This window comes from Ochotona princeps, chromosome 12 (genome assembly GCF_030435755.1).
Source record: "Ochotona princeps isolate mOchPri1 chromosome 12, mOchPri1.hap1, whole genome shotgun sequence".
NCBI classification, from domain to species: domain Eukaryota; kingdom Metazoa; phylum Chordata; class Mammalia; order Lagomorpha; family Ochotonidae; genus Ochotona; species Ochotona princeps.
This window is the reverse complement of record NC_080843.1, coordinates 48,877,289-49,454,004: the sequence shown is the minus strand read 5'-3', so window position 1 is coordinate 49,454,004 and position 576,716 is coordinate 48,877,289. Positions and strand designations below refer to the sequence as shown.

The following is a 576,716-nucleotide window of genomic DNA, read 5'->3' as shown; positions in this document are numbered from 1 at the left end:
ATATGTTTTCTTAAATTAAAGACAGAGTTATATAGAGAGGGGAAAAAACATAGCAAGTTCTTCCATCTGTTGGTTCACTCCCCACAAGGCCACAACTACTGGGGCTAGGCCAGGCAGCGGCCAAAAGCCTGAAACTCCATCCCAGTCTGCCACAGAGCACCATAGGCTCATGGATTTGGGTCACCTTTGGCTGTTCTCCACAAGTGGAGCAGCCCAGACTCAAACTGGCACTCATATGGGATGCCAGTGTCTCAGGCGAGGGCTGTAGCGTAGGCACTTTTTGCTGTCTAGCAAGAAAAAGATCTTATTTTGTCACCTGTAACTATTGTATGAGGTTTTGGGTATCTAAGAGCAAGTATTCTGAAGCCACACTGCATGGGTTTAAATCTAAGCTGTGCCACTTCTACTGTGCAGCCTTAGTTAAATTATGTGACCTTTGTGCGCCTTAGCTGCCCCATCTGTAAACTGGAAATAATAACAGCTGTCTTGTGAAGCTTCAGTGAGGAAATACAAATGAAGTGCTTGATACATGATATAGATTGTTTTCCTGCACCCTAATTAGTACTATCACTAATTGTGATTTTTCTTTTGCTATAAAAATTTATGGTAATTTTTAAATTTCATTGTGATTTTTAAACTCTTTGAGCTATTGTTTTTCTACTTTTAAATCCATACCAGTGATCAATGCTATATTTTCCTTACTTACAAAGAGGTACCCAAAAAAGTCTGATTTCTTGTTGGCAATGTGCTTTATAAAGATGTTCTTCACCATATGAAAACAGACATAAGTAGCAAGCTTTGGTGGTGAAAGCTTTATTTTTTCCTCTGAAGGTGAGCTTTTATAGAGAAAAGCAGTGCTGCGTGAGCTCTAATGGTCTCTCTGTTTATGATATATAGTGCCTATAACATCTTAATATTCACAATATAAAATAAGATTATCCAAATATAGTATGATGATTTAAACCATCATCTTTGTTTTCATGTGGACTCTTGAGATTTTACTTGACTTCTTCCTCACTACTAATTTTTTATGCAGTTCAGCTAGAATTCACTAAATTATAAACCCTTAGTGAAATCTATTACAAACACCAAGCTAACTTTTTAATTCCATGCTTCCTAATCAGTGTCTTCTAACTTATTAGGTTGTTATTGAATATTTATAATGTTATCATCTTTTGTTTCATTCATAGGGTATTACATATGACCATGTAGAGTTAAATGTATATTTGAATGGAAAAAACATGCATTGTCCAGCATCAGGTATACGAGGGACAGTATATCCAGTTGTTTATGGTAAGCTAAAACATTTCTGTTACATTAGCTGGATGCTAACTTTTGTTTTACATTTGTACTAATTTTATAACTGACATAAGTCTGGAAAAGTTGTTAATAAGGTCCTTTTTATACTCAGTAGTATGTTTCAGTTCTTCTTTGCAGGATTCAGAATGGCTTTTATTTCTCACATACTGAACAAATGTTGCAAAATATAGTGATTACACAATATACAATAGCCCCATCCCCCTTATCATGTGGCCTTATATTCTAGAAAATGGCAGAAAGCTTTATTGAAGTTACAAAGCTTCTTTTGGTCACTTATAAGGAAAGACTGAAGACCAAGAGATTTAATTGCAAATATGTGGAAATTAGGGATGGGAATTTATGGAGAGGCTAGTGCACCGTCAGGTACCCAGCACTCAGCTTGGAACACTTACTAACTTGAACCGTTGGGTTTCACCTCCTGCAGGCTCCTATTCTTCACCTTGCTGCTTGGATTATTATAAGGAGATTGCCACACACTGTATCACTTTGTTTCTGAATATTTTATGCATATCTCTAAAACAAATACTGTCCCTCTCACTTTAAAAGTAAATAACCTCAGTGCCTTTAGCACTCTCTTCTGCTTCAGTTTTCGTGTTAGCAGCTTTAAGCCCACAGCTGTATGCTGTTCTATGGCATTAGTGAGTTTTCGTTTTCTCATCTAGTTACTTTATGAAAACAGAATTCTGTGATAATAAAATCTAGTTTTTAATTTTTCTCATGACTATTAGTGATGACAGATTGGGTGTCAAAAAAGGATTGAATAATAAGTATAAATAATAAATAAAATGTAACATACACTTATGATTTAAATTTCATCTAAGTTTTCAGTAGGCTTCCTTCTTCCTAAACATTACCTCTCATTTTGGTTTTTCTTTTTTACCTTTTGTATCTTTGCATGTAAAAGTACATTTTAAAACTCACTTTAAATTCATCTTATTGCATATTGGAGAAGCCCAAAAGCAATTTTTTTAGTTTACTTTAAAAAATGGAAATGTAGCTTGTTCTTGAAATGACTTCTGGTAAAATAGCTGGATAATGACTGAATTATGCAAGTGAATATAACAAATGGCATTACATTGCTTTTTTTAAAATTAGGTATTACTTTTACCGTAGGAAAATATGGGAAGTGAATGATAGTAAAATGCATCTGTAGTTTCATAAGCTGAAAGGGACAAATCAGTCTGGGTAAACCAACTATTTTCATAGGCCAATATTATAAAAAACAAATACCTTACCCTTTGTCTTCCATCCTTTCTGTAATTCTAGAAGAATCTACTCATTCACTGTGTCTGATCTTAAACTCAGAGTGTAGAGAGAAAAAACTGCAGGACACTGGCGATGTGCCAGGATAACCTCTAGCTTCCAACCTAATCTAAGCTCTCAGTAGTTTCTGGTGATTCTTTTCCTTCTCTGTGCATTCTAGACATTCACTGGGCTGCTTGAATTTCCTACTTACTCACCACAAATGCTCTTGCCTTCTACTTTAATAATAGTAATAACAGTAATAAAAACCAGACTATCAATCGTGAATTCTACATTTTTTTCCCTTTCCTTCCGAAGTGGTCTGGGATTGACTCCAGTGTTGCCTTAATTCCTCCCCGTATCTAAGGAAGCTGCCTTTCACATTTAAAGTACTCTGCAGTCTAGATTCCATTTTCATTTAATTTTTTCAAAAGATTTCTTGCTTTTGGAAGTGACAGCTACAGAGAGAGATCTTTCATATATGCCGATTCATTCCCCAGATGGCCACGGTGGCCAGTGCTGGACCAGGCTGACGCCAGGAGCTTCTTCCACATCTTCCATATGAGTGGCAAGGGCTGAAACACTTGAGTCATTCATTCTCCACTGCTTTTCCCAGCCTGTTTGCAGGGGGTTGGAGCAGAAGTAAAACAGCCTGAACTGGAACCAGCGCCCGGATGAGAATGCCGGTGTCACAGGAGGCAGTTTACCTGCAATGCCACAACACCGGCCCCCTGTGATTTAGATTTCTAACTCCATCTCTAGGGCCTTGGCTTTGTCAGTTATTCCATCTGTTTCTTTTGTAAACATCCCAAGTTTTTCCCATCTTAAAACCCTCCCCTGACATTGTAGCCCTGTATTTACCCTTCCCAGTTTGGCCATGTCTCTTGGAAAATAGTCTCAGCCCAGTGCCTTTATTGTCACTGCTCATTCACAAACACGGTTTGGCTGCCATTACCACGTCTTCATTGAAACACTCTTGTTACACATCACTGGAGACTCCAGAGATCTCAGATCTACTTCTTAACTAATTTTTCCTGTGTTTATTCGAAATAAAAATACTAATGTACATTAAACATTAACAAGTAGCTGTAAAGTGGACAGCCACATTATCATCACTTAGGTCAAGAAACAGAACCCGTTCAGTAGCCCAGACCGCCACCTCTGCCATAGCTGCATTCCTTCCCCATGGGATAATCACTATTTGACATTAGTGCCATTGTTTACTTATTTGCATTATGGTGGTATTTGTTTTGTTTTGCCATCACTATGGTCAAAATAAAGAACTCATTTTCTAGAGTTTCCTTCTGCCCCGCAATAATCTTTACTACTTGCCTCTGTCTAACCCAGCCCCCCACAAGCAACCACTCATCCGCTTTCTGCCACTATGTGGCTTGCATTGTCTAAAGTATTATAGAAACAGGATTGTACAGGGCATACTTTTCAAAATGTGTTTGGTGTGGCTTCTTAACACTTAGTGTTATTATGTCAGATGTATCCATGTTGTAACAAGCATCAGTAACTCACTCATTCCTACTGAATACAGTTCATCAAGTGGACATGTTACAATCTGTTTACCTGTTTATTGGTTGCTGCATTAGGGTTGTTTCTAGTTTGAGCCATTACAAATAAAGGTGCTAGGAACATTCATGCAGAAGTCCTTGTTATGGGCTTATACATTCGTTTCCCCTCAGTAAATGCTGGTGAATAACATGAACAAGGGTTTAAGTTTAGGTCACAATAGTGCACCAATGTCCATTTCTTAACTGGCAGCTTGTACCCTTGATTGCATGTGATGGCAACCCCCGGGCAAAGCAGACAGAGTATCCTGGACTCCCTCTAGTGTTTTTGCAACCTCCTATGGAACAATAATTTTTTTCAAAATAAAATATTTTTAAAGTAACACATATACATTGTATTTTTAAAGTAATACATATATATTGTATATACATATACATAAGTTGTATAAAATCGAGAAAATGTAGGTGAACAAAATCAAAGTAAACTAAATGATCTGTATTCATATCATTGAAAGCAAGGATGAGGAATATCTGGCCCTCAGGCTGTCAAAGGCCTGGACAATCACTTAGCTTGACCCTCTTGCCATTAGCCAGAGAAACCACAAGCAGGATTCAAAATTAAATAAATCTGTAGCAGGCTAATTTTTGGGTTGATAACTTTGGATGGTCCATGAATGATATTAGAAATAGCCACATGGCCCTTGGCAGAAATAATTATATCTGACCTAGAGATACTTATTAATAATATTTTGATGTGTATTCCCTGCAGTGTTTTAGATAGATTTTTGGCTTTTGTTGTGACTATTTCAGGTAACCTGGAGAGCCGAAGTATTTATCCTTTTTTTTTTCTATTATTAGTATGATATTGTGAAAATAGTTTATTTCATAGTTTGTATTTATTTAAAAGAAGGTATAGACTGATAATTTGCCTTGTTTCTCTTTTCCTATCATTTAGTTGATGACAGCGCAATTCTGGATTGCCAGTTCAGTGAATTTTATCATACTCCGCCACCTGGTTTTGAAAAAATATTATTTGAACAGCAAATCTTCTGAGTGTATTGTTCTTTCAAGGTTGTCTTCTGCACTGTTAAAAGTGTTTACCATTTAATAAAGCTTTACCTGACCTATAGATAAAAATATATTCTTAAATGTAGGCTTGTTACTGCTTTCTAAAGAACCAGTGTATTCAGTATTCCACCTAGAAGTTGTGATTTAAAATACTTATGTTTTGTGATGTGGAAATCAGCATTTGGGACAGTTTATTTAATTCTTATTTAAATATATATAACCATGGGTTTGATTAACAGTATTACATGGTATTATGTATATAGATATTTAAAAGGGAATCTTTCTTACAGAAAATATGTTTTGATAGAAGTATAGAGTTGGGTGGGGGGGGTTGTCATTCTAAAATTCAGATCTCTCTTAATTATTCGAAGTGCACAGTTCAACAAATGTGTATCTTAGTGTCCTTTTCCCACAAAAGCATAACAAAATGGACGGAAATTTGTGTCATTGGCAACTTCATTTTTGTTCTGTTTACTGCACAATGTGTAACTTTTCCCAAGACTCAAGTTTCTTATTTTGCTGTGTAATGTCATTGCTTTTGATTGACTTTGTGAGAGGTGATACACCTTTAATATCGTCAGAGCATTTTCCTGTAGACCATCGTGCTGTGTTGCTCCCATACCAAAGTGAGTAGCAGTCGATTAGCAATGGAATGTACACCTGCAGACATTCCAGAATAGTTACGATGCTTTAAACTTAGAGTACACTTTTAAGGACTTTTATTTAAATGTGTATTTTCTGCAAGGAATAATAAGATAACAATAACTAAGGACTATCAATAATGTATTAAATACATTCTTGATGTTTTGTGTACCTCTACTAGATTTACTTGCTCCTTGATGATTTTAGCATTCAGAGGTAAGTGGGTCCTCCCTGGGCCTCAGAGCCATTGCCCAGATGCTAACCTGGATCACTGAGCACATGTGTAAGTACAGTTTTTCTCTTCCAAAGAGCACGCCAAAGACAGTCTTTTCAGTCCTTTGGTCAGCATGAAGACTACAGTTTGTTGTGCTAGAAAGTGGATGTGACAGTTGGAAGGAGCTCTGAATTGTGGTCTTTCTGCTGAAATCTCAGGTGAACTCTTCAGTCGCTGCGAGCCGCAGGTCCCCCACTCAGAACAGGGATAATCCTATTGCCTTGCCAAGATTCTGTAAGAGTTAAGTATTGTATGTGAAACACCTTCACCATCCCAGACACTGAATAAATGTCATGTTCCTGTGCTCTGAAGGAGTGGTTTTCATACTGTGACGCAGGCCAGCAGTTTTACCAACACCTGGGGACTTGCTAGAAGGGGACCCTCTTGGGCTCTCCCCCAGGCCCAGGGAATCAGAAAACACCCTGGGGAGAATGGGAGTCTTGCACAAGCCCTTCAGCAGCATGTGATCCACACTGCAATTTAAGAACCTCCACTTGGAAGATGCTTCTTGAAGGATCTGCTACCATAAATGTTCGAGGAATGTGATGGGCTCTTTTTGATTCCTGGGCTAGATCCTGGACAACGCTTCTGTATTGTTTATTTTGTAAACCAAAACATGACCATATGCTTTAAAAACATCAGTGTACGGGGATAACTTATTTCAGATATAGCAATTTTTACCTCAAGATACACAGAACTCAACTAGCTATTACATGTGCATTTTCACCTGTCATAGTTATACAAAAAAATACATGCTTGGGAAAGAAAATTAAATGACTGCTATTTGCTGTTTTATGTTATCTACCTCTCAGTCATTTTTTTAAGGCAATCTTTGTTTTTATAAAACAATGTCATTGTCCTTGCTGCTGCTACTCCTGCAGAGGAGGCACAGTGCTAACGTGGCTAGGAGGTGATGAAATTGCTCATAAAGAGGTTACACTGAGCAGATCCTTCTTCCATGGCCTGTCGCTTTGGTGTCATGAGAAAGGCCTCCTTCCCAGTACTTTACCATGCTCCTCAGAAGTGGCCAAGTCATCAAAACCAAGGAAAGCCAGAAACACCACTGCACTCCAGAGGACAGTGTCCTGGAGGGATCCCGGAGTAGAAAGAGGACTGACTGTAGGTGACCAGAAAGGCAACCTGAAGAAACCATGTGTTCTGGTTAAAAATGTGTCACTATATTCACTTATTCTGAAATGTATGTCATACTTAGTATAAGATGTTAATGTAATAACAAGAGACACTGAGAGAAATTGTGGAAAACTCTATTGTACTTTAATTTTTATGCAATTCCAAAATGTTCTAAACAGTAAAGTCAATTTCTAAAAAATAGCTTGAGCCAGGAGGATTTTTAAAGTAAAATTTCTCACCATGATATTAGCATAGTATATAGCCATACCTTAAATATTTAATAACTAAATACAGATGTAAACAGGACAGGGAATTTCTTTTTGTTTGTTTGTTTGTTTAAGATTTATTTGTTTGAAACAGTTGGCACTTCCATCTGCTATTTCATTCTCCAAATGACCACAATGACCAGGGCCGGGCCAAGCCAAAGCCAGCAGCCAGGCGCTTCTTCTGGGCCTCCCACGTAGGCATAGTGGCGGCCCAAAGACTTAAACCATCTTCTGCTGCTTTCCCAGGGAGCTGAATTGGAAGTGGAGTAGTCATGACTTCAACCAGCACCTGTATAGCATGCAGACATTACTGGTGGCAGCTTAATCCCTTAGGCCGCAGCACCAGCCCCCAAGGAGCATTCTTAAATTTTAAATGTTAAATTTTTAACATTGTCCACTATTTTGATTTTGTATATTGCAAAAGCCTATTTGTCCCTACCAGAAGAGCTTTTTGCACTCAGACTGAAAATCAGTCACTTATTTTCCATGTTAATTCAGTGCAGCACTAAATATCTAAAGCAAAACATTATGAATAACCAGTTTACATATTTAAAAATGAGGAAAAGAGAATTTGGGTTTTAGCTGCCTATGCCTCCTCAGTCAGGATTGGAATCTGTTTTCAACTTGGATTATAAACTATTGTGAATTAATAGTGGTACCAAACTATAATTTGATTTAAGGCTTTCCTAAGACATTAATAAAAAGAGACTAATGTCTGATATTTTTGCCCCATCTCCTTTCACTTTGTGTTTATTTGTGAATGTTAATTTTAGGTACAACCCAGGATAGTTGGAAACATGAGTGAAATCTTAGATGTGGTAAGAATATGTTAAATCAATAACTGCTTTTAGATAATGTAAAAATAAGGAGACGAGGAAAAACGCATCTGTAATCCAAACTGCAGATTTTCTTCTATATACATTTTCTTCTCTGCTGCTCCGGAGGCACATAGAGCATCAGTTACTATAAGATATAGGAAAGCAGCCGGGATGGAGAAGAACATTGCTATTAGTCCACTGCTGAAAACTGGCTTTGCCTTGTAAAGTCTTGAACTCTGGGTCCCTGGAATGGTTGTAAGAAACTGTGGACAACTTTTAAAATGTAGCTTTTGTTAACATCACACATGGTGTCTTTAAATTATTTCTGAACTTAAATAATGCCTGGAAGAAATAATACCTAGTTGGGTTTTTTTGGTTTTGGGGTTTTTTTGTTTTGTTTTGTTTTTCTTTTTTGCTGCAGTAACAGAATGGATAATTTACAGTGAACAGAAATCTACTTCTCACATGTCTGGAGGGTGGGAAGCCCCTAAGGTTAAGGTTCTGGCATCTGAAGACCTTCTTGCATCATGCCACGTTCCAAACGCAAAGAGTGGGGGAAGAGGGTGAGACAAACCCACACCCGTGTTAACATCACTCCTCCATTCACGAAGGTAACAAGCTCGTGATCCAAGGTGCCTTTTCCCAACCCTCTCCCACTGGCAATCAAGTTTCCAGCGCACAGACCCTGCGTGGGCGACAAATTTAAAGCAGAGCTTATGATGAGCCCAACAGATCCAGAGTTGCCATGGAAGAGTCTGTAAAACACAGTTCTCAGGAGGAGAGATTTTCCTCATGCTGGTTCACTCCCTAGATGGCCACAATGGCTGGGGCTGAGCCAGGAAGAAGCCAGGAGCCTTATCTAGGTCTCCCACATGGGTGCAGAGGCTCAAGCACTTAGGCCATCCTCCACTGCTTATTAGCAGGGAGCTGGATCAGAAGTGGAGCAGCAAGGACTGGAACAACCCCCATATGGGATGCCAGCACTGCAGGTATTAGCTTAACCTGTTATGCCACAGCACAGGCCCCATAATTAGCCTTTTCTAAGGATAAGTTTAATAGGAGAAACCAGATGTCCCAGAAAAAATTCAATATGCCAAGTATAAAGATCATTTTATAGTGAACTTTGTTAGTTTAGGGGATGTTGCAAATTTTCAGAGTCTCAGTGTATACATGTAGCCAAAACTAATTGCAAGAACATAGCACAAAGCCCAAATCCAGATATTTCCTCATGACTTGCCTCCCTGCCTGTACATAATCCAAGGATCATGGTGGGGTGGGTGGGCGTTTATTTGTAGTAATGGAGATTTGTCACATGGATAGTCCAAAAAGGTAGGTATTTATTTCATCATTTTTGGCACCTTTACAAGTACCAATCATTAAGTAATAATCAAATGAGAAGCTATCTTGGACTTTATTCATTCTTACTTATATAAAAGATATCTGATGGGGCCCGGCGGTGGCATGGCCTAGCGGTTTAAGTCCTCGCCTTGAACACCCCGGGATCCCATATGGGCGCCGGTTCTAATCCCGGCAGCTCCACTTCCCATCCAGCTCCCTGCTTGTGGCCTGGGAAAGCAGGAGAGGACGGCCCAATGCCTTGGGACACTGCACCCGCGTGGGAGACCTGGAAGAGGTTCCAGGTTCCCGGCTTCGGATCGGCACGCACCGGCCCGTTGCGGCTCACTTGGGGAGTGAATCATCGGACGAAAGATCTTCCTCTCTGTCTCTCCTCCTCTCTGTATATCTGGCTTTGTAATAAAATAAATAAATCTTTAAAAAAAAAGATATCTGAGTTTTTTGCGTTTTTTTTAAAGCATTAATCCCTTAAGACACCTCTTGAATAATCACATATTTATGATTACTTAAAAAAAGGAAAGAAAGAAATTTATTTAAGAGACAGAGACAGACAGAGATCTTGCATCTGCTGGTTCACTTTCCAAATGGCTACAACGGCCAGGGCTGGCCCAGACCAAAACCAGGAGCCGTGTGCTTCAGCTGATCTCCCTTGTGAATGCCAGGGCCATCCGTAGGCTGCCCTCCCATGTGCATTAGCAGGGAGCTGGTCTAGAAGTTGGGCAGCTAGAACATGAAACAGTGTCTGTACCGGACGCCAGCAATGTGGGCAGTGCCTTAACCTGATAATGGCGTTATCCTGGTCGCTGAAGATGCCTTTTTTTTTTTTTTTTTTTAAAGATTTATTTTATTTTTATTACAAAGTCAGATATACTGAGAGGAGGAGAGACAGAGAGGAAGTGGAGCTGCCGGGATTAGAACCAGCGGCCACATGGGATCAAGGCGAGGACCTTAGCCACCAGGCCACACTGCCGAGCCCAAGATGCCTTTTTTAAGACTGAAAAAGCTGCCTTTCCTGCTGTTGATGTTTCAAAGGACATATTCCTAAATGTCTAACTTTCTGTCAAAAACCTTTAGAAAACCATTGTTAAACCTGCAATCACAAATCCATTAAAAATGAACTTTACATAGTGCCTGACAGAGTTAAGCGCTTATATTTACTTAATGATTGATGAATGACCTGGACTTTGCTCACTGTGTCATCTGCCAAGACAGCTAACCATTCTAGAGTCACTTTCCCCATTTGTGAAGTGAAGATCTGGACTAAGAATCTCTAAGATGCCGTGTTTACAATTCACTTTCAAAATTAGGTCTTGCTACACCTCCTCTGGAGGCAGAGGTCTGTTTCTTACACAGTGTGAAAATACATCAGGCATTTTTGCTTTTCAAGAGTCCGTTTTTAAAGTCCAAGGGTTGCCACGTGAGCTACTAGTTTCAGGAATTTGGTAAGCAAGTTCAAATTCACTCTGTACGTTGATCCTCATGGAGATTCTGCAGATGTAAGAATTCTCTTTCTCCATCTTGGTGAAAGGCCTGCCTGGACGCTGGCCTGCACTCCCCCTGGCCACTTTGGATGTTCTTCCTTAGGTTTCTGCAACTCTCCTTGCCATGAAGTGCAATGAACAAGCTTCTGTTACATAAGTTAGGAAAACAGCTTTTATATTTCGTTTCTCATAATGCTTGATAAGATTCTCTGCTTAACTCCCAAAATCCCTTCCTAATTATATTTTATAGACACTTCTGAGGGTGACCGCACACGGTGCTGGTAGCTTTAGAGCTCTGAACTTAATAAGAACAAAATAGCCCTAGTTTTGACTATTTACTCCTAGCTATAGATTCAGAATTTCTTGTTCCTCATTTGCAAGTCACTTTCTTGTCTGCTCAGCATTGTGTGATAACCCGAGTTAACCCTGTTGGGCTGGCTCCACATCCTAAATAAATTTTAGCATCATCTCCCCATTCCGTAATTAGCGAAAGTTTCTTTTAAATATTTACTGATTTTTATTGGAGAGTCAGATATACAGAGAGGAAGGTCTTCCATCCGCTGATTTACTCCCCAATCGACTGCAATGGCCGGAGCTCAGCTGATCCAAAGCCAGGTGCCTCTTCAGGGTCTCCCAGGTAGGTGCAGGATCCCATGACTTTGGGCTGTCCTGGACTACTTTCCCAGGCCACAAACAGGGACTGGATGGGAATTGAGGCTGCCAGGACTTGAACCGGTGCCCATATGGGATCCCGGTGCATGCAAGGCAAGGACCTTAGCCATTAGGCTACCGCGCCAGGCCCTAGCGAAAGTTTTAATATGACACGTTTTAGGACAAATTCATGAACATCTTCTATCTCCTATTTCTCTGTTAAATCTCCCATTTCAACTCAATTTGTCTAGAGATTTCACAACATTCTACATGAATTAGAATCACAGTTTTAGCAACTAGTATGATGACACATCAGCTACTGCCTGCAATGCCGGCATCCCATATAAGCACTGGTTCAAGTCCCCATGGCTTACTTCCAATTCAGTTCTCTGCTAATACACCTGGGAAAGAAGCACAAGATGGCCCAAGTGCCTGGGTTCCTGCCACCCAGGAGGGAGACCCAGATGCGGTTCCAGGCTCCCGGCTCTGGCTGGTCCAGCCTGACTGTTGCAGATGTTTGGAGAGTTAGCCACCAAATGAAAGACACCTCTCCTTCTCTCCCCTTCCTCTCCCCCTCCCTTTTTCTCCCTCTGTCTCTTAAATCAGCCCATTTTTTTTAAAAAAAAATCAGTTTCAGAACTCATATGGGCCCTTAGCAAGTAGGAACCATAGTTATGAGACCTCAGGGATAGTTGTATTAACTACTTTGTCTTATGTTCCAAATTTTTTGGGTTTTTTTTTAATTTGTAATTACTAAAGTTGAAACTAGTAAGGCTTTTTTTAAAATGTTTATTTGGAAGGATAAGAGAGGAGAGGAAGCTCTTGATATCCACTTGTTCACTCTCCAAATGAGCACTCACAGGGACCTACGAGGAGATACATGATCCTTGCCCTTCAAACACTGGCATTTGCATTGTTTAAAGCTGAGATGAGGGTCCGGCACTGTGGCCTAGCGGCTAAAGTCCTCGCCTCACATGCACCAGGATCCCATATGGGTACCAGTACTAATTCTGGCAGCCCCACTTCCCAACCAGCTCCCTGCTTGTGACCTGGGAAAGCAATGGAGGACAACCCAAGGCCTTGGGACCCTGCATCCATGTGGGAGACCTGGAGGAGGCTCTGAGCTACTGACTTCAGATTGGTTCAGCTCTGGCCATTGTGGCCACTTGGGGCGTGAACCAGTGGATGAAAGATCTTTCTCTCTGTCTCACCTTTTCTCTATATATCTGCCTGTCCAATAAAAATAAAGAAATCTAAAAAAAAATAAGCTGAGATGAACTCCAACAAAGAACCCAGAAATAATTTTTCAGCCTTTGCTCTTGATGAAGACCCAGCCCCAGAGAGTGCCTTAAAGGGAAGCACTATGGGGCCTGTGTCATGGCACAGTAGGTTAAGCCCCTGCTTATGACGTTGGCATCCCCTGTGGGCACTGGTTTAAATCCCAGCTATTTCACTTTCAATTCAGCTTGTTATTAATGCACCCGTGAAAGCAGCAGAAGATGGCCAAAGTGTTTGGGCCTCTTGCCACTCACATGGGAGACCTGGGTGTAGTTTCTGGCTCCTGGCTTTGCCTTGGCCCACTCCCAGTCATTTGCAGCCATGTGGGTGGTGAACTAGTAAATAGAATACTTCTCTTTCTCTCTCTCTCCTTCCCTCCATCCTTCTCCCCTCTCTCACGCCATCTCTCCTTCCTTCTCCTGCCTCTTTTTCTCCTCGCTTTATTTCTCCTTCTTTCTTTCCCTCTTTTGCTAACTGATTTTATAATAAATTAAGACTTTTTTTTTAAAAGGAAGTATGTCATGCAAACTTTTCATTAAGAAACAGAAATTCTTGGTTCACAATTGGAAAATTATTAAATCACAACTGCTTTCATTTCCCTCATTAAATGTAAGTCCTGGTGGATACAAATCAGATGACCACTGTACAAATCCACTTTCCAATGTCGCAACAAAACAGCTTCACTGATTAGTCTATCAAGAAAGCAGATTGACTTAGCTTACCACCTCAAAGGTTGAGAGTCCACACAACACAGCACTAGCCCTTTCAGGACCCCAGCTGCATCCCATTATGGCAGGTGGTATCATAGAGGAAGTATGCACTAGACAGAGCAATTCCATGGCAAAACAGGAAGGCAGAACACAAGGAGAAGGGTGCCAGTTTCGTCCCTTTCATAACTACTTCCTCCTGTGGCAGCTCACCAGAATCCCATGAGAACTACTCAGTCCCTTCAGAGGGCCATGAACCCAATAACCTCCTGCCACTTCAACCCCACTGTATAAGGACCGGGCCTCTAACACTGAGCCCTTAAGGGACAAACCACAACCACATCACAGCAGTCATCTGCAGGGGACCGTGCAGTAGGTGTAGATGTCACGAAGGTGTGAAGAGAACAGCTCCCCTGCTTGGCAGGGCCCGGGGGAGCTTCCAGCTGTTTGGCAGGGCCCGGCGGATTTCTCTCTGACCACCTTGATGCAGTCTCACCACCTTTTTGCATGGACACTCAAGCACCTCGCTAAGAATCCTGTAATCTATTGAGGCATTGTTTGCCCCTGTGAGATGGCTTTGGCAAGTAATATGAGCTTGAGAGTTAATGTTACTGATAATGTCTTGGTGAGTGGGCCTTTAACTGCGCACAGGAGTACAATTAAACCCATGCCATTTCTGGACACCTTGTTGTGTGCCTACCCATCGTCCTGAAATCTGGCCCAAACATATAGCATGCCTTCTGGGAAATGCCTTAATAAGAATTTTACAAACTAATGGAATTGATGGGAGTATGAGTGGAAACTGCTATGGCAAAAAATATAGTTACTGTGACCTTAAAGGTTAGCTTGTCCTTGCAACTTTTAGAACATAGAAAATGTAGCTGTTTTAGCCGCTTTTATAATTTTATAACTAGAGGAAATATAGGGCGATTCTATTAACATCACAGAGATATACTTTTGATTATTGTTTAATTGTTTATGGGGCTGTAGGGCCTGCAGTTGTAGGGGGATTTAACGTTTGAAACTTTTTGCCTTAGATCCTTATGTTCTTTTTCTTTTGATGTATTTTTCCCATTAAGTGATAGATAAGTTGTGAAAATAAAATGTAATAGGTAGGAATGCTTTACTGATTAGTAGATAACCATCTGTGCCTCGGCCTTGGAGTTCTGGCTGTCACCTAATGGCTACTTCTGAAGAATGAGTAATGGCTTGCCTTAAAGAAACTGATTATAGTAACTTACAGAATTATCTTTAAGAGCACCTGGTTGACCATGAAGTGAAAATTAATTGAACATCTGTGTATGCTGTCTTAGTTCTAAAGTTAAAGATAAAAAATCAAACGTTTGTGCAGAGGCTAGTGATGTGTCTAAGTAAATAAAAAGGACAGCTTCTTCTTGATAAAAAAGCATACAGCAAGAAGCCACCAAGTGTCAGTGTCTGTGTCTTTATCGCCGACTCCACGCACCCTTCCCGAGCTCCGAACTCTCGGCTGGAGCTGGACTCCGGCAGTCATCTTTCCATCTGTGTACAGAATTCAAGAGCTGGGACCCAGCCCGTCAGGGCATCCCATTCCCCCAGAGATGAGGGCTGGAGACTCCAGTGTCTTTATAGTCAAGGCCAATGGCACAAAACTCTTCCAGGGCAAGGAAAACTAACTCCCTGTCTACTATGAAGGGAAGAAATCTCTGGGACGTCATTTTATTCAGGAAAACAAAGTTACTGATGCTGATGTCTTGATTCAGAGGCCACCACTGGTCTAGAATTAAGAGGAGTGTGGCTTTTCTGCCCATAGGCAACTGCAGCAGTGCTACCAGAAGACAGTTTGAAAACCCTGGGGTCTCATTAGTGGATTCCAGTGGTTGAGCCATCCTCATCTCTCCTCCTGACTCCTACCATGGCCTCCCTCCAGGATGTGCAGCATATCATCAGTTGAAGAAAGGAATGTCTGATGTGTCTCTTAAGCTCTGAATCCAATTTGTTGATAATGATGTGTTCAGTTCAATCTGGTCATTGCCAGGTATTATTAACAGTATCATGTGATTGTTTCAGTGAGGCTGCCCATGAGGCTTGCTCAATCTCCCTTGGGGCAGGCACTGGCCAGGCCCTGGGCATGGGTGTAGCTCTGATAACACATGATGCTCACTGTTCTTGAGGAGCTTGAAGAGCCACCAGGAAAAAACACTTGCAAAGAAATTATGGGAGGAACCAGCATGGTGGCACAGTGCATGAAGTGTCCAGCTGTGATGGCAACATCCTATCTGGGTGCTAAGTTGAGTTCCAGCTATTCTTCTCTGAACCAGCTCCCCACTAATGGCCTGGCAAAAGCATCAGAAGATGGCCCAAGCACCTGGGCCCCTGAATTCATGTGAGAGACCCGAGAGAAGCTCCAGGCTCCTGGATCATCCTGGCTCAGCATTGGCTGTTGTGGCCATTTTGGGGAGTGAATGAGGAGGGGGAAGATCTCTCTTTGTATCTCTCTCTGTATTTCTCCCTCTCTCTGTAAGCCTGATTTTAAAAAATAAATTAATTAATGAATCTTTTAAAAAGAGAGAAAGATCATGGCAGTGTGATGAGACAAGAAAGGTTTAGTGGGAACTCACAGTAATCTCCTCTTTCTTTCTTGTGATGGGAGAGGAACTGAACTCTTTCTTTAGCGATAAGAGGCACAGCTTGTACCTACAGAGGGGTCAGTCTGGGTTGAGAAGGCAGTATAAACAGACAGAGGGCCTGCCCAGGGAACAGGCACTAAGCAGAGCCACAGGCCAAGAGATGAGGCTGGGAAGGACACTGCGACCAGCTGCAGAGCCTCTTATCTAGCAGGAAAAAGAAGTAAGCTTTTATGCCACAGAGCAAGCAGAGCCAAAGGAGGGAAGACATTGACTCCAGAAGCAATGTACAACAGTTCAGAGTAGGAAAACAGTGGAAACAGGGATACCAGGAAGGGGCTGTGGGAGATGTGGAGAGTCAGAGTCAATCTTTTTTTTTTTAAAAAGATTTATTTTTATTTTTATTACAAAGTCAGATATACTGAGAGGAGGAGAGACAGAGAGGAAGTGGAGCTGCCGGGATTAGAACCAGCAGCCATATGGGATCAAGGCGAGGACCTTAACCACTAGGCCACGCTGCCGAGCCCCAGAGTCAATCTGAAACCTTGGAATGCAAAGGAGAAATTCACAGGGCCTGCAACCTATCTTACCAAGTCATTGAATGAAAAATCTACTCCCTTTAGCCAATGAGGACACTGTGAGTTAATGATAAGGGTTATTGGAACAAAATGAAACAAAACCAAACAGGGCCAGTGCAATGGCTCAAATAGCTAATCCTCCACTTCCAAGTTCTGGTATCCCATATGGGTGCCAGTTTGTGTTCCCATCCAGCTCCCTGCTTGTGGCCTGGGAAAGCAGTCAAAGATGGCCTAAGCTTTGGGACCCTGTACTCACATGAGAGACCTGGAGGAAGCTCCTGGCTCCTAGCTTCGGATCAACTCAGCTCTGGTCATTGCAGCCACTTGGGGAGTGAACCAGTGGATGGAAGATCTTTCCCTCTCTGTCTCACCTTCTTTCTGTAAATCTGCCTTTTCAATAAAAATAAATATTTAAATATATATATATAAGTATCAATTTGTGATTCATGTGGTCCCTCAGGGGGGAATGGAAACTTCTAGCCAGCTGTAACTGTGCTTTGCGAGGCATCCAAGACAAGATCAGGGGTCCTAAGGGTAAGGATCAGAGCAGAAGGGTAAGGTCCCAGGCCAGCAGGCATGCCAGAGAACCAGGTCAGAGGGTCTGTCTATGATCTTGGGTCTCCAGTGGGTGAGCACAGCTCCAGGCCAGCATGCCGCCCCATCTGAAGACTGGGCTTGGGAAGACTGCCTGGGTGGTCAGACCAAGCAAGGTAATTCCACTTGTGTGTGGGTTGGTTCTGGAGGAGGTGGACGACCAGACAGGGCCGGGCCAAACCTGCACCCTGGCATGCACAGGAGCCAGGATGGTGTACAGGCCATGCAGGGCTAGGCTATCACATCTACCATGAAAGCCAGGGATGGGGGTAGATGGGCAGTGCCAGGCTATAGCATCCACCAGTTAGAGTTCAGACTGGGACTGAAAGGCTGGGACAGACCACACTGCAGTATCTGATAGCAAAGACAAAGACGGGATGGGAAATGCTGGGATGGGAAATGCTGGGATGGGTCAGAGCAGCCACTGGCACACACAAGCTCTGTGGCTGGGAGCAGGCCTGGTTGGGGAGGTAATAGGACTCCCTGTCTCGGTTGTGGTTCCTACTGGTGAGCACAAGGGCTCGAATGGGAGTGGTAAACTGGGCTGGACATGACTACAGTATACTTTGGAATGGGTGTGAACTGGGGTGTGCCAGACTAAGCTAGGCTCCAGCACTCACTGGTGCTTGTGAGAGCCAGTGTGGGTGTAGGACAGCATGGGTTGGATCTCTGCCTCTGCTTAACCATGTGAGAGCTGGATCTGGGTGTGGACCAGGCATGGTTGGGCTGTAGCATCGAACAGTGAGAGCCAGAATGGGTGTGGGCCGGTCAAGCAAGGCCATTGTTCCTGCCAGGACATGTGGTGGGCCAAGTCAGACTGGGCCATAGACCCACCAAGTGTGCGTGAGATTTGCCATTAAGAGATGACCTGATAGAAGAGATTGGGGAACTTCTCTATCAGAACACAGTGCCTGCAGGTGAACCCAAGAACCAAAGCTCGAATCAGCCCAGACCAAGCCAGGTTACAATACCCACCAGAATACATGTAAGTTAGGTCTGGAGCTGGACCAGGCTGGGGCAGTTCATAGCACCCACCTGCAGATGTGAAAATCAGGATGGGGTGCAGAACAGGCTGAATTGGGTTGCAACACCAATGAGTTCACATTAGAACCATAACTGGTGGCTAGCTGGGCTGAGCTAGGCTATAGCACCCACCAGCATGAGTTAAAACTGGGGGCAAGTCAGGCTGAGCCAGGCTGCAGCACCCACCAGCAAATGCTGAGGTGAGGCAAGGCATGCACCCACCATCACACACAAGATCTGGGATGGGGGGACAAGCTGTGAGGGGACTCCCTTGCTGGGCCACTGCTCCCTTTGGTAAACATGAGTTGGGCCTTGGGGAAGACTAGTCTGGGCAGGGATACAACATTCATTTGCCTGCATGTGAGCTGGGTTAGGAGGAGAGCGAGGCTGGGCTAACCAATTGTACCCACCAGTGCATGCATGAGCCAGAGTAAATACAGGCAGGTTGGGCATTATCCTAGCATCAGCTGGCAAGTGCTGGGACTAGGGGCAAGTCCTGTCAGACTAGACTGTAGAAACACCCAGAGAGTACAAGATCTGGGAATGGGAGTGGGCCCATAGGAAAACTGTGGGCACCTCTCTGATGAGCTGCAACTCCCACTGGTGAGCATGAGAACCAGAGCTGGGGGCAGGTTTGGCTAGACAGACAGTGGCACCTGCCAGCATGAGTGTGGGCTAGATAGTGGGGTTGGTTGGGTTGAGCTAGGCTCCAGTGCTTACTGATATGTACAAGAGCTGAATGGGATGTGAGACAGAGTGGACCAGTCTGCTGTACATACTGGCAATCACAGGAACCAGGGATGGGGACAGGTCTAGTTGGGGTTATTGGAGGTTCACTCCAATTAGGCTACAGTTCCCATTGGTGTATGTGAGGGCAGAGTGCATAGTGGGTATGGTTGGGCTGGGCTGCAGCATCCATTGTTTTGCATATGAGATTGGGCTAGGGACAGAACTAACCAGGTGACTGCACCCACCAGTGTGTGTGTGTGTGTGTGTGTGTGTGTGTAGGCTGCTGTGGGTGATGAACTGAACTGGACCCCACACTGGCTGGCACACACAGAGGCCAGGTTGGGGTCACCTCTGCTAAGGTTTCTTTGGGAACCTTTCCCTCCAACTGGATCACTGGACTCAGAACTCCAACCACTGTGAAAATTACAGTATATATAGTCTGACTATGGAATGCATGTGTCAGAACTGAATCTGTACCGTTGTTGAGGCCTGTGGGGTAGATGGCATGCCCAGATATTCATGGGAGACATGACAACCAGTTCACTGGGGCCTGCGGAGGACATTTAATTCCATGGAGGGCAAAACAAATTGGACAGTTCTCCCAGACAAGTTTCTGGGTGAGTGGAGACTCTAAGGTGGACTATGTCAGCCAATGGACCTTTCCTTGACTTTGGAGAAACGAAATCAACAGCATCTGAAAACTATCAAAACCACTTAAGTAGTATCCTTGGAACATGCTCCACATCGAGGACTTTGAGATGACTTCAGGTGGCCTTCCCCCATTCCTGGGTACTGATGGAGTTGGGCTGCTAGAAATGGCCCTCTCCCCTTCTCTCTCGACTTTCCCAGATTCCAGAAGAAGAAATGCGATTGGAGGCAGTTGTCTCATCCACTTTCTCCCATTCCTCAACCCTCTCTACCTTAATTGCTTGACCACATGGGCATGTATTGCTTTAACTATGTAAACAACATTTTTAAATGAATTAATTATTTAAAAATAAAAGAAAAAGAAGAAAAGTGTCTTCCCAGCAACATCATCAAATTCTCGAGGGAGATTTAGATCTCCAGTGGTCAGAAGAGTGTTTGCTAGATAACCCTTCGGCTCTGTGTTTCAAACCTGGCCTATCTTCTCATACCAACATTCCCCCAGTGCCCAGTCAATGCCTAACACCCTGAGGAATCCTATGACCCAGTGGCCCCACCTCTCTAGGCCACAGTATCAGATAAGTCAGCACAGGGGTGGCTGGGAACAGCCAAAGCATCCTCACCAGCGGTCTGCCAGCTGTGACCTAATCAAATGTGAAATGACTATCATCCGCATAGAGACATTCCATACAACCCTTACCAATTGCTTCCTTTTGATTACCTTCTTCCTAGCCAGATCTCCAAAGTGCCTCTGACCACCCCCAACACTACCCAGCCTAAGGGAAGTTGGAATTAAAAAAAAAGAAAAACCAGCTGTTACTGATTGCTTGTTGTGGTTTCAATATCTTGTTTTTGTAAATGTCACAGAGACACATGACCATATGAATATGTTGCTAGACGCTTAGAAGATTGGAAGGGCCTGTGCAATATGAAGACAGAAGCTTCAGAACCGGCTATTGAATGGGTTAGACAGTTGAGTGGCTTAATGAGTTACATAATGGAAAGGGTGAAAAAGTTCATTGGAGTCAGAATTTCTAACCAAGCCAGAATTGCATTCTAGTCTCTAAATTCCCAGCCTCACTGTCCTTTCCATAGAATCATGCTTCAGCTACTGATTACTTTGGGTAATATTTGGAAATTAGAAAAAACAAAAGCAATCTAGGTCTGTATTACACAGGTTATTGATTGGCTGCAGAAGTTCTTAATTTAAGATGTTTAAATTAATTTAATTTAAGATGGTCAGATAAATACACCCCACCTATAGGGTCATCTTACCAGAAAAGCAGAACCTGAATCTAACCAAGCTCACAGGCCTAATCACTCACATAAAAGAGAGTCTGAGAACAGAATAACTAAGAATTATTATTATTAAACATAATTATTAATTATTGCAATGGGGACAGCTTGTGAAATTCAACGTGTGGCAAGTCCAACAAGACACATGTAATCCAGCCTCAACACAAATAGCAAAAAAGAAAAAAGAGATTGTTGAAGATGGAGATGTGGATTAAAAACTACTTAAGAAACTTAGAATGTGTGGGCTTTGTTTCAATCCTAAATTTTTAAAAGATTTTCATTTTATTGGAAAGGCAAAACAGATTTTACTGAGAGGAGGAGGAGAGACATAGAGAAATATCTTTCATATACTGGTTCACTCTGCAAATGGCCACAATGGCCAAAAATGAGCTGATCCGAAGCCAGAAGCCAGGAGCCTCTTGTGGGTCTCCCATGTGATTGCAGGGTCCCAAGGCTTTGGGTTATCCTTCACTGCTTTACCTAAAGGTCATCCTTTACTGCCACAAGCAGGGAGCTGGATGAGAAGTGGAGCAGCCGGGACTCGAACTGGCACTTGCAAGGATAGGATTTAACCACTAAGCCACCATGATAGGTCCTGAATCCTGGCTTTTTTTAAAGATTGGGAGAAAAGAAAAAGAAAAGAAAACAAAACAAAACAAAAAAAACCTTGTTGATATGTAGGAAAGTATTGGAATTTGAATAATCATAATGTTTGATGGCAAGTGACGATGGCATTTGATTGTGTTTTGAAAGTACCTATCTTTTAATATATATGTACTGGGGGAAAACTAAAATATCAGGTGGAAAACAGTATCTTTAATGACCGCCATTTTTGAAAATTCATTGTTTTCTGCTTATGGAATAATAAAAGTTGGAAGTATTATCTGCCTACCTGTTCCTCACACCTCTCTTTAGAGGCTAATAAATTAATGTTCTTGCTTTCTATGTACATGCATGCACATATGTGCAACTACATAGAATATGTTGAATGAAGTATACAAAATATTATTATCAGATGTATATGTAATTTTATAGTTTAAAATAGATTCTACATTTTTCGTTAACTTAAAATTTAAATACAATGTAAAAAACATTTCAACAATTTTAAAAATCTTTATTAAGTTTTTTCCAAGTTCTTATTTACTTATTGGAGAGGCAGAGAATGATAATGGCAACAGGAAGCCACCTTACTCGGGCCATGATGCTACCTCCCAAGGTCTGCCTTGTGGGAAACTGGGTTCAGCTATCAAGTCCAGGTACTTCAAATTTGGATGTAGACATCTTTCTTTTTTTAAAGATTCATTTATTTTTACTGGAAAGGCAAATTTATAGATAAAAGGAGATACAGAGACAAAGACCTTCCATCCACTGATTCACTCTTCAAGTGACTGCAATGGCCAGAGCTGAGCTGATCCAATTCGAGCCAGGAGCCAGGAAGTTCTTCTTGGTCTCCTACACTAGCGCAGGGTCCCAAAGCTTAGGACATCCTCCACTGCTTATGCAGGGCACAAGCAGGGAGCTGGCTGGGAAAATGAGCAACCAGGACATGAACCGGCACTTATATGGGATTCCAGTACTTGCAAGGTGAGGATTTAGCCATTGAGTCATCGCACCAGATTTCCCTGCAAACAAACCTCTACCCCCAATTCTTATGTTGAAATTCTAACACACTATGTGCTGTATTAGGAGATATGGCCTCTTGGGAAGTAATTCAGGTGAAATGAGGTCACAGAACAGGGAGCCTTGAACTGATAGGATTAGTGACCTTATGAGAAGAGTCACCAGGCAGGTAGCTCCCGCTTTGCTTATGCTCCCGCAAACAAGAGGTCATGTGAGCTCACAGTGAGAAGCAGGCTGCCATGCTGGCACCTTGATCTTGGGCTTTTAACCTCCAGTCCATAAAAAATAAACTTCTGCCATTTATGCCACCCAGTCTCTAGTGTTTTGTTACAGCAGCTCTAACAGGCCACCCATTAATCCAACTTACTGTCCTGATGGATTTCAAAGGAAGCTGCAGGTACCAGTGCACTTCACTCCTAAACCTGTCAGTGTGGAGCTCGATATTTACTTGCAGCACATTTTTTAGTCTTATTAGTAAAGTGTATTTATTAGCATGGGTATTGAACCTTGAAGATCCTGATTAAGATGTCCACATCCTGGGCCCAGTTTGGTGGTTCAATGGCTACATCCTCGCGTTGCAAGCACTGTAATCCCTTATGGGTGCTGCTCCACTTCCCATCCAGCTCCTTGCTTGTGGCCTGGGAATGCAGTGGAAGATGATCTAAAACCTTGGGACCCTGCACCTGCGTGGGAGACCCAGAGGAAGCTCCTGGCCCCTGACTTCAGATCGGCTCAGCTCCGGCCATTGAGGCCATTTGGGGAGTGAACCAGCAGATGGCAACATCTTTCTCTGTGTCTCCTCTCTGGTAAGACTGATCTACCTTTCCAATAAAAATAAATAAATCTTTAAAAAATAACAAAGATTTGGGGGTGTGAGCGACACCACAAACAGGCTGAAACAGAGAAAGGAATGGATAGGTATGTGATAAAGCAGTTTGTTGTAAAATGTTAACCAGAGAATGTAGATGATTGGTTCACGGGTACCTACTATACAATTATTTCAACTTCATATGTTAGAAGCTTCATAATAAAATATTGGGACAAGAGGTAAAGAAACCCCTCCAAGAAAATCTAGTGAAGTAGAGCATTTGCTCAAGGTCAAAAAACTTAATAATCATCACATCCATACTTTTAAAAAAGATGTATTTATTATTATTGGAAAGTCAGATTGACAGAGAGAAGGAGAAACAGAAAGATTTCCGTCCCCTGGTTCACTCCCCAAGTGGTCACAAAGGCCAGGGCTGAGCTAATGCGAAGTGGCACCCATATGGGATCCCAACACATATGCAAGGTGAGGGCTTTAGCCCCTAGGATACCATGCTTTATATGCTGACCTGCCTGAGCCCCTAGTCAGACGCACACTACGCATGTTCAGCAATTTTCCACCTTTCATTCATTTCCCATTTGTATCCACAGAGCTAGCGATGTTAGCCCCATGTAACAGACGGGAAAATTGTAGCCTAAAGAACTCCAGAACTTGTCCGTGTACAGTTGGCTGAGAAGTAGAAGGCCAGTTCCCCTGTGCTGCATTCGAAAACTGACCTGAAGAACTGACCTGAATGAGGAGCAATGGTCTGAAAGCTGCATGAAGTTTGACAAACATGCACATCACCACACTCAAGATCATGAACATACCCTTCACCTTCAAACGTTTCCCTCTGCCCCTTGGTGTTCCCTCTCTGCACATCCTTTTTCTTCCCCAACTCCCATTATGTTCTTCTCATCCATTCTGGGTGACTGATTGGCTGGAATCATCTAACAGCACATAACTGAACTGCTCAGTATTCTGGCCTCCTTGGGCTTTAAGCAACACATCTCTGCTGACCTTTATTTCCACTCACTCACACGACCACTTCCTGACGGTCAGCAGAGGTGGCCCATCTCTGACCAACACTAGGTTACTCGCTCGACTGCATCTACTACCACATTTCTTCAAACCTCTCAAGAGTCCTGGCCCATAGTCTCTCCCCTTGACCTGACATTCATTCATCAGCTCCCTGAATTCATTCTCCTCCTTGTCCAGCTACTCCTCTGTGAATCCCTTTCACTCACTGGACCTGAGTCCTTCTTCCCCCAGCAGATCCGTATCCTTGGCATAGCTTTTCATGCCTCATTTTTCTAAGCAGATGAAACCGTTTAGGTAGATGAATGTTGTTGAAGAAAAATCAAGCATCAATCTTCTTGATTTCACTTTAAATTTTTAAAATTGAAGTACAATATGCATGTGACAAACAAACATATGTAGCTTGGGTTAGTGGGGAGGAACTGCTTAGTAGGTATGGGGCTGCCTCTGAGGATCATGAAACTATATTGGAACAAGATACACATGATGTTTGCACAACATTGTGAATATGTTACATGCAGTGAATTGTCTACTGTAAATAAGGATCAATTATGTGTCCTGTTTTTAAGATTTCTTTTTTTTTTTGAGAGGCAGAATGGCAGATCCCGCCTCCTTCTGGTTCTTTCCCTAAATGCCTCCAGTAGCCAGGGCTGGGCCAAGGCAAAAGCTGGGAGCTGCAAACTCAACTGAGATTTCTCACTAGGATGGTAGAAACACAGCCACCTGAGTCATCGCTGCTGCCTTCCGGATCTACATCAACAGGATGTAGCAGGAGTCAAGAATCAACCCCAAACACTTCAGGACTTGCCCCAATCACAGATGACATGAATTTTACTTCAATGTCTTTTTTTAAAAATGGAAACAACTAGCTCAACCAAGCACCATGAGGTGAATGCACATACTTAACCACCATGAAACACAGAACATTTCCAGCACCCAGAAAAGTCCTTGATACCTATTTGCAATGTCAATTCTCTATTCTACACAATGGCAATCCCTGTTTTTATGCCTAGTTTCTCTTGCCCAATGTTATGAGGTTATTCAACTTTATTCATATAACTGCTGTACAGTTATGTTCAATGTCACATATGCTCCATTTTCTTCCTACTACTTCACACATGACTTAATCATTGTGCTATTAATAGACATTTGGTTTGTTTCCAGTTCAATTATTACAAGTACTGCTGTCATCCCTTCCCTGGATATTGGATTCAATGCACTGTTAAAGCAAGCGCTCCATCCCCCATTTTGGGTGCCATTAGTGTAGCTGTGGCCTAGAGGCAGCAGTCATATTCCCAGCACTGCAGCGCTTCAGCATCCACATCATGCCATCCAAGATGGCACCTACAGACAATGACATAACCTGCTCTTGTAGAACTGGCATTAGAATGAGGGAGCTCAGAAGCTGGGTCCTTATTCCACACCCATAATTCTGTCAGATTGCTCATATGATAAGCTAGTAAAATCCCCTCAAAGTAAAACTGGAAGCCAGACAAGTACGATTTAAAGAAAACTCTGTGGGCCCAGCGGTGTGGCCTAGCGGCTAAAGTCCTCGCCTTGAATGCCCCGGGATCCCATATGGGCGCCGGTTCTAATCCCAGCAGCTCCACTTCCCATCCAGCTCCCTGCTTGTGGCCTGGGAAAGCAGGAGAGGACAACCCAATGCATTGGGACACTGCACCCGCATGGGAGACTCGGAAGAGGTTCCAGGTTCCCGGCTTCGGATCGGCACGCATCGGCCCGTTGCGGCTCACTTGAGGAGTGAATCATCGGCCGGAAGATCTTCCTCTCTGTCTCTGCTTCTCTCTGTATGTCTGACTTTGTAATAAAATGAATAAACCTTTTAAAAAAAAAGAAAGAAAACTCTGTTGCTAGAAAACTCCATGCTTAGCAAGAAGGATTTGTAATTTTGCAATTCCATGTACCCACCAACCAACAGGATATGAACTGCCAAGGGGAAAAAGCACACAGGATCCTGTAATCCTATATATTAAAATGCACACACTTAACATGCACCAGCTGATACATTTTGTGACACAAATACAACTCTGAAATCATGTCCGTAAACAGGTGCTGGATATTTCTAGCCACCTTCAAAAGTTATCATGGGGGCCGTAATTGTAACGTAGTGGGTAAAACTGCTACTGCAGCACTGGCATCCCTGGTTGCTCCACTTCCAATGTGGCTTCCTGCCAAAGGGCCTGAGAAAGCAGCATGAGATTCTTTATGTGCTTGGGTCTCTGCCATCCAAGTGGGAGACCTGGAAGAAACACGTGGCTCCTGGCTTTGGACGAGCCCAGCTCCACCCATTGCAGCCATTTGGGGAATGAACCAGTGAACAGAAGATCTATCTCTTTTCTCTCTCTTTGTTGCTCTGCCTTTTAAATAAATAAATCTTTCATGAAAAATGATTTCACAGGCCTGTTTGAAAAGCCATCCCTCCCTCAAACCTCTACCCAGGCAATCACCAGTCTCCATTCTATTAACATCATTTTTTCCCTAGAATTTTATGGAAATGGAATAACACAGTATGTTTTCTTCATCTGGTTTTATTTCTATGCGTGTTCCTATTTTGAGATGCCCCCGTGTTGTTTGTGTCAGTCAGTGATCCATTCCTATTTTCCCCGCATGTTCTTCCATGATATGTTTAATATACAATTTTTCTCTATTTGTTTGTTAATGGTTATTTTAATAATTGCCAGCTTGGGACCACTACAAAGCCATTATGAATATTTGCCTACAAGATGGGTGTAAACAATTTTTTTCTCTTAGAATGATTTAGGAACTGAATATTGACTTGGATTTTTTTGTATTTAAATTTGCCAGAAGCTACCAAGCGATTTTCTAACTTGATGGTGCCATTTTGCATTGCAAAATGAGTCTGAGAGTAGTAACCACTTAATATTCTCATTAGTTTTTGTTATGGTTAACCTTTTAAATTCAATCATTCTAATTGCTTTACTGTGTTACTTAGTGAGATTTTAATTTGCATTTCTCTGATTGTTAATGACCTTGAACATACTTTCATCTGTTTTGTTTTTTAATGTAAAATTTCTGTTCAAATATTTTGCCTGGGCCAGCACTGTGGCAAAGCTAACTAATCTTCTACCTAACTTGCCAGCATCCCATATAGGAACCAGGTTCTTGTCCCAGCTGCTTCAATTCCATTCAGCTCCCTGTCAATGGACTGGAAAAGCAGCAAAGAATGGCCCAAATGCTTGAGTCTGTACACCCGTGTGGGAGACCCAGAAGAAGCTCTTGGCTCCTGGCTTCAACCTGGTCCAGCTCCAGCCATGTAACGATGTGGGGAGTGAATCAGTGAATGGAAGATCATTCTTTGTGTCCCCCTCTCTATTTCTGTAACTCTGTCTTTAAAACAAATAATCATATCATTAAGAGTGACTTATTTTAAGAAGAAGCTTAGGAACCATAAACTTCTTCCGGATCTTCCACATGTGGTCAGGGTCCCAAGGACGTGGGCCATCTCCTACTGCTTTCCCGGGTGCATTAGCAAGAAATTGGATTAGAAATAAAGCAGCCAGTGCACAAACCGTTGCTCATACGGGATGCTTTCTTATGGCCTTTTTTTTTTAACAGTTATTTATTTTTATTGGAAACGCAGATTAACAGAGAGAAGGAGAGACTGATAATGATTTTCATTCCACTGGTTCACTCCCCAAATGACCACAACAGCCAGAGCTGAGCCCATCTGAAGCCAGGGATCAGAAACTTCCCTGGGTCTCCCATGTGAGCGCAGAGTCCCAAGGACTCGAGCCATCGTCCTCTTTTTTCCCCAGGCCACAAGAGGGAGCTGGATGGGAAGTGGAGCAGCCAGAACAGAAACCACTGTCCATATGGGATGAGGCACTTGGAGGTGGAGGATTAGTCAGTTGAGCCAGTGTGCCAGCTCTATGGCATTTTTCTCAGGGACTGGGGTTGGGAGGGTGTAGGGGATGTTCTACCTAAGAAAACCTGAATGACAGAGTTCATTTTTGTTTGTTTGGTTTGGCTTTTTTTCTCTCTCTTTTATTATTATTATTATTATTATTTAATTACATTGCATTATGTGACACTGTTTCATAGGCTCTGGGATTCCCCCAATCCCTCCCCAATCCCTCCCTCTCCCATGAAGAGTTGATTTTCTATGTATTTTTCTAGAAGATTCCTACTTTTCAGTTTTACATGAAGACTGTGATGGATTTTAGATTACTTTTGGCCTATTGTCTGAACTAAGGCTCTGCATTAGCTTTTGGGGATGCCACAGCACCAACAGTAGTGCTTAAGGCAACAATAGAACATGCAGTTTCTCTGTTCTGCAGGCTGAGGGTCTGCAGGGTCACGCTCTCACAGAAGACCCTGAAGTAGACTTCCCCTGACTCTTTCAGCTCCTTGGTGGCTCCTAGTACTCTGGCATTCTTTGGCTGGCAATGCATCCCTCCAGTCTCCGCCTCTGGCGTCGCAAGCAGCCTCCTTGTGTTCTTACACAGCTGTCTTAGCACCCAAGTCCTACTGCATTAGGAGCCACCCAGCTGCAGAATGACATCATCTTTTTTTTTTTTTTTAGCACTGAAAGTATGTATTTTAATAGGCTTACATGTAATACTCATACAGAAAACATTTAAGTGCTTGGTCTCCATTCGCAAAAACTGGAGATTTTAAAATAAGCCATTTAGTATTTGAGGCAAGTACAGATTTATAATATACGCATTTCATGTTATGAAAACTCCAACATTAACCCCTTGGGGAAAAAAGCACAGGATATACGACAGATTTATATTGCAAAGTAAGTTTATTCCATGCACTAAAAAGTATGTTAGCCAAGATATACAAGCTTATTTTAAGATTTATTTATTTTTTATTACAAAGTCAGATATACAGAAAGGAGGAGAGACAGAGAGGAAGATCTTCCACCCAATGATTTACTCTCCAAGCAGCCACAATGGCTGGAGTTGCGCCAATCCGAAGCCAGGAGCCCTGAGCCTCCTCCAGGTCTCCCACATAGGTGCTGGGACACAAGGATTTGGGCTGTACTCCACTGCCTTTCCAGGCCACAAGCAGGGAGCCGGATGGGAAGTGGGGCTGCAGGATTAGAACTGACGCCCATATGGGATCCCAGAGCACTCAAGGCAAGGACTTTAGCAGCTAGGCCATTGAGCCGGAAACGATATACAAGCTTTTGAGGACTCTAAACCAAAGGAAAATTTTTCTTTCCAGAACCTTAAGGTATACAACACCAAAATTTGCCATAGCACTGATGAAACCTATTTACAAGCCTAATGTGACTCCCAAGGTGACCTCACCTCAACTGATAACATCTACAAAGTTCTTATCTCTAAATAAGATCACATTCTGAGATTACAGGGGGTTTGGACTTCAGCTTGTCGTTTTAGGTGACAAAATCTAATCCACAATCAGTCAACATTCATTTTCTCATGTGTGTATGTATCATAAGGGGCCAATCAATAGGCATAAATTATCAGTAATTTTAAGAGAAAAAGTCTGCCATAAATAATTGTTCACTAAAACAGGGAGTTGATGGAATAGAGTATTGACTTGTTCAAAGTAAAAAAAAAAAAAAAAAATCCTCTAAAGTGTGTAGAAATAGTAGGTACCAACTGTCAGCTCCAGGGTTTAGATAGCGCACCAAACCAGGGACTCTTCCTCAAGGCCTGAGATGCAGGCCAGGCAGTTGTGACCAAGGCTAACCGGATGGCAGAGAAGTCAGCTAGGGTGCTGTGCACTTCTGGAACTTACTGGAAACTGACCATCTGAGGTTCCAGAACAATCCATGCACAGGAAGTGCACTTGGAATTGGCTAAAGCTGCTGTTTGTGGTGTTAGGAAAACCCATTCACAGAGAGTTTTATACTGACATCATTCTGCTGCCCAAGGTGTGGCCAAAGGAGGCTGTTCCCAGGAGAGTGTCATGTGCCAATGACCACTGGGGTACAGCTGGCATCTGCATACTACAGGGGCCAATCATGACTCTGATCTTGAAAGTAGACATGAGTGGGACTGTCCACTGTGGTAGGTATTGCTGGGTTGTTAACTATAGGCATGACAGGTTTTCTTCTCTTACAGGTCAAGTAACACTCTGGTAGACTGCCCACCAGTTTCATTCCTACAAACTCCATGTTCACTCTCGCCAGTATCACAGATCTCATCTCAGCAAGCTGCTGTATTCTGATGTCAAGGTATTCAGTGCTGCCTCTGTCTGTTGCCCACTGAGATCCTGTCATTCCCTGTGAAGGAGATGGTGTGTTCATAGCACACTCTTTTAGTTGGCCTCTGGGCAGTACAATTGTAGAGCCCGTTAATGCGTCCTTCAGCACTTTAGCACAGGAGACATTGTCTGACTTGTAGCAGCAATGGTGGCGGCAGGTTACATGAGCAGAAAGAAGTGATGTTTTACACCATCTTTTGGGCTCTGTTCATGGCTGAGCAACCTTCCTAACAACATGGAAAGTGTAAATATTTTATTTACTTTAGATTATAGGAATTCATTGGGGGTGTTTTGTGAGTTGAAGCCCTACGAGGTGCAGGAACTAGGGGAGTCTCTGGGTTCTGCAGCTGTTTTGATTTCTGTTCCTTCTTTTGAAACTTCCACTATCATTATGACAAACTTCCCACTCTCACCCTTAAGTCTATTCAAATTCTAGAAAAACTTCATCTGATTTCTTTTTCTTCTTGTTATCAATATTTTTGGAGCCACTACTGATCAAGACCAAATTCAGTAACAAAGCATATGTTGACCTGGCCTGTTTGACAAGTATCTTAGTGAGTAAACATCCACACGCGTATCCAACGTCACACTTTTTAAACTGTGAAAAGTGTTCTTGCGGAATTACCCAGGGGCATACACAAACCTGAACAGGCTGTACTCACAAGAGAAAAAATGTGATTTATGTAAGCATGGTAAATACTTCAGAGCTTAACTCTCGGGGCAGGAATGTCCACTGTAAACAGTAACAATGATTAGTCCTAAGCAACATTTCTGAGCATGAGAAGAAACCCAATGTTTTCTGAAGAATATCAGCGTGGTGATATCTTTACCCTTATAATTTACAGTTTAAAAGGGGGAAGAAACATGAGAAATAGAAGGCCTCCTATTTTCTCATATCCCATGCTTTGCTTTACCATAAAAACGCGTATTGTGCCTTGGAATTCAAGGCCAGTGATGTGTCACTGTTGCGGTCAGGTCCCTCAGGCGTACTGGCAAATCTCTTCCCGTCAGATCTTTCCAGAATCCTCGGCCATTCCGTCAGCACTGCTTCAGGGCAACCCGCCAGAAGGACCTTGAGACAAGTTAAACCACTTTGATAAAGTCAAGAGAACTGGGTTTGGACTTATGCCCTCAGAATGTTGAGTACTTGAAATGCCTGAAACACTGAAGTACTTGAACAGGTTCATAGAAACCTGGAATGAAAACACCAATTTTGAAGCTGGCATTTTTTTTTTTAAGATTTATTCATTTTATTACAAAGCCAGATATACAAAGAGGAGGAGAGACAGAGAGGAAGATCTTCCGTCCGATGATTCACTCCCCAAGTGAGCCGCAACGGGTCGGTGCGCGCCAATCCGAAGCCGGGAACCTGGAAACTGGCACCCAAATGGGATCCCGGGGCGTTCAAGGTGAGGACTTTAGCCGCTAGGCCACGCCGCCGGGCCCGAAGCTGGCATTTTGTTTAGCAGTTAATATCCCTGTGTCCTCTGTCAGAGTGTTTGAGTTGGATTCCCAGCTTCAAAGAGGCGATAAAGTTGTCAGCAGAAGAGTTCCTGCCACTCACATGGGAATTGCATTGTTGACTTCCAGTTTCACATCTTGAAAGTCAACTGGCAGATAGGGAATCTGTCTCTGTCTCTCAAATAAATGAAGAAGTTTGTTTTGGTGCCAAAAAAAAAAAAAACCAACCAAATTTAACACGTTTGCATAAAGATTAACTTGCCATTTGTTTTCGTTGTTGCCATTGTTGGGTTTTTATTTTGTTTTGTTTTGTGTTTTATTTTTTTTTTCTACCTCTGCTATAATGCTTGGTTGATCATAACATTTTGAAGGTTGTGACCTCACGGCTTTTAGCTACACTTCACCCCAAACTGTGTATTGTCTGTGCAGTCCTAAGTGCCTTCAACTACATGAAAATAACAATTGCTAGGAAGGTGTTTCTGGCTTCCTTCACGTTGTACCAGCTCATTCTAAAAGGTTACAGGATTTTTATGTCAGAAAACAAAGATGAATTCTGTTTACTTTAGATCTATCAAGGATTATTTCTATGTAGGGTGGTTTTATTCTCCTTTTATCTAAGTTAGACTTTCTCAGGTCCCATTTAGGAGACATTTCTTGCCACATCTGCCTTGGTGGCATAACTGCACAGCCAGTACAGAGTCCCCAGCACCTGCCTCACGGTAAGTATGTCCCCAAGGCAGGAGGGTCTCTGGGAGCTAGAGTTGACACCAAAGCGATCACAGACATAGGACCCAGATGAATTAAACCACTGGGCACAGATGCATTATAAAGAGGAAGGCAATGACTCAGATATTACAAGAAAATCTGATCAAAAGAGAAGCTACATATGACTGTGCACCTTGCACTTCTGAACTGAATTGTGCTTACTTGGACAGAGAATCAGCAACTGGAGCACTCCACTGGTTTCCACGGGGATGACAAGAAAGCTGATATTAGCTTTTGGATGGTTAAGAGAAGGAAGATCTGGAACTGTTAGCACGGCTGTCTCTGATTTTGGGTGAGACTCCAGGGGATAGAACCAGAGCAGGCTGCTTTCTCCAAAAACAAACAACTTGCTAACAAACCTAAGAGCTAAATTTAAACATTCACAGAAAATGGAAATGAGAATGGTTATTCTAGAAGCTAAAGTTAACATGTTAGAAGCCAAACTTCCCTGAATTGAAAAGTGAAAAATAAAACTTTCTTTCACTATCACAGTAGCAAAACTATAGGTTATTCAATATGTAAAAACAAAACAAAACAAACAAAAAAAACCCCTTCAATTTCTTTACATGTTGAAAGTAACTGTACTTCACAATCACTAAGGTACAGAGAGTGATGCCACCACTTGGCATCCCATATCAGAGTGCCTGCTCAAGCCCTGGCTGTTCTGCTTCCCACCCAGTTCCCTGCTAATGTGCCTGGGAAAATAGTGGAGATGGCCCTGCACCCTTGTGAGAGACCTGGATGGAGTTCCTGGTTCCATCAGCCTGGCCCAGCCTTCATGAATATGGCCATTCGGGGAGCAAAGCAGTGCTTGGAGAGATCTATCCCCCTCATTATCTGCCTGCTTCTCTTTCAAACAAATATGTGGTTTTAGAAGAAATAAAAAGTTTTTAATAGTATATACTTGAATTTTTAAGAAATCTAAATATTTCTAGGTTTGTCACGAGTTTAATTTAGCTCTATTTATAGATTTATTTATTTTAAAGATTTATCTATGGGCCCGGCGGCGTGGTCTAGTGGCTAAAGTCCTCACCTTGAACGCGCCGGGATCCCATATGGGCGCCGGTTCTAATCCCGGATGCTCCACTTCCCATCCAGCTCCCTGCTGGTGGCCTGGGAAAGCAGTCGAGGACGGCCCAAAGCTTTGGGACCCTGCACCCGCATTGGAGACCCGGAAGAGGTTCCTGGTTCCTGGCTTCAGATTGGCGCAGCACCGCCCGTTGAGGCTCACTTGGGGAGTGAATCATCGGACGGAAGATCTTCCTCTCTGTCTCTCCTCTCTGTATATCTGACTTTGTAATAAAATAAATAAATCTTTAAAAAAAAGATTTATCTATTTTCATATCTATTAAATATGCCTTTGTAAGCATCCCATAAGGGTGCTGGTTTGTGCCCCAGTTGCTGCACTTCCCATCCAGCTCCCTGTTTGTGGCTTGGGAATGCAGTAAAGGATGGCCCAAAGCCTTGGGACCCTGCACCCACATAGAAAGGTCTTCCATCCGCTGATTCACTCCTCAAATGGCTGAAACGACCAGAGCTCAGCTGCTCTAAAATCAGGAGTCAGGAGCTTCTTTTAGGTCTCCAATGTGGGTGCAGGGTCCCAATTTATTTATATTTAATGTAGTTATATATACATCTCTATCTCTTTCTGCCGTCTTATTTTTTTTTACTTTAGTCAGACCACTTCTTCTGTATTTATTACTAATTGTTTTTTTGGTTTATCTTTTTGCTTTATTTTTGACAGTCTTTATGTAGTGAATTAGGGCACAAAGGTTCAAGGGCTACAGGAAAGTGGGCAAGACTATTATTTCCACATCGTTTTTTTTCCTGTATCTGGGGTAAAGGGAGAAATACAGGGAGAAACCCCACCCAGCCTCCCACCCATCCCAGGGTTCCCGATGTGGGACATGCTCAGAGGGTCTTGCTCATGTGGGTTTGATAGTTTAACAGTTCTGAATTGCTGCCAATCTCGCCATTCCATACTCGATGAAATTTCTCCAGAATCCACTGGCTGACATAGTCCACCTTAGAGTCTCTGCCCAGTTTTTCACTGCCAACATATGGCTGGGGTAGTTGATTGACTGGTTCTGTCCTCTGTTGTGGTGCCAGGTATCCTCTGCAGGTTCCGATGGACTGCCATATCCTCCATGTGCACCTGGCTATGCTCTCCACTGCTCCTTCTGAGCCTCTGAGAAGGCTCAGCTCTGGCACTTGCACTCCAGGCAGACCATGGAACCTGCACCTCTCTTCATAGTTAGGGTTCTGAGTCCAGCAGCTCGATTGGGGAGATCCCCAAAGAAACTTTGTCTGAGGTGATCCCAGACCAGATTCTTGTGTGTACTTGGCAAGTACAGGGCCCAGCACAGTCCATTGCCCCATTGTTTGAAAGAGAAGCAGGCAGATAATGAGGGGGATAGATCTCTCCAAGCACTGCTTTGCTCCCCGAATGGCCATATTCATGAAGGCTGCTGGGTTGGTTCTGTTTTCAGCTCTGTCTTCCATGTGAACCAGTGGGAGTTGTAGTCCAGCCTGATTCTGCCCAGCACACACTCGGCCCTCACATAAACCAGTGGGAGCTGCATGCAGTCTAGTTAGAGCAATCTACAATAACTCCCAACAGGCCCGACCCCTGCCCTGGTTCCTGTGCTTGCCAGTATGTGTAGCAGACTAGTCCAGTCTGTCCCACATCCCCTTCAGCTCTCATATGTGTCAGTGGGCATTGAAGTCTAATTCAACCCAACCAGCTCCACTATCCAGCCCACACACATGCTGGTGGGTGCCATTCTGTCCAGCCACCCCTGCCCCAGTCTTGGTTTTCTTGCTGTCCAGTGGGAGTGGTAACCCAAGAGGGAGATGCCCACTTTTTCCTTCCTAGGCCACTCACACTTTTGGATCATGCACTTTCCAGATGGTTCTGGAGTTTAACTTGACAAATTAGCTACCAGTGCCAGCATCTACTATCTGATGCTGCAGCAAAGCCCAACCAACGCTCACCCATTCTGCTTTATGATTGCACCAGTAGGGACAGTCAACCAAGCCTGGCTTTTCCCTGATCTAGTCCACATGAAGCCCACAGGTGTTGTAGCCCTGCCTGGTCTGGTCTGCCCCCATCCCAACTCATGCTCTCCAGTGGGTGAGATGTTCCAGCTGGGGGGGCCTTCCACATTCCCCCTACCAGCTTTACCCCCTCCCTGGTTCCTACTAACATTGCAGCCCAGTCTGGCATGGCCCGCCTCACCTCGGTGTTTGCTAGTGGGTGCTGTAGTCTGGCCCAGCCCGACCCATCCACAATTCCAGCTGGTGAAGGTTACAGTCTAGCCCAGCCCAGCGTTTACCCTATCCCAGCTGTGATGTGTACTGGTATGTGTTGCGACTGTTCCTGGCCAGACCCACACTGTTCTGGTTCTCGGATTCATCAGTGGCTGATGTGAACTGGTTCAGTCTGGTCCGCCCCTGACCTGTGCCAAATGTATGCCAGTGGGTACTGTTCCCTGGCCTGGTCTAGGCTGTTCCTTATTGTGCTTCTTGCGCTTACCTACAGGAGCTGTGTCCTGCCAGAGGAGTTGCCCAGGCTCCTCTATCAGAACAGCTCCCAATGGCAGATCTCATGCATATCGGTGGGTCCATGAACCAGCCCTGCTTAGTCCACCTCCTGTCCTAGCAGAAACAGTGGCCTTTCCTGACTAACCTTCAACCCAATCTGGTTCTTACTGTTAGATGTTTCAGCCCAGCCAAGGCTGGTCCACACTCAGACACAGCTCACACATGGCTCAGTTTCAAAAACAGTTTCCAGCGTATGTGTAAAAAATCAGGACTTCTGTGCCCAATAAGATATCTTTCTAGGTGAAGCCCTTGTTTTTGAATGATGAGCTAGATACAAGGACAGAGCTGTAATTTTTCTCCTTTAATATTTTAAAAACATAATTCTGCTGTTTTCTTACATAAACTGTTGCCATTGAAAATTCTGGTGTCAATTTGACTTTTATACTCTTTTTGTGACCTTTTTTCAGAATCTAAAATTTTTTTTACTTCCTGGTGGCTAAATCCTCACCTTGCATGCCTGGCGTCTCATATGAGCATGGGTTCATATCCTGGATGATCTGTCTCCTACCGAGTTCCCTGTTTGTGGCCTGAGAAAGCAGTCGAGGACGGCCAAAAGCCTCGGGACCCTGCACCCGCGTGGGAGACCTGTGAGAAGCTCCTGGCTCCTGGTCAGATCAGCTCGGCTCTGGCTGTTGTGGCCACTTGGGGAGTGAATCAGCAGACGGTTGATCTTTCTCTCTGTATCTCCTCTCTGTAAATCTGTCTTTCCAATAAAAATAAATAAATAAATCTTTAAAAAAAAAGGCAGAGGTGGTGACTCGCACTGCGAGTGCCTTGGAATGTGACCGCACTTAGAGAGGTCGTCGGTTAAACTGAGCTCAAGGAGACAGACTCTAAGGGCACATCATTGGGGTCCTAGGCAAAGCGGGAGTTTGGAGACAGACAAACACCAAATGCCACGTGCACATGCAGATGCTGTCTACAAAACCGAGCAGCAAGAACCATCCCTGGCTTGGCCTTGGCTTCAGACTGCAGCTCCCAGAACTGAAAGGTGACTGTCTGGGGGTGGTATTTGGCCTCCTCTGCCCAGCAAAGCCATGCGAACCCCGAATTGCCACAGTATGCCAGCAACTTCCTCCTCAAGGGCCTTATCAGGGAAACTGTGAGGTTGGGCAGAGCAGAAGTGACCTCCACCCTGCCGACAATCCCATCTAGGAATGTCTGAAATGTTGAATCACCTTAGCCTCGCTCCTGTGCAAAAGGTCAACACCCAGCCTGTGAGTAACCCTTGCTGCAAGCCGCGCACTGAGGAGCTGCTACCTTTTCCCATCCCTCACCCCAAGATGTGTAAAAATCCAGTGCTCTATGCCCTGGGGGTCATTTCCCTCATGCGGTCACTCTGCTGAAAGCGGTTTGGACTCCGGCTAATAAAACTCCGCCGGAACTAAAAATCTCTCTCTCCCACTCTCATTTGCCCATAAACCTAAAAAACGACACACAGGCTTCTGCCCTGAGACTTTTAAATGAGATTATGTAAATGAAAGCGCCCAGCGTGGAGGCGGAATCCAAGTCAGTGCTCCGTGAAAGAATGTTCTTTGAATCTGAGTCCCTTCTGCTTTTTTGGTCAGCTCGGCAGCCCAGAGACGCGGGATAGTAGCGACAAAAATCTGCTCTAGGCCTGCAGAAGGTGAAGGTCTGCGTTGCCTGGATGGAGAGCCCCCGCGCCCACCCTGCGCATTTGGCGCAGCCCTACGGGGATTTTTAACTTCGGATGCCTCGAAAGCAACCGTTGCTCCCAAAGGTGGCCTCTAGAGGGCGCGCTGCCTCCAACTCCGCTGCTCCGCCGCGACTCCAGCCAGCCCTGGCAGGACCAGGCACCGTCACTACACACGCACCCCATACACAGGGGCGCTGCTCCGAGCTCTCCCTGACCCTCCTGTGGGCAACATTCTTTAGTCTGAACTTTAGTCCAAATGAGTTGATGAAGGCTGGGTAAGAAAGGGTCACACAGCTGTGGCTACTGAATCAAGATATGCCTGACCCCCCCAAAACCAGCAAAACGCTTTTCTGGCCACAGGAAGTCCCCGAGGATCTAATCTATGGGTTGGGGTTGGGGGATGTGCTTGACTCGCAGACTTTTTCAGGCTCAGCCCAAAACCAGGGGGACAGGGACACTAGGACAGCCTGTGTTGCCAGCCTCCTCTCTCCGCCAGCCCTCCTGGACCGCGGAGTGACCCTGCCTCTCTTAGCACCTGTTAGTGATATTCCACTGTTCTGGCTCATCCTTCAAATGAAGGCAATGAGGGTTCATTCCTTTTCTTTATTTTCTCCCCTTTTCTCTGTCCAACAGGATGGTTCAATTACACAAGCACACCACGGAAGTACTTGGCTGAGTTTGGGAGCAGGTGTTTTGGAAGGCAGCTATGCTCACCACTATACTGCCGGAGTCCAGCTCCGGCCCGGGGTTCGGAACTCGTGAAGTGTGCATGGAGTCGGCGCAAAGAGAGAAAGAAAGAGACGGACCACTAGAATTCCATGATGATAGTGGACACAGCAATAAAGTCGTCAGCTTTATTTATACAGAATCAGTTAAACTCTGGCTCAGACTTATTACATCATGATTAAATGGGTGCTACTAAAGATAATTCTGCCATTTGTTTCACCTAAGGCAGGATGTTATCCATGCTGGCGCCTATCAATCAGTAACACATTCCTACTACAATCCTGATTCTACAACTGGTCTTGAATCAGCTAAGGGAGGAAATGTAACACAGGAGGCAGGACCCAAAGATCAAAGAAAGAGGGAAAGAATGGGTTTCCCCTATACCTGTAGACTAGCACCCTTGATTAGCATAAGATCAATGGGGGAGGAAAAGCCCTGAACACAGGTTCCCACCGCCTGGGGACAGAACACCCTTGATTAGCATATAGTCAATAGGAGGAAAATCCTAAGAACAGGTTTCTGCTATGCCTCTGATTAGCATAGGATCAAAGGGGGAGTTAACACCCCTGATCAGTATATTGCCAATGAAGGCAGCTGTGACAGCAATAGGTAAAAACTCTTTTGCTGAAAACGAATATCAGCAACATCAGCTTTCAAGCTCACATAGATACGACACGTTAACTCCGCAGGGGCAGACAATGCCTAGGTAGATTACTGAAAACTCAGTGGGGAAGTCCGGTGTCCGGCAATGGAAAGCGGGCTGCATTCAGGTGATCAAAGCAACATCCCGCGTAGCCGTGCTCAGTGGGGGGTTCCTTCGCGGCCCTGCCTGCAATGCTCCTCACACCTTCCTGTTTTTCACATCCATCACACGGACCCCGGCACTATACCATCAGCGCGAGTCGGAGCAGGTGTTTGGAGAACCTGCTCAAACCAAGAGGGACAGGCTTGGTGTAATTGGGATGCAATATGGATGTCCTATATCAGACTGCCCAGTTCAAGTCCTGGCTCTGCTCCTGAGTCCCTCTCCCCGTTACATGCGCTGCATGGGAGACAGACATGAGGGCACGCGTGATTGGGTTGTCACCTACTCATCCTGGCAACCTTTCAAAGTCCACAACCCAGAGGGTCCAGTGCTATGGCTGTGAGCAGGTGGCCCTGGCCCTTCACTGCCAACAGGGTGGCTGTGAACCACAGACACACTCACGGCGCACCTGGTGCCACAGCATGTTGAGAAAGCACTCCTCCACGCAAGCCGGGCTCATTCGGGGTATGTATGCATGTGTGATGTCTCCGATGCGTTGTGGGTTTTGCAGCTGGTCTTTTTGCTAGGATAACAAGTAGAGGAACGTGCTGGCAGGCTAAGTTTCTGGTCCTCTCTGCTGCACTGGCTGTGGACAAGGCCTTCTTTTCTGGCCCTGCTGGTGACTCATGTCACAAGCCTGTGTCATCAACTTTGCTTTTAGAATGATTTTAAGGGCCCAGCAGCGTGGCCTAGCGGCTAAAGTCCTCGCCTTGAAAGCCCCGGGATCCCATATGGGCGCCGGTTCTAATCCCGGCAGCTCCACTTCCCATCCGGCTCCCTGCTTGTGGCCTGGGAAAGCAGTTGAGGACGGCCCAATGCATTGGGACACTGCACCCGCGTGGGAGACCTGAAAGAGGTTCCTGGTTCCCGGCTTCGGATTGGCGCGCACCGGCCTGTTGCGGCTCACTTGGGGAGTGAAACATCGGATGGAAGATCTCCCTCTCTGTCTCTCCTCCTCTGTTGTGTATGTCTGGCTGTAATAAAATGAATAAATCTTAAAAAAAAAAAAAAAGGAATGATTTTAAATTGTGCAATGTATTCGAAACACATGGACAGGTCAAGAGATCTGTCTGCTGCTTCTCTCCTGAAATCCCCAAAACAGACAAAACTGGGCTAAGACAAAACCAGGAGCCCACCCTTGACCCACACTGCTCGCATGAATGGCAGAGATAAAGCTGCCTGAGTTGGCACTTATTTCCTCCCAGGGTGCATGCCAACAGAAGTGGAAGTGAACCCAGGCCTCTGAGCTGGGATGCAAACTTCCCACATGACACCTTAACCAGTGCACCAAATGCCCATCTCTGAAAGTCTTAACCTCTCTCTTCCCCACAGGAAACTTCCCAGCTCATAGTCCCAACTGTCTGGTGCAGCCAGTGAATGGAAATTTTCATACCTTTCTTTCTCTCTCTCTCTCATCCTGTCTCTCAAATAAATAAATCTTAAAAAGAAAAAAAAAAGGCTAAATACTGTCCATGACACAGTCATGAGTCCCCTGGAACAGCAGTACTGCTCCATTTTGAGAATAATTACAGAACAGGAAAGAAACACTGGACGTATCCTACAGACCCAGGCAAGCAGCGAGTGAAGACACAGAGCCGGGCAGCAGTTCTCTCAGCAGCCACCGGGTCCTTCTGTCTGTGGGGCAGCACAGGGCAACTCCAGACACAGCACTGTCAGCCTCTGGCCGAGTGGGGCGCAGTCTTGGGATGCAGTTTTGCACGCTGAGTTGTAAGGAAGAATATTAAGTGCAGCGCCTATGTTTCCCCTTAGAGAGAGGAGCTGTGTCCTGCGCTTCCTCCCTCTCCCTCATCTTCTTCTTCTTCTCTTTATTCTTATTCTTCTTAAGGAGTTACTTATTTTTATTGGAAAGTCAGATTTACAGAGAGGAGAGACAGAGAGAAAGATCTTTCATCTGCTGGTTCACTCTCCAAGCGGCCACAATGGCCAGAGCTTAGCTGATCTGAAGCCAGAAGTCAGGAATTTGCTGTTGGTCTCCCACATGGATGCAGGGTCCCAAGGATGGCTTTCAGCCTTCCTTGACTGCTTTCCCAGTCCACATGCAGGGAGCTGGATGGGAAGTGGAGCATCCGGGACATGAACTGATGTCCATATGGGATCCTAGCACATGCAAGGCAAGGAACACTAGGCTATTATGTCAGGCCCTCTCCCCCTTCTAAGCCACTGCGGGCCCCACAGGTGACAGGAACAGTCTAGTACAGATGTGGGACTTCATCATGACTGTTGAGAGTCCTGGGCACCCTTTCCTCACTAAAATGCAATAGAAATGATCTTACTGGTGCAGTGGTTTAGTGACAAATATTATATTATCAGATTAACTATTTTCTGTTGTAAGTCTAAATGGAACTAAAATGTCTTCCTGGGTCCCTATTGGTTTTGTAGGCCCTGAGAACCAGGCTTGCTGTGCAGATAGGCTAGGTCAGCTGTGGCTATAGACCATATCTGAGGTTCTGGGAAGGACTTCCCTCTACAGAATGTTCCCATGGAAGGATAAACAACTGCCATTTTAGCTCATTCCATTTTTTTTTTAAGATTTGTTTATTTGTTCAAAAGTCAGAGTCCCTGAGAGTGAGACCGAGAGAGAGAGGAGTGAGATGGAGAGTGAAAATAATCTTGAATCTGCTGGTTTACTCCTTAGATGGCCACAATGACCATGGCTAGGCCATGGTCAAAGCCAGGAACCAGAAGCTTCATCCGGGTCTCCCATGTGGATGGCAGGAGCTCAAGCACCCGGTGCTTTCCCAGGTGCGTTATAGCAGGGGGCTGGATCAGAACGGAGTAGCTGAGATGGATACCTGCATCACAGTTTCCACTAGGCTACAGTTACAGCTCCATCAATTGCTTTTTTTTCCCCCAAGATTTTTTGGGAGGAAGGAAGGAGGAAAGGAAGCTAGAGAGAAAGAGGGAGAGAGAAAGAGAGAATGAGAAGGGGAGAGACAGTGGAGGGGGATGGGTAGAGATCTTCCAAATGCTGGTTCACTCCTCCAACAGTGAAAATGGCCAGTAGTGGACTGGTTCAAAGCTGGTCTTTCATGTGGGTGCAGAGACCCAAGGATTAGGCTAACCTCCACTGCTTTTCCAGGCCATCATCAGGGGGATGGGTCTGAAGTGGAACATCTGGGACTTGTACCGGTGACCATATTTGATGCCAGTCCTACAAGCAAAGGCTTAGCCTACTATGCCACCACGCCAGCTCCCAAACTGCCTTTTTTAAAACCTCTATTGTTGGGGCTGGTGTTGTGGCAATGTGGATAAAACCACTATTGTTCAGGATGTGTACAACAGTCATTGGAACCAGCAACTGGTGTTCTCCTATGGCGCAGAGACATCACAAGGGGTGGCCAATGGAGGTGCCAGGATGGGAAGAGCATTTGCAACCCAGAAAACAGTTTGAGCACAGGTTGAAGCATAGGAGGCCAGGCTGTGTGTGTGGGTTTCGCCATGCCCTCTAGTCTCTCAAATACAATGGCCGCTGGACAGCCCAGCACAGGAAGGAGGAGTGAGTTAAGTGGTCATATGGTAGGCCACAGAGCCACATGGTCCAAAGATGGCATGTGTCACATCTAAAGGGCCCTCATCGCCCAGCATCTACTATTGCTGTGGGAGGTTGCAAGCCTAGAGTTGAAAGAGCTACTCATTTTTTTCTAGAGAAGCCAGGAACTTGATCTTATCTGTGCAACTCCTGACTTTTCATTGGAGTCCATTCATTGAAATTATCAAAAAAAACATGCCGAACTGGCACCTCACATTTGGATCACCCACACCCCTCTGCCGGGCACTGTCCTTTCCTTCCACCACCCCCAGAATCGGCAGCCTTCAGCCAGGACTGGGAGACAAGACCAGATCTTAACATCTAGAATTCTTAACATCTAGAACAGCTCTTTTAAAATGCTTAGATTTGAGGCAGGCATTGAGGTCCAACAGTTAAGACCATTTCAGAGTGCCTGGGTTCGAGTCCCCACCCCACTTCTGATTCCAGCTTCCTGCTAATGCACATCAGGGAAGCAGCGGCCAAGGGTTCAAGTATGTGGGTCCCTGCCACCCACATGGGAGACCCTGATGGAGTTCTTGGCTCCTGGCTGAGTCCTGGCTATGCTGGGCATGTGAGGAGTAAATCAGAAGAAAGATCACTCTTCTTTCTGTTGTCTGTCAGTCCCTCTTTGGCTATTTCAAATGAAGAAGAAAAGGCTTTGATTTAATCTGAGTTAATGCCATTGTTGAATCTTAGGCCACACATTTTAGTGACATTGAGAAGTTCTGAGAGAAAAAGTGAACGCAATTATTTGAAGAAAAGCGATTTCAACAAGGCAATGTTAGGCTACATCATCCATCATAATACTTCAATCTGTATCCATTCCACGGCGGGACAATACGTGATGTAGTTTCTACCTATTTACAAGAGTAAGAGCTTTCTTGATACACCCAAAGTTTTGCTTTGTTCTTCTCGTTTCTTTAAGATTTATTTATTTTTATTGGAAAGGCAGATTTACAGAGAGGAGGAGAGACACAGAAAGATTTTCTGTCTGCTGTTTCACTACCCAAATGGCCGCAATGGCCGGAGCTGTGCTGATCCAAAGCCAGGAGCTGCTTCCCAGTCTCCCATGCAGGTGCAGGATTCCAAGGCTTTAGGCCATCTCCACTGCTTTCCCAGAACACACGCAGGCAACTGGATGGAAACTGGGGCAGCCAGAACAGAAACTGGTGTCCATTTAGGATGTTGGCACTTGCAGTTGGAGGATTATCCAGTTGAGCCATCATGTCAGTCCCCGGAGTTTATTTTCCACAGTTCTCTTTCAAGCACTGTTGACTTGTAAGCTCAAAATTATGCACATTTGTTAGAGAAAATTGCATTTCTTAAAATGGCTTTAGTAAAGAATGTGTTGTTCATTTAAAAATGACCACCATTGTGGTTTTTCTAGAAAGTTGAAATAGCTCACCAGCCTTGTCATAAATACTTGCTGAGTTTGACATCACTGTGCGAGCTGCAAATAATTTAACCAGTATGTAAATTGTTCTTTCTCTTATTTGCTTAGGCGACTATCCAAGACCTTTTTTTTCCCCCTCTTGCAAAGTGAGTCTTTGCAAGAAAATTAAATCAGTGGTCCCAACAGATCACTGCTTAAGCACAAAGCAAACTCTGATCTGTCCACATCAGTGTAGGCAGCACATAGAGCCCCGGAGTGAGTGTGATTGCCTAGAAACAGTTGAAAAGTGAAAGGAAAAGAAGACCAAGAACACAGCCATGAGGAGGGGCAGCAGCCAAAGTCACGTGTGTGTAACAGACACCTCGGAGCCTGCCTCACCTCCTCCCAGCCCATCTTTTTAAAAATTTTAATCCTTTTCTCACCCCTTCTTTTTATTTGAAAAGCAGAGAGACAAAGAACTCCCATCTGCGTATTCACTCCCCAAATGCCCACAATAGCCAGGAATGAGTCAAGCTCAGAGCATCCCAGAACTCAATACAGGACTCCCACATGGCTGACAGGGACCCAACCACTTCAGCTGTCATCCGCTACCCTCCAGGGACACACCAGCAGGAAACTGGGATCAGAAGCAGAACCAGGACTCGAACTCAGGCACTATGATATGGGGATGTGGGTGTCCCAGATGGCGTCCCAACTGCTACACCAAATGCTACTTGCCCTTATGTCAGGCTTGTCAAACTTAGCTGTTGCTGTGGTAACCAGTGAACTTGATGCTCCTCTCGAGCCCTCCCTCAGCTATCTGATCCACCTCTAGCTGGAGAGTGATGGGATGCCTGGGAGACACAAGGGAACCCCTGGGACTAGATGAAAGCCTCCAGTCCCCTCCTGCAGACCCTGAACAGCTGGGGCTGTCATACATTCTCAGTCCCCTCTCCTCCAGTAACACAGGGTCCCTAGTGTCGCAGCCTTCCAAGCACCCCAAGCATCAACAGGCTTAATAATCCAACCTCAGCTGCCCTGTCCTTCCTTCCCATTTTTACCCAGCCCTCACTCTCTTTCCTGGAATAAACTACCCACCTACAAGCTCTGTCTCAGGGCCCTACCACTGCAGGAGATAGCACTGAATATCTTGTGCAGAGGGAATTTATTCTGAGAAATGGTGACATTTGCAATGAAATGAGCTGGGAAGCCCATAAGGATGAGAGAACACAGAAACCACAGATTCCCATAGACAGGAGGGACAGAGGTCAGAGGTGATGTCACGTGAGCCTAAAGACGAGTTGTGTGACATCCCAAGGGGCCTGATTAGCAGGACCCAGAGCTTTGCAAGCTACCACCCTGCGTCAGGAGGTGCTGTACTTTCCCGCCAGCCTGTGCTTCACAGAGCCCCAAGCCAGCCAGCCCTTGGGGATCAGCTTCCTGCAGAAGGGCCTGGAGTAAGGAGGGGAGGACAAATAGGTCCAGTCAACAGAAAAGAACAAGCCAGGTGTGTCGGGGACAGGAGGTCGGGGGGGGTGGACAGAGACAACAGGAGGCCAAGACTCAGTGACCAGAGAACTCTCGATTGTCCCCAGCATGCTTCACACGATGAAAAGGCCTGTTCCAATGATGGTACGTCATAGATTCTCTTGCTGTGTCAGCTAAGAACATCTGGAATCCATGACACCCAGTAGGAGTGAGCCTGCTGAGCACCCAGATCTCAGTGTAAGATACTGTCCTTCAAGTAAAGGATTAGAACTCCTCGGAGGAAGGGCTGACTCTGGGGCAGGGAATACACAGATGGGCCTGCAACACTTTGAACTAAGAAAGTGCTCCACCCACAGAAAAGCCAGTGATTGATGACCCACCATTTACTGTTGCCAAAGAGATGCAGGAAGCAACTGAAAGAGCTCCCGATGACCAAAGCTATAAGTTTTTCAACCACAAACTAAATAAAGAAGTCTTGAGTTATTATCCCAAATGATAAAATAAATATCCTGAGTGCATAGCAATAGAAATAAATGGCTGAATAAATAAACAAAAGCGAGAGGACAAACTCCTGAGAATTCCAAACCATTTCCGTGGAGACTATATCCTGCAGGGGGTGAAGTGGAGCTCCGCTACAGTTCAAGTGGGGTTGCACACAGGCACTTCCTTCCAAAGGGCTCAGTGTAGACTGAGGGGATAAGGAGTCACTTCACAGTGGTGAATCCTGGCAGACACAACCTCAGGCTGCTGGGGCAGCTCAACACCAACACTGATGCATTGTGTGGACAAATTTGTACCCTTGGTATGATGTGATCACAGTACCATGTTATGTCTGTGGGCTTTCTCCCCAGACCAAACCCTAGTCAAGAAAGAAAAATGGCAGGCAAATCACCACTGTGGAACATTCTGCAAAACACCTGACCCAGGGCCTGGGGCCATACCCTAGTGGCTAAATCCTCTCCTTGAATACACCAGGATCCTATAGTATCCCAGCTCCTCCACTTCCCATCCAGCTTCCTGCTTGTGGCTTGGGAAAAGCAGTGGAGAAGAGCCCACTGAACCAGGTCCAGAGAGGGCCTTAGGACCCTGTCCCCCTTGGGAGACCTGGAAGAGGTTCCAAGCTCCTGGCTTCAGATCAGCTCAGCTCCAACCATTGCAGCTACCTACCTGGGGAGTGAACCAGCATATGTAAGATCTTTTTCTCTGTATATGTTTCTCTCTGTAAGTTTACTTTTCCCATAATAAAAAAACAACTGACCCATACTCATCCAAACTGCCAAGACTGTTAAACACAAGGAAAACCTGATAAACTGCCCCGACCAAGAGGAGCCTAAGATGGCTTAGAAAACTCAAAACATGTAGGCTTTAGTTAATAATGCATAAATGCCAGCTTACTAATTGTACTGAATAAATACATGTTACATATGCACAATGGGAAAACTGGGTGTGGTGCATATAAAGTCTTTGCCATTTTTCTATGATTCTAAATCTGTCTTACAGCTTAGCTTACACACAAGTGTAAAGTTGTATATCATTCAGCTCTGCATACATCTATAGGCTGCCCTTATTAAACACATAGTTAAGATCCAATCGACAATACGTATCATCTAGGCTGTAATGGAAGCATGCACAGGGCACAGTACAAATCACCAGAAAGAAGATGTCTAGGGCCTGGCGTGATAGCCTACCGGCTAAAGTCCTCACCTTATATGCGTCGGGATCCCATATGAGTGCCTGTTCTGGTCCCTGGCAGCCCCACTTCCCATCCAGCTCCCTGCTTGTGACCTGGGAAAGCAGTCGAGGATGGTTGAAAGCCTTGGGACCCTGCACACGTGTGGGCGACCCAGAAGAAGCTCTTGCCTCCTGGTTTCGGATTGGCTCAGCACCGATCATTGCAGGGAAGATCTTCCTCTCTGTCTCTCCTCCTCTCTGTATATCTGACTTTCCAATAAAAATAAATCTTAAAGAAAAGAGAGAGAGAAGATATTTAAGTCCGAAAAAGCCTCAATGGGCTTGCGGATAAATTGTTCTCCAACTAGGAGTTGAGAAACAAACAGAATTTTACCAGGTAAGTAAAAGAGCAGATATGGTCATCAAAGACTTTAACACCAAGGGAACAAGATGGAAAATGGAAGTAAAAGGTAAGCTTATTTTAATGCCAAAAATGTATTTAAATCAATGCAGTGTTTCATAATACTCATTTTTCACAAACTTTTTGAAGTACCCTCATCTAACTCTAACCAGAAAATTCATACACCCCGAGGCCTCACAGAGCTGTGCAGCAGGTTGATCTCAGGTTTATGGTTTTGTTTGGGATTCTAAGAAAGTGAGGAGGTGACCTTTAAAAAGCAGAAAAGGCTTTTATTGAAGCTAGGATAGCATGGCACAAGAAAGGTAGGGAAGAGATGTGCACCATCCTGTTTACACTGCTTGCTGGGGGGGAGCCATGTCGAGACCCACATCCATGGAGCTAAGGGGGGGTTGGAACAGACCAGAGACCCCCTTCAACAGGTGTTTATTGAAGTAAATGATTTACAGTGTATGCTCTTAGCAACTTGGGACACCAGATAAGGAATCTTAGGCCGTAAAATTCCGTCCTGATGCCCTCAAGGTCATTCTTCAATGGGGCTCAGCTCAGCAGGTGTTAAGTTAACTGTATGTGTTCCAACAGCCTAGCAAAGCTGTGAGGTCCTAGAGCTCTGGTGTTTGTATTTCAGTCGCAGCTCCAGCACATCACTTGTATCAGCTTCACCTGCCTCTTCCACTGCTTGTTTCGTCTTAGCAACAGAGTGTGGCCCACATCAACTGCCGCCTCCCTGGATGATGGATCCTCCTGACATTCCGCAGATGCAGAAAAGGTAACCTGCAGGGCCGGGCACCAAGGGAACCAGGTGCAAAGAGGCCAGGTGACAGGAGGAAGCAGATATTGACTTGCCATGGAATAAACTTGAACAGATAGAAAACAGGAGTCGGGAGAAAAGGCAGCACGCTGTCCTGTAGAATAAGCAGCCTCTCCCGCCATGGGACTGGCTGTGTGCTCTGGGACCCATAGTGCCATGGTTGCCACTGTGGGACACGTCAATTTGCCATTTGCTCCCCAACCCTCCTGGGCCTCGTGTCCCTCTCCCCTCCTCATTCTGCTGCTTTAGACTTGCAACTCCCAAGAGCATCAGGTCTTAGCCTTGGCTTGTATTCTGTCCCGCTGCCTCACACACAGAGCAAACTTCAGCAACTATCATCTCTGTGTGAATCTCATTTTCCTCATCTGCATTATGCAAAGAAACAAGAGTGCCACACCGCCCAGGAATCAAATGAGGTAGTTCATGTAAAACACTTAGATCAGTATTTGGTAAGTACTAAGCATTTTAAAATGCTGACTACTGTGGTCTGGAGTAGCCCCTCCGTTGCATAGCCATGGCTTACAAGGGTCCAGAGAGGCTGAGTCGTTTGCCAATATTCATTCATTCGCCACTGACTTAGTGGTCAGTGGCAGAAATAAGGACAAAAAGCTGAAGTGAGGCACTTGGGTGAATTCAAGAATGTGATACTTATGAACATCACATATAATGAACTTTACACACTATGGACAATGTGATGAACACAGAACAATGAACACAATATATGATGAATATTAATGTCCATTAACAAAACAATGGGTTTGACCCTGGACGTCCATCCCACAGTGGCATCCAATAGGCACTCAGAACTGAGACATTCGGGGCACTCCTTCCGGGCATGCTTAGCTGCAGATCTGTGTAGTTCCAGGCACCCTGATGAGGTCCCTATGGGAATGCCTTCCACGGTCATTGCTCGTCCACTATTTGCTGCTTAAAACCTGACCTTCAGTTTTTTGTTCTTCCAAAAAGCTCTGTCTCCTGTTGACCCAAGTCTTCCAGGGGAGGACAATGCTGTCACTTTTTTATCTACCAGTTTTCTAGTACAATAGTGTGTGCATTTAGAAACCTCTATGGAATAAGTACTGGTGAATAGATAAATTGGCACAAGTACCCGGTGACACTAGTGAATTGGCTGTGTGATAGTGGTCCCATGTGAGGTGGCTTAGATGAGAATGAAAAGACCCTGGAGTCTTTTGTCTTTCTTTCTTTTTTTAAGATTTATTTATTTTCATTAAAATGTCAGATATACTGAAAGGAGGAGAGACAGAGAAGAAGCTTTTCCATCCGCTAGTTCACTCCCCAAGCAGCTGCAACGGCTGGAACTGAGCCAGTTCGAAGCCAGGAACCAGGAGCCAGGAGCTTCCTCCAGGTCTCCCACATGGGTGCAGGGTACCAAGGCATTGAGCCATCCTTGACTGCCTTCCCAGGCCACAGACAGGGAGATGGATGGGAAGCAGGGCCATCGGGATATGAACATACACCCAAATGGAATTCTGGCACGTAAAAGGTGAGGACGTTAGCTACTAGCCTACCGTGCCAGCCCAGCCCTTGAGTCTTGAGAGACAAGAGTGTGAAGGAGTAGGCCATAACACTGCGCTTAGTACAAAGGGGAACGGGAAGCTAGTCAAGACTTTGAAAGTTGTGTGAGCTGGATAGTGAGGCCAGTCGGGTTGAACTAGGCTTCAATGCCCATTGACACATATGAGAACTGAATGGGATGTGGGACATACTGGACCAGTCTGTTGTATGTACTGGTAAGCATGGGAACCAGGGCATGGGTTGGGCCTGGTGGAGGTTATTGTGGGTTGCTCCTGCAAGGCTTCAACTCCCATTGGTTTGCATGAGGGCTGAGTGTTCGGTGGGTAGGATAGGACTAGACTGCAGCACACATTAGTTTACGTAGAAGACAGAGCTGGAAACAACTAACCCAGCAACTGCAACTAACAGTGTGTGTATAGGCTGATTTGGGCAATGGACTGTGCCGGATCCTGTATTACCAAGTATACACAAGAATCAAGTCAGGGATCACCTCTGACAAAGTTTCTTTGGGAATTCCCCCAACTGAACCTCTGGACTCAGAACTCCAACCATGGAAAAAATTGCAGGTTTTATGGTCTGACAGTGGAATGCATGTGTCAGAGCTGGACCTCCTCAGGGGCTTAGACGGAGCAGTGGACAGCGTGTCCAGATGCACATGGAGGTAATGGCAGCACACTGGAGGCTGCAGAGGACACCTGGCACCATAACCGAGGACACAGGCCAGAACAAATCAATCCACTACCCCAGCCAGGCGTTGGCAATGAATACCTGGGCAAGCGCAGTCTCTAAGGGGACTATGTCAGCCAGTGGATTCTGGAGAGATTTCATTGTGATTGGAGTGACAAGATTGGCAGCAGCACAGAACTGTTAAATTATCAAAACCACTTGAGCAGGACCCTCAGAGTATGCCCCATATCAGGGATCCAGGGACGGTTGGGAGGCTAGGTGGGGGTTCTCCCCTTATCTCTCCCCTTCCTCCAGATACAGTAATGAAAAAAAAGAGAATGTGCAAACAATGGTCTCTGCCACTTTCCTCTAGCCCTTGACCCTTCGCACCCTAATCAAATATGTAAAAATTATTAAAAATAAAATTCATACAAGAAAAAAAAGACTTTGAAAGTTAACATCACTCTTCTATGCTTTTCCTAGCAACACAGTACAGATTTCCTATTAGCACATCATTCTTGTAGATGTTGCAGACTCTTTTGAGAAACAAAAAGGAGTTTCACAGGTAGAGTCAACAAGTGTGTAAAAGCTCCCAGAGTATGCAAGGGAGCAGGAGGTAGCACAGGAAGGCAGTGACAAGCCCAAAGCAGAGGCAACCAAAATCTTGGTGCTGCTGACTGTTGTCAAGGGAGGAAATCTGGGCCCAACAGGATAGCCTAGTGGCTAAAGTCCTTGCCTTACAAGTGCCAGGATCCCATAGGGCACTGGTTCATGTTCCAGCTGCTCTAGTTGCCATCCAGCTCCCTGTTTATTGCCTGGGAAAGCAGTAGAGGATGGCCCAAAGCCTTGGGACCATGTGCCCATGTGGGACACAAGTTGGGGATCAAGTCCAGCCTTTATTTCCAATCTAGCCTCCTACTAATGTGCCCGTCAAACAGCAGATAATAGCCCAAGTACTCAGGTTTCTGTCATCTATACTAGTAATCTGGCCCAGGCATGGCTGTTGCTAGCATTTATGAGTGAATCATCAGATAGAAAAATTTTCTGCTTCTGTCTGTTGGTTTCTCTGTGTTCCAACTAAGCAAGGAAATAAATCTTTAAAAAAGCAAACACCGGGCCCAGCACAGTGGCCTAGTGGCTAAAGTGCTCGCCTTGAACATGCCGGGATCCCATATGGGCACCGGTTCTAATCCCAGCAGCTCCACTTCCCATCCAGCTCCCTGCTTGTGACCTGGGACAGCAGTCGAGGATGGCCCAATGCATTGGGACCCTGCACCCACGTGGGAGACCTGGAAGAGCTCCTGGCTCCTGGCTTTGGATCGGCACAGCACCAGCCGTTGCGGCTCACTTGGGGAGTGAAACATCGGATGGAAGATCTTCCTCTCTGTCTCTCCTCCTCTCTGTATATCTGACTTTCCAATAAAAATAAATAAATCCTTAAAAAATATATATTATTGGTATTTGTGCAATAATAATTTGTCCTTGGAACTGTGACAGAATTTGTTTCAAAAAAAAAAAAAAAAGCAAACACCAAAAAGGAATATGTGGGGCCGAGCATAATGACCTAGTTGCTAAATCCTCACCTTGCATACACCAGGATCCTACATGAGCACCAGTTCTTATCCCGGCTGCTCTAGCTCCCATCCAGCTCCCTGCTGTAGCTTGGGAAACGCGGTGGAGGACGGCCCAAAGCCTTGGGACCCTGCACCCACACGGGAGACCTGGAAGAAGTTCCTGGCTCTGAACTGATTCAGCTGTGGCCATTGTGGCCACTTGGGGGAGTGAACTAGTGGACAGAAGATCTTTGTCTCTCCTTCTCTCTGTGGATCTGACTTCCAATAAAAGGAAGTAAATCTTTCAAAAAAAGAAAAAAAGAAAGAAACATGTGAAATTTTTTTTGACCAGCCTCAATCTGGAATGTTCTTTAAGTATTACCTCTTTTGAAGAGGAAACAGTAGGTAATGAAATTAATTCAATATAATTAAAAGAAGTAAAATTTTAATACTTGGAAGGCTTGCATATCTTTGCACCTATCACTAATTTTCCAGGCTCAATTAACGTGCTCATGACTCCTTTTTTTTCTGTCTGTTTTACTGTCTACTCCTCCATCTGCTCATTAGAAATTAGAACATGCTTGAAAGAGAGAATTAATTAAAGAATTGTCAACACTCAAGCAGTGCATCTGAAAGAGAAAATCAATGGCTTCTTAGTAAAATATAACCTACCCAAACTGATCCAAAACTAGGAAGAAAAATTCAAGCTTATCAATATCCACAGAGGAGATGAGAAAGGTAATTTAAATCCAGCAATGCAGAAAGTACTCTGTCAGGGTGGCCTGTACACCTATGTTCTGTCTGCCCTTTAGAGTGGTGCCAATATAGGTAACCAGAATAAAACTGCTTGCTTCTGGGCCTGGTGCAACAGCCTAGCAGCTAAAATCCTCACCTTGCAACTTCTAGGATCCCATAGGGCACTGGTTCATAATCCAGATGCTGTACTTCCATGCAGCTCCCTGCTTGTGATCTGGGAAAGTAATGGAGGACAGCCCAAAGCCTTGGGACCCTGCAGCCATGTGGGAGACCTGAAGAAGCTCCTGGCTTCAGATCAACTCAGTTCTGGCCATTTCAGATGCTTGGGGAGCAAACCAGCGGATGGAAAATCTTTCTGTCTCTGTTTCACTCTGGAAAAATGCCTTTCCAATTAAAATAAATAAGTCTTTAAAAAAAGAAACTGTTTGCTTCTAGCTAGCAAAGAGGTGCTAGAATATGAATCAACATACTTTCTCATTCATCAAGAAAATCTTAAGGAGAATCAAGATGGCGGCAAAGAGTGTAGACATGTTTGAGATGATGGAAAATTATTAGACAGGGTAAAGAACAGAGAACAGATTACAGAAAAAGACAGGGGTCAGGAAGTCAACAAGGAGGTACCTGGAGATCCCCTGGACATAGGGAAGAGGCGACGACGATGGACTTTAAGGGAAAAATAGACTCCAATACAGTCATAGTGGGTGACCTTAATACCCCTTTAACATCAATGGACAGCTCAAAAAAACAGAAACTCAGTAAAGAAAAAACAGAACTCACCCAAAGTCTAGAGCAAATGGACTTAGCTACATCTATCGAACCATTCATCCTACAGATAGAGAATATATATTTTTTTCATCAGTGCATGGAGTCTTCTCCAGAATTGACCATGTTATAGGCCACAGAACAGGCCTCAGCAAATTTTTAAAAATCAAAATTATACCTTGCGTCTTCTCAGACTATCATGGAATGAAGTTAGAGTCCAAGAAGTCAAAATTCCCAAGAAGACTTGCAAACACATGGAAACTGAATATGAGAAGGGGATCTGTAATCCTATATTTGCAGCAGCACAATCTACAATAGCAAAGACATGGAAACAATCTAGATGCCCATCCAAAGAAGAGTGGTTACATCTACTCCATGGAATATTATTCAGCTATTAAGAAGAATGAAATTATACTATTAAGAACCAGGTGGTCCCAACTAGAGACCATTATGCTCAGTGAATAAATCAACCACAAAAGAACAAATTCCATATGTTCCCTCTTATTTAAGGAAACCAGTATAGAAAGTATAACTTCAGTGGGGGGATTCCCAGAGCCTATGAAACTGTCACATAATGCATAATAATTAATAAAAAAAAAGTAAAAAAAAAAAGATTTATCAAAAAAAAAAAAAGAAAATATACTTCAATAATCTGATCCATACTGTTTGTTTTGTTATTTTGTTTTGGTTGGATCCCATGTGTTTTGATTTTTTTTATTTCAGTTTTATTTATTCCAAATACTCTCTTTTCTCTTGTCGAATTCATTGCTGGCTCATGGATTATACGGTGGCATCATTTTTCCCAACAGACTTTTGTATTTCCTTTTTGTCACCCATGGGTCGGTTACTCAGTGGTGTGTTTTTTCACGGAGTTGTAATTTGTTGTTATGTTGTTGAGGCTGTTGTTCTAACTCATACCAGTGGCTGACCTTGTTTCATGGCTTCTCAATTATGGAAATGTATAGTGATGGAGTACTGGGGTCTACCATATCCAGATGTGGGGGTATAATGCAACATGCATCCCTGCTTCCAGATGAAAGATGGACTCCCAGGGAAACTGTTGGACAAGTGTAGACAATGGGATGCTGGACTGTCTGACTTTGTCTGCACCAGCAATGTCGGGTACACTTAAATAAGAGACTGATGGAATTATAATTCCTTATGAAGGATTATACCACTGTAATAAAATGGGGAAAATCTGTCAGGGGGTGGGAGTTTGGGGAGAAATCCAAGTCTTTACGAAATTATAACACATAATTCAAAATTTCAAACTTTATATATATATATACACATATACATATATTGAAAAAAGAAAAATCTTAATTAAATAAGATCGGTCAGGAGGTGTGGGGGAGGTCAGTTAGCCTAGAAGTTAAGCTCCCTGTGTTCCATACTGCAGAGTACCTGAGGTTAAAGCCCAACTCCGTTTCCTGCCTCTGCTTCCTGCCACTGCAAACTCTGGGAGTCAGCGGAGATGGCTCAAATATTTGAATCCCTGCGATTATGGGTTCTCCCAGCAAGAGCTGGGGGTGTGACTACCATCCTTCCTGCCAGAAACCTTTGCAGTACAAGCTCAGGATCTAGCATGTGTGTGTTCATGAGCAATTTAAATTGCTATAAATGGTTTATTAGCAGTAGTTATAGTATTTCCACATTGTGTTGTTGGTTCCTTTAAGGTTTCGAAGAAATGTGCTTCCTTACGCTGGGACATGAGCACATGCACAAGGTAGAGAACTAACAAGGGAGCAACGGGAGCCGGAAGGATGGCCACAGGTAGTGGGCACTTTTGTGTGCAAAGCCCCTGCGCCTGTGTTCCCTCACTTCATTCCCATTTGGACGTCTCTCTTCTTTCCTTTGCTTTTTCCAAGACCCAAGCCAAAATTTCAACAGGAAGTACAGGCAGGGAGGCAGACAGTCAACTACCCTGCTGGGAGGGAAGGGGTGGGAGGCCAGGGGCCCACAGGGGCAAAGGAATAGGCCAAATGCTTCTCTTACTGTAGTAGCCTCTCCTCTCTGGCTACTCTGCCTCCTCGCTGATCCCCCTTAACCCCCAAAAAAAACTTTCCCTCGGAATTGAATTGGCTTCACTCTTTGACAAAGATGCTGGCCCTGGTTGAACTTCAGTCACCTCCTTTGCACTGTCTTTCTCAGACCTTCACCTTGGCACCTGCCCTGACTTGGACCTGCTTATCCCGGTTTTGATCCTGCTGACTCGGTTTAGCAAGAATGCCCTCACCTCGGATGTCTGCCCACCACAATTCCTGAATGAGCTCTTTATCCCTAGAAAGATTCCCTCCACCCTGATGTCTCCTCTCAGCAACCCGCCCTCTGCTGACCCTCACCATGCCGGTGGCTGTAAGACCCCCTTCTTCATCCTTGCTGTGTTCAAAGAGGAGCTTGAGCTCTCTGTGCTATTACAAGAAAGACTTCCTTCCCTTGTAACAAGTATCAGAACAACTTTCCTTTTACTGCTGTACAGCTGCTCATTCAGGAACCCCTTCGCCACTGTCCTAGGTTAGAGTCAGCAAAATGATCAAACTTGATCCTCTGGGGGTTGATCCCCTCTCCTCCTCCTCTCCCTATTAGTCTCGACTCTAACCTCTCGGATGGGCACATCCTTTAGCACACAAACTGCTTTATCCTTCTTCCTACCCTACGACAGGTACACAAACACTCCCCTGATCCCAACGCTGAGGCAGACATTAGCATCCATCTTTACTTGCACCCCTTGACGTGGCTTTTCCCCAAGCGACTGCAGGCTGGGATGCAAATTCAGGTCTTTCCCACCCCAATGCACCAGCTCGCTGGAAATACTCTTGCTAGGAGAGGTGTGTCAAAGGAGAAACAAAGTGAAGGGCAGGCCATAACCATCAGTGACGTGCTTTGCCTTAAGGAGATAGTTCCCTCCTGCTCTCTTTATCCCTGTTCATTCATTCAAAGCTCTGTCTATTAGAAACCAATGACAAGCTCAGTTTTGATATAGTTTCAATAATTCTTGAAAAAACAATCAAAAGGTGACAACTAGATGGAGGCTGCTTCCTGTTCAGGTTAACTCAGGTTATGGGTTAGCTGCAGGACATTCCTTGAGGATGAAGTAAGCTCTTCCCCACTTCCCGAAAGCTGATAAATCCCAGAGAGATGAGGTGTTAGAACCCAGTAGTCTCCTGTTGCACCCTCGCCTGAGCTGAGCTCTGGATCGTCCTGTCTTCGCTAGTCCCCTTCTAGGAATATGGAAGCAGTTGCATGGAGTTGGTCTCTCTTCCAGAAAGGAGAGCATCCTCAGTAGTGAGACTCCAGAACTGGAGTCAATTGTCTGGCACTTTCTAAAGAAGCAATTTGCGCATGTCTCCTAATGTTACCACGGCTTGGGTGTAATTTTCCAAGTGTCAGTGAACTTCAGCACCTCACTTTTTCTCCCAAGCAAGTGCAGTTGCCTTGGGGTATCTGTGGACACCTTTTCCACTCTCCTTACTCCAACCCTTCCTTGGAAAATAAATGGATCCACCCCCAAAGCAGCACCTGCTTCAATTCCCGCCTACCTACTATTCCTCCCTGGAAAGTCAAGATCAATCAACCATTTGACAGTATTGATTTTCTTCTGAGGGCATTCTCCATGGTTTTTTTTTCAATTAACTTTTTGAATAGGTAATTTATGCACATGTTTAAAACGCCAAAACACTAACCAAAAAGCATATAGTGAGTTGTGTCTTCCCTCTGGTTCCTTTTTTTTTTTTTAATATGTTTTTTAGGGCCCAGTGCGGAAGCCTAGTGGCTAAAGTCTTGCACATGCCAGATTCCCATACCGGCACTAGTTCTAGTCCTTACAGCCCTGTTTCCCATTAGCTCCCTGCTTGTGCCTGGGAAAGCAGTTGAGGACAGTCCAAAGCCTTGGGACCCTGCACACACATGGGAGACCCAGAAGTGCCTCCTGGCTCCTGGCTTCGGATCGGTTTACTTCTGGCTGTTGCAGTCACTTGGGGAGTGAACCAGTGGATAGAAGATCTTTCTGTCTCTCCTTTTCTCTCTGTAAATCTGCTTTTCCAATAAAAATAAGTAATAATAAAAATACATTTTTAAAAGATGTATTTATTTTTATTGGAAAGTCAAATATACAGGGAGAAGGAGAGACAGAGAGACAGAGAGAAAGATCTTCCATCTGCTGATTCACTCCTCAAGTGGCCCCAACAGCTGGAGCTGAGATGATCCGAAGCCAGGAGCCAGGAGCCTCTTCCAGGTCTCCCATGTGTGTGCAGGGTCCCAAGGCTTTGGGCCGTCCTCTACTGCTTTCCCAGGCCACAGGCAGGGAGATGGATGGGAAATGGAGCATCCAGAATATGAGCCAGCACCCACATGTGGGATCCCGGCGCATGCAAGGCAAGGACTTTAGCCACTAGGCTACCAACGTACCAGGTCTTCCCCTGTACTTCTACCAGGCACCTTCAAGAAGTCCTGTAGAAAGAATGGAATTACATGATGCATTTATTTTAGTAAACTTTAAAAAATCCATGTACAGCTTTTTTCTCACAATGCATATTTTCTACAACTTTTTGAAAACCCCTCAGCAGCCAATCTGCTACAAATTCAGAAATATTCTATGTATACTCAAGCTCTCCCTTTTTTTCTGTTGACACAAATGGTAACACAATACGTGCTCTTTCCCAATATAATGTATGCAAATGATGGGTACTGTTAGGTTCATGTAAATGTAAGGGTTTCCTGTTTATTTGTTGCTTCAGAACACTGGGATGGGCCACTATGGAGCAAGGTCAGGAACTTCCACACCATGACCTCAGACAACATATTCCTGCTCTCTGTGCTACGCGTATGGTAAAGGCTGAATGGTAACAGTCTTAATCCGAAAACACAGGATCAACTGACTAATTACAAGAGCTTGAAGAGCCAGCTCTGGTGAAAAAATATACTGCTGGCATTCTCTGTGGGACTTTATTGGGCTAAGGGTCACGGCCCTCCACCCCATCTCTGCAGGTTTGCAGCCTATAGTTTTGCAGCCCTAATGCCTAAGAGCTAACAGAGAGACTTGCCTCAATGTTCATTCCACTTTCTCCAGGCTATTAATCTTTCTTTTAACATTATACACACATATATATGTGTGTGTATATATATATATATATTTAATTTCTTTAAAGTATTTATTTTTATTTGAGAGGCAGATTTACAGACAGAAGAGACAGAGAGAAATATTCTGTCAGTTCAGTTCCCAGTCACTAAAGCCACAGCTGAGCCAATCTAAAATCACGATCCAGAAGCCAGGAACCTCTTCTGGTTCAGTAGCCCAAAGGCTTAAACCATCCCCTGTTGCTTTCCCAGGCCATACATAGGCAGAGAGCTGGATGGAAAGTGGAGCAGCTGGGACACAAAGCAAAACCCACCTGGGATGTCAGTGCTGCAGACGCCAGTGTTCCCTAATGGAGTGGCTGAGACGTCGGGGTTGAGGGAAAGTGGGATCAAATGAACATTAACAGAGAAGCCCCTCAGGAAAGATTCTGGCAGTTCAAAGAGATGAGAAAGTGAGGAGCAGCTGGCATGGCCATGAAACACAGGCAGATTGCAGGTGACACCACACCAAGCATGGGGCAGGTCCTCTAAATTGACCCCTTTGGCCTCACCAGTCAACTCTGTAGCCACCACCTCCTAGCTCCAAAGTAAGCGGACCCCAGAGAGGAGGTTTCCAGGGATGAAAGGCATGTCTCTGGCTCCTGGTTATCAAACTCCCATCATGGCCTGAATATTACCCTACAGAAGGGAGAAGCCAGGCTGCTGCCCCTCTCTCCAGTCCAACTGGAGCAGGGCCAAGCTGCCGTCCTCTCACATCCAGGAAATGCACCCCAGACAAGCCTTGTCTTGAGTCTCTGTCTTTACTGTTCGTGATGTGCTTTAAGATGAATTGGCTTTGGGCCCGGCGGCGTGGTCTAGCGGCTAAAGTCCTCGCCTTGAAAGCCCCGGGATCCCATATGGGCGCCGGTTCTAATCCCAGCAGCTCCACTTCCCATCCAGCTCCCTACTTGTGGCCTGGGAAAGCAGTTGAGGACAGCCCAATGCTTTGGGACCCTGCACCCGCGTGGGAGACCTGGAAGAGGTTCCTGGTCCCGGCATCGGTTTGGCTCGTACCGGCCCGTTGCGGCTCACTTGGGGAGTGAAACATCGGATGGAAGATCTTCCTCTCTGTCTCTCCTCCTCTCTGTATATCCGGCTTTTCAGTAATAATAAAAAAAATCTTTAAAAAAAAAAAAAAAAAAGATGAATTGGCTTTGCGAGTGTGATGTGGTGTGTGAGTTGTTTCTCATCTAATACCCATAGATCAAAGGATGATGTTTTTAATCCAGGAGCCTGTTGCCATGATCCAGAGCAGCCATTAAAGACAGTTGCTCATGCCCTGTCCCCAAATCTTGGCGAGGCTTTCCACTCCCTTCCAGGATGCTTTCCTCAGCCTCTCACTGCTGCCTCAACTCCCTGAATCTGAAGTGTCTACCTGTCCCAAGGAGCAATCCTGAGCCTTCAACTCCTATCCCGTTCCACATCTTAAGACTGTCTCTACACTGGTAGTTCACAAATGTGTCCATCCAGGTGGGATGTTTCTGAATTGGAGACCCTTCTTATTATCCAATTAGCAGCTCCAGTATGTCACTCCTCTCCCAAAGATGCAGTTCTGATTTGTCCTTCAAAAGTTGTTTCCTTTGCAACCCAGAGAGAGAGAGAGAGAGAGAGAGAGAGAAAAACACAACAGCTCCAATAACAACAAAACTTGGCGACGCAAGACCCTCTCATTTTCCATCTCAGCCCCAAACCCAGAACCCTCACAATGAGCCATGAGACTAACAAAACAACTGATTGAATTGAGTTCTATTCCACAATTCAATAGAGAGATGATGTGTGTGTTTGGGAGGTGGGGGCAAGAGCTCTATATTCTCCACCTGCTCTAGTATTTGGAGACTACGGATATTTATAAAGGAATATAGCAATTCAAAGACAAGATGGACTTAGGTCACTCACAGTAGCCTTATTCCCTCTCACTTTATTCCTTCAACAAATGTTTACTGGGCCCGGCGGCGTGGCCTAGCAGCTAAAGTCCTCGCCTTGGATGCCCCGGGATCCCATATGGGCGCCGGTTCTAATCCTGGCAGCTCCACTTCCCATCCAGCTCCCTGCTTGTGGCCTGGGAAAGCAGTCGAGGACGGCCCAAAGCTTTGGGACCCTGCACCCGCGTGGGAGACCTGGAAGAGGTTCCTGGTTCCCGGCATCGGATTGGCGCGCACCGTCCCGTTGCGGCTCACTTGGGGAGTGAATCATCGGATGGAAGATCTTCCTCTCTGTCTCTCTTCCTCTCTGTATATCCGGCTTTCCAATAATAATAAAATCTTAAAAAAAAAAATGTTTACTGAGCAGTTACTTGGTGCTAGATCCTATTCTAGATGTCTGTGGTACAGCTTTGAACAAGACAAAAACTTTTGCCGTCCTCACATGGCATACCAGCAGGATAAACAGATGACAGACAAAATATGACCATCCTTGTGGAGGATTGTGGGTGCTAAAGAAAGGCCAACTGTAGGGTCAGTGCTGTGACATTGTAGGCTAAGCTTCCTCCTGCAGCACTGGCACTCCATATGAGCATCAGTTCAAGTCCCAGCTGCTCCACTTCCATTCCAGTTCCCTTCATACGGTCTGAGAAAGCAGTGGAGGTTGGGTCATGTTCTTAGGCCCCTGTACCCACATGGGAGACCTGGAAGAATTTCCTGGTTCCTGGCTTTGGATATGTTCAGCTATCTGGGGAGTGAAGGAGTAGATGGAAGATCTCTCTGTGTCCCTCCTCTCTGTAACTCTGCCTTTAAAAAAAAAAAAAATTAATTAAAATAATAATAATAATAACAAAAAATGGCCAACTGTGAGAATATAAACAAACCGTACACATCTTCCTCATTTACTTTATCACTAGGGTATTTATGATACCTGATATGAAAATCATTGTATTATTTAGAGAATAATGACAAGAAAGAAAATCCATAGATGTTCAGTACAGATGCACACCACCCCCCATGAGAACTCACAGATATGAAGTGCTGTTTTCACAACGATGGGAGTGTGAGTGCTATAGAGCGAAGGTAGGCAGGGATGGTGAATAGAGAACACCTGGAAGGCAGAGGAAGTTCCATTTCCTGTGTTGATAGGGATTTAAGGATGGCATCAAAGGACCACAGACTTGTGGCTGGAGGGCAGAAGGACCTGAGGAAATGAGCCAGTGGCTAGAGAATGTTAAGGACCATGACATGGCCTCAGGCAGGAATAGTCTGGGGAGAAATTGTACCTGGAGCAGAGTGGAGAAACAGAGTGGGAACAGAGGATCAGACAGGGACCACAACACTGAAATGACCTAGAAACCGTGGTGAGCTCTGGAGCCGTTGACACCCCAGCACCAGATTGGGGTCTCTAAAGTCCATTTGTTGCCATGGGGAGCCAGGGCAAGAAATGGCCCCTTTGCTGTATTAGAAAGCAAGTTCACTTTTAAAATGGACTGGGTTCTATCCAAAAGACTTATATTAGGAGCCAAGGCAACGAGAGCCCTCCCTCTTCAAAGATGGAATAATCTGAGCATCTGCAATGGATTGAAATGTATCAAATATGTTCAGATCCATGAGTTTATAATTATACCAGGAAAAAAAATTTTCATGGGTCACCTTTGCAAGTTGCTAGGGAACCAACTCATTTCACTAAAAACTGGTTTAAAAAGGGAAAGAATTGAGCATTTGTCTTTCCTATATGAATGGTATTTCAGGATAGCTAAATTGTTGTTGAGGGAAGAGTTTTCTTTTAGAAGCTTCCAGCTAATGGATGAAGAAGGAGTGGTAGAATCAGGACACCATAATTATGCACTCACAGGAGTGATCGTTCTGAGTAATGCTCATCAATGTTATTAAAACTAGGGGGGAGAGGATGAATCAAGCTGGTAAGACCCAAACCCCCCCTCTTAACATCATAAGGAGGAGAGACAATCAGACATCAAGAGCTCCCAGTGTGACACAGAAGGCAGGTCACAGCACCACCTGCGAAGGAAGCTTGTCCAAACATGAGAGCTGAGCCGGTCAGGGCTGCAGGAGACTCAGGTCTGAGGGAAACGTGTTCCGTGGCGCCACATCGATGCAACTGGAAAAACTCAGAATCAGGAGAATAGGACGAATGACATGACATGCTTCTCTAGCAAAGCCATCAGAAGGCAGAAAGGATGGGGACATTTACAAATTTAAAGAGGTACAAGAGACATCTTAGTGTATTACAGCATATGGGCTGCATTTGGAAATTAATAAACTTCCAAATGAAATAAAGGAGGTAGGGGAAGGCATTGTGGCTCAGGAGGTTAAGCTACTGCTTGGGGTACCAGCGTCAAGTGTGAATGCCTTGAGTAGAGTCCTCCCTCCAGCTCCCTGCAAATTCATCTGGGAGGCATCAGATGATATAGCTCAAGTACCTGAGTCTCTAGCTCAAGTACCTGTCGGAAGCCCAGGTGGTATTCCTGGATCCTGGTTTTGGGTTCTGGCCCCGCCCTGGCAGTTACGGCCATTTAGGGAGTGAACCAGAGGATGGAAGCTTTCTCTCATACTCTCTCTCTCAAATAATTACAAATGAATACTTTAAACTTTTTTGAGGTAGTTAAATATTGATTTGAAAATTTCTAATATTAAGACTTTTTTTTAACCTATGATAATGTGTGGCTACTTTTTTTTCTTTTCTTTTTTACAAAAGTTATCTCTAATTTTGTAGGGATCCACACCTATTCATCAATGAATGAAATGATAGGAAATCGGGTTTATCTCAAGATGATCCCTGTGAAGAAGTAGCAAGTGGTCAGAAGGGATAAGCATCAACAAGATGCAGATGAAATGGGATTTTCACTTAATGGTAATGATTGAAGGTTAGTGGGGCCTGTGACCTTGTTCTGTTTGAAATACTGCTTAATGGAAACTGTTTTAAGAAGTGCGTGGGTCAGAGCGAGTGCTCTGGTTTATAGGGTAAAGCCTGCAGTGCCAGCATCCCATATGAGTGTCAATTTGAGTTCCAGCTGCTTCACTTATGATTGAGCTCCCTGCTAATGCACCTGGGAAAGCAGCAGAGAAAGGTCAAAGTACATGACACCTGCCACCCAGGTGTGAGATCTGCAATAGACTCCTGGCTCTTGGCTTTCGCTTGGCTCAGCCCTGACCCCAGCCCCAGCAATAGTGGCCATTAGGGGAATGAACCAAAAGATGGAATCTCTCTCTGTCTTGATAACCCTGACTTCCAAATAAATACATAAATCTTTTTAAAAACTATGTATTTTTCTTTTCTAGTGTTTCTACTAGTATCTTTCTCCTAATGGTAAAATTCTCACATGTGTTAGCTTGGATAGGTTAACAACTTCTAGGTCTCAGTAATTTAGTCAAGTAAAAGTTTATCTTTTACTCCCAAGGCAGTCAGTCTAGTATGGAGTGGGATGAGAAAGGATCTGACCCCATCGGTCTCCTTCCACCTGGGGCATGTCATCACCTCCAAGGAGTCCCTTGCAGGGCCTACTGCAAAGGGAGACGGAACAGAAAGAGGCATCCCCACATGAATGACCTCTGGTTAGTGGAGACACTCATCACCTGTGTCTATCATGTCCCATGCCAAAAAATCCCTGAATTCAGTTCCTGGCTCTAGCTTCCTGTTAACGCAGACCCTGGGAGACAGTGGTGATAGCTCCAGCAGTTGAGTCCCTGTCACCCACCTGGAAGACTTGGATTGAGTTCTGGAATCCTAGCTTCTCCCCGGTCCTGCCCTGGCTATTGAAGGCCTCTGGAGGAAATAAACCAGCAGATGGGGGTTTTCTTGATCCCTCAGATAATTGCTTTTGTTTGGTTGGTTGGCTCAAAAATGCTTTGAAATCCATGCATCCTCATGAAAAGATGTGTTTTGAGCAACTGGCTCATATGAATATGAAGGCTGCACATCCAAAATCTGCAGTGGGGCTGACAGAGACTCAGAAAGAAGCCCCTCTGTGATTCCAGGCTGCAGACTGTCAATCAGACTGTCCCTCCTGTTCCAGGACCTTGAACCCTTTGTTCTCTTTGGGTCCTCTCCTGACCGGATGTGGCTCACCCACCTGAGGGAAGGCAATCTGCTTAACTGACTATAACTGTTAAAGCTTGGTTTCATCAAAAAACTACCCTCACAGAAACCTTCAGAATGTTTGACCAGGTTTCTGGGTGCTGTGCTCTTATCAAATTGACACATAAAATTCTCAGAGCCCTTGACCCGAAGGGTATAGCCCAAAACCTGCAGTTCTAAGTAGTTCCTACCATCCTGTGCCAGTCCTAGACTGCCCTACCCTCGAGGCATGTGGAAGAGCCAGCTTCTAAGGATTCCCTTCTGGCACCTTCTATCTAGTCAATGCTGAAAAGATTGGGGCAGAAATTCCCAGTGCAGTTTTATAACTGTTAAATAATGTTAAAGAAGATATTTCATTTCTCCAGGAAATGTAAAAAAATATTTTTTTTAAGTTTTGACAAAATCTCCAGAAATAGTTGCTTAATCAAAACATTCAAATTTCTGTGCAGCTCATTGATAGTTGTAAACAAATGCATCTTCATGCTTGGGTCTTACATCCTTACTTCAAGTCATGTGTCTTGAAGAAATCCCCTCATCAAGATGAAGCACATTGAAGTTACCGCAGACTCTTCTTCCTTCGCATTTCTCCGTAGTGCTGAAACTGCCGCTGGCCCAGGTACACGCTTTAACCGCTGCTGTCGTCACTTTCACTTTTATCTGACCTCTTTCTGTCTTGTGGGTTTGTCATCTTCTAACCCTGCCTGCTGTATGTTGTTTTCACAGGATGAGCTGCCTGTGTGGCAGACAGAGATGAGGTTACCGAGAGAAGCTTCCTTCTTTCTTGGGACTTGGTGATCTTCTGTCCCAGGATCCTTTAGCTCAATTTCAGTTTCATTTCAAAGAGTCTGTTGAACTCTGACTGCAAGAAGAGGGGCTTGCTCTGTCCTGTTCTCTGGCATGGCCTCCCAGGTACTGCAATGCAGGAGGGCCAGGCCTGGGCCCCTTTACCGTGGGAAAGAAAGGATACTCTGGTCAAATGCCGAGGGAACAGGATGGGTCAGTGCTCGCTCTATTAATATAAAATGAGATTATTCACCAGCTGTTGTTTCATTGCTTTCAGCAAAGAGAAACAGCAAAGGGCTCCAGATGGGAGGGGCCCTTGTTCAACGTCCAGACCACCCAGCAGGCACAGCAGGTAATGGGGCTTCCCACCTGATCCCTGCAGAAACCTGATAACCCACCAGAGACGCCACATGCTTCTTTTTACCTCCCTGCTGGCTTCCCCCGCCCCCGCCACAGCCCTCACCCTCACCATGTCCCGTGCAGACTTCCCTACAACTCAATTTGAAAATAGTTAGCTGAAATTAAAGTGAAGACAACTCCAATTGCAAAGGCAGCAGGTATTGATTTGATATAAAATTCACTCGCTTAGGTGTCTGCTTTTCAAGGACCCACAAGACATTGTTCTCAAAGGGAGGCTGATTGCCAGGCAGATAGCTGCCCAGGGTGCCAGTTTGTAAGACAGTGCTGTGTTCATTAGTATAGGACATCAGTTTTCTACTTGAGCCTGGATGCTAACTAACCTGGAACTACCCTTTCTAGGATGACCTGGAATGCACCTGTGCCTTATGTCAGGGGGAATCTGATTCCTTCTGTTTGGGCAGTCAGAAGCTGAGAGTCCCTGCCAAGTTGGTCAACCTCTCTGATGCTTCCTCTCTGCACCTAGAAAAAAATGTGTGTGAGTTTAAAAATATATATAGAAAAAAAGTTGTAGCCAGCACCATGGCGCAGTAGGCTAAGCATCAGTCCACAGCACTAGCATCTCATATAGCCATTGGTTCATGTCCCAACTGCTCCATTTCCCATCCAGCTCCCTGCTTATGACCTAGGAAAGTCGTGGAGGACGTTCCATAGCCTTGGGACCCTGCACCCGCGTGGGAGACCCAGAAAAACATCTTGATGTCAGATAAGCTCAGCTCCAGTTGTTGTGACCATTTGAGGAGTGAACCAGTGGATGGAAGATCTCTCTTTCTCTCTGTAACTATGCCTTGCAAATAAAAATTAAAAATAAATCTTAAAAAAAAGTGTTTCTCTTGACTGTCAGTCACTGTGCTCGAGAAGAAACCTTTGTCATTTTATGTCACCAAACTTTGGGTCTGTTTTCCACAGTCCCCAAAAAACTCAGTAAAGAATCATTTCAGAGGCTTGACACTACAGCCTAGTGGCTAAATCTTCGCCTTGCATGCACCAAGATCCCATATGGGCACTGAGTCATGTCCCAGCTGCTCCAATTCTCATCCAGCTCCCTGCTTGTGGCCTGGAAAAGCAGTAGAGATGGCCCAAAGCCTTGGGACCTACATGGGAGAGCTGGAGGAAGTTCCTGGTTCCTGGCTTCGGACCTGCTTAGAAACAACTGTTGCAGCCACTTGAGGAGTGAAACTTCTCTGTAAATAGCTTTCTAATAAAAACAGAATACATCTTTTTAAAACAGATTTTTTTTCTAGCTTATAATTATCCATTAGATACTTTGTGAAGAACTAGAAACTCACTGAATGGTCCGAAATAAGGAAACGGAAACATGGACAACCATGATTTAATCAATATACACTGTGCAAAAAAAAAATGATTGTGAGGAAATAAAACTGTCTACCTCACAGGACTATTGAAAGGTTTAAATGCGAGCGTTATGCAAATTCAATGACTAATTTGCCTGTAGAAGAAAACTTTGAGCAGTGTTCCCTAAACCAAGTTATACACCAACGAACCTCTGAAATTTACATTTGCGAAGGGCCAAATATTCAGGATAGACCATTGTTTTCAGTATGCACCATTCTAGAAGGAAATGCTCCCAACCCTGCCCTGTTCTCCTTATGACTCAGGGTCCCTGTTTTGAACATGACTGTCATAGGACACAGAGATGACCTCAGCGCAGTAGGGATTTCTAACATCAGTTCTCCCTGCCTTCTACTCATCATTTCCTAACAGCACTTGCCACATGAAGACAAAAATAACCTGTTAACCCACTCCTTGACCTGGGAACCCCTTAGTGCCCTAGCAGAGGCCAGATCTCCTGGTGAAGATCTCCCTGAGTCCCCACTTCAAGGGTTGGGAGTCGAACCCAGTGGCTTGTGGTTGATTGACTCAGACCCTTTTAACAGTCCCCAAGCTTCAGTCAAGTATTGAAGGCACTGCTCTACGTTATCTTTGCAAGATAGCTAGTGATAGAAGCTACATGCCTTCTGAGAAATTTGCCTCGTGATAATCAAACCAAAAAGCGGTTTGCCCTCTGGTAAGCAGTAAGCCAATCTCTTTTGGTTCTTTGTTTTCAGCTGCTGTTTTGTTTTCATGGACATCAAGGACCTGACCTTGGAACCAGAGAGGTCTGGGTTCAGACACCTAGTCTATCACTGAGTAGCTTTTTCACTCTGAGTCACTCCAATGCTCTGCTGCTTAGTTTTCATAGCTGTAAAGTGAGGCAATTCTTAGAACTGCTGTGTATGTGGAGATGACAGGAATGGTATTTCCAAAAGTTCTGTTTAGGGAGGAGCTTAATTTTTTTCTTTCTTTTCACAACTCAGAGAGAGAGAAAGTTCTCCATCTACTCTCTTACTCCCTAAATGCCCACAATGGTTGGGGCTGGGCCAGGCCACAGCCAGGAACCAGGAGTTTCAACTGGGTCTCCTACATGGGTGACAGGGATGTACTCTTCTAGCTGTTGCCCTCAACAGAAAGCTGAAATTGAGAGTGGAGACAGAATGCAAACACAGATACTCCATTATGGGATGCAGTTGTCAAGCTATATCTTCATCACTACTCTTCACACTCACCCCAGTGGAGAGTTTTCTTAAGATTGGAGGCAGGCAGGAGACCATCAAGGGCATCCCTCAGTCACTGATGCCTGAGTGCCTGGTAAGCAAATTTCCAAGATCGTGGCTCACCGACTGTGAGGCATTTTACCCAGCATGGCACTCAGGTAAGGAGGATAACCAGCTGCAGGGAGTTGAAAGTAGGGGCTCTTTCCCTATGTCCATTCTCTCCTCGCCTCTTCATCCCTGCTGCCAGAACCTGCTTTCCCACTTTACAGGCTACATACACAAACATTAGCATTCATTATTAAAGTGTGAGCACATAACCCAATCCCAGTTGGTAACTTCAAAGCAAAGACTGGGATGTTTCTGGGAAAGGTTTTCCTTTTGATGGTGGGTACGAAAAAGTGAGGAGAAATACTCCTATTTCTACCTTAAGATATGGCTACCTTAAGATATAAGGTGTATAGTTTGGTAGGCCCAGCATGATAGCCTAGTGACTAAAATCCTTGACTCACATGTGTTGGGATCCCACTCATGGGTGCTAGTCCATTTCCCAATTGCTCTACTTTCCATCCAACTCCCTGCTTTTTGCCTGGGAAAGCAGTGGAGGATGGCCTGAGATCTTGGGACTCTGCACCCCTGTGGGAGACATGGGGCAAGTACCTGGTTTCTGGCTTCAGATTAGCTTAGCTGCAGCCATTGCAGCCATGTGGGGAGTGAATCAGCAGATGGAGGGTGTTTCTCTCTGTATATCTGCTTCTGGAATGGAGATAGATAAAGTTAGGTATGAAAACGTTTTTCAGAGCTATGGCAACCATGAGAGATGACTGATGATGAAGATGAGCAGGCTGAGCATGGCAAAGAGGGAAGGTAAACAGGACTTGATGGCAGTGCTGTGCTCCTGATGAACTGAGCCTGGAAATGATGCCCCTAGAGAAAAATAAGCCTTATCGCTTAAGCTATGTTTGGCTACATATGTCATTATTGCTTGCTTCTTTATTCTACACGCAGCATAAAATTAAGAAGACTAAGTGTTGAGGTTAGAGAGTGCAGGAAACCCAATGTAACACAACACTAGAGAAAATCAAGAAAAGCCACTCCAGTTGGGCGTATAGGGTAAATAAATCTCTGCCCTGGTCCCTTGTGGGGAAACTCTCAATCCCAGATGGCTCATAAATGCTTTTTGTGCTTATGGATTGCTCTAGGACCTGAGGAAGATCAAGGTCTACTTCAAGAATGGTGATTGATGAAAACAGAAGCAACCCTGGGAACACCACACAACTGGATTACATAAGGATAAAGGATTGTGTCTGCAAACACCTGGAATGGTCCATGGAAAATAAGAACACACCACAAATACTATTTTAACTACATTGACCAGTATGCTGTAAGCTCGTAATCAGTAACTGCAAAACAGGTGAGCACTGGACGCTCACAGGTATATGATACTTGGGGCAGGCCGGAGTTGGCCTGGAGTAAAGGACTGTAACCAAGGCAATATGAAGGTGGCAGGAGCCAAGCACTAGCTGGTAGCAGCCCTAGCAAATGGGTCTACATAGGAAATGACTACATTAATTTCCCATCCAGGGTTTTTCTTCCTGCAGAGGGAAGACACTGAGCAGAGACTAGAATTCTGTGCAAATAGGAGCAGAACTGATTAAAACATTAAGGGAATACAAACACATTCATACCATCCACATATGTGTGTGGGCCACCCCATGAAAAGAAACACCAAACATGAATGGGCCAGAGAGAGAAAAAAAAAAAAAACCTAAAAATGATACCTCTAAATGAGAGTGGAAGAGGCCTGCGATGGAAAGGGAGAAATTTCAAGCTGCACTTCTACATGGAGGTCTGTGGCAGAGAGCCCCTACCTGCCTTCCAGCTCTTTAAGAGAAGGGCATGGTACCTGAAGCAGGTATACAACTGGAGTGAGGTCTGAGCATGTTCCCTGGTCTCAGATGCCATTCTAGAAAGATGGGTGTATCAAGTCAACAGTTAAAAACATAGGGCTATTTTGCATGTACACACATGATTTCTGGCTCACCTAACCTTTAGCTACTTGCCTAGTGAACATCCTATCACTTTGTCTAGTTAATGCCACATCACTTGGGCCAGGGAAGACCCTTAGAGATACTGTGAATCCATAGATGGGCCAAAGGCTTTGGGTTGAGGTGCAGTCAGTTGATAGCTAGTACCCCCTCAGCAGGCAAACTGACAGCATGGACAGCGAGGGAATGGAATTTCCACACCCAACCTTCCTACCTACTCCCCGGTCATTCAAGTTGATTGAATGAGGGAAACCAGTTCCAGAGGCTCCTTGCATGCCCTGCCTCCCCTGCCTCCCCTGCCTCCCACGCCATTCAAGTTAATTGGCAGTGTAGAAATGGCTCGGGAGGCTGTGGCCCCTCCTGCCTCCTACTGTACTACTTTAGATTAATTAATTACAGGTAAATTTTGGGGTCCGGTAGCTCCCTTCCTGTTTCCTACCACTTGGTTGAATGCATGGAAATTTTGTGTGTACAGCTTTCAATCTGATTGGAGGATGAGAGCTTAAAAATCTCTGGCCAGGCCCAGCATGGTGGCCTAACAGCTTTAAAGTCCTCCTCTTGAATATGCCAGGATCTCATATGGGCACCAGTTCTAGTCCCGGAAGCCCTGCTTCCCATCCAGCTCCCTGCTTGTGATCTGGAAAAGCAGTTGAGGACGGCCCAGAACTTTGGGACCCTGAACCCATGTGGGAGACCTGGAGGAAGTTCCTGGCTCCTGGCTTCGGATCAGCACAGCACCGGCCGTTGTGGTCCCCAAGTGGGGATGAATCATTGGACGGAAGATCTTCCTCTCTGTCTCTCCTCTTCTCTGCAATAAAAATAAACACATCTTAAAAAAAAAAACTCTGGCCACCCTACACAGTAGACTCCTGGAGTTTACCAGGAGCTGCTTTCATGATGCTTAGCCAATAAAGACTCCTCCTAATCCCCTACACTTGCGTGTGGTATGATCTCTCTCTCGCACTCTGCAAGTCTGATCCCTGTTAGTGCACTAAGATCTATAATCAGGGCAGTACCAACAGAGGCTTGCTTGAAAGTGTGACTGCCTGAATCATCCCTGACAAGAAAAGGACTGGACTGGTCCCATTGCTCAGCTGAAAGTGAAGTTGCCTCAGGAGTGACACACACAGGCTGTGTTCATAATACATATATTTATATGTATATATAATTTCTCCTCTTCCTCCAAGTATGGGCATGTCTTAATGCATTTTATTTGATGTAATAAAATATCTGAAGGCCCGGCATGATAACCTCGTGGCTGAAGTCCTTACCTTTCAGGTGCCAGGATCCCATATGGGTGCCAGTTTGTGACCCTGTAGCCCAGCTTCCCTTTCAGCTGCTTGCTTGTGGCCTAGAAAAGCAGTTGAGGATGGTCCAAAGCCTTGGGGCTCTACACCTGCATGGGAGACTTGGAAGAATCTCCAAGATCCTGGCTCAGCTCCAGCTGTTGTGACCGCTGGGGGAGTAAATCTTCCTTTCTCTCTTCCTCTGTATTTCTGACTTTCCAATAAAAATAAGTAAATCTTCAAAAGAAGAAAAAAAGAAGATATCTGAGACAAGGCCATTGCTCAAGAGTACAGTTTATTTCACTCCTAACACAGGAGGCTGGGAAGCACATGAGTGCGGTACCAGCATCTGCTCGGCATCTGTTAAAGGCCCTCTTACTGCACCATAATGTGCTGGAGGGCATCATAGGGTGAGGCAGACAGAGCATGTTAGCTGGGTCTCTCTCTCTTATAAAGCTGCTAATACTCCTCTGTGGACCCTATTCTCATGATCTTATCTGATTCTTTTATTTATTTATTTATTTTAAGATTTTATTATTATTGGAAAGCCAGATATACAGAGAGGAGGAGAGACAGAGAGGAAGATCTTCCATCCGATGTTTCACTCCCCAAGTGAGCCGCAACGGGCCAGTGCGCGCCAATCTGAAGACAGGAACCAGGAACCTCTTCCGGGTCTCCCACGTGGGTGCAGCGTCCCAAAGCTTTGGGCCGTCTTCAACTGCTTTCCCAGGCCACAAGCAGGGAGCTGGATGGGAAGTGGAGCTGCCGGGATTAGAACTGGCGCCCATATGGGATCCAGGGGCTTTCAAGGCAAGGACTTTAGCCGCTAGGCCATGCCGCCGGGCCCTATATGATTCTAATAACCCCCCAAAGGTCTTACCTCTAAAAGTCTCTAAGATTGGGGATTCAGTTTTCCAACATCTGAACTTTTGAAGGACACATTCACACCAGAGACGTGCTTCTCTTCTTATCTTAACCCTTCATGAAGGGCCTTGAGTGTCATCCTAATTTTCCTTGACAGCAATGGGGGAACTGCCAAAGCTAGAAATTGGCTTGGATCAGTCGGATAGCAAAGATGATAACACAGTCCCTAGGAACTGAGGTTGTACAGGGCTGTTGCAAATGTGTCCCTCTGCGCTATGGCTCTTATCTTTCTTAGGGATGACTCATCTTGCATAAGGGGATCCTCCTGCCTGGTGGCCCCCCAGATGTGAAAGTACATGGAACAGAAGCAGAGCCTCCAACTCCTGTAATAGTGAGTGAGAAATATTGGGTTGGTACAAACCATTGGGATTTTAGGCAGGCATTTGCTGTTGCGGTAAAGCTGGTGAATACATCTGAATAATTACAATAGTAAATCACTACTGTTTTAAGCTACTGCATTTAAGTTTTTTATAAGGCAAGAGTTGACAACTGGAGCATCCTATAAAGAAGCGATGTCAGCATGAACCAAAACACAATAGGGAAATAAGAGGGAAGAAGATGAATTTGAGAAATGTTGAACAGGGTATGTTAGAATTTCACACCAATGGTAAGACTTTAAAAGTTGAGTTTAACTTTTTTTTTTAAGTTGAGTTTACTGACTTGAGGCACTAAAATGTGATCAGAACTCAAATGTTATCCCCAGGGTTCAGTTTCCCTCTCTGTATGGACTCTGCTTCCCCTTTGGTTTGCCTGTTACACTGGGTCCTGGTGGTGGAGTCCAGAAGCCTTAGACACAATGTCAGCAGGCTCATATCTTCCTAGGTTCAAGGTCAATAGAGAGAGAGAGAGAGAGAGAGAGAGAGAGAGAGAGAGAGAGAGAAAGAGAGAGAGAATGCACTTCTCTTCTGGTTAATGCCACAAAATCCCCAGGATTCACTCTGAATACATGGGCTGAGCTGCTGGCCCCAGCCCCATGACAGTTACGGTAGGTAGGTGGGGATAGCAGTGCCTGGAGAAGAGGAAGTTGTGGTTATGGACATTTCTGTTGAAATTAAGACAGGGTTTGCTGTGTGTGTGTGTGTGTGTGTGTGTGTGTGTGTGTGTGTGTTAAATGATTTATTTGTTTGAAATGCGAAGCATGAGAGAGAAGAGACAGAGAGATCTTCCATCTGCTGGTTCATTCTCCAAATAGCTTCAGGGGCTAGGGCTAAGCCAGGGAGAAGTCAGGAGCTAAGAGCTCTATCCAGGTTTCCCCTGCAGAGTGTTGGAGCTCAAACGCCTGGACTATGTTGTGCTGCTACCCCAGGAATGTTAGCAAGGAACTAGATCAGAAGTGGATCAGTCATGACTATAACTGGCACTCTGATATGGATGTAGTCATTGAAAACAGCAGTTTAACTGGCTATACCACACAGTGGCCTCAGAATTTATTGTGGTGTGTGTGTTTTGAGAGAAATTTATTCATTCAGGAGACAGAGAGAAAGAGAGACAGAAAGAGAGAGAGAGAGAGAGAAAGGATTCATGAACTGTTTCAACTTCAGATGTGATTTAATTTGAATCTAAAATAGTGCCATCAGGATATACCGCTTGACTTCAAAATGATTGACAGCTAACACCTTCTCCCCAGTGAGAATTTTGAAAACCAAGAAGTGAGTTTGATGATAGTAAGGCTTCAATCAAATGTTTTTCTTTTAATTTACTTATTCTTTTTTAAATTTCAGTCAAATGTTTGAGGCATCCACGTTAACTGCTTTCTATAACCAACTATAGATTATAAAGTAATTCATTTGCATATGGTTGTATCTCTGTTTGTAGGGGGAATTGGTGCCAGTAGTGTAAAATGAAGCTGGGTTACCCAAGCTTAGGCTTTGGCTTCTGTTATTAGTAATTGCTAGCTGTGTGATTTGGACAAATTGTTAAACCTCCCTGTGTTTCAAATTGATTCATCTGTAAAACGGAAGGTGATGTTCTCTGCCAATCATGAAGAGTTGTTAATACATGTGAATCACTTCAGTGTTCAATTAATGGCAGTTCTCATTTACATAGTAGAAAATCACTACTAAAGACTCATTTTGTTTTTCGTTAGGACAGTTTAGGTGGTACAGGTTGGCTTGATCTAGAGTGTTTTTTTTTTTTAAAGATTTATTTATTTTCATTGGAAAGTCAGATATACAGAGAGGAGGAGAGACAGACAGGAAGATCTTCCCTGCGATGATTCATCCCCACTTGGGGATGGAGCTGAACCAATCCAAAGCCAGGAGCCAGGATTTTTTTCTGGGTCTCCCACATGAGTGCAGGGTCCCAAAGCTTTGGGCCGTCCTCAACTGCATTCCCAGGCCACAAGCAGGGAGCTGGATAGGAAGTGGGGCTGCCGGGACTAGAACTGTTACCCATATAGCATCCTGGCGCTTTCAAGGCGAGGACTTTAAAGCTGCTACGCTGTTGCACCAGGCTAGATCTAGAGTTTTGTTTGGCAGTGAGAGAGGGACCGAAAATGTAGTTTTTCAAACTGATGATCAGAAAAAACTCTCCCATCACTTGACCTCATGTTTTTACCTGCCCAGCTGCTCCCACCAGAACCTGGGATGGATGTTTCTAATGGGAAGAGATCCCTTTATTTGTACTTTTTGATTAGGAAGAAAATCTAGTTGAAGCTCAACTAGAAGTCTGTTAAGAAGCCAAACTAAAGTTTTCTTTAACTAGTATATTTTGCAATTTGGCTTTCAGTAGTATGGACAGAATATTGCCCTCTATCTTTTTAATCAGTTCTTTGCATAATCTTGTGTTGTTTTGAAGACGCTTATAAAAACTGTACTGTCCACATTAGTGGAACTTTTGCCATTATCTGAACTTTTTATCACACAGGGTCCTCAGTGCTCCTCCTGCTTGTTCTTGTTTTGGTAGTTGTGTTGACCAAACAATGGTTCAGTGAATCTAGGCTTATCCTGGTTCTGGCTTTGAGCATCCCTAACTGGAATAGGCTCTTCTGCAAAGGATTATGCCCTGAGCACATGATCCAAGGCTCTAAGAGGCCCAGCTTGGGAAGCTGTTACACAGGCTCTATATTGGTTATAGAGTGGGGAGAGCAGGTGGGGCTGGAAAGAGGCTGGGGAAGGGGCAGCACTATGGAAATATGCAACTTACATGAGTTTTATTTCCATTCTAAAGGAGGGTGATGAATTTTACCTCCTTGCTCCCTGAGCACGGAGATAGCTCAGAGACTTCTTGTATAAATGCAAACATTTGTCCCATATATTCCTAAATTAAATGTCAGGAGGCAGTTTGGGAGTCAGAAATCTTCTGGGTCAATCTATGTTTTTAAATAGCTGAGTTGCTTTTCTCCTATTGATGTTTGATGTCAGAAATGAAAGAACATGAATGAGAATTCTAGGATGTTTTAAAGTTTCGAATTAAATTTACACTTTTAAGTAACCAGTAGGGTTTATTGAGTATTTCAGGTATAGAGAAAGTACTGATGTCTAACTTGATATCAAAAGTTTGATTTTTATTCCTAAAAATTAATACATTTTAAAAAAGAATTGGGCTTGGTGTGGCAGCCTAGTGGCTGAGGTCCTCACCTTGAATGTGCTGGGAGCCCATATGGGTGCCTGTTCTAATCCTGGCAGCCCCAGTTCCCATCCAGCTCCCTGCCTGGGAAAGCAGGGATGGCCTGGGAAAGTAAGGATGGCCTGAGGCTTTGGGACTCTGCACCCACGTGGGAGACACAGAAAAAGCACCTGGCTTCGGCTCGGCACAGCACTGGCCGGTGTGGTCTCTTGGGGAGTGAATCATCGGATGGAAGATCCTTCTCTCTGTCTCTCCTCCTCTCTGTATATCTGACTTTGCAATAAATAAATCTTTAAAAGAGAGAATTAATATGTTTCATTAAGCAATTAAGATGTATTGAGCATCAGGTCTGGCGCGGTGGCCTAGCAGCTAAAGTTCTTACCTTGAACACATTGGAATCCCAGAAGGGTGCTGGTTCTAATCCCAGCATCTCCGCTTCCCATCCAGCTCCCTGCCTGTGGCCTGGGAGGGCAGTTGAGGACGACCCAAAGCCTTGGGACCCTGCACCTGCATGGGAGACCTGGAAGAGTCTCTTGGCTCCTGGCTTTGGATCAGCTCAGCTCCAGCTGTTGTGGCCTCTTGGGGAGTAAATCAATGGAAGGAAGATCTTCCTCTCTGTCTCTCCTTCTCTCTGTATATCTGACTTTCCAATAAAAGTAAAATAAATCTTAAAAAAAAAAAAAAAAAAGATATCTGCACTCCACATCAGAGCCCCTGGGTTCCCAGAACCTGTGTCCGGTTTTCTGACAATGCAGACTCTTGGAGGCCTGATTAGACCCATGTCACACACGGGAGATCTTGACATACTTTCCATCTCCCAGCTTCAATCTTTTGCAGGAATCTGGGGAGTGCATCAGTAGATGGAAGTTCTTCCATCTGGCTTTTTTTCAAATAAAAATGACACACACACACATGCACAAACACAGAGAATAGATAAATCTTCACGTCGAAAGACTTTAAAATTTAGGTAGGGAAATTTCTATTGTCAATGCTGAGTATAAGGAACACGGCAATTTGAAAATGGAGGACACATACTTAGAATGGTCCTGTTATTACAAAATGTGTTCTCTAGGCATTTTACAATCTAGGCAGTCATAAATTCCTCAGAGTAGGGACGGATGGGTGTGTTTACAAGCAAACTGATTGACCAGCCCTTTTGCCTTGTACTTCAGCTGTCTCCTGCCTCCTATTATCTTGTTTTCCAGGAACGATTTCAGAGCAGAATATGTACAGAGCACAGAGTTTTTACTGTTGCATATTAACAAACTGAGCAGGTATCCTACAAATAGTAATATATAAATACGTAGGTGTCTACTTGATAGAACTCAAGTAACAAACCCTTTATGGGGAAGGAGACCATCCTCCACTTGCCCGGGGTGAGTATCTAAGATTGCTTTGGAAAGAGAGATAAGTGCAAGGCCTTCTAGGTACAATGCAAAGCAAAGATATGAAAGTTGGAAAGGTGGAGGCATTCTGGAAAAAGGTGAGCAGAACATGGATGCTGAGACAGGAGCTATGCTCAGGGGAACCGAAAGTTAGTCAAGGTCTTGCACGGATGTAGGAGATGAATCCATTCATTTCCAATCCAGGTTCTTGTCTCCTGCAGAGATGGAAACACCATGCAGGGGCCTAGTTTTGTGGGCAAGCAGCAAGAGAATTCATTGAACAGTGAGAGAGTAAACACACACATGTGTGTGGGGGCCACCCCACACAGAGAAATACTCAACAAGAGTGGGCCAGAGTTGCCCATAAGTGAGGCAGAAAAAAAAAAGCAAACCCTAAAAATGGTACCTCTCTTGGTGGAAGATGTCTTCCAGAAACTGGTTTGCATGAGAGGGTCTGCCTTCCACATCTTCTTGTGTGGAAGACGATGGACCCTTAAACTAATACACAACTAAAGTCGGGTCTGAGCATGAGCTGCCTCCTGTGACGGTTGGCATAACCAGCTAACCATGAAAGAGATAGTATCACTTTGCAGGATACAAGAGTTCTCAGTGCAACAAAACTTGAGTTACACAGTGTCGCCATTGTGGCTGTGTCACACAGGACTTGAACTGCTCAACTGGGGAGTTCAGAAATGATTGGACAGAGAATGGCGGAGGAGAGGATGAACTGATCCGGAGTAGGGACAAAGTCAGGAAAATACAGAAAAGTGAGTGAGACTGTTGTGGACAGTGGAGGCCAGGGGAGCAGTTGGGAGGCATTTAAGATAGACTTGTGGGTGGCATGGCCGAAAAAAATGATTCCAGATACTTCAGGGAGTGAATTAACCTGGTGGTGCGGCAAAAGGGAGCTGAGGGAGAGACAGCAAGCACCGACCGTTTTTAGGATATTTGATCATGGCACACATGCCAGAGGACTTAAAAAAGTTATTGGAAAATGAGTTCTATGAAACAGCTATGCCTGGGTTTATAATGTTTTGCAACAGAATATACATCTATTCATTCGGCTTGCCCCCACCCCTAACGATTTATTTATGTGAAAAGCAGAGTGATCGAGAGGGATCTTCCCTCTGCTGATTCACTGCTTAAATGCCAGCAAAAGCCAGGGCTGCACCAGGCTATGCCAGGAGCCAGGAACTCCACGTGAGTGTAGGGGTTCAAGCACTTGGACCATCAAAGCAGGAAGCAGAGTAGCTGGGACTCAGGTGTAGGGTTGTTGGCTTCCTAGGTGGAAGCTTAGTCCATTGAGCCACAACTCCTGCCCCTCCATACATTTTCATACGTACCCCCAGATTTCTTACCAACCTCTGACCTCAGCTCATTTGAATCATGCAAACTATGTAACACCGTATATTCGTTTACAGTACACTAGATTCCCAATCTGAATTCTGTCACATAATAAAAAGGAAGCCCAACTTGCTCCAGAAAGCAGGTCCTGGTGTTACCTACCCAGAATTTTCCTTGAAAATTCTTTGATGACCCTAGGAAGAGAGGGAATGGGGGCAGGGCTTGATCGCTGCAGAATCTTAAGATTATCATGCTGTGTGATGGTGAAAGTTGGAGTCGTACAGGAACTGAGCAAAGACAGCAGATGGGTGCATAGAATGATGAAGAAGGAGGGTGCTAATTTGTCCAACCGTATTTACTGAGTACCTACCACGTGCCAGGCAGTCTGCGGGAGAAATGCGGTACATACCCATAAACACGCCTAATATATAAAAACGGACGTATCAAGGTGGACAGAGAATGCCATTTATAACACCGAAGCCGAGCAACTAAACAGAGAACGCGGGAGGACGCTAAGTGGAGGGGTAGATACTCCTGAAAGAGGCGGAGGAGCGACTGCTGGTTTTTCAGGCTTTCCTCCGGGAAGCTCCGCCTCTCCTCACCGATTGGGCGCACGGTGCCATCCGCCGAAGCTCCGCCCCTTCCCCGCCCAGAGGCAGCCCTGGGGGCGGGGCCTCGAATCCAGCCCTCGGAGCGCCGCCGCGCGGAAAGCGGCGCGCGGGCGCGTAGGGAATCCCGGCATCCTCCTCGCTCTCTGGGCGTGTACATCGTCTCCGGCCGCCGCGGGGCGTGCTGGGAACTGTAGTTTTCCCCTTCCGCCTCGAGCAGCTCCAGCTGGCTTCATTTCTGGCCCGCGACTCGCTGCCCTGAGGGGAGAGCCTGCGGGGGCGGGCGGGGTCACTGGCGAGCCGACGCGGCCGAGCGTCCAGCCCCGTCGCTGCCCTTCTCCGCCGCCGTCACGTGTCCGCAGCCGCCCGTCCCCCGGGCGCGCTCCGCGCCTCAGCGCCGTTCCCGCCCCTCGCGGCCCGGCCGACGGCCTGCCCCGGCGCTGCTGCCACCTCGCGCTCGGAGGCGTCACGGAACGTGCTCGCCGCTCCCGCTCGCCTCCTTCCCCCAGTCCCCCTCCCGCGCCGAGACTCGCCGCCGCAGCCGCAGGAGTAGCCGCCGCCTGAGTCGCGCGCAGCCATGGCCGAGAACCCCGGCTTGGAAAATCACCGCATCAAGAGCTTCAAGAACAAGGGCCGCGATGTGGAAGTGAGTGTGTGCTCGTGCGGTCTGGGCCCGGCCGGCCCCGGCCCCGGCGGCGGCGGGGAGGGGCGGGGGGCCCCGGCGCCGGGCTGGTTCTCGCCGGCTCTGCGGTCGCTCGGAGTTCTGGCCGCGGTTCTCCCCGGCGGCGCGGCCCAAGGCTGGGCGAAGCGGGTGGCGGGACGCGCGGGCTGGGGTGCAAGCCGCCCTCTGGGAGCTGCCGGCGCGGGCACCCGGGGCTTTAGGGGGGAGGTGGTGGAAACGCCAGGGCTCTCGGCCCCGTCACGCGGGCGCGGCCTGGTGTCGGCGGGGAAGGGATGTGGTGGAGCTGAGGCGGGGTCCGCCGCCGGGCTGGGGCGGCGCGGGCGCGCACGGGGGATGCTGCGGTCCCGCACAGCCCGTGGGGGGGGGGCGGCCGGGAGTCTCGCGCCCCGCGCTGCCCTTGCAAGCCTCCCGGCCGGCGCTGCCCCCTCGGTGCCTCCCGCGCTGCCGCACATGGAGCAGAGCCGGTCCCCGCGCCTACCTCCTGCGAGCCGGGCCCAGGCGGGCGGTGGCGGCCCGCAGAGGGGGGTGGGGACCAGCCGGGTAACTGACTTGTTAGAGGGTGGTGGAGAGGGGGAGGGTAGGATGCGCCAGGACCGTTTTCTTCTATTCCACTGCTGTTCTTTGGACCAGCCGTACTGAGATGTTTCAGCTCGTAACTGCTGCTACTGCTGGCATTTGGAGCGAGCTGAAGGTGGACAATAGTTTACGTCTATTGTGTTGAGGCTATGGGAAGGAGGTAGTCCCGACCTCCGCCCCCTAGGACCCGGTTTTCTTAGTCTTTCTTGGGTTGGGGGTGTGCACGGGAGGGTCATTTCTTTGACATGTTTCACCGCAATAATTTGGCTACGTGGAGTCCTGCGTCCTTGTGCATACCTCGTGTTTCTAGCTGATAGCATTTCCTAGTGGCTGCAAAACTAAACCTTCACCGTGGTCACTCAGTTTGTTGCTACTCGGTATGTTGCCATTGTCTCATTACGGTGACATTAGCAGGTGCTATTTGCAAACTCGGCGTATTGAGGCAGCGCTAGAGGTCTCTCTGCAGCTACTGAAAGCCGTGAAGCATAATGCACACACTTCCCTGGATCCTGACCTCTGGGTTGGTTAAGGGGAGCTGGTTTTACCTCCTCAGCGTCCTTTTCTGTTGCTGGGGGACATGATTTGCGGTTCTGTAATTTTTGCTAAGAGGCCACGGTGACTAAGAAGGGTGTATTTTATTCTGTCTCAAAGAGAGAAGGTGAAGAGGGTAATAAATCATTGAGCTTTCTGTTTCACAGAGACAAACCTGGGCCATTTTCCTGAGCTGTAAATTAAATACTAATTGGAAAAAAAAAACCTGGGGGAAATATCTTTGGAATCCCCGTTGGAGTGAAGGCAGATTAAAAGTCAGTATCTAGGTGCTGGTCGTGGTTACATTTCTTAGGTGGGCAAAGATGAAACTTTAGAAATAGGAACAAGTTTTGGAACTGCCTCTTGCCAGTCTACTTGATGACAAGGGTTAATTTTGAACTTTTTTGATCAATGTTTTTTGAAGTCTATTCCATTATGAAACACAATTTATAGTTTGAGAATAGTCATTGTTAGTCCAAAGTTGCTAGTAACATTGTTGTGTATTGATACATATTTTTTTCTTATTATTTGCTTGTTGTGTTCTGGGGGCTCAGTGGTATCTGGTAAGGATTCCTGCAGGTGCTTGGTACATACAGAACAGATAGTCTGAGCAAAGGGTAACCAGTAACTTATAGATGCATGAGAAGACCACGTGGCTGCTATGCCATTCTGTGTGATGCTCGTTACAGCATTATGTGTCTCAGGACACATTAGATAATCGATGCATGGAATAACAAACATTTAAATGAATAGTAGTTCAGTGTAGCAATGGCTTTACTGTCCTGGGAGCTTCAGGAGACCTTATATACCGTAACAGCTTGTGAGCTAGACGTGCTGTCATTCCCACGCTGAATGAGCAGAGTACTGCAGAAGCCGAGGCTGGGTGCTTCCATGGTGTGTGCAAGTCATGCAGTGACTGAGCAGTCACTCGCTGTCTTTTGGGGATTTCTGTGTTAGGTCTGGGTTATGCAAAAAGAGCTTAGATTTAGCTTATACCTCTAGGAGTTTACACTTCTGTGGAAATGATAATTACAGTACAGCGTATCAGTATATGTTACAACACAGGTGTTTGCAAAAGTGTTGAGAAAACCGTAACTTGGAGCTGAGCTGTTGGAAGTGTGAGCTGATCCTGAAGGGGGAGGGAAAAGCAGGGACATTCCAGATTGGAGGGAGCAGTAATAGAAGAGCATGGAGAAAGGTGTAGGCTGCTGGGGACATGAGAAAGGAGGAGGAGCGATGTGACTGAAGGGCAGGCTGGGGTCAGATCTGACCAAGCACCTTCATTGTGGATTTAAGCCTAACTGAGACTAAGTGCCCGAGTCTGTTAGAAACTGTTACATTAGAAACTTACTGCACCCTAGCTCTCAGTGGTTGTGATGGTCAGGCTGTTCAAAAGCAGGTTAACTTTGAGAAGTAGTATTCTTGTCTTTTCACAGATAGGGTAGATAAAAATATATAAAACATACCAACATTTGACACATAGGATGTTAGACACAAGAATAAATTCATGTTTCCTAAAGAAAATAAGAGGGTAATGTTAATGCCAAGTAGACTGAGGGGAAAGAGAGTATGTGAGTTGAGGAAGAAATAATTTCATAGTCCATCAAGAATGGCTTCTTAGGAGAGAAATAAATGAGGTTGGTGAATCTTAATAGGAAGTGTGTACCTAGCGTGAATGCAGCACAGGAGACATTAATGATTAGAGACCCAGGTCAAAAAGATTAGGGTGTGAAGTGCTCAGACTTCCACATGGCCTGTCTGGTCAGAGTAAGTATGTCTTGTAGTAAACAGTTGCTTGCAAGTGTTTCTTGATAGGGAACTCTGAAGGAATTTATTGCAAAACAGAGCTGGAGGTACACCATGATTAGAGCAATGGGAAAGGGTGAGGGAGCAGTAAGCCTCAGAATTGTTTCTGGAGGAATAGTACTGTAAGTTGGTCAGCAAGAAGAAATTTTCCAAAAGCTTGAGAGCTTCAACCTGGAATGAGAATTTCGTGGTGGTTTCTTCACCTCCTCCTCCCCAGAAGAGAAGGAGGTAAAGGTTATACTGAAGTTTATAGACAGAAGACTGATAGTGATTTGGAACTTGGAAAGGAGAATGGATTTTGTAGCTAAAACTAGAAAGTACATAGTGAAAACAAACCTTTAATTTTTTTTTGAAAAAGATTTATTTTAAAAGTCAGAATATTAGTGGGGGGAGGGAAAATGAAGGGGGGGAGAAAGTGTGTGCACACAATCTTGGTGGAGGCATTGTGGTGTAGTGGTTAAGCTGCTGCCTGCAGTGCTGGTATCCTACAAGGACTCAGGTTTGAGTCCCCAGCCACTCTGCTTGCAGTCCAGCTTCCTGCTAGTTTGCCTGGGAAAGCAGTGGAGAATGGTCCAGGTGTTGGGGTCCCTGTAATTGCTTGGGAGATCTGAAGAAACTCCTGACTCCTGGCTTTAACTTGGCCCAGCTGTAGCCGTAGCCGTTAAAGCTGTTGGGGAGCGAACCAGCAGGTGGAAGATCTCCTCTGTCTTTATGCAGCTCTGCTTTCAAATACATTTAAAAAAAAAAAGGTTTTCATCTGCTGGTTCATTACCCAGATGACTGCAACAGCCAGCACTAGGCCAGGCCAAAGCCAGGAGTTACATTTGGGTCTCCTACATGAATTGCAGGGCTCCAAACCCTTGAGACATCGTCTGCTTTTTCCAGGCCATTAACAGGGAGCTGGATTGGCAGTGGAGTGCATGTGGGATGCCGGCAGCTCATCGGGCAGGAGCTTTGCCTGCCATTCACAGTGCCTGCCGACTAGCCCTAACTTCTTTTCTTTGGTCTGGAATGTGCATTTCAATGCCAGACTTTGAATATTGAGCTTTTTTATTCTGCCAGCTATGTCTTCAGACCAGAGTTGGTCTCCCCAAGAAACCGTTGAATTGAGCTGGACAGTAAGATACTGGACTCTATGCATGGCACATGCTTCCATTGAAAGAAACAAGACTAGATTTGAACTGTAATACTGCAATAAGGTGGAGCAATCCACCATGGGGGGAGGGCACGGGAAGGGATAGGGGAACATCAGAGCCTATGAAACGTTGTTATAAAATGAAATGTTATAAAAAAAATATGTAAAAAATTATGTAACTCAAGGAAAAGAAAAAGAAAAGCATTTAAAAGTTTTCAAATACACTTACGGAAAAGCGCACAAGGCAATTGTTAATAAACCCCAGTAAAACACTAAGGTAACTGTCATCCAAGTCAGTGTTTCCTTTTTTCCCCCCTGTATCTCTCAAGCATGTGACATTTTCATCAGTAACTGTAACTAATAATTGAAAATTCCTGGCATTTCTGATCTACAGTGTATCCATACTGAGTATGTGGATTATTTGTTTAGCCTCAGCATAGTCATATGACGCAGATAGTGCTATTATTATCCCCATTTACTGTTGAGGAAACCCGAAGCTGGCAACTCTAAAGTAGTGAGCCCTCAGTCATAGTGGTAAGTGGTAGAACACGGGCTGATGTTGAACCTGATGATTCCTGAAGCCAGAACTCGGCCTCATGGTACTGTGTTCCTCTCAGACTTGATGTGCAGAGGGCATGTTGGAAAGTCAGTAGGAAGAATGAAGAAACCTTGACTACGTCACAGAAATTCCTATTTCAGTTCTTCAAAACCTTGCTGATCGAAAATTTTTGACATAGTATTTATTTATTTGCCCCCCTCCCCCTTTAACTTTTGCAGTGTTTCCTTCTTACTAGCAAGGAACCAGCTAGTTGATTTTTTTAACCAGAAAATGGTAACCTGTATTCCTGGGCTTGACACTTAAATCTGATGTTTCTAATGCAAAGGGTACTACATATTTTATTATTTGCATATTTAGTTACCACTCCCAAACTTGATTTTTTTCCCTCTCTGAAACTTGTTTCTAGTGCTACTGTGTGATTGTGCAAGTGTAAAATTTTGTGCTGAGTTCTCTTGTGTTTGCTCCTTTTACCCTGTTGGGCCTCTAAAGAAGCCTCCTGCTTCGCCTCTACCGTAGCCTCTACTGTAGCTTTCCTACCGTAGCCGCTCCTCACTGTAGGTCAGTCCACCTAATTTTCCTTTCTTCAGTGTCTTCACTCCCCATCTGAAATCTTTGTTACTTTTCTGTTTACAGTCTTTCACATTGCTTCTAAGATTGAAATCCTTAGCGTGTCACACATGATTCCACATAAAGCCCTGCTTCTTCTGTCTTAACCTATATATGTGAATATTTGCTTTTTGCTCTAACGATGATGAAGTACTTGAGCTGGCTGCTGGCTGGGTAGCTAGTACACTTTACTCTTTGCCTTTTTTTTTTTTTTTTTAAGATTCATTTATTTTTACTGGAAAGGCAGATATACATAGAGAAGGAGAGACAAAGATCTTCCATTTAGTGGTTCACTCCCCGAGTGAAATGACCCGGAGCTGAGCCAATCAGGAGCCAGGAGCCTCCTCTGGGTTTTCCTTGTTGGTGCAGGGTCCCAAGGCTTTGGGCTACCCTCTGATGCTTTCCCAGGCCACAAGCAGGCAGCTGGGTGGGAAGTGCAGGAACCAGGATGCAAGCCGTTGCCCAGGTGGGATCCTGGCACTTGAAGGAGGAGGATTAGCTAAGTGAGCCATTGTATCAGGCCCTTAGCATGATATTCTGTATGCTGTTCTGTCTTCCTTGTCATCTGTTGTGGAGCTTGCTCTGATCGACTGGTCAGCTTCCCACAATATCACTGAAATACCAGTATTATAATTCTGTAATTGTATTTTTCAGTTCGGAAGCACTTTTCAGGAGTTCTCTGTAAGGTTTCTCCTGACGTAATAACTAAACCTTGGGAAGAAAAACTAGATGATATACTCCTAAAAATTCTACCTTTGAGAATGAAAGTTACCATGTTATCCTGGGATGCTCATTTCTGTTGATGTTGGCCTCATGGTGTTGTTTCTGTTGTCCTTTCCTTGGGCATCTGTTCTGTAATGTATTTCTGTGACACGAACTAGCCTGTATTTGAATGGCAAGTAGAGGAATGACATTAATTCATATTGGTTCATACTTTCAGTGACACATTAATATTTAGCACTCCAAACATCTAACGAGTTGTGGAATATAGATCTTAGAAATAAGTTGAACAGAGCAAGCACGGCATGTGCAAGTTGTCCATTCACCATTCTGTCTCGACTCCATTCAGCCATATGCTGTGTCTTAGAGCTGCTTATTGGCCCAGCTGTCCTAGTGCATAAGAATTCCTTAATTCCTACACTGGTGGAACATGAAGTTTCTCAGGAGACTGTGTCATGTAACAGGCGCCCTGTAGCTCTCCTTTCTTGGAATTCGCTAATGGGGCATGTATTCTCTCCTGGTCCTTCTCACCTCTTGTAATTCTCCTTTGTAGTTAGCGTTGCCGACTATTCTTCCTACCTGTGGAGTGTAGGCGTGTCTTGTAATTCCATGTGTGATTCTCAGCTCGGAATTGCCCTCCTTACTCGGCTAAGCAGCTCCCGTAGCTTTGACCATCATTTTAGTGAGGGGGCTTAGATTTGTTTTAATCACCTGCTGGAGATTATTCACAGAAGCATCTCTTCGGCTTCTTACATTCCATGTGTTTAAAGTCATGTTCTGCCTTTGTTTTTTTCTGTTTATGGCATCATCACCCTCACTGTGACCTGGATTGAAACTTGAGAGGCTTTTTGGACTCCTTCCTCATCTTCCACATTCGGTCAGGTGCCAGTCATGTCGCTTGAGTCTGTGCTGCCGCTTGATTTTGGCCCTGCCTCTCTATTCCGCTACCTCCAACCTACTTTAGGTCTTAGCAGTCTAAAAATTGCCTCCAAAGTGTGTTCTTCCTCTAGCTGATGAAATTGTTCAGAGCCTGGTGCCTGATTAGTTCTCCAGCTTCAGCCTTCACCCCGCTCCCTCCCCCTCATCTCCCCCTTTTAAGCCCTAGCAACACTGAACTTCTTATATGCTTATACATAATCTGGAATCCTGCCCTCCCCTCCTTGCCAGTGCTGTTTCTATTCTCAGGGCTGTCCTGCTGACTAGAATAGCCCTCGCTGCCTCCTGTTGCCTAATTCCTTCCCCTTTCAAAAACTTAACTCTAGGTTTAGTACCTTTCTTTGCTTCTGGAAGAACTGTGGTCTTATTATAGTTATGATAGTGTATTTCAATAATGTTTTTTTCAGTTTTCCCTAGATTGTATATTTTTTTAAGATTTATTTTATTTTTATTGGAAAGTCAGATATACAGAGAGGAAGATCGTTCGTCCTATGATTCACTCCCCAAGTGGCCTCAATGGCTAGAGCTAGGCTGAATTGAAGCCAAGAGCCAGGAGCTTCCTCTGGGTCTCCCTCGCAGGCACATGGTCCCAAGGCCGTGGGTCATCTTCAACTGCCTTTCCATGCCACAAGCAGGGAGCTGGATGGGAAGCGGGGCTGCTGGGATTAGAACCAGCATCTATATGGGATCCCGGCGTGTGTAAGGTGAGGACTTCAGCAGTTCAGCTACCACATGGGGCCCAATTGTAAATTTCTTTAAGAAAAGATTTGTTTGAAAGGTGGAGTTAAGAGACGGGGAGAGAAATGTTTCATCTGTTGGGTTACTCCCCAAATGGCTGCGATGGCCAGAGCTGTGCCAAGGCAAACCAGGAGCCAGGAGCTTCATCTACATCTCCTACTTAGGTGGCAGGGCCCCAATTATTTGGTACATTATTTACTATTTTTCCTATAAACAGGGAATTGGATTTGAAATGGACCAACTGGGACTTGAACTGGCACCCATATGGCATCCTGGCCTCACTGACTGTGGCTCTACATGGTATACTACATCTTCTGATTCACTTCTGAAATGGCTCAATGGCCAGAACTGAACCAGGAGCCTGTTCTGGGTCTCCCATACAGGTGCAGGGTCCCAAGGCCTTCGGCTGTCCTCTACTGCTTTCCCAGGCCATAGGCAGGGAGCTGGATGGGAAGCAGGGCAACCTAAAGTACCTATTTTTTAAGTATGTTCAATCTTTTATGACTGTTCCTGTTGCTTGCAAAAATTAAATCTAAATTCTGCTCTTAAGATTTATTTATTTTTATTGGAAAGTCAGATATACAGAGAAGAGAAGAGACAGATAGGAAGATCTTCCATCTGATAATTCACTCCCCAAGTGGTCGCAATGGCAGGAAGTGAACTGGTCTGAAGCCAGGAGCCAGGAGCTTCTTCTGGGTCTCCTACGCGGGTGCAGGGTCCCACGGCTTTGGGCCATTCTCAGCTGCTTTTCAGGCCACAAGCAGGGAGCTGGATGGGAAGCAGGGCCTCCAGAATTGGAACCAGCACCCTTATGGGATCCTGGCATATTGAAGGCGAGGACTTTAGCCACTAGGCTACCATGCCATGCCCTCAAGTCCAAATTCTTTATTATGACAGGTGAAGTATTTTTTTTTTTTAAAGATTTATTTTTATTACAAAGTCAGATATACAGAGAGGAGGAGAGACAAAGAGAAAGAGAAAGATCTTCCATCCGATGACTCACTCCCTCGACTGCTTTCCCAGGCCACAAGCAGGGAGCTGGATGGGAAGTGGAGCTGCCGGGACCAGAACCGGCGCCCATATGGGATCCCGGGGCTTTCAAGGCAAGGACTTTAGCCGCTAGGCCACGGCGCCGCGCCCGACAGGTGAAGTATTGAGAGATCATGGCACAAGATTTTTGAGACAGGCTTATTTCAGTTTGCATGCTTTTAAAATTCATCTGTGTTGAAGCATATAATAAAATTTCCTTTATTTTCATGGATGAATTGCATTCCATGTATGTGTGCGCTTCATTTTGTTCATTCATTCATTTATTAATATTTCAGTTGCTTTCAACTTTCGGCTGTTGTTCCTCTGTCATTTAAAAAATAGACTAATTTTTTGAGGAAGTCAGCTTGGTTTGTATGTGTTAAGTTACACCATATTATTCTGCTGTTTTTGAGGTTCTAAGAGTCAAGTGTTGGCAGTGTCGTATGACTGACTGGCTTAGCCTAACACAATGTCCTAATTATTAAATTTGTCCATTTATTGGTATTGCTTAATTTGTTCTGTTTCTCACCTCTTTTGGGATTTTCTGTAAACTGGAAGTGGGATTCAAAACCTTGGTTATCTTCATAGTAGACATTTTTTATTTAAAAAATTAATTGATCATGCTGTTTTCTTCACAATGTATCTCGATAATATGAAGATGGATAAGAGGCTTCATATGATAAAGAATAAACATTAAACATTCTACCACTTACAGCATTTGGTAATATGAATTCAGTTATTTGGGTGAAATGTGGCATAAACTGGATTGCATTTGAAGTTTTAAAAAGTTACATGATCTCTTAGTGTCTAGTAAAGGAGCTACAAAAAGTATTTCTTGGGCCTGGCACAATAGTGCAGTGGTTAAAGTCCTCGCCTTGTATGCGCCGGGATCCCATATGGTCGCTGGTTCTGATCTTGGCGGCCGCACTTCCCATCCAGCTCCCTGCTTGTAGCCTGGGACAGCGGTTGAGGACGGCCCAGATCCTTGGGACCCTTCACCCGCGTGGGAGACCCGGAAGAGCTCCTGGCTCCTGGCTTCGTATTGGCTCAGCTGCGGCCGTTGTGCTCACTGGGGAGTGAACCATCGGAAGGAAGATCTTCCTCTCTGTCTCTCCTCCTCTCTGTATATCTGCCTTTCCAATTAAAATAAATAAATTTTTGAAAAAAGCATTTCTAGAAAATCTAACTCATCTTTTTAATTTTTCTTCTTTTTTTTTAAAGTCAAATTGGTCTTGCATGCATTGTTTATATCCCAGACGGTTGCAGTGATCAGTGCTGGGCCAGGAGCTTTATCCTAGGCTCCCATGAGGGTGACAGGGGACACTTGGGCCATCTTCTGTTGCTCTTGCCAGGCATGTTAGCAGGTAGCTGGATCAGGAGCATGGCAAGCAGGACCCACCGAAGTTCTTTTCCTATAACTGATCCCATTCTTAGTTTTTTTGGGTTTGTCAGTATGAGGTTCTCACTTCCATGTTTTTTTCTCTCTCTCTCTCTGATTTATTTATTGTTATTGGAAAGTCAGATATACAGAGAGGAGGAGAGACAGAGAAGATCTTCCCTCAGATGGTTTATTCCCCAAGTGGCCGCCACAGCTGGAGCTAAGCCAATCTAAAGCCAGGAGCCAGGAGCCTCTTATGGGTATCCCATGTAGATGCAGGGTCCCAAGGCTTTGGGCCGTCCTCAACTGCTTTCCCAGGTAACAAGTAGGGAGCTGGAAGGGAAGCAGGGCCTCCAGGATTGGAACTAGCACCCATATGGGATCCCGGCACATTCAAGGCAAGAACTATAGCTGCTACGCTGTCATGCCAGGCCCTCCATGTCCTTTCTGTATCTTGGAGGTAAAGGAATAGGAGAAGTGTGAGGAGGATGCAGCCGTGCTTTCTTGCAGGTTTGGTGTAAAAAGATTTTTGTTTGCTGTCAGAACCTAGACAGCATTAACAGTTAAAATATAAACTAAATAATGGCTAGTATTTTCTTGAAATTATTTCAGTGGTTGGGTTTTCTGATTTATGAAGTATACTTTTACTTGTTTACCTACCAATTTATTTCAGAATTTTAGTTGTTCTAATTATGAGTATGCATCTGTTGTTTATTAAGTGGCATATAATCTAGTGTGTGTGTTTTAAGATTTCATTATTTGAAAGGCAGAGTTAGAGCGGGAGAGACAGAGAAATCTCAGAGAACTTCTTCTCAGCTGGCTCACTCTCCAAATGGCTGAAACTAGTCTAAAGCCACAACCCAGAAACTTGTTGGTCTCCCACAGAGGTGGAAGGGCTCAGCACTTGGGTGTCTTCCACTGCTTTCCCACACACATTAGCAGGGAGCTGGAGCAGAAGCAGAACACCTGGACCTTGAACCAGCACCCACATGGGATGCTGTGTGGGTAGGTGGTCCTTGAGGATCGCAGTTATGCGTGTGGATTCTGAGGTTTGCTCCTCGAGTTTTTTTTAATTTGCAAGAGAAGGAGAGAGAATGTGTGCGCGCTAGTGTGCTTTCATCTGCTGTTTCACTCCCTAAACACCCGCAGTGGCCAGGGCAAGGCCACGGTTAAAGCCAGGAGACAGGGACGTGATCCATTTCTCTCATATCAGTGGCATTATCACTGCTGTCTCACAGCTGCGCGTTAGCATGAAGCTGAAATCAGGAACAGAACTAGAACTCAAACCCCAGGGCCCTCTGACATTGCTGTGGGTGCTGAACCGGTGGCACCATCCCCAGGTGAAATGCTCATGCCTGAGTTTTGCTCTTATGTAAATGATACCCTTAGGTCCTTAAATTAGTCAGAATATTGCCTTTGATTTTTATGTGTGACATTTTTGTTCTTTAATTCTTTTACCCTACCAATCCCTTAGTCTCTGTCAGCTCAGCTCCAGCCGTTGTGGCCACTTGGGGAGTGAACATTTGGGTGGAAGATCTTTCTTTCTGTCTCCTCCTCTCTGTAAATGTGATTTTCAATAAAAATAAATAAATCTTTTTAAAAAAGCTTAGATGGAATTATTGGGAATGCAGCTGAAAACGATGTATGTAGAATGAGATTGCTTCAATTGTATCAGTCAGTAGCTATTTGTATTTTGAATTGTGAGGGTTAAAAATAAGGAAGGTAATGATAACCAGTACTTCTTGAGCACCTAGCTACATTACAGGATATTTTACTTAAAATAATAATCCTAACTAGTTCTCACAAAATTTCTGTTATGTAAGGAAAGTAATTTACTTATGAATATGACTAGGAGGCGACTAAACTGGCATTCAGTCCCAGATTTCTGATTTTAGAAGTCATGATCATCTTAATAACGATTCTGCTCTGCTCAAAGAATATATATCATGAATGAAAATAATGTGGAAACAAATGCTTGGCGTGATGTGCTTGAAGTGTGTACTGAGCGCGTAAAAGAAGAATCACCTGTGTTGAGCTGGGTGGGAGTCAGGCAAAGCTTCGTGGAGATAATTATACTTAACTTGAAAACAGAGGGTGTATTAGCATTTGTTGTAAATTTCGAATGGGCCTGGAAGTAAGTGATGACATATGTTCTGGGGCACTAAATTGATTTGACATTTTATTTTTATTTTTTTCTTTTTACAATGGAGTGATTGGAAGTTGTGTAGGGGAGATGGGTCAGACTGTGAAAAATTTCCTCTGGGGAAAATTACAGAGACCTGAATTTGTGCACTTAGAACTATTGTTTGGTTGCACCATGTGCTGTGAATTGGTGGTTGAAAAGTTTGGGGAATGAAAAAATGAGAAAAATCTTACGGATTTTAGATGGATAGCTTGATGAACAGCACTGGCATTAGAGTTGAAAAGTCTGACTGTTTTTAACATTTTACTTCCAAGAACAGAGGTTGGCAAATTTCTGTAAAGGACTGTAATGCTAAACTTTTTCTCTTTTTTTTTTAAAACAAAACTTTACTTGATTCTCAGGCAGAAAGAAAGAGAGCGAGGGTGCTCCTGTCTGCTGACCTCTTCCCCAGAAGCCTGCAGTGACCATGTCTAGACTGGGCTGGAGTCAGGAGCTGGTAAAGCAGTTCAATCTCATGAGTCAGTGGCAGGAAACCAGTTACCTGAGCCATCACTCCAAGGCTCTGCGTTGGAGCCAAAGCTGGAAATGGAACCTAGGCACTGTGATGTAAGACACTGGTGTCTAAACTGCTAGGCTTACTAGTTATTCTGTCATTATTGTTATTTATTTATTTACTTGAGAGACAGGGAGACAAAGATAAAGATAGGGAGAGAGAGTATGCATGCCCACACAGTGTGCCACTAGTCTGCTCTGTCCTTTCCTAAATGCTTGCAACAGTTGGGGATGGTCCAGGCTGAAACTGGAAGCTTCGAGCTCAGTCCAGATCTCCTGTGGTGGTAGTGATGGTGAGGGGGATGGTGGGAACTCAGTTGCTTGAGCCAGTATTATCGTTGCCTTTCAGAGTCTGCAATAGTAGAAAGCTGGAGCCAGGAGCTGGAGTTGCATTACTGGACATAGGTACTCTGATGTTGGACACAGGTGTTTTAACTCAGCTGAATGTCCACCTTCAGACTTTAATTATTGCTAGCTGCTGGACTCTGCCTTGAGCACAAAAGACGCCAGACACTAGGCAAACAAACGGGAGTGGCTGCATTCCAATAAAGTTTATTTACAAAACAATGACTGGCTAGATTGGCTCACTGGCCCTTCTAGGCTGATGTGGCCAGTGGTGAAGATTTAGAACACAGTTCAAACAGTATGATTCAAGTGATTGAGATCATAATATAGATGAGAGCTTATAGAAATAAGAAGGAAAGACTAGGAAAAAAGAATCCTGCAGGACCATATCACTTAAGGGAACCAGATGAAGATATAACTGAAGAATGATCTGTAGGAAGCTTAGCAACAAAGTGGTGAATCAGAACTTTAGGAGAACTCATTGATGGAAAGGCACTAGTTGCAATATCAGATACTGCAGAGAGGAGGGGCATGATGAGGGCCTGAAATAGGCCGTTCATTGTGCTTGGCAGTTCAGGGCTAGTATGAAATGGAAGAATGGGGCTGGCACTGTGGCTCAACAGGCTAATTCTCTACCTTCAAGCATCAGCATCCCATATGGGTGCTGGTTCATGTCCCGGCTGCTCCACTTCCCTTCCAGCTTCCTGTTTGTGGTCTGGGAAAACAGTCAAGGGTGGCTCAAGGAATTGGGACTCAGTACCTGTGGGGAGGACCTGGAAGAATCTCCTGGCTGCTGGCTTCAGATCACTCAGCTGCAGCTGTTGTGGCCATTGGGGAGAGAACTAGCAGGTGGAAGATCTTTTTCTCTTTGTCTCTGAAAATCTGATCTGCTTTCAAATAAAATGAAATAGATCTTTTTATTTATTTATTTATTTTAAGATCTTCCATCCTCTGGTTCACTCTCCAAGTGGCCACAATGTCCAGAGCTGAGCTAATCTGAAGCCAGGAGCCAGGAGCTTCTAGGTCTCCCACATGGGTGCAGCATCCCAAGGCTTTGGGCCATCTTCGACTGCTTTCCCAGGGTACCAGCAGGGAACTGAATGTGAAGTGAAACAGGCGGGATATGAACTGGTGCCCATGTGGGATCCTGGCACTTGCAAAGCAAGGACTTTAGATACTGAGCCATTGCGCTGAAACCAAAATAAATAACTCTTAAAAAAAAAAAGAAAGAAAGAAAAAAAAGAAAGGTAAAGAAAGAATGGAAAAGTGGAGATTGATGGGGGCTGGAAATTAGATAAATTTTGGGCAAAAGTGAGTTTGGCGTGAACCTAGCTGGAGTAGTAGACTCTCCGTTTAAATATTGTTAGTCATGGGAAGGAAGTTTGAGGAGGAAGTAGGATTGAAAGAAAGGTTTTTGTTGTTCTTACTTGTTTAGACAGGTGGAAATTGCTGTTGTAGGTTAAATAGAAGAAACTGGAGCAAGAGACCTAGCGTCTGGCAGGGAAAAAATCAAACCTGGGTTTCAGACAAAGGTGAAGATGGGCTACATCAGGATAAGGGAACTGGTGGCCTCTGTTGTCTGATACTAGGTTACTTCTGGAGTTTGGAGGGTCAAGTGATTTTTAGGAAGAATATTTTGATGAATGAAAAATAAGACCTCTGTAAGGCCCAGCTGCCAGTGATTACAGTAGATGGTCACTGGTTTAGGAATTTTTGCTGTTTTGATGATTTGAAAGTGATCTGCATTCAATAGAAACCATACTTTAAATTTTGATGTTTCAAAGAAAGCTGTATGTGGCCTAATCCTCTGGATGCTGGGCAGTGTCAGTGAGCCCATGGTCACCAGAGGTAAACAACCAGCAGTCTAGGGTGCTGTACTGGCCAGCTGGTGTTGCATAGGTGAGGTGTATTAGATACATTTTCTTTTTTTTTAAAGATTTATTTATTATTACAAAGTCAGATATACAGAGAGGAAGATCTTCCATCCGATGATTCACTCCCCAAGTGAGCACAACGGCCAGTGCTGCACTGATCTGAAGCCAGGAACCAGGAACCTCCTCCAGGTCTCCCACACGGGTGCAGGATCCTAAATAATTGGGCTGTCCTCGACTGCTGTCCCAGGCCACAAGCAGGGAGCTGGATGGGAAACGGGGCCACCAGGATTAGAACCAGTGCCCATATGGGATCCCGGTGCATTCAAGGCGAGGACTTTAGCCTATAGGCTCGGCCTTGAGGCCCTATTCCATACATTTTCAACTTTTGATGCTTTTAGATTGTGGATTTAGCAGGATGTAACCCTTTGGTAAATTGAGTAGCATCCATGCTGTCTTGTTACTTTGTTAACAATTAAGAACAGTTTTCAGCTAATTCTATCAGTTTAACCATAAATGCCTTTTGGATTATAGTTACAATTATTAATCCAAATTCAAAATTTAAAAGTCATATATAGTTGAGTCTTAAAAATTTGAGCTAGTAGGGCCCCATGTGGTAGCCTAACAGCTAAAGTCCTCACCTTGAAAGTGCCGGGATCCCATATGGGCACTGGTTCTAATCCTGGTGGCCCCGTTTCCCATCCAGCTCCCTGCTTGTGGCCTAGGAAAGCAGTTGAGGACGGCCCAAAGCCTTGGGTCCCTGCGCCTGCATGAGTGACTTGGAAAAGGCTCTGGCTCCTGGCTCTGCAATATAAGTAAACAAATCTTTTAAAAAATAGGACTAGTAGAAATGTTCAAACATAATAGTCCAATTATTTTAGGGAAATATTGAATGCTGTCTACAGCCAGGTTTTCTAATTTCATAAAATGAGAAATCACTTTTAAGTGTGGTATAATTTAACAAAATAAAAGCTATGTCTGAGAAACCAAACATATATAAAAGTTGAATTAAGCATTGAATCCTCGTATACCATTTTTAAACAATAATAATTCATAATCAGTGTTGTTTAATTTGTGTATTTACATTTTAAGAACATTTATTTATTAGAGATTGACCTTCTAGTGCTGGTTCATTCCTTAAATGGCTACAGTGGCTCGGAGCCAGACTAAGCCAAATCTGGGATCTAGGAACTCCGTTCAGGTTCCCCTTGTGGGTGGCAGTGGTCCAAGTGTGTGGGCCAACATCTGCTGCCCTTCCAGGCACTTTAGCAGGGAGCTAGATCAGAGGCAGAGCTACCTGGGACTGGGACCGTCACTAGCAATGTGGAACTTGGGAAGCCTGCCTTGCAAACAGCAACTTAAGTTGTTGTACCTCAATGCTGACCCCTCCTTAGTTTTACAGTACCCTTTTGTTGAAGTATAATCTGTCAGTTTTACATTTTATCTGTCATTAATATCTATACTAAGGTAAGACATGGTATTTTTCTATCTTGTTAAAAACAACTCATTATGCTGCTATTCTACTTTAAAAGATCTGAAATAGTAATTATTGTGTCATTAAACACTCAGTTAAAAACATAATTTTGGTGTGACATTTCAAGGTCTTCTTAAACACATGCTGTTCTACTCATTCTAGAACAAGAACCTTATCGGTCAGTTTGTAGATGGCACGTGACATAGGTTGTTTTTTTTCCTGAAAAGGAAAACCTGTCTGCACTCCTACATACTTGCGTGCTTGACATTCTGTGAAATGTCACTTTTTTCTTTTAAAGGTTAGTTTTACTTATTTGAAAGGCAGAGTCATGGGGGGTGGGGAGAGGGAGAGAGCAAGAGAGAGAGAGAGAGAGAGGTTGATCTTCCAACCTTAGGTTTATTTTCCAAATGGCCACAGTGACCAGGACTGAGCTAGGCCAAAGCCAGGTGCCTACAGCTGCCTTGTGGGTCTCCCACGTGAGTGGCAGAGGGCCGAGCACTTGGACACCATTCCTCAGTGCTTTCCCAGGCACTTCAGCAGGGAGCAGAATCGAAATCGATGCTTCTGTGGGATACTGACACTACAGGCAGTGAGGCTCAACAGTGTGTCAGCCCCAACATAAGAAATTGATGAGTGTTTCTGATATTTTCTCTCTTAGCTCTCTAGAAAGATAAGTAAAAGAATAATCCCAACCCTAAAAAATTGATGTTAATGTGTAGTTAAATATTGAGTTGCAGAGATAGTGTAGAAGTTAGAACAGAGTAAGTAGATTTTATAGAAATGAAGTTGTCTTCATAATTGCAGTATATTGGATAATGATTTTCTTTCATTTAAAAAATGAAAATGACTAATGAATGTCGTGTGTTATTACAAAATTGTTGAAGTAGCCTGATCTATTCTCATTGACTATGAGAAAACTTACACGAAGTTTTCTTGGAGCTGGCATGATGGTGTATCAGGCTAATTCTCTGCCTCTGATCTGGTATTCCATATGAGTGCTGGCTTATGATGTTTTGACTGCTCTGCTTTAATCCAGCTCCCTACTTTTGGCCTAGGAGAGTAGTGGAGGGTGGCTCAAATTATTCAGCCTCAGCACCCACATGGGAGACTTTTAAGAAACTCCTGGTTGCTGGTTTTGGATTGGCTTCCAGCCATTTAGGGAATGAACCAGTGGATGGACGATCTTTCAGTTTTTTCTTCTTTCTGTATGTCTGTCTGCCTTTTGAATAAAAAAAACCGAATAAATCTTTTTTAGAAAGTTTTCTGACTGAGTATGCAATCTGTAGAGGGACAGAGTGGAGCATTAGGGAATTAGTGAATCTGGTCCTTATCTAGAATGACAAACAGTAGAGACCGACCCAGCTTTTCTGGTTATGTTATGTTTGTGGTGCTTATAGAGGCTGAAACCGTTAAATCTTTCTCTACTTAAGATAGTTGAGTGAAGAAGAGAAAGTGGAGGTTTTTTCTGCTCTCCCATGTTAGTGCAGGGTCCCAAGGGCTTGGACCATGCTTTCTGCTTTCTCACACCACTAGCAGGGAGGTAGATGGGCAGTAGAGCAGCGGGGACTGATATGGCACCTATATGGTACAAAAACACCACAGGCATTGGCTTAGTCTATTCAGGTCCCCATTCCTGAATCTTGAAAGGTAGAGTGACGAGGCAGGTAGGGGTGGTGTGGATATGACAAGCAGAGATTCTCCATCCTCTATTTCTCTACAGCCAGGCAGGAAATCTGCCTGACTCTCTCAAGTGGGTGGCAGGCACTTGACGTCATCCGATAGATTCCCAGGCAAATTCAGCAGGTGTACAGACGTCCTAAACTGCACCTTAAGTACTGTGCCAAACACCTGCTCCTTTCACTGAACCTTTTGAGAATGATGCTTGTATAACAACTTGTATACTGTATTACTAGCAGTTGAGTATTTACTCACTTGCACTTGTAATTTTTCTGCTTTCTAGTATTTAAAAGTTATTGTTTTTGAAAGGCAGATTTTTATTGGAAAGGCAGATTTTACAGAGATAAGGAGAGACAGAAAGATTTTCCATCTGCTGGTTCATTAATGAGTGGCCGCAAAGGCCAGAGCTGAGCCAATCTGAAGCCAGAAACCAGGAGCCTCTTTTGAGTCTCCCATACAGGTGCAGGGTCCCAAGGCTTTGGCCTGTCCTCGGCTGCTTTCCCAGGCTACAAGCAGAGAGCTGGATGGGATGTGGCGCTGCCTGGACACGAACCCAAGTGGGATTATGGTGTTTGCAAGGTGAGGATTCATTGCACCAGGCCCTAAAAGTTATTTTTAAAGGGCAGAGATGATGAACGTATATATCATGTTTCTAAATATCATTTCAGGGGTCGGTGCAGTGCCTTAGCTGCCTGATCCTCTGCCTGCAGCGCCAACATCCCGTATGGGTGCTGTTCATGTCCTGGCTGCTTTACTTCTAATAACTTGGGAAAGCAGCTGAGGATAGCCCAAATTCTTGGGTCCCTGCACACACATTGGAGATCCATAAGAAGCTCCTGGCTCCTGGTTTCCAGCTGACCCCAGCTGAAGCTGTAGCAGTGATTTGGGGAGTGAACAGCAAATGAAGGTTCTTTCTGTCTCCGTGTTTGTCCTTCTCTTACTGCAATTCTGACTTTTCAAGTAAAATAAATAAATCTTTAAAAAAATGCAATCAGCATTCAGAATTACAGTTATCATACTACTTAATGATAAAAATGCTTATTTCCTCCTGTGTAATTAGAATAATCCTCATTGGCTGAAATCTTTTAGGAGAAGTAAAAATATGCCTTCTCATCCTCCTTGAGCAATTTATTGTCAGGTGCTGTGGCTGGTTATCAGCTGTGTGTTTCCAGTTATGTGTTGAGTTCTTGAAAACGTTGTTCTTGTGTAAAGTGAAAATGAGTACTTGGATGTTAAAGTTAAATCACAACTATACATATGCTTTTGTTTTCTAAATTTTGTGAATGTGGGGCTAATGCAAGCAATCATTTTTGTGTAGCCGGATTTTGAAGAAATTAGGAAAGTGATGTATTTGGGAGATCTGAAAACTAAATGAATCCAGTTTTAGAACACGGAGGGAGAAAGTCCCATCACATGGGAGATGGCTGGTGACTGTGGTGCTGACAGCATTATTCCCGAATGCAGTGTAGCCCAGGATTAGATGGAATAAATCTGGCTTGTGTGGACTTTTACTTTTTCTGTAAAATGGAGCAAAGGAAAGTAAATGTGATTGAAATAAGATCCCTGATTTCAAGAGACCTTACTTAGTCTGGTAAGGTAAATATGTAGCTGCTGGTAACTTTAAGACAATGTGTATCCGTTTAATGAACATCGGAGGAGGTTGATGTGAATTGAAGTTCATGCAGGTGTCATTTTAAGGTCTGTAAACTGGGCCTTTAGTTTTCCGTAGCTTGGGTAAGATGCTTGGATTAGGATAGCAGAAATAAGCATATATTTCCCTATAGCTATTTTATTTGTGGTAATGTACAGCTATAAAGGTGAATTGTCCCCCTAGGTTGTTCCCCTAGTTTGTTTTGGTAGTCCAAGGTATTAGCATGAAAATCTGTTACATTAATGTTTGCCACATGGTATGCTGTCCTAGAAATAGTCATCTGTGGAGTTGGAGCCCATGTAAGCCATGTTCCTTCATGTCGATATGCCATGATATGATAGTTTGGAGGGCCTGCATTTGTGGCCTTATGGTTTCAGCCACTATCCTTCCTGTTCAACCTCTCATTCAGCTCCCTGCCAGTGTGCCTGGGAAAGCAGCTGAAGATGGCCGGGTCCTGGAGCCCCTGCCACCCATGTGGGAGACCAGGATAGAATTCTAGGCCCCTGGCCTTGGCTTGCCCCATATGGGGAGTGAACCAGCACTTGGAAGACTTAAGTCTACCTATGTGTGTGTCACTCTGCCTTCCAAGTAAATAAGGCTTTTGAAAATTTAAACAAATAAAAAAAGATCTTGAGAGGCACTATTTTAGTTTACTTAGTGTTTTCTGTTAGTATGTTCTTCAGTGTACTGTTTAGTTTTTGCCCAAAGTAGCTAGAAATTTTTCATAATAAATGTACATTGTGAATTAGTTGTATTAGTTACCAGTGCGGAGTCTTCTTACATATTAAATATTAGCTCCCTGCAGTGGTTAGAGACCCCAGCCAGATTTGTCACTTTCATTGTAAGTTCTTTATTTCCTTCATTTCTGAATGTGATGACATTAAGTGAGGACATGATGTGTTTGTGGTCACTTTAAATATTGACCAAAACACCCTTCCCATAACTCTTCCTTTAGTAAACATGAGGAGGATGGCCCTGTTTCTGAGGAAACTGCAGTGCAGGGAGTAAGGGAGGCTGGGCAAACCTGTGGGAGTAAGGAAACACAGCTTTGAGGGGCTTGAGAGTTCCTTTCCTCCAAGGAACAGGAGGAGAACAAACAAAAGAGATTCCGTTCTGAGTGTCCAGCCAGGGGGTAAATCCAGGTACCTGGGTACTCTAACTCACCCTGGTTGTTCTGCCATCTCCCTAGTTGTAACTGCTGCCAAGTGTTGAACTCAGAATAGAACCATAGATTCTTGGGGCTAGGGCTCATGTGGCCAGAAGTAATCTTATTTTTAATTGTTTGTGTTAAAGAGGAGACACTGGAGTCTCAGCTAACTTGTGTCAGGGATAGGGACTGCCAGGACTGTAGGGGATGAAGAGTTAAACAGTGTTTTAAGATTTCAGAAGATGATGATGTGTGTGTATAAGTTGGCAGTAATTAGGGATGTTTTAGGAGTCTTTAGAAAAAAAGTAGTACCTTTTTGCATTCCTTGTGCAGTTCCTCCTGTTGTATCACAAGCAGAATTAATATGTGTAATGTTTGTGTCTCCCCAGGAGGTTCCTCCATATTCCTTTGCTGTAAACTCCCCTGCCCTAGTCCTAGGCAGATATTCATCTGATTTCTGTCATTGTAGAAATTCATATAAAACTGATCATAATATATACTACTTTGTGTTTACCTTTTTGTGTAATATCACATTACTGTTTTGGATAGCTGGAATTTATTCTAATTGCTGGCTCATGTCCCATACTGTATTTTGTTTATACATTCACCTGTTTGGATTGTTTCCAGTTTTTGGCACTTATGAATGGAATTACTATGACTGTTCATTTACAGGTATTTGTGTATATTTTGTTTTATTTATTGGATAAATACCCTGAATTAGAATGGCTCCCTCATGTTATTATTTAACTTTATAAGAATTCTTAAAATTTGTTTCTAAAATGGTTATACAAGTTTACATTCCCACCAACATTGTGAGAGTTCATTTGCTCCTCATCTTTATCAATATTTTGTGTTTGTAGTCTTTGGATTGTCAGTTGAGTGTGTAGTGGCATTTTATTTTTAAAAAATTTTATTTATTTGAATGGCACAGTGACGGAAAGAGAGGGGGAAAGGCAGAGAGATCAAATATGTTGTCAACTGTTTGAGTTTAATATACCACCTTTACAGAGTACTGTTATGAATACATTTGAAAAAACAATAGATGAAGCAAGAACCGTGCAGGAAGGATCAGTTTTGAATATCTTAAGGAACTTGAGGGGATTCTGGGTGGGAGGGGATGATCCAGTAGATACTTTAGGAGAGAATCTGGGTTTGTTTCTTGTTTTAAAGATTTATTTGTTTTTATTGGAAAGTCAGATACATAGAGAGGAGGAGACACAGAGAGGAAGATCTTCCATCTGCTGATTCACTCCCTAAGTGGCCTCAAATGGCTGGAGTTGAGCTGATCCAAATCCAAGAGCCAGGAGCTTTTTCCGGGTCTCGCAAGTGAATGCAGGGTCCCAAGGCTTTTGGCTATCCTCAACTGCTTTCCCAGGCCACAAGCAGGGAGCTGGATGGGATGTGAACCAGCACCCACATAGGATCCTGGTGTGTGTAAGGTGAGGACTTTAACCAGTAGGCTACCATGCTGGGTGCTGGGTTTAAAGTTTTAAGCTGCTTAAATTTCCAGGGTTGTTGAATTTACAGAATATTACCAAAATGTGTTTACTTGAAGTAGCAGTGGTTATTAAAGGGAGCTGCATTTGATGGGCTGATTCAGGCTCAACATCTGAAATTTTCTTTCCGCATTAGCAAGTCAACAAAAAATAGATCACTGCTTATGTGAGACTGAAGTGGAGTAATGGATAGAATAGGGAATGACTGCTACATTGTATAAGATTTCTTTATGTAATGATGAAAATATTCTAAAATTGAGAATAGTGATGGTTGTACAACTCAAATGAATAAACTCAAAACCATCAAATTGCACATTTCGTGTGAGTGAATTATATAAGAGAATTAAAACTTAGATCTAATGTAAAAAGAAGTAATGATTTTACTTTGATGTTTTGAAAATTAGAGCCTAGACTAGCAAAATTATCTTAAATTCCAAATATAAATATTTTTGTTTAATTCCAGATTAACTAGATGTTTCCTAATAATTATAATTAATGTATATCCTGTTTACAGCCTTACTGGAAAGTTTGTCACTGCACAACTCAGAATTCATTAGGAAGCACATCGATGTTTCAGAGTTTCTGGTATGCATTGGTAGTTGAAGCTGTGGAAGTATACATGATAACTTACCAAGCACTTGTGGAGAAATTGCTATGGGTCCATGAATTGTAGATAGAACCTAAGGAAGAAGAACATAAATAGGTGAAGGAGGAAGACCAAAAAGAAAGAAAATCAAGTTTAAAATTGTCAAGTCAGGGAGGTGACGATAGATGAATGTTAGGGTATCTTTTTTCTACTAAGGATCATTAGATATTCATAACATCATTTGCAGGCCATCTAAAATTATCAACTTAAAAATCAGCCTGGGGCCCCACGCGGTAGCCTAGTGGCTAAAGTCCTTCTCTTGTGTATGCCAGATCCCATATGCATGCTCCCAGCAGCCCCACTTCTCATCCAGCGCCCCAGGTGATGCTGGCACTGGGGGCTAATTCTGTCAAGTTAAACAACAGAACCACCTGAAGAGTGCATGATCCGGGAGTGGGAGTGGGCCCAGTGCAGAAATAGTGGGCACTTCCATCTTGGGTTATCACTCCCACTGGAGAGCAAGAAAACCAGGACTGGAGCAGGCATGACTGGACAGAACGGCACCCACCAGCATGTGTGTGGACTGGATAGTGGGGCTGGTTGGGTTGGACTAGGCTTCAATGCCCACTGACATGTATGAGAGCTGAATGGGATATGGGACAGACTGGACTAGTCTGCTGCACATACTGGCAAGCATGGGAACCAGGGCAGGGGGTGGGCCTGGTGAGGGTTGTTGAGAGTCACCCCAGCTAGGCTGCAGCTCCCAAGGGTTTACGTGACCATATGTGTGGTGGGCAGGATTGGGATGGGCCCGGACACCCATTGGTTCTCGTGCAAGGCAGGGCTGGCAACAGAATTGACCCAGCAGTTGCAGCGACCAGCATGTGCATAAGCTGATTAGGGTGACAGGTTGTGCTGGACCCTGTACAGGCATGCACAAACAAGGTCTGGGACCACCTCAGACGAAGTTTCTTTGGAGATCCCTCCAACTGAACTGCTCCTCAGAGGGTCAGACGGAGCAGTGACAACATATCCAGAGGCACATGGAGAATGTGGCAGACCACAGGAACCTGCCAGAGGACACCCAGTACAACAGAAGACTGAGAAAAGAACATACCAGTCATCTACTCCAGCCATGTGTTGGCAGTGAAAATCTGGGCAAACGGAGACTCTAAGGTGGACTGTGTTAGCCAGTGGATTCTGGAGAGATTTCATTGTACTTGGAATAGCGAGATTGGCAGTTCAGGACTGCTGAACTCTCAGAACCACTTGAGCAGTGCCCTCGGAGCATGCCCTACATTGGGGACCCTGGGATGGGTAGGAGGCTGGGTGGGGCTTCTCCCTTTATCTACCCCTTTATTCCAGATACAGAAAAAAAAGAGAGAATTTGGAAACAATGGTCTTACCCACTTTCCCGTAGTCCTTGACTCTTTGTGCGCTAATCAACTATGTAAAGATCACCAGGCGGACTGATTTTTTTATTTTGGTATAGGTTTACTGAATTTTGAGTCCTGCTCAGAGTTATTTTTGTAGGACCAGGCCAAGTGATTTTATGGGCTTGGCTGGATGCTCCCCACTCCTGCTTTAAACAATTCTCTTCAGAAATGCCATATAAATGAAAGTTGTGTTCCATGAGGAGGTAGATAGTAATCTTGTCAAGAAAAAAGAGCTGTTTCAGTGATATTTTGAATGGAACGGACTAAATGGGAGTGAAGAAGTGAAAAATGTAGACCTTTTGAGAATTTTTACAGTTGTGAAAAAAAAAATACAGTCTGAAGAAGGACTTTTTCTGCTACATGATACAGGAATGCTCAAGATAAGGGCAAATAGGGACTTTAAATTAAAAAAATAACCTAGGGCCCGGCGGCGTGGCCTAGCGGCTAAAGTCCTCGCCTTGAAAGCCCCGGGATCCCATATGGGTGCCGGTTCTAATCCCGGAAGCTCCACTTCCCATCCAGCTCCCTGCTTGTGGCCTGGGAAAGCAGTTGAGGACGGCCCAATGCATTGGGACCCTGCACCCGTGTGGGAAACCCGGAAGAGGTTCCAGGTTCCCGGCTTCGGATCGGCGCGCATCGGCCCGTTGCGGCTCACTTGGGGAGTGAATCATCGGACGGAAGATCTTCCTCTCTGTCTCTCCTCTGTATATATCTGGCTGTAATAAAATGAATAAATCTTTAAAAAAAAAATAACCTAGAAAAAGGGAAAGTAGCTTATTGTATAAAATACTCTAGAACTATATAGAAAAAAATAGGTAAAATGCAGAAAAGTTTGGAATAATTTCCAAACACCAGACATTGAAAGTTTAATTGACATCAGAGATCTAGAAATTAGAGTATCTGATGTGTAAACAGCAGAATGTTGGAATTGTGATTTCAGCTGAAAGACTAGGTTATTGTAAAATACAGGGGAAAATGGGGCAGGAGTAAAAATGGGTGGGGGGAAAGGGAGGGATGGGGGAAATCCCATACATACAAAACTGTATAATGGAAAACAAAAAATAGTTTGTTTTTTTTAAAAGAAATATGATAATGTCTGCACCAAAAAGGACATTAATAAACTTTTTTGGTTTTGCTCCTGCAGCACTTGGAAATCTAGATTTTGGAATGAGAACTGAAGCAACCCAGGGTTGCTAGGAACAGATACCTTAGGTAGAGAATGTTGTGGAATAGTATTTAACAAAAAGCTGCAACATTCCATATAAAATATTGCATATTTTATGGTTTTTGGATGAAATGCAAAACATCTATAATGTGCCCTGGTTGGAATGTAGTTGGTTCTTGGTGAAAGAATTGTCAACAGAATCCTGAGTCGTAGTGAAACTGAAACTTACAGAAATGGAGCAGCTGGTCAGCTTCTTGAACTGTGCTTTTGAAAAGCATTGAAGACATGAGAGATATTGTCCGGGCTGGTTTGGATAGGAAATTGGAGACACCTGTCAAAGTTGTAAGTGAGTAATAACAAAGATGATGATAGAAATGAGAATGGACCCAAGGTGATCTGGTTAGATAATAAAAGGCTTTTCCAGAGATGGAGAGAAGTAGCAGAGGTAAAACATAGACCCTAACACTGTGAGTGTGGGCAGGTTCTGCAATGTGGATGAAGAGAACTGTAACTGAGAGTTTTCTGTGTGACAAGCATTACCCTGTTCTAAACCAGGTATGACTTTGATTTACTTCTCTCAGAAGCTAAGAGTGTATTTTATAGGTAAAGAAAATGATGTACATAGATCAGTAAGATTCTCAGTTATCGTAAAGGTTGCACATGAAGAAACCATGGTTCAAACTCAGGTTGAACCCAGGGCAGATGTTGCTGAATACTTCATCATCATAGGATAATACTATTATGATTTGTTCAATATGGAAATATTTAGTGTGTGTTGAATAATTTACATAGTTTGTAATTGCCTTAGAGGAAAGTATTTCTTAGGATTTTGTCATTTGGGTGTGGTTGTGTTATATATTTAAAGTGTTAGCCTAGAACAATGTTTTGTGGTTTGTTTTACTTTTTAAAAAAAGGGTTTATTTATTTTTTTTGGAAAGTCTGATATACAGAGACAGAGAGGAAGATCTTCCATCTGCTGGTTCACTTCCCAAGCAACCACACGGCTGGAACTGAGTTGATCCAAAGCTAGGAGCCAGGAGCTTTCTCTGGATCTCCTGCGCAGGTGCAGGGCCCAAAGGCTTTGGGCCATCCTTCACTGCTCTCCCAGGCCACAAGCAGGGAGCTGGATGGGAAGCAGGTTGCTAGGATAAGAATGACTACATATGGGATCCTGGCATGTGCCGGGCGAGGTCTTTAGTTGCTAGGCTACTGTGTGGAGACCAGAGCAATGGTTTTTAAAAATGTGGTTCCAGGACCTGGAGCATCAACATCACCTTGTCAATACAAGATTTTGTGGCTTGGGAAAGAAGTAAGGAATGGAACCCAACAGTCTGTTTTATCTAGCTAGGCTATTCTCAGATTGAGAACCACTCACAGAGTGAATTAGACACTGGAATCGTGTTGAGATTTTTAGTTTATTGCGTCACTCTCTGAATTGGAGTCTGGTGGGGATTATTAGCATTAATTTATGTTTTGTGTGGTTACAGTTTTGTATGTTGATACTATTGGGCACAAGTGAGATGATAGCCAGAGGGTTGTGAATTACAGCTGATGATACCTCAAATACATGGTGGTGCGTCAGTAGTGTTCTGTTTGTGTATTTGGTACAGAAAAATAGGAAATGCAAATACAAGTTTTGAAGATATAGTAAAACAAATACTTATGAGTATAATCTCTAGTTTTCAGAGCTATAAAACATCACCAATGTCCTAAAAAACTATTGGGTTTTCTTTTGATCCTATTCCCAGCTTACTCATAGAAATAACCCACTGTCACAAATTTGTGCAAACCACCACTTTGATTTTCTGGTGTTGCCAACATGTTTGTATTTTAGAATAAATAGTACATAGCATTGTTTTGTTTTTTTTTTTTTAGCCTGCTTAAAAATATGCTTCTATTTTATCTGAAAGAAAAAGAGGGAAAATCTTAGAGTTTTTTCAGCTGCTGGCTCCTTCCCCACGTGTCCTCAGTAGCAGGGATGGACCAGAGGAAGCCAGCAGCCAGAAATTCCATCCAGGTCTCCTTTGCAGATGGCAGGAACCCAAGTATGTGAGCCATCGCTGCTGCTTCCCAGGATGTACATTATCAGGAAGCTGGCTCAGAGTTAGAACTTGAACCAGGCTCTCTAACATGGGATTTGTGCATTGTAAGTGATGATCTAGCCACTGTGCCAAATGTTTACTCGTAGCTTGCTTATTTTATTAAAAATAATAGTGTTTTTTTTTTTTTTTTTTTTTTTTTTTAAAGAAAAAGACTTCCGTCGTTCAGCTAGAGTTGTTTTTCTGGATTCATTCACTTAGCTGTAGTTTGTTCTTCCTCGGTGCTAACACTTAATTGTATCCCATAATTCATTTATTGTCCTTTAAATGAACATTTGGGTCGCTTTCAGTATTTCTGGTTTTAGCTTTCACTACTACAGACCAGTGTTACCAAGAAAGTGCTTAGATGTTTTGTCGTTCATAAATGCATGTTTCTCTCAGGTTTTACCCTGGGTTAGAATTTTAGTGTCTTCTAGTTTTTTCAATATGCCACACTGTCATTGTTTCTCAAAAATTATTGTGCCAAGTGACAGTTCATGAATATTTGCTGATGTTATATGTACATATTTTTTATGTTCTATGAAATACTTTTTCATGTCTTGCTACATATTTTTGTATTATCTTTTTAGGCTGACACATAGGACTACTTTTGGTATTTCAGATATTCATTTTTGCTTCAAGTATCTTTCCAGTTTGGCTTGTCTTTGTTTTCTATGTGAAAGCCATCAAAGAATATCTATATCTATATCTATCTATCTATCTATCTATCTATCTATCTATCTATTTAAGATTTATTATTATTGGAAAGCCAGATATACTTAGAGGAGGAGAGACAGAGAGGAAGATCTTCCATCCGATGTTTCACTCCCCAAGTGAGCCGCAATGGGCCGGTGCGCACCGATCTGAAGCCAGGAACCAGGAACCTCTTCCAGGTCTCCCACACGGGTGCAGGGTCCCAATGCATTGGGCCGCCCTCGACTGCTTTCCCAGGCCACAAGCCAGGGAGCTGGATGGGAAGTGGAGCTGCCAGGATCAGAACCGGCGCCCATATGGGATCCCGGGGCTTTCAAGGCGAGGACTTTAGCCGCTAGGCCACGCCGCCGGGCCCAGAATAGATATTTTTTTAATATTTATTTTTATTGCAAAGTCAGATATACAGAGAGGAGGAAAGACAGAGAGGAAGATCTGCCTGCCATCCGATGATTCACTCCCCGATTGACAGCAGTGGCCGGAGCTGAGCCAATCCAAAGCCAGGAGCCCAGAGCTTCTTCAGGGTTTCCCATGCAGGTGCAGGATCCCAAGGCTTTGGGTCATCCTTAACTGCTTTCCCAGGCTGCAAGCAGGGAACTGGAGGGGAATCAGGGTCATCAGGATTAGAACTGGGGCCCATAAAGGATCCCGACGCATCCAAGGCGAGGACTTTAGCCACTAGGCTACTGCACTGGGCTCAGAATGGGCATTCTTAATTTTAATGAAATTGTGTTTTGTTCTTAATATTGTTTATGTCCTACTTACATTTTTCTCCACTCAGAAATCATAAGCATTCCTTTAGAAATGTAAAGGTCTGCTCTCCCAAGATTTTCAGTCCACCTGGAATTGACGTTTGTGCTTGATGATATAGTTAGATATCCGGTGTCACAGTTTTCCTCTCATGAATACTTTGCTGTCCCAGCACTACTTACTGAATGGGCTGTCTCCCCTCGGGAGGTTTGCAGTGCCCTCTCTTTTTCATATCAGGTTTCCATATGTTTGGGTTTGTTTAGAGGTCTCTTCCATGAGTGTTCACCTGTCCCCACCTGTCTTGTTTTTGTAGCATTGTGTGTGTATGTAAACATATTACAGTATGTTTGGATCAGTAGCTTAAAAGATATATTTATTATGATTAATCTGTCTCTAAGCCTTTTTAAGTCTATGAACTCCTTCCCAGTTTTTCAAATTGCTTGCTTTGTTTCTGTTAAAAAAAAAAATGGGGCAATTTATCTTGGATTTTTCACATTGTAACACATGGTATTGTTTGTCTTTTTGTTCAGATGTAAAAGGATTAATCCTGTTATTCATTTGTATACTGAGTTGTAGATTTTAATATATACTTCTTCCAAAGCAAACCTTTAGTGACATTTTCACATACCTGTAAAATACACTCAGGTGTGCAACTCAGTGGTTTTTAATACATTCATAGAGTTGTACAACCATCTCCACAATGAATTTTAGAATATTTCCATCATTACAACAAGCAGTTGCCTTCTATTTAAACTTCATCCTACTCCTGTCCTATTCAAGCAACTACTAATATTCTTTGTATAGATTTGCTGGTTCTGAACATCCACAGACAGAATCATCATAATATGTGTTCTTTTAAGACTGGCTTATTTCATTTAATGTGTTTTCAGGTTTCTGTAGGTCATTTCTTTTGATTGCTGAATGATATTCTACTGTATAGATTTGATGTATGAGTTGTTTTTACTCTTGCTATTGGGAATAAAGTTTGATGAATATCTAAGTTTTTGTGTAAATATGTATGTTTTCATATCTCTTAAATAATGTCTATTTGTAAATTTGCTGGATAATAGTTACTTAGTGTTTAAACTTTGAGGGACTGCCATACTTTTCCAAGGTGACTATACAATAATACTACAATCCTAATCAGTATTGTGAGTGTATCAGTTTACTCATGTCCTCATAATACTTAGCCATCTTCATTTTTTTAAAGGTTTGTTTGTTTTTATTGGAAAGTGAGATATACATAGAGGAACTCATCCTAAGCAAGGAGCCAGGAGCCTCCTTTGGGTCTCCCATGCAGGTGCAGTGTCGTAAGACTTTGAACTGTCCTTGACTGCTTTCCCAGGCCACAAGCAGGGAGCTGGATGGGAAATGGGGCCACCAGGACATGAACCAGTGCCCATATGGGATCCTGGTGCATTCAAGGCAAGGAATTCAGCTACTAGGCTACCATGCCCCCATCTTCCTTTTTTTTTTTTTTTTTTAAGATTTAATTATTTTTATTGGAGAGGCAGAATTACAGAGAGAAAGAGATTTAGAGAGAAAGATCTCGTCTGCCATTCTACTCCCCAAGAGGCCACAACAGCCAGAGTGGAGCGGATCTAAAGCCAGGATTTGGGCACCTACAGCTGGTTTCCCATGTGAGTGCAGGAGCAACTAAGACATGATTTGGGATCTGGGATCCTGGTGCGTGCAAGATGAGGTTTTAGCCATTGAGCCATCACGTCCTGGGCGGGGGGCTCTTAGTCTTCTTATGATTTAGCCATCCTACTAGGATTTTTATTATGGTTTTGATTTGCATTACTAATGCAGTGGAATGCATTGGAATGATAACTAATGAAGTTAAACATCTTGTCATGTGATAGTTTATTTAGATCCTTTGTTTAGAAATCATGTTGTCTTTTATTAATGAGTGTCCATTATATATTCCAATTACAAATCCCTTGTGAGATATTATATACAAATCTTTCTCATTTTGTGGATTTTCCTTTTACTTTCTTGAGTATTTTGTACTTTTGTTATGATATACAGAAAGTTACTAGCAGCAACCATTCATTACTAAGAGCTATGAAGTGGTCTCTATAGAATACTGAGCTTGAAAGTAATGGTTCTTTTAGCACACTGAAGGTAAACATTTTATCTTAAGGTTTTCATTATTTCTCAGAAATTATCTTTGTGACAAATAACCTAAAACAAGGATATCCGGTTGGTGACAATCTGAAGGGTATCACAAATTGGGAACTTTATTCTGGAGCTGTAGTTTTCAAGCTATGTCACTACTTCAGAGGGCAATCTTGTGTTTTTACACAGAATGAGATGCTACAAATTGCTTACAAATGGCCAGTGGAAGTATGGACTTAAAAATAGGATCATTTGTAACATCCATTTATAAGAAAATACACATTCAGAGGTCAATTTTCAGTCGGTTACTTTTTGAAGGTAATCTGCTTTTCTGGTACTTTTTTGTTTTTAAGAATTTTGGGGGGGGGGGAGGACTATAGTTTTATTTTGATGTGTCCAGGTGTACATTTGTTTTTGTTTTCCCACTTGAAGCTTGTTGAGCTTCTTGCAGTCATGCGTTTTTTATCAGGTGTGAAAAATTCTTAGCCACTGGCTAGTTAAACATTGCTTTTACCTAAAGCCTCTCTTAGGTACTTGCTGTGTTTAGTCCTTCTTAACGTTTTCTCTCATGTCTTCTACCCCCTCTTCTGTATCTGTCATTATTGTGCCTTCACTATTGATAATTTCTTCTGATACCTATCTTCAAATTCACAGGATTTCTCTGAAACCATGTCAAATCTGGTATAAAACATATTACTGAGTTCTTTATTCTTGGTTATATTACTGTAATTTTCCTACTACAAAGTTCTGTTTGGTTCTTGTTTTATTTTTCAAAGCTGGTAACTATTTCTGTAAACTTCTAGATTGTTTAAAAGCTCTCCTATCTGCTGGTTCACTTCCCCAATGCCTGCAGTGTGACTAGGGCTGGTCAGGCTGTTGCTGGAGGCCTCCCAGGTGGGACCATTGCCTGCTCCTGGATGGTGTGCTTTAGCAGGATGCTGAGGTCAGTCCCGGCTGTCTGATGTAGAATATGCATATACAAGTGTCTACTACATGGATTGCTGGTGATTTTAGTTCTGTTTTTAAAATATTTGCTTAATTAGTTCATAGTTTGTAATTTAATTTCAGGATTTTTAAATGTATTTATGTTTTATTTTTATTGGAGAGGCAGATTTGTGAGGAGGAGAGACATAGAAATATCTTTCATCAGCTGGTTCGCTCCCTAAAAGGCTGCTGTGGAGCCAGTCAGAAACCAGGAGCCAGAAGCTTTCTCTGGGTCTTCAATGCAGGTCCCAAGGCTTTGGGCCATCCTCTACTGCTTTTCCAGGCCACAGGCAGGGAACTGGATGGGAAGTAGAGCAGCCAGGACATAAACTGGCACCCCTATGGGATGCCAGCACTTGCGGGAAGAGGATTAGCCAGTTGAGCCATTGTGTCAGCCCCTAAATAAGTCTTAAGATTTAGCTTCCCCAGCTTGCACCAGGTCTAGGACTTAGCTTCTTTTCTCTTTGTGAAATAGGTTACCTCCTCCTTAGGTCTAAGCTGCCTCATTCCTTTGCCTTTTTGCTATTTACAAGAGTTCAGCAGCTTAGTAGATTTTTTTTTCTGTTTTAGCTGGGAATATTGTTGGGATAGATGACCTCGAAGTGTGAGGTCTTCCACAAGTCGCATGTACTATTTTTGTTACTGATGTGTATTTTATTTTTTTTAAAAAAGGACTCCTTTAAATATAGAGAGTACAGTACCATTATTCCTGACATAAACATACCTTAATTCTAATAATTGTTTTATTTTAAAAAATATAACATTGACCACTATTCGCCAGTATTTACAATAAACAACATACAGTTGGATAACATTCTGATTACCATAAAGTTACGTTTTTCTTGACACCTGCTGAACTAATAATCCAAATATCACAGACTGAACCTTCCTAATAATAATTTTTAAATATATCAATTCTCAGACTTTATGAAAAGGCTCTTTGGCTAACTTCTCATCTTGTCGGCCCCAGAATCCCATATGGATACTGGTTCGTGTCCCAGCTGCTCCATTTCCCATCTAGTTCCCTGTTTGTGGCCTGGGAAAGCAGTCGAGGATGGCCCAAAGCCTTGGGACCCTACACCAATATGAGAGGCTCAGAGGAAGCTCCTGGCTCCTGCCTTCAGAGTAGCTTGTCTCTGGCTGTTGCAGCCACTTGGGGAGTGAACCAGTGGATGGAAGATCTTCATCTGTGTTTCTCCTTCTCTCTGTAAATCTGCCTTTTCAATAAAAATAAATAAATCTTTAGAAAAAATCAATCTCATGTTCAGTGTCAAGTTTTTTTTTGAAGAAAAATATTTATTTGGATTAGTATCTAGATAAAGGTGTGTTTTAGTATTCTCCAGAGAGAGAGAAAACTGATTGTATATGAGAAAAGATTGGGGTAATTGGTTCACCCCATTATGGAGGCTGAGAGTCCCACTGTGTGGATAACTCTAGAAGTGTAGTCTGTACTGTGGCTCTATCCAAAGCTGAACGCTCAAGGACGTGGGGATTGATAGGATGCAATAAGATGACATTGGGGTGATTCTCAGGGATCAGAGAGGAGCTGCATTTCTGACATCCACTTACAGAGGAAGAAGGATGTCTGCTTCAGCAGACAGCAAGAATTTATTTTTTGGCCACCTTTTTGTTCTTTGGGCTTCCAGCTGGTCGGGCAGTCTGGCAACTCAGATTTCAATGTCTTATATCAGAGATCTTCCCAGACTTCTTTCAAATTAGGTGCCAAACCATCTAGGTTTGTCTTTTGGCAAAACAGGTAGAATTGGTGCCCACTGAAGGCATTGAGAATAACCAGTATTTTACCAGCTATGTAGCTATTCCCAGTCCAGTTGCTGTCACGGTTCTGTTCGTTTGAACTTGATAGGTACAGGCTTTAAGTTTTGATTTTAACCCATGGTCTTTTAATCTTAACATCTGTATCTTTTTCTTTGGTGGTGTTATTTATTGCTGAATAGTGTTCCATGATATGGATACACTCAGGGATATACTTAGTTTGTTGAACAGTGAAAGGTACTTCAGTTATTTCTAGATTCTATTAGGAATATAACTGTTAGAAACTTTTGTACAGACCTGGAGCCTGTGAGCTGTATAAGGCCCAGGGACTAGTTTGGTCTGATCCTGCCAAAGCACTGGAGGGAACAACTCAAAATTCAGTCTGTATTAGGTACATTTTAATACGGCCAGTGAATAGCGTAAATAACCCAAATAGTCTTCGGCAGAAAAAGCATTCCTCACTCTTGGTGTGCAGGTTTTTGGTAAATATAACTTTTTTTTAATGAGATAAGTGTCTAAAGTGCGTTTGCTGGGTCCTGTGTTAGTTGCTTAATTTTAACAATAGCCAGCTTTGGGCCCGGCAGCGTGGCCTAGCGGCTAAAGTCCTTGCCTTGAAAGCGCCAAGATCCCATGTGGGCGCCAGTTCTAATCCTGGCAGCTCCACTTCCCATCCAGCTCCCTGCTTGTGGCCTGGGAAAGCAGTCGAAGACGGCCCAAACCTTTGGGACCCTGCACCCACGTGGGAGACCTGGAAGAGGTTCCTGTTTCCCGGCATCGGATCGGCGTGCACCGGACCATTGCGGCTCACTTGGGGAGTGAATCATCAGATGGAAGATCTACCTCTCTGTCTCCTCCTCTCTGTATATTTGGCTTTCCAATAATAATAAAATATTAAAAAAAAAAAAAAACAATAACCAGCTTTTCAAATGCCTGTACTGTTCTACAGTCCCATCAGTAATTTGGGAAATTGTATCCTCATCAGCATTTGTTGCAGTCACAGTTTTTCTGTAAGGCATATAATAAGATTTCATAGTGATTTTAACTTGCGTTTTCTTAATGGCTGTTTGTGTTAAACATCTGGTCCTGTGTTCCTTTATCATCTGTATATATTCTTGTTGATGAAATGTTGATTTTCTTTTGCCCGTTTTCTAATTTTAGTTTGTTGGTTGGTTAGCTTCTGAGCCTTGGGGATTCTTTACATATTACAGGTAGTAGGTCTCTTGTGTATATGGTCTGCAAATTTTCTTCCATCTTCCAATTTGTTTTCATCTACTTCACGTAGAATTTCACCAAGTGGGCCCAGCACAGTAGCCTAGCAGCTGAAGTCCTCACCTTGCTTGCGCCGGGATACCATATGGACACCGGTTCTAGTCCCGGTTACTCCACTTCCCACCCAGCTTCCTGCCTGTGGCCTGGAAAAGCAATCGAGGATGGCCCAAAGCTTTGGGACCCTGCACCTGTGTGGCAGACCCTGAAGAGGTTCCTGGCTCCTGCTTCGGATCAGCTCAGTTCTGGCCATTGCGCTCACTTGGGGAGTGACTCATCGGACAGAAGATCTTCATCTCTGTCTCTCCTCCTCTCTGTATATCTGATTTTCCAATTAAAAAATCTTAAAAAAAATTTCAGCAAGCAATTTTTCAATTTTTCTTTTAATGAAATCTGATGTCACAACTATTGTTGCTACAAGTTGAACTTTTAAGGTCATAAATAAGAATTCTTTGCCTGGCCCCAGATCCCAAAGTTCTAAAAATTTTATTGCCCTTAGATGTGATTAATTTTTGTACATTTTAAATTAATTAGGTGTGAATCTTAAGATGAGATTTATATTTATGCTTGTCGATGTCTACCTGATCTAGGGCCATTTAAAAACTGAGTTGAAGTCTTCTACTTTTTTGAACCTTGTTAAAAATTGGTTTCAGGGTGGCGTGAGGGCGTGTTTAGGCTAATGGTTAAGATGCCAGGATTCCACATTAGATACCTGAGTTTGGTACCTCACCTTGACTCCAGCCATTTTCTCATGCAGACCTTTGGATGCTGTGGTAATGACTCCATGTAATTGGATTTCTACCTCACCTGGAGGAGACATGGATTAAGTTCCCAGTTCAGTCATTTCAAGTGCAGACAGTTAAATTGAATTTTGTTTGATGTCTTTTTTTTTTAATAAATCTATGGGTGTGAATGCATGTGTTTAATAGATTTTTATTTGTTTGATTGACACAATTAGAGACAGCATTAGAGAAAGAAATCACTCTTCATCTATTGGTTCACTCCCCAGATGGGCCAGGCTGAAGCCAGAAGGTTCATCCAGGTCTCCCGCTTAAAGGAAGAGGCTGAAGTCTTCCCAGGCATATTATAGGAAGTTGGATCAGAAATTAAGCAGCTAGCACTTGAACTGATTCCCTTCATAGGATGCCGTGCTGCAGGCAGCAGCTTAACTCCTTAATTTTCTTGTAGGTATATACCAGGTGATATGGTGTTTTAAAAAAAAAAATCTTAGATACTTTTCCTTTTCAAAAAATTATTTCTTTGATGGAGCAGAGCCAAACCCAGGAGCTGGGAACACAACTCAAGTTTCCCATGTGTGTGTTAAGAACTCAGTCACTTGAGTCAGGAGCAGGACTGAGTCTGGTATATTTAGAAACTTGATAATGTGAATTCATGGGATAAGAGAACTGATAAATAAAATCGTAGCATGCTTAATCTGGCAGTAGATTAAAGGGGTAATATGAGCACATAACCTTTATTTTATTTTATTTTTTTTAAAGATTTATTCATTTTATTACAGCCAGATATACACAGAGGAGGAGAGACAGAGAGGAAGATCTTCCGTTTGATCATTCACTCCCCAAGTGAGCCGCAATGGGCCGGTGCGCGCCGATCCGAAGCCGGGAAACAGGAACCTCTTCCGGGTCTCCCACACGGGTGCAGCGTCCCAATGCATTGGGCCGTCCTCAACTGCTTTCCCAGGCCACAGGCAGGGAGCTGGATGGGAAGTGGAGCTGCCAGGATTAGAACCGGCGCCCATATGGGATCCCGGGGCTTTCAAGGCGAGGACTTTAGCCCCTAGGCCACGCCGCCGGGCCCCATAACCTTTATTTTAGAAATACAGGAATAAGAACCATTCCTGCAAGTATATGATAAGGAAAATTTGTTATATCAGTACGATATAACGTGGAGTATATTGTGGTGTGGAGTAATATACATATACTCATTGCAGTGGACATGCTTGACATAACTTCTTAATAAACCTAGAAGGATACTATCCTTTTGATATGTTATTCTGACTTATTTAAAATTTTTTTTTATTTTTAAAAGACTTTAAAAAATGACAAGGAGTCATTTTTGGTAAAGGTCTCATTGGTTCATCCTTCTGATATTAGAGAAAGCTGTGCAGTTAGGACAAAGGAATGGATCTAGGCAACCAAGCACAATCACCTTCTACTTTCTACAAAATTAGCCATCAGATCTAATAAGAGGCAGGTTTGAATTTTTAACTAATTGCAGTTCATTATGTGAAATGTAAAACTGATCAGACCTAAACCTTAAGACTGAATTATTTCTAGAAGAACTTAAACCTCAAGTGCCTAAGACTTTGGTTTATACACTCACAATATCAATATTTGGATACTAATATGGTGTTTGTTTTTCTCTTTAGACAATGCGAAGACACAGAAATGAAGTGACAGTTGAATTGCGAAAGGTAAGAAAGACTTCCACTTAAAAGATTTGGAAGAGCTTTTGATGTTAATATGCTGTAACTTGTAAAATTGTTGTCGCAAATAGCGTTCATTCCTGAAACCATGTAACACCGAAATTTATAAGTAGTTTATAATAGGATTAGTCACACTTATTGCAGCGGTTTTCATTCATTGATGGGAGTAGTAGTAGGTACTATCTGAAATATTTTGCCATCATCGAGATTTGTATCATCCCTGATGAAGTTAGATACTTACGTCTTTGTGAGTTGTGTGTTGGACAGATTTCTTCTGCATTCGCATGTAAAAGTTTAAACATACTTATTAAAATATATTTAGAAAATTATTGGAAAAATAAAGAAAAGCCTGTATCTTACCAACTAAAAGCAACTTCTAAAATTTGTCTTACCTTCTGTGATTTCTGGAGTACTTTGTTTACCTTGACCAAATTGTGTTTTCACATGAATAGATTTTATTTGAAGCAAGTATTTCAGTTGACAGCAAAAAAATACACATAATAAATCCTTCCTATGTACTCATTATCCATGAAAAACGGATGTGAAATTTATTCGAATCTTAGAGTTTATGTTAGGTTGAAGCCTTTTCTTGATTCATTTTACTCCTGAAACACTTTTCCTGTCCTAAATTACCATCTTGAAACTTTCAGGTTTTAGAGAGAAGGAAAGTCTTGATTTTTTTTTAAACATTTTATTATTATTGTTATTATTTTATAATACACTTTCATATTCCCTTATCCCCTCCCCAGTTCCCTCCCCCCCCCCAGTTCCTCTATATCATTACTAACATATAGTTCTTCATACTCAGTCATATGTCCATCATTGCGGGCATAGACAATGGCAGAGAGTCCAGAATCCTATTGCCAAGATATAGTAAACAGTTTCATTGTAAGTCCATCTTTGTCTGGAAGTAGAAATGCATATCACCCTACATCCTCACATCTGAATGTTAGTCTCCATTTCACAGCTACTGTACATCTCCTTAAATGAAAAGTCATTATTCAAAATCAACAATAGAAAGAAGAAATTTACAATGCCATGAAGTTAAATGACATGTTACTAGATATGACAGTTTCCATTTCACAGCTACTATACATCCCCTTAAATGAAAAGTCATGGTACAAAATCAACAATAAAAAGAAAAATAGAAATTGACAATGCCTGAAGTTGAATGACATGTTACTAGATATGACAGTCTCCATTACACGGCTACTATACATCCCCTTAAATGAACAGCCACAAAACAAAATCAACATCCGGGAGAAAAAAGAAGTTTACAATATCAAGAAGTTAAATAACATGCTATTAAATGACTGAAGAAATGAAAATCAAGAACCTTCTTGAAGAAAATGCCACTGCATGATCTACGAGTCATTGAATGATTTAATCAGAAGGAAGTGTTTTGAAGAGCAGAAAACAACAAAACCCATGTGATATAGTTTCCACTGATCTTTGTTGAAGTGTATCTCCTCCAGACATTAAGCAGATGGGTTTTGTTTTTTAATCCATTCTACTAATCTAAGATGTTTGATTGAGCTTAAGCCATTTACATTCAGAGTTTAATATACATGGGTGGTACTTTGGTCCTGTCATTTTAGGAATGGGTTGTTCATCGGTTTAGTCTTCTGTTGTCATTTTACTGGGATGTTCTTCGCCTTTGCATTTGGTTTTGGTAGGTGCTGTTCCTCTTTTCTGTCAAGAGAACTTCTTGAAGTATCATTTGTAGGGCAGGTTTGGAAGAGGCAAATTCTTTTAGCTTTTCTTTACTGTGGAAGAATTTTATTTCATTTTCAAAGACAAAAGAAAGCTTTGCTGGATATGTTATCCTAGGCCGACAATTTTTTTCTTTTAGAATCTGGAATATGTCGCTCCATTCTCTTCTTGCCTGTAGAGTTTCTTGTGAGAGATCTCCTGTGAGCTTAATTGGCATTCCTTTATATGTCAATTGATTTTTTTCACGTGCACATTTAAGGATCTTTTCCTTATGTTCGATTGAAGAGAGCTTGATGATCATATGTCGTGGTGAAGATCGCTTTTGATCAAGCCTGTTGGGAGTTCTGTGCCTCTCCTGGAACTTGTTTCCCAATTCTTTCTCCAGATTAGGGAAATTTTCCTTTATTATATCATTAAATACATTTGCAAACTCAGGTTCTCTTTCTGCATTTTCTGGGACTCCCATAACTCTTATATTTGGCCTTTTAATAGTGTCTTTCAATTCTTGAATACTTTTTTTGGCCTGATCCAGCTCTGCTTCCAGCTTTTTGTTTGCTTCCCCCTGATGACAGGAAATACCTTCCAATTCTGAGATTTTTTCTTCTGCTTGCTTCATTCTATTTTGGAGACTTTCTACTGTACTTTTAATTTGCTCTACTGTGTTCTTAATTTCTGATATACCAGCCTTGATTTGCTTTATTGCTTCCTTAAATTCTTTGAACTCTTGCATGAGCTTCTCATTGTTGATCAGAATCTTTAAAATGAGTCTTATGGATTCTGTGTGCCCCATTTTCTCAATGTCCTCCTCAGTTAACTCTGAGGTTGGCATAGGGTTTTGCCCCTTTGCAGGGGAGTCTTCAGTAATATTCACTGTGCTTTTGTCTCTCCTTTTGCTCTTGGTCATTGCACTTCTGGTTAGCAGAGTCTTGAATTCCTTGGGGCAGGTTTCTAAGCTGTGTCACCCACAGGTCTACAATGCGATTTTACTTATTGCAGTTGGTACACAACTTTTTTCTTGCAGCCACTTGTGCCACAACCTCCAGCGAGTTCCAGGTCTGGGTTCTTATGTCAGATTTCCACCGTGGTCTCCACAGCCCCAGCTCCTGGCTCACCACTCTCCACCTCCTGTAATACCATGCTGAGGCTGCACTGTTGTCACTGCAACCTTTCTCCCACTTCCAGTTGGAGCAGGTCCCAGGATTAGAGAGACACCAGGTGTCCTACATAATTAGGTTGTTGGTGGCAGTGATCTTGCTGGAACCTGTTGGACTTTAGGTCTGGGTGCCACACGGACCTATTTTGACCCGTACGATGCCAGAGTCAGTATGATTTTCCTGTGCGACCAGTGCAATCACGGACCTCAGCAAGTTCTCACGAGATCAGCACCTGCGCGGTTCACTGTTGTCCTTGCAGTCCCAAAGCTATTGCCACAGTGCCCAAAATGGCGCCTGATATACAACCACTACAGTTCTTGATCTGCTGGCCGTCAGATCCGAGGGCTATCCAGACCTGTCCTGGGTGGAATCCGTAGAATGCCACTTTGTTGCAGTTCACTGAGACAGAAATGAGCTCACTCCCAGCTCAGCACATGCTCCGTCCCTTCCCTTGCCCTTTTCTCCTTACACAAAATGGCGCCCAATTCAGCTCTAAGGAGCTGACTGGGCTGTGAAATCCACTCTGTTCTCGCACTGCCCATCTGAGATCTGCTGCTCTGTCTCTGCTCCTGGTCAAATCAAATGGACCAGCAGGACGGACAGTTCTTTGTCTGGGTTCACCACCCGAGCTCCCAGTGAAAGTCCCTTCCCACCTGGTTGCTGGTGGAGTTCCGGATGCTGTTGAAGTTTAGATTGCCGTGCTGGAGTATCAGTCTCTGCAACACCACATCGTTGTGTCCGCTGCTTTCCTGTGTCGGTCAGTCTCCAGGTACCCCTCTGCTGTTGTTCTGTCCCTTTCTATTTCCTGAAATATGTCCTCTCTGCTTCATCCTGATTAAATGTTTTTCCGTCTGCATAAACGTGTCCTTACCCTATTCCGCCGTCTTGATTCTCCTTGATTTTTGATAGTATAAATTCTTAAGAGTGGCCACGGCTGGGACAGGCGAAAGCTAGGAATGTGGTACTCAGTCTAGGACCACAGGAGTGGCCAGAACCCAGAGAACTATCTTCTGCAGCCTTCCCAGGATAAGAATTAACAGGAATCTAGGTCTGAAGCAGAGTAGCCTCCGCTTGACCAGGCATCACTGTCATGTGTGATGGGGACAATGACCTAACCTTTGAACCAAAAAGCTGCCCTAGTTGTATATTTGATGTGTACTTGTGTTGTATAATGGCTAGGTACCTTTTCAGATACACCTTTGCAAGGTTCCAGTACTATAAGGGCACATAAAAATGTTTATGGAGCACATGGAATCAATCATTTTATTTTCTAGCAAAAACTTTTGAGTTCATGCAAATGAGGATTCCTCTTTTTTTGTTGTTGTTTTTGTTTTTGTTTTCGGTGTGTGAGCAGGATTTATTGTTTTGGTCTCCCTGTAGCTAAGGCAAGGCTGGGCCTCTGTGGCCTGGGGTTTGGTATGAATGTCCTAATGCCCCCTGAAGCCTGCTGGTGGTCCTGGGGTCTTGTCTGTCTTGCCCCAGGACTCTCCAAGTCCACATGGGCTGTGAGATGTGTTGCCCTTGGGAAAGCTGCCCGTGTGGAAGGGTGCGACCCCTTGCCCCAGAGCCATCAAAGTCCAACATCACTGTGTGACCTGAGGGATGCAAACCAGTGGGCAGAACCCTGGGGAGGAAAGCCAGGGATGCCCTGAGATAGAGAGGGAAGTTTCCAGGCACCCAGCCCTCTGGCTTCCAGAAGGTGATTGAGTGTGTGTGTGTGGGCTGGGGGGTCCTGTTATTTAAGGTACAGCCTTACAGGGAGCCCTGTGGGGTGGCCAGGCTTGAGGGACTGCAGCGCTCCCACTGTGGTGCCTGCCCTGGAGGAGTTTCAGCGAAAGGGCAGCAGCCTCAGCCTCAAATGCTGTCTTCACTGGGCTTTCTTGACCACGGGATGGCAGCAGGGGAGGAGGGGAGCAGAAAGTACTTGTGAACGACGGGCTGGCTGAGGAGAGGCAAACCACCCATGTGATGTAGTAGGTGAAAATGATCAGGTTCGTGGCAATGAGGCCGAGTCCCATCACTTGGTCTGTCCCTGGACATGTCGCTGGCTAAATGAGGGTTGTTATTCATGGAAAATACATATTATAAAATAGCTTCTAGGAGTTAAAACGTTTTTTTCACCAAGATAAACTTACCTCTTAATTCTTTTTTCTGTGAACCTGCTGAAGTAACCGTTGTATTTTCAAAGAGATCATTTTAGCTGACTTTAAGAGATCTTTATCAGAAACTAATTTATTGGGCCGGGCGGCGTGGCCTAGAGGCTAAAGTCCTCGCCTTGAGCGCCCCGGGATCCCATGTGGGCGCCGGTTCTGATCCCGGCAGCTCCACTTCCCATCCAGCTCCCTGCTTGTGGCCTGGGAAAGCAGTCGAGGATGGCCCGATGCATTGGGACCCTGCACCCGTGTGGGAGACCCGGAGGAGGTTCCTCGTTCCTGGCATCGGATCGGCATGCACCGGCCCGTTGCGGCTCACTTGGGGAGTGGATCGTTGGACAGAGGATCTTCCTCTCTGTCTCTCCTCCTCTCTGTATATCTGGCTTTGTAATAAAATAAATAAATACTTTGTTGAATAAAATTAGCTTCTTTTTTTTTTAAAAATATCACTGAGTGCCTCATGAATGTGTATATAATGTACTCATAACTCAAAAATTATGAATAGTGGTATGTAGAAAAAGTAGATAGCTTTAAGAGTTACAGGTGAAGTTTAAAATTTTTAAAATTTAAAATTCAAAGGTAATTCGTCTGCAGAAATAACAATCTGAAACCAAAAGAATAAATTAGAATTAGTTTACTGCTGTAGATCTTTATGTATCAGGGTTAGAATTTTTATCTGACATCAAAGTCAGGCTCATTGATACAGTCTATGAGGAACTTTAAAACCTTCACAAGTTCTGGAATTAAAATGAGTTATTTTGGTGCTAAGAACATTTTAAAATCTGAACATTTAGTGTTTGAGATGCCAGTTAAGATACCTCTGTCCCATATCAGTTATCTACATTTGGTGCTGGCTGAGGCTTCTGCCTCTAGCTGCCTGCTAACGCAAACTCCAGGAGGCAGTGGTGATAGCAATTTTTATTTTTTAAGGTGAATTTACAGAGAGAAGGAGAGACAAAGGGAGAGCTTCCAAGTCTGCTAGTTCACTCTACAAATGGCCACAACAGCCAGAGCTGAGCTGATCTGAAGCCAGGAACTTCTTTAGGATCTCCCACCTGAATGCAGAGGCTCAGTGCTTTGGGCCATCCTCCATTGCTTTATTGGGCCATATACAGGAACTTGGATGGGAAGTGGAGCGGCTAAGACACTAACCAATATAGGATGTGAGTGCCACCGCAAAGGATTAGCTTGTTATGTCACTGCACCAACTCCAGTGGTGATGCCTCAAGTATCTGAGTTCCTGCTAACCATATGGCAGACTTGAGTTTGATTCATCAAATAAGGATACTTTCCCTTAATGAAGCAGTAGGGGTAAATTAGAATGGCAGATAGTTCTATTGTTATCTTTTTTGGACATTGTGCATCTGGCTCCAGATACAAGTTTTACTTTCCCTTTGCATGCTTTCAATACGATTTTAAGACATTACTTTTAATTCTGGTATTATTAAAGACCTCTACTTGTTTTAAACTTTAAAGTCCTGTTAGTAATACTTATAAATCCATGTTTGATTTGTTCTTTCTGTAATTGTGCTGCCATTATTAAATAAGGAATTCCTGCTTTTAAGAGTACTTTTTGTTTGCTCACCTGGCAAGGGGGATACAAAGTGATCACAAAGAACACCTTTTAAATGACTTATTTGTTTGAAAGGCAGAGTGACAGAGAAAGAAGAGAAAGGAATCCTAAAATCAGGTTTTCACTCCCAGATAGCTGCAGTGTCTCAGACTTGTGCCATGTAGGTACAGTGGCCCAAGAACTTGAGCCGTCTGCTGCTGGTTTTCCAGACACATTAGCAGAGAGCTGTACTGGAAGAAGAACAGCTGGGACTTGAACCCGTGCTCCAAGCAGTGGTTTAGCCTGCTGCGGGACATTTTTTTTTTTTTAAGATTTATTTATTTTGATTGGAAAGACAGATTTGCAGAGAGAAGGAGATACATAAAGAAGGATCTATCTACTGGTTCACTCCCTAAGCGTCCGCAACAGCCAGAGCTGAGCTGATCTGAAGCCAGGAGCCAGGAGTCTCTTCCAAGTCTTCCAAGCGGGTTCAGGTTCCCAAGGCTTTGGAATGTCCTCCACTGCTTTCCCAGGGCACAGGCAGGAAGCTGGTTGGAAAGTGGAGCATCTGGGATTAGAACCAGTGTCCATACGGGATCCTGGCATGTGCAAGACGAGGACTTTAGTCATCTGGTTACTGTGCCAGGTCCATGCATGACATCTTTTGAAATGCCTGTCTTGATAACCTAAAAGACTTGCTTGCTTCCTTTGGAAGCATCATTCCTCTTCTGGCTACTATGATGAGATTTCCGAAAATCCTTGTAGTGGGAAGCAAAATGAAATTAACTAAATTTGAAGCAATTCCTACTTGATGTTTTAGAATTTCCTGAGTAAGCAATGAAAAGTAAACCTTTCCTGAAACAAAACTTAAACTTTTTACACAGCTTACTTGATTTTGATGTAATTCAACAGACGTTTAAATGGCTCTACAGGAGAGGAGTCCTCCACTTTTTTTTTTTTTTGAAGATTCATTAATTTTCATTGAAAAGTCAAGTATACAGAGAGGAGGAGAGACAGAGAGAAAGATCTTTCATCCACTGATTCACTCCCCAACTGACCACCATGGCCAAAGCTGAGCCAGTCCAAAACCAGGAGCCAGGAGCTTCTTCTTGGTCTCCCATGTGGGTGCAGGGTTCCAAGGCTTTGGGCCGTCCTCGACTGCTTTTCCAGGACACAAGCAGGGAGCTGAATGGGAAGTGGGACCACTAGGACACAAACTGGTGCCCATGGGGGATCCTGGCATGTGCAAGGCAAGGAGTTTAGCCACTAGGCTACTGTGCCGGGTCCAGTACTCCACTTATGGGCACAATTTGTTTTTTATTTCAATATTGCTATTAATCTCTTGATGAGAAAATTACAGTGTTATTTACTGAGATTGAAAAAATAGAACTGGCCCTTAGAATTCTGTTTCTCATTTGAGAAATTGTACTAGTGTACACTATCTACTGTTAGGCTTTTTACTTCACCCCATGGAAAGTTGCTTTAAATATTTCCCTTTCCATTAGATTATAAATTTTCAAATTGAAGGTAATAACTGTATTTACCACCTACATACCACATTGAGTCATCTGCAGAGTCTTTCTTGTATCCATCTCAAAATGGTTAAATTTTGGATGTATAGTTGGTATCCATTAAGCGCTAGATTTCAACAATTAAATCGAGGACCTGGTGTTGTAGTAAATCAGGCCAGCATCTCACGTGGATGCTGATTTGAGTCCTAACTGCTCCGCTTCTGATCCAGCTCCATATACGTGGGAAAGCAGCAGCAGCTATCCTGAGCCTCCTGGCCTGAGTACCACATTGGAGACCTGGAAGAAGCCCCCTGGCTTCTGGTTTAAGTCTGGCACAGCCCTGGACTTTGCAGCCATTTGGAAAGTGAACCAGTGAATGGAAGAGCCCACTCTCTCTTTCCTTCCCTTCCTCTCTCCCTCCTTCTCCCCCAACCCTGCCCTCCCTGTGTCTCTCTCTGTTTTTTAAATTTTGGCTTTTAAGTAAAAATAAATAGATCTTTAGAAAAAAAGAAAGTGCTACTTAGAAAGCTGTGATCTGTGACAGGTTAGAAACCTTGTGGTAAAAATATAAAATTAAGTGTTCCTTTGTCAGGAAAGTCTTAGATACAAATAAGTGGATCAATATCTCAAGTTGATGGATTAGAAGAAGTGATACTTTTAAATTTGTATTCATTTATTTGAAAGGCAAGTTATAGAAAGGGGGTGGGAAAGACATCTATTAGTTCACATTCCAAATGGCACCTTAGCCAGGGCTGGACCAAGCTGAAACGAGGAGCCACACTGGGTGACAGGGGCCTGTGTACTTGAACCATCTTCCACTGCTTTTCCAGGTGTAATAGCAGGAAGCTGGATTGGAAGTAGAGCCAATGGGACATAAATCAGTATTCATTTGGGATACTGGCATTGTAGGCTGTTGTTTAACATGCTACACTGCAATGTTGACTCCAAGAGTTAATATTGTTATAACGTTCACATACCAAAAAAAATAATCTACAGATTCATTGCTATTGTTAAATTCCTAATGATATTTTCTACAGAAATAGAAAAAGTCTTAAAAGTTGTTTAGAATCACGAAATAACCCAAACAGCAAAAGTAGTCAAACAAGAAGGACAAACCCAAAGGTGTCCCAATGACTAATTTTACAATCTGCTGCAAAACTCCTATAATTAAAATAGCATGCCACTGGGACCAGCATTAGTGCATCAGGTTAAGCTGCCACTTCATTGTCAGCATTCCAGGAGTGCCTTTTGAGTCCTGGCTGCTCCACTGCTTCACGCCTCAAAAGGCCAGGGCTGGAGCTGAGCCAGTCTGAAGCAGGAGCTGGGAGCTTCTGGGTTTCCCATGTGTGTGCAGGAACCCAAGGACTTGGGTCTTCTACTACTTAACCATGCTGTAACTATGAAGCTGGATCAGAAGTAAATTAGCTAGGACATGAATTTGGTGCTCATGTGGGATACTGGCACCACAGGTGGAGGCTTAACCTACTACACCATGCACCAGTCCATGCTCCTTATCTGATTCAACTTCCCACTGTTGTGCCAAAAAGCATCGGAAGATAGTGCAAGTGCTTGGATCCCTGCTGCCCATGTAGAATATCTGGATCATGTGGCATTTTAGTGAGTGAGCCAGTGGCTAGAAGATATTTTTCTATCCTGTCTCTGGAACTCTGTCTTTCAAATAGATAAGTGAATTTTAGCATCAGTAAAAAACAACTCTTTGATGCTGACATGAAAACAAACACATAGATCAGAGGAAGAGAACAGAATCCTGAAATAAACTTACTCATTTTCCAATTGATTGGTTTTGGACAAAGGTACCAACAGCATACAATAGGGAAAGGATACTTCACTTGTTCATGTTCTTTGTTTAAAAATATATATGTTTGATCCCAGCAGCTCCACTTCCTCTCTATCTCTCCTCCTCTCAGTATATCTGACTTTGTAATAAAAATAAAATAAATCTTTAAAAAAAAAATATATGTTTGAAAGGAAGAGTTACCGGGAAAGAAGAGATCACCCATCTGGTTGTTCAGTTCCTAAATGGCTTAGCTGGCCATGGTTGTTCAGTTCCTAAATGGATTAGCTGGCCAGAGTTGGGCCGGTCCAAAGCTGGGAACCAGGATCTTCATCCAGGCGTCTCCTGTGGGTGGCAGGTACGTAAGTATTTGAGCCATTTTCTGCTTCTTTTCCAGATGCTACAGCAGGAAACTGGACTAGAGGTGAACAGCCAGGGCTCAAACCACAGAATGTGGGATTCTGGTGCTGCAGGTGGCAGCTTAGCTTATTGTGCCACAATGCCAACGTTTTTCAGTAATGTATTTGGAAATGTTATTTAATCACCTGTGAAGAAATGAAATTAGACACTTATTATATACTGTATACAAAAGTTAATTCAAAGTGAGTTAGACTTACAACCTGAATCTGTAAAACTGTTCAGAGAAAATTAAAAAAAATTCATAACATTGACTAAGTGCTGGTTTTCTGGATATAACCCCCAAAATAGGCTGCCAAACCTTCAAACAAGCAAGTTACATAAACTCAAAAGCTTCTAAATAGCAAAGGGAAAAAAATCAACAGAGTGAAGAAATAACCTATGGAGTGGAGGGGGGTGTGTATTTGTAAATCATGTATCTAGTAAGGGGTTAATTCTAGATAAAGAATTCAGCCAACTCAATAGCAAGGAAACTGGGTGGGAAGTGGAACAGCTGGAACACGAACCGGTGCCCATATGGGATCCTAGTACTTACAAGGGGAGGATTAGACAATTGAGCCATTGCTCTGGGACCATGAATTCTTAATTTCTTGTACTTGCTTGCTGTCATTTTTTCTGGTAAGTTAGACTTTGTTGCATCAGCACTTTCACAGATGTTGATACTTCTGGTTAATATCACATTGTAGGCAGTTACAGGAATTAAGTAACTTACCTGAGTTTTCTTGATGACAAATGGCAGTTCTTAACTTTTATGCCATAATGCCTCATTGTGTGTTTGTTGAGGAACAGAATGTGCTGAATCAGTTGATAATTGGTCTGAAACTTGTTACTGGTGTTGTCATCATTGGCTCACTGAACTTGATATAGTTGTCCCTTGATGGTTTATTAGTCAGGCCATACTTTTTCTTTAGATCTAGAAGTGAGGCAAATAAAGATTTTTACACAAGGAAAAAATGCTACCAAAATGCCCTCTCTTAAATGATAAAATTCAGGTACTTATTTTAGTTAGTTGTTTGACTTCTCAGTAGAATATCCTTTGAAAAACAAAGTCTCTGTCTTAATAGTCTGAAAAAGAATTATATGAGCATATGAATTGATGCAAAGAAAACATTTGGGAAAGTTCAGTACCTGTTCCTGACAAACTCTAAAGTTGGAGAGGAGGAACCTGGATAAGAGCTCAGCTAAAACCCTGTAACACACGTCATTCTTCATGGCGAGAGACTTACTGCTTTCTATACATGCAATCCTAAATTCAATGCTGTGCTTGAAGTTCTAGCCAGCATCTTCAGTCATAAAAAGAAATAAATGTGTGGTTCACCTCAGTTGGAGGCAGTGGACTAGGTTGTCTTATACCTAGGCAAGTGTTACACTGGGGGCAGGAGAGCAGCTAATAGCTGGTGGGCATCCTGGGCCTGACTAATGCCAAATTTGTGTTAACTATATCAGTGTCCAGGATAGTTGCCTATTCTAATTCTTTTTTTTTTTTTTTTTTAAGATATGTAGTGGAAGCAAATGCCAACACACCAACAGACAGGATCTGGGGACCCACATATAAGAGTACATGGGCACTGGGTAGGCAGATGGGGCCCCAGGACGGCATTGCACACTGCCAGAGTACCAGGCATGGGAGGCCATGCATTGCTCAAGGAAGTGGGTCTGGAGATGTGTGGGAAGGAGGACTGCTGAGGGAGAATGTGACAGGTGAGGAATGACTCCTGGGGTCTTTACCAACCTGGCTACTACACTTTGAGGTAAATGAGGGGGCTAATCTGGGTGGTTTGGAGGAAGAAAACCAGAGGACCTTTTGGGACCAAATCAATGCACCTGCCCACGTGTGAGACCTGAGCTGGGATTGTTGGTGTCAGCCACTGCCTGCTGGCTCACACAAAGCCATGGATGGTGGGGGCTGCCTGGCATGGCTTGACCACAGTGTCTACACGTCAGTGAGTGTTGGGGCAGGGGGTAGACCATGTTAGGCTAGGCCATAACACTGACCGGCTCATGAGAGAACTGGGTCTGGGAGCAGATTTTGTGGGGGATCGTGGACTCATCCCCACCCCTGTGGGACTACCATACCAGCTGGTTTGCTCAAGTGCTAGGGCTGAGCTAAGCATAACTATGGAACTCACCAACACTCATGGGTACTGGGATTGGGAATAGATCAGGCTAGTCCAGGCTGTAGCACCCACAGGCACACCCAAGCTGGGCCACAACATCCAGCAGCAAACAGAAAGGCCAAGACAGGGCAGACTTCCAGGTAAGAGCCTAACTGCGCACCACACACTTGGTCCTCCAACTAGGCTGTAGCTCCCACTATGTATGTGAGGACCAAGTATGGTGGGCAGGGTTGGGCTGGTCTCAGCATCGATTGGTTTGCGTAAGAGAAGGGGCTGGAGAGAGAACTGACTTAGCAGTTACAACTACCAGTGTGTGCTTAGGTTGCTGTGGGTGACATACTAACTGGACCTAGTACTGGCAAGCACACACAAGAGTCGGGTCTGTGGTTACCTCAAACAAGGTTTCTTTGGGAATTACCCCAACTGAACTGTTGGACTCAGAAATCCAACCATGAGATTTGCAGGATCTATGGTCTGACTGTGGAGTGCATTTGTCAGAACTGGGCCTCCTCAGTGGCTAAGACGGAACAGTGGACAGCATGCCCAAATATACATGGAAATCCATTGGGGCCTGCAGAGGACATCTGGCACCAGAGCAGAGTAGAAGACTGAAAAAATTGGACAATTACCCAGCCAAGCATTGACATCAGATATCTGGGCAATTGGAGACTCTCAGGCTGCAGTTTCTGTTAGTGTATGTGAGGGCTGAGTGTGTGGTAGGGAAGGATTAGGCTGTGCGACAACATTCGTTGGTTTGCCTATAAAATGGGGCTATGGACAGAACTGAACAGGTAACTACAACCACCAGCGTGTGTGTGTAGGCTGCTGTGGGTGATAGACTGTGCTGGAACCCACATTGGCTGGCACACACAGAGGCCAGGTTGGGGTCACCTCTGCTGAGGTTTCTTTGGGAACCTTTCCCTCCAACTGGATCACTGGACTCAGAACTCCAGCCATGGTGAAAATCACAGGATATGTGGTCTGACCGTGGAGTGCCTGTGTCAGAACTGGGTCTGCACAGTTGCTGAGATGTGTGGTGGATGAGATGCCCAGATACTCCTGGGGGACATGACAGCCATTTCATCGAGGCCTGCAGAGGACCTTTAATTCCATGGAGGGCAGATCAAATTGGACAACTCTCCCACACATGTTTCTGGTTGAGTGGAGACTCTAAGGTGGATTATGTCAGCCAGTGGACTTTGGAAGTATTCCCTCAACCTTGAAGAAACAAAATCAACAGCATTTCAAAACTATTAAAACCACTTAAGTAGTATCCTTGGAACATGCTCTACATCAGGGACCTTGGGATGACATCGGATGACCATCCCCATTCCTGGGTACTGATGGAGTTGGGCTGCTAGCAGTGGCCCTCTCCCCTACTCTCAACTTTCTTCAGATACTAGCAGAATAAAGGAGATTGGAGGCAGTTGTCTCATCTACATCCCTATGTATCAACCTTTGTAGTTCTATTTTTCCAAAAGCCTTTTGAACAACCCTAGTACACACCTGTTTTGACTTGCTTGCTTATATACAGCAAAAAAACAAAGAGTGAGATGCAAATAAGCCTGTAAGATTCATGTCTGTCTGACTATATGAATAGAAAGATGGGTAGGTAGCTTTCTAGTTTTAATTTTCTGTTTGATTTGAATTTTAACATCTGTATTAATGCTTCTTGAATATCTGTTACAATAAATACTTCATTGAATATTATGTTGAATGCTGGAAATGTGTTCTTGGAATTTTTCAGATAAGAAAAGTATTAAAAATTATTTGACCAGTGTTAAGATTTGTTTATTTGAAAGAGCAACAGAGAAGGAGAGACAGATATGATAGCATCATCAACCTTAAATCTTCTGATTTACTCCCCAGATAAGCACAAGAGCTGGGTCTGGCCAGGAAAAGCCAGGGACTGGAAGCTCAGACTGGCTGGCTCTTCCACATTGGTGGCAGGGATCCAAAAACTTGAGCTGTCATCCACTGTCTCCCCAGGTGTTAGCATGAAGCCAGATAGGAAGTGAATCAGCCAGAACTGGCACTCCATTTGGTATACCAACATTACAAGCGGCAACTTAACCTGTTAATTGCAGTGGCAGCTCCAAATTGATTTTTTTAAGATTTATTAATCTTTATTGTGAGGGCAGAATTATAGAGGGCAGTCAGGAGCTTGTTGTAGTTTTCCCACATGGATGCAGGTTCTCAAGGCTTTGGACCATCCTCTACTGTTTGCCCAGGCCATCAGCAAGGAGCTGGATGGGAAGAGGAGCAGCTGGGACATGAACCAGCACCTGTATGTGATGTCAGCGCTTGCAGGTGGAGAATTAGTCAGTTGAACCATCATGCTGTGTTCCAAATTGATTTTTGTAATCTAACTTACTTTATTTAAAACTTATGAAAAAATAGTAACATGTCATAACTTACACATTTTGTGTAATGGCACAGGGTATCACTATAAACAATTGAAGTCACATAAAATGTTGAGATGGATTTGCTGGTAGATATGTTTGAATAGAGATAACAGGAGTTTAAATCTTGGGATTGTGGTGGACAGATTGTTGAGCTTTTCCCATTAAACTGGTTTTTTGATAAATTGCTGCTAGCTAGCATTAGCAGTAATTACATTAAAACTGGTATACTGGTTGAAATAAATTTTTTAGGTATATGCTACATCCCCAAAGTTAAGTCTTAACTGAAGATCAAGAGGTATGGTGTTGGTAAAAACACTGATGCTTAATGAAGTGCATGTAATGTAAAGGCTGGACTGAAAACCAGTTCATTTTTTTTTTAATAAAGCCAGAATGTGACTTTATCATTTACTTGGATTAAGAACATTTGATTACGTTATCTTACATGGGGATTCAATATTTATTTCACAGTCACCTAATAAAATTGGAATTATTTAAAAAGTATTATATTGGGCCCAGCGTGATAACATAGTGATTAAAGTCCTTGCCTTGCACGCCAGGATCCCATATGGGCACCGGTTCTAATCCTGGCCGCCCCACTTCGCATCCAGTTGCTTGCTGGTGGCCTGGGAAAGCAGTCAAGGACGGCCCAAAGCTTGGGACCACATGAGAGACCCAGAAGAGGCTCTGGGCTCTTGGCTTTGGATCAGCTGAGCTCCAGCCGTTGTGGCCTCTTGGGGAGTGAATCATCAGATGGAAGATCTTTCTCTCTCTCTCCTCCTCTCTGTATATCTGATTTTGCAATAAAAATAAATCTTTTTTAAAAGTACTGTATTATTTTAAAACTTGATCTGAAAGGCAGAGCGCTCCTGTCATCTGATTCACTACCCAAGTGAGGTGGAAATGGTGCCTGAGGTAGTGGCACAGTGCAAGTCTCCTCTGTGGGTGCTAGAAGCCTGATTCCTCGAGCCGTCACTGCTGTCTTCTGAGGTGTACGTTCTAGCAGAGCCAAAGTCCAGAACCGATGTTCATAATGGAATCCAGACCCTCTAATAACTTTTACACTGAATGTTCCCTGAAATTCAAATACTTTCAGAGGGCTTTTCATTTATAACAATCTGTGTTTCTTAAGAAGCTGTTGTTTGCCTTTCAGAACAAGAGAGATGAACATTTATTGAAAAAGAGAAATGTTCCTCAAGAAGAAAGTTTAGAAGATTCAGATGTTGATGCTGACTTTAAATCAGTAAGTTACCTTGTTTCTGCAGTATCTTTAAAATAATTGTTATAATCAGGAGACATTAGCTTTTAATTTAAGACCAGTTTCATGATAATTAAGGTATATAAACTCTAGCTTTGCAGATACTATAGTAAATGTAATTTTACTAATAAAATCTGCTGAACTATCTTTTTTTCTTTTTAAGCAAAATGTAACACTAGAAGCTATATTGCAGGTATGGTATATTACCACTTTAATATTCTCATTCTGAAATGTTTCTAAACTTTTTTTAAATTTTCTGAAATTTACATTTGGTATTACAGAATGCCACGAGTGATAATCCAGTGGTGCAGTTGAGTGCTGTCCAGGCAGCAAGGTAAATATGGCAATGTCTAGGAAATTATGTCATGCCTTGGATGACCTGGCTGTGGTAGTCTGGAAAGAAGAAAGAGTACATTGTTATTTTTGCAGTTTGAAAATTATTGCAATTATTTTCTTACTCTTTTTCTAGAAAACTATTATCCAGTGACAGAAACCCACCAATTGATGACCTAATAAAATCTGGGATTTTACCAATTTTAGTCAAATGTCTAGAAAGGGATGATAAGTAAGTATGGATTTCAGTCCCTTTTTTTTTGTTAACTTAAAATTTATGATTGCTATGTAATATGTAGGTTCAGTTTGTTACTGCCTTTATTGTTTTTCAATTGTCGTGCATTTTGCTGTAATTTTCTTATTCTCCGATCATAGCAGACCTAAAGTCTTTCTCTTTTTTGTTTTTGTTATATTTGTATATATTTTATATGTATTTAGCTTCTGTTCATTGTCTAATATAATTGCATCAAATATTTGCAATCTTTATTTGTTATTTTTTTAGCAGCAATATTTTATAACATCTCAAATAGCGTTTGAGTCACTCTTTACTTATGAGTCTATATATAGATTAACCTCATGGCTGAGTCAACATAAATGGACTCCAGAACTAAGTAGCTCTTTCTTACTGTAGGAATATCAGCCTATCACTGATCTTTTGTGTAGCCTTTAGCACAACTGCAGCTATGATTACTTGTTCAGCATCATGCTTTGTTTGTGATAAGTTAAGTATGGGGAAGGTTTTACTTAGGCGAAAGAGAAGGGAGAAACATCAGTTAATATCAGTATTTTTGAAGCGCTGGCCTCATTTTCATTTGTATTCAAAGATAATTGGTGTCATCTCTTAAACGTCATCAGTTTGAATTAACTGGGAGAATGCAAGTTTGAACTCCAGAATACTCAGGTGCTGGTTTTGCGTTTAAGAATGTTTAGAATGACATCGGGATGTTTTGTTAGATGTTGTCCAAGAAATTTTCAACTGTCTGTACAGCAGTTGTGCATATAAATGTTGCTAGTCAGGGTTTTTAGTCTGTTAAGATGGATGCTGTTTCCATCTTCTTCCTCCCATATCATGCCAGACCGTCCTAGATGGTGTACACTTCTATCTCTCATCTTTGATCTGGTTGTCTTTTTTGTCTCTTTTGCCTGATATTTTCTTGTCCCTTTACCTTCTGTCAGAATTCATCATGTATTTCTTACCCACTATTCCATTTTCTCATCTTTTTTTTCAATTACAGATTATATTTTAGATTCTTGTGTCATCATATCTGTTACATTTCTTCTCCATAGAAACTTCGTTTGTTGAATTCCTTTGAACTTCTGATACTACCAGCCTTACTTTCTTTAGTATTTACATACTTTTCTTCCTGTTCCTGGACCTTTGACTTTTTTGTCTTCTGACTATACCTGCTCCAATCTTGGGTAGCCTACTTAGGGGAATTTATATTCTTTATCTGTCTATTCTGACTCTAACATAAATAAGTTCCTTTTGGTAGGTATTTCCCGCCTATTTAAACACATCAACCTTTAAATTTGTTATTCATTCTGCAAACCATTGACCTTAATATTATTTTCTTTGCTGTTCTTTTCAATAGCAGCCTATAATTAGTGAAATAAATTTCAAGTTTTAAAACATTGGACTTGAAATACACTCCTCATTCCTGCTCCCCAGTGCGTGTGCACACACACACGAAACCCCTGTTGGGTTTAGGCATTATCTCCTTGGCTTCAGGTCTTCTGATCTATTTCCTGTCAATCATACATGTGATCATTTCACTCATGGTCTTTAATCTCCCCAGTAGTTGTCAGTGCCTGCCTTGTAAAATCTATTTTTGAACACTTAATTTAGTCTTCACTATCTTTTTGAGGTCTTCCATCACTACTCAAAGTTATGAAAGTGCTTCAGACTTTTATAGAAACTAAAGTAGAAAGTATGAGTTTATTTTGGTACAAAACCATTTTGAAATCTATGAATATTCTTAGTAATACACATTCAAGTGAGATGAGAAGAGTCTCAACTAGCAGTGATACTAAAATTGATTCTATAAATGCAGGAAATATTCAGGAGGTAAAATTGATGCAACTCATTTGTTAGAAATGGTGCCTGTGGGAAAGAAGAGCCAAGGAAAATAATGACTATTTATAAATTGCTGCTACCAGTGTACATAAACAAGTAGGATAAAATTTGGGAGCCAGTAAGATACATGGGTGGAGATACTCAACAGGCAGATGGATATAACCAGGTGAAATGCAGGGAGTACATAAAGAATGACCCGTGTAGGTCTAAAGTGTATGGACCTTGTTAGTTATGAATCTGAAAATATTTTTTGAATGCTTTGTTTACAGTCCATCATTACAGTTTGAAGCTGCTTGGGCACTAACTAATATAGCATCAGGAACTTCTGCACAGACTCAAGCTGTTGTACAGTCTAGTAAGTAAATTAAATTCTTTATTCTTGGAATTTTCTTTTATGATGGTAAGGAAATACAGTTTTGTAATAAAGACCAAATTTTAGCTTGTAACGTTTTAAAATTGGTGGATTTTAGATTTTTTTCCCAATGACTAATATCTTGCAAATGGTGATTTTTTTAAATGGTTTTAATGATAGTTACTGTGACTGGCATTGTAGAAGAGAGGGTAAGACTACCAGCAACAGTGTCACATATGAGCATACCACATATGAACACAAGTTTGTGTCCTGCTTGTTGCACTTCTGGTTTGGCCTGCTGCTGTTGGCCTGAGAAAAGCAGTGGAAGATGTCCCAAGTTCCTGGGATGTTGGCAGTTCTATAAGGACCCAGATGAGACTCCTGGCTGAGCCCTGGACAGTGTAGCCATCTGGAGAGTGACACAGTGGCTGAAGAGTCTGTCTCTCCATTAACTATGACTTTTCAAAATAAAGAGATAAATTAAAAAAATGTATTTTTTTCTATTTACCTTAAGGTAGACTAGTAATTATGTGTGTGGACCAAAGCTGATACAAACTCTTTGAAAAACTCTGGTTATCACCAAGTTTGTAGTTCCTTGCAGTGTGAAACTTTAGGTATTTATATAGCTAGCAAGCTGAGTTTTTGTTGTTTTTTTTTTTCTTTAGAAATTTATTTTGTTTTTATTACAAAGTCAGATATGCAGAGAGGAGGAGAGACAGAGAGATAAATCTACCCGATAGTGACCACAATGGCCAGAGCTGATCCAATCCAAAGCCAGGAGCCAGGAGCCTTTTCCGGGTCTCCCATGTGAGTGCAGGGTCCCAAGCCCCTGGGCTGTCCTTAACTGCTTTCCTAGTCCACTAAGCAGAAAGCTGGATGGGAAGTGTGGCTACCAGGATTAGAACCAGCACCCAAATGGGATCCCGGTGCGTTCAAGGCAAGGACTTTTAGCCACTATGCTACTGTGCCGGGCCCAAGCTGATTTTTAAAATAGTATATGATAAAGTTACATTGAATTATACAGTAAGAATATTATTCTCTCTAAAATCTTTTTCTGATATTTCAGTAAGAAGTGTCGAAGAAAGTTTCTAGTTAGGTGTAAGTTGTAACAAAGGGAACAGGGCTTAGAGCGGCACTTTGAATAGAAATTAGTAAGTACAGTTTAGTGACAGTGGTTTGGTTTCATTGTTTATTTCTTGGTTATTTTGTGTGAGTGATGTTGGTCTCTTTTTACAGAAATGATAAGCAAAAATTAAAGCAACAAATGCGAGTCACTGGTTGGAATGTAAAATGGTATAGTAGTTTCTCAAAAAACAAAATGTAGACTTACTATATAATGTATTATTCTCCTAAGTGAAACCAAGAGACAGAAAAATGGGTCCAGAAATATTTGTGCATAAATTTTAAAAACATTGGTATTCATAATTATCTAAATTTTCATTAACTTTGAGAAGATGCATCAGAATGGATGCATTAGAATGCAATTTAGCAATTAAAAAAAATCAATTTCTGATACATACTACAAAACGAATGAGCCTAGAAAACGTTATACTAAGAGGAAGAAGCCACACACACCCAACATAGAGGTTAAGGTGTCAGTTACATGAGATGTCCAGAACAGGCATATCCCTAAGGATAACGGTCAGATAATTGGTAGTTGCACAGAGCTAGGGAAATGGGAAACAGAAGAGTGGATAGGAGAGTTACTGTGATGGGCATTGGATTGCTTTTGAGGATGATAAAAATATAAAATTAGAATGATGATGATGACTGCACAACTCTGTGTAAGTACTGAAAATAATAGTTTTATACACTGGAATAATTTCTATTACGTGTATTTTTGTCTAAACAAAGTTGTTATCTGTAAATCAGGAACAGGCACTGTGGCACAGTAGGTTAAACCTCTAGATGGGACATTACACCATGTTGAAGTGCTGGTTCTAGTCTGAGATGGTCAGCTTCCTCGTTGCTCCTTGATGAGGCACATCAGGGGGTAGCAGGTGGTGGTTCAAGTGCTTAGGCTGCTGCCACTCAGGTAGGAAACCAAAACAGAGTTCCGAGTTCTGCTTTTGTGTGGCCTGGTCCTGGCTGTCCTGCACATTGGAGGAAAGAACCAGCAGGTGGGAAGTCTCTGTCTCCGTCACTCTGCCTTTCAAGCAGAGGACAAAGCCAACAGTTTTAATAAGAATATTAGATAATACAGGTGTAGCATAAAACCCTGGAGGTAGTACTCGGTTGAAATCAAGAAAATGTGATCTGGCTTATCTTGAAAATAGGTGCAGTGTGTAAGTTATATGAAGAGTAAGGATTATAGTGATAAACATTTTAAAATGTAACAAGGTCTGGCATGAAATTAATCCATTCTTTGGTTAACTCATCTCACAAATTGAAATTAATTGATCCAAAGAATTACACATTGCTACATGTCTTTTTTGTTTATTAATTAGTTAACAGTAGCCCTTGGATATATCATTTTTGTGTTACTCAAATATTATTAGGAGAAAAACACTGAAATCAGTTATTTTTAAGGTAAAGATATTTGTCACCTTTATTCTTCCAGTGATGTTTAATTGGACACCTAACATAGTGTGTCAGGTTAGACTTTATAAACTTGTCTGCATCATTTCAGTGTAAATATTCACGTTACTTTATTGCAGATGCTGTGCCTCTTTTTCTGAGACTTCTGCATTCACCACATCAAAATGTTTGTGAACAAGCAGTCTGGGCTTTGGGAAACATCATAGGTAAGTCCATTTAGATGGGAAAAGACTCCAACTCAGAATCTTAATGAACTTTTTTCTTACATTGGCATAGCCATTACACACTATGTTTCCTCTGAACTTAATGTGAGTTGATTATCTTCTTGCATCATACATACAGACTTAAAGTGGTGCTTTTCTGAAATAGATATACATTTATTTTCAGTATTGGTAGGTTAAATTTGTGTTCCCCAAATGCAAATCTGGGAACAGCACTTTGTGCCTTTGACTAATGGTGAGGAAACATAGAACATCAATGTCCCAACATGAGCCATTGCATACATTTCAGACTTTTTCATCCTGAATGTAATTTTTTGTTAAATACAATTTTCATTTCTGTAGGTGATGGTCCTCAATGTAGAGATTATGTCATATCACTGGGAGTTGTCAAACCTCTTCTGTCCTTCATCAATCCCTCCATTCCCATCACCTTCCTTCGGAACGTCACATGGGTCATTGTCAATCTCTGCAGGAATAAGGATCCCCCACCGCCTATGGAGACAGTTCAGGAGGTAAATGAAGAATTGTAAAGGCCAGATTTTCCCTATGTTTATGCTATAGGTATTCATGCACAGGCAATGAGTAACACAAATACTGGTTTCATTGCAGGTAAAATGCCATATTTACTGACTCCTGTGAAATTTGAATGTCTTGAAGAATGTTAATCTTCCTAATGCTTACTTTCTAATGACTTTTCATAAAAAAGAAACCTCATAATAAGTCCAAATAGAAAAATTAAAAAGAAAAAATTCCAAAATTTTATAGCTATATTGTATTGTTAGCTTATTGTTAAAAAAAGGTGAATTAAAAAGGATTGCTACATATAAAATGAATATACTTATTATACACAAATGTTCTTAAGTGAATTTGCCTTAAGCTTAGTTGATTCCAGACAAAATTAGAGTTGTTGAAGTGTGGTACACTTTCTGTTAAATCTGTTCATTAAAATAAAGCCAATCCTATTTACATATAATATATAAATAGAAATGTCTGTTTTGAGTTTTTAAAAACTCAGATTTTATTCATTTGACTGTGTAGAGATCCACTGACTGTGAGTCTATAGGCCTTTTTACCAAAATCAGCTCTTTTTAGTTGTTATGCATAGTTACGCAATGTGATTCCCTCTACTCTCTCCTTCCCAGATCTTAAAAAGAGGTTTTTAAGACTTAAATTCAGCAAGCAAAGCTTTATGTTATACTTGCTAATTTCGTGACTAAAACAAGTTAGAATCCTTAATGTGACTCAAGTAGCTCATTAAATAAAATTTTATTTTTACTTCCTAGCAGGTAAGTAAGATAATGAAAGCAGTTGGAAGACTAGTTTTTCCTAAATATCTGTAACTATGTGCTTGCATCTCCATTTTTCCCCCTTAGCATAAGTCACAGAAAAAGTTACTGAAAGCAAATGTTTTCCCTTAAGATACATTAATCTTTGTCAGATTTATTTGGGTGCTTTAATCGGACATTTGAAACATTTTTGTTTTTTCAAACTTGACATACCAGATTTTTGTTTTTCTAGTAGACTTTCAAATTTAACATTGTTTCTTTTGCCTTGCAAAGAGTATTTAATTGCTTTTTCTGAACGTTAGTTTATTTATACAAATACATAATCATCATTTCTAGTATTACCTGTTGTTTATCTTCTTTCCTCAGATTTTGCCAGCTTTGTGTGTACTCATATACCATACGGACATTAATGTAAGTAAAACGAATTTTGTTCTTGATGAGACTGGAAGTGTTTTAAAATAATTATCAGCATACATTGTCAAACTTCAGCTACAGAGAGGATTACTGTACTTGTTATGCAGAGAAATAGTTATCTGTTACAGGCAAATAACTTAGGGAAAAGATAATGGGAGTTTGAAGTTTGAATATTGGTAGACCTGTTTTGCCATTGTATTAGGTTTAAAGATGATGAAAGTATGAATTAGAACCAGTAGTGGGAATGGTTTAGGGAGGAAAAATTAAGTGTTAGAAGATAAAGTGAGTTTATTTGAAACTTATTTTTCTCTGGCAATGTATTTTTCCAAGAAGCAAAAAGGTATTACAGATTAGGGATTTATTTGTATTTAAAGGATTGATGAAAATAAAGACATTGAATAGATGCCTAGCAGAGACTATTTCAGAACATGGGCTAAAGCCGTTCCCTGCTTTTGAGCAGTGATGTCAAAGGAAAAAGAACTATGAAAGAAGTTTATAAAAGCAATGTAGTGGATGCATAAATTGCGAAAGAGTAGGAGAAAAGGCAGGGATTTAGCACCTGCTGCATCAGGCAGTTTTTCACTTTGACAAGTATAGGAATATTACTTAGGTGATGCTAGGTAGCATTTTATAAATGTGATCTAGGATATACTGGACTCATAGTTTTCAGTAATGGTGCCTAGTATAACATTATTTGTTAGCATGTTTCCTGAAATGTGACAACAATTAGTAAAACTCTTTTACCTGAGCATATGCTTATTATCAGAAATTTAGAGTTCACAAAGGGAGATGCAGAGAGATCTCTCATTCACTGTTTGCTCCCCAGATTACTGTGGCTGAAGCCTGCAGTTACATCTGAGTTGCCCATGTGAATGCAGGGGCCCAAAAGATGTGGGCCACCTTCTTGTGCTTTCCCAGGCCATTATCAGGGAGCTTGATAGGAAATGGAGCAGAAAAGAGCCAGCTGGTGTCCATATGGGTAGCCAGCAGCACAGGTGGCAGCTTAACTTGCTGTGCCACAAAGCCAGCCCATTTGCTGCAAGGTTTTTAATTGCTAGAAATAAAACTCTTGGTTTATTTAATACAAGTTTTCAAGAAAATTGTTAACTTGAAACAATCTTATAGAGTTGTTAGGTCTTTTATGTGTATCTCCTGTTTTGTGTGTCTAGAGACCAGCTCTCCAAGCCATTTTCAAATGTTTGATATACCCTAACATAAAAAGTTTTAATCCTGTCTAGCAGTAAAAGGCAGATACAAATAGAGGAAAAGAGATATAGCCTAGGACTGGCACATGATTAATTACAAGGAAAAGAATACACTTATTGATTGTCAGTAGCCACAAAAGCCAAGTAGTTTTTCGTAGAAATCAAGAGGAAAAAGGCAACAAAAATCAATAGAAAAAGCTCTGATGGTAAAAGATGGTAACTATTCAAAGTATAAGCATCAACAGCATTGAGCAACTTTTAGTGGGTTAGTGGTGATAACAGAGCTGACTGTGGAACAGAGGAAAGTAGATTGGCCCTGTAATATGCTATTAATTTTTTGAAGAGAACCATTAAAAATAAAGAGACACTGCAAGAATCGGTAATGTCAGGAGCCCAAGACCTAGCTCTAACTTACCTTCCCCTGCGAGCCTTTCAGATGCTGTTGTGCTAATTGAGGGGGTCATCCCATATGGGGGCGACTCTGTGTCCTGGCTGCTCCACTTCTGATCCAGATTCCTGCTTATGACCTGGGAAAGGAGCAGAGATGACCCAGTTACTTGGGTCACTGCACCCACGTGGGAAACCAGGAAGAAACTCCTGACTCCCAGCTTTGGATTGGCTTATCTCTGGCCATTGGGAACAGTTTGAGGAATAAACCAGTGGATGGAGATCTCTGATGGAGATGGAGAAGATCTCTGTCTCTTCCTCTTTCTCTCTCTCTCTCTTTCTCTGTGACTCTTTCAAGTGAAATAAATAAATCTTTTACAAATCTTAACTGTTTCCTCATCTTAAGCTCCTGTTAGATGTGGGGCATGAGGAATGGTGTCTGGTACTAGAAGGAGCCAGTAATGGAAGAAAAGTAATGCTTCCAGAGTAACCTCCTGAGACATCAGAGGCCAAGGCATTGTATCATTGTGTACAAGATTCTGTTTTGTCAGCAGTTTATTTAAGACTGTTTGTTAAACTTTGCTCATACAAATAAGACAACAGTAAATGTTCTTGTTTTGTGCTATAGGAGGCAGACCTTCAGCGTAAATTCCTAGAAGCAGGATTGCTATCATTTTCCCTTTTCAGTAGCAGCACACAATGGTGATTTCTGTATAGCTTGCCAGTAGGGTGTAATGCACATTTTAAAGTTTTGATAAGTAGAAACTATGTCAATTTTAACTTGCATTTTACTTACTATGAGTGAAGTTGAATATGAGTTCATTAATTTTTCATGAATTTTTGCAGATTTATTACCTGAACTACTTTCTCAGTGTGATTTTTTTACTGATACATTTTACTGTGCAGACTTTCTGTGTAATCAAATTTGCTAACTTCTTTGTTATTCTTATTTTGTATGTTTTATCACCATATGTTATACATTTTTCAGTTGCCTGTGGAGATAATCTTACAATTTTTCGTATTAAAACTAATATTCCCTAGGGTAGCCTAGCAGCTTAAAGTCCTTACCTTGTATATGCCAGGATCCCATATGGATGCCAGTTCTAATCTCAGCATCCCCACTTCCCATCCTGCTCCCTGCTTGTTGCCTGGGAGGGCAGTTGAGGACAGCCCAAAACCTTGGGACCCTGCACTCACGTGGCAGACCTGGGAAAAGGTTCCAAACTCCTGGCTTTGGTTCAGCCATTGCGACTGCTTGGGGAGTAAATCAATGAAAGGAATATCTTCCCCTCTGTCTCTCCTCCTCTATATATATCTGACTTTCCAATGAAATTAAATAAACTCTTTAAAAAAAAAAACTAATATTCCTGGCAGCAGCTGGGTTAGGTTGGTGTCAGGAACCAACAATTCCATGTGGTCTTCCTACTTGGGAGGCAGGATCTAGGGTAGAAAAAGAGTTGCCAGGGCTGGAATCAGGAGTTATGTTTAGGGAGATAGGTTTCCCAAGCAGTAACTTAACTCACTGTACCACAACAATTCCCCCTCCTATTTTTAAAATGACTTATCTAATACATGTATAGCTGAAGTTGGTTTGGAAATTGTTCTGTACTATCATGTGTCATTTTTGTTAAGAATGGTCTGACATGGGCTTTGAGAGAGAGGTATAAGGGACCTGTTAGGTTCAGTAGATGAATCATGTAAGCAATTAACTGTCTGTGTATCAAAACAAAACTTGATTACCTTTTCTTTCACTGCTGCTGAGATGTGTTACGTATTTTAGGCGTTCAAATACATGACCTGGATATTCTCTTCTTCTCCCTGTAGATTCTTGTAGACACTGTTTGGGCTCTGTCATACTTGACAGATGGAGGTAACGAACAGATACAGATGGTTATTGATTCTGGGGTTGTGCCATTTCTTGTGCCCCTTCTAAGCCACCAGGAAGTAAAAGTTCAGGTGAGTATTCTCCAATAGTTTTTAGTTGTATAGAATTACTTCTGCTGCTACCAGTTGACTTAATGTAACGATATGTACTTAAATTATTTGAATCAGCACTTATTTTCCAGATTTCTGCAGTAGTTCCCTAAGATGATTTGGTTGATTTCCAAATCCTGGTGTCACCCAGGTTGATTTCTGGCTTTCAGACTCACATAGCTAATTGTACTTGATCATTTAGACATCCGCTGATGTTTAGGCTATCTGTTGTTATTCCAGCCAGACAAAAATGGAATTAATTGATATTTTCCCATTAACCCATTCTTCCAGTGTACCCTTAGACTGGACAACTTGATCTAACTTAAAAATCTCGATTTCTGTTGTCATTTTTTTTTTTTTTTGCATTATCAATTTCTTTCCCCCTTTTTTCATGGGGAGGGGGTGGAATGGAGCGAGGAGTGTAACTTTAATATCTGTCTCGCCTTACCTTTATTGAGCTGTTATTTAGTTGGTTCATGTCTCTGTTTTTTCTTTTGATAATTGTGGTAGCCCACTACCACTCTCTGTTTGTCTTTAGAGATCTGTTCGTCCTACTTCTACCAAAGTGCTGTCCAAGCACTTAGTTCAACATCTTCCTAGTGTCAATTTAGTATATCAGTAAAACTTGCTCTTTATAACTAGATATTTTTAAATTTTAATTTCCTTCTTATCTTTCTTGTATGATTTTCCACACAATTTTTAATAAACTTCCATTTTTTTCTTGCGAGACTGTTTAAAACTCAGAATTGTTTAGTTGGCTTAATGCCCAGTCTAAGAATGAAAAAAGTGTTAATCATTCACTCCTTGCGTTTTTGCTTTTCCTCAGAATTTTGAAAACATTGACTCAATTTCCTTTTAAACAAACAAACTTAGAACATTTTATACCCCTGCAGACAGCAGCACTCAGAGCAGTTGGCAATATTGTGACCGGCACTGACGAGCAAACCCAGGTTGTCCTCAACTGTGATGTCCTGTCACACTTCCCAAATCTCTTATCGCACCCGAAAGAGAAGATAAATAAGGTAAGCCATGTCGTGGCCTCATCATCTTATTTTGTGTTCTTTGTTCCCTCATTTTTGACTGTCCCTTGATTCTTCTGATACTCGTTTGTGATTTTCTTCAAAACCACTACAACTGAGAATTGTTTCAAATCAAATTTGTAATCGTATTTTTTGAACTTTAAATTGTTTAAGAGGAGCTCTGATCATTACAGAATGAAACGTGTCTTAGATTGTTTTTGCCCTTAAATTAGAAAAAGAGAATTATTTGTTCAGTGACAGAGTATTTCCATCCTTTGGCTCCCCAAATGCCTGCTATGACTAAGCCTGGGCTGGGCTGGGCTGAGTATTAAGAATCTAATGTGGCAGGTGTCTTAACTGATAACGGCAACTGCCAGGCTAAGTTCCTGCCCTTCGTTTGGTTATATTCAAATAGAATGAGGAATAGCAACAAACATTAAATTGGTAGCCCTGGGTGAACATTCATACGAAATCTGCCACTTGAATGGCAGGTATCTCTATTATTAATTTTATGGTATTTAAGTCTTTTAATGTATGGCTTTCTTTACATAGCATATTTCCAGCATTAGCCATTTTGTAGCCTGTGTTACAGCTACGTTCGTTTTTATAACTAAATAACTACCATCCTGTTATGTGTTAATCTCTTCATGGACATTTGTTTCCCACCGTTTCACTATTATGACTAATGCTATAGTGGTCATTGACATCGAAATCTGAGTCCATGCTTTGGATTCCTTTAAGTATATAACCAGGAGTGGAACTGCTGGGTTATGTGGTAATTCTGTGTTTAGCATTTTGAGGTACTGCTAAGCTGTTTTCCAGAGAAACTGCACATTTTACTTTTCCCACAAGCAGTGTGTAGAGAGTTCTGATATCACCGTAGCTTCACCAACGCTTGCTGCTTTTCATTTGAAAATAATTATATCTTAGTGGGTTAGTTTTTATGGGATACTTGAATTAGTATTTCTTGTGATTAAATGTTTTTTAAAGCAAAGCAGAACTATTTAACTAAATATTCAGAAATTCAGCTATATATCTTCTAGAAGTAGCCAATACACAGAAATGTAAGCTGCATACACAGAGATTTTTGTTTTATTTGTTGCTCTGTTACTATTGCCCAGAGCTGTTCCTTGCGTCTGATAGACTTATATATTATTGAGTGAAATGAGGTCAGATTCCTGAGGCCCAAACATTATGGACAGAAATTTGTTTTAAGTGGCAGACTATATATAACCCAATCACTTTTTAGGTGCAGTCCTTTTAATGTAACTCAGGTGATTTTGTAACTTTGCATGTAAGATATCTTAAAAATATAAGAGGATTAAAGATACAGTTTCTCAAAGATGCCCTGTGTTTTTATTCAATTAGGAAGCTGTTTGGTTCCTTTCCAACATAACAGCAGGCAACCAGCAACAAGTTCAAGCTGTAATAGATGCTGGATTAATCCCTATGATTATTCATCAGCTTGCTAAGGTCAGTCATATGATAAATTCCTTCATGTGTGTTTATCTGTTACAAGCAAAGCTTTTGGATAAGAAATTCAATTTATTTCTTCTTCAACCTCCAGGGGGACTTTGGAACACAGAAAGAGGCTGCTTGGGCAATTAGCAACTTAACAATAAGTGGCAGAAAAGATCAAGTGAGTTTGACAAAACTATCGTTACCAGTACAAAGTAAACCACTATCATAGTTAGGAATTGCTAATTGATTTGAAGCTTTGTGCTGTGATCTTTTTTTTGCAAAATGAAATTATGTAAATAAAAATGCTTCTCTTGTCTAGGTTGAGTACCTTGTACAGCAGAATGTAATACCACCATTCTGTAATTTACTGTCAGTAAAAGATTCTCAAGTTGTTCAGGTGGTTCTGGATGGCCTCAAAAACATTCTGATCATGGCTGGTGATGAAGCAAGCACAATAGCTGAAATAATAGAAGAATGTGGAGGTAAGAATGGATGGATTGAAGAAAAGTAGTTAAGCATTAGAATTCTGAAATGTTCTTTTAAGGTCAACCCATCTGAAAGAAAGTTGTTAGCATTGACTGTTGTTAGATCAAAGTAAATTTCTCTGCTTTACTCTTAGCAACAAAGAAAATTTTTTTAAAAAATTAGTCCATGCTTTGTGTAAACATTGGTTATTGATACACCTTCCTAGAAATTTACATTGCTGAATAACTTTACTAATATTCTTTTTGTAGTCAGTGCGTGAAAACAGTACCACTGCAGTAGATAAAGGCTTTGTTTTGCCCCATCATTTCTCAAGTTCCTTGATTGTGAAATAATTATTGGTTTGTAGCACCTGTTCTGTAATTCAGCACACCCCACATTGAGAAATACTTTTTTTACACTGTTGGCAGAGCTCAGTGTGTTCATCTTCACAGTATGATGGCTTTTAGGATTGCCTGAAGTTAATTACATTGAAGTTACATTGAAGTTACAGAGAAGTTACATTGAAAACTTTTTATGTTGGAATTTTAATGAGAAAGATTTGTTTTAAAATACTGCATCATTTTTGGTGATGAAATACAAAATGCATTTTAAAAAATTTTTAAAATTCTGTTCTTTAAAGTACCTATTCTGTTCTTTAAAGTACCTGTTCCGTAATGTCATGCTTTTTATTTTGCATTTTGTTGACTACTTTATATGAATATTCTATCCGGTAAATTTTTTGTACAGGGAAAAAAAAAACATTAGCATCCTAGAATACTCATCTGCAAAGTATTCTGTAAAACAGAAAGAAATTATTCCAGGAATGTTAGTAAGTCTTATCCAAGGTGACAAAAGTAAATAGTTAATAGAAGCAAAATTAAAATCAGCTTCTTAGAATTCACTGTGTATTATTGTTTTACAATGTTGTTTCAGATGTCTTTCTCACTAGGTTATAGTAGCACTTTCCAAAAAAAAAAAATAAAGGAAAGTAGTTGTCAAAGATAATGGATGTAAAGTGTGTCATAAACCCCCAAATAAATGTATCCTGTTACTTCTATAACCTAGTGAAAAAGACATTGCAAGAAAAAATATTGCTAGGTGTTTTTTTGTTTGTTTGTTTTTTGATTGGAAAGTCAGATATACAGAAAGGAGGAGAGACAGGAAGATTTTCTGTCTGCTGATTCACTCCCCAAGTGGCCGCAACAACCGGAGCTGAGCTGATCTGAAGCCAGGAGCCCAGAGCCTCTTCCGGGTCTCCGGTGCTGGTGCAGGGTCCCAAGGCTTTGGGCCATCCTTGACTGCCTTCACAGGCTAAAAGCAGGGAGCTAGATGGGAAGTTGGGGCATCAGGGTTAGAATCTGCACCCATATTGGATCCCGGCACTTTCAAGGCAAGGACTCTAGCCAGTAGAGTGCTGGGCCTGAATATTGCTAGGTTTTAAATGCATAAGCCTGTTTTTCTGATGCATAGAGTATATATTGGAAATACAGATGAAGCCACTGTATGATGTTTGGTCTAGAAATTATCCCAGGATTTTTTGATTTATAGGTCATAAGAATCTTATTCACTTTTTGAAAATAATTTTTTAAAATTTAAAACTCTTACCTCTTTTTTTTTTTGCCCCAGTTTTTAGTTTTTTGGTAGTTATATATAAAAGTCATAGTGTCAAGAAAGCAAAGAGAAAGCCCCAAATTACTATCTGACACATGTATGATGATGTTAACACAACTTGGAGTAATCCCAAATCTCATTGTCACTGACCTGGTACAATTCTGTATAGTCTGGGATTCCCCTCCACCCAATTTCCAGCTCCTGACTGATTTTCTCCACTTTGTCACAACAATACATTTCTTCATACGTAGTTACAATTCCATCAGGCTGCTATTTAAGTGTGCCCCAACATTGCTGGTACAGACAATGTCAGACAGTCCATCATCCCATTGTCTAGATATGTCCAACACTTTGGTTGGGAGTCCATCTTCTACCCAGAAGCAGGGATGCATGTTGCACTGCACCCCCACACCTGGACATGGTAGCCTCCACTACTCGTCACCATACATTCCAGTTTGCATGATGGTTTCCATATATTAGAGAGAACATATGGTATTTTTCTTTTTTGGATTGACATATTTCATTGAGCATAATGGTCTCTAGTTGGTACCTTCTAGTTGCAAATGGTAGGATTTCATTCTTTTTGATGGCTGAGTAATATTCCATGGAATAGATGTACCACAGTTTCTTCAACCACTCTTCTTTGGATGGGCATCTGGATTGTTTCCATGTCTTTGCTGTTATAGATTGTCCAGCTGTGAATATGGGATTACAAATCTTCTCTTCTCATATGCAGATTTCAGTTTCTTTGAATATATTCTAGGATCGGGTTAGCTGGGTCATATGGCAGGTTTATTTGCAATTCTCTACGCCCTCACCATACTGATTTCCACCGTGGTTGTACTAGCCTTCACTCCCACCAGCACTGAAGGAGAGTACCTTTCTCCCCACATCCATGCCAGCAGGTGTTGTTAGTTGAGTTCTGAATGCAAGCCTCTCTGGAGTTAGGTGGTACCTCAATGTGGTTTTCATTTGTATCTCCCTGATGACTAGGGAGCCTGAGCATTTTTTCGTATGTCTGTTAGCCATTTAAATCTGTTCTTTTGAAAAATGTTCATTTCCTTTCCCATTTTTTCACAGGGTTTTGTTTGTTTGTTTGTTTGTTTGTTTGTTTAACTGCCCCTGGGTTTCTGATGCTCTTTGTAAATCCTGGATATTAGTCCCCTATCACTTGTGTAGTGTGCAAACATTTTCTCCCATTCTTTTGATTGCTTCTTCACTTTGTTAATTGTTCCCTTTGCTGTGCAGAAGCTTTTTAGTTTGATGTAGTCCCGTTTGTTCATTTTGGCTTTGACTGCCTATGCTTTGGGTGTCTTTTCTAAGACTTTCCCTGTTCTATATCTTGGAGTGTGTTTCCTATGTTTTCCTTTAATAGTTTGATGGTTTCTGGGTGTAGATTTAGGTCCTTGAACCATTTAGAGCTGATTTTTGTATAATGTGACAGGGGTGGGTCTAGCTTCTTCATTCTGCAAGCTGCTATCGAGTTGTCCCAGCAGCATTTGTTGAATAGACCAGGCTTTTTCCCTGGATTGTTTCAGTTTTTTTGACATCTCTGTGCCATACCTTCTTCATCTGTCCAAGGGAGGTTGGGCTTTTTTTACCTGCCTGCCTTTGGGGTCAGGTACTCAGGGGCTTCTCAGAAAGACTTAGTGGGAGGCTGCTCCTCCAACCAGAGAAGCTCAGATGTCTACCTGTTTTTTGGTTTTGTTTTCTTTCATTTGATTTTTTTTGTTTATTTTTAGTGGGGAGGTTCAAAGTTCTTTAAGGTTTTCTATGATTAAAATGAGCATAGTTTTAATCATTATCTCCTTGATTATTTTGATTATTTTTAAAGGTTTGGAGAAAATTGAAGTTTTGCAGCAACATGAAAATGAAGATATATATAAATTAGCATTTGAAATCATAGATCAGTATTTCTCTGGTGATGATGTAAGTATATATTAAAATTTACATTTAAATCTGTGTATATGAATTTACTAGTTTTTCTTTTATTTGAGATTTAAGTTTCCTTAAGTTTATACTTTCCGTATACATACTTATGAATTAAGTTTATACTGTGTTCTATTAGATGTGCTGTTTAGTCACTTTTCTTAAATACTTTGAAATTTTAGTATAAGATGAAATTATGGAAACAGCTCTTTGTGATTTTTCTACTAACTACTTGTTGAATTTCTATTTAGCAGAAAATTATTAAGTAAATTGAAAATATCACAAAAAAAATCAGAAAGGATGAGATGAGGGGATAGGCATGAAGGAATATGGGGCATGTCCTGCACTTAAAAGCCTGCATATAAAATCTGTCCACTTTATAAGCATGTTTTTTAAATTAAAAAAAAAGAAGAAACTGCTCTTGATGCCTTTATAGTTTATTGTCTGGGAATAAATATTAACTATACACATAGTACATTATCTAGATTGGTTAAGTAGATGTTAAGAAAGGGACCATTTTCAATGTGAATTTCACTTTTGAAATCTTCAGTTTCTTAATAAATTTGGTGCTGGTTTATCCAAATATTTGCATGTGGCTAAAACATCCTTATAGATTCTTTCCTAACAGATTAAAAAATCAGTTCAGATTATGCAATGATGGATAGTAGCATAACATGATAAGGGCATTTGTTCTTGTTTCTTTCATAGATCGATGAAGATCCTAGCCTCATTCCTGAAGCAACACAAGGAGGTACTTACAATTTTGACCCAACAGCCAACCTTCAAACAAAAGAATTTAATTTTTGAGTTCGTCTGAGTGCAGCATCTTTCCAACATCAAATACAAAGCACCACCAGATGGCTACCAAACAATAAGAACAACAGCAACAAAAGGCTCCAAAAACACACATGCCTCTTCGTTTTGATGCTTCTGCAGCAAACCATGTCTCAGTCACTTTGCAGTTGCCAAAAGTCACTCTCACATGGACTGTAAATGCATATGCATGATTTCCTAAACTGTTTTAGAATTCTCCTTAACAATCTCAACTACCCTATTTTTCCCTGTTGCCTGGTGCCACATGCTGACAACTGCAGTATCTGGTTTAGAATATTCCATAGTGGTGGCATGTCAGCTACCCACTGATACTCCTTTGGAAAATGGTGCGCTGTGGATCAAGACACTTTCGTATGATGCATAATACACATTAGAAGACTAAAGAGGTGCAGTATGTTCTGAGCCTCCATCATTGTTTTCCACAAACATACTTTCATATTCTTTATGTGGAAGAATAGATTTTAAAGTACAAGCCAAATGATTTTCATTGGTGGAACTGACACACAAAAAAAGTAACTTAAAAACAAGAAACTTGGTTATTGATTAAAAAAACTGTACTTCATCTACCAGTAATTGATCTGTTTATCTGCCTCAGAAGCCAGGGTTGGAGGAAGAACTTTAGATATGGATGGTAATGTGTTCGCCATTAAACCTAATTTTTGAGAACAGCAAGCCCTATTTGACCACTCACTTCAGCCTGTGTGTTCCTGCTGTTTTGAAGTAATCAAATGCTGTGCATGGTATTTTACCTGAGCTACAACCTGTTACGGACTTGAACTTCTGTTTAAGTTGAAAGCAAGAGTCCCTGACTATAAGGAAAAAAAAAAAACAAAAAAGAAAACGGTAAAGGTCTAAAATATCCATTGGTGATGCTTAAAAAAAATCTTGCTCTCAGCTTCAGGAGTTAATATTTTTTTGTTTTGATTTGATAATTGGATATGGTTGATTTTTATTGGGTTTAAACTGTGGAGCTTTCATGTTTACTGTAATTTAGTCTTAAAATATTTTTTACTTAGTAACCAGTGCTTTTGATAATGTGGTTGGCAACAAACCAGCAACTATTTAGAAGTGTCCTAAAACTTCATTCTTTGAGTATTTGGAATTCAGATCCTTCTGTAAAAAGCATATTCACATATTAAAAGATTCAGATGGGGATCTAAGTAGAGGAATAATCTGCAGTTACTTAACATAAGCCTGGTTTGCAGAGGTCTTCAGATAATTCTGCAAAGTCTGGTTTGCTGTGTAAAGTCATTGCTTTTGGTAAATTGTCTGACCCAGTTATTAAGGAGAGACTATGGATTTGAAAATTTTTAAACTAAATAATTTGTGCTGTCATAGAAATGGTTTTGTTGCTCTTGTTTACTGGGTATAATTTTCCAATACATTGATGTGAAAGGATAGAAAATTAACGTAATTTAGTTACGACGGGGGGTGTATTTACTGTGATGAAGATGAGACAGATGCCATCAGAGCTTTGTGAATCAGCTGGGGTGTTTTCACTGATAAACAACACATAGCAAGTGTGCATTCATTACAAATATATGTATCTGCCAAGGTGGAGCCACTTTAAAGAGCGAGTTTTTTGTCTTGTATCTAAACTTGATACAAGCGTATGTTTAAACTGCAAGATTTTTACTTGCTAGAGAATCTGTTTTAATATAGTGGTTTGGCCTCTGATTATTTATAGGTTTTATAAATTTTAGAATCAATTTCTCTTTAAGGTGGCTCAGATTTTTCAACTCTTGTGCACATAAAGTTGAGTTGAAGTTCATTGTGCCTTTTTTTCTTTATCCAAATTTTGAGTTAAAGCTTCATATGGTAACTGCATCCTGTTCAGACATGCTCATCTAAATTTTTGAAACTGCGTGGTGTTCACTAAAAGTAGGAATACAAAGATCAAAGCAAATTAAGGTCACAAACTTCGGTGAAACCCTGCAAGTCCAAATCTTAATGTTGTGAATTGTACCCCTTCCAGTTTAGTTTTTTTCTGAACTATCCATTCTTAACTGACAGTTGCCTTTTAAAATTTTGCACACATTAAGATGAAAATTGGACCTCTACTGCGATAATTCTTATTTCTTCTTGTGTTTTAAGTGCAAACTAACATTTTTAGAGAACATTAGCGTCAAGTAGTGCAGACCTGTGTGTGCATTTGCTTGATTGGATTTGTTGTGACCTTACCAGTTTTAAATTGGAATTGCACCATTTCATAGATAAAGGAATCTAAGTATATTGCTGCACTTTTAAGTTTTCAAAACAGTGTTTAAAAAATTGCATTGTTTTTATTTTTTTTAAACTCAGTTAAAAAAAAAAAGACTAAAACGTTCTTTCAAAAGAGGCATCTAAATGTGTTCCTAATTTTGTATCTGGGCTTAGGTTTTGTAACCAATAAAAAAGCTGCTATCAAATATGATAAAACATTGAATGTGAAAGACTTATTTCTGAAAATAATCTAATTGTTTAGCTTTGTCCTCTGTATGATTCAACTTAAATTTAGGGTTCCTTTTCAGATATCAGTATAGTGAAAGTGAATCATGAATTTCTCTCTCAGTGTATCTTGATCTCTTTTTCTCACTATGGCAAACTGGATGACCGCATTGATGTGTGATATGAGAGTATTTTGTAACAAATATGTACCCAAATCTATATATTAATCTCTTAAGTTACCGTAACAGAGTACCACAAAGATGTTGTGACTTCCATGATATTTATTGTCCTATAGTTCTGGGGTCTCGAACATTCTCCCCCAGGAAGCTTTCCCGAGGAGGGTCCTGCCTTGCTGCTTCTGCACTGCCGTGGGAGCTGCAGTCCCTTGTGTTCCTTGGCTGGCAACGGAGTCACTCTGAATTTTACCTCCATCGTCACTTCTCATTCTTCCTATGTATCTTAAGAGTTAAACATTACAGCTGCAAAAAAGATAATTTGATTGAGAAGGTGATGTGATTTTTAATTTCATGAAATTAAAAAATCAAGACTTATTTAAGACCATTTTAACCTGCTAGAAGTTGTGGCTAAAAATGAAATCTTATTAATTAGGAAAACAGAAATAATTATGATATATTTTATTATATATTATAAATTATGTATATCATATAATAATTATATATCATAATTATTCCTGTTTTCCTTAGATAGATATTCTGAGTATAGAAATATTTTGACTTTGTGCAGTGGCATGTCAAATAACTTTTGAAAAGAGGATATGTGTAACAGTGTGATAGTGCTCACATACTACTATTACCATCATTTTCTTCAGAAGGAACATGTTTTTAAGAGGGTTAATTTTTAGAGTAAACAACTGATATTCCTGAACCTCAGTTTTCTTACAGTGATGATTAATTTTAACCCTAGTTGAACTGTGGAGGCTAATAGTCAATTTGAGGAAAGGGATATAATTTCTGTACATTAGGCTAAGATCATAAGGCATATAATCCAAAGTGTGTTCTTTGTAGCCCACCACATGGTTTGAAGTTCTAAAGGAACTCTGTGTATAAATGTACTTGATCAGATAGCTGAAAAACAACGGTATGATGATTCTCAAGAAGTATTGTATACAGAATATCCAGAGGAGTTTAACGATAGGAATGTTAAGGATAGGAGTTTAAGGAAACCTTTTCCTGTTATTTGTTTGGCTGTGAAATCCCCCAGCTAACTCTGGTCTAAATCAGGGCTTCTCAAAGTCTGTGATACTGACATTTAAGGCTGAATAGTTGCTTGCTTTGTGTAGTTTGCGTATGTATTCCAGGACGTTGAGCAGCACCCTGGACCTTTACTTGGGAGAATACAGCATCCCCTTCTCCAGTCAGACTCTCAAATGTCTCCAGACATTGCCAAGTGTCCCCTAGGGCAAAAACGCTCCCTGGTTATGAGCCACCAGCCTAAATGAATTTCTGTGGAAAATGCCACTCAAATGAGAAACCCTAAATTCATCTGCTCCTTTTTTTCTCTTGTTTTTGTTTTGTTTTGTTTAAGATTGTGTATTACAAAGGTAGAATGACAGAGACAGAGGCCCCACCTGCTGCTTCACTCCCTAGTTGACCCCAACAGCTGAGGCTGAACCTTGCTGAACCCAGGAGTCTCCCATGTGTCAGGGAAGTGCTTCATACTCCACCTTCCCAGGCACACTGGCAGGAAGCTGTCCTGGAGGTAGAGGAGCTAGGACTCAAAGGCAAGTTGATGACAGGATGTTGGCATCCAAGTAGCGTGCCGCAGTGCCCAAGCCAGGCAGGACCCAATGCTGGACTCTACTCAGATGCCTAAGATTAAAAGGGAAACATAACTGTGCTTTTTTTTTTCCCAGTCTGAGTTTAGGAAAAAAAAAAGATCACAGGCAAACCTAAGCTCATTTCTTCAGTCATCCATTTGTGGGAACTCTAGGTAGGACTGAGCCCCATCTGTTGCAGAGAAATTCAGATAGAAACAGGAATATGGACTTATTAGTTACTTAAATCTGATTGGTGGCTCAAAAACGGGGATGTTTGAAATATTGCCCAGATGTATTGAATGCTCATGTAGCAGTGCTTTTCAAACATTTTTAGTCAAATATTATTACAGTCTCTGGGGAAAGCTGGACTACAGAACCAGCATAATTTGAAAATCACTTTGTGGAGTATTACAAGATTGGTGCTACCAGAAGATGTACAAGTTTACAAATGATTAAAACAAGGCAAACTATGGCTGAGATTGCCATAAAGGTAGTTCCATGCAGGGAATTTATGCTCCCATATCCTCTTTCCCTCCCTTATCTGCCTCCTTGAGTCAGTTGTGGTACCCAGCGAAAATGCTGCCTTGTGCCAAGTAATACCTGACTATGTGAAGCATAAAAGACTAGGGACAGCTTCAGTGGGACTGCAGCTGTACTCGGTGGTGAGTAAATGTATTTGCTTTCATAATGTTTTAGAAATAAAATCAGATTTTTGAGGCATGTATGGAATAGGAAAGTTAAGCACATGAAGTACTCACTTGCAAGGGAGCTAGCTATACCATAAGGTCAGCTGGCTTCGGTTGCTACAAAGTTCTCAGTGTGAACAAAAGCCACTTCTCTTCAATGGCTATCATTATAAAGTATTTTTGGTTGAAGCTAGATTTTAAAAAATTCCCAGAGAGCAGAAGAGCCTGATCCCTTCTGGCAGCTCCCTGTGTATTTTCACCCATCTTGTTTATAAAGTCAGTGCTGGACCTGGTTCTTCTGTCGGCTTCATACACTCTAAGGATCCCTGCCATTGAGTGTGGTGTGCCTGGTTTCCAGGTACCTAATGGAAACATTCTCCTAGCTGGACTCTGAGTTCTGTTCATGTGGGAAAGATTTAAGTTGCTTTCCACCTTCATCGTTCAGTTTGGAGCCTTACCGTCTCAGCTCTTTGTCATCAGCCCTCTCTGACCCTTTTCAAATCTAAATTTAAAAATTAATACATCCCATATTACTCATTTAACCTAATTTTCCTCATAAGATTAAATTCTATTATCTGTATGTAGCCTTTTAATGTCTTTGGTCCTTATGAGTAAAAATTTCAAGTAAACTTTGATAAGCATTCAGAGCATCATATTCCTTGGTGAGTAGTGTGCCGGTGCACAGGATGTTTTAAAAAAGATAACAGGAGGGCCTGGTGCAGCAACTTAGTGGCTGAAGTCTTGTCCTTGCACATGCTGGGATCCCCATATGGGCGCCAGTTCTAATCCCAGCTGCTCCACTTCCCTTCCAGCTCCCACTTGCGGCCTGGAAAAGCAGTCGATAACAGTGCAAAGCCTTGGGACCCTGCACCCAAGTGGGAGACCCAGAGGAGGCTCCTAGCTCCTGGCTTTGGATCTCTCCGTTCTGGCCATTGCAGGCACTTGGAGAGTGGACCAACAGGTGGAAGATCTCTCTATCTCCTTTCCGTATATCTGCCTTTCCAATAAAAATAAAATCTTAAAAAAAAAAAAAAGACAGGAAGAACAGCTCACAATTGTTAGAAAAAAAGAGGGGCCAGAGTTGGGGTATAGCATGTAAAGCCACCACTTGCAACATCAGCATCCCACATGGGCATTAGTTTGTGTTCCAGCTGCTCTGCTTATTGTCTGCCCCCCTGCCAATGGCCTCGGGCAAACAGAACATAACCCAGCTGGGCTCTTGCCACCCGCGTGGATGACCCAGGTGAAGCTTTGGATTCCTTGCTTCCCCTAGCATGTAGGAAGTGAACAGATTGGAAGACCTCTTTATTTCTCTATCCCACTCTCTGTAAGCTGTTTCAAAGCAAATAACTTTTAAAGTGTACAGTCATACAAAGCTTGTAATGAAATTGGCCTAGTTAGGCTGATAGCCCTCACCGAGGATCAGCCACTGTTGGGAGTCAACTCACCTCTCAGCCACTCTCTGAAGGAGGTTCTGTCATCACAAGTTTTCCTTAAGTTACAGAGCTGACTGGTGATAAGGCAGGACTAGGGTGGAAAAGCCTTCTGTTAGCAGGAAACTTTATGCACAAAGGCTGTGTGGAAAGCGCCATGGGCCTTCAAGGAAGTGAAAACAAGTATGGTTGAAGATTATAACGGAGAGAATTTAGGTAGGGGCAGAGGGCGTAGTTCTTCCTGGTAGATCATAAGAAGGATTTTGGTGATTTAAGACCAATGGGAATTTGTTAAGCCAGAGGGTTGGCAGAATAAGAATTGCTAGCTGGTAACATGAGGACAGGAAATGCCCCTTTTGGCTTAGTAACTAAATCTTAGCTAGTCACCTCAGTGAGTGTGATGCCCAGAGGCAAAGGATGGCAAAGGACATGGTTCATAAAGAGTATGGGACCAGAAAATGCTTAGCCACTAGAATAGATGGCAGTTGCTGAAGCCTTAAACATGGAGGTTGTGGATAAGGAAGTTATGAGTCTGATTTTTAAGTTTCCTTCTGGATTGCAGTGACTTACTAGTGGGAGTTTTGAGAGACAAGGAAGATAACCCAATGCATTGGGAGTTGTGAGCTCAGCTGGGTTGCCTTGAGGCACCCAGAGAACAAGTAGGTCAGTTGGAAATACTGATCTGAATTTGAAGACAGAGGAGTGGGGTAGGACTCCTAAGGCAGTGAAAACAAGGCTGAAGGCTTGGGGAGCGCCTCGTGAAGGATGAGTTGACAAAGTCTCCCACGGCTACTGAGGATGGGAGAGAGCCAACCCAGTGTGTTCTCAGAACAGCGACCACCCAGTGATGCTGGGAGGTCAGATAGCAGGCCAGGACATGCCCTTTAGCTGAGTGAAGGAGAAGGCACCCCAACCCTGTTAGCTTAGTGAAAACTGAACAAGATTGAAAGTGAAGGCAGCAGCTAGAAAGGTGTGAGGAGCAGTGGCAAAATGTCATGACAGTGGATTTAATCAGACTGTTTTTAGGTTGCACTTGTCCTGAAAGGACAGAGTAGCTGCTAAAGGATGATGCAGGGACAGTCTAGCTAAGAAAAGAGTTAGGCTGAATATCTAAGACAAGAGAACAGCAATCGCCCTCTTTATAAGTCATGGGCAAGAACAGGGCACACAGGTGGCAGGACTGGCCATACTGCCTCAGTATGCAGGTATTGGGCAATTAGTGTGTGCCAGACTCCTGTAGGTGTCAGGGACACAGCAGGAAACTAGCCAGTCACAAGCCCTGGCCTGTGGAGCTTAAGGCAGGAGTGACATTTCATGTGTAAACAAGGAAGATAATTTCGTGGCCATTAACTGCTATTCAAGGCCTGTATAAGGGAGTAACAAGAAGACTGTGCCAGCAATCTTTACTGTTATTATTAGTAGTAGTAGTAGCAGTGTTTAATTCATGTTTTTTAAACATTTCTGTCTTGGGCTGGCTGGTGGTGTGGCACCAGGAGTTAAGCATCTACTTGCAGTGCTGGCATTCCATTTGAATACAGGTTTTGTGTCCTGGCTGCTCTACTTCTGATCTAGCTCCCTGCTGATGTCCTGGAGAAAGCAGCAGAGGATGACCCAAGGCCCTGGGGTCTCCTGCTGTTCATGGGAGACCTGGATGGAGCTTTTGGCTCCTGGCTGTGGCTTGCCCCAGCCCTGACTGTTATGGCCGTGTGGTTTGTGAATCTGCAGATGGAAGACTGCCTCTCTCCCTTCCTCCCTCCCAGAAGCCTGCTCTCCCTCTGACTCTGTTAATGCTGCCTTTCAAATAAAGTGTCTTTTAAAGCTTTTTTAAATTATTATTAATTTGAAAGCAAGTGAGAGACCTTTTGTCCCCGGCTTCATTCCCCAGATGGCCACAACAGTGAGGGCTGGGCCAGACCAAACCCAGGATCCAAGAGCTTCATCTAGGTCTCCCACATGGATGGCAGGGGTCGCAGGGCTTGGGTCGTCCTCCACTGCTCTCCCAGGCACATTGGCAGGGAGCTGGCACAGAAATGGAGCAGGTGGCTGCTTACCTGCACACTGATGGCCTCACAGATACCCTGTTTAAGTGTACAAGTTAGTGTACAAGGCTCGAGAACATTTCCATACCCATTAAATGTCCCCTCCTCTGGTAGCCACCACTCTTGTGTTTCTAGGACTACTGTAGACGCCATTCAGGTGGAATCCTTTAGGTTCTTGTGACAGCTGTATTTCACTGACCTCACAGGGTTATTGAGAAATTAAAATACATATGGCAAAATGACTTGCTTTTCTTACTTGGATTAAGAAAAAAAAGATTTTAAGTATTTTATTAGGCAGATAAGAGATGGTAAGCATTAGCTGGAGCTGGAGCCTGGGTGGGAGCTCTCAGTGGTTTGGGCACAGAGCTCTGGCACTTACCAGCTAGGCTAACCACCCACTCCTACAATTTTAAGGAATGCAAATATGGAGCTCCGCGTGATGGCTCAGTGGCTAAATCCTCTCCTCGAAGTGTCAGATCCCATTTGACCTCATGTCCCTGCTGCTCCACTTCTGATTCAGCTCCCTGCTTGTGGCCTGGGAAAGCAGAGGACAGCCCAAAGCCTTGGGACCCTGCACCCAAATGAGACCAAGAGGAGGATCCTGGCTCTGGCTTCAGATCAGCTCAGCTCCAGCCTTTTTGGTCATTTGGGGAGTAAATCAGCAGTCTTTTCCTCTCTCCTTGTTTGTAAAATCTGACTTCCAATAAAGAAAAATAAATTTTTAAAAATAATGCAAATATGGTCAGAGTGGATCACAGGGCTCTAAAAAGTGTTGCTGCCTAAAAACGCGCTTTGCTCCCATCCTTCTGCCAAGACTCAAGCTTTAGGTCCCTGAATCGCTCCCGTGTGTATTGGCACAATTACCACCATCTGCACTTCCTAGCTTCAAGGTATTAAACCTTGCTCAAAAATCGAACTGTTCATCCAAAGGCATGGACCTACTGCCAATCCCTTTGCGCGTGGACTGGGGACAGGTCTGGTGGTGGCGGTCCAGGGAATTTGTTTAAGGATCCGTACTCCAGGAACCTTCAGCCTTGGGACAGAGCAGAGCCCTTGCGCTGCACCACACGGCCAGGATGCTGGCGGGAGGCGGAGCCCCGCTCCGGCCCGCCCCATCACGGAGTTCCTCCATCCCCGTGTGGCTCCGCCCTGCTCCGTCCGCCCTTTCTTGCTCCCAGCTTCTGCTACAGCAGGCACTGGGGAAGCATGGACGTCGGTTGGGAACTGGGGGCGGCGGCGAGCTACTCTCTGCTGCTATGCGCCGGTCTGCTGGTGGTGGGCTGCGCGCTGGGCCTGCGCCTGGGTCGCGGGCGGGGGCCGGCGGACCGCGGGGTGCTCGCTTGGCTCTGCTACGACGCCTTGGTGCACTTCGTGTTGGTAAGTACCATCGCCTCCGAACTCTGCTTACCCCACCTTCCTGGACCTGTGCCCCAAGAGGAACCGTGGGATGCCCATGGTGGTAGCTGCCACGTTCCTTGTAGTTCCTGTCGCTTGTCTGCTTGAAATGCCTGATTCCCAAAGCTGAGAAGCCAGAACTCCCGCCTCTCCACTTCTCAGGTTATTTGGATAACCTCGGAGGCCTCAGCCTTGGCCACTTGGTCTTTGTAACCTGGACGGAACTGTTAAGCTGAAAGTTGAGCTAGGAGGGGATGGCAAAGCCTCTGTCTCAAATTGAAGGCCGGCACCGACGCAGACAGGCCAGCCCGAGTGCCAATGGTGATCACCATTCAGCAGGGACTTTCTGGGCGCCAGGCACACTGCTGTTTGAAAGGCTGTCTGCCGCAGCACTCCTCACTCTGGCTACTAACCCGGGCCACCTGCGAAGTTTGCTTTCTAGTGCCGCACAGCTGGCGGTGATTCTGAGTTCCTTTAATCTGACTTCAAGGCCTGCACTCCGTGGTCAAATGCAGGCTTTAGGGAAATACTGTTAAAAGTGAACTTCCTGTGTTACCAGGAGGACCTGGAGGGAATTGTGTTGAATCGCCCTCCTCTACCATGTAGCCTGGCGTGTACACACACACACACACACACACACACACACACTCTCTCTCTCTCTCTCTCTCTCTCTCTCCCCTTAAAAAACTATGACACATCTTTTTTTTCCCCTCCAAATTTGACCTGGCTTTAATCTAGACAAACCTGTGGCTAATTGATGCCAAAGTTTATAGTATTGAGCAAGAGAAAGCAAAATTCCTGATGATCACCTGGCGGGGTGGATATTTGTCATCTGGCTCTGTGCCCAGAGTAGGTGTTGGGATGGTGACTTTCCTTCTTTCCTACAATATGTGCAAACATGACACAGTCACTGTTAGTATAGAATTTTTTTAGGGCCTGGTGCGATAGCATAGTGGCTAAATCCTTACCTGCCAACTGCCAGGATCCCATATGTGCACCGGTTTGTGACCCGGCTACTCCATTTCCCATCCAGCTCCCTGCTTGTGGCCTGGAAAAGCAGTCCAGGACGGCCCAAAGTCTTGGGACCCTGCACCCGCGGGGGAGACCTGGAAGTGGTTCCTGGTTCCTGGCTTCGGATTGGATCAGCTCTGGCCATTGAAGCCACTTGGGGGAGCATCCCATTGGACTCATGATCTTTCCATCAGTCTCTCCTCTCTTTAAATTTTTCTAATACAGATAAATAAAACTTTTTAAAAATTGCTTTTGAAAAAATGTATTTATTTATTCAACAGACTGAGGGAGTGAGAAGGAGAAATTGTTTATCTGCTGGTCCAGGCAGGTCTAGGCCAGGCTGTAGCCAAGAGCCAGAAATTGCTTCTAGGTCTCCCTCGTGAGGGACAGAGGCCTGGCTATTTGAGCTGCTTCTGCTCTCCTGGGCACTTCACCAGGAAAGTGCATCAGAAGCTGACTTAGTGGAGCACCCGCCAGCACACAGAATGCAGCAGCTTGCCCCTTCGCACCACTGTACTAATTCCTCTAGATTTGGGTTGTTTTTTTAAAGATTTATTTTATTTGGAAGGCAGGTGTTTACAGAGGGAGGGGAGACAGATTCAGTCCCCAAATGGCTGCAATGGCCAAAGCTGAACTGATCTGAAGCCGGGAGCTGCTTCCGGGTCTCCCACATAGATGTAGGGGACCAAGGACCTGCTGCTTTCCCAGGCCCAAGCAGAGAGCTGGAGAGGAGTTGGAGCAGCTGGGACACGAACCGGCGCCCATATAGGATCCCAGGCATGCAAGGTGAGGACTTTAGCCACTAGGCTACATGCTGTCCTACCCCTACCCCTTTTTAAAAGATTTATTTTGTTTTTATTGGAAAAGCAGATCAGATTTACAGAGAGAAGGTGAGACAGAAACAAAGATCTTCTATCTGCTGATTTGCTCACCAAATATCTGCAACAGCTGGGGCTGAGCTGATTCGAAGCAGGGAGCTTTTCCACGTCTAATGATGTGGGTGCAGGGTCCCAAGGCTTTGGCCGTCCTCTGCTGCTTTTCCAGGCTGCAAGCAGGGAGCTGGAAGGGAAGTGGAGCAGTCGGGACATGAACTGGAACCATATGGGATCCCTGCATTTGCAAGGTGAGAGTATAGCCATTGAACCATCACACCGGGCCCTCCCCAGCCCTTCTGACCTACCGTGTCCGAGACTAGATGACAGGACCACCTAACTGGGGAGAGGAATGCTGTCCAGAGGGGCCAAGAGGTCTGGCCATTTGTTGGCACGGGGTTAGATCCATTTTGTCAACTCACATTCAACACAATTTCTTTTTTTTTTTTTTTAAGATTGATTTATTTTTATTGGAAAGGCAGATGTACAGAGAGGAGGAGAGACAGAGAGGAAGATCTTCCATCCGATGATTCACTCCCCAAGTGAGCCGCAACGGCCGGTGCTGCACCAGTCCGAAGCCAGGAACCTGGAACCTGCTCCAGGTCTCCCACACAGGTGCAGGAACCCAAGGCTTTGGGCCGTCCTCGACTGCCTTCCCAGGTCACAAGCAGGGAGCTGGATGGGAAGTGGAACTGCCGGGATTAGAACCGGCGCCCATATGGGATCCCGGTGTGTTCAAGGTGAGGACTTTAGCCGCTAGGCCACGCCGCCGGGCCCCAACACAATTTCTTGCTTACGCTTCCATCAGTTTCCATAAACGCCCACAGCTTTGAGGATAGAAAACATCACGCAGTAGAAAAATGCAGCCCCGCTGACAAAAAGAAGGCAAGGGTATCCAGCGCTAGGATGTTGGCATCCCTCATCTCTGCTCCTGGAATTTCGGCCTTGGACCCTTGAGGCTTCGCCATTCCTGCCCCTGTGAATTCTGTCTTCTGCTCTGCCCTGCTTTTCTGACGCTGTCATCTCACTTTTGCTGTGGGAGTGGTACCCTCTCTCATCCCATGCTGCTGGGCTGGCTGAGTGAATTGCTGTTGGTTTAGCTGCATGTTGGTGTTTAGAGCTTAGACATGGTGCTGTTGCCTAACAACACCCAGACTAGTTAGAAGCATTTTTTGGAGCCCCCAAACGGTGCTTGCTTAACGTGCAGAAAGCCCACCGCTGATGTTGTGATGATGGAAAAAAGTAGATATGTATTGTAAAACACAGAGCAACGAATTGGGCAGTTACTGCTTCATTCCCAGGTTCCCGACGTAACCGGGGTAAAGATTCTCGAATGAGAAATATGTGATCAGCTCAAGTCCAAGTTCCTGGTTGGTCAGTGTATCTCATGGTCTTCCTTTGTTTGGTCGGCGGTGCTGTGCTTTTAAGGGAATTTTTGATGACCTGTGGGTACCAGCTTGAGCATTCTGTGAGGGTGGCAGCCACATTCTGCCCAGACCTGCAATTCCCCTGCACAAATCATTGCAGGACCACATTGGCCAGCAAGATTTCTTTCGCTTCTTCTCTTTTTTTCTTTTGATTGATTGATTAATTAATTAATTTTATTTGAGAAGCAGAGTTACAGAGAGAGAAGGAGAAATAGAGAGATGTTTCATGCCCTGATTCACTCCTCAAATGACTGCAGCAGTTGGAGCTGGTCTGATCTGACATCAGGAGGCAGAAGCTTCATTCAGGCTTCTGTGTGGTACAGGGGCCCAAGTGCTTGTTCCATCTTCTGCTGCTTTCCCAGGCAGATTCGTAGGGAGCTGGATCGGAAGTGAAGCAGCAAGGAATCAAACTGGCACCCATATGGGATGCTCGTGCATAATCAACTACACCACATACGCCACAGCACCGGCCCCCAAGATTCTGACCTATTGAAGAAGCAAATGATTCCTGGAGTCCAGTGATTGGAACTTTGTAAGGCTATCTGGATCACTCCCTTGAGTTCTTTTTTTTTTTTTTATGATTTGTGTATTTTTATTGGAAAGGCAAAATTAGAAGAGACAGAGATCTTCCATCCTCTGGTTCACTCCCCAGATGGACACCATGGCCAGAGTTGAGGCAGTCCAAAGCCAGGAGCCAGGAGCTTCTTCCTACTCTCCCACATGAGTGCTGGGGTCCAAGGGTTTTAGACTATCCTCTGCTAATTTCCCAGGTCACTAGCAGATAACTAGAAGGGAAGTGGAACAACTGAGACTGGTGTGAGACAGGCATCAATGTGAGATACTGGTACCACAGGTGGAGGATTAGCTTGCTATGCTGCTGCGCCGACCTCAAGTGAGTCCCTTGTAATAGAGGATAGGCAGGGACACTTGGGCTAAGGAAGGTTCGGTTTCAGTGCCAAATGGAAATACCATCAGAGAGCCATCCTATGAATGTGCCACCAGAGCTGTGGGTGGGCAGTCCTGGTGCTGGTGGGCAGAGTAGCCGTCAGTTTGTTAGTTCTGAGGTTATGGACAAGACAGCGTAAGTTACAGCTGTGACAGTGGGTGGGGCTGTCCATGTGCCCTGTCCTAGAGCTACAGTTTGTTTGTTAAGTCCTCATGCCCACAATCCCCGAGTGCCTGCCTGGGTCCCAGGTGCGCTGCTAGGTGTAAGCAGGAATGATGTCTCGGGTCCGTACTGCTGCAGTTTGTCCTTGTGGACTTGTGTAACTTCAGTGGAGGCAGTTCTTGCAGACAGGTTCCCAAAGGAGCTTAGGTATTCTGAAAAACAGTTGGCGTTTTTTATTTCTGACAGCAACAACCATAGAATGATTTCTCCTTTGTCCCTCTGGCTACTTGGATGCTCAGAAGCATGTTAAAACTCTGAAACAACAAAAAATGGTAGGTGTATACACGAGTATTTCAGAAAGTCCATGGAGAATAGAATTGAGAAATGAGTTTATTTTGGTTCCCAAAAAAACTGTTGAAATCCATGTGTATAAGGAGGGTTCAAAAGCTCATGGAGACATGCATCATGAGAAAGCTGTGCATGGAATTCAAAATTTTTTGTACCACAAATTATATTTTCATTCCATCATCCACAAACTCTTCTTATTTGAGTGGCTCAGAGCAAGAGAGACAGAGAACCCCCTTCTGCCAAATCTTCCCAGCCCCAAAAACCCCAACAAGCCAGGGCAGGTCTGAGCCAGGAATGGCGTCCTGATCTGACTCTGCCACCTGGGTGTTTGGGATCCAGGGGCCTCCTGAGCAGGTGCCTGGGGTTGGGAGCAGCAGCAGGACTTGAACCCAGGCATCATAGGGTTGGATGCAGATATCCCAAGCCACTTTTATTTTTAAATAAAATTTTTAAAAGATTGATTTATTTCTCTTGGGAAATCAGATTTACAGAGAGAAGGAGAGACAGAGAAAGATCTGTTTGCTGGTTCGCTCACCAAATTACCACAATGGCTAGAGCTGAGCCAATCTGAAATCAGGAGCCAGGAGCTTCTTCCTAGTCTTCCACACGGCTACAGGGTCCCAAGGCTTTGGGCCATCCTCGACTGCCTTCCCAGGGGACAAGCAGGGAACTGGATGGGAAGTGGGGCAGCTGGGATACAAACCAGCGCCCATATGGGATCCCAGCACATGCAAGGCCAAAGGACTTTAGCCACTAGGCTACCACACCGGGGCCACCCCAAGCCACTTAACTGCAATGCCTAATGCTGTGAACCTGTTGAAGTATCATTGCATATGTTGTTACTCAATTTAAATCCTTACTTAGTAATTTTTCATAACTGGTATTTTAAAGTTCTGCCATTTAGTTGAATGTTCTTGTTGTCACTGATTTAAAATCTTAAAAAAAAAAAAAAGATTTATGGGGAACAGCATAATGGCATGTGGGAATGACAGCTGCCTAGCTTATGAGTACCAGTTCCAGTCCCAGCTGTTCCATTTCCAATTTAACTCCCTGCTAATGTGCCTAGCAAACTAACAGAAGATGAAGCTAAAATGCTTGGGCCCCTGCACCTACATAGGAGACCCCGGAGAAGTTCCTGGCTCCTGTCTTCAGACCAGACCAGCCCCAGCTGTTGCAGCCTTTTGGGGAGTGAGCAAGCAGGTGGAATACCTCTCTCTCTGTCTCCCTCTCTGCTCCTGTAACTCTGCCTTTCAAATAAACAGTTTTAAAAAATGTATGTATGTGTTTATTGATTTGAAAGGCAGGGTGAGAGAGAAAGAAGAGAGCGAGAAAGAGAGAGAACTTGGATTTCTACCCATATGTCCACATCAGCCAAGTGTGAGCCAGGTGAAAGCAGGAGCCAGCATTCTATCTGGTTCTCCCACAGCTGTGGCTGGGACCGAGCCCTTGGGCTTCCCTGTGCTGCCTTCCTGGGTGCATTACAGGAAGCTGCATTCGATGAGAACTGACGCCCTGCTGTAGAATGGGAGTGTTCCGAGCAGCAGCTTAACCCACTGTCAAACAGCCCGCCCCAGCCTAAAGCTGTATGAAGAGGAAATGGGTCAGTACTTCAAAGGGTTTGGATAGATTTGATTTCCTCTTAAATGAAAAAAAATTCCAGGGGCAATATTTCATCCCGTTTTTGCTTCCTGACTCTAAACACAGTTTATCACTTTTATGTGTCTTCCTCTCCCTGGTACCTGCTATGGTGCCTAGTTTTTAGGAGCTGTTCATGTAATTATTAATACTAAGTGAAGGACTATGTATGTTACACTTTTGATTTATGGTAGTTGTCAATCACATTTAAGCATCAAATTTTTCAGAGACCTAAAATTTATATGTTAGAGTCTTTTAAAATAAAGATTATTTAAATTGTTTTCTTGATCATTGTAAAATAAATTACATTTACATATGTAAAAAGAAGACAAAGTTATACAGAGATAATTATTGCTGGTATTTTAGAGAATAGGGTCAATTCCAGGATTTATATAAAAATATATGTCTAAATACATAATTTTCTTAGCACTTTTCCTCAGAAATACACTATGCATTGCTTTTTTTTTTTTTTTTAAGTTTTTTTTTTCCCCCATTGGAAAGGCAGATTTACAGAGAGGAGATACATAGAGGAAGATCTTCCATCCGATGATTCACTCCCCAGGTGGTTGCAATGGCTCAAGCTGTGCCGATCCAAAGCCAGGAACCAGGAGCTTCTTCCAGGTCTCCCACACTGGTGCAGGGTTCCAAGGCTTTGAGCCGTCCTCGACTGCTTTCCCAGGCCACAAGCAGGGAACTGGATGGGAAGTGGAGCAGCTGGAAATCAAACTGGCATCTATATGGGATCCCAGCACATGCAAGGCAAGGATTTAGCCACTAGGCTGTTTTGCTGGGCCCTTGTCATTCTTTTTAAAAAAATATATTTAATTATTTTATTTCTGTAAAAGGCATAGTGACAGAGAAAGAGACCTTCCATCTGTTGGCTCACTGCCCAAATAGTAGCAGGGGTTGGGGTTGGGCTGAAAGTCAGTCAGGAACCCCAGCTGGGTCTCCCACAAGTCTGGCAGGGGCCCCAGGACCCAGGCCATCTTCCACAGCCTCCCCGGCACATTAGCAGAGAGCAGGATCTGAAGCAGAACAGCCAAGACTCAGATAAGCCCTCTGATGGGGATGCTGGGGTTGCAGGCTGCATCTTAACCTGTCACACCATAGACCCAGGTTGTGCTACTCATTCTTTTTCATTTTTAAAAAAGATTTATTTATGTGAAAGTATGTGGATATGTGTGATTGACAGGCATCATTCTTCTGCCTCTATGTGAATCCATCTACTGATCCACAGTCGCTGCACTGGGCTGGGTAGAAGCTAGGAGCAGGAGCTTCGTCCGGTCTCCCACATGCAGGGCCCAAGCACTGGGGCTACCCTCTGCTGCCATCCCAGTTGCTCTAGCAGGAAACGGGGTTAGAAGTGGAGCAGCCAGGTCTGGAATCCGCACCCTCATGGGATGCCAGCTTTCCCTGCTAGGTGAGACTAGTCCCAATATTCTTTGTTGTTTTGCCATTGATGTATGCTTTATGACTTCCCTACTGCTGTCTCTTGAACACCCGCGAACTTTAAATAAGTGCAGAGGACCTCACTGTAGCTCATGTGCAATTTGTTCAGTCCGTGCTTGGTGCAGACTCCTCTTCATGACTGGCCACTCTGGAGAATGCTCTGTGTGCCTTATCACAGGGCTATTGCTGGCAGTAGAATTGTTGGAGCTTGGGCCTGGCACAGTAACTCAGCAGCTCAAGTCCTCACCTCACATGTGCCAGGTTCCCATATGGGCACCGGTTCTACTCCCGGCAGCCCCACTTCCCATCCAGCTCCCTGCTTGTGGCCTGAGAAAGCAGTCAAGAATGGCCCAAAGCCTTTTCCCCTGCACCCATGTGGGAGACATGGAAGAGGCTCCTGATTCCTGGCTTCAGACTGGCGCAGCTCCAGCTGTTGCGGCTGCTTGGGGAGTGAATCAATGGACAGAAGATCTTCCTCTCTGTCTCTCCTCCTCCATATATATCTGACTTTACAATAAAATTTTTTACAAAGAATTATTGGAGCTAAATAAAGTCGATGTTTTGTTTTTAACTTTTATTTACTTATTTTTATTTCATTTGAAAGGCAAAGGGACCCAATATGATGGCTCAATTAGCTAATCCTGCCCTTCCAAGTGCCAGGATCCCACATAGCTACCAGTTCATGTCCTAGCTACTCCACTTCCTCTCAGACTCCCTGCTTGTGGCCTGGGAGAGTTGAAGAGGATGGTCCAAAGCGTTCTTGAGCAACCTGGAAGAAGCTCCTGGCTCCTGGCTATGGATTGACTCAGCTGCCGCCATTGTAGCCATTTGGGGAGTGAACAAGTGGATGAAAAATCTTTCTCTCTTTCTCTGCTTTCTGTAAATCTACTTTTCCAGTAAAAATAAGCTTTTTTTTTGAGAGAGAGTTCTTATTTTAAAAAAGATTTTTTAAGATTTATTTTTTTATTCTTACTGGAAAGGCAGATGTACAAAGAGAAGGAGATATAGAAAGATCTTCTGTCTGCTGGTTCACTCCCCAAGTGAGCTGAGCCAATCCGAAGGCAGGAGCCAGGAGCCTCTTCTGGGTCTCCCACATGGACACACTATCCCAAAGCTTTGGGCCGTCCTCGACTGCTTTCCCAGGCCACAAGTAGGGAGCTGGATGGGAAGTGGAGCAGCTGGGACACAAATTGGCGCCCATATGGGATCTGGGCTCATGCAAGGTGAGGACTTTAGCCACTAGGCTACTGCACCAGGCTCAAAAATAAAATAGGTCTTTAAAAAAAAGAATAGAAAGGCAAAGAAGTGAAAGCAAACATTAACAGTTCACTCCTCAAATGTCACAAACAGCTGGGTCTGGGCTAGAAACCTAGAGGTCCTTCCATATGGGTGGCAAAGACCCGTGTACTGGTGCTAACACCTGCTGCCTCCTCAGGTGCATAGAAGCAGGAAGCTGGATGAGAGGTGAGGTGTCCGGGACTCTAACCATGCACTGTGGTGTGGGATGCAGGCAGCCTACCCGCTGTGCCAGAGGGGCACCCCTGAAGGCAGTTTTTGAATCCTTCAGGAAAGGAGTACCCATTTCTGTTCCCACTGACTACTTTCTCTGTACCGTGGCAGTGCTAGGTATCAGCCTTATATCACATCCATCCTTCACTCCACTTGAGATCTTCTTGGTCTGCGCTGTCTACAGCCACTGTGGCGGGGACCAACTCTGCCTCTGCGCTCAGCCAGGGGACCTTGGCTCTCAACTCCTGCCCCAAGTCTGCTGGAGGTTGTTGGGGCTTGAGACCCTCAGAGCCCCAGGGTGAACTTTGACAGGTGGATTTTGGGAGTGCTGGATAAGATCTCCCCGGAGATGCGGAAGTTGGCATAGCCGCACCTTGCAAGCGTCAGGAGCCGTCAGCTGGCTTGTGACAGAGCGGTGTTAGCAGATGACCCAGTTCAGTGGTGCAGTCTGATGTTTTAGGCACCCTGCTGTATCTTTTCCCATTGCCCTCCACTGCCTCACTGGGACAGGGAGCCCTGTAGACAGGCGAGCATACACTCTTCTGCTTCCTGTGAGAAACGAGTCACAGTGTCCTCCTTACCACTCTGCTATAGCCAGGAGTCCCTGAACCAACCTTGCAGCACCAGGCTACTTCTCAACAACAACAAATCAACACCATTGGAATAGATAGCTCTTGATCTCTTTAAGGCAAATTTTAAAACAGAGATTCAAAGTCCAAAAGCATGTATAAGGAGATAGGAGTTTTGCTGTTTAAGATGAATTGTGTGAGAAACTGGTCCGTCCTTTCTTTTTCTTAAATTGACATACATTGGCTTGGCAAGCTGCTGACTGCTAGGAAATTGCACTTATGTCATTTGGGAGTCTCTGTCTTTTGCAGGGTCTCCTAAAAGCCCAAGAGGCTCAGGTGCTTCCCCAAAGAGGGGTTTTTTTACTGTGTTGGCTGACAGCCCTGTTGAGGTAGCCTACACATTCTTGAAGTTCTGCTTGCTTTGCTGTTTCTGTGCAGGCATTGAGAGAGGAATCTGGAGCCTGGGATCCTGTAGTTTTGATGCCTTCATTTGTTTCAAGCAAGATCCTGTAGTTTTATTTTGCCACAAGGCTATTCATCTTGTCCTTATTGATCTATAAGAAGAGTTCGTGTTGGTAGAAATAGTTGCAAACAAGCCTGGCTTGGTAGCCCAGCAGCTAAAGTCCTCACCTTGCGTGCACCAGGATCCTATATGGGTGCCAATTCTAATCTCAGCAGCCCGGCTGCCCATCCAGCTCCCTGCTTGTGGCCTGGGAAAGCAGTCGAGGACGGCCCAAAGCCTTGGAACCCTGCACCCACGTGGGAGACCTGGAAGAAGCTCTTGGCTCCTGGCTTTGAATCGGCGCAGCTCTGGCCACTGCAACCACTTGTGGGGTGAATCATCGGATGGAAGATCTTCCTCTCTGTCTCTCCTCCTCTCTGTGTATCTGACTTTCCAATAAAAAATAATTAAAAAAAAATAGTTGTAAACACTTTTTTGGGGGAGAAAGTGTTATTCCAATCCCAATTGTTGATTTCATCTGTTCTTAATCTATTTGCTAGAAATTCTCTTTGTCATATGTATAGATAATTCAAAAGGTTTGTGAAAAATGGAATTATAAGATGATTTTGGCCCAATTTTTTTTAAATCCATGCATAAATTTTTTTCTACAAGATGCATCTTCCAGGAACTTTTGGAAGTCCCCTGGTATACATGGATTTCAAAAATTTATATACCCAAATAAGCTTATATTTTAACTCTGTTTTTGATGAACTTTTTGAAATTTCCTTGTATGTAAATGTTCTATATGCATTAATATATGCAAGGGTTTTTAAATTTAGTTCTCTCTTTTAAAACTTTTATTTTTCGTGATGTTTACATAGTTGATTGAGGTAGTAAGGGTCAAGGGTTAGGGGAAGGTGGGTGAGATCATTGTTTACACATTCTCTTTTTTCTGCTTATCTGGGGGAAGGAAGAGATAAGAGGAGAAGCTGCACCCACTCTCCCAGCTGCCTCAGTGCTCAGGTATGGGGAACAACCACCCACTGCCATTTCAGGGTCTCCGGTATGGAGCATGCTCCAAGGGTTCTGCTCAAGTGGTTTTGAGAGTTTTTGAAATGCTGTCCATCTCACAACTCCAAGGGTGAGGAAATCCTTCCAAGGTTCACTGGCTGACATAGTCCACTTTAGAGTCTGTTCACTTAGATATTTGCTTGGCTGGGGTAGTTGACCAATTTGTTCTGCACTCCTTTCTCTGTTATGGCACCAGATGTCCTCTGCAGTCTCCAGTGGACTGCCATATCCTCCATCTGGGTATGCTGTCCACTGCTCCGTCTAAGCCACTGAGGAGGCCCAGTTCTGACACATGCACTCCACAGTCAGACCACAGATCCTGCGATTCCCCCCATGTTTGGATTTCTGAGTCCAGAGATTCAGTTGGGGGGATCCCCAAAGAAACCTCATCTGAAGTGATCCCAGACATGACTCTTATGTATTTTTGCCAGTTTGGGGTCCAGCTCAGTTCATCACCCACATCGGCCTATGCACACACTCGTAGTTGCAATTGCTGGGTCAGTTCTGTCTTTAGCCCCATCACTTATGTAAACTAGTGGATGCTAAGGGCCAGCCCAGCCCTGCCCACCACATACTTGGCTCTCATGTACACCGTCAGGAGCTGCAGCCTAATTGGAACAATCCCTGTAACCCCCACCAGACCAGTCCCCAACCCTGGTTTCTGTGCTTGCCAATATGTACAGCAAACTATTCCAGTCTGTCCCACATCCCATTTAGCTCTCATACGCATCAATGGGTGTTGAAACCTAGCTGAACCCAACCAACCCCACTATCCAGCCCACAATCCTGCTAGTGGGTACAACCACCTGTCTAGCTAGGCCCATCTCCAGCCCTGGCTCTCATGCTCAATGGTGGGAGTTGCAACTTATCAGAGAGGTGCCTATAGTTTCCCTACTGGGCCCCCTCCCAGTCCTTGATCTTGCACTTTCCAGGTGGTTCTGTAGTGTAGCTTGACAGGATTTGCCCCTAGTCCTAGCACTTGCCAGCTGATGCTGTGGCAAAGACCAACCAGCCTGCCCTTACTCTAGCTCATGCATGCACCAGTGCGTACAGTCAGTTAGCCCAGCCTGCCTCTCCCCCTAACAGCTCACATTCAGGTCAACAGGTGTTGTAGCCCTGCCTGGCCTGGTCTGCCCCCAATCCCATTTCTCATGCTCACCAGTAGGAGCAGTGGCCAGCAGGGGAGCCCCCTGCAGCCCTCCTCCCAGGCTCATACCCCACCCCACTCGTCTCAGGTGTGATGGTGGGAGCTGCAGTCCTGTCTGGCACGACCCACCTCATTTGCCGGTGTGCTTCACCCTGGCTCAGCCAGCCTGCCCCCCAGTTCTAGCTCATGCTGGTGGGAACAGCAGCCTAGTCCAGCCCATCCAGCCCCTATCCCAGCCCTAATGTGAACTGGCTGGTGTTGCAGCCTGACCCAGCCTGTCCTGCACCCCATTCTGGTTCTTGGATCTGCTTGTGGGTGTTATGAACTGGTCCAGCCTGGTTTGCCCCAGACATGTGCTACATGTGTGCTGGCAGGTACTATAAATATGGTCTGGTCTGGGATGCTCCCATTCTTGGTTCTTGGACTCACCTGCTAGGACTGTGTCCTGACAGAGGAGTTTCTCAAGCTCTTCTATCAGGTCTTCTCCCAGTGACAGATCTTGTACCCAGCAGTGGGTCCTTGGCCCAGCCTGACAGTCCACCTCATGTCCTGGCAGGAACAATGGCCTTACCCAACTGGCCCACACCCATTCTAGTTCTTACTGTTGGTTGCTACAGGCCAGCCACACCTGATGCATGCCCAGACACAGCTGTTGCATGGTTCATCAGAGGCAGAGACCTAGCCCAGTCCATCCCACAACTACACTGGCTCTCACAAGCACCAGTGGCTGCTAGAGTCTAGCCCAGTGTGGTGCACCCCAGACCCAGTCAACACCTGTGCTAAGGAATACTGTGGTCATGTCCAGCCCAGATTGCTGCCTCCATTCTGGCTCTTGTGCTCATCAGTGGGAACCACAACCCAGCTGAGGTGTCTCCTTAGCTCCCCAAGCAGGCCTGTTATCAGCCACAGACCTTGTATATACCAGTGCTTGCTTCAACCCAGTTCAGCACAGCCCATCCCCCATCTTGGGCTTTGCCATTAGATGCTGCAGCCTGAGCTGTCCCAGCCCACCTCCAGTCCCAACTTTCGCTGGTGGGTGCTGCAGGCTAGCCCTACCCAGTCTGCTCCCATCCCTGGCTCATGCAAACCAGTGCATGTGTTAGCCTGTCCTAGCATGACCTGCACTCCAGCATGGCTCCTGCACATGCCAGTGGGCTGAGCTTACCCTGGTTCTGCCTGGTTCACCCCTCTCCAGAACCAACCTATACACTTGTCTACAGGAGGGGCTACCTTACCTGGCCTGACCAACACCTAGGCCTGAACCACATGCTCACCAATGGAGCTATGGCCCACCAGAGGTGTTTCCCAAGTTTCCTCACCAGGCCTACTCCCAGACCCAGATCTCACATATGCCAGCAGGTGCTAGGCTCTTACCTGGCATAGCCTTGCCCTCTCCATGTTGGCCTTTGTGTATGCTGGTGGATGTTGCTGCCTGTCTCGTCCCATATCCTATTCTTGGGTGTGCCTGCAGATGCTGTAGCCTGTACCACCCCCACCTGTTCCCACCCCAGTACCCATGAGTTTTGGAGAGCCCATGGTCATACCTTGCTCAGCCCATCACTATCCCCAGCTCTTAAGCTAACCAGCAGAAGTTGCAATTCCACAGGGGTGAGCCCACACATCCCCCACAGAATCTCCCCCAAGACCTGGTTCTCTTTTGTGCTAGTTAATGTCATGGCCCAGCCTAACCATTACCCATTCCCTGTTCTGACTCTCCCTAGCAGGGTCCCTGTACCCAGGAGCTCATGGATTCCCCAGCCCAGCCTTCTGCAACCCAGTTTTCTGGTGAGGTGGTGTGCTGGCCTGGAATTCATCCTGCCTGCCAGTGTCCCAAGCTCCTGGTATGTGTGCTGACCTGGGACCCTTCCCCTCCACACACCCAAGTTCCAGGCCTATTCAAAGTTCCCCAAGCCTGGTCCACCAGCATACCAGGCTAGCATGTTAATCTCGGATTCTCCACTCCCTTCTCCCTACCCTGCCCAGGACCAAGAACCTGAGGAAATCCCCAAGCTCACTCCATCTACCTGGACATGAGCTCCCAGGTACCCACATGCCCTGCCAGTGCTATCCCACTAGCTCCTTACAGGCCTCACCCCCAGGCTCCTTTGAGCCAGCCGCTCCTGGCTGCACCGATGCAGGAATGGCCAAAAGTTAGTTCTCTTTTCTGGATTATTTGGCTTTAGTTCTATGCACACTGCTGTTATGTTAGTATTATGCTATCTTTATAGCTGATAAAGTAAATTTCTCCCCACTGTTCTTTTACAAACAGTTCAAGATTTATTGCATTTCCTTCCAGATGAACCATGGGTTTAATTCACCAAGTTATGATACTTGATATTTTTGATTTGTGATTTTCTTGGACTTATAGATGAGTTTAAGACAAAATGATATCTTTTCCCCCAAGATTTATGTGTTTACTTGAGAGACAGAGTTACAGAGAGAGAGAGAAGGAGAGATACACAGAAGGAGAGAAAGGTTTCCATCTGCTGGTTTGCTTTCCAAATGGTTACAGTCGACTAGCGCAGAGACAGCCTGAAGCTAGGAACTTCTTCCAGGTTTCCTACACAGGTGCAAGGACCCAAACACTTGGGCCTTCTGCTTTCTCAGATGTATGAAGAGGGAGCTAGGTCAGAAGTGTTATCTAGACACAAGCCAGCATCACTACGGGATGTTGGCATCACTTAACCCACTATGCCATAAGGCCAGGTCCAGATGGTATCTTTTCATGCAGAGTCTACCCGCGTAAGTCCAGGGTGGGTCCCAATTTGTTTAAAGCGTCTGTTATATAGACTCTTAAAGTTTGTTTCTAGATGTTTTACAGTTATCTGTTTGAACAGATCATTGTTACAAGTGAAAGCTGTTGAGAAACAGATCTGCCTTTGAACAGGAAGTTGCCACTTTTCTAATTTCCTTTTCCATACATCCACCAGTTCTATTGAGTTGTCATGACCAAACATTAACATATACCCATTTTGTACACAGTTGGGTGAATCATGGTCATTGCACAGAATTATGCAACAAACATCACAATCACAGCCTACAACACTTCCAGCTTAAAAAAAAAACACTTCCTCATGCCCTTGCACATGATTCTGACCTTGCATTTATTACTATTTTCAGGATTTCTGCAGCTCTTGGTCATCCACCCTCTGCTAGAAAACATTGAATGAATACAACCTTTCCAAAATGAAATAGTTCGAATGGCTATTTTTTAAATCTTATTTTTACTTGAAATTAGTCTCCTGGGTCAGGGTTGCGGTTCAGCATGTTAAGCTCCCATATTAGAGTGCTGTTTCATATCCTGGCCGTTCTGCTCCAAATCCTGCTCTCTGCTAATATGCCTAGCAAAGCAGCAGAAGATGACTTGGGCTCTTGGGCCACTTCTACCCATGTGAGAGACCCAGATGGAGTTCTAGGCTCCTAACTTCAGCTTAGCCCAGCCTTAGCTGTTGCAGCCATTTGTAGAGTGAGCCAGCAGATGGAAGATCTGCCACACTCTCTTGCTGTTTATCTCCCTGTCACTCTACCTTTAAAATAAGTAAATCCCCCCCCACAAAATGATCTCTTTAGGACTTACTTACTAAGCCTAATTTTGCCTTCTGCATGCCCCAGAGGAAAGCAAAGTCCTCTGGCACTCAGCAGCAGCACCAGTGCGAAAGCCTGGGCCGTTGCTCAGCGCTGTTGCTGTCCTTGTCACAGACCGGCACAGCTGCTACAGGTAGCCTCTTTCATGCACTGACGGTGACCACACACTCCCAGAAGAGTTCCATTGGGCAGCTTTTGGTTACTACAGTGAAATGCCTGAGGAAGCTACAAGAAAAGGGAAGATGGGTTTAGGTAGCTCATGGATTTAGAGATTCACACTCCAGAATCAGTCACTCCCTAGCGAGGGTAGTGGGTGACAGTGTAGGGGAGCACATGGGAGGCAGGCTCACCCAGCAAGCCCGGAAGCCCAGAGAGTGGCTGGGCCCAGCTTCCCTGAGCACACCTGTGGTAACCCACAGCCCTCCCACTGGGCCTGCCTCCTGAATGCTGTAAATGGATTGTTTCTAATTTCTTGATAACTTAATGACTTTGAGATCAAGTTCAGCATGAATTGGGAGCCAAATCCTATGCCAAACCTAATGAGGTCTGGCCATCTGGCCATAATTCTGAAAGCGTAGGGGAAGGAAGTGTATGGATTTTGGTGTGTAACATGTGTACCTTTGAACAGCAGCTTTGTGGTTTAGCAATTGTGAAGCCTTGGGCAGTGCCCCTTGCCCAATCCTTTGTGTAAAGAAGAGGGAAAGGCGGTAAGGAAACTTTTTGTTTCCTCATCTGTCAAATATGGAAGCGGTATTTTCCTCGAAGGATAAGGAAGCTTGCTTGAAGCTCCGGCACTGAGGGCGGTGCCTCTCAAAGTTCCACATGTGCATGCTCACCCAGGCGTCGGGCAAGATTCTGCACTGGCAGCAGGCTCGCAGGTGGCTGTGGATGAGGAGTGCAAGTGTGTGGCATAGACCAGTAAGCGGACTTGCTCTCTGTCTCCTCTACGGTCTGCTCACCTTACTCCCCACTTCTTCTCTGAGAGACAGAACTCACATCCACTGGTTCCCTCCTCAAATGCTGGCAATAGCCAGACTCAACCAGACTGAAGCCAGTACCAGGGATTGCAGCCAGGTCTCCCCAGTGGGTAGCAGGGCCCCAAGGACTTGGACCATCTTCTGCGCCTTTTCAGGTACCTGAACAGGGAGCTGGATCAGAAGCGGAGCAGCCAGGTGCCAGCATGCGATGCCAGTATCTCAAGTATTAGCATAGCCCATAGCACTGTTTTTTAAAATTTTTTTCTTTTATTGCCTTTTGCTTTTTTGAGAGAGAGAAAGACCTGTCATTCATTGATTCACTCATTGCGCACCATGGTAAGGCTAAGTAAGCCAGGCTGAAGCTGGGAGCTGAGAACTGTCACAGTCTCCCACACAGGTGGCTGGAATCCGGTTACCTCCAACTCCCTGTGGCTTCCACGGCATTCCTTTGCAGGAGCCTCAACTCGGGAACTGGGACTGGGAATTAAACCTAGAGACTCTACTGTGGGGTCCCAGCTAGTGGCTTAATCTGTATGCCAAACACCTGTGCTCTCCCCTCGAGAGTGTTTTTGAGAGAGGTTTTCCAATGACTAAATACTAAGCTGCTGTGATGTGGGACAGACAGACCCCATGTGAGTGACTCCTCTAGTTCTGAAAGGGCCAGCATGGGCCACGGTGGCTGTTAGGTGACCTCATCTGTTGGGGCATGTCCTGTGCAGTGAATGTTGTCATCTCATCTCGCTGCGGCTGGCAGTGAACATTTCTGATGTCCCCAAAGCTGTGTCATCCACAGCCATGAGAGGCTGCTGCTGCTCATCCTTCCAGAAGTAATGGCACGAACTGCTACTGTGCTGGCCATGGAATTGGGCCGAGATGGCAAGCCCAATGTGAACGTGGGGAGCGGTGCTGACAGGGTGCACCTGCTGCCCCCACTGCATTTCCGAAATCCTGAATGCTACACTGCGTTCTCCGCTTCTTCATTCAAACATGCTGAAAAAAGATCCCACAAACACATCCCAACAGTCTCAACTCATGTTCTTTTTTATTCCCATGAAGGGCTGTTTTTCTGCTATATTATAAACCAGTCATTTGTTTATAAATGGCGGGATCTGGAACAGCTTGAACCAGTTGTGTGATCTGAGTTCTGCGTGTAGGTTTCTTCACGTCTATCAAATCTGCTATTAAAATCACATGCCCCGGGACAGGCATTCGGCCTAACTGTCAGGACCCATGCTAGGACATCCGTGTCGCACGCATAGCAAGGTGTCAGGAACTGAGTGCCAGCTCTCTCATTCCAGCTTCCTGCAGGTGCAGACCCTGGAGGTGGCAGTGATGGCTTGGAGTATTTAGACACCTTTGTTCTGTGTGTATGGGAGACCTCGGGACTGCGTCCAGCTCAGCCCTGTCTGTCTATGTATATACAAATATATTTTTAGTTACTTTATAATTTTAAAGGCATAGTTACAGAGAGATGAGGCGAGAGAGAGAGAGAATCTCCCTTCCGCTGGCTTACGCTTCAAATGACAGCAACACCTACCGCTGGGCCAGCCTGGAGCCAGAAGCCTGCAGCTTCTTCCTGGTCTCTCATCCTCTGCTGCTTTCTCAGGTGCCTGAGCAGGAAGCTGGGTTGGAAGTGGAGCAGCAGGGATTCAAACTCATACCCTCATGGGATTCCAGAGTTGCAGGCGGAGGCTTATCTTGTTGTATCACAATACAATGCTGTATACCTTTGGGTTACTGGTTATTTAAATAAAGAAGAACTTGAAGGAAAAGGAACTATGGTTTTCCATATTGTTTCTTTTCTTTCTGTGTTGTCATTTTCAGTATACGTGGTTAACTGATACAGGGAAGGAATACAAGTTGGAAAGAGTCTGTTAGGGTTCCTAGGTTATTAGTGTTTCTTAGACTTCCATTTACTTCCTTCTTTGTTGGTTCTCTCATTGTAGGTCTTTTCTGACAACAACCTAAAATTGATCCTGTTTGTGGGAAATAGAGCATGAGCATTTTCACAGGCAATCACATTTTTGTTGAAAAAATGTTTTGGCTTTGTTTATTTGAAAAGCAGCTCAGAAAGGAGAGATTTACAAAGAGAGGAAGATCTCCCATCTTCTGGAGCTGGACCTGGCTGATGCCAGGAGCCAGGAACACAGTTCAGGTTTCTCACATGCGTAGTAGCAACCCATGTACTCAAACGATCATCTGCTGCCTCTCAGGTTGCACGTTAGCAGGAAGCTGGAAGCAGGAGCAGGCCCAGAAATCAGCTCCAAATAATTTGGCATGAGATACAAGAGTTAGTGCCTCAATGACATGGATATAGTTCAGTCACATTTCAGAATATCCAATAGGAATATTCCTGTATTTTCAGACCAGATTTCCTGATACACAGCCTTACAATGTTTTAAATAAACAAACACTAGGGAATTTTCTCCATCACCCTCTGGGTTAAGAATAGAAAAACTAACAGCAAAGAGAAAGTATTTTAACTCTTAACTACATAATAGCATAAACATGGAAAGTTCCTTGGAGCAGCCCACATGATATAACATCACTTGTTTCTAGTGATTGGGATTGGGAGTCAGGAGGGTGTCTTGTTCCTCATCCAGTACCTTTTCCATATAGTAAGTTAGCCTTCAATGACAACACTGGAAGGAAGTTGAAGAGAAGAGTAAAAAACATGCTAGTCTGTCAAAGCACTGGGCATGTGGGGACCACAGAGGGCGGGCAGGAGAGCAGAGGGGCTCTTGTCTGCAGGTGTCTCCACCAACCAGAGCCAGGAGGGCACCTGGGCTGGCATTGTGCTGCCCAGTCACTGACCAACAGGACACAGGCAATTTCAACAGGGAGTGTTGCTCATGAGAGTTCTGTCTTTTTCAGTCATGGCTGTCGACTCTCCTTCATTTTCATCCTTTTTCTGCAAGTGCTGGTTTGAAAGCTCTGTGGGGAGCTGCCAAATTCAAACATGAAAACTCCCATTGGCTCCCAGAAGGTCATGCTTGGTCAACTGTAGAATGTCACCACCTCCCAGCAGGCTAAAGTCCACTACCTGTGTTTTATTGCAGTGTGTCTGTCCATCTGTCTGTGTGTATAGGGCCGGCCTTTTCCAGTGCTGTTACAATGTCTTCTGCCTGCAGAAGGGAAGCAGGTTTGCCCTGTGGCTTATGGAGGCTCCAGTAACCAGGGGAGGCACAGTAGCACTGATGTCTGAAATGCCAATCTCTGTGTCTGTGGGGAAGAAAGCTGGGAGGGTTTGCTGTTGGGGTGCATCCTACCTGCCCCTCTTCCAAGTTCCGCCTTCCCAGTTGCAGCAGCCTCCTACATCCTGCCCTTTACTGCTGATCCAGCCCCACTCAGCTGATCCTGGAAACCTCAGGACCCTTGCTGAGCTCAGACTTGAATTTGAGTCTCGGTTGACTGGATCTTGACCATGCACTACAAATGAAGATATTTAGCACTAATCTCCTTCCCTGATGATTCAGCGGGTGAATGGGAGCTTTTCACTCTGGAGCCTGTAATTTATTTCAAGAGGGAAATGAAAAGCATCATGTAGTTCATTTACCTTGCAGTAGGAGCTCATGGAAGTTGTGTGTGCCTCTGTCCACTCTGGTTGGTCAGATCAGATGGTAATCCCTATTTGCTATGGCTTTGATCTCAAGTCTCTGGGTGGTTAGCATACACTTGGTTCAGAAGCCCCTGAAGAATGTGTAGAAGGAGGGTGGTCAGCCTCATTCTGAAGCCAGGCCTCTGCATTATGCACTTCCCTTGTTTGGCTCTGCACTAAGTTATGGACAGTGTGCCATGCAGTGTCTGTGTTGTAGGCCTGAGTCTGCTGTTGACTGACACATGTCTTGCTGAGTTCCTGTATTAGAACAGGCCAGACTCAGAAGCACAAAACCTTCTGGGGATGTCACCTGAAGCCCCTGTTTTGTTCTCAGGCAACAGGTCTACCTGCTTGTGCACGACCCTGAAAGTCTTTCAAGAAGGAACGGCTTTATTATCAGGTCCTATAGGGAATTGGGAGGAGAAACACCCAGACCCATTTCTCCACATGGAAAGGGAAGAAGCCACTGTAGCGTGCATGCAAACCATGGTCTGCTGTTCAACTAACGCCAGTCCGCTCTGCCCCAGCAGTCCTGCCCTGTGTCTGCAGCCTATGGCACCCTTGTTACTCCCATCACAGGAGACCATTTTCCCCATTTGGCAGGTGCTGCAGAAAAGCCACAAAGATGGACCCCAGTGTTACGGTGCAATGGTTAAGCCCTGTCCTGCTGCACCAGCATCCCACCTGGAACACTGCCTGGAGTCATGGCTACTCCACTTCTTGTCTAGTTCCCTGGCATTTATTGTGCCTGGGAAAGCAATGGATGGCATCCTAAGGGTAGGAGACCCAAATGGAGTTCCAGGCTCCTGGTTTCAACCTGGCCCAGCCTTGGTCATTGAGGAGTGAAACAATGTGTAACAGATTCTGTGTTTCTCTCTCTCTCTCTCTCTCTCTTTCTCTTTCTCTCTCTTTCTCTCTCTCTCTCTCTCCCCTCTCCCTTTCAAATAAATAAATTTATTTTTAAAAACCTTCAAAGAAAGGCAACAGATTTAAACAGATGCTTGTGCAAGAAAAGATATACAGATGGTTATAAGCACATAAGAGATGCTCAACATCACTAGCATTTACCTAGTGGCTAAATCCTCGCCTTCCATGTTCTGGGATCCCATATGGGTGCCAACTTATATCCCAGCTGCTCCACTTCTCTTCCAACTTCCTGCTTGTGGCCTAGGAAAGCAATAGAGGGTGATCCAAGGCCTTAGGACCCTGTATCTGTGTGGGAGACCGGGAAGACCCTCCTGGCTCCTGGGTTTGGATCAGTTCAGTTCCAGCCATTGTAGCCACTTGGAAAGTGAATCATCAAATAGAAGATCTTTCTGTATCTCCTCCTCTCTGTAAATCTGACTTTCCATAAAAAACATCACTAGTCAATGGAACGATGTAAATCACAACCATTATGCAATCCAGTTGACAACCATTAGGATGACTTATGAAAAAAAACAGCAATAATAAAGTGGCTAAATAAGTGCTGAAGCCAAGTGTGGAAAATCGGGACCATGGTGCATTGCTGGTAGGAATATAGAATAGTGACAGCTACTGTGAAAAACTGTATGGCAGATTCTCAGAGTTGAATGTGGAATTACCCTGTGAGGCAATAATCCTGCTTCCATATGGACACCAGGAGGATGGAAACAGGAGATGCTTGCATACCAGTGTTCATAGCTACAAAAGTCACACATGAAAAGAGCAACCAAAATGTCCTGTGGCAGAAGATCAGATAAAATGTGATTTTAAAAAATGTGATGTGGGCTGGTGCAGTGGCCTAGTGGCTGAAGTTTTCGCCTTGAATGCACTGGGATCCCATATGGATGCTGGTTCTAATTCTAATGGGAAGTGAAGTGCTCCACTCCCCATCCAGCTCCCTGCTTGTGGCCTGGGAAAGCAGTCAAGGATGGCTCAATGCCTTGGGACCTTGCGCTCACATGGGAGACCTGGAAGAGGCTTCTGGCTCCTGGCTTCAGATCGGCACAGCACCGGCTGTTGTGGTCACTTGGGGAGTGAATCATCAGACAGATGTTTCTGTCTGTTTCTCCTCCTCTCTGTATATCTGTCTTTGCAGTAAAAATAAATAAATCTTTAAAAATATGTGATATAGCTGGCCCTCTGTATCTGTGAACTACAACTCCAGGGATTCAACCAATTTCTATTTTGCTTATTGAAAATATATAAAGGAAAGTGTATGTACTAAACATTTACAGATTTTTCCCTTATTACGATACATTGAACAATATAGCTCAGCAGTTATTTACATTGCATTTAGTGTGACAAGTCACCTAGAAATAATTGCAATTATACAGGACCGTGTGCCTGGATTATATGCAAATGCAGTGTGGACTGGAGTGTCTTCAGGCTTTGATATCTACGGGAGGATGTGGGAGCCAATCCCCTGTACACATTGAAGGACTCCTGCGTGTAGACATACAGTGGGATTTTATTCAGCCTCTAAACGGAGAGAAGCTTTGACTCGTGCTACCACAGGGATGGATGCTGAGGACACTGTTATGTGACATGAGCCAGACCTAACAAGAGAAATACTGCATGACTCCACTTACTTGTGATACCTAGAGTAGTGAAATTCATAGAAGATGGAACAGTGGTTGCCAGGGGCTAGGAGAGAGGGAGATGGAGGTAGAGAACTACTGGTTAATGGGGATGAGACTTTAGTTTGAGAAGATGAAAAATGTTCCTGAGGTAGATGTGGTAGCAGTGGCATGGCAGGGTGGAGGGCAGACCTGCCAGGTCTCCCGCTGTCCTGCGTGCCTGCCCCCTTCCATCTCGCCTGCCCAGCGAGGCCCAGCTAAGGCCTACCTACCTCTGCAGTCTTCCATGGCACCCTCCTCTGTCTCCCACATTTATGAAAGTGAAAGCTGTCGCTTGGCGTTAACCACAGAAAGCTCCTGGTGCTGACAGTCGATGGATGCAGCAGTGGTTATGGTGTCTGCTGCAGCCAGGTCTGTCTGGTCGCGTCAGGGACCCTCAGCAGACAGCACAGCACATTTTTAACAAAGACAACGGTTGTGGGAAGCAAGTTACAGTGTGGCAGGCAACCAGGTGACTGCTGTGTGCTGTTCGTACCTTGGGCAACCACAGGAAGCTTGTTGTTAAGCAAGGGGAGGGGATCCTTTATTGACAATGGTTTAGGGAGCATTTTACAGCACTGCAGTACACACGGCAGGGATATGGACCTGAGGCCAACCGCTGATCTTGAATTCAGACTACCTGGTTTTACTGGTACAGTGAACAAACACCCCTTCCAGGAGCTTTCATTAACTGGCTAGGTATCCTTCTAAGACACCACGTGATTTGAGTACAACAAGGATCCCTGGTGCTCTTCCTTGTGTAACTGTACATCTTCTCTCCTCACACCCTGCCACACACACCTTTAGCCCCTAACTCCGAGCATGTCACTCATTGTGTGTGTGTGTGTGTGTGTGTGTGTGTGTGTGTGTGTGTGTGTGTGTGTGTTTAATGATTTATTTATCTTTATGGGGAAGGCAGATCAGATTTATGGAGAGAAGAGAAAGATCTTCCATCCCTTGTTTCACTCCCCAAATGGCCACAATAGCCAGAGCTGAGCCAATCCAAAGCCAGGAGCCAGGAGTTTCCTCCAACCTCCCACATGGCTGCAGGATCCCAAGATTTTGGGCCATCCTCCACTGCTTTCCCAGGCCACAAGCAGGGAGCTGTATGGGAAGTGGAACAGCTGAAACACAAACTGGCACCCTTATGGGATCCCAGCATTTGCAAGGTGAGGATTTAACCATTAAGCCATCATGCTGGGCCCTGTGTGCATGTTTTTATGTGGGCATATGTCTTGATGTTTGTTGATCAAACACCCAAGTGCACAATTTCTGGATCATCTAGTGACTGTCTATTTAGCTTCACAAGAAAACTGCCAGATGCCAGTGTCTGGAGTGGCTGTACCACTTTGACCACCAGCAGCATGTGGATGGTCTGTTTTCTTCAACCCTTCCCTAACATTTGGTGCTGTTGGTATTTCTTATTTCGGTTTCTCTGATAGTAACCTGGTGATAATTGTGGTTTCAATTTGCCTTTCCCTGGTGCTTCATGACATTGGATACCTTTTTGTGTGCCTATTTGTCTTCTGGGTGAATTGTCTTGTCATTTCAATTGACCATTTTTCTGTTTGGATACTTGAACTCTATTGCTTTGTATACTCCTCTCTTGCTCAGTTTTTATTTCTTGTTCAATTTAGTAAGCTTCTATTCACAGGGACTCTGTAGCAGCCATTTGGAATATAGAGAAGCAGACAGACTTTGCCCTATGGAAATAGGCTGTTTTCAGGGTGGGAGAAGTGAAATCTTTTTGGAGAAGATAACATCATGTCTATCCACACTTGAAGGCTCAGATAAGCTCTTCACATTATATGCACATATCCACATCCTGCCTCTACATGCAGGACATTGATAAGAAGCATAGGGACCTTGTAAGAGCCTCCTCAGGGCAGATGTCTTTTGAAGTAATGCATTCTTGTCTTCAGATAAAAGTTAACAGACTCAGAACATAAACTCTCACCTGGAATCCTGAGGATACAAGAGGGAGAGAATAATATTCCAGGCCCCAGAGATGTATGCTGCAAGGGGAGTCGGAGAACCCTAACCTGCAGACAGGCAGTGATGGCAGAAGTATAGGTGAATAATGTGCAAGTTATGTGGTCCTCAGCGCCAGCTTCAGGAGGTGTTCTTAGAAGAACCTGGAGACCAGCACCGTGGCCCAGCAGGTGAACAACACCTACATACCATGTCTGAGTGCTGGTCTGGTCCAGCTCCCTGTTGACGTGTCTGGGAAAGCACAGAAGATGGCCCCGGTATTTGGAACTAGGAATTCCAGGCTCCTGGTTTTGGCTTAGACCCAGCCCAGTATTGTGGCCCGCTGGGGAGGGAACCAGTGGATAGACACGCTTCCTGCTTTCCCCTCCCCCTTCTTTCTCCTCCTCCTCCCTCTGTCTTCCTTACCCCCCCTTCCTCTTGCCCTCCTTCTTTGTCACTCTTACTCTCCAGTAAAAAAATGTTGTTTTAAAAAGGGCAGGGAGAGGGAGGAAAGTCTGAGAAAGGAGCAGGACTTTCACAGGTGAAAGTGAAAGGAGATGACTTTGTTCCAGGCTTGTGGGCCCCGGGTGTCAGTGGTGTGCAGGTCCCAGGAGATCCTCAGTGCCCTGTGTCACAGCTCGTGCTTTGCTGGTTGCTCATGAAGAAGAGGTTATTAGCAGAAGTCGTATCTGGTTTTCAGATGAGCTCTGCAGTCTAATTTTAGGGAGTCTTTCATCCATGGATGGATGGCCTAAGGCCTGGACGGGGTCAGATTCAGCCCTGCCCCATGCCCTTACTGGGCAGCCCAGTGGATGTGCTTTGTCTAGAAAGTTCCCAGGCCAAGCCAAGGAAGTGGTGTAGAGTTTCCACTATGCTGTGCTAAAAATAAATAAATAAATTGGCTGGGGAAAATAAAGCATTGCAAAATCATTAGACTGGGAGTACTTGCTTCTATAAAAATATAGCTATCGGTCTCTTCGAATTTAAAAAAATATTAATTTTTATGTATGTTCAGATAAACCACATTTTTCAATTAAGTGGCTTAAAATAGTACCAAGAAAAGAAAAGAATTTGGCATGAAAGCCTGTTTTTTTTTAAAGGTGTATTTATTCATGTATTTGGAAGAATTACAGAGAAAGATAGAGATCTTCCATCTGCTGGTTCACTCTCCAATGGCCAGAACAGCCAGGGCTAAGCCAGGAGCCAGGAGTTTCATCTGGGTCTTTGACATAGTTAGCAGGGTTGCAGGCACTTGGGCCATCTTCCTCTGCCTTCCCAGGCATGTTAGCATTGAACTGGATCAGAAGTGGGGCATCCAGGACAGAAATCTGCATTCAGATAGGATGCAAGTGTCATACATGGCAGCTTAACCCACTACGCCACAGCACTTACACTGAAAGTCTTTGCTTAATAGAGATTAAAATGGATAAGGAAATAAAAAATATTCATAAGTCTGATTCTATTAGAAAAAGACAATTATGAACTCTAGGATAATAAGAAATATGTTAAGGAAACTATGATTTGGGGCTAGTGTGTTGTAATCAGCTAATCCTCTGCCTACAGTGACTATATATTTTTTTAAAGATTTATTTATTTTTCTTGGGAAGTCATATGTACAGAGAGAAGGAGAGACAGAGCGAAAGATCTCCCATCCACTGGTTCAGCCCCCAAGCGGCTGCAACGGCCACAGCTGAGCAGATCTGAGCCAGGAGCCAGGAGCCAGGAGCTACTTCTGGGTCTTCCATGTGGGTGCAGGGTCCTGAGGCTTTGGGCTGTCCTAAACTACTTTCCCAGGCCACAAGCAGGAAGTTGGAAGGGAAGTGGAGCAGCTGGGATATGAACCAGTGCCCACATGGGATCCTGGTGCATTCAAGACGAGTGTGTTAGCCACAAGGCTACCGTGCCAGGCCCAGTTCCTACATTCTATATGGGCAAGTCCTGACTGTTCCACTTCTGATCCAGCTCTGTGCTTGTGGCCTGGGAAAGCAGCAGAGAATGACTCCTATTCTTGGGACCCTGCACTCACATGGGAGATCTCAAGGAAGCTCCTGATTTGGCTTCAGTTTGGCTCAGCTCTGGCTGTTGCAGTCATTTGGAGAGTGAAATGGCGGATGAAGATCTCTCCCTCTGTCTCTCCATCTCTGTAAATCTGACTTCGCAAGAAAAATAATAAATCTTTACAAAGAAAAAGAAAATCATGGTTCAAAGATGATGCAAGCTAAAATGTAACATGATTTTGAGAAATTCGTGACAGAGGGGAAGGAAGGCTCTTCTGTTTGCAACCTTCTCCCTTCAGCGACAGAGGACTCGAGCCACCGAATCCTTAGAGCAGGGGCTGTGGCCCTCCGTGGTGAGCACTGCATCGATGATCGTGATAGACTGTTGATTGGTGTATCGGCTTTAGAATCTTCCTGCAGCTGGCGCGGGGAAGACAGAGCATTTACAGAGCGGGAATGCAAGCACGATTGGTAGCTGCTGTGCCAGTGTGAGTTAAGTGGACAGAGACTGGGAGCCGGGCCTGGGCAGCAGAGGGAGTCGCCCCAGGGACCCTCACACTGCACACTGCACAGCACTGATGGATGGGCGTGCTGAGATTTTCAGTTTGTTGCGGTAGGTCCCCATTTAGGGAGTGAGTAGAGGAAATGTCACCCACTGAGGTAGGGTCTTTGCCTGGTCCTCACTATGATCTAGTATTGGCGTCGATCTCTAGGGAGTAGAGCAGCTTTGTTTATGTGGCTGACCAGGAAAGGAGATAAGAGGTCTCTAGGTCAGGGGTCTGGGGAAAGTTGTGCGCATTGGGTAGGAGAAGCTGGCCTGGGGAGCGCTGGCGAGGCGTGTTCTGACTGGGGGCAAGGGAAGGGCCTGGGGTAGACAATTTAGAGTTAAGTTGCATAGGCTGGGCTCCAGCACCAGCATCTCCCTGTGCACTGGGCCCCTGGTGTCTGAACTGGTTCCTGCCTTCAAATTCTGGTCATTCTGCTGTTTTTGGTTCTGTAGGTTGGGTTTGTCCTCTGCACACACCCAGTTTGCATACCTTGTAGTTTTCCACTGTGTTCTCTCTGCACCTGTGTCACTAAGTCTTATGTGGCCCTCCTAAGAAAACAGGAACTTTATGATTGTGGGAAGCCTTGAAGTTTGGGTGTGGTGATGAGAGGAAGCCTAGGGAAGGGGGCAATTTGAGGTCAGAACGGTAACGGCAATCAAGGGTGATGAGGTGGGGCTGGCGTTTAGCTTAGTGGCTAAGATTCCTGCATCCCAGAACTGGGTTCAAATCCTGATGCTGCGGGGAGGCAGGAGGTGATGTTTCGAGTATTTGAGCCCTTGCCATGAATGCAGAGACCCAGATTAAGTTCTCAGCTGTGGCTTCTTCCTGACCAGCTCTGGCAGTTGGGGGTATTGAGTGAAGAGTAGATGGAAGCTCACCCTCTGTCTCTATATGTGTCTATTTGTCTTTCTCCTTTCCTTCCTCTCAAAAAGAAAGGATGATCACACTGTACCTCACAAATGTGTACACAACCGGGTGGAAGATCTCTGCTGCTGTTTCTTTCCTTCTCTGATGCTCTTCGAAATAAATATTTTGGAGAACATGCAGAATTATTAGACATCAAACAAACAAAAGTAAGTGTTGAAGGAGATGGGAAATACTGACTGCCCTGGTTTTTTCATTGCACGTGATGTACCCAGCAGTGATGGGGACTGTTATACCTCTGGGCTGTATAGGACTCACAAAATCATCTGGGCCTGCCAAGGCAACCAAGGGCAGGACTCAAAATCAATCAATCAATCAGTCAGTCAATCAATCAGTCAATCTATCTATCAACTTTCATGTTGATAACGTTGTGAGTCCCACAAACGATGTTGTAAATATCCAAATGACCCTTGGCAGAAAAGATTCCCCACATGTATGTCTCAAATGCCCCACGAATATGTACAGTTAGTAATAATAATAATTTTAAAAAACTCCATGTCATGATCAGCTCAGTGCCTAATAACTTCTGACAATGGGGAGAAAAAGTGTGCACCTCTGATTTTGTGACGCCAGCTATTGAGGGGGAAAAGTATATGTACCTCAACTTTGAGCATGTCCATTACAAAGTCAATGTGGCCAGGCTGGGGATCACAGCCCATAAAGTGGTTCGGAGTGGGTGGCATTCCCAGACTCCGGGACGCTGCTGTGCAGGGCTGTGTGTCTGCAGTGCCATCCTGTGGTGGTGATGTTAAACTAGAGCATGTCTTCTTTCCTTCTCTCTAGGAGGGTCCGTTTGTCTACTTGTCTTTGGTGGGGAGTGTTGCAGACTCTGATGGCTTGATTGCATCTTTATGTAAGTAAAGCAAAATGTTTGCCTTTGGAGTGTTGCAAGAGATTGATTGCAGGCGCAAATGTCAATTGGATGTTTGACAAAGAGAGTGAATGCTTGTACCCATTTATGTGACTGCGGAGGCAGCTGATAGATGTGGTTGCCTCCCGCTGGAGTGGGGGTGTTGCGGGAGTGGGGAGTGGCTGCTGATGGGGACAGGCTTCTTTTGGAGGACAATGAAATGTTCTGAAATTAGATGCTGATGATTCAAATCTGGATATTCTAAAGCCCATCCTTTAAACTGGTGAGTTTTCCTGATACATAAATGACATTTCAATAAAGCTATAAGTTTTTAAAATGTTAAAAAAAAAAAAAGAATTAAAGAAGCAGATATAATGGTATAAGGAGTTAAGCCATCACTTGGGCTCCCTACATCGCTTATGGGGGTGCTGGGGATTAAGCCCCACCTCCAGTTTCAATCCAACTTGCTGCTAATGTGCCTGGGAGGCAGTGGGTGATGGCCCAAGTACTTGGATTCCTGCTACTGATGTGGGAGATCTGAGTAGAGTTCCTGGCTCCTGGTTTTGGACACCCGCTCTCTCCCACCTCCATCTCTCCCTCCCCCGGGTCTCTCTCGGCCTTTCAAATCAATCAGTCAATCTCTTTTGGAATGTTTGTAGTGAGTGCAGATGAAGCTGTAACCTGGTTGGCTTAGTTTTTCATACTTTTCATGTCAGCCTCCTTCCCTTGTGCCTATCTCTCTTATTGGTAATTTCCAGAACTGTTACTGCCCCCACAGAGATAGCTCCTGGTTTTCCCTATCTTTGTCATGCTCCCATCAGTCAACATCCAACAGTCTGTATGGCCTGCCACCTGAGTACTGTTATCAATCCCGACAACTGACTGAGCCAGGGAGCCGAGTCCTTTGCCACTGTTGAAACCCTGCCTCGCTCGAGACAGCTGCCTTCAGGGTTTGCCCAAAACAAAGCTTTTTTTTTAATTTATTTAAAGATTTATTTATTTTATTACAAAGTCAGATATACAGAGAGGAGGAGAGACAGAGAGGAAGATCTTCTGTCCAATGATTCACTCCCCAAGTGAGCCACAACGGCTGGTGCGTGCCGATCTGAAGCCAGGAACCAGGAAGCTGCTTCAGGTCTCCCACATGGGTGCAGGGTCCCAAAGCCTTGGGCCGTCCTCGACTGCCTTCCCAGGCCACAAGCAGGGAGTTGGATGGGAAGTGGAGCTGCCGGGATTAGAACCGGCGCCCATATGGGATCCCGGTACGTTCAAGGCGAGGACTTAAGCCGCTAGGCCTCTGTGCCTCAGGGCTCAACAAAACTTTTTTTTAAATATTTATTTATTTTTATTGGAAAGGCAGATACACAGAGAGGAGGAGAGACAGGAAGATCCGTCCAATGGTTCACTCCCCAAGCGGCCACAATGGCTGGAGCTGATCCAAAGCCAGGAGCCAGGAGCCAGGAAGCTCTTGTGGGTCTCCCAGGTCTCCCATGCGGGTGCAGGGTCCCAAAGCTTTGGGCCATCCTCAACTGCATTCCCAGGCTACAAGCAGGGAGCTGGATGGGAAATGGGGCCGTCGGGACACAAACCAGCGCCCACATGCGATCCCGGCGCATTCAGGGTGAGGACTTTAACCGCTACGCTATCACACTGGGCTCTAAACCAAAGCTGTGTGCATCTCCTTTCTCTCGCGACCCTGAAATCCTGTCCCCTATCTGGAATCAGCAGTGTGGCAACTTTTGTTCACCACCACTGGTGCTGAGAAAGGCTAGGGAATTCAATCAGCTCCACGAGTGCTTCTTGAAGCAAAGCATGGGGCTTTTCTTACAGCCTCCAGCCCCCCGCCTGTGGTCCCTCAGGCAGGCTGAGCCGCTATGCAGTCCAGGGCCCCAGTACAGTGCAGATGAGCCTCATTCTTGGAAGTGTCGGGGTCCAGCTTTGCTCACAGGTAGCTGAGGAGACCCAAGAACTCGGGAGCACCCAGCCTGAGTCCTCGCTACCCTCTGTAAGTGTCCCTCCGGTCCCCTTTGCCTATGCGTCCATCCTGGCTGTCATCAGAGAAAGCAGAGAGTCCGGGTCTGACTCTGCCCTTGGAGTGTAAACACCGGATGCCGTTCACTGGTCATCTTTGCACTCACCACTTTTCCACATCTGGCAGTCCACGGAGACTGCTTTAGATCCCCACAGATCCCCACTTCCAGGAGGCTCCCGTCCCTCGTATAGTATGTCATAGGGTTGCCTAGAAGCCTCCTATGGGCATTCAATCATCTCTAGACGCTTGCTGACACCTCACGTGATGCCAGTACTCTGTAGGTGGTCCTCAGGCTGTAGTGTTTGGGGGATAATGACCAGGAGGAAAAGTCTGTGCAGGTGCAATCCCCCGCCGCCCCGCCTGGATGTTTTCTGTCTGCCATTGGCTTGCTCTACAGACAGTTTTGGCGCCCCAAATAGGGAGAACCAACAATATTTTCATGACATTGAAAGCAGGTATGTGATGTAAGGTTCAAAACACTTCTCACACTTAGGGGTCTCCGAATCACCCAGGAGACCCAGACCTCCTGGGGCAGGGCCTGCCCTTGGCTCCCCCAGGATGGATGGTGGCCAGAAAGCAGATGAAGACCCTCAGCTGCTCACACAGCGCTGTCTCCTCTAGTCCCTTTGCTCTGCACACCTCTACCTGAACCTTCTCAGTCACAGTATCCATGGGACCCCTCACATCTGCCAGCTGTGTAATCCTCCTGCTGCCCTCTGGTTGTCTGGGTGTTCAGCAAGCAAAGATGTGGTCAAGAGGCTGGCCTTGTGGTGCAGCCGGTGAAACTACTGCTTCATGCCCACATCCCATATAGGGGAGAGTGAATGATGGCACCAGTACTTGAATTCTACACAGCAGAACTGCCCAGGATTCCTGGCTTCTGGCTTTGATTGGGCTCCGCCCTGGCTATTTCAAGTATTTACAGTGTGAACTAACAGATGGAAGATACCTCCCTCTTTCTCCCTCTCTTCTGCCTTTCAAATAAATACATGTACAAAAGACACAGCCAAGGTGCAGCAGTGGAGGAGTGGGGCGTGGACAGCAGGCCCGTTTCCCACCCATCCTGCCTTCCTCGCCAGCACAGCCTGGTTGCCCACCTGTTGCATCACCCTCTGAAGCTCTGTTGAACTGTCTGCCATTTCCAACACACCAACCCTGTCAGCCCCAAGACTTTGCACTGACTTCCCCCCACCCAAAATGCCCTGGTCCTTCGCCACGTTTCACAATCACCTCTTAAACATAAGACTCTGTGCCTTGACATCTGGTACAATCTGGGGGGCCCCAGTGGCCCAAGTCAAGGCCCCCTTGTTTGGTTTGCTTCTGTGGCTTGTGGCCCTCAGCCACGGCCTCCTCACAATCCCATGGGACCAGCAATGCCTGCACAGCCCTGGGCAGTGGGCAGCAGCTCCCTGACAGCTGGTCACATCCACTCGCAGAAGCACAGTCCACATACCTGTCTTGCTGTCACTCCCACGCTCCCCTCCAGAGCCCCTAGCAAGCTCCTTGGTCCCTGGTTCAACCTCTTTGTGGCCCTGCACTGTACAAGGTCAATCCCTGGCTGTGCCCACCTAACCTGTCCAGTGTTGAGCACACACATGGCCATCTCTCTGATTCCCACAGGGTAAAATAGAAGTGACCATAATACTTGCTCTAGGATGTCTTCCCCGATCGGCCCAGTGAGGCTCCAGTGGAACTTGCCCTGTGTGTCCATGGTCTCCTCCCATCTCTCATTGCCTAGATCTGACCTCCCTGTAGTGTGACTCTTGGAACCTTCTGTATGCTCCAGAAAGGTTGAATGAATGTGAGTGAGTGCCTGGTGGAACTGCCGAGAGATGTCTGACTCTCGCTTGTGTTTCTGCCCCTGCAGCCCTGGTTGGTTCACTGGAGTGATAGCCCCGTGGCTGCAGGTTCCCTGGCCGGTGCATTCGCTATTGTGTGTCTATTTGAATGTGGGGGGAAACATCTGCTTTCAGGGTTGGGCTATTTCCCAGTTACTTTCAGGAGCCAGGCAGACAGCTCTGGCCAGGCAGGATGACCCCAAGTGGCCTGCTGTGCGTGTCCGGCCTCTCTCCTGCCTGCTGCATCCCAGCTGTTACGTCCCCAAGTAGCCGGCCTAGGGGCCCCTTCCTCTGACTATCGAGTGAAGCCTTGTGTGTTCTTGACCACACTGACCTCAGAGCTCCTTCCTAAAGTCACATGAAGCTACTGTGTTTCCCCCTCATTTTCTGCTCACTGTGTGAGATCCTGGCACCAGTGTGTATTTCTTTCATAAGCTTAAAAAAAAATGCTGCCTACAGAGGGTGAAAGAATGGCTTTTACAGTGTGTGGCTGTCCTTCCGGTTCTCCAAACCCTTTCTGACTTGTGGAACTTTCTAGAAGAACCATCTTGATCATGAGTCTGGGAACTTTGTGTGGGACTTGCTTGTCTCCTGGTCAGCACAGGTGAAGTTTTGTGTGGTGGCTGTAGCTGAGCCCTCTATCCCTGTGACAGGCGGAAATGCCCCCTCTGCCCATTTTAGCTTCATGCTATGATCCAGGCTCTGTCTCCCCCACTTCCTCCCCACTGCTTCAATGACTGCTTTAACATTATTATTAATGTATGTGAGACTCAAAGAGAGCAAGCAAGCAAGCAAGTCCCATCTGCTGGTTCACTCCCCAGATGCCAGGCTGGGGCGAGGCGGGGTTCAGACCTGGAATCCTGAGTCTCCCATGCGGGTGGCAGCGGTGCTGGTGGAGCGATCACCTCTGCCGCCCCAGGTTGGCATTAGCAGGAGGCTGAAGTCCAGAACAGAGCCAGGAATTGAACGGGGATGAAAGGTAACTTGGACGTGGGCTCAGTTATGAATCAGCATGTTTTTAAATAAGCCTGTCCTTCATCACACTTTCCCCAAATCGCAACTTTACTTACTTTATATTGCAATTTGCCAAGGAGGTGTGTTCTGAGACGCTTTCCTAGGCTGCCAAACCTGACTCTCTGAAGTTCACTTAGAACTGTGCGTCGTAATGACAAGGGCAGGACTCAGGCAGGTGCACATGTGAACACTGGTGGGAAATCTCATGAATTCATTTGCAGACATACCATAGTACCGTTCCCGTTCATTCCTTGGGTCAGGTGGGACATGTGGGTCCATGCCAAGGCTTCTGTCACTTTTCAGCAAGGCGTGGTGAAAAATGGAGATTGGCAATTGTTGTGTCTCCTTCTTAAAGCAGGAAAAGATTATTAGGTGTCATAAGAGTGTTAACTGAGTAATGTCATGTGTCTCGTCTGTAGGGAAAGAATATGGCAAAGCTGATCAAAGATGGCTCTCTCTGGACCCAACCATCGTGTCTTTGGAAATTCTGACTGTTGTCCTGGATGGGGCTCTGGTGTTGTTCCTCATCTATGCGATCGTCAAAGAGAAATACTATCGGTAAGTATCCTGTTCTGCTGGAAAAAGGTACGCAGCCACTCTTCCAGGTCTGAGTGAGTTTTTGGAGTAGTCTGAGCCCACAGTTGCTGGATATAAAGGAGATGAGAAATGAGAATTGCTTAATGTTAAATAAAGATCGTGGTGCTGCCAGGGCAATATTTCGTTTTATTTTTATTTGAAAGAGTTATGGGGGTGGGGGGTGACAGCAAGTGAGTGAGAGAGAGAGAGAGAGAGAAAGAGAACATTGTTCTGTCTATGGATTCACTCTCCAGATGGCTGTAACAGGCTGGGCTGGGCCAGGCTGAAGCCAGGAGCCAGGAGCTTCAACTAGGTCTTCCATCTGGATGCAGAGCTTGAGTCATTATCCACAGCTTTCCCAGTCACATAAACAGGAACCTGGTTTGGAAGCAGAGCAGTTGGTTCTCAAACCAGTGCTCCGGTATGGGATCCAGCAGAACAGGCCACAGTTTAACCCGCTGTACCACAATGCTGGCCCATCCACCAAGATAGTCATGAACCATTCAAATGAAACCCATGAGAATTACAAAGTGAGCATTCGACCGAGAGGTAAAATTGCCAGTGGAGACTCTAGGATGACGTTCAACTCCAGCTCCTAATTCCAACTTCCTGCTAATGCAGACCTTGGAACTCAGTAGTGATGACTTGAGTTTTATTATTGTCATTTATTCTTTTTTTAAAGATTGATTTGTTTTTATTAGAAAGTCAGATACACAGAGGAGAGACAGAGAAAGGTCTTCCTTCTGTTGATTCAATACCCAGCGCCCACAGCAGCCAGAGCTGAGCTGATCCAAAGCCAGGAGCCAAGAGCTTCTTCTAGGTCTCCCATGTGGGTGCAGGATCCCAAAGCTTTGGGCCATCATCTGCTGCATTCCCAAGCCAGGGAGCTGGATGGGAAGCGGGGCTGCTGGGAATAGAACTGGTACCTACATGGGATCTTGGTGGATGCAAGACGAGGAGTTTAGCTGCTAGGCTACTGTGCCAGGCCCTGTTATTTATTCTTATTTCCACCTATGTGGGAGTCCTGGATTGGGTTCCTGCCTGCTGGCTTCTGCCCTGACTGCTGGATTCCCCAGTGGCCCAACTGTTGTGGGAACTGGAGAATGAACCAGTAGATAAGAGTTCTTTCCCCCCGACCTTCTCTGCTTCTCCTCCAGTGTCTTATATAAATGTATATATGAAATATTCTATTTATGCTCTGATCACAAGTGAGGCAGAGCAGTGCCGACAGTGTTGTCTGAGTGGCCAGCAGTGGTTTGAGAAGCAAAAGGACGTTCTTTTCCATCCCTTGTCCCCAGGTCACTCTGAGAATGTCTGTCCTTTCACTGTGTGCAGAGCAGATTCCCCACATCTAAGAAGTCTTTCCAGGTTGTGGAAGGGGTGGGGCGAGGAAGGCTCGACATGCGGTCGGCCAGGCTCCGTGATGGTGCTCACTTGGCCCTCCCTCTGCCCCCTGCCCCGCTCTCCACTCTCGTTAGGGACACTGCTGGCCAGGGAGGGATCTTTAAAAGAGCCTCCAGTAAGCACAGCTGCTGCATTCTGCTTTCTGCTCTTGTATTGAGAAAACCTCACCATAAGATCTCAGCTTGGAAAGAGGACTCAAGGCTGTTGGGTCACTCTCCTCACATTGCATTTTGTGACGATGCTGGCACCCTGCCACCCTGACATATTCTTGGCTCTATAACAAGGTTGCATTCCCTCTGCACTCCTATTCTGACCGTCTCAAACCTCTGCCATATCCTGAGCATCAGATACTCACTGCATTCACTGGCCAGCCCGTGGTCTGCATAGCTAATTTTATTTTCACATGCAGAGAGAGGTTCTTTTTCTGTTTTCTTAAAAGATCTATTTTTATTGGAAAGGCACATCAGATTTGTAGAGAGAGGAGAGACAGAAAGGTATTCCATCTGCTGGTTCGCTGTTATGCCACAACAGCTAAATCTGAGCCAATCTGCAGCCAGGACCTCTTCTGGGTCTCCCATGCAGGTGCAGAGTCCCAAGGCTTTGGATCATCCTCTATTGCTTTCCCAGGCCATAAGTAGGGAGCTGGATAGGAAGTGAAGCAACCAGGACACAGATTAGCGCCCACATGGGATCTTGGCACTTAAAGGTGGAGAATTAGCCAATAGAGTCATCATGCCAGGTGACAAGAGGCACTGGCATCCCATATGAATGCTAATTCAAGTCCCAGCTGCTCCACTTATCATCTGGCTCCCTACTGGTAACTTGGGAAAGCAGCAGAAAATGAACCAAGTGCTTGGGCCCCTACACCCACAAGGGAGACCTGGTATAAGCTCCTGATTTCTGTCTGGCACAACCTTGGCAGTTGTTCCCATTTTAGGAGTGAACCAGCAGATGGAAGATTGTGTGTGTGTGTGTGTGTGTGTGTGTGTGTGTGTGTGTGTGTCCTCTCTCTGTCTCCCTGTTTCTCTGTAATTCTGCCTTTCAAACAAATAAATGATTAGATAATCTTTAAAATACAAATTAAAATGATCCAGTCAGGGCCATTTGTCTTCCAGCCTCTTCAAACATTTATTTCTTATGCTGAGAGTCTTCCAGTTCTCCCAGTTCTCCATGACATATGTTACGGTGGCGAGCCATCATCACCCTGCTGCACTGCTCAGCATTGACCCCCGCCGCCCCTCCCCCATGCATCTGTGTTTAATGGCCCTGATCCAGCCTCTTTCCATCACTCTCCTGCCCCCTTCCTAGCCTCTAGTGACCCCTGTTCTACTTTCTGGCAAAGGACTATAAAAATTGCCTGCATAACAGGTGAAATTTTAGCCCCTGGTGAAATTCACTGTCTGGTGTCCTTTCTCCCAGAGCAGGGGTTCCCTCAGGAATTCTGCCTACTGTAGCATTAGGCCAGAAGAGCCCAGAGGCTTTGCTTCACTCTGAGAATGATCTTCCAGAAACAATCATATGGCCTCTCCCCAGAAAGGATGAGTCTTGATTTTCTTAGCTTCTGCTCTTGGGTTCCAGCCTCAGAGAGGTTTCCTGCCATGAGGCTGTGCCGATGCCGCTGTTAGCAGCTATGTCGACCTGGCTTGGACTACTCCGGTCTCATGCTTGGCTCCTGTCTCCCTCGTAGGCATTTCCTGCAGATCACTCTGTGCGTGTGTGAGCTGTACGGCGGCTGGATGACCTTCTGCCCAGAGTGGCTACTCGGAAGCCCCAACCTTGACACTGGCCACTGGCTGCACTTCTGGGTCTATCTGGTGTTCTTCAATGGCGTGTGGGTTCTGGTCCCAGGACTGTTGCTATGGCAATCCTGGGCGGAACTCAAGAGAATGCATCATCCAGGAACTGCTCTAGGGAAAAAAAAGGTTTGGTGAATTTTCAAACTCGTGAACACTATCCTGTTGCTTAGTGAGCCAGAATGGATCAAACCTTGGTGTTCAACAAAACCATCACACATTCCAGTCTTCCTTTTCTTTATGGCAGTTTTGATTGTTCCCCATTAATGAAACCAGTTTATCCTAGAACACAGTTATATTAATTACTATTTTTTTTAAATTCCAGATAACATGTTGCTGTTTTTTCTCTTAAACCGGTTTGCTCAGGAGTTCTTTTTTGATTATTTGTATAAAACTGAAGGTGAAAAGAATGCTTCAATTTTCCAGTTGTACCTTTTTTTATTTCTTAGCCCAACCAAAAGCTGTATGTGGAGGAACCGGGAGTGTATAACTCCTTATGGGGCCAACCCAGACCAATGATCAGGGTTTTTTTGCTTTGTTTTTTCCTTTTTTTTTTTCCTATCCCTTTTCAGGGAAGAAGTCCTGAGACATCCTACAGAAACACAGAGTACATGATGATACAAAGTAAGTTAGGAAGCAGGACTGCAGGAAAATTAACTTCAGGTTAATTCAGGTTGAGCATCCCTCATCTGAAATCTAGAATGCTCTATGTTTTGAGTACCATGTAACTCCACAAGTGCAAAATTCCATGCCCAATCTCTGATGGTTCAATGTACATACACCTCGTTTCATTGACCAAATTAGCAAAACTAGTAGACCACCTTCAGGCTACGTGAGTAAGGGGTGTATGCAAAACAGTGCGTTTCATGTGTAGAGTGTGGATCTCATCCTTAAGACATCTCATTATGTGTGCCTGAGCATAGGGCGTCTTCATACAGTTTGTAGAAAATGCACATTATCTCTTAATTCTGTTTTCCATCTACTTTAAAAGGATCTTTGTGTTCTGAAGATTTTTTTTTTAAACTCTGAGCTCTAGGACACTGTGGGCCCAAGTGTTTCAGGTGAAAGATACTCAACCTGTATGCAAAAGCCGTGTCCTAAATGTCCTACACGGAGAAGCGGGTGCAATTGGCTCTAGGCCTGGTACTGAGAGCAAGAAAGAAGCATCCTGTGTTTCAGAAGATGGGAGTTTGGGAGGTGATTGTAGTGGTTGGCCCATGTGGGAGCAGGTCCTCATACTAACTTGCTCAACTCTTGCCTTTCTTGCTGACTGTAAGCACACAGAAACATCCCCTACCTGGAAGTTCATCCAGTTTGTCCAGCAGACACTTGGTAGGTGCTAGAAGATCCTGGGCCTGGGTAGATGAGCTTGTGTCCCCCTTTTACTCCTGCAGAGGCTACCACGGACTCTGGGCCTGGATGCCAAATTGGTTTCACTTTACTGGAAAACTGGAAGGGTGATTCCCAGAGGTCGTTTCCAACCACTGCTTCCTCCCCACCCCCAGCTTTGTGCTGACAAGTAAGATCCTGGAAATGTCAGGTCTTTGGCATTAGCTTTCAAACCTTCAGCCTCTTGGATCCCAAGAGGCAGTGGTGGTTTAGGCAGCAGGGATGAAGGGTCTGTGGGCTACAGCAATCTGTGGTGGCCTCATTGATGGTGCTTCCCTTGGGAGAGCCACCATCTAGAAGCTTAGCCTTGTGAGTACCCGTACCCTGGAACCCAGCCATTGGACTCTGAGATCGACACCATGCAGAAATGCTCAGCATGTACACCTGCATGGCATTGTTGTTCACAACTATCCAAAGGAATAAGTTGCTTGTGTGAAGGGTCTTCAAAAACTTCATGGAAAAATGCATATTACAGAAAAACTATGCACTGATTTCAAATTTTTGGCAGCAATACAAACTTCGGACTCCAATTTTTAGACGTATATTTATCTGGAAGTGGAGCTACAGAGAGAAGGGGACAGAGAGCAAGAGATTTTCTGTCTACTGTTTCACTCTCCAAATGGCCACACCAGCCAGGGCTGGGCCAGGCTGAAGCCAGGAACTTGGAACTCCTTCTGGATCTGCTACATTGGTGGTGGGACCCAAGTACCTGGGCCATCTTCCAGTGATTTCCCAGGCACCTTAGCAGGGAGCTGGATTGGAAGTGGAGCAGACAAGACTGAAACCAGCTCTCATATAGGATGCTGGCACCACAAAGCGCAGCTATACTTGCTGCTCCACAAGTTGGTGTCTTTGGTTCCACTTTCCATGAAATTTTTGAAGTATCCTAGTGCATCGAGTAGAGTGCTTACAGCAGTGAAAATTAACCTGCTGAAATTCATGGGTGAATTTCACTGACGACGCGATGCAGAAAGAAAGCCAAATGGAAAGAGTACATGCTGTGTGAGCGCATTTGTATGAAGTTTAAAAAGGAATTGTCTTCTGGGTACAGTGATGGGAACAAGTCCTGCAGGAGGCCTCTGTGACACAGCTAAATGCCTTAAGGGTAAAGTGAGGATTTGTGTTAGTTCACTTCCTATACCGTCATGAATTGTGTGCTTTCATGTGTAGATGCTAGACTTCAATTTTTAGAAGTTGATTTAAAAAACATTTCTGGGAAGGTGAAGACACCTACAAAAAGTCACGATTGTTTCTAATGGCATCCCCGGTATGTCCAGTGTGGGCTGATGGGAGAGGGAGTATCCTCTGTGTTTCACAACTTTGCCCTCTGCTGATCTGGCTCCATCCAACGGTAAACAGAGTGATGCAGACTGGGTGGGCTGCAGATCTTGCCAGCAGCCGTGAACTATGACCTCTTGGAGTGTGTTACTGAGTATTGATTGAAAGAGAAGTGAACACGAGAGAATGATAGCAGCTTGGCACACACACTACTGCAAATCCGAATGTCTTGACTTCAGTGGCTTGGTAAATAGAAACCCTGGACAAGTTTGCTAGGAATAAGCTAACCTGAAGAATGCTGTGTTTTATTGATTGTGAGACTCAATTTCCTGATCCATTTTTACATTATTTTATTGGATTTTACTTGAAAAGCAGAGAGAAAGAGTATACTGTCTACTGCTTCACTCCCCAAATGCCCACAATAACCAGATTTGGGCCAGGCCAGAGTCAGGAGCCAGAAATTGCATCCCAGTCTCTCCCGTGAGTGGCAAGGACCAAGTTATTGGGTCCATCTTCTGGTTCCTTCCCAGGCGTGTTTAGCAGGAAGCTGGATCAGAAGCAGAGCAGCCAGGATTGGAACTGAGACGCCATGTGGATGCCTGTGTCAAAAGCAAAAGTTTAACCCACTCCACTGCCACCTGCTACCTCCCCCCAACACACACATCTTGACATTTTAGAAGTTAGGATACATTTTACATTGGTATGTCCTCTTTTCTTTGAGAGCGGTTCTTGAGCATTGCAGTTGATCTTGGTCTTGAGGGTAACTTAGCATCAGTGAAAGAAGGTGCTGCTTCAGCGTGTTCCCCTCTGCAAGCCTCGGGACCTCCCGCTGCTTGGAGCTAAGGGATTGTCTGCCTTTGTTTGGAAGTCTAGATTTAGCCTTAGGGAGCACGCACTTTCAACACAATCATAGCGGTGGAAGGCCTGCATAATGAATGTAGAAGATGACCTGAAATGAGTTAGGTCAGGCTTTGCTGGAGGGAGCAAGACTCCTGCAAACAGCCCATTCCTTCCCGATGAGGATGACGTTTACACTGTAACTTCCCTTTGCAAACTCATTCTGTCTGGCTGATGTTGAAGCAGGTATCAGCATAGCCCATCTGTACAAGGAGGTACCCTCATATTTAATTATATAGGCTCTATCATATTTAATTACATGGGCACAGTACTGGGGAATCCCAAGAAAGTCCATGGATTGCAAGAAAGGCTGAGTGGGAACCAAAATGCAAGGTCTTTGAAGAAGCAACCTTCATTGTTGTTGTTTTTCCAGATTATTATCATACCCCACCCCTCACTGTGTCTTTTTGTTTATTTGTTTTATTTTGAAGGTGTGAGTGTAACTCTAAAGACAAATCACTTATAAAGAGAATAATAGGGCAAAGACTTGAGATAGGTACACTATTGTAATTTGTGATTTTTTTAGAAAAAGATTTATGACCTGGCATGGTAGCCTAGTGGGTAAAGTCCTTTTGTTGCAAGATCCCATATGGGCACCAGTTCGTGTCCCAGCTGCTCCACTTCCCATCTTTTTAAAATTATTTATTCATTTATTTTTTTATTGAAAAATCAGATATACAGAGAGGAGTAGTGACAGGGAGGAAGATCCTCCATCCATTGATTCACTTCCTAAGTGGCTGCAACAGCCTGAGCTGAGCCAATCTGAAGCCAGGAGCCAGGAGCTTCTTCTGGGTCTCCCACACGGGTGCAGGGTCTCAAGGCTTTGCGCCATCCTCGACTGCTTTCCCAGGCCACAAGCAGGGAGCTAGAAGGGAAGCAGGCCTGCCGGGATTAGAACTGGTGCCCATATGGGATCCTAGCGTATGCAGGGCAAGAACTTTAGCTGCTAGGCTAGTGCACTGGTTCCAAAAAATATTTATTTTTTAGGTACACTCATGGCTGCATGGAACCCCAGTGAGTCTAAGTGAATCTTTTTTTTTTTTTTTTTTTAAGATTTATTTCATTTGAAAGACTGAGTTACAGAAAGGAGGAGAAATCTTTCATTTGCTCTCACTTACCCGAATGGGCACAACAGCTGGGATCAGAGCAGGCCGAAGTCAGGAACTAGGGGCTTCCTCCAGTTCTTCCATGGGTGTGGCAGGGGCTCGAGAACTTGGACTATCTTCTGTTGCTGTCCCGTGTACATTAGCAGGGAGCTGGATCAGAAGAGGAGCAGCCAAGACTTGAACCCACATAAAACAATTCCAACCTCAGCCAGCCAGTTAAAGGAAGGGTTAAAGGAAGGGTCAGGTACACTGATGTTGCAGGGCTAGAGCTTCCAGGAGACTTCCCTTGGTGCCCTAGGCATCAGGAGCAGAATTCCAAGTCAAGGAGGGATTTGTCTGCATCACTCACGTGACCCTGGGTGACATTCCATTGTACATTTTGTTCCTCCACTTACCTAACTATACAGGAAACAACTCAGGCCATACTTTGGATTCTAAACTCTGCAGGAACATAGGAGAGGATTAGTTTATGTGTAGGAACACTGAGACACATGGCTTAGAGCACTTGCCCTGTAGCTAGGTTGAGGCATAGTGAGTTAAGTAAGCCATTGCCTGCAACACCAGCATCCCCAAATAAGCGCTGATGGGACTTCCAACTGTGCTACTTCCAATCCAGCTCCCTGCTAATGTTCCTGGCAACACAGTGGAAAGCAGCCCAAATCCCTGGGCTCCTGCCACCCGTGTGGGAGAACCAGATGGAGTTCTAGACTCTTGGCTTCAGGTGTGGCCCAGTCCCAGCCCCAGCCATCCGGGAAGTAAGACAGCAATGGCAGATCTCTCTTTCTCTCTGCAACTCTGTCTCTCAGTAGGTCCTTTAAAAAGAAGCAAAATTTCTCAATTCTATGAGTTATTTTTGTTCTCTGAAAAAAATAGCCTCAGCACGTTTCCGGTTGTCTGGGGATTGGTTATGCTTGGACAGCTGAGCAGTTACATCGTGTGTGTGTGTGTGAACTGCACTGTCACTGGTGGCACTGAGTGGGCAAGCAACAGCAGATTGTGACGTGGGAGACCTGCATTTTCTGGTTTGAGGGGTCACCCAAAGGAGGACATTCCTTCAGGTTTGCCCCCTCACCACATACACACTTTTTCAGATCTCAGCCACGTGGCACCATGACACACTGCTTCATGCCTCCTACACATGTGTTTGTTGATGATGCATTTTAAAAAAAAGTAAAATTCTGTCTTGGCTTCTCACTTCTGACTCATGGTGTTGTGTCAAGAGTGGAGGTAAGCACATCTTTGATGTCTCCTGATGGCATTTGGGGGTGGAACAGGTTGGTTAGAGGTATGGGACTGGGGTCTGATGAATAGGAACTGGGAGCAGGAAGTGGATTTGCCCAGAGCACCTGTGGTTTGCAGTCTGTCCCTGACTTGAGACTTAGCCACAAATACCCTGAAAAAGTGACACCTAGCGGCCTTGAGGTGGTAGGACAGCTGATGAGTGGATTTTGACAAGATGACCTTACTCTGTATTCGTGCAGTGCACTGCACCTGCCTGCTTGGGGTGCTCTCCTGGGCCTGGGGCTCCAGAGCAGTAGGTGAGGCGTTGATGGCTGCCTGGGTGGGAAGATGGGAACCGGATGGGTCTGTCTGTGCTGCCACCAGCCGTATTGGCCCTGGCCTGGCCTGGAGTCTGGTGCGGGAAGGCCAGTGATTTACTACCTCCCTGGGCAGAAGGTGGCCTGCGTATTTTTAGTGTCTGGGCCTTTCTGGAAGGCCTGAGGGGGCTGGGGAGCAGCAGTTAGATTTGAGGGCTTTTGTTCCTTCAAAGTCTTAGTTCAAAGTCCCCTGACCGTGGGTCTTGTCCTGTACCTCTGCTTTAGGCTTCTCCCATACCTCTGTTCTGGGCTTTCCTGCTCCTAATCTAGGACTGCACACTTTTAAAACCATGCACCTGTCTTCTCACATCTTCTTTGGTCAGCACGTAAAGGGGATGGAGAAGTGACCACTTTAGATGGCATCTAGGGAAAGGACTGCATGTGGATAGTGTGCCATGTGGCCATCCATGCCCACTTCAAGATGCTTCTCTCTTCAGTGCATTGTCTGATCCTCACAATGAGCCCATGGACAGGAATTCTCATCTTCTTCCAACTCGGGATGAGCTTGACAACGAAAAGCCACTTGTCAGGCACAGGTTGAAGAACTGGAGACGAGGGCATCTGGGAGAGGTAGGGTGGGTAGCACCCTGAGAAGGGCTGGATGAGAACTACCCCTGCCGAAGCTGTGGGGAATTGCCTGATGCCCAGCCTCCCCATCCAAAGCTGGCAACCTGGTGCTTAGCACACAGGGCTGCAAGCATGCACGTGCAGCATGCACAAGTGATGCACTGCTGCTTTCCAGCTCACGGGTTTATTTAGCCTCAGTCAGTTCCCAGGATGGTCTCCACCTTCCCTTGAGGAGCCATCTCTGCACCCCAGCTACAAAACAGGCCGGGGCGCTCAGGGCTGAAGCAGAAGTTAGTAGACAGCTGACCAGAAGGCGGCGCTTCTGAATGAGGCACCCCAAGAGGAGGAGATAAAAACGAAAGGGCCCTGAGGAAACACACAAGCCTTGTGACTGGGATGTCATGGGATTGGATCTGAGTGCCTCCCTCCCCGGGAGTGGTGTGATGGAGCATGTGCATTGCGGATGACCCTCACGCTGCCCTCAGTTTGCTGCAGGAAGGGAGGTCGTTAGCATGTGGCCCACATATAGATCTGGAGAAGTCACAAACAGCAGAGGGAGGCCAGCAGACAGGCTAGGATGTCGGCATTCCCCACAGAGCGGCTGGGTGGGCGCCTGTGGTCTCTCCCCACCCCATGGCCGTCCCTGCCATTTTCTAAGCCTCCTGTTCTGGCACGCTTCCATGAGCCTCAGGGATGGGGCTGGTGGATGGGAGTCATTGTGGTGTGAGCTGGATTATGCACGGTGCACGGCCCTATAAACCCATGGATCCACCAAGTCCCTATTCCTGCTGTGTGCCTGTGTAGCTTACAACTGTGCCTCTATCTACCTTTCTGTTTTGTGAGCACTGTTTAGTTTCCAATGGATGCAGAAGCTGTTTCAAACAGTTCATTTTCCTGTTGGCCCAGAAACCCTAATGAGCCCTCATTGGTGGCCCAGGGGGCTTAGTGGTGATGGTGATGGGGTGTTAAGTGCAAGAAGCCAGGTCCTTTTCCTGTTAGCTCCAGCTCCTCAGGTCCCTGAGGCTCTGGAAAATTCTCAAGTTCAGTGTTGTGTTCCATGCAGGACAGGTCTTCTGGTCATGGTCAGACCCCCTGTCCCACATCCCCACCTGCCTAGATTTAGACGTCAACTTTTCCCACTGTCACATAAAAGGCTCTGAGATGCCCTGCAGTGGGGAAACATTCTGCTTCCTGCTGTTGAACTCAGCATTCCCAGGCCTCTTTGGACCATGGAACCCTCTTTACAGGTCCACAGCTTGCTTCCTGGAACCCTGGAAAACAAGGCTGCAGCCAGGCCACAGGCACCTGGTGATAGCTGTCAGCTGATGCATGGCTGTGCTTCAGCCCCGATGGCAGCCGCCTGGTCAGTGACCCCTGCTGAAAGGTAACCTGAGCTCTTTGCATCCTGAGTCTGCCCAGCCTGGCCCAGCTCCCCAGCCCTAAGCCCACTCAGCTGGGCTTCCTTCCATTCCCCACTGGCTTGCCTGAGACGGCTGAGGAGTGGGCTCCCCTGGGTCTTCAATCCTCCACCGCCTTCACCTTCCCAGAGGAAGGACACTCCTCACCTTGAGACTGAGAGCCCATTGGACTGCAGTCTCCTGTCTCTTACCTTGGAAGACAAGAACTGAACCCTCATCCCCCGCATTCTGCTCACACAAATGGTTCTCCTTCCTTCTTCACAATGCACGTATTTTGGTTCTGTGAGTGTTCAGAATTTGCACTGTGGTGTTTGTGTAAAAAAAAAGTTCCCAACTGAGCCATTTAGGATGCTGTGATACATTGCCTTTCATTGCAACTTTTTGTTCTCCCAGTAACTGATAATTGCCTTGGTTTTCCATATATTTATCAGTCATTCAACCCCAAGCTGTCAAACTCAAAACTTCTGTGATAGCAAATGAATGAACAAACTAGCCTTGTTGGCTTTGGTTAGTTGGTTGGCTGGCTGCTTTGTGGCATCGTTCTTCTGGGACTCCTTTGGCCTCTTCATTCCTGTCGGTACTGGCTGCTCTGGAGGCCTCCACACAGCCATTATTCTGGAAATTCCTTTGCTTCTCTCTAGAGTTGAATTTCATGTTGCCTGGATACCCTGTCTTTCTGGTTTATTCTTTTGAAGCAGCATGATACCAGTATCTTCCAAAGAAAGGATGTGTGTACCTTGTACATCTGAAAATAATAATAATAATAGTGTTCCTATGGCTTCACAATTGATTCATAGTTTGATTGGCTGTCAAGTTCTAGGTTGAAAATAATTCCCTCAGATTTTCTTTACTTTTGCATTGAAATAATTTTAGGTTTTTAGAAATGTGGTAAAAACAGTGCAGAGTTCTGTAAATCCACCACCCAGCTTCCTTCTCAGGTAGGATCACACACATCTGTAGGAGAATGAACAAAGCTAGAAGCTTAACTACAGTGCACTGCTGGTTACTGAACTGTAGAATCGGGGGTTTCACCAGTGTGTCTGTGAATGTCCCCTTTTTTTTCCTAGGCTCCCATGGTGTTGTTAGCTGTGAGTCTTGGTGTCCTCCGGCCTGGAGGTTTCCTCAGTTCCTTGGTCTTTTGTTTTTTTGTGACCTCAGTAGTGCTGGAGAATACAGTCAGTGGTTGAGGTACAGTGTAGGATGTACCTCAAATGTGGTGGGATGAGTCTTGGGTCTTCCAAGTAATTCGACCGAGTTACACATTTGGGACAAGAATACCATAGAGGTACTGTAGGGGGGACTTGGAAATGTCAAGGGAAATAAGATTAAAAGACCAGCATAGGGCCCGGCGCAATAACCTAGTGGTTAAGGTCCTCACCTTGAATATGCTGGGATCCCATATGGGTGCCGGTTCTAATCTCAGCAGCTCCACTTCCCATCCAGCTCCCTGCTTGTGGTCTGGGAAAGCAGTCGAGAATGTCCCAGAACATTGGGACCCTGCACCTGCATGGGAGACCTGGAAAGAGGTTCCTAGCTCCTGGCTTCAGATCAGCTCAGTACCGGCCGTTGCGGCCACTAGGGGAGTGAATCATCGGACGGAGGATGTTCCTCTCTGTCTCTCCTCCTCTCTGTACATCTGACTTTCCAATAAAAATAAATAAATCTAAAAAAAAAAAAAAAGACAAGTGTAGGGACAGGCATTGGACCCAGCTGTTGATACCACATCCTGTGGGATTGATGATACAATCTGGCTCCTGACTCCAGATTCCTGCTACTGCAGACCTATGGAGTAGTAGGGTTGGTTCAGGTAACTGGGTTCTAAACACCTGCATGGGAGACCTGGACTGAGTTCCCAATGCCTGGCCCTGGCCCCAGCTCAGCTCTAACTGCTGTGAGTACCTGGGGAATGAGCCAGCAGGTAGAATCTCTGTCTCTTGTGTTTGCTTCTCAAATAAAGACTTTTTAAAAGATGGGTATTTTTTGCTGTAAGCATTGTTGAAACTCATGTAGAGTGTCTTTGTAATACATATCTTCCTTGAACTTTCTGAAAAACCCTTATATCCAGGGCTCAGCAACTGGTGAACGAATGATTTTTTGGGGTACTTCCCACTATCTAAGCTGTAAGTCTGCTGTCCACTGGCCAGAATCCCCAGAGGGCACTGGTCAGTTTAGACTGTCAGTAAATGGTCTTGTTTGTGTCAGTGTATCGCCGCATCCTCCAGAGAAGAAGCCATCAGTATGGCGCCCGGAGTGGAAAGGGGCAGCTGCTTGCCAAAGTGGCAAGGGGAAGGAGTCTCAGAGTCTCTTCATTCAGACTTTCTGCCCATTCTGTCTGTAACCCTCCTTTGCGCTACATGATATGCCAGGTCCTGGCATCTCCTGGGGTTTGGTACCCAAGGATGATGCACAAAGCATGGTTGCTGGAATCACATCACTCTAAGGTCCAGATTCTGATGTGTGATTTGGGGCGTATTGTTGAACCTCTCTGTAATCTGTCTGCAAAATGAAGGCCCAAACTCCTCAAGAGCTTCTGGGAACTACATGAGTGACAGCACCTTCCACCCTTGGACTAGCTCCTGGTGCGGACTGAATCCTTTGAGCTTTACCTGCGTGTGGACACATGTGCACGTGTGGACACACGCACACACACACACACACACATGCCTGATGGATACACACCCCAATCCCCAGCCAACTAAAGTTTCTGCTTTCTCTGCTCTGAGAGGTCACTTTCCATCTTCTCTAATTTTCCTGCTCTCACTTCTGCTTTCTTTGTCATTGTGAGCTGTGGTAAATTTTGTTGTTTTTTGAACTCTTACTGTCTGCATGGTGAGGATTAAGGAGAGGTTACAGCATGTGGGAGGACTCTTCAGGATGCTCACGGAAAATGCACATATGGACAAACTACGAAGTTCAATGTTTGTGTACCAAACTAAGCCTTTTCTAGATAACTCTTACATTTTTTATTTTGCTTTCGTATTTGACCAATAGAGAGACAGAGATCTTTTCATACTCTTCAAATGCCTGCAACAGCAGAAGTGGACCAGGCTGAAGCCAGGAGTCAGCAGTTCCATCTGGGTCTCCCATGTGGGTGACAGGGACCCACATACGTGAGCTTCCCATGGTGCAGATTAGTAAGAAGCTGGATTGGAAGCAGAGTACTGGGACTCGAACGAGACGCTCTGGTGTGAACATTCCGAGCAGTGTCCCAACACCAAATCCGCACCTCGTGACCTTTTGTCATCCTTTCATCTGTGTGCATTTCACAGCATGAGTCACTCTTCCCCAAGACTGCTTCCTTCTGTCTTTGTCCCTCCTAAACCCCCCCATAAGAGGTGGGCTCCTTGTTTTCTATCCTGAGCTCACTGGGGTGTTGATGGCAAAGCCTGAAGGTGAGCATCCATCCTTCTGAGTTTGGTGTAGAATTGGCTGTTTAAGTTGTCTGGAAAGATGTTGAGAAATGCCCCAAGAAGAACCTGCTGTTGAGTGTTCCCTAAGCTCCTTCCCCAGCCCTCCCAGGGCATGGCTGCCTATGGGGAAGGAATGGCCTGTGATAAGCACAAGGCTTGGGTAAGAACCCTGTGCCCCGGTCAACTCCAAGCCTCTGTCCTCATCACCAGGAGCTCTTGCTTTCCAAGGATTGTCCAGTCATCCTAGAAAACTTGATCTTCTTTGTTGGGGTACTGCACCTCTTGGGATACCTGCATCCCATTCCACAGCTCTTGGTTTAAGTCCCAGCTATGCTGCTTCTGACTCAGCTCCCTGCTAATGCACGTCCCGGGAGGCAGCAGGTGATGGCTCAAGTACTTGGGCCCCTCCCACCCCTGTCGGGGACCATGTTGGAGTTGGCTCCTGGCTTTGGCCTTGGCCCAGCCCTGGCAGTTGCAGGCATTTGGGAGAGTGAATCAGAAAGATAGTCTCTGTCTCCCTGTCTTTCAAATAAACCAATTACTAAAACTGAAACAGTAGAAGAGGGGCATCTGCCAGTGACTTGCTTGGAGAACAAGTGGTGATGGTGGAGACGATGGATTCCTTCGCCGGGTGGGATTAGTTCCTGGAACTTTGTGATTTAGAGTTCTTCTTCTGCCAGAGCCATGCCTGATGGCGACCTTCTGCCCTAGGAGAAGCACCACACGGAGTATAGGATACAACTGAGGAGTGGGGGCTTTTCCCACAGGAGGCTGAGCCGCCCTCCAGCCAGGTGCCCCTCACACTGCTGAGCTGGAACAAGGACTTCCAGCTGCTGATTTTCTCTCTCATTCCCTGCCCCACCACAGATCCATTCTCCAGGCCCGTCCACCCCACTTCCTGGGGCACACCCAGGAAGCCCAACCTGCAGTGGAGAGTTGGCCACATTGGGCTGGCAGGAAGGAGGAGCCAGATTACTAATCCCTTCACTTAGTCTGCTCTCAGCTACAGCCTTTTCCAGGTAGCTTAGCAGCCCACGTGCTGCTTGGTCCATCTTCATTATGGTCTAAAGCAAAGTTATGAAGTTCCCATCTTTTCTGTTTTTAACAGCATCAATGCGCAAACCTCTTCCAGTTCTTCCCAAGCTGCTGCTGCTGCTGCTTTTTGTTTTTTTTTAATAGAGATTAATTTTCTTGGAAAGGCGTATTTACCGAAAGAAGGAGAAACAGAAAGATTTTCCATCCGCTGGTTTGCTCTTCCAAATGGCCTCAGTGACAGGGCTGGGCCAGGCCAAAGCCAGGAACTTCTTCCTGGTCTCCTGTGTGGGTCCAGGGTCCAAGGACTTGAGCCATCCTCTGCAACTTTCTCAGGCCACAAGGAGGGAGGTAGACTGGAAGTGGACCAGCCGAGACTCAAAACAGTGACCAAATAGGATACCGGCACCACAGGCAGAGGCTTAGCTCATTACACCCCAGTCCCCAGCCCCCCAAGACTTCCTTAAATAAGGAATTTCTACACTGATTATATCAACTAATAATATTGTTTATTCATTAGCAGTGTTCCTTGAAATATTCAAAAGGCAGGGAGAGAAAGAGAGACAGGAGATGCCCCTCTCTAGAAAGGGTTGTCAGGAGCACAGGGTGTCAGGAGGAGGGAGTCTTGGGGCCTGCATTCTCACCCACCCCCAGCCCTTTTCTGTTGGAGAGCTGAGTGGCAGAGCACTCCCACCTCGTGGCTCATGCCCCAAAGGTGCAGTCACCAGGGCTGCATGAGGCTGAAACTGGGAGCTATGAACTCAGTCCAGGTCTCCTGGGTAGGTAGCAGGGCCCAAGGCCTTGAACTGTCACCTGCTGCCTCGCCAGCTGCACGTTAGCAAGAGGCTTGGAAGCAGGAAGAGGAAGGGGGATTTTAACCACAGCCCTCCAGTATTGGAAGTGTATGTCCCAAACAGCATCTTCACCAATAGGCCAAACACTTTTGTCCTTGCAACCTTTTTCTCTGGTCACAGCTCATGGGCCACCAGAACAAATCCGATTCTAGAGACTTCCATGGGTCAGGGAAGGGATCTATACGGAGTGCCTGAGCCCCCAAAGCTCTTTGATTTGCTTGCATTTTTAACATGCTTTAGTGGGACTTAGTAGCTGCGCTTTGTTGAAGGGTAGACTTGAAGACATGGACCGGGTTGCCGTCTCCTTCATCCGTGTGCCTTTTGTACATAGCTGGGTGATTTACAAGTGACGAATGCCCCTGAAACACGAGCTCACTGGAGGAACACAGGATGTCACTCCATTCTCACAAGTCCCTTGTCAGATGCTCCCTGTTCATGCTCCCGCTCTGCAGCTGGGGCTTGGAATGGGTTAAATGCCCAGGGAGTCCAATCGATGCTGATTTCAGGCTCAAACACTGAGTGTACACACTCACGTGCATTTAGACCACATTGGTTTGAGCAAGAGGCAAGGCTGCCTCTCTCCCTCCCTATCCACTCGCTCCTGGGGCAATCTCCTAATGCCAGAACATCCTTATCATTGTTAAACAGATTCCCTCCAGGTTAAGCCAGCACTTCAGTGTCATGTGAATTTTGAAGTTTTGTGAAATTCAAAGAAAAGACAGAACTCAAATTGCAACAAAATGGTAGGATCTTTTATACTCGTCACGTCTCGTTTTCTTTGAAGAATTGGAGGTGCTTTTCTGGAAAATTAATTTGTTTAGGTTTGTAACTCCACGCTTGGCATGGCCTGCAAAAACATCCACGTGCTCCAGGTTGGGAGCCTTGGCAGGGGGCGGAGGGGGCATGCATAATCAGGTGTTAGCTTGAGGCCTGGTGTCTAAGCTGCCTCTCCCACAGGGACTGCGCCATGCTTATCATGTGCAGTCACTTACTGCTCGCATTCATAGAGGTTAATAAGTCAGAGGAGTGGAAAGCAAGACAATGAGGTGGAAATGCAAGACTCCTCTTTTTTTTTTTTTTGCGTTTCTGAAATTGGTTTTTCCTGAGCTGCTTGCTTTGCTTAGCCAAGTCACCCATCAGGGACTGCAAAACCTCCCCCCGCTGGGTGAGTCTAGGGATGGTGGCACATGTGGGTGTTCCTGCCTCCCACGTTGGGGTGGAACTGTGCAGCTTACTGCTAAGCAAGTGTCCTCCAAGAACTAGGTCTGTGTTTGCTGGGGACACATTCAGGTTGAACACACTTTCCTTGAAACCCTGTCACTTTGCTAAGCCACAGATGTGAACAGGGCTGGGGGAAGATGATGAAAACCAGATCTCCTGCCAACCCTGAAAACCTCCCCGCGCAGGAGGAGGGAAGGGAAGCAGTTTTATTCTGAAATTAGCATCCAGCTGGGGTGGTGTGCATCACAGCTATGAAGGGGCGAGGGCACATATAGAAATCTCTCCCTGGGTACAGCCAGACACACATGGGCTTCCCCAGATAAGCTGTCAGGACAAGTGGTAGTCAGGCCCCTTCATGCGACTTTCGCCCTTGGTTCACCTGGCATTCAGGGCCATCAGCTGGGTTGCTGACTGGCCTTGTTCAAACAGGGACTTCCCATGCCCGTTGATCAGGGCATAGCCAGGCAGTTCTGGGCAAGTTCTGGCTCACTAACCACTCTTCCACCTCTTCGGCCCCACCCACCCATGGCTGCGTCTCTTGGGCCATGGAGGAAAACAAAACAAAACCCAGCCTGCTTCCTCAAGCTGCCAAGAGGCTTATTATTCAACTTTAAAGATATTTATGTACATCTCAAAGAGACAGAAGAGAGAACCTATCAGGTACAGGCTTTCTAAAGGCAATGCTTTGAGAAAATGCAGGGGAGGGGTCATGCTGGTTGGCATCTGGTGTTTGTGGCTCATGCCCTTCCCCCTCACGCTCCGGGGGCTGTCACAGGTCCCTCGTTTTGTGATTCTGCTGTCTCTGCCCTCAGGAGAAGTAGTGTATGTGTGTACATACTGCCTACACTGCAAAAGTGCATGGGGCACAAGGCTAAAAAACTGCTACATTTTAAAACCAAATATTTGATCTTACAATCTTTAAAGATTTATTTTTATTCAAAAGATTTACACAGAGAGAGGGATACTCCACCCACTGATTCAGTCCCCAAAAGGCTGCAACATCTGCAGCTGGGCCAGTTTGAAGCCAGGGACCTGGTGCTTCTGTTTTTCCCACTTGGATTCAGAGTTCAAGGCCCTGGGCCATCCTTCATTGCTTTCCCAGGCACATCAGCAGGGAGTTGGATGTGAAGTGGAACAGCCAGGACTCAAATCTGCAACCTTATGGAATGCTGGCACTGCAGACAGAGGCTTAACCTACTATGTCAGGGTGCTGCCCCTGATTTTAAAATATTTTAAAATAAAAACTCTGAGAGGGCAGAGATTCCTCCTTAGTTTCCATGGGGAACTCCAGCTCATCCCTCCTCTGTCTTTGCTCTGGTAGATCCAAGAAGCAGCAGCAAAGGCCAGTGACCCACCTCCGCTTCAGAAGTGCCCCTCTGGACCCCAGTGCTGTCCTTTTTATTACAAAGCAGGCCTCAAGTTCAGCTTCGTGCCCCCATTTTAGCTCTCAGAACCCATTAGCCTCTTGGGCCTTCTCATTGGTGGGTTTTCTTCTGGACTTTTTTTCAGGGCCCTGGGGACTTGCTACTCAGAGACCTGCTTCCTCTCTAACCTGTCTCCTTCTGCCACATGCAGCTGCCCAGGTTGGGCCGACTAAACCGGCTCACACATCTGCTGGCACGTGGGCAAGCTCCTGGCCAGGCCCCAAAACAAACACAGGCTCTCTAAGCCCAGAGCAGATGGCTTTTCTGTTGTGACATCACAGACGTGCTGGGTAAAGTTCAGCAACGTGGTGCTTCTTATCTCTGAACAAAAAGGAAATCCACGAGCGGCGTGGGTGAAGACAGAAACCGCAGTCAGAGCGGCTAGGTGGAAGCCAGAGCCTGAGTCTCAGGAAATTAGTAGAGAAGCCCATGTGGGCTCGGGGGCCTGGGCTGAGGCCGTGATGCCTGTGTGGGCACGGGGGAGAAAGTGTCTGATGAGAAACTCCTTCAACAGCAGCAAAAGCCTTAAAGAGATGCCACTTCTTTGAAAGGCATTAGAGAACGCATCCCACTGTGGCAGGTGGCATGGCAGTTAAGATGCTGCATGGGAATCCTGCATCCAGAGGCCGGGCACTGCTTCTGGTTGCAGCTTCTACCTGATGCAACTCTGGCAGGCAGTGGGTGATGGCTCAGGTACTTGGGTCCCTGTCATCCACGTGGGAGACCCAGATGGAGTCCCAAGCACCTGGCTTCAGCCTGGCCCAGCCTTTTGGGGATGAACCACTGGAGAGATCTTTGTCTCTGTGACTAGCTCTTTTCCTTTCAAATTATTTAACTTTTTTTGAAGAAAAAAAAAACGTGTTGTCCACAAGGACAGCAAGAAGAAGCAAATTGTCCACGTTGGAATGGGAATATAAGGGAAACCATTATAATCACTGTCAGAAATGGATTCTGTAGGGCCCATGTGTTGAGTCAACTGGAGTCCAGATTTGTACTGTCCATACAGTCCCATGGAGAAATCAACATGTTAGTCAGTTGGAAGCAATGAAAATCCTGAGGTTCTGTGTGGGCGCTGACGCAGAACTACCCAGTAGCAACACTGCCCCAGTCCAGGGCCCATGGGAGTCACACAGGAAGAGCGAACGTCCCACAGATGAACCCGCTGTGCAAGTGACAGATTGTGGGAGGAAAGGAGCCCAGACGGCTCAAGGAATGCAGACGCTGGGATCAACTCGGGCAGGGATGGGAGAGAAGGTATTGCTGTCTCTGGGAGTGCAGCACGCACTACCCTCATGTGCAACACCTGGTCCATATCTAAAGGCTCAGTGCTTTCCACCACGAATCATGCTCTGCCTACTTTTTGATGAGCTGAACACATGAATGAATGGGCTTATCTGTTAATTAAGGGAAAACATGCACTCTACCAAGGAAACAGGAAATGAAAGAGTTTTCAAAAAGACCAATGCAGGTGACAAAGGGTGAAGGAAGGGCTTCTCAGGGTGAGAGAAGAAGGGAGTGTTTCTTTTTGGAGGGGCTCCCAGTCTCTTGCCCAGGAGTCAAACGCATTGAGCTTCTAGAGGCAGGACCAATGAGAGCAGACCCACTTGCTCTGTTGCTGGTCCTGGCTGTTTCGTGTCACAGGGTGAGTGACACACGTCTTGAGGCTACGAGGAAAATCCCTCATCCTGAACCAATGTAGTCATGTCCAAATGCTGTGCAAATCTGATGTAGAAACCCCCTTCCTGTGTGAATAAGGGTATCTTTTCTATACACCCTGCTGCTCTACTTGTACTTGGTAATGAGCTGTTCAGTGCTCATTAGAGCTCAGTAGGGGGTTTCTTTGATCCTTCTCAGTGCATGACAATACAGACCATGCACCCATCACTTTCTAATGTAAGCACCACTTACAAGAAATCCCAACAACATGGAGATGAACTGATGACTGAGCTGGTTCTTCCAGTTGGTATGAGCAGAGCTGTGGTCTGCTTGGTTTAGCTTGCTGTTCCAGCTTGGTGTTGCCCCTGCGGCCCTCACAGGTGATACCGGTGACTACTGGGTTTCAGGAGGCTGCGCAGGCTCTTCAGGGCCTCAGACAGCCCCTCCCCGGTGAGGGCACTGCAGGCCCGGAGCTCCCAACGATGCTCCTGCAGTCTCTCCAGGCCCAGCCTGTCCCTGATCTCCAGCAGGGGGAGGGCATCGGGTGCCTCCTGCTTGTTGGCCAGCACCAACAAGGGAACGCCAGCCATGCTGGGGCTGGCCAGGACTTCCAGGAGGGCAGCCACAGCCTCAGGCAAGCGGGCTTTGTCTGTGCTGTCCAGCACATACACGAGGATGTCTGTGCCTTCCAGATAGTCCTTCCAGCTGGCCCTGAGCTGGGGCTGCCCCCCAATGTCCCAGAGGGTCAGTGACAGGTTCCCAGGAGCTTCGAGGGGCTCCACGTTAAAACCGACCGTGGGAAGGGTCTGTACCTGCTGATGGCCCTTCAGCTTGTACAGGAGTGTGGTCTTGCCCGCTGAGTCCAGGCCCATCATCACCACCTGAGGTTCTGCCTTGGGGCTTCTGGAATTTGCGGTGCCCATGGTGGCTACTACTAAACCCTAGGGGACAAAGGCCGGGGATGCGCATCAGCTTCTCTTAGGGGGTTATGGGCGCAGATCCATGTGGGCACAGGGCAGAACTTCTGCCCCCAAACAGAGAAAGTCTTTACACTGGGTCAGCTGGAAGCTGCACAAGGGCTAGGAAGGAGGAGATGCTGAGTTATAGGCCACTGACCCTTCCGAGGTGAGCATGGGACCTCCTGGAAGACACAGACTTGTGGCTCGCTCACCTTAGTTCCAACCCGGAAGCAGGAAAAGTAGATGGAACACGTTCAGTGGAAATCCCAGAAACAGGGCTTGAATTCTTGCTGGTCTGTGGCCTCTGACCTCTGACCCGTCCAGTTAGCTTGAACCCAGAGGCAGAATCTATGCTGAGACCCACCACGCATGGAGGGAGGAGGGGATGCTTAGTTCAGGGCCATCCTCCGAGACCAGCCCTGTGGCCTGTAACTGCTGTGGCCAAATTGCTGAGCTGTTGTAGGGGAGGTGCAACTGGAGCCATCAAACATGGCATCTTGAATCCAAAACCGCTGCTGATGTCTTCCAAGCCCCTTGTAAGTGCTCCATTGATGCAGCTTAAGCAATGCTTGAACCTGAAGGAGCCGAGCTGCCCCTGCGTCCATCCGTCCGTCCCGTCGTCTGGCTGCGGCTTCTGGTCCACTCCTCCTTCCTGCAGTGAGTGAAGGAACGGGAGGTGGTCACATTCAGTGCGTCCCCAACCCAGGTCGCATCCTCACACTCGGGCTCTGTGCCTCAGGGCACACACCCTAAAGCCCAACCGGCCAGCTGTCCCTTTTCAGGGTCCCAGGAGAGCAGCAGAGAAAGCCTTCCCGCCTCACGCTCACTCTCCTCTTACTCCCGCCATCTAAGGTGGCAGCTCCAGAGCCCAGGATGATGAAGGGACTCTCAGGCGGCCCCAGCAAGCGAGCCCTCCCAATCCCCTAATTTTTTTAAACGTTTCTTTTTTTATCTACAAACAGCAGCGAGCGCATAAAAGAGAAAGTGAAAGTTGAGAGATCTTCCATTTGCTAGTTCACTTTCCAGATGCCTGCGACAGCCAGGGCTGGGCCAGGCTGAAGCTAAGAGCCAGGAACTTCGACTAGGTCTCCCACAAGAGTGGCAGGGTCTCCCACAAGGGTGGCAGGGCCCTCCTGCTGCTGCTTCCAGATAGGCGACCTGCTCTCACCTTAAATGAGAAGGCTGTGTTCACCTCCAGGAATGTGTGACAGCTGCCCCTGGACGAAAACTGAGCCAGGCGCCACGCATTCCTCTTCCCAAGGGTCGGGGCGTAGACATCTCCTTTAGCTGCACCTTTTGATGAACCGGTGCAGGACGTCCTCCTCAGGGGCTCGCCTCGTCCCTAGGACTGCCTTCTCCACCCAGCGCCAGCCACAAAGGAAGTGATGTTCTCACTGCTTCTCTTTTTTCTGCTTCCCTTTCCTGGGTGGTTGGAGGGAAGGGTATTGCCTGGCTAGGAACAATGGGACACCAAGATGTCCCCTGCTATTCAGCTCTTGGCAGAACCCAGCCCGGCCTCAACTCCTGTTATCCAGTAACTCAGATCCAATGCATGAAGACGGGTATGCAAGCTCAGAGTCACGTCCAAGTTCAACACTGCCTTTTACTCTAACCTTCATAGCCCTGTGGCCAGTTCTGAGGTCAGACCTTCCCCCTCCAACACAGACGGGACTTAGGCTTTTCTGGCACCATGAAGCTTCTTTCATTTGCTCAGCATTATGAGAGTTGTCGGGGCTGAAATGGAGTCACTTCCGTCAAGCCCTAGTCCGGTAAACAAGCTAATAAAAAGGAAGAGGAGTGCTCATGCGCATGAGGGTACTTGAGAAGTTCATGACCATATGGAGTTAAAGATGACCTGGTGCGAAAAAATAATTGAAATCCATGCATAGCTTTTCAAGATAGCTTTTTACCCTCTGTGTGCTGGTTAGTGTCTGATAAGAACCAGTCATAGGGCCCGGCGGCGTGGCCTAGCAGCTAAAGTCCTCGCCTTGAAAGCCCCGGGATCCCATATGGGCCCTGGTTCTAATCCCGGCAGCTCCACTTCCCATCCAGCTCCCTGCTTGTGGCCTGGGAAAGCAGTCGAGGACGGCCTGATGCATTGGGACCCTACACCCGTGTGGGAGACCCAGAAGAGTTTCCAGGTTCCCGGCTTCGGATTGGCGCGCACCGGCCCGTTGCAGCTCACTTGGGGAGTGAAACATCGGACGGAAGATCTTCCTCTCTGTCTCTCCTCCTCTCTGTATATCTGACTTTGTAATAAAATAAATAAATCTAAAAAAAAAAAAAAAGAACCAGTCATAAAAGACTGCCCCAGCCATGCCCTACACATAAACACCTCCACAAGGCGTCTGCCCACCCACTGTCCGACCAGGCCTGGATGGCTGCTACCCTTGTTATTGAACCCTGTGCTCAAGGACAATCATTTCAAAGCATCTCAATGTCATCTTGTTCGTTTCTTCCTTTTAGAACTTCCCCTGGGACAGGCACGTGGATTGCTGTGGCACACTCCTCCCTAGGAGATCGCTGCTATTGCCAGCTAGATGTCATTCTTTTTGGGAGAACTTGTCTCCCTGAAAAACAGGTATGTAGGTTTAGGGAAACTACCAACATTTTTTTAAAAGATTTTTTTTAATTTTTATTAGGAAGGCAGATCAGATTTTTGGAGAGAAGGAGAGGCGGAAAGGAAGATCTTCTATCTGCTAGTTCACTTCCCAAATGACCACAATGGCTATGGCCCATCTGAAGCCAGGAGCTTCTTCCAGGTCTCCCATGCAGGTGCAGGGTCCCAAGGCTTTGAGCCATCCTCTGCCACCTTCCCAGGCCAAAAAATAGGAAGCTAGATGGGAAGTGGAGTAGCTGGGACAAGAACCGATACTCATATAGGATCCTGGCACTTGCAAGGTGAGGATTTACCCATTGAACCATTGTGTGGGGCCCAATCACCAACATCTAAAAGTTGTGCTGCTGTGGTACAATTATAGACAATTCAAATGATTGCTTAATGTTATGGTTTCTAAGAAAAATGATACCTTCAGAAAGTGCGTGTTTTTAAAAATCAGCTATTTTGTAGGCATGGTGAAGGGCAGGCTTTCCAGGTGCTAGCCTGTGACCAGGGAGCAGCCCACGGAACCTGTGGAGGACTTCACACGGCGCCAACTTTGTGGTTTTAGTGAGGCCCTGTGCTCCAGGGACTGGATGAACATTGAAGGCTGGGGGCGCATGAGCTGTGCCAGGGCCTCTGGTGTAAAGGAGTTGCCCTGAGGGCCAGAGTGCTTCCTCCCTGAAGATTAGAACCAAGGAGATAGTAATTGATTGTGACCAAGCTCTACACAGTGGTCCTTGTGGCCTGTATAACTCTGTGTGCCTGGACTGTGCCCTTTCCACTCAGCAAGGTGGGGAGCATTCTAGCAGTGACTAGAAGGCACCAGAAGGCAGATGCTAACAGTGTGGCCCTTAATTTTGGACCTGTTTTGGGGGAGTGGGGTACACTATGCCTCTATTACATACTTGCTGTGTCCCCTGAATTCCATGTACTTCAGTTTCTTTCTGTATGAAACGAGGTTGATGTCTTGGCTCATGGAAACTCACTTGAAAGGCCATTGAGAGTATTAAGTAAGGCACATGGGCTCTTAGCCTACTGTCTGGCACCTCTTCCAGGCTAGTCCTATTGGAGAAGAAAAGGAATACCTTGAGCAGGGGCTACCTGATTATACCTTTGGGAAGTACTAGAGAAATGTCAAGAAAGACCCCTTATCTAGCCCTCCATTTCCTGGGCTCCTATCTATCTATCTATCTATCTATCTATCTATCTATCTATCTATCTATCGTCTCTGACCTCCCACCTACTCAGCTTGCAAATCTCAAGGTAATAGCTGATTTCCAAGGAGCTTTAAAAAAAAAACAGACTTGATTTCCTTATATTTCCAGGTTATCCAAACAAAACCCAATGGACACGAAAGAGTTGTAGTGTCGAGGTAGGCCCAAGGTCTCCCACCTTGAACTTCTCCCTGTCCATCATGTCCTTTTTAGGAAAATGACCATCACCATGGTTTCTTAGAAAATTTTCACTGATGTGCTATGCATGTATGAACATAATTCAGAAAGTCCATGGAAAAATGGAAGTAAAAGATGTTTATTTTGCTGCTTCACCTGAAATGGAGTGGAGTTGTAAAAATCATGACAAATTATATGAAAAAAAAAAAATCATGACAAAGATCTCTACATATAGATCCAAAGGCTGACAAATGTAGTAATCAAGTACAGGCTAGTTCAAAAACCATGTTTTACATAATAAATGATTATTTTTGAAAGATTGTTCTTTTGTGATGGAGTTATGGTATAATTTAATCATTGATAAATATGATAATTGATTTACTTTTTTTATTTACTTTTAAAAAGGATGTTTATTTTGGTGCAAAAAAATTGAAATCCACACTTTTTTTTTTAAAAGAAGTTCCTTGGAAGCAATCGGGACGTTTTTGGTAGAGGAGGATGCAGCTGGGATTTTGTGTTCATTTTCTCTATTTTGCCCAGTGGGCTACACTTTCAGCAATATAATCTCTTCAGTCCCTCTCCTCTCAGCCCAAAGTTCTCAACCGTGGTTTACCCCAAAATCAGTGGGCAAAGAAAGGTCAGAGTGGGTGGCAGCCAGCAGCCCTGCGGACGCGCCTATCTTCCTAGCTTCAGCAGCTTCCAAGGCAGCAAATTGAGGGTTGGGACAGCGTGGAGGATGTATTTGTGATCTTTTGGAGCACCTGTAGGTGGGATTCAGCACTGCAATCACCTTAAAGGATGCGATTCTCAGAAATTTAGCTCTATTGGTGACCATGATTTACAAAGCACTGGACCCTAAGCCATCTACGGGGGTTTTGAGGTGGTTGTCACAAGTATAATGTGTTTATGGGGGACAGTTGACTCGTGCCCATGGTTGCCCTTCTCTAGCTCTAAATGAGGATCAGAAAATCCCAGAAAAGCAGCACTTTGGATCTCAGCATGGACATAGTGTTTGCTGATAAGATACACTGCCCACAGATAAGGTGCTCTAGTGCTCTAGTAGATTCTAGTTCATTGATGAGCTTGTGCCTTTCCCTTATTCTTGTTAGAGTTGCTGCATTATGCTTACTTTCTTTTTATATTTTGGCTAGTTTTCTTTTTTTTTTTTATTCATTAATTTATGTGACACAGTTTCATAGGTACTTGGATTCTCCCCACCCCTCCCCAAACCCTCCCACCATGGTGGATTCCTCCACCTTGTTGCATAACCACAGTTCAAGTTCAGTTGAGATTCCCCCATTGCAAGCATATACCAAACATAGAGTCCAGCATCTTATTGTCCAGTCAAGTTCAACGGCTTCTTAGGTATACCCTCTCTGGTCTGAAGACAGAGCCAGCAGAGTATCATCCCGATCAATTAAAAGCTCCAACATACCATCAGCAAAAATTTACATCATTATGGAATTAATTGACATAGTAATGAGTAACCAATATGTTAAAAATAAATGCGAGTTCTTAACCACCTTCTGTGACCACCTCATTGACATTTCAATTTTAGTTTATACACAACATATAACATACATAACATAACATGTTATACATAACATCATATCATCTTAAATTAAGGCAAACATGTGGTATTTAACCTTTTGGGATTGGCTCATTTCCCTTAGCATTATGGTTTCCAGTTTGGCCCATTTGGCCACAAAGTACTGCATTTTGTTTTTATTAATAGCTGAGTTTTTTTTTTTTTTTTTTTAAGATTTATTTATTTTATTACAAAGTCAGATATACACAGAAGAGGAGAGACAGAGAGGAAGATCTTCCGTCTGATGTTTCACTCCCCAAGTGAGCCGCAACGGCCGGTGCACGCCAATCCGAAGCCGGGAACAAGGAACCTCTTCCAGGTCTCCCACGTGGGTCAGTGTCCCAATGCATTGGGCCGTCCTCGACTGCTTTCCCAGGCCACAAGCAGGGAGCTGGATGGGAAGTGGAGCTGCCGGGATTAGAACCAGGGCCCATATGGGATCCCGGGGCTTTCAAGGCGAGGACTTTAGCTGCTAGGCCATGCTGCCGGGCCCTATGCTTACTTTCTTTAGAGATTATATAGGTAGGTGGGTAAATTCTATCATTTATGGTTTTCCTGCCTGAAGTCTGAAAATGGACATGGTAAATATTGTCTATAGAAAAGAGGTGAGTTGTTTCATTTTAAAGGAAGAGGATGACAGTGTTGTAGGGAGGAAACTGATTTGTAAGGGACCCCAAGTGGAGAGATGCCCACGGGAGACCCCTAGTGGAAGTCCTCCGTGGAAACAGCTCACGTCTTGCCCCCTGAAGTGGTGGGCACCTTCCCACACAGAGCCTGCTTCCTCAGAGGAATACACTCCTGTCTTGGTGGTGGTGGTGGGGGGTGTTGATTGCAGATGGGGCAGGCCAATGAACATACAAGAAACAATACAAGTTGAGCCGAGATTTTTCAAAACTAATTTATTTTTTATGTTGGTTACATAGTTGAAGGGTGTATGCGCATGTGTACATCTTAGGGCAAGGAGGATCAAAGCATGGGGGGGAAGTGAAGGAGACAATTGCTTCCCTTTTTTTCCTTCTTGTATCTGGGGGAGGAAGGGAGAGAGGGAAAGGGGCTGCTTCTAGCAGCCCGACCCCATCAGTACCCAAGGATGGAGGTCAGACACTTGATGGCATTCTAGGGCCTCCAATATGGAGCATGTTCTGGGGGAATTACTTAAGTGGTTTGAATAGTTTTGAGGTGCCATTGATTTTGTTGCTCCAAGATTGAGGAAGATCTGAACTACTCCTAGACTTTGTAGTAGACACTCTTTGGGAAGATATTTGAAAGGATACATATATACATTTATATATTTCCATTAAATTTTTGTTTTGTTTATTACAAAAGTAAGGAGATTACAGATACCTGTAGGCTACTAGTGAGGATGGAGAAGGATGGGGTATATGAGGGAGAAAAATATTGTCTCCTTCCCTCCTGCGTCTGTGCCTGGATGGGCCAATGTGTGTCCCTTTTTTTGTCAGACTGTATCAGTGCCAGTGCCAGGGGATGGAGATGGCCTTTGGATGTCATTTTAGGACCCCAATGTGGGGAAGAATGTCCTGAGGGGGTTACTTGTGCGGTCTTGATTGTTCTGAGAACTTGTTGGCTTTATTGTATTACAGTGACAAGTTCCTTCTTTTTTAGTTTTTAGTTTTATTTTTAATATTATTTACATAGTTGAGACGGGTGCATATCCACATGGGCCTCTAGCTAGGGGGAGAGGGTTGAGGTGTGGAGGAAGGTGGGTGGACAAATGTTTCAGTTTTTTTTTTTTTTTTAAAGATTTTATTATTATTGGAAAGCCGGATATACAGAGAGGAGGAGAGACAAAGAGGAAGATCTTCCATCCGATGTTTCACTCCCCAAGTGAGCCGCAACGGGCCGGCCAATCCGATGCTGGGACCAGGAACTTCTTCCGGGTCTCCCACGCGGGTGCAGGGTCCCAATGCATTGGGCCGTCCTCGACTGCTTCCCAGGCCACAAGCAGGGAGCTGGATGGGAAGTGGAGCTGCTGGGATTAGAACCGGCGCCCATATGGGATCCCGGGGCTTCCAAGGCGAGGACTTTAGCCTTTAGGCCACGCCGCCGGGCCCAGTTCTTTTTTTTTTTTTTTTTCTCTCCTCTATTCACTAGGGTGGGGAGAGAGAGGCCTCTGCTCCTTGCTGTCAAAATATATCAGCACCTGGGGATGGAGACAGTCATTTGATGTCACCTTAGAGACCCCGATGTGAGGAAGAATGTTGCGAGGGTGCTGCTTGAGTGGACTTGATAGTTCTGGGACATTGTTGGCTTTGTTGCACCAAGGTTGAGAAAATATTTCTAGGTTCTATTATGAGAAAATAGTTCTAGGGTCTATTAGCTGACTAGGTCAGTGTATCCACAGACCCAGACACTTGCTACAAAGCCTGGCCAGGAGTGTTGTTTAATGTATTGTGCTTTCCATCTTTGGATGAGGCACTCGATGTCCTCTGTTGGCTTAGAGGAGTTGATTGTCTTACCTTCCTTGTGTATTGAATGGGTGTCAACAACTGAGGAGGCCCGGTTGTGATTTTCCCTGAGGCCATGGCTTGAGCCCAGCAATCTAGTTGGGGGAGTCCCCCAGGAAACCTTACCTGGGGATTCCTCAGAATTGACTTTTCTATGTGCCAGTTAGTCCAGGGTCAAGTTCAATGTCACCCGCACCAGCCAATGCACATACCTGTGGCTGCAGCTGCCTGGTCAGTTCCACCCCTAGCTCCATCTCTCACATGAATCTACTGGTGCGTGGCCCAGTCCAGCCCAGCCCAGTTTAGCACAAGCCCCGCCCTCACATACCAGCAGGTGCTGCAGTCTAGTCATGGTGACCCCCAACAACTCCCAGCCCTGTTGGTGCACATGCTGGTGGGTTCTTCGGCCAAGCCCAGCTCGTTCACATCTTATCCAGCTCTTGTGCACACTCATGGATACTGCAGCTTAGTTTAGCCGGGCCAGAGAAATTCCTTCTAAGGCCTATTGGCTCTCCGTGTCTACCTCAGTGTGTCCAAAGACTTAGATGCTTGCTATAGAACTTGGCCTGAAATGTTATTCAACCTGCTTGTCTTCCCGTCCTTGGATGAGGTGCTTGAGGTCTGCTATGGCTGCCTTGTTTTTCATGTGCATCTGGGTAGGTTGTTTATCCTTGCATGGAAGTCAGCAATGGAGGTGGCCTGGTCATTTAGGTTTTATTTTAATATATTTATTTTTATTGGAAAGGCAGATATACAGAGAGGAGGAGAGACAGAGAGAACAATCTTCCATCCATTGATTCACTCCCCAAGTGACTACAATGGCCAGAGCTGCGCTGATCCGAAGACAGGAACCAGGAACTTCTTCCGGGTCTCCCATACAGCTGCAGAGTCCCAAGACTTTGAGCCGTCCTTGACTGCTTTCCCAGGCCACAAGCAGGGAGCTGGATGGGAAATGGGGCTGCCGGGATTAGAACCAGCATCCATATGGGATTCTGGGTGCATTCAAGGTGAGGACTTTAGCTACTAGGCTACCATGCTGGGCCCTAGTAATTTCGTTTTTAAACATATATCTGTAATCTCTGTGAGCTCTGTACTCTTTTTCTAGGTAACAAGAAAATCAGAATTGGGAAGAACAGAAGGCTAAGGGTGTCTTTCCAGTTCCTTGGCCTCAAACCAGCCTTTCTGTAGGAGGTTCTCTCCCTCTGCCTGCCCTGTGTATCCTGAGCATGAGCACGCACCGTGCCTGCATGCTGCTGTGTCTTTGCTGTCCATGGCACTCTCAGCTCTACACTTGGCTCTGCGTTCAGCTGCCTGGACTCTTCTGAAATCTCCCTAATCACCTCAGTGACAGTGAGCCATATGACTTGCTCTTTTACCTTTTTGCTTCTCCTCTCCCCCTCCCTTTTTAAGTTAATTTTTTCTAGAGGTACATAGAGAGCTCCCTGATGCTGATCCACTCTCCAGAATGCCCACAAGCCCAGGCTGGACACAGGGGCCAGGAGTGCAAACCAGGTTACCCAGGTGAGAGGCAGGCACCCAATCCCTTGAACCATTTCTGTTGCCTTAGCAGGAAGCTGAAGTCAGGAGCAGGAGCTGGGAATTGAACTCAGGCACTCTCAGGTAGAATTCCGGTGTCTTAACCAGTGGTTTACCTACTGTGCTAAATGCCTACCCCTTTCCTACCTTCTCTAGTCAGTTTTTTCAGCAGTCCACAGCTCCTGCATTTCCTGTGTTTCACTGCACTTAAACAATCAGTTTGCCAATTATAGTCCAGCCTAATTATAGCTGTGTCCTACATGGTTATAATCAGAATGGACATATGCTTTCGTACTGTTTTTTTTTCCATTTAAGTGTATATAAAAGTTGTTTCTACAGTCTGTAGTGAAAATTACTGGGTTGGCTTTATAATTATGTTACATCAGTGGAAAATAGTATGCTCTACTTCTCATATCTGCGAATAGTGCTGAGTGAAAGATTTTGTGATAACGCTTCTCTCTTCGTTTGGGTCGTTTCTGTAGACTGGATTACTTACATAAGGATTTGTGAGACAAAAGAAAAGACTCATGTCTTGCTAAGAAATTTCTTTTTTTGTTGTTAAAGTATTTTGATTTCTTTTTAAAAATTACTAATTTGTATAAAATGAGTAGATTTCAGTTTTCACAGTACCAATTTAGAAGCTTAGGGTATCCTCCTCCATATCTCCCATGTATTCATTTCTCTCCGTTTTATTATAGTATTGCTAAGGTCTTTCAGTAGTTCATTGTGTTGTACTACAAATTGTGCTTTCAATGGTTTATTTGTTATTTATTTTCATCTTACTTGAAAGACAGTGTGACAGAAACAGATGAGACAGAGAAAGATCTTCCATGCATTGGTTCACTCTCCAAGTAGCCACAGCAGCTGGGACTGGCTCAGACTAAGGTCAGGAGCCAAGAACCCAACCTAGGTCTCCCCAGTGGGTGGCAGGAGCCCAACAAGTTCTGTTATCACTTGTGGGCTCCCAAGGTGGCTAGAGTGGGAAGTGGAGCCAGTACTTCAACCCAGGCACTTGAATATGCAGCCATCCCAACAGGCACAAAATACTTAACCCTGAGTGTGCTTTTTGGTTCTGGGTCTGTTAGGCTGGACCACCCTGAGCTCATGCTCTGAGGCCCTGGCCCCCAGACAGAGGTGGCAATGTAGGAGGGAGAATGTGCCAAATGCCACGAGATTGATGGAATAGATAAATGTTCCCACTGTTGAGGATTGTGATAAAGTAGTTACCATGCTTGTGATGGGAGAGGTGATCAAAAAATGTTTGGGAAATATGGATCATGAAAAACTGGATTTCACACCCAGAGAAGAAAAGCCTATTTAATTCCATTTCCCCATGAACTTTCTGAAGTCCCCTCATGGTGGCAGCCACGAGGTGCTGCATTGTTTCATTGCCTCTTCACAGCCACCCTGAGGCTCAGGGAGGTGCAGTTACAGAACACACAGCTACAGGTGCAGGGACAGCAGGGTTTGAGTAACTTCTCATGTGATGGGAAGTCTGGAGGGACGCCGTGGCCTCGGCAGCTCAGGCCTCATCAGGGAGTCCACTTCTCTCCATGTTCGCTCGTTGTCAGCAGGTGGATGATGCTTTCTCTTTGGGGTGGCAGCACCAGGTATTACCCTAATTATTAATGTTTTACAAGCAGGAAAAAGGGGAAAGGCAGTTATCTCCTTGTGTGTTTGGTCCATGTGTTTATTTGTTTAACAGAGAGAGGGCTAACTCCTAAGAGCCAGTTTCCCCTTTACGCATACGTATCGCATTGTCCAAGGAGGATGGAATTCCTTGGCTTAGCCGGGCTGGGACCACCTTACTGGACACACTGTCCTCTACCTCTATCTGAATATTGTGCTGCTCTTGGCAAGAAGAAAATGGGAATGGTGTTGGGCATGGGTCTCTGACACATTTCCCCTCCCACAACCTTCCATGATAGAAAGTTCTCTTCTCCCAAGGTGATACTGTCTTAAAAAAAAAGAAAAATACTTTTTTTTTTTAAATTAGAAAGTCGGATTTACAGAGAGACAGAGGAAAGATCTTCTATCTACTGATTCACTCTCCAAGTGGCCAGAGCTGAGCCAATCTGAAGCTAGGAGCCAGAAATTTCTTCCAGGTCTCCTACGTGGGTACAGGGTCCCAAGGCTTTGGGCCGTCCTCTACTGCTTTCCCAGGCCACAAGCACAGGAACTGGACAGGAAGTGAAGCAGCTGGGACATGAACTGGTGCCCATAGGAGATGCTGGCTCATGCAAGGTGATGATTTAGTCACTAGGCTATCACGCTGGGCTAATGCTGTCTTCTAAGATTTTTATTTTATTTTATTTTTCTTGATATGTTAGCAATGACAGTGAGTGTGACCATGTTTGTGCCACACACATATATATGTTTCAAGTGCTCATAATTTTGTGGTTGATGTAGCATGATCATCAAGTCAAAACTGAGCAATCAGAAGGAATACTGTAGTAGTTCTTGCCTGGTATTTTGTAAATGAGATGGGGGACAGGACTGTGTAACCATATCAGTGAGGCACAATTGTGAATTGGGAAGAATGCAGACTGAGGGTTAGGAGAACTGGTTCTAGCCCCAGATTGGGTACTTTCTACCTTGTTGTCTGGGGTAAATGATTTTGTCCCTCCCAGCCTTAATTTTCTGATCTGTAAAACAAGAAGGTTGGGGCCCGGCGGCGTGGCCTAGCAGCTAAAGTCCTCTCCTTGAATGTGCCGGGATCCCATATGGGCGCTGGTTCTAATCCTGGCAGCTCCACTTCCCATCCCTGCTTGTGGCCTGGGAAAGCAGTCGAGGATGGCCCAAAGCATCGGGACCCTGCACCCATGTGGGAGACCTGGAAGAGGTTCCTGGTCCCAGCATCGGATCGGCGCGCACCGGCCCGTTGCGGCTCACTTGGGGAGTGAATCATTGGACGGAAGATCTTCCTCTCTGTCTCTCCTCCTCTCTGTATATCCGGCTTTCCAATAAAAATGAATAAATCTTTAAAAAAAAAACCAAGAAGGTTGGAATAATGTCTAAAGTGCGAATATTCTATAAGTTTACTGCAATTTTTATTGAGCAACTGAGAGAAATACTGTTCATCTATAAAACTTCAAAAGTTTACTCCAAACAGATTTGCATGTTCTTGAGTGGGGAAGAGCAACATTGGTGTATATGGAAAATAGGACAAAATCCAGAATTAGTTTCAGAGTCCACTGTAAGCAGATTATAGGCTCTTTAACATGTCTTTATTTTACATTACAAATTTCATTTTGAGTTCACATTAAGTGGCCTGTGAATGCTATACAGTTATGGTACAGTTCATCTTCTAGAGCTTTCCTGCTGGTTCTCTTGCTTGTTCTGTTGATGATACTTTTTTAAAAAAAAATTACTTTTAAAAAAAAATTTATTTGGTTTACTCCTTAAATGCCAGAGCTGAGCACAACTAAAGCCAAAAACTCAATCCAGGTCTCCTATGTGGGTAGCAAGTACTTGAGTTATAGACAGTTTTACCTCTAATAGTACCATGATATTCACTACCAGTAAACCCAAGTAATTTAGCTGGGACACGAACTGGAACCCATATGGATCCTGGTGTGTGTAAGATGAGGAGGGCCCTACAATAAGCATCTTAACCACTACACCCAACATCTGCCCCAGTGCTGTTTCTTTATCACTGAGTAAGAACCACAGCAGAGCTGGGAAGAATGGCTATGACTGTCTCTCTTTATGGTTTCTCTCCATCTGAACAGAAATATTATCTTGGCAGTTCATCTCTGTGTCTAAATAAAGAAAACATCAGGAGCAGGAAACAGCAGCCGATGATTTACTGTCAGAAACTGTGAGAATGGCCTGAAGAATGTTAGCTTTGTCCTGTAGCCGCATCAGCTTCTGGTTTTTCAATATTCACAGGAAGTTGGCCGACACTAAGGGAGAGAAGAAACAGTGGCCTGAGGCTTTGTCCAAAAATACGCAGGGAGGATGACGCGGAGGCTGAGCCAAGTCTGGGTGCTGAGCTCCAGGCCCGCCCCTGTGCAGGAGCTGTTGACTGTGAATTTTTGGTATTTTTCCCTCACAGTTGTCTCAATATGCAATGAAGGTTGTCAGTACCAGCTGTTATTCAATCACCCACACTTCCTGAACTGGATGGGATATTTTTAGTTGACAGGGGGAAAAAAAAGCCCACCAACTTAATGAGGAGGAGGATGAAGGTCACTTGGTAGGTAGACGTTCAGATCAGCACTTGGCGTTAGCTGGGTTTCCCGAACAGGTAATGGTTAGCCTTGTGCACCCACAAATGAGGGGTTTAGTTCACTTCTCCTGTTTGGAACAAAAAGTTACTCAAGTGATGATGATGACAGTAATGCATTTGTATTAGTCTGTTTTTCTGCCATTATAATGGTATTTCTAAAGCTGGCTGCTTTATGAAGAAAAGCTACCAGTCCTTCAACTATTGAACCCTTTGGGGACATACTCCAACCACAGCTAAGCTGTAGCAACACTGTGCTGTTCAAGAGTCAAAAGGGAGAGACTGGTGCTGTGGAGTAGGCTAAGCCCCTGCTGGTGGCACCAGTATCGCATGTGGGCACTGGTTCATGTTCAGGTTGTTCCACTTCTAATCCAGCTCTTGGTTATAGCTTAGAAAAGCAGCAGAGGATGGGTCAATTCCTTGGGCCCTTGTGCCCATGTGGGAGACCTGGAAAAAGTTCCTGACTTCTGGCTCTAGGTTTTGGATAGGCCTGGGCTCTGGCTATTACATGGTTGCAGCCATTTGAGGAGTGAAGCAGTGGATAAAAGATCTCTCTCTCTCTCTCTTTTCTTCTCTCTGTATAACTCTGACTTTTGGATTAAAAAAGGAGGAGAGCCCAGCGTGGTAGCCTAGTGGCTAAAACCCTCACCTTGCATGCGCTGGGATCCCATATGGGCACCAAAGGTATCCCAGCTGCTCTACTTCTCGTCCAGCTCTCTACTTAAGGCCTGGAAAAGCAGACCAGGATGGCCCAAAGCCTTGGGACCCTGCATCTGCATGGCAGACTTGGAAGAAGCTCCTGGCTCCTGGCTTTGGATAGGCTCCGCTCTGGCCATTGCAGCCACTTGGGGAGTGAACCAGTGACTCTTTTCTCTCTGTAAAGCTGACTTTCCAATAAAAACACATCACCCTTAAACAAAAGAAGAAGGAGGAGAATGCGAAGGAAAGAAGAAAGTCAAATAGGGGTCCAGATTTGGCTCAGCAGCTAAGATGCACAGAGTGAGCTGGCATCCGGCTCTGCTTCACATTGTGGCTTCCTGTTCGTGCTGGGAAGCAGCAGGTGACAGCTGGAAGTACTTGCATCCCTGCTACTCGTGTGGGAAGCGTGGGTTAGTTCCCAGAGCCTGGCTCGGGCCTGGCCTAGCCCAGCTGTTGTGAGATTTAAAGAGTAAGCTAATGAGGCAAAGACCCCTGTCTCTCTGCTTTTAAAACAAAGCTAAAAGAGTCAACAACATGAAAGTGTACAGGGAGCAGTCCTAAGCATACTTGCATCCTTGTGGTTAGAGTCAATAGTTGGGTGCACATTTTAACAGTCATCTGTGATATCATTTCATATCTTGCAACACACTTGTCTTTCTGAGTCTGTTCTGGTTTCGGTCTTTCAGAACATAATTGTGATGTGTGTCACTGGTTTGTTTAGCAATGTGTCCAAGCAATCTATTTTGTTCAAATGAGTCTTTTTAAACTTTTGTTGTCATAATTTTTCTAAGATTTATTTATTTTTATTGGAAAGTCAGATTTACAGAGAGAGGAGAGACAAAGATCTTCCATCTGCTGGTTCGCTGCTACAGAGATGAGCTGATCCGAAGCCAGGAGCCAGGATCTTCTTCTGGGTCTCCCACACGGGTGCAGGGTCCCCAGGCTTTGGGCCGTCCTCCACTGCTTTCCCAGGACACAAGCAGGGAGCTGGATGGGAAGTGGGGCTGCCGGGATTAAAACCGGTGCCCATATGGGATCCTGGCATGTGCAAGGCAAGGACTTTAGCTGCTAGGTTATTGCACCAGGCCCTATCACATTGTTTGTTGTTGTTGTTGTTAAATTTTTATTTTTAATTTTATGCTACAATTTGTATAGACTGTGATTCCGCCCCCAAAATCCCACCCCCAAAAGATTTTCCCCAGGTTGCTACAATATAATAGTCCTTCATAAGGAGCCATAATTTCATCAGTCTGTTATTTTAGTGTGCCCCGACATTGCTGGTAAATTATGACAACTGCTCTGGTGTGGTAACCTAGAGGTTAAGATCCTTGCCTTAGGCATACATCAGGATCCCATATGGGTGCTAGTTCTAAACCCAGCTGCTCCATTTCCCATCCAGTTCCCTGCTTGTGGCTTGGGAAGGCAGTCGAGGACGGCTCAAAGCCTTGGGACCCTGCACATGTATGGGAGACCTAGAAGAAGCTCCTGGCTCCTGGCTTCAGATCAGTGCAGCTCTGGCCATTGTGGCTACTTGGGGAATGAATCAATGGATGGAAGATCTTCCTCTCTCTCTCCCGTCCTCTCTGTACATCTGACTTTCCAATAAAGCAAAACAAAAACAAAAAACAATGTGATAATACTGAGATGACTACCAGATAACACCAGAAGAGCCAGTACTAAAATGTTTATTGGTGGAATGATTGCGAGGTTGGCTCATAAGTAATCTGACAATGGAAATGTAGCTTGGGATAGAAACATAACAAAATTGGCCATGCACAGATCATTACTGAAGCTGGGTAGATGCAGGGATACTATATGAGTCTGTCCATGTTGCGTGCATTTGAAGTTTTCCATAATAAAATGCAAAAACCTAAAAGAGAGGCATAGATGATTCCAGTTCACATTTTAGATTCTGCAGAGCATCCAGGGTTCCTGGGTTTTTGGGTCACAACCGGCATCTCTTGTTCTTCTACTCCTGCTGCTTCCCCTTCTCCTTCTTCCTCTTTTTATTTGTTTTTATTGGAAAGGCAGAGTTACAGAAAGAAGAGACAGACAGAGATCTCGAATCTGCTGGTTCATCCCCAAATGGTTGCAATGACCAGAGCGGACTGGTCCAGTGTCAGGAGGTAGCTGCTTCCTCTGGCTCCCCCATGTGGGTGGCAGAGCGGACTGGTCCAATGTCAGGAGGTAGCTGCTTCCTCTGGCTCCCCCATGTGGGTGGCAGAGCGGATTGGTCCAGTGTCAGGAGGTAGCTGCTTCCTCTGGCTCCCCCATGTGGGTGGCAGAGCGGACTGGTCCAGTGTCAGGAGGTAGCTGCTTCCTCTGGCTCTCCCATGTGGGTGGCAGAAGCCCAAGGAGTTGGACCATTTCTGCTACTTTCCCAGATGCATTATCAGGGAATTGAATTTAAAAGGAGCAGCCAGGGCTCAAACTAGCACCCATAAGGGATGGTGGTGCTGCAGGCGGGGGCTTAGCCCGCTGCACCACCTTGCAGGTCCCACTTTCTCTGGAAGCCTTCAAGTCCTTCGGCAGCCATGGGCACACCTGTGCTTTACTGCTCTGCAGTTACTACATTGTGGATATAGAGCCCCAACACATATATCCACCGCAAAGCCACTATCTCCTGTGCTTTAACAAAGAATCACTGGATAAGTCCCTGACCTGTGCCCTGTGTTACACTGTAATGTCTTGGTTTCTCTCACCTCTCTGAGAGACAATATTTTGACTGACATTTATAGATGTCGAAACTGGGGCTAACGGAAGGAACTTGCCTATTCTAGTATTTAGAATTCTTGAATATTCCATCACATTGTCAACAACGGTTTCTTATAAATATCAGTGTGGAAAGGGATCAGTAGAAAGATTGAGAAATAAGCTCAGGCGTAACTAAGAAGCAAAGAGTGACCGTGCTGCGTGAGAAGGCTCCCTGGAGAAGAGGAGCTGTGATGCTTCTGTTGCCTCTTGGGGATCTTACCAGGGCCCCTTGCGGAGGTTCTGTGGGCATGGTCAGGAGCATCTCCAGCAGGACTCACCGTGGTTTGGGCAACTGGCCAGCCTTCAGAGTGAGCCAGGTGGTGACTGGGCTGTGTGCTCCCACCACAGCGCTCAGTCCCAGGGTCAGAAGGGACAAATCTGAATACTTCCTGGGGTGTGTGTGCTGGTGGGATGGGTTCTCAGCTGATCTGGACTGGAGGGCACAGCAGTAACCATCCTCGCTTATCTCTGTAGGTGACACTACTTTCATATAAATTGGTTGCTCTTCACATCAAATGTGTGTCTGTCAGTTGAGATACTTTGGACTCCCCCCACAACACACCCCATCTTGGATCCTCTCCTGCTGGATCTCAGGATTTTTCTCTTCTGTGGTTCACTTTGTCATGTTAGCCCACACATCTTTAGGAGCTTCTTCAACGCATGAGAGGAAAGTTCTTTTGGGAAACGTTGGATCTCTGGAGTGTTTTCATTTCACCTTTAGAATGGATGGGTAGCTTGGCTAGTTGTGAAATTCTAACACTGCTCTTCAGCATTCCCCCAAAGAGTGCTACACTGCAGAAGCTTAGTCCTGTGCTTGTGTCTCCTACAACCCACAGTCCACATGGCGCTCTTTACCTTGGCTCATGGGAAGAAGTGGACAGTGGAAAAGGTGATGACAAAAGCTAGTATGTAAAGAAACTTGAGTTTCCATTGGCACTTCTTTTCTATTTATTTACAGTTACTGCATCCAAGGGATGTTCCCATACCGGTTACATGGGAATAACAAACTTACCTATAATGTGTGGGTTTATATTTGTCAAGTTTTTTGCTTCCTCTGAAAACATTAAGAACTTTTCCCTCTATTAAATGCTTGCCCCAGTGCTATCAGGTGACTTAACACTAGAATGTTATGTGAATTGGGTATTTCAGAATTTGAAGTGGTAGTGGGGAAAAGTAGTAATAGGACCAATGGGGGTCCTATTTCTTTTAGATTTTTATCTAAAATATTTCGTTTAGAATTTTAGCTATTTATTTGATTGTTAGGTTACAGAGAGAGAAGAGATATCAAGGGAGAGGTCTTCTATTCACTGGTTCACTGCCTAGGTGGCCTCAATCACCAGGCCAAAGTCAGAAGCCTGACATGTCATCCAGAGCTCCCAGTTGGGTGGCAGGAGTCCAAGTGCTTCAATCTTCTGACACTATACCCAGGCCACAAGCAGAGAGTTGGATCAGAAATGGAGCAACTGGGACACAAATCGCTGCCTATGTGGGATGTCAGCATCACAGGTGGTGGCTTTACCCACTAAGCCACAATGCCAGCCAAGGAGGGATATTTAACATCTGAATCAGGAGTCAGCATATTGGCACAGCGACCAATCCTCTGTGCTGTGCTGTTAGCATCCCCTATGGGTACTGGGTCATATCCTGCTCCACTTCCCATCCAGATCCCTGGCGTGGCCTGGGAAAGCAGTGGAGGATGACTCAAGACCTTGGGACCCTGCACCCATGTGAGGGAGCTAGAAAAAGCTCCTAGCTCCTGAGATCAGATCAACTCAGCTCAGCTCAGCTCTGGCCATTCTGACCACATGGGGACTGAATCAGTGGCTGAAAGATCTTCTCTCTATTTCCTTCTGTCTGTAATATCTGCCTTTCAAATGCAAAAAAAAAAAAAAGACATCTTTTTTAAAAGCTGGATCAGGAGATGCACCCTGCTGCCTTAGTGGTACCAGGGTTAAAACCAGTCCAGCTTCCTGCTGTATCTATTGCCTCCAAAACAACTTCCAGTGTCATTCTTGCTTGATAAATGTGGGGAAAGGGCTGGGTGATGTCTGCCAGGTCTTTGAACATGATACACCTATAGATTGCCAAAACTGTAAGAAATGGTAAGCCATGTCTGCCTGAGTTCTGGTTTCCTTCAGCAAGGGTGTTTGTCCACTGTTGAACTGTCCTTTGTGTTATCACTATGTGTGCCTGGGAAAGCGGCCTTAAAATTTTTATTTTTTTTTATTGGAAATACAGACTTACAGAGAGAAGGAGAGAGAGGTAGAAAGATCTTTCATCTGTTGGTTCACTCCCTTAATGACCACAACAGTCGGAGCTGATTTGATCTGAAGCCAGGAGCCAGGAGCTTCTTGCAGGTCTCCCACAAGAGTGCAGAGTCCCAAGACTTTAGGCCATCCTCCACTGGTTTCCCAGGCCGCAAGCAGAGAGCTGGATGGGAAATGGAGCAGCCAGAATATGAACTGGCACCAGTATGGGAACCTGGCATTTACAGGTGGAAGATTAGCCAGTTGAGCCAATGTGCTGCCCCAGAAGTCTGCCTTTTCATTCAAGCTTGTTGCTTAGCTTTTGAGTGGACTAAATTGCATACTACTCATTGTCCAATGTATTTCCTTACAGGAGGTCAGAAAGTCATGCCATGTGAATGGGTCTGGATCACATTGTAAACCCTGGTCCCTCCTGCATTGGGTTGAGAAACAGGGCAGTAATTTCAGACCTGGGTGAAGAACTGAACCTTGAAATCATATACCATGTAAGCCTATAGAATGTGTAACATAGCTTGATAAGCATTGTAGGCATTGTCCAATCTAGATTGGTTAGGAAATAAACCCGGGGAAAACAAAGTAAATGGGAAGGAGCCTTTTGACAGATAGTAGATTCTGGCCCCAGCCACACGGTGGCAGACTTACTCTGTGTAGTACTTCCTTCCCAGTCTACAAAGACCAGGGAAACCCATGTTGGAGAAATTCCTGGATTTAACTCATGAAACCAGATTGTTTAGGAAGGTAACCTTTAGAAAGGCTGACATGAGCTGATGCAATGGCCTAGCGGCTGAAGTCCTCTCCTTGAATGTGCCGGGATCCCATATGGACGCTGGTTCTAATCCCGGCAGCTCCACTTCTCATTCCAGTTCCCTGCTTGTGTCCTGGGAAAGCAGTCATGGACAGCCCAAAGCCTTGGGATCCTGCACACACGTGGGAGACCCTAATCAGATTGGAAACTCCCTAACCACAGGCATTACACTTTTTTTTTTGCCTCATTTAAGATAGTGGAGTTATACAAAGTTATTGATTATTGACTCATTTGTTTAGAAGCCCTGGGTACATGAAATTTCCTTGACATTAAATATTTGAGCATTAAACACACACACATACATAAAACTACCAAACAGTTGTTCATAACCTGGATGCCCACAATACCTGAGAATAGACTGGGCCAATGCTGGGAGTTAGGAACTCAACCCAAGTTTCCTACGTGGATGGTAGGATCTCTATTATTTTAGCCATCACCTGCTGCCTCATAGGGTTTGCAATATCAGGAAGCTGGTGTAAGAAGCAGAGCAAGGTATAGAACCCTGGTACTCTGACATAGGATGTGGGCACCTAATTAGCATCTTAACCATTAAATAATTGACCCTCCTCTACTGCTTTGAATCTATCTTTAACAGTTTTATAATGATAATAGCAGCTTTGTAATAATAGCTCTCATAAACATTTTTATAGACAGTTAATTAGCATTGGGTGATAAAAGAGGCAAAGTTGGCATTTTGTAATTAGTGGTTTTCCATGTTGAAATGAGAACTGTTTTCTGTGCATTGGCACTGGGCACTGGTGGTTGATTTAGGGCCCTGCCTGGTACTAGAGGGCAGCACTTTATCCTCACAGGGCATCCTTGAGCCAAGTTTTCAATAGTTGGCTCCATTGCCCATGAGGTCAGTAGCTTCTGCGTGGCATATCCTCTGACAGGTGCAGTGCATTTCACAGTCATATGCCCGCTGCTCCATCCTGCTTCTATAACATGGGTTCCTTGAGCTGAGAATATGTGCAGTGCCATGTTAGAAGAGCAAATGTAATATAACTCTCTGGAGAGTCATGGGGGCTGACTTTTTGTGGGCAAGAAAAACAGACCCATAAAAAGGATACCCACCTATTCCTGTTGTAAGGATTGGCTTCCTCTTCCAATACAGTCAACATGCCATGAGTGGCGGGGTGGTGTCTTCCAGGAACAAGGCTATTTTCCTTCTCAGCAATGGTTTCTGATGGTGCTAATAGTTGAACACTTGATATTTACTTTATTTTTTTTAAAGATTTTATTGATTAGAAAGAGCCTGTTGCAGTTTTAGTCACCTGTTAATGCTCAGAGCTTCACATTCAAAAGGTCCTCTTGAATAAATCACTAAAATGTCCTGCTTTTTAGTTTGGCATGTAAAGGTCATATCTTAGCCCATCTTCCAACATTTTATTATGAAAACTTTGGAGTTCAAGGAGGAGTACAGGACTATCCCTATATTTAACAATTGCTTCCTCCTCTCCCCACCCCGATTTCTTTATTTTCATTGGAAAGGAAGATCAGATTTCTGGAAAGAAGGAGAGATAAAGATCTTCCATCTACTGGTTCACTCCCCAAAGAACCACAACAGCCACAGCTGAGCCAATCAAAGCCAGGAGCCAGGAGCTTCTTTTGGGTCTCCCTTACGGATGCTGCCCTTGACTGCTTTCGCAGGCCATAGGCAGGGAACTGGAAGGGAAGAGAAGTAGCTGGGACATAAACCCACACTTGTGTTGGATCCCGGTGCTTGCAAGGTGAAGATTTATCCACTGAATCATCATGCTGGGCTCTATCAGTTTTTTTTTTTTGTTTTTTTTTTTTAAAGATTTGTTTATTTTTATTGCAAAATCAGATATACAGAGAGGAGGAGAGACAGAGAGAAATATCTTCTGTCCGATGATTCACTCCCCAAGTGACCATAACAGCCAGTGCTGAGCTGATCTGAACCCAGGAGCCAGGAGCCAGTTCTTCTGGGTCTCCCATGCGGGTACAGGGTCCCAAGGCTTTGAGCCGTCCTTAATTTCTTTCCCAGGCCACAAGCAGGCAGCTGGATGGGAAGCAGGTCTGCCAGGATTAGAACCAGCACCCATACGGGATCCCGGTGCGTTCAAGGAGAGAATTTTAGCCACTAGTCCACGGCGCCGGGCCCCATCAGGTGCTTTTTAAATGTGTGTGTGTATGTGTGTTACAGATTTAAGTTTTATTTATTTGAAAGGTAAAATTATATATAGAGACATACAGAATATTTCATTTGCTGGTTCACTCCCCAAGTGACTACAACAGCCAAAGCTGACCCAGGCCGAAGTCGGTAACTCAGACGTTCTTCCAGGTCTTCCATGTGGGTGCAGGAGCCCAATGACGTGGGTCCTCCTTAGCTGCTTTTCAAGGTGCATTAGCAGGGAACTAGATCAAAAGTGGAACAGTTTGAACTTGAACTGGCACCCATATCAGATACTGGCATTGAAGGCAGAGGCTTAATGTACTTTGCCACAGAACCAGCCCCAGTAGTTAACATCTTGTCCTATTTGCTCTGTCTTTATTAATTTTTTGATGTGCAATTTGTAGACCTCATTACATTCTCCTCAAATTCTGTGGTACTCACCTCCTAAAAGTAAGAATGTTCTCAACATCACAGCTAACAGTAACTTCTTAATGTTGTCTAATATCTAGTTCCTATCCAATTTATCCACTTACCCATAGATTTGAGTAAAGCACCACTTAATCTGAACACTGACATTTGACATCCCTCACACCTGCAGAGCACCACCTGGGCCCCTTCCAGGAAGTCTTTAGGACAAGCCTGCATGTGAGGAGTTCGCCCATAGACAGTGCCAGGCAAGTTAGAGCCCCATGGGCCCCAGCAGCCCTGTGCCTCCCCGAGGATAACGGTGAAAGCCAAGGCAAGGAGCCAGCAGGCAAAATGGCCTCACACATGTTCCTTGTGCAAAAGGGGTGGGGTAGGAGCCCAAGATGTTTCTGTCAACTTCCCACAGTTGCCTAAGAAATTGCTGGAGCCAGCGGGGGAGAACACAGCTGCTAGCAGGAAAGGAAAATTTGAAGATGACTAACAAGCGGCTTGTGAAAGAGAAACAAAAAGCTGATATTCCTCCTTCAAGGGGAAGCAAAAGAGAAATAAAAAGGCTTTAGCACCCTCAGTAGGCTTCCTCCTGCTTTTTCCCTGTTCCCTGCTGAGATTTCTGCCCACATCCTGGGGAAATAACGGGACTTCTGCATTGCTGATGTTGCAGAGAACCCTGGACAGTGGTGGAATAGCCCTGCCCTGAGGGCAAGCAGCCAGAGGGATGGTAGCTAAGAGATGGAACAGAACAAGCAGGTGGCTGCAGACCATGCAAAGGGAAGCCTGCTGCCTCCGGAAGGGAGTCAGGGCGGAGAAAAGCAAGAAAGAGGAGGAGGAGGAGGAAAAAGGAGGATTAGTTAGCTCTAGTGCAGTCTTACCCCTTGTCCATTAACCTGTAACACCCATATATGTAACTCCTTTTCAAGAAAAGAAAATCTAAGTTGTGTTTTTAAACTGCCCAATGTCTTCATAAGCTGACACATTACCGGCTGTCCTGCTGATCTTTTCTCTAGCCACTAATCTTGCCTAGTACACTGTGGGGGTTCAGATTGGAGTGAAAATCTAAAAGCAGGTACTTGATGCACAAGACAAGTTGATTCTATACGGGGCTGGGTGGTTTTGTTTTTTGGTTTTTGGTTTTAAAAAATATTTATTTGGGCCTGGCATGGACCCTAGTGGCTGAAATCCTTGCTTTGCACGCACTGGGATCCCATATGGGCACTGGTTCTTTTTTTTTTTTTAAGACTTATTTTATTTTTATTGCAAAGTCACATATACAGAGAGGAGGAGAGAGAGAGAGGAAGATCTTCTGTCCATTGGTCACTCCCCAAGTAACTGCAATGGCTGGAGCTGAGCCAGTCTGAAGCCAGGAGCCAGGAGCTTCTTCTGAGTCTCCCACACAGGTGCAGGGTCCTAAGGCTTTGGGCGGTCCTTGACTGATTTCCTAGGCCACAAGCAGGGAGCTAGAAGGGAAGTGGAGCAGCTGGGACATGAACCGGCACCTATATGGGATCCCAGTGCTTACAAGGTGAGGATTTAGCTGTTGAACCATTGCGCTGGGCCCATTATATTACAACTTTCATTTAAAAAAAATTTTTTTTTCTTCAGGCCCAATACCATGGCCCAATTGGCTGCTTTTCCTGCAATTGCCAGAATCCCATATAGGCACTAGTTCATATCCTGGCTAATCTACCTCCTATCCAGCTCCCTGCTTATAGCCTGGGAGGGCAGCAGAGGATGGGCCAAAGCCATTGTGACCCTGCATCTATATGGGAAACCCAGAAGAAGCTCCTGGCTCTTGGCTCCTGGCTCTGGCTTTGGGTGAGCCAGCAGATGGAAAATTTCTGTCTCTGCCTCTCCTCCCTATACAATTCTGTCCTCTTAACTAAAAAAAATTTTAATCTTAAAAACAAGAAGGTCTTGGGGGCAAGTGTTTTGTGTAGTGCTTAGAATGCCATCTGGAACACACATCTACCCATACAAAAGTGTCTGGGTTCACGTCCAACCTGTACTCTTCAATTCCAGCTTCTTGCTAACATGTTCCCTGGGAGGCAGCAAGAAGTGACTGAGGCAGTTCAGGTCAGCCACGTGGGACACCAGATTGGGTTTCTAATCCCTGACCTTAGCTTGACCCTAGCCTTGCCATTGTAAATATAGGCATTGTAAATTAGGGAGTAAACCAGTGGGTAGGAAATCTCTCTGCCTATAAAAAAAATAAAATACGTTTTAGAAAACTTGTTGTCCCTGACAAAGGTCAAGAGACAGAGCGTCTCAAGACCCTTTTATGAATCGAGGTCACTGCATGGGAGTGATCTAGCCAGTCATGAGCTAGGAAGCAGTGTAGGTTTATCTGTTGATGCCACCTGCTCAGCACAAGATCGGCCTCGGTGCAGGTGATGATATGAGTCAGCTGCGTGGTCTAATTTAGTCAGGCTAAGAGATACCTATTTGTTTATTTAATGTGTTTATATGATGAGCAAAGGGACTTCATTTAGTTCTTGGGGTGAGGGAAAAATAACCTAGAACAATGATTTCTGTCCCCCTGCCCCATTCCCTGTTACCTCTTTCCTCAATTCTTTTTTTTTTTTTTTCTGCTTTAGGCAATGTATAGTGTAAAGGCAGGACTTTGTCACCATAGCAGTTTAACATGATGAAGGATGTAGAAACCATTGTGATGTTACCTTGTTTGCTAATTGAAACTCAAGGTAGAGTCTCCTTCTGGTAAATTCTAAGTGTCATCTTCCATTTTGAGACTGTCAGATTTCCTGACTGTGTGGCATGTAAACAGGCAAGTGGTCTTGCACAAGGATCTAAACATTCTCTACTTATCTGTCTCAAGAGGGACCAAGGGGCCCTCCAGCTTGCTGCTCTCAGACCGGCTAACCCCAAGAGGAAGAAGGGAGGTGGAGAGATTTGTGTGCCTCCAACTGTTTTCATTTTTCAGAACTAATCCTCTTGTTGTTGAGGAAGTAACCCAAAGTCCTTTCACTTCTGCCTGTTTGCCTGATCTCAAGCATTTCCAATGGCCTGTGAAAAACAGGGGTGTTCTTAAGGCTCCTTGAAAAGAGTTCCTTGGCCAAGTGGAGCCAGCTGAAGGAACTGGGGCTGAGTTGGTTGACTCTGTTTTGCCCAAATAACACAACAGAGAAGCTCAGGGCAGGAAAAAGAGTGTTAAGAGAGGAGACTCTAACTTGTGTTTACTGAAAGACTAACTTTGGAAAAGACACTCTGAAGTCCCTAGGAGTGATGGTATTCCTAGGTTCTGCTTCATCTTAAACCTTATGTGGCTCTGTCTGATTCGCGACACTATTTGTTTACCTGCGTGATCACATCCTGGCTGGAGGAGTAGCCCCTCACATCCACAGTGGAAGCAGAGTCCAGTTTCTTCCCTAATGGACGACTTGTAATTTGGAATCTTTTGCCCTGTATACAAAGTTCAAAGTGCTCTAAAATAAGCTGCTTTGGAGCAAGGAATTTGAATATTGTTTAGATGATAACCATAGAATGCTTTCAGAGCTGGAGAAAACAAGGTTAACAATTCACGTGGCCATTTGTCCAGGTGGATTTCAGGGAAGTGCCTACAGTTTGTGCGGTGGAGAGTTACTGGGCAATAAATGCAAACACTCATAAATACGTTATTTTGTCAAGTAGGTAAAACTTAGTAAAGCTTCCTTTTCCCATAGATACATGAAATCACCAAATCCAACAATTCGAGCTGTTTCTTTTTCCTGAGGAATAACACCGTTATTACTCCCTGCACTGGACTAAAGAACCAGACTACACATTACTCATGGTTAGCACTTGTGGAAGGAGCAAAAGTGTGTCTCATTTATCTTTTTATCTTCCGAGATGCTTTGGGGATGATATCTGACACTTAGTAAGATGTGATTGCTCAGGAAATATTTAATAACTCTTACATCAAGCCCTTTTTTCTCAAACACATTTTTCAGAAGTTGTTTTGTCAGATTATAGACCCCTCCCCCAAAATAACAACCTTGATTTTGGGTGCCGGTTCTAATCCCGGCAGCTCCACTTCCCATCCAGCTCCCTGCTTGTGGCCTGGGAAAGCAGTCGAGGACAGCCCAGTGCATTGGGACACTGCACCCACGTGGGAAACCTGGAAGAGGTTCCTGGTTCCTGGCATCGGATCGGCACGCACTGGCCCGTTGCAGCTCACTTGGGGAGTGAATTGTCGGATGGAAGATCTTCCTCTCTGTCTCTCCTCCTCTCTGTATATCCGGCTTTCCAATAATAATAATTTTTTTAAAAAAAAGAGTTATATTTAATCATGTACAAACATTTTCCACATGGCACACAAGAAGTTAGGTATTCTTCTATGGGCCCTGCTAATCCCACCTCTTGGCAAAAGGGAGGGTGGACTTGACAAAGAGAGAAGGAATAAAAAGTGAAAATAACCTTGGATAAGCAGCAGCTGTAGGGAGTGTGGACAGGAGACTGCTGCTGAGGAAGGGGAGAGACAGAGTTTAACCCTGAGGCTGCTGGGTTGGGAGGAAAGGTGGATTGTTCCCGGGGTGAATGGGAGTTAATCTCACTAGGGAAAGAGTGAGTTAAGAGGTTGGAGGGATCAGAGTGTGCCAGAAGAACTTGAGAGTGAGAATGGAGACAAAGAAGGCTTGCCCAAAGGAACTCTCTAATTGTTCACCATTGCAGTGAGAGAGGTTGAGATCATGGAGATTTTGGAGGTCAGATTCAGTCATTGACTCATTTGTGTCTAGTGCAAACCACATTGCAGAAGAAACTTAGTTGGCATGGCTAGAGGTCTGAGAATTACAGTTTTGAAATTTTTAGGAGGCAGCCAAATGGCAACTCTGTAAGGTGGCTTGAACTCTGCAGCCTGGCTGGAATGCCCAGAGCCCAAGGTGGTGGGATTAGTGCAACCTCAGATTTTCATAGAGGATAAAACTATGAGAGCCAAAGCATGGAGAAGAACCTATTGAGGGGAAGAGGTTACACTCCCCCACCACCTGCAGCAACTAGTAGGCTGCATTTACTCTACTTGGAGTGTTACATGGGGTCAGCGATGGCTGAGAATCTATGAGAGGTTTCCTTCACAAGCAAGCCAAGTCGGGGTCTGAAGAGGCGATTGTGGCAACTCAGATCCGCAGTGAGGAGAGCACATGAGAGGCCCATAGTCAGAGGTGGATGAAAGGGAGGAGAGGGACAAAGGCAAGATGGCAGAATGAAGAATGGATTTAGGTTAGACATGGAAGAAAGCTGGACATAGCAGCCTCCTTCCATCCTTCCAAACAATGATGGTAATGATCCCGGGATGTATCCGGGTTCAGAGCCAGTAAGAGGCAACATGGAGGAATTACCTAAATGCTATAGAGGCCAGTTCACATGGCAGAGTCCTCAGAATCCTTCCTTACAGGAAGTGTAACGATTCAGGATATTTCTTTTTTTTCCTAAGATTTATTTATTTTTATTGGAAAGGTAGATATACAGAGAGGAGGAGAGACAGAGAGGAATGTCTTCTGTCCTATGTTTCACTCCCTAAGTGACTGCAACGGCTGGAGTTGAGCCGATCTGAAGCCAGGAGCCAGGAGCTTCTTCCAGGTCTCCCACGTGGGTGCAGGATCCCAAACCTTTTGGCCATCTTCGACTGCTTTCCCAGGCCACAAGCAGGGAGCTGGATGGGAAGTGGAGCTGCTGGGAATAGAACCGGCGCCCATATGGGATTCTGGCGTGTTCAAGGCGAAGACTTTAACCGCTATTTTATTGTACCGTCACACCACGCCCTGATTCAGGATATTTCAAATAGGGTAAAAGGACTGGGGCGGGGGGCGGGGGGGAGAATCCTGAAAAGAAATAAAAGCTTAATGAATAAGGAAGAATCTGGACAAAGTTACCAGAAACCAGGAATCCGTTGCAGCCTGAGCCTAGAGTGTGGAAGTAGCAGGTGAGTTAAATCAGGTTTCTTTTCACCAGTGGAGCAGTTGGGGGATATTTGGAGAATATAGGGTTTTTCTGGTTGCTCACTGGAGTTCATGTGGGAAAGGTGAAAATCAATGCGTGGCAAGTGAGAGTTGCATCCTGCAGAGCCCCCAGGAGGGGTCTGAGAGCTGCAAAGCTATTGCCTCAGTTTACCCACTTGTATTCATAGTAAGGGCAGTCTGCTTCGCAGATGCCGCTGCCTGCCTCCCACGCCAGGGCTCCATCCCGTCCTTACGCCCTCTCCCCCATCAGCTGTAGGTGCTTCCAATCCGCTGCCTGCCTTCCACGACTGGGCTCCATCCCGTCCCTACCCCCTCTCCCCCATCAGCTGTAGCTGCTTCCAATCCGAAGGGGATGGAGAAGCAGGGCAGGTGTGCAGGTGAAATAAATCTCTCCCCTTTGCAGCCATTTATCCTAGGCAGTGCCTCGAGTCCAGACGCCTACCAAGTAGTTGTGGGAGGAAGGCGGGGAGAAGAAAAGTGGTTTTTTTGTTATTGTTGCTGTTTTTGTTCCGGGTGCCCTGGGACAAAAAGGAGAGCGTGCTGTCCCCCACAGCTAATCCATAGCGAGAGGACAGCGGCCGCCCCTACCGAGTGCTGGTTCTGGGACAGACAAAAGCCAGTACAGCGAGGCGGCTTGTCCCTATGCCAAGCCGCACCGCAAGGCCTCGGGGCAGGCCGCAGGGTTCACGGTGCACGGGTTAAGGGCCCTGGTCCGGCGGGCGCCCGGGGTCACGTGAAGCAGCGGGGTCACGTGACCGGCGGGCCCGGCGCCCTCACGCTCCGCCCGGGGCTCCTCCCCCTCCGCCGCCGGGCTCCCGCTCGAGCTACCGGCGGAGCTCAAGAGATCCTCGCGGCGGTCCGGGGCTCAAGGTGCGGCGGCGACGGCGGCCTGGCAGGTAGCGTGTGGGTGCGGGAGGCCGCGCGCGCCCCTGTCCCTGCCCGCGGCCCGGCCTGTCCTGCCCGCCTCCCTCAGCCGGCCCGGGTGCGCGGGGGGCGCTGGCACCTCTGAGCCGAGAAGGAAGAGGGCAGGGTGAGGAGAGGGGAGGGAAAAGTTTCCCCGGCTCCCGGTCCTTGCGGACTGCGCGCGGACGCGGTGGTGCCCGCGGAGCTGGAGTCGCAGGCTCTGCGCGCTGTTGTGCTGGGAGAGGGGGAGCGAGCGTCCCCTCGGGCACTGCCCATCTTCGCGCGGCCCTGGCAGGGGACTTGGCATCTGCTCGTTGGCCTCGAGTGTGTCGCAAGCCACGTTCCCTACTGTGTGCCTTTGCCCACCCTCGGAACCCACGGCGGGGATGACGGGGACCCGAGCCAGGGACGTTTTGCTTCGTCCTTCCTCCTGATGCGCTCCATTTTACTGAAGATGCCCATTGAATCCGCTCTCCTCCGGGGCTTTGTTTGCAAAGACGCGGTGGAGTCCGCTGCCTGCTACAGAACTCTTCGCAGCTGGGGCTGACGATTTTATAAAGCTATCTTGTAGTGAGTGACGCTCTTACCCAAGCGGGTTCGGGTTCCACACTGGCCCCTGCCCTGTTTGGGGTGGGGACGAGATGGAGGGTAGCAACCGTGTTTCTGAAATGGGTGTGTTGTGAGCTAACGACATGAATACGCTCAAGTGTGCAAGGTGAGTGCTGCGAGAAGTGGAACACGGACAGAGCCCTGACAGCCCGGCGTTCCGTGTGTAGGCTTTCCACTTCAGGATTTGAAGGGAGCACTGGGGTGAGTTGCACCCCTCCGAGATGCAGTCGGGCTTGAGTGACTGTGTTCAGATGCAATTAATGTAGCAGTTAATTTGTGGGATGGGTTGTAATCCACTAATCCATTTGGTAATTACCAGCCTATTGTTAATTCTGCCATGTGGGTCCTCTAGTTTGTTTCTCTGAAAGAGGAAGTGTGTTAATCTTTAAAGAGATTTCCTTCTGCACGTGTTATTTGTGTGTGTGTGCCAAATGATTGGTTTCTGGGGACCTAAGAAAATGAATGGTGTTGAAAACAGAAGCTGTCAAGTGGGTAGCTTGAAGGGGCGTTCTTGCACGTTGTCCCTAGTGTAAGAGCGCCTGTATGTTGCTGCGGGAATTGGGCCCGTGTTATTGATCAGGAGCTGGAGGGCTGAGCCAGTGTCTCTCTCCATCTGAGTCATTGTGGGGAAAGATGATACTGAAAGTTGAAAAGGTGGTGGTGATGAGGATGATGATCTTTCCCTGTTTGTGTGCTAGATGAAACATAGGACACATTTTCTTATATTCTGTGATTTAAAAAAAAAAAACAAAGTGTTAATGTATTGTATCCATGTTAAGGAAAGCATGGAAGGGTATGATGTTGGTTAAGTTTAACAGAAATAAGCTTCCTAGAGAAAGTTTCTTGAATAGTTATTTAAATCAATGTATTTGACCTACCTACAGTGTTGTTAATGAACACAAAACATTTCCAAGTACGTTTTAATCACAATGCAAACCTAATTAAAAATAACTTTTCAGAGATGAAGATATTGAACATGTCGGTATGTATATTGTGCATATCCTGTGATTATATTTTCTGAATATGACAGTTAATATTTTGGGGTGTAGGTACTTCTTTTCTGTACAAACATATTGGGTTTCTTAATTCTGAAGTGAGTTCAGATTGTGATACTGTGATAACCGAATATAGTTAAGATGAGTCAGTAGCCAGAGTTTTGGTAGTGAGGACTTTATCCGAATCTGTTTAATATGTGACTGTATGTAGTTTGGATAGCAACGGGATACCTATGTATTTTGAAGTGTTAAAAGTACATATTTTTTTAAAAGTTTATTTGAAAGACAAAGAGAAGGAGAGACAGCCAGGGAGATCAGTCTGCTGGATCACTCACCAGTGGCTGCCACAGCCGCAGGTGCATTAGCAGGCCCTGCATTGGAAGTGGAGCAGCCAGGACTAGAACCAGAGCCCATGTGGGATGTCAGTGTTGAAGATGAAGGCCTGACCTACCTATGCCACATGCTGGCCCATTACTACATACACCATAAAAAATGAAGTTAACTCCTGCACAGTGATACATTTGAACGTGTGAAAAGACTTCAGGAAGTGATGAATTTCATCCGCTACATAGGTACCATTCCCAAAGCGGAGGGTGTTTGTCCTTGCCATCCTGGAGTGGCTTTCCTGAGATTAGTGTTCCACATGGGCAGCTCTTTGAAAGGATGTTGCTTTTGAAGTCTAAGAAAGTTCTTGTTTTGGAAATAGACAAGTGTTCAAATCTCAAAAGTTAAGCTGTGTCGAGGAAACATTCAGTAGTGGTGTTCACGGCTGTGGTATGTTGTTTCCAAAGCAGGCGGCCAACACTTCCTCCCATCCACGTTCTTGACTGTCAGCTCCTATTGAGAGATGGAGTCGATTTCTGCTCCACTGGAGTCTGTAGACTGGCTGCTGACCTGTTTGACCAGTGACAGTGGTAGAGGCGATACTGCGCTAGTTCTGGGCCTGCTTCTTCAGAGGTGTGGTGACTAAAAGTCACTCTCCTGGAAGCCAGTAGGATGTAAAGGAGATGATTAGGCCACACTGTGTGGAGGAAGACCACTTGAGTTTTCTCAGTGTGTGCATGAGGCTTGCTCTAGTCCTGGTTGCAACTAGGGAGTGCTGGCAACCTCACAAGTAACCCCAGCTGGGAGAAATAAAATGGCTGTTTTAAATGGCAGTTTTGAAGTTTTGAGACAGTATGTTACTCTGCAATAGAGGACAGAAACACTATCATCACCTCTTGCCCACGAGACCCTTGGTATACCTCTGGGCTACATATAAATTTGTTGTAAGATGTGAACCCTGAGTACAAAATTTTGATCAGCATACACAGTAGCATGCCTTAATGATAAGTCTCTAACGAAATCTTCATTTCCTGTTCTGTAGGAATGTACCTACTGAATTAGTTAAACCACACTGTGGCTCTGTTTCATACTCTTCAAGATAGCTGGCTAAGTAGAAAATTTTCTTTTGTGTCCTTGGTTGGTCATGTGATATGTTTCTAAATACACTTTGTGATAGGATTGTTGAAATTATTTTTAAAGAAACTGCCCATTAGTGAGATGGCACATGTGTAGTGTTGATGAAGTTTGTGCGATGACCATTGTCCTGTCTTCGTAAGAGGGATGGGAGATGTGCCTTGAACACCTGTGAATGGCTTTGTCACACGCAGGTCAGAGGATGAGTCTAGTGTTAATTCTAATGTGTGTGTTACAGGGTGTGTAAACACAATGATAGTGTTTAGGATAACGTCTGATGGTCTTTAAGAGAACGTCTGCCGTTGCCTTTGAAAGAGAGAATCCTGTGTGTGGGTTTCTGTTCAAATTCTGGTTAGGTCATCGTCAAAGAAAACCAAGAAGCTAACAAAATATGCCCACTTTTTCCCTTGAAAATCTCACAGGAGTGCATGGGTAACTTAAGAGATTGATGGTCCCCTTTTCCCTTAAGCCCTGCTGATCATCCTGCCAGGTTTTTTTGGTCATGGCTCTTTCCCATCCTCAGTGGTGGCTGTTTCAGGCTTTACCTGTCTTTGAACTGTTCCATCCGGAATGCCTTGACTCTTCACAAAGACAGACAAGTGATCTCAGAAGAGAATGTCTCCAAAGGCGAACTACAACCACAAGGTGATGGCATCTCCTACTGCCTAGGATGGTCGTAACAGTGAGAACTAGGGGATGGTGAGGTTATGAGGAAACGGACGCCTTGCCCATTGCTCGTGAGCATGCAGAGTGTGAACTGGCCTTGCTGCGAGAGAGTGGGCATGAATACACATCACACATCTGTTGCAATCTTGAGATTCTCTGTCATCTGGTACTTACCTTCCCTCCTTGTAGAAACAGGACTTCCTCTTTCGGCAGTTTGTGGAGCATTTCTAAATAGTTGAATATTTTGAATCAGCATTTAACAGATGAGATCTGATTCTAAGAACACACTGGCATTCCCATCTTTCTGTCCTCACCCCTCATCCCTGTCTTGTGTTTGATTCTTACTCCATCCCTGAGTTCTGCTTTCCTGACTTGAATCTGCAGAGCCTCAGCTACTTCATCCTCTTCTGTAGCTTTGCCTTTCTACTTTGCCACTTCCCAGTGGCATGAAAACAGGCTCAGGTCTCCAGTGTGTTTGAAATGAAGAGGCCACCGTGAAGTGCTGCTTTACTTGAGTTTTTTCTACCATAAACACCCTGGCTATTTTTTTCCTTGAGTTTACCTTCTTGAACAAGCAGTTCATATTGGCTGTTTCCTGTTCTTCACCTTTCACATTCTTCAGCCTGCTGCAATCTGTCCTCTTCCACCCATGACCTTGTAGGGACTCTTGCAAAGGTCATTGGGAATTCTACCTGTTGAACCCAAGAGGACATGGCTAGGCCCTTACCTCTGGTCTCCAGCCCTGCTCTGCTGGGCCTGACCATGCCCCAGACTGTCCTGATTATCTTCCTTTTTCTTCACAGTCTCTTCTATGGGATGTTCCTTGTTGCTTTACTCTTGGAGTTTCTTAGACATCTGTCCACCTACGATCCAAAGCTAGGAGCCAGGAGCTTCTTCCAGGTCTCCCAAGACTTTGCACCATCCTCCTGTGCTTTCTCAGGCGGTAAGAAGGAACTGGTTGGAAAATGGAGCAGCCAGGACACATATGGCACCCATATGGGATCCCAGTGCTTGCAAATGGAGGATTAGGCAAATGAGGCATCCCGCCTGCCCCCTGCTTTGCTCTTTTTGGTCTGTGCACTTTCCCTGGGTGATCTCATGCCACATTTCCAAATGTCCAAGGAGATCTCTTTCTCAAGTTTGAGATGTGTGAATCTCTGGAGTGTGACATGCCCTGGGCCCTGACTACTCCTGTGCAGAGTAGGCCACCTCATCCCCTGGCACCTGCCATGCCATGCCCTGTGTTGTAGTGAGCATGTGGGAGTCTTTCCATATCCCATCGCTTCTTGGATTCAGCAATCCACCATCCTCCTGAGTCTCCCTTGTCCACTGCTCTCCTTTCAGTGGTGCCAGCACTCGCTGCCTTTCCTGGCTTACTCTTTCTTTCCCCTCACCTAGTCGTGCTTCCAGCCAGAGGAATCCTTCACAGACCTGCATCTGACTGGGTCACTTCCTGGGGAGACCCTTTGGGGATTGCCCATTGCTCTTAGGATAAAGGTTGAGCTCTTGGCCCAGCCATGCTGGCCTCCTTTGGCCCCCTCAGGAGACCTTTGCCCAAGATCCTGCTGGCTATTGTTGCTGTTTCCTCTCAGCAGAAGCACATTTCCCAGTGCTGGCCCCTCCTCCCCTGTGTCTGCTCCGCCCAGGGTGGTGGTGGTGGGGGTCGGTGTTTGCTCACCCGAGGCCACCCAAGAAGCATTCCCTGAATGATTAATGTGCCTCTGCCCGCACCCTGCTGGAGTTTTGACTTTGGCTTGACCTCCTTGCAGGTGTAGTTGACACCTTTCATACAGCCTGAGAGGAGTGGATGAGATGACATTTGGGACACCTGTGTAGAAAAGGGTCATGAAAAGGTATAAAGGTTTGAACTTGACCTTCCGTCCCAGCTTGTGGGAAAACAAAATGAAGTATTAATGTGTTCAGTGACATGAAGAGCAGGACAGCAGAAAAATGGTGTGTGTGTGTGTGTGTGTATACACTCCATCATTCCATCCAGGTTCTCCACCCGGGTCGGGTTACAGTGGCTCAAGTGCTTGAGCGTTACCTGCCTCCCAGTATGCATTAGCAAGGAGTTGATGTAGAAGCTATGCAACTGGAACTTTCCTGGTACACTGGTACGGAGTGTGGAGGTTCCAATCAGCTGCTTAATCTACTACACCTCAACACTCACAAAAATAATCCTAGAGATTCCTTTTTCTGGTTTGCTTTAGAAAATGAAGGTATCTCATAAAAGTGACACATTGATCACTGATACTATTATGATGCTTGGCCATTGACACTATTACCTTTCAGGTTGTTTACTTCTAACCTGCATATACCTGGCTTCAGTAAAATTACCTCTTCATTTACGGAGAGTTGTTTCCCTTCTTAGAATTGCTAGAAGCTTCTGTGCCATGAAATTAAAAAAACCCCCGTTGGATGATGGAGCTAAAGAGACACCTCCCCATACTGTTACCAATGCCATGCTTCAAGTCGCATACCTGTTGGGTGATTGGGAGGTGACAGTCATAGGCCCTTGCTGCAATTTTCCCCGTCATGAATGGGGAATAAACAAAACTGAGATGAAAGGCAATGACGATCAGTGCTAGGGAAGTCTGAAGCAGTGATGCTGTTATTTAAATGAGATGGGAGGATCCCCCTCCGTCACTTGGGGAGGTAGCTTCAGCTGCATCTTTCAGGAGGGTGACAGGCTGATGTGGAGACAGCTGCAGTCTCAGAGCCCGGGGAATATGTCAGGGATTCAGGGTGTTCTTTCCCTTTCGTTCTTACAATTTTGCGAGCTGGTGGAAGATAGAAGTGGGTGACCGCTGTTCTAGCAGCTGGGCCAGTGTCTCAGCACAACTCTGAGATGCGCTTTGCCTCTTATTTGCAGCCGTTAAAGTGGGCAAAGTAAGGTGTATTGTTTTTACTTTAAGATAAAGAGACTGTCACTTTAGGGATTTATCTGGATCCAGGAAATAGATTTAGTGTTAAAATCTGAGCTATAGAATCTGCTTGGTCTCAAAAGGCCAGCATAAATTTGGAAGACACTGTCAAGAGTAACATTGTGCTGCTTAGAGTTTTCAGTTGATTTTGCTGTGGCATAGGTGGATGACATAGCAGGAAGAACACAAAAGTCTATCCCAACCCTACAACTTTTTTTATTTTACAGTTTTCTTTTCGCTTTTCTTTTGTTAAGACTTTTTAGAAAGGCATATCCATAAAGAGGAGATACAGAGAAAAATATCTTCTGTCCACTGATTAACTCCCCAAGTAGCTGCAAGGGCCCCAGCTGACCTGATCTGAAGCCAGGAGCCAGGAGCTTCTTCTGGGTCTCTCACTTGTGTGCTGGGTCCTATGGCTTTGGGCTGTCGTCTGCTGCTTCCCAGGCCACAGGCAGGGAGCTGGATGGGAAGTGGAGGAACCGGACCATGAATTGGTGCCCATATGGGATCCTGGGATGTGCAAGGCGAGGATTTAGCCACTGAGCCATTCTGCCGGGCCCTGTAGTTTTCTTATGTTGCATCTTTGAGTTCTTTGTGCTCCGGCAGGAACCTCCTTTGGTAGAAAAGCAAGAAAGCTTGGTTGATTGTCCTTGCGAAATGTTTTACCATCTGCTAGAACAAGGAGAACTTTGAGGTCTCATACACTGGGTTTCTGACATATGGAATTTTAATGTAGTTGTCACGATTTTGCTCCCCGCTATTGAACAGATGAGTGAGTGCTTCATGGTGTAGACTTTATTGGAACCCATCTTTAGCTGAACTACTTCCACTGGTGTTTGCGCTAGGCCTCTACTTCCTGGGAGAAATTCAGCCTTTTGGAGGTGACAGACATGATTGCATTGTTTTGTTGTGTCCTTGGTGACTTGGTCACTGGAGCCACTGTGGAAGAATTATTAACATAGGCTATTATTGTGTTCATAATGTCATACAGTAGTGGGTTTTCTATCAATAGCACACCAACTATAAATAAACTGGCATTGTAAGGCAGCAGACTGGCCACTTAAATCTGGTTTGTGAAAATAGAGAAACCTCTGTTCAGTACTTTTGTTAAATATGTCTTGTGATGTAAAAATCATTGTGCATATTTGGCATTCTGTCTCGAGCAGTCGGAACCTGACTGTAGCTTGTGTCCTGAAGAGCGTGTAGGCTGTCTTAGATGGCTTGTTCAGCATTCAGAGTCCTGGTTTCCTTGGAAAATCTGCCAGGATAAAGAATCACAGAATAATGACAGCAGGAGAGAAGGCCCTCTCTAGGTGCTGCCAGTTAGAAGGGCTTGTGAACTTTGTCCTGGCCTGTTTGTCATTTGCTAATCTAAAACCTGCTAAGAAAAAGTCCGGAGGTAAAAAGTCTTACTGGAGGCCAAATACATTCTGATTAGAGTGGGGCTGGGGCATACAAGGCCTTCCTGGAACCACAGGCTGAGGGCCAACCCTGAATTCTTAGTACTATTTGATGTTGAGACCCTTACGTAATCAAAAAGTTTTCCTGGACCACTTTTCCCTATTTCCTGTTGATTTTCAAACGCTGTAGACGTGTTCAGATATGTTTTTGCTGAGTCAGTAAAATGAAATCCTCCCCACCCTCCTGTAATATTGGGTTCCAAGAATAAAGCAAAATAGGTGGCTATTAGAACAATGAAAAGCTTGGTTGCTACCTCTTTCAGCCCTCCAGCTCTAAATGTAGATTTCTAAAATTGGAAGGTCTGTGTTTGTCCTGCTGGCTGGATTTGCTTTTTTTTTTTTTTATGTGAAATAAAATAACCTTTACTTCCCCAAGCCAGGGCTCTCCTAGGGATGGTGCCAGTAGCTAGGGAAGGCCAGCCTGGGGAGTGGGGAGATTGATATGCAGGGCTAGGGAACTCGGGAGGAAATCCAATAGAATACAAGATAGGTTTTCTTCTTTCAAAAAGTGTCCCTTACAAATGTAAGAATTCAGTTGTGAGACAGATATCTCCCTCAGCTGGTTCCCTCCTCAGATGCTTGTCTCAGCAGGGGTGGGCCACACCAGAGCCAGGAGCCAGGATTCTCCCACTTGAGTGGCCAGGGCCCAGCTACTTGAGTCATAACCTGCAGGACACTGGAATCAAAAGCAGACCCAGGACTTGAACTCGAGCGCCATAGTAGGAGATGCAGGTGCTCCAACCAGACTTTGGCGTGCTGGGCCACACGCCTGCCCTGGGACATGATTTGAAGTGCAGGAGATGACACAGGAACCCAAGTATGTTGAGTTACCTCTGCTTTCATTTTTCCTTTCTGTCCTTTTACCTCTATGCAGTAAAAGGCATCTGTTTCGTTCAAGAATATACAATAATTCAGGCTAAACACATCATTGCCACTTGTGAGAATACTATGGATGTTTCCTGGATACGGTAGTGGATATGCAAAGTCGCAAGTGACTTTTTTCTCATGTCAGATGGGTAATGTGCTGGAGTCATACTCAGATTTGAGGGAGTGCCATCTCACACAGTGGTGTAAAAACACAGTCATGCTTATGAATCACAAAAGGATGCAAAAATGACTCTTAATGAGTTACTTTAGAAGTAACTATTTAATATGACAGCTCATCCTTTTTATGACTAGCAATCAAGTGCTATCTGGAATGAGCTGTCATCTCCACAGTGGAATTGGTGCGTGTGTTGGAAAGTTCCAAGGAGGCCATGCTTTTTAAAATGTTCCATTCAGAATGTTCCTGATCTGAACATGTGAGCCCAAGCCAGAGTTCCTGAAGCTTCATTGTGTTTTTCCAAAAGCATTTTTTTAACAACCAAACTTTCTTCACTTGGCCATATTCTAAAAGTAAATTTTATTAGTGGAGGTTTGCTGCAAGCTCATGGTAAGATTAGCTGCTGTTTTTAAATTTATGGTAAAATATGCCAAACAAAACCAAGCATTTTGACCAGCAAAGAGATGTAGGTTCATTCCCATTGTTGTGCAGCCATCACCACTTTTCCTCCCAAGGACCTCCTCCTCCTTGCAAGTTGAAGCTGTGCCCCTTTTAAACTATACCTTGCCATCCCCAGCTCCCCTTCACACCTGGCAGCCAGCATCTCACTGTATGAATTTGGCTATTCTAGGTTTTTCATCTAAGTGGAATCATTCGGTATTTGTTTTGTGCCTAGCTTATTTCACATTAGCATAATGCCTTTAAAATCCTTCTGTGTTGGCACTTAACCAGTTTCCTTCCTAAGGCTGAATAGTATTTGGTATAGGTCACATCTTGTTTATCTTCCTGTTTGTGAGATTTGAGTTGTGTCCAGTCTGGGTGTTGCGAATCATGCTGCTGTGACCATTGGCATACATGTTTACTGTTGTTTCCCTGAGGGGTTGAGGGTATATACTGGTAGAATTGCTGTACTGTCTGGTAACTTAGTTTTTTTTTTTGAGGAAACGCCGCATTGTTTCCCACAGAGGCTAGGTCATCTTACCTTCCTACCTCTGTTTAGATTTGCATTAAATATTCATTTTATGGCTTTTATGTCTGAAAATCTTGTCACTTCAGGGTGTGACTCTAAGCCACCTTTATATATCTTTCAACAAGTTTAGGGATAAAACCTAATTCAAATAATTAAACAGTTATTTTCATTAAAAATATTCCTTTGGTCCCATTGGCCCAGGAAGAGAAGCCCAGTCTTCACTGTGGGAGGCAGAGACCTGAACTGAAGTCCTAACTGCTGTGCCCAGGATTTGCATTAGGAGCTGGGAGGAAGACCCTGAGCCCGGCTCCTCCAGGACTGGGTGTGTAGGTGTCCGAACTGCTGGGCCAGTTGCTCTTCCCACGTTCTAGATTTTGAGTTCCTCCATAAAACTGCTCAGAACCTTTTCGGAAGTCTGAGAACACCTGTTCCTGCCGGCAGCTACACGGGAGACTTGGTTTGTGCCTTGGTGTTCTGTAGCCCATGGATGCACCATGAACTGATGGGAGTTCTCTGAGGACAGAGGTCACGTCCAAGCCCTGCCCTATATATGTATATTATATTTTGAGCTTTTTTTCCATTTGAAACACTTTAAAAGCAGACACTAGTATTTAGTGATAATTCAGATGGTAATAAATTGGAGAAATTTGATCCAGTGGGGTTTTAAGACTGATGTTTTCTGTGAGAGGAGCAGAGTGTGTGGATGGGGCCCATCGCAGTAGGCTATTGGCTCAAGTCCTCACCTTGCATGCACTGGGATCCCATATGGGCATCAGTTTGTGTCCTGGCTGTTCCACTTCCCTTCTGGCTCCCTGCTTGTGGCCTTGGAGGGCAGTGGAGAACGGCCCAAAGCGTTGGGATCCTGTACCCGTGTGGGAGACCCAGAGGAGGTTCCAGGCCCCTGGCTTCAGATCAGTTCAGCTGGGGCCATTGCAGCTGCGTGGAGAGTGAATCAGCAATGGAAGATCTTCCTCTCTGTATCTCCTTGTCTCTGTAGATCTGACTTTCCAATAAAAAATAATAAATCTTTAAAAAAAATCTTAAAGCATGTGGATGAGTTCTATTCTTTTTTTTTTTTTTTTTTTTTAAGATTTTTATTGGAAAGACAGATTTTAAGGGAGAACAAGAGACAGAAAAATCTTCCATCCTTTGATTCACTATCAACATGGCTACAATGGACAGTACAGAGCCACTCTGTAGCCAGGAGCTTCTTCCAGGTCTCCCACACCGGTGCAGAGTCCCAAGGCTTTGGGCCGTCCTCTACTGTTTTCCCAGGCCACAAGCACAGAACTGGATGCAGAATGGAGCAGCCGGACTAGAATCAGTGCCCGTATGGGATGCTGGCATTTGTAAGTAGAGGATTAGCCAGTTGAGCCATTGCAACAACAGCCCCTGGGGCATGAGGGAGGGTGAACTCTATCCATGCCAGTCACTGCCGTGTGACCTTGGTCAATATCATGTGAGAGTCATGGTCCTCGTCTGCCAGGAATGGATTATCCTTTCTTCCTTGTGAGATAATCATGAAGACCGAATGAAATAATGAATATGTAGCTGCTTGCCAGTGTCTCCAACAAGGCTCACTCTTAAATTTATTTTCCTTTTTAAAAAAATTTTTATTGGAATGGCAGATTTTGCAGAGAAAGATCTTCCATTCGATGATTCACTCCCCAAGTGACCGCAACAGTAAGAGCTGAGCCATCCGAAGCCAGGAGCCTCTTCCAGGTCTCCCATGCGGGTGCAGGGTCCCAAGGCTTTGGCTTGTCCTCCTCTGTTTCCCCATGCCACAAGCAGGGAGCTGGAAGGGAAGTAGAACATCCAGGATTAGGACTGGTGCCCATATGAGATCCCCGCTTGTGCAAGGTGAGGGCTTTAGCCCCTGGGCCAGCGTGTTGGACCTAAATTTATTTTCATCTTTATTTCAAAGCCAGAGGTAGATAAAAGATCTTTCATCTGCTGATTGTCTGAGTGTCCAAACCGGGGCTTGGCCAAGTTTCATGCAGGAGCCTGGAACTTAGTTTGAGCTTCCACATGGGTGACAGGGACCCCAGGACTTGGGCCATCATGTGCTGCCTCCCAGGGTATGCATGAGTAGAAAGCTGGAGAGGAGAGCCAAGCTGGGCCTGGCACCCAGGCATGCTGGCAGGGCTGCGGGCATCCTGGGCGGCGGCTTCACCAAGTGCCAGCACTCATCCCAAGGAGGCAGGTGCTTGACAGTTGTTAGTTTCTTCCTTCCTGTTTTTCATTTCCTTTTCCTGAGTATATTGTTAAAAAGTTGTTTGTTTGGTCCACATTACTGTCTGTGCTGTTTCCATGCATTCCAGAAAGTTCTCATACTTCTCATTGTATCTGCAACATGAAATTATGAATTTTAAAATCTGGAGCAGGTGTTTTAGGCTCAAAAGGGGAAGTAGCCTGTCAAACCTTTAGAAGTCAGCCGGGGGGAGGGGGGGAGGGGGGGTGGCGGCACAATAGCCCAGTGGTTAAAGTCCTCATCTTGAATGAGCTGGGATCCCATATGGGCACAGATGTTAACCCATCCAGCTCCCTGCTTGTGGCCTGGGAAAGCAATAGACGATAGCCCAAAGCCTTGGGACCCTGCACCCATGTGAGAGACCCAGAGGAAGCTCCTAGCTTTGGATTGGCTCAGCTCTGGTTACTGTGGCCACTTCAGGAGTGAACAAGTGGATGGAAGATCTTACTCTCTGTATCTCCTCCTCTCTGTTTATCTGTCTTTCTCATAAAAATAAATAAATCTTAAAAAAGCCAGCCTGGGCCTAAAGCACAGGCTTTAGACCCCACCCTCTGCCATACCAATACAATTAGGGAAGCTTTTTTCTTTGTGTGTGGATATGCAAGATATATTTGCTTTTTTATATTGATTTTTACATTACAATCCTTTGAAGAAACACTTTGTAAAATAGGGCTAATGCTTTAGCCATGGGTCAGCTCCATTCGTTGTACTCATCATTATGATAGTTTGCTTGATCTTGCCATATATCGCCAACCCCTTGGGGCAGGGTTTCTGTCTCTAAGGAGCGGTTTCAGAGTAATTGTACTGCTGACAGGAAGTTACATGGTTTTGGATGGCAATATCTGTTTTGTGTTATAGAATAATAAAGAGAGGGAAAGAGAGATTTTCACCTGCTGGTTCACTCTCCAATAGCTGTAATGGCTGGGACTGGCTCAGACTGAAGCCAGGAGCATGGAGCTCTATCTGGGTTCCCATATGTTTGGCAGCGGCCCAGGTACTCGGGCCAGCTTCCAGTGCCTTCCTTAGATGCATTAACAGGAAGTTGGGCCGGAAGTGGAGCAGCCAGGGCTTGAACTGGTGCTCTGAGATGGATGCCATGTTGCAGGTGGTAGCTTTATCACTGTGCAGTGCCAATCCCTGATTCATTTCCTAGAGAAATATGCTTCTAGACTTTAGTTTCTCAACCTGCTTATAGACATTTGTTATCTTCTTTTCCTATCTGTGGTCTAAAGAGGCATAAAACAGGGTATTTGAGAAGCATCTTTCTTTTAAAACTTCTGAAAGCATTTAAGTTAAACTTACTATACAAAGGACATTTATAAATTAACAACAGCAGTGATCTCCAAAGGAGAAATAGATATTTTTCACAAAAATCGGACTCATTCTGAGAACAACTTTTTGAAGTTTCCTGTACATGTTGAGTTGTGTCCTAAACATCTGAGACCAGGGTGTGGAAGTACAGACTGAGTCTCTAGCTGCCTGGATTCACTTCCTGGCTATGTCACTTCAGTCTGAGCTGACAGTCTTTCCGTTTCCTTATGCTGAAGCAAGATGAAAGAATTGATAAGTGTGCATGTATTTATGACAGTGCTGTGAGTTGTGATTTTTTTTCCTTAAGGTTTGCTTTCGGTTTTTTTTTTTTTTTGAAAGGTAGAATTAGATCAGGGGAGACAGACAAATCTTGCTGCTGAAGGATCACTCCCCAAATGGCTGCAGTGCTTGGGCCTGGGCAAATCCGGAGCAGGCACTTTTTCCGTATCTCCTGTGTGGATGCAGGGTCCCAAGGACTTGGGCCATCCTCTGCTTTTTCCAGTCACAACACAGGGAGCCCAATCAGAAATGGAGCAGCTGGGATACAATCTGGAGCCCAGATGGGTTGCTGAAGGTGCAGGACAAAGCTTAGTCTATTACACCACAGGGCCAGCTCAGTGTGGCCAAGCAGGTGTTCTTACATACTGATGGCAGTTTTATATGTGGGTTGAAAGACAGTTTGAAATAGCTGTTGAAGGTAGAGTAGCTATTAGTTTTTTGACCCAGCAGTTCTATGTTTAGGAATGTATTTTAGGAATTTATATGTAGAATAAGACTTGTATCTGCCATAATACATGTAAACAATAATTGAAATATTGTCCCAACAAAAGCTTGGAAATGACTTAGGTATTTCTCGATAAGAAACAGTTGTTAAATGGATGTAATATAATCCCCTGGTACCACTGAAACAAATGAAGTAGGCATACATGTGCTGTTATAGAATTATTTCCATGGAATATTGTTACGGAGGAGAACAAAGCTTCTATTTCGCATGTAAAGGTTTTTATTTGAAAGACAAAATGACAAGTCTTCCATCTGCTGGTTCATTATCTGTTGAATGCCTGGAACAGCTGGAGCTGGGTCAGGCCATAGCCAGGAGCCAGGAACTCATCTGGGCCTCCATCTGGGTGGCAAGAACCATACTTAGGCCATCATCTGCTGCCTTCCAAGATGTGCATTGATTGGCAGGAAGCTGGATCAAATGTAGAGGAACTGGGACTTACACAAACTTGTAACCTTCTTGGTGATGCTTGCGACCCAGGGAGTGAATTAACTCTGTGCCATAATGTCTGCCCTTGTGTGTGGGTTTTATATTTTTTCCCCAAGATTGATTGATTTTTTATTTGAAGGGCAAAGTTAGAAGGAGAGAAACAAAGAAGTCTTCCGTCCTTTGGTCCACTCTCCAGATAGCCAGAATGGCTGGAGCTGAACTAATCCAAAGAAAGGAGCTTCTTCTGGGTCTCCCAATGGGGATGTAGGCTCCCAAGGCATTGGGCCCACTGCAATGGCTCAATGGCTACATCCTCACCTTGCAAACACCACAATCTCATATAAGCGGCTCCACTTCCCTTCCAACTCCCTGCTTACAGCTGGGAAAAAGAGGATGTCTCAAAGTCTTGGCACCCTGCAGCTGTGTCAGAGACATGGAAAAAGTTCCTGGCTTTGAGTCAACTCAACTCTGGCCATTGTAGCCATTTTGGGGAGTGAACCAGTAGATAGAAGATCCTTATGTCTCTCCTTGGAAAATCTGACTTTCCAATACAAATAAAAACAAATTGTTTTTTTAAAGATTTATTCTATTTTTATTACGAAGTCCCCCTGGCACTTTAGCTCAAGTGAAAGTGGAACATCTGGGACTCAACTGGTGCTCATGTGGAGTACTATCATTCTGAGTTGTAGCTTAACCTACTGTACAACAATGCTGGCTTTTCCTTTCATATTGTCTGAAACTTATCTTATTTTGATGATCTTTACATGCTTGATTAGGGCACAAAGGGTCAAGTGCTACAGGAAAGTGGTTGAGACCGTTGTTTTCACATTCTCTTTTTCCTACCTGTATCTGGGGGAAGGGGGAAGATAAAGGGAGAAGCCAAACCCAGCCTCCCACTCATCTCGGAGTCCCCGATGTGGGACAAGCATGCTCCGAGGATCTTGCTCACGTGGTTTTGATAGTTCAGTAGTTCTGAATTGCTGCCAGTCTCGCTATTCCAAGCACGTTGAAATCTCTCCATAATCCACTGGCTGATACAGGCTACCTTAGCGTCTCCGTTTGCCCAGATTTTCACTGCCAACACTGCTGGGGTAGTTGATTGATTTGTTCTGTCCTCCATCTGTTGTGGTACTGGGTGTCTTCTGCAGGTTCCTGTGGTCTGCCATATCCTCCATGTGCGCCTGGATATGCTGTCCACTGCTCTGTCTGAGCTTCTGAGGAGGCTCAGCATTGACACATGCACTCCATGGTCAGAGCATGGAACCTGCACTTCTCTTCATGGTTGGGGTGCTGAGTCCAGAGGTGCAGTTTGGGGGGATCCCCAAAGAAACTTTGTGTGATGTGATCCCAGACCAGATTCTTGTATGTGCTTGTGTGTGTACAGGGTCTGGCACAGTCCATTGCCCAATCAGTTTATGCATATGCTGGTGGTTGCAATTGCTGGGTCAGTTCTGTTTCCAGCTCTGTCTTCCACAGGAAACAATGGGTGGTGCAGTCCAGCCTGATTTCTACCCAGCACACACTCGGCGCTCACATAAACCAGTGGGAACTGCAGCCTAGTCGAAGCAGCCTGCAATAACCCCCTCCAGGCCCACCCCTACCCTGGTTCCGGTGCTTGCCAGTATGTGTAGCAGACTGGTCCAGTCTGTCCTGCATCCCATTCAGCTCTCATACATGTCAATGGGCATTGAAGCCTAGTTCAGCCCAAAGAGTCCCACTATCCAGTCCACACATATGCCGGCGGGTACCACTCTGTCTAGTTATGCCTGCCCCAGTCCTGGTTTTCATGCTCACCAGTCGAAGTGGCAACCCAAGAGGAAGGTGCCCACTATTTCCTTACTCCCAGATCATGCACTTTCCAGGTGGTTCTATAGTTTAACTTGACATAATTAGCTGGCCGTGCCAGCATCTGCCAGCTGATACTGTGGCAAAGGCCAACCAACCCTCACGCACTCTGACTTAAGCTTGTAGCAGTAGGTATAGTCCCCAGCCTGACTTGTCTCCAATCCTGCTCACATGAAGCCCACAGGTGGTATAGCCCTGCCCAGTCTGGTCTGCCCCATCCCAGCTCACATTCACCAGTGGGAAGGGTAGCCCAGCAGGGGGGCTCCCTGCAGCTCCCTACCAGATTTGCCTACCCTCCCCTGGGTCTTACGTGTGCTGGTTGGGTGCTGTGGCCCTGTCTGGCATGGCCCACCTCACTTCGGCATTTGCCAGTGGGTGCTGTAGCCTGGCTGGGCCAAACCCACCCCAATTTCAGCTCATGCTGGTGGGGGCTACAGCCTAGCCTAGCCCAGCCCAGCCCAGCTGGCACCCAGTCCCAGCCCTAATGTGTAATGGCTTGTGTTGGTGGCTGAATCTGGCCGAACGCACACTCTATTCTGGTGCTTAGATTCGCCAGCAAGTGATATGAACTGGCCCAGTTTGGTCTGCCCCCAACCTGTGCCAAATTTTTGCCAGTGGGTACCGTTCCCTGGCTTGGTCTGGGCTGTTCCTTATTGTGCTTCTTGCACTTCCCTGCAGGGACTGTGTCCTGCCAGAGGAGTTGCCCAGGCTCCTCTATCAGAACCACTCCCAATGCCATATTTTGCACGTATTGGTGGGACCATGAGCCAGCCCTACTCAGTCCACCTCTTGTCCTAGCAGGAACAGTGGCCTTTCTTGACTGGCCTTCAACCCATTTTGGTTCTTACTGTTGGATGTTTCAGCCCAGCCAAGGCTGGTCCACACTCAGACACAGCTCACACATGGCTCAGTTTCAAAAACAGTTTCTAGCGTATGTGTCAAAAATCAGAACTTCTGTGCCCGATAAAATATTTCTAGGGCCCGGCGCCTTGGCCTAGCGGCTAAAGTCCTCACCTTGAACACGCCAGGGTCCCATGTGGGCACTGGTTCTAATCCCGGCAGCTCCACTTCCCATCCAGCTCCCTGCTTGTGGCCTGGGAAAGCAGTCGAGGATGGCCCAATGCCTTGGGACCCTGCACCCGCGTGGGAGACCCGGAAGAGGTTCCAGGTTCCCGGCTTCGGATCGGCGCGCACCGGCCGTTGTGGTCACTTGGGGAGTGAATCATCAGACGGAGGATCTTCCTCTCTGTCTCTCCTCTCTGTATATCTGACTTTGTAATAAAATAAATAAAATAAATAAATCTTAAAAAAAAATCTTTCTAGATGAAGCCCTTGTTTTTGAATGATTAGCTAGATACAAGGACAGAGCTGTAATTTTTCTCCTTTAATATTTTAAAAACATAATTCTGCTGTTTTCTTACATAAACTGTTGCCATTGAAAAATCTGGTGTCAATTTGACGTTCATACTCTTTTTGGGACCTGTCTCCTGACTGCCGGTGACTTGGTGTGGCAGTGATTTTCCACTAGAGTGTGTCCTCGAGGTGGTGGCAAAGAGTGTGGGTTCTGATGCTTATGACTTGCTCAGAGCCACTTGCCCTGATAATACGCTTAGGTTTCATTGTGCGGGTAAAGCTGTCAGCAGAGGTAAACACATGTATTCCTAGCTGAGCATTAGCTGGGGCGTGGACTGCCTAGTATTGTCTGCTTGACCTTCATCTAAAAACCTTCGAGCCTCTGCTTCTATCATGGTAGCTCGCCTTCTCTCCCTTCTCTGTTGTGTTGTATGTGAGCACGGGTGTAGCACACCAGCACTGACTAGTCTGAGAGCAAGACAGAAAACTGGCTCTAGCTGTTCGTTCTCTTGTTACAGGCAAAGCCCAGGATTGGAAGCAGGATTAGATCCATTGCTTGGGAAGGTAAGTGATCCATTTAGCCAAAAGGTAGTTGGTTTGTTCCAAGGTTAGCTTCTTTCTTAAAAATTTTATTTTTATTTGAAAGGCAGTTTTACAGAGATTTAGGAAAGAGAGAGAGAAGATCTTCATCTTCTAGTTCACTCCCTCAATGGCTGCATTAACCAGAACCTGCTCCAGGTTTCCCACATGGGTATAGGGTCCCAAAGCTTTGGACAATCTCCCACTGCTTTCCCAGGCTATAAACAGGGAGCTAGATAGGAAGCAGAGCATCTGGGACACGAACCAGTCCCCATATTGATGCTGACACTTGCAGGCAGAGCATTAGCCAGTTGAGCCGTTGCGCTAGCCCTTTCTGTTAGCTTTTATTAAGAAGTTGCGGGCCCGGCGGTGTGGCCTAGTGGCTAAAGTCCTCGCCTTGAACGCCCTGGGATCCCATATGGGCGCCGGTTCTAATCCCGGCAGCTCCACTTCCCATCCAGCTCCCTGCTTGTGCCCTGGGAAAACAATCGAGGACGGCCCAATGCATTGGGACCCTGCACCCGCGTGGGAGACCCGGAAGAGGTTCCAGGTTCCAGGCATTGGATCGGCGCACACGGGCCTGTTGCGGCTCACTTGGGGAGTGAATCATTGGATGGAAGATCTTCCCCTCTGTCTCTCCTCCTCTCTGTATATCTGACTTTGTAATAAAAATAAATTTTTAATAAAGAAAGTTGCTTTGTTGTCGATCTTGTGGCTATGTAACTGTTTTCTCTGCACCCTCTTTGTTGCAGCAGAGATGTTGGCTGACTTGTAGGACTTGCTTGAAACCAGAGTCATGGTGGATGTGGGAAAGTGGCCCATCTTCACTCTGCTGTCCCCTCAAGAGATTGCCTCGATCCGGAAGGCGTGCGTCTTTGGCACTTCTGCCAATGAAGCCTTGTACGTCACTGACAACGATGAGGTGAGCCTGCGGGGTCAGGCGTTGTTTTGAGACTGGGCTGAGAAAAGGAGAATCCCAAGTTTAAGAAAACTCTGCCTTTGGCACACCTTCTCTTTCGGTCTCTTCACAGCTTCTTGCCCTGTGGTGCTGTTTGAGGTTTCTTTGGGTGGGCCAGTGTTCTGAAATGGTGAGCAGAAGTTGCTCTTTTCTTATCAGCTTCATCAGCCTCTTACCTGCCAAAGTATCAGTTCGACCTTAAGTGTGTCTTATTTTCGGAGCAGGAAAGAGATCTGTTAATGGAGTTTTAGGCCCAACAAGTCAGACAAAACTGCTTGTTTTCCAGGTCTTTGTATTTGGACTGAATTACAGTAACTGTCTAGGAACTGGAGATAACCAGAGTACCCTTGTACCCAAGAAACTCGAAGCCTTGTGCGGGAAGAAGATTAAAAGCCTTAGTTACGGGAGTGGGCCGCACGTTCTTCTCAGCACCGAAGGTAAGCAGATGCAGCCTTCCAGGTTGTGGCCAGTGGAACAGGCAGTTCCAGGCCAGAAGGGGCAGGAGGGCAGATGGAAAAATTCACTTCAGTTGGTCCTTTGTTTGCAAGAGCAGTACTAAAGTGGGTAAAGCTAAACCCATCCAGCTGAGTCCATGGGAGGTCCTACACCAGCACTGGGAAGTTGGGGAAGATTTGATGGGGTGCAGTGTCTTTTCCTGCCCCGTATCCCAGTGGATTTGTGGTTGTCTGGCAACTCTCGAGGTTTCTGTGGGGCACTTTTACGAATACAGGTAGTACTGGTGTTCCTTTGTTTTGGCGCTTTCCGAGCCTTGAATTGAGAAAACTTAGTTAATGCTCTGGTCCTCACGTTGGTGCCACTTGGGAAGGAAGGGGGAACGTAGGTGGAGAGATTCTTGTCCTCTTTCTCGGCTGGCATCACCACTGGGGAGAGTGGACATGTTTCCTTTGGTATTTGATTGGCACTGTGGGCACCCGGCACTTTGAAAGCTGGCTGTGCATAACTCAAGTTGTTCCCTTTGTGATTCAGGCACAACAGCTCTGGCACTGGCTTTCACAGAGTGGCTTGATGGGTATTGTCTAGGATTGCTGTGTCTTTGGCTTTCTGTGTCTGAACCCTGGTCCATAAACCTTAGCGTCTGGCTTTTCACTTGACCACAACTCCTGTCTGAGTCCATTCCAAGTTCTTCTGCTGTCTCTCGGGCCGAGAAGGCCAGATGCAGGGGTGGTTACCTTGTAGCAGCCTGACTGGTGTTGAGCTTGGGTGGTGCAGTCATGCCTTTTGGCATTGTGCTGGTTCTTTCACACTGATGCTGCATTGCTGGCTGGTTCAGCTGTCATCAGCTGGGGACTGCGAATTCAAGGTTTTCATCACATGGCAACTTTAACTACTTCTTGACTGTGGGCCATAAAATTCAGACGTGAATGTGTGTGTGTCAGAGAATGAAACACTAAAATGTATCTGTATAAATTCCAGGTTTTCTTCAAAGTGGAGACCTTAAATAATGATTCTTTTTGAAAGATTTATTTTTTCTTGGATAGGCAGATTTACAGAGAGGAGAGACAATACATATTTTTGAGTTAATTTTCACTTTAAAATATCTTAAGTGTTAAGGTAAGTAGCTTTTTTGTGGGAATATTTCTCTTTGTGTTTAAATTAACTTTGATCATTTTATGACATATTAAACATGCTATATGTGCATAATACATGTATTCATGTGTATCCTTTATGAGGGCACTTAAAGTTTGTGGGGGTGGGTGTTCTAGCACAGAAGGTTAGATGCTGATTGTGTTACCGGCATCTCACACCAGAGTACTAGCTGGAGTTCCGGATTGCCATGAGCTACCTGCTAATGCGCCCTGAGGAGCAGCAGGAAGCAGCTCAAAGCTTGGTTCCCTGCCACCAGCGTGCATGATCTGGATGGAGTTCTGGATCCTGGCTTTGGTCCATCTCAGCCCTTGGTGTGTGATCATATGGGGAGTGAACAAGTGGTTGGGAGATTCTCCCTTCCCTTGCCCTCTGAAATGGCTGCTCTTTCCTGTATGGGTCAGGTCCGTTGTAACCAGCACAGTGCCAGGTGGCTGGTGGTTCTGCTTGAGGAACAGGGCATTGGTGTTTTACTAATGAGGTGGACATTTAGCATTGGTTGTAATTGGATCAGTCTCAGTGAGAGGAGCCCAGGCTTGTGTTACGTTAAAGTATTTGCGTTTTTCTCATTAAGGGTGAGGGGCTAGTGCTGTGGTATGCTAGGTTAAGTCTCTCATGTAGTGCTGGCATCTTGCATGGGTCCTAATTTGAGTCCCAGCTGCTCCATTTCCAGTCCAGCTCCTTACTTATGATCTGGGAAATCAACAGAGGGTGGTCCAAGTTCTTGGGCCCTTGTACCCATGTGGGAGACCTCCAAGAAGCTCCTGGCTCCTGACTTTGGGTCAGCCCAGCTCTGGCTCAAGTGGTCATTTGGGGAGTGAACCAGTAGAATGAAGACGTCTCTCCTCTGTGTAAATTTTCCTTTTAAAAATAAAAGTAAATTTTAAAAAAGTTGAGAGTGAGCATCTTTTCATATGACTAGAAGTTCCCCCTTTCCTTTTTTTTTTTTTTTTTTTAAAGATTTATTCATTTTATTACAGCCAGATATACACAGAGGAGGAGAGACAGAGGAAGATCTTCCGTCCGATGTTTCACTCCCCAAGTGAGCCGCAACGGCCGGTGCTGCGCCGATCCGAAGCCAGGAACCAGGAACCTCTTCCGGGTCTCCCACATGGGTGCAGGGTCCCAAGGCATTGGGCCGTCCTCGACTGCTTCCCCAGGCCACAAGCAGGGAGCTGGATGGGAAGTGGAGCTGCCAGGATTAGAACTGGCGCCCATATGGGATCCCGGGGCTTTCAAGGCGAGGACTTTAGCCGCTAGACCACGCCGCCGGGCCCCCCCTTTCCTTTTTAAAGATCTATTTAATTGAAAGGTTAGAGTTACAGGGTAGACAGGAAGAGACAGATCTTCTGTCCATTGGTGTACTTCCCAAATGGCCACAGTGACTGGAGCTGGGCGGGATGTGAAGCCAGGAACTTCTTCCAGGTGTCCCACGTGGGTGCAGGGGCCCCAGCACTTGGACCATCTTCTGCTTTCCCAGGCACATTGACAGGGAGCTGGGTTGCAAGTAGAGCAGCTGGGCTTGAACTGGCGCCCATGATGGCGTGCTGGTGGCATGGGCATAGCTTTACCTGCTATACCATCATGCTGGCCCCAGTTGATAGCTGGCTATGGCCAACTGTCAATTCATGATTCTGTAAGATTTTTTTTTTATTTTTTTATTTTAGGAACTGCTTTTATTTTTGGGAGATTATCTCTTGGTGTTATAAATGACAAATGTTTTCCTCAGTATTCAGTTTTTCTTTGTGCATGGTGGCCTTTTCCCCCTCCATGTGAGATGTGTATATAAATACATGTATGTGTATTTTAGTGTAACTAGATTTGTCTAACTACTGCTTTTGGATTTTTAGATAGGGAAAGGTTTCTCTGTGCCTGTATTATTAAAGAAGTCACATAGTCTTGTAATTCCAATCTGACTTTATATTTTTGCCTTTTTCAGTTTCTGTTTCTATGAGTAGTTTTTTTTTTTTTTTTTTTTTTTTTTTTTAGATTTTATTGTTATTGGAAAGCCGGATATAGAGAGAGGAGGAGAGACAGAGGAAGATCCTCCATCCGATGCCTCACTATGAGTAGTTTTTTTTTTTTTTTAAGATTTATTTATTTTTATTGGAAAGTCAAAGAGGAGGACACAGAGAGGAAGATCTTCCACCTGCTGATTGCCACCCCAAGTGACTGCAATGGTCAGTGCTATGCCGATCTGAAGTCAGTAGCCTTTTCTGGGTCTCACGCAGGTGCAGGGTCCCAAGGCTTTGGGCTATCCTCGACTGCTTCCTCAGACCACAAGCAGGGAGCTGAATGGGAAGCAGGGCCGCCAGGATTAGAACTGGCGACCATATGGGATCCCGGTGCATTTAAGGCGAGGACTTTAGCTGCTAGGCTACTGTGCCTAGCCCTCCATGAGTAGTTTTTACGGTGTACAATAAGAGGAATGAATCTGACTTCAGTCCGACTGTTCAGGTATCTCCCCCAAACTTGTAGGAAGTCCCTCTCCCCTTAGCTGTCGCAGGTTTCCTTTTCCAGTGCAATCGGTCTACATCACAGGTTAGCATTCCGTTCCATCGACTGGCTGAACTGTGTGTCCATGTTCTGTTAGTAATGTTAGTTTCAGAAACTTCCCACTGGCTTAATTATTGAAGCTAGTTGTCTTTTTTTAAAAATAGGATTTTCCTCTTGATTTTTTTCTTTGAAATTTATTTTTATTGGAAAGTTAGATTTTACAGAGAGAAGAGACAGAAAAAGATTCTCCACTTACTGTTTCACTCCTTCAGTGGCCAGAGCTGAGCCAGTCTGAAGCCAGGAGTTTCTTCTAGGTCTCTCACATGGGTTCAGGGCCTCAAGGCTTTGGCCCGTCCTCTGCTACTTTCCCAGGCCTCAAGCAGGGAGCTGGCTAGGAAGTAGAACAGCTGAGACACAAACTGGTGCCCATGTGGAATACTGGCACTTTGAGGGGACGAATTAGCCTGTTGAGCCATCATGGCAGGCTCCTCCTCTTTGTTGTTTCTTCCCAGTAAGGAAGCAAAGTAACTTGAAGCATTTTATTGCTATTGTTTGAAAAGTTTACAAATTTACATAAAAACTAGTGTCTTCATAATACTGAGTTTTCCTATCTGAGGTCAGTGTATGCATTTCTCTGTTCAAATCCATTTTGTTCTTTGGTTACACGCATAGATTTGAACACCTCTTTCCCCTGCTGTAACTTCAACATAATGTACTCTTTTGACCTCATCTGTGCTAGCATGCAGTTTCCTAGTGATGCTTTATGTAATTTCCTGTGGTGGGGCACCTGGTGAGACACCTGTCAGTAGCTCCCTAGATGTGCCTGCGTCTTCCTGGCCTGTTGTCTTTTGGAGCAGATCTGCAGAGCTGCTGAGCCTTGGGATGCTCACCAGCAAGACAGCAGCCTGACCACAGCCCTCAGATGTCCACTGTGGTGCTGGGGTGGCCTTGTTGCCGCATCTAGATTGTTCCTAACAGGTCAGGATGCTTTGTTCCCATGGGGAAAGTGAGAAGATTGATTCAGGAAGACTCATGCTGTTTTCTAGGCACCTCGTGGGAATAAGTGCATAACATGAAAGTTCCTCTGTTGGACCCTCAAAGCTGTTGATTAACAATGGTCAGAGGGGTTTCTGGGTCCATGAGGCCTTGCAAGGGTGGTAGGCCACGTAAGAGCATGGATGCTTTGCACCCCGTCTCCTTGCTGCTAGCACCTCATCTGTTTCACTGTCCTGGAGGTGTTTCCTTTATAATGGCTGGTTATGTATTCCAAAGCTAGCTACAGTAGGGTGAGTGAAGCTGCCACTTGATGATGGAAGATGCTGGCTACTGAGTCATCCCCAGCCTTTACTCTGCTGGAAATCAAAAAAGTCGTAAAGCAAGGATAAGCATCTTTGTTGTACTCTGGAATAAGTAAGCATAGTTGAAGAAATGGTTGGCTTATGGGAAACAGTGAATTCAGCCAGATTTTATGCTGCTTAGTTTGCCCAAAAGGTGCTCCAACTTTTGTTTTCCTTGCAAACAGTGTACTCCTTTCTTCTAGACTCCGTGAGTGACACACCCTCACTCACACAGGCGCCTTGGGTTCCCTGAGACATGCCTGGTAAAGTAATGGTACACATCAGTGTTATGGTTTGCTGTGTGGTCTGCTTGTTGGCCCACTGTGAACTTTTGAACCAAAAGCTAATCTTCCTTATACATTATTCCTAAGTCCTTTTGCTCAAAAGTTTGCCTCTATCTTGCTCTCTGTTCCATCTCTTCTCACTCCCCATCAGTGGTTATTGTATAAAGAGGAGGGGACATTGTGAGCAGAATGAAGGTTATGCAAAGTCTAGGGAAGAAAATAAGGGTAGTTCTTGTTGGAACTCATTCTGTGTGCCTTGTGTGAACAGATGGAGTGGTTTATGCCTGGGGCCACAATGGATACAGCCAGCTGGGGAATGGGACCACCAACCAAGGCATTGCTCCCATCCAAGTCTGTACCAATCTTTTGATCAAGCAAGTGGTTGAAGTAGCCTGTGGCTCACATCATTCAATGGTTCTGGCAGCTGATGGAGAGGTAAGTGTAATGCTTTTACCCTTTATTACTGTTAATGTGGTAAAACACAAATAATACATGGTTTACCTGTGGGTAAGTGATATTAGAACATTGTGCAGCAGAACCATTGCATTGTCCATCTTGTACAAGTGAGATTCTGCACCTGTGTAGCACCAGCTTTCCAGTCTGTCTTCCCACTAGCCCCTGGCAGCCTCCAGTCCACTTTGTTCTGATTGTAGTGGAGTTTAACGACTCTAGGTACCAGCTGGGTGGAATCATACAGTGTTTGTCTTCTGATAAGTGGCTTATTTCACTTAGACTGATCTCTTCAAGGTCCATCCATGCTATAGTGCGTGACATGATCTTCTTTCTTTTTAAGGTTGATTGCTGTCCAATTGCATGTATAGTCCCAATTTTGTCCATCCATTCATTGATGGGCACTGGATTGCATTTTTTTTTTTTGGAGATTTATTTATTTTTACTGCAGAGTCAGATACATAGAGAGAGGAGGAGAGGCAGAGAGGAAGATCTTCCGTCTGATGATTCACTCCCCAAGTGATTGCAATGGCCGAGCTGTGCCAATCTAGAGCTAGGAGCCAGGAGCCTCTTCCAGGTCTCCCATGCAGGTGCAGGATCCCAAAGGTTGGGGCCATCCTAAACTGCTTTCCCAGGCCACAAGCAGAGAGCTGGATGGGAAGTGGAGCTGCCAGGATTGGAACCAGTGCTCATGTGGGATCCTGACACGTTCAAGGTGAGGACTTTAGCCATTAGGCCACCGTGCTAGGCCCACATTTTTCAACTATTGAGGAAGCTCTTTGCTTGAAAAATAAAAAATCATGTAATAATGACTGCATTTGTAGTTGATATAATGTGAACATAGTAGCCTGTAGGAGTAGCTCAGCATTGTAGGGACACATTCTTTTCCCAAATTGGACTACTAGTTTGTGTGACAGTGCAGCTCAATCTTAAGGGAATCTCATTCACTTGGCTAAGACTACACAGTAAATGTATTTGATAGTTTTCTGTACTTTTTTATGACCTCATTTTATAATTTTGCTTTGTTTTTTAGTATCTGTAATAAAATAATCTTACCTCCCAGTGGGTGCCACACTCTTTGAGGCCCCAGCATCTGTGCTTATAAGGGTAGCTCACCCCTGTGGATCCAGTTTTTTAATTCCCCGTATCATTTTGTTCCTCTCGACCTCCTTTGTCTTGGGTCAGATCTTGTCTGGACTATTGTAAAATCTTTTTTTAAAAAAGAAATTTAGTTATTGTTTATTTGAAAGACACATTTTATAGAGATGTCTTCCATCTGCTGGTTCATTCCCCAAATTGTCGCAACAACCAGAGCTGAGCTGATCTGATCCAAAGTTGGGAGCCACTGCACCAACCCACAAAATCTTCTGTTTCATACATTTTTGCTCTACCTGTTACATATTATTTCTCCCTGTGATTCCTTTTTTTTTTTTTTAAAAAAGAGGTCTTATTTATTTTTATTTGAAAAAGAAAGAACGAGAGACAGAGTGTGTTGTATCTTCCATGTGATGGCTCACTCCTAAATGGTTGTAGTGGCCAAAGCTGGGCTAGTCTAAAGTTGGGGGCCACGATCTTCTGGGTCTCCCATGTGGGTGCAGGATCCCAAGGCTTTGGGCCATACTGCACTGCTTTCCCAGGCCACAAGCAGGGAGCTGCAAGTGGAGCAGGTGGAGGATTAGACAGCCACACGACCATGCTGTCCCTTTGCTCATGATTTTTTCCTTTCCCATCCCTTCTCTCCCCTCTCTCTCTCTCTCTCTCTTTTTGTTAAAAGCTTATTTTTACTGAAAATGCAGATTTACAGAGAGAAAAACTTTCCATCAGCTGCTTCACTCCCTTTGTGGCCACAATGGCCAAAGCTGAGTCAGTCTGAAGCCAGGGGGATGGAGTTTGTTCTGGGTCTCCCACATGGGTACAGGATCTCATCACTTTGGGCCGTCCTCTACTGTTTTCCCAGGCCACAGGCAGGGAGCTGCAAGTGGAGCAGCTGGGACACGAACCGGCACCCATATGGGATGCCAGCGCTTGCAAGGCTGAGATTTAGCCACTGTGCCATCAGCCATCGTGCTTGGCCCCACGATGATTTTTCTTCTTCTTTTTTTAAGTTTTATTTATTTTTATTGGGAAAGCACATATACAGAGACAAGGAGAGAGAGAGAGCGAGCGAGAGAGAGGAATATCTTCTGTCCACTGATTGACTCAAGTGGCTGCAACAGCTGGAGCTGAGCAGTTCTGAAGCCAGGAGCCTGGAGCTTCTTCCAGGTCTCTTCGCATCCCAAAAGATTTCTAAAGCGTGATTAGATTGTATTGTTCCCCTGCTTAAAGTTCTTCAGTGTGATAAGGTTATTTGGCTAAGTAAGACAAGTGATAGATGAAGAAACTGAGTGCGCAGAAGTATTGGGTTCTCCTGTGTGGAATGAGCTGGAGCCAGGCCTAGTGCACACACAGGCTTCACGCCCTGAATCCACTCTCTGCTAGTAGAACTATGGTCTCCATTTATTTTGTTTTTATTTTTTAAATCTTTAAGGGTCAGAGCTTTCTTCGACTGATTTACTCGCCAGATATTCCCAGCCCCAGATAGTCCCAGCCCCAGCCCCTGAAGTCAGGAACCAGGAGCACCTGTTACCTGAACATCTGCATTGCTCCCCAGAGCGGGGATCCATCCTAGCACTCAAATATGGGATGCTGGCCTCTTTACCTGAGGCTTACCTTGTAGGCTAAGCACTATCCCTGTACAGTCCCCATGTAGCCATTCATTTTAAAAGATTGTTTGAAAGCATTATAGAGTGAGTGATAGATGGTTCATCTGCTGGTTGGCTCTCCAGATGGCTACAAAGGTTCGTGCTGGCTCAGGCAAAGCGGAGAGCCTGGAACTCTATCCAGGTCTCCCATGTGACTACAGTGGATGCTAGTTGGTTCATCACAGGCTGCTTTCCCAAGTGCATTAGCAGGGAGCTGGGTTGGCAATGAAAACAGCCAGGAAATGAACTAGTTCCCACATGGTTTTGCTGGCATTGCAGGTGGCAGCTCAACTCTGTGCCACAACTTTGGTCCCTACAGTTCCCATTTTTGTTTTTAAGATTTATTTCTACTATTGGAAAGGCAGATATACAGAGAGAAGGGGATGCAGGGAGAAAGATTTTTCATCACCTGATGCACTCCCTGAGTGGCTGCAATGGCCAGAGCTAAGCTGTCCTGAAGCCAGGAGATGGGAACCTCCTGTAGGTCTCCCGTGTGGGTTAGTGAATATACAGCTTTGAAAACCATTTACTTTTGACCTGATGTTCATTTCTCTGAAATATTTTCTGGTTGTGATTTCTACATCCAGTGGGTTGAAGCTTACTTATACATAAGTACTGCTTCTTTAGAAAGGACCATATGGCTTCCTGTGATGGTGTCTCCTGAATGCTTGCTTAACATTTCCTTAGTTAATCCATCAGTGTCATTTAGAAGCATTGTAAGTACCTGTTGAGTGAGGTGTTTTTTTTTTTTTGTTTTGTTTTGTTTTATGGTTGCTTGTTTCAGAGATAGAATTTTCGCCCTAACAGTTCTTCTCTTGCCCCCTTCTCTTGTGCAGGTATTTGCCTGGGGCTACAACAACTGTGGCCAGGTGGGGTCAGGGTCCACAGCCAATCAGCCAACTCCTCGCAAAGTCACCAACTGTTTGCACATCAAGCGGGTAGTTGGCATTGCCTGTGGTCAGACTTCCTCCATGGCTGTCCTGGACAATGGAGAGGTGAGTGTTCGTTCCATGTATTGCCCCTCTCTCTGGCTGCCTCCTTTTTTGGTGAAAGTTCAGTTTTTTCATGGGAGGGGGTGTATGTCACCTCCTCACTTTGTGGAAGGAGGACGGCTTTGCCTTGCTAACCCCATCCATGGTTAGCTGGTTACTGCTCATTAAGACGACTTTTTTTTTTTCTTTTTTTTTTTTTTAAGATTTATCTATTTGAAAGGCAGAGTTATGGAGGGAGAGACCTTCCATCCTCTGAGAAGTTACTCTAAATGGCCACAATGGCCTGGACCGAACAGGTCTGAAGCCAGAAATTTTCTCTGATTTACCATGTGGGTGCAGAGGCTCCAAGCACTTGGGCCAGCCTCTACTTCTTTCCTATGCCTGCTAGCAGGGAATTGCATTAAAAAAAAAAAAAAATGGAACAGCTGGGACTCAAACTGGTACCCTTATGAGATGCCAGTATTGCAGGTGGTAGCTTGTTAAACTTTCATTTTGTAACTCTCGTCAGGTATTGGGGATCTAATATATTGAATTACAGAGTTTGACATTAATTTTCTCATCTCAGGAAAAAGCTGGGCATTCTTTCAGGTCAGCTGTTGACATCTTTGTAGAACTACTTGTGTCATGGTCGATTTTTTTTTTCCAAGATTCATTTCTTCAGAAAGCAGAGTAGTTAGAGGGAGAGCTAGGGAGACCTTTATCCGCTCGTTTACTCCCCAGCTGATCTGGCCCAGCCCCAGCAGGTGCAGCAAGGCCAGGAGACTGAATCTGCATCCACATCTCCTGTGTGGATGCGGGGCTCCAGGTACTTTTGGCCATCCTTACTCCTTCCCAGGTACATCAGCTGGGATCTGGGTTGGAAGTGAAGCAACCCTGGAATCGGACCAACACTCCCATGTAGGATGCTGGCATCGTAGGCCACAGTTTAACCCACTGTGCCACAACACCAGCCCTCCACCTCCATCCCCACCCTGTGTATTGAATAATTGTTCATGGGAATAAGAGTAACTTGCAAAATAATTTTTTTCTTTTGTCATGATTGTTAATTACATTAAAACAACAACAAAACCCTAAATTAAGCATCTACTGTTATCCCCTTTAAGCTGATACTTATTTGTCTAAAATTACTTCCAGTTGCAGTTTGTACTTAAATAGGTTTATTAGCACCCATGCATGTCTTAGTGCATGGAAGTTAAAGTTATCTCTCTGGCCACAGATGCTCTGGCATCCTGCAGTGGGGCACTGGGATGCTGTGACATCCTCTGAGTGCTCATCCATGATAGCTTGTTTATTTAATCAGCTGTAATAACATCCTGGGTTACTCCAGAATTCCTTGGGTTACTCATATATTGTTTTCACATTCTAATTTTATTGTTATTATTTTGAAAGAGTAAGAGGAATGAAGTTTCATTCTCTAGATAACTGCAGTGGTCAGTGGTGGGCCAGGTAAAGCTGTGAGCTTCACCTGGCTTTTCTGCCACATGAGTGGCCTGGGCCCAGACACTTGGACCGTATTTTGCTACTTGTTCCAGGCCATTGGCGGGGAGCTGGATCAGAACTGGAATGGCCACATGGCATGCTGGGGTCAGTGCTGGTTCTGTTAGGTCTCAATGCTGCTCCCCTTCCTTTAGTTTTAAAAAGCAAGTTTTGGGCTGGTTTTGAACCAGGGATCTTTTGTGTGTGAGCCACTACACTATGGAAATAATAATAACCACTATACTATGGAAATCCTTGAAAAACAAGTTTGATTTTTAAGTTATGATTGTTTTAACAACAACAACACAAAATGAAGCATATAGTAAAAAGTGAATACCTTCACCTCAGTCTTGTTATTAGTTTGATACAGAATCTTCTGGACTTTCTCCCCTGTGAACAGTTCTGTAGGTTGGGTATCATTCACAGTTCTAAAAACCAGGGCTAATCAGACTGTTCTCTGCCGTTCTGCAACTTGCTTCTGCCTCCCCCACTTGTCAGTCCATCTTCTGTCCACGTCTGTTCTTAAACATTCATTAACAATTCCTGTGGTGTTGCCACAAAGGCTCTTTAGTTTAATTCCTCTTGACCCACATCCAGGACCCCACTGATGGACGTTTCAGCCATTTAATTTTTTTTCTTACTTTGATGAACAATGTTGTGCTGATCTGGTGTTATTCAGTATAATTTTGTAACTTATGCAAGTATGTCTACAGATTCAATCTCCAGAAATAGAATTTCTGGGTCAAGAACTATGCCATTTAAAGTCGTTAAGTCTTGCCAAATTTTTCTCCAAAAAGTTCTTGCCTGTTAGACTTTTTTCTCCATCTCTCACTAGGACATCTTTGCCTAGCTGCTTGCGATGCCTCCACATGTCAGATTTCTCATCTGAAGTAATCTGTCTTGTTTCTTCCTGGTCTATACTTTGTCTGTGTCCCCCAGAAACCTTCCACGTGTGAAAACTACACCAGCTCAATCACTTTGAGTGGATGGTCCAGAACAGCAGCCGGCAGCACCTCATTCTGTGACTTTCAACGGAACCCCTTGGCGGTCATCCCCTCTCCTGACCCCCAGTTCTTCCTAAGCTTAGCGCCTCATCAGCGCTTGCCTGTTTGCTGATGGGAGGTGTTGTCACCTACGCTGGCTTTCCCACCGCTAGTCTGTGTGTATGTCCCTGTCCTTCGGAGCTCAGCCCACAGGGCCTTTCAGAAATGTGAATATAAGTACTGTTTATCTGGTTTGAAATGTCTCAGTGTAAGATTCATAGATGGGGTTCACTCTTCCCAAAATGTTTTGTCCCCGTGTCCCCTGGCCTTTGCTGTTTCTGGGCTGTGCTCCTGATGTGTGTGCTAGGCCCCCTCCTTACCATCCGTATCTTCTGGAGCCCATTACCCATGCTCATCCTCCAACTCAGATCTAAGTAGTCCTCCTAGAACTAAATCCTTCTTCCTCACTGTTTCTGGGGTACCTTGGTTATATCTCCATCACAGCACTTGCCGATTTGCCAATGTCCCCCTCCCTTGTTAAACTGTGGGCAGAGACTCTTCCGAGCACCTCTCATGGGGTCCTGGTGTGTACAGAAAGTGCTTAATAACTGCTGGGGTACCTCTGCTTGCTTCTTCAGGTAGAAAACAGAGTGAATATGACTTGCCCAAGGATATCCAGCTACTAAGTTGCAGAGTAGGAAGTGGCCCCAATTTATGCCATCCTTGCTGAGGATACCTCCTGTTGGGAGACCATTTGTAGGATCCTGTTGTGCTAGTAGCATGTGGGTGTTGGGATTGTCTGGTTTGTTTGGAGGGGCTGTGTTGTCAACTTTGGTTTTCTGCCTTTCTCTTCTAAGGTGTATGCTTGGGGCTACAATGGCAACGGTCAGCTGGGCTTGGGCAACAACGGCAATCAGCTGACACCTGTGCGTGTGGCAGCTCTGCACAGCGTGTGTGTGAACCAGGTACATGCGGTGACCTTTTGGCTAGCTGAGCCCCGTCTGTCTGCCCTGTGCTGACTCCGAAATCCTGGAGAGTAACTCCTCCAGCAGTCTCCTCATAGCAGCCTGTGCGTTTGCATCCACAGGTAGTACTGTGCCTGTCTTCCCCCACTGCCCAAGAGGAGGGAGTAGCCCCTGGTGGTTGCACACCAGGTTTGATGAGTAAATCCAGATCTCCAAGCTGTAGGCTTTCCTGATGCTGTTGTTAATGTTCTGGCAAGTGTTAGCCCCTGCCTGGCGAGAACTGGGTCTCCTGCAGAAGCTGACTGTACTCTGTTAGGCGTTGCCCTCTCTGCCTTTCCTGTCTTCTTGCTAACGGTAACCATTTGTGTTTACTTGCAGATTGTCTGCGGCTATGCACATACCCTAGCACTAACAGATGAGGGCTTGCTCTATGCCTGGGGAGCTAACACATATGGGCAGCTGGGAACTGGCAATAAAAATAACCTGCTAAGTCCAGCACACATCATGGTGGAGAAGGAAAGGTAACGTGGCTGTGCTGTGGACTTGGGACTGGATGTTGTGACCGTTGTGTTTTCTTGACGTGCTCTGTTTGAACCCGAGAATTTGAGTACTAGCCATAAGGAACATGAAGCTGAGAGCTGGGCAGTATTGGGCATTGCCCACCTCTGGGCAGGAGGCACAAACATGTCATGGCATAATTCCAACAGATGTGGTGCTGCCCCCCTAGTAGGAAGTCAGTCTGGGTCTCTGACCACGCTGAAGTTGACAGTGTGGTACACACTTGCCTTGGAGCCTGCTGAAAGACCTATTATCTAAAATCTGCTCTGAAAAGGGCATTTTCTGTGTAGCTGTGACTGGTTTAATGCATATTCCTGAAAGAGATGCCCAGACAGTAATGTTTTTTTTTTTTTAAAGATTTATTTATTTTATTACAAAGTCAGATATACAGAGAGGCGGAGAGACAGAGAGGAAGATCTTCCGTCCGATGATTCACTCCCCAAGTGAGCCGCAACGGCCGGTGCTGCGCTGATACAATGCCGGGAACCAGGAACCTCTTCCAGGTCTCCCACACAGGTGCAGTGTCCCAATGCATTGGGCCATCCTCGACTGCTTTCCCAGGCCACAAGCAGGGAGCTGGATGGGAAGTGGAGCTGCCGGGATTAGAACCGGCGCCCATATGGGATCCTGGGGCGTTCAAGGCGAGGACTTTAGCCGTTAGGCCACGCCGCCGGGCCCAGTAATGTTTTTTTTTTTTACCAAGTCCTGGAGTGTTGACATCTGATCTGGGACCCTAAGAAGCAAAGTGAAGAAAGCAAGGAGTTGGGCCCAGCTTGCCTTCAAAGAGCAGTGTTCAGGCTCCGTGACCCTAGACCAGTGTTCTGAGTGCTGGTAGGGGAGAAGAGAGAGTTGTTTTGATGAAGAAATGGAATAATGAGGACAGCACTGGTTTTTCTTGCTGCCATTTAAGCCTCCAGAACAGTCAATGTTTTGTCAGTTACCCATGTCCTCCCTTACCTTGGTTTCTGATCTGTTTTCCCAAGTTGTCCCCAATAGCACCTGGCATGGAAGTTAGAGAGGGAGAGAAATAGAGAGAGGGAGGGAAGTAGAGAGAGGGGGAGGGGGAAAGAGAGAGAGACAGACAGACAGACATCGTGGTGTTGTAAGCCTGAACATTTTAATTACCTTGCGTAGTGTGCTGTCATTGTAACGTATATTCTTACAATTTCAGGGTAGTGGAGATCGCAGCCTGCCACTCTGCGCACACGTCCGCCGCCAAGACCCAGGGCGGGCACGTGTACATGTGGGGCCAGTGCCGGGGCCAGTCGGTGATCCTGCCTCACCTCACCCACTTCTCCTGCACCGACGACGTCTTCGCCTGCTTCGCCACGCCCGCCGTCTCCTGGCGCCTGCTTTCCGTGGGTAAGAAGGCTCAGGGAGACTACTGTTGCCTGACTAGCTTTCCCGCACACTGACTGCTTGTGGGCTCTTCTGGGTTCTGGAACATCTTACTCTCCCTGGCTTAGGTATGACAACCCAGATCAGTTCTGTGTACTCAGGTGCAGTCACAGGTAATGAGATATTCCCAAAGATGGATAATTTTCTCCCTAAGTGCTTTTATTTTAATTGAGCCCAAATTCGTAGAATATAAAATTTAGAATGTTCAATTTAGTGAATTCACCGTGCTGCACAACTGCTTTGTGTCACGTTCCAAATCACTTTCATCCTCCCCTGTGCTTGGTTACGCAGTCCCGCTCTCTGTTCTGAGCATTTCTTGCCCTGGATAGGGTGGCTGCGTGGAATCAGGCAGGAGTCGCCGTCTCGTGGCCGGCTGCTTTCCCTGAGGCACGTCCACACTGTGCCATCAGTCAGGGCTTTATTTGCTTTTGTGACTCGCTGATGCTCTAACATCTCCTCAGAGCACACTTGGCCTATTTAATTGTTGACAGACACTCATTTGTATTGGGTGAATATTGTCTTCAGGGTCCCTGATTAATTAAAAATGTGAAGATGCCCTAAATGTTCTGAAGCTGAGTAGCCATAAACAGAATGACCTTAATATTTTATTTCTAGTTCATTCCTGCTTTTTTGCAGTGTATTTCTTCTAAGTTATTCTGTTTGTAAACGGGGGAGCAGGTGGGTCACGATGTAGTTCTTGACAGGGCATTCGACTTGCCCAGCAGTTGGCTTTCTTACATGTGCGTAGGCAACATCTGATATAGTGACAGAGACCAAAGTATGTTCAAGGAGAGTTAAGTTATATAGCCTCTAAATTCAGTTTGCTGGAATTTTTTTAAAGCTGTAATACATTTTTTTTCAGTGTATAATCAGTTAGGAAGAATTCAGCTCATTGCATAGGGCTGTGTAGCTGTGCATGGACGCATGCACGCACACACGCATCGTGCATAGCCAAGGCATTTGCTCTCGTTTTCAGACTTCTGCATGCCAACCTGGGCTTGGTATTAAAAGTTTTCCCCAGCTTCTTGCATCTTGCAGGGGCAGAGAGTTCCTGCCAGAACATTGTCCTAGTATTTTGAACATTTAAAAAAAAAAAAAAAACTGTGTCTCCTAGATCTGTCCCTTGCACCTGCTCAAAGTCAAAAGTATTTTCTTCCTCTACTTGTGATCTCAGCTGTGTTAGAGAGTCAGGTGAAGTCACACCTCTGAGGACTGTTCTGAAAGGAGGTGGGATACTTGTCACCAGAAGGGGCTGGAGGAGTGGGTGAGGGCATTTGCAGCCGCTTGACTGCAGAGGAAAGTTGATCGAGGAACTGTTTCTCAGATGGGGGAGAGGTCATAGGCCTGTCCTTTGGGCACTTTGCCCATCTTGGTCATGCTCACTGTTATTCACCAGTGATCCAGAGTTACAGGGTGAGGGAAAGCCCACTTTTGAGAAAGTATCTACCTTCCTCCATAGGCACAAGAGTTCCGTACGGTGTGGGGTTGAGGGTTAACTGGGGGTTAAGGTCATGGGCTTAGTCAAATGATGCTTCCTTGGGAGGTCGTGCTAATGAAATGAATGAAGACAGGCCAGGATTTCACCATGGTGAGCCACACAACTTCTGTCCAGGCTGGATCAGTGCCGGGAAGTTGCTGTTCCCGACTGTGGGCAGGCGGGGTGCCATGAGGATCTCTTGGATTTTGTGAGTTCCCTGTTAGCCACCTTCTGCTTCTCCCCCTTCTTCCAATAAAAAATGTTGCATGATATATTTGTTTTTTTTAATTTAACATATTTTATTATTATACCTCAAATACCAAAAATGATAGAAGCAACATACAAAGTAAAATTATAAAGCAGCTTAACACATAAGTAATTAATAGATAATAAACAATGCATGATATATTTGTACAAATGTCTCGACTCCATGTAGCAGTTGTTCTTGCCTTTAATCCCAACAGCAGTTCCTACAAGGTGATGTGAGCGTATGTTCACTTTGCTAAGTGCTGCCACTACGTTAATCTCTTCTTCTAGATGGTATTGGGTTATATTTTGTATGTTGATATTTAAGGGTAAGGGGATCTTTGGATTTCATATACTCAGGAAGCAGCTTCTCTGCTTATGGTTCTAATTGTCCAACATTCCCATGTAGGTGGTGTTTGCTGAGCCTCATTCAGTTGAACATGTCCACCCTTGCAGCTACTGCCAAAACAGAGCAAAGTAGCAGCTTGTGTTTTAGTAAAGGGAAACCCCTTGATTCTTAGTCCTGAAAATGAACCCCTCAGATTTCAAGAGCATAGGTTTACCGTGACAGCCAACCTTTAAGACATGCTTTAAATTGTGGTGTATCTACTCTATTGAATACTGCTCAGTCATTAAAAAGAATGAAATTCTACCATTTGCAACAAAATGGTCTCAACTAGAGACCATTATGCCCAGTGAAATAAACCAAAACCAAAAGGACAAATATCATATGTTCTCCCTGATATGTCAACCTTCATGCAAAATACAAGATCACAGATGTATAGGCAGGCATGTACATCCATATATTTACTAGAGGATCTGTATGATGGAGGCAAGTATACATGAAGTGGAGATACATTGCAGTATGCGTCTATACTTGTAGATAAAAGATTGACTCCTGAGAAGTGTATCTTGACACTAGAATGCTGGACTTTACAGCATTCACCATACCTACAATGTTAAGATACACTTAAATAGCAGAATAATGGACTTGTGACTATTTGTTACAACACAGTGAAAAACAGTGTGGGGCAGAGAGAGGAGGGAGTGGGTGGAAGGAGAAATCCCTGAGCCTAAGGAACTGTATCATGAAAAATAATATTTAAAAAAGACCTTTCTTCTTTCTTTCTTTGTTTTAATACACACTTCTATCATCTGGCTAAGCATGTAAGACTAGCATTTGGCCTTTATTTTTGGTAGCTTCAGTAACAAAATTAACTTGCCAAATAAGGCATAGACTCTCTTGAAAAAGATAAATGAAATGAGCTTGCTGATGATCTCATTCAAGCCTTTCAGACCTGAATCTGTGTCCTGGTTCTCCATGTTCATGATGTGTTTACTGCCTTCAGAGCACGAAGACTTTTTAACCGTGGCGGAGTCACTGAAGAAAGAATTTGATAGTCCAGAAACTGCTGACCTGAAGTTTCGAATTGATGGGAAATACATTCATGTTCATAAAGCTGTTTTGAAAATCAGGTACTTTTGCATGAGCTCAAAGACATCAGTAAACTTACCTTCCGTTTGCAGTTTCCATTTCTTTGTTATTCCGTGAAATACATACTAGTGATAAATAGCCTTGACAGTACAACTCTCACAACTTAATACTTTGGCTGATAACTCTTACTAAAAAGCATTTTGCATGTATTCTCATGCTTCTTTTTAAAAAAGTGTTAACAAAGGTCTGTAAATATTTGTCTACATTGTTTGTTAAATTGAGGACCTGGTAGATACCTAATTTTTCCAGAAAATTTACATGGTTAAAAAATATAGGAAAGATTGTTAAGTGAATGCAAGTGTGTGTTCTTTATTCTTATATTTGTTTATCTGAGACATGGAGAGAGAAACACAGTGGAGCTCACGCACTGAGCTCCTCGCATGCCTGGGGTGAGCTGAGAACGGGGGTCAGGATCTCAGCCCAGGTGTTCTGTGAGGTGAGAAGAACCCAGTTCCTTCAGTCATCCCTGCTGCCTCACAATTCTGCCTTAGCAGGAAGCTGGAGTCAGGAACTGAGCTGGGTATCAAATCCTGGTACCCTAGTACAGGACACAGCATCTTAATGGCTGGGCTAAATGCTTACGACCCTCTGCCACTCCAAAGAGTTGTCCCTCAGTAGGAAACTTTGATGGTGAGCTTGCTGGGCTTCTGGCCCAGAAGGACGTAATACCCAATTGAAGAACACTTTTATAGGCGTACAGACTTTTGTGTAAATGTGGGGAGGAACTGTGCATTTATTAATATCTTAATGTTCACTCTGAGATTATTACAGAGACAGAATTAACATAACTTCAGAGCATTGGTTGGTCATTTGTGTCTTTGGAAATTTGGCTAAAAATCTATTTGCAAAATAATTCATTTGACAAGAACTAAGTAGTCGTATGTTATTCTCAATATAAGAACTCAACATCTGGATTGTGTTTACAGGGAAGATGAATCTGGAATGTGTCTGTGAAACTTTAGGAACCCAGTCTATCCCTTTTTTAGATAATTACCCCTCTCCCCCTGCCGCTTTTATATTTATTTATTTGAAAGAGTTACAGAGAGGGAGACAGACACAGCTTCCACCCGCTGGCCCACTCCCCAGATAGGCACAATAGCAAGGACTGGACCAGACCAATGCCAGGAGTTAATCCAGGCTCCCACATGGGTGGCATGGGGCCAGGCATTGGGCACTTTGCTGCTTTTCACAAGCCATTAGCAGGGAGCTGGGTTAGAAACAGAGCAGCCAGGATACTAGTTAGCACCCATGTGGGATGCCTGTATTGCACGTGATGCCTCTACCTGCTACACCACAACACCAGCTCAGAAAATGGGCTTTTTTTTTCTTTTTGAAAAAGATTATATATTATACCTTACAAGAATCCAGTATTCAGAAAATAATTCCTCGTGCATGTGGATTTGTACACATCCAAAGTAGTACAGAAAGATCGCTTAGGTTTTCTTCCAACACGTGGCTCTTCCGGTGCGTGGAGTTTATAAATCAGTCTGTTAGGAGGCTTGAGGAGAGAACAGGGAGCAGGCAACCAAGAAATAAAACTGGACTTGTGACTGCCTTCAGTGTATCAGAAAAGCAGGAAGAGGTTTGTGCCAGATGATGGAATAGCGTGCAGGCTGATACAGGGCCGTCAGCCTTTACTGGTGGTCGTTTGGATATCCCTAACATCATTCACAGGCTGTCCATCTGAAAAATGAGCCTGCTCTGGGTTTTCTGATTTTCAAGTCCCTCCTGCAGTTGTCTTGGTAGGACCTTCTGCGGGCCTGCGGACCGGACGTCCCACCCAGAGCCCACTGTCAGGCAGCCAACACTGCCTATGGTCACAAGAATCCACAGATCACACTATAGACGATACCAAATGAGATATTTACATGTTAATATATGGAAAGAAGTTGTGACTTCTCATTTCTGAATTTCATTTCATTTTTAAAAACTCATTCTGTGCCTGTTCTAGAAAGAAACAAGTGAGCAAAAAATGAAAATTTACTCATAAAGTCCAGTGGGAATGACATTGTTGCTGGTGGGGGTTGGCCTCTGGGCTGGATGAGCAGTGCTGAGTGTTGGAGAGGAGCTGTCGGAAAAGAGACTGCGTGCGGGCAAGAAGGCACGAGTGTAGGCACCGACGCTGCAGTGCCCTCGGGGTGACCTGGCTCCCGTGGGCCCCCATGGAGCAGTGAGCGGCTCAAGTGACTTTGTCCGCTCAGTTTGGTGTATAACTCTGGCTTTTCTGTTGGCAGGTGTGAGCACTTTCGATCCATGTTCCAGTCTTACTGGAATGAGGACATGAAGGAAGTGATAGAAATAGACCAGTTCTCTTACCCTGTGTACCGTGCCTTTCTGCAGTACCTCTACACAGACACAGTGGATCTGCCGCCTGAGGACGCCATAGGTACCTCAGCCACCCTGGGCTCCTCGTGTTCCTAGACTGCTGAAATGTCAAATTGCAGAGTGCTTGGCTTGTGCATGGCTTTTCGATGTCTTTAAAATGCTGTTGTGTCATGGTCATGGTTAGTAATAATGGACATAGTTTTTGGCCACATTTTGTTAATATTAAAGCATAAGCTGCCAATGGATGCAACATTTTGCAACAAAATTGGGGGCAGGGCTCTACTTCCTTTTCCTTTGTACTGTAGAAGAAACTGGATCAAGAGATTACCAGAAGAGATGTGTTTGGAGAGATAGCAGAAGGTGGGCATCAAGGCATTTGCATGCTTGCATCGACAGTATTAAGATCTTTCTGCTGACTTAGCTGCGCAGCTGCTGTTTGAACTGAAATGTGTCTGCAAGTTACGGTAGGTCGCTCTCAGCTCACTCAGAGCTTCCCCGCTTTCTCCTTTCAGGCCTTCTGGATTTGGCGACGTCTTACTGTGAAAACCGACTGAAGAAGCTTTGTCAGCACATCATCAAGCGCGGGATTACTGTGGAGAACGCCTTCTCCTTATTCTCTGCTGCGGTCCGATATGATGCGGAGGTAACCTAAAGCAGCCACCAGACACCACATCTCCCCTGTAATGCCCCACGCGATCCTGTCCCCTTTGTCGTCCAGGAGACGGGGAACGCCATGAGTGACTGCACTTTGTCTAGGCGATTAGTGAGCCCGCTACCCTTAGGATGTGATGTCCAGCCTTGCTTCTGTATCCTGTGTTTGTGTTTTCAAAACCAGTAGTTCTGCCGCTTATGTTATTAACTAGGATACGCTGAGTTGCCAGCAGCCGCACTGCAGGTTGGACCATAAATGCCGGACCTAAGTGGACTAAGCACATTCTGATCTTTCTGGACGTGAGCATCTGTGTGTCCCTTTGAGATGCACGCTGCTTGTCTCGCTGACTCTGCCCTTGTAGGAGCCCGGGACGCTGTGTGTTTTGTCTCTGTGTGCTCTGCACTACTACCCTGACTTTAATGTAACTTGCAGTTCCACATGTGTAAGAACTTCCTGTGGACTATTTTTGTCTCATTTCTGTACTGAATTGAGTTCTTAATCCTGGCCTCCATGGATCTCCAGAGAGTCAAATCTATGGGCTTTTGGAAATCAGAACTTTGACATTTCTATGCATTTTCTTAGAGCTAAAAACCAAGGAGTCGGCCTGTAAGCTTCTGGGTGGGCGGATATAGGCACGTAAGGGTGCTGCACTGAGTGGAGATGGTGCCACCAACAGGGCGTGTGGAGGAGTGTGACTCACCTAGAGGCTGCTGCGTGGAGCTGGCTCACCAATCCATAGAAAATCTCCAGGCCTGAGGGTTCCTGGTATCCACGAAGGTCTGCACGTTCAGTGAGCCTAGCGAGCCTCCCCTGACTGCACTGTCATCATTTGACTCGGCGGAATACCTGGCAATAGGGATGTATTGACCGCTTGCAAAGCTCTGCGGCCTCTGAGGTGTCATGAGGACAGACCTCCCCTGAATCACATGTAGGGATTGGAGTGGGCCATTGCATCTTATATTTTTAAGATGTGTCTTGTTTTTGAGGTGTTATGATTATACATATTTGATAAGGTCAGCCGTAGCTGACCTTGTAGCACAATAAGCAGATGGAAGGAAGGTCAGTAAATCATTTGCAATAGAAATAGAAAACAGTGGTATTGATTTTTCTCCCTCTCCTCCCTTACCCTTCCTGGGGCGCCAATAACTTCTCTGTTGGAAGATTTCATATTTACCCAGTGGTTTTTAAATTGGGCTGCTGTCTTTTCTCTCCATTTAGTGATTAATTCAGAATGTTCTGGATGCCAACTCCTGCTCCCTTGCCCTGTTGTTGATGAGTTCCGGGTTGAGTTATACCTTGTTGCCGGTCTCCTCCCTCGTCCCCACACAGAACTGCCTGGTGGAGGCCGACTGCTTGGCTCTGGGTGCTGGGAGTTTCTTCCTTACCTTCAGCAAAGGTGCACCCTGGAGGTTTTCTGTAAAGCCTCTTGGTGCCTCTGTCGATACTGGTGTATCAGTTGGCTTTTTTCTCACTGAGCATAAACACACTGAAAACCGCCCCAGAGAGGCACCCGATGCTGAGTGCAGTGACCTATGAGTGTAGTTGAACGCCTCACCAGGAAAGTTTGCTTTTTAAGACTTCAGTGCATCTAAATCTCACAAGTGTTGCAGATTAAATGTAGGAAAAAACACTCTTTCCAGGGACTGTTTTAAGGTTCTGATACAGGCGATTTAATTGACTACTGTACTCTTTCATGTCTTTGAGGGATGTAGTAAAAAAAAATTCTTGATAATAAACCCCGTATGCTGTATCTGGTAGTTGGTTAGAAGCTGCTGAGGAATCAGTTTGGAAATGAATTGTAAAAACTGCTTTCAGAAGACCAGTGAGGGGGTGTACTGTAAGGGTCCATGAAAGATGGAATGGAGGAGTGAAGAAGCTTTAAAGTTCATGCATACAGCCTGGCGTGGTAGCCTAGCAGCTAAAGTCCTCACCTTGTACGCTCCAGGATCCCATATAGGCACTGGTTCTAATCCCAGCAGCTCCACTTCCCATCCAGCTCCCTGCTTTGGCCTGGGGAAGCAGCTGAGGACGGCCCAAAGCCTTGGGGCCCTACATTGTGTGGGAGACCCAGAAGAGCTCTGGGATCCTGGGTTCGACTGACTCAACTCCAGCTGTTGCGGTCACTTGGGGAGTGAAGCAGTGGACAGAAGATCTTCCTCTCACACTCTCCTCTGTATGCCTGATTTAAAAAGAAATAACAAAACTTTATGCATACCAGTGGTCTTCATGAAGTTTGTGGAAAATGCATGTTATGAAACATTTATGCATGGGTTTATGGTCTTTTTTTCACCCCAATAAGTATAATTTTCTTTTCCAAACAATTTTTCGAAGCACCCTCATATGGCTCTGCCCCCATTCAGTGGGTCAGAATGCTAGGAAGGGGATGACTGCCTGTTGCTTGTGTATCTTCTCATTTCTATACAAGCGACTGAGAGTCTTCCATACCCCATTTTGACAAGGCAATACGGAAACAAGCATGTGCACCTCCAGACAGCATGAATGCATGGCCTCAGGGCTCGAGGAGTTTGGGAAGTGTGCTGGTGGTGACAGAGCCGTGCTGTGGAGGTTGAACTTCCTGTCCTGCAGGAAGAACATTGATGCCGAGCGGCAAGCGCCGGTGATGGGCTCTCACGTTCTGGTGCGGAGCCACGCTGGGCACGCTTGGGAACCCTTCTGTTTACACTGATTTCCTCTCAGATCACTTTTGTTTTCTTAGTATATTGTAGCATTAGAAGAAAAAGTTGAGTGTTTATTTCCCTGGGATAAAGGATTTTTCAAGCAATCCTACCTAGCTATTTACATATCACAATTTTTGCTTTTGGTGGGAAGCAATTCCTGTGATTCCAGGAATCTGACTCTGAAGTTGCTTTTGGATATAATTAATATCAGAAGGCTTAGTGCCAAGGGTAGAGGATCATTTTTTTCCCTCCAGAGGGCCAAATTAAAATTTCCCAGTAATTAGTAGGGTAGAATTTTGTCTTTGTATAGTAAGAGAAAAGCACCCTTTATTTTCTCAAATGCTAGGACATTCTAATATGTTCTGGAAGATAAAACCCAAAGCCACTTTGATCTAGAGTACTTTTTCTGCTTTTTAATCAGATGGATTGCAGACTTCGAGACTGCGGGGGTCTTACCTGTAATTACCTGTGAACAGGGCTGGCAGAGCTAGGTCTGGGTTGTGATCTCTGCCATCTGGCATGGGTCTGATGGGTGGCTGTGACCCCGGGCTACTTGTCTGACTCCAACCAAGGGAGTAAATATTGGTGTCTGTGTTAGCTTTGCGAGTTAGGACGGGATAAAAATTCCGGAGGGGATGGCTGTGTTCACATTTTGAAAAATAAGACTGCTAAAACCACAACTCTGTTTCACTTTGTTGCTGATGAATATTTGTGGAAAGGAGTATTAGCCTATTTTCCAAGTATGTTTAGTAATTGGAATAACTTAGGTGCGTAGATTGGAAGTGAATATATCCTTTGGAGCAGTGATTTATGTTCTGGTCTCCCTTACGCATTGCGTGAATCTGATAGTTTTGCCTCAGAGCCACTGGATAGTTCCACTGCAGAAAGGCTGTATTAGATCCCTCTGCGTTACCCCATAAACATGTCCTGATTCGGGGGCCTTAAGACTCTTATTTTGTCTGAGCTTTTTGTTATTTACTGGTCAGAGGATTCACTTCATTTAGTTGGGCAGAGTTGTACTTTCTCGATGGCTGCAGAATGAGTGAAAAGTCACGTAGATGTTTCAGCTACTAGAGAGGGCTGGTCTCGGGGAGCGCTTGTCCTGCGTGCTCAGCCAGGGCTGGCCACCTCGGCTCCCCGGCTGCCGGGTTGGCCTGCTGGGTTGCCATGTTCTTCCTTTACGTCAGCTTGCCAGGTTCCGTCTGCCTCGACACATCCCCTCCTGCCCCTCACGCAGATCCAGCTTCATCAGGATTCAACTAGTTCTTTACACAAGCAAATTGAGATTGTTTTCAGTATTCTCCAAGTTTGTCTTTTTATGCTTAAAACTGTTCAACATTTGTTGAGTGAGGAGCTCTCTCACCAATTCTGATGAACAGGAGAGGAAGAGGAGGGAGCTGGATAGGGCTGTTGTTCAGTTATGAAGCAGATTCTAATTGGAATCACTGCTTTTGTATATCTCTGCCAGCTTAAAAGTTCTTGAAGCTTCTCCTCAGAGCTAGTGTTGTGGAGAGCAGAAACTGCCATCCCAAGCCAGAGTGCTCTACTTCTTTTTTTTAAAAGATTTATTTATTTCATTACAAAGTCAGATATACAGAGAGGAGGAGAGACAGAGGAAGATCTTCTGTCCGATGATTCACTCCCCAAGTGAGCCGCAACGGCCGGTGCTGCGCCGATCCGAAGCCAGGAACCAGGAACCTCTTCCGGGTCTCCCACATGGGTGCAGGGTCCCAAGGCATTGGGCCGTCCTCGACTGCTTCCCCAGGCCACAAGCAGGGAGCTGGATGGGAAGTGGAGCTGCCAGGATTAGAACCAGCGCTCATATGGGATCCCGGGGCATTCAAGGTGAGGACTTTAGCCGCTAGGCCACGGCGCCGGGCCCAGAGTGTTCTACTTCTGATCTAGGTCTCTGCCAGTGGCCTGGGAAGGTAGTGGGGGATGGTTCATATACTGGGCGCCTGTCACTCACATAGGGGACCTGGACTGTTTCAGGCTCCTGGCATCAGTCTGATCTAGCCCTGGCTTTTGTGGGCATTTGGGGAGTGAACCAGTGGCTATGGGATCTCTCTCTTCTTTCCCACTCTACCCTACGCCCTTTAAACAAATCTTAAAAAAAAAAATTAAGGCAACTTCCGTACAATTAGTGAGTTGAGGACCCAGTGCGGTATCCTAGTGGCTAAAGTCCTCACCTTACATGCACCAGGATCCAATGTGGACAACAGTTCATGTCCTGGCTGTCCACTTCCCATCCAGCTCTCTGTGGCCTGGGAAAGTGACCCTGCACCCATTTGGGAGACCTGGAAGAAGCTCCTGGCTCCTGGGTTCAGAATGGCACAGCTGCGGTTGTTGTGGCCACTTGGAGAGTGAACCAGCAGACAAATGATCTGTTTCTCCTCCTCTCTAAATCTGACGTTCCAATAAAAATAGATAAATCTTTTTAAAAAATTAGTTTAATACTCTACATTTGCTTACTATACACTAAAAACATCCTGAATTATAAATTAGTAGCATGAAGTGGTAAGGCTTTATGATGTGTGAGTTAGATTCACTCTTCTCTTGAAGTGAAAATGACGTAATTAAACGTTCATATTAAAAGGTCCTCACCTGATTCATGGTGGAAGAACGTCCTATGCTCATGGTGGGCCACTTCTTCCTAAGTGTAGACCACGATCTGTGATAAATATGATTGAAATGTGACCTGTCTTTGTGTCCTGGGAGCTGTTTACCTGGTAGATGTTAGTACCAGCTGTAGTTGCTTTTTTTTCCCCCTGAATAATCAGAGAGGAGTGTTAGAGTTTACGTTTTAGCTTGTCATAAACACAGCATCGGTCGCACATTTAGTTCACTGAATCTCTTGAAAAACAGGATTCAGAAACTGCTAACATCTTCCATGTGCTTGGAAGGATCAGAAAAACAGAAGTGGGGCAGCAGCAGGCCCACTCAGACTAGCTATGGTTTCTCTCAAAGGTGGCTGGGGGGCAGCATCGCCTAGGACAGGAGGCGATCACTGCTGGCAGGCCTGTGCACTGTGTGAATCGGGGTCTCTGTTGGTATGGGCCCTTGTCCCCTCTACTCTGTACTCCCACATTCCCAGTCCCAGATCGGAGCCATCAGGACCCTGCTTTGGGAATGCCACTGAGTTCCTGGTTGGCAGAAGCCTGACTGTTGACCTTCACTGTGGTACTTGACTGGCAGCCAGTGCTCCCAGTTCAGCTGTTTGACAGTGTTTAGTGGGCTGTGCTTTTGTGTGTGTGGACATTATGAGTGTGTGGGCATTTTGAGTACATGCCCAGTGCTTTGTTGATGTAACAAATATGCACTCCAGGATTTGAGGGGACAGACTATTAGGTCTGTGGGAGATGAAAGGATACTTTTGCATAGACAGAAAAAGGTGTTTACACATCACCGTGGCTTCTGCCTTGTGCTTGTTGGTGGCTGGCGAGCTCCATTCGTGTGGCTGGAACCTGTGTTCCATCCACATGTTTCTGCAGGCCCAACTCAGAAATGAGAGTGCTGGAAGTGGCATTCTGCAGCTTTAAATACGAAGTCATCTTTATTAAAGACAAAAATGAACTGTGATGTCAGATTAGTTTGCCTGCCTGTCTCATCATCCCTTTTCTATGTCTTAATCTTCCTCTTCCTTAAACTCAGCTCGTGTCTTAATGCTGGTTTCTTGAATATGAAGAGTCACATGAGAAGGACTGGTGTGACATTTGGTTTTCTGTAGGAAAACGTCTTGGAGCTTAGGCAGGCTCTCCATCGTGTGACGGAAGACCTCAGCACGGGTGCGCATGAGTAGAGGGAGCTGCTGCTCTCGCTGGCTTATGACTAGTGTTTGACCTTGACCCGTGGCCTTGTGTTTGCCTGGTTTGAAGTAACTGGCCTCTCAAATATTATTTCTGGGGGAGGGCCCAAGACTTGGGGTGAGGGGGTTGGAGAGGAGTTAATTCAATCACAGCTAATAAAAAATGGCCTCTTCTTGTTTTTATTTTTGTTGTGTGTCCAGGATTTAGAAGAATTCTGCTTTAAGTTTTGCATCAATCATTTGACAGAAGTCACGCAGACTGCAGCATTTTGGCAAATGGATGGCCCCCTGCTAAAGGAGTTCATTGCTAAAGCCAGTAAATGTGGAGCCTTTAAGAACTGAAGCGCAAGGCTGCGGGGTTTTGTGTGCGTGCTCAGGGGTGCGGTAGGCGTGGCCGGTTTGTGCTCTTCAGTTGATGTGATGCTGCAGGTAAAAACACCATGAGGTCGTGTTTTCTCCCACCTCTGAGACCTACTTCTCTCTGTAGGGATTACAGGAAGGATGCCCAGCTTTCCCTGAGCTGTTAGAAACGTGTATATTTTAAATGCAACCTTTCTTAGATTCGGGCTGGGACCCTGGGAAAGAGATTTCCATTTGCTGTCTCCATTCTCAGTGTTGGCCAGAGGAACTTCTGAACTTGAAAAGGGACCTTAGTGACAGCAGTCCCAGCTCCTGTAGCATCCTGGCTTGGATACCTGGAGATGTGTTGTGAGGAGAGGCCCCTCCTCTTCCAACGCAGGTGGGGGCCGGCCCCTGAGGCTAGGGCGTGTGGAATCCCACACTAGTGGCTGGTGGTAGATTGATGGTAGCCTGGCTGTAGCCTGGCCGTAGCCTGGCCGTAGCCTGGCTGTAGCCTGGCTGTGAGGGACTGTAGTGGAGTGTGAGAGGCTGTTTGTGTGCTTGTGTATTGATGGCTTCTTAAACTCAAGGTGTAGCAAAAAACAAAACAAAACATTTAACGTGGGTTAAACTTATTGAAATGATTACGTAAAGATAAATTTCTAGGTTAGCCAAGACTTCTTCAGATTTACGTGCATAAGGAGTAGTTTTTAGAACTGTCACAAAGCTGATAATGAATTAGAATCTCCACTACTCATCCGTTACTTACACAATAAGGTTTCATTTTGTTACTTTATAAACTCAAGTCAGATTGCCGCCCCACCCCCACCTTTTGCCCTATAAATGCTTACTGGTGGGAGGTATATGGCGTGGCTGCCAGATTGTCACTAGCTGTGTATGACTTGAAGTGGTTCTTACAGCCAGCTTCCTTCCAGGACTTAATGGAATTTGTTTTATTTTCTCTTGACCAAATATCCTCATAGATGTGCTCATTTGAAACTTCCCCACCATTCACTTTGCATTTTCTTCTACTTCTAAATTATGTTTGTCAGAATACTTAGCACAGTTTAACCTTAAAGGCTGAAACTTTGATCTTCATGACAAGATCCTATTTAAAAAAACATCTGTCTCTTTGGCCTGTTATGGAGCATGGCCGGGTGGGCTCCAGGAGCATCTGGCCGCTGAGTCTGGGCCACCCTTGTGTGAGCTCCCTGTTGGGATCTCGTTTTCTCCCTGCAAGCACTCCCTTCTGAACATGGAGCCCAGCGGCTTTCAGAGCCAGATTAATAAAGGGCGTGAAGCCGTGCTGCTTGCTGTCATTCTCCACCATGTATTCGAATGCAGATGTGGAATTCATTGGTGGTGACTGAAGTCAGAAGCTGCAAGTCCCAGCCTCCTTTTCTTGACATCACCCATGCCTAGTGAATCACTGGGCTAGAATTAGCTCTGCAGCATGGGGGCATTTTTCTTCCTGGGTTGAATGCACATCACCCAGATTACTGGCAGTGTTTATAGATAGTATTTGCAACATCACTGCTACGTAGGCTTATGATATGAACAAAAGGAGAACTTTAGTGTGTGTGCTATTACTCCTGAGAAATCTTTAAAAAAAAAAAAAGCACAAATTGAAGTAGTAGAGGCAGATCCATTGATCCAGTGCATTCAGCAGCTACTGAGTTTCTGACTTATTAGGTCACTGAGAAACCTGCATGCAGGGAAATGAGAGTTAGACCTTCCAAAAGTACTTGAGGATCTTTTTTTAAAGTATTTTTATTTTTCTACTTGGTTTTGTTGTTGATCATAGGAAATAAAAACTATTGCTTGAAATGGCTTTTTTTCATCTGACATAATAATGGAAGCCAAAGTATTTACATTTCTCAAAACCACCCATGATGTACTCTTGAACTTCTTACTGGAACAATGTTTGATATTCTAGTATGTAAGCTGTATTTATGTAATGTTAAGAATGACATACTAATAAATACGGTGTTAAAACAAGCATGTAGTGTGTTTCTTAGAGTTGGTAGTATTCAGTATTCCCTGAAACAGTAAGGGGATGCTGACGCTTGGTACTCCATGGGTGGACTCTGACGAGTTGTGCAAAGTGAAATAAGCCAGTCAGTCATGAAGAGAAATAGCGTGTGATTCCTCTTATGTGAGGTAGCTGCTTGATGACTGATAGACATAAGTAGTAGAAATGGAAGTGACCATGGGCTGGGAGGAGGCTGGGAAGTGTGATGGGTAGTTTCAGTTTTGCAAGATGCAGGGCCTTTTGAATGGTGATGAGTGTTGCCCAACAGTGTGGACTTACTCAGTGGCTATAAGGTGTACAGTTTAAAAGTGGTTGACTGAGTTTTCTTTTGATCGTTTCTGAAAAGTCAGTACTGTTATTGGACGGTATCTGGCTAAAAATGGGCATGACCAGGACCATGTCACTAGTTGGTTCTCAGTCTCTGGGTTTGGGATGGGCATTTGGGGCAGTGGCTGAGATGCCACTTGGGTTGCCCCCAAGTGCATACCTGGGTTCAAGTTCCAGCTCTACTACAACTCCAGCTTCCTGCTAATGTTCATCCTGGGAGGCAGCAGAAAAACACGTCTGGATCCTTTGGAGGTAATTATTACAAATGAAGGGAAGATGGTTCCTATCCTCAAAGAGATATGGTTAAGAATGAACTCACGAAGGTACTTATGAACAGCTTTCATGATAGATGAAATCGCACTTGACCTGACCAGTTAAGACTGTATGAGACATGGGAGTGCGGAACAGGTAACGTGTTCTTCAGCTCATCTCCAACAGGTAAGTGGCAGGCGCAAGGCCATAGAGATGGGGGCTGATAAGCCTTCCAGAAATTGCCATGAGTCTGGTCAGGATTAAGCCAGTGCCTGCAACAAGGGAGAGGGAGAAAGAGAGAGCCAGAGAGAGTATGTGTATGTGTTTGTATCCACAATGTTCATATTATAGCATCTAAATTAGGCAAAAATAGGCTAGAGTAGGTAAGTAATTTAAGCTCTCCAGTAGGGACACAGCTAAAGCACAGATCCCAGGTGTGTGACAGTAGTTTGCCTGGGATTTGCCTACTTTTAGGACTCCTGTGGTGTGATAAGCCCCACTGACATATTATCTACCTTAAGTGATAGGTAGAGGATTTTTAATAAAAGTTAACTTTATAATAAAAAATGATCACCTCAGTACTGCTACGTAAGCTTTGTTCCAAGACATAATAGGAACCTGAAGTTACAGCTACTTAACTAGGAACAATCTTTACTCATTAGGTCTTCTATGGAGTCTGCTTCTGTAGCTTCTTTTAAAGATTGATATATTTGAAAGAGCTACAGAGACTGAGAGGGAGGGAGGGGAAGCTGGGAAGCCAGAGGGGACTGGGAGGTCTGAGTTTCCATCTGCTGGCCCACTGTCAGGCCTAAAGCCAGTAATTCCCGTGTGGCTGCAGGGACCCCAGCACTTGGGCTGTTCTTTGCTGCTTTCCCAAGTGCATCAGCAGGTGGATCAGTAGTGGAGCTGAGTGCCAAATCTGAAAAACAGTGACTTAATGTTTGTTTGCATTGTATCTGCCAGGGCTTAGATAAGTAGCTGTCCCCCAAGCCTTATGCCAATGATATTAAGAGGGTGGAAACAACCCAATTATGATGCTTCAAGGTGAGGCCCATCTCAAATCCTGGTGGCTTTTTAAGAGCTGCTTGTGTGTTCTCTTGTCATGTGACACGGTGCACATCTGGACTCTACCAGCAAGGCCACTCCTGACTGGACGCTTCACCTTTGGAGCCTCATCTTGATCCATCCCTCCAGGACTGTGAGTCAAAATCAACCTCTTCAAAAAGTAAACTTTCTGGCATTTAATCATAGAAACAGTTGCAGGCATATGCTGAGTGCTTACTACATGCCAGACGCCATACCCGGACTCAGGTGAACCCACAGCATTACTGCGCACTTCAAGGGGGCGAAAATGAGAACTGTGAATGTTCCTAAGGGTCTGCCTTGGTGATACAAACACATCTTTTTCACCCTTTTACGTTCCCACTAATGTTCCTAAGGGTCCAGCTTTTCAAATTTAGGTGTTGATTTTGAAGATGGATGTGTATGTGTTTAAAAATTTTATTTATTTTTATTGGTACGCCAGATATACAGACAGGAAATATCTTCCATCTGCTGATTCACTCCCCAAGTGGCCGCAATGGCTGTCTTCTACATGGGTGCAGGGTCCCAAGGCTTTGGGCAGTTCTCGACTGCTTTCCCAGGCCACAAGCAGGAAGCTGGATGGGAAGCAGGACCTCTGGGATTAAAACTGGCGCCTCTATGGAATCCTGGTGTGTGCAAGGTAAGGACTTCAGCCACTAGGCTGCCATGCTGAGCCCAACTGAAACATCTTTAAAAAGCAGAGGTAACAAGATGGGTGCATGTAGCAGCACTATGTTCATGTCTGTTCTGCCTAGTGTGATTCCAGGCTTGAACTGGTCTTGAAAGTCTGGAACGTTTACACTTTGGACCCTGGGGTTAGGAGCACTTCTACTTAAATCACCTTAGATCATTGGGGGGGGGGGGAGGGCAGGGAAGGAACGCACCAGCAGGGATCCACCCACAGGATCCCGAGTGCACACAGTGAGTGGGCTTGGAGATAGGATCCAAAGTACTTGAGCAGAATCTGAGAAAGATTTTATTGGAGAGGTAGGAAGAACACCGTGGAGGGCATGAAATGCCAATTCTGTAAGAAGAGGTGGCAGGCAATAGGTGTTGCAGTTTATGGCTCAGCAAACAGACTGGTCCCAAAGATGTGCGGCTTTCACAGTACTGTGTGGTTTTGAACCTGCTGGCTTCTGGTTGAGGAAAGGGCAGTCCTCAAGAAGACAGGGATGACATCGAAGCGGAACTTGACATAAGGTCTGTATTGTCTGGAGAACAGCACAAGGTTTGTTTTAAGCCCTTAAGTAGTTCAATCTCCTTCTTTAGCTGCTGCTGTCTTTCTTCAGATTTGTTGATTTTCTTCTCTATTGCTTTGAAAAGAAGAAAGTGATTTTAGATCTTCAGTAGTTCTATTAGAATATATTAATTTTGGCATGCTTTCCTCGCCAGTGCATAGTGCTTGGGATGCTTGTCTTAAAATAATCTCTTATGAACACAAAGTGGTTCTTTTTTTTTTTTTTTTTTTTTTTTTTTTTTTTTTTTTAAAGATTTATTCATTTTTTATTACAGCCAGATATATACAGAGGAGAGACAGAGAGGAAGATCTTCCGTCCGATGTTTCACTCCCCAAGTGAGCCGCAACGGGCCGATGCGTGCCGATCCGAAGCCAGGAACCTGGAACCTCTTCCGGGTCTCCCACGCGGGTGCAGGGTCCCAATGCATTGGGCCGTCCTCAACTGCTTTCCCAGGCCACAGGCAGGGAGCTGGATGGGAAGTGGAGCTGCCGGGATTAGAACCGGCGCCCATATGGGATCCCGGGGCTTTCAAGGCGAGGACTTTAGCCGCTAGACCACGCCGCCGGGCCCACAAAGTGGTTCTTTTACACCTTTACTTCTGCTTCTACTCCCCTGGATTCTAACATTTATCACACCTACAGCCAGCCATTAAACCCTTAGGACTCCATGTACACAGAGCAGAACCCCAGCTGACTGGTACACCTTTGAGAATTGAACACTGTCTCATTGGCTGAGATGAAGTTTGGAAGTAATGTGGCTGAAGTGCCAAGGACAGGGCCTGTCTCTCAACAGATGTACATCTGATTTGTAATGTTATATCTTCCGGTGTAATTCAGAAATAGGAAAACATGTGGAAACTTACAAGGTAACTTTAGTTGGGGTTCGTAAGTGAGTAGCATTCAGTGACAATGTGACTTTTGGGAAAAGCTTACAAGGAAGCTTTAAAACCACTAGTGCTATGTGTGACGTGTCCTAAAGATGCAACTTTTATGTGATCAGCAGAGGAGTATCTCCAAAAAGCAAAGCTTTCTAGAAAGACAATGAAGACTAATTTTTAAGAACGTGGTTATTCTCACTAGCAGCCATGTTCAAGAGACTCTTAAAAGATTCATTTGGCAAATTTTTTAGAATGTCTTTTTGGATACTAAATGTAACATAGAATTCCGTGTGATAGAACCAGTATGTGTATGCTCAGACAGGGATAACCTACTGACAGACACACCCTCGTGTGAGAGAACAGTGAGCAGGTACTGGGTGCCACCAGGGAGAGCCACTCCTGGTGAACTGGGTGGTCTCCTCTCCCATGCAGTGAAGGCCAGGGCACAGGTGCCCACTGGCGGTGGCAGCCTTGACAAGTCACATCAGGCTCCTACGAGGCCATTTGGCTTGGCTTGATTGAGGACTCAATAGATGATCAACCTGTTACCCAGGAGTGGCCTCCCTCCCTGGTAACACCAGGTTTTCTTTTTCTACAGAAACTTCTAGGTTACTCTTCTCACTATCCCCCAGTGAACTTCGGGAGAGTGAGATTTCACCATCTCCCCAGGGCATGGGGAGGCAACCTGCCTGCCCTGGCCTCGCCAGCTCCTGTCTGCTTGTGTGGGCGCAAAATAGCCATAGCTTGGAACTTTTATATTTGTCAGAAAAGTCATAAAGTAGAAACAACGCATCTGTACTATGCAGGAAATCTGAATAATACAGGTACTAAAAAGAAATTATAAATCCAGCCCGCTACTATTTCCATAGGGTACAGTGGGTGTGGTGTCCCTGTGTATTTAGATTTTGTTTCCTTTGTGGTCTGTATGTAGGGGTAATAACCGTTTTGGTGACAGGCTTTTTATGCAATGCACATTCTTCTAAAATATTTTAACCTATAGTGACAACTATTTCTAAATTACGCTGCTTGTTCTATAACTCATACCTGCTGCAAAATTTAAAATTGTATCTTCAAAAAATCCACAGTCAAATAGTGAAGTCCCAATGTCCTCATATTCTGGAGGGAGAGAAACATTTTCAGTATAAATCTGTATAGACAGATACTTCAACAAACATTCCACAACAGGGAAGGTGAAAGGCGCTCATCTCCCCTGGCACTTCAGTGTCACATGCAGAAGTGGCACCGTGGGACCAGAACCTCCAGCAGGGAAGCCCCACGCGGGGACAGAGGCTCGCTCCAGCTGGAGAAGTGCTTGGAGTATCAGATGACAGGAGAGGGTAAGAAGGAGCTTTCAGAACCACTTACTGTCCTTTTGTAGCTTTCTTGGTCCTACAGAAAACAGTTCCTTTCCAGACACATTTTACACGGTGGTCTGAACTCTGGACTGCCAAGTTCCCTTGTCTGAGACATCTATGATATCTTTGTTTATGCTAGAGACTGTAAGGCTAAGTAGTCATAGAATGGCACACACAGAGAAACTTGGGGTTGGCCTGGTGGCTTAATAAAACTGCCACCTGCCACACCAGCAATCTAGTGTGAGCGCCTGGTTCACGTCTAAGCTCTCTGCTAATTAATGGCTTGGGAAAAGCAGCAGAATATGGATGGCGCAAGTGTTTGAGCCCCCTGTCTCCACATGGGGAGACCCGGGTCAAGCTCCTGGCTTCCGCCTGGCCGTCTGGGGAGAGAACCAGCAGATAGACGCTTGCTCTCTGCCTGTCTCTCTGTCACTGACATTCAAATACGGAAGACTGAAAAATCGAAGTTCAAACCAAACATTGATCAACAGATTACAACTGTGTCTTCTATACTTTTTTCCCTAGCTAACATTATTTTAAAAAGGATTCTATGGGAGACAGACTGAATCGAATAGACTGTCAGAAAGCACTCTTCTCGAGCCCGGCAGCGTGGGGGCGGGTTCAGGTGAGTAGCCACAGCCAGCTCAGACTGTGCTGGCTGGTGGCATTGGCTGCTGCCTGCTTTCGGCATCAAGACCCTGTGAGCTACCCACATCCTGTTCCCCGGTAGGAGCATACAGGTACCGTTATTAATGAATGAGGACAAGGGCCTGGCGCAGTAGCCTACTGGTTAAATCCCTGCCTTGCATCTGCCAGGATCCCATATGGCTGTTGGTTCATGTCCCAGCTGCTCCACTTCCCATCCAGCTCCCTGCTTGTGGCCTGGGAAGCAGCTGAGGACGGCCCGAAGCCTTGGAACCCTGCATCCACATGGGAGACTGGGAGAAGCTCCTGGCTTCAGATTGGCTCAGCTGCAGCTACTGTGGCTACTTGTGGAGTGAACCAGCAGATGTTAAGATCTTCCTAAGAGTAGGGCCTTTCCAATTAAAAAAAAAATCTTAAAAAAAGAAAAAAACCAAATAGCACAGGCAGAAAGTGTTTTCTGTTCATTTTGGCTTTGCATAGATCTTAGCAATTCCTGCACTGAGTGATGGCATTTCAGTACCTGATTCTGAGGTATTGTTGTCCATGAGCTTTGCTTGAACCAAATATAGTTTGTCCAACAGTTCTTCAAATAACTCATTGAGAAGTCCTGCTTCCTTACATTTCTTAAGAAAATCAGCTTTTACAACTGCATCTGAGAAAAAAAAAATGTTTTAGAAGGAAATGGCCTGAGGGCAGCTAATCATAAATCACTTGATGGTTACTCGTTGAGCCTTGACCAGTGCTAGAGGAGAACCGTTAGTAAAGTCATGCATAAGATTTACTGAGGAGGAAGGAGGTGGCTGCCCTGAGTCGGTGGATGAGTTTGATGGAGAGAGAAACGCAGCAAGGTGTGGAGGCTGCAGCAGGATTGCTGACAGAAAGTTTTAGAACGAGAACTAGGAGCACAAATGAGCAGAACAGAATGGTTTAGAAAGCTGCACCCTGGTTGGAGAGGGAAGAAGCAGCTTGTTGAATACCTTTCCTGTTCTAAACAAAAGCCCCAAACTCTAAAAAGATGGGGCAGTGGGCTATGTGGGCTATGATGCCAGTTGAAGTCTTGTGTGCTCTACCTCCACTCCAGCTCTCTGATAATATTACCAGGGAAAGCAGGCCCAGGTGCTCGTGAGAGACCTAGAAGAGGCTCCTAGCACTTGCCCGGCCCAGCCCCAGTTACTGTGGCCACTTGAACCAGCAGATGAGAGATTGATCTGTCTTCTCTTTCTCCCTTTCTCTATGTAACTTAATTATTTTAATTGGGAAGGCAGATTGACAGAGGAGACACAGACATCTTCCATCTGCTGTTCTTTCCCCAAGTGGCCGCAACAGCTGTAGCTGAGCCAGCTGACCCGAAGCCAGGACTTTCTTCTGGGTCTCCCATGTGGGTGCAGAGTCCCAAGGCTTTGGGCCATACTGGCACCTTGCAAGGTGAAAATTTAGCCACTTAGCCATTGTGCCAGGCCCTGTAACTGCCTTTCAAATAAACAGATGCTTTTTTTCCCCCTTAATTTAAAAGGGAACCATGTATCACTGGGCAAGAGAATGGGAGAAAAATACGTTGCTGCCAAGGCCTTTCAAAGATCATGTAGGCTTCCCCCACCAGAAAGGGCAAGATTGCTTCATAAAAAACGGACTCCAGCCTCTTAAGACGCACAACATGGACGCTGGCCAAGCCAGAGGTGAGTCTGCCCTCCACAGTGGGCCCAGGATGCCACACGCAGAGCTGTGTGCAGTGTTAGTATTTGCCCTCCTGGTTTTCGCGCTTGCTTTGGTCCGTTTTATCCCTTCTAGTTCCCTGTCTTCCCATTTTTGGTACCCCGTGCCCATTCACCATCGTATTCTGGAAGTATTTTGCAGGGGCTCATAGCAGAAGGGTCTGTCTTGAATCTCAGATGAGACTTTGGACTGAGACAGGACTCGATGTGTGGGGGTGCAATGGGTATACTTTGCATTGGGAAATGAACATCAGTCTTTGGGTGTAAGGGCATAATGCTAGGAATGTTAGTTTGGTTATCCCCCTGAAGGCACAGGTGTTAAAGGTCAACAAGGTCTTACTGCTAAGTTTCCACCCTTTCCATCCTTCAGCCATTAACTCCAGCATAGCTTTGGAAGGTAGGGCCTTTGACAAGTGCAACTGACTTGGGGTGAAGCATGCACAACTGATTCATGGTGGCTGTGTCAGGAGAGAGCACACCTGCCCCTCCACACAGGGGCCACCATCCAGTGCCCTCTTAATGTCTGACCAGTGAGGACAATAATCCTAAGTAACTTCTCCCCCATTTCAGTTGCAGTAACAAAACCTGACACCAGCTTAGAACTACTGCAGGCTGTGTATGTCAGACACTACTCATGGCAAACCTGTGTCTCTGCGGGATTCTTCCATTATTTGTCTGCTGGATGTTGGTATTTCGCGTGTCTGGAAGGAGAGAAAATCAGGATTACTTTATGTTGATTGGTTTTACGTAACCATAAATGCCATCAGTACAAACTCAGTCTTTGCTGTGTGTACTCAAATGATAGGCCAATGGTGAAAACCCCACTCTAGACTCAGGTGTAGATGTGACTGTCAGACTATTCTCAAAGTTGTCTGAGAAGCATCCCCCATTATAAACAGTAAGAGGTAAAAGTCAGATTCATTAACTTAACTCAAATGAGCTCATGCAAACCGTTTCAAATCCCCCAAAAATTTTATGTATAATGATAACCTAGAAGGTCTGGGGTTGAGCCTGGAGCCAGGGACTGTGTGGCTACCTGCCTCCACCCACTGCACGTCTTCAGCCCTTAGGCATGCCATTGGTCCCATGCTCTCACCAACCTGGCACCCAGAGGGTGCTTTACAGGAGCTGTGGGAATGCGGCCTCCTGACAGTTCTGCGTCTGGAACTTTCAGAAGCTCTTTGCTAATCCTGCCATGGTTCTGTAGGATTCTTCCCCAAAAAGCATCCTCAGGAGCAACTTCAGCTCCATCTAGCAAGGAATACAAAGATTGTAAGCTGGATGCATTTGTTGAAATGATTGGGAAAGTATATTTCTCATAAAATTTAGAGTGGTTTAAGGAAGGACTCTATGAAGGGAAGTCAAATTACCAGTACACAGTACTGGTAAGTCAGATATACAGCGAGGAGGAGAGACAGGAAGATCTTCCATCCACTGGTTCACTCCCCAAGCAGCCACAACAGCTGGAGCTGAGCCCATCTGAAGCCAGGACCCAGGAGGTTCTTCCGTGTCTCCCACGAGGGTGCAGGGTCCCAAGGCTTTGGGCCGTCCTCAACTGCTTTCCCAGGCCACAAGCAGGGAGCTGGATGGGAAGTGGGGCAGCTAGGATTAAAACCAGTGCCCATATGGGATCCCAGCTCATGCAAAGCGAGGACTTTAGCCACTAGGCTTTCATGCCAGTCCCATAAATCTTAAAAACTAATCTGGCACTGATATTGTGGCACAGCAAGTTAGGCTGCCACTTGTGATGCTGGCATCCTACATCAGAGTGCTCCTTTCAGTCTTATAATTTCTGCTTCCAGTGTAATCTCCTTCTAATGCACATTGGAAGGCAGTGGAAGATGCCCCAGGTATTGGGGTCATACCACTCATGAGTGAAGTAGCAGATACCTGTCTCCTTGTTATTCTGCCTTTTAAATAGGCTTTTAAAAAATGGGACTAAAGGGCCCAGTACCGTGGCCTAACGGCTAAAGTCCTCGTCTTGAACGCTCTGGGATCCCATATAGGTGCCAGTTCTAATCCTGGCTGCTCCACTTCCCAGCCAGCTCCCTGCTTGTGGCCTGAGAAAGCAGTGGAGGATGGCCCAATGCTTTGGGATCCTGCACCCACATGGGAGACCTGGAGGAAGCTCCTGTCTTCGGATTGGCTCAGTACCAGCCGTTGTGCTCATTTGGGGAGTGAATCATCGGACGAAGATCTTCCTCTCTGTCTCTCCTCCTCTCTGTATATCTGACTTTGTAATAAAAATAAAATAAATCTTAAAGGGACTAAGGCATTACTTAGAACATGCTTAAAGTACTAAATTCTGCAGATCAAAGGTATAGACTGGGCCTGGTGCCATGTCTCAATTGGCTAATCCTCCCACTAGAAGTGCTAAGATCCCCTATGGGTACCAGTTCGGGGCCCAGCTACTCCACTTCCCATTCTGTTCCCGTCTTATGGCTTAGGAAAGCATTAGAGGACAGTGCAAAACCTTGGGTCCCTGCATCTGCCTGGGAGACCTGGAGGAAGCCCCTGGCTTCAGATGGGCTCAGCTCTGGCTGTTGCAGCCACATGGGGAGTGAACCCCCAGAAAGAAGATCTTTTTCTCTATAAATTTGTCTTTCAAAAGTATAGAACAACAGAATGGATAAAAACAAAATACACTGGTGTGACTATTTGGCACAGTGGTTAAAATGCTTAATTTCAAATCTTGGCTCTACTTCTATTCCAACTTCCTGCTAATAATGTACACTCTAGCGGGCCACAAATGTTGTGTTCTTACCACCCACATCTGTGACCTGGATTAGTTTCTGGCTCCTGGCTTCGGCCTGGACCAACACTTGCTGTGGGGTGGGGAGTGAACCAGTGGATGGGAGATTTGGGTCTCCACCTTATAAATAAAAATTAAGAACACCCAGTGATATGCTGCCTACCAAGAAACTTGGTTCAGGGATAAAGAAACCCAGATAATGAAAAACAATGAAAAAGAGACATTCTATGTTAATGGAAACCAAAAGTGAGCAGGAATAGCTACAATTAGATGAAATAAGCCTGAAAGACAATTAAAAGGTTATAATCCTCAAGGACTTGGAAAAACAAGCCAAAGTAGAAGACACAGAGCCGAGGGGCTGGTAAGGGGCACACTGGTTAAACGGCTACTTGTGCAATATCCCATACTGGAGTCCTGGCTGCTCCACTTCCAATCCAGCTCCCTCCCTGTTCATGACCTGGGAAGGCATAGGAAGATGGCTCAGGTATTTGGGCCCCTGCACCCACCTGTGAGACCTGGATGGCGTTGAGGCTTCTAGGTTCAGCCTGGCCCAGTCTAAGTCCTAACTACAGTGGCTATTTGCAGAGTGAACCAGCTAAGGGAACTCTTTCTCTGTTACTTCACCTTTCAAATAAATAAAACATCTTAGAGCTCAGAGAAAACAAAAAATCTAATTCTTTGAAAGCAACCATAATTAGCAAAACTGATGAACTCTTACCTATAAAGAGTCAAAATGAAATGAAAAGATATTAGAACTGATAGTACTATAAAGGATTTTAGGGAGATTACAAACATGTACCAATAAATTAGAAAACCCACACGAAATGGACACCTACACAGATGTGTGAGGCATGAAAATGAATTATCCCAACAAGCAAAGCCCAAGATCAGAGAGCCTCACACCTAAATTCTACTGAACTTTGAGGGAAAAATTAATGTCAGTTATTAACTGAAAAATGGAACTTTTTACTTATGAGTTCAACATTACCTTCCAAAACCAGTCACAAAAAACTATAGAATATCCCCAATGAACATTAAGTGCCAACATTCTCAACAAAGCCTTATCAATTGAATCCAACAATGCACAAAAAAATCATTATGACCATGTGTAATTTATCCCCGGAAGGAATAGATGTTCAACATATACAAATAAATATTAAATCATCAGGATGAATGATAAAAATCCCATGATCAGCTCAGCGTAGGGAGAGAAAGTTTATGATAAAATTCACTGTCTAGGAGCAGGTATTCAGCCTGATAATAAAGCCATCTTCGTCCTGCTGCAGGATGCCTACATTGAGTCCAGCTTCCTACCAAAGCAAACCCCGGGAGGCAGCAGTGATGCTGAGAGCCCCCTGCTGCCTCAGGCTTTTAGGGAAGGAACCTGTGAATGGGAGCTCTCTCTGCATGCACATAAAAAATTTTTAAAAAGTCAACATTCATTCATAATAAAAAGCAAGCTTCAAGCAAAATTCCAAATAAAAGGAACATAAAAAGGACTACAAATGACAAACCCACAGTAATAGGCTGTGAGAAAAGTTGGGAGCATTTGTTTTAAGATCTAGACACAGACTAGATGTCTACTCTCTGCTTTACTCAGTATGGTATGGCCCTCTTCTTGCATGTGCCAGCATCCCATGCAGGCACCAGTTTCTTTCTTGGCTGCTCCACTTCCTGCCTAGTTCCTGCTTGTGGCCTGGGAAAGCAGTAGAGGATGGCCCAAGGGCTTGGGACCTTATACCTGCATGGGAGACCCAGAAGCTCCTGGCTTCAGAATGGCTCAGCTCTGGCTGAGGTGGCCACTGGGGAGTGAACCAGCAGATGGAAGACCTTTCTCTCTGTCTCTCCTTTGTGTGTATCTGACTTTCCAATAAAAATAACTAAATCTTAAAAAAAATCCTGACAGGGCCTGGCGGCGTGGCCTAGCAGCTAAAGTCCTCGCCTTGAAAGCCCCGGGATCCCATATGGGCACCGGTTCTAATCCTGGCAGCTCCACTTCCCATCCAGCTCCCTGCTGGTGGCCTGGGAAAGCAGTGGAGGACGGCCCAATGCATTGGGACCCTGCACCCGCATGGGAGACCCGGAAGAGATTCCAGGTTCCCAACTTCGGATTGGCGCAGCACCGGCCATTGCGGCTCACTTGGGGAGTGAATCTTTGGACAGATCTTCCTTTCTCTCTCTCCTCCTCTGTGTATATCTGGCTGTAATAAAATGAATAAATCTTAAAAAAAAATCCTGACATTTGCAGCAAAATGGATACAACAGGTCACTATATTAAGTGAAATAAGCCAGTCACAGAAAGTCAAATACTGCATGTTCTCTCATATATATAAACCTTAAAAAAAAAAAAGGCTCATTTTTAGATCTGAACTTCAAATCGTAATTACTATACGCAGGGAAAGATGAAAGGTGGGGGACAGAGAGGGGCTACATATCAGGTCCCAAAATACAGTCACAAGTATTAAGTTCTATAATGCTTAACTGAGAAATGCGTCTAACAGTTAAATGTCACAAAATTGGTCAAAAATGAAATCTTTCAAGTAGTGAAAATAAAGAAGGCTAATGAAAAAAACCAAAAAGTAGGATCAGTAAGTTGTAGTGTTTCTTACTGGGGTAACTGTATCACCTCCATGTGTCTGTAGGATGAGGAGCTGGAAGAGAGGAGCGAGTGGGCTCCAAAGGCTTCTGCATGGTCGGGTCAACTCCAGCTGCATGTTTGTTCAAACATTACACTGTACCCCATAAAAATATACAAGAGCCACATGTTAATTGAACATATTGAAAAAATAAATTACCAGCTCATGATTATCCACTGAGAGATGTTTCTTCCTTCCTCTCTTTCTTGGAAAAGCATCTAAAAATGGAAAAATGGAACTAATAGGTAAGATTACTGTTTGACTACAGATAATAACCCTTTATATGCCAAAAGTTATTACAAAGATAAAGTAGACTTACACTAGAGGTTTGTAGCACATACAACAGTCAATTTTCAATGTAGAAAAAAGATCTTTGTAAGTTAATACGATAAAAGTAAAACAACAGTAGAACAGTGGGCAAGCAGCTGGGAATTATCAGGGCACCCTGATGAAGTAGGCCATGTGAAAACAAATGCCACTGGTGAAGAGGGATGGGAATGCACTCAGTTCTGCTCTACAGATATCCAAAAAGAGGTTTCGTCCATCAGACGGCTGGATGTGTGCGAGGCAATGTTCACGACGCTCTGAGGGGCCTCGATCACCGTGCAGCCTCTCCGGGGGCCAAGGCTCCGGTGTTCCTATCATCCAAAACAACCATTCTACTTAGCGGAAATTTCTGCTTATGATTATAGCAAAACACAAAGAGACAGGAGGTGTTAGTTGAGGTTTAGATTTAACACAGGGAACTGGAAAGAACCTAAGTGTCCATCAAGTCACAGTAACTGTTACAGTTAAGTAATGGGACATCACGCAGCCTTCAGAACATGAGGTGGATCCCATTGATGCTGATGTGGAAGCAGCTCCACAATGTAGCAGGTTAAAAGCAGAGCACTGGAGCAGGTATGATTATACACAGGCTGCTTTTAGAGGAATTCAACAGGAGCAAGGATTCATTTTAGGACAGTTTAACAAAACAACAAACACATATTGTCTTCTTTCCTTGTCAATAAAGATGGATTGATAACAGTCTGTTGTCATATTTCCCGAAGACCTGAAATGTTAGTAGAATGACAAATGAGGGTGGGATTAACTGCCAGAAAATACACTTGGTCCATTCCAGAACTGTCTTTCCCAAACAGGCCCAGAGTGCAATGCCATGAGCTGCGCTGAGGCAGCGTGGGTGAGCCGCTGCCGTGTGGGAGCCCCATCCCACAGTGCCTGGGGCCAGGACCAATCCACCTCAGGACTGAGAGGCTAACCAGCAAGCCCAGGACACTCTCATTCATGGAATAGATAGCACTTGATTAATTTCATCTTCTGAAACTCCTGTTAGAACGGGAGCACTCACAGAAATCACAGCTTCTTACAAATGCCTGAGTTTGGCTCTTGAGATGTGGAGGATGGAAGATACCAGAGACCAGCTAAGAAAAAGATGTCTATTAACCAAGAATAAGATTCAGTGAAGTTACAAACTGCACAGAGAAACTGGTAGCCTTATAGGTATTTATAAATTTAATTCAAAAAGTTGCAGAAAATCTGACTTATCATTGAGCTTTCCTCAGTACTGAAATTTTAGAAACTTACCACTTTGAGTGACAGCCTGTGCTTTAGGAGCATGTTGCTGGCATAAGACTCTGAAAATAGACAATTTCATAGGTTATTTATAGTTTTCAATGTCTAACCTATTCCCTTGTCATTTCCAAGGGTCCTAACCGTGATCCCTGGCTGACACTGTGTAAAACTGCTGACTGATCCAAATCAAGTTCACAGGGAAGCGCATCAGGTGAGATCTCTCCTGAGCGCTCAGAGCTGTGGGAAGAGGCGTTACTTGGAGCCCTGCTGATGAGCAGTACTGGCTCACGCAAGCAGACAGCTGCACCTTACAGTCACAGCAACATGAGCTCCCTGGGAGGGCAACTCCTATACATGAAGATCTGAGAATGTAACTGCCTAGCAAATCAAATAGAGAGCAGCACAGTCTAAAATTCACATGTGTATACAGTGCCCAATGTTTCAGGCAACAAAATACAAAACAAAATATGCAGCATGTTCAAAACCAAATTTAAAAAATTACTTCGCAAACTCCTTTTAATGGTAGGCCTACAGGCCTGGCGCAATGGCCTAGAGGCTAAATCCTCACCTTGCATTTGCTGGGATCCCATATGGGTGCTGGTTTGTGTCCCGGCTGTTACACTTCCCATCCAGCTCCTTGCTTGTGGCCTGCACCCCGTGGGAGACCGGAAGAGGCTCCTGGTTTCTGACTGGCTCAGCTCTGGCTGTTACAGTCACATGGGAAGTGAACCAGCTAAGGGAAGATCTTTCTGCCTGTATCTCCATCTCTTTGTATATCTGCCTTTCCAATAAACAAATTAAAAAAAAAAAAAAATGGTGGGCAAGCCACTTTGTTTTAGGGTATTTGTCCCTAAGTCAGCATGACTCAGAAATCCTGCGGGCCAACCCTGCCGCTGATCAGCTATCCATGACTTACGGACAAGTTACTTTGTGGTTCAGTGCCTCAGTTTCCTCTTCTGTAACACGATAATAATCTCTACCTCACTGGGCTGTGTGAAGATTAAATAAGTTAACGTTTGTAAGACACTTATACCTATTGCTGTCAAATGTTAATAAAATAATGCCTAGAACACTTGGATAAAATTGGGGTGGGGGTATGCCTATAAGGAAGAAACAGATTTAGCCTATACATGGAATTCTAAACAATCATTTTGGGGTGGGTGTTTGGCCTAATAGTGAAGTTGTCATTGAGACTTCCACATTCCATAATAGAGTATGTGGACTCAAGTCCTGCGTCTGCTCCCAACTCAAGCTTCCAGCCAGTCTCACCTGGGAGGTAACGGGTAAGGCTCAAACAGCTGGATCTCTGGCCCCTGTGCAGGACACCCGGCATGAGTTCCTGGCCCAGCCCTGAGTACAGGTGTCTGGGGAGTGACCCAGTAGATGGGAACTCTGACTGTAACTCTGTATTTCTGCTTCCCAAATGAAATTACAAATATAATTTGAAAGGCCAGTAAGAATGTAATAAATTATATAAAAAATTTATTTCAAAAATGCTTTCCTAATAATGATCTAACATGCAGCACACTGAGCTCCAGATAAATATATTTCACTGAAACTTAAAAGAAGTGAGAAGCATTGGCCTGTCTCTTCAACTCCAGACTACTACTTCCTGTTTTATCCATCTTAAAACTTCAGAAGGACTCACAGTGTTTCTAAGGCAGGTTGTTCCTTCAACTTTGCATAACGTAATTTACAATGCATACACTGACAAAGGAAAATTTTAAAAGGCAATTCAAGTATTCAAAGTTTTTTTTTTTTTAAGATTTCTTTTTATTGGAAAGGCAGAGATTCAGAGAGAAAGATCTTCCATCCACTAATTCAGTCCCCAAGTGACCACAACGGCCAGAGAGAGCTAAGCTGATCCAGGTCTCCCACGAGTGTGCAGAGTCCTAAGGCTTTGGGCCATCTTCTACTGTTTTCCCAGGACACGGAAAGCAACTGGATGGGAAATGGAGCAGCCAGGACACAAACTGGAGCCCACATGGGATGCTGCTGCGTGCCAAGGCGAGGACTTTAGCCGCTAGGCTACTGTGCTGGGCCCAAGCAATCTAAGATTTATGTACTTAATCATTAATTACTATTTGTGCTGCAAAGCTTATCATATTTAGGCAAGATCGGGGTGGTGATAATCATCTATCAGTTTGTGGTAGGAAATTATATTCATTCCACAGATAAAATAAGGGGCTATGTAAGTAAGGATGTCATCACCCACGTTACAGGAATGAACAGACCCACACAGGTTCCAGTCTGTCTCACCTTTGCATTGTTCCTGCCGCTGTGACAAACAGTGATCCTACCAGCAAGGTATCGATCAAGTTTCAAAACCAAAAACACAACTTTGCATGATTTAGAGAAGATGTGGTGTCAGGATCCCATGTGGGCATCTCCAAAACCATGCTGTCCTCTGGAAGCTCTCTACATCATTAGTTTTCAAAGAGCCTTTGTCTTAAAATTAACCATTCCTTACCCCAGTCACCCAGATGTGATTTGAAAATGAGTTTATTGGGCCCGGTGTGGTGGCCCAGCAGCTAAAGTCTCGCCTTGAATGTGCTGGGATCCCATATGGGCGCCAGTTCTATTCCCAGTGACCCTGCTTCCCTGCTTGTGGCCTGGGAAAGCAGTTGAGAACAGCCCAAAGCCTTGGGACCCTGCACCCACATGAGAGACCTGGAAGAGCTCCTGGCTTCGGATCAGCACAGTACTGGCCGTTGTGGTCACTTAGGGAGTGAAACATTGGACAGAAGATCTTCGTCTCTCCCTCTCTCTGTATATCTGACTTTGCAATAAAAATAAATTTTTAAAAAATGAGTTTATTACGTACTTATAAATTCCTTTAACTCTGTCATTTTGTACGAAGGCGTTGTCCGTCTTGGCACAGAAAAAGTGGTAATTCTTGCTACATGATTTCAAATCACATCCAGCAGTGGCCCCCCGCTTGTGACAATGTGTACATTTCTGCAAAAGAACAGAAATTAGTAAGTACCTGGTTTTTATAATTTTTGTTAAAATTTAAAATAAATAAGCATTGGATCTAATGTAAATCCAGCCTCCTATCCCTGTTTTCATCCTGGACATTAGCAGCACAATTCCACCCCCAGCTATATGTGTTTTTACCCACTCATCTGGACACTTCAACAAAATCTCAGCTACTCAGAAGGCTTCACCTGGACTGTTGTGTAACAGAGTAAAAGCTTACAACATTTAAAAAAAAAACTCCTTTCATTGCTTTAGAAGATTTTTGAGAAGCAGAGCTGGCAAACAGCAAACACACCCAGGGGAAGGACTCTCTGCTGACAGAGCTGCTGCTGAGGGTAACAGGAGAGAACGGAAGGAAAACCTCTTTAGAAATGTATGCATTTCAAAGACAAAATGGAGGGAGAGAATTTTTAATTGTTTATTAATATAGAGAGATTTCAAGTAGCTCATAGATACAATTTTTTTTAAAGATTTATTTGTTATTACAAAGTCAGATATATAGAGAGGAGAGACAGAGAGGAAGAACTTCCATCCGATGATTCATTCCCCAAGTGAGCCGCAATGGGCCGGTGCGCGCCGATCCGAAGCCAGGAACCTGGAACCTCTTCCGGGTCTCCCATGCGGGTGCAGTGTCCCAATGCATTGGGCTGTCCTCGACTGCCTTCCCAGGCCACCAGCAGGGAGCTGGATGGGAAGTGGAGCTGCCGGGATTAGAACCGGCGCCCATATGGGATCCTGGGGCGTGTTCAAGGCGAGGACTTTAGCTGCTAGGCCACGCCGCCGGGCCCCATAGATACAATTTTTTTTTTTTAAGATTTATTCCATTTTTATTACAAAGTCAGATACACCGAGAGGAGGAGAGACAGAGAGGAAGTGGAGCTGCCGGGATTAGAACCAGCGGCCATATGGGATCAAGGCGAGGACCTTAGGCCACTAGGCCACTAGGCCACTAGGCCACGCCGCCAAGCCCCATAGATACAATTTTTAAAAAAAGATTTATTTACTTTTATTGGAAAGTCAGATATACAGAGGAGAAGAGACAGAGACGAAGACCTTTGCTCTGTTGATTAAGTCCCCAAGTGGCTGCAAGTGGCCTCAATGGCCTGAGCTGCACCCAATCTGAAGCCAGGAGCCCAGAGCCTCTTCCAGTTCCCCCACACGGGTGCAGTGTTCCAAGGCTTTGGGACATCCTTGACTGCTTTCCCAGACCACAAGCAGGGAGCTAGATGGGAAGCGGGGCTGCGAGGATACGAACCAGCACCCATATGGGATCCTGGCAGTTGCAAGGCGAGGATTTAGCTACTAGACTCTGGTGTCAGGCCCCCAGCTTGGTTCTTGTTGTTTAAAATTTAGTTCTGCAGGGTCTCTTGTTTTTCCATATTAAATTATGGATAGTTTTGTCTAAATCTTACATGAATGTCCTTTTTATATTGTGATTACACTGAATATGTAAGTTGCTTAGGTAATATGGACATTTTGATATTAATTCTTCCAATCCATGAACATGGAAGATTTTTCCAATTTTGTGTGCTAATCTATTTCATTTCTTAATGTTTTGTAATGTTCACTGTTCTGAAGGCCTTTAAATTTTTATTTGTAGCTTTGTGAATGGTACTGATATTACAAGTTCTTCCTCAATCATTTGTTACTGACACCCAGGTGGGTGTGGTAGGTCTCTGCTGTCAGGAGGGGATGGGGATAATCATGCTGAGATGTGTTCATAGCCTCAGCCCTTTCTGGTGTCAAGGTGGACTGATTCACTGTCTGGGAGGAGGCTGTGGTACCTGCACCCTCACGGATCACCTACGCCCTCTGCTGTGTGAGTGCCCAGCCTCCTACAGGAGTTTCGCATTTCTGGAGTTAGATAAAGCAAGTGCCCAGAGCCAGGCACACTCGGCACCCTTCCTTTCAGTTTTGTAAGCCAGGCAGAACTCGCAGTCACAGGATTTCCAGTCCCAGGGTGTATTAGATTCATTTTCTGCCCTGTGAGCTGTCCCACTCCCTGAGTAACGTGCCAACTTGCTCTGCCTCAGCACGCTGCCTGTGCTTTAGTGGTGGGAGGGCAGAGAGGCTACACAGCCTCCCTCCATGACAATGAGTAGCTGCCCTGCCTCCCACCACCTTTCTAGGCCAGACTCAAGGTCAGTGGGGACTGTAGCGTTTTCAGACAAAATCACCACCAGCATGTGGGTCTCTGGCCTCCTTCCACCTTGCTCTGGGAAGATGGCATTACTGTCCCTTGCCACTGCAGTCACTAGCAGCACAATGCCAGTGTCTGCACGTTTGTACACTGTCCTTGTTGTTCCACGAGGTCTCTGTTCTGTTCTGTAAGTTTTCCACTGAAAATCTCTGACTCTCCTCTGGGAAGATGGTCGTTCCATGGTTAAAATCAGCATATCTTCTCCATATTTTGTCTTTCTGAATAATGAGAGGGAAATCTGACATCTGTTTATTCTCTCCCCAAATGGCGTAGGCAGCCAAGTCTGGGTCATACCAAAAGCAGGAGTGTGGAATTGCGCTGGGTTCTCTCACACGAATGGCAGGGACTGCAGCACTCGGGCTGTCAAGTTGCCTTCCCAGGTGCATCATCAGGAGAAAGCAGAGTATCCAGGACTAGACCTGGAACTCAAACATGGGATGTCGGCATCCCACGCAGCAGCTGGTCCTGTGGCAGCACAATGCTAGCAGATGTCTTCGTGTCTTCCTTTCCGTCCTCCCTCCAACCCCCTCTTTGTTCTTTTCCTGTTTTTCTACCTATCTGGCTATTTTCTATATGAAGATGATATAGAGGTATGCTAGGCAGGTAATATACAGTCAAGAAAATTTAACCAATTTAGGGGATTCCAGCCATGACCACGGCTGATGATAATCACATTTTGATGGAATGACATACAAGTACAATAAAACAGGAGGTAAGTCACATAATATTTCAAGCTAGGTAAGAGAAAGCATATAAACATCTGGGAAAAATTTCATACTGGGAAGAAATAAGGTTATGATACAATTTCAAATCTGTATGCATGATGATCATTTAATCTGTATGTATTGGGAGAATGGTAAACATCTCTACCTTCCAGTATACACCCAAATACACTCTGGACAGATGAAAATTCTAACTATAGGGGCTGACATTTCTTTTTTTTTTTTTTTTTAAAGATTTATTCATTTTATTACAGCCAGATATACACAGAGGAGGAGAGAGGAGAGGAAGATCTTCCATCCGATGATTCACTCCCCAAGTGAGCCACAACGGGCCGATGTGCACGCCGATCCAAAGTCGGGAACCTGGAACCTCTTCCGGGTCTCCCACACGGGTGCAGTGTCCCAATGCATTGGGCCGTCCTCGACTGCTTTCCCAGGCCACAAGCAGGGAGCTGGATGGGAAGTGGAGCTGCTGGGATTAGAACTGGCGCCCATATGGGATCCCGGGGCTTTCAAGGCGAGGACTTTAGCCGCTAGGCCACGCCGCCGGGCCCGACTGACATTTCTAATTGCAAAACTGGGCACAATCCAACTCGCCGCTAATGATCTGGGAAAAGCAATTCAACTTGACCAGAGTGTTTGGGCCCCTGCCACCCTTGTGGGAGACCAAGAAGAAGCTCCTCTCTGTCCCAGTAACTGAAATTACTTGGAGAATGAGGCAGCACAGGGAATAGCTCACTCTCCGTCTCTGTAACTCTTAACTTTCAAAATAAATAAACACTTTAAAAAAAATTCTGACTATAAATAATAGTTGCCCCCCCATTGTACACATTGAATATAATCTGGAACCCCCTTGTATGTGTAAAATCTTGGATAATAAAAATGCTACATATATTCATCCCTTATTTTTTCCTATACCCATATACCTATGATAAAGTTATTTATAAATTACACATAGTAAGATATTAATAACCAATAATAAAATAGAAGGACTACAACAGTAAAATACAACGAAGATTTTAAAAAACTGCTTATTTCTGAATTTTCCATTTAATACGTTCAGGCCAATGCTGACAATGAGTGACTACAGGCATGGAAAGTGAAATCACCGTTGTGGGGGTGAGAGGGAAGGACCACTGCGAACAAAGTGTTTCAAACTTCCAACTTGAGAAATACAGGAGAAAGCAAAAAGGGATGGCACTGAGGCAAGGATGTTCCTGAAGGCAGGAAACGCAGAACCCACAATGAAAAAGACAGATCTGACCTTATAGAAACAAAACTCCCATTTTTTTTCACTGTGACCCAGAAAGCCTGGTCTTTGAGATGCCCAGTGAGCCATGGCGTCACCACAGGGGACCAGGTGACGTTGGGACCACGAGCACGGAGACCCCAAACCCCTGAGGACTCACTGATACAATGAACCCCCCAACCTGGAGGTAAAGCAATAAGCCTCCTCTGTGGTTTGCTCTTCTTACAGCCAGGAGCTTATTAGCTCCTGTGTACCTTTCTGAAGAAGCATCTTTTACAATATTAAAAGCCCAGTTGAATCCAAGTTTCTAATACATGTCCGAACTTCTAATGTTTCCCTAATCCTGCTTTATCACTCAGACTTTCATTTGAATGCACTCCCTCCCCAAAGGCATAGTCATTTTATGTGAATAAATAAAATCACTTGTACTCACCAACTTCCTTCCTCTCTGGATTTCTTTCTTTACTGATTCCACATCAAAATTTCTATCACGGTTATATGGATCATGATCCTCACATTCCACAAGCCCCGAGGAAAACAGCTACAGATCAGGGGGAAAAACATGAACAAAGGATTAGTTAGAATGACAAATCAGCAAATGGACCCCTGACATGAAGCTGGGAAACTGGTTCCCTAAGCCTAGCAGTGTAGACCAGCCTCGGGTTAATAGCTGAAGCCATGCTGTCAGAGTAAGCTGAGCTACAAAGATCGAAGAGCAGAGCGAGGGCTACACGGGGGATTCCCGTGGCTTACATCTGGCTTCCACGCTTGCCTTCAGGAGCTGTGAAATGCTTATCACAACGCCCCTGGCCTTAGATCAGTTCCAACTTCTAGGTGCCACATACCAACAGAATAATCCAACCTATCTTAGAGCTGAACATTAAACACATATTCTAAAGACCAAGGGTATAAAAACATACATTTTCTGTGACATTAACATAGCTAAGTGTATCTTATAAAAAGCAGAAACCATCAAAGTTAGACATCAGCAAGACCAAATAGTTTTGCCATTTGAAAGACATTGCTGGGCCCAGTGCAATAACCTAGTGGCTAAAATCCTCACCTTGCACCTACCAGTATCCCATATGGGTACTAGTTCACATTCCAGCTGCTCCACTTCCCTTTCAGTTCCCTGATTGTGGCCTGGGAAAGCAGTAGAGGATGGCCCAAAGCCTTGGGACTCTGCACCCATGTGGGAGACCCAGAGGCGGCTCAAGGTTCGAGGCTCCTGGCTTCAGATTGGCTCAGCACTAGCCATTGTAGCCATCTGGGGAGTGAACCAGCGAATTTTTCTCTCCTTCTCTCTATAAAATCAGACTTTTCAATAAAAAATAAATATTTTTTAAAAAAGACATTGCTAAGAAAATAAGAAGGCAACCCTCAGCTGTAGGTAACTGTCTAGGTTTCTTTGTACTGAGGCAAGTGTTACACTGCCGGGAGAAGAGTAGCTAATAGCTGCAAGGCATTCTGGGCCTGCAACCAAGCATGCCTGGGTCCTAGGCACGTGCGCAGGGCCCCAAGGCCATGACACACCTTTGGAGGAGGCCTTGGGGATCTACCCACCAGCAGGCATGGCGGTGGGAGGACTGCTGTGGACTGCTCATGGAAGGGGTTCTGGGATGTGTGGGAGGCAGGACTGCTGATGGAAAACGTGGCAGGTGAGGAATGACGTCTGGGGGACTTCCACCAACCAGGCTATTGCACGTACAGGTAAATGAAAGTGTTGAGACCAAGTGGTCTAGAGAAAAACCAGAGGACCTTCTGGGGCTAAACCAATACACCTGCCCACATGGGACACTTGAGCTGGGATTGTTGGTATCAACCACTGCTTATCAGTGCACATGAATGCCACAGATGAGAGGCCTCTCTGGCAGGGCTTGAACATAGTACCCGCCAGTGAGTGCCGGGGTGTCAGGGGGTGGACCATGTTAGGCTGGGTATGACACTAACCAGCTCATGAGAAAACTGGGTTTGGGAGTAGATTCTGTGGGGGATCATGGGCTCACCCCTGTGGGACTGCCATACCAGCTGGTTTGCTCGAGGGCTAGGAGTGGTGATGGGCCAAGCTAGGCATGACCATGGAACTCACCAATACTCATCAGTGCTGGAGTTGGCAACAGACTGGGCTGGTTCAGGCTGGGCCACAATATCTACCAGTATACAAAAAGGGGCTGGGGGCAGACTGTGCTAGGTAAAAGTTTAACACCCACTGGCATGTGTGAGATCTGAGTCTGGGAGTGGACCTGGTTGAGGAAAATTAAGGGAACTCTTCTGGTGGGTTGCAGCTCCTGCTGGTGAGTATGTGAGTCGGTTGGGTATTGTGGTCATGCCAGGCAGGGCTGCCTCACTTGTCAGAAGATGTGTGGGTTGACTTGTGGAGTGGGGTGGGCAAAGCCAATAGGGCAGAAGTAGGACAAGCTGCAGTACACTGGCATGCGCAGGAGCAAGGATGGAGTGCAGGTCATTCTGGGCTAGGCTAAACTATCACACCTACTGATTTGCATGAAAGCCAGCCATGGGGGCAGATTGTCCAGGACTATGCAGCTATACCCACCAACAAAAGCTGGACTGGGGGTGGGCCAGACCGGGCTACAGCATCTGATGGCAAAGGCCAAGCTGGGTGATGGGTTATGCTGGGCTGGGTCAGAGCAACCACTGGTACATGCAAGATCTATGTCTAGAAACTGGCCTGGTTAAGAGCTAAGGGGACACCCCAGCTGGGCTGCAATTCTCACTAGTAAGCATGCAAACTAGAATGGGGGCAGCAAACTGAACTGCACATGGCTGCAGCTTCCCTCAGCAAGGTTGATGACTAGGTCTGGGGTGTGCCAGACTGGGCTAGGCTCCAACACCCACTGGAGCTCACAGGAACTAGGGTGTGTGTAGGACAGGCGGGGCTGGGTTTCTGCCCTCCTTGAATGGGAGATCTGGGTGTGGGGGTGGGTCAGGCAGGGATGGGCTGTAGCCCTAAACAGTACAAACCAGAATGGGTATGGCCTGCCCAGGCAAGTCCGCTGTTCCTGCCAGGAAAGGAAGTGGGCCAAGCCATGCTGGGCCAAGGACCCACTGGTGTGTGTGACATCTGCCACTCCCCTATCAGGAACAGTCCCTGCAGGTGAGCTCAGGAACCAAGACTAGGAGCAGCCCAGACCAGGCCAGATTACAGTACCCGCTGGCATACATGTGGGTTAGGTCTGGGGATGGATCGGGCTGGGCCAGTTCATAACACTCACTGGCAGATGTGAGAACCAGAGCAGGGTGCAGGACAGGCCGAGTTGGGCCATAACAGCAGCCAATTCACATTAGGGCTAGGACTGGGGCATTCCAGGCTGGTCTAGGCTGCAGCACCCACCAGGATGAGCTGGGACTGGGGGCAGACCAGGCCCAGCCAGGCTACAGCACTCACTGGCAAATGCCGAGGTGAGGCAAGACATGCCAGAATGGGATGCAGCGGGAAGAGAGAATGTTGGGGGATCAAGCTTGGTAGTGGGGCTGTGAGGACTCACATGCTGGACCACTGCTCCTGTTGCTGAGCGTGCGAGCTGGCACCAGGCAGACCAGGCTGGGCAGGGCTTTATAATCCATGTGAGCTGGGTTAGGGGGAGAGCCAGGCTCGGCTAAATGACCATACGTACTGGTGCATGCATGAGCAAGAGTATGTGCAGGCTATGTGGAATTTGCCACAACATCAGCTGGCAAGTGCTGGGACTAGGGGAAAGTTCTGTCAGGCCAAACTGTAGAACCACCTGGAAAGCACAAGGTCTAGGGCTGGAAGTGGCCTAGAAGGGAAACTGTGGGCATTCCTCTGATGAGCTGCAGCTCCCACTGTGAGAAGGGAAACCAGGGCTGGGGTGGCTTGGCTGGACAGATGGTGGTAACTGCTGGCATGAGTGTGGGCTGGATAGTGGGGTTGGTCAAGCTGAGCTAGGCTCCAACACTCACGGATGTATGAGAGAGCTGAATGGAATGCGGGAAAGCCTGGACCAGTCTGCTGCACACACTGGCATGCATGAGAGCCAGGGCTGTGGGCAAGCCTGATGGGGATTATGGGGGTCACTCCAAACAGGCTGCAGTACCCACTGGTGTGTTTGAGGGCCCAGTGGGTGGTGGGCTGGGTTAGGATGGGCCACAGCATCTGTTGGTTTGCATATGAGATGGGGTTGGGGACAGAACTGACCCAGCAATTGTAAGCACTAGCATGTGTATAGGCTGATGTGGGTGATGGAATAAGCTGGACCCCACACCGGCCGGCACACAGGCGTCAGGTCTGGGGTGAGCTCCAGTGAAGTTTCTTCGGGGCCTCCCTTAGTGGATCACTGCCCTCAGAACTCCAACCATGGGGAAAAACACAGGATGTGTGGTCTGACCATGGAATCTATGTGACAGAACTGGGTCTCCTTGGTTGTTGAAGCCCATGCAGCAGATGGCATGACCAGATGCACATGGCGGACATGACTACCAGCTCACTGAGGCCTGCAGAGGACATCTACTACCATGGACAGCAGAACAAATCGGACAGCTCTCCTGGCCAAGCTTTGACAGCAAGTATCTAGGCAAGTGGAGACTCTAAGGTGGATTATGTCAGCTGATGGACCTGGGAAGGACTTCCTCAACCTTGGAGCATAAAATTACCAGCATCCCAGAACTATCAAAACCACTTAAGCAGTTTGCTTGAAATATGCTTCACTTCAGGGACCCTGGGATGACATCAGGTGGCTGCTCCCCATCCCTGATCCTGATGTGTTTGGGGTGCTGGGAGTGGCCCTCTCTCCTCCTCTCCCCACTTTCCCAGGTGCAGGAAGAAAAAAGGAGATTAGAAACAGCTGTTTCTTCCACATTGCCCAATGCCTCGACCCTCCCTATTCTAATCAGTGGTCCCCATGGGTATGCATCCTTCTTAAGTATGTAAACATCATCAAAAATAAGTGTATTATTAAATTTTAAAAATTAAAACAAAAAGGCAAGGCAGATTTGAGAAAATAACATATATATTATAACATATATATATATATATATATATGTTATAATATATATATATATATATATATATATATATATATATATATATAATATATATATATATCTGACAAAAAACTCATAACAAGTATAAAAGAAAAGAACAAAGAACAGGGTGGTGCCGTGGGATAACCTGCTGCTTGGGGTGACCACATGACATGTCGAATGTCTGGGACTGAGTCCTCCTGATCTAGCTTCCTGTTAATGCACATGGGAGGCAGCAGGTCACGGCTCAAGTACCTGAATTCTTGCCACCCACATGGGAGACCTGGATGAAGTTCCTGGCTTCTGGATTCAGCGTGAACCAACGCTGGCTGTTGCAGGCATTTAGGAAACGAACAAGCAGATACAATGATCACTTAAAATAGACTTGGCCCAATGGCTTCATTAACTAATTCCTCCCCTTCCAAGCACCAAGATTCCATGAGCAGTGGTTCATATCTCAGCTATTCTATTCCCATCCAACTCCCTGCTTGTGTCCTGGGAAAGCAGTTGAGGACGGCCCAAAGCAAGGTCCCCACTGCACCCACGGGGGAGACCCGGAGGAAGCACCTGGCTCCTGGCTTCGGATCACCTCAGCTTTGGCTGCTGCAGCTGCTTGGGGAGTGAACCAATGAATGAAAGATCTTTCTGTTGCTACTTTCTGTAAATCTGATCTACCTTTCCAATACAAATAAATAAATCTTTCTGTCAAAAATCACTTAATGTAACAATGCATGATTCATCACTCCTAGGTACTCAGCATTAAAAATAACTATGTCTGCACGTGGACTCCTGTATACACACTCATCACAGACTTATCCTAACAGAGAATTTTAAAATAAAAATTTGGCAAGGTTGTTAAAAATCAACAGTGTTTGGGCCCAGCATGGCAGTCCAGCAGCTAAAGTCCTCGCCTTGAATGCACCAGGATCCCATAAAGGCGCCAGTTCTAATCCAGATGGTCCCACTTCCCATCCAGCTCCCTCCTTGTGGCCTGGGAAAGCAGTGGAGAACAGCTCAAAATCTTGGGAACCTGCACCCACATGGGAGACCCGGAAGAGGCTCTGGTGTCCTGGCTTCAGACTGGCTCAGCTCTGGCCATTGTGGCCACTTGAGGAGTAAATCACTAGACGGAAGATCTTCCCTCTCTGTTTCTCCTCCTCTCTGTGTACCTGCCTTTCCAATAAAAATAAATAAATCTTTAAAAAGAAAAAAACCTTAAATTTGGGCCCAACACATTAGTCTAGCAACTAAAGTCCTCGCCTTGCACCGCCGGGATCCCATACAGGCACTGGTTCTATTCCTGGCGGTGCTTCCGGTCCAGCTCCCTGCCTGTGGCCTGGGAAAGCTCCAGGCTCCTGGCTTCAGATCAGTGCAGCTCCGGCTGTTGCGGTCACTTGGGTAGTCAATCAGCAGATGGATCATCTTCCTTTCTGTCTCTGTCGCTGCCTGTATATCTGACTTTCCAATAAAAATAAATCTTTTTTTAAAAAAACCCTTAAATTTAAATCTAATTCCAAGAATCTTACCTTGCATAATATACACTAAATAATAGTTATCATTAACATAATTACAAGTTGATGAAAATATAGAGAAAAATGCACAGAAAAATAAAATCAGGTTTCTGTTTTACACTAAAATTGATTAATTGAAATCTAAATTAGCATAGTATTCTACTTGTAATAAACTAAATCAGAAAAACAAATTCTAAGGTTTGAGAAGCAATAGATAAAAACTTATTACAGAACAAAGTATCTATGGGAGAAAAAAATCTAACTGCAAAGGAAAATAATAATGAATGTAGCTACATTTCAAGCACATGTATGACCACCAGAAAAAACACCAGGTAGTTTAAAAGCCCATACAAAAGAAAGCATTAGAATCTGTTTATATGGGCCCGGCGCCGCGGCCTTGCGGCTAAAGTCCTCGCCTTGAATGCCCCGGGATCCCATATGGGCGCTGGTTCTAATCCCGGCAGCTCCACTTCCCATCCAGCTCCCTGCTTGTGGCCTGGGAAAGCAGGAGAGGACGGCCCAAAGCTTTGGGACCCGCGTGGGAGACCCGGAAGAGGTTCCTGGTTCCCAGCTTCGGATCGGCGCGTACCGGCCCGTTGCGGCTCACTTGGGGAGTGAAACATCGGATGGAAGATCTTCCTCTCTGTCTCTCTCTGTATATCCGGCTTTCCAATAATAATAAAATCTTTAAAAAAAAAAAGAATCTGTTTATATATGAATATACACATGAAAGGAAAACCAAGCATCTCAAAGATAAAAAATTTCAATCCTATGAAGCATATGAATAACCCAAGAGGCACACAAGCATTCCCACGGTTGCATAATCCCACTGGTACTTGGGGTAATGAAACTGAAAATGACACACATGTCAGGAAAAAAAATCAGCCTCATAATATGGTTTACAAAGATGAAGACGAAGATAACTCAGAAACAACAACAAACTTGGTATGATCTCTTTGCGGGACAATTTGGCAGATGTAGTGAAGTGTAAAATGCCCCTTCTCTGTGCCCAGCAAGCCTGCCTTTAGTTATCCAGATAGGACCAGAACAAGAGAGAGAAGGAGATCTAGACAGGACTGTTCATGACGATCTATTAGTCATAGTGTGAACTGGAAAGACCTAAATGTCTTCCTGTATGGAAATAGTTAAATGGTGATACTGAAATGAAATGGGATACTATAAATATCTTTAACAGGTTAATTTATTCTTATTAAAAAGGCAGATCAGATTTACACAGAGAAGGAGAGATAGAAATATCTTCCATTCACTGGTGCACTCCCCAGGCTGCAATGGCACAAGCTTAGCCCATCTGAAGCCAGGAGCCAGGAGCCTCTTCCAGGTCTCCCACTTGGGCCATCCTCAACTGCCTTCCCAGGCCACAAGCAGGGAGCTGATGGGAAGTGGGCCAGCTGGAACCGGTGCTCACATGGGATCCCAGCACATGCGTGAGGACTTAGCCACTGAGCCACTGTACTGGGCCCACTAGAAATCTTCAAAATGAAAGACTTTGGTAATTATCACAAATGTGGAGTTTGATAGGAATTGTATCAGAGGTTAAGTCATTGCCTGCAATGCTGGCGACTCACGTGGGCACTGGTTCTGATCCAGCTCTCTGCAACTGTGCAGAATGGCTGAAGTGCTTGGGCCCCAGCATCTACATGAGAACGGAAATTCTTGGGTTTGGCTTGGCCCAGCCCTAGTTACTGCAGCCATCTGGAAAGAAAACCAGTGGAGAAAAGATCTGTCTCTCCATTTCTAGCTCCACTTTTCATATAAATAAATAAATCTTCAAAAATTGCAAATGGGTCGAAGCTGTTTGAAATACGTTATTAAACAATTTCAGTAATGCTTCTTCACCAGAATTCTGTGTCTGCCCAGTTATAAGCAAAATTAACTCTAAGGTGGTAAGATTTGGATCTGTCCCATATTGGAAAATAAGCTTCCCTTGGGGCTGGTGCCGTGGCCTAGCGGCTAAAGTCCCCGCCTTGAGTGCACTGGGATCCCATGTGGGTGCCAGTTCTAATCCCGGCAGCTCCACTTCCCATCCAGCTCCCTGCTTGTGGCCTGGGAAGGCAGTTGAGGACGGCCCAATGCTTTAGGATTCTGCACCCGTGTGGAAGACCTGGAGGAGATTCCTGGCTCCTGGCTTTGGATCGGCACAGCACTGGCCGTTGCAGTCACTTGGGGAGTGAATCGTCGGATGGAAGATCTTCCTATTTCTCCGCCTCTCTGTATATCTGACTTTGTAATAAAAATAAATAAATCTTAAAAATAAAAAGGAAAATAAGCTTCCCAGTCTCCACTTGGAGCCCATACCATGACCAACCTCCTATTCTTTGTATCTCAAGTACTATTCACCTGCTCAGGATGTCCCACCCTACGGACTGAGGTGCTGCACTCTCGGGGAACTTACCAGACAATTCTCATGAGCAGCGATGTTCTCCGCCTGGGCGAAGTACATGACGCTGTAATCGGCACCACTGGGGCAGAGCGCACACGTCCTTTTCTCCATCTTTTCCGCAACCTGAAAGGTACCTGGAAGTAACATCTCTGGTGAGAATGGAATCGTGGCATTCCTCAGTCTCACTAATTCCACTCATCACAGAAGGCGGGGCACATCTAGGATTCTCAATTTCCAGAAAGGGAAAAAGAAAAAAAAATAGGGAACCCACGTGGAAAGGCAACTGAACTTGAATTTTTAATTGGTTGATGAAAAGTAACAAAAATTATTTTTAAAATGTTTAAAAATGAGTAAAATGTTTTGTTTTTAAGGCAGCCAGAAATTTAAGTACAATTTTCTGAAGACTTTACCTACAGCAAGCTTGCAGTAGCCAAGCTTGACCATCATTACAAATAAACAGGAGGCAGTGATGAATTTAATAGATTGTACTCTAGTTAACCGTCCATAAAGCAAAACAAAACGAAACAAAACTCTTATCCCCTGGTATAGTTAAAAGTAAATTCTGGTGCAGTCACTATGGAAGTCAGCATGGAGAATACTCAGGCAACTCAACATTCACCATATGACCCAGAAATCCCACTCCAAAAGAACTGATATATACATATGAGAAAGCAACCTGCATCCCTGTATTCAAAGCAACAAACCCAACAACTACAAAAATATGGAAACAACCTAGATACAATCTGAAAGAGGACTGGCTGAAGAAACTGTGGTACATGTATTCTATGTAATATTACTCAGCTATTAAAAGAGTGAAATTTTGCTGTCTGCAACCAAGTGGTCCCAATTGGAGACAATTATGCTCAGCGAAATCAACCAGTTCCAAAAGGATAAATAGCATACGCTTGCTCTGATGTAAGATAACTTCTACCCAAACTGCAAACAAAATGACATAATGGTAAATAAGCATACACTTGTAATCTCACAAAGGATGTAATGGAGACCAGAGTACCAGGAATCAAACAAAGCTAGCTGACTGCATCTGTATTTCTGCATAAAGGGAGGCTCACAATGAAATTTCTAAACACCTAGACAACAAAATACTAGACTCTCTGACACAGCTTAGACCAACAATGCCACAACCCACAGAGGGAGCAGGGTGCTGGTGACAGATGACACCTGCAGGACTATTTTACTATCAAACACAGGGGACGATGGGGAGCGAAGAGGAGGAGGGGAAAGAGAAAGCCCCATACCTGAACAACTGTAAAACGGAAAAGAAGTTAAAAATACATGAAATTAAAAAGTAAAATTCTAGCACTGAAAGAATGAAATAAATAATGTATTTTAATTTAAAAGTGCTTTAGATTCAATATCGTCATAGGGGAATGATAACGAAATGACAGGGAATCAATTTCTAAAAGGAGGGCAAACAGAAGAAACCTAAAGGAGGCAGGAAAAGGCAGCTCTTAGGAAAACCCCACTGCATGCCAGCAGAGGCGGGGTTTGCAGGTGGCTAACTGGCTATTAATTTGGCCACAAGCCTGATTTTTATTTTTTTGCCCTTTGTAATATTCATCTTATTTCTTTGGTTTTCTGTAACAGAAAACAGCTCTTATTTTTAATATTTATGCTTTAATTTTTTAAAGCTTCAGTTTTTAAAAGATTTATTTATTTTTATTAGAAAGATTTACAGAGACAAAGATCTTCTGTCCACTGGTTTACTCCCCAAACGGCCACCACAGCCAGAGCTGAATCAATCCAAAGCCAGGAGCCAGGAGCCTCTTCCGGGTCTCCCATGCACTTGTAGGCTGCCAAGGCTTTGGACTGTCCTTGACTGCTTTCCCAGGCCACAATTAGGGAGCAGGATGGGAAGCAGAGCCGCCTGAACATGAACCAGTGCTTGTAAGGGGAGGATTAGCTAATTGAACCATTGTGCCAGGCCCCATGTTTTGAAAAAAATGTTTAAGGTTTATTAAGAAATCTTTTTAAAAAATATTTATTTTTATTGCAAAGTCAGATATACAGAGAGAAGGAGAGACAGAGTGGGAGATCCTCTGTCCCATAATTCACTCCCCAAGCAGCTGCAATGCCTAAAGCTGAGCCAATCCGAAGCCAGGAGCCCAGACCCTCTTCCGGTTCTCCCATGTGGGTACAGGGCCCCAAGGCTTTGGGCTGTCTTCAACTGCTTTCCTAGGTCACAAGCAGGGAGCTGGATGGGAAGTGGGGCAGATGGGACACAAACCAGCGCTCAAATGGAATCCTGGTGCGTTCAAGGCAAGGACTTTAGCTGCTAGGCTATCACACCGGGCCCTACTAAGGAATCTTTATTAACCAAGGCTGGTGATAACAGGGTCCACTAGAACAAGCAAATCACAAGTACATACAACAATGCAGTCAATTGTAACCCCAAGAGGAACAAACTGTCATTATCCTGAAGTCCATCTGTTAAGCTGAAGACCTATGTCCCTGCTTCCCCTGCAATATAAGTCATCCTAAGAGACATAATGAACAACCTGGGCACACTTACAAAGCTGCAGACATTCCCCTTTCCCTGGCTTCTCTGCCCACGTTCCACTACTGCTACACCTCACCTCTCCTGGAACTCCAGACAGCACACACATTAGAAATACAAAGCATCTTAGCATCGCTATCTTCACTGTCCCGCCCAATCAGGGAACGGAGGGGGAGGAATACAGACACACAGGGGCCATGCGCAGGGGATATCTGTCCTCAGAGTCTGTCCACTGGAAGCCAGAGAGCAAGCAGGGACTGGGGAGGCCAAGGTCAGGGTGCTAGAGCAGCAGAAGCACACGAACAAGTGCTATGCTTTAATCTTTAAACAAAGATTTATTTTAATATATATATTTTTTATTAAATACATTGCATTATGTGACACAGTTTCATAGGCTCTGGGAATCCCCCAACCCTTCCCTATACCCTTCCTCCATGGTGGATTCCTCCACCTTGTTGCTGTTTTACAGTTCAAATTCAGTCAAGATTCCTTCATTCCAAGAGTATACCAAGCATAGAGTCCAGCATCTTATTGTCCAGGTAAATTCAGCAGTTTCTTGAGGAGACCATCTCTGGTCTGAAGGCAGAGCTGGCAGAATATCATCCCCTCCAATGAAAAGCCACAACATAACATCAACGACAATTTACAACATTATGGAATTAATTGACATGGTATTGAGTAACCAATATGTTAAAAAAAAAATGCAAGTTCTTAACCACATCCTGTGACTACTTCGTTGACATTTCAATTTTAGTTTATACACAGAACCGGCTGCTATACACATTAAAATGGCTATAGGGTACTATTCAGCTGTCTCAAGTCTATTTTCATTTTAGTATTTAGCAGTTTATAGTGTTGAAGCATAATTTTGCTGAACTTGGCAGATTTTAGGCTCGTCTAAATTAGGTTATAACTCTAACAAGACATATGCCAAAAATTGAGGTGCAGAACAGTTTTAGGAGGGGTGTGCAGAGAAATCTTCAATACCTTAGTGAAGAGTAATTAATCTTTGTGTCCTTCCTAGTAAGGTATGTCTGGTTCTAAGCTTTCCTTGTTGTTCTCTGTCTATTCTAGTTTGTTTGTTTTGAGGGGTTTCTGGAGCGATCCTGATGATCATTCCGGGAGGGGGTGGGGATCCAAAGTTGGAAGCAGGCAAGGACCAGAGAAAGCTCCTCTCCCTAGTCCTGAAGGAAGTTTACTGTTGTTCTGTTTCTGCGGACCGCTCAGGGTTCCTGGCTATTGTTCCGATGACCTTGGATCCTGCAAGGCAGGACTTGGGCTTCTTCCATCCCATGTGGTAGATCCAAAAGGGGGTGGGTGACCTCAGAGTTCTTGGCCTCCGAAGGCACTCCAGTTCCCCATGGTCTCTTTGGCAGTTGGGATGCAGTCCTTGGTGCCCGTACTGATAGTCCTTGGTGAGGATCCGGCAGTCTCCAGGGTTGGGATACAAGCTTCCTCCTGTCTACCTGCTCCACTCTGGGGTCCCCCCTCCTGTTAAGAGGTTGTTAGGGTCGCTCTTGATTTCCCCTGTATGTCTTTAAACAAAGATTTATTTTTTCAAAGATTTGTTTTATTTTTATTACAAAGTCAGATGTACAGAAAGGAGGAGAAACAAAGAGGAAGACTTTTCGCCCCATGATTCATCTCCAAGCAACCGCAACGGCCGGTGCTGAGCTGATCCAAAGACAGGAGCCAGGAACTTCCTCCGGGTCTCCCATGAGGATGCAGGGTCCCAAGACTTTGGGCTGTCATCAACTACTTTCCCAGGCCACAAGCAGGGAGCTTGATGGGAAGTGGGACTGCCAGGATTAGAACCAGTGCCCACATGGGATCTCAGCACATTCAAGGCGAGGACTTCAGCCATTAGGCCACCACACCAGGCCCGAAACAAAGATTTATTTTATCATTTAATGGTCAATGTTTTAAATTTAAAAGGTGTTAACCATAGAAGTGGTAAACATGTCCCTTTTTTCAGCTAGCTAAATTCTCTTCCCTGCCTCTTTCCTTTTAAAAAGCACATTTAGTTATCCACTTAACTGCATGTTTATTTACTTGGAAGGCAGGGTGGAGAGAGAGAGAGAGAGGAGAGAAAGAGCTCTTGTCTTTTCTGGTTTATTCACCAGATGGTCACAACAGTCTGGGTCTCACAAAATGGGTGGCAGGGTCCAAGTACATGGGCCACTTCCCACTGCTTTCCCAGGTACATTAGCAAGGAGAGCAGAGCAGCTAGAACTCAAACAAGCACTCTAATATGGAATGCCAACATCACAAGCTAACATTGCAAGCAGCAGTTTAATACACAGAGCCACCACACCAGCCCTCGTTGCTTTTTAAAATCCATTTCAGATAACCAAGGACCTGTCTTACTCAGCTCTGTGCTCTGGATCAGCTCTGTCCAACAGAACACAAATATGAGCTACTGTGTGATTATAAAACTTGAAGAAACATTAAAAAAAGCAGAGGGGCCCAGTACAGTACCCTAGTGGCTAAAATTCTCGCCTTGAATGCACTGGGATCCCTTATGGGTGCCGGTTCTAATCCCAGCGGCCCTGCTTCCCATCCAGCTCCCTGCTTGTGACCTAGGAAAGCAGTCGAAGATGGCTCAAAGTCTTGGAACTTTGCACCCGCGTGGGGGACCCAGAAGAGGCTCCTGGCTTCAGATCACCTCAGCTCTGGCCATTGCAGCCACTTGGGGGATGAATCAATGGATGGAAGATCATCCTCTCTGTCTCTCCTCCTTTCTGTATATCTGACTTTCCAACATAATGATGATGATGATGAAAAAACCAGTGGAATTACTGAAATTAATTCTAATGATGCACTTCATTCACCAAATATCACCAAAAGACATCAATATTTAATTAATGTAAGAATTGTTCATTCTTCTCTATTCAGTCTTGGAAATCAGTGGTTTTTCTGTGCTTACAGACCATCAAGAAGGGGACATGCCACAATTTAAGTGCTCAACAGACACATGCAGGAGGGACTGCGCAACAGCAAAGTACAGGAAATGAAAAAAGTGAGAAATAGAACTGGTACCTGAAAAGCTTTCAGAATACATGAGGCGGCCTGGCACTGTGCTAGGGTGAATTATGCTACCACCTGCAGCACCAGAATCACATAGGGGTGCTGGTTCAAGTCCCAGCTGCTCCACTTCCAATCCAGTTTCTTGCTAATGTGCTTGGGGAAAGGAATAAAGATGACCAATGCACCACTCATTTGGGAAACGTGAATGAAGCTCCTGGCTCTAGGTTTCAGTCTGGCCCAGTCTCAGCAGTTGTAACCATTTAGGAAGTGAACCAGTGCATGTAAGATCTCTCTCTTTCTCTAGAGCTTTGCCTTTCAAATAAATAAATCAAAAAGAAGAAAAGGAAAGAGGAGTGGAGTGGTTGGAGAGAGAAGAGTTGGAGAGCGGAGACAGGAGCAAAGAGGAGGGCAGAAGAAGGGACAGGCGAGGAAGGAGGAGAGGGGAGAGGAGGGGAGAAGACGGGAGAGGGGAGAGGAGGGGAGGAGAGTGGAGAGGAGGGGAGAAGAGGGGAAAAGAAGATTGAGGAGAGGAGAGGAGGGGAGAGGAGAGGAGGGCAGAGGAGAAGGGGGAGAGGAGGGGAGAAGAAGGGAGAGGAGAGGAAAGGAGAGAAAAGGCTGACTGACCATGTAGGTGACCTGTTATTAAGGAAATTGATAACAATGGGAAAATCCTTAGCAAAAAGTAATGATTTCCTTATTACTAGGAGTCTTCAATAAAGACTAACCTGCAATTAGGAAGACAATAGAATAAATGTATAACATTGCCAAATGAACCATTATATTATTAATTAATGTGAAAGAAGGGGAAGTGTTGTGGGAAGAGGTGTTGCTGAGGACAGAGTCCTTGTTTATTTTTTTTTAAGATTTATTTATTTTTATTGGAAAGGCAGATCAGATTTACAGAGAGGCGAGTCAGAGAGAGCTCCTCCATCTGCTGATTCACTCCCCAAATGGTTGCAAAGGCCCAAGCCGAGCTGACCTGAAGCCAGGAGCCAGGAGTTTCTTCTGAGTCTCCCACATGGTTGCAGGGTCCCCAGGCATTGTACCATTCCCCACTGCTTTCCCAAGCCACAAGCAGGGAGCTGGATGGGAAGTGGTGTAGCTAGGACACAAAGTGGCACCCACATGGGATCCTGGCATCTGCAAGGTGATGTTTAAGCCAACTGAGCCATTGTGCTGGGTCCCAGGGCATGAGTCTCGAGCTGGTACAACTAGGAGGGTGGGGAAGGGGAGAGAAGCAGCCATGTGGGTAAGGAACAGGAGTAAGAGAGGGAGCCCGAAGCCAGGGTGAGGGGGAGAGACAGTGCAGCGCAGGATGGAAGAGGATTCAAGAAACACATGGTGGGAGTCTGCCAAGAAAGATTTTGGGGCAGAACAACATGATGATGTGGTGGTCTGTTCATGGCTCAGGTACCCGGTCCCTGCCACCCATGTGGCAGATCTAGATGGATTTCTGGGGTCTTGGCTTCACCCTGGCCCAGCCCTGGCCACTGCAGTCATTAGGAGAGTGTTATCAGCATGCTGTCTCTGCCACTCTACTTTACCAATAAACAAAATAATTTTTTTAAATGAAATAACCTCCACAGATGGAGAGAAATACTGAGATCTTGGACAGGGAGGCTGGATCATACAATTATATCACAAATATTCCAAGTAAGATTTAGAGTTAATACAATTTCAACTACTAACTCTAGAAAGTTATTCTGAAGAATTTGAAGAAAGTTATTATTTGTAAGATTATACAAGCAGCGGCCTGCAATGCTGGCAGCCTATATGGGAGCCAGTTTGAGCCCAGCCTGCTTTGCTTCCTATCCACTAATGCAATCCCAATCAAAATTCTGTGACATTCTTCTCAGATCCAGAAAGAAATGATGCTAAAATTTGTATGGAAACACAAGAGACCTGAAGAGCTAAAGCAAACTTAAGCAATAAAATCAACCATGGAGGTTATCACAGTTCCAGACTTAAAGACATATTACAAGGCAGTTGTAATCAAAACAGCCTGGTATTAGCACAAAAACAGATTTGAAGATCAATGGAAAAGAATTCCTAGAAATGAGCCCATGTCTACATTCAACAAATATCTGATTATCAATCCAGAGAAAAAGAACAGTCTCTTCAACAAATGGTGCCAAGAAAACCAGACATATGCATTCAGAAATATAAGACCCCTACCTTATAACTGTTACAAAAATCAACTCAAAATGGATCAAAGATCTAAATCTATGACTTGATGCCGTCAAACAGCTAGAAGAAAACATCGGGGGGGAAACTCTGGAAGCCATAGGCACAGGCAAAGACCTCACGGGGAAAATTCCCAGAAGCACAAGAATTAAAGCAAAACTAAACAAACAGGATTTCATTGAGCTAAGCAGCTTCTGCACACAAAGCAAACCATCACCAGGCAGGTAACTGAATGGGAAAAAATACAAACTACACAAACGACTGAGGATTATATCTGAGATCTTAAAGAGCTCAAGAAACTCAACAACAAACAAATAATCCAGTTTAAAAACGGCAAAGGATAGGAACAGGCATTTCTCACATGATGAAATTCTAGTGGGCAACAGACATATGAAAAAATGCTCAGCTTCACTGGCCCTCAAGAAAATACAAATAAAACTACAGTAAGGTCTCACCTATCATCTGAAAATTTAAAAAAAAAAAAACAGTAAATGTTGCTGAAAGTGTGGAGAAAAGGTCCTCTATCCCACTGCTGGTGGGACTGTAGACTAAAAAAATCATTATGCAGACTCCTCAGAAATCTGGAAATAGATGTACTAAAGGAACCACCCATCCCACAGCCTGGGACTTATCCAAATGAAATAAACATGTGAGAGTCATCTCCATCTACATGTTTATAGCACAATAACTAAGATGTGAAATCAACCCAGATACTCATGGATTTATGACTAGATAAGGAAAATGTGGTACATATAGGATGGAATACTACACAGCCACTAAAAAGTAAAAATTTTTTTTAAATTTCATGTATGACAGTTCCATAGGCTCTGGGATTCCCCCAACACCTCCCCCCATATTATTACAGTAGTACAGCTCATAACCAGTCATGATTTCTTCATTGTGGGCATGGACCAAGCAGGGAGTCCAGCATCTTATTGTACAGATAAACTCAACAGTTTCATTGGGAGACCATCCTTGGTCTGAAAGCAGAGCTGGCAGAATATCATCCCCTCCAATGAAAAGCCACAACAGGGGAGGCAAGATGGCGGCATAGAGTACAAACACGTTTGATAAGAAGGAGAATCTAGCCAGGGAGAAGTACAATAAGTAGATTGCAGGGAAAAAGTAGGGCTCAGGCAGTGAGCAGGAGGCACCAGAAACCCCCCTGGACACAGCAGGGTAGCTGCGGAAACATGACAGCAGTGTTGTAGTGGACTGAAGAACCCACCAGCAGTCGGGGAGCAGCAACTCAGACCCTGGCGATCCAGGCTCCTGTGATCCAGGCTCCGGCGATCCGTTTCCAGCGCCAGCCAGACATCCAGCAGTGGCCTCCACACTGATGTGGTGACCGCCAGGTGAGAGCCTGGGTCCACGTGGGGAGCTAGGAAAGCGAGTGTGGTCTGGGAGCGGACAGACAAGCTGAGTGATTGGGACCAGCTGCAGGCGGAGAGAGTCAGGGACTCAGGGCGCCATCTTGTGTGGAGAGGCAGAACGCGGAGTTGACAGAGCGGTACAGAGGCTCCTGTCTGGCTGTTCATACGGAACTGATCCAAGGGTGGAGGGGAGCACCAGCTTTGCTCCCCGCAGGGTCAGTGTGGTCCCTGGAACTGAAAGCCAGCAGCCGCAGCTCTCCGCCTAGCGCCATCTTGGGTAGCAGGGCAGCAAGTGTATGAGCCCATCCAGGCCTGCTGAGGTCTTGGCCACACCTTCAGGTGGGCGGCACCAGCATTGCCCACCCATTTTCTAACTAAGAGACCACCAATGGGGAACATCTTACCTGTAGGTTTTAAGCAGTCAAGGAAGGCTTAAAATCCCAAGACCCTTCCTCAAACCTTTGGTGTCTCTCTCTCCCTCCCCTTTCGAGAGGCACCCCACCTCCCGGCTTTTCGGAGGTGCTTCCCCTTCCCTCCCTTCCCTGCTCACCTGGTCCCTTCGCAAATAAACTTTTCTGTTTGCAACAGATTCCTGGCTTTTTATTTCTATACTAAGCTGAGGAAAGAACCCACCGGGCATTTCTGGTAACAGTGTGGGCCCCAAGTGAAGATCCAGAGTGGGTGTGTTGCTGGCTAATTGTGCTGAGCTGAGCCCAAGGCAACAGCCTTGCAGCCTGTGGGGTCTGTGCGGCCCCTGGAGCTGACGGCGACAGCCCCCTGATCTTTCCTGGTGCCCCATACGGGCGCCATCTTGGACACTGAGGCAAGTGCTCCAAACACTGATAAACTGCAAGAGGAGGAGTGGCAAACTGCGCATGCGCTAATTCTGCAACTCTCAGATAACAGTGTTACGGGACCAGACACTATTACACTGAAGGGAGGTCAGCTGAGTCGCCCAAGAACTGACCTGGGGACAAAAATACCACCATCTTAGAGCACTGCACAGGCTCCACAGAAAAAACAGCCTCTACAAGGCACGCCACCAACTCCACCCACTCCACCCAAAATAACCCCAGGAGGTACTTAGACTTATCGGCCAGCAGGGGGCGACAAGCACAGTGCTGCTTACAAAATCAGTGCAGCGGACAAAGCAATTATTCAGGACAGCTGTGTTCCCCAAATCCAGGGCACTGATTGAACATAAAAATCAACTTACAGACCTGTAGGTAATAGACCATAGAGATGATGTCATCAGATTGGCAACTACAAAAGGTAAAAGACAAGACAAAAGCACTATGAATGTTACTGAAGTCTCTCCAACTAAGCAGCAAAAGCTTCGCCCACTCCCAGAGTTAACTGAGGAAGACATTGAGAAAAAGGGGGACAAAGAACTCAGAAAACTCGTTGCAAAGCTGCTGGACAACAATGAGAAGTACAAACAAGAGTTCAAAGAAGAAATAGCAGTAATACATCAAATTAAGGCTGATATATCAGAAACTAAGAACGCAGTAGAGCAAATGAAAAATAGTGGAGAGTCTCAACAACAGAATGAATGAGGCAGAAGAAAGGATTTCAGAATTAGAAGATAGTTCCCATTACCATGAAGAAACAAGCAAAAAGCTGGAAGCAGAGCTAGGTCAAGCTAAAAAAAGGATCCAAGAATTAAAAGATACAATTAAAAGGTCCAACATAAGAGTTATGGGAGTTCCAGAAGGTGCAGAAAGAGAAGTTGGGATTAGAGGCATAGTCAGTGAAATAATACAGGAAAAATTCCCTAATCTGAGCAAAGAATTAGAAAATAATATCCAGGAGGGCTACAGAACCCCCAACCGAGTTGACCAAAAACGAACTTGACCACGACACATGATAATCAAGCTCTTTTCAGTTGAACAAAAAGAAAAAATCCTTAAATGTGCACGAGAAAAAAAATCAAGTGTCATATAGGGGAACCCAAATCAAACTCACAGCTGACCTTTCAGAGGAAACACTTCAGGCCAGAAGAGACTGGAGTGACATATTCCAGATTCTAAAACAGAAAAATTTTCAGCCCAGAATAACTTACCCTGCAAAGCTCTCCTTTGTCTTTGAAAATGAAATAAAATTCTTCCACAATAAAGAAAAACTTCAAGATTTTGTCTCATCTAAACCTGCCCTACAAATGATACTCAAGGATGTTCCCATGAAGGAAAAAAGAAATAGCAACCATCAGAAACAAAGGCAAATGTGGAGAACATCCCACTAAAAGGCTAACAGAAGACTCAATCATAGAATAACACATCGCCAAAATGACAGGACCAAACTGCCCCTTATCCATAATAACGCTGAATGTAAATGGCTTAAACTCATCAGTCAAACACCATACATTGGAGGATTAGACCAAAAAACAAAACCCAACTATCTGCTGCTTATACAGGAGACACATCTCACCAACAAAGATCAGAAAAAATTGAGAGTAAAAGGATGCAAAAAGATATTCCAAGCAAATGGTAAGGAAAGACGAGCAGGTGTAGCCATTCTTATATCAGATGACAAAGAGTTTGATGTAAAGAGCATCAAAAGAGATGAAGAAGGATACCACATAATGATCAAAGGATGCATTCAGAAAGAAGAGATCAGCATAATAAATGTTTGCGCTCCAAACGCCAAAGCATCCAGCTACATGAAACAAATATTAACGTGCATAAAGGGAGAAATAGACTCCAATACGATCATAGTGGGAGACCTTAATACCCCATTAACACAAATAGACAGATCAAAAAACCAGAAACTCAGCAAAGAAACAATAGAACTCACCCAAACTCTACAGCAAACGGACTTAGTTGACATCTATCGAACCTTTCATCCTACAGAGAATACACTTTTTTTCATCAGTACATGCAACTTTCTCCAGAATTGATCATATTATAGGCCATAAAACAAGCCTCAGCAAATTTAAAAAAGTAGAAATCATGCCATACATCTTCTCAGACCACCAAGGAGTGAAGCTTGAGACCAAGAACTCAAAACACCAAGGAAGACTTACAAACATATGGAGGCTGAATAATATGTTACTAAATGAGCAATGGGTTAGAGAGGAAATCAAAGGGGAAATTAAAAAATTGCTTGAAACAAATGAAGGCATCAACACAACTTATCAAAACTTATGGGACACAATCAAGGCGGTGCTGAGAGGAAAGTTCATTTCAATCAGTGCCTATGTCAAACAAGCAAAGCACCAAGTAAATCAGCTAACCTTACAGCTGAAAGAACTAGAAACACAACAACAAAGCAATCCCAAGATTAGTAGGAAAAAAGAAATCATCAAAATTTGGGAGGAGGGCTTGGCAGCGTGGCCTAGTGGCTAAGGTCCTCGCCTTGATCCCATATGGCCGCTGGTTCTAATCCCGGCAGCTCCACTTCCTCTCTCTATCTCTCCTCCTCTCAGTATATCTGACTTTGTAATAAAAATAAAATAAATCTTAAAAAAAAAAAAATTTGGGAGGAAATAAACCAAATAGAGACCAAGAGGACTATACACAAGATCAACCAATCAATGGGCTGGTTCTTTGAGAAAATCAACAAAATAGACTCCCCACTAGCTCGACTAATTAAAAAAAGGAGGGAGAATATACACATCAATAGTATCAGAGATGAGACAGGAGATATAACAACAGATACCTCAGAAATACAAAGAATCATCAGGAACTATTATAAGCAACTATATGCAAACAAATCAGAAAACCTAGAGGAGATGGATAGATTTTTGGACGCATACAATCCACCAAAATTGACTCAAGAAGCAATTAACAATCTAAACAGCCCAATAACATGCACTGAGATTGAATCAGTAATTAAAGCCCTCCCAACCAAGAAGTCTTGGACCAGATGGCTTCACTGCTGAATTCTACCAAACATTCCAAGAGGAACTTACCCCAATCTTACACAAGCTTTTTCAAACAACAGAAAAAGAGGCAATCCTTCTAAGCTCTTTCTATGAAGCTAATATCACCTTAATACCAAAGCCAGAGAGAGAAACAACAGAAAAAGAGAACTACAGACCGATATCCTTGATGAACATAGATGCAAAGATCTTAAATAAAATACTAGCCAACAGGATCCAACAACACATCAGACAGATCATTCACCCAGACGAGGTGGGATTCATCCCAGGCATGCAGGGATGGTTCAACATTCGCAAAACAATAAATGTGATACATCACATCAACAAATTAACAAATAAAAACCATACGATCCTCTCAATAGATGCAGAGAAGGCATTTGATAAAATTCAACACCACTTCAAGTTAAAGACCCTAAACAAGATAGGCATAGAAGGAACATTCTACAACACAATCAAAGCAATTTATGATAAACCCACTGCCAGCATCATACTAAATGGGGAAAGATTGGAAGCCTTCCCACTAAAATCTGGAACTAGACAGAGATGTCCACTCTCACCGCTACTCTTCAATATAGTTTTGGAAGTCCTTGCCAGAGCTATTAGGCAAGAAAAAGCAATTAAAGGAATACAAATTGAAAATGAGGAATTGAAATTATCGCTACTCGCAGATGACATGATTCTCTACATAGGAGAACCAAAAGACTCAGTCAAGAGACTATTGGAACTCATAAGAGACTTTGGCAGAGTAGCAGGATACAAAATTAATGAACACAAATCGATGGCACTAGTGTACACAAATAATTCCACAACTGAGAAAGAAATCGTAAGTACAGTTCCATTTAAAATAGAGGAAAGGAATCTTAAATACCTAGGAATTAAGCTAAGTAAATATGTGAAAGACCTCTATGATGAAAACTATAAATCATTTAAAAAAGAAATAGAAGACCTTACCATGTTCTTGGATTGGCAGGATCAACATTATCAAAATGACCATATTACTAAAAGCAATATACAGATTCAACGCAATCCCAATCAAAATCCCAAAAACATGCTTCTCAGAAATAGAAAAGATGATACAGAAGTTCATCTGGAATCACAAAAGACCACGAATAGCTAAAGCTGTCCTGAAAAATAGAAATCAAACTGGAGGAATCACAATTCCAGACCTCAAGACATACTACAGAGCAGTGGTTATCAAAACAGTCTGGTATTGGTACAGAAACAGAGAGGAAGATCAGTGTAACAGAATAGAAACACCAGAAGGGAATCCACACATGTATAGTCAACTAGTCTTTGACAAGAAAACTGAAAACAATCCAGGTAAAAAACCTGGGCTTTTCAAAAAATGCTGTTGGGACAACTGGATAGCAGCTTGCAGAATAAAGAAGCAAGACCCACACCTGTCGCATTATACAAAAATCAGCTCTAACTGGCTCAAGGACCTAAATCTACACCCAGAAACCATCAAACTATTAAAGGAAAACATAGGAAACACACTCCAAGATATAGGAACAGGGAAAGACTTCTTAGAAAAGACACCTAAAGCAAAGGCAATCAAATCCAAAATGAACAAATGGGACTACATCAAACTAAAAAGCTTCTGTACAGCAAAGGAAACCATTAACAAAGTGAAGAAGCAACCAACAGAATGGGAGAAAATTTTTGTATACTACACAGGTGGTAGGGGACTAATATCCAGGATCTACAAAGAGCTTCAGAAACCCAGGGACAGTAAAAAAAAAACAAAAAACAAACAAACAAAAAACCTGTAACAAAATGGGCGAAAGAAATGAACAGACATTTCTCAAAAGAACAGGTTCAAATGGCTAACAAACATAGGAAAAGATGCTCAGGCTCCCTAGCCATCAGAGAGATACAAATGAAAACCACCTTGAGGTACCACCTAACTCCAGTGAGACTGGCCTACATTCAGAACTCGAAAAACAACACCTGCTGGCGTGGATGTGGGGAGAAAGGCACCCTCCTTCACTGCTGGTGGGAGTGTAGGCTAGTACAACCACTGTGGAAATCAGTATGGAGAGTGCTTGGAAAACTGCAAATAAACCTGCCATGTGACCCAGCTATCCTGCTCCTAGGAATATACCCAAAAGGAGTGAAATCCGTATATGAGAAGGGGATCTGTGATGCGATATTTACAGCAGCACAATCTACAATAGCAAAGACATGGAAACAAACCAGATGTGCATCCAAGGAAGAGTGGTTAAAGAAACTGGTACATCTACTCAATGGAATATTATTCAGCTATTAAGAATGATATTATTCTATTCAAAACCAGGTGGTCCCAACTAGAAACCATTATGCTCAGTGAAATGAGTCAATCACAAAAGAACAAATACCATATATTCTCTCTCATATAAGGAGGCCAACATGGAAAGGGTAACTCCAACAGTCCAATCTATACTGTTTTTTTGATTATCTGTTTGCTCTTTTGGCTGTATCTGTTTTGATGTTTTTATGTCAGTTTGGGTGCTTCCAAATAATCTCTTTTCTCTAGTAGAATTCATCACGTGCACATGAAGCATACGATGGCATCATTTTTCCCAAGAGACATCTGTGTTTCCTTTTACTTAAGCATGTGTTGTTTACTCAGTGGTGCATTATTTTATCAGGGTGCTATAATTTGTTGTTGTTGTTGCTGTTGTGATCGATGTGGCTGTCGTGAAATGATGTCAATCCGGAAAACAGTAATATTATTTCAACCCCAAACAGCCTGTATCTCATTCAATAAGATGTTGTGAAGTAACCAATAAACAATTGATATGAGTCAGATTGCTTATGATCTACATCAAAGAATTGTAAAACCTAATATACTTTTAAGACCCTATGGGGGAGGGAGAGCAGAGAAATCTTACATCACCCTAGAAGGTGTGAGGAGGACGGGAAGTATAACCTATCAGGGTCATACCCGGTAATTCATAGGCAACAGACTCGAATCAGCATTTAGACAATAGCAAAACTACAAGGGCATATAGGGGGAATCAGGAGCAATCCTGACAACCTCTTAACAGGAGGTCATATGCACAGAGCAGGGGGGGACCCCAGAGCAGGAGGACAGAAGGAGGCTTGTATCCCAACCCTGGAGACTCCCGGATCCTCACCAAGGACTATCAGTACCGGCACCAAGGACTGCATCCCAACTGCCAAAGAGACCACGGGGAACTGGAGTGCCTTCGGAGGCCAAGAACTCTGAAGTCACCCACCCCCATTTGGATCTACCACATGGGATGGAAGAAGCCCAAGTCCTGCCTTGCAGGATCCAAGGTCATTGGAACAATAGCCAGGAACCCTGAGCAGTCCGGTCCGCAGAAACAGAACAGTAAACTTCCTTCAGGACTAGGGAGAGGAGCTTTCTCTGGTCCTTGCCTGCTTCCAACTTTGGGTCCCCACCCCCTCCCGGAATGATCATCAGGATCACTCCAGAAACCCCTCAAAACAAACAAACTGGAATAGACAGAGAATAACAAGGAAAGCTTAGAAACAGACAGGAAACGGTCAGCGGGGATGCACTTACAACTCACTGGGGGGGACACAAAGATTAGTTACACCTCAGTGGGGTATTGAAGATTTCTCTGCACACCCCTCCTAAAACTGTTCACCTAAACTGTTGACATATGTCTTGTTATAGAGTTAGACTACCCAAAAAACAGCCAGGCTCAGAGAGACCATGCTTCAATGCTATAAACTGCTAAATACTAAAACTAGAATAGACATGAGACAGTTGAATGGCGATCTATAGTCATTTTGAGGTGTACAGAACAGGGTTGAATATGAACCAAAATGGAAATGTCTATGAAGAGGTCACAGGTTGTGGTTGAGAACCTGCATTTTCCTATAAACATATTGGTTAATCAATACCATGTCAATTAATGCCGTAATGTTGTAATTGGTTGTAAATATTATGTTGGGACTTTTAATTGATGGGCATGATACTCTGCTGGCTCTACCTTCAGACCAGAGATGGTCTCACCAAGAAACTATTGAACCTACCAGGACAATAGGATGCTGGACTGTATGCTTGGTAAATACCTCCAATGAAAGAATCTCAACTGAATTTGAACTGTGGAAATGCAATAAGATGGAGCAATCCTCCGTGGGGGGAGGGTTTTGGAAGGGGTAGGGGGAATCCCAGTGCATATAAAAATGTGCCACATAATGCAATGTAATTAATAATAAAAATTAAAAAAGAAAGCATATTAGAAACTAACAAAAAAAAATAATTTGCAAATGACAATTTTCTGTAGCTCATTTTGTACGGAGTACTTTGCAGGGAGTTTAGTCAAATAAAAGCTCTCTTTTTTTTAAATGTGTAGTACATTTATCCAGGAATTCAAGCTTATCTTATTTTAGATAGTTTTGCTCTATTCTTTTGTGTCTACATAAATTTTGTGATTGGGCCCGGCACCGTGGCCTAGCGGCTAAAGTCCTCGCCTTGAATGCCCCGGGATCCCATATGGGCGCCGGTTCTAATCCCGGCAGCTCCACTTCCCATCCAGCTCCCTGCTTGTGGCCTGGGAAAGCAGTTGAGAACAGCCCAATGCATTGGGACCCTGCACCCGCGTGGGAGACCTGGAAGAAGTTCCTGGCTCCTGTCTTCGGATCAGCACAGCACCAGCTGTTGCGCTCACTTGGGGAGTGAATCATCAGACGGAAGATCTTCCTCTCTGTCTCTCTTCTCTGTATATCTGACTTTGTAATAAGAATAAATAAATCTTTAAAAAAATGTGAAATCTGCTTACTTTTTATTGATGAATTTAAAAATCAAAAAGATTAAAATTTAAGAAATAAAAGGGACAAATACACTGTGGGAAAGCTCCTTCTGGATATACAAACATTATACATAGAAGTTCCAGTGACCGAGCCCTTGGAAAGAACACCAGGAGAAGACAGAAGTGGATCCTGATTTACATTCCTTCTGTGGCCCTGATGTCAGCCCACTCTTCTTCTGAATTACCACTTGCTTGGAAGTTCCCTGTCACTCCTATACATGGTTAACTTTTTTTTTCTATAAAGATTTATTTATTTTTATTGCAAAGTCAGATATACAGAGAGGAGGAGAGACAGAGAGGAAGATCTTCCATCCGATGATTCACTCCCCAAGTGAGCCGTGACGGGCTGGTGCTGCGCCGATCCGATGCCAGGAACCTGGCGGGTACAGTGTCCCAATGCACTGGGCCGTCCTCCACTGCTTTCCCAGGCCACAAGCAGGGAGCTGGATGGGAAGTGGAGCTGCCGGGACCAGAACCGGCGCCCATATGGGATCCCGGGGCTTTCAAGGTGAGGACTTTAGCCGCTAGGCCACGGTGCCGGGCCCTACATGGTTAACTTTTGATGTTCTGTGTTTTACAGAATGTTTAAACTATAGAAAACTATAGCTATTTTAACTAACGGTTTCTTCTCTTGGGTGAAGAGATATCCTGAAATAATCATTTCTTATCTAGAATATTAGAATGTTTTTAAAAGTGCTAATTAATGTAGCATTAATAGTACTGTAAAGCAGCGATTGGGGATTTAACTTATATCCATTCATGGTTATCCACAGATTTAAAGTCTCCTTTTCACAGGATTATTAGAGATTTGGGCTTATTTTCATGCTTTTTCCACCAGTGCCACACTTGACCATTTTTGACGCTTTAAAATATATTTTATTCCTTTTTAAAAACTTTATTTTTATTGGAAAGTCAAATTTATAGAAAGGAGGAGATACAGGAAGATGTTCCATCTGCTGGTTCACTCCCCAAGTGGCCTAAACAGCTGCAGCTGAGCTGATCCAAAGCTAGAAACTTTTTCCAGGTATCCCATATGAGTATAGGGTCTCAAGGCTTTGGGCCACCTTCCACTGCTTCCAGGTCACAAGCAAGGAACTGGATGGGAAGCAGGGCTGCCGGGATAAGAACTGGAGCCAAAATGGGATCCCAGCAAGTTCAAGGCAAGGACTGTAGCTGCTAGGCTACTGCACTGGGCCCAAGAAAGATATTTTTTAAAAATCATTTTTATTGCAGCTTACTATCTCTCCCATTGTATTAAGAGAAGTCACTTTCATTACAAAGCTTAGTGATTGCTTACCTGAACTGTATAAAGACCACAAAAGAAGCACAGTAGACAATGACTTGTTTCCAGATGACATGGCTGGATATAACTTTGGTACAAGTACCAGTGCATTTGAATTTGGGATAGTCCAAATGATTTAGAGCAGGCACAGTAGGTTATAAAAATATCTTCAGAATTAATATAGAGCTGGTATTGTGTCTCAGCCAGTTAAGCCAGTACTCACAGCAGCAGCATTCCGCAGTGGAGTGCTGGTTTGAGTTCTGGCTACTCTGCACCGTGGAGGGCAGCAGGGGATGGCCTGGGTACTTCAGCCACTGCTACCCAAGTACTGACCTTATGGAATTCCTAACTCCTGGCTGCAGCCTGGCCCAGCCCTGGCTGCTGTGATCTGGGAAGTGAATCAGCAAACACAAGATCTCTTTGTCTCCCTTTGTGTTCTGCCTTTCAAATAAGTAAATTAATTTTTAAAAATAAGAATGAATAAATATAAATAAAGATGTGTATGCTGCAGAGAAGGGAAAGTGGGAGGAGGACCCCCTGAGGGTGTCAGCGTAGCCACACTGATGTGCAAGTAACCCCCACTGGGCCTATCTACACCCGGTGATTCTATTTCCCTAAACACAGCTGACAGTTTCAAAGGATTGAGCTGTCTCCCTCCCTGATTTAAAGAATTCAGAAATGAAGATTTTAGTTTGGAATAAGCTGGTTTCTTAACGAGATGTAAAAGTAGAAGGCTTTAAGAAACAGGGGCTCTAAAGATAGCCATCTTCTATCCCATTATCAGGGAAAGAAAGAATAAAGCAGATATGTTGAAAGATGCATAAATGAGAAACAAGGGAATGCTCTCAAGCTTATGGTGGCATCTTGGGTCCTCTTTCTGGCCCCTTCTGGAAAGTGCTACAGCAGCTGTGCCCTGGACATATGAGTCTGGCCTCCCTGCTTACCAGTAATTATTAGGTTTTAGGATTTTAAGGTTTGAGGAAGTACAGAGACTGGGGAGGCAGAAAAAGTTTTATTTGAGGAGGGACAGGATAGGTGCATGATGAGGGAGGGTTTGAGGGCAGGCTTCTCTCTGCTCCGGCAGTGGGCAGTCTCCCTTCAGAAGCTGCTTGGTGGAGGAAGTTGCGTTGATGTTCAGAGTGCCATGTGGCCCTAATAAGGTGGGTGAGTGGGAGAGGTGCACAAGGACTCACTGGTGAGGTTTACAAGGTATTGGAAGGCCCCGAGTGAGGGGCTGAGCAGTGACAATTCCATCAGCCTTTTGATTATCTGGACCCAGTTTCATCGAATTTGGAGCTACTGGTTTCTGTATTCTTTGTACCTGGCAAGTAATAATGTCACAATGGAAGTACCTAAACCTCTGTGTGTGTGTGTGTGTGTGTGCACCTCCATGGGATGCTCATGTGCACATTCTGGCATAAATGGGGGAGATGCCTACAGCGTCAAGCAGCTGTTCTGGTAACTTCCTGCCCCTACCGCTGCTTCCTCTGTACAATCTCCTCACTCTGCAGCTTACTCCAGTGCTCTAAAATGTCCATCAGCATCCCCTCTGCACATTCCAGGACAGCAGCCATGCTCCTCAGCAAGGACTCACCAGGTCTTTATTAGTCAAAACTTAATCACCTTTAACAAGGTTCTACCAGGTCTTACAACCACCAAGCAAGCCGTTTTAGGTGTGAGTGGAAGAGCACCGTGGAGCTCACCTTCCAGGGGCACAACCATGCTGGTGCCCCCCATCCTCCCCAGGTAGTAATAAGTGTTACAGACAGAAACAAAGCAAGAGGAGGTAACAGAAGCCAGGAATGGCAGACAAGACAGAAAGGTACCTAAGCTAAGAGAAACACAAGTCAGACAAGGTGAGGGGGAGTAGTCCTCCCCAAGAACTAGAAAATACCCTTAGGCAAGGACAGGTGGCATGCATCAAGATGGGCATGAGTGAAATCAGATGGGATATGCGCTGAACTCAGGTCAGGTTAAAAGATTATTCTGGGGCCCAGCGCGATACCCTAGCTACTAAAGTCCTCACCTAGCATGCGCCAGGATTCCATATGGGTGCTGGTTCTTATCCCGGCGGCCGGTTTCTCATCAAGCTAGCTCCCTGTACCCATGTGGGAGACCTAGAAGAGGCTCTGGGCTCCTTGCTTCAGACTGACACAGCTCTGGCTGTTTTGGTCACTTGAGGAGTGAATCAGTGGACGGAGGCTCTTCCTCTGTCTCTACTCCTCTCTGTATAACTGACTTTGCAATAAAAATAAAATCTCAAAAAATGGATTATTTGGGCCCAGCGCGATAGCCTAGCGGCTAAAATCCTCAACTTGAATGCATCAGGACCCCATCTGGGTGCCAGTTCTAATCCCAGTGGCCTGCATCCCATCCATCTCCCTGTCTGTGGCTTGGGAAAGCAGTCAAGAATAGGCCAAAGCCTTTGGCACCCTGCACCCGCGTGAGAGACCTGGAAGAGCTGCTGGCTCCTGGCTTCGGATTGGCTCAGCTCCAGCTGTTGCGGCCACTTGGGGAGTCAATCATTGGACAGAAGATCTTCCTCTTTGTCTCTCCTCCTCTTTGTGTATCTGCCTTTCCAATAAAAATATTTTTAAAGGGATTATTCTGTCAGTAATAAATCACACTATTTCTTCTTCTTTCTTTTTTTTAAAGACAATTTTAGCCTTGCACAGAACATGGGGAAATAGAAACTAGGAACCGGGGATTTGGGTGAATAATGGAGACGTGAGACATGATTATTTCACAAGCACAGTGGGAGGAGCCAGAGGTCCTGAGGAGACACTCAGGGCTTCGGATGTGAAGCCAACGGGGAGGACGGGCAGCTGAGGAGAAGTCCACTCTGTGGCCATAGCTGGGAAAACTAACGGTTGTCTTTGAGATATATCTGAGATTATTGCGGACACAGAAAACAGAGGTAAACGTCAGAACGCATCCTCATCGCCCCTGATTCCTCACTTTGTGACCCTTGTAATGCATCAATGGTTAAGAGGTACTGCACCGCTTGGTTTGTGCTGGCCACCTAGCGACGTGCTGGACCCTCATCTACTCTGCCTCTCAACTGGCCCATCTTCAGCGCTCTGAAACTAAGAGCAGACATCCTCTCTTACCAGAAAGTTCCCCCTGAGCACTGAGCAGGGCTGGGAGCCCCTTTATCCCTGCCCGTGATTCTGACCACTACAGAAATGTCTGACAGATTCTCACGGCGAGGGTCGGCCTAACCCAGCTTTGCTGACCCAGGACCTAGTCTGGACCTACCACGGAGTGCGAGCTCCACGGGGGGAAATGCGGGGAAACAGCAACCCCAAAACCCAAAGCCCAGCTCAAGCACAGGAGAGCTGGACCAAGCGAAACCTCTGAGACTTAGGGGCGGCGGGGCTGCCTTTCTCGCAGGGCAGCTCTTCCCTGGGGCTTTGAGGATGGCAGGAATTCGGGCAGGTGGGAGAGCTTAACACCAGAAGAGCGCTTCAAAGCAGCAGGCAGCCAGGCGCACGCACCGGGAGGGGAAGACGAAAGTGAAACCCAGATCCCCACCCCCACCCCCACCGCGTCGCCCTTGAAGCCCTGGACAGTCACCTCGGAACCGGCCACGGGCGCAGCACGGCAGCTCGCGACCCTCGGGGGCCGGGGGGCGCGAATGCAGAGTCGAGGTTCGTCCCGCTGGGTCCGGACCCCGGAGGCGGGTCAGGTCGGAGTCGGACCTCAGGCAGCCGCGAGCCGAGCGGGGCATCCTCTCAGAACCCGGGCCGCCGCCTCCCCCCTCCTCGGCGCCCCGCTGCGTACTCACTCGTGGGGTGGAGGAACGCGCCGCGCGTGGGCCCCTCCTCGGGCCGTGGCGAAGGCGCCCGGTCCATGGTGTTGCCGCCCGACCGCCGAGCTCCCGGAAACGCCTAGCGCCGTCGGGCGGTGTTTTGTAGAAAACGGCAGCAACGCCCCCCGTCGGGAAAGTTCCCAGCTGGGAAGGCCGTGCTGCGCGGGAGGCTGTCCTCGGGCGCGCCGTCGCTTGGTCCGAGTCTTCCAAGAACTCCAGTGAACTAATGAATCTCACCCCCACGCTTCCCCCCAGGCCCCGCCCAGGGGCCCAGGGCTCAGCTGGAGAAATCGGCGCTCCTCCACGTGTTTCTCCTCACCATTAGTTCACCACACCCACTTTTGGCAACTAATTAAACCGACCCCAAATCCAGTTGCCAGTAGCACTTTATTTAGCACCCATGGGGTACGGAGAGCACCATACAAGGTGAGGCTTTCAGTGCATGTAACAAATATAGAGAGAACTAAAGTTAAAACAAAAGTTCACATTAGCATTGGTGATTTGCTGAGAATCTGTGGAGGTCTTGCACTTTGAGGAGATTCTGAATGGAGGCAGAAAGATTGTGGATAGCAGAAATGCGAGACAATATTAAGACTAGAGAGGGCCACGTGGATATTCTTGACAAATTCAAACTGGATTACAGAAGCAAGAGGGGGGTGGCTGCACGAGGGGGTGAAGAGCACCCAAGCTTCTGTCCTCTGGGTAGGGGGATGGAAGAGCACTCCTTGACCAAAACATACAAAAACAAAAACAAAAAACCCAAGGAAACTGGCAAGGGCAGAATCCTCCGCCAGGTAGCTTGCGCAGTCCATGGTAAGACCGTCAAGGAGCTTTTCTCCACATTCTCATGCAAGCACACCGCCAAGATCCCTCACGGAGGACAGGCTGTCACGTGAGAGACAGGCAAAACACATGCATTTAGGACCAACCAAGAAACCTGGGAGGATACAGAAGATGCAGCAAAAACAAATAAAACACATGGATGTGAATACGTGTGTGCACAGATACGCATATATTTAAAAGCCAAAATACCACAACCCTGGACCCAACATAGAATGCTGGTAAATAAAAGAAAACTCAGACAGCTATCAGGAATTACACCTGTGGGACTAGAATAAACTGCAACAGCTGAATTCAAGGAGGAAGCTGAGGAAGGAGTTTAGAAAACAGCAAGAAAACAGACTGGGAATTAAAAGATAGGGCAATCTTGCAGGTCTAACATCTGAATACAAGAATTCCAGGGAGAGAAAATCACTGAGAAATATAGATCAAGAATATTTTCCTAAAAAAAAAAAAAAAAAAAAAAAAAAAAAGAATATTTTCCTGAAGGAAAAAGTTTCCAGATGAAAAGATCTCACCGGGATAAAAACAGGCCCTTACCAGCCAGGTACAGGAGGTTGGGACAAAGAAAAAATGTATACGCTTCAAAAGACATAATTCCAGGGAAATATCTAAGAGGATGAAACTGATAGAATGCCTCCTGCTTCCGGATGTTAGAGACTCTGAAGGCAGATCGCAAGGAGATGCTGGCTGTTACAGCACAAAATGCTGCACAAATCAAGTTTCTTCATTTTACTGCAGCACACTGCCTAATGGTCCTTCATCGTTGCAGGTGTAGATGGACTTTTCAAGCATCATCATCTGTCTACACGTTGTTTGTAGAGCTACAGTTTTGTTTTTGTTCTCTGAAACAACTTCAGGTTTTCACCTACTTCACTATTTTTAAAAAAACTGTGTCCAAATTTGGAATAGATTTTTGTTTCAAAGGTAACTAACCTGAAACTAAATCAAGTCTAAATATAAAAACATGTAACTGTACAAAAACCAGAATTACTTTTGATAACTTCATTCAAGCTATTATTCCAATCATTCTGAGGGGGGATTTATTTGCAGTTAAATGTTCAGTACTTGTAAGGGCAGACTTTGACTTCTAGAGCTTCTCAATCCCCTTTTCCACTAGCTGATCAGGGTTGCACGGCTGCAATCAATTAGCAAACATTAAATGTGACTTGCTAAGGAAGAACAGGGTAAACTGTTTGGAATCTTGAAGTCACAGACTGCTGGTGCAGTAGACCCAGGTCAAACTTTGCAGGAAGCAGATTTCCAGTGGGCAAAAGGTCAAGACCAAGGTCAACTGAGGGTCTGCAGTTGGGCAATGGCCCAAGACCAAAGAACTGTGTGCTCCAACACATCCATGAGACACTCACGCGTGCCAACTGGGTCATACTGATGCTTCCTAACCAACAAGTACTGGAGGATTAACATCAGTAAGGGATGCAGCTATCAGAGTTTGTGCTCCTTCAATTCCTGTAATTTGATTCCCCTTGCAGTTCAGTCAATGGTTGAAGCAGCCAAACCTTCTGAGTAGACCTCCTTCCTCAGAGAAAGGAGTTTCCCTCTGGCTGCCTCACTGTTATACTCTTTGTCTTGTGTCTGTCTCACTTCTTATTTTCTCATTTGCATGTCGCCTCCCTCTCTAACCCTGTTCATGCCGTGGGTTATGGTACTAGGTAACCTATGGCAAAGTGATGACTCCCTGTTTCTCTAGAAAAACTATTTGCAAATCATGCTCAAGAAATATTAAGAGTCTTTTTTCAAACTTGGACACTTGTATTTGTCACGTGATTTTCCACTTCTGTAGTGACATTTTGCCCAACACAATTCCTTCTGGCCTAAAGAAGCCAAGTCTTACTAGCTTCTGAGTTGCCTTTTCTTATACCGAGAACAAAATATTCTAGTTTCTCTAGGTTTCTAGTCCCTCTTCTGATATTTGTATGGAAGGAGCAGAGACTGGATATTGTAGAAGAGAAAATGCATTTCAAATGACTTTGCTGAGCCTTACCTTCTAACAGTAGACTGAACAGTGTTTAGTGGAGCCAGCAGTAGCTTCCCCAACACATGTTAAATTACTTGGGAATATACGGGTAAAATGAGTTCCTACGCATTACTCAGGCTCTATTGCCTACTTTGTAGCTGATAATGATAATGGGTGTGTCAAAACTTTAACATCACATTTGTAAGTGAAGATGTTAAAAATTTGACTCTTTGGGGCAAGAACTAAGAGATAAGAAACACAAAAGCAATGAGAAATAGCTGCATTCTATTGTGCCTTTTGCTTTTCTTAATACATAATTTATAAATAAATTAAACATACAGCAGTATCATATAAAATATACACTCGCATTTTACTCATATAAATTTCAACAGCAGAAATAACAAGAAATACCCTATGCATATTAAAAGGTCCTTATTTTGATCCTGGCAGTTCTAAGTCATACAAATCAAATTAGAAATACAACATGAATCCTTTGAATAGAGTTATCAGAGAGGATATATGTTGGTGGACTTCCATTTAAATTAATCCCACTGGTACTAAGAGTTCTTTTGGTTGGCTTCAGTTAGCCCAACTAGGTAATTTCAGGAATAATATTAGCTACACCTTTACAATATTTTTTTTCTACACTTGTTAACTCCACATTGGCACATGATCTCCTTCTCAGGCACAGTTCCAGCTTCATAACCATAATCCCAGGTTAGTTCTGTTCTTGCTTTCACATACCTAGAAAGTAGAAATTAAAAAGGAATCACATTTATCTTGAAAAAACCAACCAAATAAAACCATGTTACTATTCTCATGTTACTATTATTAGCTATCATCAGAAAGATGAACTTTTCTTTCCACCCCATGCCCATTAGTTAGGAATAATCTCTTATTAACTCACTGTCTCAAGGTTTTAATTCTGTGAATATTTCACTGACAGAATATGTATTTCAAAGTTCCTGTAAGTGGTGTATTTATTACTCAATTTAAGTCTAACTGTCCTATACATAGGACAATAGGCTATAATGGTCTAAGAATAGTCATTTGAATTTTATTTCAAATCTACCAAAATTCTAAGGAAACTGTCAATATGCACGAGGCAGTGTATTTTGCAGCCACAGATTTTTAGTAAGAATATGAACTGAAATTCTATTGTTCACAGTTTTACTGGCACATGATACTTGAGGATAACTAAATATTCTAGGGTATCGGATATATTAGGCTTTGCAAATATTTCAATGTTATCTCCTCATAAACATATATGTATATATATATGTGTGTGTGTATAAATTTATTTATCTGAGATGCTGAGAGACACAGACCTCCCATCTTTAGGAGCCTGGAGCCAGGAAGTCTCCTGGGTAGCTGGCAGAAACTGTTATTTAAGTCATCACTACAACTCAGAATCTGCACTGGCTGCAAGCTGAACTCAGAAGCCAGAGCTGAGAGTTGAACCCCTGAGGGACGTGCGTACCATAATCAACATTTTAACTATTAGGTCAAAAATATACCTATTTTTACTTTTAAGGTCATAATTTCAGAATCAAATAATCTCTGCTTTTTTAGTTGGAGAGGCAGATTTTCAGAGAGAAAGATCTTCCATCCCCTGGTTCACTCCCCAAATGGCTTCAACAGCTTGCAGGAGTGGATGGGAAGCGCAGCACCCAAGATAAAAACCAACGTCCTTATGGGATCCTGGAGGGATGCAAGGTGACGATTTAGCCACTAGGCTATCTATCACGCCAGGCCCCAGAATCAAATCATCTAAGTTAAATCAGTTTCATACCTGTTGGTGAAGAATGCTACCAATGGAAAATTCCTGTCATGTGTTTCCACAAAAACATTCTGTACCCAAAGATTTGGGCAGCAACTATGCTGTAAAAAAAAAAAAGTTGAAAACAAAGGTTAGATATAGCATAAAAATTGATATCTTTTGCTTTAAGCATTAGAATACCACTCTAACATATCTCGCTGGTTTTGCTTTTTATTTAATATATAAAATTTCTATGTGAGTTCTGTTACTTTAACATCTATTTACAGAAGAATGATTAAATAAACTTTGGTGTACCCATACAATGGGTTCTGTGCAGTCATAAACAAAAATAACACATACCCAAAAATGAGCTGTTTATGTACTAATATGGAAATATCTCTAGAATATGCTGTTAATGTATGCTAGTTAATAAAATATACCTTTATATTAAAAAGGGGGAAATAAGAGATTTATATTTATTTATATGTACAGACTATAGAATTAGAAAGACACATAAGAAAAGTAACAAAAATGATCATCTATAGCATGTAGAGCAGGGCAGGATGTATAGGAGAAGAGCACTTCTCAAAAGCAGGGTTCTTAAAACAGAATTTTCCAAGAAAAGTATAATCTGAAGAATCTTCACAACTATCTAGTTTTCACAAAATGATCAAAAATAGACCCTGTGAACTGGAGACATGTTAATCAGCTGATTCCTCAATTAAATAAACACAGCATTGAGTGGCTAAAGTTCTCGCCTTGCATGCGACGGGATCCCATATGGGTGACTGTTCTAATCCCAGCAGCCCCACTTCCCATCCAGCTCCCTGCTTGTGGTCTGGGAAAGCAGTTGAGGATGGCCCAAAGCCTTGGGATCCTGCACCTGCGTGGAAGACCCGCAAGAGGTTCTGAGCTCCTGGCTTCAGATTGGCTCAGCTCTATCCATTGTGGCTGCTTGGGGAGTGAATCATTGGACGGAAGGTCTTCCTCTTTGTCTCTTCTCTCTGTATATCTGTCTTTCAATAAAAATAAATAAATCTTAAAAAAAAAAAAGAGAAAACAGAACTCCACAATACTCCTTGAAAATTTCTGCCACCATTTAATTTCTTTTTTCAGATTTATTTATTTTTATTACAAAGTCAGATATACAGAGAGTAAGATTTTTTTGTCCAATGGTTCACTCCCCAAGCAGCAGCAACAGCTGGAGCTGAGTCAATCCAAAGCCAGGAGCCTTCTCCCAGTCTCCCACATGGGTACAGTGTCCCAAGGCTTTGGGTCTCCTCGGCTGCCTTCCCAGGTCTCAAGCAGGAAGCTGGATGGGAAGCGGTGCTGCCACAATTAGAACAGGTACCCATATGAGATCTCAGCACATTCAAGGCGAGCAAGTTAGCTGCTATGCTATCGCGCTAGGCCAACCACTTAATTTTAATACCTCCTTTCTCTACAATTTTTTTCAGGTGATTTTGAAAATGTTTCAATACCTATTTTTATACATCACTCTTTATAGATGTCTTTTGAAGCTTAAATTTAATGTGGATACATACACATATACACATGAGAAAAAGATACCAAATATTCCCCAAGTGCCTACCACAGACAAGGTCTAGGTACCAGTAGCCCAGAACTCCTGTAGGTCTCCCAGGTGGGTGGCAGAGACCAAGGTCATGAGCCACTATCACCTGCTGCTTCCCAGTGTGCACATTAGCAGGAAACTGAGATTGAAATGGTGCTATGATATGAACCACTCCATCATGGGATGTCGGAATGCCAAGAAGCAGCTTAACAATTGTGTCAAAGGCCCGCACCCTTACAATTTTGTAAATCAAATGCCTGCTATTTATTAGGCACTATTTTAAGCACTTCAAATTATTTTGATTTCCACAACATCCTGAGATAGTTATTATTACCCACATTACTCAGGAGTCAAATGAGAAATCAAGAGGCACATTTATGATGGAGTGGGGTTCCAGAACTCATATTCAGGTATATGTTAATAATATACTCATATTCAGAGCATGTTAATCCTATTTTTTTCATGGTTTTGTTAAGAATAGCATAAAAGGTTGCTGAGAGATGTGAACCTTAGCCCCCATACTCACATTAAGGAAGCGGCCCACGTTTCCTTCCTTTGTGGCATCCAATAGAAACATATGCTCTGATTTGGACTTTGCTGGAGAATCAGACGAAGTATTCGTGGTTTCACTTGACAACTCATCATCACAAAAGACCTGCTGATTTTGACATGCTGTACAATTTTTCATTTGATGCTTCTGTATTTGAGCTTTTTTAATATTTCGGTTATTCAGAGTGGTTGGATGGATACATTTGTCCTGTGGTGGAGTTTCTTCTCTACATTTAGTTATATCTATCACATCTAACTCAATTAGTCGTTTGTCTTCAGAATCTTCAATATGGCTTGAACTTGACTCCTCTAATAGACATATTAGAAGGAATTATAAGACAATATACTTGGCTGAGCAATAGTGACAGATGTGCTAATACTAATTAGCTGTTAGTTGCCTTAATTACTAACCATTACAATGTTATTCGGCAGTATCATTTTAATTTCACAAATGAGAACACTGAGTCTCTGAGGGGTTGGAGATTTGAATGACTAATAATAATGAAAACTAAGGTAACAAATCCATAAATGTTGGGGTTTTTTGCCATTTTTCTATGCAGAGCAATACTTTTTTGAATCTATATGTTACTTCCTCTAACTTTATATTTCCCTCTTTTTAAAAATTCATTTTAAGGCCTGACATGATAGCTTAGTGGCTAAATCCTTGCCTTGCATCTGCCAGGATCCCATATGGGAGCTGGTTCATATCCCAGTTGCTCCAATTCCCATCAAGCTCCCTGCTTATGGCTTGGGAAGGTAGTGGAAGAAGGCCCAAAGACTTGGGACCTTGCACCCATGTGGGAGACCCAGAAGAAGCTCTTGGCTGCTGGCTTCGAATCAGCTCAGCTCTGGCCATTGTAGTCACTTGGGGACTGAACCAATGGATGGAAGATCTTCCTGTCTTTCCTATTCTCCTGCCTTTCCAATAAAAATAAGTGAATCTTAAAAAATAAAAAAGAAAGAAAAAAGAAAAGAGTATGAGAGCAACAGCAAGAGAGAGAAAGAAAGGAAGTAAGAAAAGAAAGAAATTACGTCTCTCTAAAGATTGACTCTTCATTCAGTCATTATGTTTGTTGGCTGACGGTCCTTGGAAACCATAACAGTACATAACTATAATCTTTCAAAAAAGATTTCTTTATGATTATTGCAAAGTCAGATATACAGGAGGAGGAAAGACAAAGAGGAAGATCTTCTGTCTGATGATTCACTCCCCAAATGACTGCAACAGCCAGAGCTAAGCTGATATGAAGCCAGGAACCAGGAGTCTCCTATGGGTCTCCCATGTAGATGCAGGGTCCCAAGGCTTTGGGCCATCCTCCACTGCTTTCCCAGGCCACAGGCAGGGAGCTGAATGGGAAGTGAGGCTGCCAGGATTAGTACCAGCGCCCTTATGGGATCCCAATGCGTTCAAACTGAGGACTTTAGCTGCTAGGTCACCAGACTGAGCCCATAACTATGATTTTTTTAAAGTACCTACTATATTCACTGTAGCATTCAATGAAAATGGCCAAAGAACTACAAGCAACAGACCTCATTACGGCTCATAAGCACTATATGTAATACTAACAGCCCAGTGCAATGGCTCACTAATCTTCCCATTGCAAGTGTCAGGATCACATATGGGAGCTGTTTTGTTTCCCAGTTGCTCTACTTCCCATCCAGCTCCCTGCTTATGGTCTAGGAAGGCAGTGGGAAGATGGCCCATGACCTTGGGATTCTGTACCCCGGTGGGAGACCTGGAGGAAGCTCCTGCTCCTGGCTTTGGATATGCTTAGCACACACATAACTGCTCAAAGGTCAGCATGAAATACTGTTGCAGCTATTTGAGAGTGAACCAGCAGATGGAAGATCTTTCTCTCTCTCCTTTTCTCTGTATATCTGCTTTTCCGATAAAAAATAAATACATCTTTAAAAACTTGAAATATTCACTACAATGGGGACTGGATTCTGAAAGGCAAGTACTGGGGGAAGAGTTAATGTAGCCCTTTGTCAGTAATGCTGACAGAAAGGATTTATCTGTAAGTCCAAGAAGTAGTTGAGTGGCTGCTTTCTAAAGCTTCCAAGAGCACAGATCACACCTGTGGGCAAGTCAAGTCAGATACATCCTTCTGGCATGTATCAAGTCATTGTTGGCAACTAACTGGAGGTCAGAAAATGTCCACTAAAAAATCCAAAGAATAACCCAGGATTTGCTGGCCATGAAGTTTTATCATGATTATTCAACAGTGCTGCTCTGACCTTTGACTAGAGTTGGTCCACAAATCATAGTTGGTCAATCTCTGCTCTAGACAAGCTGTATTTTATGAACAATGAGCATGTTGGTAATAGAATCGGAGAACATGAGTCTCAGGTATTGAATCAGGGGAGATAAACATCAGAAGCAGAAGGCCATTAGAGGGAAAGAAAGCCTACTTGGCATTCTTCTGGCTCTTGAGTGGAGATGTTCTTCTTTTGGTTTAAAATCACCATCGCCTTCTGAGGTGTCAGATTCCAAGGAAATAAATCCCTTAAAGAAAACAAGGAAGATATCTTTTGTTAGGTGAGGAAAATTTAACAGTTATACATACATCTTTTTTTTTTTTAAGACTTATTTTTATTACAAAGTCAGATATACAGAGAGGAGGAGAGACAGAGAGGAAGATCTTCCATCCGATGATTCACTCCCCAAGTGAGCCACAACGGCCGGTGCGCGCCAATCCGATGCCGGGAACCAGGAACCTCTTCCAGGTCTCCCACGCGGATGCAGTGTCCCAATGCATTGGGCCATCCTCGACTGCCTTCCCAGGCCACAAGCAGGGAGCTGGATGGGAAGTGGAGCTGCCGGGATTAGAACCGGCGCCCATATGGGATCCCGGGGCGTTCAAGGTGAGGACTTTAGCCACTAGGCCACGGCGCCGGGCCTATACATACATCTTTTTATCAAGTGTCAATCTTCATTGGCTGTATGTTCTAGATTAGTTTTGAAAACCTTCAAAGCTGCTGATATCATGAGAAGTGTTTTAAACAAATGAGCCTAACATGTGTCACCCATTTTGACTATTTTCTACTTTTGGGTCCTTTATTAAGCCACAGCTTCAGACACTGTCAAGAGATACTTAGCCATGGTGGGAGGGTTTGGGGAGGGGTGGGGAGAATCCAAGTACCTATGAAACTGTGTCACATAATACAATGTAATTAATGAATTAAAAATAATAAATAAAAAAGAGACACTTAGGGCATTCATATGCAAATCCATCTACCTGTATCCCTCAAATCTAATCATCCTCAGTACTGAGAATGTGTTGATAATGGATTATACACTTCAACTGTTAAGTTGCACAACGATGAAACTACTGTCTAGCTTCTACTTCAAAGGTTGAAGAATTTTCCTGTCTCCATGTGCTGTAGATAATGCCAACCTTTTCCGTGATAATTTTAATTTGCAAAAGGGAGTATATGTGGGCTTGGCGCTGTGGCCTAGCAGCTAAAGTCCTTGTCCTGAACGTGCCGGGATCCCATGTGGGTGCCTGTTCTAATCCCAGTGGCCCTGCTTCCCATCCAGCTCCCTGCTTGTGGCCTGGGAAAGCAGTGGAGGACGGCCCAAAGCCTTGGGATTCTGCACAAGTGTGGGAGACCTGGAGTATATGCTTAGCACACACCTAAATGGATCAATGGTCAACGTTGAAACACCAAAACCTTGAATAATGATCATTATTTAATAGATACTTAATTGACTGCCAAATATTATGCAAAGTAAAGTTTGAAATGCTTACCTCATTGAATCTTGAATCTTCATGGCTGTGACAGATAGTATAACCTTTCAGACAAGACTGCATGCAAAGAGATAGTACCCAGCTAGCAAGCAGATTTAGAGCTTAAAAATCAGACTATGTAATCACATAGACCAATACTTTCATAATTGGGTGTCATTGGAGAGGAAACTACACTCTCATTAATAGGTTATTTGCAGGACCTCTAGAGCCAGGTTTTTGTTTTTCATCAACAACCTTTTCTGTGAGTTTCCATTATGTCTGCCTGGTAACTTTTCTGTATCCTTCTCTGTTCCTGAGTATTAGTATCTTATTACTCAGTTCTGACTGCAAAGTATACCCTCAGAAACAAGCACAGAAAATACTGCTGTGTGGATGATTGTTTCATCAAGCTGTATCTCTTTCTCTCTCCTATATCTCAACATTTCCCCTTCACCTATATTATCTGATCCCTTTTCTAACAAATTACTATTAATTCTCAAATACTGCAGCATCTCCCAAGAACTCTCAGAACTGGGTAGCTCTTTCTTGGGCTAAGGTACACATGCTAAAATCATTACCCACGTTCTTATACATCCATAGTGGAAACACACCAACCACCATGGACAATTCTAAGAAAAACATGGTCCATCAATTATTCAGCTATTAGAAAACAATAAAAGAAATCCTACAGACTATTAAGTAACATTAACATGTTGAACTAATTATAAGATAGAAAGGTGAGATAATAGTGAAAGTTCTCAGTTAAGCCCAATTTCATTTCCCAGTTTTTACCATCTTTTTCTCATCATGTTCAAAAATGGCTATCTTAGATTTAGAAGTTTTGATAACTGAATGGCACTTGATTCTTGAAATGCTGTTACACTTCATTTCCCTGAGAAAGAGAAAAAAAGTAGAGTTGTACATCACTAACAATTTTTTAATCTATTATTTTAGAAATAAATGTAAGAAATATATGTCAATGTCTGTGTTTTTGAATCATGTTAAAAAATGAAGACAACCTATGAAAACTATGCAAACAATGCTGACAAAACTAAAAAACAAAACAAAACAAAACAGTAAAACTTACAAAGAATTAAAGTCATACAAGGTAACGCTGTAGAAAGGGAACACTGAGGGAAGCCATTGGTCACAGCTTCAAAGTGCTCCAAGCATTTACAACCATGAAGCATGATGACTCATGCGGGACAAAGCAGGAAGAGGAGGCAAGCAAGCAAGAGAGAAACAAGTCAGAACCATTCTTGATCAATGATAACTTAATTAACACCAGGAAGGCCCCAAAGATCTTACTTACGGAACAGACTCGTTGAGACTCTTACTGAGTTTAGGTGAGCAATTCTCCCTTCTATGATGTGCTTCCAATTCTGCTGGAATAACTTCAACCTCACCATCTGAACAGGAAACTTCTATTTTTCTCTTTTTTGACAATATACTTTTCATAACAGTCTCTTCTTTCTCATTTTCATTATCAGCATTAGGTTTCTCAGGGTTAGCTCTGATTAGCAATCTTCCTAAAAAATAGGGAATTTAAACGAGATAGAAACGAATATGCTTGGGAACAACAAATTTCTACCTATGTTCCATGACTGAACAGCACTCTGTTGGATAGCTCATTTCTAGAACATTAGTAGGAACATTAGCAGGAAGCCAATGAATAGCTTCATGTTTTCCAATTTGTAGAAAAAAAAAAGAGGGTATCTAAAAGATGCATTTGTTTTGACATAAAATGAAAGGGAATACATTTAGTTACAATAACATAAAAGAAGTAGGATCATAAAGAATTCTACAAAATTACAAAAATTTGAGTTTCAAAATTGCAGCTTTTGTGTCTGCTTTAAAAAGGCTTTGAGAAAGGTTTGAAGTTTATGTATTGTCTTTTAGTGAGCTCAGAACTACAGCTAGATATTCTTTCATTATTTTAAGTTCTATTTATTTTTATTGCAAAGGCATATATACAGAGAGGAAAAGAGACAGAAAGATCTTCGGACTGATGATTCACTAAGTGGCCACACTGGCTGAAGCCAAGAGCCTGGAGCCTCCTCTGGGTCTCGCACACGGGTGCAGGGTCCCAAAGCTTTGGGCCATCCTTGACTGCTTTCCCAGGTAACAAGCAGGGAGTTGGATGGGAAGAAGGGCTGCTGGAATGAGAACTGGTACCCATATTGCATCCTGGTGCGTGTAAGGTGAGGACTTGAGCCACTAGGTTACTGCTGTGGACCACAACTAGATATTCTCACCATGACTACGAGAAAAGAAAATTTCATTGATGAGTTTTTTAGCAATGAAGATAAAGTCAATGACACCTAATATATGTCTTACAGCTTTTAGAGGCAGCTCTCACTCTAGAGCTATTCCAAGAAACATGAGTAACGTTCAGGCAGCTTGTTGGTATGTTGGTCTTTAAGTGCTGTGTGGTCAGATCCAAGTGTAACTACTATGTATTCTGAGAACTTTCTGAGCTTAACTTCCCTGAAGGAAACCTCAGATCTGAAACGAGAATTGCACAGTTCACCATATTTCTTTCATACTGACTCTAACATCATATTTCTAAAACATTCCATGTAATAGTGAGCAGCAAAAATGAGCTTTTTAAGAAATCTATTCTATTTGAAAGGCAGAGTTTCAAAGAGGAGACAGTGAATAAAAGAGTGTGTCTTCCATTACTGGTTCACTACACAAAAGTCTGAACTTGCCAGGGCCTTACCAGGCCAAAGCCTGAAGTCAGAAGATTCATTTAGGTCTCCCTCATGGGAAGCGGGGTCCAAGTAGTTGGGCCATCTTCCACTGCTTTTCCCAGGTTATCAGTAGGGAGCTGGATCAGAGCAGAGCAACTGGAATTTGAACCAGCTGCTCATATGGGACGCCAGACTACAGGTGGTGGCTTAATCCTCTATGCCATAACACTGATCCCCAGAATGAAGACCTTTGGCCAGACATGCGGGGTTAAATGAAAGAGACTACCAGAGACTGGCATGTTTGGTTAGGGGACTATGGCAAGAATCAGGAACTGCACAACTATAAAACCACGCTTGGGAAGCTGTGCTCCTCAGAATGGATACCTGTGGAGTTGCAGCATTAAGATGAACTGCCTAAATCATCATATGCAGACATTTATTACAAAACTAATGATAAATGAGAATTAAGATGGCGCAGTAGGGTAAAGACACCTTTAAACAGATGGAGAAATATTACCCAGTATAAACCAGATAGGGCACAGTCCAGGAAATAGGAGAGGACAGAACAACAGCAGAGGAGCACCTGGAGACTGATAGACACAGGAAAGCAGTGGACATAACCAAGTGGTGTTGCAGTGACTGATACCCCAGTGGCATTCAGCAAACGACAATCTGCTTTGTATAAGCTGCCAGAACTCCACCAGCAACAAGGTGGGAAGGGACTTTCACTGGGAGCTCAGGAGGTGAACCCAGAGCCCATCCTGTTGATCTGTTTGATTTGAGCAAGAGCAGAGACAGAGTGGCATATCCCAGTCAGGCAGTGTGGGAAAAGGGCAGATTTCACAATCCAGTCCGCCCCCTAGAACCAAATCGGGTGCCATTTTGTTTAAGGGGCAAAGGCTATGGGATAGGACTGCATATGCACTGAGCTGGGAGTGAACTCATTTCTGGCTCAGAGAACTGCAACAACATGGCATCCTACAGGTTCCACCCAAGATAGGTATGGGTAGCCCTCAGATCTGGGTAGGTCAGCAGATCAAGAATTCTAAGAGTGGCACATCAGGCACCATTTTGTACAGTATGGCAAAGAATTTAAGACTGCAGGGACAACAGTGAGCTGCACTGAAATGTGCTGAGCTTGGCGAAAACTCACTGATCCCAGTGCATTGGACTGGTCCCACAGGAAAATAATACGACTTTGGCATCTTACAACTCAAAATAGGTCCGTGTGGTCCTCAGACCTAACGACCAACAGGTTCCAGCAAGATCAGCACCAACAACCTAGCTATATAGGACACCTGGTGTCTCCCTAATCCTGGGACCTGCTCCAACCGGAACTGGGAGAATGGTTGTATAGTCAGTGGTGGAGATCTAACATAAGAACCCAGACCTGGAACTCACTAGAGGAAGTGGCACAAGTGACTGCAAACAAAGAGCAGTGTACCAACTGCAGTAAGTAAACTCAAACTGTAGACCTGTGGGTGACACAGCTTAGAAACCTGCCCCAAGGAAAAGAATCTGGTAACCAGAAGTACAATGACCAAGAGCAAAGAGGAAAAGGTACAATGAATATTACTGAAGACTTTCCTGCAAAGGAGCAAAAGCCTTTGCCAACCTCAGAGTTAATTGAAAATTACATCAAAAAATAGGGGATATAGAATTCAAAACACTGTAATAAAGCTTCTTATGAACAACAAGCAGCATGTAATACAAGAGTTCAAGGAATTTGAAGAATATGTCACACTGGAAATGAATCAAATGAAAGCTGATATATCAGAAATGAAGAACACAGTGGATCAGATTAAAAGTACAGTGGAGAGTCCACAAAATACAATGAAGCAAGCAGAAGAAAGAATCTCAGAACTGGAAGATATTTCCTGTCACACAGGAGAAACAACAAAAAAGCGGGAAGCACAGCTGGGTCATGTGAAAAAATGTACTGAAGATTTAAGACAGTATTAAAAGGCCAAATATAAGAATTATGGGATTCCCAGAAGGTACAGAAACAGAAGCTGGGATTAAAGATGTCTTCAATGAAATAATAAAAGAAAATTTCTAATCTGGAAATAAAATTGGGAAACAACATCCAGGAATGAAACAGAACTCTCAACAGGCTGGACCAAAAACGATCTCCGCCAAGACACATGATAATCAAGCTCTCTTCAATCGAACATCCAGAAAAGAAACTTAAATGTGCACGTAAAAAAAAAAAAATCAATTGATATATAAAGGAATGCCAATTAAACTCACAGCAGATCTCTCACAGGAAACTCTCCAGACCCCAAGAGAACAGAGCAACATATTCCAGATTCGGAAAGCATAAAATTGTCGGCCTGGAATAATGTAACCAGGAAAGTTTTCCTGTCTTTGAAAATGAAATAAAATTCTTTCACAGTAAAGAAAAGTTAAAAGAATATGCCTCTTTCCAACCTGCCCTACTTAAAATATTTAGATATTGGGCCCAGCGCCATAGCCTAGCGGCTAAAGTCCTCGCCTTGAACGCCCCGGGATCCCATATGGGCGCCGGTTCTAATCCCGGCAGCTCCACTTCCCATCCAGCTCCCTGCTTGTGGCCTGGGAAAGCAGTTGAGGATGGCCCAATGCATTGGGACCCTGCACCCACGTGGGAGACCCGGAAGAGGTTCCAGGTTCCCGGCATCGGATTGGCGCAGCACCGGCCGTTGTGGCTCACTTGGGGAGTGAATCATCGGATGGAAGATCTTCCTCTCTGTCTCTCCTCCTCTCTGTAGATCTGACTTTGTAATAATATAAATAAATCTTTAAAAGAATATTTAGATGTTCTCTTGATAGAGAAGAGGAATAGCATCCACCAAAACCAAAGGCAAATGGGAAGAATATCCCAGTAAAATAACAACAGGAGACTAAATCAATGAACAACCCATTGCTAAAGTAACAGCACCAAATTATCACCCATTCATATTATCCCTGAATGTAAATTGATTAAACTCATCAATCAAAGACTAGTAGGCTGGATTAATAAAACAAAACCCATCTATTTGTTGCCTACAGAAGACACATCTCACCAACAAAGATCAGCAGAAGCTGTATCTCATGGATTGTGATTTTTTAATGTTAGTTTCATCTCTTCAAAACACCTTCTTCTGACTAAATTTTAAATGACTCAAATTACACAGTAGCATCATTTTCTTCAAGAAGGTTCTTGATTTTCTTTTTCATTTCTTCAGTGACACATGAGTCATTCAGTAGCATGTTATTTAACTTCATGGCGTTTTTAATTTCATCTTTTCTTCCCGTTGTTGATTTTATTTTATAGCTTTTCATTTAAGGGGATGTACAGTAACTGTTTAATGAGACTATCATATCCAGTAACATGTTATTTAACTTAATGGTGTTGTGAATTTCTGTTTTTCTTTCCATTGTTCATTTTGTATTGTAGCTTTTCATTTAAGGTTGTGTATAGCATCTGTGTAATACAGACTATCATATCAAGATGTATAGTAACTGTGGAATGGAGACTATCATATCCAGATGTGAGGCTACAATGCAGTATGCATTTCTACTTCCAGATCATAGATGGACTCCCAATGAAACTGTTAACTCTATCTTGACAATTGGATGCTGGAGTCTTTGTCATTGTCCATGCCCGCAACGATGGACATATGATTGTTTATGAAGAACTATATTATAGTAATAATATAGGGGAACTCAGTGAAGGAGGAGGGAATTTGGGGAGCGGGTAAGAGAAATCCCAGGGCCAGTGGAACACAGTATCATATAACAATAACAATAATAACAAAAAGTAAATAAAATGAAAAACTAATGATAAATTCTAATAAAAGCTTAAAGCAGTGAAAAGAGTCTTTGTTGGATAATATTTATTTTAGCAAGTTAGGTGTTTAGTTTTCTTGGTTTAGAAATGTTTCCTTGGGAGCAACTATCTGGCATAGTGGATAAGATGCCTATTTCCCATGTTGTAATACCTGCATTAGTCCCATCTTTGGCTCCTACTCTAGCTTCCTACTAGTGCAGACCCTGGGACGCATCAGAGATGGCTGGGGTGACAGAACTTCTGTTTCCTTGAGGGAGACCTGGATCATGTTCCCACATCCTTGCTCTGACCCTGCACTGTCCCAGACATTACAGGCATTTGCAGAGTGAACTAGTGGATAGGAACTCTGTCTCTCCTATTGTAACAATCAGAAAATAAAAATCAGAAAGCTTTCTTCTTTTATCCCAAAGCATCTTAGCCAGGAAGAAAACAGAAGCAGAAACAAGAAAGAAAAAACAAAAAAAGACAATTGTTTCCTGTGTATGACAGGTCCTTGCTTTATAACCTAAGTTTTATCTTTAACATTTCCTTTCTGGAACATTTGGTATTTCCTGAGCATCTCATACCTTCAGTGTTTAAGTTCCCACTTGTACATCCAAGATACCATCCTACTATACGATCTCAGTGGCCCTGATTAGGAAAATGGATATCAGAAACACATATCCTACTACAGAAATTATACAAAAACAAGTCTCTGCTTTACCTGAGTAAATGCAAACAAATGTTCCTCTGTCAATGTCATCTAAGCAGCGGACACCCCATCCTTTCTTCTCTGTTTTGTAAACCTGCAGTCGTAGTTGAGGACCATGCTGGACAACTCGGTTTTGACACATCTGTCGATTACACTTACACAACAGGCTGCATTCATAAATGCTGTCAGTAAAATGCAGAAGAGAAACACAGATAGTCTAAAAAAGTAAAAGGCAGTTTATTTTGCTACTTGAAATGCACTGATGAGAGACATAAGACTGAGTGGGCAAGCTCTTGGTGCCAGTCTCCCTGTGTTCCTATCAGAGTTCCCACATTTACCCGCTGCTGCCCAAAGCAGGCTGACTACCTGGAGGAAGAGCCAGCCTCGGGAGAGGGGAGTGCTCAGGTGCGCTCTACCAACTCCACACGGTCCTGACTCCCACTTCCATGAACAACAAGCTTTACTAACTCCTTAGTAAGTTGGGTTTTATTCATGGAAACCAACATTTAACAGCATCTATAGAACTGTGGACCACAATAGGAAAGCATCCTTCTAAAAAATACAAACATCCTGTAACAAGTCCTCAAGGTATCTTACCCAGTAGGTACTTGTCTCTGTAGTCTTTTATATTTATATCCAGTCACTATTTGATTAGTTGACAAATGACAAATTTCAGCATTTCTTGCTGTCAGCTGAAGACAAGCACATTTTGTTCTAAAAGGAAAACACGGACAAAAAAGTCAATTAAAAAAAACCAGGTGAAGAAAAAAATGTAACTGATCCAGTAGAGGACTTAACTGTATTTAGAAGTTGCTTGAATTTCACAGACACAATAAACTTCTTCCCTAAACAGAATGGACCACTTTCAAAGACAGTTATCCAAAGATTGTTAGTAATTATAAAATATTTATTTTCTCACGAGATAAAGAAATATTTAACCATATTAGCTTCCTTTAAGTTTTCAGAATGATTTTTGCTTCTTTTCAGTCCAAGCTTCTTTGGTAACATTCTGTTCCCTCTGCTCTCCCATTGTGGATAAACTATGCTGTCAAACACACAAAGCACAGTGGCGTGGATGTCTGAAGTTCTCTCTCACTCCAGCAACATAAAATGGGGACACTGATGCTGGGCTTCCCACTACTAGAAATCTTTCCTCACATTGCTCCCAGGTAGGAATATTATAACTACAAAATCTAATCTACACACTTTCCCCTTTAACTCCACAAGGAATAAGGAACCTGGATATCCCACCTATAAATAGCCATATGACTACTGATAAGCTGGTTGCAACAGTTGGACTTTCGTCTCCTAGTAGAACAAGTAACTTTAAGGTTTTTTCCTCTATGATATTTGTCAGTATTTTTGGGGAATACACAATACATGTCAGTGGTGGCTGTTGCTTGCAATAGAAAAAAAATTGAGCAAATTCACTAATTTGCATTTGGTTCACAGATGTAAAATAAAAAATACACAGCTGATTCCCATATAATTTCATTTGCAAAGTTTAAGAAGCACATAATAACAATATATATCATATGACCATCGCCAAAACTAGTTCTCAGTATTTTGTCCTGCTTTTTGCTTATATATTATGCAAGCACACTTTATACATAGTTTAAAAAAATTTTTTTTAAGCAAAGCATTACAGGGGACAGACATTATGGTGCAGCACCTTAAGCTACTGCCTATGCCACTGGCACCCCATGAGTCCCAGATGCTCTACTTCAGAGAAGCACTGAGGGTACCTGGTTCCCTGCCACACACACCCCGGCCATGGTGACCATTTAGGGAATGAAGCAGCAGATAGAAGATATCATTCTGTTTCTCCCTCTCTTTTAAACTCTGACTTTCAAAGAAATAATTAAATCTTTAATATGCCAGTTCAAGTTCAGCTGTTCTTCCCTGAAAATGTGCCTGAGGAAGCAACAGAAGACAGCCCCCAAGTCCCACACAGGAGAACCAGAGACATTCCTGGCTCTTAGCTTCAGCCTGGTCTGACCCTGGCTCTTGTGGACTTCTGAAGAGAGAACCAATGGATGGAAGACCCGTCTGTCTTTCTCTTACTTGTAACTTTGCCTTCCAAGTAAATAAAGAATTTCAGTGGTATCCCTTTTACAGTCATTTATACATACACACACACATATTTACAATCAATACATTCTCTTAAATGTCAAAAAAAAAAATTTTGCTGGGGCAGGCATTTACCCTCGCAGTTCGGACAATGCATCCCACATTAGAGTACCTGGGTACTTACCTGGCTTTGGGACCTGTCTCTTGCTAATGTAGTTCCTTTGAGGTAACAGGTGATGGTTCAAATATCTCGGCTAATGCCACTTATAGGGAGACCTAGACTGAGTTAATGGAAATTTTCTGCCTCTGAAGTAAATTTAAAAAATTATTATAATTTGTTATTGTACCACTTTATTATCAATTTAATATGTTTTGAAACCATCTGTACTATGTATAGGCCTGGTTAATCCCAAGTTTTCTACGGTGTTTAACTACTGCCTTCCTGACATACAATTGCATTATCTACATTTTTCAATATACTAAGCATCGTTGCAATAAACATTCTAAATCTATCCTTATATATTGTAAGCCTCTCTAATGTAGCACCATGTTTTTGACGATGACACATAGTAAGAAGTACATCATTCTCATGACCTAGGTTAGGTACATATATAGGTGACTCTGTAGGTGTCTAAATATTTTTAAAGTTGCATAATGCATGACATATTTACATGTATTTATTTTTTTTCCTACACAGTAGGCTCTTTTAATCTTTTTTTTTTAAAAGACTTATAGTTATTGCAAAGTCAGATACACAGACAGGAGGAGAGACAGAGAGGAAGATCTTCCGTTCCATGATTCACTCCCCAAGTGACCACAATGGCTGGAGCTGAGCCGATCCAAAGCCAGGAGCCCAGAGCCTCTACCAGGTCTCCAACACGGGTACAGGGTCCCAAGACTTTGGGTCGTCTTCAACTGCTTTCCCAGGACACAAGCAGGGAGTTAGATGGGAAGCGGAGCAGCCAGGACTAGAACCAGTGCACATATGGAATCCCAGTGCATTCAAGGTGAGGACTTTAGCTGCAAGGCCATAGCGCTGGACTCTAATTTTTTTTTTAAAGATTTATTTTTATTGGAAAGTCAAATTTACAGAGAGAAGGACAGAGAGGAAGATCTTCCGTTCGATGATTCACTCCCCAAGTGGCTGCAATGGCCAGAATTGAGCCAATCTTGAGCCAGGTGGCACCTCTTAGGACCTTAGCAGGGTCCCCAGGCTATGGGCCATCCCCCACTGCTTTCCCAGACCACAAGCAGGGAGCTAGTTGGGAAGTGGAGCCGCCAAGACAAGAACCGGTGCCCATACAGGATCTCGATGTGTGCAAGGTGAGGACTTGAGCCGCTAGTAAACTGTGCAGGGTCCGGCTCTTTTACTCTTATCACTCTGGAAAATCTCAGTGATTCTCTTAGTATAACATCCTTCCCATTTTTTCTCTCATTATACATATGAATATTTTCTCATTTTAGATTCCATTTATAAAAAAATCTTGAAGCTATTTTCCCCCACGTCTTGACTTACTTGCTTTCTGAGAGATCTTATTGCTTTTGACTTGCAATTTACTAGCTTTTGTCAGCTAGTCTATCACTTAGTCCATCTGCTTAATTTTTACCTCAATGATTATTTTATTGTGTAGCCAAATGGTTCCTTTATATATATATATATATCAACTATCTTTTATAATCTTTTTAAAAAGGTTTATTTATTTATTTATGTATTTTAAAGTCAGAGTTACAGAGAGGGAAGGGAGAGGCAGAGAAAGAGAGAAGTCTTCTACCCACTGACATGTTCTCTAAATGGCTGCAAATCAGGAGCCTGGAGCTTCTTCCAGGTATCCCTGGGTATAGAAGCCCAAACACTTGGGCATTGTCTGCTGCTTTCCCAGGCCATTAGCAGGGAGCTCACTAGAAGTAGAAGACCCAGGATGTGATCAGAACCCATATGGGAGTAGCACTGCAGGAGCAGGTTAACTGAATAAACCACAGCACCCTCCTCTGTAACTTTTCCTTATTGCATCTCTCTGGACATTTTAAATATCCCCATTTTAAAATCCCTTTAAATCGGATTCTATTTTTGTGTCTGAACCTTTTGGAACTTGACAGGACTTTAGCTGCCTTGGTGGTCCTAAGCAGACATGTGTACTGTAGACGTTTGTGTGCAGTCAGAACCTCCTGCAGGGGTCATTCCTCAGTGTGCATCTAGATTGAGTGCTTTTCCCAGTGCTGTGGCTGTGACTAAGCGGTTTGCAACTGAAAACCTGGTCCAGTGAATTACTAGCCAAACTCCCAGTTTGGTGCAGGTACTTGTTTTTATCCCCCAAGAGAGCTCAATTCCCAGATGAAACTGAGTTACAGTTGCACCCAATGATTAAAAAATAAAATACTTAAAACTCACATTAAGACTCAGGACAGCGAGAAGTTTGCTCTATGAGAAGCCTAAAAGAATGGAGCCAAACTGAAGTGATGCAGATTTACAATTTCACATTGCAACTGAGAGGATGGTGGACATTGTTATCTACACTCTCGTAGTAGGTCACCAGGATAAACACACAGAATGACAAAAGACTGTTATTAAAACGGAATATATACATCTATATATATACATCTAAATAGAAAGATAGGGTTTGGTAATATGTGCTATTTCAGGCATACAATGGAGGTTTTAGCACATACACTCTTGGATAAGGGGGGGAGGGGCTTCTACATTTAAATTATTCCTCTTCTCATCTTTCCCTTTAGTCCTGTAGAGGTAGCTATATTTTGAGTAGTCAATGTACATGTCTGCTTTATGTGCTTCTCATTGTTGATCAGAAGCTTTGTAGCGAGCTTTCTGAATTCTGTATCCCCCATTTTCTTCCTCAGTTAACCATGAGGTTGGCAAAGGCTTTTGCTCCTTTGCAGGAGAGTCTTCAGTAATATTCATTGTACCTTTTCCTCTTTGCTCTTGGTCATTGTACTTCTGGTTACCAGATTCTTTTCCTTGGGGCAGGTTTCTAAGCTGTGTCACCCACAGGTCTACAGTTTGAGTTTATTTACTGCAGTTGGTACACTGCTCTTTGTTTGCAGCCACTTGTGCCACTTCCTCTAGTGAGTTCCAGGTCTGGGTTCTTATGTTAGATCTCCACCACTGTCTGTACTACCATTTTCCCAGTTCCGGTTGGAGCAGGTCCCAGGATTAGAGAGACACCAGGTGTCCTATATAGCTAGGTTGTTGGTGGCGGATTAAATAAGGAAATGTATGTAAAATGCTTGACAGTAACTGGCATTATTAAAGGTATTTCTTGTAATGTATTATTATGGTTATGGTACCAGATGACACATGAAATTCATCTTTGGAGAAACAATTTTCATATAACTTTCTGACACCTGTTCAGATTAATAGAGAACATCCCCTTCCATTTAAAATTTTTAAAGATTTCCACTTTTTTTACTTCCCAAATGCCTGCTACAGCCACAGCTGGGCCAGCCTGAAGTCAGGAGTCAGAAATTCTAGCTAGGTCTCCCGTGTGGGTAGCAAGAACCATCTGCTGCCTCCGTGGGTACATCAGTAGAAAGCTAGATTGGAGGAAGAAGCAGGACTTGATAACAACTGGCAGTTTAACCCATTGTGCTATAATTCTCAACACTTTTCTTAAATTTTCCACTTACTTGAAAGCCAGAGACCCATGAAATTGATCAATCTATCTTTCCTAAATGCTCTCAGCAGCTGAGGCTATACCAGTCCAAAGCTAGGAGCTGGACAGACTCAATCCAAGCTTCCCACATGGGAGATTGGGATCATCATTGCTACCTACCATGGTACACCTTAGAAGGAAGACAGACTCAGAAAAGGTGCTGGAACTTGAATCCCATCACTCTCATGTGGAATGCAGGTGTCCCAAGCAGTGCCTTAACAGCAGTATCAACTGCCTAGTTCCCATCTTTCAGATTCTTAGTGAACAGTTTTTAGACAGACAAATACACAGAAGGACTTCTTAAAACATATCCCTACATTCAGAAGATTTTTTGAAATGTCACATTTTTCTACTCACATGTCTATGCAGCCCTCAGAACAGTCACATGCATCAGTAAACATGTTGGAAAAGCTGTTCAGATAATAAGTTCGTGGCCACATAGTCTTTCTGTACTTAAACTGTGGAAGCTTTCTACTGTCAATTTCGTTACAGAAAGAAATGGGTACTGACTCCACTCCATTGCTAATATCCACATCAGACACAATTTCTTCTTGCTTTGGGTAATTCCGAGTCAACTGAACATAGGTATTGAAAGAAAAGTTATCTGGAAATAAAAAGTTACACTCTGTCTCAAGCAGGTAACGATAAACTTCCTCCATGTTTCGCAGACTCCTTCCACAAGGAGCTTTGTAACTCACGTGGAGTACTGCTGAACGCGAGTTTGTCTTCGCATGGAACCTTTGGAAGTGACATTTGATTGGGAGCTGCAGAGGGTTTTCCCCCTTGAAGGTTGACAGTTTCATCAGACAGGCACCAGAGCAATGATGACTTTGGTAAGGCAAATTCAAAGACGGTGTTCTTGTATTCAAGTTCACAATGTTATTTTCCAGAGGAAGAATTTCTTTGTTCTCTGTAGATCTATTAAAATGAATTATTTATTAGTATCTCAAAGTTTATATTCAATCCTCTACTTTCTTTTTCTTTTCTAAAAGGCAGAGTTGGAGAGCGAGAGGAAGAGCGGGAGACAGAGAGACACAGATAGTACTTCCATCCACTGGTTCATTCCCTAAATGCCCACAGTGGCCAGGATAGCATCAGACCAAAGTCAGGAGCCAGGAGCTTCCTCTGGGCCTCCCATATGGACACAGGGCCCCAAGCACTAGGGCCATCTTCTGCTGCTTTCCCGGGCCATTAGCAGAAAGCTGAATTGCAAGTCAAACAGCTGGGCTCAAACTGGAGCCCCTATGAGATGCCTGCTGCCTTTTCAGCCAGCAGCTTTTCCTACTATATTATAAAACCAGCCCCTCAATTCCCCACTTTCAAAAACACTATACACTTTATTAATTCTTACTGTCTTTTCCTGAAGCAACACTAAAGTAACCCAGCCAGATTTTTTTTTTTCAAAGATATTACATCCACTGGTTCACTCCGCACCGGCCAGAGCTGAGCCAACCAGAAACCAGGAGTCAGGAGATTCCTCTGGGTCTCCCACATAGGTGCAGGGTCCCAAGGTCCTGGGCTGTCCTTAACTGCTTTTCCAGGCCACAAGCAGGGAGCTGGAAGGGAAGTGCAGTTGCTGGGACATGAACTGGAACCCATATGGGATCCTGGTGCATGCAAGGAAAGGACTCTAACTACTAGGGTACCATACCAGGCCCACCAGCAAGATACTTAAGAAAATGTTTTAGTATGCTCTACAGCCATATAAAGGTGACACTTGACTTCAAACACCCCAGGAAGCCATGATGTCAGATAGTTAGGCATTTAGCAAATACAGACTTCATTTAGAATATGCAGCCACTAACAGTTGTTTCAGGCATATTTATTTCAAGCCTTTTGCTTACAAAAATGCACAATGGTTACAGGGTAGTTGTGACACATAAGGTTAAGCAGCCACTTGAGACAATAACATGTTATATTGGAATGTTGTTTAAGGTTATTTTGCTTCCATTCTAACTTACTACAAATGTGCCTGGGAAATAGTGGATTATAGGCCAAGAATTTGAGTTCCTGACACCCACATGGGAAACCAACATGGATGTCCAGGCAACTGGTCTTGGCTGGCCTAACCCCAGCTGCTGTAGCCACTTGGGGAGTAAACTAGCAGATGGAAGCTCTATGTCTCTACACTCTGCCTTTCAAATAAATGTTTAATAAAAACAGTAAAGATTAAAAATAGAAAAAGCAAAACAAAAGCAAAAGCAAAAAATAACTGTAAAGGTTAGCCAAAAATCAATACTCCTTTATGCTGCCTGCTTTCCACAGCTGTACCAACTGCATTTTTAGCTTCACCAACCAAGTGGGTCTTTTATTATAGTGTGCACTTGAAAAGATATATTAAATTTCATTTATCAATCTTTCAATGTTGAAAATATTAGTTTCCAATTACGTTAATACTTTGATGAGCAGTTTTATATAAATCGTTGTCCAAATTCCTGATTATTACCTTAGGATACATAGCTTTAACCAGTGATAGGTCAAAAGGACTATGCACTTAAAAAAAAAAAAAAAAACCTTAATACTTACACTGTATTTTTCTCATTAAAAAAGAGACTACAATGAATCTGCACATGGCTGAGAGAACAACAAAACTTAGCATTTTGAGCCCCCCTGGCTTGGTTTCTGGCAGAAGCTAAGGGTGCAGCTTCTTCCTAAGATGCTTGCCCAAGAAATAACATCAGAATAGGTCAATGTTCTAGTCAATCTCTGTTGACGGACAACAGGTTGATCAACCTTCGTTTTCTCATACTATTTATTTCAAGTAGTTTATAACGTTAAACCTTCCTCTGTCCCTCTGAGCGTTACAAGAATCTTCCACAGGAAAAGATGGGAGTGTAGACTAGTGCAGTCACTATGGAATTCAGTATGGAAAGTGCTAGGCAACTGAAAATTGATCCACCAAATGACCCAGTTATCTCAGTACTTGAAACATATCAAAATAAAGTGAAATGTGCATATGAGAAAGCGACCTGCAATCCTATATTTACAGCAGAACAATCCACAATAGCAAAGACTTAGAAACAACACAGAATGGCTTGTCAAAACAGGAACATATAAAGAAACTGTGGCACATCTACTCCACGGAATACTACACAGCCACTAAAATAAATTCTACCATTTGCAACAAAATGGTCCCAATTGGAGACTATTATGCTCACTGAAATAAGAGAGTCCCAAAGGACAAATATTATATGTTCTCTCTGTTACGACAACCATCATGCAAAATACAAAACAAACAGCTATATGGGGAAACAAGTGTATATCTATATTCTCAGTGATGAACTATATAATTGAGACTAGCACACAAGGAAATGAAGATACACTACAGTATGCGTCTCTGCTCCTAAATTAAAGGAGGACTCTCAGGATCAGTTCAATGGCTCAACTGGCTAATCCTCTACCTCCAAGCACTGGGATCCCATATGGATGCTGGTTCATGTCATGGCTGCTCCACTTCCCACCACGTTCCCTGCCTGTGGCCTGAGAAAGCAGTGGAGGACGGCCCAAAGCCTTGGGACCCTCACCCGCGTGCGAGACCCGGCAGAAGCTCCTGCCTCAGATCAGCTCAGCTCCAGCTGATGCGGCCATTTGGGGAGTTAACCAGTGAATGGAAGATAATCTCTCTTCTTCTCTGTAAATTCACCTTTTCAATGAAAATAATAAATCTTAAGAAAAAAAAAAAGAGGACTCTCAATGAATCAGTTAAATACACCTTGACAGTATCATATTGGATTTCCTACCTTTCCCTAAACCTACAATGTCATGATACTCTTAAATAGCCAAATGTTAAACTTGTAATTGCTACTAAAGGACTATATTATTTTAATAATATGAGAGAAAATGGGGGAAAAGGAAGTACAAGCGGAGAGAGGGGAAAGCGAGAGTTGGAGCGGAGGGAGCAGCCTGTATACATACAAAACCGTATCACGGAAAATGATAACAACTAAAAGAAAAAAAAGTCTAAATGTCAGAGTCTCAGGGTCTCTGGGACAGTTCTCTTTCATACTGAGAACTTCTGCATAGACAAATTAATAAAAGAAGTAGACCAGAAAAAAATTAAGCTTGTAATATTCCCATATTCTCTTTGCTTTTATAAAGATTTATATTTTTATTGGAAAGGTAGAGTTACAAAGAGGGAGAGATCATCAACCTGTGGTTCAATTCCCAGATGTTTACAATGGCTGAAAATGGGCTATGCTGAAGACAGGAATCTAGCTCTTCTTGCAGGATCTCACACGGCTGTGGGACCCAATCAATTGGGCTGTCTTCTGCTGCTTTCCCAGGCACATTAGCAGGGAGACAGACTGGAAGTGGAAGAGCCAGTCTGGAACCAATGTCCATAGGGCATGCAGGTGACAGCCTTAGCTGCTACACCACAGGTTAGCCCCCACCCACAGTCCCTGTAACACTATTTTAAAATTGCTAAGCATTTTAAAAAATGAAGTAATACTGAGGCATTGACCCATTGAGTCCTCCAAATAATGTTACTGGAAAAAAACTCAAGACAACTTGGTGGATTTCAGTGTATTAGTAATATACACAAAGAAATTTAAACTAAATTAAAAAGCAAGCTGGATTACCTTGGAATATTAACAAATAAATAACCTGTAAAGGGACTCAGAAAGCATCTATATAAAATACTAAATTTACAAATTTTAAAATGAGGGTCCAGCGCAGTAGCCTGGTGGCTAAGGTCCTTTTCTTGCATCTGTCAGGATCCCACATGGGCATTCATTCATCTCCCAGCTGCTCTACTTTGCTTCCTGCTCCCTGCTTGTGGCCTGGGAAAGCCACTGTGGACAGGCCAAAGTCTCGGCACCCAGCAACCGTGCAGGAGACCCCAAAGAAGCTCCTGGCTCCTGGCTTTTGATCGGCTCAGCCCAGGACACTGCAGCTACTTGGGGAGTGAACCAGCACATGACAGATCTTTCTCTGTCTCTTCTCTCTGTAAATCTAACTTTCCAATAAAATAGATAAGTCTTTCAAAAAAAAAAACTTAAAGAAAACCTGTAATGAGGAAGAATCTGTTAATTTTATCTACTCTAAAATCAGATTGTTTGGTATACATACAGAAGTGTGCAGTCTTCTGGAAAGGAGTTTTCATAGGATGAAGAAGGAAAGGTTTGCTGTTCGTTTCTCTTTTCATCATGAATCACAGGTGTATGACCTACGCAAGAGGAATAAAAATGTGAGCAGCAAGGTTAGGCCACCCATCTGCCACATCACCATCCCATTTCAGTGCCAGTATTTCATGGCTGTGCTACTTTCAGTCGTGCTCCCTACTAATGTGTATGTGAAACGAGTAGAAGATGGCCACTTGGACCCCTACCAACCATGTGTGAGACCAGGTGGAGTTTCTGGCTCTTGGCTTTAACTTGGCACAGCCCTGGGCTTTTTAGCCATCTGCGAAGTACACCAGTGGATGTAAAACCTTTCTCTCTCTCTCTCTCTCTGTAACTCTGCCTTTCAAATAATAAATAAATCTAAAAAAAAAATGCATTTTCTTGGGTGGGTGTTTGTATCATTGGTTGTATCACTGTGTAGGATGCCTGCGTTCTGTATCAGAGTGCCTGCTTCAAGTTCTGGACTCTTCCACTCCTGATCCAGCTTCCTCCAAATATGCATCCTGGAAGGCAATGATGCTCGATGAACTTTGTCTTTGAACTAGTGGATGAAGACCTTGTCTGTTCCTGCTTCCATTTACTTTTGAAACATAATTTTTGAAAAGGTAAAAATTCAAAATCCCTGAGTTTTCTTAATGTGTTGACTTTGTCTAATGTACTGAAGGATGTTCAGAAAAAACAAAACTGTGATTCTTTTTTTTTAAAGATTTATTTATTTCATTACAAAGTCAGATATACAGAGAGGAGGAGAGACAGAGGAAGATCTTCCGTCCAATGATTCACTCCCCAAGTGAGCCGCAAAGGCCGGTGCTGCGCCAATCCGAAGCTGGGAACCAGGAACCTCCCCCAGGTCTCCCACGTGGGTGCAGGGTCCCAAAGCCTTGGGCTGTCCTCGACTGCTTTCCCAGGCCACAAGCAGGGAGCTGGATGGGAAGTGGAGCTGCCAGGATTAGAACCGGCGCCCATATGGGATCCCGGGGCGTTCAAGGCGAGGACTTTTAGCCGCTAGGCCACGGCGCCGGGCCCCCAAAACTGTGATTCTAATCTTGCCTTATACTATTATCCTGCTGTTAAAAGAAAATTATATTGTTGAAGTACAATAAGGCAGTTTGTTCATGACCATTGCATTGGGATTTTTCTGTGAAGTAGGGAGGTTGCACTGAAGTTTGAATAAAGCATGCACAGGTGAGAATTTATAGCCAATAAACAGGGTGAGGTGTCACTAGATAAAAATGATCTGTATCAGGTAACAGGAATTTTGGCTAAGCCGATATGACAGGATTCTTGCAGAAGACAGGCCAGGATAATTAGACATCCTTGAGGATGATCAGCGATCCACTCACATATTGAAGGTGATCAGATACAGGGGTGGGAAGAGGGAGGTCATCTATGTGGCATAGTGGGTGAAGTGCTGCCTTGGCACTAGCATCCCACATGGGCACAGGCCTGAATCCCAGCCCCTCAACTTCCTATCTAGCTCCCTGCTAATGTGCCTCAGAGGGCAGCAGAGGATGGCTCAGGTGCTTGGGCACCTCCAACCACGTGGGAGACTCAGGCACCTGGCTTTTGACCAGCGAAGCTCTGGTTGCATTTGGGAGGGAACTAATGGATTACACATGGAGGTGCTAGTAGGGAGGCTGTTTAACTGAGCATGATTCCTGCTCAGATGATGAAAGAAAAGGTTCTAGAGCCTGCCTTTAGTCCAGCAAAGTCCCTTAGTGCAGACGAGACGATCTTGCTAAAGATAACAACAACATGATCAACCAAATAAAAGACTGTATTTTAAGCTACAAACCAAAGCTTTTTTAGTAACAGGTAAGGAAATATTCCTATTTATCCAGTTAAAGGAAGGTTAAAATCTGATAGTTGAAGAGTGTCGCAATAACTTTTAGAAAATTAAGTTTTGATACTTTTTTCCTAGCTAATCTGTTTGAATGAATCATATAAATCTATATTAACATATATAAAGAAAAAATGTCCACAATAGTTAAAAATAAGATTTAGTGAGGCTGGCATTGTGGTGTAGCCAGTAATGCTGCTGTCACAGCAGCATCGTATGTGGGAGCCAGTTCATGTCTGGCTGTTCCATTTTCAACCCAGCTCCCTGGGAAAAGCAGTGAAACACAGCCCAAGTGTCTGGCGCCTGCTACCCACATATGAAGCAGGCTCAGCCCTGGCCATTGTGACCATCTGGGAATGAACCAGCAGATGGACAGAAGATCTCTCTCTCTGTGTCTTCCTCTTAACTCTTAGCACAAAAAATCTTTTTAAAAAACATTAGAAAAGAAACAAGATTTGTGAAAAATAGCCATATGGGAAAGTAACCACTAGAAAAGTGATAATGGGAAATAATTCCTTTCAATAAAATAATATTCAATTTTTTGTTTGGGGATACAGCAAACATTTAAACATAAGCAAGGATGATAAAAGCAATTAATGCTTCAATCACAGCTTGAGAAATCCAGGCTGAATCCAGATGGTTTCTCCTAACCTCAACACTAATTCCTCTTGTTTTACTCAGTCTCAATATTTTTTTTTTAGAATCAATGCTACCATAAAACTTAATTAGAAATTTTTAATCTGTATACTCAGATTTGCCCACAATGTCAATTTTATAATCCTCCAACTATTTTAAATATCTCTAAGACTAGCACATATTTTTATGTTGATAAATCTGTTACATTTCACATAAACTTCATGAAAAAATAAAATTTTTAATACTATATATTTCCATTGATGAAACTACTGATTTAAGTTTCAAAAACTCAACTTACTTTTTTTTTTTTTTTTTTTTTTAAAGATTTATTTTATTTTTATTACAAAGTCAGATATACTGAGAGGAGGAGAGATAGAGAGAGGAAGTGGAGCTGCCGGGATTAGAACCAGCGGCCATATGGGATCAAGGCGAGGACCTTAGCCACTAGGCCAAGCTGCCAAGCCCTCAACTTACTCTTAATGAGAAATAAATTGTCTTAGAAGGAGTAACCACCAAGACACCTTTTAGCATGATTTCTTCTTTGTTTTGTTTAAACCAACTCTCATGTCTAAAAGCCTCCTATCTTGCAGTCCCTTAAGGGTGTGATGATTCTGCTCAGGTTCAGAATGTGCCACCGTGGTATAAGGGTTATCCTGAGCTGAATACACTTGAGAATCAACAAACACAGAAAAAGCTTTCTCTGAACATCCCTTAAAACAAAAATCCTCCCAAGAAAGAGTCAAATTGCCATGACTCTCCTCCCCCTAGGGAATTTCATCAACCAAGAGGGATGAAGCCTGTCACAAGAGAGCAGAGGAAGCTGGCAGCATAAAAACATGTAACTGAAGTGTCCTATCTCCCATCTGTGCTCCTCAGGGTCCATTTATTTCTCAGAAGTCATTAGTGTTTCCAGAAGCAGCCCTCTGACTTGCCCCTTCCCCTATAAAGATGTGCTAACAAGTTCTCACATGTCACAATGCTACTTCGAGTATTAACTGCTGTGTAGCTCCCGTGTATGTGAAATTAATAAACTGGTATTTGTGGATAAATGACCATTTCACCTATACATAGGAAATTTTAAAGTAATCACAGATCATTAAATCTGTGGTAGCAGATGATTAGACAAAGGTACAAAACCAAGTTTTACAAAACTGTATTTGCAACAAAACTGATCTTTCTTGCTGTTAATCTGTCTTTTGTCAGGTTAATTCATGGCTCCTAACTCCAGCCAAAGAGACAGAGAAAAGCTTTTCCTTCTTCTACAATTCCAAGGATACTGTGAAAGGAAGACTCGAATCTACTTCTAAACTATACTTGAGGTATTAAAAATGAGAATACCTTTGAATAGCAAATGTTTCTTTGCAGAAAGTTTTTAAATCTTTTCAAAGATTTTCAAAATTATGACAGCAAGACAAAATTACAATTTGTTGCAATATTCAACAGGATTAAATACAATCTAATAAGTACTTCATTAGTGCTTAGCAAATTTTTTGAAAGATTAATATTGTGAAATGATGATTCCGATAAGAATATTTTATCATTTTCTAGTTTTGACACATGTAACACTATAAGAAATATATATTGGGTTTCTGCCCAATTCCCACTACAAGTTTCCTAAATCTAAGATATTCTCCTGAGTGATGGGGTAGGAAGGATGTTTTCTGTTACATTTGGTCTTAGCCCCAACCTTCTGACACAAGAGCTTCTAAGACCTTTTGAATATCCAGAATGAGAAGTCTCCTGTATGCTAATGAAAAAATTGGAAACTGGGGTCCCTAGTCAGTTTCAGGATGTATTAGATAGGCCAAGATCCAATTAAAGGGTTGGAACTTTTATTCCAAGGAGTAGAGCAGGGTAAAAAGTCAAGCTTATTACAAATGACAATTTTTAAAATTGAGTGAAACAACAAGCCTTTGACCATAATGTAAATAAAAACATTGTTTGAAAAATATAAGACATTGGGCTCGGCAGCTTGGCCTAGTGGCTAAGGTCCTCGCCTTGATCCCATACGGCCGCTGGTTCTAATCCCGGCAGCTCCACTTCCTCTCTATCTCTCCTCCTCTCAGTATATCTGACTTTGTAATAAAAATAAAATAAATCTTTAAAAAAAAAAAAAAAAAAAAGAAAAATATAAGACACGTATCTCAAAATCTCATCAATGGCCAGCAGTTTAATCATCAGTGCCTTTGTAATGAGATCTCCATGTGTTCCCTAAATGATGAAGTTCAGAGAATTTACAGGTTGGTGAACACATCTACATGCTAAGACTGTAACCCCCAAAACTCTCACGGACAGAATCTCCTGCATTCATCAAGGCCCTTTGGAGCCCCTGAACCTCTCCGCCTGGCTCTTTAAAATAAGCATTAAAAAAAAAAAAGGCCTGTAAGAGCAAAGTGTTTCTTCAGTGCTACAAGCCACTGTTCAAATTATTAAACTGGAGCAGGGTATTGTGGGAATGAATCATCAGTTGACAGCCGAGTTGGTGAACTGAAGGCCCAGGACTTCTGACTGTACTCTGAGGTAGGGGGTTAGTCTTGTGGGAATCACCCCTGGCCTGGAAGGTCTGACCTAAATCAGAACTGATGTTCAGTTGGTATCCATAGAAAACTGGAAAATAAGCTGATGTGGAAGTCCACATATTTCATATCAGAAACACTGAAAAAATAGGTTTTTGGGCCTGGCGGCGTGGCCTAGTGGCTGAGGTCCTCACCTTGATAGCACCGGGATCCCATACGGGCGCTGGTTCTAATCCCAGCAGCTCCACTTCCTCTCTATCTCTCCTCCTCTCTGTATGTCTGACTTTGTAATAAAAATAAAATAAATCGAAAAAAAAAATAGGTTTTTGGGCCCGGTGGCGTGGCCTAGCAGCTAAAGTCCTCGCCTTGAATGCCCCGGGATCCCATAGGGGTGCCGGTTCTAATCCCGGCAGCTCCACTTCCCATCCAGCTCCCTGCTTGTGGCCTGGGCAAGCAGTCGAGGACGGCCCAAAGCCTTGGGACCCTGCACCCACGTGGGAGACCTGGAAGAGATCCTGACTTCGGATCAGAGCAGTACCAGCCGTTGCGCTCACTTGGGGAGTGAATCATCGGATGGAAGATCTTCCTCTCTGTCTCTCCTCCTCTCTATATATCTGACTTTGTAATAAAATAAAATAAAATAAAATAAATCTTTAAAAAAAATAAAAAATAGGTTTTTTCTTCAAGTATAGTATCTCTAATTCTTCTATACTGAGTTTATTTAAAATCTGGAAGATTAATGGCTTAAAAAAGGTAGAAACGAGAGACATCTCTACAGTAGTGGTCTTCACAGAAAACGGGTTTCAGACTCAGAATTCTATATGTCTTCTTTATATTAGAAGATGTTTTGAAGTAAACACACATTTGTGCATCTCGTCCTTAGGAGACTTGGTAGATCATACATTTAGTACATCCGCAAGAGCAGGACTTTCCACTTAACTATAGAAAAGTAACATTTATAGAGCTTAGCAGTGTGGATTACACATTTCATTTTAAATTATCTTCTAATTTAATTAATCTAACCTATTAAAGCTGACATGCTACTTCGTAAGAAAATACCAGAGAATGTTCTAGATTGGGATTAAACATACCTTTTATCAATGCCAAATTGTTACTCAGAGTTGCTTCATTCACTAGGACCATCGCTTGGATGTATTCTGTCAAGGAAAGAAAAAAAAACGTAACAAAAGCAGTCAGCATGAGCATCACACTAAACAATTTGTATATTTTCTCACATTTAATTGTTACAACTCCCCTGGGAGGTTCCTACCATTATCTGCACCACAGACAAGGAAATGAAGGCTCAGAGATCAAGCTATTTATTCCCAGTAATGTAGCTGTAAGTGACAGAACTAGATTCACATCTAGACATTTCAGATTCATGAAGAATTTAGAAAAAAATACTAAAATGAAAAACAGTACAAGTTTTTTTGGAAGAAATACATAATAGATTAAGGTCATAATATTAAGAATAATTTGGGGGCCGTGCGGTGTGGCCTAGCGGCTAAAAGTTCTCGCCCTGAACACCCCGGGGATCCCATATGGGTGCTGGTTCTAATCCCAGCAGCTCCACTTCCCATCCAGCTCCCTGCTTGTGACGTGGGAAAGCAGTTGAGGATGGCCCAAAGCGTTGGGACCCTGCACCCGTGTGGGAGACCTGGAAGAGGTTCCTGGCTCCTGGCTTTGGATCGGCGCAGCACTGGCCGTTGCAGTCACTTGGGGAGTGAATCATTGGACGGAAGATCTTCCTCTCTGTATATCTGACTTTGTAATCAAAATAAAATAAATCTATCTGACTTTGTAATAAAAATAAAATAAATCTTTAAAAAAAAAGAATAATTTGGGAAATCATTGATTTAAATCTGGATGTATATCTTGAGGCAGCTGTTGGGTGCAGCGATTAAACTGATAGCCGGGAAGCCTGCATTGACACTGGAGTGCCTGGTTTGAACCTCAGCTACTTTGCTTCTGATCCAGGTTCCTGCTAATGCACAGCCTCAGATACAGCTGATGGTTCAAGCTAATCACCAAAGGTAACTTGGATCCTTGCCTGCCATGTGGGAGAACCACATGGAGTTTCCAGCTTCCAGCTTCTGCTTGGCAAGCATTTGGGGAGTAAACCAGTGAATGGAAAAATCTGTCTAGCTCTCTGCCTTTCACTAAAATGAAAACAAACTTAAAAAGCAAATAAAGCAGGGCTCGGCGCCATGGCCTCATGGTTAAAAGTCCTCGCCTTGAACGCACTGAGATCCCATATGGGCACACTGGTGGTTCTAATCCCGGCAGCTCCACTTCCCATCCAGCTCCCTGCTTGTGGCCTGGGCAAGCAGTCGAGGACGGCCCAAAACCTTGGGACCCTGCAACCACGTGGGAGACCTGGAAGAGATCCTGGCTTCGGATCAGTGCAGTACCAGCCGTTGCGCTCACTTGGGGAGTGAATCATCGGATGGAAGATCTTCCTCTCTGTCTCTCCTCCTCTGTACATCTGACTTTGTAATAAAAATAAAAAAATCTTGAAAAAAAAAAGCAACTAAAGTAAATCAAATTCCCAGGCATCCTGATGGACTGCAGGAAGGAGGTTTTTACCTTCATGTTTTTACAATCAGAGTTGAAAACAAAACAAAACAACACAACACTTGATGGCTGAAATGACTACTTATATAGAATACAAATTTTGTTTTGAGAAGACTAGTTTTTAATGATTATTTCTAAACAATCTTTCCTTGTTACAGTTTCTTACATTTGCTGAATAGCATATGCTGAACAGATATGGCTTTTTCAAAACCCTTCTTACTTTAACATTCCTCCCAATGACACAAAGGCTAAAAGCAAGGCAAGGGGAGAAGATAAAAAATTGTTATTCATAATCACATTCACTCACTTTCACAAAATGTTTATAGACTGATAAAATAAAAACTTAACAGAACACCAAAAAACAACTAGACATTACAAACAAGCCATAATATTGGAAATAGAATTAGAACATATTTGCTGTAGGAAATATTCAATATTAAATGCACTTAAAGTATATATTGCATCAAACCTTTATTTGTGGCAGACCCATCTTTGATCTTTTGTTTCAGTGACTGCAGCACATTTTGTACTTGTTCAAATGTAAAGTCCACTTTTCCACAATCTTTCAGCTCCATCCAGAAAGCTTTTGCATCACCTAAAACAGACAATATCCTAAGCATATAACCGAAACAAAATGCAATATTCATAACGTGTGTTACTGAAAAATCAATTTGGTTTCTAAATAAAGATCCAATAGAGCTATCATTTCCTTGAGGCAAAAGATTTTGTTCATGTTCCCTAAAGAAAACTAGAAATAAAGAATATGACTTAGGTATATTTCCAAGTTCTGCTAATTTAGAAGATATATTGAGAGGGCCTGCAGTATGGGAACAGTGGGTTAACCTACAGCTTGTGCCAACAGCATCCCATATGATCACGATTTGAGTCCCTGCTGTTCCATTTCTAATCCAGCTCCCTGCTAATACACCTAGGAAAGCAGCAGAAGTTAGGCCAATTTCTTGGGCCAATGCAACCACATGGGAGACATGGATAAAGTTCAGGCTCTTGCCTGTGGGCTGGCTCAGACCTGGCTGTTGCAGCATTTAGAAGTGGACATCTTCTGCAATATGATCATGTCACAGTGTTACTAGGGAAACAACATCTCTCCTGAGGCTGCCATGGTAGCAGCAGCCCCAATTACCCAGAGATCCCCTTTGGGACCCAAGTCTCTTATCGTCTTTTGCCAAACTTGGAGGTCCTAGGTTTACTTTTTATTAAGAAAAATATGTGTTTTTGGTAAACCTGGCTCTCTGTTCATTAATCTATAATAGCATCACAAGTGATCTTTATTCGTTGCAATTCTTATGGGTATTTTTGTTACTTTAAAATGTGGTGCAAGTGCAAGAACTGGCTTTTGTCAGTTTCTCTTAACTGCTTTTCTCACATTTCTATTTAAATTTTTTAAAGATTTATTTATTTTTATTGCAAAGTCATATATATAGAGAGGAAGAGAGACAGAGAGGAAGCTCTTCCGTCCAATGAATCACTCCCGAATTGACTGCAATAACCAGAGCCGATCCGATCTGAAGCGAGTAGCCAGGAACTTCTTCCAGGTCTCCCACGCAGGTGCGGGGTCCCAGGTGGGAAATTCAAGTAGGAAGATGCCCATTAAGAAACTGGATGTAGAGGCTTCAGAGTAAGATGTAAGAACAATATTTGGGGTCAATTGCACATAACTGTTGAAGCAACAGAGACAAAACTCCTTAGGGCAAATGAATGGAAGGAAGAGTTTTCTGTAGAATATTAAGACATAGGCAATCAACAAAAGGAAAAGAAACTATAGAAACTGAGAAGGTGGAAGGGAAACCCAAAAGAGCAGTAACTCAGGAGTAGAGGAAGAGGAAGACTGAGCAACAACCTAGGCTTTGTTCAGAGATATTTGGGTTTGAATCCCAGGACTGCCACTTAATCATGCGACCCTATTTGTCAAAAAGGAATAACGTGAAAAAGCTGCCTCATCAGCAAGAGGCATGGGGAAAAGCATTATTGTATATTACTTATAAAATCATCCTACTTAAAGGAGCAATTGACAAGACTGATTTTCCAGACTTGTTTGTTGAGAATACAGTTTCTTGGAAATGAAAAAGTAAATCTATTCCTTGAACGACAAAACCAACAATATTTGTTGCTAATGATAAGATTCAAGCTACAGGGTGAAAATTAGTTTTGGAAACCACATCTACCAGAGCAAGACTAAAGGCTTATCAATAATGAACCACGCTTTAAACAAGATCAAGTGAAATATCAACATATGATTTTTAAATTATATGATTAAATGCAATAAGATGTAGAAAAACATCATGATTCACTGAACCCGTATTTTACAAGAGGCCATTTCATGATAAAGGAAAATCATATGTAGGTGAAAAGGTCTATTCATTCAAATGGCAAGATAGACCAATACATTTTAAGGTAACCATGTATTTAAAAAATAACTGATAAAACAGTTCAGACCCACATTGCAAACTACCTTTAAGGAACTATAACTTCTGAGTTTTGGGGTTATAAAAAAGAAATATCCACCACTATTTGAAATGCAAGTAGGACACTTATCTAATTTCTGTGCTAAGTTTCATAGTTGTTATACCTTTTCAGGAAAGCAACAAGCATTGCAGATTTGTAGATGTAGATATGAGAATCTCTTTTCTATTAAGCCAAGGATATTTGTAATAAAGCAAAATAATGTTATGCTTCGTACTAGTAATTTTTGTTTTAGAAAATAATTTTCACATTTTTATCAAGTTGGACTTATGTTACTAAAATAAGTCAGTATTTTTGAAACTTTTCAGTTTCAATTTCAAATACAATAAATATTCATAGATATTACTCAGACTTTAAATATTCTTAAGAACATGGAGGGGCCAGAAGACTAAGAAAGCTTGAGACTATTGGTTGGGGACATGGTCTGATGAAATCAGTACCATGACCTGTATGCATGCATGGCAGAGAAACTATTCTATATCATATTGAAATGGCAAGTTTATGACAAATACATTTGTCAAAACCCACAGAATTTTCTTTTTTTTTTTTTTAAAGATTTATTATTATTGGAAAGCCGGATATACACAGAGGAGGAGAGACAGAGAGGAAGATCTTTCATCCGATGTTTCACTCCCCAAGTGAGCCGCAACGGCCGGTGCGCGCTGATCCAAAGCCAGGAACCTGGAACCTCTTCCGGGTCTCCCACGCGGGTGCAGGGTCCCAATGCATTGGGCTGTCCTCGACTGCTTTCCCAGGCCACAAGCAGGGAGCTGGATGGGAAGTGGAGCTGCCGGGATTAGAACCGGCGCCCATATGGGACCCGGGGCGTTCAAGGCGAGGACTTTAGCCGTTAGGCCACGGTACTGGGCCCAAAACCTACAGAATTTTCAAAAACAAAGAGTAATCCTTTTTATATGCAATTTTGAAAAATCATATAGGAGGTTAGGAATCCCAGTAAGAATGTAACCTGAAGAGAATTTAATTATATTACCAATGCATAAACAACGTCACTAAAGGCTGAATGTACAACTGCTTACTTAAGTGACTGCATATGAGTAAAACTGGTAAGATCTAAACCTAATGGAACTGCATGTGTATACTGCATACTAATTGACATTTTCCCAGCTGGGAATAGGCTTACCATTCTGTCAAACAATTAAGTAAGTAGAAGCAAAGTAACAGAAGTCCAGTTTCTGATTTTATGAGTGGAGAAGACACTAGAATAGTCCTTATGGTAATGGATTAGAGTTGAAAAGAATAAATGTACATTCATATTTAGCTTACTATAGACACTGCTAGCCATGGGTACATATGTGTAAACAGACATAAGTATGTCCTTGTACTGTCAACTACGTGGCTCTATAAGCAAGACACTCCTATAACACTAAGCACATTTAAGATACTGGTTTCCACTATCATTCTCCAATAAAAAGAACCAGAACACATACAAGAAGTGATTCTAGGGCCCGGCGGCGTGGCCTAGTGGCTAAAGTCCTCGCCTTGAACACGCCCCGGGATCCCATATGGGTCCCGGTTCTAGTCCCGGCAGCTCCACTTCCCATTCAGCTCCCTGCTTGTGGCCTGGGAAAGCAGTCGAGGACGGCCCAATGCATTGGGACACTGCACCCACGTGGGAGACCCGGAAGAGGTTCCTGGTTCCCGGCATCGGATCGGTGCGTATTGGCCCGTTGCGGCTCACTTGGGGAGTGAATCATCGGACGGAAGATCTTCTTCTCTGTCTCTCCTCCTCTCTGTATATCTGACTTTGTAATAAAATAATTAAAATCTTTTTTAAAAAAAAAAAAGAAGTGATTCTAGGACCAGGGCAAAAAAGATACAACATCAATCTGGGAAAACAGGAAGTATTATGCAACAAAGAAACAAATAAACAAAACACAAAAACAAAAACAGAACACACCACCTACACTGATAGGGTTGTGTCAAAGGAGCATTAAAGCCAACTGGAAGGTTCTCAATAGTCATACCTGGAATAATTTTAGCAACAAAACAGATAGTAGATTACAAGCCAAAGTGTTGAAAGTATCCATGAGGTTTTATGAATATAAATGATTGAGTAAATAGGGGAGGAAGAAATAAATCTCTCATGCAGGAGTGTGCACAGTGGTATAGCAAGCTTATCTTCCACCTCGCAGCATTGGAATCCCACTTGGGTGCCAGTTCATGTCCTGGTGGCTCCAGTTCCAATCCAGTTCCCTGCCTGTGGTCTAAGAATGCAGCAGAAGATGGCTCAGGTCCTTGGGCTCCTCCATCCACATGGGACGCCCAGAGGATGTTCCTGGCTTTGGATCAGCTCAGCTGCAGCCATTGTGGCCATTGGGAGGTGAATCAGCAGATGAAAGACCTCTCTCTGTCTCTCCTTCTCTCCCTAGATCTCCCTTTACAAAAAAAAAAAAAAAAAAAAAAAAAAAAAAAACTCAAAAAACAAACATAGAAACAAAAAAACCCCAAAACTTATTTAAAAGAAATATCAAATAATTCATGTAGAAATTCAACTCAAGAGGAAACACAATCCACCCTCACCTCCTTTTTTTTTTTCTTTCAAAGCTAGAAGGGACAGAGACAAACATTTTCAGTTATTGGTTCAGTCGCCAAATATCTGCAACAGCTGGAGTAACACCAGACCAAAACCAGGAATCCAGACTCCAATGTGTGTTTCCTGTACGTTTGGCAGGGAATCAAGCATCTGAGCTTTGACCTGCTGCCTCCTAGAGCATTAGCTTGATCAGAAATCGAGTAAAGACCCAAACCCTAGCAGGCTGATAAGAGACAGGCAGCTTAGTAACTTAGTTGCCAAACCAAAGATTGCTTCAAATCCTCACCACTTTAATGTGGGCTGCAGATAGTGACTTACTTCTAAAAAACAGCTAATGGGGGAAGGAGGGGGAAAAAAAAAAGCAGTGGAGAAATCAGCTATCTCTCCCACAGGAGTCATATACCAGGATCAATACCAACACAGGAATCACTTGATAACACATACCTTTGACATTACATGATGAAGATGGCACTTCCATCTGTGATCTTCCTCCCAGTGAAATTATGAGAAAAACATCAGACAACAACCTCAGGAACAGGAGGTGGGGAGGATCCCATAAAATACAAAGAAGTTTACCGATGTGTTCTTCAACTTACCGTTTTTTTCTCCCATCTTTCGGCACCGTCTATGAAGTCTTCTAGTTAAGGTTTAGCAAAGGACTGAATGGTAGTGAATCACTCTGGCTGGAAAATACAACTGGACCGCAACTGAGGTCTCACCAAATCTGCAGTTCTCAGACAAGATCTGATTATACCATCTTAAATCTAATATCCTTTGATACTTGAATTTTCAGAGACTATGGCTGCAGCAATGTTTCAAAATGACTGCTAGTCCAGCTGAAAGAGAACTCCGTACATCTTCACAAGACAATCTTTTCAATAGCAACAGAGCACCAAGAGTATCTTCTTAAAAATAAAAACCAACTCCATCTTTTGTGTCCACACATGAATTAAAAATCTGTAAGGAAAACAGGAAAGAATGTTGTATATCTGTAATGACAAAACAGGAAAAATGATATTCTTGTAATATGGCTTAATTTTTTAAAAAAGATTTATTTATTTTTTATTGCAAAGTCATATATATAGAAAGGAGGAAAGAGAGAGGAAGACCTTCTGTCCCATGATTCACTCCCCAAATAGCCAAAATGGCTGGAGCTGCACCAATCCAAAGCCAGGAGCCTGGAGGCTCTTTCAGGTCTCCCGCGCAGGTGCAAGATCCCAAGGCATTGGGCCGTCCTTGACTGCTTTCCCAGGCCACAAGCAGGGAGCTGGATGGGAAGTAGAGCTGCTGGGATTAGAACTGGTGCCCATATGGGATCCTCGTGTGTTGAAGGCGAGGACTTTAGCCCTTAGGCCATTGCGCCAGGTCCAATATGGTTTGTCTTTTGAACAACCATTACCAAACTACATGTTAACTGGGAAAAATGTGTAAAATATCAAAATTAGGAAAATTACAAAGAAATTAAGAATCTCTTATAGGGCCCGGCGGCATGGCCTAGCGGCTAAAAGTCCTCGCCTTGAACGCCCCGGGATCCCATATGGGCGCTGGTTCTAATCCCGGCAGCTCCACTTCCCATCCAGCTCCCTGCTTGTGGCCTGGGAAAGCAGTCAAGGACGGCCCAATGCATTGGGACACTGCACCCACATGGGAGACCCGGAAGAGGTTCCAGGTTCCCGGCTTTGGATCAGCGCGCATCGGCCAGTTGCGGCTCACTTGGGGAGTGAATCATCGGACGGAGGATCTTCCTCTCTGTCTCTCCTCCTCTGTGTATATCTGGCTGTAATAAAATGAATAAATCTTTAAAAAAAAAAAAAAAGAATCTCTTATAATGCTATCAACCATAAAGTTGTTATATAACACTACGTTATTCGTAATTAAACGATCCTCATCTCATGATTTTTCAAAAATGTTTAAATGGGGATATTAATGAAAAGTTTTAAGTGCTGTGAGCATAGCACTTAATCATTTACCATAGCATTACCCATATGAATTATTTAATAAATCCAATATTTTAGTATAATTTTTAATAATGTTTCATTAATAACACTGTTTGTACTTTCTCCATTATTAACATTTTTAAATGACTAAGTGGCTGCACAATATACTCTGGTTAAGAATGTACACATTAAGTGTGAGCATTTGACACAGTGTTAACTTGCTGCTTGGGACGTGTGCATCTTATGCTACTGTGGCTGATTCAAGTCTCGGCTCCAGGACTTCCAATTCAGCTTCCTGTGAATTCATGCTGCTGGAGGCAGCAGGTAACCCCCATCCCATGCGGAAGACCCAGACGGCGTTCTGAGCTCTTGGCTTCCACCTAGCCCAGCCCTGGTTCTTGGAGCATTTTGGAGAGGAATCAACAGATGGAAGGACTTTCTGTCTCTCTGCCTTTTAATAAAATAGAAATAAGTAATGAAAAATTCAAAAACATCAAATACTACTATAAAGATAAATTTTAATATGTTCTTAATTGATGTAAATAAATTGTATCTGACATTTATATTATTTTCTAGATTAATTTTTTGACATAACAATGCTGGAATAACTATATATATTATCTCTGTTTCTTTACGATATATAATTAGAGGTGGAATGGATCAACAATTTTCATCCTCAAGATGTTAGTCAACACATTGGAAATTCTGCCACTGCTACACTAAACTTGCAAACATATTACAAGATCTTAAAAAAAATAGGTTTCAGCCATACTGAAAACGAAAAGCAAACTCCCTGTGGGCCAAATCTGTGAGGCTCCTTTGGGGAGAAGAAACAGATGAGAGAATGCAAAACAACCACGACACAAAGGGGACTAGTAGGAAACTGCACAGACTCGAGCCTGCAGCCATCTGAAGGCCACAAGAAAGGACGTCAACAGGCCTCTAGACTGATGAACGTCCATTCAACAGCAGAACCCAAGAGCACCTGAAAGATCACTCTAACACAGATAATGTATTTAATATCATCAAAGAGCTGAAGAAGGCATCCTCATCTATGAAATGACATGATTCTGAAAAATTACCAATCAGGTATCTTAGAGATAAAAAAAATTACTGAAAGAAACTCAATAGACGACTGAATAATTAACAGTAGATTCATAGGAAGAGCCAAGTAGTAAGCTGGAAGAGAATATGGACAAGTAACAAATAAAAGCATAAAACAAAGAGAACACACACACACAAAAAGCAAAAAAGAGAACAGAGATGAGGCAACAACAAGAGAGAATTTCTCAGAATTACATGCAAGTCCACTGAGTATTGAGCAGAATTAAATTTGCAATACAAGCTACTAAAATATTTTTTTACCACAAACAAATTATGGTAAGCTTCAGAATATCAAAAATAAAGACAAAATCTTAGAAGCTTCCAGAAAACCTAGATTTTCTGAAAGCAATGTTATCATCAGACTGCATGAGACTTCTTAATGGAAGTACCATGATAAAATATCACAGGCAGGTAAGTATGAACCGAGAGCTCTATTTTCAGCCACCTATCTTTTGGTCCTGAGGTTGAGAAAACTAAGACTTAACAGACATGCTGACACTTGGACTCTGAAAGAAATAAGGAAGCACTTGCTACAAAAAAACAGATCTAGAAGTACTGAGTTATAAAAAGCAATAGTTAGCAAATAAGCACTTTAATTAACAAATGTACACTAAACATGGATGTCAGTCATAAAATAAAAAGATATCACCATCACAGATTATGTCCCTCTAGCAGAGGAAGACAGGACAGGAAAGGAATATTTGGAGATGAGACAAAGCAGAAGCATGCTAAGTTCATCCAAAGGGGACACTAACATTGGTTAAATTTAGATTTCACTAAATTTAAGAACTATGTTGAAAATGTAAAGGCAAGTGCCCAGCACAATAGCTCAATGGTTAAATCTTTGCCTTGCAAGCTCTGGGATCCCATTTGGGCAACGGTTTGTGTCTCCGAGATGTTCCACTTCCTATAGAGCTCCCTGCTTGCGGCCTAGGAGAGCAGTAGAGGATGGCCCAAAGCCTTGGGACCCTGCACCCTCGTGAGAAACCCTAAGAAACTCCTAGCTCCTGGCTGCATATCGGCTCAGCTCTGGCTGTTGAGGCCATTTGGGGAGCAAACCAGTAACTGGAAGATCTTCCTCTCTGTAAACCTGATCTGCCTTTCCAATGAAGAAAAGAAAAAAAAAAAAACAACAACAAAACTTCCAAACCCAATGTAAAGGTAACTTGAGAGAAAACTGAAAAAAGTCAATTCAAAGTCAACCTCAATTAAAAAGAGAAATGGAAAAATAACAAAGAGAAGCATGATAAGTGAAATAATAAGGATAAGTATGTTAATAATCATGGTAAAGCCAGATGTGCCAATTCTACCTATTAAAGGACAGACTCTCAGACTGGATTAAGCAAAGACCAGCAAGAATGTTTTTAAATGCAATTCAATAACAGCATCAAAGTGTTAAAAAAAATATATATAAGGATGTGAAAAGACACACCAGTAAATGTAGGAAACATTAACAGTAAATATAAGAAACATTAAGCATCTAATATGAAAACCAAAGAAAAGAAGGTAGTATTTTACACCTGACAACAGAAACACACCCAAAATATCATATTAGCATGTTAATAACAGAAGTTGGATGTACTCTTTACTACTGAACAATTTTTGTTTTGATAAAGCATTTTCCATAAACAAAGTGGCAGCACATTGAGTTTAAGTTCGATAGCATCTAAAACATCCAACAGGCAAATAGAGAGGAATGTGAAAGACTAGGAATTGAAGTAGACTTACTAGAGACAGGAGAAGCTGTGATGCAATTATAGAGTTCAATCATGGTATGTAACAGGTGAAAGAAATGACCCAATAAGATGCTAAGAAAAGCATGCACACCTTGAGAAAATACGTTCAGGTGACACACAGCTACAGAATGCTATTGTGTTCTTCCATTTCTGTTTTTAAGCCCCTTATAAGCATCAACAAAGGCTGTGAAGGCACATCAAAAACCAGAAGGCTCAGTTCCAAAGTCAGTTGTGGGGACACAGAAAGTCAGGGTGTATCCAGGGATCTGCATTAAGTTTTTTATCTGTGAGGTTCTAACTCTGTAAAAGTAGGATACAAAAGAGTGTTAGATTCGCTGCTCGCCAGGGAAAGAATAACTCAGCCGAATATATGAAAAGAATTTAGATGGCCTTTATTTCAGGGAGCCACGGTCACGAGCTTCCCTTCCCCGTGAAGCAGAAAGGGCACGCGTGAAGTAGTGAGCTGCAGAGGAAGAAGAGAGCAGAAGAGACAGGGAAGGGGCCCTTTTAAACTCTCCTTGACACGGAAGCCAAGACCAAGGCGAGGGTTGCCTCGGCCCTTATTGGTGGGGGGATATGGGTCTGTGCCCCTTATTGGTGCAAAGGTGGTCTCACTGCCTGAGGGGCCGCCAGAATTACGTCATCCGTTCTGGGTTTGGACGCAAACTCCGCCCTTCTCCGGTTACTGTGGTAGCCATCAAAGGGTACTTTATTTAGAAAGTTAAGAGTATAATTTAAAAAGACGAATTGTTCTTTTAAAAAAGCCATTTACAACAATTACCAACAAGCTTTCCAGTGTTTCCACAAATACTCTGACCCAAGCACTCCCTCAAAACTTTATTCTTTTTTTCCTTTTTAAAGATTTATTTTTCTTATTGCAAAGTCAGATATACAGAGAGGAGACAGAGAGGAAGATCTTCCATCCAATGATTCACTCCCCAAGTGGCTGCAACGGCCGGTGCTGTGCCAATCCGAAGCCCAGAGCCTCTTCCAGGTCTCCCATGCAGGTGCAGGGTCCCAAGGCTTTGGGCCATCCTTGATTGCTTTCCCAGGCCACAAGCAGGGAGCTGGATGGGAAGTGGGGCCACTGGGATTAGAACCGACGCCCACGTGGGATCCCAACCTGTGCAAGGTGCAGATTTTAGCCCTAGGCTACCTCAACCAGGTCACAAAGCTTAAAAAGCCTTCACCTGTCCTGCATACATACATTGGGTTCACTGAAGGAAATCTGGAAAATGAAGTGTATTAAAGAGAGCTGAAATCATGCAGTTTCATCACCCACGGTAGCTGCTGTTAATATTTCAGAATGACCGACAGAGACTTCCCTCACCTTTTTCATTTTTTTTTTTCCACTTGGCAGAAGACAATTAAATCCACATGCTTCTCTTCAAACCAAGCTTGTCCTTTTAACATCCCCTAACCCGGTGAAGTTTCAGGCTGTCAACTCCACAAACACTTCCGCAACACAGTATCAATTTCAAAGTTTCTGCTAACAGTATGTAGTGCTCAACTTCAGTCTTTAAGGACGTCCCAAATTTAAGACGTTGGCCTAGAGTGGCTAAGACAGTGTTACCATCGCCTCTGCCCAGGAAACAATGTTTCTAGAGTAGTGCCTGGCAAGCCTGCTAAGTGCTTCCCGCGTTCTTAGTGAATCCGCACAAGCACCCACGTGAGACCAAGCGAGGGCAGGTCAGAGGAAACGCTCGCCACGAAGCCTCCTTCCCTGAGCCCACGCTGTCCACTCCGCCGCCACGCCTCTCCCGGGCCTCACCCACGCTGCATTTCCACACACCCCCAGGTGCTTGCATGCCCACTCCTTCCATTACTTTCTCTGGCTGCTGCTGCCCCTCAGCCAGGCGCCCCCGTGACACGAAGGCAACTCCGTGATGTGGGATGACTGATTTCACCTTTTCGGGGCGCGTGTCGGTCAGCCTTACCTGTGGAAAGTCAGTGGTTAACCCTTCTCTTTCTGCGGCTGGATTTTACTTGGCAGGCCAGGTCCGGCACCCTCCAGAAGCCCAGCGGCTCCGGGATCACCGCAGGAATCCTTTCTTTACAACACCAAATGAAACGATGGGGGCGGGGCGGCGGGCCGAGGGCTGAGCACTCCGGGGCCCCTCTCCCCAGCTGGCGACTGCGCCGGTGTGCACCTGGAGGCGGTGGCAGGGGCTGGGGCCCAGGGCCCTGCGGCGACCCCGCGTCCTCCCGCGGCTCCGAAGGGACCGGCTGAGGCCCCCACACGGCAGTGGCTCGGCCACTCGCGGCTAGGCTATTGTGAGGGCGCCGCTGTCCCCGGGGAGGGGTTCCTCACGAGGACCGGCTAGTGTCTCTACGCCGCCCAAAGCCCCAGGCCGCAGATATGCCTTCCGGCCGGGAAGTGTAACATTCACCACTGACTAACCCAACCACTGTGTCGCCTGGCCCCAGCGGGGAAAGTGGGGAGCGCGCGATCTCTATACAATCCTGGCCCCTTAAGGCGATCACTAAATGGGAGGAGGCGAACGCTGGACGCCCCTGCCGCCTGGCCCGGAGCCCATTGGTCGGCTTCCCCGGCGGGCGCACGCCTCAGCCGCTCCGCGCGCGGACCTCACACCCTCGCGGCGCTGCCTGAGGCGCGCAGGCTTCTGATTGGCCACCAACACTCTCGGATTGTCTCGCGCTCTCTCGCTGAGCCAATGAGGTGATCCGCAGTTTAGAACCCGGCATCGCTGCTGTGGTGGCTCGGCTGTACCTGTGGGTAGGTCTGTGGCTGCCATCTTGTGTGTGGCTACAACTGGGCTTTTCGGGCGTCGAAAAAAGCTGGGGTGGTGGCTGGTCTTTGTGGAGCGGGTGCCGGGGAGCAGTGGGACAGGGGAGGGACCTGAAGGAAATCCGCCGACTTCCCGTTTGCCTAAAAGGGTACATATTCTGGGACTGGGTTTCATTCTTGATGTACGGGAGAGCGAGGAAAGGTAGTTGCTACTGGGCGGGGAGTTGGGGGGAAAAGGCTCCATTTACTGTATTGATCGTGGGATTAGAGAAGGCTTGGATGCCTTGACATTGAGTTGTTGGTTCCGGAGGGCTCTTGCAGCAGTTTGCGTCTGGGAGAGACGGTGACTGCGGTCCCCTTCATTGCTCAGCTGGCTGATGGGCTGCTTGACAAAGGAACCTCCCCGCCGTACTCGGGATCCTGTTCCTTCTCTTTGTTATCCAGGGAGCAGCTACTGCTTTATTCTCTAATCCCCTTTCTCCGTCCTTCCTCCTTTGTCGCGTTCCTTCTCCTCCTTGCTTTTCAAGGTTTAATCACTAAACTTGAAAGGCAGACCTAGAGAGACCTTCACTTCCCCGTGGCCTCCACAGCCAGATGGAATCCAGGAACAACATCCGAGTGTCCCACATTGGTGGCAGGGGCCCGAGTCCTCTGGCTTTGCCTGGAGCTTTATAGCCAGACAGCTGCACTCAGCAGGTGTACCAGCCTGCCCAGTGCTGGTGGCTCCTGCGGTATTTTTCAGAACACTAAAAACGTAACGGTCTTTGGCAGAAAGCAGGGAAAGAAAGGAAGAATTTTGTTGTCTTGGTTTCAGCTTATTGAAATGTGTGCAACTCTGTTGGCTATACTGTGGTTGCTCCTCATGGTGGAGGCTCCTGTATGGGAACGCCCCTTCTACCCTCTTTTTCAGGTGTGAGGAAACAAAAAGAAATTCTCTCATTTTTTTTTAAGATTTATTTATTTTTAATTTGAAAGTCAGATACACAGAGAGGAGGAGAGACAAAGAGGAAGATTTTCCATCCGATTATTCACTCCCCAAGCGGCTACAACGGGCGAAACTATGCCGATCCAATCAGAAACCAGGAGCCAGGAGTCTCTTCCAAGTTTCCCACGCGTGTGCAGGGTACCAAGGCTTTGGGCCATCCTTGACTGCTTTCTCAGGTCACAAGTAGGGAGCTGGATGGAAAGTAGCGCACTTGGGACGCGAAGCAGTGCCCATATGGCATTCCTGCGGATGCAAGGTGAAGACTAGTCACCAGCCTACCCACCATGTCTGCCCCCAGCAACTTTAAATGATTCTTGGAAAGCTTTCCGAAGTGCTGAAGTGCTAGTCAGAATATAGGTATTCTGTGACAGGAAATATTATTTCATCATAAAATGTACCAGCATGCATTGCTTGGCCAAAAGGATGGGTTCTAGGTTAGTGGAAGCTAAGACCTACTGATTTTTTTAAAAAATTTGTTTTTATTGCAAAATCAGATATACAGAAAGGAGGACAGACAGACAGGAAATGTTCCGTCTGTTGATTTACTCTGCAAGTGTCCCTAATTGTTGGAGCTGAGCGGAGCTGAAGCCTGGAGCCTCTTCTAGGTCTCCCAATGTGTACCCAGTCCCAAGGCCTTGGGTCGTCCTTAACTGCTTTCCCAGGCCACAAGCAGGGAACTGGATGGGAGTGGGGAAACACCCATATGGGATCCTGGCAGATGCAAGGCAAGGACTTTAGCTAGTAGGCTGCTGCGCTGGGCCACGGGAGGCATGATCATGTCAGTCTGACTTGCGTGGTGAGCATATAGCATCTGTCTAGCCGTACACAGAAACCTTGAGTAACCCTTTGTTCATTATACATTCCTTATCTAGCCTCAGAAATGTCTTTCTTGGGCCCGGTGGCGTGGCCTAGTGGCTAAAGTCCTTGCCTTGAACGTGCAGGGAACCCATATGGGCACCACTTGTAATCCCGGCAGCTCCACTTCCCATCCAGCTCCCTGCTTGTGGCCTGGGAAAGCAGTCAAGGACGGCCCAATGCTTTGGGATTCTGCACCCACGTGGGAGACCTGGAGGAGGTTCCTGGCTCCTGCCTTCGGATCGGCGCAGCACTGGCCGTTGTGCTCACTTGGGGAATGAATCATTGGACAGAAGATCTTCCTCTCTGTCTGTCTCCTCCTCTCTGTATATCTGACTTTGTAATAAAAATAAATAAATGTTAAAAAAAAGAAAAACAAATGTCTTTCTTAAAATTAATTCAGGCCTGGCACGATAGTGTAGTGGTTGAAGTCCTAGCCCTGCACACGCCGGGATCCCAAATGGGCACTGGTTCTATCCTGGCTGCCCCACTTCCCATCCGGCTCCCTGCCTGTGGCCTGGGAAAGCAGTCAAGGACGGCCCAAAGCCTTGGGACCCTGTACCCACGTGGCAGACCTGGAGGAGCTCCTGGCTCCTGGCTTCAAATTAGCTCAGTTCCAGCCATTGTGGTCGCTTGGGGATTGAACCATCAGATGGAAGATCTTCCTCTCTGTCTCTCTCCTCCTCTGTATATCTGACTTTCCAATAAAAATAAACTTTAAAAAAATTAATTTATAGTTTTGCTTTCAGCATTCCCTCTCCTAAGATGCTTGTGACCAATCAAGTTCCATCAGCAGTCATCTCCAATCTGTGAGAAATTTACCTGCACTTACCTAAACCTCCAAAGCCAATGCATATTTACTCTGTAATGAGAAATGAAAATTTATATTCATAGAATGCATAAATTCTGACTAGAACTTTACCACTTGGGAACAATTCCCGATATTAAAATTTGTTGCAGTTGTATCTCATAGACTAATGGAACTCTTTCTTATGAATTAATCTTACATTAACCTTTACACAGTGCATATTTCTGCCTCAAGTTTAGTATAAAAACCTTTTCTTCACTTAGAGAAACAAAGACAACACAGAAATAAGCAAAAAACTGTTATAAAAATATAGCCATAAAACAGAGGAAAATGATAGCTTAAATATCCCAGAATGAATTAATATAAATTAAATAGCAGGGCCCAGCGCTGTGGCCTAGAGGCTAAAGCCTTGCCTTGAACACGCTGGGATACCATATGGGCGCCGGTTCTAATCCCGGCTGCTCCATTTCCCATCCAGCTCCCTGCTTGTGGCCTGGGAGAGCAGTCAAGGATGGCCCAAAGCCTTGGGACCCTGCACCCACGTGGCAGACCTGAAGGGAGCTCCTGGCTTCAGATCGGTGCAGCTCTCGCCATTGAGGTCACTTGTGGAGTGATTCATAGATTGAAAATCTTCCTCTCCGTCTCTCCTCCTCTGTATATCTGACTTTGCAATAAAGATAAATAAATCTTTTTTTTTAAAAAAAGAAATTAAGGAACAGATGAAACGTTTGAAAAAGTCCTATTCATTAGAAATAATAGCCATTTGGAGATGTGATGGCTAGACTATGGAAGGATGTAAAATGAGAACTGACAGAACTCCAAAAAGACCAGGGAGGGAAAACACATCTTTAAATGGAGACTAAATTAGAAAACATGAGTAAATGTACTCCACCAAGGCACAACAAGAGAAGCAGAGGATAGAAACGAGAGTGCAAAAAAAAAAAAAAAAATTACATAGATATTTAAAAAGTCGAGGAGATAAAACCAGGAAACAGAGTCAAATTTATATACTGTTCCCCAGGTGTCAACCAAAGCAGAGTAGTGGTGCTTAAGCAGGTTGAGTGACCCAAATATCCAGAATCTGAAATTCTCTAGATTTGAGAACTGATGTTAGCACAGCTGGAAAGTTCCACACCTGTCCTGTATGAATCGCAATCAAAATGTGGCTCAGTGTACACAGACTTGCATGCACAGGATTATTGGAAATATCACATCAGATTACCTGCAGGCTATGTTTCCTGTGCATACAGAACATATTTGAAGCTTGTGATATGTTTTAGATTTTTTAAAAATGATTTTTATTTGAAAAAGAGTTACAGAGAGAAGGAAAGAAATAGAGGTCTTCCATCCAGTCCATGGCTCATTCCCCAAGTGGCCATAATGGTCAGAGCTGGCCCGATCTGAAGCCAAACTAGGTACCAAGAGCTTCTTTGGGACTCCCACCTGAGTGCAGGGACCCAAGAACTGGAGTCTTCCTCAGCTTTCCCAGGCCATAAGCAAGGAGCTGGATCAGAAATGGAGCAGCCCAGACACAAATTGGCACCTGTACGGGATTCTGGTGCCATAGGCAGAGATGTAGCCAACTATGGCACAGCACCGGCCCACAAATTTTCCAATGATGTGCCATTATATATGTGCAAAAATTAGCAAAATTCCAAAATCTAAAGCACTTCTGGTCCAAGAAGTTTATATAATGGATACTCAACTAGGAACATTACGATATACTTAATGTCACTCAGTTATATACTTTATTTTTTTTTTATAAAGATTTGTTCAGTTTATTACAAAGTCAGATATACAGAGAGGAGGAGAGACAGAGAAGAAGATCTTCCGTCCGATGATTCACTTCCCAAGTGAGCCGCAACGGCCGGTGCGTGCCGATCCAAAGCCGGGAACCTGGAACCTCCTCCAGATCTCCCATGTGGGTGCAGGGTCCCAATGCATTGGGCCATCCTCGACTGCTTTCCCAGGCCACAAGCAGGGAGCTGGATGGGAAGTGGAGCTGTCGGGATTAGAACCGGCGCCCATATGGGATCCCGGGGTGTTCAAGGCGAGGACTTTAGCCGCAAGGCCACGGTGCCGGGCCCAGTTATATACTTTAAAAATGGTTAAACTGGTGAATTTTATATTTTACCACCTTAAAAATGCAAATCAAAATAATGGACTGAACTAACCATTAGAACTACAGTTCAAGAACATGTAGAATTAAAGGTGTAAGTATGTATTTTGAAACACACCCTATGAATCTAGAAATATCAACTCAGCAGTTAATGCTGAGATGTCTAGTCTTGTGCAATTGCTGGATTTAAAAAATATAGAAAGACTTCTTATAATTATGGGAAAAAGAATGAGCCTCTGGGAAAGAAAACAGTTGTAATTAAGGTTTTTTTTTTTTTTTTTTTGGATAGTAACATTTTATGCTAGATTAGAGGAAAACATTAGTTTTTTATAATTCAGGGAAATAAACAGGAAATAACACATGTCCAAATGGCTATTATTTCTAATTAATAGGACTTTTTCAAACGTTTCATCTGTTCCTTAATTTCTTTCTTTCTTTCTTTCTTTCTTTCTTTCTTTCTTTCTCTCTTTCTCTCTTTCTCTCTTTCTCTCTTTCTCTCTTTCTCTCTTTCTCTCTTTCTCTCTTTCTCTCCCTTCCTTCCTTCCTTTCTTTCTTTCTTTCTTTCTTTCTTTCTTTCTTTCTTTGTATCTTATCAAACTCCTTAGAGGATTTAGGGCATTGGGGAAGGCATCTGATACAGTGATTAAATAGTACCTGCCCCCCCCACACCTTGCAGGCTCACCTGAGTGACAAAAACGCCCCCAGATGTGGCTCTGTCTCTCTCTTCTCCTTCCAGCTTCCTCCTCCTTCCTCCTTTCCTCCCCACCACCCTGTTCCGTTACTGCCCCACTGGAATAAACCTCCTAAGATTAAAAAAAAAAAAAGCTACTGCCTGGGACACCCACATCCCGTGTATCAGAGTACTGGGTTCAAGTCCCACTGTTGGGCCCAGCAGAAGTGACTCCTGAAGGAGCTGAGAACAAGGAAACTTATCACAAGCCAGGAACACCTGGTGACCTTGGCACATCAAGCAGCCCAGAATCCTGGTGCTATCTCTCCCTGCCTCCCTCTGGTCACAAACAGCAGGAGGCTTCACAAGCGTCAATGCTGTCTTTCCTGAGGTCAAACAGACACTCCCATCCAGAAATGTTTCAAATGTCAAGTCTGCACAAAACATCAGCACCTGCTATGATGACATCACAGCCACAAGCATGCACACACTGAGGAGATGCTGCTTCCCCCAATACTTGGATAGATATGATAAAACACGAATAAAAATACAGTGATTGGAGCATGCACTTGTTCTAGTGGCTAAGATGCCTGACTTTGATACTTACCTCTGGTCCTGTCTCCAACTTGCAGCTCCTACAGCTCCGACGAGGCAAGGTGGATAGCTCTGGTGGATAGCTCTGGTGGACAGCTGTCACCCCATGGGATATCTGCACTGAGTTCCCAGCTCCCTGTGGCAGGCACGTGGAGAGTGAACCAGTGGGTGGTAGAGTTCTTTCTACCTACTACATAAATCAAAATTTAGAAACTAATTTCATTGAACAGAGGTAGGTAATGGCAGAGAAGGAAATGGAGAGGAATTACTAGCTAATTTTATTATTGCTTATGGCCAGGGACTAGTATTAGATAAGGGTACAAAGAGCATTATACAAAGTTACTAATATAAAGTTAACACAGAACAAACTACACACTAACTTCCCTGATTGTTAAAAGAAATATCCCACCAAGGGCCCAGCGCAGTAGCCTAGTAGCTAAAGTCTTCACCTTGCATACACCAGTATCCCATATGGGCGCCATTTCTAATCCCGGCGACCCTGCTTCCCATCCAGCTCCCTGCTTGTGACCTGGGAAGGCAGTCGAGGATGGCACAAAGTCTTGGGACCCTGTAGCCGTGTGGGAGACCCGGAAGAAGCTGCTGGCTTTGGATCGGCTCAGCTTTGGCCGCTGTGGTCACTTGGGGAGTGAATTAGCAGACGGAAGATCTTTGTCTCTCCTCCTCTCTGTATACCTGACTTTCCAATAATAATAATAATAAAGGAATATCTCACCAAATGGAGGAAAGAAAAATGGCCATGTGTATTTGTATTCCTATATGTAGCCACAGGAGCCAGCGCTGTGGTGAGAGCTTCTCAGTTGGTTTGCACGTCGAAGTACCAGGAGGGTAAGGCGCGTACAGGGAATCTGGAAGCTCCGCAGACTCAGCTGCAAACCTTGCTCTGTGCATCTCTACCCTTGACTGCTCCTAAGTTGTCTCTGGAATAGCTACCTAGAACTGGTAATAGTAAGTAACATGCAGTCATAAGTTTGGTAAGCTGTTCTAGGAAGTTACTGAAGCCACAGAAGGGGTTGTTGGCACTCTACTTTGTACCTGGTTGGTGAAAATTCCAGGTTATAATTTGTTACAATGTGTTGCAACCAGTATCTAAACCTTGCAGACAGTCTTGTGAGGCTGGACCCTTGTGAGGTCTGTGTTCACTCAAGTTAGTAAATAAGTCATAAATCATAGGACACTTACTTGATGCTCTTAGAATTGTAGAATTGATTAATGTGAGAAAACTAATCACATTCTGTGTTGGACGTGTTTGTGAGTGCACAGATGGAACAGGCTGTTTTGTCTGTATAGGTACAATAAGGTTAACATGTCCAACTTAAAAATATAAAAGGCACAGCTGCAAGCCTGTCAAATAAAAATAAATAAATTTGTAAAAAAACAAAAACTATGGCTGCAAGCCCCGTGCAATGGCTCAATGGCTAAATCTTCACATTACGAGCACTGGGATTCACATTGGCACTGGTTTGTGTCCCAGCTATTCTACTTCCCATCCAACTCCCTGCTTGTGGCCTGGGAAAGCAGTTGAGGACGGCCCAAAACCTTGGGACCCTGCACCCACGTGGGAGACCTGGAAGAAGCTGCTGCCTCCTGGCTTCAGATTAGCTCAGCTCCTGTTGCTGTGGCCACTTGGGGAGTGAATCAACAGATGGAAGGGTAAGCTTCTCTCTATAAATCCAACTTTCTAATAAAAAATAAATAAACCTTTTTTTTAAAAGTATTATTCTGCATGTTGATACTACAGTTCAGATTTTAGACCACATACCATTATGATGGAAAGTATAAGCTAAAGGCTACTCTTAGTTATAATTTCTTTCTTTTTTTTTTTTTTAAAGATTTTATTATTATTGGAAAGCCGGATAAACAGAGAGGAGGAGAGACAGAGAGGAAGATCTTCCATCCGATGATTCACTCCCCAAGTGAGCCGCAACGGGCCGGTACGCGCCAATCCGATGCCGGGAACCAGGAACCTCTTCCAGGTCTCCCACGCGGGTGCAGTGTCCCAATGCATTGGGCCGTCCTTGACTGCTTTCCCAGGCCACAAGCAGGGAGCTGGATGGGAAGTGGAGCTGCCGGGATTAGAACTGGCGCCCATATGGGATCCCGGGGCTTTCAAGGCAAGGACTTTAGCCGCTAGGCCACGGCGCCGGGCCCTCTTAGTTATAATTTCTAAGAGTTAATCTCTGATTCAAAGTATGGTAATATCTTGTCACGCATTACAATGAAAAAGAATTTTCTCTTTTGTGTTTTACTGTGGTGTTTTACTTTTTGTTGGTATAAAAATTATATTTTGAAAATGTAATCATGTTCTTTTTATGGCAAAATAAGTAATAAAGGCTACAATTCCTATAAATTTTTTTAAACTTTATCAAAGCAAAATTACAAATTTACAAGATATATAAGGAGCATAAAGCAAGCTAATAATAGGATATTTTAATGCATGTTCTGAAATTAAGTCAGAGTAAACAGATAAAAGATAAAATAGTCACAGAATTATAGAGCTCTTACACAACTATATCAAAATATAAATCCTTTAATAAAGAATATGTGTTTTTGGGTCCAGCACAGTGGTCTAGTGGCTAAAGTCCTCGCCTTACAAGCATCGGGATCCCATAGAGGTGCTGGTTCTAATCGTGGCGGCCCCACTTCATATCCAGCTCCCTGCTTGTGGTCCAGGAAAGCAGTAAAGGACGGCCCAAAGCTTTGAGACCCTGTACCCGCATGGGAGACCCAGAAGAGGCTCTGGGCTCCTGGCTTTGGATCAGCACAGCTCTGATTGTTATGTTTGTTTGCGGAGTGAATCAGCAGATGAAAGATCTTCCTCTCTGTCTCTCTTACTCTTTGTATATCTGACTTTCCGATAAAAATAAATTTAAAAAAGAATTATATGTTAAATCACAAAGAAGGCTTAAGTTCAAAAAAAGAAAATACTGAATTTAAATTATGATCTCTTGCAGAAAATGTAGAAAATTACTTCATAAAAATAAAGGCTGACCTCAAGTTTTAGAAGGAAGTGGGAAGATTAAATCAAAATGTCTCGGGCTCGGCAGCATGGCCTAGTGGCTAAGGTCCTCGCCTTGATCCCATATGGCCGCTGGTTCTAATCCCGGCAGCTCCACTTCCTCTCTATCTCTCCTCCTCTCAGTAATCTGACTTTGTAATAAAAATAAAATAAATCTTTAAAAAAAAAAACAAAACAAAACAAAAAAAAAACAAATCAAAATGTCTCTATACCTACTTCAGGAAATCCATAAATTCCATGTAGATCTGTAAGAGGAGCAAATGAAACACCATCATCTTTGCCTTACTGGCATACTGGGAATTCATGGGTGTAAGTAACCCTGCATTGAAATTCAGCAGAGCCGGCCGTGGAGCCCAGGCGGATAACTGGAGACTTTGTGTAAAGTAGTGAAGAACAGAACCTAGAGGGCAGCAGAACTCAGATAAAGTAATTCTTAGAGAGATGCTCACTGGGACTAGGAATCTAACAAGAAGAGATGTGAGGTCTGTTGGACTAAAGGGACCTGGGAAACCAGAGGCAGCTTCGGGGAAGTGCTGCCTCTAGGGAGTACCTTGGAGGGAGCACTCAAAGGCACTGAGCCTGCTGTAGGGAAGGCTTGCAGGTGAGAAAGGAAAGAAGAGATGGTAGAATTTAAGGATCCTGGTAAAACAGAATAGGAAACATAATATCCTCGCGACCACTGAAACAGAATCATTGATGAGGGAAAGCCTTTTTAAAATTAGGTAGTTATGAACTAAAAAGTCCACAAAGTCAACTAAATCCCATCTGCGCAGCTGACATCTGGCTTAGGAAAATCAAACACACCGAAATGAACAGAAGATGGCAGGCAACATCCATATAAAGTTACTTTGGAGCAAAGAAACAAAATGAGAGTCAAATATTCAGCTTATGAAAGATCCCCACCAAACCTTTAATTACAGAACTAAAGGAAACTACATTACAACATCCATACTTGAATTAAATTTCCTTAAACAAGCGTTAGCAGAGAGAAAATGTCCCAATTCGAAATTCAGAACCTAAAAGCAAGCAGGTCAAGGGAGAGAGATGTGGTTAGTTAATCTGAACTCTGGAAGAGACAAAGGCAAAGAATGAAATGAAGAGAAACAAAAATAATTTTTTAAAATAAAGCAAAGGAGCCTGCTGTGGTAGCCTGGTGGGTAAAGTCCTCACCTTGCACGAGCAGGATTCCATATGAGCACTAGTTATAATACTAGCCGCTCACTTCTCATTTAGCGCCCTGCCTGGGAAGGCAGCAGAGGATGATCCAAAGCCCTGGGACCCTGCACCCCCATGAGACCTGAAAGAAGCTCCAGGCTCCTAGCTTTGGATCAGCTGAGCTCCAGCTGTTGCAGCCACTTGGGGAGTGAACTAGCAGATGGAAGAGCTTTTCTCTCTGTATCTGCTCTATATATCTACCTTTCCAATAAATAATAGTTAAAAAATAAAAATAAAGCAACGATGTTGGCTGAATATAAGGGACACATAAAGGTACAAGGATACCCAAGAGATTGAAAATTAAATAGATAATTGTAACAAGGAAATAGAAAGTGATTAATGTAGATGACAGCAATTTCTAAGGAGAAACTAGAATACATCTAATATTTAAACTTGAGCCAATGAAAACACTCTAAAAATATGAGAAGTCTCAGAACCACATATTGAAAGCCTCTTTGTGTGTTGGGAAATTGATCCCCAGTGGTCAGTTCCAAGTCATGTCCTGGTAAAATTGTTGGACTTTCAAGATAATGAAGAAAAATTCCTCTGTGCTTCCAGGCGGAAAGAAGAGGTAGCATTCAGAGCCAAACAGCCATGGGATCATGTGTTTAAACTCTAGGAAATGGAAACCATGGATTTTGGTTTACCCTCGGATTTATGACTAACTTACAGAAAAGAAAAAAACAACACCATGATCAGTCCTAGTCTGTGTGTTTATTTAGAAAGGTATGTAATGGAAAATGCAATGCGAAATATCAAAAAACAAATGGAAGAAGAAAAATTATTGGAATTAACACCTCAAAGAGCTAATCTCCCTAATGAAAACAAAACTTGAAAATCCAAGCAAGGCCATCAAACCAATGGAAAAATAGGCCAAAGATATGAAAAGAGAGTCAACAGAGAGCAAAGGAGAGTACAGATGTATGAAATACTCCAATGTGAGTTCTACAAAGAGAAATACAAATTCTAGATCTGTGGTAAAAAATTTCTCACCAAAATACAGAAGTTACACAGAGACTATAGGGAAAAGAGGCCCTTTATTGTGCTTTGCACACAGCAGAGAACTTGAGGAAATGAGCAAAAATTACATATACCTCTGTCTGTCACACACATTTGGCTTTCAAAAAGTTATCTAAAGACACATGGAAATAAAATATAAACTGGCATTTGTATCTTGGCAGTATTCTTTGTGTTAGCAAAGGTTGGAAACAATGATGGGCTACACTACAGAAAACAGGAACAGTGGAACAATCCCAAGTAGCTGGGGCCCTTTCTATCTTCTTTCCCCAGAGTTCATGAAAAACAGAATGCATAAATTCTTCACATATCAACACAGAATGATCTACAGAATATATTATGAAGTGAAACATCATAGAGGTATTTAGAGTGAACTGTAGTGGGAGAGAGATTTCTCTAACTAGTTTTGCCATTAGGGTCATGTATATTTTACCTATTCAAAAAATAGATAAGGGAATTAAGTAATGAGAAGAAAAGCCAGAAAAGGAACTGCACAAATTTATACAATTATAACTATTCAAATAGCATTTTGATAGCATAACCACAATAGAAAAGTGATAATTTTTAGTGTTTTTAGAATATACAGTTTGGACTTTTCCTTCTTACTGGGATATAATTAGGAGTATTATCCTTGGTCTGTTACTGTTTTGAAAGCAAGTTACATATATTATTGAATAAATTTGTTGTTAAATGTTGAAAATTGTTGGGACAAAATCCCATAGAAATGTATCAAGACTATGACTTAGGAAAATTTCATTTGGGACCAGGGGTAGCCTCGTGGTTAAAGTCCTTGCCTTTCATGTGCCAGGATCCCATATGGGTGCCAGTTCTAATCCCGGCAGCTCCACTTCCCATCCAGCTCCCTGCTTGTGGCCTGGGAAAGCAGTTGAGGATGGTCCAAAGCCTTGGGACCCTGCACCCGCATGGGAGACCTGGTAGAGGCCCCTGGCTCTTGGCTTCAGATTGGCGCAGCTCTGGTCATTGCGACCGCTTTAGAAGTGAATCAGCGGATGGAGGATCTTCCTCTGTCTTTCCTCCAATCTGTATATCTGACTTTCCATAAAAATAAATAAATCTTGGGCTCGGCGGCGTGGCCTGGTGGCTAAGGTCCTCGCCTTGATCTCATATGGCCGCTGGTTCTGGTCCCGGCAGCTCCACTTCCTCTCTGTCTCTCCTCCTCTCAGTATATCTGACTTTGTAATAAAAATAAAACAAATCTTTACAAAATAAATAAATAAATAAATAAATCTTTTTAAAAAATGTTTGAAAAAAAATCCTTTGACAGATTAAGTAAAATGAAAGTTCCGAATAATGCAGAACTAATGGGTTGGAGCATGTGCTGGGTGACAGAGCTCATGCTGTCTGTATGTGTGCTGCGTCCTTTGGATCTTGCAGTTACAAGCTGAGAATTGTGATGTGATCTTCCCGCTGGGTTACAGTGGCTCAGTAATTCGCTTCAGTTCAGCCAGTTGCTAAGCAGAGGATTGAGGCCGGAACCCAGGCTATAGAGCACTAAAACATTTGCTTTCTCTACTTCATTATTACAGGAAGTTCATCAAAAATTGAGAAGAAAGACCATCAGATGCAAAGTGTCCTACTTACACCTACAGTCACTGCTGAGAAAATGAAGATGGAGACTCAGAATCAGTGGTTTATATGTTCTTCACCCGAGAGCAATAAACTAAAAGAGAGACGTGTAAGTATTTTCTTCCTTCAGGTGGGAGCAGGGAAGGGGTATAAACGCACCTTCTTAGAGTTATACTGATGTTGCCGGTGAATTTCACGAATGTTGTCATTCATGACTGACATTAGTAAACAGTGGAAAGTGAAAGTACAGTGAAAAAGTTCCTAGCAGCCATGGGTTTTCATGATGTTGTTAACTGCAGAAACCCTTCAAAGCTTTTGTGATACATTAAAACTCTGTTACATTTGATGCCATTAAATTGTAGGATGCTCAGAGAGCTAAAACTTTACCAAACATGGAAAGACAGCATCATTAAGTCAGGAGGGTCTTTTCATAGCTGTTTTGTAATCCTGGGCCTTGAATATCTTAGCTGCAGTAAGGTGGGTTTCTCCCTGTTGGAGATGGGGGCTGGTGACCCTTCAGAGGTGCTCGGGGCCCTTCACCCAAGCCAGTCCTTCATACATCTACTGTTTTCCTTGTTGATAAAAATATAATTCATTCTGTTAAATATTGATTTTTAAAAATGATGATCTTGAGCCTGGCATGATAGCCTAGCAGTCCTTACCTTGCATCTGCCGGCATTCTGTATGGGCTTCAGTGCTAATCTTTTATGGGCACCGCTTCCCATACAGCTTCCTGCTTGTACCCTGGGAAAGCAGTCGAGGATGGCCCAAAGCCTTGGGACCCTGCACCAATGTGGGGGACCTGGAAGAGGCTCCAGGCTCCACGGTTTGGATCAGCTCAGCTCTGGCGACTGCGGCTGCTTAGGGAGTGAATCAGTAGACAGAAAATCTTCCTCTCTGTCTCTCCTCCTCTCTGTATATCTGCCTTTCCAACACAAATAAAATAAATCTTACCAAAAAAATAAAGATCTATTTATTTTATTTATTTGAAAGGCAGAGTTACACACAGAAAGGAGCCCAGACAGGGACAGAGACAGAGAGATCTTTCACCTGTTGCTCTACTCTTCACCCCACAGGCCACAACAGCTTTGCTGGGCCAGGCTGCAGCCAGGAGCCAGGACCTGCATCCAGGTCTCCCATGTGGGTGGGCAGGGACACTGGCACTTTGGGATATCCTCCTCTACTTTCTCAGGCACATTAGCGGGAATTGGATTGGAAGTGGGATGCTGACATAGTGACTTCACGCAGCAGTGACTTAAAGTACTATGACACAACACCAGCTCCTAAATACTATATTTAAAGGGCCAACCACCTGAAGTAACTGGGATAAGGGAATTCTCCTGTTTTTGTCCTGCGTTTTCAATTATGTGAAAGGCAGAGAGAGAGAGACAGAGATAGACCTACATAGAGATCTTCTATATGTGAGCTTCCTCCCCAGATATGTGTAATAGTCTCAGTCTCCCATGTGGGTGGCAGGGACTCGGGTATTTGAGCCGTCATCAGTGCCTCCCAGGGCATACATTAGCAGGATTCCTTGACAGGGGCTGTGAGTACACCAAGTCATGTCTTAACCACTGTGCCAATTCCCCTCCCTGCATTCTCTTTTGATTTATCTGTATTTCACTACGATGAAAAATTAATTCTGACTGTATATATTTAACAACAGTAAGAAAATATGTTGGGCCCAGCGCAATAGCCTAATGGCTAATTCCTTGCCTTGCATGCTCCATGATCACCTATGGACACTGGTTTGCGTCCAGGCTGTTCTGCTTCCCATTCAGCTCCCTGCTTGTAGTCTGGGAAAACAGTAGAGGATGGCCCAAAGCTTTAGGATCCTGCACCCAAGTGGGAGACCTGGAAGAGGTTTCTGGATCCTGGCTTTGGATTGGCTTGGTTCTGGACATGTAACCACGCAGGGAGTGAACCAGCAGACAGAAGATCTTTCTCTCTGCATCTGCTTCTGTCTTTAGAACTGCCTTTCCAATAAAAATAAAAAAAAAATTTAAAATATTTATTTCTAATTTTAATTGGAAAGTCAGATATACAGACAGGAGGAGAGACAGAAAGGAAGATCTTCCATCCACTGATTCACTCCCCAAGTGACTACAGTGGCTGGAACTGAGCCGATCCAAAGTCAGAGCCCAGAGCCTTCTCCAGGTCTCCCACGCTAGTGAAGGGTCCCAAGGCTTTGGGTCGTCCTCAACTGCTTCCTAGGCCTCAAGCAGGGAGCTGAATAGGGAGTGCGGCTACCAGGATAAGAACTGGTACCCTTATGGGATCCCACTGCATGATGAAAGGTGCCGACTTTAGCTGTTAGGCTAGGGCGCCAGGCCCAAAAACAGATAAATCTTTAAAAAGAAAATATGTTGCATTTTCTATAAGGATTTTGAAGATTAATTGTGAAACATTTCTTTTTGACAGAGGCTGTATTGATCAGTGGCTGGTGAAGTTTCAAAACACTGAAACAAGTTAGCAGATGATACACAACTTCCAGGGTAAGCCACACCCACCATCCTCTTTCCTTGTTTTTTCGTCTTTTTTTTTCCCCCAGTTTTTGCAGTAGCATACTTTTGAGTTCTTAAGCACATGCTTAGCACTGCATTAGGTAAAGCTATCAACACACAGCAACAACAAAAAACTCTACCATAGCCATACATAATAATGAAATCCCAGAATGGGTAGAAGAAGTCTTGATTCTTGCCCTACACCCAACATGTGAGATACAAGATCTGGTATAAAAATAGGGTTTGAAAAGAAGGTATTAAATTGTAATAATGAAAACTGTTCTGGACCTACAAACAAAACTAATATATCCTGTAGGTAAACAGGAACAGAAATGACCATGTGCCCTGGGGAGGCTGTGGGTCTCTGCTGGCACAGGAGCTGTGTACCTGGGTGGTAGCAGAGCTGGAGATAGTAGAGTTAAAATCTCCATTATTACTCCTGGTTACTAGCTCACAGTCACTTCAATTTGGGACCTATATTTCTACTCTTTCCACAATTTCTGAAATTCTACAGTGGAAGGTTCTTATTTTGAAAGTGTATTTACTGGGGCCAGGTGCTGTGGCCTAGCGGCTAAAGTCCTCGCCTTGAATGCCCCGGGATCCCATATGGGCGCCGGTTCTAATCCCGGCAGCTCCACTTTCCATCCAGCTCCCTGCTTGTGGCCTGGGAAAGCAGTCGAGGACGGCCCAAACCTTTGGGACCCTGCACCCGCGTGGGAGACCCGGAAGAGGGTCCAGGTTCCCAGCATCGGATCGGCGCAGCACCGGCCGTTGCGGTCACTTAGGGAGTGAATCATCGGACGGAAGATCTTCCTCTCTGTCTCTCCTCCTCTCTGTATATCTAACTTTGTAATAAAAATAAATAAATCTTTTAAAAAAAAGTATTTAGTTTAGAAGTACAGAATGTAAGAGCTCCCTTCTGCAAGCTTACTCCTGCAGCGCCTGCAACAACTGGAGCCAGGGTGAGAAATTGATTCAGGCCTCCCAGGGTGGGAGGCAAGGGCTCAAACACTGAAGCCGGCACCCAGACTCCCAGGGTCTGTGTTAGCAGGCAGCTGAAATCAGAAGGCAGAGCAGGAAATCTATTTTTTTTTTTCAAAGATCTACTTATTTTATTTAGAAGTCAAAATTACAGAGAGAGGAGAAGCAGAGAGGTCTTCCATCCACTGGTTCACTTGCGAAATTGCTACAACAACCAGAACTGGGCTGGTTTGAAGCCAGGAGCTGGAAGCTGCTTCCAGGTCTCCTATATGGGTGCCTGAATCTAGCCACCCCAAAATACAGGCATTCTATAGGGTTCTTAACTACTAGAGAAGTACCTGCTGTATGTATTTTTTTTAACTGACACAAACTGTAGATATTCTTCATGGTAAAACCATTCAAAATTCTTGTAATTTCTTTTCTTGGAAGAGCGATATGCAGTATGTTATTTTTATCTTTTGTCACCCTGTTATGCAGAAGAGCTCCATAACTTCTTACTGCTAGGGTGCTGCGGTTGTGGCACAGGGGCTTAGGCCCCCACTTGTGATGCCTGGCACTCCACATCAGAATACTGATTTGAGTCATTTGGGGAGTTAACCAGCAGATGAAGGAGCTCTCTTTCTCTTTCCCTCTCTGTCACTCTGCCGCTTAAAGAACCATATGAATCTTAAAAATCATTAAGTAGATAAAATGACAAAAAGAAAACCCATACCAACAATAGCTTCAACATCTAGAGAAATGGTTAAACAAATTGTTGTACAACAATATTAAGGAACACCATGCAGCTCTTTAAAAAAAAAGAGGGAAGTAGTAGCTGCGGGCATTAGGCCTAGTGATTGAGACTGGTTAAGATGCCACGGTGTCCTATATTGAAATGCCTCCTAACTCCAGCTTAGTGCTAATGCAGACACTGAGATTTTTGGTTCCTGTCACACAGGTAAGAGACCTGAATTGCATTCCTAGTGCTGGCTTTAGCCTAGCACCGTCTTAAGGAATGACATTGGAGATCCCTGTGTGTCTCTCTGCCTGTCAGTTTAAAAGAAAAAGTAAGAATGAAATACATATAAAGAAAACAAGAATCTGATATAAAAAAGTAAATTATCATATCATTCCTGTTTTAAAAACTTTCTGGGGCTGGTGTGATAGCTCAACTGGCTGATCATCCGCATTACGCTAGCATCCCGTATGGGTGTCAATTTGTATCCCGGCTGCTCCAGGTCCCTGCTTGTGGCCTGGGAAAGCAGTTGAGGATGGCCCAAAGCCTTGGGACCCTGCACCCATGTTGGAGACCTGGAGGAAGCTTTGGATTAGCTTGGCTTTGGGGCATAAGCCAGCAGATGGAAGATGTTTGTTTCTCTGCTTTTCTCTTCTTTCCAATAAAAATAAATCAAACTTTCAAACAAACAAACAAAAACAACTGTTCTCTGTGTTTTCAAATAAACCTGTGTCTGTTTATGCTTAGGGACATGGAGGGAGAAGAGGCTCTAAACTGTTTGCAGTTAACCACTGCTAACTTTCAGAATGCAATTAGAAAGAAAGGCAAGAAATGTTCTAATAGCGAAGTGTGTAACTTAAGAAATCAGATTTATGAAGTACATTTATTTACTTATTTGACACAGATTCAATCTGTTGGTTCATTCTTCAAATGTCAGCAATAGCCAGAGCTGGGAATCAAATCCAGTTCCTCCTTGAGGGTGGCAGCAACCCAGTACTTCAGCAATCGGTGCTGCCTCCTAGGGTCTGCATGGGCAGGCAGCTGGAACCAAGAACTGGAGCTGCAGAGCAAACCCAGGTGCTCTGCAGTAGTCTCAATGCCTGCCTGCTCTCCCAGCTAGCTTTTTTTAAATGAGCATTTATTTTGATATTAAAATGCAAACGTGCATATTTTAGAATCATGTTTTTAGTTAGTAAAATAAGATGCCATTCTGTTTGCATTTGTTAAAGATATCTTTCTGTATTTAAGTTATTGAAAGATTATATTTAGCTTTCCTACTCTAGAGCCTATTTTCTAGTTGTCAGAGTTGTGATAAAATGGGTTTTATAATGATCATGAAATCCACTATAATTGCTGAACTAATTCCATGGAAATTTTTTCCATTCAATAAAGTGCCTGCATGTTTTATTACAAATGCTACATGTTTGTTTGCCATAAATGGCTTTGTTTAATCTGAAAATTAAATATAGTCTAAAGTGCTTTCATTATTAACCGGCTTCATAACCACGCAGAATGAGCTGCTTAAGAGACCAGCTTCCCTTGACATTTTCAGCTGGGTTATTTATAACTCAAGGTTTTCTGCCCCTTCACTCGGCCTCTGTCTTTCTTTGTCCTTTCTATGTTCTTAGATCCTGTTTTCCTTCTTCGCTCCAGAGCACCACCTCACAAACTGTACTTGCAAAGGTTTATGGCAGTTATAGTAGGGTTTCCTAACAGAACATTTGTTTGTTGTAGAAAAGTGAAAGTATGTAAAAACTTGGAAAATCAGAGTGTGATACACCTTATAAAAAGAGAATTGTTCCTTTACTAAAAGGTATCTTGTGTTCCTGATTCAGCAAGAACTTTTCATAAAAGTAACTTACTGCAGAGGGGAAAAAAAAAAAAGAAAAAGCAGCAGATCCAGCAAAAAATGGTGGGGAAAGATAAAAATCATTACCATTCCCCCTTGGTTCTAGCATGTTGCTACGCACATGAGAAAGGTTAAAAAATTCATGAAAATAGAATTAAAATGTTTTTTTGTTGCAGAATATTTGAAATCCAAGTATATGAACAATCTTTAGAATGTTTGTGGAAATACGTGTTATGAAATAAATACAGGAACTTAAAAATTTTATTGCATCAAACTAAGCTTATCTTTCAATTGCGTTTTTTCTCATTTTGAAATTCCTCCATAGATAATAGCTCAGAATTCCATTACCTAATTTTTTAATGTAGTTATACAGTTTTGGTGATGTTTGCATGGTTAAGAATGCATGCCCATGTGGACCACTAATTAGGGTGGGGAGGGTGGAGGAATGGAGGAAAGTCGGTAAGACAACTGTTTTCAGTCTCCTTCTGTTCATGTATCTGGGGAAAATGGGGAGAGGGCTGCTTCTAGCAGCCCAACTGCCCTTGGATGGGGGACAGGCATCTGATATCCCAAGGTCCCCAATGTGGAGCGTAGTCTGAGGACACTGCTAAAGTGGTTTCCTAGGTCTGAAATGCTGTTGACTTTGTTGCTGCAAGGATGAGGAAATCTTACCAAGGTCCATTGGCTGACAGTCAACCTTAGAGTCAGTTTGCCCAGATACTTGCTGTCAAAGGTTTGCTGGGAAAGCTGTCCAGTTTGTTCTGCACTCCGTGGTACTAGATGTCCTCCACAGGCCTCCGTGAACTGAGTGTCGTGTCCCCCAAGCTCATCTGGGCATGCAGTCCACTGCACAGGCTTCAACAACCGAGGAAACCCAGTCCTGACATATGCACATCACGGTCAGACCACAGATCCTGTAATTTCCCTCACAGATGGAGTTTTAAGGCTAGTGGTCCAGACTCTGTCCATGATCTAATTCTTACCATCATTTTTTCTTATTCCTTAAATTGGGGAATTGGTAGACAACCATAAGATATATTTCACGTGCTTGCTTCGGCAGCACATATACTAAAATTGGAAAGATATATTTCACTTGGTGCTGTGATGTGGGGTCAGTGTATGCGGAATTCTAACTATTAAGCTGAGGATTCGGTGTGCATGAATTATATACCTTTCAGCTTTTCTTCTGACTCTGTTCATATGTTTGAGGGTTTTTTGGTTTGTCTGTTTGTTTGATAACACCAAATTTCACTTCGATTAAATACACATTTAGTTACCCTATCATATTTCTCTTCAGTTGACCTTGAGTCCTGCGTTTCTGAGAAAATGGAAGTGAATATCCACTTCCTTATTTCATTCTTCTTTACTTGGAAGGTCTTTTCTTTTATGACTAACTTATTTTATTTGAAAGACAGAGTTACACTGCGAAAGGCAAAGACACACACATGCATACATACACACACAGGTCTTCTGTCTGCTGTTTCACTCACCATATGGCCACAGTATCTGAGGTTTATTTTACTAAAGCCAGGAACCTAGAAGTTCATCTGGGTTTTGTCTCCCACATGGGTGGCAGGGACCCAAGTATTTGGGCCGCCTCCTGCTTTCCCAGGCATATTTGCAGGGACTTGGATGGATGGGAAGTGGAACAATTAGGGCTTGGACTAGCTCCCATATGAAATGTTGGTGTAGCAGGCGGCAGCATACCTGGACAACACAGTGCCAAGCCCCTGGATAGTCTGTAAACTTGCACTTTCTTCTCATTTGTAAAAAAAACCATATATGTATTATTCCCCTAGGGAATTCACCTTTTCATTTATTATCCCTTCCACGTGGGCTTAAGAATAATTTATGACTGATTAATTAGCCCTTGCTCATCTTGTGTCTTCTAAGAATTCAAAGGAAAAAAGGCAAACAGAATCCCCTTTTATTAGTCATTGTAGCTGTTCTTCCATTTCTTATCCGGCATTTCGAAATGATAACACATGGTGGTATATGCTCATGGCTCCATTACCTCAACCTGAATCTTTTACAGTTTTGTGCAGACCTAATATTTTTTTGCATACTACTTGTCCACTCTCATGGAATGTTCTAGGCATGATGTGGCAGATCCATGCCACCTGGATCAGAAGGCATGAAGTCCTTGGCCTGCTTCAGATGTGGTATTTTTACAATGTGCTCTGAGTGTCCCAACCTAGGTTTTGTCTTTCAACCTCGTCTTCTAGAAGGAATATGAATTCTGGACCAATCTGTTATGCTGAGTGGGTTTCTAAAGGCCTCTTTGCCTCTAATGCATTTGCTTTGGGAACATCAAGAGTGAACTGCAGGAATGGGATTACAGGGTTAGTCAGGAGGCTCATATAGCAGTCAATGTTCATGAACACTTCTTGAAGGTCTTTTAGTTATTAGAGACAGCACACTTTTCTGTTTCTCCTCTCTGTCCCCAGCCACTGTTTCTTCCGTCGCTATTTTTCCTGTACTGCACACCTGTTTTTGGCCTCTTATTCCCCACTGCTGGAAAGGGCAACGCCCACATAAATTACTCCAGCTATATTTTCTGTTGAAGAATCTAGTTCTGTGTGTTAAACTGCCTGTGAATGTCGAAACCCAGAAGTCTTGCTGTCACCTCAGACTTGTTATCAAACAACTTTGTAAAATTGATTTTCTTCCTGTGGTCCTCAATTAGATTAAAAATGTCATCCATCTGCTCTTTTACACAGCCATAGAACCTGTTATCTTGGCTGTTATCTCGTTTACCATCCACTTGTCTTCAGTTGCCAAATCTGATAGCCAGAGCCTTCTCTTTCCAACTGCCTAGTGGCCCTGACTATATTCCTCATCTACTGCAACTGCCTTTATTTTCATCACCCACTGTCCCTCCACTTTATTGATTCTGCTTAACAAACTGCAAATTTCGTATTCATGAGATTTTGATCATGCCATAAATCCTTTGTCAGAAATTAGTTAATTCATTAGCCTGTTAAGGCTTTCTCTACTCTGATCCTGTTTTGTTTGGTCTTGTTTTTACTACTGTCATTCATTTGGTACTTCCCAGTCCTCACGACTGAGTTCTGATGCCACCTTCTTTATGAATTCCTTGAGTCTTCAAGAAGTATTTATTGGCTCTTCAAAATTTTTGTGCTGTTTTCTTTGCTCTTCATTTATGATTCTTTTGTGCCTTGCACATACTTATTTTGGTACATATCATATATGCTCAGAATAAAAAGTCCTAGTTCTTCTCTGTGTCCTCAAAGAGTAGATGGTTGTCAGAAGATGCTTGCATGGTTAGATGAATGAATCTTATACACTGAAGTGCTAAGGAAATTTTACTGCCATGCCATTGTTCAGTGTTTAGGGCCACTGTATTTATTTGCATGGTCCAGGCTATAGGAGTTAGGGGGTGATGAAGTCAGCTAATCTTCCCTCTCCTGTCGGTCCTTGTGCTGGGCTGGCATGGGGCTGCTTATGTCTGGAGGAAAAGGTACTGTTTTGTTTCCCCAGGAGCACTATTTGCTGATTAGTCCATATGCCTATAAGACTCTATCTGTCCATTTTTTTGAACACTTACCAAAACACCATGTTTGCTAGCAACAGCTCTGAAAGTCTTGACAGCATTTGTTAAAGTTCATTATGAAATCTGCTTTCTGTCACAAATGAGTTTTCTTTCTAATAGCTCTTTACTGGAATGAACAACATGACTAATGGAGTGTAAGATAAAGCATTATTAATGCACAAATTCTTTGATGCTTTACTATTAATGTCAACTCCATAAATATTAAAAAGCCCTTTAGCCACTGCTAGAACCTTTGCAATTGCTTATAATTTTTGGCATAGACAAGCAGCTAAAATTTTCATTTCTCTTCTCCCTATGTCAACCTTTGGTTAGGAGATTTTGATATAAGGCATACTTTTTTTTTTTTTTTGGTTTGAGAATTAAGTCACATCTACTGGTGTATCTATGTGTGTGGATGTACATATATATGGAAAGCTTCTATATTCCTTTAAGGGATACATGACATATTTGCTGTGGCATAGTGGCTCAGTTGGTAAAGCCACTGCTTGTGAGGCCAGCAATCACTATGGATACTGGCTGCATCATTCCTGATCCAGCTGTATGCTAAAGGCTTGGGGAATCAGTGGAGGATGCCACTGTCACCAATCTTTGAGACCCAGAAGAAGCTCCTGGCTCCTGGCTTTGACCTGGTCTAATCCCTGGCTGTTGTGGACAACGGGGGCGGGGGTGGATAAGTGGATAGAAAATTGATCTCTCTTTCTTTCCCTCCCTCTTTCTCTATGTAACTCAAATAAAATTTTTTTAAAAAGGAATGTTTGTGGCTCCTGGCTTCAGATAAGCACAGCTCCAGCCACTGTAGCCACTTGGGGAGTGAATCAGCAGACGGAAGATCTTTCTTTCTGTCTCTCCTTCTCTCTGTATATCTGCCTTTCCAATAAAAAAAATAAATCTTAAAAAAGGACCCGACGTGCTAGCCTAGTGGCTAAAGTCCTTGCCTTGCACGTGCAAAGGATCCCATATGGGCACCAGTTCATTTCCCGGCAGCCCCGTTTCCCATGCAGCTCCCTGCAGGTGGCCCGAGAAAGCAGCTGAGGATGGTCCAAAGCCTTGGGATGCTGCACGCATGTGGGAGATCTGGAGGAGGCTCCTGGCTCGTAGCTTTGGATTGGCTCATCTTTGGCCATTGCAGCCACTTGGGGAGTAAACCAGTGGATGAAAGATCTTTATCTCTGTGTCTCCTCCTCTCTGTAAATCTGACTGTCTTATTTAAAAAAAAAAAAAGGAGGAGGAGGAGGGAAGGAAGGAAGGAAAGGAGGGAGGGAGGAAGGGAAATAGTTGGAAACCAATGGTGTACAAACAGTGAGGTCAGATTAAAATCCAGGGAGTCTGCATGTGTGTCCTGTATTTTTTATATATATATTGTATCTATGGTAACACTTCTTCTAATGGTATGCTTTAGCCTGCATGGTACAGTATGAATTCAAAACTCCTCAAACATATAATTAATGTTTTCTTGGTATGCTGATGTATGTCTCTCTGGAAAACCTCGTAGAGCTCTTTGTATCCACTACGTATTCAGTAAATGATGCTGATTATATACTACTTGTGACTTCTCCAATGGATCCGCCCAATGAAAGGACTTATAACTCCAGTGTGCACTAGAGGATTTTTATTTTGTGAGTGCAACAATAACTAGTATTTAATCCCTTCTTAGTAACAAGTATTAAGACTTCTTTCACTGTGATTCCTCTTAGTTCTGGGAGTATGAGGGTACTTTTTAAAGTTCTTGAAAAATGGGCTTAAGCTGTTTATTTTGATGTAAGAAAAATGAAATCCATGCACATGAATGAGGTGTCTTCACATAGTTCATGAAAAAATGCATATTTTGAGAAAACTATTTAATACCAAAATAAACCTATCTTTAATATTGATTTCTTTTTCTTAGAAGCAATAAAGTGCTTTGAACAGTTCATGGACAAATAGAATTAAAGGCAATGTACGTTCTCCTTGAACTTTCAGAAGCCCCCTCATTTAATTATTTCCACTTTGTAGAAAAAGTGTTTATGCACAACCAGCTCTCTTTCAAACCTGGCTATCCCTCATTGCAAAGATGGTGACCTGGAATACTGGCCAGTAGGCAGCCAAACAATATTCACAGGCTAGCACCTATAGGGTCTTAGCGAGGCTGTGTCTGTTTATTGTGGAATCCTGTGGAGGTCCCTGAAACATTCCTAGGATATGTGGATTGCTTTAGCAGGCAGGCTTCCAGGCAGGAAGCATCCACACTGCCCTCTGACTTTGGATTCCAGTCGGTTGGGGAGAGTCTCCTTGAGAGCAGGGACAATGGCAACCAGTTTGGTACCCAAGGATCTCATTTCCCTGCCCTTCCAGTCCGGCCATTACAAATATACGCTGGATGATTCTTCAGCTTTTCTTTCCATGTTGGAGCAGTAAATGCTGATGTCCTTGCTGATTACATTCAGGGTTCAGGGAGTCATACTGAGAATTGAGATGTAGGGTTTTGTTACATTTATAATTGAACTGTAGGATTCTAGACTAAGAAATTACTTCAAAGAACGAGAACCAATAAGGACCAATATGTGATATTAGGACATAAAAGCAGATAACTAACAAGGCCCGGTGCGATAGCTCAGTGGCTAAATCCTCGCCTTGCACATTACTGCATCCCATATGGTCACCAGTTTGTGTCCAAGTCCCTGCTAGTGGTCCAGGAAAGCAGTAAAGAATGGACCAAAGCCTTGGGACCCTGCACCAGCATTGGAGATGTGGAAGAAGTTTCTGGCTCCTGGCTTTATTTATTTTTTTTTAAGATTTATTTATTTTATCACAAAGTCAGCTATACAGAGAGGAGGAGAGACAGAGAGGAAGATCTTCCATCCGACGTTTCACTCCCCAAGTGAGCTGCAATGGCCGGTGCTGTGCCAATCCAAAGCCGGGAACCTGGAACCTCTTCCGGGTCTCCCACGCAGGTGCAGGGTCCCAAAGCTTTGGGCCGTCCTCGACTGCTTCCCCAGGCCACAAGCAGGGAGCTGGATGGGAAGTGGAGCTGCTGGGATTAGAACCGGCGCCCACATGGGATCCCGGGGCGTTCAAGGCGAGGACTTTAGCCGCTAGGCCACGCCGCTAGGCCCAGGCTCCTGGCTTTAGATCAGCTCAGCTCCAGCTGTTGCAGCCACTTGGGGAGTGAACCATCAGACAGAAGATCTTTCTCTATATATCTCCTTCTCTTTGTAAATCTGCCTTTCCAATAAAAATAGATGAATAAATAAAGAAATTCTTTTAAAAAAAAATAGCATGGGCCCAGTGCGGTGTCCTAGCAGGTAAAGTCCTCACCTTGTTCATGACGGGATCCCATATGGGCACTGGTTCATGTCCTGGCAACCCGCTTGCCATCCAGCTCCCTGCTTGTGGCCTGGGAAAGCAGTCGAGGATGTCCCAAAGCCTTGGGATCCTGCACCTACATGTGAGACCCAGAAGAGGTCTCCTGGCTTTGGGTCAGCTTGCACGCGCCGTTGCAGCCACTTGGGGAGTGGATTGGCGGATGGAAGATATCTGTTTCTCCTCTTTATATTTGACTTTCCAATAAAAATAAATAAATCGTTTAAAAAAAAAACTCATATAGCTAACAAAGATCTTGGACCTTGATGCAACCGGTAAATTAGTTTAAGCAAGGGTAAGTGCCCTGTTAGGTGTGATTTTTTTTTTTTTTAATTGGAAAGTCAGAGTTACAGAGAGGAGAAGAGACAGAATGATCTTCCATCCACTGGTTACTCCCCAAGTGGCTGCAGTGGCTGGTGCTGAGCCAATTCAAAACCGGGAGCCAGGAGCTTCCTCCAGATCTCTCACTTGGATACAGCATCCCAAGGCTTTGGGCCGTCCTCGACTGCTTTCCCAGGCCACAAGCAGGGAGTGGAAGGGAAGTAGAGCAGCTGGGATACGAACCCGCGCCCATATGAGATCCTTGTGCATGCAAGGCGAGGACTTTAGCCACTGGGCTACCACGCCTGGTACACAACCATTGTTGAATATATAGATGTAGAAGAATATGGATGCTAAGCAACCAGGTAGGAATGTGGCATGGTAATATGGCAAACAGAAGTGCCACTGAGCAAATTCAGTGATACATTCCTTACTGTTTAATTATAATGCAGGTAACCCCATCCAACAATTCATTCATGCCTGGGAGGAAGCTTTAGGAGACTTCAAGGTGCTCTTTCATGCTCTTCTCTAAGGCCTCATAAAGTGAACCCTACTGAGCCCTTCTGTCAACTGTAGGGTTTCTGATTGTTGCATGTTTAGCAAAAACTGTGATTCTTCCCACTGTTTTCCACACTGTTGTCACTCCAAGTGTGACAACCTAAAGCATCTTCAGTCATGAACAAGCATCCTGCCAGGACCCAGGAGGCAGGGAGGCAGACCTTTCCCAGCTGAGAAGCACTGCTCTGATCCTAGTCTTTCCGATTACATAGTCTTTGAATTACCTTTTTGCATTGAGAATGTCATTTATATTCCAAAGAGTTTTATTAGGATATTTTTATTACAGTTACATGTTTAGATAGAAAAAGATTTAAAATCAAATGTAAATAATTCTTTTTTCTTTTTTAATATTTACTTTTTATTGGAAAGGCAGATTTATGGAGAAAAGGAGAAAAAGAAAAACCTTCCAGGCCCTGGTGCAGTGGCCTAGTGGCTAAAGTTCTTGCCTTGAATGCATCAGGATTCCATATGGGCGCCAGTTCTAATCCCGGCAGCTCCACTTCCCATCCAGCTCCCTGCTTGTGGCCTGGGAAAGCAGTCAAGGATGGCCCAAAGCTTTGGGACCCTGCACCCGCGTGGGAGACCTGGAAGAGGTTCCAGGTTCCCGGCTTTGGATCGGCACAGCACCGGCCGTTGCGGTCATTTGGGGAGTGAATCATCGGATGCAAGATTTTCCTCTCTGTCTCTTCTCTGAATATCTGACTTTGCAATAAAAAAAATAAATCTTTAAAAAAGAGAGAGAGAAAAGGAAAGATCTTCCATTTGCTGGTTCACTCCCCAAGTGGCCCAATAGCTGGAGCTAATCTGATCTGAAGCCAGGAGCCAGGAGCTTCTTCAATGTCTCTCACGTGGGTGCAGGTGTAGGGGGCCAAGCCATTCGGTACTGAACTAATCAATTTAATAACATACCTTTAAAAATTCTTATTCTTGTGGCTGGCATAGCAAATTAATTCTCTGCTTCCACTTCCATTGCTGCTCCCTGCTAATGTGCTTCAGAACGCAGCAAGGATGGCCAAGTTCTCAGGCCCCTATCTTCTGATGCCCTGTATCCTGCAGCCAGCTCAAGTGATGGTTTTGGCTGGTCTGCCCAGCTGAGCCCAGCTGTTGTGACCATTTGAGAAATGAAGCGGTGCATGAAAGATCTCGCTGTCTCTTTCTTTAATTATGTGTTCCAATAAATCTTTTTAATATGGAAATAAGTAAGGTAATTCTGATCCAAAAATTTTGAAATCCATGCATACAAGAAGCTTTCAACAAGTTCATGGAAAATTATTACTATGTGTGGATTTCAATTTTGCATCAAAATAAATTCATTCATTTGTTAACATTTATTTTATTTTTAGTTGAAATGCAGAGAGAGAAAGATCTTCCATTCACTGTTTTACTCCCCAAATGGCTTCAACAGCCAGAGCTGAGCTGATCGGAAGCCAGAAACCAGGAGCTTCCTCTAGGTTTCCCCCATGGGTACAGGTGCCCAAGGTCTTGGCCCATTCTCCACTGCTTTCCCAGGTCACAAGCAGGGAGCTGGATGGTAAGTGGAGCAGCCGGAAGTTGAATCAGTACCCATATGGGATGCCAACGTCACAAGCTGAGGCTTAGCCTACTATACTACAGCACCAGCCCCCAAATTAACTTGCTTTTTAATTTCATTTGGGGGGGTGTACAGGTGTGTGGCACACAGGCCAGATGCCAGTTGGGACGCCCACATTCCATATCACAGGATGTGGTTTGAGTCCCAGCTCCACTTCTGACTCAGCTTCCTGCTACCACACAGCCTAGGAGGAGGGCCTCTTGGGAGTGAACCAGTGGGTGGGACATCTCTCTGTCTGCCGTTCAAATCAAATCATTTCTCCGTGAGCCTTTTCGTGTACCATGGCCGTTGCTGTTTTCCCACAGGTCACAAAAGCTGCATTCACCTTTATTTTTTATCTTTTCCCCCACTCTGTGTTTTATTTCAATCACTTGCTATTGCTGCTTCTTCAGTTTATTAATTATATCTTCTGCTACTGCAGTCTGTTGTTTATCTCATTGGTGTACTTTTCATTTAAGAAATTCCAGTTTTAATTTCTAGATCTTTGTTTTGGATCTTTTAATATCCCTCCTAAACATTTTTATCTTCCTTATACTGTCTTTAAGTTGCAAAGTATATTTATAACAGTTGTTTTAATATGTTTGTGTATTAATTCTGTTATTTCGACTGTTTTTTCTCTTTATAGTGCACTGATTTTCCTGCTTCTTTGCATGCATTATAATTTCTGATCAAATGCCAGATACTGTGAATTTTGTGTTGCTGTGTGCTAGATTACTTAAAATGTTTGTAAATATGTTGGAGTCCTGCCCCAGGATGTATTTGGGTGTGAGCAGGAAGCCTGTGCTGAGAAGGCCTGCTGTTCAGATCCCACCGGAAGGCTGGTGCAGCTGTAAATGTAGGGGTGGTGTGCTTGCCTTAGGAAGGCCCTGTCCTGCAGAGGGCTCACCACTCCCCTGTCTTGCAGTTGCTTGATTCCTGCTGTCACACCTGAACTGCTTGCCCTGGTTTGTGTAAGTGCTGGAGTTTTTTTTCTGCCTGTTCCTTTCTGGTCGTTCTTCAGCTCATCTTGGAGGGTTTCCTCGCACACATGTGACAGTCAGCTCTCCGCTGCAGGTTCCTTGGGAACCTTTTTCCTATCTCCTGGGCGGGATCTCTCTCCCTCTGCTTCTGTGCTCCCTGGTACTCATTCTGTGACTTCAGGTCCCATAGGCCTCCTGAATTTCTGAACTCTGACTCTTGGGCTAAGGGAGACGGCTATGTGTGTGAGGTTCAGTTCTGGTCCCTGCTCTGCAGCTTGGGGGCAATTGTTAAGGCTTTCCTTGTTGGTTTCCTTTCTCTCAGGGATTACCCAACTGAACTGCCTTCTGTCCAGTGTCTGCAAAACCATTGTTTTACATATTTTGCTCAGTTTTTTAGTTATGTGAGACACAAGAGTAAATTTGACCCAAGATTCTGTCATATCCTGAAGCACAAATACTTTTAAGTGTGTTTTTAATTAGTCTCTGTCCAAATAATCTTTAGAACAATTTTTCTTTATTGTTTCATTTTAAAGTATTAATGGAGTTTTTAAAAGAACATTTGTGAGACCATAGTTGTGGCACTGTGCGTTATGCTACCACCTGCAATGCTGGCATCCCATATGGGTATAGGTTCGAGTCCTGGTGGTTCTCACTTCCAGTCCAATTCCTTGGTGATATGAGCGAGAAAGAAGCAGAAGATGGCCTACGTTCTTGGGTCCTAGTGCCCACATGGGATACTCAGGTGGAATACAGGCTCCTGGCTTTTGCCTACCCAGACATGGCTTTTGTGTCCATTTGGGGAGAAAACCAGTATATAGAAGATTCTCTCCCTCTTTTCTCTCTCTCTCTCTAATTCTGCCTTCCAAATAAATAAGTAAATCTCACTTTAAAAAGAGTATTTGCTTACTAAAACATTTAAAAATAACTCCTGCTGTGGTCAGAGGACATAGCTTGTACCGTTTCTCCTTTTGAGATAAATAGATCTATGACTTGATAAGGTCACATTTTATGACTTCTTGCTGTGCATGTTGCAAAGTGGTGTTTAGTGAGAATCAAGTATATGTATACTTATATGTTGTCAGGCTTGTCAGTTACATATTTTAAGTTTACTCTGTGCCTTGAATTCAAGATAGGTTGATATAAAGTCTCTCCGTTTAATTTTTAAATTATGTTTGGAATGAGTGGCAGTCCAGAGAGATCCCTCCCAGCAGCTGGATCATGCTCCAGATGCCCACAGCAGCCAGGGCAGGCTGGGCTCAGCTCAGGGACTGAGAGCTCAATCAGGCTCCCAATTCCAAGTCACATTAGAAACAAATGGTTAACCTTAGGGTTAGTCTAAGAACTAATTTAACAGATTCTGAAATTCTTTAATTTTACTGGAACCTTTTGAAAGCAATCCAGGATGAAAAGCACTAATACTCCTTGGTGACCTGGCATAAATTCTACTTAACATTTCAAAATAGAAACTCCAAAAACTTTATGAAATTGCTGATTGAAGGAATAATTAGCAGATTGAGCTGTAGTTGTTGCTGATGCTTATTTCTGAGGTATTAATAAAAAACAGCCAAATTACCATATCATATATTTAAATTTTAAAAGCACATTTTAAATGAATCAAATTAAAAAAAATCTATGAGATCCAATCTTGTGGCCAGCAGGTCTGGCAATACCATGTGGTTGCTACTTGTTGTCCTGGGTGCTCCTCTTTTGATTCAGCTCCCTGCTGATGACCTGGGAAAGCAGGAGAGGATGGCCGAAGTGCTGGGATACCTACGCTTATGTGGGAGTCCTTGGCCCTGTTGGCCTTTGTGGCCATCTTGCGGTTGAACCAGCAGGTGAAAGATCTCTCTTTCTCCTTGCCTCTCCCTTTCTCTCCGTAGCTCTGACATTTAAATAAATAAATCTTAAAGAAAGCTGTATTTTAAGGTATTATTTTCTTATTTTTCTTAAGGTATATAAACAAGCACTTATTACTTTTACATTTTAAAACTAGTGTGCTTAGAGATCTTTTATATTCCCATGTTACTTATTATGTGTGAGGTAACAACTCTGTCAGCTCTGTCTTCTATCAGTAGAAGAGCCCAGGGCTTGGCTGGAAACAGCTAGTAGGACCTGGAGACTTTATAAACTGTTGGGCCAAAGAACTGAAAGAGAACTCCAAAGCAGGCTTGAGTGGCATTCCTTCGTGGTCAGTATGCATTATGAGTGGGTACCTGTCCTCCTAATGCTGTAGAATCCTGTGTAGGTCATCTAAGCCATAAACGACCATCTGATTCTGGCTTCCAGTTTATTCCTCGTTCCCGGACCTTTCAGAGATCTACAGTTTCAAGATATTTTACTCTGTATAATAATTTTTCAAAATATGTATTGTAGCTTCCAGCCTTTGTAATTCTCATTGGAGTACTATTAGGCATCCTGTCAAGTAATGCTTAGAGGTGAAACACTATTTCTTCATAAAAGCACTATGTCTGACTTGCACATAAATGATTAAGTTGTTCTAATTACTATTTTTTAAAAATATTTTTTATGCTACAGTTCCATAGGCTCTGGGGCTTCCCGCTCCCTCCCCAAGTCCCCTTCTCACTATTGATTTCTCTTTTAATATTATAATGGGTAGTCCTTCATGAACAGTCCATCATTCTACTATTGAAGTGTTTTCCAACATTGTAGGCATGGACAATATCAGAGAGCCCAGCTTTCTCATTATTATTTTAGGTTTCAATATTTTTCAGTTCTTTCTCTTTTATAGCTATAAATGTTGGTTTGAGTTTTAAAGTATATCATTAAAAATACATTACAGGGCCCGGCGGCGTGGCCTAGCAGCTAAAGTCCTCGCCTTGAAAGCCCCAGGATCCCATATGGGCGCTGGTTCTAATCCCGGCAGCTCCACTTCCCATCCAGCTCCCTGCTTGTGGCCTGGGAAAGCAGTTGAGGACGGCCCAATGCATTGGGATCCTGCACCCGTGTGGGAGACCCGGAAGAGGTTCCAGGTTCCCGGCATCAGATCGGCACAGCACCGGCCCGTTGCGGCTCACTTGGGGAGTGAATCATCGGACGGAAGATCTTCTTCTCTGTCTCTCCTCCTCTGTGTATATCTGGCTGTAATAAAATGAATAAATCTTTAAAAAAAAATACATTACAATAAAAAAACAAAAAATACATTACAGTCCCATCAGGCTGTGCTTTAAAAGGGCAAAAACTCTCAAATTTTTGCATTTTAAATCTCAAGATGAACTTCATAATCATTGTGCATTAATTTGCTCCTCTTTCTTGCTATGACTGGAAATAGCATCCTCCCTGGGGATAATTATCATTACTATCAACGTGTCTTTTTAAATACAATGGTCAGGATAGTTTAATCAGTTGACAAAACCCCAGGCATGAAAAAGTTTATGAAAAAGTAAGGAGGAAAAACTGTGTTAATCCCTAGACTTTGTTTTTTTCTGTTGGCCCAAGAATTAATTTTGCTTCAGTCTAATTACTTTACATGCATTCTTGTGACATTACACAATTGGAGAGGGAGAAAAAGGAGCCGTGACTGTGTGGTGTGTATCTAAAAGCGCGTTGGAGAGGGAGAGGACACATAAGCAAGCTGGTTTGACCAGAAACAGAACTGCCTGTGACAGATTAAGAGACAAGCAAGGCTTGGAATCTGAGAGCAAGCAGAGTGGAAATTTACAGCTGTTCCATGTGAGTGTTCAAGTGATCATTTTCTGCTAACCTTTTCCGGTGGTAACTGTTACTCTTCAAAGAGGCACAGAAAGTCAAGACCGAATTGTGGAAACCTCTCGGTCACATTTTGCTAATAGGAGGCAACCTCTGTTAAATGGAAGATAAAGGATCCTCCGTGTAAAGTGCTTTAAGCTCCAGCAAGAGCTGTCTTCAGCACCTCACCATGTGTCTACTTTTTGTTTCTTAGACAAGCCTGGGTGTTTCTCTAGCGCTGGGTGAGTATCAGCAGGGTTATCTCTATTAGTTCCTAGAAATGGGATTAACAGGGCAAACTTTAAGCTGGGCTACTCCTGCAGTTAGGGCTTGTAAACTCATTTTAAAATCTCGCTGTTGTTTATTTGTGCATGATGAACTGCTGTTACTAGGAGAGGTTTTAAAACAACATCTACAAAACAATACTGCTCTGTTGCCTAAGGCTCTTGAACCATTACCAACTGTGTCCATGAAGTATCTTATTTTGGATATGACTTTTTATTTACAAAGAATTTCAAAACTAAAATAGTGTCCAAAATAGAATACCATTTTTTGTGTTTTTATTTAAGCTGTGTAAAAATTCAAAACTATCACTTTATGTCTATTGTCAATAAATTTAAAATTACCTTTGAGATCTTTGATATTACAAATTCTAGCATTCCCTCCTAGTTAAAAAATTGATGGGTATATAACTTAAATATTAAATGCTTTTATTAGGACAAATGACAGCTGTTTTTTTCCTAAGTTTTTAATGAAAATAAAAATCAGATAATTTTATGATTTCATATAAAATGAATGCACGTGGATTTCTAAGTTGAGGTATAACACAGTTACAAAAATGTCATATAATCTTGTTTTGTTGGAGAACTATAATCAGGTGTGTGTGTGTATCTAATAGAGCAAAGAAAGAAAAAAACTTAAAATATCTAGTGACACTGCAATAAAACCTTCATTTGGATAATCTCAAAATAGGGGAATATATGCTAATTATATATCTATGCAAACGTGTTGTTTTAAAGGCAAGGGTGGCAAGCACATAATCATTCTTCTGTGCGAGGAAGGAAATGTGAGTAAACTGCCAACTGCTAAATTGAGTCACTGAATAAAGATGTACCTTTCTGAGCCAAGTTTCTAACCTATTCTCTGTGAGCCTTGAGCATTATGTATCTCCATAATCATTGCTTCTGGTTAGTTCCTCAAGGCAAACTGCTTAGCTGAAGGGAAAACGTGCGATATCAGCCAACACATTGCAGACGGTTTGTCCCCCTATGTCCAATGTAAAATGGCTGTACTTTCTCTAATTAATTTCCTGTGTATAGAAGCCTGTTGAGCAGGTTTTGTTTTGTGGTTTTTCTTTTTTAGCCCGTTGACCTGTTTGTAAAAAGTAACTCAGCTGCTCTGTAGAAACCTCTTCTGGACCAATATCTTACACTTAAAATCAAAAGTAAACATAGCAGGGATGATTTCACAAGCCACCTTTTCCTTCAGAGAATTTCCCACAGTCACTCCTTGTTAGACTGATGGGCAATTTGCATAGTCCTTCACAGTGTTCAGAATAATTTTTTTTTTATTTTAAACTAGTCACTCAGTGGTATTACCCTAGTGACAGCACTGTGTCTTAAGCCCAAGGAATGTAAATACAGACATAAAGAATAAGTCATTCCCAGTTTACAAATAGTTTGTATTTCAAAAGTTTATTTGTGAGCAAGTTGCTACAAATTTGGAATCCATCTTCCTTGGGAAACAACTTAGCAGTTTAAAAGCTATTGGGCTTTTATTATAGCCAAGAATGTATTTTATTCACACACTGAATAAAATAGAAAATCAGACAGACAGTAGAAAATCAGTTCTAGTGATGAAAGGAGATATAAAGCATATATGTTAACTAAGAGATTATTTTTATTTATCCTAACTATTAAAGCTGGGGGAAAAAGTTTAAAAAGAGATAAATGAGTTTTGGGGAGGATGCTTATAAATAGGATTTTTACATACTTTCATGAGCGTCCAATTTTATATGCATTGTTTATGAGAGCGAATCTGAAGTTGGAATCCATAGTTTCTGTTTTTCTCAATACTGGGATATTTGTGGTTGTTCTTATGTTTATCCATCATTTCTGCAGCCTAGCATAGTATGCACATAGTAGGCAGCTGGTAGTAATTATCACTTGACCAAACCGATACTTGGGTTCAGAAGATAGAAACAGTCATTTTTCTCACAGTATCCATAAAAGTAGAGGGATTTAGAGCATACCTTTGTCATTATGAGGAGATGGCTTGATAAGACTTGATTGAATTGTTAACAGTGAACAAAGCAAAAGTAGGGCAGAATAGGCCTAACTCTTCTGTGAAAGAGACCAGGGCAGAGTGTAATTTGGCAGTGGTGCTGGGTGGGTAGAGCTGTGATAAAGGGGTTGGTTGACCAGCTAGGTGTCTTGAGTACGTCGCACATTCTGAAGTCAGGTGTCAACTTTAACTCTTGTTTCATATGCTTACCAGGACCCAAATAAAGACCTGTAGCCTCTTTGAAAAACTAAGATTAGGTGTCTCCCAGTTAATGTGGTTATACTGGCTCTGAGAATTTCTCTAGGATGTCAGTACATAAAATCTAAAAATTAGTAATAAATAAATTCATGTAATAAATAGTAAAATAGATGCAGGTTACACTTACCTCAGATTGCTTTTATTGGAAGGAGAAAAAAAAAACCTTCCAATTGATTATAAACTCATTATTCAGTTTCAAATTACATAGAAAGAATAATGACTTTGAGTAATTTAAATGACATACAATAAACTCTTAATAAATATTTGCTGAGTCAATTAAAGGTTTGGACATTTTTCCAGTGGTACTTGTGCATGGGCATATGTATTTACATAATGTGGCTTAAGAAAACATTTAGCTATTTCCTTAACAAAGGCAAATCTACTAAAATTATACTAGCAAATCTGTTATGATTATCTTTAGTATTCTGTTGGTAATGGAAATAATTAGTTTAAACTGAAATCCTCAGTACTTCTAAATGAGATGATATACTTTCTGGTTTTGTGACTTATATGTCTTACTGCAGAAACTTTCTAGTTAGTCTCTTCCAACTCTGGAAAGATGAAAGATTATATTAAATTTCCCAACTTAAAAAATCTTGGAACCAACTCTCTATGTCCATAGGATAAAAGAAAATTTCAGCTAAATCACTTTTATTTCATGGACTGATGTTTCATACTTAGGCCCAGGGGCTTACTGAAACTGTTAAATGTTAAATGGCAATCTATAAACCTTGTCTTAATGCCAGTTACAGTATCTAACTAATATTTGATGCTATATGTAATGTGTGCTTCTAGAAAAGAAGAAAAATAATGAATTGGGAGTTTCCCTTGATAATTCTGCTGTCAGAAATAACCATTGTGAATTTCACTGAGATACGATACTTTGATTCTAGTTCCTAGTTTTTGGGAATACTCACCTAGCCTCAGAGCTCTGCTATAATCAAGATTGTGAAATTCTAATATAAAGTTAGAATTGACAACCGGTACTAGTTAATCAGTGTAGAAAATTTTAACTACAACAAATGACTGGAACTCTCCACAGAAACACTGCCAGGAACCAAATGAGTGAAGTTACTAGCCTATTTTAGAACACCCAGGAACTAGCAGAGTCCTAATCACAATAAATATATCAGTAACTTTATAACTTCCTAACTTTGTATGGTAATTATATTGTAAAATTTATTTCAGTTTCACAGGAGATTATAATTAAAAAATAATTATTAAGGGACATACCTTCCTAACTGGCTTATAAAAGTGGGTTGTTTTTGTTTGTTTTTTCTAGATACAAACCTATCCAAGGCTTTCAGGGGAGCAAGATAAAGCTTCTTAGAAATTTTGGCTTCTGTGTCAGTTGTAAATTATTAGAAAATGTCTCTCCCTAGGGCTCCATTAGTAAAACTTAGGAAAGCAAGGCCCTTCTTACTTATTTTTAGCTGAGAAGGATTGGTGAGAATCGTAATTCATGCTTTATTATCTGCTGATTTCCACTTATTTCTGTAGGTTTAAAAATGCCAAGTTCAGCCTTGGTGCCTTCTAGTTGCGTTTAGGACCCATAATTAAAAAGGAAAATTTGAAGAGTAGAGAGAGTACTGATTAAAATATACTTTGACATCTGTGACATGCTTTATAGTGGACTTGGTATTGTGATATGTAATAATAATGTTGTGCTTTTATACTTTATTATCTCTGTGAATGCAGTCCTAAAAGTTAAGAAGTTTTTAAGGAAGAGGAGGGAGACTTCTTGGGTATATCAAATACTAAACAACTGTCAAGTGTACTTTGTAAGTTTATAATTTGCATGCAAATGAACTCCTTTTAAGAAAATAATTAGCATTGACAATGCATGTGGCTGGATAACCTTCTTTCCACTTAGTTAAGTGAATCCTACATGCTCAGTTATTTGCTGTAGATACACTTTGGATTGCATATATTGCTGATGAATAGAGATTTCCAAAATGATAAACCATGAACCTTTATGAAGTGTTTAAGATTTATGGCAGTAAGGTTTAACTTTTTGGTTTGAGACAAGGTGCCTGTGCCTTAAGTTTAAATTCAAAAGCTCTGGGCCTGGCGCCGTGGCCTAGCAGCTAAAGTCCTCGCCTTGAAAGCCCCGGGATCCCATATGGGCGCCGGTTCTAATCCCAGCAGCTCCACTTCCCATCCAGCTCCCTGCTTGTGGCCTGGGAAAGCAGTTGAGGATGGCCCAATGCATTGGGACCCTGCACCCGTGTGGGAGACCCGGAAGAGGTTCCAGGTTCCCGGCTTCGGATCGGCACAGCACCGGCCCATTGCGGCTCACTTGGGGAGTGAATCATCGGATGGAAGATCTTCCTCTCTGTCTCTCCTCCTCTTGGTATATCTGACTTTGTAATAAACTGAATAAATCTTTAAAAAAAATTCAAAAGCTCTGAGAACATAGGAGATAAAACTCTCTTACTGTTGATTATAAAATAAACTTGCATATTAGACAAGGTTTACTTTTGAGCTTTCTTACAGTGGATTAGCAGTTTTGTTCCACGGGTACTGTTTATAGTTTTGCCTGTGGAAATCTTGATTTTTTTCTTTTCTTTTTTCTTTATTTTCTTCGGAAATAAATTTCCCACTCTTAAATTTTCTTGCAAAACCTTTAAAGTAGAACTGTCAGTGAGCAGGACAGCTGGAGGTTAGATGTAAAGGCCTGCACATGTACGTCAGCCACCCATAGACATTTATTCCCCTTGAAGATTTCCAGTGGGTTAACAGCCAGGGCATTTCATGCCTAGAATGTTCTCTAAGTGTTCTCCCTTCACCCTACCCTCACCCCAACACTCCTCTCCACTTAAGTCATTGGATGTAGTCAGATGACTCATTTGAGTGACTGACTTTGGGCCACCTTCAGTGGTGCTCACCCATGAGTGAGGAAAATGAAGTTTTACCGACAGTGCCAAAATAGACTACAGAATCCACAGGGCTTCAGTTTCCTGGGAGCAGCTTGGCTTGCTCTCCCAAGTCTGAGCCAAGTACTATGTTTTATGAAACTTCATAGCCAAAGAAATCATATTTAACGAATGCTTTGAAAAGACATTATGAATAAACAGTTCAGTTTGGACTTTTTTAAAAAAAGGAATTTTTAAAATTCATTAAATGTAATATTTAAGAGAAGTTATATCCCTTATCAAAGCATTTGCATGACGTAGTATACAAAGTTAGAAAAAAAATTTGAAGAAAGAAGAAAATCAAGCACCCTTTTTCTGATTTCACTATCCAGGAGCAATTACTCATTATTGACATTCTGTAAAATTTTTTCTACATATAGATTTTGTGTTTGTGTTTGCTTCACAGAGTTCTGGCTATGTTTTAGAATATGGAATGCTTTTTCTAACATTAATGGTTCCTTTCCATTTCACATTCTGGAAACATATAGCCATACAGCATACTGTATCAAGAAGAAGCCATTGGTTGTGAGGCATGTAGCTATTTTTTGTAACAAAAATGAAGCAAACTGCCAGTTAGTGCCAAGTCCCCTCAATGGGTAAGTCAATACTAAGTTTCAGAGATGTTAACATTAAAAAAAATCTTAGGGCCTGGCATAATGGCCTAGTGGCTTAAGGCCTTGCCTTGAGTGCACCAGGATCCCATATGGGTGCCGGTTCTAATCCTGGCAGATCCACTTCCCATCCAGCTCCCTGCTTGTGGCCTGGGAAAGCAGTCGAGGACAGCCCAAACCCTTGGGACCCTACACCCATGTGGGAGGACCTGGAAGAGCCTTTGGGCTCCTGGCTTCAGATCGGCACAGCACCAGCCATTGTGGTCTCTTGGGGAATGAATCATCGGATGGAAGACCTTCCTCTTTTTCCTCCTCTCTGTATCTCTGACTTTGCAATAAAAATAAATAAATCTTTAAAAAATTTTTTTTGAACTTCCACAGTTTTAAATCTGTACCACACTTAATAGTTTCTCACTTCAAAGTAACATAAGTGAAATGAATACTAAGCCAGGGTTTGTAAACATTTTAAGGCTCTAGGTCCATCTGACCAAATTCCTGTCCAGTTTGCATTGCTACCAGTCAAAAATAAGAGAGCTGATGTAGTGCATTAGCAACAGAATTGAGATTTGTCAAAACAACAGAAATCTGTGATAGAAATGCCGAAAGTGTCTTTTACTTTGAGTTGGCACTTTCGTTGCTGTTATAGAAACACTGACTATGTGATTGTTGGTGGTATTTCCTCCTTTGTGGTTTTCCATCATCTATATATCCTCTCTGTAATAGTTTTCTTATTCATATTAAGGAGATGATCTTTTATATTATTACCCTCATCTTCTATATTCACATTACAAAATAGTCTGCTTTGTTGTTTGCCTATAATTTTTATTTACTATTGTTTTATTCATTTCTGTGCTTGTAGCATATTTATATTGACTAGGATTGGTCTTTCTTTTAAAATTATTTCAACACTTCTGAAATGAGAAAAACTATTTATATGCAAAATAACTTTAAGATTTATTTTATTTATTTGAAAGAGTTGTAGAGAAGGAGGGGTTGAGACAGAGATAGAGATCTTCCATCTGCTGATGCGCTCCCCAAATGGCCACAGCAGTCAGGGCTGAGCCAGGCCAAAGCCCTGGTTCCAATCCGACTTCCTGCTAAGGATGATTAAAGGAAGATGAGTGATGGCTTATCTATCGTTTTCTCTGGTGAGACATTTGAAATGTACACATTGTTTTGAAGTGTATTGTGCAGTAGACCTCACAGCCACTCCTGTCTGGAACTCTGCATGGTTTGATCGGCCATCCTCCTCGTCCCCTCCCTCACAACACACATTCAACCTCTGCTAACTGCTAACCTTCCACGTACTTCAGTTCCTTTGGAAATCCACCCCGCTGGGGGAGAATTGTGTTGTAGAGTAGTTTGGTCTCAATTTTTTGAAATACTTCCATAACAACAGTACTGTTTACCTTTCTATCAACATTATACAGGAGTTTTCTATCAACAGTTTCATCATTTTTTTTTTATTTTATTTTTATTACAAAGTCAGATATACTGAGAGGAGGAGAGACAGAGAGGAAGTGGAGCTGCCGGGATCAGAACCAGCGGCCATATGGGATCAAGGCGAGGACCCCAGCACTAGGCCACGCTGCCGAGCCCCAGTTTCATCATTTTTTTAAAAAATTATTAAATATTGTTTAGCTTATACAATTCATTTGTGGTGCAGTTGCTGGAATAACCTGGCCATGCCTCATCCGTGTTCTTGGTGGGATGGCCTGGGGATATATGGTAGACCAATCCAGCACCAGAAATGGGAACCAAATCGCTTCCAGCGGTTTCTGTCTTTGTATTTTACTTTAAATCCATTATTTCTTCATCTGTCATTGTCATTTCCATCCTTTTCATAGAGATTTTGGAGGCAGTTTTTTCTTCTACTTCTTTAATTGAATACTTGTCTTTATTTCTCTGTGAATGAATGATAATGTAGATTGTCACCTTACTATGTGCCTTGCCAGCAATAAAGTCCCATTTCAAGAGCTATTTTGTGTATTTTAGAATTAATTTTAGTGAGCTGTTTGTGGGCTTAATTCCATCTCATTGTTAAATTTTCAGTAAGAATACCCAATCTGTTTATACTTAAGTGGTATGTTGGCCATGACTTCTTCTCCAAGCTAAACTGTGGACGTCTTCTCCCAATTTGTGTGCCTTTTGTTTTTTAAGGTCAATATAGGAATGTGCTTTGAGAAAGGAATTTTTGCTTTAAAAGAAGCCACAAAACACACTGAATTTTGGGTCTCATCATTAATCTCTACTTGAAAAACCTTTTGAAAGTCCAGTTTTAGATCTTTCTTGTGCGTAAACTATTTTGTCTTTTTTTATTGGTTTGGGTCTGTTTTTAATTTCCTTTCTTAATATTCATGTCCATTCCATTCTTATTCTTGTAGTAATAGTTGGTATGGGATGGCTCTTTATTTTCTCTACAGTGCTCCGAAATGTCTGTGAAGATCTAAAGATACAAATCTCTATGCACTGTATCTTTTCTCCATTAATTTACTGTTTCAACCTTTCTTGGACAAACCCTTGGTGTGCCTGCGTCGGTACTACCTTAAACCCTTTGAGCCTTACTCATTTTGTATTTCCTTGTTCAGTATAAGTATTAAGTATCTTCTAAAAGCAAAAAATTGTCAACCCAGGATAACGTACCCAGCAAAACTTTCCTTTGCCTTGGAAAATGAAATAAAATTCTTCCATAGTAAAGAAAAGTAAAAAGAACATGCCTCTTCCAAACCTGCCCTACAAATGATACTTAAAGATGTTCTCTTGACTGAGAAAAGGAATAGCCCCACCCAAACCAAAAGCAAATGCGAAGAACATTCCAGTAAGGTGACAACACAAGACAAATCAATGAACAACCCATTCCTAAAATGACAGGACAAATTACCATCCATTCGTATTAAACCTGAATGTAAATGGCTTAAACTCATCAATCAAATGTCCTGAATTAGCAGACTGGATTAAAAAACAAAATTCATCTATTTGTTGCCTACAGGAGACACATTTCACCAACAAGATCAGCAGAAACTATATCTCATGGATTTTTATTAAATTTTTTTGTTAGTTTCATCTCTTCAAAACACTTTCTTCTGATTAAATTCTTAAGTAACTCAGATCATACAGTAGCATCATTTTCTTCCAAAAGGTTCTTGATTTTCTTTTTCACTTCTTCAGTGACACATTAGTCATTTGATAGCATGTCGTTTAACTTCATGGTGTTGTTGATTTATTTTTTCTTCCTGTTGTTGGTTTTGTTTTGTGGCTATTCATTAAGGGGATGTATAGTAACTGTGTAATGGAGGCTATCCTATCTAGTAGCATGTAATTTAACTTCATGGTGTTAATTTCTTTTTTTTTTTAAAGATTTATTTATTTTATTTGTTGCAAAGTCAGATAGACAGAGAGGAGGAGAGACAGAGGGGAAGATCTTCCGTCCGATGATTCACTCCCCAAGTGAGCCACAACGGCCGGTACGCGCCAATCCAAAGCTGGGAACCAGGAACCTCTTCCAGGTCTCCCACGTGGGTGCAGAGTCCCAAAGCATTGGGCTGTCCTCGACTGCTTTCCCAGGCCACAAGCAGGGAGCTGGATGGGAAGTGGAGCTGCTGGGATTAGAACCAGCGCCCATATGGGATCCCGGCGTTCAAGGCGAGGACTTTAGCCACTAGGCCACGCTGCCGGGCCCGTTAATTTCTTTTTTTTTATTTGTTGTTGATTTTTTTGTGTGTGTGGCTTTTCATTTAAGGGGATGTATAGTAACTGTAATGGAGACTATCACATCTAGTGGTAGCATGTTATTTAACTTCATGGTATTGCAAATTTCTATTTTTTTTCCTGTTGTTGATTTGTATTGTGGCTTTTCATTTAAGGGGATGTATAATAACTGTGTGATAGAGACTGCCATATCCAGATGTGAGGATACAATGCAGTATGCATCTCTACTTGCAGGCTAAAGTTGGACTGCCAATAAAACTGTTTACTATATCTTGATAATAGGATGCTAAACTCTCTGCCATTGGCCATGCCTGCAATGATGGACATATGACAGTGTATGGAGAGCTATACTGTAGTAATGATATAGAGGAACTCAGTGAGGGAGGAGGGAATTAGAGATGGGATAAGGGAAATCCCAAGGCCTATGGAACTGTATCATAAAATGATAATAATAAAAAGAAGTAAAATTTTAAAAGTGAATATAATAAGTGGAAATAATCATATAATCTTAATTTTTAATAAGAGTTAACAAAGAAGGAACACACACACACACACACACACACACACACACAAAGGAAAGGATGGTATGATGTTACTAAATCAAGCAAAAACTCCCACTCCTTTTATGATCAGTGTTCTGGCTCCAGATATTTTTGTTAGTAAGAAATATGCTTTAAAAAACATTTGATCTTGGGCCCGGCGGGTGCAGGGTCCCAATGCATTGCGCCGTCCTCAACTGCTCTCCCAGGCCACAAGCAGGGAGCTGGATGGGAAGTGGAGCTGCCGGGATTAGAACCAGCGCCCACATGGGATCCTAGCGTGTTCAAAGCAAGGACTTTAGCCACTAGGCCACGGTGCTGGGCCCCATAGTGATTCTTCAATGTATCAGTTTGATAATTTTGATCTGAGTAATAAATGTCTAAAAAAATGTAAAAAAAATAGTAGGGTAGTGTCAGCTGTTTTTGGCTTCCTTTGCTCCACGTAAGATGTTCTCTACCAGAATTGATGTTTTTTTCCCCCATTTCCCTCACCTTCCAGTGGTCGTGAGGACACAGGAAGCTTTTTCACCAGTGGATGTCTCCAACATATTTGAAAAGTAAATAAATTATGGATTCTACATAGTTTCTTATTGCAATCTTGTGATTGCCATAGAGTAGTACTGTTATGTTTTTCAACATTGTTTTATGCCAGTATATAAATCTTAACTCCACTTTTGTCTTACATTTTTATTATTATTTTCATCACTTTTTGCAGTGATAATAAGCTAATTTTAAATATAGCTTATTCTCAAAGTATTATTTTCCTCAACCTTGCATAATTCTTATATTTATAACGAAGAAAATATTTTAGACTTTGAGTCAAACTTTTAGATAAAACTTTTAAAATAGCTTTCTCAAAATGTTTCCTGTAGGGGCCTGTATTATGTTGTAGGGGGTAAAGCTACCACCTGCAGTGCCAGAGTTCCATGTGGGAGTGCCAGCATGTGTCCTGGAGGTCCATTTTCAATCAAGCTCCCTACTCGTGGTCTAGGGACAGCAGTGAAGGATGACTCAAGTGATTGGGCTTCAGACATTCATAAAGGAGACTGGGAGGAAGCTACTGGCCCGGTCCTGGCCACTTCAGGCTGCTAGCAGGATAATCCAGTGAATGGACATTCTCTTTCTTTCCCTCCCCTGTATGACCTGACTTTTAAATAAGTAATTCTTTAAAAAAAAAAAATATATATATATATATATATATATACATACATATACCTTCTACATATTTAAATTTTTGAAGCTCACTTTAGTTTGATCATCCTTTACATTTTAAATTATCTGATTGTTGTTATTGAAAACTCATGAGATACAATGCTATGTAATTTAAGCCTGGAAAAAGTCATGATTTTTATTGGCCTTTTTTTTTTTTAGCATTCCATACTGGAAGAAGAGATTTTCATACGTGAAAAAAAATGCCTTTGTTTAGTAAATCACATAAGAATCCAGCAGAAATTGTGAAAATTTTGAAAGAAAACATGGCCATTTTGGAAAAACAAGACAAAAAGACAGAAAAGGTATGAGTTAAAGCAGTAATATTACTGTTTTATCCAAGGACCAAGCCTAAAAGCCCAATGAAGAATCCCATTTATGATACACGATCTGTACATCGTCTCTCAAAATACATTTACATCGTTTTCAGGTTTTATGTAACCAATTATTGTTAGTCTCTTGTCTGGAACTCCCGGTTCACTATTCTAGCCAACCCTGAAACCCTGCAGACTACTGAGCTCAGAGATTTAAGAAGTTGTGTTAGTGTATCATGTTATTTTCATAAGAAAGGTAGAACTTGTTATTTAAGGATTGACCGACAGGCTTAGTGTTTGACTGACAGGCACCTACATCCCATATTAGAGTGGCCAGGTTCAATCCCTGAGACCAGCTCCTGATTCCAGCTTTCCTATAATGCAGATCCTGGGAGGCAGCAGTGATGGCTAGTGGCTGGGTTCCTACCACCTGTTGGGCGATCCGGAATAGCCTGCTGTCTTAAATCCCCCAACCCTCCAGGTCCTAATGTCCATCAGTCTACTTTCTACCTCTATAGACTTGCCTGTTTTTTTTACGTTATTATTATTGTTGTTGTTGTTATTATTATTATTTATTATTATTATTATTATTTTGAGAAGCAGGGAGACAGAGACTGAGAATAAGCTTCAGTCCACTCCCCACATGCCTGCAACGGCCAGAGGTGGGTCAGTGCCTCAGCCAGAACCAGAAGGCAATCTAGATTCCCACTTGGGTGACAGTGTCTAATCACTTAAACCATCACCTGCTGTCTCCCAGGGTCTGCATTAGCAGGAGCCTGCAGGCAAGCATTGGATCCAGGTACTCTGATGTGGAAGATGGATGTTGTAACTGCGAGGCTGAATGCCCACCACGTTTTACTACAGTACAATGAACTGTTTTAAGTTTCAGAGAGAACAAAAAGACAACAATTATGACTGAAGGATAAATGGCTTGACAAAGTTTGAATTCTGCTAGCTTTTATACGTTTTTTCTCTGAGAGATCAAGAGAATAGGAATTGATTGAAAAACCTCAACACAATGAATGAAACATAATAGCTTCAGATAAGTCTTGAAAATGAAGTCGGTTCAGTTTTCAAGGGTAAAATTTATATTTAATTTCTGACAAAATTAGATTATGATTGATTAAAGGAAGATTATTTCAGTGCATTCACTAAATGTCTTTGTAATATAAATTTTAGTAATGGTTTGCAAGGTAAGAAAATGCAGCTTCCAGGTTTTTTGGTTTTGTTTTGTTTTTGCTTTTTTACAACTATGCAATGATCTTTGGGTATAAATGAATAGTATCCAAGAAATAGGACTTTTTTTTTCCTGCTTTTGACCTGCCAAGTTTTTATTCTTGTTGTCTGTTGATGTACAAGGCTTCAGAAGAAGTGTCAAAGTCGCTGCAAGCCATGAAGGAAATTCTGTGTGGCACAAATGACAAGGAACCCCCCACAGAAGCTGTGGCCCAGCTAGCCCAGGAGCTCTACCACAGTGGGCTGCTGGTGACCCTGATCGCTGACCTGCAGCTCATAGACTTTGAGGTAAGCTGCAACAGGATGAGAGCTGTGCTTTCAGTTCTGCTATATGTGTCTGTCTATATTTGACTATCCTTTTTTGTGTGTGCTGGGAAGGGGTTTTAGGTTTGGAGATATAAAATTTTGTTCAATTATTTTATTTGAAAGTCAGAGAAAGATACAGACACAGAGAGCTCTTCCATCTACTACCTAATTATCCAAATGCCCGCAGTATCTGGGATGGGACAGGCTGAGATTAGGAGCCTAGAACTTTTCTTTTGGTCATTCAGTAGCATGTTTTTTTTGTTTGTTTTTTAAATTTTGTTTTATTTTATGACACAGTTTCCTAGGCTCTGGGATTCCCCCAACCCCTTTCCAAGCCCTCCCCCAAAAGTGGATTCCTCCACCTTGTTGCAGTATTACAGTTCAAATCCAGTCATGATTCCTTCATTGCTAGCATGTACCATGCATAGAGTCTAGCCTCTTATTGTCCAGATAAATTCAGCAGTTTCTTCGGGAGACCATCTCTGGTGAAAGCAGAGCTGGCAGAATATCATCCCCTCCAATGAAAAGCCACAACATAGCATCAACAACAATTTACAACATTATGGAGTTAATTGACATGGTATTGAGTGACCAATATGTTAGAAAATGCAAGTTCTTAACCACATCCTGTCACTACTTCATTGACATTGCAATTTTAGTTTAAACACAACTGACTGCTATACACCTTAAAATGGCTATACGGTACTACTATTCAGCTGTCTTGTGTCTATTTTCATTTTTATATTTAGCAGTTTTTAAAAAAGATTTATTTATTTTTTTGTTACTAAGTCAGGTATACAGAGAGGAGAAGAGATAGAGAGGAAGATCTTCTGTCCCATGATTCACTCCCCAAGTGACCACATCAGCCGGTGCTGCGCCGATCCAAAACCGGGATCCAGGAACCTCTTCCGGGTCTCCCATGTGGGTGCAGGGTCCCAGGGCTTAGGGCCATTCTCAACTGCTTTCCCAGGCCATAAGCAGGGAGCTGGATGGGAAGTGGAGCTGCCGGGATTAGAACTGGCACCCATATGGGATCCTAGCGTGTTCAAGGCGAGGACTTTAGCCGCTAGGCCACGGCGCCAGGCCCTATTTGGCAGTTAATAGTACTGAAGCATAATTTTTACTGAACTTGGTGAATTTTAGGATAGTTCAAACTGATGTATAACTCTAACAAGGCATATGTCAACAGCTGAGGCGCAGAATAGTTTTAGGAGAGGTGTGCAGAGAAATCTTCAATACCTTAGTGAGGAGTAACTAATCTTTATGTCCTACCTAGTAAGGTATATGTGAGTCCAAGCTGACTGTTTCCTGTCTAGTTCTAAGCTTTCCTTATTGGTCTCTGTCTATCTAATCTAATTTTTTTTTGGGGGGGAGGGGCCTCCGGAGCGACCCTGATGTCACTGCAAGAGAGGGTGGGGTTCTAAAGTTGGAACTAAGTAAGGACCAGAGAAAGCTCCCCTCCCGAGTCCCGAAGGGGGTTTACTGTTCTTCTGTTTCTGAGGTCCACTCAGGGCTCCCGGATATTGTTCCAAAGACATTAGCTCCTGTGAGGAAGGATCTGGGCATCTTCCATCCCATGTGGGAGATCTGAAAGGGAGTCGATGACCTCAGAGTTCTTGAGGAACCTAGAACTTAACCTAGGGCTGCCAAGTGGGTGGCAGGGACCCAAGCAGCTGAGCCATCACTTGCTCCCTGACAGGAAACAGGAGCAGAAGCGAAGACACCAGGATTTTGACACAGCACACTGATAAGGAATGTTGGTGCTTTTAGCGATGAATTAACTGCTTAAAAAGTGTCTCTAGGGGCTGGTGTTGTGATAGTGTGGGTAAAGCCGGTTTCTGCACTGTTGACTATCCCATATGGGCACTAGCTCATGTCCAGGATGTTCTACTTCCAATTCAGCTCCCTTCTTAATTATGTGAGAAAAGCAGCAGGAAATGGCCCAAGTGTTTAGACCTCTGCCACCCCTGTGGGAGACCTGGAGGAAGCTCCTGGTCCTTGATTTCAACCTGTTCCACCCCTAGCTGTTGAAGCCATCTGAGGAGTGAATCAGAGGATGGAATATCTGTCTCTATTTCTCCTTCTCTTTCTGTAACTCTTTCAAATAAATAACTGTATTTTTAGAAAAGCTTTAGTTTTTAACACTAAAACCTAGCAGAAATGTATGTCAGAGTTCAGTTTTATGTAACTCAGTAGTAAGGTCAATGGCTAATGAGAGAAAGCACTTTATTGAGTGTTTACTAAATTCCAGCTACCATTGAACTCATGTGACTTTTAAAACTTCTTTCACGGTTAATGCTGTATTTTTTTGTTTCATGTTATAGGTGAAGGGTCTAGGGTTCAAGCATATTAAATAATTTGCCTTAAGTCATTGGGTTAGTAAGCGCATAAGTCAGGATTCAAACTCAGTCTCTACCAAGTCCTTTTCATTACATTTTTCAAGCAAGTTGGGAAGTTTGTTATATGCTAGTAATATAGGATATTGGTCTCACTTTGAAAGAAATTGTATGTAGTTTAAATAGTAAGCTAAATAAAACAGAAATAAATCTTGAGTATGTGTATGTATTTATTAAAATTTATTATACAAGGATACCTCAAAAGTTTATGGTAAACAGGATTAAAAGACATTTCTTTCAGGGCCAGCATCCCATATGGATGCTGGTTCAAGTCCTGACTGCTCCATTTCCAAGCCTACTTCCTGCTAAGGTGTCTGCGGAAACAGCAGAACATAGTCGAAATATTTGGGTTCTGTCACCCATATGGAAGCCTCAGAAGAAATGGCTGGCTCCTGTTTCTGGCCTGGCCAGTGCAGCCAGCAATTGGCAGGTATCTCTCTATCTTTTCCTTTCTCTTTGTAACCCTGACTTTGAAAAAATAATTTTTTTTTGAGAAAAGATACTGCTTTCAATATTAAGAAATTTTTTAATCCAAACATAGTTTTATAATTTTTATGAACATTTCAAAAAAAATCACAACATACCTAGCTTAAAATACTGATGTTTTTCAGTGAAAACTGTCAGTAGGACCAGTCTGGGCATTGGCTGCTGAGATGATGAAGTCCTAGATCTGTTTTATTTGCAGCCTTGTTTCTGCCATGATGCTTTTGGTGGTATCAGACAAGTGCTTGGGTGTCCATTAAGACTGTGAGCTGGAGCACTGCACACATTTCTGAAGTGAACTGTGCTTAGCTGTGTTTTCTGAGCAAGTACAAAAACAGTAATGACTGATTAGGCCGAGATTCTGTCGGGCTCTGGGGAGTCTGTGGAAATATGAGTCCACAGTCTGCTCAGCAGCTTCGATAGGGAAGGTTTTGTCTGATTGGATGGAGGAGGAAGAATGCAGAGCCAGTCTGCTCAGAGGATTCAAGACCCAGTGAGGCACCTGGAGTGCCCGGGCGACAACTCATCCTTTCTTTCACATGCACCTGTCTGTCTGTCTGATCTTCTCTTTGTCTCTCCGCCTTTGACGTTCACTGGTACCCAGCCTGTTTTCTCTTTTTCCTCCCACATGATTTGCTTACTTTCCCATCTGCTCCCTAAACTGGCTGTCTGTGGAATTAAATTGGAGTCTTACTGTGTTTATGTAGTTTCCTATTTTGTTTCACTTATTGTAAAATAAGATATTAGGAACATGTGCAGCGAGTGTAGCATGTAGAAAAACACTGAATTAGAATTGCTTTAAAGTTTGTCCCAGCTCTGCTATTCCATATTCAGTATCTTAACTTCTTTAAACTGAAGTATTTTCATTTATAAAACAGGAAGAGAATGAGTTTATGGCATTGTCTTAAATATTAAACTAAATACAAACATGCACATAAATGTTTTCAATAAGAGTACGAAATACACTCGGAAGCTATGTGTGAAACTCAGGGAGTAGTATTTTCACTTCCTCTCTTTCTCAAACTAAAGAACTGAGGGGAAATGAAAGCTGATTTGTTTTTGTTATACCCCTTGACTGTTTTGCTAGTTTTACAGTCAGTGACCATCTAGAAGCAAAAGATCCTTTCCTTCTAGGATTGCTGGTACATTTCTAGGAATGTACTGTTGTATACATTCCCCTGAGAACAGCAAGCCCTAGGCTACTGTTGTCATTAATTGCTGTGTCCACTTTTGTTAATTGTTAAGATTAAGCCCGGTTTGCTGGGCTGGAGTGCTGGGAGGACTCCAAAGGGTGGTCATGTTTTGGTGAATAAGCTGGAGATGGGATGTTGTCAGGTGCAGTGATTTAAAGAAGCCTTGAATAGCTACAGAACTGCACAGGCTCAAAGACCTCTCTGAAAGCTGAGGAAACAGGAAAAGGTAGTCCCAGAAAACATTGCAAATCTCACAGTTTTTTAGCATTGGCTTAGATAAATGTACAGTAAGAAATTTATGCAACTATCCCTTCTTTTACATGAATTACAGAAAATAGTAAGTTATAGTATTTACAAGTTATTTCCAGATTAACACACTCACTTCTTTTAAAAAATTGACTTGTATCTTACCAGCCAGGTAAAGTTATTTTCTTTACTCCTTAGAGCAAAGAAGTATCTTTTTGAATATTTATATTTTCTGTATAGTTGAGAATTCCTCAAATGGAGTTAATTCTACTTTGGCTTTTCAAAGCAAAATGCATTATACACTTGTCTCCCCTCCAGAATACTATACTAGATAAAATAAACCGCTTACTGATGACTTGAAAGTATCATTATGAAGATTTATCATTGTGATAACAAAACAGTCCTTATCTTTGTTTATTCAACTGAGGGAACACAGGCCTAGGGTTTAATAGCAGGTGAATGTGTGACTGTTGATGCAATCATTCTTGTCCTCCACCTCATAGTAGATAAATGCCTCCTGATTGAATGGATGAGTGGCAGTTACAACACTTCACACATTCCGCCAATCACCAACTGCAGGTGGCACTTTCATGAAGGAGGCAGCATTACTAGCATCTTTGACACTATCTCTGTGACTTGGAGACCTGGATGATCAACCCATAGGCAGGAACTTTCTCAGGCCCAAAATATCCATGCATGCTAGTGACAGCTTGAATTTTTCCTCATTTCTTGTGGAATTAGTAAATTCTCCAGAAGACATTCATATTACTTGGAGTAGTGATCATATTGTTTTAACAAGTCAATCTTCTCTTAATGCTATTTCTTGAAGAGTCATTTTACTATAAAATTTCTGGTTTGCTTTTGTAACAAGAAAGATAAATTATAATTTTCGGGATGGACTGGAGCTTTGCCAGATAATCTAGCAGGATCAAACATTCCTCACAGAATAAAAGCGCACTTTGTTTAGAAGACATCTGCAAGACGTGGAGTTTTCTTTTTTCTTTTCTTTCTTTTTTTTTTTTTTTTTGAGGTTGGAATTTCTAAATAATATCTGCAACAAAAAGACTAGTAGAAAGAGATTGTATTGGATTCCTTTTACAGAGTAAAGCAACAAAAATTTGCTAAATGCCCTCATATCATGAAGGAGGGAGGAGCAAAGATTTGAACTGGGAGCTAGAAGTGGTGATGTCAAAAGAAGGCAATGGTTTTGACAGGGCAGCAGGGACTAACTCTGGGATCTGTGTGACAGACCCATTTCTCCTTCAGGAATTCCAGAGAATTGTGACCCAACAAGGTGGTGACAATAATGGAAGACCCTACTATCATGTGGATAATGGCTGGTTAGGAGATAGATCTCCTAACTAGTTTTAAAAAAAAAAAAACAACTCATTACCTAGCCATAAATTTTAATCTAATCCTTTAAGCTTTTTAATTGCTGACAGAAAAGAACCATGTTGGCATATTATTATGAGGGCTTCTTTTTTTCTTTTAATGGCTTGGGGCTGAGATTGCAAGGCTTCTGATTGTGTGGGCTCACATCACACTCAGAGATGTGTTTTTGTGGTTTGGAACTTCTTCAAGAAACAGCTTCAGACTCTTTGATGTTTTGAAACACATGTGATAAGAAATCAAAGGATGAAAAACTGTGGCATCCAAGAGCAGAGGCATTCATTTTAAAGGCAGGTGTGCCTTGCAAAACCTGGGTGGATTCAAAGTTGACTGCCTGGGTTAAGAAAAAAAGCAGCTCAAAGGCAAGAAAACTTTTACTGTGGTAACTTAATCTCTAATGATTAAGGAGCAGCTTGAGTCTCAAACCATTTTATAGTACTAAGTATTTAAAAATTATATCTTTTGAAGATCTTTTTCTGTTGCCTAGAGCTAACTTGAGTAGTCCTTTACTTTTTGGTCTGATTACTAAAAGCAGGCAGATTATAAAGCCTTGAGATACAAAACATTGGCTGTACTTCCCACATTTAGCAATTTTTAAAATTTTATTTTTGATGATGTTTATACAGTTGAGAAGGATACATGCCTATGTGGACCACCAATTAGTGGGAAGGGTCAAGGAAGTGGGATGAGACCATTGTTTCCAATTTTCTTTTTCTTCGTCCTGTATCTGGGGGGAGGGGAGAGATAAGGGGAGAAGCTGCACCAGTACGGGGGATGGGGAATGGCCACCTGATGCCATCTCAGGATCCCCAACGTGGAGCATGCTCTGAGGGTTCTGCTCAAATGTTCTGATAGTTCTGAAATGCTGGTGAGTTCATTGCTCCAAGGATGCGTATATACTTCCACGGTCCACTGGCTGACATAGTCCACCTTAGAGAATACCTTCACCAAGATACTCACTGACAAAACTTAGCCAGGAGGGTTGTCCAATTTTTCTACCCTCCATGATACTAGATGTCCTCTGTAGGCCTCAATGAACTGATTATTCCTCTTGTGTATCTGGGCATGCCTTTCACTGCACAATCCTCAGCAACCAAGGAGACCCAGTTCTGACACATATGCTCCACAACAGACCACAAATCCTGCAATTCTCCCGTGGTTCGAGTTCTGAGTCCAGTGATCCAGGTGGGGGAGGTGGGGAGGGGGTCCCAAAGAAACCTCACCTGAGGTTTCTGACTCCTGTGTTTGCTAGCCAGTATAGAGTCTGGTTCAGTCTGTCACCCACATCAGCCTACACATACTGATGGTTGCAATTGCTGGGTCAATTCTATTTTCTACTGCATCTCTTATGCAAACCAGTGGATGCTGTGGCCCAGCCCAACCCTGCCTGCCACACATTCAGCCCTCATTTACACCAGTGGGAACACAACCTAGTCAGAGCAATCCATATCACCCCCACCAGGCAGGCCCCTGCCCTAGTTCTTATGCATGCCAGTGTATGCAACAGACTGATCCAGTCTAGTCTGTCCTGCATTTCATTTGGCGTTTGTACAAACCAATAGGTACTGTGGCCTACCTCAGCCCAACTGACCCCAATATCTAGCCCACACTCATGTCAGCAGGTGCCCAGCCAGGCCACCATCAGCCCCTGTTCTCATGTTCATCAGTGGGAGCTGCAGCCATCAGAAGGGTGCCCATAGTTTACCCTCTAGGCCTAATAACTCAGCCCTGAATCTTATACTTTCCAGGTGGTTCTGCAGTCTGGCCTGACAGGACTTGCCCCGAGTCCCAGCCCTTGCCAGCTGATGCTGTGGCAAATTCTGAACAGTCTGCATTTATTATAGCTCATCCAGCGGATATGGTCATTTAGCCGAGCCTGGCTCTCCTCCAACCCAGCTCACATGCAAGCCAATGAATTTTGTAGCCCTGCCTAGCTTGATCTGCCCCCAGTCCCAGCTCTCACGCTCATAAAAAGGAACAGTGACCCATCATGGCATGCTACCCACTACTGGGTTCATTCCCCCACTCCCCGTGTCTTACATGTGCTGGTAAGTGCTGCTTCCCAGTCTGGCATAGCTTACCACACCTCGGCATTTGCCAGTGATGCTGTAGTTCCCAGTTCCAGCTCTTGCTGGTGGGTGTGGCAGCCTAACCCAGCCCAGCCAGCTCCCAGTCCTGGCCCTTCTGTGAGCTGGCTGATGTTATGGTTCAACCTGGCCTGTGCTGCACCTAGTCTTGTTCTCAGATCTGCCAGTGAGTGTTATGAACTGGCCTACCCCTAGATCTGAACCATATGTATGCTGGTGGACATTGTAACCTGGCCTGGTCTAGGCTGCTCCCAGCCTTGGTTCTTGCACTGACCTGTAGGAATTACCAAGGAGTTCCCCAAGCTCCTCTATCAGGTTACCTCCCAGTGGCAGATCTCATACACACCAGTGGGTCCTTGGCCCAACTCATGTCCTAGCAGGAACAACAACCTTGTCCAGATAGCCCACCCTCATTCTAGCTCTTACTGTTTGTTGCTACGGCCCAGCTATACCTGGTCTACTCCACAGACCCAGCTCTTGTGAGATTCAGTGGTTACGTAGCCCATCCTATACCCATCCTGGCTCTTGTGAGCCCTGTCTAGCCCCGTCCTGCCCACCCCAGACCCAGTGCACACCTATGCCGAGGGACACTGCAGTCATGTCCAGCACAGTTTGCCACCCCCATTCTGGTTCTTCTGTTCACCTAGGGTACCACAATCCAGGCAGAGTATCTATCCTCTTAGCTCCCTGACCAGGCCTGCTCCCAGCCACAGATCTTGCACAGTGGAAACTAACTTTTTTTGTTGTTTTATTTAAGCCACCAGAACTTAAGAAGGATGGATAAAGCAAAAGATTACCACAAAGTGTATCTAAGAAAAAGGAACTTGTTAAAGGATTTATATAGTCATTTATTTTTAAAATACAGATAAAGAGGGAAAAAGAGAGATTCCATCCCCAGATGGCCACAATGGCTGGCCCCGGGGTTGGTTCGAAGTCAGGAGCCCAAAGCCTCTTCCACATCTCCCAGGTGGGTGCAGGGGCCCACATGCTCTCCCAGGCACATTTACAGGGAGTTGAACTGGAAGTTGAGTAGCCAGGATCCCAACCAGTGCCTATATGGGATGTCAATATACTGCAGCTTTACATGCAGCACTAGCTGCAAGAAAAAGGAATTTGATTCTAATCTACATCTTACTAAATTCTTAACTTTATTTTCTTGATCTGTTTTCCCTTTTAATTTATGAAGGTTTAAAATTGCTAATCACAATTTCTTTGTGGATAAAGCCAAAAAGTGACAAAACATAAAAAATTCAGTTCTGCCCATAGTCACTCCTGTGTTATGAGCTCCTGCTATGGGACACAGACTTCCTTTTGATCCCGTTTTCCACAGAGCAGATCCTATGAGAAGCAGCTGCATCCCAATTACAGCTTCTTAGAGACACACCAGAAGAGTAAACTGATGCACATTATATGATTACTTGTAAAAGTTCATGGGGAGAGCCCAGCGCAGTAGCCTAGTGGCTAAAGTCCTCGCCTTGCACATGCTGGGATCCCATGTGAGCACCAGTTTTAATCCTGGCAGCCCCACTTCCTGTCCATCTCCCTGCTTGTGGCCTGAGAAGGCAGTGGAGGTCACCCCAGGGCTTTGGGACCCTGCACCTGCATGGGAGACCCAGAAGAGGCTCTGGGCTCCTGGCTTTGGATCAGCTCAGCTCCAGCCGTTGTGGCCACCTGGGTAGTGACTCATCAAATGGAGGTTCTTCCTCTCTGTCTCTCCTCCTTTGTGTGTATCTGACTGTCCAATAAAAAAATTTTTTTCATGGGGAAATGGAATTAAGTGATCAATTTATTTTGGCATAAAATATTTGTGAAATTCATGTTTAGTTGTTACATATTAAATGTTTTCCATGAGCTTTTGAAGTACCCTCATACTGACATAATACTTATTATAAAAGAATTATTTTTGTTTCTGTGTATATATATATAGCATATGTCCTATATTATATATTTATATATGTTTCATATAGCATCAATTCACCCAATTTAAGTGTATAATTTAATATTTATCTACTTAACAGGGGAAAAAAGATGTGACCCAGATATTTAACAACATCCTGAGAAGACAGATCGGCACTCGGAGCCCTACGGTGGAGTACATTAGCGCTCACCCTCACATCCTGTTCATGCTGCTCAAAGGGTGGGTGCCTGGCTGCCCTCAGGGTAGGGTCAAGGTTACAGTTGCTCCTGAGTGTGCATTTACATCCTGCATACGGCTTCCCTTTTGGAGCTGCAGGAAAAGCGTTTGTCATGCTAGTGGGTCAGCCCTCCAAAGAACTCCTCTCTGACTACTTAAGCAACAGTGCAGTCCTGTCCTGGCACTTTCTAAACGCTGCCTTTCCATTTACTACTTCTCACACCTCCCGTCTTCCTGCCTCCTGTTACTGTATAGGTACTGCTTTGTGTTTCCTCATCTGCCCTCTTTCAACCTTCCCAGTTATGCTTTTCTTGCTTGTATGAGACCGAATGCTTTCACTATGCACATACTACACACACACAGACACACAGACATATACACATAAACACAAATATGTATTCTGCATTCTGGTTCTGAGGACTCAAATTTAGGAATAAGAATTCTTCAAGTACCTGTGAACTGCCAAAGTGATATTTTCTGTATAGAGGTGAGATAAGTATTACTGTGTGCATATTAGCCCATAAGAGAACCAAAATAAACCAGAAGTCAATCTAGTTAATAGAATCCTTGGATTATTATCTTTTCTATATTCTCAGTTACAATATATTCTTGGCATTTGGAAGCTATTCTAGATGTTAAAGCCTGGAGATCTGGGGATGGAAGGCATTCTTTTGTCCTTCCCGACCTTTCTACTGCATTGTCTCAAACCAGCATGGATTTGAGTTCCTGTTTTTAGTCCCATTCTTTCTTTCTATCCTCTTACCTGTGCCTGATTCTTCTCTTCTGCATTAATATGCACTTTAAAACTTGGAATTACCTTTGTGTCTTCTCCATTCCTTACTTCTGTTGTTCAGAGATAACTGCTTTCATCTGTTTTCGCTTGTTGGCCTGTTCAAAAATCATAGATTTGCCTTTGTGTTACACACAATGGGCTTATACTAATTTTCGATTTATTAATTTTAAGTTGTCTTTGATTAGATGGGCTAGATAATAATTTAGAGTTTTTTTTCTCTTACTACCACCGTTAATCCATCTCCTTCCCTATATCCTCCCACTACTCTTTTTTACAGTGTCTAAGTTTATCAATAATCCCATTTAGCTTATTTGACCATGTAGTTATCATTTATTGCTGAGCAGAACAGTGTGCTATGATCACCTTGGTTTATGATACAAAAGAATGTTTTCTGCTGGAGAATTGTATCTCTCAGTTTTGGAAATGGAAATAAACATATATATATATAGTTCGTATTGGGTAGGAGATGTTAAATGTCTGTAATCAATAGACCCCCAAATGGAGTAGCTCTCCTTCAAGATAAGTCATATGTGGGGCACCAGGGCATTTTCAACATGTACTACCTAGCTTCACTCTGTTCACTGCCAGTTCAGCCCACAGGACGGTGAAGATACATAAGAAATTATGTGTTTGTGAAAATGACCACAAGTCTGGGGTACTGGAGCCTGGTGTGATCAGAGGAAGGAGTGGGATGCAAAGGCTGAGTCCAGGCTATACGGAGCCTCCCACGCCGTACAAACACCTGGATGGTCATCCTCGGCAGGGAGTCACTGGGGACACCGGAATTCTGTGGATTGCAGGGGGGACGGGGACTGGGTCTGCAGGGGCCAAAGAAGAGGTAATTAGGGTCAGAACTTCAGTGGGAATGAGGAGGGTGAATATTTTTAAAATATTTCCATTTTTTTCTGATACAAAAATAGTACGTATGGTCATTTTAAAATTCAGCTACTTTAAAAATATGTAATTAAAAAATGGAGTACATTGCATAATTGCTTCCAAAGAAACCATTATCAACAAATGCAGAACTACTGCTTTGGTTCTTATTCTCTATTATAATTATCATTTTTTTTAAATTTTAAATTACTTATTTGTTTAAAGGCAGAAGGGAAGGAGAGGGAGGGAGAGAGAGAACAAAACACCCCACCTTCACACCCACTCCCAAAGTACTGGTTCATTTCCCAATGTCCCTAATAGGCAAGACTGCCTCAAGCCAGGGACCTGAATGTCAATCTGGGTCTCCCACATGGGTGACAAGGACCCAAGTACTTGAGCCATCACTACTGCCTTGCACAATATATAGTAGCAAGAAACTAGAATAAGAAACAAGGCCAAGACTTGAACCCAAGCACTGCAATATTGAATGTGACTGTCTACAAGTAGTATTTAACCGTTAGCCCCAAACACCCAGCCCTCTTCTATTTTTTAATCGCAATTTTTACATTATTTCTTCATAACCTGTTTTGTGTATTAAATTTAGTTATTTAAGAGGCAGAGGGAAAGAGTTTTCCCATCTAAAGGTTCACTCCCCGAAATGCCCACACTGGCCCAGGCTGGATCAGGCCAAAGCTGGCAGCCAGAACACAATCCAAGTCTCCTACATGAATGGCAGAAACCCAATTACTTGAGCCATCATTGCTGCCTCCTAGGTTGTACATCTGCAGGAAGCTGGAGTCAGGTGCTGGAGCTGGGAATCAAATCCAGCTGTTCAGTATATGAAGTGAGCATGCTACAGAGTATCTTAACTGCTAGCTAAAGACCTGCCCCATACCATTTCCTGAATTCTTGCCATGTGCCTAGTATCGTCCCTTGAGTTATAAACCTAATCATTCCAATAATACTCTGAGGACTGGTAGTATTCTTACCGTCTTACAAAGAAGAAAATTGAAACCCAGAAAGAATAAGGATGCTAGTTAAGGTTGTATAGCTAACACGTGACAGAGCCAAGTTCTCAATTAAGTTCCTATTCTGAATGCCATGTTTTTACTTTGACATATCCTTAAAAAGACCGTAGGATCCTTCAGATGTGAAGGGAAATGGAACTGTCATGCTCCTGAGGACAAGGCAGGTGGCACAGATCCCCACCTGGAGCAGCTGTGCCACCACCAGTTTTCCCTGTTACCATTCTCTAATGTGACATGCAATGCCAGAGGTTTAGCCCTGTGAAGTTAGCTGCAATCTTAGGACATACTGTGATTGGTATACTGTTTGGAACTACAGTGAATACTTAGGGATATGACAGTAATATGCTCTGACAAGCTTAAATGTAATAATAAGGAAGGTAAGGAAGAAACTGATACTTGTGTGGAAAGAATTTGAAAGTCAAGTTGTATGAAAAGACCTTAAACAATGATTTTTTTTTTCTGGCCCAGACTGATGACATTCCAGGGCCTGGAATAACAGATCATGAGAATGAGATCACCAACCACTCGTGGTGGTCCATACAGCATTGTAGCCAAGGGAAAATGTCCCAGAAGTCAAATGTTAACATAAATTTCTTCCAATAATCCAACTTTTTAAAATTCTATTGCAAAAATTTTTAACCTTATACATAGAAAAGGAAAACCCTATCACAGAACTTTAACAAGCTCAGTGTTTTGCTGTGTTTCTTTCATCTAAATCCCCAATAGCACGCTCTCCCATCCTTTATGGTCAGAGTATTTTAAAGCAAATTCGCAAATACTTCAGTAAACATCTCCAAATAAAAATTCTGACATATTCACAGCATCACTATTATAGTTAAAAATTTAACAACATTTTTTGAGAATAATAACCTGGTCTGTTCTCAAATTCCTTTGATTGTTTATATATTTATTGTTTACTCAAATAAGGATCCTAATAAGGCACCTTCATGTGTTTGGTTGTAGTCCCTTTTCATTTAGGACAACACTCCCCCCACACATTTTTATGCTATTGAGTTGTTAAGAAAAGAAATTGTTTTCCCACAGGATTGCTGCCATCCTAGAGTTTATCATATTGTTTTCTCATAGTGTTATTTAACTTGTTCCTTTCTCCTGTGTTTGATGAGTTTGATGAGATTCTAGTTCAGTTTTAATTTGTTGATCATATTTTGTAGGTGGCAGAAGCTGGTTCATATTTATCACATAGGAAGTACACTTTTTTAAAAATGTGTGTGTGTTATTTGGAAGGAAGAACAAAAGAGAAGGGACAGAGAGAGAGAGAGAGAGATCTTCAATCTGTTGGTTGCTTCCTTAAATGGCTGCAACAAATGAGGGCTGGGCCATGCTGAGACTAGGAGCCAGTAACTCCATCCTGGTCTCCTATGTAGGCAGCACACTCAAGTACTTAGGTCATCTTCCCAGGCACACTGGCAGAGAGTTGGGTCAGAGACAGAGCAGCTGGGACTCAAGTCAGCACTCTAATTTGGGATGCCATTGTAGGCAGCAGATGAAGCTACTTTGTCGAAGTGCTGACCTCTAGGAGATATACTTTTTTTTAATTTCATTTTATGACACAGTTTCCTAGGCTCTGGGATTCCCCCAACCCCTTTCCAAGCCCTCCCCCAAAAGTGGATTCCTCCACCTTGTTGCAGTATTACAGTTCAAATCCAGTCATGATTCCTTCATTGCTAGCATGTACCATGCATAGAGTCTAGCCTCTTATTGTCCAGATAAATTCAGCAGTTTCTTCGGGAGACCATCTCTGGTGAAAGCAGAGCTGGCAGAATATCATCCCCTCCAATGAAAAGCCACAACATAACATCAACAACGATTTACAACATTATGGAGTTAATTGACATGGTATTGAGTGACCAGTATGTTAGAAAATGCAAGTTCTTAACCACATCCTGTCACTACTTCATTGACATTGCAATTTTAGTTTAAACACAACCGGCTGCTATACACCTTAAAATGGCTATAGGGTACTATTCAGCTGTCTTGTGTCTATTTTCATTTTTATATTTAGCAGACTATAATATTGAAGCATAATTTTTACTGAACTTGGTGAATTTTAGGATAGTTCAAACTGATGTATAACTCTAACAAGGCATATGTCAACAGCTGAGGTGCAGAACAGTTTTAGGAGGGGTGTGCAGAGAAATCTTCAATACCCTAGTGAGGAGTAACTAATCTTTGTGTCCTTCCTAGTAAGGTATATGTGAGTCCAAGCTGACCGTTTCCTGTCTAGTTCTAAGCTTTCCTTATTGGTCTCTGTCTACCTAATCTATTTTTTTGTGGGGGCCTCCGGAGCGACCCTGATGGTCATTGCAAGAGAGGGTGGGGATCCAAAGTTGGAACTAAGTAAGGACCAGAGAAAGCTCCCCTCCTGAGTCCCGAAGGGGGTTTACTGTTCTTCTGTTTCTGAGGTCCGCTTCACTGACTAGGAGATATACTTTTTTTTTTTTCGTTTTAAGATTTATTGGAACGTCAGATACACAGAGAGGAAGAGAGACAGAGAGGAAGATCTTCCATGCATCAATTCACTCCCCAAGTGGCCACAATGGCTGGAGCTCAGCCAATCTGAAGCCAGGAGCCTGGAGCCTCCTCTGGGTCTCCCACATGAGTGCAGGGTCCCAAGGCTTTGGGCCATCCTTGACTGCTTTCCCATGCCACAAGCAGGGAGCTGGATGGGATGCGGAGCTGCTGGGATTAGAACTGGCGTCCATGTGGTATCCCAGTATGGGCAAGGCAAGGACTTTAGCCACTAAGCTACTGCATCAGGACTGGAGATATACTTCTAACAGTGTTAGAATTGAGCAGTGGGTTCAGATGGTGATGGTCTAAGTTTCCCTACAACATCATATTTACTTGTTTTACAGTCCATTTGTCATTTCATTAGTAGTTAGAAAAAAGGGTTACCATTTTTCAAATTTTGTCATTCTTTGGGTTTTTATAGGATAACATGATTTTATAGAGAATAGCTCTTTTTAAAAGGTTTTTTTTTTTTTTTTTTTTTTTTTACTTATTTGAAAGGCAGAGCAGCACCCCCCACCATACACAAGAGACAGGGTTTGAGATGGGGACCTTCCATCCACTGTTTCACTTTCCATATGCCCACAACAGCGAGGACTGGGCCATGCTGAAGCCAGGAGCCAGAAACTCCATCTGATTCTTCCATTTGGTTAACAGTATTTGGCCCATCTTCTGCTCTGTTGCCAGGTGCGTTAGCAGGAAGCAGCACAGCTGGGACTCCAACCAGTACTCTGCATGGGATGCTGGTGTCACAAGTAAAGGCTTAAAGCACTGTGCCCCAGTGCTTCCCATATTTGGTTACATTTTCCTTTATTAGCATTCAGTGACCACATGGGGCCCCTTCTGTGTGTAAGAGTGTCTGCTTTCTTATGTAAAACTATGTACCATGCCCAACTCCTGACACACACCTGGGCTGTCTTTCTGTTTTAAAGCTTTCTGTTTTAATATTTCTGGGCTAAGCTTATCTTTTTGTTAGTTTTAAAATGTAACAATCTTGACAATTAACATTGTGCCACATGGGCCTAGAATTTCTCCCAAAGACCTGGTTCTTTTGAATGAAAAATGGTTCTTAGAAACTATAATTTAGATGCTTCAGGTTCTTGTTGATATTGGGTTATTTCTTCTAGACCTATTCCATGAACACACTTTGTTCATTATTTCTAAAGGTAGCAACTTTTTCTAAATTAGAGTTGTCAGGTCTGGCATTGTGGCATAGCATATAAAGCTACCACCTGTCATGCTGCACCATATATGGGCACTGGCTCATGACCATACTGCTCCACTTCAAACCCACCTCCCTGGTAATGCAACCTGGGAAACCAGAGGACAGCCTAAGCACTTGGACCAGAGGAAGTTTCAGGCTCCTGGCTTCGGCATTTCACAGCCCTGGCGTTGCACCCATTTGGGGAGTGAACTAAGGTAAGGGATGGAGGATTTCTGTCTGTCCCTCCATCTCCAACTCTGTCTTTCAAATAAATACCTTTTTATTTTAAAGTAAATTGTTTTGACTACATAGTGTTGAACGGCATTTTACAAGTTTTCCAAGAACTGCCTGTCATTGTTTTCTTCCCAGCAATAACAAAAGTCATTTCCCCTTTATATAATATAATCTTTGTTTTTAAATTGAGACATTCTTGCATAAATCTTTTTTTCTAGCTATTTTCTCTATAATGATTACTATGGCTCTCTGCTAATGGAGGCAATTTTTGTTACATTTTGGTTTTCATTCAATGTGAGAGATGTATAACTATGCCCTCCTTATGGGAGTGTGCCTTCTCCATTCTGACACAGTTGATTATAGCCCAGACAATATGGTCCAGATTACAAGTCAGGAAGGAAGACATGATTCACTTGTAACAAGCAGCAATTCAGCATTGGCTAGCTTAGCCCACCCTAGGTTGGTCATGGTGGGAAACACAAGGTGATTAGTCATGGTCTTGGTCCTCAGGAATCTTGTTCAAAAATACACTAGGTTAAGTAAAGGCTAGCAATGTTAGTGAGATTTAAATCTTAAGAAAGGCTTAACTAAAGGAGCACTTGTGTAAAAGCACTAATCTCCCAAAGTCAACATTATAGAAAGCAGTCATGCTGAAATGATGTGTTTGAATTACAGATCTTATAAAGAGTACTAAGGAAATTAGGAATTCTTTGTTATATCCCAGTGCATTATTCCTAACTTCAGCATGTTGTCATTTCATGGAATGGCATTTCCACTATTGAGGACAAACTCTTGGCATGAAATGACAAATGTCTCACCCCAGAGGATGATCTTTTAAAATGTTCTCTTGGTTCTCAAGAATAAGTCATCTCATTGCACAGATGGTTCTAATAAACCTCACCAAATGAAAGGAAATAAGAGAATTAATTTTACCCAAATGTTGGAATGGAAACTTTTTTTTATAGATGGTCTCAATTTGCAAATGGAATTTAAAAATGAGAAAACACTGGCTAGAGTTTATACAACTTCTTGACTCTCCAAAGTTTGACGGTCATTAGAGCTCTCTAGTATTATGAAATGTAAGCTGCGTTTGAGGTCCATTAAGTTCACTATATGCCTACTTTGTGAAAACTGTTTTGTCCAGCACTCTTTGGAGCTTCGGGTGGGATAAGGAAGAGTAACATTAAATAAGAGATAGGGAGATTTCGGTGGAAGAGAAGGCAAGGGAGAAAGTCAACACCCTCCACAGTGAGCTTGTTTGTCATGAGGTGAAGGAAATAAATTTGTAACAATTTACTACAGAATGAAAAAAGGGCTAAAGTGAAATTACCAGGATGTTGTAGGAGTGTGAAGGGGCGAAAGAGTAATCCTGAATGGTGGATATTTAGGAAAGACTTCAAGGAGGAGATGGCATTTGAACTAAAGCTTAGAAGATGAGTCTTAATTTTGGGAAGATGAGAAGGCATTCCTGTTAAGGGAATAGTGTACCACAGGGAATTGAAAAATATGATGAGAAGGGAAGCTTAAATTATTGGGTTAGGGCCAAACTATGAAACTAACACTTCAGTTGACTCTTGGTATCTGTCCCGAATAGTTCCAGGACCCTCTGACCCACAGTTACCGCATCTGTGGACTCTCAATCTCTCTTTTGTTTTCTTTTCTTTAATTGGAAAGTCAGATAGACAAGAGGAGATACAGAGAGAAGATCTTCCATCTGCTGGTTCACTCCCCAAGTGGCTGCAATGGCTAGAGCTGAGCCGATCCGAAGCCAGGGAGCTAGCCAGGAGCTAGGAGCTTCTTCTGTGTTTCCTGTGCAGGGTGTAGGGTGCAGGGTCCCAAGACCTTGGGCCATGCTTGACTGCTTTCCCAGGCCACAAGCAGGGAGCTAGATGGGAAGTTGAGCAACCGGGATTAAAACAGGTGCCCATATGGGATTCTAGCATGTGCAAGGCAAGGACTTTAGCCACTAGGCTACCACCCTGGGCCCTGTAAATGTTCTTTTATGTTATGGCCTGGTGTTTGCATATAACCTACACATATCTTCCCTCACCCTTTTAATCATCTCTAGATTACTTACAATACCTAATTTAATGCAAATGCTATATAGATAGCTGTTACAAGTTTATCTTGTGGGTTCCTATGGAGGAGATGCAACTGAAAAGAAGTAGGAGACCTCTCTTGAGCAACTGACAAAGTTTATTTCCAGAGTTCCAGTTTATGTATATTCAGCAAAGCAACACTTCATAGTTCAGCTCAGACATCGGTTACAATGATCAGGTTTAATATGCAACTTGTGTAATATATATGTAAACAGGGAGTTTCAGGAGAGCTAATAAGGCACCTGGATCAAAGCACCATTGGTGTGAGATATTGATAAGAAGCACTACTGTGATCTAGGATAATTGGTTAACTAAGCACAGATGTTCACCATGTATCAGGGAAGCACTAAAGCACATCCAAGAACTCACTGGGGTCAAGACTGCGTTCTCGGTGAGAGGCCCTCCGCCTCCTCTTTTCTGGAGCTTCTCAACAGGATCCCACAGGCCTCTGCTGTCCCAGCTATCCTGTTGGATATATTCCAACAGTTGTTTATTGCTTAGGGAATAATGATGGAGAAATGTCTATGTGTTCAGTCTAGGTACAGGATATTTTCTTCAGTTATTTTTTAATCCCTGGTTAGTTGAACCTATGGGGTACAGAGCCCAAGGATATGCCAACAATAAGTTACTAATAGGGCTGGGTTTTAGGAGCAGACATATTATTAGCATTTTTTTTTTTTATTGGAAAGGCAGATTTACAGACAGAAGGAGAGACAGAAAAATCTTCCATCTGCTGGTTCACTCTCCAAGTGGCTGTAATGCCCAGTGCTGAGTCAATCCAAAGCCAGGAGCCAGGAGCCTGGATTGGAAATGGAGCAGCCAGGACACTAACTGGTACCCATATGGGATCCAGGCACTTAAAAAGGGAGGATTAGCCAATTGAGCCATTGTGCTGAGCCCGAGGGACAGACATCTGAACTGCACTTAAGTGCCCACTTGAGAGACCTGCACCCCATATTAGGGCGCCTAGGCTTGAGCTCTGGCTCCTCTACTCCCCATTCAGCTTTCTGTTACTTGTGTACCCTGGAAGGCTGCAGATGATGGTTCAAGTACTTTGGTTCCCTGCCACCCACATGGGAAACCTAGATGGATAGAATTCTGAGCTTCTGGCTTCAGTCAGGTTCATCTCTGATTGTTGCAAGCATTCACTACTCAAGTATTAGCCAACTCAAAGTTAACAGTCGGTTGAAAACTCTTCATTTAACCTACTCATCTACTAGTGTATCCATCTTAAATAAATGGGTTTATCATCCACCTAACTATTCAAGCCAAAAACATTGGAATCATTTTTGAATCCTCACTTTGCAATTCCAATTCTGTGGAGCCACAGCATCATTAACCTTTTGACTCTTCCTGTGTATTCTCAAGTCCACTGTTCCTCCACCGTCAGCCTGGTCCAAGCCCTCATCACCTGTGCTGGACTGCTGTTCCTCCTCCTACATGATCTCTCAGCTTCTGCTCTTGCTTCCTGACCCATTTCTTACTGCCTACAATGCATTTTCTGTGAGTAGTCCAAGCCATCTTTTTAAAGCATCAATTCAATGTTCATTTCTTACTTTAAACTCTCCAAAGACTTCACAGTGCATTAAAATAAAAGCCAAATTGGAGTGGACATTTAGCCTAATGATTAAAATGCCTGTGTCCCATATCTGAGATGGATTCCCAACTCTTCTTCACCATCTTCCTTCTAATGCAGGCTGGGGGAGGCAGCGGGTGATGCTGCCACATTATTGGGGTCTGCCATCCACTTGTACTTCAATGCTGGCATACTCTCCAGTGCTGTGGGCATGTAGGTAATGAGTCAGTAGCTAGGTGCACACACTCTCTCTTGCACTCCCTTTCTCAAATAGAAATAAAACCAAACTGCTTCTGTTGGTCTACAAGGCTGTATTTGAACTGACTGCTGCCTTTGTCTCCATACTTGCCTTTTTGTGCATTGCAAGCACAGACTTAACTCCTGCCCCTTTAACACACCAAGCTTGTTCTTCCCTCAGAGCCTTTGCACGCTAAGCTGCCTTTGCCTGAAACATTGTCCCTTCCCCAATTTAAAGTCTCTCTCTCTCATATACGCACGGAATTAAGTAGTCACACTGTTTTACTGTCTTTGGTTTTCATAACACTTCTCAATTAATGAACTCTCTTATTGTTACATTCTCCTTCCTCCTTCCATCAGACGTGTTCTCACTCTGACATCAAGATTCAGTCTCATCCTGTGTATTTTTGTGTCCTCAGCATCTGGAAAAGTGCTACACACCTAGCAGGTATTCAGTAGGTGTTGAATCACTGGTGTTTGAATGAGCTGTGACAGGTGATATCAGTGTTTTCAGCAACAGCAGTAGTGAAATGATCCTCTTGCTACCTTTAATGTTATTTGGTTATTAGGTAACAGAGCGCTCTTTCTCTTTTGTTTGTGCTATAGATATGAAGCCCCACAGATTGCCTTACGTTGCGGGATTATGCTGAGAGAATGCATTCGACATGAACCACTTGCCAAAATCATTCTCTTTTCTAATCAATTCAGAGATTTCTTTAAGTACGTGGAGTTGTCAACATTTGATATTGCTTCCGATGCCTTTGCTACTTTTAAGGTAATCTTTCCCCTTTTAGTTAAAGTCACTTGGCCTCCTAAGGGGCAAACTTAATTTTAGAAAGCTAAAAATTCCATTCCTTATGCCTGAGTGTAGCCAGCCATATGAGATGTGGGTCCTAAGAGGTATCTGTCAAAGAATACAACCTATGAGGCCAAGCTGTCACACTGTAGACAGTTAACCTGTCACAGGCTCACATATAATGAATTCTATTGTCTACCATTTTAGTGACAAAAAGAACAGGTAAATAGGTTTCACAGAGGTAGAAAAGGGGAATGCAGTGGTTGCTATACTGAATAATACCTATTTATTGTAGACTGGAAATTCACCCATCCTTTTCTGAGAAAGCGCCCTAGAACTATTTTTAAAAAGTTATACTAGTTGCTCTTTGGGGTCCTAATTTCAAGATAATAGAGTAAAGAAGGAACAATGGCTATGCTCCAAAGAGCCAGAGCAACATGCAGCCTGTTTTCTGTGCTGACTGTTCTGTGTGCGCCCAAGGACAAAGCCTCCCAAAAATTTGTCACTTGAAATGTGGCAAAGGCTGAAACGGCGTCTTTGACACCTATGTTTTTCCCAAACTGTATGTGAAGTTTATTACTGTGTAACTTGCACCATTCACAGACAGATGGTTGGAAATCAATCTTGTGAATCCGCAAGAGACAGACACCAACCACCCCAATTTAAACACGCTGGTGTCACCCCCATCAGCTCCACCCTAGCCTATGTAAAACACATGGTCTTCAAGAGCTGACAAATTGTCCTCCAAAAAATTAAGTAGACATGTATGCATTATTTAAAACAAGGTATATTAGTTATGTGGGAGTAGGAAGTGGGAATATCCAAGCGCACTAAGAATCGGTATGAGGCCAGAGGTCTGCATGGAGCAGGAAAGGGAGGGAAGAATAAGATGGAGTGTGGTTCCCGTGGAGGAGGGCTGCTGCACGCTGCACAAGGACATACTCTTGCTGGGATGGAGGTGAAGGGCCTTTGCCCTGTGGACTCCACTTTGAACAAGCCTGGTTTAAGGAGAGGCAAGTCTGGCCATTTACTCAGGACACAGTGCTGGATATGTGATGAGATGGGAAAAATCAGTTGCTCTCAGAGAGAATCCACATAAGGTAGATTCCAAGACAGACCTGAGGGCATAGTTAAATTTAGGGGAAACAGCTGGTTGTTTCAGCTGCCTAGCAGGAGGATGAGCCCACTTTGTTTATTTATTTATTTAGTAAAAACAGGGTGTGCAGGCTTGGAGCCAGCACTGAATTGCCTGCTGCTTACAGAGGAGAGTTGCTGTAGGACAACCATGACTCCCCAAAGCCTTGGGCAGGGGTACAGTACACACTGAGTATGGTCCCACCATGGGCTTTAGAGAGAGGCCAGCCTTAGCCCACTCATGGCTCCATTCAGCCTGCCTGTCCCCTAGGTTTTTGTTTGCATATCAAGGGGGAGTAGAAGAATCCATGCTGAAACTCTGAGGAGACAGAAAAAGATTAGCATGAGAAGGGAAGATGGAGAGCTTAAAAAGAGGGACCCAAGGAAACTTCTAAATATACCTAGATAACAAAAAATTACAATTTCTACCATTTCCTATGCCAGCAGTGTCACGACCTACATAAAGAACAGATAATTGGAGTCATTTTCTCTTTCATCTCTAATTTTAAGTGACTGCTACCTTGTGATACACTGTTACTATGGCTGAGGAGTTGTTTTGTTCATCTTCTTAGGGAATGGCTCTTTCTTGTTTCAATTTGTAGTTTTTTGGTTTCAAATCCATTTTTTAAAAAGATTTATTATTATCATTTTATTGGAAAGTCAGATTTACAGAGGAGAGACAAAGATCTTCTATCTGCTGATTCACTCCTCAAGTGGCCACAATGGCTGGAACTGAGCTAATCCGCAGCCAGGAGTCAGGAGCTTCTTCCAGGTCTCCCACACAGGTGCAGGGTCCCAAGGTTTTGGGCCATCCTCGACTGCTTTCCCAGGCCACAAGCAGGGAGCTGGAAGGGAAGTACAGCACCCAGGATATGAACTGGTGCCCATATGGGATCCTTGCACATGCAAGGCGAGGACTTTAGCCACTAGGCTACCATGCCAGGCCCCAAATCATTTATTTTTGCTGTGAACTTTACCTTTTTGCATTTCCTATTCTTTTTTTTTTTCTTTCTCAGTAAGTCCTTGAGACTCATTAATAAATAATTTTATTCCCATCTTTTTCTTTTCTTTATTTTTGACAATCTTTACATAGTTAATTAGGGCACAAAGGTTCAAGGATTACAGGAAAGTGGGTAAGACTTATTTCCACATCGTTTTTTTCCTGTATCTGGGGTAAAGGGAGAAATACAGGGAGAAGCCCCACCCAGCCTCCCACTCATCCCAGGGTTCCCAATGTGGGACATGCTCCGAGGGTCTTGCTCATGTGGGTTTGATAGTTTAACAGTTCTGAATTGCTGCCAATCTCGCCATTCCATACTTGATGAAATTTCTCCAGAATCCACTGGCTGCAATAGTTCACCTTAGAGTCTCTGCCCAGTTTTTCACTGCCAACATATGGCTGGGGTAGTTGATTGACTGGTTCTGTCCTCTGTTGTGGTGCCAGGTATCCTCTGCAGGTTCCGATGGACTGCCATATCCTCCATGTGCACCTGGCTATGCTCTCCACTGCTCCTTCTGAGCCTCTGAGAAGGCTCAGCTCTGGCACTTGCACTCCAGGCAGACCATGGAACCTGCACCTCTCTTCATAGTTAGGGTTCTGAGTCCAGCAGCTCGATTGGGGAGATCCCCAAAGAAACTATGTCTGAGGTGATCCCAGACCAGAATCTTGTGTGTACTTGCAAGTACAGGGCCTGGCACAGTCCATTGCCCAATCAGCTGGTGGTTGCAATTGCTGGGTTGGTTCTTTTTCCAGCTCTGTCTTCCACGCGAACCAGTGGGAGTTGTAGTCCAGCCTGATTCTACCCAGCACACACTCAGCCCTCACATAAACCAGCCGGAGCTGCAGCCTAGTCAGAGCAACCCATAATAACCGCCACCAGACCTGCCCCCTGCTCTTGTTCCAGAGCTTGCCAGTATGTGCAGGAGACTAGTCCAGTCTGTCCCACATCCCATTCAGCTCTCGTACATGTCAATGGGCATTGAAGCCTAGTTCAACTCAACCAGCTCCACTATCCAGCCCACACACATGCTGTTGGGTGCTGTTCTGTCCAGCCACCCCTGCCCCAGTCCTGGTTTTCTTGCTGTCCAGTGGGAGTGGTAACCCAAGAGGGAGATGCCCACTTTTTCATTCCTAGGCCACTCCCACTCCTGGATCATGCACTTTTTGGATGGTTCTGGAGTTTAACTTGACAGATTAGCCACCAGTGCCAGCATCTGCTATCTGATGCTGCAGCAAAGCCCAATCAACCTTCACCCATTCTGCTTTGTTTGCACCAGTAGGGACAGTCAACCAAGCTTCACTCTTCCCTGATATGGCTCACATGAGGCCCATAGGTGTTGTAGCCCTGCCCGGTCTGGTCTGCCCCATCCCAACTCTGGTATATCAGTATGATCCATAAAGATCATCTGGTCCCTCTCCTCCAAACTTCCAGGTCTCAGTACCCTCGCTTACCTTCAAAGGAAATGTTACTCTGTCATTGGGAGTCTTTAGGATTGATTTGTAACCCGGAAGCACAGTGGGCTCAATCTGGAGGTACCTAAGCAGCAATTCATAGCCCCAAAGCCCCAGAGCCCGCCCAGTAAACCACATGTTTGCAGTGGCTGGATCAGGGCTCCAAGCATGGGAGTCAGACCCGACCTGGAACCCGCTTGGAAATTTTACCTCCCAGACATTTTTGCTATATCTCATGGGCATTGATATTTTTGTTTTTATTGTCATTTCTTCAAAAGTATTTTCTTCTTTCTCTTATTAATCTCTTCAGTGCCATATGGATCATGCAGTAGCTTGATTTTCCTCAAGAAGGTTTTTTAATTTTCTTTTTTCATCACACTAGTAAACACTGGTCATTCTCTGGCATGTTGTTTAACTTCATGTTGCTGTAAATTTTGTTTTCCTCCTTGTTGTAGATTTTGTTTTCTGGCTCTGTATTTAAATGGAGGTATAGTAGAAGTGCAGCAGAGACTGGCATGTCCAGACATGAAGACATAGTGCAGTATGCATCTCTGCATCCAGATAAGGATGGACTCCCAGTGCACTTGCTGAATATACAGACAGTGGGATGGACTCTCTGACATTGTCCATGCCTACAATAGTGGAATGATGGACTTATGACTATTCATGAAGGACTATCCATCATAATACTAAAGGGAAAATCTGTCAGGGGAGGGAATTTGGAAAGGGATAGGGGAAATCGAAGAGCATATTGAACTGTATCATAAAATAATAATTAAAAAAAAAAAACGAGGGGCCATGTGAAGGAAGACAGACTTGAGGAGCAGGGAAAACAAAACAAGTGAGAACAGCAGAGGAAGGGGCGGGGCTCTTACCAGTGTGTGCTACAGCCCAACCCCACTTGTTCTACCTACAGACCCAGCTCTCACGTGCTTCAATGGATGCCGAGAGCTCATCCAAGCTGTCCTATACCCACTCTGGCTCTCATGAGTGCCAGGAGGTACTGGAGTCTAACCTATTCTGGCACACCCTCAGACCCAGTCTACACCAATGCCAAGGGTTGCTACAGTATATCTAGCCTAGTTTGCTACCCCTATTCCAACTCTCATGCTCAACAGTGGGGACCTCGGCCCAGCTAGAACTTGGATCTCTGCCACCTACATGGGAGATCCTGATTGCTTTCCCTGCTCCTAGTTTCAGCCTGGGCTAGTTCTGACTGTTTCAGGCATTTGAGGAGTAAAGCAACAGATGCAAGGTCGTTCCCTGTACCTGTCTCTTTCTGCCTTTCAAATAAATAAATAAATGTGTGTGTGTGTGTGTGTGTGTGTGTGTGTGTGTGTGTAAATATAGACATATAGGGAGAAACAAACATAGACGGAGAAATGAAGTTTGCGAAGGGGGCTTGGGACACTTCCTGGCACACAGTAAGTGGCAGCTGCCTCTGTCTCCTCAGTTGAATGTCACTGTCACTTCACCCTGAGTTTATCACAGGCAGAATCTACTAGAAATATCAACATCAGATTGATTTTTACCATAGTACTTTGGCCATGCAAAATTCAGCCCTGACAAATCAGATTAGGTGGGTGAAAGAGTATACTATTTTAAATAATACTTGAGAATCTTCAGTTCTTTAAAACTTGACCATTTTTTGGTCAGTTTTCTTTTCTTCTCTTTGAATAGGCTCCTAGCCAGTTCCACCCCCACCCCAACATTCATGCATATCACCTACAAATATGTAGCCAATGTGGCGGTTTTTTTGGTCTCAAATATTTGAAAGGCAAACAGAGTAGGAGAGGTGTACAGAGAGATCTTCCATCTACTGGTTCACTCCCAAAATGTGGGACTGCCAGAGCATGCCCATGCTAATGCCACAGCCATCCAAGTCAGCAATATGGATGGCTCAGGTCCATGAACTTGGGCCATCTTATGTTGTCTTCCCAGGCCCATTGCCAACTGTGTGACACACACAGCTGCTCTGATATGGGATGCTTGCATTGCAAACTGTGCCACACTGCCAGTCCTCTGTAATGTATATGTGTATATGATATAGTCCTCCAGTTATGTGCCTATCATTTGTTTCTACGGAAATTTGAGGGTATATCTATGTACAGATGTTATTCTCACACTCAAGCATAAATGTATGTGTGAGTCAGCACATCATTAAGGGGCTCTATTCATCATGTTTATGCTGGAAGAATTCTAGCCTAAGATATTTTCCTATTACTTGATTTTAAAATATCTTTCAGTCTCCTCTCCTTGGATTCTGAAGGCTCTGGTTCTGGCAGCACTTCCTCCTGAGTCCCCACACTTCGAGTTACTGTGAGCATGAAACACAGACTTCTCCCAGCAGCAGTGATGTGCAGCATGCTCGGCCGTTGCCCTAGATGCACACATGGGGCTCAGGTTGCAGCCTCAAGGGTGACAGTCGTGACAGGCAAAGGACTGCCATGATGGCAGCAATTTATTGGGCGTGCTGCAGCCCATAAAGGAACTCCTTCCACCCTGAGTTAGCTGAGTCAATCCTCGGTCCTGCTCTGGGGCTCCCTACAAGACTAGGGACATGGGGAAGAATGCAAAACAGGCCTCCAAAATATACCTGTAGGGGCCCCTAGGCCAGACCTGGTACAGATCAAGACCTCAGAGGAGCCAGGAATGGAACCCCATGGAGGGTTTTCCCACTCTGCAACTCCAGCTTCCAAAGACCACTGAGTGCTCCAATCCCCTGGGAAAAAGGCACCCTATTCCCACTAGTGGTCAGTGAGGTTCTGAGATAGAAAATAATAGGGAATTAAGAGCAAGTTGTATGGGCCAGCACCATGGTGTAATAGGCTAAATTTCTGCTTAGAGTGCCAGCATCCCATGTGAGTGACAGTTGGTGTCCCAGTTGCTCCACTTCTGTTCCAGCTCCCTGTTTATGACCTGGGAATCCAGTGGAGAATGGCTCAAGTTATTGGGATCCTGCACCAAAAAGGGAGATGTAGAAGAAGCTCCTGGCTTTGGATCAATCGAGCTCTGGCCATTACAGTCATATGGGGAGTGAACCAGCCAGTGAAAGATTTGTGTGGTTGTGTGTCCTTCTTTCTGTCAAGAAAAATTTAGAAAAGAGCTGGTTCCATTGTTTTCGAACTTGAATAGTACACGAGTGCTTTAAATATTTTATTCTTTACGAAAAATCAACTAAAGCTATATAGGTTTTGCAGTTGCTGCTCCTTCCTTCTCTGGGTGAGGCTGGATTGTCTATCTTCCATATGCTTTTAGGAAGTTTTAATTAAGTATGTATTGAAGAATAAGGGTTTATTTTTGGAAAACTTTAAACCCTTGATACGGTTTTAATTAAATTTTGCATGGCCCCTGGGAAGGACATTTAGCCTGTAAGCTCAGAAAAGGGATTAGGTAAGATTTGTTTTCTTTCCACAGTTAAGGGGAAGTCAGGATGTAATGTAGGTGTGGTTGAACAGTCAGATGTTCTCTCATTTTTCCAATGAGTTTTTTTTAATCTTCCATTTTTAAAAATTGTTATTTTATGATATAATTCCATAAGCTCTGGGACTTCCCCACTCCTTCTCCCCAGGTCCCCTTTCTCCCCTTACTAATTTCCCCTCTAGTCCATGGAGTTTTTTCAAGCTGACAGCTGTAATAAGTTGGAGATTCTTGCCCTCGACTTTGAAGGGATCCAACATGTTAGAAACAGGCATAGTGCTCACAGCCTGAGCTGGGCAAGGCTGCTGACCTACACTGACAATGGCCATTGCTTCGCACCCCAGTGCCCCAAGCTCCTCTATTTTAAAGAGGTTAAGAGAGAGGAAAAACAACAAAAAAAGATGTAAGGTTAAAATCCTTGAAAATGTTATTAGATTCATTTGTGGGATATAGTTTTAGGCAAGGGATTGGCATTTGGGCTGTTGAGAAAACAATCCTATGGATTTACACTTCCATACCATACCTGGGTTCAATTCCCAATTGTGGCTCCTGGTGCCAGCTTCCTGCTAATGAAAAACCTGCCTCTCAGGTGTGAAACCTGGATCAGTCCTCTGGCTTCCAGCCCTGGCCATCACTAGCAATTGGGGAGTGAACTAGAAGAGGGTTCTTTCTGTGTTCCTCTTTCTCTCTTATACAAAATAAAGCCAAAAAAAAAAAATATATATATAGATATATGTGAATAAAGCCTAAAAATACTAAGTTGAGAATGCATATAAAAGCTGATTAGTCACTAGTGACATTTGAAAAAGATTATAAACTTTATTTGAACTTTTACTGACTCATAATCACAACAGAGTTAGTAGCTTGAAGAAATGCTGTAAGGACATCTCTGGTGCCATTAATATTTCCATTGTAAAATCTAACAGTGACATGAATGTAAAGCACTAGCTTTAGCACTATATGTCTTTGACCTTTGAAATATGAAACACCATCATAAACTAAGGTAGGATAGAAATAATCTTGTGGTATAAATTGATATTTCGCAACTTTAATGTGTTTCAAAAGATTTATAAAATCTCAGTGGGAAAAAAATAAGTCATTTAAGTGTATTAGGTATAATAACTTTGTTTTACTTGATTGTTCTCTTCCTAGGACTTACTAACCAGACACAAAGTATTGGTAGCAGACTTCTTAGAACAAAATTATGACACAGTAAGTAGAAATAATTTTTAAGATTACTTCGTTCTGTCTTCTACTCCCCCATGACTTGGAGCTATGAGCAGTCACCCTTATGTATTATCCACAAGTGAAATCAACCATAGCTGTGGTTTATGTATTCACCTGGAATAGATCGTTAGCCAAGATTTTATGGAAGATAGGAGATAGTAGGAGTCCCAGGCGTTCTATTTGCACGTCTTCCTGTTGTGCTCTTGGAGCTCTAAGAACAAACTAACATCTGCTGGCTCTGACCTTGAATTAAGAGTGCTCACATTGTTCTTCCGCGGCCTAGGGAACTCTGAAAAGGAGAGCTCCTCACCCTCACCACAGTACGTCTCTTTACATGATAGGTAATTCATTCTACTTACTAGCAGTCCTCTAGCTGCTTTTACTAACAGTAAATCTGACCTGTCTTTTGAGATTAAGTGGAAATGTCACTTTTCTAATAAAGCTGTCCCCAAGTAAACACGTTCATTCTGTCTCTGTTTGATTTAACACATTGTATTATTGTGTGTCTGCATCTTTCTGGCTGGTGCTTCAGCTCCCACAGGCATGGACCTTATCTGTGCACAGGAGTTCAAGATACAGTACAGAGATTAAAAGTCTGCTTGCTTGCTTTGCTTCAAGCCTTGTTTCAGTGTGCTCACTAACTGTATGATCATAGGCGAATCACTGTGCTTGCTATACAATGATAGTAATACAGGTGAAGTGTCCTCTACCTGAAATGCTTTGCACAGGAAATATTTTGGGGCTTTAGGATTTTGGAATATTTGTATATACATACTGACAAATCTCTGGAGAGAACTCAAGTCTTAAAACAAAACTCATGTATATCTCCTGTGTAGATTCATGTATATGCCTTACATATACAGCCTGAAAGTAATTTTATTTGATATTTAGTGTACCTACATTCTGATTGCAGTTCATTACCTGAAATCAAGTGTGGAATTTTCCACTGGTGACATCATGTCAGCACTTCAATTTCAGCATTTAGAGCAATTCAGATTTCAGATTTTTGGATTAGGAATGTTCAGTCTATATTACCTTGTAGGATTGTGGTGGAAATTTCTTTTCTCCTGTGTCTGCTGTGGGAGGAAGGGAGGAGGCTGCTCCTTGATTTCAAGCTACATCAGCACCCTGGGAGGGGGGTGATCATGCCTTAGAGGCCCCAATGTGGGGAGGAATGTTCCACGGGTGTTACTTGAGTGATTCTGATTCTTCTGAAGTTTTAAATGTTTATTTATGTGTATGGTTAGTGGATTTTTTTGGATTGAAAGCAACGAGTTATTTCATGAATATGGAAAACATGAAATAAAAAGATATTTGTTTTGGTGCAAAATTTTCTGAAATTCATGCATTCTTTGTTAATAATACATATTTTCCATTACACATTTTGAGGATTTCTTGTATGTAGTATTTATGGTAATAATGAGGAAGTGAAGTAAAATATCCTATTCGCTGGTTAGAATAATTGGTAGAGAATTAAATACTATATAATTACCAGCTGTACTTTTTGGTGATGAATTTATGCCTTCCCTATAGATAGCCTTCACAGAGCTTGGGGCACATCATAGGCCTAAGACCAACCGATACTAATGATTACCTCTAAGATGTTCCTGAACCATTTCTAGATTCTGGATATATTTGCAAACTCCTACCTATCAGTAATAGATCTTTATACTTCTAAATTACAAAACGTTTTGCCTCTTATTCATAAATTGTTTACTGATCTTCCTTTGACTGCACATTAAAAACAATATAATCATGGAATCCAAGGTAATAATCATATCCTAAAATGATCAATATCTGCAATTATTGGGAATACTTTGAAACAAATACATAACAAGACGAGAAGGTAACTGCTCTTGTCAGAGGCCTCCAGAAGCATCAATACTAAAGGAGAGTGAACAGATTTTTTTTTTAATTTAAGTAATGAACTGCTATACTAGTTTGTTTATTCAGTAACTATGTGTGCTAGATGTAAGTTAAGGAAAGATTCATTAGCCATTATGATAAATGCAAATAGAAAACTAAAAAGCACTTGGCAAAGTCAGTTGTAGTAGCTCCTTATCTTCGCATTAGAGTGAGTTTGTAGTGTGCAGTAACTCTTTTCTTTTAAGGATAATACACAAAAAACGCAGAGAACAGAAGCTAAGGGGAGGGGGGCGTCCATCTTTCATTATTCAAAAATGATTTATTAACAGAACTCAAAACGATTCCAGTTTTCACTTCAGCTTCCAGTTTTAAAACTAATGTGTAAAAGAGAGAAGAAAGAGAGGCTTGTGTCCACTTGGCTTCCGCCTGCACAGTATCTTCCAAGAAGCGCCAAGTGCCCCTTTGGGTGATGCTCATCAGCCCCTTAATACACAGGCGCGAGCAAAGCCACAGGCCGGGTCTGCAGAAGGGAGCAGGCAGGCCTAGACCTGCCTCTTTTCCACTCTCTCACATTTATTTTCTTTTCATTAGATTTTCGAAGACTATGAGAAACTGCTTCAGTCTGAGAATTACGTGACTAAGAGACAATCTTTAAAGGTAATATAAAATTTAAGTTCGAGTTCCTATAAGTTGATATCCTTTTAGTGGACTAGTAAATACAGAATAATTTAAGTATCCTGTTTCGAATAACTTTTGAGCAGTATGTTTTATGTTATGATTGTACTGTGAAAAATAACGTAACTATCCTGCTTCAGATACCTTTTGGAAATCACCATATAAATAATAAGTGCATGTTAGAATATTTGCTCTCAAAAAGAAAACCGCATCTATGCTGACTTAAGTAGAACTATAATTCTCTCTTAGAGGATATTTCCTGGGGATGGAAAGAAATTACTCATAGAATGAAAGGAAGATAGGAATTATAGATTATGAGGAAGCATCTGGAGGCTCTTATATTTCAGTTTATCTTGAACCAGAATAGGCAGGAAGAAATGATCTTGTGTCTCAAATGTTTCTATGTAAACTAGACTTATTTTCCAGAGATAAGAGAGAAAAGTAATAAAGACAAATACTAGCACATAAAATATAAAAATCAAATATCCTAAGTTGTACAAATAATTGATAAATTCTTTGTATCTTTGTTTTGGGAGGAAAAACAACATTTTACCATGAAATAGTAAAAAGACTAGAAATGTTAAGTAAGTTCTGTCTTATTGGTTATATCTCCCAGACTTTTAGCATATTTTCCTAAAGAATATTTTACCAGCATTCATCGCCATGTCCCATTCTCCGAGTCAAGCAGTGCTGGTCTGTAGGCTACTTACATGTTCTGTAGCTTCCTCCATGATATGACCTGCTTCACTTATGTTTATTTTGAATTATAAAATGTGGTCATTACTTAGGAACTAAAAAAAAAATATTTTCAAAAACCGGTTCAAAAAAACCAATGAGTACGTGAGAAGACTATATGGCCAAATATACAAAACTTGATTTTTTTCTTAAAAAAAAAAATCCTGAGATTAGACTAACACAGAAATCTACAGAGGTTAAAAGATGGTGGTGCTGTCAAGAATAAATTCAATTGTCTTTATTCCTAAATAGCTAAGTTGGATGAATTGTTGAGTGTAAGAAGATAATCAGTTTACTCAATCAACAGATGCCTACCTTCTCATGTCGTAGACACAAGGGGACATCCTAGAACAGCTGTCGGGAAGTCTCCTTCTGTTGAGGAAGAACAGATGATAGACAAATATAGAATTGTCTGATTTTTTTTTAAAGTGCTATAATAAAAACGGAAGCAGAGTAAAAGAGAGCAATAACTAATTTTAGTGGGGAGTGTGTATGCGCATTTCTGTGTATGAGATAGAAATTGGAGTGTCAGCAACACGAACAAAAACTGACTTTTAAGCAAAGGTGTTTTCAAAGATTAATTTTCATTTTATTTGAAAGGTAGAGAGACAGAGTGCTTCTATCTGCTGGTTTATTCCCAAATGCCTGCCACAGCCAGGGTTGGCCAAGGCTAAAGCCAAGAGCCCTGAACTCTATCTGATCTCCCTCATCAGTGGCAGGGATCCAACTAGTAGATGGGCCATCACTTACTGCCTAGCAGGTACACATTCGCAGGAAGATGAGTCAGAAGTAGATGAGCCCAGACTCAAACCCAGGCCCTCTGTTAATGAGATGTGGGCATTATAACTGGGGACTTAACCACTGTACCACAAGCCTGTCCCAGAGCAGTGGTGCTAATCAGTTAAAAATCAAAATGATTCTGAATAAGGAGTGTGCATATAAGAATAAACATTTGCTCTGTGAAATCTTACATCATATAAAATGCCCATGGAGATACCAGGGAGTCCAACCCCTCAACCCCATGAGGCTGGCCTTCCCTTAGTACAAAGGTGTCTGGAGATAGCCATGGGCCCAAGGCAGGAGGACTAGCACATGATGGGTGTGGCCTGAGCTGAAGCTGCAGCTCTGCCCTCTGATCCCATCAGATACTCACAGGAGTTTTCCTGGGCAGTCAGTAATATGAACCATTTAAGCACTCTGTAGGACTCAGGCAAGCTAAATTTAACAGTTATATTATTTTTGTTTGTCAGGATGAGGGACATGCACAGAATCATGCATTTGTTTCTGAACAGTAGATGAAGGTTTAAATCAGGCAGTGGCATGTTTTTATAAACTAGCTTGGCAATCAGCCGTGATTTGCCTTTCCCTGTGTTGCTGCCTGCTTGCTCCCGCTTTCCTGGTTAGTCGGCAGGCCAGTTTTCAGCCTGTCACTCAGCACTCCTGATGGAGTTTCCCCTTGGCGTTACCCACACAAGGTGACCTGTCGAGGACAGAAGCCTGTGGTTGCTGCTGGAGCCAACTTGTGGGCAAAGGCAGGGCCTTTGGGTTGTGCTTTCCCGCAGGGAGAGCTTGGGAAGAGCACTTTGAGATACAGCAGCAGCAATGCCTCCACAGCTCCCCGGAGAGTAGAATTCCTCATGAAGGGCTTTACCAGGACAGCCCGAAGCCTGCCCATGTTAGAACAAAGTCTGTGGAAGAGATGTGGCCATGCTCTGAAGGCCCAGCATGTAGGAATGCACTCAAGAATCATACAAATCTCCCCCTAATCTGATGTACTTTCTGCCCGCATCCATGGTTCCTGTTACCACTTATTCAACGTGTGACCATCCTGAGGCTCCCAGAAGGAGTGCGATAAACAAATAGGAAACTAAGCCCGTCTTAAATGTAAAGATGTGTTACAGTGTGCCTCAGCTTCCTTCTAGAGCTTTAGAAACTACCACCAGTGTCCTGAAAACCAGTGTTTCTGAAGTAGGGAAAAAATGCATGGGGGCATGCTGCAGGAATGTCTTCAGTTGTTTCCACTTTATTTATTTTATTTTTATTTTTAATTTTTATTTAAAATTTTGAATTTTATGATGCAATTCTGTAGAAGCTGGGATTCCCCCTCAGCTATTTCCACTTTAGATAAATGTTACATTTATCACCAAGAAAAAGTTTTGATTTAATTTCTTTTTTATAAAATCTCAGCGCATTTAGTAAGCTTGATATGGATTTGTGGTCAATTTTTTTTCCTGGACTTCCATCACAGTTTATGATACAAGTCAGAGGGAAAGGAAGAGCCACCTAGCAGCATCAGCTATCTTTGCAGTAACCCTAGTAGAGGACTTTACAGGGAGATAGAACAGTGAAGTCAATTTCTTTTTTCCCTCCGTACCTGAATGCCTAAGGAGCAATACAATTGAGGAAAATCAGACAATTAAAGTGAAAAGGGGTAGGCTTTTGGTACAGTGGTTGATACTGCTTGGGAAGCCCATTTCCCATGTTGAAGTGCCTTGTTCAAGTCCCAGCTCTGCTTCCAATCCAGCTTCCAGCTAATGCAGACACTTGGAATAGAAAGGATGGCTCAAGTATTTAGATCTCTGCCATTCACATGGGAGACTCAGATTGGGTGTCCAACTCCCGACTTTGGCCTGGTCAAGCCTTGGCTATTGTGGACATTTGGGGAGATGAAACAGTGTAGGCAGTGCCACTATCTCCCTTTCAAATATAATGGAAATCAATAAAGTCAGTGATGAAGATAATAAATTGAGGTTGTGTCACAGCACAACCTCATCTGTGTTGACAACATCCTATATGGGCACTGGTTTGAGTACTGTCTGCTCCCCCTCTGATCCAGCTCCCTGCTAATGGCCTGAGAAAGCAACAGAAGACAGTCCAAGTACTTGGGCCCCTGTATCCATATTGGAGACCTAGAAGAATCTCCAGGCTCTTGGCTTCAGATCGGTTTAACTCCAGCCATTGAGGCCACTTAGCGAGTGAACTAGTGATTGGAAGATCTCTACTTCTCTCTCTGTAAATCTACCTTTCAAATAAAAAGTATTATTTTTTTAAAGATTTATTTATTTTATTACAGTCAGATATACAGAGAGGAGGAGAGACAGAGAGGAACATCTTCCATCCTATGATTCATTCCCCAAGTGAGCCACAACGGGCCGGTGCTGTGCCGATCCGAAGCCAGGAACCAGGAACCTCTTCCGGGTCTCCCACACAGGTGCAGGGTCCCAAAACTTTGGGCCGTCCTCGACTGCTTTCCCAGGCCACAAGCAGGGAGCTGGATGGGAAGTGGAGCTGCCAGGATTAGAACCAGCGCCCATGTGGGATCCTGGGGCGTTCAAGGCGAGGACTTTAGCTGCTAGGCCACACCGCCGGGCCCAAGAAAAAGTATTTTTAAAAAACAATAATAAATTGCTGGCTTTTTGTTAGTGAACTTTACTGACATTAGCAAACTGTGAAAAGTTTGAAATAACTCCTGCTTTTATGCTTGTTAAGTTACATTTCACTTGCTCTATTTTTAATGTCATCATTCTTACATGTGGATTTTGTCAGAAAACGTGATAGATATTTTGGATAGGGTGACTGTCAGACAGGTGGTAGCCTTGATTTTGTCTTTTGATGCAGCTGCTAGGCGAGCTCATCCTGGACCGCCACAACTTCACCATCATGACCAAGTACATCAGCAAGCCGGAGAACCTGAAGCTCATGATGAACCTGCTGCGGGACAAAAGCCCCAACATCCAGTTTGAAGCCTTCCATGTCTTCAAGGTAAAAGTTAAACCACGAAAATACTGTTGTAGGTATTTTTGTTTGTTTTAGTCTGTTTTTGTGTTTGTTTTGCATTTTGGTAAATCAAACAAGGTTTATTTATCTAAAGCTTTTAGAATGAGGCCATCCACTATGAATAAGTTTTCAGGTCACCCAAGAAAACTTAAAAAAAAAGAAAAAAAAACCAGAGTTACAGGGCAGTGGGGCAGAGGGGAGACCCTCCAGCTGCTGGTTCACTCCCTAATTGGCTACAACGGTCAGGGCTGAGCCAGGACAAAGCCTCAGCCTGGAACTCCAGGACCCCACGCACGTGGGTAGCAGGGGCCATTTTCCACTGCTTTCCTGTGTGCAATGTAAGGGAGCTAATTAGGAAGTAGAGAAGCCAGGATTCAAACTGACACCCAAGTGGGATGTTGACCTCATAGGTGGTCAACCTGCTGTGTCAGAAAGCCAAACCTGCATCCTCATTCTTTAGGTACACCAATGTGAATGCATGGGATTTGCATCTCCTTCTAAACCACAGACGCCCTGCTTTTACTTTTCCCTGTGTACTACGGAGAAAATTGAATAGACAGTTTTTCTAGTAGGGTAATTTAAACAATATGTTATTTTAATGATTAACCTTTTGCCTATAAAAAATGCTAATCAATCCACTTCTCTAAATATTTTTTCCCACTAGAAAACAAGTGATCCTATTTCCCAGAAGTTACTAAAATAAACAGGAACTGAGCTAGACCCTGAATTCTCTGAATGTTTTGCTTTTATCAAACGCTTTCTTTGAATCATACGTGAAACTCTGAAGGAACACCCATGTGCTCCTTAACAGCATAGAAAGACTGATTATAATACATTTTACTTTAATAGAAAAATATCTGCAAGGCATAGTTTTTCTTTAATCAAATGATTGGGTTTATTCGAACTTGCTTAACTAGTCCTGTGTCATTTAGATTATTTCCATTTTTTGATACTGTAATTTTGCAATGCTTATTTATAAAATCTAGAGTTTTCCATATGTAGAATTATCTTCTTATATATCTAGAGTAGGATTTTTAAAGATTTAATCTTCTTTAAAAGGCAAAGTTACAGAGAGAAGGAGAGAGGAAGATCTTCCATATGCTGGTTCATCTTCCAAAATGGCTGCAACAGCCAGAGCTGAGCTGATCTGAAGCCAGGAGCCAGGAGCTTCTTTTGGGCCTCCCATATGGATGCAGGGCCCAAGAACTTGGGCCATACTCTGCCATTTCCCAGGCCACAAGCAGGGAGCTGGCTGGGAAGTGGAGCATCCAGGAGTTGAACCAATATCCATATTGGATGCCAACATACAGGAGTTAGCCTAATACACTGCACCAGCCCCTAGAGTAGAATTAAAGGTTAAGAGAGCTTCAGAATTTTTTTTTTGTTTTTATAATATGTATTTATAATATAAAATTATATAGTATTTTATAATATATATTTTAGAATACTTATATTATATAGACTTTATAATATATATTAAATATTAGAATTTTTAAATCCATAAATGGGAAACATGGCAATTTATAAATTCCATTCCATTCAAAAATCTTAACAGAATTTTTCCTGTTGAAGTTTTGCAGGTGAAGTATAAAAGCTGTATGGTGGCACAGTGACGTAGAATTACCTGGTAGTTTCAGAGGTGTATGAAAATCCACTCTACTGGATATTAATGTTCCTGCCTCTCAGAAACATGTTATTAAGTGGAATAAATATATGTTTAAAACATACCATTTAGGGTCTGACGCAATAGCTCAACTGGCTAATCCTCCGCTTTGAAATGCTGGCATCCCATATGAGGACCATTTTGTGTCCCAGCTGCTACTTTTCCCATTAATCTCTCTGCTTATGGCCTGGAGAAGCAACAGAGGAAGACCCAAAATTTGGGACGCTATATCCACATGGGAGACCCGAAGGAGGCTTCTGGCTTCAGATCAGCTCATTTCCAGCCATTGTGGCCATCTGGACAATGAACCAAGATGGAAGATCTTTCTATGTCTCCTTTTTTAAATCTGCCTTTACAATAAAAATAAATCTTCATTTTAAAAAATGCCATTTATTGAAGATCAAAAAGTTTGAAAAACAATAGCAAGTATGGATTCATTCGCATGCAGTTATCACCTAAGAGTGTGTAAGGCACACTGCTGCCGAGGTCAGGCAGCAACCTTCCCAGGAGGGCAGCAGGGAAGATGAAGGAGATCATGGAGAAGTGTCCAATGCCCTTTAAAAGTATCTGCAGTGTTTGATTTTATTTAAAAAGTTTGCAGGCAGATATGGCAAAATGTTAGATCCTGTTAGAGCTAATGGTGGAATGTGATACCTGATAGGTCATTTATTCCCTGTAGCCCTCATGCTGTTACAGCTGTTAAAAAAACAGACAAACTGAGGGCAGGTGTTTGGACTTGTGGGTAAGAAGGCAGTCAGCGGACCCGTATCTCAGCTTCCAGCTCCTGAGTCTGGCTTCTTGTGAACACAGACCCTAGAGGGCAGGAGGTGAGGGCTCGGGTGTTGATCTCCTAGCTCCTGGCTTCAGCCTGCCCAGCCGTGGCTGTTACAGGCACCTGGGGTGAACTAAAAGATGGGAGCTCTCTCTGTCAAATAAAATAATGTTTTTTCGTAAGATTTGTTTTTATTTTTATTGGAAAGGCAGATATACAGAGAGGAGGAAAGACAGAGAAGAAGATCTTCTGTCCGATGATTCACTTCCCAAGCGGCTGCAAAGGCTGGAACTGAGCCAATTCAAAGCCAGGAGCCAGGAGCTTTTTCCAGGTCTCCCACAAAGGTGCAGGATCCCACAGCTCTGGGCTGTCCTCGACTGCTTTCCCAGGCCACAAGCAGGGAGCTGGATGGAAGCGGAGCTGCCGAGATTAGAACTGGCACTGGATCCCAGTGCATTCAAGGCGAGGACTTTAACCACTACGCTATCACGCCAGGCCCTAAAATAGTATTTTCAAGTGAAACAGAGTGCTGTCACATTCAGAAAAGCCTCCAAATACAACTGCAGGTCCTCAAAGCCCCTTGCCATCCTAGGGATGGTAGAGGTTGCTTGCCTGTCACTCTGCTCCCACAGAATGGGAATCTGCTGTCTAGGTGAGAACAGGCTCCATATAATTTAGTTCAAAAAAGCAGTGTTATGGCAGGATTCAGTGGCTGGCAAGACAGAAATAGCCAACTCCTGTCCTCTGGGAAGATCAGAATTTGGCTAACCATTGCTCAGAGCAGGTACATTTAAAAATAGTTGACCACTTGTTTACTTGTATGTGCATAACTGGACCTACCCCCTTCCCTAAGTTTATTCCTCTCGTTGAAGTAGAAGATTGTTTACTTGCCAAAAATAATATTTTGTTGTTTAGAAAAATTAATAGCTGAGTCCTGGAGGTCTTTTTTCCCTCCACAATTATTTTAGGTCTTTTTCCCCAAAGCACCTTCTACAAGATACAGAAAATGTGGAACACAGCATTGGTCTTGCCAGGTTATGGGGGCTAAGTTTCACTGGTTTGCTTACAAGTTCCAGGACTCAGGTGAGATACCACCTCCCCTGCTCCCGAGTACTGACCAGCAGCAGCTGGCATGGTGAGCACATCCTGGGTGGCAACCCAGAGGATGGGGGTCTGTTCTGGCTGAGATTTTTCACTTGCAAAATCAAGAGTTGGGCCTGGCGGCATGGCCTAGTGGCTAAAGTCCTCGCCTTGAACGCCCCGGGATCCCACATGGGCGCCGGTTCTAATCCCGGCAGCTCCACTTCCCATCCAGCTCCCTGCTTGTGGCCTGGGAAAGCAGTCGTGGATAGCCCAATGCATTGGGACACTGCACCCGTGTGGGAGACCCGGGAGAGGTTCCTGGTTCCCAGCTTTGGATTGGCGTGCATCGGCCCGATGCGGCTCACTTGGGGAGTGAATCATCGGACGTAAGATCTTCCTCTCTGTCTCTCTTCCTCTCTGTATATCTGACTTTGTAATAAAAAATAAATAAATCTTTAAAAAAAAATCAAGAGTTAAGTGCAAGTCAGAGACTAGTTCTCAAGGGTCTTGTGCCTGTGAGGCTCTCCCAGAGCTGAATTCAGCATCCACCTGCGTGTTCCTCTCTGTTTCCTTTTCCCCTTGACTGTTAACCTCCTCAATAGCTAAGGGTCACGTCTCCTCCTTTCCTTGCCACCAGACTGGGTTAAAGAGCAGCCTGTGTCATTTGGCTCTTCTCAGAGCTGTTGGAACTTGGGCATGAGCATTGCCAAACATGGCCCCAAGTGTCCCACTCCATCACTCAGATTGCAGCATTTGGCGCAGTAGCCATTTCCATGAAAATAGGAAGCTCTGTTCAGATGATCCTAAAACATGAGAGCCAGCTTCACAGTTCAGCTGAAAACAAATATATAGAACAAGATAAATGTCCTAAGTGAGAATAATACCTGTGTAGTCTGAGGAAAGAACACAGTTACAGATGAATTTATGAAAACTCACCTGGGCCCAGCGGCATGACCTAGCGGCCAAAGTCCTCGCCTTGAAAGCCCCGGGATCTCATATGGGCGCCGGGTATAATCCCAGCAGCTCCACTTCCCATCCAGCTCCCTGCTTGTGGCCTGGGAAAGCAGTCGAGGATGGCCCAATGCTTTGGGACACTGCACCCGCGTGGGAGACCCGGAAGAGGTTCCAGGTTCCCAGCTTTGGATTGGCACAGCACCGGCCCGTTGTGGCTCACTTGGGGAGTGAATCATCGGACGGAAGATCTTCCTCTCTGTCTCTCCTCTTCTGTGTATATCTGGCTGTAATAAAAATGGATAAATCTTTAAAAAAAATATTTAAAAAATAAAAAAAAAAAGAAAACTCACCAAGAATTCCTTACTTAGGGATTACTCTGCTGACCAGCTGTGGTCATAGTGAACCCAAGGACAAAGGCTTGCAGACCAACTGAACCCAAAAATTGGTCAAATGCAAATCTCAACTTTCTTACAAGTAGTAATGATGTTTCAACTGCCAACTTAATTTTATCAATTCATTTTCATAAATTTTACTTACTGAAGAAGCAAAATGACAGAAAAAGACAAGACAGATGTCACATGCTGGCTCACCCTTCGAAATGCCTGATATGCCCATGGCTGGTCCCAGGCTAAAACAAGATCCAGGAACTCCATCCTGGTCTCCCACATGGGTGACAGGAACCCCCCAGCTACCTGGGCCATCAGCTGTTGTCTCCCAGGGTTTACACCAGCAGTGAGCTGGAATCAGGGTAGAGCCAGAACTGCAATCCAGGCACTGTTACATGGGATGCAGGCCATCTTTCTTTTTCTTTAATTGGAAGGGCAGATTTTATAGAGACAGCAAGATCTTGCATCTGCTGGTTCACTCCCTAAACAACTACAACAGCCAGAGCTAAGCCCATCCAAACCAAAGGGCCAGGAGCTTTTTCCAGGTCTCCTCTGTGGGTACAGGATCCCAACACTTTGGGTCTTCCTCTGCTGCTTTCCAAGGCCATAAGCAGGGAACTGGATGGGAAGTGGGGCAGCTAGGTCACAAATGGGTGCTCATATGGGATGCTGGTACTTAAATGATGGGGATTAGCCAATTGAGCCATCATGCCAGCCTCTGGATGCAGGCATCTTAACTGGTAGCTTAAGCACAAGTTCAAATCCTGGCTACTTTTAACTAGCATAGAATGCTGAACTTTATAATATCCTTATTTGATCTTTTTTGGGGGTACTTTGTGCTTTTTTAGTAAAGAGGCAGAGTAGAAAAAAGGAAAGCCATAATTCAAGCTTCATAAGTTTTTTCCATTTTTGAAAATACTTTCTTTTAAAATCAATCAATCGTTTATCCGTTGAAGGATTTGCAGTGTTTCTGATGAACTTTAGCATTTCACCAGACTACTTATGGCAATATTTACAGTCTCAGCTGCTAATTATAATGTAATTAACTACTTTAAGAGTATTTCTTCAGTGGTATACAAGGAAAACTAGATGTGTAGTTGATATTTGTGAATACTATTTGGAATAATAAAGGACTTTAAGTTGCTTTCCAAATAATTTTAGAATAAATGTATAACCTACGTAATTTCCACAATTGTGTGGAATTTGTAGATGGCCAAGACTTGAATTCTCAGTCACCAAAGCAACTGCAGAAACAATTTTACTTACTCTTTTTTTTTTTTTTAAGATTTAGTTTTATTGGAAAGATAGATTTACAGAGAGGAGGAGAGACAGAACTCTTCCATCCACTGGTTCACTCCCCAAGTGGCCACAGTGGCTGGAGCTGAGCTGATTTGAAGGCAGGAACCAAGAGTCTTTTACAGGTCTCCTACATGGGTGCAGGGTCCCAAGGCTTTGGGCTATCCTGGACTGCTTTCCCAGGCCACAAGCAGGGAGCTGGATGGGAAATGAATTAGCCAAAACATGAACTGGTACGTATAAGGGATCCCAGCACATGCAAAGCGAGGGCTTTAGCCACTAGGCTACTGTGCCAGGCCCAACAGCCTTACTTTGATATACTATAATTCTATAGTATAATTTGATATACTATAATTCACAGAGCGCTTTCCATCATGATTCCATTGGCTCTTTCCCACATGTGTGACATCAGTCAAGTGTGTTGTCCTCATTTCACAGTGGAGAAAACAGGCCCCTGGAGATCTCAGTGCAAGGCTGAGCTTGCACAGACCTCACAATCTCTGTAGCCGACCCCTGTATCTGTCTTCTGTGCATCTCCACATATACTTGGGGCACTGCGACTGCTGAAATGGGAATGCCTCTTCTAGACTTTAGCAGGGAAGCTTCTGACAGCAGGAAACTCGGAGTCACGGGTTTTTTCTGGGTTGTCGTTCCTGGCACCCAGAAGGGTCCCTGAGACATGGTATTGAATATTTAACTATTAACTGAGTCGATGAATTAATGTAGATGTCGCTACAGGAAGAGAGCTGACAGCTTCTGTGCCAGATGACACAGAGGGCGCCCAGTTCAATGTGACTTTCACGTGAACACAAACAGCACTGCAGGAGACATCCATGTACAGGAAACAAGTCACTGCTAACCTGAAATTCAGATTTATGCACGCTCTCCTTTTCTAATTTTGATGACCCTGAACTGGAGGGACTCATGATCACATCAGTTTTCAAAAACTGGGCAAAAACATGGTCCTGGGTTTCATACCAGGTTGTTTTAAAAAAAACCAAATCTGACAAGAAGGGCCCGGAAGATCTTCCTCTCTGTCTCTCCTCTTCTCTGTATATCTGACTTTCTAATAAAGATAAGTAAATCTTTTTAAAAAATTGACAAGAAGTTTGGCGAACACTGTTAAGCTGAAATAGTGAGAGGTATGAGGATTTGAGGATATTTGGGAAGTGAATCAGCAGATAGAAGATTTCTCTTTTTCTCTCTAACTCTTTGAAGTAAAAGTAAATCTTGGGGGGAAAAAAAAAACACAGTTAAGGGCAGTGCTGTGGTGGATCTGATAAAACCAGTGTCTACAACACCGGCATCCCACATGGTGCCAGTTCTAGTCTTAGATGTTCTACTTGCCATCCAGCTCCCTGTTAATGTGCCTAGGAGGACAGCGAAGAGGGCCCAAGTGGGGAGACGCAGAGGAAGCCTCTGGCTCCTGGCATTGGCCTGTCCCAGTCCCGGCAGTTATAGCCATGTGGGGAGTGAACCAGTGAATGAAAGCACACACAGTCTCTACTTCTCTCTTTGTCTAACTCTGCCTTTTGATATAAAATCTTTTTTTAAAAAAAATGAAGTTTTGACCATAAAAAGGATGTGGCACTGACACCTGCCAAAACACAGGAGGATCTTTAAAATGTTACACTAACTGAAAGACTCCCGTGACACTCAGCTGCATTTGGAATGAATCCAGGGCCTGAAATCTTCAGAACAGGCTCCTCTCGGGAGGCAGAAGGCAGATCAGTGGCTGCTGGGGGTGGGAGTCAGGAGCCAAGACCAAGAATGACTAATGGGGCCTGGGTTCTTTATGGGGTTACAAAAAATATTCTAAAATTGAGGTGACGATTGCAAAACCCTCTGATACTAGAAACTCTAGGACTGAACACTGTGTATGGATGCACTGTGGTAAGGGAATCTGTCTCCGTCACGTTGTCTTAAAGTCGTATTCACTGCTAGGCTATACTCCTCCAAAAAATCCACCTGCGAAACTCCGACTGTTTACTCTTTCCCCTGAGGAAGTTTCCAGCTATTTGTTATGTTTGAGTGTTGAAAGGCCATGTGAAAATGCTGAGAAAAGCTTTTGACCCACTAGTTTACTTATAAGTTTTAAAGATGGGAAGTACGGAATTACAGCTTCATCCAAAGGTTTCTACTCTTGCCTTTCCTCACGTTCAGATAAGCAAGCGTTAAACAATTGAACCAATGAGTAAATGGAGATGGCAGGGCTGGTGGTGGCAAGTCAGTTCCTACCAGGAACACCACACACAGCTCTGCCGGCACAGGCTCCACGGTATGAGAGCTAGAGGTCTTGTTGTGACTTCCCTAAGCCTCGCCTAGCAAGTGGGGCAAACAATATCATTCTCTGGGAACCCGGAACCCACCTGAGGACTTACAGATGCAAATACATATGAACTGCCTAGCAGCTCCGTGACCACACAGCAAAACAAAACACTATTCTAGAGGCAGGGGTTTGGCTTAATGATTAAATGTCCACATCCAAGTTTCTAGATTCAATTCCTGGCTCTAGCTCCTATTTGCAACTTGTGCTGAAGCAGAGCCTGGGAGGCAGCTGCTGCTAGGTGTTTCCAGGCCTTGAAGCAGGTGCAGGCCAGCCTGGGCCAGCATTTGGGGAGTAAGCCAGCAGACAGTCTCTCCTTTCCTCGGTCTCTTTCTCTGTGTCTGTCTACATCTCAAATGAATTAAAAAAATTTAACCACATTATTAAATAAAAGAACAGGGTACAAACCATTATGTTTGTAGTACAAGTGCAATAGTTACATATAACTGTATGTACAGAAAAAAAACTATGGAAGGACTTACAGCACATATTCACAGTGACTACCTTTTCGATTACATTAGTGATTTACTTTTAACTGTGCCTTTAAGCTTTTCTTTTTTATTTATGTATTTGAAAGGCACAGAGAAGAAACAGGAAGAAAGTTAGCAAGCTTGCTCTCCCATCTCCTGGTTCCCTCCTTGGATGCTCACATCAACCAGGACTCCAGAACTGGATCTGGGTCTCAAACATGGATGGTAGGGACCCTACTAAATGAGCCATCATCTGCTGCCTTCCAGGCTACCTGTGCACCCTCATCAACAGGTCAGGAGCAGAGCCAGGACTCGATCCAGCCAGATTGTCTGATACCAGATGCCAGTGTCACAGTTGGCATATTAACCACTGTGCTAAAAGTCCACCTCTAGACATATGCTGAGTTTTTTCATAAACATTATTAAAATGTATAATTCAGGGCCCAGCATGGTAGCCTAGTGGCTAAAGTCCTTGCATTGAACATGCCGGGATCCCATATAAGCTCCAGTTAAAATCCCATCAGGCCCGCTGCCCATCCAGCTCCCTGCTTGTGACCTGAAAAAGCAGTCAAGGATGGCCCAAAGCCTTGGGACCTGCACCCTAGTGCACTGTCTGCAGATCCCACTACATTCTTGAAGCAAAAGCTTAATTTGCCCAATATATTTCATCCCTTTTTTCTTCTTAAAGATTATTGTGAGTCATTTTTGTAGCTACCACAGGAAGCCAGGCAGTTTTTAGGGGGTACTTCACAGCAACCCCCTAGTAAACAATTGGTAACCAGAGAGACAAATATTTTGCGACCAGTAAGTGATTTCCGGACTACTAGCAGATATTATATAAATGTCAGGTATTCTGGGTGACAGCGTAAACAACCCTGAAATATCTTGTTTTTGGGAAACAACAATTGCAGCTTTTTCTAGTAAAAAGAATGTAAAATATACCATTTTAACCACTGTAAAGTACACAACCCCGTGACATTAGCTATCTTTATGGTGTTGTGCAACCAGCACCACTGTTTAGTCCCAGAGCATTTTCCTAAAAGGAAGTCCTGGGCTGGGTAAACCATCCTTGCCCCTTGGCCTTTGGCCACAGCAAACCTGCCTTCCAGCTCCGTGGCTCTGCCTGTCCTGGGTGCTGTGTCAAGGGGATCGTGTCCATGTCCCAGTGTGACATCACATCAGGCACCACTTCCTGATGTCTTGGTCAGCAGCGGGCCACATGCCAGCCAGTAGTCTGAGAAGATCATCACAGTGACAAAAAAATTCCTCTGGCCTGGTGATGCTGGTATGAACAGCCCTGTACTGCCAGTCATGTAAAGCAGAGCACAGGGTAGGTGTTTAGCCCAGCGGCTAGTATACCCAGGTCCTGTGTTTGAGTCCCAGCTCTGGCTCCTGACTTCAGCTTCCTGGTGGTATAGACCCTGGGAGATAGTGGTGATGGCTTACCAGTTGGGTTCCTAACAACCATGTAGGAGACCCAGCTTAAACCCTAGCCAGGGGCTGTTGCCTGCTCTTGGGAAGTAAACCAGTACCTGGGAGCTCCCTCTCTCTCCCTCTCAAATATTTTATTTTGAAATACAATGCATAGAATTACATATAGTATATAATATGTGATAGGTTCTGTATTTACTATCCTAGATTATAAAATTCTAGAATACACCCCTTCTGCTTTTGTAAAAAATGTTGAGTTATTCCTATCTCTCTTGCAATTTACCATGTCTTTTGACTGCATCCTTCTGTATGCCTTCATTTAATCTATGTTTTTCCATCAAGGTCCTAGGGATGTTGTACACACACATACACTGTGGAGCCTTGGTGTACAGTCGGCTCTGCCATCTACGTTTGACAAAATTGCCTAATGATGCATTTCTCATGTTTCCCCTTTGTTAAATCAGCACATGACCCTACTTGATCCCTTCTGATGGCCTTGATTTCCTCATCCTGCAGAGCTGTTGTGATGCTTCTGTGACCTCAGGAGTGGGAAGAGCTGAGCCCAGGAAGGGAACACAGCCAACCGGGAGGGCCACCCACAGGCCAGGCCTTGCAGAAAGCCCAGGCTCTTTGCAGCCAGCAGTCGGGTACCTCACCGCAGTGACAACAGCCAGCCTTCAGAACATTCTTCCTGTGCTAACACTGCTGGATTCTAAGCATTTTTCTCCTTCTTTCTTTATCTTTTTTTTTTTTTTGAAATAAAGAGATCTTCCATCTGATGTTTCACTGCTCAGATGGTCACAAGAGCCAGGACTGGGCAAGGCAGAAGCTAGGGTCCTGGAACTCCATCCCCATCTCCCATGTGGGTGCAGGGGCCCAAAAGACTTGGGTCATCTGCTGTTTTCCCAGGTACATTAGTAGAGAGCTAGATTGGAAGTGGAGCAACCGGGACTCAGAATGTTGCTAATACGGGATGCTGGTGTCACAGGCAGTGACTTAACGTGCTACACCACAGTGCCCGCCCCCTTCCAGCACATTTTCAAACCTGCCAGGAAGACAGTCTCTTATTTCTAAAGAACACAAAACTTTGGCTCAGAGGTTAAAAGAATGGGTTGGCAGGCACAGCACTAAATGGGAATGGTGGGACGTGAACCCCGGTCGGGTCTGGACAACTGAGCAGTGTCCTGGAGCCTATGTTCCTCAGTTTTGCAGTGCCCCCTTCATCCCTACAAGTTGCTCCCACATCACCCATCCCTGCCTGTCTCGGGACTCGCACGGACACAACTTCTGCCCTTCTTTCACTTGTTGCCATCATACATGAAAATCCTTGCATGGCTCATTACCTGCATGAGCCCTCTTGTTCCCCTCGCACTGCTGCTGCACCTCTCCCCTTCTCACCTGTTGTGATGAAGGAACCTTGAGGGCTCCACCCAGCAGACCCCACTGCCCCTCTACACCTAGTCTCTGGCTGTTCATCATAGAGCTGTGTGCATGCTGCTGCTGCCAGGCAAGGGGGAGAGGGTCTACTGGGGAAGCCATCAGCCCTTGAAAGAGTCAGGAACCTGGGACACAATACCAGACAGCTCTGTATCAGAATGCTCTAGAATACTTCCAAAATAGAAGAAATTGCTATAGAACCCCAAAACACTGGGTGAGGTCTGCTCACCCAGTGCGCAGTAAGCCAGTTGCTGCTACTGAGGTGATGAAGTTGGGTGGATAGTAGGGGTTTATTGCAAAGCACAGAGCAAGGAGCTGGCAAACACTTAATGCCTGGGTGGTGAATCTTATGGCTCAAAGTAAATGATGATCAGTTCATATGTGGGTCTCCAGTTAGTCTACAGAGCATGTGGCCTACCTTTGATTGGTCAGTAATAGGGGCTCACATGTTTATTTTGGAATGGCAGATGCTGTCAATCTATCTGAGTCTGAGGACAGACTGGGTACTACTTGTTTAATCCGGGACTGTGAGTTCCTGGAAAACATGTCCACTGCAGCCTAACACTAGTCAAAAAGAATCGAGGTAAAAACTAAATTTGTTTTGTTGAAAATATTTTGATATCCAAGTAGATTAAGAACATTTTTTAAGTCCATGGAAAATAAGTACCACCAAAAAGTTATACATTTCAACAATTTTTTGCACCAAAATAAAGTTATCTTTTCATCCCATTTTCCATGAATGTCCTGAAGCCTCCTCCTATGCAGCAATAATTGGAACATGTGTGCTTAACACAGTGATACAGCACTTGGTGTCAGAGTTCCGAGTGGCTGTATCCTGTTATAGTAGTCACCACTGTCTTTTACAGGATTCCTGAACTGTTCCCAGTCCAAGATCATGGACACTTCTTTAAAAAGATATTTATTCATTATTTGAAAGGCAGATTTACAGAGAGGAGAGACAGAAGATTTGTCTGCTGATTCACTCCCCAACTGACCACAACATTCAGAACTGAGCTAATCTGAAGCCTGGAGCCCGGAGCCTCCTCCAAGTATCCTATGTGAATGCAGGGCCCCAAGACTTTAGGCCATCCTCAACTGCTTTCCCAGGCCACAAGCAGGGAGCTGGATGGGAAGTGTAACAGCCAGGACACAAACCAGTGCCCAAATGTAATCCTGGCACACACACAAGGCAAGAATTTAGCCACTAGGCTATCGTGCCGGGCCCAAAATCATGGAACTTTAATAAAATTCAGATCTCCTGACCTTCCCTAGATGGGCTGAGCTGGAGCCTCCAGTGGGGGCAGGGCCTGGGCTGTTGTAATTTTAAAGCTCCACAGACCTGATGAAGCAGAGACAGGACATCCAGAGAGGAAGGTCAGAGACTGTGAACAGGCATTTATACCTGCAGGAGTCCTGCAGCTCGCTATGCCCTGTGTGCTGTGTCACATGAAGGTGGTAGTACAGTGCCAGGGTGGTGAAATCAGAGTTTGGTTCTACTGTAAGGTTTTATTTCTTTTAAATGAGTGACTTGAAACAAATGGCAAAATCTATTCAGTTGGTATGGTGAGCATACTGTTGTCTGTTGTTTTCTATTGAAGATTTTAAAAGCACACATTAAAACAGGAATGAGCACTTGGCTCACCAGTTAGGAGGCCACTTGGGAGGCCTGCATCCCACACAGGAGTGCCAGAGATCCTGTCCACCTCTGCTTCCAGTTCAGCTTCCTGCAGACACACCCTGGGAGGCAGCAGATTATGTTTTAGGTAATTGGGTTTCTGCCACCCCCAGGGGAGACTGGATGAGGCTGTGGACTGGGAGACATATGGCTGTGCACCAGTAGATAGGAAATATCTTCTCTACCTTGCAAGTAAGGAGAAAATAAATGAAAAAATTAAGTTAAAAAAAAGTAGCAGAATGGTCGAGATAACTTAGGTGCTCATACAAGCCAGCAAGAATGACGAGAAAGGTGACTTGCCACTTCCTCAGTGAGAAAGGATGACTGGGGCTTTCTGTTTGTCAGCAGCTCAGGGGCGGGGGGAACAGTCATTGCTGTGGCGCTGCAGGCTCAGCTTCCACCCTGTGGCCCCTGGATGTGTGTTCCTGGCTGAGTGTTTATTTACTTTGTTTCAGGTGTTTGTGGCCAGTCCTCACAAAACACAGCCTATCGTGGAGATTCTATTAAAAAACCAACCCAAACTCATCGAGTTTCTGAGCAGCTTCCAGAAAGAGAGGACAGACGACGAGCAGTTCACCGACGAGAAGAACTACCTGATTAAACAGATCCGCGACTTGAAGAGACCAGCCCCGTGACGGTCATGTCACCACTGCCGCCACCGCCACAGTCATCAACTGCCTCGTCCAGCGCTGCAGGGCTTCTTTCGTGTCGCATCATTCTGGGGAAGACTGTGGAGGTGCCAGTTTTTCTCAATTAATTAATTGTTCAGGGTAGATGGAGTATAAACATTGAATGGAAACCATTAATCTAGAATAATATATTCATTCTAATCAAGTCTGTGATTATTTCTGTGAAACCAGAGCCATTACTTTAGACATTGATGAAAGCGATTTTAACTTGAAGAGCTAAGCCCTCGGTCACCACAGCCACCAGTCACGGGCACCTGAGTCCTCAGGGCAGGCTGGGAGGTATAGATCCCTTCTGCCTGGCAACCCTCAGATCTCTTTCGGCACTGGAGACCCCAGAAGGCAGGGTTAATGTTGTCAGTCCTCATCATCCTCTTGGTCCCTGCCTAATGTTGTCTGACCAAAGTAAATGCTCCCTAACTACCTGTGGAAGCAATGCCCTCCTCTTAGCTCAGACTTCTTGCTGCTCACGGTCTCCTGAGCACACCTTTCCCTTGACACCTGCTGTGCACTGCACTCGCAGCCACGCTAGCCTGGGAGCAGCAGAGTAGCATGAGGAGGCCCAACAATGGCACAGAGCACAGAGGACGGCAGCTGTGTCGTGATCAATGGAGAGCAGCAAGCAGGTGCATCCCAACTTGCAGCAGGAAGCACTCTGTGGCACCTTCCCTGGGAACTTCCATAGGCAGGAGCCCCACGTGGGGAGGGAGGGATCACCCGGCTGGCACAGAGGGCTGCTGTAGGGGCTCTTTGGTTAACAGAGAGAGCTCACTCTTGAAAGGGGAAATGTATAGTGTGTGAAAAGAATTCGCAGGTGACTAGAAAGTATTGTTCTTCAGCTAACACGTTGTCATTTCATAACTGTTCATCGAATCATAAGTGAAAAGGCAGGAAAACCTAAACAACTTTGGTCCCAAATATCCTCTTGCCCAGTGAGATTATTAAAGACTGAGTAGAATTCCTTAAGGACCAAAAGAAAAAAATTTTTGAAAGGCCATGGTTTCTTTTCAGAAGACATGAAGTGTGTAAAATGAAATTTTTTAAAAAAAATTTATTTATTTTTATTGGAAAGGTGGATATACAGAGAGGAAGAGAGACAGAGAGGAAGACCCTCCGTCCAATACTTCACTCCCCAAGCAGCCGTAACGGCCAGAGCTGAGCCAATCTGAAGCCAGGAGCCAGGAGCTCTTCTGGGTCTCCCATGTGGGTGCAGGGTCCCAAAGCCTCGGGCCATGCTCAACTGCTTTCCCAGGCCACAAACAGGGAGCTGGATGGGAAGCAGGGCTGCTAGGATTAGAACTGGTGCCCATATGGGATCCTGGCGCGTGCAAGGCGAGGACTTTAACCACTACACTATCACGCCGGTCCCTGTAAAATGGAATTTAAAGCTATGTTTATAAGATATCCAAGTCCTAGCTGCTATCTGCAGTTTTTATGACTATGTTTCCAACTCAAGAGTTATGGCCGGCCACAGGAACCATCACTTTTTACAATTCTTGAATGCTGTGCTCTTTTTCTTCAGCCAGAAATTCCTCTGCCCAGAGATAAGAAATGTGTTCCCCAGGATCACTGCCCCGATCTGAGGAATTAGCCGGCGACACATCTGTCTCCCCTTGGGCTGGGGAACTGGCCTGTGCTGCTGCTGCGCCGGGGCTAGGACCCACCTCACCCCACACAGGAGGGTCTGCAGCAGCCTGTGACCTGGCGGAGGCCACATCCCTGATCGCCCCAGCCCCCTAAAAAGGAAGGTGAAATAACCATTAGGAGTTTAATTGGTCAGTTAATACCAGTCCACCCCACCACAGGACACATGTTTTCCACTGGAAAATATGGCCTTGTTTTAATTCTTTTTTGATTAAAACAAACTCTTATTTTATTTCCTCTGGGCTTAAATTAGGTCTTTTCCTAGCAACCCTATATCCTGGTTCAATACCTGTCAAAAAATAAAACCAAACAAAAATGGAGCCTTGGGTGCAATGACTGAAGTAGCTGGGGCTATGTTGTGATAGAAATTTGTAGCTCACTATTGGAGGAGGGGGAGGCAGCAATTTACAGTCTAAATGTGTTTGCACACAGATCACTGTAGATATTGTAGGGAACTAAATTTTGAAAAGTTCATATTTAATGGGCTTTTCCAAAAGTACACCTCTAAATAAAAAGGTACCCTCTCCATCTTGGGGGTTCCCTTGCTGGACCTGGAGTGCATTCTTTCCACTGCCCCAATCAGGGAAAGCCCCAGGCCATGTGAAGGATAGGCCAGGCCAGCGCTGAGGGTCCAGTACGATGTCCCCGTCCGCATCCACTGACTGGGCACCACCCGCCGGGCACAGCCAGGAGTCCTCACCATGTCACCACGAGGATGCCACGGCCCCAGGGCATTCACAAAGCCCCACGTGGCTTGGGGCATGCTGGCTCCAAACCGTCTGTCGCCAGAGGCTCAGGTCTAGGCCTTTCACACCCTCACCCTCTAGGGGGAGGCCAGGGTGCCAACAGTCCCGTCCCCTTGTCTGCTGCTGCCTGGAGTGTGCAGTCCTACTGGAGGCCAGTAGCGACTGAGGTCATAGAACCCTTGGATGGAGCTCTTTGCTCATGCCAGGCATCGGCTTTTGGAGGAAAGGCTGGTGCCACGTGCCCCTCGTGGGTGTTCCTGAACTGCAGCCTCGTGATTCTCACTCCTGAGATGGCTCCGAGGGAGCAATACTCCATGCCAGCTGAGGGGGACTGTGTTCTCCCTAAAGCTCCCGTCACTGGCCACACTAGTTTCCTGTGCAGCTCCCATCAAAGAAAGTCACTGTGAACTGTCTTGCTGGAAATCGCATGAGATGTGAACGTCGTGACTGTCGCGAGGAGCATGGAGAACACGGGCAGGCTGGTGTTTCCAAATACATCCACAAACCTTGCTGCTCTGTAAACATTAGAAGTGATTAAGCTTTTGTCTCTCTCTCTCTCTCTCTCTTTTTTTTTTTTTTTTTTTACCTACAAGAACCCTGTGTATCTGATGCGAACTGGCACCATCTTTTCTCATGTGTTCTGGAAGGAAGGTTTGAGATAGTCTGACAAGGCTCCCTCAGTCGGATAAAGGCCAGAAGACCCTGGAAGCTAGACTTGGTTGGCCTGAGAAGACTGACAGGGTGCAAGGTGGATGGGGAAATGGAGCTGCCACATAGCTAAGACAAACAGAAGAGCGACGTGACAGAATGTCCTGTCCGCAGAGAGCACACGTGGCTTGCTCCCGATGAGAGCTGGCAGCCAAGGCAGGTTCTGGGACCAGATCTGACCTCAGCATCTCAAGTATGGAAACCAGACTGCAAGCCTGGTCGCTGCCCCTCCAGGTGTCCCGGGGCAGACACTTCATCTCATGGCTCCCAGCAAGAAAGGCAATCCCAGATGCTGACGGATAGGTCAGATTCATTCATGGGCTGAGGTACTCCAGTCGGGGTCTGAGGAGTAAAGGGCAAGCATGCAGCATTAAAGGGTCTTCGCTTGTGATGCTCTCTGCCACTCGGAGCAATGTGTCCACCGCCAGCACTTGTTTCAGACGGCAGCTCTGTGCCTGCTCTGTTTTCTCAGCTTCTTTCACAACTGATGGCAGTTTCAGCTCAGAGTCCCTCAGTGGCTGACATGGAGCCAGCTGGTCCTGCAGGTCACGCTCCTCAGGTGTGTGGTGTGGTTGGCACGGACGCACAGCTGAAGTTGGCAAAGAACGTGACTCCAGTTCCAGCCAGGGCCAACTCCCCCTTCCTCCCTCTCTCCTCGGGGAGAAGAATGTGCAGTCACCCTACAACAGTGTCACATACACACAGCCACAACCCCTGTACTGTGAACTAGTTCATCATGCATAATTTAGTCACCACCCTCTGGGCCATCCGTGTGGAAGTGCTGTGATCCCAGGATTTGGGAAAACAAATTGTGACAGACCAGAATGATTTATCCTTTAGGGAAAGGTTACAAAAAATCAAGACCATCTAGCTTTAGTTCTTCTGAAATTTACCACTTAAAGGAGCCAGTACAATCATAAAACCAATCATGTATTCATTCAACATCGGCTGGCCTCATCCCTGCTCCGGTTAAGGATGGATCTGAGTGACAGAACATGCGTGACAGTGCACAGTAGACTTGTGGAGTTGGGGGAGCTGGGATGTAGCCCCTGCAATGGCAGTGGGTCTGGGCAGCAAGGAAGGGCAGACAGATTCCCTCAGCCCCCAAACGGAAAAGCTGACAGAAGGCCGACACTCTTAGGGCTAACAACCTGGCTGCCTGGGACTCTGCCTCAGCCTTAATTCATGGTCACGTGAGTTAGGAGCCTTGCTGCTGCTCAGCCAGTCACACTGCATGCTGGGGAGTGCTGACCTGTCCCCTTCCCGGGCCTGCCCACCTCAAAGACCTGCACCCACTTCCTTCTGAACAATGTCTCCTCGTGAGTGGCGCATGTTCAGTAAATGAAATGGACTTGGGTGGAAGAGGACCAGCACCATGTGGATGGTTGGAATCAGAGTGGTAAAGTGTATGTGATGTGGCCTGGCTGAGTGGGTACTGTGTGCAGACTTTCTCAGTGTGTGTATGTGTGAGGAAGAAAGAATGACTATCTAAATGCAGTGCAAGAGGCACGGGGGCATGTGGCATGGCATGGCTAGAAAATGCCAGGGGGTGTGCTCTATGTAGATGACATGTGGACATGTGGAGGGGGTAGGAAGGGAGGAAGCCTTGAATGCTGAGCTGAGGCCATGCCAGTTATTAAGGCGGCTGATCTCCGGGCAGGAGGGGACATGAGCACTGGAATGTCTGAGCAGGAAGTCTCTGGAGTTCATCCTGTGGGGAGGAGGTAGAGAGAGGGAATGCCAGGTGCTGAGGCCCCAGCTAACCTGTTTTTGGTGCCTGCTGTCTGGTCCTGTGAAGCTCGGAAAAGACTAATTGAGCCCCGACCAGCAGTTATTTCTCCCCACCAGCGCCTAAGAAAACAGGGGAAAAGGCTGCTTGCCCCACCCAGTCAGCAGGTGCAGGTGCTGGCTTTTCAGCTAGAGCAGGTGACAGTAGCCGTGGACGCTGGGATGCTGGGGGGAGCTCACAGGCGAGCCCAGTAGATGATGATGTGCTCAGTGTGGACAGGGCACTGGGAGAAAGGTGGAGGCCCAGGGGCCCCAAAGAGACATCCAGAGGGACAAATGATTGCAACTGGAGAGGCATGAGCCAGAGGTGCTGCCTAGAGGGGGTCTCCTGCTGCTCCCCCTTCAATTCATCAGGGGTGTCTGCTGGGCAACAGAACTTCTGAGGGTCCTTGTGCTAATGCTGACCATGGTGTTCTGGGCATGCATCCCTTGGGCCCAGAGCTGGCCATCTGGGCCAGTGGCTGGTCCTTCAGACACATGAGGGCCTGTTATTCCGCAAAGACCAAGTTGACAAAGCTTTAAAACAAAATAAGTTGACAAAGCTTTAAAACAAAATAAGTTGGGCCTGACCTGGTGGCCTAGCAGCTAAAGTCCTCACCTTGAATGTGCCAGGGTCCCATATGGGTGCTGGTTCTAATCCGAGCGGCCCCACTTCACATCCAGCTCCCTGCTTGTGATCTCGGAAATCAGTCAAGGACAGCCCAAAACCTTGGGACCCTGCACCCGTGTGGCAGACCCGGAGGAGCTGCTGGCTTCAGATTGGTGCAGCTCCAGCCGTTGCAATCACTTGTGGAGTGAATCACTGGATGGAAGACCTTCCTCTCTATCTCTCCCCCTCTCTCTATATATGTGACTCTGCAATAAAAATAAATAAATCTTAAAAAAAAAAAAAGCCACTAGGACACAGGCTGGCTGTGCCCCCGGAGCCCTGTCCCCAGGAGGCCCTTTCGGGACATGCTGGGCTTCTGCAATCAATCCTAGGACCGCCAGGCGAGAGGCCAAGGTCCTGACCGCTCACTGTTGTTCCTTCTGTGGGCGAGGGCACTGAGCGTGACATTCATGGGGCCGGGACCTGCCCTGCCTGGATGAATGGGACTCTGTGCTGCCCAGGGTGTGGGAGGAAGACGGAGGGCGCCTGCAGCCGCCTGGCGTCTGGCAGCAGCAGGCGTGCCCTTCACCTTGGCTAGCGACCATTTGTGAGCAGCGGCTTTATTTCACTGTCAACTTGCCGTGCATGACCTGCTGTAGCAGGAGCTGGCCAGTAAGACACAGAGGTGTAGGCAAGGAGTTCCTGGCAGGCCCTCACCATTAGGGAGCTCAGAACCAGCTCTACTCGGGACAGCCTGTGTCCCTGTAGAGACAGGGTGCCTGCTCTCTTCCCAGGAAGGCTCTGTGCCAGAAGCTCCTCTCCTGGGGAATATCCATTCTGTGCTGCTCAGGGTTACGGGAAAACCACAGCTTTCACAGAGTTCTCACAGAGAGTGTGCCCAGGGTGCAGACAACTGGGCAAACCCCAGCCCCCAGGGAGGCCTCTGCACCCTGCAACTGTGAATGTGCGCCACCTCCCGGGTCGTTGGGCCGTGGCCCAGATCTGTCTGGCTTACATTCCTGGCCCTTAGGGAACTGATCAGGGGCCTGTCTCCGGTGCAGCCTCTAGCTTGGTCCAGGGCAAGGCCTCCTATTTGCAGCCCCTGCTCCACAGCTTGCTTGTCTTCATCTCTCAGACTCACACTGGCTCCTCCCTGCTTCCATGCTCTGATGCCCCAAGGAAGCTGCCTGTGCAAAGGCACACTGTCCATCAGGAGTGATGGACAAGGGATCACAGGGTGGGGCAAACCTGTGCTGTGGCCAGGGCAGTGCTGCTGCACAGGCTCTCAGGTCCCAGCCACTAGCTGATTTCTTTGTGTATTTCCCATTGGCTGCTAGGCCCTAAACCCTAAACCCCTTCTACCTTCACTTTAGAAAGCAGCTCCAGCTTCTGAGTATCTGCTGGGGAACTGGTGCCCTTAGCATACTGCCTCTCTGCCTGCTCTGCCAGCTCTGCATCATCTCCTCCCTATTGGACTGAGTGGCTGACAGCGCCAGGAGAGACCCAGCTGCCTTGGCCTTGGGGACCAAGCGCCTTCTTAAAAGAGGCCCACAGAGTCTAAGCGCTTCACTGCTTTCTCCACCACCATCTTTCCTGCTCTGACATCCCGCCACCCCCACAGCCCTGGGTCAGAAAACTCAACATCTGACCACAGCACCCAACCCAGCCACAGTCTTTTTCTCTCTCATCTTTTGGAGCCCATGAATAGTTAATCACTTCTTTTTATTCAAGACCACTAGATGACCAGTCCGGAAAGAACCTGGTTAACCAGGCTCCTTTGTCACAAGTAGGAACACAGCTCAAGTTAGACTGAGTAAAAGTGTGTATGTATGTGTGGTGTGTGTGACTGTGCATGTGCAAGGGCAGGATTCAGGGACTCCAACCACATCACCAGGGTTCTCTCTGTCTCTCCTGCCACTGTGGGTGGTTTCATTCTTTGGCAGGGTGTGTCCATATGCTGAGCCAGCAGCCATGAACATTCCTAAGCCCACGTACTGATGCATGTGACAGTCAGGGAACCAAGCTGTTCTCCCCATCCCACCCATCCCCACAGCTACCCAGCACATCTCCAGACAGCACTGCTGTATCTCATGTGGGAAGTAAGGGAGGGTGTGGCAGGAATGGCGCCTGTCAGAGGTGGGGGGTGCTGAGTGTGGCAGAAGGCTCAGGTGGACCTCTGTCCCTGGACGTGGGGCATAGCCTCCCACGGGCATGAATGCTCAGAGCCATGCACCCAGGGGACTCTCTGCCTTCTCTCCGCGCATGTGGGACATCACAGCCCCACTTCCTCTGGCCCTGACACCACATCTCTCTGGGACACAAAGACCCTTCAGAGAGAAATTCCAATTTACGACACCAATGGGCTATGCCACCTCACCTCCAGGGTACCCCACAATGCACTGCACCCCTCAGTGTCCTCCCACCTCCACTGACAATGCTCTTTCCTGGGTCCCTGGAGGCCTTGGGGCCACCTAATCAGCTTAGGTGACAGAGAAGCCTTCTAGTCACTACACTCGCCTCATTATCATTTTCGTCTCCTTCACATCCCCTGGTCCTCACATCAGGTAACCAGACAGCCTCTCCCAGAACAGCCCGATGTCCAGACCTGCGTATGAGCCACTAACTCCCAACCCCGTCCCTCCAGGCTACCCTGCAAGTCTCGCAAGCTTGCAAAAACACCCAGTCCAAAGCCGACTGATTTCCTCCTCTCGCTGCCCCTACGCCTCTGCTGTCCCGCTCACTGGTCACACCAGAGACCCAGGAGGCCGAGTGGGAGTCTTCCTTGGCCTGTCACCTCTGGGAGCCACCCTCCCCATCTGTGCACCTGTCATCTGAGTACCCTACACATGTCTAGAGTCATCTTTTGTAAGGGCAGGTGTAGTCTTGATTGTCCCCATTTGGCTCTTCTCCCAAGACCTTCCTTGACCCTCAAGATCAAGCCCAAAGCCCACACCTCCAATCTCCCAGCACTCCCACCCCGCTGAGGGCTGCTATGCCTGATACAGGCTCCCAGCTCACGCTGGGCAATGGCATCTGTTTTCTTCCAGATGCCCACCTACTTGCAGGCAGGAAGTGCTGTGTGGGGACCACAAATGGCCAAGTGACTCCTTCTTCACGCTGCCACACAACTGCACCTGCATCTCTCTACCAGGCACCCTGTGCCCCATGCTTGCCTTCCCCTCCCCAACCCACCCCGAGACTTTGCTCTGTTTCCTTCCTTCCTTCCCTCCCCACAGGCCCTCAAACGCCACTTCTGCCCGCGCCTAGAGGTTTCTCACGTGGAACCAACATCCTCTAAGCAGCCGAGTCTTCCTTCGGAAGCTCCCTGCACTCGCCCTGATGCCGGCCAGCCTGCTCAGGTGTGGCTGGTCACGATTTTCGTCCTGAGAAGCGCTCCTCAGAGGCCCTGGGCCTGCGACCCCGGCGGCCCACTCACAGAACCCTGCACACCTGGGAGCGAGGCCCCCGGCCACGCGGCCAGCGAGGAGACCACGGGTGCCAGGCCTGCCCAGGGGCAGCGCGGGGCTGGTGAAGCGGCCTGCGGCGGGAAATGTTGTTAAGTGACGTCCTGGGCCCTGGCGTTTAAAATGGCCCTGATAGGCCAGCGCGTTCCCTCCCCGTGGCTGGAGGCTCGGGGCCTCACAGCCCAGGCCGGAGTCGGGGACTGGGAACACACACCGCCGGCCTTACAGAAAGGAAAGTTTCTGGCCAACTCCGGGACCTGCTTCCCAGGGGCCTCCCGGGCCGGCTCTGAGGAGGTCGGGAAGTCACCTACCTCCGTTTCCACCTCACAGGCTCAGAGGCAGGACTGCACGGCTGCCGGCGAGCGCAGGCCCAACCTCCCGCCTCCCAGCCTCGCGAGGCGGCCTGGCCAATCGGAGCGTCCTGTCCACGGCATGCCGCTTTGATTGGCGGCTCCGGTTCCCATTCCCCAATCCCCTTCTCCCTAGAGGCAGCCGTCGGCCCAGGCTCCCTTGCGGTAGGGGAGCCTACTTCATGCTTCATGCCTGTGGACACCCAGAAGGACACGTGCTGCCCACGATGTTCCCCTGCGGATAATTGACGAGGAGACCAGAATCGGACAAGGAAGGCAGTCCAAGGTGCCGTGAGGGCAGCCTGTGGAGCTGTTGTAGGGTTTTTCGAACCCGAATACTGCAGCAACCTCAATTCTTGTCTCGCAGGAAAGAATTTTCATGCGGACACAGTTTAGTTTTAAAGTAAGATTTATTAGAAAAGCTAAGAAAGGAGACTCCCGCCCTAGTGACGGGAGGGGGTTCTGAGATAGAAAAGACCCGTGCATGGGGGGGTGTTGCGACCCTTTTAAGCTTTAGTTCAAAGAGGGGGTTTTCCAAGGGCAAAGGAATTTCCTGGTCTCCAGGTATCTGCCTTTGGGACAAAAAGACCAGAAATGTGCTAGACAGGACATTCCAGGCCTTAGGCATCTGCATATTACTTCCTCCTGTCCTCCTTTCAATGATAAGGAGATAGGCCTGGGACCCTCCTACACAATGGCTGGAGGTAATGGCTGGTGCTTCAGGTGGGCAATTGATATGCTAATAGCACCCTTGTCCCTTGAAGAGCCGTGTTCTGGTGAATTTAAAATATGGTGGGGAAGTTCCCTTTTATATTTGGGAAGAAAAATGACTTGGGGACCCAGAATACCCTAACTGCCTACCACCCAGTCTAACTCCTCACACAGAGCTGGCCAGGGTCTCGGCTGGCCGCCAGCTGGAGGGTACTTGTAGGTGCATCTGGCGTCTACACCAGGGCAATGAGACCATCCAGGCCTGCTGAGGTCTTGGCCACACCTCAAGGAGGGCGGCACCAGCATTGCCCACCCATTTCCTGATTAATTAATAGACCACCAATGGGGAATATCTTACCGCCCAACAAGGAGGGGTCAGGGAATGTTTAAAATCCCAAGACCCTTCCTCCAACCTTGGGTGTCTCTCTCTCCCTCCTCTTTCCAGAGGCACCTCATCTCCTGGCTTTCTCTCCGGAGGTGCTTTCCCCTTCCCTGCTCACCTGGTCCCTTCCCAAATAAACTTTTCTGTCTGCAACAGATTCCCGGCTTTTATTTCTATACTAATAACCCACAGGGCATTTCTGGTAACACAAGGTGCAAGGCCTGCTCACCCTGGTGGTGTGGTCAGAGTGGCCTGGTGGCTGCCCTCCATTTCCTCCTAAGCCCTGGATGTTGGGGGTCAACTCCGGGGCCCTGCAGGAGTGATTTGGGGGCGAATCTGAGAGCCATGTACTTTCTTAGCTGAGTGGCTTCTTTTCTCTGAACATCTTACAAAAATGAAAGTTCAGGGACGCTCTGCGACCCGCTGCCAAGTGCTGCCTCTCAGCCAAGTCTTCCCCAGATGGAGCCGAGTCCAGGGTCAGCACTTAACACTCCTGGGCCATGGTGGAGGTGGTGCGGATCGCGGGCAGAGGGAGTACTAGACACGAGGCAGGCGCAGGATCAACAGGCCCAGGACCTTCCCGCGGACCTGTGCCGGCGTGAGTTTGCAAGAGGGAGCGTTTGGATCCAGAGGACCTTGAGTCCTATGCAGTCTGGAGGGCTTGACCTGGAGTGACCTGTGTGGCCACAGTGCATCGAGAGCGGAAGTTACCTGGGACACTGCAGTTCAGGTCACTGCTGGAAAGGGTCTGGGGAAGGACTTGAGAGAGATCGCTGTAGGATGCCAAAGACCATTCCGCACGACACCTTCGGGTCCTCCAGCTGGGCGCAGGGCTCCATGTAGGGGACCACTTTAAGGTGGACGGGTCACTCCACTGCGTAAGACAGTCCCTGTGGCTCGCTTTTGCTCCTCAGACGTGTCTCCAAGGCCTCCCAGCCCCGTGGTTACCCTCCCCTGCCAGTCCTTTCGCCCTCCAATTCCAGGTCCCTGGAATCCAGCCAAGCTCCCAATTCTCTTATTTCCAAGCGGCGACTGCCTCGGTTTCTGGGGCGTGCGGCCCTCTGGTGGCCAAAACGAGTAACGGCCCTTCCCGTGAGGTGTCTGCACGGTCCGTGGCTTATCTGGGGTAGAAGGATGGCATTGTTAAAACCGCCAAGCCACATAAAGCTGCACTTCGGTGGCTAGAATACAACCGCCAAGCAGCCTTACCGATGCAGTCCTGAGCCAAATCCAGCCATAGTCGGATTTAATAACGATTTAAAAAAGTGTGCCTGAGTCCAAAAACAAAACTCCAGATTTGTAATGAGGTGATGACTTCTTGTGGTCCTGCTGCCCCAAGGGCAGCGTCACCTCTTGCTTGGGCTCCTGCAATATCTTCCCCGCTCGGGAGGTGGGAATGGCACGCACCCCTTGGGGAGGCAGACAGTAGTTTGTGGAGTCAGCAGAAGGCCAAGGCAGGGCTTTCAAGTAGGGAACACAGTGGGTCAAGTCTTGGCTTCCTGAACGCTGGAAACATATGAGCCAGGAACCACTGTATGACATGTCCCCTCAGGTACAAGAACTGAACCAATGACTTCTTCACCCGGGTCTGTGAGCAGCTGACCTGGTCTGCCCTGTGTTTGGGAGTGAAGCAAGTGGAAACACAGCAGCTCCTTGGGGCCACTTCCGTGCCTCCATCTATGCGGCAAACAGTCAAATTGTAGAAACATTTCACCTGTTGCAGGCAGGAAATGACAAGGCTATTTTGTAAAGGATGTGAATATGGGAAAGGGTGAAAACTGGGCCACTGCCCACAGCTGACCCTAGAAGACAAGAGTGCTGTGAAGAGAAAACATTGAAGGGGAGAGTGGATACAATTCAGTGAAAACTGGAAGGTGTTGAGTCCAGATTTGAAGAAATAGACCTCCACGTGGGCCCCACCAGTAGCCAGCAGTGCAGCCTGGAGGAAGTAGTTGAAGTTGGGACTCAGTTTCTGGGAGTGACATTCGCTGCTTCCGGGTGTGGAGCTTAAATGACGAAATGTAGGCACTGCACAGGCGCTAACCCCGGTGCGTGTCCCGGAGCGGCAGGAGGCTGTCACGAGACTGCAGGGACACAATGGCTACTTTCAGGTCCTGGAGGGCATTCACGTAGGAGGGGACAAGACACAAAGAGGCCTGTGTTTCAGACCAGGCACGGGTGATGGGAATGAGGACAATTGATGGTGGGGCGGGGGAGGTGGCTGTTCCTGACAGCAAGTATGTCTCAGTGGGCTTCTTGGTCACTGGGGTGTCCCAGCTGAGCCTAGCTAACCTGTCGCAGTGAGAGATGCAGCCGTGAGGGTGACATACTGACCCCCCATCCCCCCAGTCACCATCCAGACTCCCCAAGGGACATTGTGTTGTCAGAATTTCTGGATGGTTCAAATGGAATTTGGTGGGCCCAGCATGAGAGCCTAGTGGCTAAATCCTCACCCTGCAATCCACATGGGAGAACTGGAGGAAGCACCTGGCTTCTGGCCATTGCAGCCACCTGGGGAATGAACCAGCGGATGGAAACTCTCTCTGTTTCTTCTTCTCTCTGTAAATCTGTCTTTCCAATAAAAATAAATACATCTTTAAAAAAAGATTCAGTAAAGAAATCTTCTAGTGGTAGGAGCTGATGCAGCTGTTAGGATATTGATTAGGACACTCACTTCCTCTGTCAGAATGCCTGAGTTCAAGTCCCTGCTCCGCTTCTGATCCCAGCTTCCTGCTATGCACATTCTGGGAGGCAGCAAGTGACGGTTCAAGTTTGCAGGTCTCTGACATCCATGTGGAAGAACCAGATTGGGTTCTGAGCTCCTGGCTTCAATGTGGCCCATACCTGGTTGCTGTTGGGGAGTGACCCAACAGATGGAACATCTGTTTCTTTCAAATAAACAAAAGTAAGCAAATGATACTTTAAAAGATAAATTTTATATTATATACATATATATGTATACACACATAAACACACACACATATGCAAAATATGCATGCCCCTGCAGAGCTTTTCCTCTGGTGTCACACAGTAAGCCCTCAATAATTGATCATCGAAATCTGACCAGTTGTACAGAAAGAACAAATGGTGTTACCATGGCCATTTTAACAGTGCTGTGGGAATATCCACTTCCCATTTCCTTCTCCAATGCCTGCTATGTAAATTCATAAGCTTGGCAGTTAGGAGTATACCAGGACTTTTTTTATCTCAAGAGGTGTGCTGTAGTTAACATGTTAACAAAAAGAAAAAAAAAAGCCCCAAAACTTAAGCATATATAGTTTAAAAAGTAATTTTAGAGCAAAAAGCAATCTCAGACCTTTTATATTGAGCACTAAACAGCAAAACTAGTGGTTTTTAAATTAGCATTAGTTCTCTCTTAGGTATGGCCTTCTTCTTCCTCCCTGTTTCATGGCCTGTGTTTGTGTAAAATGTGTGTGAGGACTCTGACTTCCCAGGGACCCAAGCTGGCTGCTCCACAAGCAGGACCCTTCTGTCAGAGCTCCTGCTGCCCTGGTATATAACTCTGATGGGTAGAAGCCGCCTCCCTGCCCAGGTCATGTGATGGACAAAGGCTGAGGCAAACTCACCGCCTCCACAGAGCTGGGAGCCAGTTCACACACCAGAGACCACGGTGGCACGGTTCCCAGTTCTAGGACAGGGAATAACGTAAGCCTGAATCTTGGGACTGATTTTCTGGATGTCTCTCCGCAAATAAAAGAGAAATCACAAAGAGCATTAGTAACTTAACAGAAATGAACATGTTTCTGTCAAGATATCAATATCCTTGAGGTCTGAGAATGTTCTGGAAAGGTCTTCAAGATCAAAGTCACAGGGAAATTACAGGGGTGAACACATTATTAATGGAATTCTGGGAAGCTGGTTTCAATATGCCAGACTCGCATATTTTTTCTCTGTTACCATCAAAACCAGATGTGGGCTCTGTTGATGATCTCCGCAGTTGATGACATCAAATGGCAAAGCTGTGTCCAAATAATAATCTCCCTCTGGTTACCCTGCATTAGTGAGATAATTGGACCCAGTCCAACAAATCATTATGATTTTACATATCAAAAATTTTTCAGAGAAATTAACATTTTTAAAAGTATTTTTAAAAAATGGAGACCAAATCCACCAACTTCATTTGAAGTTGCTTACTTCAATCTGAAGTAAGCAAATTCAGATTAATAAAAAGGTGATCAGCTTGTCATATGTTTCCCAGGGGCAGTTTACTTAACATTATCCTCATAATCTAAAGAAACTACTAATCCTCAAGGGACGTGTGATTCCTTGCTGAGGTGAGATCTCCTGTGAGCAGGTCCCTTTCAAACTGGCTAACCCAATGTCAAGGCAAACAGAAATCAGCTCCTGTTGGTGATTGCATCAGTCTCATTAAATTACTGCTGCTACTTTCAGCGTAGCACCACAATATTCTGAAAAACGCACAAATAAATTTAGAAGAAAAACATTCTCATCAACTCCATTCATACCCTCATAATAAATTAACTTCCTTTAAAAATCTGCTATTTATATAATCCCCCCTTATTTTCTGAAGTGAATAGGCTGAATGTAGAGGTGCAACAGCAGCCCCATGAGGCCTTTGCTGGCAGTGTAGGCAGAGCTTCTCAGTGGCTTCCCAGACACAGCCTCTTGCTCTGGTGCTGTTCTTCACTTGGAGGGTCGGACCCCAGCACGCCATCTAGCATTCAAGAACAACGCCGCGTCAGGAAACAGTGCTAAATTCAGCTACACAAAACACACTTAAGTAAAAGAAGCAGTCATTTGATCTTCCCTTCAAATTATTGACTGCTGCCTCTAGATAAATTTCTGTGTATCACAAATAATCCATCAGACTTTTTGGGTGTCAAACCCTTACTATTGGGCTAGACTAAACCAAATGCACCTGCTCATCCTCCAGAGAAGAAGCGTCCTGGGGCAGACAGAGCTAAGGGGTTCTCTGCTGTTCCCTCACTCCTCTCCTGGGAAGGGGACAGGTTTTTCTGCCTGGGCAGGCTTAGGGGATGGATTGGGTCCAACTTCTTCCTGGTTTCTTGTTTTGGTCACTTTATTAGTACCATAAGCTGACCATATTTATGGCATGCAACCAGATGAGTTTTGACACCTGTGAAAGTACCACTACAGTCACGGCAATGCACTCGGTCAACCCACAGTTTCCTCCTACCCCTCTGTTTCCTGGCTGTGGAGGGACTTGCCTGCCCTCCCTGCCAGTTAAGCTGCCACTAGGGACACCAAGGCCTTCCTAAGCATGTCTGGAAGCAACAAAAAGAGATATATAATACAGATAAAAGTCCTAACGCACTGGGCCAGGTGCAGTAGCTTAGTGGCTAATGCCCTTGCCTTGCATGTGCTAAGTTCCCATATGAGCCTCAGTTTGTGTCCCGGCTGCCCCACTTCCCATCCAGCTCCCTGCTTGTGGTCTGGGAAAGCAGTCGAGGATAGCCCAAAGCCTTGGGACCCTGCACCCGTGTGGGAGACTCGGAAGAAGCTCCTGCCTCATGGCTTTGGATCCTGGCTCCAGTTGTTGCGGCTGCTTGGGGAGTAAGCCAGTGGATGGAAGATCTTTATTTTTTGTTTCTCCTTCTCTCTGTAAATTGGACTATCCAATAAAAATAAATAAGTTTGACAGAGAGGGAGAGGGAGAGAGATCACTTCCATCTATTAAATCACTTGCCAAATGTCGCTAGTGACAAAGGCTGTGACTGGGCTGGTGCTATAGCTTAGAACCAGACAGTCAAGTCAGTCCCCCTGCGGGCAGCAGGCACCCAGCCACTGTGGCTAACACTGCTGCATCCCAACGGCTGCGCTGAGAGGAAGCTGGAGGCAGCAACAACACCCAGTTACCTTGATGCGGGATGTAAGTGCTTTAATCAATAGTCCCTAGAGGACTTCTTTATATGTTCTAAATAAAATTCAGTATTATGTATGAAAAAACACTCTTCCAGTAGGTGCCTTGGAGAACAGGCATCTTAAACGGGGACTTATTCTGATTTCACACTCTTTTCCTTTATGATCAGTATTATGTCCTGTGTAAGATATCCTTTCACGCCTGGAGTGGTAGCCTAGTTGCTAAAGTCCTCACCTTGCACATGCTGGGATCCCATATGGGCACTGCTCCACTTCCTATTCAGCTCCCTGCTTGTGGCCTGGGAAAGCAGTCAAGGACAGCCCAAAGCCTTTGGATCCTGCACCTGCGTGAGAGACCTGGAAGAAGCTCCTGGCTCTGGCTTCAGATTGCCTCATTTCCAGCTGCTGCAGCTATTTGGGAAATGAACCAATAGATGGAAGATCTTTCTGTCTCTCCTTCTCTCTGTAAATCTACTTTTCCAATAAAAATACATCTTTTTTAAAGTTTTATTTTGTTTTTATTGGAAAGACAGATATATAGAAAGGAGAGACAAAGAGGATGTGTTGATTCACTCCCCAAGTGGCTACAAAAGCCGGAGCTGAGCCAATCCAAAGCCAGGAGCCAGGAGCCTCTTCCAGGTCTCCACATGGGTGCAGGGTCCCAAGAGCCTGTGCCGTCCTCTGCTTTCCCAGGCTACAAGCAGGGTGCTGGATGAGAAACAGAACAGCCGGGACATGAACCAGCACCCATATGTGGTGCTGACACTTGAAGGTGGAAGATTAGCCTGTTGAGCTATCGCGCTGGTCCCTGCCATCCAGATTCTAACAAAATGTTTCTTTTACCACTAATTTTCCTTTCAGGAGTACATAGGTGTCTATTTACTTTTACTACATTCTAAAAATCTCAGTGACTTTTAAGGGCTATTTGGGAAAGTGGTCAGTTGTGCCACTTGCCCCTTTCTCTTTTACCATTGGTACAGCACTGATAAGGCCTGAAGTAGCAAGTCTCCTGGGGTTGGAAAGATAGCTATGGCCAAAGGTCAGTCCCTTACTTTCCCACATTCCAATTTCTGTCTGTCTGATTCTTTTTATTTTTCACTGAATCAAAATTTGGAAAGAAACCATATATGGTGTGAATCCATCCATATGAAATGGCCAGAACAAATGAATCCAAAAACACATCAAGTACATTAGTGGGTGTCTAGAAATAGGGAGAGAGGTTAATTGAAAGCAACTATAAATGTAAGGCCTCTTTCTGAGATACTGAAAACTGTTCTGGAATGAGGCTGTGGTGACGTCTGCACAACCATGAATATACTAAAACACACTTCTACACCCTAAAGGGTACACATGCCTCGAGGAAGTTGTGAAATAATTGACAAACAGACATTTATTGACACAAAACATTTAAAAAATGCTTACATAAACTTATTGTTCAATATTTATAGAAAAACACAATCAAAAGATGAGAGAGAGAAGGGGATGTTGTTCTTCGCTCCTCGCTTGGCCCGACCCAGCCCTGGCTCTGTGGCTTTTGGGTACTGAGCAGGGGACAGAAGAGGTTCCTCTCATTTCCTCCCTCTCTGCCACTCTACATTTTACATAAATAAAAAGAAATTCTAAGGAAAGAAGTTATTTTTTTCCCCCATATTACAAGCAACTAATTTACCCTTTGAACAAAGCAAGGTTATTCAAAATATAGAGAATCAAGACATTCTCACTAAAACTATTTTTGTAGGAAATTTCTATACTTTTTTCACTGTCAGAAAATAATGCCAAGAAAACACATTATACTTCCATTTACCTAGAATTCAAACAATTAAGTAACAATATCTACTATCTTCAAATAAAACGATCAAAATTATGTGCCCAAGGAATTTTACGGTCTCTAAAAGATTCCATGGCATCTAAAATATCTGTTTGAATATGCACCTAATACAGCCTAGTAACTCGACCAGGCTGGGCAAGCGTGGCTGTGCTTCAGAACAAAGTAGTGACTTGGATCTTCCTCACTTGGTTCTAGACTTTTCTATCCTAATTACAAATGGTTTTCCTTTTTTACTTCCCGAGAAGATTTTGTTTTGATACAGAACAATCCAATAATTTATTGTTATACAAATTTAATCTATAAACCGATTTATATGTGATATTTGTAATAAACTGTAGACTCAGAGGAGTAATGAGGGCTTTTTTCTCTGCATATGTTCAGATACATAAATGTGTGTGAATAAACTGAACAGTAAAACTCTAGTCTGCCAAAAGAATAGTTTTTATCTATTAAAACAATGATTTCTATCACCTGGTCACTAAGACGCACCATGTATCTTTTTCTTCAGCAACAGACTTAATCACAATTGCAGGACAGGCCTTGTAAAATACTTACTTTCTCTCCTTCCAGACACATTTTGTTCAAGACCATGGGTGCCTGATGGGTCCAGTTGCCACTGAAAGAGGTCATAAACATCTTATTTGCTTCAAAAGGATTTAACAGACTTTGCTTCAGCATACTGCTTTTTAAATTTTATATCATACAAGAGAAAGGAGTTAGTACTGTGTATATCAGCAAAGCCCTAATAACGCCACCTGAGTGATCCTAGGTCAGAATCAGTAGCACTCTTAGAGAAGGGACTTGAACAATCCTACCCATTTGTTCTGCAGGTAAGGAAGATGAGAGGTTGCTGTGGCTTGCTCCAGGTTAAACACTTTTAGCAGCTGGGTCTGCTCAGGCCTGGCATTCTGGAATTTCATCACATTCCTATATCCAGACACTAAAGAATCTTTTAATCACTAGAGAAGGCCTAGGTATTAAAGAAAGAAAATATGACCAAGATTATTCTGCCTTTTAACACAATTGCATAAGCTTCTCTATCAGCTATCACATATCTTTTCTGAGTTTCCCATCTCAGTCACTCAGAAAGAAACAGGGAAACTTGAAGAATCTCAGACATCATAGAGAACACAAGAGGAGCAGAAGAGACCAGGGTATGAACAGAAGCTCCTAGCTTTGCTTTTTCAGATATGCTGACTCTCTATTAAAATCACTCATGACTTCACCAGAAGGGCCACTAGCTCTGAAGAAATACAATTAGGCAAGAATTACTGGAGAGCCTCTCCCATTAGCATCAACTAGTTCATCAGATTAACTAACATCTTGAGCCTTGGGTGGGGAGGCAATGCAAGCACAGAAAGTCCTTAGGAAAAGCAGGGCATCTAGAACTGTCTGGTCACTTACAGCAATGGGATAATTAGAGCTAGCTCAGGAGAGAGGATCTACAATGGGTGAGAAACTAAACATATATACACAAAACAAGATGCGCATTTTGAAATCTGTCAAGCCACTAAAATCTATTATTTTAGCAATTAAAAATACCCCAAATTTATAATTAATGATATTCACAAAATGTTTTTTCTTAATTCAAAAACTTAGAAACAACCCTAGTGCTAAACAGGGGAATGGTTAAATAAGTTAGATCTAGAGGTTAGAATATTGCATAATTATTGAAAAAAATTTCAAGATTTGTTTATTTATATTGAAAATCAGTTATGCAGAAGGACACACACAAAGAGAGAGAGAGAGAGATGGATTCTATAGCCACCACGTCCAGTGCTGGGTTGGGCCCAAACCAAGAATCAGGAGTTTCATCCAGGTCTCCCACACATGCGATGAAGCTCAAACACTTTGGCTATCTTCCGCTGCTTTTCCCAGGCCTTTAGTAAGGAGCTGGGTCAGAAATGAAGCAGCCGGGAAACAAACCAGAGCCCATATGGGAGGCTGGCAAGCACAGACAGCTGCTTTACTTGCTATACCATAATGCTGGCCCTGGAAATATTTTTTGAAGACTCTTTACTGACATGGAAAATACAACAACATCCAGAATCTGTGAAACAGTATGCATCCTTTTTATTTCCTAAGTCTTCTATAACGAGTGTGTATTACCTTTATAAACAATCTATAGGGAAAAATCTACATCTATTAAACAGGGAAAAATCAAGTAAATGGACATGGAAATACAATAATAAAATCTGTTCTGAAAACAGCACTGGGGTAGGTGTGTGGTACAGTGATTACGGCACTGCCCGGGATGCTCACATCCTGTGCCAGAGCGTGTGGGTTTGAGTCCTGCTCCACTTCAATCCCAGCTTCCTGCCAGTGTGCTCCCTCGGTGGCAGCTGGGTGCTGCTCAGGTGCTTACATCTCTGTCACCCACAGTGAATCCATGGCTCCTGGCTTCAGCCTGATCTAGACCCAGCAATTGCAGACATGTGGGGAGTGATCCAGATCTCTTTATCACAGGCATGTGGGAAGTAAAGCAAGATCTCTCTCTTCTTCTGCCTTTCATATAAAAAGTTAGAAAAAAAATGGAATTATTTTTTTCCTTTATCTTCCACAGGATGTGTGTGTACCTCCCTACCTTCTGCGGAATCCTAAAACTAATTTTTTTTAAGATTTATTTTTTATTGGAAAGTCAGATTTACAGACAGAAGGAGAGACAGAGAGAAAGATCCTTCATCCACCTGCTCACTCCCCAGTGGCCTCAATGGCTGGAGCTGAGCAGATCCAAAGCCAGGAGTCAGGAGCCTGCCCCGGATTTCCCTGTGGGTGCAGGGTCCCAAAGCTTTGGGCCAGCCTCCAGTGCCCTCCCAGGCCACAAGCAGGGAGCTGAAAGGAGTGTGGGACTGCAGGGATACAAACTGGCGCCCACATAAGGATCTTAGCACATACAAGGCAGGACTCGAGCCACTAGGTAACCGCACCCTTAGAACTATTTTTATTCCTATCTACACCAAACAAGAAAGGAAGATGATGGAAAAGGTAGATTAGAGGTGCCAGTGTGTGGTGTAGCCAGCCAGTAAAGTTACCACCTGTAAGGACAGCATCCCATACAGGTGCTGGACCAAGTACCAGCTGCTCCACTTCTAACTCAGCTGTCTGCCAAGGTGCCTGGGAAAACAGCAGAACATGGCCAAAGTGCTTGGGGTCCCCGCACCCACACGGGTGACCCAGCAGAAACCTCAGATTCATGTTGGTCCAACCCCAGCCATTGTGGCAATTTGGAGAGCGATCCAGTGGATGAAAGCTCTGTCTGTGTCTTTCCTCCTCCTATTCTCTTTCTGTGCAACTCTTTCAAGTAAATAAATGTATAACAGAAGTGCAGTAGAGACTGACATGTCCAGATGTGAAGACATGGTGTAGTATGCATCTCTGCATTCAGACCAAAGATGAACTCCCAGTGAAACTGTTGAAAATAGCCTGACAGTAGGATGCTGGACTCGCTGACATTGTCCATGCCTACAGTGTCAGGGAACACTTCAACAGTGGAATGATGGACTTACTGACTGTTCCTGAAGGACTATCCATTGTAACACTAGAGGGGAAACCAGTAGGGGAGGAAAGGGACTTGGGAAAGGGGACAGGAAATCCCAGACACTATGAAATTATATCATAAAATAATAATAATTAAAAAAAAAGAAATAAAAAGTTGTTTAAAGAATTAAAAAAAAAAAAAAAAAAGCAGATTAGAACTTTTATCAGCCACCAGATGGCACCAAAGGTCCCACTGCCTCAAGAGACACAGTGTCCAAAGGGACAAATCCTTAAGGCAGAGATTCCAGGCTAAATATTTATAGTGAGGGACATGTTTGCACACAAAGTAGACTCAATAACCTGCTGAAACTTTTAAAAAAGGTTGGAGTCACTCATTTACAATAAACAATATGCCAAACGTGATAATAAGTACATCTAGAAAAATGTGTAGCTACTTACCGTGAATTTGCTAACACCCTCAAGTTCCCCAAACTTCATATAAGAGATGTCTGCCTTCTTTTTTCCAACATCTACATCCCCTGCATAGATCTGTTTTATTCCTGCACCTTTAATTAAGGGCACACACTCATCACATGGACACTTCGTCACAAAAATCATGCTTCTTTCTTCTGGTTTTATTTCTTGACACCTATAAAAATTCATAATATATTTAAAAAACGTAGATGCTGAAAAGTAAGTTGTTAGTACAAATATTTAAGCACTAAACTTTAGCTATTTTAAAAACAACACTGCAAATATATTCAAGCATTATTTTTGCTAAATTAGTGAATGTTTAGAATATGTAAACCCATAAAAATGCTGCAATACTAACTGATCATGACAATTTTTACAAATAGAATTTATCTAGTGATTCTAAGCCATCGGGAAACTGTTCAACATCATTACAAAGTAAATGAAAACAGAGATAGGTATAAAAGAGGAGAGACAGATCATACACAAAAGAAAAGAACACTTTCTAAGTATTAGTTCAATGTCCCTAATTTGAAATGCTTGGGACCTGAATTGTTTCACATTTTGAAGTTTTGTGGGATTTTGGAACATTTACACAGCCTTTATCTGTTGAGTATTCTTGAACCAAAACTCTGCAATCTGAAATGTCCAAAATGTGAAACTTTTTGAGTGTCATGTTGCTGCTTTAAAACTTAGTCTTATATTGGATTTTCAGAATGGGCACACTCCTTGTAATACTGAAATCAGACGTTAAACTGTCACATAATGCAATGTAATCAATTAAAAAAATAAAATTAAAAAGATTAATAGCTGTCTTAAATTGTACTTATATACTGAAGTTTAAGTACTGTTTTGAGTTATAGTTTCCTTACTCTTTCCCTATCACAATTTTATTTAATAAACATGTAAATTTTGCATATTCACAGTACCCTACAAAATAAAATAAGTAAATACGTAATGAAAAGAAAAAGGAAAAGAACAGAGATGTGTGTATGGGTGGGTGTTGGAGGTGTGAACTTCTGCATGCTGGAGGCCGTGCAAGACTAAGCACCGCCCATTCTGTTTTCTTGTTTTCAACCACTATCTTTAACTCCCCCACTGCTCATGTTCCATACCCATCTCCCTGGTTGAAATTTAGTTTATTCATTTGGGGCAACAGAATTCTGCACAACTAGTCTTTCCAAACACTACAACTGTTGCCCAGTAATCTACAGAGTACAGTTTTGTCAGTGTTATTCCATTTCCCCATTGCCTACCAATGGTTTGAACTCAAAGTCTATTGTCCAGGCCCAGCCTAATCATATACGCAGCATTCACTACAGCCTAACTAAAATACCCACATTCTTAAACATTCATTGCATTTTCCTGTTGTAGACTGTTGATTAGGCCACAAGCAAGAATGGCCTTCCCTTCAAGAAAAATCGCCAATTGTCACAATCTCAGCAACCCTTTCAGTCTCATCTCAAATGCCCCTTCTTCTACACAGCTTATCTCTAGCCCAGCCTCCTTGTAGCAATCTCTCAGTGTCCACAGCACCTTGTCTCTCCCATAGCACTGAGTGCATTAGATGGACATAGCCTTATATTTGTATTCCCTAATCCATTAGAAGCTCCCCAGGACAGAAGCTATGTCTTACTCAGCTTAACACTCTAATCTTATCCTCTTAATGGTAAATGCTAAGAAACATCTACAGCAGTGATAAACTATGCTAAAAAGAATTAATGCCAGTGATAGCAAAATTACTTTAACAAAAATTCTAACGAGATCCCTTAAACAAATTTGATTCACAGTAAAGTCCACATACTCATAAACATAAATACAGAAAACAAAGGAGATCTTAACATACCAAAAATAAAAATAAAAAAAGGATGCTAAGAAAGTTTGAAGCAGCTTCATTTTGGAGAGACAGAGGGAATAAAAGGGACTTCTTCAGTAAACTGGAAGTCCTGAAAAAAAAAAAAAATCTATGGCAACAAAAGCAAAGACCAAGCTCACCAAGGGTATGCTTCTGAAAACACTATTTCTTAGACTTTTTAAAAAGAAATAAATTTCAACTAAAAGAAAACTAATTTCAAGTAACACTTACTAGATTGTAAATACATGGAAGAGAATTTCATACCTAAATGTCAAGGCATTCTGTTCTGCATGTATGATATATCTGAATTTCCTTATTTCTCGGTCTTTCTGCTTGTCATCCATGTGTGGGAAATCAGCATACTCAGATCCAACAGGAAAAGCGTTGTAACCACATCCTACGAAGTACATGGCACCTGTTCCATCACAACTTCTCTACGGAAGTGAGCAAACCAACCATAGTTAGTGCTAACCTTCTGCAAAGGCACCTGGCAATGTATTTTTAAAGTTTGCTATCATTCTTTGTGTAAGGAATAAAATAAAATTGAGCCACGAGATAAACACAGTATTCAGATCATCCTACTGCAGTGTGGTCTTGCCAAATCTAAATCCCAAGAATGATGACTTCTGTAGTCTGTAATCTCAGGGCAGTGCCTTAGATTTAGCAGATAACAAAATGCTATACTGTTTAAGTCATAAATTGTTTTTGCTTGATTCAAATGTTTATCCTTGGATGGAACATAGGATCTTGGAGAACTGAAATCATGTTTCAGATTTTTTTTCTATCCCTTACAGTAGAATATTACATTTATAGCACGCACTCAATTATGAGTTAATTTCTTATATGCTCTGTGCTATGCTACTGGCTAACAAATCCGAAACTTTAAAAACACAGACACACACAGGATAACAACCTTTTATCAACGATAGAACATACATATGACAGTGGTCCCATAAATTACAACACCTAATGACATCATAGCTATCTCTGAGTAAGAATACTCCATGACATTTGCACAAAATTACCTAATGATACATTTCTGAGAACATATCCCTGATGTGGAGAGACAAACAACTACATTTTGAACAATCTCTGTTGCTGGAAATATGCTATTGTTGGGCCACCTCCTGCAGTGCCAGCAGCCCATATGGGTGCCAGTTCAAGTCTTGGCTGCTCCACTCCCTATCCATCTCCCTGCTAATGGCCTGGGAAAGTTGCAGAAGATGGCTCAAGTGCTTGAACCCTGCCACCCACTTGGGAGACCTAAAGGAAGTTCCTGGCTCCTGGCTTGAGACTGGCTCAGCACTGGCTGTTGTGGCCATCTAAAAAATGAACTGGCAGATGGAAGATCTCTGTACCTTCTGCTTTTCCTCTCTGTAATTCTTTCAAATAAATTTAAAAATAAAAAAGTGTTACCCAGTTGAAAAGAAAAATATGCTTTTTTAAAATTTGTTTTTGAATTTTTATTTTGAATTTTGACATACAATTTCGTAGAGTCTGGGATTCCTCCCCACCCCCTGAAAAATGCACTTGTAAAAATTATCAGTATTTAGGGCCCGGCACCATAGTGTAGTGGTTAAAGTCCTCGCCTTGCACACGCCAGGATCCCATATGGTTGCTGGCTCTAATCCCAGTGGCTCTGCTTCCCATCCAGCTCCCTGCTTGTGGCCTGGGAAAGCATTTGAGGACGATGCAAAGCCTTGGGATCCTGTACCCGTGTGGGAGACCCGGAAGAGCTCCTGGCTCCTGGCTTTGGATTGGCTCAGCTCCAGCCGTTGCGGTCACTTGGGGAGTGAACCATCGGATGGAAGATCTTCCTCTGTCTCTCCTCCTCTTTGTATATCCGCCTTTCAATAAAAATAAATACATCTTTTAAAAAAATTATCAGTATCTAGATCATTATATGTCTATGTTATTACAGACTTTTTACTTTGGGGGCTTTTTTTGGTCAATGGAATATTATTTGTTAATATGAATGTTTTTATCAATTATTTGAATGGAATAGTTTATCAATGATTTTGTAATAGTGTTTATAATAGTTTGGGATAACCTATAATAAGCCTCATCAAATTTCAATATATCACAAGCATTCAAAGGTATTAACAAAATCATTACTATAGAAGCTTAATAAATAGAAGTACGTCATGGTGAGCTAACAAGATTGAAAATAAAGTATTATCATATTAATATGGTGCCCTTGAGCATTTACTAGATGTCAAACCTCATGCTAAGTTTATATGCATTATTTCATTTGACTAATCCTCCAAAGTACAGTTATTGTTCCCATTTCACAGATAAGGAAACTAAGGCCACAGTCATAAAACTAATTAGCAACATAATCAGATTGCTTGACCTCAAATTTGTAGGTTTTCTACTTTTTCACGCCACCTACCTGAATTACAAATAACTGGAAACTTAAATCTCATGAAGTTAGGCAAAGGCTGTGAAACTGTCACATAAACCTAAGGTGAGTGTTCCGGCCTTGGCCAGTACTGAGCTCAGGGCTGTATACTGGACAGGGCCCCTGTCCCCACCAGCCTCCTAACTGAAGAGAGGGAGCAACTGGACACAAAACATGATGAGTTCTACCGAATGCTATGGGAATGTCGAGCACAGCAACCCGTTCCAGTAGGGGCACAGTTTAAGGCAAAGGTATTTCGAAACTGGAATCTATTAGCATTAAAATGACTAACTGTAGTTCCTCATCATTTCATTCCATGCCCTTCTAACTCACCCCAGTAACTCCAAGTTCTCATACTATTTCTAATGTCCCTTTTTGGTGTCTAACCTCACTTTGTTTCTTATAGTGCAATTCTAATCAAATCTTCACTTAAAAGCTCCTTATACTGCACTGTCAATATGGAAGCAGCTAGACACCTGTAGTTAGTTTGAACTGAGAAGTGTTGTAAATGCAAATTATATGTGAAATTTTCAAAGCGACAGAGTTTTTATTAACAGTGTTTACATGTTAAAATAACTGTACATTTATATTAGGTAAAATAATTCTTAGAATTAATTCACTTATTCATTTTTTATTTAGCTATTTAGTTCGGAGACACAGACAGAAAGGGGAGCTCTCATTCACCAGTTCATTCCCCCAAATGCCCACAAGAGCTAAAGCTGCATCAAACCCAACACTGGGGGCCTGGCACGACAGTGTAATGGTTAAGGTCCTCGCCTTGAACATGCTGGGATCCCCTATAGGCGCCGGTTCTAATCCCAGCAGCTCCACTTCCCATCCAGCTCCCTGCTTGTGACGTGGGAAAGCAGTCAAGGACGGCGCAAAGCTTTGGGACCCTGCACCCGCGTGGGAGACCTGGAAGAAGTTCCTGGCTCCTGGCTTTGGATCGGCATAGCACTGGCCATTGAGTTCACTTGGGGAGTGAATCATTGGACAGAAGATCTTCCTCTCTGTCTTTCCTCCTCTCTGTACATCTGCCTGTCCAATAAAATAAATAAATCTTTAAAAAAAAACCAACACTGGGAGCCAGGGACTCATCCCAGGCATTCCATGTGGGCGGCAGAAACTCAATGACTTCAGCCATACCACTGCCTCCAAAGCTCCACGCTGGCAGGATGCTGGAGTAGAAGGACAGGAACAGACACACAAGTTGAATTCAGGTACTCCAATGGTATGCAGATGTTTATTTTTTTTAAGATTCATTTTATTTTTATTTTATTTTTATTGAAAAGTCCCTGGAGCTGAGCTGATCTGGAGCCAGGAGCCAAGAGCTTTCCCTGGGTCTCCCACGTGGGTGCAGGGTCCCAAAGCTCTGGCCCATCCTCGACTGACTAACGAGGCCACAGGCAGGGAGCTGGAGGGGGATTAGATCAGTCAGAATACAAACCAGTGCCCAAATCGGATCCCGGTGCATTCAAGGTGAGCATTTCAACCACCGAACCATTGTGCTGTGCCTGATGTTTTAACCAGCATCTTAACTGCTATGTTAAATATTCATATACCTTTTTATTTTTTATAAAAAGATGCATGGGGTATTGTGGCACAGTGGGTAAAGCTGCAACATACATTGCCAGTATCCCATGTGGGAACCATTCAAGTCCCTGATACTCCACTTCTGATTTAGCTTCTTGCTAATGGCTTGGGAAAAACAGGGAAAGATGGCCCAAGTGCTTGGGCCCCTGTTACTCAGATGGGAGACCAGGAGGATGCTCTTGTTTCCTGGCTTTGGCCTGGCCACATCCTGGCAATGCAGCCATCTCAGAAGAGAATCAGCAGATGGAAGCTTCCCTTGCTGCCTCTTCCTTTTTCTCTGTTAACTCTTTCAAATACATGAATCTTTTAAAAAGATTTATTTGGATGCCGTATAGTAGCCTAGTGACTAAAGTCTTCGCCTTGCATGCCCAGTACCCCCTATGAGAACTGGTTCATGTCCTGACTGCTCCACTTCCTAACCAGCTCCCTGCTTGTGGCCTGGGAAAGCAGTAGACAATGGCCCAAAATCTTGGGACCAAGCACCTGCATGGGAGACAGGAAGGAGGCTCCTGACTGCTGGCTTCGGATCAGCTCAGCTCCAGCTGTTGCGGCCTTTTTGGGAGTAAGCCAGTGGATGGAAGATCTTTCTGTCTCTCCTTCTCTCTGTAAATCAACCTTTCCAATGAAAATAAAATTTAAAAGCATTTATTTATTTGAAAGGTAAAATGTCAAATTGGAATGGAGGTGATAGGCAGAGACAGGTGTTGAGGTGGATGAAAAGAGGGCGAGAGACTGACTGCTTACCCATGACTCATCCCACAAATGTCTGACGAGCCAGGGATGCACCAGGACCAAAGCAGGAGCTAGGAACTCCATGCCTTCTAGTGCATCACTAGGAAGCCACATCAGGAGGGGTGAAACTTGATCCCTGGCATTCCAATATGGGACACAGGCATGCCAAGTGACATGTCAACCCATAAGCCATAATCCTGCTCTTCTTACTGTTCAAATGTGGCTTCCAGATATATCTAACATTACATAAGAGGGCATTTCAAAACGTTTACTTTTTAAACGTTGTGTAAAAAGTAAATTGAGAGGAGTTGATTTGGTCACCCCCAAAATTGACATCTGTATATGGCTTGATTTTATAATATGTATTTTCTATGACCATTTCCATCTTTAAACATTTTGCCTTTTATTTCCACAAGCTGGGGCAAGACAATTTCTATATTCTAAATTGTTTACATGGAATAAAAGGTTCTTCATTGGGGTACAGCCCAATTTTTCCTTCATTCTGTGTAGGACTCTGGACCTTAACAAATCACTTGCATTTTAGGTATTCTCTCATTCCCCTATCTTCGCATTTCTCTTCTAATCCCCCTAATTTGCTCTCATGAGTGTCTATCCATTCTTTAGGATTAATGCTATGTTGCTTCCTCTAAAAATATCTCATACATTGAGCCTGGTGTGGTAACCTAGCGGCTAAAGTCCTCGCCTTGCACACAGCGGGATTCCATATGGGCACCGGTTCTAATTCTGGCGGCCCTGCTCCCCATCTGTGCTTGTGGCCTGGGAAAGCAGTCAAGGACAGCCCAAAGCCTTGGGACCCTGAACCTGAGGTGGGAGACCCAGAAGAGGCTCAGAGCTCCTGGCTTTGGATTGGCTAAGCTCCAGCCGTTGTAGCCACTTGGGGAGTGAATCAATGGACAGATCTTCTTCTGTGTCTCTCCTCCTCCCTGTATATCTATATCAGGCTTTCCAATAAAAATAAATAAATTCTTAAAAAAAACCTCACACATTCTCTAAAGGAGAGCAGTGGTTCTTCCTCTATGCTTTCACGCCATCAGTTATAATCACATTTCTATGCCAGTCACTTCTTTGTTTCTTCTCCTCCATTAGACCATGAGGCATGAAATCCAAAAATTGTGCTCATGATATCCCCACTGTGCACTGTAGCAGTGTTTAAGCTGTAGGTGTCCAGTGACTCTTTGCTAAGTAAATGATTCTACCTAGAAAACTGTAGAGGGAATTAGTATTTGTGGAACTTAATAAATGCACCAGACTAAAAACCTCAATGGGCCAATAAAATGAAATGCATATTGCTATTACATGCTGTCTAAAGAACTGAAAGGGAGGAGCTGCCTGGCTCCAAACACACTGAAACAATAAGGAAATAGAGACCTGATTTACTTTACTTGATCCACTTATGCAATGTACATGTCTATATATTGCCCTATGCCCTGTGAAAATAAATATCACATGCTAATCAAATAGTTGAAAATTTTTAATGTAAAGTATTGAAAACTAAATCATGCTGAAACAAAAAAAATCAGGTTTAATATTTAAAGAATCATTTGAATCATTTGCATACTCACTGACTTCCCTTCTGCCCAAATGACTGCGCCAACTCCAGTTTTGTGATCCTCTGAAAGACATGTCATTTAATTCAGTTAAAATCCAAACTGCATTTTTCCCAAACAGAATAAAAATGTATATAATGAAACCTACTTCATAAATGTAGTAGCAATCCCTTAATCACCACTAATTTTCATAGAATAGTATTGAAACTTTAATGTATAGAATATGGAGCTAGGTACTCAACACTAGATGGGGTCACTAAAGTCACACATGATGTACATGAGGTGTCATCAAGAGTTTATGGAAAATACATATGATGAAAAAAATGCATGGTATATGCAATCTATGCACCATATTTACTTTTTTTCTTTAAGATTTATTTTATTTTCATTGCAAAGTCAGAAATTCAAAGAGGAGAAGACAGAGAGGAAGATCCTCTGTCCAATGATTTACTCCTCAAGTGACCATAACAGCCAGTGCTGCACCAATCCAAAGCCAGGAGCCAGGAGCCTCTTCTGGGTCTCGCACACTGGTGCAGGGTCCCAAGGCACTGGGCCGTCTTCAACTGCTTTCCCAGGCCACAGGCAGGGAGCTGGATGGGAAGCAGGACCTCTGGGATTAAAACTGGTGCCCATATGAGATCCTGGTGTGTGCAAGGCAAGGACTTTAGCCACTAGACCACCATGCTTAGCCCCTATATTTACATTTTATGTTGGGTCTTGGGGTTCTTGGATAAAGGACTGTGGATCATTTATCTTAGGAAATAAAAGTATTTCTTTTATCACTCAACACATACTGTGTTCAGTGCTAAGGAAAAAATGACAAAGACATAAGGTTTCTTTCCCAGAAGCTCACAGTGGAGTATATAACAATGATTTACATCAGAATTTGAGTTCCAGACCAAAACCAAAAGTCATCCACAGTCAAAAGATCAAACTTTGAAAAGTTGTTCAAATTGTCTATCAAGTGCACAAACACATCTGTGTACAGAACTCTCATGGTAATAGTGGATAAATTTATAATGTGAACTATATTGCTATAGTAGCATATAGTACCTAATGAAGAATATGGATGCAAATGTGTTATCTATACATACTGCATCTTTTATACAGTGGCTTCCCAGGTGGTTGGCTGTGTAATTTCATGAGAAGCAGGAGGTGCTGAGATGAAGTAACAGGACAGCAGATCCTCATCTCCTGGACCAGAGCTTTGTTTCATTCTAATTAATGAAGGGGATTGTGATTTATGCCTAAAATAGTTTTCCCTACATACAGCTATCTTACCAGAATGGTTTACAGAAAAATTCTTTTCAAACCCACCATTAGCAAAGGGACTAATACATAACTCATGATACAAGATAGTTATGCTAGACCAGATCTGTAAATAATGCAGTTGTTTGGGACCACATGGAAAGTTTTTGGAAAAACAAAATCAAAAGATATGGTTATCTTGGTGTAAAAAAAAAAATGCTGGAAATCCATGCAGTCTTACCATTAAAGGCATTTTTAAAATATGAACTTTTTGATGATTCTATGGATATGTGTATAGAATCAAATTCTTTAATAAGAACTAAGTAATTACTAACCTTGCTGTCAAAATATCTTGCAGAACTTTAAGAAAACACGATGGCCAAGAGCCAGTTTTAAGAAGGCCACTGTGGGGGGCGAGCATCAGTGATTCCTGCAAGTTTTAACAGAGCTGCTGCTGTGCTGCCAGTTGAGACTCTCCATTCTACTGAATCTACTTCCAGCTGTGGTCTCTCCTAAGCATATGCTGTATTCCAGTGACATCTGAATGGACATTTGCTGATTTTCTCCTTTTCTTAGTTGGGAAACTTTTAAAATCTTACTACAATTCACAACCTAAACAAGACTTATTTCCCTATCCCCTTGCCTGCATCCCCTCTTCCACTGCTTATCACAAAGCTACATGTGAAAACATGATCATGATTCTTCAAATCTTACATCAGGGAAGATGTATAAATACCATTCCAAAATAGGAAACATGGATACATCTTTATCACAAAAAATTCCCAAGTAACATTCCCTGTTTCCACCTACACAATGTAATAAAATAAAAAAGTTGATTTCTCAATGAGACATAATCAAGACAATCTTCCAATATCTGCATTCCTCTACCCTCATTCTACTGGTTATTCTGAGTATTTAAAAAGGTTTCTATTTATGGGTCCGGAGCAGTGGTCTAGCATCTAAGGTCCTTGCCTTGCACCAGCCAGGATCCCCCATATGGGCGCCCAGCAGTTCCACTTCCCATCCAGCTCCCTGCTTGTGGCCTGGGAAAGCAGTCGAGGACGGTCCAATGCCTTGGGACCCTGCACCAGTGTGGGAGACCTGGAGGAAGTTCCTGGCTCCTGGCTTCGGATCGGTGCAGCTCTGGCCATTGTGGCCACTTGGGGAATGAATCAGTGGATGGAAGATCTTCCTCTCTGTCTCCTCCTCTCTGTATATCTACCTTTCCAATAAAAATAAAATAAATCTTAAAGAAAAAAGAAGAAGCTGTGGTGGCCTCAGGGACCTGTTCGCCTCCTGGCACCAAATCAGGGGCAGTGTGCCCACCAGTACTGCCAAGAAAAATAAAAATTTTTAAAAGTTTCTATTTAACATTTATTAAATATTTAAGAATTTTTAAAATATGATTTTGGTTCCTTTTCCTTTCTCTTTTTGTCTAGTCTTTAGAGGAGGGCTCAGTGAACGAAGAAATCACAAAAGCAAGAAGCTCTAAGGGCCTAGACACTCAGACCCTGATTAATACATGCAGTATTGAAGACAAGCCATAGGGAATCTTAAAACTGCTTGAAGAGTTATCTTCTCAGGGGTCTCCTTAATTCATCTATATTGAACAAACAGCAAAACTTTAGTGTCTAGCAGTAACTAACTCTGCCACAGATGAGGTGAATACCATTTTACCTCTAAGACAAACACACCCCAACTCATCAGTCCCAATTTATGAACTAAGCATGTAACTCACCAGTTCGATATGCCAATAATCTGGCCTGAACCATGCAGTGCCTTGCAATTTCTTGTGGCAAACTTTGATTGTGAATCTCATTAATCTGTTCTGGATTGTTACAATAAAATCCAAAGTGTTTAAAGCTGGGCACACTGGAAGCTACTGTGGCCAAAAGCAGGATCAGGTCTTTCATGTTTTGCCGTAGGTTGCTAAAGTATGGGTTTTCACACAGGTTCTCCAAACCTATTGTCATCAGTATTTGCTTATGTATTTCTTCATTGGAAACCAAAAATAACATTTCATATTCCTTCATTCTTTCTTGTTTACATTCAGAATAAAAGTCAATATTAGCATCGGGTAATGTTTTTGTAATCTTTTGAACAAAGTCACATTTGTAAGATGTCTCCTCTACAAACTGTACCATATAACACACCAAAGGTTGAAGTAAGACACACACATGGGCCCGACTATTTGACTTCAATCTTTCCACGGCTTTGGCATCTAACTTTGCATCTTCAGAACTAGAAGCCTCAGTGAGCAGACTTATTTCAGGATCAGCAGGCCAATATGAAATGCGGTTAACTCCAGCTGAAATACAAAATAGGATACAATGTGAGCTGAACCCACCCTCCCTAACACTGCAGTGATTCAAGGGGTTCCAACAGAATAAAGATCTTTTCCCATTATATAGACTGAAGGGTGGCAAACTACCATTCATAGGCAAAATTCAGTCCATGCCAGTTTTTGCGCAGTTCACAAGTTAAAGATGGGCTTTATAGTAAAAAAAAAAAAAAAAAAGTTGCAAAGGGCAGAGTGCAATGCTCAAATAGATAATCCTCCCTCTCCCTCCCAAGCACCAGGATCCCATATGGGCTCTGGTTCATGCCCCAAGTGCTCCACTTCCCATGCAGCTCCCTGCTTGAGGTCTGGGAAAGCAGCAGAGGATGGCCCAAGGCCCTGAACCCTGTACCCGTATGGAAGATCCAGAGAGGCTCCTGGATCCTTGATTGGCTCAGCTCCAGCCGTTGTATATCTGCCTTTCTAATAAAAAAGAATCAATCTTTTTAAAAAAAGTGACAAAAAATAAAATAAATATTTTGACACATGAAATGACAGAAAACACAGATTTCAGTGTCTATATATAAAGATTTACAAATTCATTCACAGTCTTCAACCGCTTTTCATAGTTGAGTTGAGTAGCTAGAAAAGACACCAGATGGCCTGCAAAACCAAAAATCCTTATTTCCTGGGTTTTTCTTAGAATTTCAACTAGAAAAGGCTTCTTCTTCCTTCCCCTCTCCCCACCCCCATTTCTTTTTTTGGTGCTTGCACAGCAGCCAACAGCAAGAGAGTGCACATGTTTCCCACTCATCAAAGTAGTAGAAGCTATGCCTGAATCACTGTGGCTTAGGCTACAAGGTGATTTGGAAGGCTTTACAGTTCCTAATGGTGTTCCCACTGGCTGCATTTCACCTTCCCTCTGTTAATGATTCTTTTAACCCAGCCAGCCGTATTAATGAACCACTCATTTTTAACACCTTAGTAGTTTCTACTAATCCTGATCCAAGAAGAGGGAATGAATAATCTTTAGACAATTATTCTTGTTCTAGTGGCAAATGCTATAGCAGCAGTTCTTAAACTTTTTTTTTAAGATTTATTTATTTTATTACAAAGTCAGATATACAGAGAGGAGGAGAGACAGAGAGGAAGATCTTCTGTCCAATGATTCACTCCCCAAGTGAGCGCCACGGCCAGTGCTGTTCTGATCCGAAGCCAGGAGCCAGGAACATCTTCTGGGTCTCCCACGCGGGTGCAGGGTCCCAAAGCTCTGGGCCATCCTCGACTGCTTTCCCGGGCCACAAGCAGGGAGCTGGATGGAAAGTGGAGCTGCTGGGATTAGAACCGGCGCCCATATGGGATCCTGGGGCGTTCAAGGCGAGGACTCTAGTTGCTATGCCACGCCGCCGGGCCCTAAACATTTTGATTTTAGAATCCCTTTTTACTTCTAAAAGTTAAGGCCCAAGGAGTTTTTGTTTATGTTGCTTGTGTATTACATTTACTGTATTGGAAAACTAAAAACAAAATTTAAGCATTTATTAATTCACTATAATTAATAATACATAATACATTATATTTAACAATAACACATCACTACATGGTAGACTCCCCGAAAGGTGGTTTTGTTTTCTGGTTTCAGTCACTTAGTTAACTGTGCCACTTTATAATCATACATCATTACAAGATGCCTGAATACAGTGCAATAAAGATGTTTTGGGAGAGCAAACACAATCACACAAGTTTATTACAATAATTGTTGTAACTGTCCTATTTTACTGCTAGTCATTGATAATCTCTTACTGTACCTAATCAAACATCATCACAGGTACGATATGAAGGAAGAAAAAAACATAGTATCTACAGGGTTCAGTACTATCTGTGGGCTTAGGCATCACTGTTGAGTCCTGCCAAGTATTCCCTACCTCCTGTGGATAAATTAGAACTGGTATAAATAACATAGCCTTTCAAGAAAAATACCCTAGATCTTAGGCAACAAAAATCAGTGATAAGAATGGCACTGTTTAAAATTTTTACAAATATAATCATTGGCTTAACAGAGGACAACCGGATTCTTAGTTTTTCTTTACTTTCAGTCTCATATAACAGGTTGCTTCCATTGAAGTATATATATAAAAAACCTGGTCTCATACAGATATAAACTTGAAAAATACTTTATAGCTTTTCAAATAACTCCATCTATTCTTTGACACTACAGAAAGCTGACATGGACGTTGTACTAAAACCACATCCTCATACCATTTCTCCTGCTGTGTCATCACTCCATCCGGCAATTACCACTCTGCTGCTGAGGCCTGGTTTGTAGCATCATGTGCTTACTGTTAGGAAAACACTTCTTTAGTGTTTCCTTTTTTAAAAAAATAATATTCCCATTCATGAGTATCATTGCAAATTTCATCAAAAAAGGTTAAATGCTGGGAAATGGTCAAGCTCATAATGGTGGATATAATTTTTTAAAAACTCTCACTTTTGTTTGGAAGCTCAAATGTTATCACTGGCAACAAATACTGTCAGCTGTTTCACTTCTTTTTTCAGAAAATGCCTGCAAAATAGCCATGCTTTAGTCACCAGTTCATAGTATTCCTTGAAAAAAGTGGATAAATCAGTTTGCAACACAAAACAACCTCCTACGTGTTTTTCCTTAAGGCTTAAACCAAAGTGCCTTATACCATACCTTCCCTCAGAACATTAGAAGTATGTTTACTCATGAGGTGGGACTTAATAAAATTAACCATTTTTCCTGATGCATCAAAGACATTTCTTACATGAAACTCTTTTTTTCCTTCAAGCATAATGAAGAGTGCAATTTGCCACCACCACCTTGCTTCATACTTTGGCACAAGTAGTCACACTCATCATCGTTTTTGCATTATTAGTACAAACATAGTATTATCATGGAAATGGTGTTGATCTCATGGTCCAAAGGCCATATGTTTTTATTTTTGATAATGTTTAGGCCATACAGTTTTGCAGTTCTCCACTGAAGCCCCAGTCTGTCATTACAATGCATCTGCTTCTCCCTTCCACGAACACTGATCCTAGAACCCTGTACCTGTTGATGACTACCCTAGTACTGTTCCGTATGACAGCACCGCGTTCTTTCATTATATCTAACTCCTCAGGAACCAGCTAGGAACCAACCTTTTAAACATACCAACCAGCAGCCATCACTGTTTTTCCTCTGTGATTACACATCACTTATTAGCATATATCACTTATTTCATACTAGATGAAATATTAATATTAAATTGTCACCAAGGGCTTCAAATAATATCCTAAGGAAAAGAATTAGGAACTACATTATTATATTTGTCTTAGTGCCATGGTATCTATGAACAAGATATGATCTTAAAAATAGCTGAGGGCCCAGTGTGGTAGCCTAGTGGCTAAATCCTCACCTAATATCCCTTGGAATTCCATACAGGCTCTGGTTTGTATTCCAGCTGATTCGGGGCAAGATGCAGTTCATATCCTGATGGCTCCATTTCCCATTCAGCTCCCTGCTTGTGTCCTGGGAGGGCAGTAAGGATGGCCCAAGGCCTTGGGGATCCTACACTCCCGCATGGGAAATCCAGAAGAAGCTCCTGGCTCCTGGCTTCAGTTCGGCTCAGCTCTGGGCATTGAGGCCAGTTGGGGAGTGAACCAACAGATGAAAGATCTGTCTCTCTCCCTCTCTGTAAATCTGACCTTCCAACAAAAATGAACAAACATTTATTTCATTTATTTATATATATTTGAAAAGCTGGGTGAGGATAGAGACAGGGAGGAAGACCTTCTATCTGCTGGCTCACTCCCTAAATGGCCACAACAGGTACTAGGAACTCCATTCTGGTATCCTAAATGGTGGCAAGGACCCAGGTACTTGGATCATTACCCACTGCCATCTCTGAAGCATTAACAGAAAGCCACAGGACTTTTTTCAGAAACACATTTTTATTTCCAAATTACTCATGTGGTATTTAGGCAGCTTGTCTCCAGTGATTGCTCTCAGAGAAAAGCTCTTAATTCTCAACAAAACCATTACCTGCATTTAAATATTTACATTTCTAAACAGAATAACTAGGAAGCCAGTGAACACCAATACGGGATGCTAACTTCACAGGCAGTGCCTTGATGTGCTGTACCACAAGGCCAGCACCAAGACACAGACATAAATATATATGCTTTTTTTTTAAATGGAAGAATGGTAATGCTTACCTGGTTATGAAATAGAATCATAAGCAAAAAGAGGTTTTACTGAGTAACCAACTATGGTAGAAATGAATCATCACACATTACAAATGTGTGTTCCTCCTCTTAAAGTGCAGACCTTAGGAGCTGGCTGTCCATCTGGTCAGGGACTACAGACCTTGTATTTTCTGATCCTTTCTCTTACATTATTTCACACTACTTTCCCATATTATTTTTCTTTCCAAATTACTTCTGTGGTATCTCAGCAATTTGCCCCCACTAATGGCTCTCACGGAAATGCTTTGAGTCCTCAACAAAACTTGATCTCTACTTACCATTTACAATCATTTTCAAACAAGCAGAACATGGCTTTCTGGAAAAATAAAGATCACAATTTTTCAGCCTTGACCCATGTTTAATAAGAGCAATTTGCCCAGCATGTAAATCTTCACTGGAACAGTGGAGACCAACAATTTTCATGTTTTTCACCACCACAAGGCCAGTTCTCTTCACCTACATTTATATAAAGTAATAACTTATTAGTTATAACATGTAACAATCACAGCAAGGATTGTACTTAATTTATTAATAAGATGAAAGTTTTGCTTAGTTCTTAGACTACATTTTGGACAAACCGACAAATTTCTTCTTAAATCCAAAACTTTTGGTAGTTTATTGTTGACTTTGAATTAAAATTTTTTTAAACCAAGGGAGGCTCTTACTAACAAAATGTAATTATCTATAATTTGTTCTAGTAAGAAATGGATACATTTTAACCCACAAAAAGGAAAAAGCAAGTCAGTCCGATAGCATCTGTTCTAGAATTAGATACTATTATGTGTCTAGATGTCAAAATGAAAAATTCAGAAAAATTCTTTAACTTTAAACATGGAAATGTGCAGAGAGCTTACATGACTTTCTGAAACATCCACAGAGGCAGGACTAAAGCAGATGTCATCTTAAATACTGAGTAAAATAAAGACAGTTCCTAGGGCAGGTGTTGGCACTAAGGTTAAGCTGCCACTTGGGGATGCATACATCCCATAACGGAGTACCTGGTTTGAGTCCTGGCTACTCCGCTTCTTGTTCAGCTTCCTGCTAATGTGCACCCTGGGAGGCAGGAGGTGATGGCTCAAATACTTGGGTATCTGCCACCCATGTGCGAAACCTGGATGGAGTTCTGGATTCCTGGCTTCACCTTGGTCCCAGCCCTGGCTGTTGCAGGCATGTTTAGGAATGAATCAGTGATGCAAGGTCTCTATCTCTTTGCCTTTCAAATAAAATAAAACAAGAAAGGTTTTAATAATAAAAAAAATCTCAATTTCTTTTAAAAACAAGCTGTACAAGTACTTTTAGCACTGTGTAATACACAATAATGTAGTTTGAGTCCACCTACTACAAATACGTACCTAAGTTGTAATAACCAAAAAAAGGAATACATACTCTCAGGTGTCAGAAGGGAGGAGAGAACTCAAAGCAAGAGCAGAGAGCCTGATCCTGTTTAGTATTATTCTGTAAAGCAGACTAAGCTGACACTTAAGTCTCGCAGGCTGCAGACTAGCTGGAGGTCTAAAGGACCTCTGTGAGGCAAGTTTTCTGTTATTTGAGCCTCAAGTGTGCTAAAACAATCCGTGTTGTTTTCCCAACCAAACACTACAGTAGGGAATGTAAACCTGGTCCCTGGGTTCAGGACTGATTGATAAAGCATGAAGGGCACTTGGGCTGAGGACAGCGCATCCCTTAGACCTCAGTCCCTCTAAAGAGATTTACCACATGTTTGTCCTGCAAACAGAACACATCGGAAGTCACATAAATGGTCAGATCAAAGCCCTCTTAGTTAAAATAGTCAAATTTCATTTCCAGCTATGAGCATGGAGAATGATACTTGGTGAAATGAAATGTCTAAAAGCAAGATGAAGAGCTTTCATGGAATTCCCTTTCTGACCCAACTAATCTCCTAAACTATTAGAACATTTAGCTAGAATACAAAAATCTTTCCTTTACAAAAAAATCTAAGGACATATCTGAAATATGAAAAAAACTTCACCCATATTTACCTTAAAGGTTAAAAGAAAAAACCTTGGGCCCGGCGGCGTGGCCTAGCAGCTAAAGTCCTCGCCTTGAACGCCCCGGGATCCCATATGGGCTCCGGTTCTTATCCCGGCAGCTGCACTTCCCATCCAGCTCCCTGCTTGTGGCCTGGGAAAGCAGTTGAGGACGGCCCAATGCTTTGGGACACTGCACCCGCGTGGGAGACCCGGAAGAGGTTCCTGGTTCCCGGCATCGGATCGGCGTGCACTGGCCCGTTGCGGCTCACTTGGGGAGTGAAACATCGGATGGAAGATCTTCCTCTCTGTCTCTCCTCCTCTCTGTATATCCAGCTTTCCAATAATAATAAAATCTTTAAAAAAAAATAAATAAATAAATAAAAGAAAAAACCTTGAATTTGTGAACGTCCTTCCCTGTATCCCAAATGATTTTAGATTTATGTCCTTCAAGTACAAAAAATATGTTACTTACTTCGAAACTTTAAGCAAGCTCACTTTAATTAACTGATGATGCCTTAAAAGATCTTAGCATGGCAGCTTCTATTGTTAAAGTGAATCAACCAAATTGGTGGTCTGCAACTGAATAATTTTATCCTGGATTTTCTAACTAGTTAAAAAATAAAACCAGAAGCTTTGTCCAAAAAAAAAAAAAAAAAAAAAAAAAGAGTTCTTAAAAAACTTTTCCTAAGAAATGAGAAGAACACTCATAAACTTATTTTTTTACTAGAAAAATCTCGAGTCAAAATTTGTTATTTTTTCTTTTAGGGTCATTATACTTCAGAACAAAGTGTGTTTTTCACTTTACTCCCAGCTAAAGGCAAAATGTCAAACTTGAGACACAGATTTTTCCATTCTAAACTTAACAAAACAAATAAAAGCCTAAGTTGCATTCCACTTCGGCACTTGTACTTACTGCAATTCCCAGAAGACTAAATCTTTAGTGAATCACCTTTTGGATTTGATTGTTTTACTTCACTAACATCTTGGCAAGTTGCCCATGTAATTCTAGTCTCTAAGTTTTACATTACAACATGGGAAGAACAGGACAGTCTGTTTTGACTATGACCTAGTACTTAAATGGGGACTGATTATTCTTTTCCTTTTTCTATCTTATAATGAGCACATTCAAATACTATGAAACAAATGTATTTCTATATTCTTGTTGGGCCTCTCAACACTAATCAGGAACTCTCCAAGTAATGATCAAAGTAACACTTTTCAAAATACACATGCTAATCTCCCTGCCATACCTAGTCAGAATATCTGGAAAACTCAAAAAATGAAAGTAATAAGAAAGTGGCAGTGCAGTGTTTCAAAAATAAAATAAAAGCAAGGTTCATCTTTGAGGTGTGGGCTTTAATTTTGCCTACTTACTAACTAATAGTTCAACCTGCTATCATTTCGTGACTACTAGCTAAAGACAACAAATTTACATGTGAGAGACAAAGGATTCTGTTATTCGGAGCACAGCAGGCCATGTGAGCATCACGCCCGTGATGGTTTCCTTGCCCTTGAGTCCCAAGGGGAGTAATGCAGATGGGCCCACAGGCTGTGTTGCAGATCACTGGGCTTTGGGATCCTCCTGCTTCATAGCAAAGATGAAACCAGTCGGCTCTTTGTCCCCAAGAAAAACATTACCTCAACCCTCAACTCTGAAACTCTTTCACCACAAACACTGTAGGAAACAGTGCTAGAGAAGAGTGGCTAGAGTCTTGCATCCTTGGGAAAACCTGGAAGATGTGCGTGTGTGTGGGAGAACCACGGATGAGTGATTCTCAACTACGTTCATGTAAACTTATATCAATTTGAAAATGTTGTTTTCAAAAAGCAAAGTGCAGGAGCATATGACAGAATCATCTCGTTTTTTGTTCTTTTTCTTTTTATAGCAGAGATACACAGCCTCAGAGACTCACAGCAGAGTTTTAGAAAACAACATATATAAGGAACTCCCTTGAGAGTGGGAGTACACAGCATCAGTTCTGGAAGGTTTCTTTACCCTCTTCTTTGTATCATCCCTTTTCTTTAGTAGTTATGGGCTTGAGGCTGTTTTTTCGTTTTTTAAGTCATAAAAATTTACCTGTTTTTTGTCAGTAGATACCCTGGCTGTGTCTTCATTGTTATCTCCCAAGGATTCATGCTTTTCTTCTTCATTTTTCTAATTAAAATCAGACAAAAGTATTAGTACAAATGACATGTTTAATGACGTGTTTCCTTGGCTTGGGACAATTCTTCCATTTTCCTTGTTTAAACTCTGTCTTGGGGAGGGGCTCAGGTGAGTTCGAACTCAGAACTTGGGTGGATGGACCTCCCAAAATATGGTGGCTGCTGTGGGGACCTGAGCCAGGGAGGACTCAAGAACCAGGGTAGGAGGCAGGCCTGGTAAGGGTTATCGCGGGTCATTCCAACTAGGCTGCAGCTCCCACTGGTGTATGTAAAGGCCAAGTGTCTGGTGGGCTGGCTCGGGGTGGGCTGCAACACCCACTGGTTTGTGTAGAAGACAGAGCTAGAGGCAGAACTGACCCAGCAATTGCAATCACCAGCATATGTTTAAGCTGATTGGGGCAACAGACTGTGCCAGACCCTGTATGGCAAGCACACACAAGAATCAGGTCTGGGATTATATCAGATGAAGTTTCTATGGGGATTCCCCACAACTGAACTGTTGGACTCAGAACCCCAACCATGGAGAGAACTGCAGCTTCCAGGGTCTGACTGTGGAGTGTATCTATCAGAGCTGAACTGCCTCAGGGGCTTAGATGGAGCAGTGTACAGCATATCCAAGTGCACATGGATGATGTGGCAGCACACTGGAGCCTGCAGAGGACAGCTGGTACCACAACAGAGGATGGAGGACAGAACAAATTGATCAACTTCCCCAGCCAAGTGTTGGCAGTGAACCTTTGGGCAAACGGAGACTCTAAGGTGGACTATGTCAACCAGTGGATTCTGGAGAGATTTCTTCTTGCATGGAGTGGTGAGACTGGCAATAATTCAGAACTGCTGAACTATCGAAACCTCATGAGCAAGACTCTCAGAGAATGCCCCACATCAGGGACCCTGGAGTGGTGTCAGGTGGCTGTCTTCCATCCCAGGGTGCAGAGGTGACAGGGAGGCTGGGTGTTGCTTCTTTCCTTACCTCCCCACTTCCACAAGATACAGGAAGTAATAAAAAAAGAGATTGTGGAAGTGGTGATATCACCCACCTTCCTGTAGCCCTTGATCTTATCACCCTAATCAACTATGTAAAATAAAAATAAAAATAACTAAAAACAATAATAAACCCCTGTCTTGACTTCTTACTTTCTTCAGGATCAAGTTCAGACCATCCACTTTAGAAATAAAGGACTTCATAATCTGGCCACTGTGTATGTTCCTAAAATATTGAATGATTAGTAGCTGTGACAAGAAAATAAAATTCTGTAATTCAAAATTACAGAGTTGAGGGGCTGGCACTGTAGTCTAGTAGGCTAAGTCTCTAACTGCAGCATCAGCATCCCATAATGAGTGCTGGCTAGTGTCCCACCTGATCCAGCTCCTGATCCAGCTAATCATTACTTTTTAAAAAAGATTTATTTCATTTTTATTGGAAAGCCAGATACACAGAGAGGAGAGACCGAGAGGAAGATATTCTGTCCAATGATTCACTCCTTAAGTGAATGCAATGGCCGGTGCTGCGCCAATCCAAAGCCAGGAGCCCAGAGCCTCTTCCGGGTCTCCCATGCGGGTGCAGGGTCCCAAGGCTTTGGGCCGTCCTCAACTGCTTTCCCAGGCCACAAGCAGGGAGCTGGATGGGAAGTGGAGCTGCCGGGATTAGAATGCCCATATGGCACATGCAAGGCAAGGACTTTAGCTGCTAGGTTATTGCGCCAGTACCTGATCATTTCTTCTTTATCCGGCTCCCTGCTTATGGCCCGGAAAAGCAGGAGAGGATGGTGGCCCAAGTTCTTTGGCATCTGGACCCAAGTAGGAGACCTGGAGCAAGCTCCTGTTCCTTGGCTTTGGATCAGCTTAGCATCAGCTGCTGCAGGCACTTGGGGAGTGAACCAGTGGATAGATAAAAGCACTCTGTCTCACCTCCTCTCTGTGACTCTTGCAAATAAAAATATTTTAAAAAGCTTTAGGGCCTGGCGCAGTGGTCTAGCAGCAAAAGTCCTCGTCTTGCACATAACGGGATCCCATATGGGCACCAGTTCATATCCTGGTGGCCCCACTTTCCATCCAGCTCTCTGCTTGTAGCCTGAGAAAGCAGTCAAGCATAGCCCAAAGTCTTGGGACCCTGCACCCATGTGCAGGAAGAGGCTCCTGGTTTCAGATCAACACAGCACCGGTCATTGCAGCCACTTGAGAAGTGAGTCAGCAGACAGAACTTCCTCTCTGTCTCTCCTCCTCTCTATGTATCTGGCTTTCCGACAAAAAAATAATAATAATAATAAATAAAATAAAACTTTTTTAAAAAAAGCTTTAAAGTTTACAGAATTGGGGAAGTTTTGAGCAATGAAAAAATAGATAAAATGTGGCCATGATTATGATGGAAGAAAGTGGATAAAGGTGACTTAGTTAGAACTGAGAAGATAAGAAAACTATGTAGCAAAAGCACTGCTTATGGATGATGGTCAGCACAACAGTGGCTCCCCAAAGACCTCCTCGTCTCAGTCCCTGAAGTTAATAACTATGTTGTATTACCAAGCAAGAGGGAATTCAAGTTCCAAATAGAATTAAGGCTGCTAATCATCTACTTTGAGATGGCAATTATCCTGGATTAGCTGGTGAGCCCCCAATATTTCATTACAGGAGAAAAAGGAAGCAAGACAATCAGAGAGATGCATCATGATAAAGACCCCAGTGGCCCTTTCTGATTTTGAAGATGGAAGGGGCACATGAGCCCAGGGCGTGGGCAGTCTCTAGTGGCTGGAGGGGTAAGCACATGGATCTACTCCAGCACCTGCAGAACAAACTCAGCCCTCCAGATAGTTGTTTTCAGCCCAGTGAACTCCAGAGCTGTATGCTAAGTCTGTATTGTTTTAGACCAACATGCTCATGGCAGCAATTGAAAACGAACGTAAGGATGTCCCCTAAGTCTCCTCCAAAAGTGAAAGTTGAAGTAGAAAGGTTTAGGGCAGAGGCCCAAATCCTTACTGAACCCTTGTTATGTGCCGGCCATAGATCTTGCTGCTCAGAATGCACTTGGAACCTAGGAAAGTTTTAAAGCAAGAATAGGCAACTTGGCAAATGTTAATCTCTCAAGTTTCTTTTTAAAAAATTTGCATTTATTTCTTTAATTATCTGAGAAGCAGACAGAAAAAGAAAAATGTCCACAATATCCAGGGCTGGGCTAAACTGAAGCCACAAGCCAGGAACTCAATCCAGGACTCCCACATGGATGCAGGGACCCAAACACTTGGGCCATCACCTGCTGCCTCCCAGGGTACGCATGAGCAGGAACCCACAGTCAGTAGCAGAGCTGCTTCTAAACCCAGACACTCCAATACAGGACATGTCAAGTGGCATCTTTTTTCAAGATTTAATTTATTTTTATTGGAAAGGCAGATTTTATAGAGAGAAGCAGAGACAGATAGAAAGATCATCCATTTCCTGGTTCACTCTCCAAGTGGCTGTGTTCAGAGTGAGGATTTAGCCATCGAGGTATCATGCTGGTCCCCTCATGTGGCATCTTTTTTAAAAATTAATTTATTTTTATCGGAAAGGCAGATATACAAACAGGAGGAGAGACAGAGAAGAAGATCTTCCATCCGATGGTTTACTCCCCAAGTGACCTCAATGGCTGGGGCTAAGCCAATCTGAAGCCAGGAGCCAGGAGCTCTTCCGGGTCTCCCACATGGGAGCAGGGTCCCAAGGCTTTGGGCTGTCCTTGACTGCTTTCCCAGGCCACAAGCAGGGAGCTGGATGGGAAGCAGGGCTGCTGGGATTAGAACCGGTGCCCATACGGGATCCTGGTGCATGCAAGGCAAGGACTTTAACCACTACACTATGGCGCTGGGTCCCTCCTGTGGTATTTTAACAGCCATGTCAAATGGCTGCCATCTATGTCTTGGTTTTATGGAACAAATGCTGCATACTATGAAAGAAACAACCCTTACAGAAGGTTACAGGAAAGCCCACGTGCTGGGAATGCAGTTTCTGTTCAAGCAGCACAACAGTGGTGATGACTATGTGGGTTGTAATAACACAATGCAACATCTGCTGAGAGTATACCAGATACCAGGCACTAAACTACCTCATCCTTACAACTTAAAGTAGCAACCTTCGGGCCAGGGATGGCAGCTTAGTAGCTGAAATCCTCATCTTGAATGAGCCAGGATCTCATATGGGCACCAGTTCATAACCTGGCTGCTCCACTTCACGTCCAGCTCCCTGCTTGTGATCTAGGAAAGCAGTAGAGGACGGCCCAAAGCCTTGGGACCCTGTACCTGCATAGGAGACCCAAAGAAGCTCCTGGCTCCTGCCTTCAGAATGGCTCAGCTCTGGCTCTTGCAGCCACTTGGGGTGTGAATCAGCAGATGCAAGATCTTTCTCTCTTGTCTCTCCTCCTCTCTGTAAATCTGACTTCCCAATATAAATCTAAGTATAAATATAAATAAATAAATAAACAAGTAACTATTAAAAAATAAAGTAGCTACCATTCCCATTTTATAAATGAGGAAACTGGCTGAGAGAGATTAAATAACTCAACCACAGTAACAGCTTATAAATGTGTAAACTGTCATGTAATCCAAAATCCAGTGTTTTAACCACTATCTTACCTTACATCTGTTCTGGAAAACTACAGTGAAGTCTCATAGCATGGAAATAAAGCTTAGAGGATACTATGGATTAGTTGAGACAGAGGAAGAATAAAAGTTATTGTTGTCAAAAATAAGGGAACAATGAAGTTCTTATAATTAAAGTACTTTTCAGAGAATTTAGACAAGTTTGAATTAAAACTAAATTTAAAAATTTGGAACTCATGAGAGAAAATTATTTTTAAATTAGTTCTTAGTGCTTGCTTTTTATTTTAAAGTTTTAAATTAACTGTGTTGTCATAACTCTTTAAACATAGCTACTTTTTTGCTTGCTTACTTATTTAACTTTGAATTGGACTCTTCAAAATTCTTAGTTTTTAACTCAACATATATTTTGAAAATTACCAACTAAATGAATAACCATACCTACCAAAAGCTACCAAAACTCAGATTTTGACTATATTTGGAAGTAGGTAAGTTAATAATATGTTAAGGCTGACAAAACCAAAATCAATTTGTGATAAGGGATGACAGGTACATTGACACAACTGTTATATAACCAATAAAATCAAAATAAAAATCAGATAGTAATAACATGCATTATACAGATACTATCCAAGAACTTCACAAACACAAACTCACTTTTCATAAGAGCTGCAGGTAGCACATAACATTTCATTTTACAGAAAAGGAAGCTGACACAGAGAGGTAAAATAACTTACTCAACTTATCTGGCAAGAAGTGAAGACAGCATTTGGACCCAGACAGACTGCTTATTTTTAAATCACTAGCCTAAGCCGTTGAGCCAATGTTTACAACATGACAGCATGGGCATTTTCTCATCATAAGTGAAAAGGACAGCATTCAGAATGAAATGTTCTCAAATGAGTAAAGGAAATAGAGGAGAAAGATTAAGAAATGATTAAGATTCAGAACTTGTAAAAATGTCGGTAGTCTCTAAGTAGTGGAACTGTGAAGAATTTTTTCCCTCCCATCCATTTTTATAAATAATGAACATTATTACTTTGGAAAATCATTAAAATAATTGTTTAAAAGGACAAAAAGTTTGTAAACAGCCAAAAGTTAGTATGTCTAGTGCAACTAAATGTCAAGTTTTATCTTGAAGTTTCTATGACTTACTAAATACAACCAAACCATAAGCACTACTTTAGCTTAAAGAACATTTTTTCTCTTAATAGAAAAGTTTACTCAGCCCTATGAATATGCAATTAATACTAAAAAAAAAAGATACTATAGTAAACGGAAATGAAATGTTAAGCATAAAAGTTAGATACTATGTTAAGGAATTTTAACACTCCAATGTCATCATATACTAAATAAGAAATCCAGATGCATTTCTATATGTAATTAGAAATCATTAAATATATATTCTATAACAGTACCAAATTATAATACATAAATAAAATTATATTCTTGCTATGATTGTAGCTACCTGCAAAATTATATTATGTATACAGCATAAAACCAGAGTGAAGAAGGAGAAAAGAGCATAACAGTATTATGTTTTTAATGCTGCACACAGGATAGATTAATCTTCCATTTCAATAATGTTTGTGCAATAAACAATATAAAAGTATAGTATAATATGCTCTTTCATTTTTGCCTCCTTCTACCACTCCATCACTGACTTTGCATCCTTGCAATGGCAATGACATCAGAATGAACAAAATTATTAGTTCTGCTTCATTGACAAGAGATATCCAAGCAGCTGACAACCTGTAACTGCACCAAACGCATCTTTCTCTTTTCAGATTCTGACCAACAAAAGCAAACTACTGAGCCTGTGACTGACTTGAGTGTCTATTCAAACAGATAAATAATGCTTGCTTACAAATCCCAGAGACACCCTGAAAAAGCCAATTGCACTTGCAAAGTTATCTGGTCTTCCTCAGTCAGCACAACTGTGACAGGAGTTTGACTTTATTGTAATGAATGCAAATGTGCCTGAATAACCAAGGGTCCAAGCATGGCTCCAGGCAGAGTGGGCTGCATACTAATGAAATGCTGGAATCACTTAGCATACTACTTTATCTTTTTCAAATCTTAGCTAAATAATGTCTTATAGCTACTTAATTATACAGAACATCCTTCTACCTCCTTGTTACAATAAACCATCAAGCAACTTTCACCAGGAACCACCCTGGTGTACAAAATACCTTGTTATCAGATCTGAAATTGCTTTTGGCACCTGACTCAGCAGCCCTTTCTCCCTTCTGCACCCTTCACAAGCCCCAGACCACCTCTCTAAGCAGGACAACAATTCATGAGACCCCCACGCCAGCCACTGTCCCACTCTACTGACAGATTAAGCTTTCTCTTTCCTTTATCTCCAAACTTTGCATTCCTTAATGTGATTTGGCACCAAGGCAAGGGCAAAGCTTTCAGTTACAAAGCTACAAATAATTATGTTCTAAATCTTTTATAAGCTTGCTTTCTTAGAATTTAAAACACATTTCTTTATATAAAGACTGTTTAAAGTCAAGTTCAAAAGCTAACATACAATAAAACCTATTTAACTCATAAGATCACTGCTAACACAATATAAAAGCACCCTCAGCAAAGGTGCCACAGAGTCCTTAGGCCTACAAGCACAAACAAAATGTGGAGGCTTATCCCAAACTTTGGTTTGATAACTGGACATGGGTGTGGGAGATGGCTGAGCAAATACTACTGCAGTGAATAGTAACAGAGTAAGCCCTAAGACTAGGTACAAACATGATAGCTTTTGTTATGTCAAACTCAATACCATTTCCTGGTCAGCTGGCATTTCTAAAACGTGGATTTTCTTTGTGTCCATATGCTTGTACTTTTACTTTCCATCTAGATGTCTTAAATAGAGGTGGGCACAAGTCAGATTTCTTTCTAAACAAGATTCCAAGTTAAGCAGTGATTAGTCAGAGTAGCAGCTAAGCTGCCTGTGCCTCTATCCCAGGCCCTGCACTCCAGCCTGGCTCCAGGTCTTCATCCCAGTTTTCTGGGAATGCCGATCCCAAGAGACAGCAGTGATGGCCCAGGAATCAGATTCCTTCCATCTGTGTGGGAGATGTGGACCAAGGTTCTAGCTCCTGGACTCAATCCCAGCCTGGCACCTCATTGCACATATACACAGAATGCGCAGCAGATGGGTACTCTCTCTCTCAAACAGATCAGACATAAAATACTTAAAAGATCAACTTTTTTTTTTCAAAGATTTACTTATTTTAATGGCAGAGTAACACAAAGCGTGAAAGAGACAGAGAGAGAGAGATCTTCCATCCACTGGTGTACTCTTGAAATGGCCGAAACAGCCAGGGAGCCAGACAGGAAAGTAGGAGTCTCCCACACGGGAGCAGGAGCCTGAACTCTCGGGACATCTTCCACTGCTTCCTTGTGCACGTTAGCACAGAGCGGGATCAAAAGTGAAGCAGCAGGGTTCTTTAATGAGACACTAGAGTTGCAGGCAGTGGCTTTACCTGCTCTGCCACAATGATAGCCCCTAATTTATTTTGTATAAATTATTTTAAAAATATCTGTTTTATTGATAGTTAAGCAGTTGATGTCTAAAATAAGCATGTTTTAAAAACCTGAAAAATGTTTTCTGAAATAACAAATTTTCTTACATTAATAATATTAATAAAATCAAATATTATAAACATATTACAAATAAAGTTATAAATACATAAATATAAACAAATAATATTTTTTAAAAGATACCAAGCAGATTTACAGAGAAGAGATACAGAGACAAACCAGCTTTCTACTTCCCATCCAGCTTCCTGCTTATGACTTGGAAAGGCAGTGGAAGATGGCCTAATGCCTCGGGACCCACATAGGGACACCCGGAAGAAACTCCTGGCTCCCAACTTCAGATAGGCTCATCTCTGCCCTTAGCAGCCATTTGGGGAGCGAGTCAACAGTTGGAAGATCTCTCTATCTCTCCCTCTCTTTGTAATTCTGACTTTTAAGTATAATATATATATAAATCATATGAAAAAAGAAATTTAAAACTTTAGGTACCAACATTGTGGTGTGGCTGGTTAAGCTGTTGCCAGCAATAGCAGCTTCCATATGAGTGCTGGTTTGGATCCTGACTGCTCCACTTCCTATCCAGCTTTCTGCTAATACACCTGGGAGGACAGCGGAAGGTGGCAGATGCTTAGACCCATGCTGCCAATATGGAAGACCCAGATGAAGTTCCTGATTCCTAGCTTTGGCCTGGCCCAGTTCTGGCTATGGAACTATTTGGGGACTGAACAAGTGTACGGAAGATCTTTTCTGTATCACTTCACACATCATGTAAATAAATAAATAAATAAATAAATAAATAAATTTAAAGATTTAATTTTATTTTTAAAGATTTATTTTATTTTTATTGGAAAGTCAGATATATATAGAGAGGAGAGACAGAGAGGAAGATCTTCCGCCCGTTGATTCACTCCCCAAGCAGCCACAACGGCCAGAGCTGAGCCGATCCGAAGTCAGGAGGCTCTTTCAGGTCTCCCACTCAGAAGCAGGGTCCCAAGGCTTTGGGCTGTCCTTGACTGCTTTCCCAGGCCGCAAGCAGGGAGCTGGATGGGAAGCAGGGCCGCTGGGATTAGGACCAGCACCCATAAGGGATCCCAGATCATGCATGGCAAGAACATTAGTTGTTAGGTTACTGCGCAGGCCCCTAGACACAGAGACACAGAGAGACAGAGAGAGAGAGAGCGAGAGAAATATCTATTTACTAGTTCACTCCCCAGATGGGTGCAACAGCTAATCAATTGAAAATCAGGAGGCAACAGCTTCTTCCGAATCTCCTACATGGCTGCAGAGGCTCAAGTATTTGAGCCATATTCCGTTGCTTTCCCAGGCTGTAAACAGGAAGCTGGATCTGAAATGGGATGCAAATCAACACCCAGTTGGAACGCCAGCTTTGTTGGCAGAAGCTTTTGCTACTATGCCATAGCACCAGCACCAATAAATATTTCTTTAACAAGAAATTTGTGACTTTAAAAGGCACAATTTTAATGGCCTTTTATTGGACTTACTAGAGATTGAATGTTAACTGTAAACTTTTTTCTTTTTGTAATATTCAGATTTGATTTCATTTTAATTGTTTATACACAGCCTTTCCAATAAAATAAATAATTTCTAAAAAAATGAAAAATAAGGACTTGGCGTGATGGCTTAGTGGCTAAATCCTCATCTTGCATATACCACGATCCCATATAGGCACCAGTTTGTGTCCTGGCAGCTCCACTTCCCATCCAGCCCCCTGCTTGTGGCCTGGGAGGGCAGTAGAGGATGGCCCAAAACCTTGGGGCCTGTACCCATGGTGTAAACCTGGAAGAAGCTCCTGGCTTTAGATCAGCTCAGCTCTAGCCATCGCAATCACTTGGAGAACGAACCCATGGATGGAAGATCTTCCTCTCTCTCTCCTTCTCTCTGTAAATTGGACTTTCCAATAAAAATAAATAAATCTTAAAAAAACAAAAAAGTGGAACAGCCAAGTCTAGAATTGGCACCCATATGGGATGCCAGTGTTGGACACATTAGCTCACTAAGCCACTGCAAAGTCTGTTTTAAATGTCTAAGCATCTGTTTCTAATTTGTCTAACAGAAATTTTACACACACACAAATCTAAAATGCTCTGGCACCTTGGAAATCTTCCACTTTTGCAAAAGAATACTAAGCTTTTATGAAATAGAAGCAATAAATGAACTTCAAAAATTCATAATGAAAATTGAATGCTTTCTGCTAAAGGCCATCAAAAAAGATGTATGCAGCTTAAGATTGAATGCAAAGGAGATGAACTGTGAGGAGGAGATGAACTGTGAGGAGGAGGTGAACTGTGAGGAGGAGATGAACTGTGAGTCTCGGAATGGAAGCTTCCCTAGGGCGATACTGCATGACATTCCGTGGTTAGCAAAGCCAAGCTCACAAGGCCATGCTGTGTAACAAAGCAAACGTCTGACAAGGCCAGGCCATAGAGAAGTAGACATACTTGAGACAGCAAGCCGTAGGACTTTGCACAACTGGAGGTAAGTCCTGCCTTGTATTCCCCCCTTGTGTTCCCCGGAGTCTCCTGGAGGTCCTGCAGACACGTCAGCATTAGCATGTCGGTGCTTTCCCGAGAGCAGAAGCTGCCAGGCAAAGCTGAGACGGTATTGTCCCCTTTCAGCTTGCTAAGTGCAACCTTGTCACAGAGTGTTTTTTCCTTTTCTCAATTGCATGTTGCTCCCCCTTCAACCCTGCACACTGACAGGTTGGTTGCAACACTTTCTCAAAGCTATTAATAAAGTGTTTGGAAACAGGATGGGGAGTAGGAAGGCACTGAGAAATAAGGAATGAGAATGTATGACATTTTAAAATAATACTTTACTATTTATAAAATATTTCATATAAGAAATGTGGAAGAAAACTACTCCAAGAGGTATCATGTAAAGTGAATTCCATTACTTCCTATTTAAATTCCTTAATACAACACTGATATTGACAGGATAAAATTTAAATCTTTTGCAAGGCATAACTGTTTTTTTTAATGAAATGATTACCAGTACATTCATTTCATTACTGGCATTGTGGCACGGAGAGTTAAGTCATCCCCTGTGAGGCCAGCACTCCATCTGGGCACCAGCTTGTGTGGGGTTGCTCTGCTTCCGACGTTCTTCTCTGGTAAAGCAATGGAGTGTGGACCATGCCACCCCTTCGGACCAGCTCAGCTCTGGCCACTGCTGCCACTGGACCAGTGGCCAGAAGGTCTCTGGCTCTTCCTGTCTCTCTGTAACTCTGCTTTTCAAATAAAGAAATAAATCTCCAAAAAACAAAGAAAGAAATAGAGAGAGAAGGAAGGGAGGAGGAAGGCAGGTAGGAAGATGGTATTCCTGTCCGCTGCACACCTTTGTTATTTGCAGTTTCCTCCCTCCCAACTTCACCTTCAAAGGAGGACCAACATTCTCCCTGGTCTCTCAGCTTTGCAGGACAGAGTCCCTCCGCTACAGACCTTCCATGCTTGAGTACGAGTATTGCTCCCTGGGCATCCCTCCTTTACTGCCCCACACAGCACTAGCACTTAGCCTTGGCAGCATCTCCGCTTACACTCTGGACTTGGCTCTAGCATCTAATTGTATCTGAATTGCTCAAATGAGGAGCTTTCCTTCCAATTAAGAAATAAGAACCAGAGCTCTTCTTTGTATCTCTGGTGCCAGAACCTGTAAAGGCATTCAAAATGAAAAATAACAGTCATGAATGGCCTCCTTAAAGTACTGTGGGAATTTAAGGATTTACAGTCTTTAAAAATATATATTTTACTTCAATGTCACATTTACTGCAAGAAAAGAGAAACAGAGAGAAAGATCTTCCATCCATTGGTTCACTCCCCGAACGGCCACTGTGGACAGAGTTGGACAAGTCTGAAGACAGGAGCCAGGAGCTTCTCAGTCTCCCAGAGCCATCCTCTGCTTCTTTCACAGGCTATAAGCAGGGAGCTGGATGGAAAGTGGAGCAGCCAGGACAGGAACCAGCACCCATATGGAATGCCAGTACTGTAGGTAGAGGATTGGCACACTCTGTCACTGAACTGGTCCCAAAGATTTATGGTATAAAAGTGAAAAATCTAGAGACAATTTTTAAGAGAATTACTAGCAAATCAGAAAGAATGTATTCTGAACATCTGGAGAATACAATCATAGCTTCATAAGAGAAAAAAAAAAAACTTAGAGTAAGATTTTAAGTATCAAAATATTAACAGTGATGTAAAATGGTGAAAAGTAATTTCCCTTCCCACTTTTTGCCTGGTTTAAAAAATAACCTAGGGGTAGTTCTGTGGCATAGCACATTAAGCTACTGCCTGCAATGTAAGCATCTCATAATATATGCCAGTTAGAGTCCAAAATGTTCCACTTCCAACCCAGCTCCCTACTAATGCAACTGGGGAAAGCAGCAGCAGATGGCCCAAATGCTTGTACCCACGTGGGTATGCGCTAGCAGCTGCAGGCTCTTGGTTTCTGCTGGCACAGCCCTAGCCATTGCAGCCATTTTAGGGAGTAAGCCTAGCGATGGATGGAAGTTCTCCCCCTCTGTCTCTTTCTTTCTGTAGCTCTTTTAAATGGATACTAAATCTTTAAAAAAAAATGTTTAACCAAATATTATTTTATATTATCATAACCATAGCCCCCTATAAAAATTACTGATAATACTCTGGCCTTCCAAACTTACTCAAACATAATGGTGAGAGCCTGGCACCATGCCACCACAGGGACAGATGACAGAGTGAAGAGGGCCCAGCACCCTGTTGCCCCAGGACATGAGACGCACACATTCCCAAAACACTGACTTTTATGAGAATTCTTAGCCTACACCCCTTATCTGTTGTGATGCTCTCTTTCAAGATCCTAAAAACGAGACTATTTACATGAAAGAGGAAACTAATTACTTATTATAATGGACTAAACAGTATACTAGGTAATATTCAACAGTCTCTATTTTCAGTTGGTAGGAAAGGGAAAAATTATCTAAATAATATACCAATTACATATATAATCTCTGGTGCCAGAATCTGTAAAGGTATATAATATATGTATATGTGTGTGTGTATTTGTATATATGTATATACAAACAAATACATATATTTGGAGGATAAATTATGTAGACAATATTCTTATCGGCCAAACTAACACATAAATGCCATTACTATATGATAAACATGGCAGTGTAAGCAAATAGCTATTCTGTCTTTAAGTTGGAAAGACAAACTCTGAAAGCTCTGAGATTCAAGTATCAAAATAAACCACATGGGCCAGCACTGTGGTGCAGCATATTAGGCTCCTGCCTACAATGCAAACATCCCACATGGATGCAGGTTCAAATCCCAGCCACTCCACTTTCCACGGCTGCTCCCTGCTAACAGCCTGGAAAAAGCAGCAAAAGATGGCCCAAGTGCTTGGGTCCTTGCCACCCACATGGGAGGTCCAGAAGAAGCTCCTGGCTCCTCGCTTCAGCCTGGCCATCTGGGGTGTCAATCAACAGATTGCTGATCTCCCTCTTTCTCTCTAACTCAACTTAATGTTTTTTAAATACAAACAACAAATAAGCCATGCAAGTATTTCGCAAATCTCAGTGCTTGTTGCATTGTGTTTCAAGTATGACAGCAACTGGAACAACAAAATCAAAAATTTAGACCATTGCTTCCCAAAGAGAAAAAAAGCAAAGCATCTTGGGGAGAGCTATGCTACCTGCGACTTCTGCGGCTTCTCCCTATGGGCCTCGGCTGCCGGGAAGAGCTCCATCCACAGGCTGAGCAGCGTGAAAAGGTTGACTTTGGAAAGCCGTGGGATCTGACCTACGACAGAGGGAGCAGGCACTGTGAGGGGTTTCCTGGTGAGGGACTTAGGAAAGGCGCGGGAGCATCATGCACTCAGAGCTTTTGCAGCAGGTACCCGTGCACTTGCACCAAGCTCCTGTGCAAAGCTGGGCGCTCTCTCCCCCCAGCCCTGACCCGAGGAATTACGGGAACAAGCCAAAAGAAGTTGTGAGAAGCCCTCCACGTCTGCTGGTCTGCAGTTTTCCTTTCGGATTCCGGGTAGAACGCAAAGGCGGGCCAACCGGTCAGGGGGCAAAAAACACACCCAAACACGGAAGCGCTCCCGGAAGCGCAGACGTGGGGATCAAGAGAGGGTGGGGACTTGGAGGAACTGTCAGGGTCTTCACAACCCCGGGATCCCGGCTCTAGGAAGAGGGCACTGGCACTGAGGAGTGGGGGACTTCAGGAGCCAGTGCAGCCGTTGAGAGGGGCGGGGGTAGTGGCGGGGTCGCTCTGGGAGCGGGAGGGAGACCCAGCCGGGCAGGGAGCCGGGGTGAGGGACAGGGAGCCGGGGCGAGGGGGCAGGGAACCGGGTGAGGGGCAGTGGAGCCGGGGTGAGGAGCAGGGAGCCGAGCTCGGTGGTGGGACAGCCGGGGCGAGGGGCAGTGGAGCCGGGGCAGGGGGCAGGCGGCCGGGGCGAGGGGCAGTGGAGCCGGGGCGAGGGGCAGTGGAGTTGGGGTGAGGGGAGGGAGCCGGGGCGAGAGGCAGTGGAGCTGGGGCAGGGGGCAGGCGGCCGGGGCGAGGGCAGTGCAGCCGGGGCGAGGGGCAGTGGAGCCAGGGCGAGGGGAGGGAGCCGGGGCGAGAGGCAGGGAGCCGGGGCGAGGGGAGGGAGCCGGGGCGAGGGACAGTGGAGCCGGAGCAAGGTCCCCGAACCCTGGGCGCCGGCTACTCACCTGTCATGCTACCAGTCTGCGTGCTGACTGACCGCCCGGGCCCCGCGCTCTCCAGATTTTGCATCTGCGCTGCTTCTCTCATCCCAAGCCCAGCGGCTTCTGCTTCTCAGGAACCCGCTCCCTGTCAGGCATGATCCAGTCCCTCAGCAACTACACCCCCTGGCCTCTCCCAGCATCTGTGGAGCAACTGCCAAGGCCGGCGCAGCCAGATGACGGCCCGCCCCGGGCGCCTGGGCTGACGTCAGAGGGAGGCGTGGCCTGCGGGGCGGTGCCATTGTGACGCGGTGAAGCGGTGAAGTACCCCGAGCCTGTGGTTGGGTGTTAGCTTTGGCTCTTACGAAATTCAGCCACTCAGCCCGGGGTCCCAGCTGTACGGGGTGTGGGGAAGAATGGCTGCCTAGATGTGAAACGGGAATCTAGTCCGTTTTCTTACGGAGACTGGGACGCAGTAGGGACCTTGTGCTTCTGATCAACGACGCAGTTTTAAGAGTTAAAAAAGGGAAGGGGAGGTCGGAGTTAGCAGGTGCCCTAATCCCACCGCTTTCCCCCAGAAAATCTGAGTAGACTGGCATTGTAGGTTTGTTCCCATTTCATTCTTCTGAGGTGAACGGGATGATTCAGAGCGAAGCTCCTCTGGCTTCCCCAGTGATCTTTCCTCATCTGTTATCAGATGGTGGGACACTGACAAACAGAAGCACACGCCTTAGCAAAGTCGGTCATCTTGGAAGGATGGAAATGCTATCTTCAGCGTTGTGCCTAATACTAGGGTATGGTTTTTCGGCCGGAGCAGATGTAACCATATTTTTTAGTCTAGCAGAAGACTCCCCGGCTTCTTGCCTGCAAAATAAAGCTGTGTGGGCCCGGCGGCGTGGCCTAGCGGCTAAACTCCTTGCCTTGAAAGCCCCGGGATCCCATATGGGCACTGGTTCTAATCCCGGCAGCTCCACTTCCCATCCAGCTCCCTGCTTGTGGCCTGGGAAAGCAGTCGAGGACGGCCCAATGCATTGGGACACTGCACCCGCGTGGGAGACCCGGAAGAGGTTCCAGGTTCCCGGCTTCGGATCGGTGCGCACCGGCCCGTTGCGGCTCACTTGGGGAGTGAATCATCGGACGGAAGATCTTCCTCTCTGTCTCTCCTCCTCTGTGTATATCTGGCTGTAATAAAATGAATAAATCTTAAAAAAAAAATAAAGCCGTGTGTATCTGTCTCTGGTGTTCATATACAAGAATTGGTTTAAGGACTGTGTTTCTGGGGGAATTCTTGTGTCGTCATTGTCAAGTTTACTAGCTAAACTACTAATAATGCTGAAATACTTTCCAACAGGATTGTATTCCCATCCATTTTTTATATTATCAGGCTTTCAATATTTCCCAGTTTGGTTAGTATAAAGCTGAACCTTCAGGCTTTATTTTCCCTGCCTTCTGCTTAGGTTGTCCTGTGTTGGTCGGCTACTTGTGTTTCCTCTTTGAGACCTGTTAACACATTTTCTATTTGATTGTACAACTTTTATTTCTTCCTTAAGCTCCTGGCCGGCCCTTGTGGCCACCTGGGGGGTGAACTAGTAGGTAGAAGATCTTTCTTTTTGTCTCTCCTTCTCTCTGTGAATCTGACTTTCCAATAAAAATAAATGAGTCTTTAAAAAAAAGCATTAGTAAGCATTCTTTATATATTGTGGATATTCTTTTATTGCTGAGTATATATGATAAATCTGTACTACTCATTAGTAATTTGCCTTTTTTTTACTTCTTTTTATGATGTCTTGCCATGCACAATTTTGTTTTGGTTTACAAAATTATTAGCAATCATTTACTTATTTATAAGCTTTACTGAGACATTGCAATATAAGTATACACTGGGTACTAATCAAATCAGGGTAATTAGAACCTGCCTGTCTTTGACATTGCCTTATGATTGAAAACTTGGGACTTTTTTTTATTTGTTCATAAAATATAGAGTAGGTTATTCTTGACAATAGTGCTACTGTGATATGTAGCACTAGGAACTGAAGCTTTCAACCTAACCTGGTGTTGGGTCTCATTATCCAAGCTCCTTCCTGCCCCACTCCTCCCAGTCTCCTACTCCTGCATTCGTGCTCAAGTGTTTTGTCTCTTTTCTACATCTGAGGGAGAACATGTGAAACCTATGTTCGAATTATTTCACTTCAATGATGTCCTCCTATTCTACCTTAAGTTGCCAAAAATGAAAGGATTTCATTCTTTTTATAGCTGAAGAATATCCCATTGTGTACATATGCCACATTTTCTGTTCATCTCGCAATGCATGCCATGCTTGGTCTGTACCTTGGCCGGGATGACCAGTGCTGCAGTAAGCATGATGGAGCAGGTATCTGTTGGATACAAATGACTTCACATCTTTTGGATGAGTACACAGTAGAGAACTAAACCTTTCCCTTCCCAATATTTCCTCTCGGGGATTTTAGTTAATGAGAAGTTGACCATATAGAGTCACAACAAAACAAGCAGGAGGCCTGTGGATCTCATCATGAAAACACTGTACAATGATCCTTCAAAAAGTCAGTGTAGAAGGGGGCCACCAGATAGGTGTATTTCCATGAAAAACACAGAAATCCCTGCAAAACAGGACCTTCAGAATTCACAGCAAATGTATATTATGAAAAACAAAACTATACATCTCAAAAATTTTAGACTGAACTTTTAAGTCCATTTTTCATGAGCATTTTATAACCTAACCCGCTTGTGTCTGTAGCTGGCTTTGTTGACACTGTTAGAGATTCAATACCTGGCGCACTGAAGGACACATTCCTCATTCTCAAATTCCCTCCTCATGAGGAGGCATCCGCCAGCCACCACGGTATGTTTTTTGTTATGTTTTGCACAGCTAGATAATCAGGTGGCAGCTGAGAGGACTTGGTGACTAATGCATCCTTGAGCATAGCATTGGCCCTAATTTGGTCACTTCAGATTCATATGTGACTATAAATGCCACCACCTTGGCTTTAGAAAATAAGCTCTCCAAAATAATTCTCAGGAGGCAGTTCCTGGCAGTGCTGAGAGCCCAAGGAACAAAGGGAAGCCCGAAACAAAGCCCAGACATCCTTCACAGGAAGTTGACTTTGTTGTGGAGGGTATTCCTGTCAGAGAGAAATGACTTCTTGGGCTTTCCATTTACTGTCCCACACGGTATTCTCAGAAAAGTAAACTTGGTGCCACGGGGATTAATGGGCCACAGAGCAAGAGCCTGCAGGGAACCATGGGAACTCTCTCTGTTCCCCTGACTGGGGAAAGACTTAGGAGCCCACTTGATGAGTTTTCCCAGGCCCACTGCCACAGTCTGCCAGAGAGCAGGTGGGCAGATGTGTCACTGTCCCTGTGACTATGGTGCCCCCTGGGCTGCCAGGAGGGACCACCTGGGTTCTGTTTTCTTTATAATGAGCATCTGTAAAGTGACTCTTGAGTTGGGTATGTTAGAAATCAGCCAAGGGATGGCCCAGAGTGGTGGCCTAGCAGCTAAAGTCCTCTCCTTGAATGCGCCGGGATCCCATATAGGCACCCGTTCTAATCCCAGCAGCCCTGCTTCCCATCCAGTCTTGGTACTCTATATCCACGTGGGAGACCCAGAAGAGGCTCCTGGCTCCTGGCTTTGGATCAGCACAGCCCCGGCCGTTGCAGCTGGCCCCTTGGGGAGTGAATCACTGGATGGAAGATCTTCCTCTCTGTCTCTTCTCCTCTCTCTATATATCTGATTCTACAATAAAAATAAATAAATCTTAAAAAAAAAAAAAGAACTCAGCAGAGGGTACCAGGAGGGACAGGGGTGAGAGGCTGGATGTTGGAGGAGAGAACATGGAGACTGCATGAGTACTGATGGGAAATCACATATGCAGCACACACTCAATGTGACAGCACCAATGCAGCAGTAATAACTGAATTAACAAGTCCATTTCCTATGTCCCAGGCTCTATTCTAGGTACTTTACCTATAGTATCTCCTTGACTCCTTTCAGCAACCTTATGAACTGGACATTATAGGTATAGCTTGACAGGGGTGGGAACAAAATATAAATATATATTATGTATGTATGTATTTAGAGTCAAACATACAGAGAGGAAGAGAGACAGAGTAAGATCTTTCATCCAATGGTTCACTCCCCAAGTGGCCACAATGGCCGGAGCTGTGCTGATCTGAAACCAGGAGCCAGGAGCTTCCTCCAGGTCTCTCATGCTGGTGCAGGATCCCAAAGCTTTGGGTCGTCCTCTACTGCTTTCCAGAGCCACAAGCAGGGAGCTGGATGGGAAGTGGGGCGGCTGGGACATGAACCAGCACCCATATGGGATCCTGCAGTGTGCAAGGTGAGGACTTTAGCTACTAGGTTACCATGCCAGTTTCTAAAAATATATGATTTAATACAATAGCCCTTCATGGTTTATCATCTCCATTTTACATGTGAGAAAACTTAAGGCTATTGGAGCATCACTCAGGAAACTGGTTAGAAAAGTGTAATCAGTGCTAAGCCACCACTTGTAGGCTGGGGTTGGTGGGAAGGGGTGCTGGCATCGTGGTGTAGCAGGTAAACCTCTCCACCTGCCATGCCAGTTCCCCATATGTGTGATGTTTCCCGTTCCGGCTGTTACACTTGTATCCAGCTCCCTGCTAATGCATCTGCGAAAGCAGCAGAAGATGGTTCAGTGTTTGGGTTCTTGCCACTCATGTGGGAGATCCAGTTAGAGTTCCTGGTTTCAGCCTGGCACAGCCCTGGCTATTGTGGCCATCTGGGGAGTAAGCCAGCAGATGGAAGATCTCATTAAAAAAATGTTAAAAACCATATAAGCTAGAAAACAAAACAAAACAAGAAAGTATGCTGGAGAAGTTCTGAGACAGCACTTTTTGTTCAGTTTGGTGATGTTAGCATGGTCACATAGGGACATGAACTGCAAGTTGCAAATGCCGAGTATATTAGTGGGTGGTATTTCCTAACTTCGAAAGCTTGGGTACACGCTCTTGAGCAGGGGTGCAACTGAGAACAAGACTAGCAGCAAGGGCTGACATTGTGGCATAGAGGGTTAAGTCACCACCTGCAATGTTGACATCCCATAAGGGTGCCAGTTTGTGCCCTGGCTGCTCTACTCTGATCCAACTCTCCGTTAATGTGCCTGGAAAGGCAGTAGGCAGCAGAAAGGGGTCCCAGTCCTTGGGCTTCTACATCCACATGGGAGACCCAGATGGAGTTCCTGGCTCCCTGGCTTTGGGTGGGCCCTGACCTTTGTGATCATTTGGAGAGTGAACCAATATCTTTCTGTCTCTGTCTCCCTCTCTCTATAACAATGACTTTAAAACAAGTAAGTAGGGCCTGGCGCCGTGGCCTAGCAGCTAAAGTCCTCGCCTTGAACGCACCAGGATCCCATATGGGCGCCAGTTCTAATCCTGGCAGCTCTGCTTCCCATCCAGCTCCCTGCTTGCGGCCTGGGAAAGCAGTCAAGGACAGCCCAAAGCCTTGGGACCCTGCACCTGCATGGGAGACCCGGAAGAGCTCCTGGCTCCTGGCTTCAGATCGGCGCAGCACCGGCTGTTGCGGTCACTTGGAGAGTGAATCATCGGATGGAAGATCTTCCTCTCTGTCTCTCCTCCTCTCTGTATATCTGACTTTGCAATAAAAAATAAATCTTTTTTTAAAAAGTAAGTAAATAAATCTTTTTTAAAAATAGAGTTCATATAAAACAAAATGAACAGACAAGTTTAGGAGCGGGTTCTTGACATATTCAAGATGTCCGCTGTGGTGCAGCAGCTTAAGCTGCATGAAGTCACTCATCAGCTGCTTCACTTCTCAAATGGCTACAATGCCCAGAGCAGGACTGGTCCAAAGTCAGGATTCAGGAATTTCTTCTGGGTGAACTTGGGCCTTCTTCCATTGCTTTCCCAGGCACATTCATACGGAGCTGGATTGAAAGCAGAGCAGCCAGGACTTGAACCAGTGCCCATTTGGCATCTCAGGTGGTGGCTTAATTTGGTACACCACAGTGCTAACCTCCCTCTCATGTTTCAGATGCAAGCTAACGTTTGTGAACCCTGGCTTAAATGATTATTTCTATGCTGCTGACTCTCAAACCTTTATCATTATCTCTTGACTATATCTACTTCTCTCCAGGTTGTACAGAAGTAGTATTCTGTATTAATTAGAGTGTTCTATATTAGTATAGGACCATCAGTGTTAATATATTGCAGAAAAACACATATAGTTTTAGGATACAAGAGGGTTACACAACACTGTAGCATTCTTTTGAGATTCTTTTTTTTATTGGAAATTCAGATTTGTAGACAGAAGGAGAGACAGAAAGATTTTCTGTCCACTGGTTTACTCCCTAAGTGGCTACAACATCTGTACCCGAGTTGATCAAAAGCCAGGAGCCAGGAGGTTCCTCCAAGTCTCCCATGTGGGTGCAGTGTCCCAATGCATTGGGCTGTCCTCGACTGCTTTCCCAGGCTACAAGCAGGGAGCTGGATGGGAAGTAGAGCTGCCGGGATTAGAACTGGCACCCATATGGGATCCTGACATATGCAAGGTGAGGATTTAGCTACCAGGCTGTCACACTGGGTCCCAGCATTTATTAACAGTATTTTACTACTGAAACCTATTTCCAGGGATCTGTGAAAAGTGCAACAGAACATTTCCAGCTGAGAACAAAGTGACCAAAGTGAACTTCATTATTCTATCCTGCTCAACCTCCCGACTCTGATAATTCATGTATTTCACATAAATACTGATATCCACCTAACTGCCAAGGCTTAAAATATTAGAATTACGGCTGCCTCTTTTCTGGTGTCCAGCTTGCTTGTGAACTTCAACAGTTGACTTCGGGCAGTCAGGGGGAGCTACTGTTGCTGGAGTTTACCAGAGTCAAAGTTGGAGGCTGCCCTTCCCTGGGACTCGAAGAGCAGCAAGGACATCTTTGACTTGGGAATGCACCCAACTTTCAGCTCCAACCTTGGCATTTTCTTTCCTGTTCCTGTGTCCTGAATAAATGGAGAGAATGGAGGAAAGCTCAGTAAGCAAGGCCTTGGCATTATGGCTCCTAGGCTTGCCTGCACAAGGGAATCACCTGGGGAACTGCAGCAAGTTCATTTGGGGCCAACCCTTCGGGGTTCTGACACCGTGGACCTACCGTCTACATCAGCCCCATTCCAATGGGTGCATCACCGTGATGGCATCTGGTAGGAGGCAGATTCCGATTCTGCAGTCTTAAGGTGGGGCCCGAGGACGTGCACGCTCACCAGCTCGCCGCTGGGCGGCGCTCCACCTCTTCCGTAGCCGGCACCTGTCCTGAACGCTTTCAGACCCTCAGATTCAGTCTCTGCCAGACCATGACGGAAAAATACCAACGCTTAGGACTCTCCCTCCTACCGAAACCCAACCATCTCTGATTTCAAGTGTCCAAGATGAGGCTGGAGAAACTACAACCCAATTAAAGCCGGAGCGAAAAAGTGCAAGGGAAGGGCACCATCACTCGCTGTAAAGGGACAAAGAAAGAAACCACTGCAGGAGTCAGTTACACACTGCAAACCAAAGGCGCCAGCACAAGGTTGACAGGTTTCTGACACTGCAGCACGTACTAGCTTTCCTGGTGTCATTTGTCACACAGTAAATGTTTACCACATGAGTGAACCCAACACCAAGCCCTTCCCCAAAGATGGCAGCTTAGCCAGTAGAGTGATGGAAGGGAAAGGTGCTCTGAAAGAAGTTTCTGGAATGCCAGCCTAGTCTCTGTGGGGATCAAAGAGTGGCCAGGGCACAGTCTCCACCATACACCCCAGGAAAGCAGGGGGAGACCAAGACTAAAAACTACAATACAACTGTTTCTCTCCAGCAAGCCCTGCCTGGGCCACCCTGGGCCTCCTTGGCACCTCTCCTGCCCTTCTTACAGCTTTGGCAGTGTGAGAACTGGTCACTCACCACTGGGGTCAGAAAAACTTTTTATCTTAAAACAGCTCAAATGTTCTCTATCATGGCCACAGAAAGAATACTGTTTATTCTGTGGACTAGGCAAGACACCAATCAACGCAACTGAAACAAACGTTCCACAACACCATAGTTACTCTTCCCACCCACGAGACAGGCATTCCCCATTCCATCCTTCTATTTTTTGTTCACTTCTTTCCAATGAAGAAAAATGTGCTGCTGATGTCAGGGTCCCTGCAGGGTGGTGGAGATGCTTACGCCTACGCCTGGGAACCTGCTCGTGTCCCTGAATGGTGTCGTGTCATCCTGGCTGCCTAAGAAGGAAAAACAGAGTATTTTATAGCTCCGATACAAGGTTATTAATGTGGTTCCCAAGGAGAGAGGCTGCCTCTGGCTGGTCTAGAGGATTCCAGGACAGAAAGGCTGTGTGAGCAGCCCCAGGTCATCCCGATTCAGTGCTCCCAGCTGGAGACATAGGCAGCTGCAGGAGGCAGGTACCCTCCCCTGAACACTGTGAGCACCTCGATCCTAGAGTCCCCTTCCTTCCAGTGCTTCTCACACCTGAGGAGTTCCTGGGGGAATGAGGATGGGGGTTGGCTGTGTGACAAAGTGAAGGTGCCCAAGCCTCTGACAGGTGACACTGTCTCTTCACTTGGAGGGTCCATGGGAGGGGAATGGGGGAAGAGGGTGTTTTCTACCATATCTGAGCAAGGAACCCTCTAAACCTGCCAAACCCCGTTTGAGGCATGCTCCTCAACCCCCCTAGTGGACTGCTCTGAGCGTTTTTCTCAGCTGGCAGAACAGGTGGATAAGAGACTGACTCCCTCCTGCACAAGTGTGGCCAGGGCAACAGGAAAAGGTGCCTGAATATTGCCAGCATGCTGGGTAGACCCTCATGGTTCATGCATTTGCCATTTGAAGTTGAAACAACCCAGGGGAGACCTACACGGCCTGGGACAGAAAGTAACTCCGAAACCCCCTGCGGTCACCCAAAGGTGGTCATCGAGTCAGGAGGGGAGTGGCCCTTCGCTCCCACATGGCATCATGACTGTGACGCCACAGCTGTGCATCATTGCAATTCAGTTGAAGTTATATTTTACACATCATCTGCTTTTCTAGTATTCTGAACTTGGAAGATTTGTAACGATCTCAGGATAAATTACTTCTCAAGCCCAACAGCTGCTGTCATTTATTTGGAACCTTATGAATCTGAACCATAAGGCCCCCTTCCTGGGCCACTTCTCCCCATCCCCTTCCCCCCACCCCCAACTGAGCAAAACTGTGCCCAGTCCCCTTCCAGAAGGCGTCATTCACACAAAGCACCCTGCGAATGCGGCTCTTGGGGAGCTGTGGGCCACCGTGACAGGCAGCCCTGGGAGAGCCGCTTCTTTGCTCAACCCTAACAGTTACAGACACCGATCAGAATGTCCAAGCCACTCCCTCTCACTCATGACCCCTGTATTATCAGGGAGAGCAACATCCTGGTGTGGGAATAGGTGGGATGCATCAAAACTCCCGTTCCAGGGCTGGGAGCAGTACTCCAGTTCCTGCCCTGGGAGATCCAACACTCAGTTCCATCATTGGTGAAACAGGGGTGTGACACCCAGCAGAGAGCTAGGCACAGCAAAGCTCTGTGCAACCGCCACCCATGGCCAGCCCAGCTAGACCAGCGTCAGCGCTGCCCTTGGGCTTCTGTGCCTAGGTTGGCTGCCTCACGCATAGCCAAGGGCACTGGGAAAGCCTCTGGGGCAGTGTTCGGGGTGGAGGTGCAGCAAAGTGTTGCAGCACAGTGGTGTGTGCACAGTCCTCAAGCACGATCTTGTGCCTAAACGCTGTGATTTGCTCTGAGCCTGGGAAGAGATGGAACCCTGGGCCTTGGGGGGCTTCGTTGGAATTCCTTGAACCTTGACTTTCTCTTGTGGATTTGCTCCTAAAAGCTTTGTGTTGTTGTTGCCATTTATGGGCATCTGGTCATTTGTTGGGTCACAACTATTACTCTTCTGACTGCTGGCAGATCTTATAAATAACTGTGATGTGGGATTTCCTGATGCTTAAGTGAACTCTCTCAAGAATGCACACACACACACATACACACACACACACACACACACACACACACACACACACACACACACACAAAGGGAAACCAGAAAGGGTAGTCCAGTTAAATTTTCTATCATGATTTGAAAGAAAATCACGCTGTGCATTTCTTAATCAACTTACAATATTTCAACCAACACCTGCCACTCTACTTACACCCTCCCGTTCTCTCCTTCAGTCTCCAGTTCCCTACAGACCTGGCGTCCCCGAAGTCCGCGAGTGGCGCTGGCTCTGCTGGTTATGCCACTGTCTTCATGTTAGCGCTGGTCTCTGTGTAGCCGCCAGCTGTGTCAGCCCCGGAGTCGGGCGCCACGTGCCCCGCAGGGTCCCTGCTTCCACACACACCTCCGGGCCTGGACCGCCTGGCAAGCAGCAGTCGGCAGGCTGCTGCCCGGTACTTCTTGGAAATGAGATTGTAGAGGATGGGGTTGATGGATGCGCTCAGGTAGAAGAGCTGCAGAGCTACGATGTTGAAGTACTGAGAGAAGTACATCATCCGCGAGTCTCGGGTGTTTATGTAAATGATTCTGCCAACGTGGAAAGGCAGCCAGCACACTACGAAGGCCAGAACCACCACCACTGTGAAACAAGACATAGGCACTGCAATTAGCAAGGGCTCCCAAACTCAATTAAGGAGCCCCCCCCCCCCAAGATACCAATTGCGGCGATGAGCAACGGACACACATTTTGACCTAGACCGATTTCTGTGCCAGGAAAACGACCAGCTACAGACGGCATCAACATTTGCTTCAACATACACTGCAGCTCGGCCTCATCATGTGACATCAAGGCTGGGCATAAATCAGAAGGAGCCTCCCTCTCCACCCGCCAAGCTTTTGATAGGCTCCCTTCCACCGTAGAGCAGAGCGGTGCTGGCTGAGCGAAGTGGGAAAGAACTCTGCCAGGTCCTTCACCTTTGTGATATGGGCAGGCGCACGGAAGCTCTCAGGGTAACTGAACATTACATAGTATTTGAGCCTAATGCAAGCTAAGCTGCCGTTCTCTTTCAAAGCTATGATCAGTGTCCCGCACTGGGACTCACACTCTGCAGTCATCCAGCCCAAGTGGACCTGGATATGCCACTCTTTGAAGTGCCCTGGAGGCCCCCAGAACTCCTGGATGTATTGGGGGGTGGGCAGAAATCGGACTTCTCTGGAAACACAACAGGTGGGTGGAGTTGGAGAGGGAACCTGAGGGAAGGCGGCTAGAAGCAGGCGCGCTCGGGCAAGGACCGGGTTCCACTTACAAAGGACGCGGACAGTTTGCCGGTGGCCCCTCTCCCGGCCCGCGGCGGCTCGGCCTCGCAGCGGGCCCTGGCCCCGCCACAGATGGCGCGCGATGAGCCCGTAGAGCACGCTGAGGCACAGGAAGGGCAGGAAGAAGTAGGCGGTGGTGACCCATAGCATGATGCGCAGCGCGCCCAGCTGCGCGGGGCTCGGCCGGCACTCGCGGCTGAACAGAGCCGCGGCCTCCTCAGCGCCGGGCCGCCCCGACGGCGCGGTCGGAGGAGCCGATGGGGCGGGTGAGGACGGGGCGGGCGAAGACGGGGCTGGCGGCGCCGTGCCATTGCGGTCCGTAGTCGCGGAGAGCGCAGGGTCCTGCTCGACGCCCACGAGAAATAAGAAAGGCCCGGCGGAGAGCAGCGCCACCACCCAGAGCGCGGCGATGAGAGCGCGGACTCGGCGGCGGGTGACCAGGACGCGGGCGCGCAGGGGACGGCAGATGGCCAGGTAGCGCTCGACGCTGAGCGCCGTCATGTGCAGCAACGACGCGTAGGTGCAGCCCTCGCCCATGTACAGCGACAGGCGGCAGAGCAGCGACCCGAACACCCAGGGCCGCGAGCGCCACAGGCGGTACAGGTCGAAGGGGAGCCCCAGCAGGATGAGCAGGTCGGATACGGCCATGCTGCCCAGGTAGAGGTTCGTGGTGGTCCGCATGTCCCGGTAGCGCCCAATTAGCAGCACGGTCACCACGTTGCCGCTCATCCCGACGGCGAACAGGCCCAAACACACGGCCGTCACGGGCACCAGCGTGCCCAAGGGGAAGGGCGAGCAGTGGCGCTCGTCGCACGGCGGCAGCGCGGCCCACGGCGGTTCCCGCGCGTCCTCAGCGCTGTCGCTGCCGTTCCACGGGCCTCCCATGGGCGCGCCGAGCCCCGGGGTAGGGCGGACGGGCTGGGAGCCCCGCGCGCGTGGCCGCGGCAAGGCCAGAGCCTCCCTTCCAGCCGCGCGCACCGGAACACCGTGTTGCCCTGACCCGCACTTGCCGCGCCCGGGTACAACACTGTTCCGCCAGGGTCTGTTCCCCCGGGCTCCGGGTGCGCAGTCTCCGCCCCTCGCCGACCTTGGCCTGCCACGCCCGGCCCCACCGCGCACCCCTCCCCGGCCCCGTTGGTCTTCGGGGGGCGCTCCACTCGCCAGCCGCGGAGACACCCGGTGGCGGCGGCACGCAAATCCTGCGGGTTCCTGGGTGTGATTTCTGGGTGGCAGAGGTTGTTGCCTGGGCCCGACACGCCGGATTTGAGAGGTGTGCAGGTGGGAATTCAGAGGTCCTCCTGGCTGCACGCCCCGTCCTTTTAGGGGCTGTGTGACTTGGAGATCAATCCTGTTCTCGCCCCCCTGGGGTAAATCTGCACAGCGTGGTGCGGAAAGGGACCATATTGTTGACTGGATAACTTCAGACATTGCTGAAATCCACAGCGATGCTGAGCACGTTGACTCGTTCCAAGAAACAAGGCTTAAATACTGGCATATATTTACATGTCCTCTTGAGTACTGTCCTATGTGCTGTTTAAAAATGTGGTGTTTTATTAGCTTAAAAAAAAAAAAAAACAAACCCAAACTGGGCACGAAGGGGGAGAGGGAACAGGTGGCCACACAGTGGTGTAGCAGGCCAAATCCCAAGTGCTTTACCTTCCATATTACCATCCCATACGGGCATGGGATTGAGCCCCAGCTGCTCTACTTCCCATCCAGCTCCCTGCTTGTGGCCTGGAAAGCAGCAGAGGACGGCCCTGCACCTGTGTGGGAGACCCAAAGGAGGCTCCTGACTCCTGGCTTTGGATAGGCTCAGCGCCAGTTGTTGCAGCCATTTGGGGGAGTGAATCAGAGGATGGAAGATCTGTCTCTCCTCTCTATAAGTCTCCCCTTTTAAATAAAAATAAATAAATCTTTTCTTAAAAATTCATTTTGATTTGAAAGGCAGACTTATAGAGAGGAGTGACAGATGGGGAAAGATCTTCCATCTGCTGGTCTCTCCCCAAGTGGCTGCAATGGCTAGAGCCAAGCTGATATGAAGCCAGGAGCCAGGAGCCTCCTCCAGATCTCCCTCACAGGTGCAGGGTCCCAAGGACTTGGGCCATCCTCCACTACTTTCCCAGACCACAAGCAGGGAGCAGATTGGGAACAGAGCAGCCAGGACATGAACAGATGTTCATATGGGATCCTGGCATCTAAAGGAGGAGGATTAGCCAATTGAGCCAGTGCACCAGCCCCACATGGATAAATCTTAGGGGAAAAAAAAAAAAGATACCACTTCCACCATTAAAACAAGCAAACCAAAACCTGTCAATACATAAACAGAGGAAGATTTGGGAAAAGTATGATGTATCTGCTCATTGTGGTCCAAATGCCAATAGTTAACCCCTCTCTTTTTTTTTAAAAAGGGTTATTTATTTTTATTGCAGTCAGATATCTATCTATCTATCTATCTATCTATCTATCTAGAGAGAGAGAGAGAGAGAGAGAGAGAGAGAGAGGAGAGGCAGAGAGAAATATCTTCTGTCCAAAGATTCACTCTCCAAGTGACTGCAACGGCCAGTGCTGTGCCGATCCGAAGCCAGGAGCCAGGAGCTCTTCCGGGTCTCCCACACGGGTGCAGGGTCCCAAGGCTTTGGGCCGTCCTCGACTGCTTTCCCAGGCCACAAGCAGGGAGCTGGATGGGAAGCGGGGCTGCCAGATTTAGAACTGGCGACCATATGGGATCCTAGCATGTTCAAGGTGAGGATTTTAGCTGCTAGGCCATGCTGCCGGGCCCATGTTGGCCCCTTCAAATGCTTAAAATTTGATTGCCTGATGCTTTGCATGTAATCGTCTCGACTTCAGCAGCTTCTTTTTCCCAGGAGAGTGAAGTGGATGTGGCATCAAGAGGCAGGATTGCAATTTGGGTGCTGACCACAATGCCCAAGCCCCCTGTCCTGTCCAGGCAGCCCTGCTGACCAGCTCCACCCTCAGCCAGACTTCCCCACTCTCTGTCCTCACCCAAACTGCTCTTAAGCCTTTCCGCCAAGTCTCAACATCTCTTTACGTGTGTTCAGGTGGCTAGATAAACGTGAGCCGGTGTGTGTGAGGGGCTAAAAAGAGAGGCGAGCCATGGAAGCAAAGCAGCATTTATGTATCCAAAGTCTCACCATTGTTCAAGAACCAGGTCCAGCGAGTCCCAGCCCGGCCGTCTCCCTGTGGACAGCTTACAGGAATGTCATCTGGTCTTCACCAAGGCGACTGTTCTGAAGGTATGGGAGGGAGTTCATTCCCAGAAAGATCCCCGGCTGTCCGCAGTATCCCACATGGGGTGTAGGAGGAGGAAGGCGGCCCAGAGCGAAAATCCAGAGAAACTCCAGTCTGAGTGCGGGCTGGGCTCTGAGTCTTTTAAGGGGACAGTCGGCTGGCCTGTCAGGTACACTGTCCTTCCTTAGACTTTGCTAGCATGCTTGGAACTACGGTGTTTCGCATGGCTGGATTCTTGTGTAAGAACCCTGGTTCCATTTTTGGTGGGTACTGAAGAGGGTCCTTGGCAAGCGGCTTCCTCTTTCTATCCCTCAGCAATTCCTGTGTTTCTTCTCATGCACACACGGGGTCCTGTTCTCTCAGCCACCTTAACTCTTGGGTGGACACAGAGCAAGTTGTTGTCTTCCAGGTCTGAAGACAAGGCTTTGGGCCTTAAACAAGGCTTTGTCGCAGCGCTGTGTCCCCAGCTGGAGCAGAAAGGCCCATGGTCCCCCCCTCATCACTCTTTCCACCCATCCTCCTGAAAGCCAGCTTTGAGTCCCGACTTCATCAGGCCCCAAGCTCTCCAGCCCTTGCTCCAGCCAGCCACAGGAGCGCTGTGTTGGGTGGGCTGAGCCGCTGTGGCCCTCTGGCTGGAGGCTTTGTTTCCCAGCAGTCCCAGCACTCACCTGCCTCACCTACACTATGCTTTCATGCCTTCTCCTTAAGCTCTCCTTGGTGATCCCCCATGTGCTTTCTCTACAAAGTCGGAGCACTTGAAAGAGAACTATGCCACCTCACCTGCCTTGCCCAATTTGGCTGGGAGCCATGCAGTGACTCTTGGAGCTGCAGTCAACTCTCCCCTGGGGGGCATGCCATCCGCCTCTGTAAGGAAAGCACAGCATGAAGTCTGTGTCTTGCACACCATCAGATTCTCTTTCCTATGGAGCGTTTGTTGCTTCAGAGTTTCTCTACGCATTGTTCCACTTGTCCCTGTCTTATGCTTTTCAGGCAGGAGAAAATATCAGCTCTTCCTCTATGATCAATTTGATCTTCCACTGAGCTGTCAGTTGTTGGGCATCCAGAGAGAATGAATGGTGTGGTCTGAGGAAAACACAGTCCCATTTGACTAACAGGTCAGACACTCCAATTTTCTTGGGCAATGTCTCTTTCTCAAGGCCAGCCCTTGTGGATGGGGACAGGCTGGGAGTAGGTAGCTTCAAAGTTCTTATGAAACTGGAAGATGGATACCATATTTCATGCTGGTTTTGTGGGGTGCCAGGGCTGGCACAGTTGGTGGAAGTCTAGTTTTCTATCCCCTTCCTTCCTGGTCTGCCAGCCTTGGAGGTAGATATCTGTGTCTACTCAAAGTCTGATCCCTTTGGCTCGGCCAGTGCTCTGGAGAGCACCTTCATGCTCTGCTTGGCACGCACAAGCTGCACATCCATGATTCTCCCTCCTCCTGTCCATGTTGATCCATGGCCCAATGGTCTCTTCAGCCTGTGCTGGAGGCTCCCTTAACTCCTTCCCATGTACCATGGTGGCCGCGATACAGGCTACCTGGGTTTCCAATCACCCACCCCACCATACTGTCCACATCTCTCATTGTTTTGGATCACCCTCCATCTGTTGTATTTTTCTTTCAATAGTGTGTTATCAACTGGCAGACTATTGAATTTACTTAGCTATTAGTTTATTAGCTCTTCCCACCTCCAGGCATTGTGCGCCAGAAGGCAGGGCATTTTCAGTGTACTCATCGTGTTTTCCCTAGTTCCTGGATCAGTACCTGGTACAAAGCAAGAAACACAATAAATATTTGTTAACTCACAGAATGAATATGTTTCTGCAGAATCATGGACCAGCAGTGGAGAGCACTGACTGTAATGGTGCCCAGGAGGTATTCATGGGCAATTCTTTTCAAGATGGAGGACACGGAGAGATGATGGATTCATGGTGCGTGGGCCTTTCTTCAAAACACTGATGCACTCAAGTTCAAGCATGACTTGGCCTTTACTCATTACAATTATTTGGAAAAACATTTTAGGAATAAATTGCAACTAGCTCCCTGCAGCTCTGACCAACTATTTTCTACTTTGTATTTTTATAGTCATCAGCTTCCTGACTTGATAGTTCATTTGATGAACTTTTTTAATAGACCTGGAGTATGGACAGCTTTTTTTTGTCCTACAAGTCCCTGATACTTGTGTGGGTATAGCTCTGTGCTCTTGGAAACAACAGGCAGGTGTATCAATAAGTTCTTGACTTCCAGCTGGGGGGCTCACCAGTGGTTTTTGGCAGGCTGGATGTCCTGGATAAAAACAAAGCTAGTTCTTGCTGTGTAAAAGGTGCATATCTTAACTCATTTAATACTGAACTACAGCACTGTTGAGTGCGGGGTGTGTGTGGGGGAGACAGGGAATCCTCTTAGTATCTGCATGTCATGCATGAGAAGACCAAAGTATAGAGAAGTTATCCTAGGGCAACCCATGAGAAACCTGTCGACTTTGAGTCAAGGGGGCTAACTATTACTGAGTGTGGCTTCTTGCTGTTTGTACCATAGCACTATCAGCTACAGAAAGTGCTAGCTATGAGCCAGATTCTACTATAGGGAAATGTCTTCCAGCTTATGTTCTAGAAACCTCTAATTGTGAGTAATGGAGTCATACAATTTATGACTGTGGGTCTGGAATGTTGCAAAAATTGTCCACATTTAGCTGTGTTAAGTACATGAACACCCTAGCTTCTATCATTTGTAGTAAGGAGCAACAAAGTACCTCCATCTCTGGATGAGTATTCAACATGGATTACCTCTAGGCCTGGATGTGGGCTCACAGGAGTAAAATTCAAGAGAAAATCAGGGCTTCTAAGTCTCCTGTCCTTGAGTCAATATTACTTCTGTTCAGCTTTTAAAAGTGTGTGGGTTGTGTGGACATTAGGCTTTATGGCAATGCCTGTCATCAACAGATGCTTTCATAAATGCCATATTAATGTCAATTAATGATACTTATGATTTCCTTAGGATTCACGACTTTGCAGGGAGAGGACTGCAGTCAAAGGCGGGCACTTTGGACTCATCTCCTGGAAACCAATCCTGGCTCCATTGTTGCCAGCCATGTGGTAGCTGTGTTGAGTTCTCTGCAGTGCAGTTCAACTTTTCATTTGAGGATTGTATGAGGTGACCAAGATAAAGCCCTGAACACCATCTGCAGGAACCATGAAGGTCAATAGGTAACTAGCCAGCAACTTGGTGGGTTACATAGTTTCAAAATCTGTCATTTTGAAACCCTTTTCGCTTGGCAAACTTCCACTGGAAATGGCGACACCATCTTTTTACATGAGATGAAATGGAGTCATTATAGCATTGGTGTGTTTGAAGGTGTAGCTCTTGAGGGTTAGGTGACCAGATGTTTTAGGTCTTTTGTCAATTCTTTACTCCTTAACCCATTTCCCATAGGAGCAGAAGAGAGAAAATGATGAATTAAATAAGAGGGATCACTTTAGGGGGCAGATACATAATCTTAAAAGGAGGGACTAGGTTATAGAATCCCTGCTTACGTGTTGTCTCTTTGACCTAGACACACATGGCCCTTCCTACAAAGGCAGAAGGAAACCTACTGAGGGAATGGGCTACCATGTGTAAAACTCGTATCTCCCACCTCCAGGGAAAGTAAGGGTGGTACAATGTGTAGTTATGTTCTTCTTGGGCCTGGACTCACACTTGAAGTTTCTGTGGAGTGATGCTTCTACACTCAGAATATTTTCCCACCGACATAACATTTTAAAACTTAGTGCAGGGCCAGGTGCAGCAGTAGGGCTCAGTGCAGCAGCCTAGTGGCTAAAGTCCTTGCCTTGCAGGTGTTGAAATCTCCTATGGGTGCCAGTTCGTGTCTTGGCTGTTCCACTTTATTTCCAGCTCCCTGCTTCTGGCCTGGGAAAGCTGTAGAGGATGGCCTAAGTCTTTGGGACCCTTTCTATGTGGGAGACCTGGAAGAAGCTCCTGGCTCCTGGCTGCAGATCAGCTCAGCTCTGGTTGTTGTGGCCACTTGAGGAGTGAACCAGCAGACAAAAGATCTTTCTATCTCTCTTTCTCTCTATAAAATCTGACTTTACTATACAAATAGTAAAATAATTTTTTTAAGAAAAGCTTAGTGCAGTACCTGCAGTTAAGGCAGTTGGGGCTGACTCCCCAGGAGGGGTGAATGTTACTCAGAGGACCAGTGAGATGGAATGTAAAACTTTGGGTAGTTGGAAAGCAGATCGATCAGTGCCAGTAACAGGAAGGTTCTGGGACCCTGGAGGAAGGAGAAAGGTGACAGGAAATAGCTAAGGAATACAAGGAAAGTTGAGGGGAAGTTTACCTGAAAACCAAGTCCCCAGGATGAAACTTCTGATTTCTTTCTTCAGTCACTTGATTTATCTGTGTGAAGAGTACTGGTCCTCTAGCATTGAAGATTTGAATACTACTGGATACAAAGTGTCTGAAGCTCATTGCAAGAGGGGAGAACTTATTGATTCATTTTCTTGAATAGGCTGCAAATAATGAATGTATATGAATGCAATAAACATATCTCAAAAAAGAATGATACAACTTTTATTTTCCATGGATTTTAAAGATACCTTTGCTACATAGTTTACTTATTTTTATGAGATTATATTTCTTCATTTGTATGAAGCTCAACCTTTTACAATTTTAAGATGATATGTTTGGTAGTGTATCTATAATCTTTAAAAAGTTTAGAGTTTTTGGAATGTACAGTATATGAGGTAAAATCAAGATTACATTAAAAATTGTTTTCTCCTCTGCACTAATTTTGCAGTGAGGCTCAAATGGCAAGTATACTATTAAATGACATTTACTATCAAAAATAGGAATTCATTTGAATTACTATGAAAAACATAAGCCACTGCAACTTGCCACAGTGGCACATTTTACCATTTTAGACATTCAACTATATAGAAATCTCTGGGCTATTACACTCAAACTCATTTGTACTGCCAAATGTGGCACTTTTAAGAAGTTTCTAGAAAACAATCGCAATCACTGTTTCATTGGGGGAAGATTATCACCCTATATATAACAGATTAAATTTAAATAAAATGTAAACATACAGTATATTATAGTGACAGATCATTCTTACCACTTGGAAAGGCCAAGTTTATCCGTTTCTTTTTTGAACAAAGGTTAATGTTTTCTCTACAGCACGGATCATCTGATATTAAACATTTACAATACATGCCCATTCTATTATAAGGGAACTTCTTCAGCGATCTTCAAAGCACAAAACATACGTTCCTTTATCAAAGACTGACAGAAGTGCTTAGTAATCACTAAAATGCTAATATCAGCAACTAAAAGTTAGTGATGCACTATCCTAAAATTCAAATAATAAATTAAGAAGCTAGTTACAGGTGTTTTACAGATAACATGTGATGAAACAAGGAATTCAGAGAGTTTCATTACAACTGTATTATCACTGACGTCTAGGCAAGATGTACAATGTGATACTTGACAAAATTCAGAATGATCATCCAATAACAAACACAAGCTCACAGAACATTAATGAATTACGCAATTGCAAAGTGCTCTAATGCAACATTAACCACATGCAATCAACAATTTGGAACAGCATCCAAATAGACATTGTACATTAAACATTAGTTTTTCCAGAAAGAAAGCAGCCTGAAGTTTACTGGTGCAAATTAATTTTGTCTTTTGATTTGGTGCCCCAAACAAAAAAGTTAGGCCTGATTATGAATTCTGATGGTGATGGCAGTAGTTAATGGGAGAAGCAGCAAAACTTTGAGGGGAGTTCTCCAAAAATTAACTTGTAGCAAATAGAAGGGACTCAGTGTGTGTCTGTATTTCTACACCGGATATGTTTAGTCTATATATGTTATATGTAGGTGTATACCGTTGTAGAACATTGTATACATCTACATATAGCTTAAAGGCTCCTAAAACAAATAATTAGGTTTGAAATTCAGAATTGATTTTTATTACTTTAAAACAAAACATATCTAAAAGCCTTCTGTTCTTTCCCATATTCCAAGAAGAGGTACTTTTTGAGTAAACATTAAAATATTTTAGGCCAAGTTCAATGCCTGTGCTTTCCTAGGTGACTCATCTGCAGCCTCATGTAGCTTTACTCGTCATGAAGAACTCCACATTTATCAAGCAGAAGTTTCTTTTTTCATGCATATCTTTCATCCAGTTTTTGTCTGCTAAGCCCCTCCAGTTCTTCATCATAATCCCATTTACCAAATAATTAAGACAAATGAGGAGGTAGAAATATAGCACTAGATTGCTTTCACAGCATCAGACTGGAACGTTTTCATATAGCATTTAGTGTAAATTCTATCCATTCCCAATTTTTCACTTGGTAATCTTCAAAACAAATAGATCAGGTTATTACTATTACACTCACACAGATTGGTCAAAATATCAATTATAAATTGTTGCCTCTAACAAAGTTTGTTCTATGGGAAGCATGTCAGTAAAAAAAAGAAATAAAAATGGGGAAAAAAGAAGAAAAAA

General features: G+C 44.1%; 9 protein-coding genes and 1 non-coding gene across 26 annotated transcripts in view; 5 read left to right on the top strand and 5 right to left on the bottom strand.

The window, feature by feature from the left end:
* Nucleotides 1-6,368, top strand: part of SPRYD7 (SPRY domain containing 7) — a 16,586-nt gene extending 10,218 nt beyond the window's left edge. Inside the window, exons 4-5 of the mRNA XM_004577490.3 lie at nucleotides 1,191-1,293; nucleotides 5,035-6,368. Of these exons, the coding sequence (XP_004577547.1) occupies nucleotides 1,191-1,293; nucleotides 5,035-5,132 (201 nt within the window). The 3' untranslated portion in view covers nucleotides 5,133-6,368. The remainder of the gene's footprint in view (nucleotides 1-1,190; nucleotides 1,294-5,034) is intronic.
* Nucleotides 6,369-80,761: 74,393 nt separating this feature from the next.
* KPNA3 (karyopherin subunit alpha 3) lies at nucleotides 80,762-155,517 on the top strand. 2 transcript variants are annotated; one of them, XM_004577489.4, is made up of 17 exons: nucleotides 80,762-81,200; nucleotides 118,866-118,910; nucleotides 134,890-134,979; nucleotides 135,158-135,187; nucleotides 135,276-135,328; nucleotides 135,464-135,559; nucleotides 137,671-137,756; nucleotides 140,411-140,497; nucleotides 140,855-141,024; nucleotides 142,165-142,209; nucleotides 145,629-145,760; nucleotides 146,672-146,800; nucleotides 148,166-148,270; nucleotides 148,365-148,436; nucleotides 148,578-148,740; nucleotides 152,169-152,263; nucleotides 152,972-155,517. In XM_004577489.4, exons 1-17 carry the CDS (start codon nucleotides 81,132-81,134, stop codon nucleotides 153,068-153,070), a joined length of 1,566 nt encoding a protein of 521 aa, XP_004577546.1. In that variant the 5' UTR covers nucleotides 80,762-81,131; the 3' UTR covers nucleotides 153,071-155,517. The 2 variants fall into 2 exon arrangements, with proteins under 2 accessions (XP_004577546.1, XP_058526776.1); XM_058670793.1 differs by lacking the exon at nucleotides 135,158-135,187.
* Nucleotides 155,518-162,658: 7,141 nt separating this feature from the next.
* On the top strand, nucleotides 162,659-201,754 carry EBPL (EBP like). The gene is made up of 4 exons (XM_004577671.2): nucleotides 162,659-162,836; nucleotides 192,405-192,474; nucleotides 197,775-197,913; nucleotides 201,023-201,754. Exons 1-4 carry the CDS (start codon nucleotides 162,666-162,668, stop codon nucleotides 201,264-201,266), a joined length of 624 nt encoding a protein of 207 aa, XP_004577728.2. The 5' UTR covers nucleotides 162,659-162,665; the 3' UTR covers nucleotides 201,267-201,754.
* Nucleotides 201,755-218,813: 17,059 nt separating this feature from the next.
* On the bottom strand, nucleotides 218,814-220,538 carry ARL11 (ADP ribosylation factor like GTPase 11). The gene is made up of 2 exons (XM_004577670.2): nucleotides 220,150-220,538; nucleotides 218,814-219,919 (listed from the first exon to the last, which is right to left on the bottom strand). Exon 2 carries the CDS (start codon nucleotides 219,899-219,901, stop codon nucleotides 219,353-219,355), a length of 549 nt encoding a protein of 182 aa, XP_004577727.1. The 5' UTR covers nucleotides 219,902-219,919; nucleotides 220,150-220,538; the 3' UTR covers nucleotides 218,814-219,352.
* A 24,733-nt stretch (nucleotides 220,539-245,271) lies between these two features.
* Nucleotides 245,272-297,999, top strand: RCBTB1 (RCC1 and BTB domain containing protein 1). 10 transcript variants are annotated; one of them, XM_058670784.1, is made up of 14 exons: nucleotides 245,272-245,329; nucleotides 245,427-245,547; nucleotides 268,299-268,344; nucleotides 269,115-269,281; nucleotides 269,604-269,754; nucleotides 275,308-275,474; nucleotides 279,067-279,225; nucleotides 282,539-282,646; nucleotides 283,025-283,167; nucleotides 284,376-284,566; nucleotides 287,675-287,801; nucleotides 290,055-290,206; nucleotides 290,658-290,788; nucleotides 297,482-297,999. In XM_058670784.1, the coding sequence occupies exons 4-14, from the start codon at nucleotides 269,156-269,158 to the stop codon at nucleotides 297,620-297,622; spliced, it is 1,596 nt and encodes a 531-aa protein (XP_058526767.1). In that variant the 5' UTR covers nucleotides 245,272-245,329; nucleotides 245,427-245,547; nucleotides 268,299-268,344; nucleotides 269,115-269,155; the 3' UTR covers nucleotides 297,623-297,999. The 10 variants fall into 10 exon arrangements, with proteins under 10 accessions (XP_058526767.1, XP_058526768.1, XP_058526773.1 ...); XM_058670785.1 differs by having other exon boundaries at nucleotides 269,112-269,281; XM_058670790.1 differs by lacking the exon at nucleotides 268,299-268,344.
* LOC118758051 (small nucleolar RNA U13) lies at nucleotides 258,805-258,905 on the bottom strand. Its single transcript, XR_004995506.2, has one exon. It is a non-coding gene; the product is annotated as a small nucleolar RNA U13 (small nucleolar RNA).
* Nucleotides 298,000-302,322: 4,323 nt separating the features above from the next.
* SETDB2 (SET domain bifurcated histone lysine methyltransferase 2) lies at nucleotides 302,323-401,393 on the bottom strand. 4 transcript variants are annotated; one of them, XM_058670778.1, is made up of 23 exons: nucleotides 400,821-401,003; nucleotides 394,703-395,095; nucleotides 389,541-389,666; nucleotides 387,589-387,654; nucleotides 381,453-381,549; nucleotides 376,740-377,300; nucleotides 371,242-371,358; nucleotides 370,657-370,826; nucleotides 364,762-364,978; nucleotides 364,242-364,341; nucleotides 362,131-362,224; nucleotides 359,696-360,027; nucleotides 357,630-357,718; nucleotides 356,499-356,581; nucleotides 330,176-330,297; nucleotides 321,684-321,791; nucleotides 316,925-317,058; nucleotides 314,113-314,162; nucleotides 312,688-312,746; nucleotides 307,784-307,841; nucleotides 305,949-306,080; nucleotides 304,473-304,544; nucleotides 302,323-302,626 (listed from the first exon to the last, which is right to left on the bottom strand). In XM_058670778.1, the coding sequence occupies exons 2-23, from the start codon at nucleotides 394,716-394,718 to the stop codon at nucleotides 302,472-302,474; spliced, it is 2,958 nt and encodes a 985-aa protein (XP_058526761.1). In that variant the 5' UTR covers nucleotides 394,719-395,095; nucleotides 400,821-401,003; the 3' UTR covers nucleotides 302,323-302,471. The 4 variants fall into 4 exon arrangements, with proteins under 4 accessions (XP_058526761.1, XP_058526759.1, XP_058526760.1 ...); XM_058670776.1 differs by lacking the exons at nucleotides 302,323-302,626; nucleotides 304,473-304,544; nucleotides 305,949-306,080; ... (5 more) ...; nucleotides 330,176-330,297; nucleotides 400,821-401,003 and adding an exon at nucleotides 401,285-401,393 and having other exon boundaries at nucleotides 354,464-356,581; XM_058670777.1 differs by lacking the exons at nucleotides 302,323-302,626; nucleotides 304,473-304,544; nucleotides 305,949-306,080; ... (5 more) ...; nucleotides 330,176-330,297; nucleotides 400,821-401,003 and adding an exon at nucleotides 401,285-401,388 and having other exon boundaries at nucleotides 354,464-356,581; nucleotides 394,703-395,063.
* A 111-nt stretch (nucleotides 401,394-401,504) lies between these two features.
* On the top strand, nucleotides 401,505-498,952 carry CAB39L (calcium binding protein 39 like). Of its 2 annotated transcripts, XM_058670783.1 has the most exons (11): nucleotides 401,505-401,624; nucleotides 414,484-414,628; nucleotides 416,941-417,014; nucleotides 446,301-446,443; nucleotides 447,812-447,976; nucleotides 457,807-457,925; nucleotides 469,102-469,270; nucleotides 477,450-477,509; nucleotides 479,982-480,047; nucleotides 484,419-484,562; nucleotides 498,526-498,952. In XM_058670783.1, the coding sequence occupies exons 4-11, from the start codon at nucleotides 446,342-446,344 to the stop codon at nucleotides 498,703-498,705; spliced, it is 1,005 nt and encodes a 334-aa protein (XP_058526766.1). In that variant the 5' UTR covers nucleotides 401,505-401,624; nucleotides 414,484-414,628; nucleotides 416,941-417,014; nucleotides 446,301-446,341; the 3' UTR covers nucleotides 498,706-498,952. The 2 variants fall into 2 exon arrangements, with proteins under 2 accessions (XP_058526766.1, XP_058526765.1); XM_058670782.1 differs by lacking the exons at nucleotides 401,505-401,624; nucleotides 414,484-414,628; nucleotides 416,941-417,014 and adding an exon at nucleotides 434,499-434,857.
* A 14,670-nt stretch (nucleotides 498,953-513,622) lies between these two features.
* Nucleotides 513,623-555,868, bottom strand: CDADC1 (cytidine and dCMP deaminase domain containing 1). 3 transcript variants are annotated; one of them, XM_058670779.1, is made up of 10 exons: nucleotides 555,665-555,868; nucleotides 554,644-554,750; nucleotides 540,765-540,842; nucleotides 536,975-537,152; nucleotides 531,912-532,481; nucleotides 528,941-528,990; nucleotides 522,896-523,065; nucleotides 520,765-520,954; nucleotides 517,384-517,444; nucleotides 513,623-513,834 (listed from the first exon to the last, which is right to left on the bottom strand). In XM_058670779.1, the coding sequence occupies exons 1-10, from the start codon at nucleotides 555,744-555,746 to the stop codon at nucleotides 513,761-513,763; spliced, it is 1,560 nt and encodes a 519-aa protein (XP_058526762.1). In that variant the 5' UTR covers nucleotides 555,747-555,868; the 3' UTR covers nucleotides 513,623-513,760. The 3 variants fall into 3 exon arrangements, with proteins under 3 accessions (XP_058526762.1, XP_058526764.1, XP_058526763.1); XM_058670781.1 differs by lacking the exons at nucleotides 554,644-554,750; nucleotides 555,665-555,868 and adding an exon at nucleotides 537,695-537,909; XM_058670780.1 differs by lacking the exons at nucleotides 513,623-513,834; nucleotides 517,384-517,444 and adding an exon at nucleotides 517,473-517,798.
* A 9,871-nt stretch (nucleotides 555,869-565,739) lies between these two features.
* On the bottom strand, nucleotides 565,740-567,838 carry MLNR (motilin receptor). The gene is made up of 2 exons (XM_004577666.2): nucleotides 566,944-567,838; nucleotides 565,740-566,276 (listed from the first exon to the last, which is right to left on the bottom strand). The coding sequence occupies exons 1-2, from the start codon at nucleotides 567,836-567,838 to the stop codon at nucleotides 565,936-565,938; spliced, it is 1,236 nt and encodes a 411-aa protein (XP_004577723.2). The 3' UTR covers nucleotides 565,740-565,935.
* Between the last annotated feature and the right edge of the window lie 8,878 nt (nucleotides 567,839-576,716).

Bases quoted from the DNA above. Each gene is read 5' to 3' on its own strand.
- KPNA3 (XM_004577489.4), top strand. From the start codon at position 81,132: ATGGCCGAGAACCCCGGCTTGGAAAATCACCGCATCAAGAGCTTCAAG. The intron at 81,201-118,865 runs GTGAGTGTGTGC...TTTTCTCTTTAG, and splicing joins ACAAGGGCCGCGATGTGGAA to ACAATGCGAAGACACAGAAA. The intron at 137,757-140,410 runs GTAAGTAAATTA...ACTTTATTGCAG, and splicing joins TCAAGCTGTTGTACAGTCTA to ATGCTGTGCCTCTTTTTCTG.
- EBPL (XM_004577671.2), top strand. From the start codon at position 162,666: ATGGACGTCGGTTGGGAACTGGGGGCGGCGGCGAGCTACTCTCTGCTG. The intron at 162,837-192,404 runs GTAAGTACCATC...CCTTCTCTCTAG, and splicing joins CCTTGGTGCACTTCGTGTTG to GAGGGTCCGTTTGTCTACTT. The intron at 197,914-201,022 runs GTAAGTATCCTG...TCTCCCTCGTAG, and splicing joins GTCAAAGAGAAATACTATCG to GCATTTCCTGCAGATCACTC.
- ARL11 (XM_004577670.2), bottom strand. From the start codon at position 219,901: ATGGGCACCGCAAATTCCAGAAGCCCCAAGGCAGAACCTCAGGTGGTG.
- RCBTB1 (XM_058670790.1), top strand. From the start codon at position 269,156: ATGGTGGATGTGGGAAAGTGGCCCATCTTCACTCTGCTGTCCCCTCAA. The intron at 279,226-282,538 runs GTGAGTGTTCGT...TTCTCTTCTAAG, and splicing joins CTGTCCTGGACAATGGAGAG to GTGTATGCTTGGGGCTACAA. The intron at 284,567-287,674 runs GTAAGAAGGCTC...TACTGCCTTCAG, and splicing joins CTGGCGCCTGCTTTCCGTGG to AGCACGAAGACTTTTTAACC.
- SETDB2 (XM_058670778.1), bottom strand. The intron at 362,225-364,241 runs GTAAAAACTGGG...GTTTTCTTTAAG, and splicing joins AACATGATGAGAAAAAGATG to GGATTTATTTCCTTGGAATC. The intron at 356,582-357,629 runs GTATGAAACTGA...TCTACTTTCTAG, and splicing joins GTAGCATTCTTCACCAACAG to GTATGTGAAAGCAAGAACAG.
- CAB39L (XM_058670783.1), top strand. From the start codon at position 446,342: ATGCCTTTGTTTAGTAAATCACATAAGAATCCAGCAGAAATTGTGAAA. The intron at 469,271-477,449 runs GTAATCTTTCCC...TTCTCTTCCTAG, and splicing joins ATGCCTTTGCTACTTTTAAG to GACTTACTAACCAGACACAA. The intron at 484,563-498,525 runs GTAAAAGTTAAA...ACTTTGTTTCAG, and splicing joins AAGCCTTCCATGTCTTCAAG to GTGTTTGTGGCCAGTCCTCA.
- CDADC1 (XM_058670779.1), bottom strand. From the start codon at position 555,746: ATGAGAGAAGCAGCGCAGATGCAAAATCTGGAGAGCGCGGGGCCCGGG. The intron at 528,991-531,911 runs GTGAGTTACATG...CATGTCTTTCAG, and splicing joins ATTATTGGCATATCGAACTG to AGGATCACAAAACTGGAGTT. The intron at 520,955-522,895 runs GTATGAAATTCT...GAATTTTTATAG, and splicing joins CAGAATGCCTTGACATTTAG to GTGTCAAGAAATAAAACCAG.
- MLNR (XM_004577666.2), bottom strand. From the start codon at position 567,838: ATGGGAGGCCCGTGGAACGGCAGCGACAGCGCTGAGGACGCGCGGGAA. The intron at 566,277-566,943 runs GTAAGTGGAACC...CTTGTTTCACAG, and splicing joins GCAAACTGTCCGCGTCCTTT to TGGTGGTGGTTCTGGCCTTC.